Here is a 499,655-nt window from a genome sequence, read left to right as displayed (position 1 = left end):
ATTTCTTTGCTTTTGAGGAAGAATTGGCATGATTTCTTTCCTTCATAGGAAGAACCGAGTGCCTTTCTTTGCTTTTGAGGAAGAATTGGCATGATTTCTTTCCTACATAGGAAGATCCGAGTGCCTTTCTTTGCTTTTGAGGAAGAATTGGCATGATTTCTTTCCCTCATAGGAAGAACCAAGTGCCTTTCTTTGCTTTTGAGGAAGAATTGGCATGATTTCTTTCCCTCATAGGAAGAACCGAGTGCTTTCTTTGCTTTTGTGGAAAAAATGGCATGATTTCTTTCCCTCATAGGAAGAACCGAGTGCCTTTCTTTGCTTTTGAGGAAGAATTGGCATGATTTCTTTCCTTCATAGGAAGAACCGAGTGCCTTTCTTTGCTTTTGAGGAAGAACTGGCATGATTTCTTTCCCTCATAGGAAGAACCGAGTGCCTTTCTTTGCTTTTGAGGAAGAATTGGCATGATTTCTTTCCTTCATAGGAAGAACTGAGTGCCTTTCTTTGCTTTTGGGGAAGAATTGGCATGATTTCTTTCCTTCATAGGAAGAACCGAGTGCCTTTCTTTGCTTTTGAGGAAGAATTGGCATGATTTCTTTCCTTCATAGGAAAAACCGAGTGCTTTCTTTGCTTTTGTGGAAGAAATGGCATGATTTCTTTCCCTCATAGGAAGAACCGAGTGCCTTTCTTTGCTTTTGAGGAAGAATTGGCATGATTTCTTTCCTTCATAGGAAGAACCGAGTGCCTTTCTTTGCTTTTGAGGAAGAATTGGCATGATTTCTTTCCTTCATAGGAAGAATCGAGTGCCTTTCTTTGCTTTTGAGGAAGAATTGGCATGATTTCTTTCCCTCATAGGAAGAACCGAGTGCCTTTCTTTGCTTTTGAGGAAGAATTGGCATGATTTCTTTCCTTCATAGGAAGAACCGAGTGCCTTTCTTTGCTTTTGAGGAAGAATTGGCATGATTTCTTTCCTTCATAGGAAGAACCGAGTGCCTTTCTTTGCTTTTGAGGAAGAATTGGCATGATTTCTTTCCCTCATAGGAAGAACCGAGTGCCTTTCTTTGCTTTTGAGGAAGAATTGGCAAGATTTCTTTCCCTCATAGGAAGAACCGAGTGCCTTTCTTTGCTTTTGAGGAAGAATTGGCAAGATTTCTTTCCCTCATAGGAAGAACCGAGTGCCTTTCTTTGCATTTGAGGAAGAATTGGCATGATTTCTTTCCTTCATAGGAAGAATCGAGTGCCTTTCTTTGCTTTTGAGAAAGAACTGGCATGATTTTTTCATTCATAGCAAGAACCGAGTGCCTTTCTTTGCTTTTGAGGAAGAATTGGCATGATTTCTTTCCCTCATAGGAAGAACCGAGTGCCTTTCTTTGCTTTTGAGGAAGAATTGGCATGATTTCTTTCCCTCATAGGAAGATCCGAGTGCCTTTCTTTGCTTTTGAGGAAGGATTGGCATGATTTCTTTCCCTCATAGGAAGAACCGAGTGCCTTTCTTTGCTTTTGAGGAAGAATTGGCATGATTTCTTTCCCTCATAGGAAGAACTGAGTGCCTTTATTTGCTTTTGAGGAAGAATTGGCATGATTTCTTTCCTTCATAGGAAGAACCAAGTGCCTTTCTTTGCTTTTGAGGAAGAATTGGCAAGATTTCTTTCCTTCATAGGAAGAACCGAGTGCTTTTCTTTGCTTTTGAGGAAGAATTGGCATGATTTCTTTCCTTCATAGGAAGAACCGAGTGCTTTCTTTGCTTTTGAGGAAGAATTGGCATGATTTCTTTCCCTCATAGGAAGAACTGAGTGCCTTTCTTTGCTTTTGAGGAAGAATTTGCATGATTTCTTTCCTTCATAGGAAGAACCGAGTGCCTTTCTTTGCATTTGAGGAAGAATTCGCATGATTTCTTTCCCTCATAGGAAGAACCGAGTGCCTTTCTTTGCTTTTGAGGAAGAATTGGCATGATTTCTTTCCTTCATAGGAAGAACCGAGTGCCTTTCTCTGCTTTTGAGGAAGAATTGGCATGATTTCTTTCCTTCATAGGAAGAACCGAGTGCCTTTCTTTGCTTTTGAGGATGAATTGGCATGATTTCTTTCCCTCATAGGAAGAACCGAGTGCCATTCTTTGCTTTTGAGGAAGAATTGGCATGATTTCTTTCCCTCATAGGAAGAACCGAGTGCCTTTCTTTGCTTTTGAGGAAGAATTGGCATGTTTTCTTTTCTTCATAGGAAGAACCGAGTGCCTTTCTTTGCTTTTGAGGAAGAATTGGCATGATTTCTTTCCTTCATAGGAAGAACCGAGTGCCTTTCTTTGCTTTTGAGGAAGAATTGGCATGATTTCTTTCCTTCATAGGAAGAACCGAGTGCCTTTCTTTGCTTTTGAGGTAGAATTGGCATGATTTCTTTTCTTCATAGGAAGAACCGAGTGCCTTTCTTTGCTTTTGAGGAAGAATTAGCATGATTTCTTTCCTTCATAGGAAGAACCGAGTGCCTTTCTTTGCTTTTGAGGAAGAATTGGCATGATTTCTTTCCTTCATAGGAAGAACCGAGTGCCTTTCTTTGCTTTTGAGGAAGAATTGGCATGATTTCTTTCCTTCATAGGACGAACCGAGTGCCTTTCTTTGCTTTTGAGGAAGAATTGGCATGATTTCTTTCCTTTATAGGAAGAACCGAGTGCCTTTCTTTGCTTTTGAGGAAGAATTGGCATGATTTCTTTCCTTCATAGGAAGAACCGAGTGCCTTTCTTTGCTTTTGAGGAAGAATTGGCATGATTTCTTTCCTTCATAGGAAGAACCGAGTGCCTTTCTTTGCTTTTGAGGAAGAATTGGCGTGATTTCGTTCCTTCATAGGAAGAACCGAGTGCCTTTCTTTGCTTTTGAGGAAGAATTGGCATGATTTCTTTCCTTCATAGGAAGAACCGAGTGCCTTTCTTTGCTTTTGAGGAAGAATTGGCATGATTTCTTTCCTTCATAGGAAGAACCGAGTGCCTTTCTTTGATTTTGAGGAAGAATTGGCATGATTTCTTTCCTTCATAGGAAGAACCGAGTGCCTCTCTTTGCTTTTGAGGAAGAATTGGCAAGATTTCTTTCCCTCATAGGAAGAACCGAGTGCCTTTCTTTGCTTTTGAGGAAGAATTGGCATGATTTCTTTCCTTCATAGGAAGAACCGAGTGCCTTTCTTTGATTTTGAGGAAGAATTGGCATGATTTCTTTCCTTCATAGGAAGAACCGAGTGCCTCTCTTTGCTTTTGAGGAAGAATTGGCATGATTTCTTTCCCTCATAGGAAGAACCGAGTGCCATTCTTTGCTTTTGAGGAAGAATTGGCATGATTTCTTTCCCTCATAGGAAGAACCGAGTGCCTTTCTTTGCTTTTGAGGAAGAATTGGCATGTTTTCTTTTCCTCATAGGAAGAACCGAGTGCCTTTCTTTGCTTTTGAGGAAGAATTGGCATGATTTCTTTCCTTCATAGGAAGAACCGAGTGCCTTTCTTTGCTTTTGAGGAAGAATTGGCATGATTTCTTTCCTTCATAGGAAGAACCGAGTGCCTTTCTTTGTATTTGAGGAAGAATTGGCATGATTTCTTTCCCTCATAGGAAGATCCGAGTGCCTTTCTTTGCTTTTGAGGAAGAATTGGCATGATTTCTTTCCTTCATAGGAAGAACCGAGTGCCTTTCTTTGCTTTTGAGGAAGAATTGGCATGATTTCTTTCCTTCATAGGAAGAACCGAGTGCCTTTCTTTGCTTTTGAGGAAGAATTGGCATGATTTCTTTCCTTCATAGGAAGAACCGAGTGCCTTTCTTTGCTTTTGAGGAAGAATTTGCATGATTTCTTTCCTTCATAGGAAGAACCGAGTGCCTTTCTTTGCTTTTGAGGAAGAATTGGCGTGATTTCTTTCCTTCATAGGAAGAACCGAGTGCCTTTCTTTGTATTTGAGGAAGAATTGGCATGATTTCTTTCCCTCATAGGAAGAACCGAGTGCCTTTCTTTGCTTTTGAGGAAGAATTGGCATGTTTTCTTTTCCTCATAGGAAGAACCGAGTGCGTTTCTTTGCTTTTGAGGAAGAATTGGCATGATTTCTTTCCTTCATAGGAAGAACCGAGTGCCTTTCTTTGCTTTTGAGGAAGAATTGACATGATTTCTTTCCCTCATAGGAAGATCCGAGTGCCTTTCTTTGCTTTTGAGGAAGAATTGGCATGATTTCTTTCCTTCATAGGAAGAACCGAGTGCCTTTCTTTGCTTTTGAGGAAGAATTGGCATGATTTCTTTCCTTCATAGGAAGAACCGAGTGCCTTTCTTTGCTTTTGAGGAAGAATTGGCATGATTTCTTTCCTTCATAGGAAGAACCGAGTGCCTTTCTTTGCTTTTGAGGAAGAATTGGCATGATTTCTTTCCTTCATAGGAAGAACCGAGTGCCTTTCTTTGCTTTTGAGGAAGAATTGGCATGATTTCTTTCCTTCATAGGAAGAACCGAGTGCCTTTCTTTGCTTTTGAGGAAGAATTGGCGTGATTTCGTTCCTTCATAGGAAGAACCGAGTGCCTTTCTTTGCTTTTGAGGAAGAATTGGCATGATTTCTTTCCTTCATAGGAAGAACCGAGTGCCTTTCTTTGCTTTTGAGGAAGAATTGGCATGATTTCTTTCCTTCATAGGAAGAACCGAGTGCCTTTCTTTGCTTTTGAGGAAGAATTGGCATGATTTCTTTTCCTTCATAGGAAGATCCGAGTGCCTTTCTTTGCTTTTGAGGAAGAATTGGCATGATTTCTTTCCTTCATAGGAAGAACCGAGTGCCTTTCTTTGCTTTTGAGGAAGAATTGGCATGATTTCTTTCCTTCATAGGAAGAACCGAGTGCCTTTCTTTGCATTTGAGGAAGAATTGGCATGATTTCTTTCCCTCATAGGAAGAACCGAGTGCCTTTCTTTGCTTTTGAGGAAGAATTGGCATGTTTTCTTTTCCTCATAGGAAGAACCGAGTGCCTTTCTTTGCTTTTGAGGAAGAATTGGCATGATTTCTTTCCTTCATACGAAGAACCGAGTGCCTTTCTTTGCTTTTGAGGAAGAATTGACATGATTTCTTTCCTTCATAGGAAGAACCGAGTGCCTTTCTTTGTATTTGAGGAAGAATTGGCATGATTTCTTTCCCTCATAGGAAGATCCGAGTGCCTTTCTTTGCTTTTGAGGAAGAATTGGCATGATTTCTTTCCTTCATAGGAAGAACCGAGTGCCTTTCTTTGCTTTTGAGGAAGAATTGGCATGATTTCTTTCCTTCATAGGAAGAACCGAGTGCCTTTCTTTGCTTTTGAGGAAGAATTAGCATGATTTCTTTCCTTCATAGGACGAACCGAGTGCCTTTCTTTGCTTTTGAGGAAGAATTGGCATGATTTCTTTCCTTCATAGGAAGAACCGAGTGCCTTTCTTTGCTTTTGAGGAAGAATTGGCATGATTTCTTTCCCTCATAGGAAGAACCGAGTGCCTTTCTTTGCTTTTGAGGAAGAATTGGCATGATTTCTTTCCTTCATAGGAAGAACCGAGTGCCTTTCTTTGCTTTTGAGGAAGAATTGGCAAGATTTCTTTCCCTCATAGGAAGAACCGAGTGCCTTTCTTTGCTTTTGAGGAAGAATTGGCATGATTTCTTTCCTTCATAGGAAGAACCGAGTGCCTTTCTTTGATTTTGAGGAAGAATTGACATGATTTCTTTCCTTCATAGGAAGAACCGAGTGCCTCTCTTTGCTTTTGAGGAAGAATTGGCATGATTTCTTTCCCTCATAGGAAGAACCGAGTGCCTTTCTTTGCTTTTGAGGAAGAATTGGCATGATTTCTTTCCCTCATAGGAAGAACCGAGTGCCTTTCTTTGCTTTTGAGGAAGAATTGGCATGTTTTCTTTTCTTCATAGGAAGAACCGAGTGCCTTTCTTTGCTTTTGAGGAAGAATTGGCATGATTTCTTTCCTTCATAGGAAGAACCGAGTGCCTTTCTTTGCTTTTGAGGAAGAATTGGCATGATTTCTTTCCTTCATAGGAAGAACCGAGTGCCTTTCTTTGCTTTTGAGGAAGAATTGGCATGATTTCTTTCCTTCATAGGAAGAACCGAGTGCCTTTCTTTGCTTTTGAGGAAGAATTGGCATGATTTCTTTCCTTCATAGGAAGAACCGAGTGCCTTTCTTTGCTTTTGAGGAAGAATTGGCATGATCTCTTTCCTTCATAGGAAGAACCGAGTGCCTTTCTTTGCTTTTGAGGAAGAATTGGCATGATTTTTTTCCCTCATATGAAGAACCAAGTGCCTTTCTTTGCTTTTGTGGAAGAATTGGCATGATTTTTTTCCCTCATAGGAAGAACCGAGTGCCTTTCTTTGCTTTTGAGGAAGAATTGGCATGTTTTCTTTTCCTCATAGGAAGAACCGAGTGCCTTTCTTTGCTTTTGAGGAAGAATTGGCATGATTTCTTTCCTTCATACGAAGAACCGAGTGCCTTTCTTTGCTTTTGAGGAAGAATTGACATGATTTCTTTCCTTCATAGGAAGAACCGAGTGCCTTTCTTTGTATTTGAGGAAGAATTGGCATGATTTCTTTCCCTCATAGGAAGATCCGAGTGCCTTTCTTTGCTTTTGAGGAAGAATTGGCATGATTTCTTTCCTTCATAGGAAGAACCGAGTGCCTTTCTTTGCTTTTGAGGAAGAATTGGCATGATTTCTTTCCTTCATAGGAAGAACCGAGTGCCTTTCTTTGCTTTTGAGGAAGAATTAGCATGATTTCTTTCCTTCATAGGAAGAACCGAGTGCCTTTCTTTGCTTTTGAGGAAGAATTGGCATGATTTCTTTCCTTCATAGGAAGAACCGAGTGCCTTTCTTTGCTTTTGAGGAAGAATTGGCATGATTTCTTTCCCTCATAGGAAGAACCGAGTGCCTTTCTTTGCTTTTGAGGAAGAATTGGCATGATTTCTTTCCTTCATAGGAAGAACCGAGTGCCTTTCTTTGCTTTTGAGGAAGAATTGGCAAGATTTCTTTCCCTCATAGGAAGAACCGAGTGCCTTTCTTTGCTTTTGAGGAAGAATTGGCATGATTTCTTTCCTTCATAGGAAGAACCGAGTGCCTTTCTTTGATTTTGAGGAAGAATTGACATGATTTCTTTCCTTCATAGGAAGAACCGAGTGCCTCTCTTTGCTTTTGAGGAAGAATTGGCATGATTTCTTTCCCTCATAGGAAGAACCGAGTGCCTTTCTTTGCTTTTGAGGAAGAATTGGCATGATTTCTTTCCCTCATAGGAAGAACCGAGTGCCTTTCTTTGCTTTTGAGGAAGAATTGGCATGTTTTCTTTTCTTCATAGGAAGAACCGAGTGCCTTTCTTTGCTTTTGAGGAAGAATTGGCATGATTTCTTTCCTTCATAGGAAGAACCGAGTGCCTTTCTTTGCTTTTGAGGAAGAATTGGCATGATTTCTTTCCTTCATAGGAAGAACCGAGTGCCTTTCTTTGCTTTTGAGGAAGAATTGGCATGATTTCTTTCCTTCATAGGAAGAACCGAGTGCCTTTCTTTGCTTTTGAGGAAGAATTGGCATGATTTCTTTCCTTCATAGGAAGAACCGAGTGCCTTTCTTTGCTTTTGAGGAAGAATTGGCATGATCTCTTTCCTTCATAGGAAGAACCGAGTGCCTTTCTTTGCTTTTGAGGAAGAATTGGCATGATTTTTTTCCCTCATATGAAGAACCAAGTGCCTTTCTTTGCTTTTGTGGAAGAATTGGCATGATTTTTTTCCCTCATAGGAAGAACCGAGTGCCTTTCTTTAATTTTGAGGAAGAATTGGCATGATTTCTTTCCTTCATAGGAAGAACTGAGTGTCTTTCTTTGCTTTTGAGGAAGAATTGGCATGATTTCTTTCCCTCATAGGAAGAAAAGAGTGCCTTTCTTTGCTTTTGAGGAAGAATTGGCAAGATTTCTTTCCCTCATAGGAAGAACCGAGTGCCTTTCTTTGCTTTTGAGGAAGAATTGGCATGATTTCTTTCCTTCATAGGAAGAACCGAGTGCCTTTCTTTGATTTTGAGGAAGAATTGGCATGATTTCTTTCCTTCATAGGAAGAACCGAGTGCCTCTCTTTGCTTTTGAGGAAGAATTGGCATGATTTCTTTCCTTCATAGGAAGAACCGAGTGCCTTTCTTTGCTTTTCAGGAAGAATTGGCATGATTTCTTTCCCTCATAGGAAGAACCGAGTGCCTTTCTTTGCTTTTGAGGAAGAATTGGCATGATTTCTTTCCTTCATAGGAAGAACCGAGTGCCTTTCTTTGCTTTTGAGGAAGAATTGGCATGATTTCTTTCCTTCATAGGAAGAACCGAGTGCCTTTCTTTGCTTTTGAGGAAGAATTGGCATGATTTCTTTCCCTCATAGGAAGAACCGAGTGCCTTTCTTTGCTTTTGAGGAAGAATTGGCAAGATTTCTTTCCCTCATAGGAAGAACCGAGTGCCTTTCTTTGCTTTTGAGGAAGAATTGTTATGATTTCTTTCCTTCATAGGAAGAACCGAGTGCCTTTCTTTGATTTTGAGGAAGAATTGGCATGATTTCTTTCCTTCATAGGAAGAACCGAGTGCCTCTCTTTGCTTTTGAGGAAGAATTGGCATGATTTCTTTCCCTCATAGGAAGAACCGAGTGCCATTCTTTGCTTTTGAGGAAGAATTGGCATGATTTCTTTCCCGCATAGGAAGAACCGAGTGCCTTTCTTTGCTTTTGAGGAAGAATTGGCATGTTTTCTTTTCTTCATAGGAAGAACCGAGTGCCTTTCTTTGCTTTTGAGGAAGAATTGGCATGATTTCTTTCCTTCATAGGAAGAACCGAGTGCCTTTCTTTGCTTTTGAGGAAGAATTGGCATGATTTCTTTCCTTCATAGGAAGAACCGAGTGCCTTTCTTTGTATTTGAGGAAGAATTGGCATGATTTCTTTCCCTCATAGGAAGATCCGAGTGCCTTTCTTTGCTTTTGAGGAAGAATTGGCATGATTTCTTTCCTTCATAGGAAGAACCGAGTGCCTTTCTTTGCTTTTGAGGAAGAATTGGCATGATTTCTTTCCTTCATAGGAAGAACCGAGTGCCTTTCTTTGCTTTTGAGGAAGAATTGGCATGATATCTTTCCTTCATAGGACGAATTGAGTGCCTTTCTTTGCTTTTGAGGGAGAATTGGCATGATTTCTTTCCTTCATAGGAAGAACCGAGTGCCTTTCTTTGCTTTTGAGGAAGAATTGGCATGATTTCTTTCCTTCATAGGAAGAACCGAGTGCCTTTCTTTGCTTTTGAGGAAGAATTGGCATGATTTCTTTCCTTCATAGGAAGAACCGAGTGCCTTTCTTTGCTTTTGAGGAAGAATTGGCATGATTTCTTTCCTACATAGGAAGATCCGAGTGCCTTTCTTTGCTTTTGAGGAAGAATTGGCATGATTTCTTTCCCTCATAGGAAGAACCAAGTGCCTTTCTTTGCTTTTGAGGAAGAATTGGCATGATTTCTTTCCTTCATAGGAAGAACCGAGTGCCTTTCTTTGCTTTTGAGGAAGAATTGGCATGATTTCTTTCCTTCATAGGAAGAACCGAGTGCCTTTCTTTGCTTTTGAGGAAGAACTGGCATGATTTCTTTCCCTCATAGGAAGAACCGAGTGCCTTTCTTTGCTTTTGAGGAAGAATTGGCATGATTTCTTTCCTGCATAGGAAGAACCGAGTGCCTTCCTTTGCTTTTGAGGAAGAATTGGCATGATTTCTTTCCTTCATAGGAAGAACCGAGTGCCTTTCTTTGCATTTGAGGAAGAATTGGCATGATTTCTTTCCTTCATAGGAAGAATCGAGTGCCTTTCTTTGATTTTGAGGAAGAATTGGCATGATTTCTTTCCTTCATAGGAAGAACCGAGTGCCTTTCTTTGCTTTTGATGAAGAATTGGCATGATTTCTTTCCTTCATAGGAAGAACCGAGTGCCTTTCTTTGCATTTGAGGAAGAATTGGCATGATTTCTTTCCTTCATAGGAAGAATCGAGTGCCTTTCTATGCTTTTGAGGAAGAATTGGCATGATTTCTTTCCTTCATAGGAAGAACCGAGTGCCTTTCTTTGCTTTTGAGGAAGAATTGGCATGATTTCTTTCCCTCATAGGAAGAACCGAGTGCCTTTCTTTGCTTTTGAGGAAGAATTGGCAAGATTTCTTTCCCTCATAGGAAGAACCGAGTGCCTTTCTTTGCTTTTGAGGAAGAATTGGCATGTTTTCTTTCCCTCATAGGAAGAACCGAGTGCCTTTCTTTGCTTTTGAGGAAGAATTGGCAAGATTTCTTTCCTTCATAGGAAGAACCGAGTGCCTTTCTTTGCTTTTGAGAAAGAACTGGCATGATTTTTTCATTCATAGGAAGAACCGAGTGCCTTTCTTTGCTTTTGAGGAAGAATTGGCATGATTTCTTTCCCTCATAGGAAGAACCGAGTGCCTTTCTTTGCATTTGAGGAAGAATTGGCATGATTTCTTTCCTTCATAGGAAGAATCGAGTGCCTTTCTTTGCTTTTGAGAAAGAACTGGCATGATTTTTTCATTCATAGGAAGAACCGAGTGCCTTTCTTTGCTTTTGAGGAAGAACTGGCATGATTTCTTTCCCTCATAGGAAGAACCGAGTGCCTTTCTTTGCTTTTGAGGAAGAATTGGCATGATTTCTTTCCTTCATAGGAAGAACCGAGTGCCTTTCTTTGCTTTTGAGGAAGAATTGGCATGATTTCTTTCCTTCATAGGAAGAACCGAGTGCCTTTCTTTGCATTTGAGGAAGAATTGGCATGATTTCTTTCCTTCATAGGAAGAATCGAGTGCCTTTCTATGCTTTTGAGGAAGAATTGGCATGATTTCTTTCCTTCATAGGAAGAACCGAGTGCCTTTCTTTGCTTTTGAGGAAGAATTGGCATGATTTCTTTCCCTCATAGGAAGAACCGAGTGCCTTTCTTTGCTTTTGAGGAAGAATTGGCAAGATTTCTTTCCCTCATAGGAAGAACCGAGTGCCTTTCTTTGCTTTTGAGGAAGAATTGGCATGTTTTCTTTCCCTCATAGGAAGAACCGAGTGCCTTTCTTTGCTTTTGAGGAAGAATTGGCAAGATTTCTTTCCTTCATAGGAAGAACCGAGTGCCTTTCTTTGCTTTTGAGGAAGAATTGGCATGATTTCTTTCCCTCATAGGAAGAACCGAGTGCCTTTCTTTGCATTTGAGGAAGAATTGGCATGATTTCTTTCCTTCATAGGAAGAATCGAGTGCCTTTCTTTGCTTTTGAGAAAGAACTGGCATGATTTTTTCATTCATAGGAAGAACCGAGTGCCTTTCTTTGCTTTTGAGGAAGAATTGGCATGTTTTCTTTTCCTCATAGGAAGAACCGAGTGCCTTTCTTTGCTTTTGAGGAAGAATTGGCATGATTTCTTTCCTTCATAGGAAGAACCGAGTGCCTTTCTTTGCTTTTGAGGAAGAATTGACATGATTTCTTTCCTTCATAGGAAGAACCGAGTGCCTTTCTTTGTATTTGAGGAAGAATTGGCATGATTTCTTTCCCTCATAGGAAGATCCGAGTGCCTTTCTTTGCTTTTGAGGACGAATTGGCATGAATTCTTTCCCTCATAGGAAGATCCGAGTGCCTTTCTTTGCTTTTGAGGAAGAATTGGCATGATTTCTTTCCTTCATAGGAAGAACCGAGTGCCTTTCTTTGCTTTTGAGGAAGAATTGGCATGATTTCTTTCCTTCATAGGAAGAACCAAGTGCCTTTCTTTGCTTTTGAGGAAGAATTGGCATGATTTCTTTCCTTCATAGGAAGAACCGAGTGCCTTTCTTTGCTTTTGAGGAAGAATTGGCATGATTTCTTTCCTTCATAGGAAGAACCGAGTGCCTTTCTTTGCTTTTGAGGAAGAATTGGCATGATTTCTTTCCTTCATAGGAAGAACCGAGTGCCTTTCTTTGCTTTTGAGGAAGAATTGGCAAGATTTCTTTCCTTCATAGGAAGAACCGAGTGCCTTTCTTTGCTTTTGAGGAAGAATTGGCATGATTTCTTTCCTTCATAGGAAGAACCGAGTGCTTTCTTTGATTTTGAGGAAGAATTGGCATGATTTCTTTCCTTCATAGGAAGAACCGAGTGCCTCTCTTTGCTTTTGAGGAAGAATTGGCATGATTTCTTTCCCTCATAGGAAGAACCGAGTGCCATTCTTTGCTTTTGAGAAAGAATTGGCATGATTTCTTTCCCGCATAGGAAGAACCGAGTGCCTTTCTTTGCTTTTGAGGAAGAATTGGCATGTTTTCTTTTCTTCATAGGAAGAACCGAGTGCCTTTCTTTGCTTTTGAGGAAGAATTGGCATGATTTCTTTCCTTCATAGGAAGAACCGAGTGCCTTTCTTTGCTTTTGAGGAAGAATTGGCATGATTTCTTTCCTTCATAGGAAGAACCGAGTGCCTTTCTTTGTATTTGAGGAAGAATTGGCATGATTTCTTTCCCTCATAGGAAGATCCGAGTGCCTTTCTTTGCTTTTGAGGAAGAATTGGCATGATTTCTTTCCTTCATAGGAAGAACCGAGTGCCTTTCTTTGCTTTTGAGGAAGAATTGGCATGATTTCTTTCCTTCATAGGAAGAACCGAGTGCCTTTCTTTGCTTTTGAGGAAGAATTGGCATGATTTCTTTCCTTCATAGGACGAACCGAGTGCCTTTCTTTGCTTTTGAGGAAGAATTGGCATGATTTCTTTCCTTCATAGGAAGAACCGAGTGCCTTTCTTTGCTTTTGAGGAAGAATTGGCATGATTTCTTTCCTTCATAGGAAGAACCGAGTGCCTTTCTTTGCTTTTGAGGAAGAATTGGCATGATTTCTTTCCTTCATAGGAAGAACCGAGTGCCTTTCTTTGCTTTTGAGGAAGAATTGGCATGATTTCTTTCCTACATAGGAAGATCCGAGTGCCTTTCTTTGCTTTTGAGGAAGAATTGGCATGATTTCTTTCCCTCATAGGAAGAACCAAGTGCCTTTCTTTGCTTTTGAGGAAGAATTGGCATGATTTCTTTCCTTCATAGGAAGAACCGAGTGCCTTTCTTTGCTTTTGAGGAAGAATTGGCATGATTTCTTTCCTTCATAGGAAGAACCGAGTGCCTTTCTTTGCTTTTGAGGAAGAACTGGCATGATTTCTTTCCCTCATAGGAAGAACCGAGTGCCTTTCTTTGCTTTTGAGGAAGAATTGGCATGATTTCTTTCCTGCATAGGAAGAACCGAGTGCCTTCCTTTGCTTTTGAGGAAGAATTGGCATGATTTCTTTCCTTCATAGGAAGAACCGAGTGCCTTTCTTTGCATTTGAGGAAGAATTGGCATGATTTCTTTCCTTCATAGGAAGAATCGAGTGCCTTTCTTTGATTTTGAGGAAGAATTGGCATGATTTCTTTCCTTCATAGGAAGAACCGAGTGCCTTTCTTTGCTTTTGAGGAAGAATTGGCATGATTTCTTTCCTTCATAGGAAGAACCGAGTGCCTTTCTTTGCATTTGAGGAAGAATTGGCATGATTTCTTTCCTTCATAGGAAGAATCGAGTGCCTTTCTATGCTTTTGAGGAAGAATTGGCATGATTTCTTTCCTTCATAGGAAGAACCGAGTGCCTTTCTTTGCTTTTGAGGAAGAATTGGCATGATTTTTTTCCCTCATAGGAAGAACCGAGTGCCTTTCTTTGCTTTTGAGGAAGAATAGGCAAGATTTCTTTCCCTCATAGGAAGAACCGAGTGCCTTTCTTTGCTTTTGAGGAAGAATTGGCATGTTTTCTTTCCCTCATAGGAAGAACCGAGTGCCTTTCTTTGCATTTGAGGAAGAATTGGCATGATTTCTTTCCTTCATAGGAAGAATCGAGTGCCTTTCTTTGCTTATGAGAAAGAACTGGCATGATTTTTTCATTCATAGGAAGAACCGAGTGCCTTTCTTTGCTTTTGAGGAAGAACTGGCATGATTTCTTTCCCTCATAGGAAGAACCGAGTGCCTTTCTTTGCTTTTGAGGAAGAATTGGCATGATTTCTTTCCTGCATAGGAAGAACCGAGTGCCTTCCTTTGCTTTTGAGGAAGAATTGGCATGATTTCTTTCCTTCATAGGAAGAACCGAGTGCCTTTCTTTGCATTTGAGGAAGAATTGGCATGATTTCTTTCCTTCATAGGAAGAAACGAGTGCCTTTCTTTGATTTTGAGGAAGAATTGGCATGATTTCTTTCCTTCATAGGAAGAACCAAGTGCCTTTCTTTGCTTTTGAGGAAGAATTGGCATGATTTCTTTCCTTCATAGGAAGAACCGAGTGCCTTTCTTTGCTTTTGAGGAAGAATTGGCATGATTTCTTTCCTTCATAGGAAGAACCGAGTGCCTTTCTTTGCTTTTGAGGAAGAACTGGCATGATTTCTTTCTCTCATAGGAAGAACCGAGTGCCTTTCTTTGCTTTTGAGGAAGAATTGGCATGATTTCTTTCCTGCATAGGAAGAACCGAGTGCCTTCCTTTGCTTTTGAGGAAGAATTGGCATGATTTCTTTCCTTCATAGGAAGAACCGAGTGCCTTTCTTTGCATTTGAGGAAGAATTGGCATGATTTCTTTCCTTCATAGGAAGAATCGAGTGCCTTTCTTTGATTTTGAGGAAGAATTGGCATGATTTCTTTCCTTCATAGGAAGAACCGAGTGCCTTTCTTTGCTTTTGAGGAAGAATTGGCATGATTTCTTTCCTTCATAGGAAGAACCGAGTGCCTTTCTTTGCATTTGAGGAAGAATTGGCATGATTTCTTTCCTTCATAGGAAGAATCGAGTGCCTTTCTATGCTTTTGAGGAAGAATTGGCATGATTTCTTTCCTTCATAGGAAAAACCGAGTGCCTTTCTTTGCTTTTGAGGAAGAATTGGCATGATTTCTTTCCCTCATAGGAAGAACCGAGTGCCTTTCTTTGCTTTTGAGGAAGAATTGGCAAGATTTCTTTCCCTCATAGGAAGAACCGAGTGCCTTTCTTTGCTTTTGAGGAAGAATTGGCATGTTTTCTTTCCCTCATAGGAAGAACCGAGTGCCTTTCTTTGCTTTTAAGGAAGAATTGGAAAGATTTCTTTTCTTCATAGGAAGAACCGAGTGCCTTTCTTTGCTTTTGAGAAAGAACTGGCATGATTTTTTCATTCATAGGAAGAACCGAGTGCCTTTCTTTGCTTTTGAGGAAGAATTGGCATGATTTCTTTCCCTCATAGGAAGAACCGAGTGCCTTTCTTTGCATTTGAGGAAGAATTGGCATGATTTCTTTCCTTCATAGGAAGAATCGAGTGCCTTTCTTTGCTTTTGAGAAAGAACTGGCATGATTTTTTCATTCATAGGAAGAACCGAGTGCCTTTCTTTGCTTTTGAGGAAGAACTGGCATGATTTCTTTCCCTCATAGGAAGAACCGAGTGCCTTTCTTTGCTTTTGAGGAAGAATTGGCATGATTTCTTTCCTGCATAGGAAGAACCGAGTGCCTTCCTTTGCTTTTGAGGAAGAATTGGCATGATTTCTTTCCTTCATAGGAAGAACCGAGTGCCTTTCTTTGCATTTGAGGAAGAATTGGCATGATTTCTTTCCTTCATAGGAAGAAACGAGTGCCTTTCTTTGATTTTGAGGAAGAATTGGCATGTTTTCTTTCCTTCATAGGAAGAACCGAGTGCCTTTCTTTGCTTTTGAGGAAGAATTGGCATGATTTCTTTCCTTCATAGGAAGAACCGAGTGCCTTTCTTTGCATTTGAGGAAGAATTGGCATGATTTCTTTCCTTCATAGGAAGAATCGAGTGCCTTTCTTTGCTTTTGAGGAAGAATTGGCATGATTTCTTTCCTTCATAGGAGAACCGAGTGCTTTCTTTGCTTTTGTGGAAGAAATGGCATGATTTCTTTCCCTCATAGGAAGAACCGAGTGCCTTTCTTTGCTTTTGAGGAAGAATTGGCATGATTTCTTTCCTTCATAGGAAGAACCGAGTGCCTTTCTTTGCTTTTGAGGAAGAATTGGCATGATTTCTTTCCTTCATAGGAAGAACCGAGTGCCTTTCTTTGCTTTGAGGAAGAATTGGCATGATTTCTTTCCTTCATAGGAAGAACCGAGTGCCTTTCTTTGCTTTTGAGGAAGAATTGGCATGATTTCTTTCCCTCATAGGAAGATCCGAGTGCCTTTCTTTGCTTTTGAGGAAGAATTGGCATGATTTCTTTCCTTCATAGGAAGAACTGAGTGCCTTTCTTTGCTTTTGAGGAAGAACTGGCATGATTTTTTTCCCTCATTGGAAGAACCGAGTGCCTTTCTTTGCTTTTGAGGAAGAATTGGCATGATTTCTTTCCTTCATAGGAAGAACCGAGTGCCTTTCTTTGCTTTTGAGGAAGAATTGGCATGATTTGTTTCCTTCATAGGAAGAACCGAGTGCCTTTCTTTGCTTTTGAGGAAGAATTGGCATGATTTCTTTCCTTCATAGGAAGAACCGAGTGCCTTTCTTTGTATTTGAGGAAGAATTGGCATGATTTCTTTCCCTCATAGGAAGATCCGAGTGCCTTTCTTTGCTTTTGAGGAAGAATTGGCATGATTTCTTTCCTTCATAGGAAGAACCGAGTGCCTTTCTTTTCTTTTGAGGAAGAACTGGCATGATTTCTGTCCCTCATAGGAAGAACCGAGTGCCTTTCTTTGCTTTTGAGGAAGAATTGGCATGATTTCTTTCCTTCATAGGAAGAACCGAGTGCCTTTCTTTGCTTTTGAGGAAGAATTGGCATGATTTCTTTCCTTCATAGGAAGAACCGAGTGGCTTTCTTTGCTTTTGAGGAAGAATTGGCATGATTTCTTTCCTTCATAGGAAGAACCGAGTGCCTTTCTTTGCTTTTGAGGAAGAATTGGCATGATTTCTTTCCTTCATAGGAAGAACCGAGTGCCTTTCTTTGCTTTTGAGGAAGAATTGGCATGATTTCTTTCCTTCATAGGAAGAACGGAGTGCCTTTCTTTGCTTTTGAGGAAGAATTGGCATGATTTCTTTCCTTCATAGGAAGAACCGAGTGCTTTCTTTGCTTTTGTGGAAGAAATGGCATGATTTCTTTCCCTCATAGGAAGAACCGAGTGCCTTTCTTTGCTTTTGAGGAAGAATTGGCATGATTTCTTTCCTTCATAGGAAGAACCGAGTGCCTTTCTTTGCTTTTGAGGAAGAATTGACATGATTTCTTTCCTTCATAGGAAGAACCGAGTGCCTTTCTTTGCTTTGAGGAAGAATTGGCATGATTTCTTTCCTTCATAGGAAGAACCGAGTGCCTTTCTTTGCTTTTGAGGAAGAATTGGCATGATTTCTTTCCTTCATAGGAAGAACCGAGTGCCTTTCTTTGCTTTTGAGGAAGAATTGGCATGATTTCTTTCCTTCACAGGAAGAACCGAGTGCCTCTCTTTCCTTTTGAGGAAGAATTGGCATGATTTCTTTCCTTCATAGGAAGAACCGAGTGCCTTTCTTTGCTTTTGAGGAAGAACTGGCATGATTTCTTTCCCTCATAGGAAGAACCGAGTGCCTTTCTTTGCTTTTGAGGAAGAATTGGCATGATTTCTTTCCTTCATAGGAAGAACCGAGTGCCTTTCTTTGCTTTTGAGGAAGAATTGGCATGATTTCTTTCCTTCATAGGAAGAACCGAGTGCCTTTCTTTGCATTTGAGGAAGAATTGGCATGATTTCTTTCCTTCATAGGAAGAATCGAGTGCCTTTCTATGCTTTTGAGGAAGAATTGGCATGATTTCTTTCCTTCATAGGAAGAACCGAGTGCCTTTCTTTGCTTTTGAGGAAGAATTGGCATGATTTCTTTCCCTCATAGGAAGAACCGAGTGCCTTTCTTTGCTTTTGAGGAAGAATTGGCAAGATTTCTTTCCCTCATAGGAAGAACCGAGTGCCTTTCTTTGCTTTTGAGGAAGAATTGGCATGTTTTCTTTCCCTAATAGGAAGAACCGAGTGCCTTTCTTTGCTTTTGAGGAAGAATTGGCAAGATTTCTTTCCTTCATAGGAAGAACCGAGTGCCTTTCTTTGCTTTTGAGAAAGAACTGGCATGATTTTTTTCATTCATAGGAAGAACCGAGTGCCTTTCTTTGCTTTTGAGGAAGAATTGGCATGATTTCTTTCCCTCATAGGAAGAACCGAGTGCCTTTCTTTGCATTTGAGGAAGAATTGGCATGATTTCTTTCCTTCATAGGAAGAATCGAGTGCCTTTCTTTGCTTTTGAGAAAGAACTGGCATGATTTTTTCATTCATAGGAAGAACCGAGTGCCTTTCTTTGCTTTTGAGGAAGAATTGGCATGATTTCTTTCCCTCATAGGAAGAACCGAGTGCCTTTCTTTGCTTTTGAGGAAGAATTGGCATGATTTCTTTCCCTCATAGGAAGATCCGAGTGCCTTTCTTTGCTTTTGAGGAAGAATTGGCATGATTTCTTTCCCTCATAGGAAGAACCGAGTGCCTTTCTTTGCTTTTGAGGAAGAATTGGCATGATTTCTTTCCCTCATAGGAAGAACTGAGTGCCTTTCTTTGCTTTTGAGGAAGAATTTGCATGATTTCTTTCCTTCATAGGAAGAACCGAGTGCCTTTCTTTGCTTTTGAGGAAGAATTCGCATGATTTCTTTCCCTCATAGGAAGAACCGAGTGCCTTTCTTTGCTTTTGAGGAAGAATTGGCAAGATTTCTTTCCTTCATAGGAAGAACCGAGTGCCTTTCTTTGCTTTTGAGGAAGAATTGGCATGATTTCTTTCCTTCATAGGAAGAACCGAGTGCCTTTCTTTGATTTTGAGGAAGAATTGGCATGATTTCTTTCCCTCATAGGAAGAACCGAGTGCCTTTCTTTGCTTTTGAGGAAGAATTGGCATGATTTCTTTCCTTCATAGGAAGAACCGAGTGCCTTTCTTTTCTTTTGAGGAAGAACTGGCATGATTTCTGTCCCTCATAGGAAGAACCGAGTGCCTTTCTTTGCTTTTGAGGAAGAATTGGCATGATTTCTTTCCTTCATAGGAAGAACCGAGTGCCTTTCTTTGCTTTTGAGGAAGAATTGGCATGATTTCTTTCCTTCATAGGAAGAACCGAGTGCCTTTCTTTGCTTTTGAGGAAGAATTGGCATGATTTCTTTCCTTCATAGGAAGAACCGAGCGGCTTTCTTTGCTTTTGAGGAAGAATTGGCATGATTTCTTTCCTTCATAGGAAGAACCGAGTGCCTTTCTTTGCTTTTGAGGAAGAATTGGCATGATTTCTTTCCTTCATAGGAAGAACCGAGTGCCTTTCTTTGCTTTTGAGGAAGAATTGGCATGATTTCTTTCCTTCATAGGAAGAACCGAGTGCCTTTCTTTGCTTTTGAGGAAGAATTGGCATGATTTCTTTCCTTCATAGGAAGAACCGAGTGCTTTCTTTGCTTTTGTGGAAGAAATGGCATGATTTCTTTCCCTCATAGGAAGAACCGAGTGCCTTTCTTTGCTTTTGAGGTAGAATTGGCATGATTTCTTTCCTTCATAGGAAGAACCGAGTGCCTTTCTTTGCTTTTGAGGAAGAATTGGCATGATTTCTTTCCTTCATAGGAAGAACCGAGCGGCTTTCTTTGCTTTTGAGGAAGAATTGGCATGATTTCTTTCCTTCATAGGAAGAACCGAGTGCCTTTCTTTGCTTTTGAGGAAGAATTGGCATGATTTCTTTCCTTCATAGGAAGAACCGAGTGCCTTTCTTTGCTTTTGAGGAAGAATTGGCATGATTTCTTTCCTTCATAGGAAGAACCGAGTGCCTTTCTTTGCTTTTGAGGAAGAATTGGCATGATTTCTTTCCTTCATAGGAAGAACCGAGTGCTTTCTTTGCTTTTGTGGAAGAAATGGCATGATTTCTTTCCCTCATAGGAAGAACCGAGTGCCTTTCTTTGCTTTTGAGGTAGAATTGGCATGATTTCTTTCCTTCATAGGAAGAACCGAGTGCCTTTCTTTGCTTTTGAGGAAGAATTGGCATGATTTCTTTCCTTCATAGGAAGAACCGAGTGCCTTTCTTTGCTTTTGAGGAAGAATTGGCATGATTCCTTTCCTTCATAGGAAGAACCGAGTGCCTTTCTTTGCTTTTGAGGAAGAATTGGCATGATTTCTTTCCTTCATAGGAAGAACCGAGTGCCTTTCTTTGCTTTTGAGGAAGAATTGGCATGATTTCTTTCCTTCACAGGAAGAACCGAGTGCCTCTCTTTCCTTTTGAGGAAGAATTGGCATGATTTCTTTCCTTCATAGGAAGAACCGAGTGCCTTTCTTTGCTTTTGAGGAAGAACTGGCATGATTTCTTTCCCTCATAGGAAGAACCGAGTGCCTTTCTTTGCTTTTGAGGAAGAATTGGCATGATTTCTTTCCTTCATAGGAAGAACCGAGTGCCTTCCTTTGCTTTTGAGGAAGAATTGGCATGATTTCTTTCCTTCATAGGAAGAACCGAGTGCCTTTCTTTGCATTTGAGGAAGAATTGGCATGATTTCTTTCCTTCATAGGAAGAACCGAGTGCCTTTCTTTGCTTTTGAGGAAGAATTGGCATGATTTCTTTCCCTCATAGGAAAAATTGAGTGCCTTTCTTTGCTTTTGAGGAAGAATTGGCATGATTTCTTTCCCTCATAGGAAGAACCGAGTGCCTTTCTTTGCTTTTGAGGAAGAATTGGCATGATTTCTTTCCTTCATAGGAAGAACCAAGTGCCTTTCTTTGCTTTTGAGGAAGAATTGGCATGATTTCTTTCCCTCATAGGAAGAACCGAGTGCCTTTCTTTGCTTTTGAGGAAGAATTGGCAAGATTTCTTTCCCTCATAGGAAGAACCGAGTGCCTTTCTTTGCTTTTGAGGAAGAATTGGCATGTTTTCTTTCCCTCATAGGAAGAACCGAGTGCCTTTCTTTGCTTTTGAGGAAGAATTGGCATGATTTCTTTCCTTCATAGGAAGAACCGAGTGCCTTTCTTTGCTTTTGAGGAAGAATTGGCATGATTTCTTTCCTTCATAGGAAGAACCGAGTGCCTTTCTTTGCTTTTGAGGAAGAAGTGGCATGATTTCTTTCCCTCATAGGAAGAACCGAGTGCCTTTCTTTGATTTTGAGGAAGAATTGGCATGATTTCTTTCCTTCATAGGAAGAACCGAGTGCCTTTCTTTGCTTTTGAGGAAGAATTGGCATGATTTCTTTCCTTCATAGGAAGAACCGAGTGCCTTTCTTTGCATTTGAGGAAGAATTGGCATGATTTCTTTCCTTCATAGGAAGAATCGAGTGCCTTTCTATGCTTTTGAGGAAGAATTGGCATGATTTCTTTCCTTCATAGGAAGAACCGAGTGCCTTTCTTTGCTTTTGAGGAAGAATTGGCATGATTTCTTTCCCTCATAGGAAGAACCGAGTGCCTTTCTTTGCTTTTGAGGAAGAATTGGCAAGATTTCTTTCCCTCATAGGAAGAACCGAGTGCCTTTCTTTGCTTTTGAGGAAGAATTGGCATGTTTTCTTTCCCTCATAGGAAGAACCGAGTGCCTTTCTTTGCTTTTGAGGAAGAATTGGCAAGATTTCTTTCCTTCATAGGAAGAACCGAGTGCCTTTCTTTGCTTTTGAGAAAGAACTGGCATGATTTTTTCATTCATAGGAAGAACCGAGTGCCTTTCTTTGCTTTTGAGGAAGAATTGGCATGATTTCTTTCCCTCATAGGAAGAACCGAGTGCCTTTCTTTGCATTTGAGGAAGAATTGGCATGATTTCTTTCCTTCATAGGAAGAATCGAGTGCCTTTCTTTGCTTTTGAGAAAGAACTGGCATGATTTTTTCATTCATAGGAAGAACCGAGTGCCTTTCTTTGCTTTTGAGGAAGAATTGGCATGATTTCTTTCCCTCATAGGAAGAACCGAGTGCCTTTCTTTGCTTTTGAGGAAGAATTGGCATGATTTCTTTCCCTCATAGGAAGATCCGAGTGCCTTTCTTTGCTTTTGAGGAAGAATTGGCATGATTTCTTTCCCTCATAGGAAGAACCGAGTGCCTTTCTTTGCTTTTGAGGAAGAATTGGCATGATTTCTTTCCCTCATAGGAAGAACTGAGTGCCTTTCTTTGCTTTTGAGGAAGAATTTGCATGATTTCTTTCCTTCATAGGAAGAACCGAGTGCCTTTCTTTGCTTTTGAGGAAGAATTCGCATGATTTCTTTCCCTCATAGGAAGAACCGAGTGCCTTTCTTTGCTTTTGAGGAAGAATTGGCAAGATTTCTTTCCTTCATAGGAAGAACCGAGTGCCTTTCTTTGCTTTTGAAGAAGAATTGGCATGATTTCTTTCCTTCATAGGAAGAACCGAGTGCCTTTCTTTGCTTTTGAGGAAGAATTGGCATGATTTATTTCCTTCATAGGAAGAACCGAGTGCCTTTCTTTGATTTTGAGGAAGAATTGGCATGATTTCTTTCCTTCATAGGAAGAACCGAGTGCCTCTCTTTCCTTTTGAGGAAGAATTGGCATGATTTCTTTCCCTCATAGGAAGAACCGAGTGCCTTTCTTTGCTTTTGAGGAAGAATTGGCATGTTTTCTTTTCTTCATAGGAAGAACCGAGTGCCTTTCTTTGCTTTTGAGGAAGAATTAGCATGATTTCTTTCCTTCATAGGAAGAACCGAGTGGCTTTCTTTGCTTTTGAGGAAGAATTGGCATGATTTCTTTCCCTCATAGGAAGAACTGAGTGCCTTTCTTTGCTTTTGAGGAAGAATTGGCATGATTTCTTTCCTTCATAGGAAGAACCGAGTGCCTTTCTTTGCTTTTGAGGAAGAATTCGCATGATTTCTTTTCCTCATAGGAAGAACCGAGTGCCTTTCTTTGCTTTTGAGGAAGAATTGGCAAGATTTCTTTCCTTCATAGGAAGAACCGAGTGCCTTTCTTTGCTTTTGAGGAAGAATTGGCATGATTTCTTTCCTTCATAGGAAGAACCGAGTGCCTTTCTTTGCTTTTGAGGAAGAATTGGCATGATTTCTTTCCTTCATAGGAAGAACCGAGTGCCTTTCTTTGCTTTTGAGGAAGAATTGGCATGATTTCTTTCCTTCATAGGAAGAACCGAGTGCCTCTCTTTCCTTTTGAGGAAGAATTGGCATGATTTCTTTCCCTCATAGGAAGAACCGAGTGCCTTTCTTTGCTTTTGAGGAAGAATTAGCATGATTTCTTTCCTTCATAGGAAGAACCGAGTGCCTTTCTTTGCTTTTGAGGAAGAATTGGCATGTTTTCTTTCCCTCATAGGAAGAACCGAGTGCCTTTCTTTGTATTTGAGGAAGAATTGGCATGATTTCTTTCCCTCATAGGAAGATCCGAGTGCCTTTCTTTGCTTTTGAGGAAGAATTGGCATGATTTCTTTCCTTCATAGGAAGAACCGAGTGCCTTTCTTTGCTTTTGAGGAAGAATTGGCATGATTTCTTTCCTTCATAGGAAGAACCGAGTGCCTTTCTTTGCTTTTGAGGAAGAATTGGCATGATTTCTTTCCTTCATAGGAAGAACCGAGTGCCTTTCTTTGCTTTTGAGGAAGAATTGGCATGATTTCTTTCCTTCATAGGAAGAACCGAGTGCCTTTCTTTGCTTTTGAGGAAGAATTGGCATGATTTCTTTCCTTCATAGGAAGAACCGAGTGCTTTCTTTGCTTTTGTGGAAGAAATGGCATGATTTCTTTCCCTCATAGGAAGAACCGAGTGCCTTTCTTTGCTTTTGAGGAAGAATTGGCATGATTTCTTTCCTTCATAGGAAGAACCGAGTGCCTTTCTTTGCTTTTGAGGAAGAATTGGCATGATTTCTTTCCTTCATAGGAAGAACCGAGTGCCTTTCTTTGCTTTTGAGGAAGAATTGGCATGTTTTCTTTCCCTCATAGGAAGAACCGAGTGCCTTTCTTTGTATTTGAGGAAGAATTGGCATGATTTCTTTCCCTCATAGGAAGATCCGAGTGCCTTTCTTTGCTTTTGAGGAAGAATTGGCATGATTTCTTTTCTTCATAGGAAGAACCGAGTGCCTTTCTTTGCTTTTGAGGAAGAATTGGCATGATTTCTTTCCTTCATAGGAAGAACCGAGTGCCTTTCTTTGCTTTTGAGGAAGAATTGGCATGATTTCTTTCCTTCATAGGAAGAACCGAGTGCCTTTCTTTGCTTTTGAGGAAGAATTGGCATGATTTCTTTCCTTCATAGGAAGAACCGAGTGCCTTTCTTTGCTTTTGAGGAAGAATTGGCATGATTTCTTTCCTTCATAGGAAGAACCGAGTGCTTTCTTTGCTTTTGTGGAAGAAATGGCATGATTTCTTTCCCTCATAGGAAGAACCGAGTGCCTTTCTTTGCTTTTGAGGAAGAATTGGCATGATTTCTTTCCTTCATAGGAAGAACCGAGTGCCTTTCTTTGCTTTTGAGGAAGAATTGGCATGATTTCTTTCCTTCATAGGAAGAACCGAGTGCCTTTCTTTGCTTTTGAGGAAGAATTGGCATGATTTCTTTCCTTCATAGGAAGAACCGAGTGCCTTTCTTTGCTTTTGAGGAAGAATTGGCATGATTTCTTTCCTTCATAGGAAGAACCGAGTGCCTTTCTTTGCTTTTGAGGAAGAATTGGCATGATTTCTTTCCTTCATAGGAAGAACCGAGTGCCTCTCTTTCCTTTTGAGGAAGAATTGGCATGATTTCTTTCCTTCATAGGAAGAACCGAGTGCCTTTCTTTGCTTTTGAGGAAGAACTGGCATGATTTCTTTCCCTCATAGGAAGAACCGAGTGCCTTTCTTTGCTTTTGAGGAAGAATTGGCATGATTTCTTTCCTTCATAGGAAGAACCGAGTGCCTTCCTTTGCTTTTGAGGAAGAATTGGCATGATTTCTTTCCTTCATAGGAAGAACCGAGTGCCTTTCTTTGCTTTTGAGGAAGAATTGGCATGATTTCTTTCCATCATAGGAAGAATCGAGTGCCTTTCTTTGATTTTGAGGAAGAATTGGCATGATTTCTTTCCTTCATAGGAAGAACCGAGTGCCTTTCTTTGCTTTTGAGGAAGAATTGGCATGATTTCTTTCCCTCATAGGAAGAATTGAGTGCCTTTCTTTGCTTTTGAGGAAGAATTGGCATGATTTCTTTCCCTCATAGGAAGAACCGAGTGCCTTTCTTTGCTTTTGAGGAAGAATTGGCATGATTTCTTTCCTTCATAGGAAGAACCGAGTGCCTTTCTTTGCTTTTGAGGAAGAATTGGCATGATTTCTTTCCCTCATAGGAAGAACCGAGTGCCTTTCTTTGCTTTTGAGGAAGAATTGGCAAGATTTCTTTCCCTCATAGGAAGAACCGAGTGCCTTTCTTTGCTTTTGAGGAAGAATTGGCATGTTTTCTTTCCCTCATAGGAAGAACCGAGTGCCTTTCTTTGCTTTTGAGGAAGAATTGGCAAGATTTCTTTCCTTCATAGGAAGAACCGAGTGCCTTTCTTTGCTTTTGAGAAAGAACTGGCATGATTTTTTCATTCATAGGAAGAACCGAGTGCCTTTCTTTGCTTTTGAGGAAGAATTGGCATGATTTCTTTCCCTCATAGGAAGAATCGAGTGCCTATCTTTGCATTTGAGGAAGAATTGGCATGATTTCTTTCCTTCATAGGAAGAATCGAGTGCCTTTCTTTGCTTTTGAGAAAGAACTGGCATGATTTTTTCATTCATAGGAAGAACCGAGTGCCTTTCTTTGCTTTTGAGGAAGAATTGGCATGATTTCTTTCCCTCATAGGAAGAACCTAGTGCCTTTCTTTGCTTTTGAGGAAGAATTGGCATGATTTCTTTCCCTCATAGGAAGATCCGAGTGCCTTTCTTTGCTTTTGAGGAAGAATTGGCATGATTTCTTTCCCTCATAGGAAGAACCGAGTGCCTTTCTTTCCTTTTGAGGAAGAATTTGCATGATTTCTTTCCCTCATAGGAAGAACTGAGTGCCTTTCTTTGCTTTTGAGGAAGAATTTGCATGATTTCTTTCCTTCATAGGAAGAACCGAGTGCCTTTCTTTGCTTTTGAGGAAGAATTCGCATGATTTCTTTCCTTCATAGGAAGAACCGAGTGCCTTTCTTTGCTTTTGAGGAAGAATTGGCATGATTTCTTTCCTTCATAGGAAGAACCGAGTGCCTTTCTTTGCTTTTGAGAAAGAATTGGCATGATTTCTTTCCTTCATAGGAAGAACCGAGTGCCTCTCTTTGCTTTTGAGGAAGAATTGGCATGATTTCTTTCCTTCATAGGAAGAACCGAGTGCCTTCCTTTGCTTTTGAGGAAGAATTGGCATGATTTCTTTCCTTCATAGGAAGAACCGAGTGCCTTTCTTTGCATTTGAGGAAGAATTGGCATGATTTCTTTCCTTCATAGGAAGAATCGAGTGCCTTTCTTTGATTTTGAGGAAGAATTGGCATGATTTCTTTCCTTCATAGGAAGAACCGAGTGCCTTTCTTTGCTTTTGAGGAAGAATTGGCATGATTTCTTTCCCTCATAGGAAGAATTAAGTGCCTTTCTTTGCTTTTGAGGAAGAATTGGCATGATTTCTTTCCCTCATAGGAAGAACCGAGTGCCTTTCTTTGCTTTTGAGGAAGACTTGGCATGATTTCTTTCCTTCATAGGAAGAACCGAGTGCCTTTCTTTGCTTTTGAGGAAGAATTGGCATGATTTCTTTCCCTCATAGGAAGAACCGAGTGCCTTTCTTTGCTTTTGAGGAAGAATTGGCAAGATTTCTTTCCTTCATAGGAAGAACCGAGTGCCTTTCTTCCTATGAAGGAAAGAAATCATGCCAATTCTTCCTCAAATGCAAAGAAAGGCACTCGGTTCTTCCTATGAGGGAAAGAAATCATGCCAATTCTTCCTCAAAAGCAAAGAAAGGCACTCGGTTCTTCCAAAGAAGGAAAGAAATCATGCCAATTCGTCCTCAAAAGCAAAGAAAGGCACTCGGTTCTTCCTATGAAGGAAAGAAATCATGCCAATTCTTCCTCAAAAGCAAAGAAAGGCACTCGGTTCTTCCTATGAAGGAAAGAATTCATGCCAATTCTTCCTCAAAAGCAAAGAAAGGCACTCGGTTCTTCCTATGAAGGAAAGAAATCATGCCAATTCTTCCTCAAAAGCAAAGAAAGGCACTCGGTTCTTCCTATGAAGGAAAGAAATCATGCTAATTCTTCCTCAAAAGCAAAGAAAGGCACTCGGTTCTTCCTATGAAGGAAAGAAATCATGCCAATTCTTCCTCAGAAACAAAGAAAGGCACTCGGTTCTTCCTATGAAGGAAAGAAATCATGCCAATTCTTCCTCAAAAACAAAGAAAGGTACTCGGTTCTTCCTATGAGGGAAAGAAATCGTGCCAATTCTTCCTCAAAAGCAAAGAAAGGCACTCTGTTCTTCCAAAGAAGGAAAGAAATCATGCCAATTCGTCCTCAAAAGCAAAGAAAGGCACTCGGTTCTTCCTATGAAGGAAAGAAATCATGCCAATTCTTCCTCAAAAGCAAAGAAAGGCACTCGGTTCTTCCTATGGAGGAAAGAAATCATGCCAATTCTTCCTCAAAAGCAAAGAAAGGCACTCGGTTCTTCCTATGAAGGAAAGAAATCATGCCAATTCTTCCTCAAAAGCAAAGAAAGGCACTCGGTTCTTCCTATGAAGGAAAGAAATCATGCCAATTCTTCCTCAAAAGCAAAGAAAGGCACTCGGTTCTTCCTATGAGGGAAAGAAATCATGCCAATTCTTCCTCAAAAGCAAAGAAAGGCACTGGGTTCTTCCTATGAAGGAAAGAAATCATGCCAATTCTTCCTCAAAAGCAAAGAAAGGCACTCGGTTCTTCCTATGAGGGAAAGAAATCATGCCAATTCTTCCTCAAAAGCAAAGAAAGGCACTCGGTTCTTCCTATGAATGAAAGAAATCATGCCAATTCTTCCTCAAAAGCAAAGAAAGGCACTCGGTTCTTCCTATGAGGGAAAGAAATCATGCCAATTCTTCCTCAAAAGCAAAGAAAGGCACTCAGTTCTTCCAAAGAAGGAAAGAAATCATGCCAATTCGTCCTCAAAAGCAAAGAAAGGCACTCGGTTCTTCCAATGAAGGAAAGAAATCATGCCAATTCTTCCTCAAAAGCAAAGAAAGGCACTCGGTTCTTCCTATGGAGGAAAGAAATCATGCCAATTCTTCCTCAAAAGCAAAGAAAGGCACTCGGTTCTTCCTATGAAGGAAAGAAATCATGCCAATTCTTCCTCAAAAGCAAAGAAAGGCACTCGGTTCTTCCTATGAGGGAAAGAAATCATGCCAATTCTTCCTCAAAAGCAAAGAAAGGTACTCGGTTCTTCCTATGAAGGAAAGAAATCATGCCAATTCTTTCTCAAAAGCAAAGAAAGGCACTCGGTTCTTCCTATGAAGGAAAGAAATCATGCCAATTCTTCCTCAAAAGCAAAGAAAGGCACTCGGTTCTTCCTATGAGGGAAAGAAATCATGCCAATTCTTCCTCAAAAGCAAAGAAAGGCACTCGATTCTTCCTATGAAGGAAAGAAATCATGCCAATTCTTCCTCAAATGCAAAGAAAGGCACTCGGTTCTTCCTATGAAGGAAAGAAATCATGCCAATTCTTTCTCAAAAGCAAAGAAAGGCACTCGGTTCTTCCTATGCAGGAAAGAAATCATGCCAATTCTTCCTTAAAAGCAAAGAAAGGCACTCGGTTCTTCCTATGAAGGAAAGAAATCATGCCAATTCTTCCTCAAAAGCAAAGAAAGGCACTCGGTTCTTCCTATGAAGGAAAGAAATCATGGCATTCGGTTCTTGTCCTAAACATTTCAAATGCTAGATTGAAAGTTTCACAATCAGTGATTGTTTGTACATTTCATCATTGGTGTCCGTTCATAATCCAGGACAAAATTTGACACGTCCTTCCTGTGCAGATCGTTCAAATTGCATTAGCCCGTTGATGATGTCTTTTTACGTGGCGTTAAGTTGATTGGACTTAACTGCATGAGGTAACGCCAAGTAAGTGTCTTGACTTTGTCGGCAACAAGCGGTTCCTGTGAAGGACAATCAGGACCAGGTGTGTTGTCGCACCAATTTCGCTGTCACAATCACATCAACATTATCAGGATGATCAGGTCACAGATCGCCGATACTTCAGGGGAGTCGGGGGAAAAACTCCCCTGGAAAAGTGTCCGGGCCTATTGTATCCTGTCGGATTATGCTATAAATGGTTCTGTACTAGATGTCATGACCGCCAATAGCTCCAACTGAAAGTAAGTGATAGAATGCTTGGTTCCCGGACATTCTATCCCCGGTTGTAGAAACTCCCAGAAAAAAGTTGTTAATTCTACTCTAATAATTTATTGTTCAATAAAGATATTAAAAACAAGATCGTGATATTTGTCATCCTCTTCTCCTCGGTGACCCTTGACGTCGCCAATTTGATTGGCCCATCATAAAGTGATGGAACGACACTTTATTAGACGACGTTCCGTCCTCTCAATAGCATTCCGCAATGATGAGGTCACTGCAGCTGCTGCCCTCTATTTCCCCATCGCTGAACTACAGGCAATGTCGGACAAACATGCGGTTTCGTAATGGATTCAGGCTTTCTAACTAGGGCAGTTAGATTCAATCTGGCACATGTCCGAGTGTTGAAAATACTACATAATTGTTCTGAATATTTCTCTCGCTGACTCTATGGTATCATTCATGCTAAAAACAATGCAGGGTCAAAGGTAATTGACTTTAAAATAAGCTCAAATGCGTGGAAATAAGTGTCGATGTCCGACTGTCACGTGACTAAAACGTCATATCTCATGCAAATGACCTTGTGAGCTATAAATAGTAACTTCGCGGAATGCTATAGAGAGGAATCCGCTTCAGCCGTCATTGGATTGCCCCACCTGGAAAAAATTGGCATGTGGGTTTGTGGTATGTGGTATGTGGTTTTAGATACTGCCCAAGAAACGCTGCACGGTTGCAGATCAACCCTTTTCCATCGTCCATTTGACATGGTAAACCACCCCGTGTTAATTTCGAGTCAGCCGTGGATCGCGCATCTATATCTGTCTTCGGTCATTTGGATGTGTGTTCGGTGAGAAGTCTCGTGGAGTGCGTCAATCAGCAGACCTTGGGCCAACTTGACGTCTCGGGGTAGTGGCAGTTGGTGTTCAAAGAAATACTCAATTGACAATGCCCGTACCAGTACAACCCGTCCTTAGGACGGGTACCAACTAGTTTGTTAAATACAAGAAGAATGAAAACGATTTCGTTTGGAAAGATGTTTAATAACATTTCGAATCCATACACAATACATCCAAATACGTTGTATCGACTCTCTACTACTAGTACCCGAAGTTGAAGTGTTCAAGAAGAAATAAAGAGTTAAAGGCTTTTGAATCGAACTTCAAATCCATCTCGTTTTGCCTCTAGTGTGTCATAAGCAATTTATGAAAGACGGTAAAACATCACTCAAAGTAACGATATGCAAGCCTGGCGGTAATAATGTCCGTAATTCGGCATCCTATAAATCAGTCTCTGCTCTTCCTTTGGAGGGAGAGATAAGGTTGCGTCAGGAGTGTACCGTAAATCTAACTCAAATAGCCAACTTGCGCAGACAGCGTACGTTCAGTGAAATGTATTATTGGCCACTTGTCTTTACCTTCTTGAACTATCACAAGGCTTTGCTTCTGGAAAGAGCGGACCAGAACGGCATATAGCAAACGCTGACCCTTTGTGAATGGGCCAGGTCAATGACCTAATGGAGTGGACGGTTAATGATTGCGAAATAATATGAATTTGATTCTTTGGGGCACATCATGGTATTAAAATAAAGAAACGCTTCTACGGCACAGTCCCAGGCAGTGTTTCTTCTTTTGCAATTTCATCCTCCAACCAGTAAGTCCGCATTGTGCCTTTTCCCTGGAAAGACGACAGAAGAATATAATGTCAGCAGAAACGGATGAAGAAAGTGATATCATATATTACTTGGGGAACGTGCCTGTGTAGTTCAGTCTAGGTCTGATCCCCCGACATCATCATGTTCCATGCTTCTGAAAACGATACAGACATTACGTCATTAACTTTCGGCGAAATTTTCGGTAGTCACATTGATCAACCTGCTCACCCCATAGATAAAAAACAGCACATCACTTTACGTTGGTCTTTAAGTTCCTCCAGCAGATACCGGATCGCTCAAATATCTTGCATTCAGCACGAAACCAGTCCCGAGATTTCTCTTTGTCATGTTAGCCACCCTTGCCTACATTCTGTAGGCGTGCGGTATCTGAAATATAATTGCAAGACTATACTTGTCACTTACCTTAACTTCCAATTCTTGCCTGTAGGTTGTCACGAACCCACCAATGCGCTGAAGAAGATCGTTCGTGCTAGAGCTGATGTGAATCTTTAACGCTGAAATGAGAATATATACGCGATTCCTTAACAGGGCAACGATCGTCAAGTAAGCCTGAATGTCAACAATGTATTCGACTGGTGAAAACTTATCATTTTCTCATTGAGAGGGTTTGGACACGTTTTGAAGATTTAGGCACACTCGTCAATGCACTAAATAATAACCCGACGATCAAACTTGGGGACGAAAAATCGTTACAGTCACAGAGTGTTATTGATCAAAATAACTTCAAGGTGATCAACTTACGTTCTCCATTGCTTTCCATTCTCGAAGCAGTATTAACTGTGTCTCCAAACAGACAGTACCTCGGCATCGTCAGGCCAACCACACCAGCAGCGCACGGACCTAAAAAAAGAGAAACCGTCGTTTGTCGATTTGAATCCATTCGAAAATATCGTTATTCTTGCTGGTCCTGTTCATGTGATTCAATGCTACAACCTTAGAAACGCCTCAATGAAATGCTGGCGTGGTTAGTATCTACTAGACTGAGCTAGTGTGTTTCATCAGCAATGTGTGTTGGGACCCCTGCGTCGCGACCGACTCGAAGTAACGCCTTTGTAAGCGATTCGTCATTGGTCAGGAGTAAATAGGCACGTTTTGCAACCTTATGCGAACGACGAAGTATTAAACGCCTAAGAAAGTCTGTCGGGTCATCAAGTCTGGTGCTAATTAACTTGACATTCGTAAATCATATTCTAAACTTAGTTCGAGGAAATTTTCAAAGAAAGTCGTCGATAAATTACAGTTACATTACTTCGTACTTCGGCGTTTGTTACTCTTGGCAAAAAGGGTTGCGAAACCAGCCTGCTCTGTAACAACAGCTTCCTTAATTGCAGCTCCAATGTTGTTAGGAGTGGAGGTATCAGAAAATCTGAAACGGATGTTTACCAGAATGCAAGCCAATTCGAATTTGCAGAGGATAATCTGAGCAATGACGGATCTTGAACTTCTTGACAGAACTCAATAACTTCAGCGACATCTTGGAAATTTCGCTCACGTGACGGTCGCCATTCCTTTTTGGTAGACCAGAGGTTACCATGTATGCATCACCAATGGTTTCAACCTGAAAGTATAGTAGTTCAGGATCAGAGATCTTGTAGACACAACCTCGGTGACATCTGTCGTCTTACTGGGAAGTATCATCAACCATCAAAGGGGAAGACTTCTTTGAAAAAAATGCGCATGTTGTGGAAATTTTAAGATAAAGAAGGACAAGGAGACCCCAATAGCAGACGAAGGGAACACGTACGAAAAAGGAGGCGGTCTTATACCATGTAATGGTAATAAAATGATAGGAAGTACAATAGCCTACATGGTATACCCGTAGCCTGGGTTTCTAGTGGGCAAGAGGATGAAGGAATTTGAGTAACGACTCAGCAGGAAAAGCAGTGTTCCTTTTTGCCTACCTTGTAAACATCAAAATGTGAGATGATCTCGTCGAAAACTGTGTAGAGGTCGTTGAGTAGGTCAATGATCTGAAAGGAAGTAAGGTAAAAGAGAGATTTATAGCGACAGAGTTGGGATTTGTGCAGCTCTGTATCGCACTGGCATACACGTTAAACGAATCAAACCTTTAACGCTTTTCCAGCAAAGCATTCTGATGATGAGTTGAGTTTATAGACATTTTTTATTTGATGCTATTTACCTGAACTGGAGTACTCATGGATGAAAGCTTGGTGAAGCCCACTATATCACTGAAGTAGATTGTCACGCATTCGTACGTCTCAGGCTCCACGTTGCCGTTCTCTTGGATCTGAGTGACGATTGATCTGCAGGGATATTTTCTTTATTACACCATAGGGTTGAAACTAATCTGATGTCAGATTGACACCATTCAAACAAGATGTCACCTTTGACTCTTCCCATAAATGTTTAATGTTTTAGTAGTACATTCGCTTGGCCAATTGAGCAAGTTTGAAGTGACTATAAAGCGGCGACACTCTCTATAGCTTTCACCCTATCAAGTCTATCAATAGGACAAGCTGCTGGACACGTTGACTACCCAGGCTGGAAGCACGGTATCATTAGTTACCGAGTCAACCATGGCTGGGAACAGGAAATACTGGCCTACTTTTTACCCAAGCCTAAAGCAGGATACCTAGTGTCTACCCATTTAAACACAATCGTAGGAGACCAGTCTACTATTCTGCCCTTGACAGAGAACAGGATACCAGTCTATTTCGCTTCACTTGCTGGAGCAGGATTAGAGTTTACTCGTGTTTCACACGCTTGTATTTGGATACCAGTCTGCAGTGCTGCCTACGACAGAAAACAGGAGACCAGTCTATTTGCTACACTTGCCGGAGCAAATACCAGTCTATACTCACGCGGGAAGCAGACGATGCAGCAGCTCTTCAACTCTCTTCTTCTCCTCGAGGTATTTTTCAGTTCTCTCCTCCACCAGACTCTCCAGGTTGTTTGCATACTGCTCCATCCGTGAAATCAGATTGTCCATCAGGTTTACTTTACCCCTGGAAACAACGGGTTCAAGAAAACAAGCCTAGCGGCGACTAAGACCGCGATAGAATTATATGCATAAAAACACTGATATCCCGCATTAAAGAAATGATATCCTGACATCGTCAGCCAACAAAGCTTTTTCTGTCACAGTACAGTTTTACATGTTTGTGATCTACATCGAACCTCATCGCCCAAAGGCTTGTTATAACCATAATTTGTTAGATCGGTACAGGTAAGACGAACCTTCCGCCGTTCATTGCATTGAATTCTTGGATGACCTCTTTCAGCTTTGGCCTCTCGTCTGCAAACTCCGCCCAACATCTGCACACGAGGTTGCGCATCTGTTGACTACACTCATCTGCCGATAGCGTGGGACGGAAAGGCGGACAGGTGATTTCGATTACTTTCTGGATGATGTCTGTGGAAAAGAGCCATTTTTTGCATGGTGAAAGAAGATTCTAATCATAAACGATCCTACAATGCACAAATTGCATTTGGATTCAGTTCAGCGAGAAATGAAAGCAACATCATTGTTTTGAAATGCCACCATGTTGTGAGGAAGAGTTGAAAAACGGGAACCTGTATGGAGAATAGTGAAAATGTTGGCTTAAGAAAAACATTAACGCCCATGCTAACGATTTAAATACAATTTACATGGTATTTTCCAGATATGGTTGAATAAAGAGAAGTTTTACATGCATAGAGTACTAAAATCCACTAATATACCTTCTGCATTGTACTTAGAAATCCCATAAGTTTTTTGCAAGATGTCATCAGTCTCTACAAAGAATGGTCCCTTTCTCTCGACGATCTCTTGTAGTAAGATACCGAGACTATAGATGTCGCTTTGTTGGTTTTCTTTGTTCGCTTTGCGTAATACTTCTGGGGCGGTCCAAAGCAGTTCTGCATTGGAAAAATATATGATATATTTGTGTTTTTTGTCACATCCTTTTTGTTCGAAAAACTGTATGTTGCATAGGATTGCAAGTATCACACACCACACGATAAGGCATTAGACTAAAATACAGCTATTTGTCTGCTTTCGACACTATCTTTCGCTCATCTCTCATCACGCCCTGAACGCTAGAGGAGAAGGGAAACAAAACCGAGTTCAGCTCGAAAGGAGACATGAATGGCTCAATATTACCTTTTGATAAGAAATGCACTATAAAGAAAAAAACATAAAGGTATCAATGAAATTACATAATTTTCACTTTTTTCTTCTTTAGTAGGTGTAAGTTCTGAGTCGTCTAACGAGTCCAGGACAAGACAGTGTTGCCTTTATTAGGTGTAATTTTTAGACACCGACGTAAGACAACAAAAAAAATTTCTGGTGAAAAACCTTTTTCTAGGAATTTGTAGTGAGCCCTTTACGTCTAATTCCTTTATGCTAACATTAACTATTACCATTTGCGGACCTATCTTCACGTCTCTGCCAAGATACTGGAGCAAAGTCTCCAAGTTTGACACAGAAACGGTTGTCTACCAAACAGTTGGAACTCTTCAGGTTTCCGTGACACTTGAAGGGCGATTCATGAAGAAACTGCAAGCCCTGAAAAAACATGGAAATCATTTTGGCATAAATGGGCAATTGACGGCTGCCATGGCGGCCATATTATATCGATAATCGGATCACGCCGATTTTCAAAAGGAACCTTGCCCTAAAGGTTGAAGCCGTCAACTGACTGGCCGCCAACTCCAGCGTCCGGGGAGTCCGACCGGGCTTACTGGACTTTGCGCAATATTTCGCCAAAAAACTATTCTACGCAACGGTACCTAGGTGACTTTTCCTATTCATAATACACAGCCTGTCCATCCTAGATCGTGGTTACATGGGGAGTAATCGTTGTAAAATTAGGCCAAACGCAAATACAGTTTACGCGGGTCTACCACTATGTTTACGATGCGAACAAGCCGTGTAAGTCATTATCCAGCATTTTTTTCATTGAACATTTGCGGGTACAGCGTCACAGGGAGCAGCATTGAACGGTAAACAGGTTCACATCATATTCAGACAACGGCTTGTAACGGCCATACAGGAAACGATTCGTATCAAAAACCGACGATCACAACTATTCGCTTGCTGAGAGTATACATTACGCGCATACATTACATTCAGACATTTGAGCTTCCAATAATTTTGTTAATTTACGTGAGTACATTTTCAACCCCGAAAAGTGTGATGAAGTTATGCTTTTATTTAGTAAAAATCGGTAGGTATGTCCAACAAGACATGTGTCTCAGCTGCCTGGGTGGGTGTGGGTCATCACTCAAAAGTCGTTCTCTGCAATGCATGCAAGCACTGCGTGTGTGTTTGATTTGTGTACACAATGTACGTTACCCTCTCTACTTCAAATGAATGGACCTCATAAGGGTTTGATTAATTAATTGTTTGTCGTACCTTCTTCGATCGAGGTCCGAACAAATTTTCAGGCTAGAGTACCGGGGTAAAAACATAATGGTCGCTCCCCCATTTCGCTCGTTTCGTTTCGTTGCGCAAAGTCCAGTAAGCCGTCCGACCGCACGCCTCTCGCCGCCAGAGAGTTGCGCAGATCGGAGTTGACTTCTGCGACAGTGACCCGCCCGCACTCGTAGCCTTTTCTGGCGTTCAGGCGCTGGCGGCAAAATCCCAGTATAGTTCGTCATGTTCCCGGCTATACCATGGACTGTTACTGAGTTTCATTACACTAATTAAGTTATAGGGAAGAGGAGCTATCAGAGACTATTCTAGATGTTGCTGCTTGCATGTGATAAGGGCCGGTGAATCCTTCGTCGCTAGAAATGGCCTTGAAGGGATGCTTGGGCTGATGTGGTTAATATGTCTTACCTTTAATATATCGAATATAACGGATTGTTTAAACGCCCAATCCAAGTCCACGTCATCATTCTCCAAAACATCTTGGAGACTTCCCTTCGAACAGTACTCTGATATGGCGATGACAATTCCCGGCTCCACGCACGCCCCAACCAATCTTACCGTATTCGTCGAGAGCAGGTCATGCAGCTGCCAAAATGACGATGAAAACGAAATAATTGTTTTCATGATGACATTTTCAACGTGTTATTTGTAATAGTTCGCTCAACTAAGACTTAGGCATGAAAGACTCTTTGCGAGTGTGGCGAAAATGAATTCGCACAGGACTATGACACGACAGATTCTGTCACGAAGAAACGACATTTCTGCCCTAATGGTACTCCACCTGTTGCCTCCGTGACCTTCAGATATGATTGAAGGGAATGACTGCACCAGATAAGACAGGTTATTATTAACCTTAATCCTCAACATTTTCCTGTCACGCATCTTATCTCTCCAACAACACAATGGTATACGACCTACCACGCCCTTTATATATAGTTATCGGATTGACATTGGAAAGCCCCTGATTGACCATCAAAATAAAAGCCACTCGATGCCCGATAATAATGAGGTTGAGAACAGCAACTTATCTTGGATCCTTATACGTATACGGATAAACTCTGTATAATCCGTATACGTGGGATCCGTGATAGGTCGCAGATCTCAACCTCTCTGTCACCGTCACCCCTATTGCACATTGAGACACGGTATCGGTGGCGACATGACGACATCGGAAACTGACTTCAAACACCAGTACCGACTGACGAACGCAGGTGCCGTGGTTGTCTGGGCTCCAGAGTACGCTGAAAAATCGGCCAAATTGTGCGTACATACGCACTAATTGAACGGCCACTTACCTGCGTGAGTTCTTCTTTAAGAGCGTTTGTCATTTTGACTTCATCGATATGCTTGATATGCTTCAGAGCAACCGTCACACCCTGGAAAACACTTGCAGTTAGTGAAAGTGAAAAAAGTGAAAGTTATTGACAAAATCAAAAGATATCAAAACGACTCCGTGATATTTTCTTTCATTTCATGGTGATCTATTAGCCAGGAAGAACCTTTGAGTTTTGGAAACGACCAAGAAAGTACATGCAGTGATTTTGGCTGCAGACTATAGCAGGATTGGTCGAGTTTTGTTGCTTAACCTGCGATGATAATTGCTGCGATCTGCCGACAAAAAGATCGCTCGTCTGCGGGTAAAACCGGGAATCGGTGCATGCAGGGTTTGGTATTGATTGCTGGTCGCTAAGAAGGCACCTGGATGACCACCACAAACCAGAGGTTTTTGTCGCATGTGATCATGGTCACACTCGTCGCAGCGACAGAAATCACTCGTCTGCGGGGCGCTCAAGGGAGGTTCTACTTGGTACTTACATTCAAATAGCCAGTTGCTATGTATTCTTGACACCTTGACGTTGAACTTTTCAGGGTAACTCTAGATGTTCCCAACTAAAACAAGAGAAAGTTAGAATATTTAAAGGCCTCTATACACCGTATACATGTTCATTGTATTTCATTGTGCCACAGGTAAATAAAATGAACAAAGCTGTAAGACTAACTTATATAGGATAAAATGCATATCGTTTTTTAAAACACCGGTGTAAAAGTTTGAAATGTCCCAAAGGATATGATGTCCGGGGAACGAAAGATTCTATTACGCACTTCTTATCTCTGAGCTGTTGACGGTCATGGTCTCAATTAGACCCACGAACCATGACGGTCATGGTCTCAATTAGACCCACGAACCATGATCTGTCCGCAGAACGCAAAGCGCCAGACACCTTTTCAAGGGGGACATTTTCGACGGCTTTATACCATGGGCATCTTAATTTGTTCGCCGTGTTGTAATAATTGTTGCTTACAGATTTTCTTGATCTGGACGAGCCGAACTTCTTTCTATCCTCTGTGATGTCGTCAGGGTTAACATTCCAACGCATCGCGTTGACCATCCTCTGCCACTGCAGGCGCCTTAAAGGCAAGGAGACGCGATAAGTTAGCGAAAGGAAGGAAACAGACACGAGAGGGCAAATGGAAAGTACCAAGACTGATGTGTGTATATAAAGCATGAAGTCTACCATTCGCGATTTGGCAGGCGGCATGGTTGCTAATGGCGAGTCTATGTTTTGTCTCAACCAGTCAACAGGCCGGTGCTGCACTTACGATTGCTTTGGCCTTGTGCTTTGGCCGAATCTGTTTATACACTCCGGACCTAGCGGACCGGCCTTGTCCTGTCGCCCGGAAATAGACTGCCCCGGGAGTCTATTGCTATTAACTCAAATCGTTGCTGCTACATGTTTAATTTGAGCTCAACATACATGTAATTGCATTGGCGGTTTTGCGCTTCTCCTGCACCTGCCACTGTTTGCAGTCCGAACCATCATGTGGTCCATTGATTGATAGTTAAAATGATAGTTGAAATTGATACTTCAGACAGGTGGTATAAGGCAATGATAAGATTCATAAAGAATTACACAAGATCGAAAATTGGATTGTCTTCTTTCTTTGATACCATTAGACCAGAAGAACAATACCAACAACAGAAAAGCTATTGTCGTGATGACGGAAATTGTGTTAATTTTACAGCAACAAGATCCTCTGTTTCATATACCATAGGCGACAAAACAGATTTGGCTTATTCCGAGGGAAGATTATCATTTGACCTTTCATGCGGTGATCGATATAGCAGGCTGATGGTACATTGGAAGAGATGGTTAGCGGGATCAAACTGTTTCTCTGAAGATGTGTCCCTTTTAATGACGGTATATTGTCTTGTTTCGCCATTACACATTTTTTTCAACGTGGAACCGAATCTAGGCTAAACTTACCTGTAAATTAGATAAACTGATACTAAAACTGTTACCATGACAACAAGCAAAGACACAATTATCGCCGTCAACAACGTAATGAGTCGTTTTGTTTCATCTGAAACCAAAAAGACATTTACGGCTTATAATATAACAATTGAATATCCAGTTATGCTTGATTAATGGTGCTTTTGCTGTGCCATGATCATTTGCCGTCCATTTCACGGAAGAATGGCACTGCAGACAAAAAATTATAAAATGGCTGGCAAAGTAGTCAGTATTTCACTTAAAATCGCTGGTTCTTGGTCATACTTTGGCCAATTCTGGTAGAGTAGGTATTTTTAGATACTTAGGACTTTGAAGTTTGAGATGAAATGCTAAATTTTCTTCAGTGTTGATGATCAAATTAATTAGAAAAAGTCTGCTAAAAATTACATGTACCAATATCGTGAAATAGATTATTAGGTTGAGCATTTTTACCTTTATGAGACTAATCAATCTTGTTGAGCCCACGACCGCGCTCAACAATTTTAATGTTTCCTATAAATCAATCTTGTGATGGTCTGATGAGTTACCTTGGTTTTTCAGTTATAATATAGAAACAGTCGTAAATCGTATCCGCTTGCTTTAATATTAGCTTTTGTACACAAATAAAGAAGTTTGAATGAAATTACCAGGTCAAACTTTAATCATTATGGTTTTGACTGCAACATCTTTGATATACTAACTATAAATTTCATGAAACAAACGCTGACATGTAGCGGTTACTGTAGGCCAACACAGGCACAGGAAAAAATCATTCAAGATATAAGGACAGGGGCTATCTTGATTATCTTATACCTTGTTCGCAAAACTCGTTGCTATACCCACAGGGAGGATGGTCAATTGGCGGACCATCTCCAGGCCACGTGATGGACTTCAGAACCAGGGTGTCGTTGGTGCTGAAATAATGGCCAATCACCTGAAGAAAATAGAGATTCATTCGAAACCAATTCGCATTTTCAAACGGCAGAGTTTCACTAAATGAGTTGCAGAGACCAACATTGAACAAGGTAGTGGCAGAAGTAAAAGGCTCGCGGTTATTGACCCGCTCCTCATAACAATCCAGAAATTCACTGACATGGCCATTCTATATAGTTGTTTTAGACGAATGAACGAGAAAAATATGCAAATCCTGATTAATTGAGTATAATCTTTAACATTACCTTGACCGGAGATCCAATAATTCCATCAAGGTGACAGCGCACGGATCAATGCATCTGCACATTGATGATAAAACGCTCTCACGAGATGCGCTTTTCAGAACTGATGGCCAAAGAATATCCGATGTTGACAACAGAGACGCTGAACCTTTACTGATTAAATGAACATGTGATTTCTATTGGGACGTTAAACCTCTATTGATGACCTTGGCATGAAGAGGCACACATACCTCCATATCTCCAGTTTGTTTATTCTGAAGATGTTTGATAGTGTACGCTTGCTCTCTGTCACCATTATCGTTCAGCGTCAATTCTCCCGTAATACCTTAAAAACACAGAAAAGCATCATGGAGCAATATTGAATAAGTCATCCAAATTGGCAATATAGCAATATAGCAATTTCCGCGAAATATCGATAATCCAGCCATACATCCCATGATTTACGGACTAAAGCAGTTAAAATGGGCCGTAAACAATGGTTAAAGTGGAACCTCTATATTAAGGACAGCCTCGGAACTTCAAAGAGAGGTTGTCCTTAATAGAGAGGTATCCGCTCAGGGAAGTTCCATTGTAATTGACTTTCAATGGGTTAGTGGGTTTCATTCATGTGAATCTCCCGAGAGGGCGACTCTCTTCGACAGCGTATAGGTTTCATTCGAGGTGTCCTACTTTACATTACAAACCGCCCAATATTGTTCATAGAGGTATCAATGCCCTGTGACGCCCGGCTCTCAACTCAATTTTTTTTAAGTGTTGAAATAAAGTGGTGCAAAGTCTTGACGCTTTGGCGTTTCTTGACAATAGCATCGATTATTGATGATGTTGGTCATCACTGGATATTGACTGCTATCCTGGCTATAGAAATAGCTTGGCCAATTGAGCGTTTCCCGTAGAGCAGATTTGATATCGACCACTCCATATCTTTTACCATTTACTGTTTCGATGACTCGCTATCTGATTATTTGGGTGTGATTTGATTCCACAATAAAAGAGGCTGTATATAGCAGACGGGAATAATCAATATGTTCCGTTAATTCCTAAGGCTAGATAGCCCCCCCCCCCCCCTCCCCAGCAAAATCACCACAACCACTATCACCTGGACCCGCGGGCACCTAGACTCCCGGGGCAGCCCATGCGTCATCCTTGGATGCGACAGGACGAGGCCGGTCCAATGCGTCCGGAGTGTTCTATCCTCTCATCACAACCAGACAGAGAATCCAATAGACTCACTGTGAAATGATCTTCCCCAAAGTCTGTGAGAAAGTAATGTTCCGTTACTAATGTTGCCGCCTGCTGCGACTGTCTCGTTTATGGACCTGGCGTAGAGATACACGGCCTCGTAAAGGTTGGCTGCGGGGTATGGAATCTGAGGAAGAAACAACGAAACATGATATAGCAGATAGAGAGGTTTAGATTACCTCATGGGAGACAATGAAAATAAAAGGCTGGTATGTAACAACTTGTTGATGTGGCCGGAAATTATGCAATATCAATCAATGAGAAAGTGTGGCACAAAATATATCTCAGTGAATACGAGTCTCGTGCAAGCTTTACTTTGGCATAAAAAAGGGTTTGGCGGTTCTAGCGTGCCTTGCTTAGAAACGGTTCATTCCATTTGTACCCCCCCCCCCCAAAAAAAAAAAATTATAACATATTTTTACATCCAGTTACAATATATTGTTTAACATTTTACTTCTTTTGTAAATTTATGCATACCATTTCGTCCTCTTCGTATGTAAAACCAAATTTCTTCAACGAAATCTCTTTGACTTTTCTTTGGAAGGCGTCGTACTCGGCAGAGGTGTCTCTGTTAAAGTAATAGATGAAGAAGAAGGCCGTGTAGGCCGACTTGGCAATCTCATCAGACGTGTCATTCTGAAAAGATATCAAGTTTGAGATGCCCACACTGGTTAATCAAATTCAGTGATAGTTTTAGCAGAGTAGACCCGTCGGAATCCTTTGTCCAGGAAACTCCATAGGGGTGAAAGGTATTTCTTGGGCTTCTTTCACCCCTCAATTTCATCTGTTACAATCGAGCCGGGCGAGTCTATTGTCGCCCATAACCCGGCGGCATATTCAATCTGATGAACCAGCGTGCTACCAAATCCAATGGTACGGAGGCCGGAACCTGATTACGTTTGGAATAATGATTTACCAGTGCCTGGATTCTAATGTTATGGATTTTTCGCAAATCCCCGGAAACGCTAACGTTATATAGGCGTGCACGTGGACGTATTAGGAAGTTTCCGCAAAGCCTCCGCAACGTCCACGAGAACGCCTGTGTTCGGCCAGGAGGTCAAACAAAGAGACAGGCGTTCACGTTGGCGGGGGATTTGCGAAAACTCCCTACTCTTACCCTTCTCCAATGAAAATTCCCGTAAGCTCTCGGCTGCTCGTAATACCCAGCAGAAAGAAAGATGAACCTGCCGTTAATGAGGCCTTGTTTGTTCGCTGCTATGGCGATGTTCCTGAGGGATTCGCCCCTGACCGCCAACAAGATGACTGAAATAGTAAGCAGGATAAGGATCTCTAATAACGATTTCCGCTTGAGTTTTGCGGCGTTTTGAACTTTATTGCCAATTTGAGCTGGCCAACATTTATTACATTCTGTTGTTGATGAAGTGCTTATTGCAGTTTTCTTTTGATCCTGCTGGGAGAAGGCTGGTGGAAGCCATTTTTGCCTGAAAAACGAACATATCTCGTCCCTTTGAATAAGGTAGCAGCAATCACTTTCAGAATACATGTATATAAATTTCGCGAAAACTGAAGTGAATTATCCATCCAAATCAGGCAAGGAAGAGAACTTGCTTACTTCTGCTGACGCCAGCACAATGTCTGACAGCATCCTCCACCGACATCTCCGCCCCCTGACCAAGTCGCACCTTAGTGGCGATGGTGAAGTTATTCCCCTCCACCAGCAGGTCCTCCAGGGTCTTCAAGGTGTACCACCAGACCTTGTCATTGTGGCTCTCCCAAATGATACTGACGCGGTGCCAGTTAAACCGCTGAAGAACCTTATAGAAAGCGTAACCAGTTTTCTCGAAGGTTCCCATGAAACGAACCAAGGTCTGTAGAAAGTGAAAGAAAAAACATCGAATACGGGCAAGGAATTCTGTCTAAAATGATCTTTCTTTTACAGTATTTATCACAATGGACTATTAGTATTTAACAGTGCCAACTTGAAAAAATGGAAATTGAAAAATATATGGAAATTTTACGACAGCTTGTTTTTTCGAAGGTTCCCATGAAACGAACCAAGGTCTGTAGAAAGTGAGAAAAAAAACATCGAATACGGGCAAGGAATTCTGCATAAAATGTTCTTTCTTTTACAGTATATATCACAATGGACTATTCGTATTTAACAGTGCCAACTTGAAAAAATGTAAATTGAAAATATAGAATTGTAATGGAAATTTTGATATGCTTCTTAAGGGAGACAATAGGCGCCAGGATCAAGAAAAGTTAAATCAAGTTACAAGATATCGCCGACAGGGATCTTTCCTATCGCGCACATAACTTGAATGATGAGTAAATGATTGTCGCCGAATTGGACAACAAATGCGACATACACGTACTAATCATGATGACGATAACGAATTTGACCCCCCTGTTCTTACTTATATATAGTCCCCTTTAAACTGGAGGTTTGCATGACTGAAATCAAATAAGAATTCCCTTGTTGAATCAAGGTAATTTCTTATTTTGATAGCAGACTCAGCATTCCTCAGGGATCTCATTTATCTGAGGAAATTAATTTTCTCGCGGTAAAGATGGATGCATCCACTCCGCTTCTTGACCTTTTGGATTTCACCATGCACGCCGCCTCAGACCTCGCCGTGGAGTCGCTGCCGTATTGGCTCTTAGGATCTCCTGAGCGTTTTTGCGAAACTATCATATATTATGCATTGAGCTTATGCAGAGTCCCGGAGAGCAAAAAGATAAGATTCGGGCGAGTGTATTGTTGCCCGTAACATTATTCGATTTGGCATCGCGAAGGTGAAATGTTAATTGATCGGTGACACATCAGGAACAAGCTCATAGACACAACAATCACCGGGAGGTCATCAAAGGAAAGGAGAGAAGGAAGATAATGTCAGGGAAATGCGCTCACTTATGCCCATTAGTCATATCAGTCTACTCGTATCAGCTTCATTAGTGAATAAGGGGATGGGCGTGGCAATCTTGTTGCCTTAGTTAGTGGCCAGTCATTTAGCTGCGAGGTGAAGGGCTTCTTGCTGCCAGGTGAAGGGCCTCGTCTAAAGTAGAGAACCACGACTGCTCATGTTTTTTATGCACACAGTATGTACACAATGGCATAGATAGGCGAGACCGTATCGGCGGCTTAGTGTAACTCATCTGACATATGCTTGTCTCCTGGCTATCGTCTCCCTTTAGGGTTAGACTTTTTTGAATTGCCCCTTAATGAACTGATTTTACATCGGTGAAACTAGAGTATGATTCACAACTTACTGTAAATTCCTTCTTGTTCAACATTTCGCTATCCTGGCAGACGCCGGCGAAGCATGGGATGTTCACGAATGCAGCCAGACGTGCGACCATTCGACAAACGCTTGAGCACGCTGGACCAATGATGACGTCATACGTGGAGTTGGCGAAGGCAAGATGCGCATTCCCTTTAAAAAGATGGAAACATGGGATTAATCATGGTGGCAGGTCACAGGCGACGAAAATCGCTAGTTTTGCCGGGCGCTCAACTCCTACCTCTCTAAAGAGCAATCTGGGGATCCGGACAGATACCAAGGATCTCTGCAAGACGGGATTTTTTTTTCGCCAAATTTGTCACAACCCACAAAAATAAGGGTTTCCAAGATTTCGAAAAGCGGGAAAATATCACTTTAATGAGCTATATACTTATATCAGAGAAGACTCACCAAAGCCGTACACTGCGTTGCATCTTGAATTGACAAAGTCTGGTTTCAAAATGTGATTGGGCAGTAGTCCTTCCTTTTCTATATCATCTATGGCTACTAACACTGAAAACAGACGCGAAAGGACTGTTATCCCTCAACAAAATCAAGATGCCAAAATAACAAATTTCAACTTTAGTGGCCCTGCCGGCGTAACGTTTCGGAGAGCTGCCGTTTCCCGTCATTGTTTGGGAACGCTAGTACTATTATTATTATTTTTATTTTATTTTGGTGCCATTGGTTTAGTGTAGGCTCGTATTGATGGTACTTTTTCTCACGTACGTGAAAATGTGGTCAGTTATGCGGCGTCTCTCACAAAGACAACAGCATTGGAGACAAGGCGTCGACAAACTTTTCTGCAAAAAATATCCTTTAACAAACTAACAACTAAAATAACACTTGAGAGGTTTACTTAATAGAAGTAATAAATTGAAGAGAATTAAGAATTAACGTATGATAGCTAACTCTATAATCATATAGAATCAAGCTTTCTGGCGTATTGAAAAAAGCTTTTTTTCGGCCAACACACAGCGAAATGACAAATCTCTGAAGGAAGGTTTTTGAGTTTCTAAAAACCTCTACGGGCTGCAAATTTGCCTTGGTTGAAAGCGATTGTCAAAAGCTTCATTTAAGATCAAGAACTTTCTTTCTTCGAGGATGGCGTTGCGGGGACATTGCGAAAACTCCACACTGGCCCAAACCGCCGAATCATCGCGGGCATAACACGCATAAGAAGGAGGCCAGCAATAATGCGCATTTGGGTTTCTCCTTACCTGCCCCGCCGGACATCTCTGCTCCGAAAGGGTACTTGAAATTCCCAGTCGTCTGCGGTATGAAGACCATGAGTGACAACTCCTTGACTTGGGCAGCGTCCATCAGACTCACCAGAAGTAATAAGAGGTGTATCATATCCATCGGAAACAGATGATAATCAAACGAAACCGAGACAAGGAAAAAAGTGAAAACTAACAAAACAGTTGATTTTTTATGATAAACCGCAAATATGTATTGTTCTTCAATACTGAATATGTATAGGCATTCCTGAAAGAATTTGCCGCTCGTGGGGCATCCTCGAAAACTAGTCGTATCCTCCCCTCGCACACGTTCGTTAGTGCCGAGTGTTAGCCTGACGTTCAGGATGCGCGCAGGCAGACTCCTCAAAATATGATATCCTCAGACCTATAGATCCCCGATCCTTATTCCATGTCGCCTGCGACATTAGTCCTGAATGCACAACCTCACTTTATGAATAATAGTGACCCTCTTGTGGGGTTTTTTCACACCACTTATTGGTATGTGATTTAAAAAAGAAATTATTCGATAGGGCTTGCGTCCGTTCCACTAGATTCTAGTGTGGCCATGTGACGACAAATAAAAGCGCCGATCGTCTGGAGGACAGGTCAAATCGATTGAGGACAAAGAGGTTGCACTGTCATGATCTATCATCGCTATGATCGCGCTGCTTCAGCACTTACCGAGAACACCTGTCTACTGTATAATGATCCCGCGGTACGGCTAAGAATACTTTGCTTCAATCCAATAATTCATGGCCCCCGGTCATGGCCACAAATCCATCAAGACCCCCCCCCCCCCACCTCCCTGCATTCGCCCCACCAACGTTGGGTGCTAATGGGTTGTTTCTATTCAATTAGACCTCTGTAATCCGGACACTTCCCTAATAAGGACAGCAATCGTCAGTCCAAATTAAGGGTGTCCTTTATAGAGGGTTCTACTGTAGTTGGAAGACATGATGGTTCTTCATCAACTTCTCTAATTTCACTGGAAAGGGTCTTGCGAATAATGCAACTGGGGAGAACCTATGATCTTCTGAACCTCTCCATTACTGCCTCAGGTAATTTTCTTGCATCAGGTAATTTTGAGTGCACAGCGGTGCTCCTCTTAACCTCTCTGTTATTTGTATGGCATGAAGTCACATGACATGATGTCATCAGGAGTCATTGTCATTGGTTCCAGTATTGGGGAGGCACACTTTTTCAAACCTCTCTATAAGGGCAGAAAGGTGTTTCTCTGAAAATGTCTGTCACACACAACATGAGATAAAGTAAATGATTATTAACTTATTTCTTTATTAAACTATCATCACTGTGTTCTTACATAAAGCAAAAACTAAAGTTTGATCAAAACAGTTCCAATTTCTATTCATTGCACTCTGAATGTTTGTGCACGACAGTAACAGCATGAAATAGATTTACCAGCCCTTCACTCAGCAAAGTTAATGTGGGCAGTGCCTATAACAATATTCTAAAATGACCCCCCCTCCCAATCTCGGGGAATTCATCTAATTTCTCCCCCTTTCTCATTTTGAAACAACTTACTTAGCCAAAACAATTTACCTCAAAATAATCATACAATTCTATACCTAAACGTTGTTTTCTACTTTACTATGCTTCTATAACTAATCCTCTCTTTTTCATTGCAATTTCCTACAAAGTCATAGATCAGCCATAGTTACAGTTTACAAGAAGGTTTGTTGAGACCAGTATTTCATTAATCACTGTACACTTTTTCATGAATCACTGAATCACTTCGATTATTGATCAAAATAAAGTGTCAATCAGGTTATAGAAAGATAAGGTTCTGATACAATAAATATTATTTACTATCCACAAGTTGCTAGGTAAACTCTATACTCTACAAAAATAAACTATAGTCAGCATAAAACTGGATTTGTGCACCAATTAGATTTGGCATTTTCACCACAATAAATATCACATTCTACTGCATTATCTGCCAAAAATACTATACCCACTCAACATTTTTTAATACATAGCAGCGTGGATTCTCTCTATGTTGCCTGTCTTTCTTATTTCTCTAACTTCACAAAAGCTAAACAATCTAACTACAAATGCTAATTGTAGATATACCCTCACAGAATTGATTAACATTGGTTTTGGGGAAAGATTAGATGTGCAAAAGCACTGCCGTTTCTAATTCGTGGATATCAACAAGGTCATCAAAATTTCATAAAATGTAACAAAAATCAAACAGGTATTAGAATAGATTTAAACATATAAATTGGTGTAAAATGGATGGGTGTCTACACTGCGGTACTGAAAGGTTTTCTATGTAAAACATCAACTTTCTTACATATAAGTCAATAACACCAAGACAATTTGAGCAATTACAGGAAAATTTACAAAATAGACACGCACAGAAGCATACAATGCCTTCCATCTTCAGTAAAGCAGGTTGCACACCTAGCAATACAATCAGTTGCCAATGTGATCTTGCCTCAAACAGTAAATACACAAAGTGTGTGCCATGATAATAAACTCTAGATGCCTGTTTGGCTCCTGCAAAACCAGCCAGGATAACAGCTCTTCACCCCTCTCTTCCTCCTAATCCGAAAAGTTTTCTCAAACTTTTCAATATTTTAAATTGTGCATGATCCATAACAAGGCATTTCAAATGCTCCGATTCACAATTTAGTATTCTCTGATTACAACACAGTGGAACCTCCCTTAGCGGACACCTCTCTATTAAGGACAACCTCTTTATTAAGGACACTAGGTTTGGTCCCAAGTTGGTTGTTTCCATTCAATTTTACCTCTCTAACCAGGACACCTCTCTAGTAAGGACAGCACAGAGGTTCTTCTGTATTTGAATGATTTTAAACAGTGTACAATGATGTGAGATATTCAAACATCTCAGACCATGGTAGAGTTTGAGATTTTCTCAAACCTCAGTCAACCTAATCAAGTTACATAGCTGCCCTTATCGCACTCTCCAATATTGTCATCCAGTTGTATTTGGCATCCACGTTATCAGCGGAACATATCCAGCTCTTCTTCGATGTAGTCATCTTGAATGCATTCCTCACATCTGAAAAGACAACGTAATTTCTCATATGATTGCCAGACGCCAGTTCAAAATCCCATAATGGACAGAGTAAAGCTGTTGATAAAGTTAGTAACCTGATTCTTATGAGCATGGACTGAGGTAAGCTCCATAAAGTTAGTAACCTGATTCTTATGAGCATGAACTGAGTAAAGCTGAGTACAGCTCAATAAAGTTAGTGACCTGGTCTTCATCAGCCCCTGCCTGATATCTAGCCCCACCACGAATGGTCAAGATGTGACAAATGAAATTACACTCCAAACTAAAATTTATATTTTGAAATCATTTTGAAGTGATGAAAATCTGTTAATGAGCTTTTTCCAGATTTGCATCTGATGGTATTTGAGCAAAAACCCCAAAGGATCTATATTGGCCGTGGGCTTCCACTCAATTGTCTGAAGTACAATGGAACCTCAATCACGGACATCTCTCTATCAAGGACACCCTCTCTTTTAAGGACACTAGTTTTAGGCTTCCTGGTTGTTGCATAACTTACACTTCGAATCTGCGATATCTTCCACTTTGATAGTTTTCAGTGCGAGACTCATGTCCATTTTATATGTATGCTCCATGCACTGTTCATACGGGAAGTGTTTCGTTGTCCGTCGCGTGATCAGCAGGGCATCGTTGAACAGATACAGGCCCAACATCTCGATGTGTTGGTAGATCCTGTAAGAGAGACAAAACATAGGATCTTGGATTGACATCAGGTATTCTTAAAGACACAGTGCACACTTACAGAACTTTTAGTTCATTTTCTGTTGAGAGATGACTCTGGATATAATTTTGGATATCAAAAAACGGTTTGATAATTATTTGTATCATAGTGCAGATACCATCATTCATGGTAGAACAATTAGACTGAAAACATGCAAAAATCAAGCAAAAACTGCATTTGCCAGGCTTGTTACCTATCATAACGTCATTTATGCATGTGATAAGCTTTTTTTATATGAAGGGAAAAACATGCACAAAATATAAGTGACAAGAAAATTCACAATTTAAAATCACAATATTGTAGAATATGGATTCACTTGCTTACCAAATAGAAGACTAATTTAAGTAAAGGAAAACAATGGAATTAACACCACTGGTTTAGTTAAAAGACAAAAATTGAGTTGACACCACAGGCACCAGCAAAGATATCTTGCAGAGTAAGTTTTCGTGTGAACAGAAGTTTAGTAAGCTACACTTGAAGCTCAGCAGATAGTATCTCACTCGACACACAAAACATATGGGGCAGCGGTAGCCCAGTGGAAGAGAGTCGGCCTCATGATCAGGAGGTCGTGGGTTCGACTCCCGGCCGAGTCACTGCTTAGTTCCCCTACTGGTCGAGTTCAAGTGAGCACCTTCTGGTTGCTCCTTGAAACCCCCCGATTGATTTCTGTGGAGACCGGGGTTATAATATGATATCCCAAAGCGCTTTGAGCGAGAACTATAGTGTCACGGAATTGCGCTATGTAAAAGACTCATTATTATTATTTATTATTGTATTATTATATCTGTAGGCAACCGTCTGGAGCTTCTACTACAACACACTCAAGACTCAACCTGCGCAATTTCAATGCAAAAGACGGTGCTTCATGAGTGTACTCACTTGAGCTCAGGAGCGACGTCATCAGACGGAGCTCTCAAAAGCGCCATATCCTCATGACGGATCAGGTACCGGTTAGCTTCCAACAAGCAGGGGCAGCTCAAGATCGACTTCTGCAGACGGACAATTTCCTTCTCGTGTTGGACTCGCATTTTGCTCTGAAACGTAACCAACAGTTTTGCAACAAAAATCACAACAGAGAAACTTTTCCATTTTTAAAATCAAGGCATATTCAAGACCAGGAATGCTCAAGCTTGTCAAGGGATTCTTAAGGCCCTGACTGCTTTAGGCACAATCTTCTGATGTGATTATGAGATGTCAATGGGAATGCAAGTATTTGAAGCCAAAGTCAGAGTCACTAGGATCAGTCCTTCAGCATGGCAATGGCTTTAGCCAAGTCTGCCCTGTTGGCATGGTCTGGTGGGGTGTGTGTCTCTATCAGGCTGAGTACGGTAGTGTACTTACCTCAGCAATGAATTCAGCCAGGTCCTTCAGCATGGCAATGGCTTGGGCCAAGTCGGCCCTGTCAGCATGGTCTGGTGGGGTGTGAGTCTCTAACATGCTGAGTAAGGTAGTGTACTCGAGGATCCGACGTGTTGGGTACAACAGAATCTCCTGAATACTGAAATTAAAACCGACAAGTTCAACTACCTGAGAAATGGGATAGAATTTAAAGCAAATGTGTTAGGTACATGTAACTGTCAAACTTACTCTTGAAACTGTAATCCACATAATGTCAGGCTGTGATCTCAAGAATTAAAATCTACCGAAGCATTATGTGTAAATTTGAAATAAAATAATGAAAATAGTTAGCCAACAGGGTGTAAGAACAATGCAGGAATGAGGGGAATGAAAATGTGACCCCTGCTGGCATGTTGAGAAAGTGCACTCACGTTAACATTTTAGTCCTCGCCGACCTATTGTGCCTCTTCAAGAACGCCCTGAATCCTGGTGACTGTTCCATACAGCGCTCAATGGATGACAGAATGGTCGTGTAGTTGTTGCAATAATTGGTGTAGATCTTTAACCGACCACAGAACTTAAGAAACACGTCACCCAAACATTGTTGTGGGCTCCACTCACTTACACGGGCGCGCAGATCCTTCTCAAGAGAACTGAAATACAATCAGGAGATGAGTGATCTTTTTTAAAAATATATCAATGCAAAGCCTTGCTAATTGACATCATTTGGTACCCCAAAAAGACAGGATATGCACTATGATGATGATCATTGTTAAGCACACACATGCCAAAAAAAGCCACATTTAGAGATATTCTTTATAAAGGCCACTAGACTCAAATCCAAACACCATCAGATGTTTTGAAATCACATGTTCTTGGATGTAGTGCTCTGTGCAAATGGCCAGCCTAGTCAAGTTATATTAGTGAAAAACTAACTGGAGTCTGTGTTTACTAGATGTTATACATGTCATAATTATACCTAAAACTGTGAATTCTATTTTCAGCCCCCCCCCCCCAACGTACCATCAAAATGAATCTTGGCTGAAACCCTGAAAGAGTGTAACCCAACACTAAAGAAGACTACAAACATTATGAAATTGTGATAAGGACTTACATGCAAGAATCCAGGATCTGCATAGGGTTGGAGAAAATAGTTTGAACACTGGCAGCGCTGACGATCGCCCTGTTCGACGAGAGAGCAGCTCTCAGAGGCTGGATGTACACGTCACGTAAGATTTCTAACGTTCTCTTGAACTCGACTTCTGAGGCGTGGATCTCTCTGGCCGTGGCTGCTCGCTTGTCAGGCTGGATGGCAAACTCCTCAGTCGACTGAAAGTAAGACCAACGGTCAGTTTTGTGTCAGTCGATGTAATCAAGATTTCCCCTGATAACTCTCTGATAAGACAATACAACAACGGGAATTTAGGCCTAGGTGAGCAGGCTTTGTTTGAAGACAATACACTGTGTATTGGGCTAGGCCTGAATTCTTTCAACTGCGGTAAGGGGCAAAATAACGCGATACCTTATCTGAATGACTTACGAGTCTAATTGGCACTTTGGCTGTTGTCCCAGATCTTTTGGTGTAGCGCGGTGTCATAGTCATAGTTGGACCAGGATACTGTGAGGAGCCGTTGATGGTGGCTGATCCTGATGACTTGCTCATCTTCATTTCGTTTTGTTTTTCTTTGTATCTCTTAGGTTGGTCCTGGAAAAAAAATTATGAAATTATTGTGTGAACAAACCAACCAACAACTGAATAGCAAACAAACGAATGAACAAGCAAATGAAACAGTGAAAAACACAAACAGATTGACAGACGGAAGAACAAATTAAGTAATGAAACTTCTATGATGCTTTCACTACCGACACAAACAATCTGCAAGTGCTTGAGTCCTCCAAGAGAAATACAGTAGAACCTCCCTTAGCAGACAACTCTCTTAGCAGGACACCCCCTCTATAAGGGATTTGAAAACGAAAAGAAGATACTCAATCCGCCAATATAAATATTTTTTCAGAAACTCTAGTGCGTCGCAAGAATAGAAGATTGAAAAGGTTTGCATTATACAGTACCGTATTTTCCGGATTATCCCCCGCACTGCCCTATGACCCGCACCCCCTTTGACCATTACCTAAAGCCACGCAAGACCCGCACCTGATTATGACCCGCACTGCTCCAAGACCCGCATTCTCCAAAAATAGTAAGCCATTCATTGATGTTGACATCCTAGAAGGGCAGAGACCTGTATTCATCCACGACCGGAAGTGTGGCACAGTCACATAGAGCTTATCAAAATGTCAAGTTGTGGTAAATACATGGCTGGGATGGACCAAAGTGGAATTAATTCTCAATCTGTGGTTGATTCTTAATCTACAGAGTCAGGCCATCACAGAAATATGCTTTTTGATAATATATTTAAGAAAATGTGGTCTCACTGGTCAGTTTAGAACTTGTACTTTGACAGGGCCATATCAATGCGCCAGTGACGTTTTGATGGATATGGTGTACGGAAATCTTTTTTTCTCAGGCAATCGGTATTGGAATTTTTTTAAACTTTATTATGCTATTGGCAAATGGTTCTTCTTGACACGTATAAAATTTTGTGCAGATTGATTGGTCCAATGAGTACTTTTTTCACCAAAACCTATGCACAACAATGTACACGTAATGTACACATGTTTTAATAGAGGACTCTGGCCTAGTAGTCAAAATGGTTGACCAAGTATGAAAAATTTGACACTTGCACACACATTTTATCTTATTTTCTCTATTCTGCACGTCCTTTTCATCCCTTTTTCTTGTAGTTGAACCAATACTTATGGCATTATTGTACATATTAACCCTTTTCAGCCGCAATCATGGATTCAGACCTTAAAACTCAAAATAAACCAGAACAGCGAACTTGATCTGAAGTCGAGTAGTGTAAACTGTATATTATGGACTGGGTATAGTCAACAATGTTAGTATCCTCAGTTAGTATAACATCCGTATTGTCCTTTGTAGCATCCTGTCCCCTCCGGCGAAGTATCCTCAGTGGGCTGACTGTGTTCTCGACCGTCGGTGCAAAGATGATGCCATCCGATCGCTCACGCACAACATTAATTGTTGTAATCCTCATTACTGAAGTGAAACGAGACCAGCTACCATCGGTTTTCTCTGGAGGCATTGTCCTGCTGTAGGGCGAGTGGTAAGAGTGACCAACTTGAAATCCACGGCTTGGCTTTTTGCTTAGTTATAGGCATCTTGAGTTGAAGTTTACTCTGTGGAGTCCACATGTAAAGTGACCCCCAGGGCATACTTAGTTGAAGCTTGAGGATATTGGGATGGTTCATCATTGTGCTTCTCTGTACTGATGAGCTGCTTAGATAAACAAATACCTTAGCCATAACAAAAGTCATATCCTAATGAAAAACAAACATTTGGTAGGCCTACACATGTGTCCTCCGATCTTTCAAGTTGAGAATGTGAGAAAAGGAGGTTTCTCAGGGTCAAAGGGGTTCACTTTGAATTGGCCACACATGCTCTTTACTGGCCATATGAAGTTTAAACTTGATAGGTAGGCAAGTGTGAATCTGAAGTAATCTGGAATTGTGACTTTTTGAAAATTCAGACTCAGTGTTGTAGAGATTCTACAATTTCTATAATCCGTTGTCATGGTAACTGCCCAAACTTAGAAACCTGGCCCTGGGACATCCAGCAATGACCATATGAACTCAAAAACTCTTATTTCTAATAATGTATATATCCTTTATTTCAAACTAACAGTGCTTAGTAGGATTTAATAATTTTTAACAGAAATATTACATGTTGGGTATTTGCCACGCCCACATCACTTCAACATAGAATTTGAGGCCGGACATAGCAAGAAGATGAACTCGAATAAAAATTTTACAATTCAATATAATTCAAAAATTCCTTTTGCACAGTAATGTGGACATCTAGGGGAATCTGAAAACAGCAGAACATTTGACCTGGGGCCAACACTGGCTCTCTACTAGGGCAGAGACCTGTATTCATCCACGACCGGAAGTGTGGCACAGTCACATAGAGCTTATCAAAATGTCAAGTTGTGGTAAATACATGGCTGGGATGGACCAAAGTGGAATTAATTCTCAATCTGTGGTTGATTCTTAATCTACAGAGTCAGGCCATCACAGAAATATGCTTTTTGATAATATATTTAAGAAAATGTGGTCTCACTGGTCAGTTTAGAACTTGTACTTTGACAGGGCCATATCAATGCGCCAGTGACGTTTTGATGGATATGGTGTACGGAAATCTTTTTTTCTCAGGCAATCGGTATTGGAATTTTTTTAAACTTTATTATGCTATTGGCAAATGGTTCTTCTTGACACGTATAAAATTTTGTGCAGATTGATTGGTCCAATGAGTACTTTTTTCACCAAAACCTATGCACAACAATGTACACGTAATGTACACATGTTTTAATAGAGGACTCTGGCCAGAACCGCCATGTTTTTTTTAATTGTTAACCAAAGTGGATCAATTCCAGCATGGCCGTAACTATTTTCCCTAGCGGAGACATCACAAACTATGCGATCATGGCGGAAATATTGGTTGAAAACAATGCGAAAACGATGGACATAAATCCTTATCAAGTAACCAGTTTGGTCCCCTTTTTTTTCTTTGGGGTTGGGGCTTATCCCTCTCAGAATCCACGCAAGACCCGCACCTTTGTATTACCCGCACCCCCACTTTTTGGGCCTGTTTGAGGGCAAAAAGCCGCGGGTCATACGCCGGAAAATACGGTACCTTCTTTTCCTTTTCTCCTCCAATGCTTCCCCCATCAATGTCTTCTTCAATATCTTCCTCTATGTCCTCATCAATCTCCTCATCAATGGTCCCATCTAATCCATCTTCAGCTTCAAACTCCTCAGAGTATTGATCAAAGGATTTTCTTGGATTGCTGCCAATGCCCGAGACCGTCTGGAATGATCAAGACGGAGAGAAATAAGTTATAACTCATTTTAAAAGTGATCAATCTAATTATCAAAAGCTGACTCAACATTTCCATAACTCTATCACTGCCAGATCCACCTTACCTTCTGAGTCCCAGACTGAGTGCTGGACATTTTCTCCATGACGGTCATGCCCGACTTCTCCAACAGAAACTTCCCCAGGAATTCTATGGGTCGTACATTCTTCTGCTTGCCAAGGGTTACCAGACCTTCTACAAGTACAGTTGTCACTTCGTTGATTCCTTGGATGTCGGTCTGGCCCATTGCATCGAATACCATCTGACCTAGAACGAAAAAGCCATGATCATGATTATGAATTAATCAGAACTGGAGGTTTTACTGTACAAAGTTAAGGTCTTTTGCAAATCTACAAATAAACCCATCGTGAATAATCATTACAAATGTGCACTGGGGCTGCTCTTTAAGATAACTGATGTCAGGGAGATTACAGAGACCGGCAATAATAGGAAAATTTGCGAGGGCTGACAGACCATGGTCAAAGATTTGTGGGTGAGTGGGGAAGGGGGGCAAATTGCATCAATGCAAAACTAATACTGATACAAAAGAGTCAGGAAAGCAGAGTTTGAGTTGAAGTTTCTAAACATTGAGAATCAATCATACCTGTAACCTGTGACACCAGATCTCTGTGCTTCTGTTCGAAGTATCCACTCAGGTTTTTCTTGGTGACCGAGATCGCTTCCTGCACAATGTCGGCAGTGTTTGCCCAGACGTTCAGTTTACTCTGAGCAAAGTACAGGCCAGGTGGGCTGCCACCATCGGCATTGTTCAGTAACCACTCGCTGTTGACTGGAAGTATGAGAAAATTGTTATTACATCTAGATGACATAACTTCATCATGTTTATACTTTCTTCCGAGAGTTCATGTTCTTTGGAGCATGTTGTTAAGTAAGGTAAGGTGATACAATTTTAGCCCCATTACAATTATAGTCTCAGTGTGCATTGATGTATTCTACCACCTCTGTTCAACACTGTACAGAATGTAATTGCACTGGGGCTATAAGTGTATCTTATAGGTCTGCATCTTAGCTAAGCTTACACACTGACTACAAATTTCAACAATGCTGGTGTGTGTATACTGACAGAGACATACACTATAGGTCATTTCCATCATGTTGACATGTCTCATTACAGTACTCAGCAATGTTTATTTCTATTACTTGAGCCACAATAAAATACAATGACCACGAGCGGTGTACGCCTTTAAGTCCTGGAGCTAAGAGTGAAGCCTTACTGTGATTATAGTTTCCGATGATTCCAGTGGGAGCATTGAATTGCTGCCCGGTCACAAGCTGAAGCTGTGTCATGAGCTCAGTGCCGTACTCTGAAAACATTAAATGAAATAAAGGTAAAACTTTTCAGAAACAAATTGTATTCTTATAACATGTCTTCAACATTGCAGGTCCTGCTGATGATTAAAACACCCTGAAACAAGCAATTTAAATAGCTGCGGCCTGCAATTTAAATAGCAGCTAACAAAAAATTGCTTGTTTGCAGTTGTCACCTCTGATAGTTTTGAAAAATCAGAAAATAGACTTGACTACTGAAAGGAATCGTTAAGAAATTTCTTTTTCTTTTTTCCTTTTAAAACTTTATTATTAGGAAATAGTACATACCACTAGCACCGAGCGGTACAAATAAATCAATTCTTCCTCCCTGGTTGGCCGGCAGAGTGTGGTTGGCGACAAATTCGAAAAACTCCAGGACGTCTGGGTTGTCGAGATCGTCCAAGTCTGCCGTAAATCCATGGACGAGTCTCATCTCCGAAGGTTCGTCCTGGTGGCAGAATATACCAATAGTCCTGTTGGAGAAAACTCGATTCATTAGAAAATCAGGGCAGTAGGAAGAAGAAAATGACATACAGTTGGGGGTCAAGAGGAGTCCTGAAATCGGAAGTGAAATTAAACGGAAATGACAAATTTGAAATAAAATGAAGGGTCCTTTTATAGAGAGGTCTCTGCTAAAGGAGGTTCCACTTTATATCTGTAACTCCTGTTACATGGGAACTCTGTCTGTTATTATCATAGGCGCTGGCTCTGTATCATCTCGAGACTCTCCTCCTTTAAAATCAAGTTTCATATACATGAAGGTTGATCAAAATACAGCTCCAAAGAGTGGTAGACTTACGATGCATGGCGTCCCTCTAATATGTTGTCAAGCCTGCCCATCAGAGAATCTAGCGTTGTACCTTCATACTCGTAGACAATAGGGATCACACCAAATAGGACAGCATCAACTAATAGCTGGAAAATCGAGATAAAAAGCCATGAACTTCCATTAGAAATATTACCATCACAATTTGACAGAATCGTCCAGTTTATCTTCCTTGTGCGGGACTATGGTGGCAAAAGGGATAGCCGCTGGTGGCCGATTTAGGATCAATAAGACACAAGAGTGACAGGTTTCAGTAACTTACATCAGCTGCTGGGACACGAGACGAGATGAACACGATCCTTGGGTTGACGTGGTTAGGATAGTTCATCGCCATAGAGCGTTTGTCCTTGCTGCTCCATGGAATTGGGTAGTCCCCACCTCCTGTTAAATTTGTCCTGAAAGGCAAATAATAGAATCAGAATCCTTTTCTGAGGAAGCGAACTTTCGATAAATCCCTTCAGATGGCCAAGGGCAGAAGTCATGTCATCTGTTGTTAATTTCAGACGACAGTCACGCGATGTGGGACATTTTACCACAATCGTTTCACAGAGCCAGCACATGATGTCACGATGATGGTATGGATCTCGCAAGACAGGATTGGTTTTGCCACCATTGTATCACCTCATGTGTTGTTTTTCTGGTATACAGATCAATCTCCTAATGAATCCTGAAAAGAATAGACAAGAGACTGCACCCTCTAGTGGATTCGTGGGAAACAACACCACTGGGAATCAGGCTTAGAATTTAACGATTTCATATCGAGAGATATAAAAGTGAGAGTGACCTTTTAGGCATGATCCTCTTCGGAGGTGGTTCCCACGACGTCCCAACAATCTGCTGTAACCTCATCTCCTCCAGGTTCTGAAGCTCTACACTCTTGGACAGTGTCATCTTCCTCAGCTGGTCCATGGTCAGATCATGGTCTTCATCGCCCTAGAAATTAAGTTATAAATGAGATGTCAGAGTGGCGCAATGGTAAAATCAGTGCCCGTCACCTCTGAGGTCTTGTGTTCGACCCTGGTCCCTCCCAGTCTACTCAAGTCAAGACGAATAGGCGACTCTTCTTAGGTTTCCCCTTCAGTGTCTCCGGTTTCCTCCTACTTTACATTTCAAATCCCAAATCACAAGAAGAAGGAGAGCGTAATACTAATGAGAGCCTGGGTTTTAGGAACTTCTTCGATTCATCAGAAAATGTACATTCTACCATGGTTTGTAACCAATTTCAGTTCATCTCTGAAGAGCCCTCTACCAAGGAACACTTTAACTATACATTAGTGACCACTGACAATAGTACAACTCCGCTACTCCTCAACTTAACTTACTGTGAGTATCCTATGCCCTGATCTTCTCTTGGACGATTGCAGTCCGAATTCAGTATGTTCCCCTAGGGACGTCGGAAGAGACCTCGAAAGCAGATTTGGCTCGACTTGGCCAAACTTGTTATGGAATGTCAACTGCGATTTGTCTAACCTGACGTCGTTAGGGTTGCGACCATCTAGGAGTGACTTAGCTGCCATTTCAAGATCTTTTGGTTTCTTGTCTGGATCCATCCAGGGAGGACGAGAAGAAATGACCAAATCTGGAAGAGTTTTTGGGAATAACAGGTTCAGACATTCCATTGAACTGTAGGAAATATACAATCGGGCAATCAACATGATGATGCAGTGCAGTGAGAAAAAATCTGGTTTAAACTTAAGGCAATATTCATCCAACAGCAGAAGAACTAAATGATTGGACCTACGCATTTCTATAGAAATCTTTTGAGTTCTGAAAAAATCGACCTATGCTACTTAAAGTCTGAGTACATACCGCTAGCCTCCTTTGGTAACTTGTTCGATCTGAGCAAGACATTCTTCTTCTTCCCCTTCTTGATTTCCGTGCCATCCCCTAGGCGTCCATAAAGCGCAGCCTCTGTGTCTGGCCCTTGGACATCCAGTGTCATCAGGCACGCCACGTAGTGTTTCTTCCAAGCACCGTACTCATTAGATGCAGGAGAATAAGGCAAGTACCAGCCGAGCTTCATACACTTTGGTGCCCAGATTTCATCCTAGGTAAACGTAGAAAGAAAAGTACATGATATTAACAACTTTAAAAGTACAACATATTTTTCTTGGGACAGGACTAAACAGGGAGTCCTAACCAACCCTTGACTTTCAAATTCAAAAGGAATCCTGGTGGAAACCCTGACTGCCTGTTATTAAGGTGGGGCTTAGACTTCATGGGGTACGATGATGATTTACCTGCTCAGCCAAGAACTTCCATCTCCAACATACTTCTGATGCTCTGCATGCACTTCTTGGGTCAAGGAATGAGAAGATATACAGTGTGAGGAAGCGAGGGAGAACTGTGGTGAAGTCTAGATGTCTCATCGGCACGCGCTCCTGGAACCAGTTCTGAAGGAAGTAGAACTGTGAGCGTTTGCAATGCCGGAGGATCACGTCAAGGAAACGTTTCCGCTGGGCATCCGTCCAAACATCAAACTGAAACAAGAGGAAGGATAAAGTCATATATATCGTTCATAAATGAAATTTGCATCTAATTATGTAGGCACCCTGTAATCAAATCAATTCTGGCCAAAGATGGGGGTAACTTCATTATAACCACAACAGGCCTCTCAATTACATGATTCCTACACCGTATAACGGTGTAGGCCATACAGGATGTCCCCAAATTAGGTCTTTTTGGGTTTTTTTGTTTTTTTGTCTTTTTAATAATATGACCCCCTGAAGCGTTTTTTGACCCCTAACATAACCAAATCTCATCCAAATGGCCTAATTTTATAGTTTTACCCTAAAATTATGATTTTTCAGGTGTATGTGGTGATATCAGTCACTAACTTTGATTTATGACGTCGCTGTTCAGGCAAATTGGCGCGATGAAATGTCCCCAAATTAAGCTAAAAAGCAAAAAAACATGTCCCCAAAATAGGCTAAAAAAATACAGGGTGTAGAGGTCTCCACGTATTTGAAAGGCCTGCACAATACGCAACCAACTTTAATGAAGAAAAACTAAAGTGATCAACTGCATGTGTCCAACTTCGACTAGAACCTCGACATCATTGGTCATACACGCTACTCACCCAATGTGAAACAAGCTCCGACCTCTCAGTGAAAATCTGAAATCAAAAGTGTTAAGTTTAATCATTGTCTCACTATATCAGCAAGTGAGGACACTTTTTGCTCTAAAAAATCAAAGATTAGCTAGCAGCGTCTATGTAACATCTTTTGATATCTTGGTGCCTTGCTGCACATTATTGCTCATGCCTCTCACCTCTGTTGGGCAGCAAATGTTTCAACTTGCCGCAGCCAACACTGCCCAGAGGGGTATTAATTGCTCAAAACAAAGACGTCATGTGTTAGTTATTATGCACTGATTGCAGGTACCTAGGCAGACAATACATCGCCATATTTGCATTGAAAATAACACCAAAAATCCATGATAGGACATGCAATGTTAAAAAAACTGACCAACTGATTCTTGGTGCCTTGCTGCACATTATTGCTCATGCCTCTCACCTCTGTTGGGCAGCAAATGTTTCAACTTGCCGCAGCCAACACTGCCCAGAGGGGTATTAATTGCTCAAAACAAAGACGTCATGTGTTAGTTATTATGCACTGATTGCAGGTACCTAGGCAGACAATACATCGCCATATTTGCATTGAAAATAACACCAAAAATCCATGATAGGACATGCAATGTTAAAAAAACTGACCAACTGATTCGATGGCTTGTGCACCATCGGAGTCCAAGTGCTGTTGTAGGTCCGAAACATCTTCGTTGTGAACTGTGTCGTTGGTACTGCTGCTTCCTTCCTTCTTTCATAATTCCCAAGCACCTTGGCGTCATTGTCTGTGAGGCTCAGTCGCTTCTTCTTGGTGGTGGTTTTTGAGGCAGGGCCAGCAGCACTGCCAGGCCTACTTCGTGTGGCACTCATTACTTATTTTTCTCACTCAAAACAGGATTAGATCTCATAAAACTCAGGTTAATTTGCATCAGTAAACAATGCCCTTCAAGCAACACTGAGAATATGGATGCTTTGGGTTGTTTACCGGCCGCAAAAGCAACTTTCCTTGGGCAATTTCTGAAGTTTTCAGAATTTGACAGCCATATTGTTTATGTCGGTAATGCGCATGGTCAGAACAGGTGCCCGGAAGTTCCTGCTTAGCGACGAAAATTGGCGGGAATATCAAATTTGGATAACCTGCGGAGAGTCGATAACCAGCTGGCCGAGTCAAATGTCATGGCAATGTAACACCTTCTGGACAAAGTTGCATAGATAAAGCTAGTGTATGCAACTTACTTAGTACTCCTTGTGCTTCAATCATCATTTTCGTACTCCTGGGCAGACTGTTCTTTGTCACAGCCTTCAATCAAGGGAGTTTCCCGTCCTCGTAGCACTTCGAGAAAATGACATGCATAATGGGACAGCCAGGGCGCCGAGCCAGTCTGTTCTCAGGGATCAAGTATTTGTCACAGCCTACTGTCATGTCCGAATATTGGTCACATCCATCTGGGGACAGTCCTTCCTGAGACATCAGAGATAGGGACAACCTGCCCTCCCCAAAACATCATACTCGGGACAACCTTATTACTGGTGTAATTTATACCTTGTTCTTCCAGAGCAAAGGGAGTTTTTCTGCCCTCTCTGGGCCAAACTTAAGTCTTGTTTCGCTTCTTAGGGAGAGGTGCCCGGAAATCTTGCGCCATCCTTCATATTTGCCAATGGCTAAGACAAAGAGTTTCCACCACAATAACAAAAGTGAATAATTATTTTACTCAAGTTTATTAAAAACTCATAACGGATGAAATTATATAAATGCTGGCAAATGGTTACCATTATAATTGACAGCTAAACTTTGATTTGAACAAATTCACAAAAAAGAAACTCGCTGAACTGAGCACTGACATAGGAGGGCAAGGCCAACTCAATTGTAAACGTCTTTTACTGGACTCTTAACTGGACCTTTACAGCTTTAAATTTGGAATTGGATGCAAAAATTATGGTGTGTAACAAATAAAACATCTTTAATCTTAACGAGGAATATGTTGCTGACATAACGACTGGTTCAAGACGCATTCGAGAAATACCGACACTTTTGGTTTCAATCATATCAAATCAAGGCATTTTCAACATAATTCTTTCAAATCAAAATATTCTTCAAACAACTCCTGAACTATGATTGATATTTTTTCTAATGCCATTCTTCAACCATGTTATTTTTCTAAGGCATTTTTCCAGTGATGAGCCATTCAATCAAGTATCTAAGCTAATATCACCACCTTCTGAATGCCCACACTTCCATCTTTAGACATGTCATGTTAGAGATACAATGAATTCTTTATTAGCCCTTCCAGTATATAAAACATCAATAGCAATATCTTCTTGCCAAACCGGGGAATTGGAAGCACAAATAGGCGCATGTGACCAATACCTATAAAATGGGTAGTTATTTCGCATTCAGGGAATATGGAGTTATTCCTATGTTCACATACATGTAGCTTAAGCTCTACTTTGACACCTCTCCCATCTTTGTATCTTTCGTGCTGCCGCAGATATTCATAAAAATGTTCAGAGAAAACAACATGCTTTTACCAACATTGGAGAAAATCAAACTTTTTATGACAGACAATACGTCAGCCATAAAATGTTCCTTTGGGAGGACTTCCTTGTATGTATTTGAACTTCTATTTTTGACAAACAGTGACTCATATAAAAAGTCAGATGTGTCACATCATAATCTGAATGTGGATCAAAATTTACATAATTTATTGTCAGTGATTGATCAAAAACAGGTCTGGCGACTTACATACCGATTTAGTGTCACGGGTCACATACGCTTAATAAAGAATTTCTCCAAAAGGAGACTCTCAAAAAGTCTACTCTCCAAACTTGATCTCGTGTCCTCAAAGATTTATGTCATCTTTTCTTATAAAGAATGTCACCCACTTTCATTGCTCAAGGGACCTCAGAACAGGTTCTTGACAATTGGCTAACTGATCTCACAGGATCACATGATTACGGAATAAACGATAATACTCATAAACTGAACATATTGGGTAATTACAACGCATGTCATCACAAAATAATACAAGTTGACAATTTTTTTCTCTGCAAATCACAGAGACAATCACATTGCTTTTCTGAAAAGCAATAACCAAGATCACTGATGATTCAGGGCTGTAGGGTGAAGGCACTGAGGCCTCTGGAACCTCCCCACTTGGCCTAATGCTCCATGGCCACATCCAGCCCAAGAGCCTTAAACTTGATCTCGAACAAAAATTCCATTTTGAGCCCCAGTGGAGTAATCAGTGATTGGGGCCGCTTGATTCCGTCTCTCTCTCACAAAAATGGCATACAAAAATGGATGTCATGACAATATCTACAGGATGAGAATGAAAGTAAATGCGTTGGAAATGATAACAAGTGCACCTTTTCTCAGCATGCCCGAGAGAAAACAGGAAGGAATGGGTTTGTCATCACAGGCACAGAAAACCAGCACTGCTAAACCACACCAACCTTATATTAACATGTATAGTTTCAGTATGAAGGTACAACACATAAATGCAATTGGAAGTATAGGTATCACTGTTTCACTATCATATACAAATCGACATGGACAGAACAAAATCTATGAAATCAAACAAGTGTTTTCTCGGCGACTGTCTATGACTCACTTAGAATTCTTGTCCATATTGAATGATTGTTTTCAACGTAGAGATTTCTGGAAGAATAGATTGCGTCCTTATTTGAAGGAAATGGGCCGTCCTACTTCTAACTTACGAATGGGTAATCACTCAAGTGAACCAATCAGTAGAGCCTTGTATGCGCACACCACAAGCTTGGCCTGGAAAACAAAGAGTTAACAACAATAATATAAGAATGCACTGATTTTGTTGTTGAGCGGGAACATCTGAACAATTTGGAGAAAAAACCAAAAAAACTGGAAGCCATTTTGGCCCCTACATCTTACTCTGGGATTATGATTAGGCAGGATTCTGAAAAACATTCCAGGGTTATTCCCCCCCCCCCCACGAGAGATTTTCAAGGGTTAGATCCTTTCTCACACCTCATATGATAAAATTCACTCACCCTAGACCGTGGTGCAAAGATGGTCCGTATTTCCAGTTCATTATCTCCATTATGAAGAGGACTAAACGACATCACAAAACAGGTATTCTGGAATGGAAATTTGACAGTTGGCATTTAAACTGACAATGAGTGCAAACAATACCAAAGCATCCAAGTGGCTAAAAGTTGTTACATGTACATTCATGTTATCAAAATTCGCACAAATAACATGTACGACCAAGTTTGCAACATGACAAGGTACCCGCCTCTCACACTCACAGAACTAATCAAGAGTTAAGCAGATGATTAGTTGAAACACAAGCAGACGTTCACGATTCAGTTCAGGGGCAGCTGGAAGCGATTTATAACAGCCGTACATGAAGGTCACGCTCATCTCAAATTGAGAGCATTTTCCAGTTGGATTTTTCTGCACTTCGAGTCAATGAGGAACCGGCGTTAAGATAAATGCCAGTGGCGGCGCCACAATCGATCGTACCTTCTGACGCCATGACGTCATTTTCTGGTCTGTTGACGTCGCATGAGGTCAATCACGGGAAACCATTGCGTACATTTTTGTACAGGATTTCAACAACATAAAACGTGCCTAATAACTGGGATCGCGCATATTTTCCGCAAAATTATCTTAAGAAACTGATAGCTCAATAGATTTAAAACAGGAAGATGCAAACGTCGCCGAAATCGGTCGAAAATAAGCGATCATTTTCGGGCTCAGAAATAACATGATAATGCATTGGAAATGGAGAGTTTTGGTATGATCGATTGCAGCGCCACGCGGCAGATAAATCGCGCCGGTTCCTCATTCAGTCACCAACTCGTATGGATTTATCAAATATAAACAACGCTAGGGCATAATTTTATGCACTTCTTGACCCCCCTGTTCTCGAGTTAGAATTCAGGTCATGTTCCACTAGCATTTAAGGGGAATAAAAGACGAATGAACAGCAAGTAGAGTGAATCACCTCTGTAAGGGGAGCCTGTACCACCCCGTTTAGTACCACTGACTTCACAGCACACGATCCATACAGCCAACACTGAATCTCCGGAATGAACCTGGCATGTGCGATGAACAACAGTGTTCCACCACCTGAAGTGAAGAATGAAATGGCGAAAGTGACATCTGAAAGTTATGACTTCAATTTTACAGCGTTGGAAATAATACATAGGTCAACTGCCTAAATCACATCATGACAGGACGAAAAACGGCTACACTTGTACCCTCGCCGAGTACAATGGCACACTCGAAGAGTGACCAACTTGTGATCAGAAGGTTGTGGGTTCGAGGCCAGTGCCACTCTACTGGCTTGAAATGGCTAAGAGAGTTATAGCGCAGTATGTTAACTCCTCAGTGCTTGTATTCACCAGAAAGGTTTCTGCATTTGGCTGCGGAATAAATGTCAAGTATTTTGAGACTGTTGTACAGTATAAAGCACCATATAAGAATAGACATTATTCATTCATTTTCATTATAATGTTGGTAGACATATGAAAACATGAAGTAAGTCAAAGACCCTGCCTCCAAACTTACCTGGGACAGTTGGGTTGAGCTCATGTTTGAAATTGACCTTGAATCGATCTCCCTCGTACAGACAGAAGCACTGGATTGGGAAGAGAGCACTGAGAACTTTGGCATTGTTGTTAAGTATGATGTTGATAGAGGTCTCAAACACAGAGGTTAGCCTGAAAGACGATCAAACAGACAAATTTTTATTCATACCAGTACATGAATTCTACTGAAATTTTTTTAAACTTGGTGATTAACTGGGCCGCTGGCTTAACTTTTTTATGAAAATTTTGACTTTCAATTTACCAAATCATTCACAGATGCATTATAAACAAAGTTGGCCACAACAGCCATCTGTTGGCAAACCACCAAATAAATCATCATTTCCTAATTTGCTTCCTTGCAGCTCGAGCCCCGAAAACTCCAATACCAAAAATGACAACAGACAGTAAGGAAATATGCTTACTTTGAAATGTGGGCTGTAATCAGATCACGAGCCTCGGTGTTCTTGGTGATGGATGCCAACTTGAGGGCGGTCATTCCCTCATTACTCGGAGTAGCAATACTCGCACCGTGACTCAGTAGCAACCTCACCACCTGGTTGTGACAGCGTCGGACAGCCTGGATGTGAATATTTGACATGAGAAATTCTTATTGGTACTTTTAGACAGTGCTCATTTCTTTCATGTTTAATTTGAGACAGAGCAAAGTTTCAGATAATTTTGAAAAAAATCATTCCATTAGTGCCAGTGGGTTGCATGAACATTTCCTACCTTAATAATTGCTGTCTCTCCATGACTGCCTTGAACATTGATGAAGGCACCCATCTCCAGTAAAGTTCCAACAACGACCAGATGACCCTGGAATATGTAACAAAAAAAAGGGGATTCAACGATAAATTAAAAATAAATCAAAGCTTAAAACGTCTCCATATGTCTGCATTCCAATTCGATAAAACTCTACATGGAGGTCATGTCAGTTTAACCGAGATAGGATGCAGTGGAAGCTCCCTTAGCAGACATCTTTGTTGAGGACACCCCCTCTATTGAGGACACTACCATTTGTTCCAAATTGGTCATCTTCATTGAATTTTACCTCTGTAATCAGGACTCCTCTAGATTAAGGACAGCATGTCAGTTCCAAGATTGTCCTTTATAGAGAGGTTCTACTGTGGTTTTTTTTTAAACAACCTGAAGATCAAGCCGGGAACAATAGTTCCAAAAATATTTCTTATTCCAATAACAGGCAATGTGGGCATATTCTGCATAGGGGTTGCCAAGGGAGTTTAGCATGCAAACGGCTCCCCTTTGGGGGGAAAATCATTAGAAGTGCCCAGGAAATGCCAAAAGCTGAAGTAAATTGACCGTGGAAATCCTTGTACCCTTTGAGTCCTGGCTAACCCTTGATAATGCACCGCAAACTTACATTTTCACAAGCGTGTATCAGAGGCGTGTTGCCTGTTCTCTGTACTGCATTTACACTGGCTCCACTTGTCACTAACAACTCGCAAATGTCAACGTTCCCTGAAAAAATACGAGAGAAAAATGCAATGGAAAAAGCAAGATTCACAAGGCTGCAAGCACCACTTCTGTGGATATTCAGGCCAGATGTGCTAGCACTGGGGTTCTATGCAAATAGACCCTAGGCCTTGTCTGAAGACACAGACTAGGTCCAGTTTTTCAAAAGTACCAGCGACGGTTTTCCAAGAATCCTGTTTCCTGGATCAAATACAGTTGGGAACTATGCAACCAGGCGTTTCTTTATATGAAAGACATATGATGGGGCCAAGCGTAACAAAAGGATGACTCACCAAGTTGTGCAGTGATCATCAGCAAAGTCAGACCAGTTGAATCTGAACTCTCTAGATTATACTTCTTACAATTCTCTGGGTTAGACAATGCCTGTCGGAGTCGGCTGTAATCCTGAGATTTCACTGCATTCTTCACTTCAGCTGTAAAATGAAATTATATGAATCTTCAATACAGCACTGCATGAGAGAACAATTCTTGATCCTTTGATGTTAACTGGAAGTTGCCTCAAAATAACAACAAATCCTGAGTCTCCACACTAAATTTCTTTGGCTAGGTGCTGTGACAACATTTTGGCAGCAAAACCTTTCCAAATAAGTATGATTGTTGAAAGAAAACAACCAAATAGATGAAAATTGTTTTTGAAATAAAAGCATCTGAGGACAACTCATTGCAAATGACCAAACACATTAGAGAGGTTCAGAAAATAGATAGGTTGAGAAAACTTGGATAGGAGTTAATAGTTTCCCAGTAGGATGTGACTGTCTTCGGCTCACATCCGGCTGGTGCGGACTTGGTCCGCGGGGGTCGAATGGCGCGCTGAAGAAGAAGGACGGAGATCGAATTTTGTAGCAAAGAATTCCTGAATAAAGCGGAAGAACTGTTATGTTTTATATCGTCTAAGAGTCTAATAACCAAGTGGTAGCAGAGCGTAGTTATCAATATAGTATAGAGACTTTAAAGCATAGAGTTCCGAAAAAATGAGTAAAGATCGAGCCGACCTCCCGCGCCCTGGCCGCTCGCAGGACGCGCTATCAGAACAAGACATGCAAGTTGCACGTGTTGATGTACACGATGCACGTAGCGATGTACACGATGTACGTAGCGAAGGCACGCATACAGAAGACTGTGAACAGGATGAGTATAACCTCAATGGATTGCATGCTGATGATGATGATGAGCGTGAGAAATGTTCTGAGAAAGAGGTGAGAGAATGGAAAGCCCAGAAAGCTGTAGATAAAGCAGGTTTTACAAAGACGAGAAGAAAACTGGCGTCGTTGCTGGACGATGTGTTGGAAGAGTTAGGCCTAGACACCGATAGGGATACATCCTTGAGTGAAGATGCCCGTAATCAAATAGAAGCAGCTGCCAAGAAGGTTGATGATGCTCAAGAGAGGGCGATGAGAACCATGTCGAAGCTGACCTACGCGTATTTAGACAATGGAAAACTTGAAGATTTCGACAAAATCTCTGATGAGATGGAGAAGATTGCGCAAGAGTATGACGACATAAGCAAGAAACTCGAGGAGTTTTATGTATCAACGAAGAAAAAGCGTGTTGAGGAAACGCCAGTAGTAACCAGCAGTCCAAGAAGGCCGCCCCCTAGTGTTACCACTGCCAGTGGTACCAGTGACACTATCACCAGTCGTGGTACTACCACTACTAGCAGCAGTAGTACCAGCCCAAGCTCAAGACCAGTTGCTGCAGCGGTCACGACCAGCAGTTCCCGTAGAGTCTCATCCGGAAGTTCCAGTTCTCAGGCCGTTGAGTTTGATCCTACAAGGCATTTAACCCGCGTTACTATCCCCAAGTTTAGTGGTGATAAGAGAAACTACTCAGCATGGAAGGCTGCCTTCACTAGTTGCGTCGATGAAACCACTATCACTGCAGAGTACAAGCTGTTGAGACTTAGAGAATGCCTTACTGGTGAAGCTCTGAAAGTTGTTGATGGGTTGGGGTATTCAGCGTCTGCATATGAAGTTGCTAAGGATCGCCTGGAGAGAAAATACGGAGGCCAGAGGAGGCAGCTTATCCTGAGACTGGATGAGTTAGAGAAGTTCAAGCAAGTCCGTGATGGGAATGCAAAGGATTTAGAGAAATTGGCAGAACTATTAGATGTCATCACAGTTAATTTGAAGGATGCGCACCAGGAATCTGAATTGGGCAGTGGCAGTTTGTTTCTGTCAATACAGCGGAAACTGAGTGAGCTTCTCCTTGCACGCTACCACAGATGGGCCTATGATAAAGCAAAAGAGAAAACTGTGATGTCCCTTCGAGAATTTGTAAATGAAGAAACAGAGTTTCAAGTCAACGCTATGGAAGCCATCAATGGTGTGAGGGATTTTCCCAAGAAAGACCCAAGAAAAGATAGGAGCTTTGTCACGTCACAAAGTAGCACAGACCGTCAATCACAGTCACACTCCGGAGCCATGGGAAAATACACCAGATCATGCAATGTATGCGGTTCAGAGCATGGAGCATGGGAATGTGACAGCTTCAAGGCGATGTCAGTGGACCTGCGGTGGAAAACAGCCAAAGATAAGAAACTTTGCTACAGATGTCTTAGCGGTAATGGTCACAGAGCAGAAAAGTGCCCAAGGACACGTCAATGCAAGATAGATGGCTGCAAACAGACACACCACCGGTTGCTGCATGGAAAAGCGAAGAGAGCTGAGAGTCGTCGACCCATGGAAGGGAGTGGTAACTACCAAGACTCAGATGAGAGCACAATGGCAACAGTGACACTGGCTGCAAAGAACTCGAGTGAAATCGCGCTGAGAACCGTTCCAGTCATAATAAAGCATGGTGGAAAAAGAATAAAGACTAACGCCTTGCTAGATGATGCGAGTACATCGACCTACATAGATGCAAACTTAGCTGCAGAACTCGGAGTGCAAGGGAAAATTGAACAAACCACAGTTAACGTCCTAAATGGAAAGCTGAAGACATTCACCACCATGCCAGTTGAAGTGGGAATAGAAAGTTTGAATCGACGAGTAGATATGAAGATTTGGGCAAAGACAGTGGATAAAGTCACGGGTGATTTAAAAGCAACAGATTGGTCTTTGAAGCAGGATCAATATAGCCATTTGAGAGATATCCAGTTTCCAAAGATTGGTAAGAGAACCTCAGTGGATCTCCTGATAGGTGCAGATTACAGTGAGCTACATCAAAGCATTCGAGACGTCATTGGTCGACCTGGTGAACCAACAGCGAGAGAGACAAGACTGGGATGGACGTGTATCGGTCCGGTAGGGACTCCCTCGGGCCAAAAGAGGGAGGCAACCAACATGGCTTACAGCTTCTTCACCAAGGAGTCGCCATTGCTGCATGAAATCAATGATAACCTGAGAGCATTTTGGGAGATAGAGAGCATCAGCAAAGTGAATGAAGGACAAACCCCCTTGAATGAGAGTGATCGGAAAGTGCTGCAGAATGCCAGATCGTCAGTCAAGATAGTAGAGGACAGATATCAAGTGGCCGTACCATGGAAGGGAAACCACCACCCAGCAATGCCAGATAGCCGGGAGATGGCTGAGAAACGGCTGATATCAACAGAGACCAAACTGCAGAAAAATCCAGAGCTTGGAAAAAGTTACTCCCGAGTCATTCAGCAATACCAAGAAAAGGGTTACATTAAGAAGATCAAGGATGATGAGAGAAATAGTCATCAGTGGTACCTACCACACTTCCCTGTGGTCCGTCCTGACAAGAGCACAACAAAAACAAGGATAGTTTTCGATGCCTCGGCGAAAGTTGACGGAGTCAGTTTGAATGACAATATAAATACAGGACCGAAGATCCAAAACGAGCTGTTCGAGGTATTACTGCGCTTTAGGAGGTACCCAGTTGCTATTGTTTGCGACATAGCGGAGATGTACCTGCAGATATCCTTAGAAGAAGAAGATAAAAGGTATCACCGATTTCTGTGGCGGGACCTAGAAGACAGGACAAGAGATCCAGAGACGTTTGAGTTCCAGCGACTTGTTTTTGGAATCAACAGCTCACCGTTTTTGGCACAGTTGGTTTCTCAAGAGCATGCAAGAGCCCACCAGACACAGTGCCCTAGAGCAGCAGAGGCAATTTTGAAGTCAACTTACATGGACGACACTCTTGACTCGGTGAACGATGATGAACAGGGAAAAAAGCTGTACAGAGAGTTATCAGCATTGTGGAAAGGAGCTGGGATGCATGCCAGAAAATGGTTGTCCAACTCACCCGAAGTTTTAGCCATCATACCAGATGAAGATAGAGCTTCAGAGATTAATTTGGAGGAGGGATATTTGCCATCAGTAAAGGCCCTTGGAGTGCTGTGGAAGGCGGAAGAAGACGCGTTCTGTTATCGGCTGACACCCCCTGCTGCTGATCTCAAGCTTACGAAGAGGAGCCTACTGCGAAGAATAGCAACCATTTTCGATCCCCTTGGGTTGATGTCGCCATATGTTATACAAGGAAAAATCATCATGCAGGATGTATGGATGTGTGGCGTGGAATGGGATGAAGAATTGCCAGAGGAGATTGAAAAGAAAGCTTGGGATTGGATAGTTGAAATCACAGGGTTGGCCCAAGCCAGGATCCCTAGATGCCTACAACTTGCTGAGGAGATGACAAGTTTCCAACTTCACACCTTTGGTGATGCCTCAAAAGATGCATATGGGACTGTGGTGTATGCAAGAAGCACCTATGCCAGTGGAATGGTAGCCACAAGGATTGTAGCGTCCAAGACCAAGGTTGCACCGTTAACCTCAGTGAGCATCCCGAGACTAGAGATGATGGCGGCGGTCCTAGGACTTCAACTCAGTCTGAGCATTGTAGCAGCATTGGCCACCAATGTCAAGGAGGTGGTGTTTTGGAGTGATAGTCAAAACGTTCTCTGGTGGATAAAGCGACCTAGCAGAAAACTGAAACCTTTCGTTGCCAACCGAGTAGGCCTGATACAGCAACATACAGACCCTCAACAGTGGAGATATGTGCCAACCAAAGAAAACCCAGCAGACCTGCCTTCAAGAGGTGTAAGAGCAAAAGACCTAGCAGAGTCCAGCCTATGGTGGGACGGCCCAGAGTTTTTACAGAGGGATTCTTCAGAGTGGCCAGAGAGAGTTGTTGGACAGGGAGATGAAGTCCAGGATGAAATGAAAAATGAGAGCAGTTACCTCAGCTTGGAAGAAAAGAACAGTCTAAAACAAGTGATGAACCTTGCAGATACAAGACTAGACCCTTCCCGATTCTCCAGCTGGCAGAGATTGACACGTGTTCATGCATGGGTGCAGCGGTTTATCAGAAATTGTCAGGCAGCCCCCACTGAGAGGAAACAAGGAGAACTAGAAGTTGAGGAAGTAAAAGCGACTGAGTTACTCTTGATTAGACAGTGCCAAAAAGAAGCCTTTGCAGAGGAGTATAGCGCGTTATGCCATGGAAGGGAGCTGCCCAAGTCCAGTCAAATAGCTGGCCTGACGCCAAAATTAGATGCCGACTTCTTACTTCGTAGCAACAGTCGTCTAGCTTATGCTGATAATCTGTCCTATGAAGCCAAGTTCCCGATAATACTACCGAGAAAACACCACGTGACCCAGTTACTGGTGAGATTCTACCATGAAAGAGAGAATCATGTAGCTGGGACAAACAAGATCTTGTCAGAGATGTCAGCCAAGTATTGGATTATTAGAGGTCGAGAGGAGATCCGGGATTGGGAGGCTAAGTGCGCAGCCTGTGAACGTAAGAAGGCAAGAGTAACGTCACAATTGATGGCCCCCCTGCCAAGAACAAGAGTGAGTCCACCAATGAGAGCCTTCTCAGTTTCTTCAGTCGACTATGCTGGACCGTTTCTTACTAAGCAAGGACGAGGGAGAGTACAAACTAAGAGATACCTGTGCCTATTTACTTGCCATGCCTCGAGGGCGGTACACTTGGAGATGGCATATGCTTTAGATACCAACTCGTTCCTGAATGCCTTCAACAGATTTACTCACCGTAGAGGCGTCCCAGTAGAAGTTACTTCAGATAATGGCACGAACTTCGTTGGGGCTAACCGAGAATTGATGGAATTGGTCACCCAGCTGGACCAAGTGAGAGTAACTAGAGATGGAGCAGCGCGAGGAATAAAATGGAGGTTTAATCCGCCACATGGACCTCACTTTGGTGGAATTCATGAAAGTCTGGTGAAGAGTGCAAAGAAGGCGATATATGCTGTACTTCAGAAAGCAGACATCACAGATGAAGAGCTGAGCACTGCATTCACTGGAGCTGAAGCCCTGCTCAATTCCAGGCCGTTGTCTTACCAGTCAGCAGATTCCAAGGATGCTCCCCCTATAACACCTAACCACTTTCTATTTGGTCAGTGCGGCGGACAGTTTGCCCCAGAAGAGATAGATAGCTCAGATTTCAACCCAAGACGACGATGGAGGAGAGTTCAGGAGCTACTGAAGGAATTTTGGTCCCGGTGGTTAAAGGAGTGGCTCCCTCTGTTGCGTCAGCGCCACAAGTGGAGAGATGTCAAGAAGGATTTAGAAGTAGGAGACGTTGTACTGGTGGCAGATCCTGGATCAGTGAGAGGAGATTGGCCAATGGGACGAGTAACAGAAGTGTTTACCGGCAGAGATGGTCATCGTCGAGTGGTCAAAGTCCAGGTTGGCGAGAAGACTATGATAAGGCCAATCGTCAGGTTGTGCCCCCTGCAGTGCTGACATGTTTGCTTGCTGTCGTTTATTGGTGCATGGTGCCCAGGCCACGCTTGCTGTCGCTTATTGGTGCATGGTGCCCGGGCCACGCTTGCTGTCGCTTATTGGTGCATGGTGCCCAGTCCATGCTTGCTGTCGTTATTGGTGCGTGGTGCCCAAGCCATGCTGGTCGCAGATCGTTCGTGGTGCATGGTGCCCAAGCCATGCTGGTCGCAGATCGTTCGTGCATGGTGCCCAAGCCATGTTAACCATCATCGAGAAGTGCCTTGCTCGAGGACAGTGACATTTAATAGACTTATCATTATGGATATCCTTTTTGTGAAATGGACACTTGGATACGTGTAGAGACCTTTTTGAAATAGTGCTTATCAGTCACTATCCGGACAATGGTGAACTTAATGAAACAACAGAAATTCTGAATGCTAACAATCAGTTTGTTTAGACTTAATCAAAATGGGTTGATAATTAGAATTGGGAGCAAAATTGCTTGGGGTTACTTGTTTTTCATTAAACCATATCAACCAACACGTTACAGTTTTTTGTGGATGACAGTATTCAGAGTTTCAACCGTTTCATTCTTTGTGCATAATTGTGGAAGTTGAGAATTCTGTGTTCCATAACAGATGGACAGACGGACAAAAATTGGCATTTTCAAAGAGTATAGATGGAATAGTGATTCACTATTGGATATATTCTATAGACAGTTGATCTGCATTAGTCAAGCTGAACCTACTGTAAAGTCAGTCAGGATACGTTACCGGAAATTATTATGGACTGTCATTTTATGAATATTCCGGGTTCAGCTGGTATTTGTTAACAAAACGTCATTTCACTTTAAACTCGGCATAAGCCTTTTAAGCATAGTTTTTGAACAACTGTGAGTCCAGTACTCAATAGGTTAAATTTGGGGTTCTATCAGTTGGGACATTGATTATCAATAGTATACACATGTACATAAGTTTAATAGATTTGATTACCGTTAAGGTTTTAACGGGGAAGGGAGGATGGATAGGAGTTAATAGTTTCCCAGTAGGATGTGACTGTCTTCGGCTCACATCCGGCTGGTGCGGACTTGGTCCGCGGGGGTCGAATGGCGCGCTGAAGAAGAAGGACGGAGATCGAATTTTGTAGCAAAGAATTCCTGAATAAAGCGGAAGAACTGTTATGTTTTATATCGTCTAAGAGTCTAATAACCAAAACTGCTATACAGCATTAACTTACCCATTGACATTGTCAAATCGGTGGAGAAACTGCTTGATCTATTAAGTGAATTGGCAGTCTCCTGCAAAATGCATGTAAATCTACATTAAAATGAATTGGCAGTCTCCTGCAAAATGCATGTAAATCTACATTAAAATGAATTGGCAGTCTCCTGCAAAATGCATGTAAATCTACATTAAAATGAATTGGCAGTCTCCTGCAAAATGCATGTAAATCTACATTAAAATGAATTGGCAGTCTCCTGCAAAATGCATGTAAATCTACATTAAAATGAATTGGCAGTCTCCTGCAAAATGCATGTAAATCCACATTAAAATGAATTGGCAGTCTCCTGCAAAATGCATGTAAATCCACATTAAAATGAGCTTTGCAGAAATGAAATTAATACCTCTCTGAACTTTATAGTCATGCCCTAATATCCCAAATCAATACAATATCAAAGCTTTTTATAGTTTGGAAAAGAATAAGGCCAACCAAGAAATATAAAACTATGTCATCTTAAAAGAATCCGAAACCATACAATTAGCATTCATTTTGGTTTGGATGATTTGCATCAAGGCACAAGTAGGTTGAAGAATAAGGCCAACCAATAAATCTAGAATTGTGTCATCCATGTAATGAGTTTAAAGATTACAAACAAAAATATATAAGCGAGCTGCCTCGTAAGTTTTTGATATAAAACAACACAAATAGCACTCATTTTGGTTTGGATAATTTGCATCTGGACAGAAATACAATTTAGGTTGATCATTTCTGTTGCCTTACATGTTTTATTCAAAAATATTCGTTATAAAAAATTTCGTATTCATGTTGCTTCAAATGCATCGCACCTTTTTCTCCCATTCATCGATGTCCATCGCAATATCATCGAACTCCAGACCAAGGACTTCCATATCTGTTGACAGAAAATAAACAACTGCATATGGTCATTGTGACAAAGTGAAATTATATTTTGTAGATGTTTCCTTCAGTCTCTAATCATTTCGTGATGCTTCAAAGGGAGTTCAGCTTGAATCCGCGACATACAGGCAAAGAGCTTGGCCAATAACGTAAAGTGCTTTAACTACATGGGATTAAGTGCCGTAAAAGTCTCACATTTATCAAAGTACAGTCGTGACAGTAGTTTGTGGGGACCTGTGACATGGCATGGTATACCGGTATGCACGTCACCTGCAGCAAAAGGGTTAACAGCTAAACCAGCCGTTCTCCGGCATAATGAGATGCAAGACTTCCATATCCTTAATCCAAAGATCAAGTCCTGTGTCTTGAAAGGAGGTCAACTAGGCAGCAAAGACTTTTACTTATATCAGCTTATTACTCAGTGACTCTCACTTGCTATTTGCCCGAAGACGTCAGCAGTCGCAATAGCATTTGGAGACAATTTGGTTACATTTCTCATGCAGCAGGTGATTTACCTTTATCTCCCAGCATTTCAATCTCTTCAGATGACTTCCCCCAACTTTTAGCCTGAAATCAAAAATCAAGACAACTTAATCACAAAAACAATACTTTTCACACAATTGATTAAACAGAAATGTGATAATTTGTTTTATATAGTCCACTCTACTGTAATACACGTACAACAATAGAGTCGATGACCAACAAAGTGACATCTTCTTCTTTTGGGGGTTCAAAATGAGATTATGAAATAAATGAGGCAGACATTTCATTGTTTTCCCCAGATGTATCCCTTAGTCCCGTTTTCAAAAGCAGTTGTACTCACCTTTTCCTCTGCCGCATTATCAATAGAAGCTCTCCGCTCCTCCCATGTTTTCACTCTCGGCGTGGTCTCAGTGTCCACAGAGCTACGGTGAGAACGCTTGGAAGACCGCGAATCGTCTTTACTCGCTCGCCTCGACGACTTATGATCATCCTTGTGTTGTTTTCCTTTGATGACGGGAAGCTCTGGGTTGAGAATTGGCATTGCCTCTATGACTTGAATTCTTCTCGAAGAAGATGTCGTCCTGATAGCCAGTTTAGAAGCAGCTTGTGTAGTGTCTGATTTAGTCTCTTTTACACCAGAGCTGGCAGAGGATTTGGCAGTTCCTTGCACACTTTCCAGTTTGGTGTCTTTTACACCAGAGCTGGCAGAGGACTTGGCAGTTCCTTGCGCACTTTCCAGTTTGGTGTCTTTTACACCAGAGCTGGCAGAGGACTTGGCAGTTCCTTGCGCACTTTCCAGTTTGGTGTCTTTGGAACCAGACGACTTGACAGCAGCATGTTTCATTTCACTTTTACTCTCCTTTGAGCCAGTCACCTTGCTAGCAGCTTGAGATGTTTCCCTTTTAGTCACTTGTGCACTAGAGGACTTGGCAGCAGGAGCAGCCAGCGTAGTCTCCCTCTCGGATTTACTCTCTTTGGCACCCGACTTGGCTATTTTCATATTTGTTGTTTTCACCTCTTTGGCACTAGATGACCTAACAGACTGTGTGTCAGACTTTTTCTCCTTTGCACTAGAATCTTGCACCATTGATCCGGTAGTCACATCAGGTAAAACAGAATCATTTGCAGCAGAACCTTTGGAGTCTTTAATGTCAGATTTAATTCGAAATTTTGCATCACTTGTATCTTTTCCTTTCTTACTGTGAGCAACTGGCTTTTTAGTTGCACTACCAGAACTATCAGACTTCTTAATGCTGGCAGAATTGGGCTTCATATCAGGAATTCTAGATCTTTCGACTTTCTGGTTGGGCAGACTGTACTGTAAAGAACTACTGATGGGGACATAGGACAGATCAGGCAGAAAGTCATCATCATCATCACTCAAGCTTCTTCCAACAGAGTCAGTTTTCACTGGTCTCATTGTGATTTTTTGGGCCAAAGCTTTTGGTGTTTTTTCCAGCGGCTTAGTAACCTCACAGGCAGACGTGACAGAATTTTGAGATGAGGTTTGAGATGATTCCTTGGAGGCAGTGAAACCAGAATCAGACTGGGAAGTTTTCAGAGATTCTTGGGACATTGAAGCACCGTCCTCATGGGAGGCTAAACTTTCTGTCATTTCATCACCAACAGACTGCGATTGAGATCGTGCATCGTCGAAGCTGCCAAGGGACGTTGCGAACGACGAATGTGAGTAACCCAAGGAATCAGAATCTCCGCTGACAGACCCTTCATCTTCTCCTGCATCATAGCTTTCCTTGCTGCCATGGCTACCGACCGTACTGACACTGTCCTGTGATGCAGAGCTACGTTTCTTTTGACCTGCTGGCATTGTCTTCTGAGATTTCCTCTTCCCTTCAATACTCGCTCCATCTCCTGACGTCTTTGACCGTTTATGCTTCTCGACTTTCCCACCTTTGCCGTCAGCGTCTGCTGTTTTCGTTCGTCGCCTGCGCTCCTTGGAACCTTTGAATGAGGTTGGCCGAGCGGCGCGTCCACTCTTGATCTTGGAGTACATGTCATGACCATCGAGGAGATTTATCTTTCCTTTTTCAAGGTCATCCCAGAAAGGATCCTTCAGCTTTGGGCCCTCGGGGTTATCCTTAACAATCACATCATATTTCTGTAGGAAAAGATTAAAACACTACAATCCTTACGAAAAACATCATGTGGGACACGTTACCAAAATGACGTCAAAGATAGCATGGATTTTGTGATGGTTTTGCACTTGTTTCAACCACAAAAAAGCCCTGTAAAGCACCATCAAGTGAACATCCCTTGCCCCCCCCCCCCCCCCCCCCGTAGCAAATTTGTTTTGTTAGGCCACTATGCTATTGGTACAGCATTTTGCGAGAAATTTAAAGACTGTTGTAATGTTTGATTTTTCTCACAAGTTCCATTCTGAACAATGAGTACACTAGGGTTGTAATTACTGAGAGTTTAATCATTACACATGTATATAATATACCTTTTTCTTTTCTTCCTCTCTCTTCTTCCTTTGTTCTTTTTGCTGGCTGACATAGTCAGCAATCATATCCACGCAGCTGAGGAGATTATCATACGGCTCATATGTGTCGTTAGCGGGACCATATCCGACCCAACGCACTTTGTACATAGTCTGTCCCTGAAATAAGTATAATAGTTCAGTAAGAAGTAAATTCAGTAAGAGTTATCTTTAGTTTGCACTTCAAATCCCCACCAGAAATTCAAATAGGCTTTTCACAAAAGAACCCCATTGTGTCTGCACTAAACTTGGTCCGTGATGCAATCACCCGGTAATGTAATGCATCAGGATTGGTTAATAGCATGGTTACAAGCATGAAGCAGGTCACGACCACACAAACGAACATGGGTCCACAAATGCCTTAGCTTGTAATGAAATAGAAATGAGAAATTCATCTCAACCATCATTCAATCATCAATCATATAAAAATCATAAGGGCATAGTTTTGATGACCAGGTCAGTGCCCAGGGGGCTCGGCTTGATTTGAGCAAACCTTGCCATGTGCAACCCGCCCTCTCCGGTAATAAGGCCTAACTTTTCCCTTGGCTGAACAGTGAGGTATCCTTTCAACCAGCTTCCAGTCCGTTGTTTTATAGGGCAACTCGCATGGCATACATGTAAGCCACTGACACTGTGACTCTATCTTTCACTTCCGAGTCAGAAGAATGCACTGTGCACAGAGATGACAACGTGCATTTTTGCAGCGAGCTTTTGACGGGGATGAAAGAAAGGCTTCAAAGTCTAAATCTATTACTCTACAACTGAGAACGTACATCTATTTTGGAGATGCCAACTATTTTCTCCACTTCGAACACATCACCGTCGTCATCTTCTCCGCTGGAGCCCTCCATTTCTGCGTCTGAAATTTCTAGGTTTTTCGGAGCTCCGCTCTGAATGCTCTGCTGAGCCTGATGGTCCGCCATATTTTCCACTGGGTATTCATATAGGGGTGAGAATTTAGTCTTGCCACTTATAAAACTTTTTATTTTTCTTCAGAACAAACCAAAGCACAAGCGATATGCTACAATTCCAAATAAGCGAAAAGCTCTTCAGATTTTATTGAAATTTGATACATTTGATATATTTGATTATTGCACATTCGGTTATACGACCTGCTACCACCACCCCTATTTCACCAATTGAGATCACCCATCTTGAAAGGGGAATCCTCTATTTAATGACGTCCACGAAAGGTTCCCCGAAATCCTACGATTCACCACAATGAACAACGGGAATTATATCGACAACTCAAAAAATCATTCAAAATCAGTGTTTAATATGAGGAAGGCTCAGGCCTTGATAGGGAGCTCTTCGTTAATAGGGCTGGTGAGCGAGAAGACTCGGGTGGTGGTGGTGGGGGTGGTGGTGGTGGTGGTGGGGGGGGGGGGGGGGGGGTATATAGTTAGGATGATGCCATCATGACAGTTGACCGAAGAAGCAGTTGGCTAGCACACAATGTCAATGATTGATGGTGAGTAGTTGGTGGGTGGGAGAGGGGGGATATAGTTAGGATGATGCCATCATGGCAGTTGACCCAATAGACGCTGTCGCAGTATAGAAAATAAGTGGGGAGAATGTGGGAAACTAAACACAACAGGAGAAGGATAGGTATTTTTGCCCGGAGATCAGCATAATGATCCCAAGACCCAAGTGTAATTAAGATTTATATTCTAATTCAAAAACACCTTAGCCGACCCCCCCCCCCCCCCCCCGTCCTGAATAGTTTGAGGTCTCACTAGCCAGTGGTGATCAGGTGTTAATCTTGAAGTTATAAGGCATAGAGGTGAAATTTTTCAAATTTGCGTTATATATACAGGGTGTCTCATGCATTGTGCTACATCAGTCTATGCATGACTGTAAGTCTAGACGACGTTGAAACTTGGTCAGATGTATTCTTCAAGAGACAAGCTATTCAGAAATGTATAGGTTTGTGTGAGAGTAAGGTACTGTCAAGTCTACAGCCGCTGGAACAGGGGTATGCATGAAATGACGTCGCGTCATTTTTGGAGGCAAGTAGGCCTGGCCTCCGCACCGGCTAGTGAGACCTGAGGTCAGCGCGTGCGTTTGAGTTAGTGCGCATGCGCTTTCTGAAAATAGAAATGGCTTGTGTTGTGGACGAGTGGTTTCAGGTTTCAAGGTAGGATTTTGTCATGGAAACGGAGAAATAGACATTGAGACCAATGTACTTTCAAGATTATTGCATTATTAATGGAACCAGACCGTCGACATATTGTCACACCCCATGATATTGACGAAATCGTCGTCGAAACGGGCAGCCCCGGACCGATCATGTTGGTGCGCTTGAAACTACGGAAAAGTTAGCAGACGGAAAATCTTTTGCGGAATTTTGCCAGTTCAAAGCACGATTTCTTCGCGGAAAGAGAAAAATAATCTCTGGCAGCGATGCAGCTTGTTGTTTAATGCATTTCGATTCGCCCCAGGGTATCGTTACACTTTGATTCGGCCCTGTTTTGACGAAATCTTCAACCGAACAGCAACTTCTGTGCGTAAACATCGTAGCGTCCCGCTGAATTGTTTGGAAAAAGAAAATCTCTCCCCAGGTAAATTGCTGTGCATTAGCGTATACGATTCGCGTGCAAAAATGTCACCTGGGTGTGGAGGTTTTCTGGTTCCGGGTCAAGTTTTTTTCGTTGATGGTATACACACACTCTCTAACCATAAAGCTCGCTAGAGCTCCCTAATATGAGGAAGGCTCAGGCCTTGATAGGGAGCTCTTCGTTAATAGGGCTGGTGAGCGAGAAGACTCGGGGGGGGGGGGGGGATATAGTTAGGATGATGCCATCATGACAGTTGACCGAAGAAGCAGTTGGCTAGCACACAATGTCAATGATTGATGGCGAGTAGTTGGTTGGTGGGAGAGGGGGGATATAGTTAGGATGATGCCATCATGGCAGTTGACCCAATAGACGCTGTCGCAGTATAGAAAATAAGTGGGGAGAATGTGGGAAACTAAACACAACAGGAGAAGGATAGGTATTTTTGCCCGGAGATAAGCATAATGATCCCAAGACCCAAGTGTAATTAAGATTTATATTCTAATTCAAAAAGACCAACGTCGCCTGGACATACAGTCATGCATAGACTGATGTAGCACAATGCATGAGACACCCTGTATAACGCAAATTTGAAAAAAATGTCACTTCTATGCCTTATAACTTCAAGATTAACACCTGATCACTTGGTCAAACTTGGTCAGATGTATTCTACAATACAAGAGACATGCTATTCAGAAATGTATTGGTTTGTGTGAGAGTAACGTACTGCCAAGTCTACAGCCGCTGGAACAGGGGTATGCATGAAATGACGTCGCGTCATTTTTGGAGGCAGGTAGGCCTGGCCTCCGCACCGGCTTGTGAGACCTGAGGGAAGCGCGTGCGTTTGAGTTAAGTGCGCATGCGCTTTCTACGGAAAATTAAAATGGCCAGTGTTGTGGACGAGTGGTTTCAGGTTTCACGGTAGGTTTTTGACATGGAAACGGGGAAATAGACATTGAGACCAATGTACTTTCAAGATTATTGCATTATTAATGGAACCAGACCGTTGACATATTGTCACACCCCATGATATTGACGAAATCGTCGTCGGAAACGGGCAGCCCCGGACCGATCATGTTGGTGCGCTTGAAACTACGGAAAAGTTAGCAGACGGAAAATCTTTTGCGGAATTTTGCCAGTTCAAAGCACGATTTCGTCGCGGAAAGAGAAAAATGATCTCTGGCAGCGATGCAGCTTGTTGTTTAATGCATTTCGATTCGCCCCAGGGTATCGTTACACTTTGATTCGGCCCTGTTTTGACGAAATCTTCAACCGAACAGCGGCTTCTCTGCGTAAACATCGTAGCGTCCCGCTGAATTGTTTGGAAAAAGAAAATCTCTCCCCAGGTAAATTGCTGTGCATTAGCGTATACGATTCGCGTGCAAAAATGTCACCTGGTTGCAGAGGTTTTCTGGTTCCGGTCAACCGGGTCAAGTTTTTTTCGTTGACGGTATACACACACACATTCGACCCTTAACCATAAAGCTCGCTTAAGAGCTCCCTATAATCCTCTTTTGCACAAATATCCTTCAATGGCGTGTGTTCAAAATTGCTGTACCAGTATATGTTTTAGATAGTTGAAGCAGATTAAATCCAAAGTACGCGTTATACTTTTTTAAAGAATTTATTTAATACTAGCGCACACCCGTAGATAAAACACGAAATCCTGTAATGACGTCAGGACATGGTATATCCCGTGAATCAGCTCTGGGGCCCAGTCCGTGTTAGCAGGTCATGTGATCTTTGAGATTTCGCGGGAAATTGTAAACAAACGCACGTGCGCAGTATTGCGGACTTCCCGGCACAAGGGCCTAGCGAAATGGTTAGATTTTCTGTCGTAAAATCAGAAGTGTAACAGCTACTGGCATCAGCTTTCTTGTGACAGTGTCTAGGATGAGTGAAGCCGGCTGAAAAACAACTATTCAGATTTTGGACATTGTAGCAGCTATAGCCAAGCCATTGTCATCAGATTGGTTGTGACATTGTCTCTACAGGGAGACATACAAGACAATGCCTGATTGCTTATTGTGAATTTAAACAGTATTGTAAGTCGCTCGCTGATAAATGATCGAGATATAAATTAATTGCAATCTCGTCTCGATAAAAATAAATAAAAAAGTGGAAAAGATTGTCCTTCATCCGAAGATTGATTGAATTCTGGGAGAATGGGGAACAAGCAATTAGCAACCTTCCCTCCCCAGATCCTCTGCAGTGTAAAATTGATACAATAGGTAGCAGCACAGACGTTTGGCCAACAAAGGGGGTCAATGTTTTATCCAATCCGCGATAGTAGGCCACGGGATATAATCCCAAACCTCCGATCTAAGACACCAAGCACCCTACCTCCGATCAGAGACATATTTCTGTGATGGCGTATGTCCTTGTCTCAACACATCCCATAAGCATAAAGTCAAATAATTACATTTGTACGTCGCTATGCCATTTGGACACAGTCACAGAATGAGTTGCATCTGTGTCGAGTTGTACACATTGCCCCCTGTTCCCATATTTTCATACCTTGCATCAGTGTCGAAGCCATAACTACCGACACTAGACACGGGTGTCCAAGTCCCAACCGTAACTTTTAAAAAAAGGATAATATCTATGGATAATCTCATATATTCTGATGAAAATTACCTTTGAGAAGAACTGGTTTACTAATAAACCCATGGCCCTTCCCTGTCCCCTCTCTTACTCCATGATCCCTCTCTCGATACAGACCCGTCATTTCTTCTACATGTATATCTTCCTTGACTATACATGTACCCTTCTTTACTAGACACGTACCCTCCTTCTCCATACATGTCCCCTCTTTTCTTATACACACTCCTCATTTTCCGCTGTGTGGAGTGTAGCATTGGGTGAGGTGGATGATCGCATTGGGCCGTTGAGGAAAACGTTTCTTTATTTTGACTAAACAGGTTTCATACATTAGGTCATGGGGGGATAAGACCGCATACAAAGTGTGACTTTCTCTTCCGCAGTCCACAACTTATAAAAACGCACAAAAATATCATCTCTAAACTTTTTGAATTTGTATTCGTGTTTTTATTAACTACAACATGAGTATGATACAGGAGAAACTGTGTTACAGATGTATGTCGAACGTCGGCGTGTCTTGGAATTCGCCACGCCTCGGGATTCGTTACCGCGTTATGTGATCGTAACTGGATATATCAAATTTTCTGTCTTGAAGAATTTTGATGAGTATCTATGCCCTGAAACAGTATGAATATTAAAGATAAGTCGGGGAACAAAGGATTCTATTTTCTCATGACGGTCATGGCCTCTATCGAACAATATTCCATAAACCGTCAAAACACATTGTACAATAGGACCGGGACACTTTTTCCTGGGGGTATTTTCTACTTATTCACCGGCTATGGCTTGCTTCCGTTTAGTGTTCACTTCAATGAAGGTTTGACCGGCGTTGTCCCTTCCGCATTGTCATACCAGCTGAGCTGGCATACTTAATTCTGCGAACACAATTTCATCCCATTCGCTCATATTTCGGCGACGGCCCAGTTTATCTCGTCAGCCTTAGGGTGATTATACTGTAATTGGGGTCTAAGACTTGTTTCCTCACAGTCCGCTCCGCGACAGCTTTGGACAGACATTTCGACCATGCAGCCGCGTTCCTTCGATCTGCTTTGAGAATGACTTTCATTCTGACCTGATGGGCCGAACTGTAGCAAGTTTTTCGTATTGTGCTTACCCTGGTGTGACGATGCACGACACGACAGTCTGTCCGTTACCACACTCCTGAATCAAGCTGCAACCAACATTCTTGGCACGGGAAATCTGAAAGGAGAAGACAATTTAGATTTGAAGGACAATAACTAGTTTGGGACGATTGCGAATGGGGGAAATCACAATAAAAACCATGACAACAGTATGGGATATCATGATTGAAAGAGAAGAAACTACTGGTGTCGTCTGGCGTTAGAAATATGAACTAGAGTTGGACCAACAATAAATATGTGAACGAACGGCGCACACCTTTAAGGATAAATTCTTCGTTCTTGCCCGAAAGCTGTAAACAGCAAACATTGCGACCAATCTTCCGGATATATTGATATTCTCCCAAAGTATGATGTCGTCGTGAAACACCTGTACCTACCTGCTTTCGACCCTCGTCTGTCCTAAGCCATTGGCCAGTTATATTTTCCACGTCCCTGTCAGTGTTGCCAGACCTATTCGCCCACCCGAACAACAAACCAATGGATCCCTTCTTGTATTTGCGGGCGGTTTTTTGGGCTTTCTGGTAGTTCCATTGTCGCCTGCCGATCATGGCACAAGATGTTTCCGTGCCTGAGAGATTCTCGAGGAAGTATGACCTGTCCCATTTCTAAAATACACGAGTTTTGAAAACTAAATTCTATAAAGAAAACTTTCATTTTTTGTCCTCTTCGTACACACTGTAAACATTGGCAACTCTTTACGAGTTTGAGCTACACGGGACACATTTAATGACCACTTGTAACGGTGCTTTTACCAATTCGATATTAATTTACATCACATAATGCACGAAGCATTTTTTTCTCGAAATATTTTAAAAAGACGAAATTTGGAAGGTAAAATTGACGGGCCCCTTCCCCTTAGACGAAAATATTTCGTCTAGGCAACTTTTGAGATCCTTACCGTGACTCTATTTTGCTTCTGGAACATTCCCTCGGTGAGTATGTACTGTTCCCCAGTGAAGGCCACAGCTCCTGAGTTTACGCCGCCGCCATTTTGGCCGCCTTGGTCACCCTGACCTTGACTGGAAGCAATAAAATATCATAATATTTCAGAAAACGATAAAAAAAATACAGGTGAACTACCCTCCTTCTCCATACATGCTCCCCTCCTTTACCATACAATTCTTCCCTAATCTATAAAAGCATACAGGCCAATTCTTTCCTATTCAAGCCCCTCCTTTTCCATACATGTTCCCTTGTTTGTCAAAACATTCCCTTTTTCCATTCCCGTCTCGATGATTTTCTATTTGCATAGTCCTTTACATTGCTCCCCTTTCTATGCAACCACTTTAAGAGAAGACAGTGGTACGTGGTAAGTGGTTGTGGGTGTATGGATGCTGGTGTATAGTGGTGTTAATCTCAATGGGACTGAAAGTGATTTTGAACTTATCAAAATGTGGAACAGTCATAACAGAAGTACGTGACCTCTTCTAATGTATCAGAAATTTCCAGTTTCAAAAAGCCGTGTTTACGGTATATGACTTTTGCTACCTGTGAACATGTAGGCTAAATTTGTCTCTCCGCATACCACGCAGATATCCGTTGCTGCCTATACGCTCGTGAAACACTTTACATGTGGAGATTGAACTTACTATGCGGGAGTAAAGATGCATGTGACGACAGTCCTGTCTCCGCAACTGGGTAGGACACTGCACCCAAACTTGTGTGCTTCTTTGATCTAGGAAGAGATTATGAGAACTATGAAATATATTTCAATATTGATTCGTTTATCTATACTTCGGTTGAGTGTCCATGTCAGGATTATTAGTTATTAGGTAGATTTTGCAAGCCTCACGAACGACGAAGTACGAAAAACGAAGATCTGTGACGTGCGAATCGGGAAAATGTTTAAAAAGTGAATTCGTCGATAAAATACATTTACAACGTATAGTTCATCGTTCGTAGCTCTTCGTAAGAGTTGCAAAACCTGCCTGTTATTACCATACTGAACTCCCAGCGGTATTGCCTCCATGCAGGGGACGCGCGCTGTCTGTAAGCTTAGCAATGTCAGTCAATACATTGACGGTCAAGATGATTATTATCGGCACGTTTCTCCCCGAGATTGTTTCGCAAATTGGGCGAATAGGAAATAAGACAAGGATCATTGAGTGCAACGATTCTCGCATACGAATCATTGAAATCATCGAATCATTGAAAGCGTAATTAGTAAATGTGACCTTGCAAATTCTACTTATTGGGCAGTGCAAACAGGAAATGAATGGTTATTTGGACATGAATTATTGTCAAAACAATTAAGTATAGCTATGATTTAAGGGTGTCATCTAAGTGATCTGATGCTTCCGTTGGGGAGGTCACCATCATTTACGATCAGGGCATAAGTTCTAATTCGGGAAATATTGCGCGTAATTTGAGGGAGTTTTCGAGATACACAAACAGTGGTGTAGTTTGTGTCGACATTTCGTCAATTATCATTGGCCTAATGATTTTATTTATACATTGACATGACATTTTTCTCTTTAGTTTATGGGCAGAAGCGAAATGGTGCGCGAATTAATGTATCACAAACTACAGCGTTTTTGAAAGTTGTTTTTTTCTGTTTTACTGAGCAGCATTCATTTAATCAGATGTTGTTGAAACTGAATTTATTTGGTCAGAATGAAAAAAACTTACATATTTTAAAGCCTTCGAAGAGTCAACGTGATCATGATAATGAAGCAAGATGGGTCCTTATGGCGGCCATCTTGCTCTGACTTATTCAATCACGATATGACAAGGCTATAGAACTACGTTTTTAGAGTAATTTTCCGTCGGATCTTGCATTATAGTTGAGTTGAAATACAAGTTGCGTAGCTTTCTTAAATTTATTTTTTTTCACTTCTACAGAAGATCTAGAGCCAGAGTACAGGCGTCTGTTATGAAGAGGATGATTGATTAGTGACTAGTGACTATTTATATTTCTCCTCATCATTATTTCAGACTTATACAATGGCTTCTGCCACTATAGTAATACTGTAATCTATATGATTACCTGAATATATATTCCGTCTGATTGTTTGAAATTAGTGCGGGTCATGACATTTTTCACTACCAATTTACAATGTCCCCATTCCGCCAAGAAAAACAGCACGAATAGTCATTGCAGCTTTATGTCTAAACGATGGATACTGATGGTCAGATAACGACCATGGCATGATTGGGCAAGGACTTTTATATCATGTTACTAATTAACTTTAGTAAAAAAATGGTACATGTATTTTGATCTGTATAGACCTACATTCGATCTGAGGACCTAAGTTTTTGTCAGTCTTCTCTTCGTCATGTCTGTTTATACGTTATTTCACTTGGTTAGTCGTATAATCAGCTTCATGATCAGTCACATTTACTTTGTCCACAGTGTGGTTACTGATACCCGCGACCCTTCAAATCAATGAATTTCATCTTAACGTTGCCCACTATGACTTTCGAAAGCAAAATTGACCGAAAGTCTCCCAAAATAAAGTTTTTTGGTTGACTCATTACATGAAGAACGTGACAATTCTTATTGGACAATGTGACCGGACTACTCCTATATAAACCTCCAGCTTTCAACGCCAAAATACTGGATGCTTGTCATTCTTACCTGTTCAAAGAATGGAGATTTTCGAACCCACGACTTGGTGATAGTGATTATGTCTTTGCGGGCCCCAGAGAGTGTTCGGCCGGTCATTCTTGTGTCATCAGTCAGCCCCGCCACGCTCTCCATGACCCCGTGAGCCTGGAGGTACTTGTCCGTCAGCTTGGTTAGGGAGATTAGACCGCGGGTGCCCACGTAGCTGCAGTCCGCATACGGACCGGCTTCATCCACCAAGAAGTTCGTGCTGTCCCATCGCTGAAAAAATTAAAGTGTGTTTCAGGATTGGAATTGAATGTCGTCTTCCACTCGAACGCTTTATTCAGACTTCGATCATGCGCTTAGCGTATAACACAGCATAGTAGAACTTGTATAGTATATACTAGTATATCATTTCGGCGTCTCGGTCCTTTTTTAACATTTGCCAGATGCATGCAGCCAACTAAGTTCTAGCTGCTCCAAGATGTAAGTTTTGCGATCAGAAGATAGCCAGCCTGGAATACCAGGGTCAGTTACATGCTCCTCCCCTTGCACACGTGATTGAGGAAGGTATCCCTGTGGAATGATACGCCCTGAAACTCAGGATGGTGCCATATATACTCCGGCTGTCGAAATTTTACGTAGGAGTAAAAAAAACTGATCTCACAATGGGGTATATGGCAAAACCCTAAAAAAATCTGGCCAACTTCCGCTTTTAATTTTTCATAAAAGAATATCGTTTATCTTCCAATGACGCGCGTAAAATCCGCGGGTTGAGCGATTCGAAACTGCATGCGGGGGAGTTTACTTACGATAGAAGGATTCACGTCTCTGAAGATGTCCTGGACGTCCCTCTCTGTTCCCACGGGGAAGGCCATGCCGGCAAAGGTGGCAGGCAGACAGACCAGGAGGAAGAAGAAGCCCTAGAAAATAACAGCGCTATTTTACTGCACCTCCGAGTGTTAATTCCTCGATGGAAGCGGCTTCAGCAAGCACCACTCTTAGAGAGAAGGGGTTATTCTATCGGACAATTCAACTCTTTAAAAAGCGAGACCAAGATAATCCAAGAAAGACTTCAAATGATTTGGGAAAGTATCCGATCTTACCTTCATTTTTACAGTTCCCTATATTCTCTGGCGCAGCTTTGGTGGACGCTCTCTCCCTTCCAACTGATCATAAAGCCAGTCTCAGCTAATATCTCGCAAAATCACAAAATTATCCATAATCACATAATTGGGTCAAATCAACTATTTCATGCAGTAATTATATGTTGACAGAAGTTAATAACCGAATTTGTTGTATTATTCATCGCAATTTGTGCCCACACTCCAAAATTTGAAACTCGGAATGATGCCGTATGATAAAAGGATGAAAATCATAATTATCATTTTATTGGAAGCTATCTGAGTTATCCTTGACATTGCAGGTGCATCATCGGGAATTGATGAGTGATGGGTGCGTTTTGGAAATTCGCTGCGCAGCTCAATCCAGCCCGTTATAATGAGTCCGTTCGTCACCTGTACCAGTTACGCCACCAGCCACTTTTAGTCTCGCGAGATCCACACCAAGCGAAAAACGTCGTTTGCTGGCTCTGTTGTGCTGATTACATACTAACTTACCGGCGGCGAACGTCAGCAATTAATTCAATAATATGTTCATATGTAGAAATGTAATGTAAAAATCTTAAGGTAATATGATTAAAAACAAGTTTAAAAAAATATGTTGTCTTACAGCAGCTATACATTTTATCCACTACTTGATTCATAAAAGTCGGTAAAGAGACGTCATTCAGTTCCTGAGTTGTTCAAGTCCGATGGTCATACAGATTGATTGCTGAACTCACTTGTAAACGAATTCTGGACCGACTTCATGGAAAATTACTGTAGCTCTTCGCACGGGCTGCCTATTGTGTCCGCCACTGGGACTTCTCATAAGGCCCGTTTACACGGGACCAAACCAAACCCGACCAGACCAGATCACATTACATCACATCGCTCACGACGTGACGTACGTCCTAAGTCTCATATGACGTCCATGCAAGAATGTACGTCGAGCCAGACCCAGACCAGATCACATTTTCTGCGCGTTTGCACGGCAGACCCATTTAGACCAATCCGAATCGATCTAGATCGGTTTGGTCCCGTGTAAACAGCCCTAATATATAACTCATATTTGAGGCGTCTGGTCCGTCGGTATTGTCGCGTCGCACGTGTATGCTGTTGTTAACCATGCTGACTCAGTAACCTTTAGCATGGATGCATTTAGATTGTAAAGGGCATGCAGATGTGACTAATAACATGTGTTACTGAATTTTAATACAAATTTTTTTAATAGATATGAATTAAAAATTTCGACTATCAATGAGACTCTAAAAAGCTCTATTGATCCACCACGTTATGTAGATCAATCATAACGTATATACATCATCGAACCAGTATTGTAAGAGCAACATAGACTGCCCAGGGGCTTTTGAAGTAAATAGAGCATGGAATAGTCTTATTGACTTTAAATATAATTCGAACCAAAATCAAGGGCGTGGAAATATATACCAGTCAGGTCGAGGGCGCGATCGAAAATCATTTCGGATTTCTCATTGATTTCTGTCCTCGAATCTTAATTTTGCTGGGAAATTATCTCAAATTATGTCTCAGGTAAGATCCTTGTATCGATAAATATCCGTTTTATATCACTTTAACCAAGTAGGCCTATACAATGTACTTGCTTCGCAAACAGGCCTGACAGGTGCCTCAATGTCAGTGTGTGGTTGTTCTCCATATTTCAATGTAGAAAGCTAGAGAAAAAAAGAAGACTTTTCGGTAGGGAGAAACATAGAAAATCGTCTCAATCTATGTCTTTTAGTGCTCACAAACAAATAGGGGAACACTTCACTATACAAATAGTGGATGTTTGGGAGTCCGATATGGAATTTTGATGGACGAAGAAATGTCATGGCGCCATGACATTTCTGAGTCCAGCAAAATTCCATATTGGACGACCTTAAACATCCACTATTTGCTATATTATGCAACCAAATGTCTTGGCAAAGAAATCAATCCAAAGGAAAATAATGAAAAAAAATGATGATTAAAAATAATGATTAAAACCTTTTAGGATCCGTTACGACATTTTTTTGGATCCGTTATTGCTTTTTTGGATCCGATACGATGTGATGACTTGAAATCACATGATGTGAATCGAGTTACGCTATTGGCCAAGAACATTTGGTAGCATAATATAGCACTATATTGTGCTATCATAAAGGAATAAACATAAAGATCTCACTAAAAATTTCGTAATTGGGGCGTTTTCTTCAGATAATTTTAAATCAATCTATCAATTCTATCGGATCTTTGCTTTTTTGTCCTAAATTGAAGACGTTGATTTCCTCTGACGAACAGCGTGGTTTCAATCCAATCGGTCAAGTGCTTCCTGAGACATTCGCCTTTAAAGTTACAGAGAACCAGAAAAACACCGCGAACGCACTCGGGTGTTGGTGTTATCAGAGTCTTTCAAATGGTTCTATAGAGGGGGTGCTGAGGCAGTTCATAGAATTTGTAAGCGCAGAACTCCCTCCATTCGGCTGATTAACATGTTTCAGCCTCGAACCTCATTACAAGATGAATTTGTTATAAATTTTGGGAGTGGCGCTATCCTTGAGGAGTGCTCCCACAGCGTCCGAAACTTTTGAAAAATCATCTCTGAAAGAATGGGGCTGTCATATGAAATGGCTGTTAACGATCTAGATTTTGAGACTCATAAGCGTTGGCGATTTGACAACTTGTTCTATTTTCTTTTTTAATTATTAGAGATTAATGTCGAATTTCAGGATAAAGAGTTTTCAGCGGCGGCTGTCGATGGTGGACAAGGGTATCCACCACAGCAAGGGGGATACCCACAGCAGCAAGGTTACCCACAACAGCAAGGAGGGTACCCACAGCAGCAAGGAGGGTACCCACAACAGCAAGGAGGGTACCCACAACAGGCGCAGTGGCAACAGCCACAACCAGGGCCGCAAGCATACCCACAGGGTTCCACCACCGTGATTGTCCAGCAAGGAACTTTGCAGGAAAGGCCAAACACATACCTTCCCTTTTCCATTGTCACAATGATCTGTTTCAACCTGATTTTCGGCATCATCGCCCTAATTTGCTCCCTCCAGTCGCGCGACGACGCGGACCGAGGCGACATAGAGGAAGCCAAGCGGAAGTCCAAGTGCGCACTCGGTTGGAATGTCAGCGCGCTCGTAATATGGTTTGTTCTGATCATCGCAGTTATAATCGTGCGAACAACCGCGGTTGTGTATGTTTACTCGGGCTAGGCCTGCATTGCTGCAAACTTTGTGTTTAATAGAATCAGAGTCTTTCAAATGATATTTATTTGAGGTATCACACGGACTAACTTATTAAACATCTACGGCATGCATATCATGGTCACGGACATAGCACTATATACATAGCAGTGCTTTATAGATCCGTGTCATGATGGAGCTGCTGCAAAAACTGAAAGCTTAAAAATTTACATCACAAAAGTTGGAGCTTCTTTTTCTAGTATTCATAATGGATGTGGAGCATGTAAAATTTGCAGCGGTTGGAGCTTTATATTTTATGGTTGGAGCTCTACATTTGCAGTGACATTGTCTATTTTTTGAGCTTTTTATTTACACCCGCAATTGATTGGGAACCACTCCCTCACTGACAGCACACATGTGTTGTGAGGGTGTGCTGTCAATCGATTGAGGGCTACTGATCTTTTAAGCGCCGCAAAAACGATTTCAGCCACTGCGAGACCTGCGAAGGAGCCATTGCAACATGATCAGCGATTGCCAAGTGGCCACCGCATTCCACCATCGTCGAGTTGTCATGATTTGTGAATGAAAGGCGACAATCTCCATAGTGTAAATGAAGAGCGACAACACATATTGTATACGTGAGGCAACGACCTCTATTGTAAATGCAAATGGCAATGTATAAAGCAACACATTTTAATGTGTAGTAAAGTAATAACCTTTATTGTAAATGCAACCTATCTCGACCACCTCTAATGTTAATGTAAAGCACCAACTGTATTGTAAATGTAAAAAGACAACCGGACCCTCTGTTCTCTATCTTTTCAAGTAACAATCTCTATTTCACACGTAAATTGACAACTTATATTGCACACGTTAAGTGGCAACCTCTATTGTAAATGCAAAGTAGAAACCTCTATTGTATATGTCAAGTGACAACCTCTTTTGTACACGCAAAGTGGCAACCTGTACACCTAAAGTGGCAACCTCTATTTTAAATGTAAAGCAGCAACTTCTATTGTCAATGCAAAGTGACAACCTCTATTGTAAATGTAAAAGTGACAACCTCTATTGTAAATGTAAAGCGGCAACCTCTATTGTACATGTAAAGCGGCAACCTCTATTGTAAATGTAAAGCGGCAACATCTATTGTAAATATAAAACAACAACCTCTATTGTCAATGTAAAAGTGACAACCTCTATTTTAAATGTAAAGCAGCAACTTCTATTGTCAATGTAAAGTGACAACCTCTATTGTAAATGTAAAGCGGCAACCTCTATTGCTAATGTAAAGCGGCAACATCTATTGTAAATATAAAACAACAACTTCTATTGTCAATGTAAAGTGACAACCTCTATTGTTAATGTAAAGCAGCAGCCTCTATTGTAAATGTAAAGGGACAACCTCTGTTGTCAATGTAAAAGTGACAACCTCTATTTTAAATGTAAAGCAGCAACCTCTATTGTAAATGTAAATCGAAAACCTCTATTGTAAATGTAAAGTGGCAACCCCTATTGTGAAAGTAAAGTAATTAAATAATTAAGTAGGAAATAATTGATGTAACACTTTGTTTACTTTCGGCTTGGCGAATGAAACGCTTCAATTTCGAGCGCAATTCCCGTCCCTCTTTTAGAGAGAGGGAGCGTAGTTCTATCTCCTCCTATACACCTTTCCAGAAATCGGGCGCTGAGTGTCCGAAATAGTGATGTCATAAGGTGAAACTAGGCCTTATGGTGGAGGGACAAAGGAGATATTCATGGTTGACCAACACACTTGAATGCCTTTAATGACGGACAAGGGGGAAAAAGTTAGTTCCAATGCAAGCCACCAATTTCGGGAAGCATGTATAGACTACCTTTAATTGACGACTACTTCACGTTTATTTGCCTGTAGATTATTTGCCACAGATTAATGTCAACTTTATGTATACATTGTCTCGAAACCACATAAAAGATGATAAATGCTTTTTATTCGAAATATATATACATGTACGTACATTTGTGTAATAACGTCGCTACTTCCTTGTCCCACTTTGGTACCATAATGCAGTATGGCTGGCGGGAGCGGAGAAAACTCCGAATTAAGGGTCGGCATAAATCTGAATTATTGCCTGGTATAATTCTAACTCATGGTGACCCTTAAATAAGCCAATGAAAACCTCGGATATCCTGCAGTATGCCCCGCCATAAAGTCGAATCATGCCTCACCATGAAGCTGAGTTATGCACCGCCTTAGGCCAGTCAGGTGGGGATTTCCTTATTCATGGAGTGGCATAAATCGCACTTTTGTCTTGAATTGTGCCCGGGATTGTCATTTATGGAGTGCATAACTATGGTCTGAGAGTTTAACCGGTGACAACGATCACCCAATTGCACTCCGAACGCAGTGGACCGGCCTCGTACTGTCGCCCGGCAGATAAGGAGATTAATATGATGACGAAATGGATTACCCCGGGAGTCTAAATTAGACTTTCTCGGCTGCCGAAGTGTCGAAACATGTAAACGCTTTTTGAGCAACAACTATGGCATGTGCATTAGATCCACTAAACTGGAAGCGAAGGCATAGATCTCAGCTACATGTGGCAATGGTTTCAGATTCGTTAAATATCAGATCTATCAATTTTGTTGGAGTTATTTACAGTCAATCTAGGCCTATCCCTACTATCCCTTGTATTTAAATACATGTACAACGCATCCAGTAGGGATAGGCCTATGTAATGGTTGACCTGACTTGTAGAGAGCGCGTACAGAACTTATATGCGCCTGCTGGGAGAACATATCTATTCAATCGATCTCATGGAGTATCAAAAGCAAACGCCATTGATATTGTTATAAAGAGGAACGAAAAACACCTGTCACCATGTGGTGCTTTATAAAATGCTGAAGTTATATAGAGCGTGACTGAGTTACCGTGCAGACATGTGGACCGCTCCGGGACATTCCATTTGTCATCGAACCAGACTTACGCCACCACCCGATCAATAACCAAGCAGCAGTCATCAGTCACAACATTGAGTGGGAAAAGTGAGTCATGTTCTTTATATCATGATTGAAAAGGCGATATAATAGAGTTCCGACAATTAAAAAAAGTTGACGTTAACTGCATGGCTTTAATCGTGATAATATCCGATGCTAAGAATATTTTAGTTCATCGGCATTTCACTACTCGATGGCCGAACATGCTTCAGTCCTGCCACCTATAGAGGAGGCAACTAATGGGCTAAGAGTTTCCCATTAAGAGTTAACAGTTAAGAGCAGTTGAAATGATTCTTTGGTTACTTATGTTAAAATATCCGGTTTAGAAGCGACTATTTCCGAGGGAAATTTTGCTATACCTCACTTTTTACGTTGAGAGCATTTTGCTCTACCCCCAAAATGTTGTCATGAATACCAAAACTGTGCCTTCTGGCCAACTCGACCAAGGAATGTGCTTTTGCGTTGAAATGAACTCTTAAGGCCAGTTTATACACCTTTCCAGAAACGGGGCGCTGAGTGTCCGAAATAGTGATGTCATAAGGGGAAACTAGGCCTTATGGTGGAGGGACAAAGGAGATTGTCATGGTTGACCAACACACTTGAATGCCTTTAATGACGGACAAGGGGGAAAAAGTTAGTTCCAATGCACTCTCGCAGGAGACCCTTGCGTAACAAGTGAAATGTGACATGCGGACAAAGGCGGACAACTCGCATAGTATGGGCGGTTATTACCGCAAATAAAGACAAACCAAAGCAAAGACACTTGTGTAGCATATCAAGGACACGTAGATTGATACTTCTATGTGTGCCACATCAAAGACATCTGGAATGCATGTTTTGTTTTTGTTTGATACAGCATAGATAAAACTAGACCGCAACCTCTCTGGGATAGACAGTTGTTTTCATGAGCCATACACAGCACAGATAAGACATGACCGCAATACCTCTCTGGACCATACACCACGTCAAAGATAACGATGCGAAGTCAACAGGCGGCGCCACTGTAGATTGCTGGCGGCCGGATGACAAAACAACGCACTTATTATTATTGTTGTAAGCAACGTGTTTTAAATTGAAATGAACCTGATGAATTTGTTTATAAATTGTAAAAGCGAATAGGGCATAAGGCTATTTTGGAATCTGATAGTGATGATATAACTGGGCTTTAGGCCTAGTCATATAGATTTGGGATATCTCTATCCATGGTTATGATATACTAGTATGATTGATGATGTTGAAAAGAAAGGGGATCTCAAAATACGACAGATGCAATAGACAGTGACATAACAACACATCATGTCACATGTGCATTTTCCCGCTAGTCGCTTATATCAACAAAAACCTGAAGTTGTCGATGTCGTTTTTACTTTTCCCATGACGGTGGCGCCGTCTGTTGACTTCGCATCGTTATCTTTGACGTGGTGTATGGGCCAGAGAGGTGTTGCGGTCATGTCTTATCTGTGCTGTGTATGGCTCATGAAAACAACTGTCTATCCCAGAGAGGTTGCGGTCTAGTTTTATCTATGCTGTATCAAACAAAAACAAAACATACATTCCAGATGTCTTTGATGTGGCACACATAGGAGTATCAATCTACGTGTCCTTGATATGCTACACAAGTGTCTTTGCTTTGGTTTGTCTTTATTTGCGGTAATAAACGCCCATAGTAGTCGGATCCGTCACTGCCTGGACGAAAGCGCGCGCATTGCGTTTTTAGTCAGACGATTGGTGGAGTGCGCGGACTACTCGCCTACCAAAGTGAAACTGTGGGTCGGCGAGCGAGTATAAACTGGCCTTTGCTCTTACTCTCAAACGGAGCTTTTCAAGAATAGACCGACCTCTCACAAATCGTCAAGCCAGGCCATTGAATGTAAGGAAGAAGATAAAAGAAACATGTCCCAGATCGAAAACACCCCAACATTTGTTGCATGACGATGAATACTTGATTAAATGATATTTGGGTATTTAGGTAAATTATTACCCAGCGGGTGGACGAGACCCAAACATACAAATGTTCTCGCTTTCAAAAGCGATGATGATCTTGCCCACTTCTCGCTTATGGAGTTTTTATGTTTGAAGATATAAAGTATTATGCGCCTAAAAGAATATTTTCATTGGAGTTTTGTGCTTATGAGTTGGTACATGTAGTGTGAACACTCTATTGTTTCGTTTAATGGTATGCATATATTTCAATACAGAACTGGATTTCGGCAGAGCTGATATATGTTGTGTACGAAGAAAGTGTCTCTGTTGAAATCTCCAGCCGTCTGTCATCTGCCTGAAGTCTGTCGCGGTATAGCTGTCTCAAACGGAGCTCTACCATCTCCCGGCCGACACTCAGCCGCAGCCACGAACAATCTGCATCAGCAACGTGTCAGTCGCTGCATCCAACTGTCTGCCATCTCGGTCGCTCTCTCAAACACTCTGCAATCTGCGGGGATTCGCTAGAGTTATAGCCTTCAATCAGCCAGGGGTCTTGGTCGCCATCACAACAGTCTGACATCTGCCGGAATCTCTGTCGCCATCACAAACAGTCCGACATCTGCCGGAATCTCTGTCGCTGCCCCCAACTGTCTGCCGTCTGCCAGAAGTCGTTCTCTCTATACAGTCGGCCGTTTACCAGCATTCTTGGCCGCACTCCTTAGCGTTCTGCCGTCGGTCAGTCTTTGCCAGAAGTCTTTGTCGCTGTCTCATTACGGCGATATCGTTGCAACAGAACAACCATAGCGAACAAAAGCTCGCCAGATGGCCATGGATGGAGATTCGAAGAGTCGTTATCCACCCGAAGGAAATCACAGCCTGCTGACATTGGAGCTGCGGAGAACATTATTGACTACTGAAGTTTGTTTTGACAGCCTTGTAGTTCGGGAGTGTTAGCGGTATACCGGAATTTGAGTTTTTATCTTAGTGAGACTAATAAGCGTGTGGTCGGATCATCAGATCCCGTAAACAGACGTTAATCTATAGGGCTGATCGATTTGAGCAGACGATTAACTATACGCCTCTGTACAGCGGGTCAACTCCGATCTGCAGACGGATCAAGGCCCTCATGCTGAGAACATGGACTTTAATACTAGAAGGCGCTGAGGGGGTTCCAGCCACCAAAGTAACAGTGAATTCCAAGTTCGTGCATAAATGGGCTATCGTCTGATCGGAACACACTCGGTTGTGACGGCGACAATTCGAGGACTCTATCAACACAACATAGTTGGAGCGCAACAGCACTTTGATGTATTTTCAGATTGTGTTAATATGTTGTCATCTGACTAAGTTGGGAGGACGGCAAACGATCCATTAGTCTTATTCTGAAATTATTCAGTTGTGCAGAGAAGAGAGTATATGCCTAGACAACAATTAGTTGTGAATTTCAAGCAACCACGGTATTGTATATACCGCTACATATTCAGACTGGAAAGGCCCTACTGTGATCACGTCTTCCGTTCTGACGGAAAAACTTCGAGTCCTGAAGACAGTGTGGTTGGAGAGAACAAAAACGATTCAAGGATCAGTCAATGAAACCTTGAGGACTCATAGACAACTTTCTCAATTCTGATGAAGTATAACTAATACACATCAAATCACCGATCACGAGTTGACGCCGTTTGCATTCGTATAAAACAAGAATAATTTCTGAGTAACGCGAAATCGGACTACACTCAGAGAATACTTAGTATAATAGTATATTCGACAATCATAGCATGATTGCCTGCAGCAAGGATTGCTGTCGAACAAACATTAAGCAGACGACATTTCAAAATATATACCTGAACAACCCTAAGCCCCAGTCTTGGAACCAATTTTTTACCTCGTCTATCACGCTCGACTGAACAACTTGAAAAAAAGACATGGAAAGTAATGTTTACACTGTGAATTCGGTGTTCTAGTTCATACTCCATGTCGAAGTGTTTACATGGGCGTCATCTGATATATGTATGGACAATATAAATCAGCGAACCAAATACCTGGTAAACTATTGATTTTTATTTGAGACGTACAGGACATTCTGCATGCTTCGGTTACATGTCACTTTTTGTCTGTTGTGTTTGGCATTCAAGAAAGGGACATGCACGTGACAATGCCAGCCTCCGGAGGAGTTTAACTTGACCTGTGGATATATGCGGAGGCAAGGACCATATTGTGGTGATGTCCATAGGGCAAGTCATGAGACAGACAATCTGACTGGAGAAGGAAGTGCCCACTGAGCAAGAGGAAGGGGACTTGTAAGGAGAAGTTGAAAGATTAGGTTGAAGACTTGCGAAATTTGACCTTCTTGTTCCAAGAAACATATCTCGGCTCATCATGTCTTTGTTTACAATGTTCATTGACGCATCTAATCAAGACCGTGGGCCTCTGGATAACACCCAAGAGTCACATGATCGATATCTAATTCAGCATGCGGAACGGATTCGGAAATGCGACGCCCACCTCCCAATCTCAGAACGGTACGCCATTCTGAATCTGGATCAGAGCTGGCAGAAGAAGACTTTGGGGAAATATCAAAGTACTTTGACTGACGTTGCTAAGCATTGTAGGGAGCAGGAAATTAACGAGTTGTCGGGGAGATTAACTCGACAGTGCACTGTTCAAAGTTTTGAAAAAACAAAAGGAACGGAGAGTCATAACCAAGGTCACGGCGACGCGCGGCCGGACTTGAGGCGGCGGCAGACGACGTATGATCAGCCCTCAAGTCCATCCGTCTATTCGGAATGGACCATGTCAAATTTTCCCACCCGTCGAATTCAAACACGACATGGAATGGATCAACAGACACCCTCCCCGCAAATCACCTACAGAAAGGGCGTCCACCCGTACAGGATGCAAACAAAAGCCAACTTTCTCCGTACTCAAAAGATCAATGGGCCAATACAACTAGACCACTATATTAACGGGAAATCCGAGCATTTCGCGCCATTGGTCTTGCCGCAGATTCCAAAAGAGCGGAATAAAATGGACGACTTTATCTCGTCGAGTAAGGTGCAGTTGCAGACGAGAGATGGGAAGACCAATACTAACATTCCGCATGTCCTCTCCAAGCAGCGCATCTTCCCACGGACCAGCACTGGTAACAAACTATCAGGTTATGGTGGGACAGTTGCTCCTGGCAACCCCCCACACCCACAGAAATCTGGACAGAGGTTACACACGACGCCTGTTTGACAGGACTGGTGTCAATCGGGTTATCAGTGAATTTACCCGCCACAGAAGACATGGATGTCAAGGCCGTGACACCACCATCAGAAGCCATGGGGCCTGGTCCTTGTGACAGCGCACGGTCTTTGTCTATCTTGATGTCTCTGTTACAGTACATCCAACCTGACTGTGATGGTGTCTCTGTTACAGTGCAACCAACCTGACTGTGATGGTGTCTCTGTTACAGTACAACCAACCTGACTGTGATGGTGTCTCTGTTACAGTACAACCAACCTGATTGTGCTGGTGTCTCTGATCAGTACAACCAACCCGACTGTGATGGTGTCTCCGTTACTGTACAACCAACCTGACTGTGATGGTGTCTCTGTTACAGTACAACCAACCCGACTGTGATGGTGTCTCTGTTACAGTACAACCAACCCGACTGTGATGGTGTCTCTGTTACAGTACAACCAACCCGACTGTGATGGTGTCTCTGTTACAGTACATCCAACCTGACTGTGATGGTGTCTCTGTTACAGTGCAACCAACCTGACTGTGATGGTGTCTCTGTTACAGTACAACCAACCTGACTGTGATGGTGTCTCTGTTACAGTACAACCAACCTGATTGTGCTGGTGTCTCTGTTACAGTACAACCAACCCGACTGTGATGGTGTCTCTGTTACAGTACAACCAACCCGACTGTGATGGTGTCTGTTACAGTACATCCAACCTGACTGTGATGGTGTCTCTGTTACTGTACATCCAACCCGACTGTGATGGTGTCTCTGTTACAGTACAACCAACCCGACTGTGATGGTGTCTGTTACAGTACATCCAACCTGACTGTGATGGCGTCTCTGTTACTGTACATCCAACCTGACTGTGATGGTGTCTCTGTTACAGTACATCCAACCTGACTGTGATGGTGTCTCTGTTACTGTACATCCAACCTGATTGTGATGGTATCTCTGTTACAGTACAACCAGCCCGATTTCAATGTTGGCCCCATTGTTATACAGCCAATATATCATGCAAATGAACTAAAGGGCTTTTATGACACTTTTTTTATGAAACAAGACAAGAATGTGGGTTCTTTCAAATCAGTTGTGATACCTGTATGTCATACCCTAAGTTGTGATACCTGTATTTCATACCCTTTAGTGACTAACAAGAAAACAGCCAAGTTCTCATATAAAATCGTTTATTTACTTTTTGAAATAAATGCAGTATTTACATCAACAATTATTGGAATACAGCAGAACCTCTCTATTGAGGACACCCTCGGGACTGACAAGTGCTGTCCTTAATAGAGCGGTCAAATTGAATGGAAACAACCAATTTGGGACTAAAACTATTGTCCTTAATAGAGAGGTTGTCCTTAACAGAGAGGTGTCCACTAAGAGAGGTTCCACTGTATATATTTCTTCCTCAAAGATCATGTTTCTTCATCAGATTGATCCATTTTCTGTTCCACTTCTTGACCATCCACTTTGACTTTTTTCGGTGCAACATATGACCCCATCCCGGCAGCTCTGTCCGCCTCTGCTTGTGTATATGGCTCTGTTTCAAGTTTCTTTAACCTGAATATGAATAAGAAGTTTATAAGTAAAGTGGCTCTCTGAATGGCACAGATGCTGTGCATGATGAAAAACAACAGATTGAGACCAAAACAATATTAGATTAAACCAAAACATAGATTTTGCATTTTTGTACTAAGACATCAGCCCGATGACCAAAATGCACTTATTTATTCAGGGGATAAAAATGCAGCCATTCTCTTGTTTAAAAACATGAATTTGACACTTATCGCAATTAAAAAAATACAAAGTTTTATTAACTCAGTCTTTACCTTCTTTTATGTGGCTTTGACTTGAAGTGATCTTTTAATGCTGTTTCACTCACACAGTGTTTTCTGAAATGAGATAATTCTCATGTCTTGAATACTGGTACTAGTAGTATAGGAAGAGATGATGTCAAATTCCAGGATGTCCCAACTTAAAGGGACTCTATAGGCAGCTGCTAGGTAGGCAAGATAAAGTTACACAAAGTCGCCAATAGGGGTCTCTCCCATCGCACAGTACATCAAAATTATTTTACGCTTGTACAATGAATATATTTGGTGCTGAATCTTACATGACCCTGTGCCCTTACTGTGCATATTAGTCACCGAAAGATCGCCAATTGAACCCGCTGTTCCTGCCTATAGTCCCCCTTTAATTAATAGGAAACAAATTTCTCTGCACACATAATGAACAACATGTCAACAACGCCAGATTGCTGGAGTTATGATTGACTGGCATAATGACAATGGACGATGTTGATGAAGTATGTTGTGGAGACCAATCATGCGTCACAAAGGGTCACAGTGGCTTATGGCCAAGTTTGAAATCTCCTTAGATCTTCTGACATGTTCCGAGTGTGCACATTTGTTATGTTTGGGCCCTGGTTCGTCTTTGTCGAAAAGGTCCATGGCAACTTGTTCAATATGTGAAGCCAATCATTGTCTGGGCCACAGGCCACAGTCCAATAAAAAGAAGGCTTTGCCTGTGGCTGTGGCCTTTACTACCAAGACCTCACCGAGTTCTAGCAAAAGCGTGCTGCTGGCAACCAGTACTAGGAAAAGCGTATATCAGACTTACGAGCAAGTTATGCAGTAATGTTGTGCTCCACCAGGCACATCTAAATCAACTTCTTGACTGACTAACTTGGCACGCTTTGTTGGCTTCAGATCTTCGTGGATCTCATCTACATCTTTCGTTTTGTGTTTGGTTTTGAATTTTCTGAGCACTTTGTTGCCTTTATGCATTTTCTTGCGTGCATAACGTCCCATCCTTTCGACAAATTACCCTAACTTTTGATGAAAATCTTGGTAAAAAACAGAAATCGTGGAACAGCAATAAATTTTTCAATCAACTGGCTGGTACTTATGACTTTGTTTTTAGCGGACTACAAAATATTTGGCACGTGCAACACGGTTTTTAGAAAATCATTCACTAAAATGATGTTGATTGTAGAAAATTTGCCATTAAAGATTTATAAAATGATATGTGGTATTGTTTTAAAGCATATGCACATTTTGGGTTTATTTCTCAATTACGTTAATTCTGGGTTTTAATAGCAAAAATTATATTTTTTTCACAAATGGCAACTTTACAAGTACCACCAACTTTTACCAGAGCTAGATGTAGCCGTCAATAATGACACTAATATAAGGCATTATTTAAAGCATGATATATGTAAAAAAAAAATCATTGTCTAGCATTTGTTGATATTTAATTTTAGTTGATATTATTGTGTTTTAAAGGCAGAATAAATTATTTTCGAATTTTAGTCGTCACAAATTTCTTCTGGTGTCTTTCTCCGATTTGGAAAAATTGCACGAATGAAAAATGACCGATGCCGGTTTTTTCAAGGTAAAAATTGCAATCACTAGAAAAGAAGATCTCACACAAACCAGTGCAATCTATTCTTGAATAGTTCAAGATCAGAAATATCGCATCAATAGTGATACTTGGGTCTCTGGTCTGTGAAGATTCACAATCAAATAGCCGCATGCCTTTCTCTACAAAATTCAAGATGGCCGCCAAATCAATGCATGGAGTTTGTCATCAGCAGATGGTTTCATTTTGAACCTCACAAGTTTCGATGTTGACGGCTTGAGTATGGTGACGTGTTTGTATGTGAGGTCATAGAGTTGGTGGCGGCGGCTTGGCATGTTGCACTTTAACATACAGTCGGTTCTGTTAGATATTTTTAGGTAGGTCTGCAGGATCATCGTCCTGCATGGGTGACTGATGATTATGATATCCCATGCCGCATCACCCATGCCCATGGCATTGGCATGTGATTAAATGCCCTGCCATCTACTGTGTTGTTATGCTGGCATTCAAGTTGTTCATTCAAGTCGATAGTCATAAAATATTTCATACATTTTTTAGGGAACTAGTGCGGACCAAGACAACCGATTTGCAGACAAAAAGAAGAAACTGATGAAATCAATGAAATTTGCTGAAGGTTTGGAGAGGAAGGTAAATGCTCGAAATTATGCTTAACTTGTATTGTATATTGTTAACAAACCAATTAACAGATACTTCAAGCAGAGCTCCCGACTTAAGTATTTACTGTGACTGCCATTTTATTTCAGAGTTTTGTGAAATCGCAATTTTGGTGTACGATTCAGTTATCAGTTTGGCAAGGCTGCAACAATAACTTCGATTAACTTTTCTTTTTGCAGTCATATATTATGAAGACACACCAACATTTCTGAGTTTTTTCATTTTTCAGGTGGACATGTCCAAGGTGAACATCGACATAATCAAGCCATGGATTGCAAACAAAGTCACACAGATGCTTGGAATTGAAGATGATGTCATCGTCGAATATATATTCAATCAATTGGATGAAAGGGTAATTGTCATGTCCTGTTTACATTTCTTTTTCAAAACGTCATTTTAGGTGCTTTAGGAGAAGATTGTGACCAAGAACTACATGTAGGAAATATTCTTCTAAAATAGTCAAGCCAACAACCAAAGTGAAGCCAGTGTGCAAACAAAAAATCCTGTCTCATATCTGGTTCTGCTGGTCGTAAATTTGTGAGAAATTTCTACACAACTTTGTTGAGCATCTGTTGGTGATCTCCAGTTACTACATGTAGGTAGATATTTGTTGCCACAAGTTCCTGAGGTAAGTTGGCATTACTTTTGTTCATAATTTTTTGCTTTTTCACAGATTTGTATCGAGTGATTTAAAAGATCTCTCGGTGTTGTGCCCGTTTGCCACTATAAAACAGATGATAACTTTGATATTGATTATTATGCACCTTGTCTTGAGATGGCAAAACATGCAGAATGTATATAATATATCATTGATGCTGATATTGGGATAAGATTTCTTGATGGTGGGAGGATGGGTTGATTATTCTTATTTTTTGTTAACCATGCTCATCTCTTCTGAAAAGATGGAGTTCCATTAGAGTGTATGATTGTCAACTAAATGGAGAAATATTGTGGTGATGTCATATGCCACTTAATCAGGTGGGGGTACTTGGTCTTCATGTTTTTGCTCTCTCAGCACTTGCAGCCACCAGTCATCCGAAGTAGACTATTTTCTTCCGAGCCCTAACCCGTGTTAGTTGTTTAAATGATGTGTACTTATACTTTGCCTATATTTCCTTCACAATTAGAGGCATATAAAATATCCGACCCGTTGATTGAAACTAAGGTCTCACAGAGTCCAAGGGTTGCATTAAAATATAGACACAAAAATCTTCTGGGCAGCAATGGTGATAGTTCTACACACAGGAACGTTTGTGGTTTGTATCAACAGCTTTAGAGCTTAAAGTTAAGTAGATTTCTTTCTTACGTAAACTTGTATGTCATTTTGTCTCGAATAAGACAACGTTTTAGGAATTTGATGAGTGCAATTCTTGAATCTTTGGGCGCTAGTGAACCACTCGAGTAATCAATGAATTATTATGTGTGTTACATGTTAACAAATTCTATAGAAGTTTTCACTATTTTCCTACAGGTTTCACTGTGGACCATGAGTACATCCCAGTGCTATAGTGGGATGTGTTGTCACGACTTAATACGTCTCTACTCATTGCCGAGACGTACCAGTTAAAGATTCATCTTGCTTTAATCATTGCTCTAAATGACATAAGATATCTACTGGATTCAGAAGAAGTAAAACCATACCTTAATGCAGAGAATTCAAGATGTCTTGAAATAAACAAAATTGTTGAGTAAAATCAGATTTTATGATAATTGAACATAACTATGTATGCTCTTTTTGCAGGGCATATAAGTAGATGTTTGAAAATAGTTGTGAAGGGGGTCGAGTTGCGACTTTCCTCGATTAATATATTTGGAATAGCTCATTAGAATTGGGGATTCATTAACGTTTTTGTTTAAAAGTAATGTTGTACGATTTGATTGTTTCGTGACATCTCATAAAATGAAGTGTATTCACTGACCAAGTGTCCCTATCTGACCTTGAGAAGGGTGGGCGACTTCAATCAGTAAGTCTAGTTATGGAAACTGAAACGGCCACAGTCCCTCACCATATTTTTTTTTGATGTTATCTGTTCCTACACAGCAATGAATAGGTTGGCAGCGTCAACTTATCTGTTTACATTAGAACTAACCAGCATTGCTCAATCTATGCTTGGTACTTGGTACTAGGTATGTATCTTGGGACAAATGAGTTTCTATTGGGATCTGTGTTAGGTCTTGAGTTAGACAAACTGATGATAAGTGAGGATGGAGGGTAGTTTATTCCATCGATTGAGCTGACCACCACTGTGCAAGCTTAAGGTCTCAACCATTGAGCATGGCACTTGGGCACGTTGTGTCTTCTAACCCAGAGTCAGGAATGGATCCCCAGCTTTCAGAGATTGTCTGTAAATGCCATGTAAGCTTTACCTGTAACTCATATAGCAAGTCTGATGAATTTGAGTTCGTGGGCAGCACAATGTTAGTCAATAGTTCAGGGAACACTTCAGATTGAACTCGTCCTCCATTCTACAAGGGTTCAGATAGGTTCCTGTACTACGACATGATGAAGATTTGTCGCTTCATCTTCTAATATGGTCTGTATTGTTTATTCTCTCGCTCCAGTACCCCGATCCGAAGGAGATGCAGATAAACCTGACTGGATTTCTCAACGCCAAAAATGCCCGTTCTCTCCTGCACGAGCTCTGGGATCTACTATGCAGTGCTCAGGAAAATATCAGTGGTATTCCTACTGCATTTGTAGAACAGAAGAAGGAAGAGATTAAGAAAAGACAGGTTAGTGTGAAGTTGTTAATACATCATTGAAAAATGTTGTTTCAGCGGAGTGGTTTGCTAGAATTTCTATCTTACCTCTTCCAACATGTCCCCCAATAGCTGTCTTGAATCGGCCCGTTTGGCTGGCAGCTCAAGTTTTATGATGAGCAGACCGTCTCCTTGCCAACTTGTTGCGAGGTACAGCAGTAAGTTTGTTGTGGGTGCAGCAGGTTCTCTGTGCAGGATTGAAGTCCAACCTTCGACCCCCATACTGCAGGATTACCCCACTAACCTGCCATCCATCACCAGACGTAGGCATAATGAGCTGAACTACCAACTATGAGACTTAAATTCGAGTTTGAGATGCTGCGATTGAACGCATTAGAAAATGGCATAGACGGGTTTATAGATTAGGGGTGTGTTGATAATGAAAACGGATTTTTTTATCAGTGCATGTTTTATTTTTCAGGCTGAAATGGAGCGAATCCAGAGCAATCTGAAGAAGATTGAGGAAGAAGTACGAGCCAAGGAACGAAAAGACAAAGACGAGAAAAATGATAAAGATAGGTCAGTACCAGTACAGAATTGGACTTTAAGATCATTCTTTTGTTTGTAGTAACATTCAGAATGTAACACCAGTTTAACTTGTCATCTGATATTTTTCCCAACACAGTCCTAGCTGTTGCTAAGCTCTCATTCATAATCTCAAGTTGGGAGAAATAATTGAAATTGTCGAGAGCTTGGGTCTTCTGTCAGATGGCAGTGTCGTCCATTAAGCTTTTCTGAACAGCGTTCATAACAGATCATCGGTGATTTACAAATCTCTTTTCGATTATATTCAGACGCCGCTCAAGAAGTAGGAGCCGATCACAGAGAAGGCGACGAGGTCGGCGTGATAAGAGTCCTTCTAAATCGCCAAGGTTACGCCCATCTCGATCAAAGTCGAAATCTAGAACTCCTGATAAAACCAAGCGATTGGATGACGCTGAGGTGAAGAAAGATGTGGCTGAAGTTGGATTGAAGGCAGAACTGGGAGGGGAGCCAACAGGGTAGGGACAGCTGCACTCAAGACATCTCTTGTGACCCTTATCAGCCCAAAAAAAAATCACATTTGTGTGTTTTTAGTGGTCAGTTTCATAATGATACCTGATGCCAGATGAAGTCCATTTTGACGTAGGCATTTTTTTCTCTGGATATTTAAGTTGCCTGTAGAAAGGGTAATTTCGGAATTGCCCAAAAAAATTATTTGAAACAATCTATTGGAAAAGGCAAAGAGTAGATTTAGGCCAGTCTTGTGTTAAATTTCATTACAACAAAACCTGCGTATTGAGTTGTTTTGCTCTATAAAGATTCAGTAGAATTACCACTACATCCATCATGTTTCTGTTTTTCAGGAGTCCAAAACCAGGTCAGCCCAAAGAAAATGACGTTGTAGCTTCTGCAGAGAATGATAAAGACTTGGCCGCTGTCGAAGAGATAAAGAAAGAAACTACTGGTGACAAACCGGAAAAAGATGAGGCTAAGCCTAAGAAGAAGAGCAGGTCAAAGACACCTGAGAGAAAGAGGAGGAGGTCAAGGACCAGGTAGGCTAAGACATTTACAATTCATGAATTAAGCTGACTCAGGTTGAGTTCGGAGGAGCCATGTTGCTTGGCAGGTGAAGTGCTGGTCAGCCTCTACCAGGTGTGTATATTTTGGATGCAATTGAAAAAGCCTGGATTTTGTCGAATTTCAGGTCATGTTCTGTGTCCTTTGTATGATATGAGAGTGAGATTCCCTGTACCCTGGTTAGCATCACAGCTATGTCATCTAGTCCTGTGCCAAAGTCTCACGCACTGGGTTGATGTGTCCCCTACGTCATACTTTCAGGTCAAGGTCACCAAGAAGACGGCGATCCCGGTCACGGTCTCGATCTCGTTCCCCTCGTAGGAGGTCACCTCATCACAGATCCGGCCGTAGCCGACATTCACCACCACGGAGGCGGTCACCGCGGAGGTCCCCACGGCGGAGAAGCAGATCCCCGAGGCGGAGAAGCCCACCACGTCGTAGGAGTCGCTCTCCTAGGAGGCGAAGGACACCTAGTCCCCGAAGGCGACCAAGCCCAAGGAGGTAAATATCTGTTGGATACAATCATGAAAATTAGTTTCTTTGTTTTTGCGGCACATTCAAGATCATGATTGTGTGTCTTTCCATCTCATATCTTCCCTTTTAGTCTTGCGTGTTGTTCCCCACCTGAAAAGGATAACGGTCATGTTGCCACAAGGTCCCTGTTGTCGTCAACTTTTTGGAATACCAATTGACTTTGAGGTTTTACTCGAATGGCTAAGATTCCTTTTTCAGTGGTGATTCATGCTCATTTTGAATGATGTTGATATCTTGTTTCGTTGCAGGAGGCGGTCACGTTCTGGGTCAAGGTCACCAGCAAGAAGAGATGGTCGCAGGAAGCGGTCAAGGTCTAACTCAAGACATAGTGTGAGTTGATATCTGTAAATGCTGACACTTTCTCCATCATATTACCTGCCATTGGAGTGACATAGCTTGGTTAGAGTGCTGGCTCCATTATCAGGAGTTATGGGTTTGGCTTCCTACAAGATCACTTCCTTTTTGTGTTCATGTCCTCAAGGCACTCGAGCCTAAATAACTTTGTCCTTTAACTGGAATGTAAAACCGTGGCTTCTTGTATCTGGTTTCTTTGCCTGGGTAAGCAAACGTGAAAAACATGAGCAGCTTGTGATGTTCTCTTATCTCTGGCCAAAGCCCTCTGGCAGGTAACTACAGTTGCAGCTAAAAATGCTCACCCTACCTTGGAGTATTTGCCAAACAGACATTTGATATCCTTTCTTGTGGACTTCTGAAATATAACTTATCAAACTCCTTTTCCAGGGCAGCGAATCTCCCACTAAAGCATCAGTCCAGAAACGTAGACAATACCGGGCGCATAAGTCAGAGAGCTCAGATAGTTCATCAGACTCTGATGCATCACCTGTACGAGGAAGTAAGTCTAATTCATTGTCACTGCGATTATCTTAAGTGAGACAGACAGCTGACAAATATTCAACGAAGTTATCACATGGTAAAAGATTTACCTTGTGCAACGGCTGCATGACTAGTCTGAATGGGCCACTGCTACAATCGCAAATGTTTTTACAACCTTTGGTCATATTCTTTGAGAGATTTCTTTTTCTACACAACTGAATGAAATCATTTAGGGATTTTTGGTCAGTTGACAGTTGACTTTTGTCAGGTGGCAATGTCTAAAACTTTTTCTACTTTAGACTTGATTCATGTCCATCTTAATTGTAGGGAGAAATAGATCCATGTCGCCTCGAAATGTTCGGTCACCTCCAAGAAGACACTTATCTCCTCGTCGACCTTCACCGAAACGATATGGTTCACCGTTTCAACGGCGGTCACCACCCAGGCGCTGGTCACCTCCACGAAGATCACCATTCAAACGTAAATCACCATCACCAATCAGGCGTCGAAGGTCACCCTCACCAATGCGACATCGTAGGTCCCCGTCGCCAGTGAGGCAGCGTCGGCAGGTGTCTCCCATAAGAAGACGTCGTCCGTCACCGGTCGAAGTGGTACGCAGACAGCCGAGTCCACTACGACAACAACGCTCCCCGATTAAAAGAACTCGTTCTTCGTCATCTTCCTCTGACGATCAGGGTCCGCCAAAAAAAGCGCCGTCACCAGAAATGGTCAGGAGGAGAATTGACGCTCCACCTGATGCCTGGCGTCGGTCACCAAAACGCAAGCCACGCTCCATATCTCCGAGAAGGAAGCAGGCATTGGAGGATGAAAGGTCACCTGATGCTGGGCCAATGCGCATGCAGCGAGGGCCTGGCCGTGATTCCTCTCCTGATTCACCAGCGCCACAAAGAATAATCCGTAGAAAGAAGATGTCACCACGTGAATCTGACAGTAGCCAATCACCCTCACCAGAGAGGGTTATTCGGAAACGATCGCCTCCGAGGAGGCAGATGTCACCTGACAATAAGGTGTCGCAAAGGCGCAGGTCTCCTGAATGGTCACCCCCAGCACAAACAAGACGTCGTCGCTCACCATCTCCTCGTGACAGACAGCCCGCTAACAGACAACAACTGCCCCCTGGTGTTCCATCTCCCCAGAGGAGGAGGTCACCGCCACTTTATAAATCTCAATCCCCGCCACGTAGGCAGCAACAGAATTGGTCACCAGGGGGCAGGCGTGGGAGTCCCCCAAGGCGAAGACGTGGTTCACCATCTCCAGAGGTCAAGCAGCGTGGGAGACAACAGAGGGATTTTTCACCAGAGTAAGTGTTTATATGGGTTTCATTGCTGCCCAATTTGTAGTTAATTCTGTACTATTGAATTTATTATTTTGGGCATGGATTCTAGTGGTTGATTCTGATGGTTCACACATGTTTTCTGTTGAACTTTATATCTTAGTACTAAGCTATATCTTGGCTGGATTGGATAGCAAAATTCATCTCTTTAAGGATTATGCTGCTTTTAAAGTTATCTTGTTCTGGTGTGAAGAATTAAATTGACTGTCTGACTTATGTTTCAGATCCCCTCCTAGGAATGCCAAACCACAAAGGCGTAAACAGGAGTATTCCCCTTCCCCAGTGCGTCAAAACCGCAATGGTGCGAGACTGCCCAACAAGGTGCGTGCAAGGTCATCATCTGGTTCTGTATCACCACCGCCGAGGATATCACGACGTTCAGAATCGCCCATCCAGCGGAGAAGAATGGCGTCCCCTTCCCCGCCTCCTCTGAAAAGAATGGATACGAATGGTCCGCCACGTCGACAGCGGTCGACCGATGATAATCCTGAACATATGCCACCACGTGGAAGGTCACGACCTGATCAGTCGCCACCACCCCGCCAAAGTCGTTCAGATGATCATGTGCTGAGAACAGCTCCAATGCATGAAGGGACACCTCCCCTTAGGCGGAAAAAGGAACGTTCAGTCAGTGAGGAGGGTACGCCAAAGAAAAAGTTCAAGAGGAGTGAGAGTGGATCAGGGAGTGATTCAGAGGTACGTGGCTTCTCAAATTGTTCCTGTGTACAATGCCGTGTGGGGTTCTAAGGGAGATGATTTTCAAAGATCAAGCGTTGGCAGGAAGAAACATCACACACAAGTGATGTCGCCACCTTGTCAAATCCCGTTGAGACAATAGGTCCATAAGAGACTGACACAAGCTCTACAACAAATTCATGCAGTCAACAGAATCGGCTCTGACAACCACGTCAGTTTATGTGTCTAGCTTTTTCTCTCTCACTTACTCTGTTTTTAAAAGCCCAGTCTTAACTGCTGCCCAACTATTACACTTTCTTTACAAATTTACACTATTTTGCCAAGGGTTTACACACAGATGGACTTCTTGGTAGGTAGCTCCGATTGTGCTGTCATGTGCAGGTAAAAGTAGTCCCGCTTTTGGCAAAGTAATCATTTTTGCAACGTTTCTTTTTCCCCTCATAGGCTTCGGTCGATGGCAAGAAGAAGAAGGCTAAGAAGGATAAAAAAGATAAAAAGCATAAGAAGCATAAAAAACACAAGAAGCACAAACATAAGAAAGGAGAGAAGGCCGGGGAAGCTGCAGAGGAAATGGTATAAAGAGCTTTTCCTCATTTTGGTACTTATGCTTTTTGTGTCTTCTGGCAAAATCTTGGATCTGTTGGTTTTACAAATCTCATGCTTAAGCTCAATCAAGATTCAGTTGTTGATATCTGGTTACTTTGTTTCTGAATATTGTATTCACTCTTTTCTTGTGTGGTAGTAGTGTGATGTGATTGACTGGTAAAAGGGGTTTGCCAGAAGTTTAGGGTGACGGGTTGAAAGGATGTACATGTTTGTTTCATACTGCAGTCTAGGCTATCAATCATTAAGTTTTGTTTAGTAGTCGTCAGTGTTTTCCTCATCACGGTACACAATTCACTGGCGTCGTCTTTTTTTTCTGCTTGATAGAATAGATCAACAGTCCACCTTTCAAGCACCAGACTTTTCCATAAATGTTGGTGTATCTTGAGAAAAAACCAAAGTCTTCATGAGAGTATCTCCTCACGTATGCTGTGTCGACATGGTTAAACCAGTTGAGGGTGCCTGTACCTCAGGCCATTGTTAGCAGTAATGGGCCTTGGTGTAACACAACACCGTGGTACATGTATGCCTCCTGTGATAATAGTGGAATGTTATTTGTATTTCAGGAATAACAAAATATTGCTGTGGTGTATATCATTTCAAATCTTGTGTCTTGCAGAATGAGAGTAGTGAAGAGCGTGGAACGCTGAACAAGCTTCGAGAGCAGGCCCTTCTGTCGATGCAAAGGAAGTCGACGGAACTCCAGTGAAATTGTACATATAGCATGATTTTGGACTTGGCCTGTTGTAGATGTGATGAACTGACAACTATTGGCCAGGAATGTCACGGAAAGGATTGAGAGATGTGGGATTTAAGCTGTTTCTAATGAGTATGGGATGGTTGGCTTAAAAGTGATTGGACAGGCTCTTAGTTTTGTCTCGTCAGTCAACTGACAAAAGAACTGTGTCACAGATCATCTTTGTCAGGTGGTGCCATGGGTCGGGGATTTTTTCAAGTCGATGGATAAACCAATTTTATGATCAAGTTCAACAAATCAGCCTGCTATTTCTTTACATGTATATCAATATGGTCCCTCGGAAGAATCAAAGGAATTGTTTTTAATTGAAAATAAAGCATGTTGGAAGACTTTCCTACCGTGTTGGGATCATCCACCAACATCGGTTTCTTTGTGCAGAATCGATCAAGAAAATACATTTACCAATGAATAACCTGTTGACCCTTGTATGACTGATGGTAGTTGTACATGCAGATGTGCTATGCACTGAGAGACTGCAGCAAGTATGTTGGTAATTAGATCACCTATGTGGTCTCGGGCGTGAAGTACTTTGAATCTTTTATAGTGAGCAACCGGGATGATGGCACATACATGTACCGCTGACGGAGTGACCTGACCAGAATTTTTGGGTACTGTCTCCATCTGAATTAGGAGTATCAAAAAATTGTGTATATTTTATAAAGTACGATATCGGGCAAAAACATTGAGGATGGGTCATCCAAAAGACTATTGTGATTTATTAGTATATTGCATTAAACTTGGATGATTTCATCTAACATTGGAGAGAACGGGCCGACCTTGGTGAGTGCGAGGCGTACTGTACATGCACAGTGTTGTTGTAAAACCTAAAATACCATACCAAATGATTTCTGCCTGTAAGAATATTTGTTCTAGTTGCTTTATATTTTATCGTTAGTGTAAAAACCTTCACCCAAAGTATTGTCAACTCATATAAGACCAGACTAGTGATTAATGTGTTGCTTTGTTATCAAGGGAGTATCTCAACATAGGTTGAAGCTTAGAAAGACAAAGAATTTCTGGGGAGAGGTCAACGCTTTGTCTTTTTCTTATATATTGAGGCTTCATCATATTTTTGCTATCGGCCACTGTACATCAAAACTAGTATTTCAACCAGCACTGTAAACCATTGGCCTAAAATGTTCTGCGGTTTCCTGGAAACACCTCCAGCATTGGAATGGTGTTGTGGCAGCAATGAACTGCATCAAATTTGATGACCTACTGGTTGATGTTAGGTTAGACTGATTTACTTTTATTTGATATTGTAGGTAGTGTTCATTGTATGCTCTAATGCTTGATCAGCTCTTCGGTGGGTTTTGAAAGGGTGGTTTGACAGTATCCCGGTAAAATCCAGGATTTTAGTCTTTTCTTGGATTTGTAAATGAGAAGGGATCTTGAAGCTAATATTTGGTAAATATCAACATACAGTGTCACCTTGGCTGAATTGGGTTGGTCAACTTGTAACCAGCAAAACAACCTAAAGAGGAAGCTGAATAAAGTGATTTGAACTGGCCGCTGTCATTGAACTAAGTGAGTACTTGTAGGCCTACTGTATTTAGAAACAAATATACATCCTTGTTTCGTTGCATTTAGTGTCCCTAATCATGGCAGGAGATGGTGGAATATTTGTAGTTGTAACTTGTGTTACTTTACTGTATATATGGTGTAAATGGACACTGGATTTGATACCTCTGTGAAAATGAATAAAATTGTCTTGGACTACCAATATGTTGTTGATTTTCATTTGATATTTTTCCGCCATGCAAATATTCCACATAAGAATATTTTTCTTGGCTGTGAAAATTCTACGCCCTGGCCCTCCTCCATGTTCCTTTAGTATGATAGGCCGAAATGAGCCTAACCTGATCCTGTAGTTATAATCATGAAAATGGAAGTAATGCACGGAGAGTGATTCCATGATGTTTGATTCCATTCATTCCAAATTGGTCTCTGACTACAAGCCTGGAGAAGGCCTGTTGTACGGAGAGATAATCTTGAGGAAAATAACCTTGACCATCATAAACCCAAACTTTCCCATTCCCCTCTGTACCAATGCACAATATCTGGAGGACAGTGTGAAGATGTGGAGAGGATGGAGTTTATAAGAATATGAATTCGAAATGTCACAACCTATACCATCAAAGACAGAGACAGGCCTGATCACTGTGTTAGAATTCCTCCACTGTTGGCATGTCCCCTGCATTTTCTAAAGGACACCTTGTTGGTATAGGCAGACAGTATTAGAAAGGAGGCAATGGTTATGGAAAAAATGTTCACAGGACACGTTTCCAGCCAATTTACAGATTATTTGACTGGTAGGTGTGTGTCTCCTCTGCAATGGTCATGGTATATACCAACCCATCAGGATGGAGTTGACTTGGGCTGAATGTTCTTGTGGACTGGTTGTACCTACTCTCCATTTACTGCCAATAGAAACAAACCTATTCTTCTGCTACAAGTTTGCTTTCATTTAATAAATGGAGAAAATATCCTAAGGCAATATGTGTTGGCCTTAGAATGTTGTCATCAATACTATGGCATAAGACTACCGGTATGTACAGCAGACTCAGGCCTGTCTCTGTCTTTGGTGGTATAGGTTGTGACATTTCGAATTCATATTCTTATAAACTCCATCCTCTCAAGATCGTGGGATAGTGACACTGAGTGATGGTGACATGGCACAACCAGTTTCACAACTGTAAAAAACTCTGAAAAAAACTGTAAAAAACTCGGAAATTGGACCTCTGGGCCAATACAACCACCCTATCAGTCACAACCTACCCAAAAGACCGCTGCTAGTCGCAAGCAAACCAAAATATGTGTGGTAGAGGAAATGAGTTAATGTGCGATTTGCACATTGCGCGAGACTTACGCAAATGCAATTGCGAATTTTCATGCTTGAAAGTCTGCTCGATTACTTGTGCTGTAAATACCTATGGATCAGTGTTGATCAAGGATTTTAACAATAATATATCTAACTTTAATGGACTTCAGAGTATGGTATGTCATTGTATCATTAGTGATTGTTCGATTAATTGACGAGTACGTCAAGAAAAGCATTGCAGTTTGGAAATGTCGAATATAAATGTCATCTTATGTATACAATACATCAATACACATACTACACAGTACACACTCGTCACTGCATGCATTGTGACTGTGTACGATTGGCTCATGTAAATGTACATTCATTCATTCAACAGGAAAGACCGGACAGCCCATGCTAATGGCCTGGATGCCTTCCTATTCATGATACTTGATGATATCTAACTTAACATAGGCTATAATCGATTAGTAGGCCATTGTAATAAGCCCCCCCCCCCCACCCGTTGATTTGTAAAGGTCATACCGGTAACAATGCGCATATTCTATAAAGGCAGGCCTAACATTGCGTGATGTATTGCAAAGCTGTGTGAAGAGCGTTTTATATCGCCATGTTTATCAATCCACAGGAATTAACGTCATGATGTACATCTGTAAATGGTGATAACACAGCGGTCTACCTAATGCGCGTCCGGAACAATTTGTGCGTCTGGAGCGCGTCCGGAAGAGAAAGTGCGCGTCCGGAACAATTTCCTATGTAAATATGAACCTAATGTTGCATTAGATGGCTTAAATAGCATTTTAATTCCATGTAGAGAAAATAAAATTGGAAAAAATCTCCTTGGTGACTTTGTATTTTACAATTTTCAGCGGGGTGATTTGGGTGTTACACAGCCATCAAATCCCAGTTTACTGACGTTTCTCCTCAACAATTGTTGTTGCAGTTGCAGAATTTCGATAGTAGCCGTGTTGTAATGGATTGGACTGGTATCTGGTGTCTCAGCACATGGAATGAATTTTGTTGACCCCCTTCCCCCGCCCCCCTCGGTCCCCTCCCCTCCCCCCTAAAAGCGCAAATTGGCTTCACAATAATTGCTATTGCCCCTTATCCCACGGCACGCAAAGACAAACTCATACCGACTTAGACGACCACAACAGGAGAAGGCGCGTAAGGAAGTTGGGATATGAGTATGGCATTAGTAATTAACCACCTCGCTGAAAATTGTAAAATACAAGTCACCAAAAAGATTTTTTTCAATTTTATTTTCTCTACATGGAATTAAAATGCTATTTAAGCCATCTAATGCAACAATAGGTTCATATTTACATAGGAAATTGTTCCGGACGCGCACTTTCTCTTCCGGACGCGCTCCGGACGCGCAAACAGAGTTCCGGACGCACATTAGGTGGACCCTAACACAGAAGTGGCGATACAATATCGTGCAACGTTAGACCTACTAGCGGCTAGCGCTCAACAGAGATGACGGGTTACTGTTTACAATGGTTTGCTGTATGGTATAATGGTAGAAGGGCGTATAGCAGCCAAACATCATGAGTTTTCCTCATAATGTTATCTACATGTAGAGAAATATCAACAGCACTGTCAGAAGGGCAGTTTTTGGAGCTTTTCTCAACGAACACAGTGAAGCAAGTGTGATGCAATAATCCCAAAGTGCCTGAGTCTAGTTTTCACTCAATAGTCTCATCTGAGCCACGTGACTGTGAATCATTTTGATGACAGAGGTTTATTTATAAACATTGATGAAAATCTCATTTAAATTTCATCTGTGCCTCGTCTGTATGCTTTGATACTTTAAGGTGTTATACTGCCAGGTGTTCTGCTGATAAAACATGTGTGTGGTTGTGTTCACGCATATCATTCTACAAGTAAATGTCATCATGCATACAGTGTGTGACTCATCCTCACTCCCTAGCTTGTCATTTGTGTCTTGTTTTCTCATGGACTTGATTGACAATTGAGATCCTTCAATTCAAGGCCAAGGGAGCAGCGAGGGCGATTGATATTAAGTTATGAAAAAAGGGTGGGGTGTTACATGTACACCCTTGTCAATCTTAAGTTTGTCGTATTGCAAGGCTTAAGGTCAAGTTGTCAGAAGCAGTACAAAATTTGAAAATTGTTCTTATGAAACCGGCTCCTATCCCGGGTTTTGATCGGAAATACATGCAAAAATACCGAGCAGCCAGACTTTCATTTATGTGAAAATTGGTTTGCACCTTGTATAATGTGCACCATTGCACCTGGGTCATCTTGTTTATACAATTTATGGATGAATGTAAATGTAACTTCGTGGACAGCCATAATAGGTTTGCCATCTCGCTATGTCCACGAATTCTCAATTTTAGCCCCGAAATGACCTTGTTGTGTTCAAACTCTTGAATGAATAGGTTAAAGCAAATATTGATGAGGAAACCTTTGATATTTTGCTACATTTGTTGCATATAAAGACAAAGTAAGTGATTAGCACAGACAACACGATCTTAGCCGCGTTTGTGGAGTTACAACAATAATGTGAAAATCTATAATGACCAGATATTGATTTCCGACCTTGTGATGCAGTATTCTCAACGTTTAGCGATCGAAGTATTGAGGGAATTCTGGGGAGATCAGGTTAAAAATATAAACCTGCACTTTCCAGCTGCTAGTGCTATAAGCAGCTTGTTCGGGCCTCCAGGCTGAAACAGAGAGCGCCACAAAACTGCCAGGGGCTGCTCTTAGCAGAAGTGGCCGAGCTGTAATTGGGAACATGGCCAAATGAAAATGTCGTGTGGGTACCAGGAGCAAATGGCCTTGGTGCCTTGGCTTTATTTCTAGTCCTGGATTGAACAAGAAATGACCAATCCGAATAGGGTGGGTTCCTTGTTCCTGTATAAAATTATAAAATGCGTACCATTGTGGTCTTGTCTGGTCGCATGATGAAGTGGATGAATGGATTCGATATATTTTGGTGATCTTCATGAATGTGAACATCTGGTCTAGTGTTGTCCAATGCATGCCATTTGGCTGGTCTCATTTGGTTTGTTACGGCATTATCTCTCCAGAATACTTATACGCATTGTATTGTCTGCCTTGGACCGTGGTGGGTGATAATTTGAATGTGTGTTTTGATGATAGTCTGATTTGATCTTTCAGATGCTAGTATGCTTGAAGGCCTGGCAGCATGGGTGTTGAACACGTACGTTGGGGAATATTTGGAGAATCTCAACACAGATCAGCTTTCAATCGGTTTATTACAAGGTAAGGTCAACAGTTGGAATCCTACATATATCAATCATTATTAAGTTTTGGTAATATGGACACCAAATTTTAGGTTAGAGTTAGACTGAGATTGTAATGTTAAAAATGTCTCTCAATGTTTGGCGAGTGGTGGTATACAGTACACAAACATTTCAAGAAATTTTTTTTCACAATTTTCAATTTGGCGTATTGTGAAATTTCTTTCAGTTTTCCTGCACTTTTTTCTGACCTGTACTGTAGGATGGACTCCACTGTCCTGTTCAATTATGACTGGTCACATAATTGCTGATACAGACAGATGAGAATCCAAGATAATTACTTTCAGATTTCGATGAACTCTACATCGTTTAGAAATGACATTATGAAAATGAAACTTGGCATTGTTACAGTGTTTGTTATAGTATCAAGAGTTGAAATAGGCCTTCTTGGCACTGTGCCATTTCAGTTATGTTACAGTACAAGTCATTATGACAGCATTGACAGTTTTAATGTTTACTGTATGTCCCAGCTTTTGTTATCATATTGATTGAACATATTATACTTCTATGATGTTGTTTTATAGGACAGGTGTACTCAAGTGAGCCAGGCCATCTAATATACTCTAGTTTCACCGGTCTAAGACCAATTCATTAGACTGGATTAGTCACTACATCGACTTCAGGTTTAGGGCCACATGCTGAAACATGATGTCATGATCATCTGAAAACCTGGTGTTGCCCATCCATTGACTAACCAACTGAATTAATCAATCAAGTGGCATCAAGTGAATAGTGGCTGCTGCGCGAAATCAGAAAAGGGCCAGATTTTTATTCAGCAACTAATTGCAGCTCATACAGTATAATAAAGCTTAAATTGAATATTTAGAAATGGTCTTCTTAGACAGATTGGTAAAATGGATAATTCAAAATCTTTTACAATTTGCATGGACTACTTGAAGCCTTTCAACTTAGACATCCCCCTCCCCTGTTCAATCTTGCACTTTTGCTTAATACTTTCAGGAGCTGTGGAGCTAGAGAACCTCCCCCTAAAGAAGGATGCCCTCAAGTCACTGGACCTACCCTTGGAGGTGAAGTCGGGCTATGTAGGCCGCATCACCCTGAAAATACCCGTCAGGCAGTTGAGAAGCGAACCATGGGTGATATCAATTGATAATTTGTACCTCGTCGCTGGACCCATCGAAAATAGAGAGGTAAGTCATGTTGTTTTGTAATCGAAATTTCTCAGATATACTTTAAAATATCATTGTAGCAGTCAGGAGTAAAATCTATTGCCTGTCTCGGCAATAACAATTTTATTTTTTAAAAATACATCTTCCTACCTTAATGGCAGAGTAGGCCCACGAATCTGCAAGTTGGTGCAGTAATTCGTGTACTTTCCATGCTAATTGGAGATAGCGCTATATTCAGTTTATTTGGTGCTTGGTATCAGCTTTGACGGTTCTCTAATTCTTATTTTAGTATGATGAAGAAAAAGCAAAAGCTCACGATATCAGTGCCAAGAAGGCCCAGCTCGATGCCTTAGAAGCAAAATGGCAGGTAAGGCTGTATAATTTTTGTCACAATATGATTCAAGTTTGCTTTTGTATATCATTCTTTTCTGACAGAGATCTTTCAAAATACTTTTAAAAACAATTGCCAATAGACAAACACAAGTTGGCTGAAGGCTGTGTGGCTTTTTGACTAAAATTCAGTAGTTTCAAAAAAGACACTGGGGCAGTTGATAGGATGTATATGTGTACTTCCAGGGTCAAAGGTCTGACAAATCTCAACAACAAGCAGGGCAATCGTGGCTAGCGTATGGAACCTCACTGGCTACTAACATCATAGAAAATGTACAGGTAAGTTGCTGGTAACTCAAACGTTGGGGACATTTAGGGCCAAATTCAAAGGGCGTTTTGTTCAAAACAGCGTTTAACTACTGAATAGACAGGTTCAGGTCCTTCATGTAAATCTTCACAGAATATGAATCAGAATAGGCCCTGAAACTGATTAGAGAGAAGTTACACACGTCTAACCCTTAAACGCCCTTTATGAATTTGGCCAATGTTTTCAAGGGAATCATTTCGAATGTTATAATCAGTGTAAAATGTTATCAGTGACCTCTGGCTCTGGAGCTGTTACTTGTTAGCTAGGACACTTACCAGTATCTGCAAGGGTGCAACTTGCAAAATGGAAAGTCAATGTAGACTGTAAGGCATTTTCAGGATGTTGTAAATTACCAAGTGATAAAATCTTACGTTCGTTTCATTTACTTTTGTATTTTTAGCTGCAAATCAATAATGTGCACTTACGTTACGAGGATGACTGCACTGTCCCAGGGAGTACCTTCGCCTGTGGCATCATCATCAAAAGTCTTTCAGCACAGAGTACGGATGGACAGTGGGTGAGTCTAATGAGTTCTTCTATCATGATTTGAAAGGGGCGTATTTTCTCCTTAAGGAAAGGGCAAGGAGCTCTTATGGGCAAAAAGTGACTTTGGCTCTGGCCAAAAGTCCTGCCTACTTTACATCAAGGGACACTCCTCTTAGGCATTTGGTCACCAAGTACTCATTGGCAGGAAGAAGTTGGATGGAGCCCTAGTCTGTTCTCTACTTTCAGAGTAAAAGGACACATATATTTTACTGGACAGTCTAACTGCCACTATGTCATTGCTGCCTTATACCATTCTTTATATAAAGACCTAATGAAAAAATGTCTGGTATTTCAGGTGCCTAAGTTTGTTAGTCGTGATAATTCAGATGTGATGCATAAACTTGTGGATCTTCAGAACTTTTCAATATACTGGGATGATGGTGTTGAGCTCATTGGAGATCTGCCTCATTTGGATCTTGCTGTAAGTCACTTCTTTTAAAGATATTTTTCTAGGGAACATGCAGCAACATGTTGTTTAGTTTAAGACGGGGAACTAAGCCTGTATGACGCGTAGCTCACTGTGTGGATCTTGTCTCCCACTTTACATTGACGTGCAATATGTACTACTTTCCCTCTGATGTATGCAGGAATTTTGAGGTTGATTTTTTTCTGCAGATTGGGTGAGGTTGAAAATTTCTTGGCCAAGGTGCAGGACTATTGGATCTGGGCCATTTGCAAAAGTGCAAAAGGATTAATTGATCAGAAATGTTGTTTCTTTTAGGCCGCCTTACAGAAAGACATGGATGCCTACTCTTCCAGTTCAAGTGAGGAGTTCACCCAACATGATTACATGGTGCAACCAGTCAGTGCCCAGGCCCAGATGAAACGCTACACGACGCCCCTACCACTGCGATCGGTGGCGACACCTAGGATAGGACTAGATATCAAACTAGAGAAGATCCCACTGTCACTGAGCGATGTGCAGCATCTCGGGATCATTGCGTGGATTAAGGAGTTCGAGAGATATGATCGGGGGAGGAAGTACCGGAAGTGGAGACCCACGGTTAAATTCAAAGAAAAGTAAGTCAAGTTTGGACAACTATCATATTGGCTGTTGGCCTACTAAGGGCTTTACAGTACAGTGGAACCTCTGTTAGCGGACACCTCTCTATTAAGGACACTAGTTTTGGTCCCTAATTGGTTATTTCCATTCAATTTGACCTCTCTAATCAGGACACCTCTCTATTAAGGACAGCACTTGTCAGTCCCGAGGGTGTCCTTAATAGAGAGGTTCTAGTGTATTACTGCTTCTTTGTCTGTTATTCCTTGTTATTCATCGTGAAATGTTTACTTTTCTCAGCAAAATCCGCTGGTGGTGGTATGCCATAAAGGCCAATCTGACTACAATTCAAGAGAGGAGCATTCGAAGTACCAAGCACTATATGCTGAAGAGAGCGAAGGAAAATGTGATATATGTGAAGGGTTATACGCAATACCTCGTCAGCGGAACTGTGGAACAGAAATATAAGGTAAACAAGGTTGGCTATGCAATTTCAATGTGAAAATCACTTTGGGTTCAATTGTATAAAATAAAGCTCATAAAAATATTTTGGTTGCAAATGGTCATTCAAACAAGGTTGTGACATTTGAGATTTTTCTCCTATTTCTCAGGTTTTTTCTCTGCTTGAAAATGGTTTAGTTTCACACCAGAAATGGAAAGATCTATGCCTCAGTTCTCAGTAGAGCTTTGAATTTTCAAAATCTGACCAAAAATGAGCATCCATTCTTAGAGGCAATTGAGGTCATTATGTCCCTGGTTAAAACCCCACAGTTGGCTTGAGACTTCAGGTGTCACTCTGTCTAAGTTGCCACACTCCACCCAGCTGTAGGGCACCGGTCGGTGTGCTCATGCTGTAGCACTAAATAAGCTGCTCATCTAAACTCTACTGAATGATTTCATGATACACCAGGGTTGAAGTGTGAGGTCAGATTATTGATATCGGATTATAAGCCCAAAACTTTAAACTTTTTTCATAAGTCACGTAATCCTTGCCGATTCTTGTTTTTATGAAAAAATGAGAGATTCAATTGTGGTTCAGGTTGTACGAGACTACATGGAGGAGACGTTGACGTTTGAAGAATTGAAAATCCTGCGGGAAGTGGCCATGGATCGAGCATCAAAGGAACTGAAGGACATGCAGCCCAAGCCGGTATCAAAAGAGGAACCTGCCGTGAAATCTCCCTCGGATAATCGAGGTGTTCTACAGCGCTGGTGGACATGGACGGGCTACGGTGCATCGCCGGAGGCAGCGGATCAAAACCATGACAATGAGGCTGATTCTTTCTATGAAGATGCGATTGGAGGTCGCAGCGCTGATGATTTGCCACCAGCGCCAAAGGTTGCAAAGATTGATGAAGCCGAATTAGGTGAGTTTGGAAATTACTTAGATTCTGTTGTGAGGCTAGATCTTGTATTTTTGGGCTTTTTAGCAGTGCTTTTCACCAGCCTAAGCCTGTATTTGAAGGTGATTAGGGCTATCTGTATTTGGTCTCAACAGAGGGACTCAATTCTAGTACTGAGGAGATTGACCTGGATAATACACAAGCTATATAACGGTTTTACTGTGAAGGAGCATTCTACCTAGTCTACAAAGCCTGATTGGGGGTCCAAGATGGGCAGGGTTCAAGGTTATCAGGTTTGTGCAATGAGTTGAAAATCATTTTCCACTCCTCTTCATTGCAGAGGAAGCAGAGCAGGAGGTTTTCGACATGTTAGCAGAATCGGAAGAAAACAACACGCTGCTTCGGCGTGATATCGTCTTCGCTCGCATCAACTTCTGTCTCGAGGCCGGCTCCTTCAAGATCTTTAACTCTAACTGTGGCCCTGACAAGAAGAACCAGAGTATTATGGAGATCGAATGCTCGTCCATCAAGATGGGTTTTGAGTCGCGGCCGCGTACAAGTGCTTTCAAGTTCGATATCAGTGTTGGCGGTATCTTCCTCAAGGATACGTTTAGCGAAGGGTGTATCTTCCCTGTGCTTCTGTCTCCACAGAAAAAGGTTGGTTAAAGAAAAATACCTCTATTCATCATTTAGCCTGTGGTATATTGTTGGTTAGAGCACTGGGTTTATTTTCAGGAGGTCATTGACTCTCAGAAAGAACTCCTTGTTATATTATCAAGTATCCCTCTTCAGTTTCGTGCCTGTTACAGTCCCTTCTGCCAGGGCCAGGGCTGAAGACAAAACAATATAATTCATGCTTGGCATGATAGGATATACCCCTTGTCTGCAACAATGAAGGACAGGGAGGCCACTTTACTTCTGTATGTCTTCATGTAAAAGTTATTCTTGAAATGAATATTATAATGTTTGTAACAAATAATCATTTCTCACTTTTCATGTTTGAGACGCAACAAGTAAGGTCTGATCTACCAGGACCAGTTGTCCATGATGTTAAGACCAAGAGGAGCTGTGGTGGGCAATCTATGGATCCAGTTAGACTCTTTTCGGAGTCAGAGGTCTCTTGTTTTGTCGAGACCTGGAGGGCCGTGTATGAATTCGATCACTGTGATTGTGATGTCGTCTAGGCCCTTATGGCTAGCTAGGTTGAAGTGGTCACCAATGGTGTCCTCTCTCTTTGTTGCGTCTCAAACATCTTCACGTCAGTCACAACGGAAATATCCAGTAAAGGCGCTGGTAGCTCAGTTCACAGTTCCGTTTCTTCAATCATTTCTCACTTTTCAGGAGAGGACAATGACTCAATCTCGCTACATTGGTGCTTTTGGTAACAGCAGCCGACCACCCCTCGCTCATACTGCTGGATTGGGCCTGGGTACATTCGGTACATCAGATAAGGATAACCCTCTTGAGGAATCATTGTTTAGCCTCGTGTATGAACAGACCCCACCGAACTCTGGCACCGATCATAGGTTGGTTTGCTATAACTTAATTGTTGGCATTTTGGTCCTTAGGTTGTTCCTTCTGCAGAGGAAGCAGAGAGACGTTTTGTTAAGAAATTGTGTAAAAATTGTTTTGATGGATAATATCAATAACTTTTGTTCAATTTTTCATGGCAGTTCCTAGGTTTGCAGGAAATATGGTGGATGCTGGATATCGTCTTCTCAAAGTCAGCCATCCCAAGTTGTAGTTGACCTTTGTCAACAGATGTCTTTAGTTATTTTGTGTAGTCATTTCGAACACTGCCTATTGTTGCGTATCATCTTGTGAACATCACAATTTGTATCCCTTTAAATTCACAGATTAACAATCAAGACGAAGCCGTTGGATATCGTATATAATCCCACCGCAATCAAGCGAATCTCTGACTTCTTCAACTCTCATAAAAAGGGTCTGGCTTCAAGGACATCTGAATTGAAATTAACAAGTATGTTTACAATTGTTACATGATAGTAGAAGTAAAACTGGATACCGTCACTGTAGTTTACAACAATGTCCATCAGTCCCTATTGTTGGGCTTTTGTGTTGCTCCACCGACGCGCGTTTCTGCCCCTCTAGGCTTCATCAGGGTGGCTGGGGTTGACTTGCATCTGTCTTGTTCGAAGTTCACAGTTTGAATGACATCATGACTCCGGGGTGGTTTCTCAATGACGTTGTGACCTTATAGACTTTGTTGCGACTCTGTTGTTGAAACATTCTGTTGTAGTCAAGCAGGTGGGCTGTCCAAATGGCACATGTTGAGAAGTACAGGATCAACCGATGATACACACGGACCAGACAATAAAATCAGAATAGTAGAAGTAAAACTGGATACCGTCACTGTAGTTTACAACAATTGTTACATGATACATGTAAATTATAATTTCAATATTTGACAGCTTCTTTATCCTAAGGACACTAGGATTGGTTCAAAATTGGTAGTTTCCATTCAATTTGACCTATCTAATTGGTTTGCCTCTCTGTTAAACTGCCTCTCTATTAAGGGCAGAACCTGTCAGTATCAAAGGTATCCTTTATGGAGAGGTTCTATTCTATATACATGTATATCTTAATATCCTTCTCTTGATGTTTGCCAGCTGCTGCCAAAACGCGTTATGAAGAATTAAAGAATCAAACAAAAGCGGGTATAAAACACACTCTGGATCAACTCCTGGAGGGAGAGGATGCGGTAAGTTGGATTCGTCCGACCTCTAGTGAGGGGATCAGTGGCATAGTAGTTAGAGCACAGGGCTCAGTATCAGGAGGTCATGGGTTCGACTCTTGGAAAGGTCACCACTTAGGTTTATTGGTTGGTAACTCTATTGAACATCGCAAGCTACTCTTGTTTCTCACTTGTTGGGGTCTCTGGCTTGCCCTGGCAAATTTACTGGGTACAAAGAACTTTGAAAATGTCTCATTCCAAATATGGAGCCATTTATGTAAGTTTCTTGCTCGAGGACACCAGTGATTGGTGCCCACATTGGTGTGGCATGAAAAAAACATAATAATCTTGTCTTTTTCCAACAATTTTTAGATTCAGGGTAAAAGATGGGCAATGGACTTTGACATATCTGCCCCCCAGATCATCATTCCTGAGAACTTCAATGATCCTAACACGATTATGGTGGTGTTTGATTTTGGTCATCTCCAGTTCGGTAGCGTGCCACATAAAATTGCAGAAAAGGACACTGAAAAAGGTGGGTGAAAAACAAAATAATATTATTACGTCTCTCATCTTGACCGATACCATACTGTAACCATAGAAATATGCCAACCACTCATAAATTTGAGTGGTCAAGAGAAGCAGAAGAAGAAACAGATCGGCCATGCCTCGACTAAAAATCTCTTTCCCATGCCACAACTAGAATGATGTCCACCTTGTCTTTCTAGATGACAGCACCATTCCCACTGGCTCAATCAGTGGGGACCAAATCAGTGCAGGCGGTGTTGGCCAAAATCCGTCAAGTCCAGTTCTCAGTGACGTGATGGGGGATGAATTTAGTGACCAAGCGTTACTACATGAGAAAATATATGATAGGTACGTGAACTAGAACTTGACTCATTTGATTGTCATGTCCTTTGAATGAAATTTGAAACATACCGTGTTCCTGGTGCCTATGACGAGCCAAAGATACTGTCCAAGAGAGACATATAAGGACATTGTGATCTACTCCACTTCCCCGGGAAAAGACAGTGGGCACAGGCACGCCCCTTGCAACAAAATGCTCAATAAGTGAGCACAGTGGAAAACCCCCCAAAAGGTAGTTAGCATGTGTAGAAACTTTGGTGGCATAATGGTGTTTGAAGGATGACTTATTTGACTGAATTAAAAAAAATGTGTATATCTTTTTTCTAAATGTCATTTTGTCATTTCAGGTACACATTAGACTTGTCCGACCTGCAGGTCATGACAGGGAGAGCGCGTGACAACTGGCGACAATCTCATTTTAAGGGAACAGGGCACATGCACGTCGTCGATAGATTCAGTATTTCTCTACAATTCGAAAGGTAGGCTGCTCTCTTTGATTTGTAAAACTGAGCCATTGATTGTGATACTGTTCCAAATCATCTTGACTGATATTGAGAAAACCGAGCTTTTCAAGTTTTGCAATATGGTGATCTTCTATATGCACAAGCAGTGATTTAAGAGGAGTTAAAACTCTAAAGTTGACAGGGCTATTGTCTCCCTGGATATGATGCTGGTCTACTGCAGGGTAACTTCCCGGGCAAGCCTGGTACCAATCTGATGATCATACTGTTTTGTGTTCTAGGCGATTGATATACTCAGCCGACCCTAAGTGGCCAAGTGCAACATTAGCGGGAAACCTCCCATCATTGGTTGTCCATGTCAATGAGAGTAAGGTAAAGTGGCGATCCTAATCATCCATAGCTGAGACCATTCATGAAAAAAAACTTGTTTATCATCGCTGAACCTAATGATATATAACGGAGAGGGCCTTTGATATAGTTGTTACCATTTCTTTATATTGTGTTGGTCACTCGAGTTTGCATTTGGCAAAATATGGCACTTTATCCTCCTATCCCTGGCTGGAGTAAAGTACATGGACTGAATGTTTTCGGTTTTTCAGATCCAAGCGTTAAAAATGTGCATGCGTCTGCTGATGGAGCCAGAGCCAGCGCCCCCGTCGAGTAAATCCAGCCCTGTAGACGTGCAGGCTGATTCCATGGCAGACGTATCTGAGGCCACAGTCGATCAGAGCATGTACTTCAGTACCCATCCTGCTCTCAGCAAGAGCACAACCAAGTAAGTTCTTTGGGTATTTCAAGAATAAACTGAAAATTTATGATCAAACCCAGAACAAATCAATGCTCCCTCAGCTAAATGGTACCAAAAGAAAGTCCTCATTGATACCTTTCCACCGAATGGTAATGTCTTTATCAAATGACTTTATCAAATTCAAACTTTTTGTTTAAGGAATTGAACCCGAGGCGGAGGACCTTGGTTGAGTTACCAAGACACTCGAGGGTGGAGCTAAAATACAGTCCAAACCCGAGCCGACAGGCGAGGGTTTGGACGAAATTTTAGCTCCACCCGAGAGTGTCTTGGTAACTCAACCGAGGTCCGAAGCCGAGGGTTCAATTTCTATTCTAAAATACCTCAAACTTAAAAAGATAGGCCACGAAAATAACTTGAATATGTGCGAATTTGGCAAATTCCATCCATCGCCGGCCCGGCCGGAGCGCCGGTAGCGCCATTGTTTACATTATGTTACGGCAACGTTACAGAAAATGAGACATGTACATTTTGTACAGCGCGCATAGGAAGTCCGCATCGGCTCGCTCAAGTGATGCTAAAATCCGCGCAAATTGGAGCGTTTTTCTCGGCAAATATGTGTAGTGCTCATTAAAAAACTTAGGGTGGTTGATGCTTCCTTGACTGATTTGTGTTTGAAGCAGTGTTTTGAGAGCCTCAAACTTCTGAAGTGAGCTGAAATTCCATTGACGTGACGTGTGCATGGTTCCACATTTTAGTGCAACCCGAGGGAACTTGGTTGCGTGTCCAAAACACTCCGCTCTCAGAACGAGGCTTATGCATTTTCCATTTAAAAGTTGACTTTACGGTACCAAGGTATTTTAGAATACTCATTTGTTTTGTACCTGTACTTGTCCCGATGGCCTCGTGCTTAGGTGTTCGTCTCATGGATGGAATGTCAAAGGTTCAAGCCCAATTGGCATCTGTTTTCAGTGTCAGCTGCCAGCTAGTAAAATATAAGGTGCAAACTGCCTTCTCTCCAGCTGCCTGGCATTACAATTAGTAATTTGGAAGTAAAGAGTGTAATTGATAACTTTCTTTTCCAGCCTTGCAGATGGCGATCAGTCCCGGGAATATGCTGCTGACTCACGACAACTAATCATGCAGTTCTCGATCAATCAGATGTCGCTTGAAATCCAAAGTAGAGGTGCGTTTTTCTTCTCCACGCCGACATTTCTCTTATTACTATGACTAATTGATTGATTGATAAAGATCCTTGATGGCAGGGTTCAATGCCTTTCTAAAGATGCCTGAACTGAGCACTACACGACGAACGGTTGTAGCCGGGGACAGACAAACTGCTTCTTCCGGATGACAATAGACTTTCTTCTTCAGAGCAATAACTTATGACACTTCTGTAAATGATATAGATATATATTTTAAACCTCTCACACGGACATGAACTGGTCAAATGGCCCAGAACACAGGCATGGAGAACCCACATAGGCCTACACCCAATATTAGAATCACAAAGGAAATAGGCCTACTACTGAATTACCCTGTAAGGAACCAATGTCTTGACATGACCCCAAATAAATAAAGCTAGGCCCTTAACCCCCCCAAGCTCTAAATTCCTAGATCTGGTAACACCCCATACTCCAGCATCCTTAGTGAGGATCTTGTATTGTTTCTGAGATGATTTCAATCTTTGTTTACTTTTGCAGGTCGTTCTGTGGCTGAACTCCAAGTGTCTGGAGCAAGAGCAAACTTCACCAAGCGCCCGTATGATACATCAATCATGCTCACTGTACATAGCTTACTTGTGGTCGACGCTCTGCAGACATATGGACAAGACTTTGAGCTGTTGGTGGCATCTCATAGAAATCTATGGTAAGACAAAATCTCTTCTTTAAAGTGTGCTTTTGAAGGTGAAGTTTTTGTTGATTCAACGTACTACAAACAAATGAGAAGTACAGGTAATCTTGATAGAAATGTTCTTTGAGCCCCAGACAATGAAATAAAGCTGTCTCTCCTTTCCTTTTCCAGTATTGATAGTAAAAGTGGGAGCATACGTGACTCAGACCCAAACAGCCCAGTGTCACCCCAGTCACCTCAGTCTCCCCAATCTCCTAGCGATGACATGCTAGCATCAAGATCCACCTCCGGCCCATTCAACACAGTGCAATCAGTCCTCTCCTCTGCGTTCCAATCCCTAGTCAACTCTGGCTCCTCATTCCAAGGATTTCCGAATTTCACGTCTGCTGCTCAGCCGCCTCCGTTGAGCATGACGCCACCGGATTCCGCGTTTTCTACGAACTCGTCTGCCAATGATAGTGAGGCTCTCATCACGGTGGAGTTTGAACAGATCAGTCCAAATGGTCCGTCGTCAACGAGTGAAGAGACGGTGCAGTTATTGAACATCCAGTTCAACAGCTTGGACATCATAGGTTAGTTCCATAAATTTTGCACTGTTCCAATCGGAAGTGTTCATACCAGTCATTTAAATGAGACAAAAGACTGACATTCTCTCTGTCTGATTGCCTATGCCAGGGAAGGCTTGATATTCCATAGTGAGGTGGTTAATGTTGAATTTGCTGTGGGATGTACCAGTGAAAAGATTACGGCTTAGAGTGGGCCTATATAACGCTATGCTAAGGCCATTGGAATTGACAATACCACCTGCAGATGTAGAAGAAGATAATATCAGTTTGAGAATTTGATAACACATGTTGTCTCTTGCATGTTTCAGCCAATACCCAGACCATCGTAGAACTCCTAAGCTTCTTCAAGCGGGTCTTACCTGAAGAGAAGCGTCCGTCAAACCCTGATCTACTCGCAGACCTCAAAGATCCCGCCAACCAATCGGAGGAAGTCGAGCCGGTCGAAACCACCACCGAAGTGACCGCCGAGTTCCAGAGGCTGAACATCCTCTTGATGAGAGCTGTTGAGAAAGACAGCCACATGGTCGGCAAGAAGGTGGCCACTGCTACTCTTACTGGTGCCAAGATAGAGGCAACGATAGGTAGGTGATAGGCTAGTTGTTGACACTCTTTACTTCCAAGCATTTGGTCCCTGAGAGAACCCAGGATTGTATTTCTGGATGAACCGATGCATCTTTCAAGGAACTAAAAGTCCTGCTCTTCACAACCTGTACAATGTTAAAATATTCGAAAGTCTGTCGATGAGACAAAATGCCGTGGTCCCTTGTACCTGAGTGTCTATGCCAGGGCAAGTAAAAGATACCGCATAGGTGGTAGGTAGCCTATAGTGGACTCCATACCTCCAGCAAAGATCCAATATGGTTAGTTTTGAAGTTTCTTTTGAAGAAATATTAAAACTGTTAAAAGTCTTTCCATCCACAAGTTTGCGTTTGAGAAAATATTGGCATGGCGTCTGTGAAAATCGGTGGTTGAATCAGTAGGCTTGTACACGACCAGGGCCACTTCTGTGTGATAATTCCAGTCACTGTTTTTAGGTCTCATTTACCTTATTTTGACTTACAGTGTTTCAGCCAGAATTTAAAAAGGGTAAAGTATCACAATGATTTTCTTGAAATACTGTAGCAGGCAGAGTGCTTGGTCCTTCATTAAAGCCTCACTGTATGCAGTCTTCTACATGCAGATGTACACAACCATTAATGCAGTGTATACATGTAATGCATTACACTGTATTGCAGTACATTATAGTGCTGTCTGCTGTTTTTCAGCAAATGTTGCTTCACTGGTTGTTTATTTTCAAAAGTACTCGTAAGAAGTGCTTTAAAGCTGCCATTTCATTAAGTGCAGATGCAATGAAAGTTCAATACAGTGAGGCTTTAATGGAAATGCAGGGAATTCTTAGGTTTGTCATCATTGTTCATTGGCCACAGGTGTGCACGGCTATTGGGGCGACCCTGCACTGTTGGGGGCTGGGGCACCAGGCTGTTTGGTTCTTGCCAAGGTGGATCAGGCCGGCAATCATTCGTCCTGCCAAGCCCATGATGTCGTCCATCAAGATCATCTAGCAAATGATTTTCGATTTTGAACAAATTTTCGTATCATTCCAGGAAAAACTATGGAAGTGAAAGGGTCCCTTGGAGGACTTCAGATGATTGACTTGACCCCGGAGGGGACGCACCATCAGAAGGTGGTCACGGTTGGCCATGATCCAAATGTGGACAACCCCATGCCTCATCAGGCCGACATGTACAAAACCGCTCACGAATCCATGTTCAAATCAGTTTACATGCAAGACATGACGGAGATTGGATCGGAGGCATGTGCGTTATCATTTCATTTACGCCAGGTCAAAGCAAGCGACGAGTCGTATTTAGGGGAGGACGATGATGATTTACTGATTCACAGTCATCTATACGGCCAGGAGGCACCGAAAGAGGACAGCGTCAATCTTGTGCTCCGAATGGCGTCGTTGATTTATACGCACTCGCCACAGTTTCTGAACGACTTGTCAGAGTGCGCTACCGAGTTCAAAGACTACATGTCGAATGTGGCCGAGTCGTTAAAATATGCTGCCACGGAGGTCGCCATGGGTTTAGTACACAAACGATCCGAGTTGCTTGGTGCGTCTTTCTATGGGAGTACGATGAGTTTAGATTCTCCGAGCACGTATCGCAGGAGTAGAATCAGTATGTCTCTTGGGGATATTCCAGATGACCTTGAAGGAGAAGGGGACATTGAGGACGAGATTAATCTAAAAATAGACGCTGTTTTACAAACTCCGATCATCGTCCTCCCGAAGACCCAAACGAGTCCAGAAGTTTTGGTGGCACATCTTGGGAAAATCTCCATCAGGAATGTTAATCCGGAAGCGCATCACTCTACGATGATGAATCTGGATACTCCGATGCATCTGGGTAGCGTCGTGGAAAATAAGGATCGGATTTATGTCGATATTCGTGACATGAGTTTATATTCCATGAATATTGACGAATTGGCACCGAAACTGAAAGGTCTGTCGCAGACAGAGTTGTTCTCTAGGACGGACATTGGTGAACAGATACTTCACGATACCATGGTCGAGTTGACGATCGACAAAATTGACCCGGAGGTGAAAATTTTGAACTTGACGCATGATTTCAGCCTTGGGGAAGACTTCACGCCCCGTGCTGGGGAGTCTGTTCCAACGGAAGAGGAGCAATCCACAATCATGATAAAGGGACGCGTCGTGAATCCATTGCGGGTTGTTCTTGCCAAGAAAGTCTACGAACAAATATTGCGAACTGTTGATAATATCACGTACAATGAGGATTTCCCCGAGACGATGGAACAAGGGGACAAAAGGGATTGCAAGGAGGAGACGTTGGACGAGGCTGCTGAAGACAGTATGGAACCAGGCGTGTCTGCCTTGAAACTGGACGAAACACTGCAAAGTATTCTCTTGCAGACGAACAGTAAGAAAAAATTGGAAGTTACCAAAGAGGCTAAGAAAAACTCCTTTGTGACTTTGAAGGCGAATTTCGACTTGCCAATATTTGATGTCGAAATGCGAGGCGATTTTGCGGATGGGGAACAAGGTTTGGTGAATATCAAATTTCAGAATTTTAATGTTGTGATGGAGAAAAATAACCCAACGACAACGTCGATACAGGTGACACTTCAGGCATTGGATATGGAGGACTTACTTCAAGAGCCGGACTCACGCCATCGCCACCTGGTGGTGTCGTCTGGAAGTAAAGTCGAACCGTCACATAATGCCTCATCGAAGCCCTTCCTTTCAACATCATGTCCCAACAGCACCATCCTACCTCCTGCTCCTGGTATGCCGTCATCGTTGCCGTCTAATTTGCATAAAGAAAATGCGTTTGTGGCTCATCATTCCAAATCGGCGACTGTTGTTCGGGGGATGAATATCAAGGAATCAAACAAAGGGTGAGTGCCGTCCTACCCTAGCTATTTCATCTCTCTGCTTGGTTGGAAATGTTGTCCAGTCTTTCCTCCCAGAGTCTTATCCCTTTCAGAGACTGGGCATGCTTGTTAATCTTTAGGCATTAACTTGAACTTACCGGTAGTGTCATATCCTTCAGTTTAGCCCTTAAGACTTGAAGCCAAGCTAAAGTCAGTGCAAAGTTAGCAATTTGCTTTGAGTGTTTTTGAATTTCTTTCTATTCAGACCGGCTGAGTACCCATGTACCCCTCCACCATCCCCGTTCATGTCACGATCAACCTCCCAAGAGAAGCTGCCCATTGGTGATGCACTCGTACATATCAATGTTCTCCTGGTCGATAAGAAGTCCCCTGAATATACTCAGAAGTACAACAAGGTAAGTGCCAGCGACATACAGCTCCGTTAGGTAGCTCTTTTCGATGCAGCCAGTCGGGAGCCGCCAGCTAGTTAGATATAAAGTACAAGTTGCCTTCTCGCTAGGAGCCTGGTATTGGTGATAGAAGTTTGGAAGTAAAGAGTGTATCATCAGCCGAATCTGTGTGGCCGTTTCATAAGCTGTGACACTCTGTTCATCTATACACTCGGCATGACGCTAGTTCATGATTGAACATGCCAATTCATGAGTTGCTACTTTCTCACTTTCAGACCAACAGGTTCGTCGACGTTGACTTCAACTCGTTGGACACCGTCATCAACCTGCAGACGTGGGTCGTCCTGCTGGACTTCCTGGGGATGGGAGCCAAGGTTTACGATGAGGACTTGGTGCAGGAGAGAGCCAAGATGTCTCGCACCATGTCCAAAATGACTAGCATGGATGATTCACCATTCTGTAAGTAACTTCTATCGTAGAAATCAGTTTTGACTTGCAAACCTGTAGTGTAGGCATTGGGCATCTTAGTGGAGTTCCCGGAGATGGAATGTCTCTTTCTGATTGTCATGTGGTGCCTGCCACTATGGGTTAGTGACAGTAGATGGGTTTGAGAAAGATTCTATCCTCTTTCCTAGCTTTGGTAGAGAATGTCCCATAGAATACAAAAGGATTATAACTTTGATTATTCTTTTAGTTACATGTACTTCAGACGTAAGATGAAATATAACATTTTGTTTAACTGCTGCGTTTCTGAGAGAAATATTTGATCAGAATGCCATTTTCTTGCGATATCGCCGGCATGCTTCCCCTCAGGAACTAAATGACTTGCACTTCTTTCAGATGAGGAAGTAATCAACACAGAGGTCAACTTAAACATTCAGAGCCTCTCTCTCATACTCAACAAACCCGATTACGAACTTGCTAAAGCTAGCGTCTCAAAGGTCGGCGCTCATGTGTCACTTCGCGACGGAAACTTCGCCATCGTGGGAAAGCTAGGGAGCATGTCGCTGATGGATACGTCACTTCATGGAGCAATGTATCGTGAGAAGTTCATGACCTTGGGAGACCAGGCCCTTGACTTTGATGTTTTTAAGTAAGTATTACTGGATCAGGCTTTAAAATGTTTAGTACCAAGTACATGTACTAGAGATAAACTAGAGAGGTTTGATGATGATAATGATTTAAGATTTTCAGCTCAATGGGTAGTGAATGTGACCTCTTTTTAACACTGATTAGTAACAACATTGGTATTATGGTAACTGCCTGTACTGCTTTGAAAATGTAGAAGTTGGTTTCCATAGGTACACTACATATGGAATCATCAGGCTTCAGTCACAATGCTAATGTGCTTCATATAAGGCAGATCTATTTTGATTCATTCTTTTTAGATATGGCACTCCTGACCCTGGTAATGTCCGACCTCACGACATCCGTGTCAAACTGCGCATGGCATCCGTACGGTACACCCATACCCAGAGGTTCATGTCGGAGACGATAGCGTTTTGTCAGCACTTCATGCAGCTACAAGATTTACTCGGAAGGATGAGAGCTGCGTCTGCTGGAAAAAAGGTACGATTTTAAAGAAGTTCTTTATTTCCTGGAAACGTTTTTACCGTGAAATGTTGTCAAAAAAATTAGCTCAACTCCAAATCTCATCATGGAGTCATGGTGCTCAGAATGAATTTATTGCAAAAAATATTGAATTGAAATTGGATCCAGTAGAAATTATGTTCTCCATGAAAAAGTATGAAAATATGGGAACAGGCGGCACTGTGTACAGTTCCTTAAAACATAGATACTTTTAAATAGACCTCCAGACGCGTTTCGCCTCATTTGTTTTGCATCGCATAGGCTCATCAGTGGGGTTATGATGTGAATTGTCTCCATGAAAAAGTATGTCAGTCGAAGCATTCCTAAGTTTGAAGTACATCTTTGGGATATGAGATCGGGGTTTGACCAAGAATCAGCAAGAATGAAAAAAGTACAGAAAAATCAAGTTCTCTTGCCTGGGATTCAAACCACAGATTTTTGGATCGCCAGTTCCCTGTATCACTGTAAAGTTTCACATTATCTTTGAATCCATAAAGTTGGGTTCATGAGTTGGTCGACCTTTAAAAGTTGTTCATCCTGTTTCCAGATCAGTGAAACAGCTACACGAGGAGCAAGAATATCCTTAGACGTTGTTGCCGGTTCTCCCGTTATACTGATACCCCACAGCTCCCTCTCTAAAGATATCTTAGTCGTGGACTTGGGAACACTGACTGTGTCCAATACGTTCCTTGTCAATGGCTCAGAGGGGTCGATCTTGGCCACAATGAAGGATCCCTTCGTATCGGAGAAGGAGGATGAGAAGAAACCGGATGCTCCCTTGAATAGTACGATGAAGGGCGCCGAGCAGAGCATGTCGGGAAGTTTTGATATAAACGCTAGTGTGATCAGCCACGATTTCGATTTGAGTGGCAGCACTTCTAGTCTGAACTGTATGGATTACTCCATGTTTGAGAGTTCGTTAGGCACTCCCCCAGGATGCACCTTACCGGATGGGTCGCCACGCGAACAAGACAATATCAGCATCAAGAGTGATGTAAACTTGTACTCGCTGAACTCTATGACTAAAAGTGTGTACGGAAGCTTAGACCATGACTTGCGCGAGGAAGCATTTAAGCCGATTAATCCGGCTACAAATAAATTAACGTTGGCCGATTTTGAAGTATTGAATCCAAGTCCTGTTGATAAGTCCTTTGCCAACAGTATGGACAGCTCAAGTCCTGATATGAAATCCTTCGAAACTGTTGAAGGGAATGATTCAGTTTATGAGAGTATGTCAACTTCGCAGTTGCATTCTTTGAACTCAATTCCATGTGCACAGGGTCAAAATGGCCATGGATCTCAACCAAAGTCGCCAACAACGCCGAGATCTGTTGATGAAAAACGGCAGAAGTTTTCGGGCAAGGTGCCACCATCTAGTGGTACTTTTTGTCAGAGTCATGCGGGAAGTGAAATATCTTACTTCTGTCTCTTGGATGTGACGTATGTTGATTTGGTGGACATGGATCTCTTCTCGGCCGAGCGCGTGGAGAAGAAAAGTTACGCTGGAAATCTGGATGCAGATCTGGAGTTCCCATCGTTTGTGGTACAGAGACAGGTAAGCCATTTGAAAATTCTAAAAGTTGTAAAAGATTATGGACTCGAACATTCCCTACCCTGCCCTGAGCCGAACTTCAAAGTTTCAAGAATTTCACACAGTTCTGTTGAGCTCATGAGTAGATCAATTCTGTGAATGTTGATGTGTCAAGATGAGATAGTGTGCAGATGCTTTTTGACCAGTTGAAGGGCACATGTACAAATGGCCTGTATTACATGTATGTGTAATAGGCCTATGTGAAACAGACACACAAAAACCAGCAAAATAGCACCTACACCGTTTGTTCCATCAATATAAAAAAACTCAAGAGTGTGTTTTTAACAGTTTGACAATGTGAGTGAAAATTACTAAATACACTTGCACGAATCAAAGTTTTCTCTCGTAGGACTCGTGCACACCCTACTACACAAATAAGGTGTTGCAAAACCTCTCTACATTTCTTCTCTTTTGATACTCTCCAGCCGAACAAGCCGCTGAAGGAGAAGTGTGTCCTCAAGCTGCAAGTCGAGCGAAACCTTGAGGGAGACGTGAGCCATTCCTCACCAGACTTTGCCATCATGGGCATGCTGTCAGCCGTCGAATGTTCCATTGACCTCGCTCAGTATAAGCTCATCAGGGGAATCCTGGACCACAATCTCGGCGAACCGCTGGAGGAATTCTTTTCAAAGACGCTGATGTCACATTTGCAGGATCCGAAGATTCATGTAAGTTCAGGTGGCAATGTTGTTATCCAGAGACAATTTATCATGAGAAGAAATTTCTGTTACACCATTGGGCAAGTCTGATAGTTGGAAGTTTCCTTTTAGAGCTAATGATTGTAATTTCCTCTCCATCTAGACTGTGCTTAGTGGTGATGTCTGGAAATGTGTCTCCATCAACTTGGACCTTGTGAACGTGAGTGTGGAGCTTCTCCACGAGCACTTTGCACCCAGCAAGAAAGAATCGTCCCTGGCGAAGCTTGACTTCATCTCATCGCGACTGACGTATGAGAGTTATTCCGACCAGTCGAAAGATGTGGATTTGGTTTCCAAGGAGATTGTTGCCTCGGACACCAGATATCAAGGTATGGTAACATGGTTTGATGCTTGTGATAGCATTTTATTTTAACCTCAGTTGGCAAAAATGTGAAATTTACAAAAAACTTTTTTTTGTAATATATATGAAGAGACACGAAAATTTGTTTGTTTACATTATGAATCATATTTAAAAAACATACAGCCATTTAAAATCAAGGTTTCACTCAGTGTAATTACTCACTATCACATAATTGGTATGCAATCAACTTCCAGACCAGCCAGTGAACACAAGGCCAAACGTCTTTGAGAACGTCCTGCAACCCTTGAGGCAGCGAGGCAAGAACGACAACACCCTCCAGCTAGAACTTCACTACAGGTCGACCAAGCTGTACACCAGGTTCACGATCCTGCTCAACAACATGAGGCTGATGGGGGTCATAGACTGGCTATTGGCTGTCAAGGAGTACTTACTCACGAATCCCGACAACCCATTTCTAAAAGGTAAGATAGTGAAACAACTGAGTGGGTTTTCTGAGTTGGCGGATCAGTTGCGTAATTGTCTTTTCTGGGAAACCAATTAGGTCGCTGGTTGACAGTGTTACTGGGGCCAAAGACCATCTTGAATATGTTCTGTCCAGTATTCGTACCCAGTAAACCTTGCTGCCACTCCTGATCCTGGTCAGTGCTTGGAAAATGATTACACAAATGCAGGAGTGGAGTTGACATCAAAAGTTAAAGTCGCTGAAGACTTCAGTTTGAAGTTGATTGTGAAGCCCAAAAAGTCCTGTGCATGAGTTGTTCCCCACAAATTTTATGATTTCTTTATTTACTGAAATATTTTTATTTTCCATCCAGAGGAAGACTCGAGTCTGAATATGATGGGCAAGTCTGGCATGTATGAAAGTCTGCGCGCCCAGACCAAGAGTCCCATGAATGTGGGGGGTGGCATTGTCACCAAGAGAGTACCTGTCTATGAAAAGGTGAGTCATTGCAGTTTCTCAGATACCTTCAGTTAAGAATATGAGGGGAACTTTGTCACCAAAACTGAACAAGATATAATTAACTGCCATTGTCACATCCTTTCAATGAGACATACAGCTGAGATTCGGTAAAAGTTCATTCTCATAAGGGGTAAATGTTTATCAAAAGCTGCTAAAACAGTGCCGTTTTCCAGCTACTAAACACCGGATGGAAGGCTCTTGCCAGCTCATGGACCCTTGGATTTCAGACCCCCCCCCCATTACACCCTACATTATCTGCACAACTCTTTATCCTTTATCCTCTTTATGATTATAGCCAGCAGAAATTCCATTCGAGCTGAAGCTGAATGTAACTGAGACAGATATTGTGGTTGTGGAAGACACGACAGCTAGGGACACCAATGCTGTAATACTTAAGGTAGGAATTATAACGAACCATTTGATTTTAAGTCCGAGGGAAACACTTTAGCCATTTTATCTTCCAAGTAGCCAGCCATAGCCTGTTTTAGCCATTGGCTATAAAACTAGCAGCATCTCGAACTCGGTTTTCCTTTACTTACTGATATGTACTTTTCAAATGGCAGGCTTGGAAAGATGAATTGAAAGTAGATTATCATAACGAGGTTCAACCGGGTAGATATTTCGTCCTTGTTAAATTCTGAAATATCCTTTCCAGATGACTGCAGTGTTGACCCACAAACCATCCTTCTCAGAGCGCCCTCTATCATGCAGTCTACAGAGTCTCGAGGTGTTCTCGTGCTGCCTCGCATCGGAAAATGAGACGGCGTTGTCGATCATTGACCCGATGACGATTACAATTGAGATGAACGGCAATGGTGCTTGCATACCGAGGAATGTTGAGCCGAGCGGTTTGCTCGATGCGACGCTGGATGAAGATAGACCACCACTCTTAGAGGTGAGGGATCATCTCATAATTCCTTGATGCCATGAGAAGAAATGAAATAAGGGGTCATCTCAAAGTTGCTGAAAGCCTAAGTCAGATATGAAATATTTCATTTGCAAAAACGAAATATTTTGTAAAATTTCGGAATTTTTCGGAATTTATGAAAAAATGTGGAGTTTAAAAATGCTTTATGAAGTTTTCACAGATCACAAAAATTTTAGGGGTTTACTGTTATGAAAAAGGCCTGATAGAAACCTTTATTTGTGTATTGGTACTATTGTTTTATTTCAGGTTGGCTTCAGCACCATGAATATCCGACTCTCTTACAATGACATGCAGCTCTTTCTTGCCATTATGAACTCACTGCCCAAACAGGCTGACCAAGCAAAGAATCAAGCTGTGAAACCTGGTAAGGACAGATAATAGGACTAACATCATGATGAGATAGTGGCTATTTGAATCCACTAGGGGGTGCAGTCACTTGTGTACCTTTCCAGATCTCACGAGGAGGTCAGCTTTGACACCTGAAATCAACGAAGGAGGTGAAATGACCATGGCAAAACCAATCACGTCTCATGAGATCCGCTGATGAGATAAATGATGTCGCACGTTACGAACAAACAGAGCCAGCAAATTACGCCACAACGATACATTGAGACGTGATCGGTTTTGCCTTTGGGGGATTTCGAGTCTCTTATCAAAGATGGATCGCCACCTCAGGAAAGGAGTCAAAAACATGCTGGTTATTCAAATTGACCTCTTTACAGGCCACATTTGTTCCTTTCGTCCGTCACTTTCACCAACCACTAAAGATTCTGGCATGTTGATTGTAGTCCGTAATGAGTATGCTAGCTGAATCTCCGCTGTGAAAAAGTCGGCCCTTTCGTAGAGGCAATAGGTAGTGAAAAGGCAAATATGAAATTCTGAAACTTATTGACCACTTCTCACTTGATTAACTCAGATCTACTTGAGGCAAGCGAAATAACCCGGAGCATGACATCTGCTGTAGCTGCTGAGGAGAAGCCTGGGATGCAGGTGTCTGGGGTCGAGGTTCGTGCGAGTCTCATATGTTTGTGCCTGATTGACGATTGTCAGGACGCTGACGTGCCGCTCGCTGAATTCAACTTTGCAGGTGGGTAGACTTCTTATTCTTTGCATTTGTTGGTGCGTATCACTGCTGTTGTGAGTGGCCTGGAGTTATGGCCACCTTGTTTAGATCTTGCCTGTGTAGTCAGGGCTTTAAAATACCTGGAGTTTGCAATATTTATAGTCAGGCTCGCCCAAATTACAGGTTCAATGTCTTTGGTAAATCACACCCCATTAAAGCGTGGAATGAAGGAACAAACCGTTTTCAAATTCATTTTTTCAGGTCTCCATTTCCTACAGAAATTCCAGCACAAGTCTGCTGGCCAGGCCAACTTCAAGTTATCAGCTAACTACTTCAACAGAGTGCTGTCTGGCTGGGAGCCAGTCATTGAACCATGGGGGTAAGAAGACTTTTGTAAACCCACTATTTTCACGAAGCTACTATTCGTATTTACAAATGAAAATCTTCTGATATAAATTTCTGTGTGTAGTTTGTTTCCATGTATGTGGGTTCCATGTCCGGGCTTGTCGGGTGATGCTGGATGGCAGTTATCTCAGTGCATGCCCGATTCAACTCCAGGGTTAATGAAGTATCTCAGTCTCAATTGGTTCCTCATTATTTGCTCTTTTCCACATGTCCTTGTTTGTTACTCGGTTAGTTATTCTTAGATGAAAGTTCCTTTGTAGGAAGGTATTGAGGATAGCTCAGATTTAAAGTAGCATCAACTTTATTTCAGATGCCAGCTCGCCTGGAACAGGACACCATATGATCCAGAGAGAGAGAAATTGACAGTCAATGTCACTGGTAGGTACAGCATGTTTCCAGCGCGCTATCTATCAAAAACGTCATTGTAATGTTTCAAAAAGTAGTATCTGGGGCAAAGGAATAGGATTTTAACAATGGAGAATCCTCCCTACAGGAAAAAAACACTAAAAGCTTAACCGACAGATAGTGCCCTAACAATTAAAGTGTTCTAACAGTAATAGTAATGTTCTGAGCTAATCACATGCTCTGTTATCTTTCAGCATCTGATGTGCTGAACATCAACGTGAGCTCAGTCTTGATGGAACAGTATAAAAAGACCAAGAAGATCTGGATGGATGACTATTACAATATGATTGACGGCGAGGAAAAGTAAGTTACTAAAATATGTCCATAACTGCCTTGGCTACATGTCCACTGATCACAGTTGGGAGGATGACAGTGCTGCTCTGCCAGTGGGTTTTAGCCCCATTACGCCTCACCCTGACTGTTGTCTCCTTATTTTCAGCCCCAATCCAGTCAGTCGGACTGTCTCCAGTCACCGTAACTGAGTTCGCTACATGTCCACTGATCACTGTTGTGGGGATGACGTTACTGCTCTGCCAGTGTATTTTAGCCCCATTACGCCTCACCCTGACTGTTGTCTCCTTATTTTCAGCCCCAATCCAGTCAGTCGGACTGTCTCCAGTCACCGTAACTGAGTTGGCTACATGTCCACTGATCACAGTTGTGGGGATGACGGTACTGCTCTGCCAGTGGGTTTTAGCCCCATTACGCCTCACCCTGACTGTTGTCTCCTTATTTTCAGCCCCAATCCAGTCAGTCGGACTGTCTCCAGTCACAAGACGCGGACGCCGTTTGTGCCATTCATGATTCGCAACCACACAGGATGTAAGCTCTGGTTTGCTACGGTCACAACCGCCCCTACTCGGTAAGTCACCATTGCGATTAATTCTCATCCTAATAACATCATTTTCAACAAGACATCACATTGCTGATGGACGTTTCTGGTGAGAATTTGCTCTATTAGGTGGTCAATATCACAATTTTGACCACACAATCAGAACATTTTCAAAAGATAACTTATTTGTCTTTAATCTCTTAAAAAGATCTGAAAGTTGAAAATTAACTTTGGCGTGACATTTGATGTGGAGTCCTCGTTGACTGTCAGCTTCACGCATCACTGGAGCTTTGTCAGGGAGGTCTGGTGGAAGAGTGGCATAGTGTGAGAGCGTCTGACTTGTGATCAGAAAGTCATGGGTTCAAAGCTTGGCCAGTGTCATTCAGTAATTTCCGTTGGCCTGAAACGGCTAAGTGTAGCGACGTACTATGTGCCCCCCTGGGTTTCTACAGAAAGGTGATCAGTTCAAAGCGCAATATAAGTTACATTTTACATTTCATCATCTTGAGCGAACGTATTTTGCTATTTTAATTGATCTCACTGATGGGTTTCAGTTTTGTGAAGTGTGTCAGGTAAGGTTGTTTGACGTGTGTGGAGCTGGAGTTCTGTTTGTGCCGATCTGTTTCAGCGATCAGCTTAGCTTCCTGTATTGTTACCATGGTTACTGCAAATGTTTTACGAGTTCCTTGTCTATTTATATGATCTGTGACTTGTTGTGTTGATAATAAGTTGAGGGGATGGGTTACAGAGCACTGTGGTGACAAAATGCTGAAAAGTCCACGACTATCTTAAAGTGATACTATGATGTGATTTACAACTTTGCGGAAATACGTCCGTTTTTAATTGTTGATCACAAATGTAAAGCTCAAATTTTCCATTTTTGATTAGATTTATTATAAAATCGCTGAATGTAAACCACTGCAACCGCGAAAATGTTCATGTTGTGACGTCATCAACGAAACATCGTCGGCGTAGCGCAATTTCAACAGCATCGAAGCGAGCTGTCCGGGTGGGATTAAACCATCAATTTCTAGAAAATGTGCATTTCGATTCGAAAACCTTACCGATTTATGAGAAAGTGACGTAGACATTTGTCAAAAACAGCTAAAACATAATATGGTGAAATTTGACACGAGTTACCCTCTAAAGGGAAACTTTACAAAATATGTCAAAGTGTTGTTTCTCTTAATGGGTACCCAACTTCACTTTGTATTGTTATATCAACCATGTTGTAATAATCCCCCAGTGAAATTTGAAATAGTCTGCTTGAAATAGTCTGCTTACAAGTGTTGTTTCTTGGTTTTATTAGCTGTGATGTGATTAGACGGGTGTTTGAAATCACGTGCGGCAGTTTCACAGCGTTACTTCAGCCGCTTAATTTGAATCAACCTTTGTCTATTTTCTCCAATGTTGCTTTAGCCAGTAAAGGCTGGATTCGCCAAACGTTTTTCCTGCCGAACCACACATATCTCCAGTGTTTCAAATAGAAATCTGAAGAGGTACGGCAGATGTGGGAATTAAGCTTGGCGCGCTCAGGACTTTACACCTATACATTCAACTTCTGAACTGCAGTTGGTCTTCAGATATTTTCCCTGTGACTTTATTTCTTAAACTTGTAATTTTGATTCTAACATGTCTAAGCTATCTTGATTTTTCAATTTTGGGTATTTGAATTTTATTTACTATTGATTTTTGACAAAGAAGCTGTGTAAGTATTTCCAATGAAGTTGACATATATTCCAGAAATTTGGATGATAAAAAAATTATAACATTGGGTGAGTTATAGTTATATTTGTGTTTTTGATGTATCAAGTTTATATTCACATTGCAGAATCTCTCTTGCCAAGTCAAACAGCCGCATCAGTGAAGTGGAGCCCGTGTACCATGCTAGTCAATGGAAACAGGTCAAACCTGGTGAAGATATGGCCTTCACGATTGAGGGCAGAGATAAAATGAGACACAAGGTAAGATTGACCGTGACCTTGGCAAGGTAAACAAACTCTCTTCATCTTGAACTTGGAGGGCGAAGCAGTGACTAAATCATGAACCTTTGGTTTAGAATCGGAACACTTCAGACATTTGTACACCTTGGCACTCCGTCTCACTTGGCCAGATGCTGATGGCTGGCAAAGAATCTGAACCAAAAACAAGTCTATTTTTGTTTACTAACAGTCTATGAGAGAATTTAGACCTCTTTTATTTCGTTTTTGGCTAACTGAAACTTATAACTTATGTGTCTGACAAAAATATGGTCAAACTTAGGATAGCTGAAAATAATACTACGTCATTGAGACTCTTACTCTGCCCTACTGAGTATAAAGATATTTTTCAGAGTACCCACGAGTTGCGTGTCCACCAGCTGGTTGTGAAAGTGGATGGATGGAACAAGACCTCGCCCGTTTCCGTCGACAGGGTTGGTGTCTACTTTAGGACAGCCAAGCCAGAGATCAACAAGTCATCTAGTATTGTAAGTTGATATCAAAAGCAGCTGGTCAATCAGTATCTGTATTCAAATTTTTAACCCCAATTCCCAAGATTCAGAACCCCCCTATAGGCCTGGGTGTTCAAAACAAATTTTGCCACACTAAGTACCTATCAGTCCAGGTGTCCTTAGGGAGGTTCTGCTGTATTTGTAAACAACTCAATATATCGAATTTTGTTTCAGTTCACCGATCTGCCACCAGCTCGGGTTGTGTTCGCTGTGAATCTGGAGGGGAGTGCTCGGAAGGTGATCACAGTTCGCTCAGCTCTGCAGGTAGTCAATAAGCTGGATGAGAGAGTCATTCTCAGGTTGAATCCAATGGAACCTATGGCTGGAGGTAGGTGGTTGAATATTTTGAATTTCGTTGAAAACGTGGATGCAGATTTTATCAGAGAGAGTTCGGTAGCCATTTATCTAGTGGGATGGCTCTGCCTTGTGGGCAATATGGTGACATGCACAATGCTGCTTTGTCCTTGTCTGGGTGTTCAGTCTCTTGTCCAGTCCTTCATACTATCCGTCCATATCCTCTTTGGATGACGTATGGTATACATGCTTCCCGAAATTGGTGGCTTGCATTGGAACTAACTTTTTCCCCCTTGTCCGTCATTAAAGGCATTCAAGTGTATTGGTCAACCATGACTATCTCCTTTGTCCCTCCACCATAAGGCCTAGTTTCCCCTTATGACATCACTATTTCGGACACTCAGCGCCCCATTTCTGGAAAGGTGTATAGAATTCCTCATTTGAAGGATTTCAGTTATTGAGTAGAGACCCTACATGTACACCCTTCATTTTAACAAAGTTATCTCATTCTTTTTCGGAATGGCGTTAGGCATTTTTGCATCTGAGCTCATCATGTGTTTACCTTCTCTATTCCAGAAAAATCCCACTTCGTGTACCTCGAATCAAACTCGACGATGCCAATCCCATTGGCGTATGTGACACATCGGATCTGGGCACGACCTCTGGGATGCTGGTCTGTTGACTTTTGCAACAAGCCTATCCACTGGCAGCATGTCATGAGGCCAGGAGAGATTCGAGACAGTATTAGGACGTGTAATACTCAGAATGGAGAACAAGAGACTTACAGGTAATCACTTTCTTTCTTTAGTGCTCCAAGTTCGGCTTTTTCATGTCACCAGATGAGGATTTTGACCAATTAGACTTAAAGAGGAGTGTTATAACTTTTTCACTGCCGGAATTTCCTGCAGACCAGTACAAGTACACCAGTACACTGATGATGTCACAAGGATGCCATGACGTCATCATGATGTCATGACGTCGGGTCAACAATCACGGCTGTCAGACAGTCCCTGAATGATCTCTTCATTCAGTTGCGGTCATGCAGGCGCAGTGGACACCAAATTGCCACGTCAACATCATTTATACCAGTACAAGTAGTTTAGATAAAACTAAAGGCAAATAGAAGGGACAGCTAGTAGTCCATTTGTCAAGCACTGAACTTAAAGTGAGCATTCTGGTTGTGACTTTGTCCTTTGAAGACCACTTTGAGATAAATGGAAATTATAATCAAATGCCGTGGAATCTCTTTCCCTGAGCACAAAATCAGTTTCTCAATAAGCCACCTATGTCCTATGTTAGCCATTGACTAAAATGATAGCTGTAGCTCCAACTTTGATTGCCCCATTATCAATTGGTATATAACTTTTTATGCCGATCTATCAGGTTCTGTGTGGCAGTCAAGAGAGAGGGCTACCCGGCTGAGTCCCATGTCAAGAAGGGACTTCTAACGAACAGCGTCTATGTCCAGCCTGGTCACTCGATCACACTAGCGCCACCAGTGGTCATTGAGAATCTATTGCCGGTGGAGCTGCACTACTACTTAAAGATGACGGATATTAAGGGTACAGTCAAAGCTGGCAAGGAAGCGGCTCTGTATTCAGTAAGTTTTGGACTTGTATTATTCATTTGAATCTATAGTGGAACCTCCCTTAATGGACAACTCTCTATCAAGGACACCCTCTCTCTTAATGACATTAGTTATTGTCCCAGATTGGTGGTTTCCATATGATTTGACCTCTCTTATCAGGATCTCTCTCTATTAAGGACAGTACTTGTCAGTTTCAAGGACTTCATCGCAGTCGTCATCTGGTGGCGATGCATACTGATATTTCATGGTGACGATGAGGAATGGTATTGGAGCAGGCCAGGGGTCAACGTCCAAAATTGCTGCCTGAATGATGCCACTGTACCTATATTAACCTATATTGTGTTTCCAGGCTGATCTGACTCAGCAGATGGAACTTGGAATAAAGCTGGAAAACTTTGAAAAATGCCGTGAACTGGTCATCCCGCCAGGAACGACCAACTACCTTGTCAAGTTGCGTGTTTACGATAACAACGATCGTCTGCTGAATCTTCAAGTGCGCATCATGGCAAAGCATGGAGGATCATTACGGGTAAGATTTTTATTCAGTGAATAATCTCTTTGAATAAAATCTTAGGCAGTCTTAGGAGGGTTTGGGTGCGTTTGGCAGCTTTTGTTTCAAAATTGGGACGTCAAGGCTTCTCAAGGTGGCCCAATAATAAAGAAATGGTAGGTTGGTTTAGCAATTCCGTGGGCTTTTGCTAGGTATTAAAGGGGGACTTTTGACTGCAGGGGCTGGCCCGTCACATAGACATGAATTACCAACCCTTGCCTGCAAAAGCTTGGATATGGATGTACATACCTGCAGATTGCTTAAAGGCCATATATCAAGGTTTGAAAACATGCTTGATACTCATGAAATATGTTGAGGGTTAAAAAAACAAGATCCCAGACATTAAAAAAATTCTAATAATAAAGTCATTATTTAGTTATTTCAATTTTCAATTTTAAACTATTTGAATTTCCCACCACACACAACTTTAGATTAGTTCCACATGTGGCCGCTAGGGATTTTTTGATGACGTAGATCAGGTCAGTCAGAACAAAGCAAGATGGCTTCCGCATACAGTTCAGAGAGTGAGAGCAGTGAATTTGAGGATGTTTTGGTCGATACAGAAGGATATTTAAACGTTGAGCCGTACATGTTCGAGCCATTAATATCACTAGATCATAATGAGAGTGATCACTCGGACGAAAGTGATTAGAATTTGTGGTTAATCAATTTGCATGGCAGACCTGCCGATATGGCAAAGAAGACATTGATAGACGGTTGCAGATTTATAACATGTATGATTTTTGAACAGACTAATGTTGCACAATATTGTTTCGCCTCGTCAGTGTTGTATCGCCAGTTATGTCATGACGCTGAACTACTATTGAAAAGTGACGGTATTATGCACAATCATCTTGACGTGACGATATAATGCCGTGCAACGTTAGATAGGCCTAGATGTCAGATGACAATAATCTGTCATTGACAGTGGCTGTCACTGACACTGACCTGTGTCGCTGTCACCTTGCTATGGCTGGAACACAAGAAGACACTATGCGGTATCACAGGCCCCAATAGGGCCTACACATTATGTATAACAATCGACCTCAGCAGCCTCGGGCATTAAATGCAATTGACATGGTTAGAACAGCTGTTTTTAACAAGTGGCATTTAATATTCAGTTGGATGCAGATATCCGGCTTCATGTGATAATCCGTATCGATAAAGTGATCACTGCAAAGTTTGGCCGAAGGCCCAGGCTTCCAACACTCCAAACGTTTGCACTTCCGAATCCACAGCTTCCTCCTCTCTCGTTCAACTGGCTTTGGAAATTCATGAAAATGGGTCCCATCCGTCATTCGATTGTTCTTTGTGCTATCCTTGACACAATTCGGAGCCACACAATACACCATAGTGAATGAAACACATTACTTCCAGGTGTGCATAATTAATTAAGGCCCTCCTGCTTTTATGATTGCATGACATGTACAGATAACCTGATCTACATCACAACTTTTGCTGAACCCGCCGCCTGGCTCTAACAAGCCAGTTGCTAGCCTGATTAGGTAATCAAGTTGTCAAACACATAATTGGCTATATCTTCAAAATGGATGGAGCTAATTGCATTTGGTTTTCTGTATTGTATAAAGTCTTAGGTACACTTTTGAAATCGTCTTACAGCAGAAAATGGCAAAAAACCTTGATATATGGCCTTTAAGCACCCCCCCCCCCCCCATGGTTCATTATTGATTCCCAAAAAGAATAATATTTACCAAATCATTCTTTCTATGTTTGTTTTATTTCTAGCTGACTGTCTCCGCCCCGTTCTGGCTCATCAACAAATCAGGCCTTCCAATCATCTTCAAACAAGACAACGCCAAACTTGAAGCAGCGGGACAGTTTGAGGAGCACGAGCTGGCCAGGAGCGTTACACCACTCTTGTTCAGTTTTGCCGACAAGGAGGCTCCATTCTTGTGCAGTATGCGCATTGGCAAGTCCCTACATGACCCAGGCACGATATCAAAATGGTAAGTATTATTTGATTTGTTCATTTGTGGTTTCTAATGTCCATAATGTTTCAATAGAAAAGAGGAATCTGGAGACCAGATTCCACCCTTATGAAATTCAGACCTGCTCCCTTGTGAAGAATAGAAAGGGACACCACCTGACCACATCTCTGGGACACCACCCTGACCACAGAGCTCTGGGACTCTGTGGTGGAACGCTCTAGGACAGAACGCTCTAGGACAGCTGACTTCGTTACCAAAAACGGACTGACTGTCTGGCGTACATCTCAACAAATCCAAATGCAGAAGAAGAAGAGGAAGAGAGGAATCAAACTTTGAATCTTTTCAAATTTTTTCAGGTGTTCACGGTTCCAGTTAGAAAGCGGCATTGGGATGAGGAAGCTGCATGTGGCGGCCCCTTGGAAGGAGTCCAAACCTGATCTGTAAGTATCCATCGGGCCGACTGTGAAATGATCGTGTCAGACCAGTGCTGGGTATTTCTTCTCCTCCAGTGTTTGCCCTGCACTTGGAGGTGTTCTTCACCGAGGGGTATTCCTCCTCCATAGCGGGATGAGCGTTTTTACGTGCTACTTCAGTTAGGCACCAATTGGGTTCGTTGGTCTTGTGAGTCCGTGTAGGGCATAGCTAACATTTGCCTAACAAGGGGGGGTGGCGATGCCGAGGGTGTGGATATTTTTTTCGTTAATCACTGCACAGATTTAGGCTTTCATATCATTCAGACTTTGATCATTTGGTAGCTCTTGTGCTGGTGTTTGAAACGGTAGACTAAAAAGCAGTTCATGTTTGGTCACTGGGCAGAACGATTTTAAATTTCTTTGAGAAAATTATAAAAGTGAGTTGTAAGCCTATACAAGACACAATGCATTAATTTCCAGCATGTGTCAGTTTTGTACCAGATAAAATTTAAAAACCTTAGTGAACGTCAAAAATTATAATCGATTGAGAAGCAATTAACCATAAAAATTTGGGACTTTAGGTTTTGGTAATCTTCTATTTAGGTTTTCACGGATTAACCCCCTGTATAGCTGCAGGCGTTCACCTCGTTTAGCAATAAAAGGCAGCTCGTCTGGGGAACCTAAATATCGCATGAGTAGTGACTGGTATGCCAGGTTTGGTTCAAGTGAATGCACATTATCATTGGTCATGTCATGCACACATCTATTTCCACATCTTTTTCTAGAGAATATCATAATTCGGTCAAGTAAGTTTTTAGTTCAAGGAATTGACACCGAATTGGAGGTATTGGTTGTCTCACGAAACACAGCAGGTTGGAAGTAAAATCTGTAGCAAAGTCTCGGAGTTTTGACGAGGGTTTGGCAAAAATGGCAGCTCCACCTTAGCCGTGTTGTCGACACAACTAATACTAGCAGTTAGGCATCAGTTTCTTTTCCAATAGGTGCCTTTAACTCTATGTTGGGCTATTAGTAGTATCATCAAAGCGTTGTATTTCCTTCAAATAACTGCTCTAGCTAGAATGAGGCTTGTGCTTTTCACGTTGTAAACAATGATGACGTTGCAACCATGGTGTTTAAGAATATCATTTGAAGGTGGCATCGGAGTAAATAATTACGAAATCTTCTTTAAATTCAAACACCAATTCGTCTCGAGTTTTTATCTATTCATAATATCAAGAATTCATAAAGACTAGTCTTTATTTATTCTTGACAATATTATACAACTTTTAAGCTACCTCTCTGTCATTGTATTTTAGTCCAAACATGCCAAAGTTAAAAAACCTGTTTGTGAGGGGGGTGCAGCGTCTAAAACGTAAAAATCATCCGAAGGAATGGTAAGGGTGAGATCGGTGGAAGTTATTCCAACTATTCTGTGGAGAAAAACAATTCGCTGTTGGATGTGGTGTTCGGGAGCTGTGAGGCAGTTGCTATCATCTTTCGCCTAAAACTCATGTGCATGATGCCGGCAGTAAAGAAGAGTTTTTTCTCTTGCTAGTTTTTTCATCTCATGCGGATGGATATCAATGGCAGAGTGGTTAGAGCGCTGGGCTCATAATCAGGAGGTTGTGGTGTCAACTCTCAAAAGGATCACCACCGTTACACCTTTGTGTCCTTGAGCAAGGCACTTAACCGTACTTGCTTCTCTCCATCCAGGAGTTAATGAGTACAGGACTGGCGAAATATGAATGCGAGTCCTGAGCACTGTTTTGCAGCAGCTTGGACACAAAATAATCCAAGAGTCTCAAATGTACAGGCTAATGTTTTACTGTTGACCTGATTGCTTCAAAATTGGAAAGATTAACATGATCAACTTGTCATTACGTGGGGAATGTAGAGGTATGATAAATATATTTTTTTGGATTTGACACGTAAATCATTTTGCAATAAAACTTCAATTTTAAACAAGAGGAGTGGAAGGAACTGGTGTGGGAGCACTGCTGCATGTGAAGGGCTTTGAAAGTCTTTTCATTGTACAAATAACTTCTTTACCACCATTTGACCATTGTCCACAATGGTTTCTTCTGATAAAGGAAACACAGTTACCTACAAAAAAAGGGAAATACCTTTTATGAATCACTTGACATTTCGATGAAAACTCGGCTAAATTGCAGCTTGATTGCAGAATCCTTGACAAATGCTTCAAGGAGTGGTTTCAGTTAGGGTTTGTCATAGAACCCTTTGGCAGTGATGACCTTTTTTTGGAGATTTTTGTCGGAGATTCTGCAGTTGAGTTGAAAACTCTGTGCTGCAGGGTCATGATAGATTTCCATATCATAAATATCTATCTGTGCTTTGAAATTGCTCGGAGTTGGACATCTTGCTTAGGATTGTTTTCGGTTTCTGTGAGAGTGACGCTTCAAGGGTTTAATGCATCATGAGCTTGATAATCTTTTCTGCAGCGTGCTGTTTTCATTTCTTTATTGTTTTCTTTATTGGCTATAAATATTCATCTGTGTATTCCTAAAATACGCTTTTGGCTTGAAGGATTGCATTGAAGAATTAGTGCTTCTACTGCTGTAGAACCTCTCTATCAAGGACCCCCTTGTGACTGACCATTGATGTCCCTAATAGAGAGGTGTCCTGATTTCTGGGGTCAGTTTGCCCTCCTCACAGGCATATTTTCAAATGGATGTTTCGAGATCAGGCCTTTGAGGTTTTCAAAAACAGATGAAACTCATTATATGCACATAGGATTCCCCCTAATACCGTAGAGTATAGCTTTACAAGAAGAGATACCCAGTAATGCGGAAAGTTTTTCTGGTCCGTTCATATTTATGATTTTGCGTAAAAAAATTGGCACACATGAATTCAGTAGTGGTGTATGGCCTTAAGAAAAGTTAATTTTACTGAGTTGTCATGTGAAAAAACCTCATCACCAAATCCATTGATCATTTCAGGGTGTATCATATAGGTATCGAAGTGCGCCAAGGAAGAGGCCGGTACCGAGACACGACCATTGTCAACTTTGCCCCCAAGTACCAACTAGACAACCGCACGCGCCACAAACTAGCTTTCGGCCAGAGTAGCATGACAAAAGGAATGGTAAGTGCTTTGTTTGAATATGTGCTAAAGATTTCTCCCGATGAATTTCTCTACTAGCAGTCTCAAGGCATGAATTAGTTTGTTATTCCTGTGACAGGTTGTTGACATTAACTTTGCGTTATCTCCTTTAGTTAAGTTTATTAGACAACGCCAGCTTTAGTGACAAAACTGGTTTTGAGAAACTGGTATTTTACATGATCCTACTAACAATCTTTTAGGGCACGAAAAATCCTGATGGTCACACCGCGGCCGTTCCAAACTGCCACGTGCCGTTCCATTGGCCGACTGAGGAGATCGAACCGTTACTCAGCGTGAGGCTCCTGGAAGACCCTCACTGCCAATGGTCTGGCGGATTCAGTATCAACGTGCTACAGTCGTTCCATGTCACAATGAGGTGAGTTTTCGAAGATAGCGGATTGGAACTTGAATAGTAGAGATCTTATCATCTCCTAGCCCACCTGACATACTGTACAAGTGTAGCACACTTTTTGACTCCTTATTCACGCAATGAGGACTTTATTGCCAGAAGGTTGCAGTAAAAGTTACCGGTCCAATACAGTACAGAACCTTTTGTGGATGAAATTGACATGGGTGGAAATCTATTGTGTGTTGAACTGCTAACTACTGCCTATTGGCAATAAAGTTCTTCATTTCTATAGCCTTCCAGCAGACCTAGACCTGTTCAAGCTCAAATCATTGAAATAATCGTTAGAAATTCTTGTGAAAACTTCGTCGTTAACCGTACGTCACTGCTCCCTCTAATGTCATATCTATGTTCCATTCCAGAGGAGAGAAGAACCAGTGTCTATTCTTGCGAGTGGAGGTCTACCAACACGGTGTCGGTGCCACCAACTTCGTGGTGTTCACGGATGCTGACCAGATGCCTCCGCCGTTCCGGGTGGACAACTTCTCGGAGGTGCCCATCACGTTTTATCAGACAAAGATCATGGAGGACAGGCTCAAGACCGTGCTAAAACCAAAATCTTCAAGTGAGTGTATGGTTTGTTCATTTTCATGTTAAAGTACTAACTCACACAACAGGTGTTAGTCTAATGGTCCTGGTTCTCTGGGCTCTGCCGTGAATAGATGTGGGAGTTCGTTAGAGCTTGCATCATTTGTTAAGAACCTATCTCTCGTTTCAGTGCCCTATGCCCTCGACGAGCCAAACCTACCCCCGCACGTCACATGCAGTGTCCAGGGCGGCTCTTGCTCAACATACAGCATGAGCACCCTCGGTAATGGTGACCAGCTTTGCTATGAGAACTTCATATACATTAGATTCACTGGCACCTTTTCCACGTAAGTATTGAGGAATGTATTGACAGGAGTAGTACATGTATTGACAGAAGTAGTACATGTATTGACAGAAGTAGTACATGTATTGACAGAGTAGTACATGTATTGACAGAAGTAGTACATGTATTGACAGAAGTAGTACATGTATTGACAGAAGTAGTACATGTATTGACAGAAGTAGTACATGTATTGATGTATTGACAGAAGTAGTACATGTATTGACAGAAGTAGTACATGTATTGATGTATTGACAGAAGTAGTACATGTATTGACAGAAGTAGTACATGTATTGACATAGTAGTACATGTATTGACAGAGTAGTACATGTATTGACAGAAGTAGTACGTGTATTGATGTATTGACAGAGTAGTACATGTATTGACAGAAGTAGTACGTGTATTGATGTATTGACAGAAGTAGTACATGTATTGACAGAGTAGTACATGTATTGACAGAAGTAGTACATGTATTGATGTATTGACAGAAGTAGTACATGTATTGACAGAAGTAGTACATGTATTGACATAGTAGTACATGTATTGACAGAGTAGTACATGTATTGACAGAAGTAGTACGTGTATTGATGTATTGACAGAAGTAGTACATGTATTGACAGAGTAGTACATGTATGGACGGTAGTAGTACATGTATTGACAGAAGTAGTACACGTATTGACAGAGTAGTACATGTATGGACGGTAGTAGTACATGTATAGACGGTAGAGGTACATAATTTGACAGAAGTAGTACATGTATTGACCAAAAAAATATTTGTGTATTGACATGCACAGAGACAGTAAGAGACTAGAGTGAAAAGTATTGATAACTGTAAACTTTATTTTCGCGGATATTTTGCTAGTAACCTAGATTTGCATGATTGAATTTTCAGCGATGATGGCAGTCCAATCCACCAAAGTTGGCTGGGGTACGACCGCGATATCGAGACAAGAGAACTGGTGCTGGACGTTCCTAACGGCAACATGGTCACACTCAAACGGAAAGAGCAGGACAAGCGATCGCAACTCTGGCGCATGACGAGTCAGGGCATGTTGCAGCACGAAGGGTCTTCGACGCCGCGGGATCCTAGGCGGCCCTCCATGACGCAGACGAATGTGTTTGTGTTGGATATCGAAGACATTGCACTGCAGCCGGGGCGGTCGGTCAAGCTGATGCTGCGTAAGCCAGATGAGAGGAGGAAGTCGACGCAGACTTGGAGGTTCACAGAGGTAGGCTGACCTTGATTTTTGTTTACATAAGAAATTGTTAACATGATAAAAATAGAGAGGGTCAGATATTGATCTGAGAATGAGATCGAGATGGCATTGGATGCCCCCTCAGGCTTTTTGAATGACGCGAGTTAGATTTTTGAGTATATGTTTTCTTGTCCTTAGGATGGTCGCCTGCAGTGTATTCGAGATGGGATGTGTGTCCAAGCTAAGATTGGAACCAATGGATTATCAGGTCTCAAAGATGGTGAGTCACACACTACTTACATTGGTACCGTATTAAATATATGTGGCCTCATGGAGTGTTCCCCTTTGACGTAGTTGGAGTCCCCGGGCCTACACAACAAATGCTCATCATAGTAAACAGAAGAACAAGCCCACTAAAGAGGGTTTGGCAAGAACCTTATTATCAAATGTTAGATCTGTCGTGATATTTTTTCCTCAGGTTGCCCGGCTTTTCTTGGGAAGTGTTCCTCGAAGAAGTCCATTCCGATCGAGATGGCTGTCAGCCGAGAGAAGCTGCGTCCTGGATCGGGCATGTTGTCAGTCAAGGTTGTACCAGACGGGCCGACACGAGTTTTGCAGATTACTGATATCAACTTCAAGGTTAGTAGTAAGACGGTTTAAAAACAACATTCTAGAAAAGGGGTTGGAAGCCCTGTTGTCCCCTGACATGCTTTCATTTTACATATTCTTGTGGCTAGAATGTTGCTCATGGAAGACACAAAAAAACCTTACAAACATGACAAACAGCTAATGTAGAAGAAGAATCTGACTTTGACTAGAATTAGACGTACAAAATACTTGCATGGAGCAGTATGGTTATTTCCATTATGAAGGAGGAGTTGTTTTGTTTCGAAGACTGATTCAGTGTGATTTTGGTTACAGGAGGTGAGCCAGCATGTGTCCCAGTCAACTGAGTGGGTGGTGGTGAAGGAGAACCACCCCAGGGTCAGGCAGATGGATGAAATCAAGGCGGCAGCAGCCGAAGTGAAAGTGGCTCAAGACATTGAGGTGAACAGATCATTTTTCTGTTGTGATCAGAGTCGTGGTGTCCGATCAAAGTCAAAAAATACATCCTTATGTGATAGCCAGTAGGTTCACATTTGAACTGTAGAATTCCACTGGTCCAGAAGGCAACCAATCTTCTGAAGTAAACTTTGTGTTCAAACTAAGAGTTATCCAGGGCAACATTTTGAGGTTTGTTCAGTCGTCTTGGTTTATCATATAACTCAGTTGATTACTTTGCATCCGTATTGTTATTTGAATATCAACGCCTTCCACATTTCAGTTTTCTTTCCATCTGAGTGGAGGTCTCGGTGTCTCGCTCATCAACCACGTGCCCGAGGAGCTCGTCTACATCTCACTCAAACAGTTTGACGTGGATTACCTCAAGAGGCGTACAGAGCATATCTTTGAAGCGAGCATTCGCAATATACAGGTAAGTAGGCAAAGATCCTGACGACACATTCATTGAAATAGTGGTTCTTTTTTGTTCTTGAAATGATTCTCAGGTGGAAACAGAGCAAGAAATTGGAACCAGCATTTATCTGTTGGTGTGACCATTGCTCAGTAAGGTGCCCTCTGTCATAGGTTTCTTTTGACACGGCCACCTGGCTGACTTTGAACAGTGGGGTGACTTTGAACACCCCCAAGAGAGGATTGTTGTAATGAGAAACATCTGTAACCAGGTGTTCCAAGTTGCCCCACTGTTCAAAGTTACCCATGAGATGGTACTTGTACCTTTAGTTTCAGGATTGACTCTTTTTCAGTAAACTCTAAAATTCATGAAATTTTCTCAGAAATGCCTCAGTTCTTAAGTTCTGATGTGTTGAAATTAATAATCACTGTTGTCTTCTAGGTTGATAACCAGTTATTTGGTGCCCACCGTCCAGTCATGCTGTTCGTGACGCCAGCATCCCGTAAGAAACGACAGTTTGATGAAGAGGAACCAGCTCTCAGCATCAAAGCTCACAAGATACCAAACTCAACCTGGAATGCTGAGATATTCAAAGTAAGTTTGGGACATGATGCATTTGATGACGGATTGAAAGAAAATGTTTGGCCCCCTGTTATTGTGATGAGGCGATGTGCCTATGGTATAGATTGAATTCTGGGCCTAGTTACTAGACATCATAATTGAAAAAGTCCTTTGATTTCGTACATGTACGTTGCCAAATTAGTAGGGAATTACAATCGTTTATACCTAAATATAAATAAGGAATGAAAATTTTGCAAAATATATTAACTTGACCCCATTTTTTCCTGTATTTCCTGTTAATGCATTAGTAGAGTCCATTACCAGAATTGGGGGTGTAAAGGTTAATGTGATTTCGTTTATTTTTCAGCACCTGCTGATCTCCATGAAAAGGACCACACTTCAGTTGGAAGAAGAACTGCTCTGGAAGTTGCTTCAGTTTGCAGGATACAACCAGATTGACACAGAGTTTCAAAAACTCGACGAAAGTGACTATGACTCACAAAAGTAAGCATGTTTCGATTTCTAGTTGATACATTTCAAAAGATATTGTACACCACCTAAGCTATGATTTCATGTGCAAGATTGCGGTTATTACAATTTGAAATCTCATATTTTCAGGGCATTGTCTGCAGCGTCATCTGTCCAGTCAAAGCGGTACTACTTTGGCAATCTCCGCATCAACACGAGTCGTATCTCGCTGAGTGTCATCACGGCTAATAAGTTGTCTCCGGATCTTCTCGCCATCAAAAATGCGCTCAGCATCCCGTTGATCAAGTTTGAGGATGCCAAGGTGGAGATTGACCCCTTCACGCGGGAGCATCCGTTTGAGACAAGTGCGTTGTTATGGGATGCCTTCCTCATGCATTATACCAGGGTGAGTTTCCTCTTCTTCAGCATTTGCTCTGCTCTGGAGGTGATATGCTTCAGGGAGCATTCTATCTTCAAGGCAGGATGAGCATTTTTGTGTGCCGCTATGATTAGGCACTAATCAGGTTTATTGGCCTTGTGACTAGGTTTTTTCGGCCAGAGAAAGGGTCTATCGCGACCTACTACTCACTTGGTGGGGTCTTTTGCTTGCCATGGCAAAGGCACTACATAAAGAACCTAAGTTTTACATCTCATTTGACGAACGAAGCAATTGTGTTTGACGGGCTTGCTCGGGACATAGACAAAACAGCGATGATCCTTCCAAAGTCAAACCTATGAGCCTGGTACTCTAACCTCTATGCCACTGATCTCTCTATATTGTGTACAGTGGAACCCCGGTAACACGACCACTCATGGGACCCTGGTCGGAGTGGTCGTGTTACCGGGGTGGTCGTGTTAGCGAGGTTGGGAATCCCCAGACGAAATACATGATTATTTTTCCCGCCAAAATTGCCGACTGCATGGCGTGTGTACGCTGTACTACCATAGCAACGCTGCCTGATTGAGATGATGCACGCTCCAAAGTTTTGTTATCATGCCTCGTAAGAACAGTTCGTCGATAAAATTACATGTTACATTCTCAGAATGAGTTAGAAAAGGTAATTTTGTAACTCATTTTATCCACAAAGTTTCATTATCTGCCAGACGTGACGCATTTGCAGGCAATTTGGTGAATCATCCTCCATGTACCCGACTGTTTGTGACGATTGAAGTAAACTTGTCGTATGATTCCACGTGAATGATGAGTTGAGTAATGCTACAGTTTTAATCAAATCTATTTTCAGTCAAAATATTTAAAGAAATATAAAATGATACTGTAGTAAATCAACCAAGTTCTCCATAAAACATTCAAACGTCTCGCAAGCTTGTTATTGTAAGTGTGGTCTTCAAACTACCCGCCGTTTATTATAAGTTCATATGCAAATCACGCAAATCACATTATTTTGCTGCTGCTGAGTGCGCATGTCTGGTACTGAACTGGCTCAGTAATGAAAACAAACCATGAAAACGTTAGAAAAGGAAAGTTTATGTATTCATTTACACTTATACAATTGATCATACCTGCAAAATCACATTGTATTTTTTGTTTTCATATGTATTCCCATGGCCATTGTCCCCGTCTCAACAAAGCTTGGCAGCGAGGTGCTAATTACTATGCCGTGGTCGCGACCGATTACGGCAATTAGGCCTGGTGGTTGGGTTAGCGGGGTTGATTTTCAGTTTGGGACCGGCCAAGCCAGTGGTCGCGGTCGGGGTACCGGGGTGGTCGTCTTAGCGGGGGTCTCTTAATGGCAATTAGAGAGGAAACCATTCGGGACCGGAGAATCGTGGTCGCGTTAGCGGGGTGGTCGCGTTACCGGGTTGGTCGCCAACCGGGGTTCCACTGTATTATTCACATGGTACTCTCTTCTCCAGGAATTAAAGGGACAAGCTGCCAAGATCCTGGGGTCTGTCGACTTCCTTGGTAACCCATTAGGTCTCTTCAACGATGTCACAGAAGGTATCTCGGGACTCATCAAGGATGGCAATGTTGGTGGACTAGTGAAGAACGTCACTCATGGAATATCAAACTCAACTGCCAAGGTAGGAATGACTTAGCAAATAAGGAATTTGGAAAAAACTTATGAGCTTCCATTTCGATTCAGCATGGCTAAAGTGTCCCTTATCCTTATTGGAATACCAAGAAATGTTCGAAAAAGCCATAAACGGCTTATACATGTATGAAATCTACACTGTTGTGGCTAATTTTTCCCATGCCTCACTCGAGTTCTGACCTGTTAATCAGGTCATTTCGACTAAATGCCACTTTATGCTATGACTCCAATTTTCAGTTCACCGGTTCGCTCTCTGATGGCCTGGGGACCGTAGCAATGGATGACAAGCATCAGTCGATACGAGATGCCATCCGCAGCCATCACAGCGGTTCAAGCAGTGACCACCTGGTGGCGGGCTTCAAGGGATTGGGATTCGGTTTACTCGGCGGCATAACGAGTATTGTACAGCAGACGTACAAAGGGGCCAGCCAGGATGGAGTCGAGGTAAAAGATTATTTTTGATTTGATATTTTGACAGTCGACGGTAAACTCACCACCAGTTTGTGGTTTTGTGAAATTTTAAGTTATGTACCTTAAATTTGCCGCTTTGACAACCTTGTCGAAGTATTTTTGGTTAGACATCCTTTTTCATGGCTGTAGATATTTGCAACTAACCTATAATGCTAAAACAAAAAGTAATCAAATTATTTTTGGTTCTCAATAAAAGATTCTCTTTAAGCCCGATGGTGACATACATGTTGTAAAGTGCAGGACTCATAAATTGACTCAAAAATTTAGAATTATACCAAAAATTAGACTGAATCCAAGTTTACAACTTCCTCTGTCTTTCAGGGCTTTTTCACAGGATTCGGTAAAGGTGTGGTCGGCACGGTCACCAAGCCAGTGGCAGGCGTTCTGGACCTGGCATCCGGTGCTGCCAGTGCAGTCAGGGATACAAGTAAAAGCAAATCCAGACATCGGCCCAACCGCGGGAGGGAGCCTCGATGCGTCCATGGTGCGGGCGGACTTTTACCTGTCTACTCCAATCATCATGCTAATGCCCAGAAGATGCTCTTTACACTTAATGGGAACAACTTCAATGAAATGTACGTATAGTGAAATTGGTGGACAATTTTGAGAACACTTGAGCCAGATCTTGGAGATCTTACAACCTGTTGACCTGACCTTTCGTTGGAACTTGCTGTTGGTACCATTGCCCTGTAGTTTGCCGTGTACTTTCTGTATTAATCGTATGTTTTCAAATTTTCTCAAATTATCCCTTACCCTTGGTGTCGAACTCAGAAAATGTCCATCTGATTCAAGTACAGTGGAACCTCCCTTAGCGGACACCTCTCTATAAAGGACAACCTCTCTATTAAGGACACTACTTTTGATCCCAAATTGGTTGTTTCCATTCAATTTGACCTCTCTAATCAGGACACCTCTCTATTAAGGACAGTACTTGTCAGTCCCGAGGGTGTCCTTAATAGAGAGGGTCTACTGTAATTAGGAAACATCAGTCAATATCGAATGAAATGTTTCAAAAACTGATTCCTTCCAGGTTCATCGCCCTTGAGCAGATGAGGTTTGGCCATTCCGACAACCTGCGTGTGCTCATCTCGAACAAACAGGTGTATTTCCTGAAGCGCGGCGAACCGGACCCAGAGGCGATCATTCTCAATGTTCCATATGAGGAGCTCTATCACAGCAGGTGTATCGAAAATGGTAGGTGGTCTTCATCATCACTGACCTTGTAACCCTGTTGGATTTTTACTCAAGCATAGGATCTTTACTTGCTGTGGTATAGGCACTCGGGTACAAGGAACCACAGACTTTAGTCTCACCCAACAGACACAATAAAATTCATGTGTTTGTTGTGTCGTAAAGAGCCTGGAATTTAAGTTCCTTGAAAGCCACACTGGTTCTTACAGAAATACAATCCTGGGTTCTCCCTGGGATCGTACATGGATTTATTGTGTGGTAGCCAGCAGCGTTAACCACTAGGCTATAAGGCTGATCTTCCTCTTCCCAATTGTGAAATGCTAGGAGATAAAATCCATATAAAATTGAAGATTGAACTTAGATTTGAAAACTTCCATCTGTACGGAGTGCATTACTTTCACCCCTTTATAATTTGTGAGTCTCCAATTAGGCAACAAGCTTAACCTCCCAGTTGCGTTGTACACCATTAACATTACTTTTTACTGCAGACAAACGAGCCTACCTTGAACTTACCATGAAGGCTGACAATCACAAGGGCGTACCTACACCGAGTCAGAATCCAAAAAAACGGCCCATTGTCAGGTGTGACTCTGAGAATATAGCACATAAGGTGAGTTGGGATCTTACAACAGTTCAGATTCCTGATATCTGGTGTAAGACTATAAATGCAGTGAATTGATAAAATCACGACTGAGAGGAGTTGAGGGGAATGCTGGCCAAAGGACTCCACCCTGCTCTGTGGCAATACGCCCTCAGACAGCAAACCTTGTTATAAATGGACTGACTGTCCAGTTTGCTTCAAAAAAGAAGTAAAGGATGACATTTTTGATTAGTTTACTGTGCAGTGATTGACTCACTGAAGCTGCAACTCGCTTGGCATTTCAGGCTCTTCCTGGGATTCGAACTACTACTATGTAATCAGCTTGTTGGGGCACCAAAGTTGAACCAGGGATCTCTATGAAACCGCTTGGCTGCTAACCCGAACAGCTTGGTACCAAAAAGTTATTTTTGGTTTTTACTTTTCAACGAGCCGAGCAGACTTTTTTTGTTGTGTTCTTCAAACCACTATGTTTATAATTTCAGGTGGCACAGCAAATCAATTACGCCAAGACGCTCTATGACGAGATGAAGCAGACATTAATTATCGAAAATGAAGATGAAGAAGAGGTGTGAGGAAAATGTGGAATGATATAAAGAACTAGTATCTGTCACGTGGAGAAAAAGATTGACAATTTTATCGAGCTGTTATGCTGAAGAGAGGAGCGTTTTACAAGAAATGACAAGTTGATGGTGTGCTAAAGGAATTTATAGAGTTGAGGCTGAATTGTAAATCTGAATGTAGTTCCCCAATTAGCTATCAGTTCCATCAAAAACATGTGTTTTTGGTTACATGTATGATCTCACTAATGGGAGCGTCGATTTTTACCCACACTGCCTGTGTGCTAAAAAAAATGAATAATGCATTTTTCTACTGTCTATATAAAGAGTGGGAACAAAATTGGAAAAACTTTGTAGCTTTCAGAAAAATATTTACTAATGAAACAGGAGGGAAACAAGTATACTGAAATGAAAGACTGCTCACTCGTTGAAGGAATTCATGCTGGCTGTCCTTGGTTGTCAAATCGAGACCGCTTGGTAGACCAGAAATGCAGACTAAAAGTTTTGGATATGATCTGGTCAGCCATTTTACTTGGTCAACCGTTTAACCTCTTGACTTCTCGGCAGCTTGTCTATTTCATTTAATTCAAATGGAGATTCTTCGGTAATGAATTCATAATGGTAGTGATCTTCATTCTACCAACAATGGTATTATTTGTCATATTTGCGGGGTTGTTTTAGCGAATGAAATCAGAGGTGGTGTTTGGAAGTTTGCCTAAGCTTTCAGGAAATGTCCACGTCCCTTCAGAAGAAGATGACTATGGTCAAATAGCAGTTGAATAAGTCGTCAAGGTATTTTTCCCTTAGTTTTGTGAAAAAATTCTCAGGTCCTAACAAAGAGGAGACATTGACAAAAGGGGAATGGATATTTCTTGAAAACTTTGGTGAAATTTGATATACATGTAATGTGTTTGGTTTTTTTAGAATGAGAATTACTCTCTACCGTATTCATTCTTAGTGTGAACACATATCAACTGTTAATAAAGCTGTTTATGTTTGTGCAACTGTATGTTGACTATTCAAGTTTGACAATGGCCCCTTGTTTTATAATATAACTAACTTGGCTCTCCTTGTTGAAAGTTAATGCATTTCATCTTGGTGAAAAATTGTGTACCGGTAGTTCAGCCTGTAATGTAAGGCTCATAATCCTGTCTGTTGCAGAATTGCAAGATGAAGTTTGCACTGCAGGGACGGTCCATATCAAAACATTGATGTGAATCGCAATTAAGAAGAGATGTGCATGTGAGCATGTAGGTATAAGTTCATGAACATTCTTCTATTTAGGTTAGCTTGTTGTCAGTACAATGAGGAACTTTATATCAATAGGCGGCAGAAGTTACTGGTCCAATACACAGTAGATTTCTGGCCCGTGTCATTTTCATCCGCATAAGGTTCTACTGTATAATGTATTGGACCATCAAATGTCACTGCCATCTTTTGGCAATAAGGTCTTTCGTTGAGTGGGATATTTTTTCGATGTTCCCTGTACATCTTTCTCAATGTGATACTCCTACATTCTTATGTGCTTCTGATGTTTCATTCATGGTTGTGTTCATGGTTTGTTAATATGTACATGTATGATGGAAGTTGTCATGTCTTCTGTGCTATAATATGAATAAAATATGTGTAAATATGTGTGTATTCCTCAGGCAGTTGTTCCCATGGCTTAAAGAGGTCATGAACAATCATAAAATTTAGCTTTGAAATGAAATGGCTAAATATTTTTTAAATTTCAGAAAAATGTACACTCATAAACATTTCTGTTATTTTCTTGCCAGTTCAAAATGATTCCCCCTCTCGAATTTGTATACGGTAGCTCTGTGAAGTTCCACGGAAAAAAAGTTAAAAAATGAACTGTTATTTTCTTGCTAGTTCAAAATGATTCCCCCTCTCGAATTTGTATACGGTAGCTCTGTGAAGTTCCACGGAAAAAAAGTTAAAAAATGAACTGTTATTTTCTTGCTAGTTCAAAATGATTCCCCCTCTCGAATTTGTATACAGTAGCTCTGTGAAGTTCCACGGAAAAAAGTTAAAAAATGAACTGTTATTTTCTTGCTGGTTCAAAATGATTCCCCCTCTCGAATTTGTATACGGTAGCTCTGTGAAGTTCCACGGAAAAAAAGTTAAAAAATAAACTGTTATTTTTCTTGCTAGTTCAAAATAATTCCCCCTCTCGAATTCGTATACAGTAGCTCTGTGAAGTTCCACGGAAAAAAAGTTAAAAAATGAAAGGTTCTTTGAGTGGAAACCTTTTCTCTTATGGTCATACACTTTAATATTATTGATACATATTGTGACTAAGTGTTCTGGGTGCCAAACCATAGTGCCCTCTTGTTCATATTTATTTACCTAGTGGTTGTTTCCCTGACCTTAGGTCGGAAACCCAACGCTGAAAATAGAGCAGCTTCCACAATCAGATTGTCAGTATTGGAGTTGTATTCACAGAATTCTCTATTAGGCATGATATAGACTTTGTAATTCGTATAGTAACAAAAGATAGAGGACACTATTTTCTTTGACTATCAGGAAAAATATGAGTTATATTTCCGTTTTTATATAATGATTCTCCCAAAACTAACAAGAATATAACATCTACCAAACCTTATTCCCTGAATGCAACTCTGATATTTGAATAATGGATACAGCTTTGCTTTTTGTATACGGTTCCTGATCGGGTTGGGTGTGAAATAACCTGTGGGTTTTTGGTGTCAGTAAGAGTGTGATTTTAAACTGAAACTGTGATTTAAGTTGTAGTGTATAAAAGAAGGAAGCGCTGTAACATATTGTATTATATTGTACATACTCAAAATGATTTTAGTAAAGAACTCTTGTATGAAGAACTCTTTTTCTACTCATTTTAACACCTGATGAAGTCAGCAGAGCTAGTGAAATAGCTATTCAAATGGTGTGTCTCCTTCCATCCATCCATCCTTCCATCCATCCGTGGACAAATTGGGCATTTTGTAACCTTACGACCTAGACACTTCAAACGTGGCCGTCAGGTAGAACAGCTTATATTGAGCAACTGACAAGGTCAATAGTGGGGTACACCGAACAAGCCCCTGATTCGGGGAGACTGGTCTCATCAGCCTTGGCAGGCAACCAGTAGAAGAAGGAAAACACTGAGCTAACACCAAGCCGTTTGACCTGGTTCCTTGTCTGAGGAGTTCATGTAGAGAATATTGTGGGGAAGACTGCTCTCATCAGCCTTGGCAGGCAACCAGTAAAAGAAGGAAAACTCTGAGATATTACACCAAGCCGTTTGACCTGGTTCCTTTACCGTCTGAGGAGTTCATGTAGAGAATATTGTGGGAAAGACTGGTCTCATCAGCCTTGGCAGGCAACCAGTCTGGGAGAAGGAAAACACTGAGATAACACCAAGCCGTTTGGCCTGGTTCCTTGTCTGAGGAGTTCATGTAGAGAATATTGTGGGGAAGACTGCTCTCCTCAGCATTGGCAGGCAACCAGTCTGGGAGAAGGAAAACACTGAGATAACACCAAGCCGTTTGGCCTGGTTCCTTGTCTGAGGAGTTCATATAGAGAATATTGTGGGGAAGACTGCTCTCCTCAGCATTGGCAGGCAACCAGTCTGGGAGAAGGAAAACACTGAGATAACACCAAGCCGTTTGGCCTGGTTCCTTGTCTGAGGAGTTCATGTAGAGAATATTGTGGGGAAGACTGCTCTCCTCAGCATTGGCAGGCAACCAGTCTGGGAGAAGGAAAAGGCTGATACATTAGCATCTGGCCATGTTTCTTGTCCAGTGAATATTATGGGGGCGACTGGCCTCCTTAACCTTGACAGGCAAACATTCTAAGAGAAGGAAAGCTCAGTTAAAGCACCACACCATTTGGCCATATTTTCTTCTCTGAAGATGTTGTCGTAAATTGTGATTTGAGGACAATGTCACAACCTGGACTTGATGTTAACCCTGTTCAAGGGATGTACCTAGTAGTCCTCTGCATTTCCGCCCTGTCATCAAACAGTTTGTCCTGTAGGCCATCACCATTTTAAAGATTTATTGCCTGAGCACTTCGTGCAGTGAATATCATGTGAAGACTGATCTCCTTAGGCTTGGCTGGCAACCAGTCTAGGAGAAGGGAATTCTGTTATAACATAACACCATCTGGCCAGATTTGTTGTCGGAGGACTTCGCTTAGTGAATATTGGCCACCTTAGCCTTGGGAGACAACCAGTCTTGGAGAAGGAAAACTCCAATACAACAACAGCATGCCCTTTGGCCTGGTTCCTTGTCTGAGGATTTTGTGTAGCGAAAATCATGGGCAGACTCTCCTCCTTGGCCTTTGCAGGCTCCATATTCCTTGTCTGAGGAACTGGTGCTGTGTCATGGGGAAGACTGATGGCCTCCTTAGCCTTGGTGGGCAATCAGTCCAGGGGAAGGAAAACAATATGACACCAAAATTGCTATAGACGAAAATGCTGGGCGATGGAAACATGCCATTTTACCACGGCATCTCAACATCTCAACAGTCAGTGAACATCAACCCTAAGAACTCAGTATTGATATTGTTTGTCAATAGCTTTAAGCACAAAGGACACCATGTCCTGTGGCCCTAACACCAGAAATAGACCTATTTTGAGGTCAATACCATTGACCAACTTAGTTTAGATACCAACAGGCCAATATAAACAAATTGCTTGGTGAGAATAGAGCAGGCTCTTTCAGCCACCAACACTTGGCAGAGTATCAAATTACTTTGCAAAGAAAAGTTTGGGGACCAAACACACAGACAAGGAAGTTACCTGAAGGGGTGGTATCAATTAAAAGACTTTAGATAGTTTGCTGTCTGAGTCCAGCTTAAGCCCTTGTAGAGTGACGCAATCTCGTGAACGAGACAGATTGTGACATTTCTCAACATGGTTTTAACTCTGTGAGCTGGTTATCAATTCGCAAGCAGGCCTGCAGTTAGCCTTTTGGTCATTAGGGGTCAAACACCTCTTTGGGCCATTCATGCGTACAAAAACATCTTCAACTGTGCTGGGGGGGGGGGGGGGGGGGGGGCAAACAACACCTTATCAAGATATCCTGCTGGTGAATTCTTCCCCAGGGGTGTGATCTCCAGGGAGTATTCCTCTTAGAGTACTTTTTGAGGAATGGGCACTATTCAAGACACGTGCACTATTACTTTAGGCACCAGTTGGTTTTATTGGCCTGGTGACTCCGTCTTCGGTAGTCCATCACAAGCTACTCAGGTTTCCCACTCAGTGGTGTATTTAGCTTGCCCTGGCATAGAGACCAGATACAAGGAACTTGTATGAAGGACTGAACAGCCAGGTTCATTGAAAGCCAGCCTGTTGATCCAGGAATAAAATCCTTGGTTCTCCCAGGGTTGAAGCCCAGGCCCTGTTGCTTTTAACCGGCCGCGTTCCCACTATGCTATAAGGCTCCTCAAGTGTTCAAGTAATTTCTCAGGTATTCAGGTCTGCCAACTGATATCGGAGTTAAAGACACCCAATGAATTGGGCTTATAAAGTAAAGACACTTTGATGAATAATTAATATCATGATTTCATTTTATTCTCGTTATATCACAGTATTCATGCCACAATACATGAAGCATGATATCTACATTATACATTACATGTATAACAAGTAAAGACACTTTGATGAATAATTGATATCATGATTTCATTTTATTCTCGTTATATCACAGTATTCATGCCACAGTACATGAAGCATGATATCTACATTATACATTACATGTACATGTTCAATAAGGTCACTATAGTCGTACTTCCACCTATCAAATCCCCGTGTCTTTTGTGCTTACACCTATGAATTGCCGTGTCTAAATAGACTCGTGTGTCAAATCCCCGTGTCTATTAGCCCCATCGAGCTCGATGGGGCTAATCGGGGGCTAATTTAGACCAGTGTTCAACACAGGTTTTTTGATAGGTGGAATCTGAATAGCCCCGGCAATTGCAAGTTCTAACATCCGGCGACAGATGGCGCGGTGTAGTTGCCTCGGTATTGCGCCCCCTCCAACGGGAAAGAAACACAGGAGAGCTCCCTACCTACAGCGCACCTGTCGCCGGGGCTATTAACCATTATCTAACACAACTGATAGGTGTAAGTGCTCCATGGGTTTTTTGACACATGGCGAAGACACGGGTCTTGAAAAAACACGGGGTTTTATGATAGGTGGAACTACGACTAATATACAGTACGGTACATACAGAGACAGAAATGTCAACAGCACATTCACTGTGTATCACAATATTACATGTCCTAGCTCCAAACCTGGATATATCAGTGGCCATTTCAATTTGGCAGCTTCTTGAAATTGTCACTTTGATGTACCTCTAGTTTATCCTTTTGAGAATGTAGTAACAGTCATTTAAATTCGATAGTTTTTTTGTGCCATATACTAGGTGACACACAAAAGATTTTCTACTTTTAATCTTGAATAACTCCCAAAATATGAACGCAAGTTTTACCAAATTTCTGCACATGTAGCCGAGATAATTATTGCACAATGGAACAAATATGTTGTCCATTAAGGAGATCAATCTTTGAATGTCTTTTCACTGATATTTATTCCTGACGAATTGTTGGTATATCTGGTGGTTCCTCTTTGAGACAACCTGAGGTCGACCGAGCCCCATTGCAACGTATTGTCGATAGATTTCCTTGGACTGTCGTGTAACTGTGGGTGGTGTAACGTTGTAGGAACTATCCAGGTTGAAGCTACTCTTGTGGATGCTGTAATAGAGATGCCATAAAAAGTTAAACTTCGGCTTCTTATCATGCCATTCACAACAAATACTTCATTCGGCCACATGTTTTTTATTTCTTGGTTTACGGGAAGAGCTTTTAAAAATGTATGGTCGGGTGGTCGAAATAAAATTAAAAATAAAAATAACCCAAATAGCTATGTATGATCGGAAGAAATAAAATTACCCAAATACTGCTGGAATCAAAGTTCACTTTTTTTCAGAACAAGGCGCAATGTCTTAGTCGGAGCTATTTCCCTCATCTGGATGGCTGATAAGTTGTGAAAGTGCACAAAAATTGGTTATCGCACTGCTCTATACAGTGGATTTTATTTTATTTCTCATTATTTTATCTAATTATGATGGGTCGGGCGGAAAATAAAATAAAAAATCGATGATTTTCAGATTTTATTTTTTTTCCAAAATCCCAAAAAAGCAAGTCGGTGGGTCCCGTAAACCAAGAAATAAAAAACACGTGGCCTTATCATTACAATTTGAGGCTTCATGGTCTGTGTAAAGATCTTTGCCTTTATCACGATTTTAGTCCACACCAGTTCACATATTAACCCCCCGATATCTTTTGCTAGCCCTGGCATAGGCACTCGGGTACAAAAGAATCTTTGTTTTAAGTCTCATTCAAAGGACCCTCATCATTAAGGACACTACATTTGGTCCCAAAGTGGTCATTTCCATTTAAATGGACCTCTGTAATCAGGACACCTCTCAGTTAAGGACAGCATTGTCAGTCCCAAGGGTGTCTTCAATAGAGAGGCTCTAATGTACTTACAGAGTGATCCCCTTGGAGACAACACGTTTGCCATTCACAGTCTCGGGTGGTTTACACGAATTCTCTCCGATAGATGTGTACCTGGAAAAGAATATACATGTACATGTATCTCATGCTGAATGTGTCATTTTGCCCAAAGGTAATCACACATATTGAGCAGACAGAAAAAATTTCAGACTTACAGTACAGGTATTCTAAGAGCTAAAAATAACATTGAGTTGAGAGCGGAGTGTCTGCTTGGACAATATCATTTCAATAAACAATACTGGATAAAGTAAAGTAAGTAGGAGGAATCCTATGCTTCCGATTTGCCCCCTTTCTATCACACGAGTTTACTGGGATCAACCAGGAATCGAAACCTCAGAGGTGACGGGGACTGATGCATTCACTGCGCCACTCTGACTGCCCTAAGAGCTTGTGCTTGGCTTTAGGCAACTGCAAAGTATGGAGAAGAACCAGGCTGTAGAGAATAGAGCTCCAAGAGCTAAATTGGAAAAGGGTTGGGTTGGCCACACACTGAGGAAACCAGTTCCCGGCATTACCAGGCAGGGCCTCAGATGGAACCCATAAAGGTGGAAACATGCCACTTTCTTCATCTTCAGCATTGGCTCTGCACTTGGAGGTGATTTTCTACAGGGAGTATTCCTCCTCCAAGGCGGAAAGAGCTATTGATCTTCACTAACTTACTTCTTGTAGAAGAATAGACTCCTCTTGTCTGGTTCCTGAATCTCCACACCATATGTCTGCTTCATCGTCGGGAAGAGATCCTGCCAAAGAAATATTCAAAGCTGAATGCCTTCAATTCAGTGAGTAACTGGCAATATCGTTTCACAACTCAGTTCTGATCAGAACTTTTCGGTGCAATTTCTGTATGTTACATTTGGCAACAGATCACTAGTTAAAGGGAAACTATATTCAGAAGCTGATGGGAGAGGGCTGAATTGGTACGGTAGTCTGCAGGTGACTAGTAAGTACAGTTAGGGGCCTGGGTGAGCTTGATAAGAGCGTTTCGATACACTGTAAGTTGGAAATGACCCCTACTGGCAACTTTGTCTATTACTTTTCCTGGCCTACCTGGCTCATGTCTATAGTCTCCCTTTAAGTAGTTAAAACAACCTACCTGCAGAGACACGAATCCAGTTGGTGAGTCACCCGTGCCGGCATTTACTGACCGCACAATCTCTATGTCACCATCGATATCCGACTCGTTACTGCTGCTCGTGCTCACCTCCGACCCAGCAATGGAGGACGCCGAATCCTTCCCAGAGACATTGGGGTTCTTATTATCTGCCAGCGAACTTCTAAAGGGGAAGACATATTTTTAGGAGTTAGCTTCAAAAATAGGCTTCATGATGTCCGGACAGCTTTTTAAAGCATCAATTTTCATAAGATACATATAGATTTACTTTCTTTTCAAATTTGGTAAAAATTGATTTTTTAGAGATTTTTCAAGTTCTCTTACCATCGTCGGACTTTGTGTTGAACTACTATGGGAAGAATCAACTAACTTGACTTAATTATGTAACAGTGAAATAATTGTAGAAAATCTTTAAAATGCCTTAGTTCAAATGCGCGGTTTCCTTCAAACTAAAATTAAATTTGCAGTGTAACTATTGTTAGCATCTATTTGAATGTGAATTATTATTCATTTCTAGCATTGTCTAGGGGTTAAATTCTCATATCTGTTGCCATTACAAACACCACAATAGGGTCCCGACCTATCACAGGGAAGGGTTCAGGGCTCCATGCTATGCTTTTTGGCCAGGTACAGTCCCTTTTCGCACTCGGAAAGATTCATGGAGTAAGTGATGGTTTTTCTGTTAGAGCACCAAGACAGATGTTGTTTCGAACCTAGTCCAAACTGAAATTGTGTGAAAATATCGTTACAGCACCAAGCAAAAGAAATTTGGTGAGGAGAACATTTCTTTTAAACAAATGCATTGGCTAACAATTAAAGGATTGGGTCTCTAAGTCGAGTGTGTCCCATCATGCTTAAGAGAGGGAGTGGAAAGGAAAAGGTCTAGTAAAAGCTAACCCATGACCAAAAAGTGTGGCAATCAGAGAGATATGCTTAAGTTTAGTTTCTCTAGTAGGGGTGGTTACCTTTTCTGCGTATCAATGAGCTTGGTTTGCGATGAAACAGCATGTTTGTAAAGATCACATGCACATCAGAAGTTCAGCTCGAAGAATTATTTCTTAGTCTGAGCAGCACAACCGTAAACCAAGAACTTTTCGCTTGGCTTTTTCATGTTATTTGATTATCTTGCAAATTGTCCTAACCAGCTAGTTTTTAGCTTATCGTCTAAAAGCAGCTCAGCAACTTTGACAAATTCTTTCATTTCTTTCGGACTTTTCCAAAGTACAAACCTTCTTTTAGCAATTTCTGTAATTGAAGCACGTTTAGGCTGCGGTGCTTGACGAGATAGTAATTTATGAGGCACTGTCTCCCATCTAATAGATCGCGAGAGAAGCAATTCTGGGATGACACCAAAACTGTCAAAGCAAACACAACATGGTAAGCAAAGTGACTCCGGTGCAGACCCGGAACTTAATTTCCCCACGACGTCGTTTGTGCCTGCCAACACAGGGCACCATTTTGAACCCCTAAGCCATGAATCCTGGAGCACATCACAGGTGCTTGAAGATTGCTGAAGCTCCAATTTACAGATACACACAATCTTTTATGTCTTACTTGTGTTATTTATTTTTTAGGGTTTCTGTGGATTTTCTTAAGGCATTATGGCGGTGGAGTGATTGCTACTTGATTGGTTCATTTTGATATTTTCAATCACCTGTGACAACATGGTGAAATGGATATCTGTGTTGGCAGAGACACAAAATGTTCAGAGTTGCATGGAGAATGGAAAAACAAAAGAAGCAGACGTAACGTGAATGGAAGCAGACGGAGAATTGTGTGTTTGCATCTAAATATAGACTTCTGCTGCAGTCAACAGGTCAAGCATTATTTTTCATCACTTCGATTTGGTGCCAAATATGGCTAAGCCTAGAACGCAAAGTGAAGGGTTGGTTGCCGTGGATACCAGAAAAGCTACATTATAGAGCAATTTCAAAATAGTTAGCACAACACCTCATCATAAAGTTTTGTGTTTTTTTCATAATCCAAGATGCAATCACAACAGATTCTCAACCAAAACAAATAGAGCTAAAGACAAGAACATAGAGTAAAGGTTCAAACTTACTGACAGGGAGGTATACCTTCAATGGTCTGTTACATATATAAATTCTTATGAAAATAGAAATGCCTATAGCCAATCTTATTGTATTTCCTATAGCTAATATCATGACGAGGAGCACTGAAGTGTTTTGACAAAGGACACTTAGAAATAGTGGCTTGAAGATATACGTTCCTTAAAGAGTTATTAGAGACAACTTTTAACATTCCTGTGAAGGTTCCTCCCATTTCAGTGGAGATAACAGCTCCTCATTCATGACTGCATGCAGAGAATGACTGCATGCAAGTGGATACAATCTTAGGTTTGGTCACGAGAGATAAACTGCACAAAAGAGCAAGGGAAACGAAAAAGACTCATTCAAACCAAGTTTGAGAACATGATTTAGAAAAAATGATCTGTTTGACATTGAACAAAAAAACCAGGAGAATGTCGTCGTTTTTAACCATTTGCCACTTTCCTCAAGCAGGTATCTTGGACTTCTGATCAGGTAGTGGCCAATCAGAAGACTCCTCTCATGCTGGTTTGGCCTAGACAGCATGGGCCATGGAGCTTACAAAGCTTCTGATTGGCCAATACCTGGGCAGAAGTCCAGCAACTGTGCTTGTGGAAAATGGTGAATGACAACCACAGCCTCTAAGTGCACTAGCGCGTTTACAAGACAATCCATCTCATATCCTCAAACTTGGCGTGAACAAAGAAAATGCAGGTTTAACAACGATGCCAAAACAAGACTTGACCAATACAGTGTTTTTGAGTGTACTTCTTACCCCAAGATATGGATAACAGGAGCACTCCCGCGACGGAGCTCTTGATATCTACAATTATAGTTCAAGCTATCAAACCAAGAATAACTCAACAACGTGTATCAATTTAATTTCTATAAATCCATCACAACCGTTCAATTGGAGTAAATACTGTGTAGACGATATTAAGCTGGTTTTGTGTCTGTTTCCCATACGCCGATTGCACGTAATATAGGCCTTTTGTGTAGGCAGCCTTTGTCTGCCTTAATACCGTCAACACAGTTTATAAATATGATTTCAATATTGTGTTTGAAAACTCTCCACTTCAAATTCTAATCCTGGTAAGGCCATGCTTTTTGACACACTATAGTGACACGCTATTCAGGCTTGACCCACAAATATCTACGCCGGTGGATCGGGGTTAATTTTTCCTTTCTCGGCGTTCTCCCAAACCCCCTGTCAGTAGCTTATCAGTGACATGTCAGTAGCATGTCAAGTCAAATCGATTTGGGGGCTTTCTGATATCGGACAGACAAATTTTTCAAAGATGTCAGACTGGGTAACTCGATGAGTTAATCGAAAGGAAATCTTAATATTCTACCATATGAATGATCACAAAAATATAGAGGCGAGCGTTGATTATGATGACAAAACTACTGATTTATACTAAATGTGCTGAATGTGAGTAAGCTGGTGGACCAGCGACACCTTACACCACCATCTAGAAAGCGCCCTTTCCTATGGATGTCAACATTCAAGCAATAGACACTGGGTCAGATACATTTCACCACCTTCATGACCTATGATTGGTTTAAACAAAGAAAAAGTTGATCTCAACGTTTCACAACTCAAGACATTTCCCTTTTCTGCCACGTTTAAGATTCAGCTGCCAAATCATACAAAAAATATTTTGCGAAAAAATATGTAGAGATTATGAAGGTTTTGTTTAATAAATGACCCAATGTGTACCAGCATGTACTACTACATTGGCTATTATCACCATTGTGTCGAGATCTCTTACATTTAGAAGCAACGATTCAATGCCACACTCCCACAGGAGGCCTTTGTGCCATTCCCAAAATACAGTCATTCAAATCTCAAATTGGTTTAGGTGTATTTTAGAAGCGAATCAAAGGCCTGCTATTGGAGGCTGGCAGAATCACACCCAGCCCTCATAAAAAACACAAACATATCGTGATCTTTAACAGCCAGACCCCCCCCCCCCCCCCCCCACCACAAACTTAAGGTGCAAAACTAAGCACAGTAACTTAAACCAAGCCATTTCAAACTAAAACAAAAACATCAATATGACACTGTGAACGCAAATGAAATTTAAATGATTGCGGTGATATTTTACCCAGACTCCTCCTGTCGTCTTCCGACTTGCACCCTCACGGCGAACGGGCTGTGGTCTTGGGAGTTCTTCGGCATGAAATCTCTAGAAATTGCACAAAATTGTACAGGTTACAAATTGGTATAAATCAAGATCAAAACTAGAAAGCATTGGCATTATTCGTCTTTTGTACGACTATGTTAAATGCTTGCGCGCAAGCACTACAGCCCAAAAACTGAATGCAATACCTTTTTTGGCCAGCACCACTTTTAATGCTGAAAGTGAGAGACATTGTGAATGATGAAACAAAGTTGTAGACATCAGAAGACCTGTGGCCAACATAAGGCCGGCTATAAATAGGGTTCACGTTGTCACTTGTCATGATTCACTTGTCACAAGTTAACTGAATTAGACTTGAAATGTGAAATGTGAAAAGTGACATTGTGAATCGTATGTAGCCCGCTGTTTGGAAATGACTTGTTCGTTCTCATGTCACGCATGAAAAGTTAACAGTGACACGTTAGATGTGAAAATATCAACTCTATACACCTTTCCAGAAATGGGGCGCTGAGTGTCCGAAATAGTGATGTCGTAAGGGGAAACTAGGCCTTATGGTGGAGGGACAAAGGAGATATTCACGGTTGACCAACACACTTGAATGCCTTTGATGACGGACAAGGGGGAAAAAGTTAGTTCCAATGCAAGCCACCAATTTCGGGAAGCATGTATACATAGGGTTCACGTTGTCACTTGTCATAATTCACTTGTCACAAGTTAACTGAATTAGACTTGAAATGTGACGTGAGGGTGAAAAGTGACCTGCATGGTGAATCGTATGTAGCCCGCTGTTTAAAAATGACTTGTTCGTTCTCATGTCACGCATGAAAGGTTAACAGTGACACGTTAGATGTGAAAATATTAACTCTTTATAATCGCAGCCTTAGATGTGTTTTTGACCATGTTTCGGCATATTCATGGGCGGCAAAAAAATATGTTTGCACCAAGAAATCACGATACAGAAATTGATGCTGATGAGACAAAAAAGACTTGGTTGCGAACTCGTAGCAAAATCAGCTGCCGACAGCATTTGCACACGACCATCAAAGTTGATACGGAGAATATCCAGGCCTTTCAATTACGTGGAGACCTCTACACCCTGTATTTTTTTAGCCTATTCTGGGGGACATGTTTTTTTGGTTTTTAGCTTAATTTGGGGACATTTCATCACGCCAATTTGCCTGAACAGCGACGTCATAAATCAAAGTTAGTGACTGATATCACCACATACACCTGAAAAATCTTAATTTTAGGGTAAAACTATAAGTTAAACTCCATTTTACGGGTTTCACTTTTTGCAATTAGGCATCTCATTTTGCTACTTAGTGCAAACTGCACACTATAATGTGGTTGTGAGTCGTTTTCATTTATCCAAAATCACGTTGACTTCAGTTTCCCACTCACCTGATGGAATTAGGCATACACATGCTGTACAGCTCCTCCAGGTTCGTCAGCTCGTAAGGTTTGTAATAATCCCAGAATCCATCTGTACGCTCGTCCTCGGGATCGGTGCGAATGACCCATTGTTTCTGACTGACACCCTTTGTCTCCTCCTCATAGGCTGCTGGTAGATGAGACATTATTTCCGAGTCCCACCACTGGGAATAGCTGAAATAGTAACAAATGATCAGAATAATTTTCATCTATAGTACTTTTCCAAAGCATAGAACCTTACTCAAAGCGCTGGTCTCCAAAAAACTTCTTTGAGGAGCTAAAAAGTGCTCTTAGGTGCGTAATGACAAAAGACTTCTTCATGCTAGGCTGTAGGGCTCCTCTAGGAGGGGTGCTTTCCTGATGCAAAAGATACATCAAACCTACCATTTCTTCCTAAGAATTGGTTTCCCCATTGCCACATGGTTATGCAGGTACATGTCCGTCGGAAACTCCCAAATGTTTGGTTTCTTCTCACTTGGCTCAAACACACCAAGGAACAGGTTGATGGCATGCTGCTTGTCAGCATCTGGAAAATACAGGACAGGTCCAGGGTCAAGCTGTTGACTATCATGATACATTATACCAGGAGTTGACATCAGGCAGAGGCCACTGCCCACCCTTCACAAAATGGTCATGTCCATAGTTTGTTTAATAGAGTGTCACCCCTGCTGAAAGGGTCAACCAGAATTGACTAATGAGACTCTCTTTATTTTCAAACTCCTACCCTACTGCCCACACCATGTCCCTGGGGAGAAGGCAGCTTGTACCCCACATTTAACTAGCTGGTGGCTCCCAAGAGGCCGCATCGGAACAAGCGACCCGCTGGACTTGAACCTTGATGCTCCGTTCATGAGGCTGATGCCTTAACCACTAGGCCATCGGGGTCGGTATCCATAAGCTGAGACAATTCTTAACTTATTGAGGTGAATCCTGCCTCATGAACTTTGCAATTGCCATCAGTAAACTAAATAGGTCATGACTTCATGATTCCTACCAGAAAATGTATTGCTGTAGTATCTAGACAACGTCTGCATGATGTCACGACTATGCGACGTCCAGGGCGATATCTTCCTGTACGTCTGGATGCGATGAACCAGCTGAGAACCTCCATATTGCAACGCCAATGTGTCACCGTGATCTTCGTACAACTCCTCCAACATTCTGTTAGGAAAAGAGAAATATTAAGTACGAAGCCATGTCAGGCCACATCAATTATATCATCTGTATAGCAGGCCCTCCAAGAAAGATTTTGCCGATTTCGTATAAAAATGAAATAAAATTCTCAGGTTTTTTTTCTTCAAATTTCTGCAGGCAAACTAGCGCCCTGAAGGAATTTGACAAATTGATAGCTATTTTCCACACAAATATGACCAGACATTACAATAACAATGATAAACCAAAGCAAGCTGTATTTAATTCTTGTATGTTTTTTCAAGAAGATAGTTTCAAATAATTGGTGCTGCCTCACCAAGGGTCAATGAAAGAAATGGGAGTCTATAAACTTACCTTGTGCAGTCGGAATCAAATCTTAGCTCGGGTGTTTCCAGAACGTTCAGAGCATGAAGCTGAAAGATTTCAATGATTGTAAATTCAGAAATACAAAGTCCAAATACTAAGAAAAATAGTTACATTGTCGATAAAGGTGACGTAGAGCAAAGCGCGCTCATTAATAGGAAAGCAGACTTTTGATAAATCAAAGTATGTCGCTAAGTGAGACTGATCACACAAATGTTATTTACTTACCTGAAGAGCTAATGCACATTTCCCGACCACGAACTGTGCTGTGTTGGTCCTGTCCAAACAGTCCACGCAATTGGTTCGGAGTACGCCATGCTGTTTGTGTACAATGTCACTTGAAGTGCTGAAAGCAGAAATATCCAACAAGTATAGTTGTGCGGCTTAGAATCTAAAGACTGCTGGTTTACGAAAAATAATTTTGAGCGAATTTTGGTAAAGGCAACGTTTTGGGAAAATTTTGCGAAATATTTTTGCGAATCAAGGTAACTGACAATGAATATGACTCTTACCATTCTGACCGACATTCTGTGTTGTCAGGAGGTGCAGTATGGAAGAATCCAATCTTTTTCACCACCACGTCCGCAATCTCAGCCAAGCGAGCGAGAACATTTGAATTCTTGCTGCAAGGGGAAGAAAATCATGGAAGAAGCCATTTGGAAGTGGTGTATGGGGTGTCCAGTTGTTAAGATGCATTATTTTGTACCTCTGGCAAATCTATGTGGTGGGAGGAGGCGAGGTTTCAAATCATAGCACTTTTTCAGTTCGGTCTCACCAGAGGAGCAAGGCTACAAATTAGCAAAGTAAACAACATCGTGGAGAAGCATTAGCAATCTGGCTGAGTTCCAAAAATACTGAGGAACACTCAACCTCATTCAAATACCATAGTTTAGGGAAACCTCAGCACAAACCTTCAGACAGACAAAAATTTCACGAAATCTTTAAAAGCGCCACAAACCTTTTGTTAACCCTTGCCATGTCAAAGCCAGTATAATTGATGGCGAATTCGGGTGGCAGGAACTGGTTGAGGTATTGAATCGCTTCGACAAACTCCTCCGTCAGGATACTCTCGTGTTTCTTCTTTTCACGTTTCTAGAATAAATGTAAACTTCAAATCGTCAATTCAAGATCACTTTCAGGCCTACTTCGTGCGCTCAAAAGTCTTTTACCTTTCAAAATGAGGAAAGACCCTTGAAAATCCAATTTTTTGTGAAGGTCTTGCAGATGCCCCGCTGAAGTTCAACTCAATGAGTACTTGGTAATGCTAATGGACTCTATGATGGGCAAATATGAGAACAATTTTGCTAGAACTGCTCCCTCTGATGAAGAATAGAAAGGAATGCTGACCAAAGGATGCCACTTTGACCACAAAGCTTTTGGGCTGTGGCAGAACGGTCATGGACGGCCAACTTCGTTTCTGAAAACGGACTCAATAATTTTGAATGCAGAAGAAGTAGAAATGCATGTTACCTTGACTAGATTCAGCACAATAACTGGAGCACCATATCGTCGTAACATTTCATTGAAGTGAACGCCACTAGCATATGAATATGGATCACGCTGGTCGACTGAAAAATCGAACAGAAAACCAAATGAGACAACAAAAACGACCAAGACTGAAACAACACAGTACTGCCACAAGCGCTGACGCAATCGAATTCAATCTAAATCTAACCTTAGATAGAAACATTCTTCCCTCGTGTTGACTAATTCAAAGATGCATGGTCATTATTCATAATGACTTTACAGGAGGCAGAAATTGTTAACAGATATACAACACATGGGGTTTGGGGCTTTACGTGGCTGTGTCGTGTTTGTAACATCAAATCCCATCTGCTTCCCATTGCCAGCATGAACAGATTTGCATTTAGTCAATGACTATATAGTTTTTCAACCAAATAAGAGTTTTTGAGCTGAGTTTTATGTAATACCCACCACCTATTGGAGGTTTTGGAACCATCTTGGTCACGTCTTGTGACCAGAACAGCGGAACGGAACCTCGATGCTGAACAAAAGATGTAAAGTGACGCCTTTTTCTAAAGTTGAGAGTCGACACATCTTGGACGATCTGCTCTGTTTCAACTTCATTTGCCACATCGCCCTGAAGTAAGAAATAAGATGATGACCAGTTAGTGAGATTATATTTTCCCCTTCAAGACCACCAACTTGTTCTTTGTTAGCATGTTCTCTGTATTTGGAGGTGCTTACTCCAAGGAGTATTCCTCCTCCATGGAGTATTCCTCCTCCAAGGCGGGTCGAGCAGTGTCGTGTGCAACTATGGTTCGGTGCCAATTCGGTTTATTTTCCTGCTTATTCTCTGTCTGTCCAGAGGTAGAGCCCACGCAAGGTATTCATGCTTCTCACTCGGTGGGGTCTTTTGCTTTCCCAGGCAAAGACACCAGACACAAGGGACCTCGCTTTTACATCTCATTTAAAGGACTGTGAAGAGCCAGGAATTCTAGTTCCTTGACAGCTATGGCAATTCATCCAGAAATACAATCCTGGGTTCCACCCGAGATCGAACACAGGCTCTATTGCATGAAAGCCAACAGTGTTAACCGCTAGGCTATGAGGTGCCTCCTGTTGCTGAAAATGAAGTGTTTCTGATTTCACCACCTACCTCACAGTTAGCACCGCGCTTGAGGAATCTCGTCCCAGCAAATCTGTTTGAGCGTCGGGCAATCAGCGTCATGTAGATAGATTTACCAAATATATTGATATCGTGCATGGGTTAAGGTAAAACATACACTTAATATCCAGTAAACAGATCATCATTCATCATCATCATCATCATCATCATCATCATCTTCAGTTGACTCTGCAGAAGATGGCCAAGATGGCTTTCAGAATCAATTGCTTTTTCGGTGGTGTTTAGGCTCTGTGTGGCAGCTGGATGGATGATTGGCCCTAGCAAGCCATATCAGAGAGGCGGTTTAGGTTCAAGATGGCCATTTGCCCAGAGAGCTCCTCTGCCCTAGGTGGATTCTCCACCTGGGTGAGTAGCCACCTACCTGGAACAGTTGGCACAAGCTTAAAGGAGACCAAGAATTATCCCCTGGCTGGGTACTCTTTTAACTTGAATAAAGGATACTTGACTGTCCGAGGAATCCATGCGTGATGTAGAGTATCCAATCAGGATGGACCATGTTCTCAAGGTGTTTGATCAAGTGATTATTCCACACGTATTTCCGCGTCGGCTCAGTGCGCGTTCCGTACACTGGATCTGACTTCTTGCCTGAAATAAAATGTAGGCTACTATGCAAAGATATATACAAACCGAAAACGAAGTGGACTCTTGGGAATGAGTCTAAATTTCCGAATGAAGGTGCAGCAACCAATTGATCATTAATTCACTTCATAAGTTTTGATCAAACAGTTATTTATGCACAGTATTCTAACTCAAGTGCATTGCAATGCATGCCTGTTCTTATTTTGGTTCTGTTGTGTGCAAAGTCAAAACTCTTGTTCTGGTCCTGGTTCTGTTGTGTGCAAAGTTGATAAAAGCTCTTCAATGTTTACACATACCATTAGCAGTGCCACCATCTGGTGAAAGTGGCTCCTCCTCATCTGTTGCCTTGTCATCTCTTGGCTGCTGGGTGATGTTATGGAAACACGCCACACTTTTACTCGCGTCTTCGACATCTCCTTCATCAACACTAGAGCCTGAAACATGATGTTAATTCAGTCAGCAATAATCCTAAGAGTGCCATGGTATACACCACTGAGAGCCGTGGTGTTCTGGCTAAGGTATTGGACCCCCAACCTCAGGCCCATTGTTTTAACCCAGTCCGAGCAAGCAGTAAGTATGTTGGGTTTATTGGCCTAGTGACACAGTCTTCAGCCTGAGGTAGAGTTCACACAAGCTTCTCATGTTCCTTACTTGCTGCGGTACTGGTCCTGCCCTGGCGTAGACACCAGGTACAAGGAATCTCAGTTTTACATCTCATTCAAAGCTGCAGCTGTGAAGGCATTCAATCCAGGTTTACCAAATATTTGCCTTTCCTAAATAATAGGCCTCACTAGCACCGAAAACTTGATTATGAAATAAACATGGCACAGAACTCTTTCACAATCTGAACTTACATTTGCAAGGTTTTGGTAAGCGGGGTTAAATCATGATCACTCGGAATGGACTTTAAAAGCAAGGAATAGAAAGGTGCAAAAAGCTGTGATTTCAATCAATCAAGCTTGAAAATATACACCCTAGGGATTAGGAGCCAAATGATAAAGGTTGAACTTTAGACGGTGCAGTGAGTCATGTACCATAACGGCAATGCCAAAAGCTGATGACGTAAAAGACGTCGCGAGGCATCACAAGGGACGAGGTAATATAGCAAGTAAATTACGTCACAACTCAAGCACAACAATGATTTACAACGGAATGGTTCTATCTAGTGAATGGATCTGACTGGTTTTGCTGTTGTTGTTTTATCTTATTTGTTGTTTTTCTGGTGAAAAACCTACCTCTGGATGAGCCCTGAAAAGGTACGTGACTCACTGCACGTCCTGGCGGATGTGACTCGCCCCTTATGCTACTGCAATACGTGACTCATTGCACATCCTAGCGGATGTGACTCGCCCCTTATGCTACTGCAATACGTGACTCATTGCACATCCTAGCGGATGTGACTCGCCCCTTATGCTACTGCAATACGTGACTCACTGCATGTCCTGGCGTATGTGACTCGCCCTTTAAGCTACTGCAATACGTGACTCACTGCACATCCTAGCGGATTCGACTGACCACTTAACGCCACTGCCATACAAACCCCGGAGAAGCTGAGCGCCAAGCAGTGTTGAGCGGGTCATCAGGTGTGGAAAGATACAAATATCCTACCTGAATACCTCGAATATGCAAATCGATTCGATCGCCGTTTGGATATACCTGGATAAGTCCCGGGATCTTCTGTGTGTTTTTGCCAAAACTTTACACCCGAATTGCAGAACTCGGATTGTTTGACGCGAGGCTCAATGTTCTTGCTGGGGGAGAGGTTGAACTGCAGGGTGTGAGTCAGATCATAGCTGTAACTAGAATCAGCAGAAGAGAATTGTGTTACTCATCCCTAACATACGACACTACACAGGCGACTAAAGTGACAACTGTGTGGTAGGCATTGGTTGCATATGAAAATTGTTGAAATTTTTATTCAGTGCGTACAAACACAATTAGAAATTTCAAATTCGAGCTCAATTTTCAAATTTTTTGACAGACTAAGTAGGGCTTTTAGGTACATTTTGTCCTTCCATTGCCTCAGTAGTTGTTTTATACTTTTGACCAATCAGCAATGACAACCTAATGAAAGACTTGTCTGCACTTAAGATGTCAGTTGGGACAAACTTGCCTGTCTGCACAACTGATTTTTGCACATCCCTACCTGTAGTAGAAGTTACTTGACAGGTCAATATTTTGGAACATCTTTACATATCTGAAACAGAAAACACATTATTTCAATAATGTGACATCATAAATAAATACTTAATTTGTTCTGTCTGTTGTTTTTGAAGGCAACTATTTCTAAAAAATAAAACACTGAAGGGTATATCGGGACAAATCATTTTCTCAACAGAAACCTGGATCAATCAACACTTCAATGTCCATTGTCTGTTCTGAGTAACGAATGACCTTATGTCAAGAATGACATCACAAATTCGTCTCTTTGACGAAATGCCCTGTATTGCCTTCATCTTTTTGAGTTCAGAGCTAAATAAGGTATCATTTAGCTGGTCCTGGTGATACCTTCACAGTGAACTAATAGAAATTAGTATTTTATTTCAGGAAAAGTTTTTCGCCTTTTTGAAATAAAAGATGTGAGTTGTTTTAATTTCTGCATTTCCAAATTCTTGGTCTTTCTCACTTCTTAACACCACTGACTAAACAAGGGATATACCAGGTCCAGATCAACCTGTAGAAATAGCCAAGCCAACTGGCTTCTGATGTCTTGCTGAAGCCAGCATCCTCAGGAGAAGCTTACTTACTTTGATTCATCCGGATGAGGACAGCTAAAACTATCATTGGGAATATAGATCATACTAGTATCCTCGACCTTGTAGATAGTGTGCGTTCCAATGAGCGCCACCTTCCTTCGCTTAGTGATCAAGATGATGTAGTAGCCCTCAAGGAATCGAACAAAACCTGAAAAGTTATCAATAGAATATTAAATAAATAATAATACGATCATAAACAGATGTTCATGCGAAGTGATTTGTCACCGTACCTACATTTTTTAAAAGCGTTTTACATGACGCCTCAACATTTGAAAAAGGCAAAGTTTGGATGGTGGAATGGATGACCCCTCTTCTCAGGATAAAATTTTTGGTCTTTTTACGCTTTAATCCATTTTGATATGCAGCCTTACCAACTATTCCGAAAGCTGAGACTGTAATACAGAGACCAGCTGTCTTCTTGCTCTGTTGCTTTGGCCGATTCCCGTAATCGATCATCATCAACATGTCACGGATCTGCTTCTGCGTGTATTCAATCTGATCATCTACGACGTGCAGGATATGAGGCTCGGTACGATCTATCTTGAGAACGCGGAATCTCGTCTCGGTGTTGTTTGACCCGACGACATAGAATCTCTGAAACAATTGCAATGAATGAAAATGATAATGAAGATAGGGCCAATTGATAGGAACAAACCACGAGTTCATGAAACCAGGGTTTTTTATGTCAATTTTCCAGAATTACCGTATTTTGCTGCGTATAAAACGCACCGGGGTATAAAGCGCACCCATTGAGTCCGTAGACAAAATCCAGACATAAGGCGCACCTACGTATAACACGCAGTACATTTTACATACTACAGGTATATTCTGAGATGCCCCCTGCCTATCTTTCCTTCGTAAAAGCCTCGCTTTGATGTTAAATCATGGCGGCACACGATCAGCTGATTTATCGATTTGGATTTATCTCGCATCTACGCTCTGAATATTGCCGCTAAGGACCCTCAAAAACATTTATAGAAGTAACTGAAATGATAATGAGGATACTAATATGTATTGCGTACAGAACAGGCGAGTTAGCATCGGTGAACTATGCAAAGTGCATCGATATTCCCGATTTTTCTTTCGTGCAAAAATATAAAATGCGCCGACTTGGTTGCGAGCCAAAAAAGCCGTCAAAAGAAATGAGTTGATGGAAAAAATCTTGTGATCATTCGGTGGCTTCCTAGGGCTAGGCCATAGATAACACGCACCTTCGTATAACGCGCACCCCCCGATTTTAGGGCTTTCTTGGGTCAAAAAGCTGCGCCTTATACGCAGCAAAATACGGTAATGGTAAAATAAAAATATTTTCTCCAATTCTTCTTCAGCAGGTATTATTCTCCAGGGTGTTTTCCTCAAAGGCAAAACATGGATATGAATGAAAAAGTATTCAAAATCTAAAACCATACCTGTTTTGTCTCATACAAAACGATCTTCTGGATACTTCCGATAATTGGAACTTCGTTCTGCATCTTTAGGCTATTTTCTCTCCAAACAAGCAAATATAAGGTGATGGCACCTCTTGTGTTCCTCCTCACTGCATCCCAATGGAAATCAGACACAATCTATGATGTCATCAACTTTCCAAGGTTCTGTTTCAAGCCCTGAGAAGCCGAGTATCATATTTCACAGGTTGAAACTGCCATCAACCTCAGTTAACTTTTGAAGCTGCACCGATGAGTTGCTGCAAAAGAGAACGATGTCAACAGATAACCCTTTATAATAATTTAGGTTACAGGGCACCTCAGACTTTTGGGAATTTTATCATGTTTTTTCTGAGCAGACGTTGAGGCTAAACTTTAGAATCCCCGATCGGAAATGACGTAGTTTGATCACATTCAACTATAAATCCATTGAACAGTGGTGCTTAGTTAGTCAACCGATGACCTTTTTTTGGGGTGTGATCGGGGATTGTAAACTCGTTCCAACGTTGAAAGTCTTACATCACATCACCCTCTTCGTTAGGTTCCCGGATGCGGGCGACCAAAAAAACTTGCACGACATTATTTTGTTAAAAAAAGATATCCATTCATTTGACTTAGAAGAGAAGAGAGGTTGCGACAACTACTGTATAACTACAATACTACTTCCTCCTCTGGGAGAAGAAGACGTGGAAAGTGACTCCGGCAGGAGGCTCTTGCGTGCCTGTCAGAGGCAGTCTTCTTTTTGGGACACCCTGTATTTTTTAATTTGTCGACTGCTTTTGGGAGTGTGTACACTGAACTACTCATGTTTTTTAAGTTATTTGGCCACAGCTGCAATGGAATAATTATTGATCTCCATGCACGTTTAGAAAAGACGCGAAATATAACGCTCATGTTGCAAATAAAACGAAATATAACATAGGCCTAGTAAAAATTACATTTCCTAATTTCTTGGCGATTTGGACCATTCCTCAAGGTTAACTAATTTCCAAATTTCATGACGTCACAACAAGGTAGCCGGTCGTTTTCGCTCCATGACCTTTTCGCCCCAGTCGTTTCGCTCCAAATTATAGTCGTTCCGCTCCAAATTGTAGTCGTTTCGCTCCAAATCGTAGTTGTTTCGCATATTGGAGATAAGCCATTAAGCCTAGATTCTAATAATTCCCGCATCAATCATGAACATTCCAATTAAAAATTGCCACTCCCACAAACCGGAAACAGAATGTGAAGTCGTGACGTCATCATACACGACGATCAAGATGGCAGATCAGCCTTCTAAAGCCGATACTCAAACTATTTTTCGGCGTTTACGCTCAGTTCAGGCAAATAAGGTAAACCAAAAAGTGAATTTTTCTCACAATGAAATGTTTCTGTATCAATATATGTATAGTTTAGTCACGATGAGTGTAAGATAGAGATATAATCGCATCGAATATGGGCATATTTTGGCATCTGTTTTCTACATTGGAATGTACTGTAGTGTATGCATGTAGCCTATGTATTGTATGGGCCAAATGTACACAATACAGATGTGACGTGTATGCGTGAAGCTGACTATGACTAAAGGGCATAATAGAAGGAAACAAGTAAATGGACAGTTCTCTGCATATAGGAATTGAAGTAGTGTACAGTGAATCATAGACATTGATTGACATGGGCATACACTTATCAATATCATTTATTATCAGTTTGGTACTTTTCCAAATTCGAGGCGATTCCAATAGGCCTCTTGGAAGCCGTTATCGGAATCGCTTCCGAATTTGGACAAGTACCGAACTGATATCGCACAAGTTTGATTGACTTTGACTCTTTGTCTTTTGTGCACTTCGTCAAGTTGGAGATAATCGACCTTTTTTTCGTAGAAGTTTGTTATGGCGCTGACCAGTCATGCAATTCACCTGGAACAAAGGGTTACAGTGGCTTATCTGTCACAGTGGCTTGTCTGAAGTCGGCTTAGGCCTTCTGACAAGTGGCGTGTTCCGAGTGTGCACATTTGATTTGTTTTGGGTCTGATTCGTCTTTGTCGAAAAGGTTTATATATTTCTCCTTGTTTTTCTCTTTCAGCAATGCTTTGACTGTTCTCAAGCAAATCCAACATGGGCTAGTGTAACCTATGGTGTGTTCCTTTGCATGGATTGCTCAGGGGTGCATCGGTCCCTTGGTGTACATGTGTCGTTTATACGATCCACCCAGCTAGATGGATGGACCTGGCTCCAGCTTCGTGCTATGCAGGTCGGAGGCAATGTAAATGCTGTAAGTTCAAATAATTAGATACCTCAATGGTACTTCAGATGTTAATTCTATAAACAGTTTCACATTGCTCTGTTAAGGATGTTTATCAGCTTTTTGAAAAGGTGACCTTGTTATCAATCGGGATGGAGCGTGTATTAGAAAAACAAGCATAATCAAAGCAAAATTTGCCACCTCTTGTTTTTGTCTTCCACGTAATTCTGGGTGCAATTTGGTAAATATTCTTAATCATATATATAATGTATTTTCTTCTTCAGAATGAGTTTTTTAGAAAGCATGGATGTGACACCCTAGACGCGCAGAAAAAGTACAAGTCCCATACAGCAGAAGTATATAAAAACAAATTAGTTCATTTAGCACAGAATGCTCTCAAGCAATATGGGACAAAGGTGAGGAACCAGTCTTTTCTCTGACTGTTTTGGACGTAGTCCGTAAGTTCCATACATAGGACAATATATTTTTGTAGATCATTGATAAGATTTTTACAAATTGAGGAGTGTTTGTTAATTGTCAGTATGATTTTTAGCTCAGCTGACAAAGTCAGCGGAGCTAGTAGAATAGCTGTTCAAATGGTGTCCGTCCTGCAATCCATCCATCTAGGGACCCATCTGTGGACAAAATTGGACATTTCTGATTGGGAAGGTCTAGCCACTTCGTTGACGGTGCTAAATTAGGAGTTGCCCAAGGTGAACTCAAAACACGAAAAATCAGCGCGATCCGACCTGTATTAAGAGAATGAGGTCATTTCGCGTTTAGATTTATTTCCCTTTTTACCTCGGTCCACAGAGCAAATATTGTTTTCAAATGTGGCTGAATATTTTTTAATATTTTTTCATTTTTTACTTTTAATGGAATTAATATGGTTTTCACCGCCAGTTGGCGCTGCAGGCACATTGACTGAATTTTGGCGATTTCAAATTTGGCGGTGGCTCAACTTTTTGCAAGCAGTGCCGCTGATTGGCCGATCGATAGAAGAGATGCCACCATTTAAAAATGGCGGTAGTCGCTGCTTCAATGAAGATGAGTGAACTTTCTCATGTTCAATCGGTTGATACTCTTTTAATCAACATGACTATGTACCTGAAATTTGTTTAGGTACTGAAAAGAGTCTATATAATTCAGATTTATCGATAGTTTTTTATAATATTGCGGAAATTTTGTGCACAAATTAGCGAAAGTTGGTGCTCGTCTCATGTCATTTTAGAGCGAGAAATTTGTTTCCGTCGATCTCTACCACTGAAAAATCGCTTGCATAGCTTCGAATTTTTGTGAAAATAAGTATCTGAACTTGGTTTCAAATACATGTAGTCTAGAGAGTTACCTTTGTGGTGATACATATGGTATGTGATAAATATTTGTGGAACTTGTGAAATTCGGTTTTCAAACGTGCCGATGATGCAAGCGATCTCGCGTGAATTTTACAAGTCCTGATATGTCGACCGGGTGTCAAAAATCACTCGCCTAAATTCAATTCAAAGATCAAAAATAATATCTGAACTTAGTTTCAAATAGCCTACGCAATTATCATTTCGGTGATATATAATGCATGCATGTAATAATTGATTAATCTGCCTAAAACGCGCTATTAAAACGGCGAAAGATCGTGATAAACACTCTGGTGGCGGTCGCACTAAATAACGACCGGTAGGGCCCGGCGTCTGGCGGAGAAAAAAAGGTAGCGGCCGGAGGTTGAAACGGGATTTTTATGCACTTTTAACTGTACATATATGTTGTTTGGATGTATTTCTAACAGTTCTGTAACTTTGATGACCAAGCTTGCGCCCAAAGTTGGTGAAATTGATGCTTGTTTATGGACTGCGCTAGCGACCGGAGAATTCGCCGTCGGCCATTTTGGCTACGGTCCCTGAGTTGTTGTGGTTGGCAATTTTGCAACAAATTTCGCCATTTACGTTTGTTTACAATTATTTTGAAAGTCACATTATGACATCGTAGTATGAATTCCACTGCAGTTTCGTAACGCAGCAATGCTCATGTTTTTGGTTTGCAATCCTGTACTGTCTGTACACTGCGCTGTGCATGGCTGTACTGTAGCTGTAAAAAAGACAAAAACCATAGCCTAGCCCTATAGGACAGGCTTAGAGTATAACTCAACAGTCCCTCATGATTCATTTGATGGACACCTTATTTGATAGTACCTCATCATTAAGTCCACTAGATCCTGTTCTGTCACATGTCGTAGACGATAGACAATTTTCAAAATGTAGTACACCACTCGCTCATCTTTAAGCCCAGCTCTCGGATCACATCAATCATGTGGGCACGGTTGGCTGTTGAGTGTTATGGTTCAGTCTGTGAGTCTAATTTAAAGAGGTTACACTTTTATTTTGAATTGGAAAACAGCCCACAGGACTGACTTTTCACTGAGTAATAAGTGTGCCCTTCGAAGGTAAAGTCTCTTTCTGGATTTGCTTCCATAGATGCCTTGTTCAGGATATCATCTGACCGATGCCTGATCAAGCACAGACTGTATCCGGTGGTGTACATTTCCCCGTCTATGTCACCCTTTTTAGCTCAGCTGACAAGCTGAGCTATTCATATGAGTAAATGGTAGAATGAATGTCCGTCTGTCTGTCTGTCTGTCTGTCTGTCTGTCCGTTAAACAGGCACGTTTCAAAACTATGGCGGATAGGCGATAGATTTTCCCTATAAGCCATTTAGACCCTTCAGGACTCCTGAATAGACCAAGTGTGGGTCCGGCAGGATTAACAGTTTGGCCACCAGGGGGCAAAAAGCCTAAATCACAAAACAATTTGTTGGCGCTTTATTCAAGCAGATAGAAGCTTGAAATAAAGTTGAAAAGGACCGCATGCATGTAGGTCTTGAAACTACTAAGAGTAGTTTTGATTGATACTACCAGTTGGCATTACTGAGCCAAAATCTGTGTTGACCGAGTTTAAGCTTGATTTGAATTTCCCGCTCTTGTATGACTCTGAAGGTTGTGGGTTCCAATCCCACTTCGGGTCAGTTTTTTTTTTTTTTAATTTTTACTTTTTTCACTTGTAAATACATTTTCTTCACTTTTTTGAATAATTTGGTGGGCGGCCATCTTGGTTTTTTTTTTCTATTTTAAAGCCTTTGCTGTATCCAGAGTGACATGAATTTTATGGTTGGTGTACAATAAGTCTCCTTTACATGATATCACATGGGCTTTCTATTTGACCTACTTTTCAAGGTCAGCCTGGCTCAGGCACTTAGATTTGACTAATAAGTGGCATATTTGTCACCATTTAAAAGTCTTTTTACTTTGGTATGTTTGCCTGATATATTGACAAAACTGAGGTTGAAAGAGATCTATCGGGTACTTTCCATGTTCATATATTTCAGCTGAGCGCCAGGCCCTTGGGCCTCTTGTTAGAAGCTAAGCATTGTATAAGAATACCATGGGACTGTTGAATTCTGGCAACTTATGGAAGGCAACATGATGATATTGATAGTTTCTTCCTGGCATTTGCACTACAGAAACATACTGTGTGCTACATGTTTGAGACGGTCGAGCGACCCCAAAGGTCTAAAACTAGACTTATTTATAGAGACATCTCGCAGCCAACTCAAATGTTAAAACACAGTTTATAACAAGTGGACAATCCCCGATCACGGCCCAAAAATGGTCGTCAATTGATGAAAGGAGTGCTGTTATTCGAAGGATTGATAATTGAATGCAACCAAACTACGTCATTTCCGATCTTGGGTTGTAAATTTCAACCCACAGTACTTGTTTTGATGTATGTTGAGGGACACTTTCCTATGTTATTTCGACAGCTTCATCTTGACGACCAAGGTCACCACACACACGGCATGCCGACAAACCCCGAAACCAATGACGAGGACTTCTTCAAGGACCACACAAATGCTGCCCTCTGTAAGGAGACTGTGGATAACTTCTCAGGTCCTGACTCCACTAACGCTGTCTCTGCTCCAGAGCCAATCAAGAACGGCAATGGTAATCTCCGACAGAATGTTGATAGTGGTAAGATTTTTAGCAGTATTGTATTATTTTAGTATGGCTCTTTCTTCATCATCATCATCATCATCTTCTCTGAGGCCAAGCCCTTATTAGTCTTTGAACAAAAACAACTATGCTATAGTTTGTTACTTTGACTCATTGGAAAGTGCCTCTGGCTAGACATAAAAAACACGGTTTGGATTTTTTTGAAAATTATGTCAAAGGTAAGGAAGAAAATGTGTTTGGGGTAAAAGAAAAGTGAACATGTAGTTGGTGATGCATTCTCATCTCTCATATCTAAAGATTTTGATTGACTCTTTTTGAAAATGGCTATTTGATCCACTTCAGGCGATCCCTCCCAGGGACCCAATGTTGAAATTGCCCTCAGTATGTCCCCCACGGAAGCCCTGAAGACTGCTGAGCCAAGGAAAAGTACCATTGGCGGGAGAAAGAAGCCTGCTGGCAATAAGAAAGGGGTAGGTCGTATAAATTTTGTCAAACCGCTGTTTTGAAAGTATTCTACAGACTTTGTTGAAATGATCACAAATCGACAAAGTTTCCTAATTTTGTCCTTGCTGTCTGAAATATACAATAACCTTCTTGACACAGCTGTCTTGCTGAACCTAGCTGTCATACCTGCCAAAGACCTATGCTGCTAAGCAAAATAAGTGGGAGATGAAAGGCACTGGACTATCCCTTATCCCCATAATCTGGTTGTCACATGTGAAGAAAGTACACTGACCATGACATTTCTCCATTCAGAAGGGCCTAGGTGCTCAGCGAGTGAAAACAGACTTCAGTGAAATCGAGTCTCAGGCAGCGCTGCGTGATAAAGAGAAGGAGACGTTGGCGAATATGGCAGCGAAGCAAGAAGTGTTAACACAGGAAGGCGAAGAAAAGAAAATGTGAGCAAAACAAAAATTTGTTAGGTTCCCTCAATTTTGATTCAAATTAGCCTTGTTTTCCCAAATATTTTGTGACTGACACAAAATAGGTTAAGTATTTCAGTTTTCAATTGGTGTCAATATCTACCCCTCTGTAGACGTGTAGAGGATTGGAAAATAATGGTTTGGCTATTGCATGTCCTAGCATGCGCAGAACAATACATGTCCTCTGTGGCAAGCCTAGTCTAGGTCTCCCAGAAGTCAATTTCTTTTTTGGAGGGATGATTTCTGAGTGTGAAGTTTAGTGTGTATAAGCTATACACTTATCATGACGTCTAATGACTGAGTTGTTGGGATTTTCCTTTTGCATTGTTGTGGTTTGATCAACTGATATTATGACCGTGAAGAAACTTCAGGAAAGCATTTCATAAGTTTGGATTTAATTTTTCAGGGCTTCAATTCGATTGGCGTACCAGGACTTGAGTCTGGAGAGAAAGAGGCAGGATGAGAGGATGAAAAATATGGATCCAAAGCGAAAGGAACAGGCGGAGAGACTCGGGATGGGATATGGATCTAACAGGTGAGAATTTAATCAGTCGGGCCGTGATGACTTTGGTGAGAGCTCTTCCTCTTTGTTTTGTTATCAGACTTTGACTACTTCTGCAATTGCATGCCGCAGTCCCCATCATCATCATCGTCATCATCAATGGCGTCATGGTCCATACTTGCACCTTTGCCATTACATGTAGCTGCAGAAAATATCTTCAATATATTTGAAAACTTTTTTCCTGACTGGAGAGTTTGTGCTGAGTTTCTGCAAGGCGTGTTCGGTCTTTGCGTCAAAGGGTTTTTTCGATACCACAGTTTAGTTCTTTCTTCAGAGGTTCGAGTGCATCAGCTGCATTTGATAGGTAAGTGACGAATGCCTCACCCCTGACATTTCCAGAGTGATACAAAATGCTAACCCTCACTTCAGCTAGGTATATATATAGCTGTAACATTGCAATAAATAGCGCCAAACTTCTATAAATAGCTTTCGAATCTGGTTGCTTTTCTGTTTCAGAGATTCCAGTCTTTCAGTTCATGAAGTCATAATCCTTTCTAATCTGCAATAGTTTTGTGCGCACTTCTACATGTACATAGTTTTAGTACATAACTCCACGTCACCAAGTAACCTTGAAGAGTGTTTATGGGTAGTTTTGTTCATGGATGCTGGTGTCATTATGCTCATTTCTGATGGCTTTATAACCTTGTTACCAAACTTAACGAGTCCCATCAAATATCTCGCAAAATACCAGCTGAATATAATCTTCTTCAAGGTCAATTGTTTTGACAGCTGTTCTTGCTCTTGATTCCACACTGTGAGTCGCGGTGATAGAACAGGAGTTGGAGGGGGGGGGCTTAAATTTCTTTTCTCCAGACTTCTACATGTCATACTTTCAGAGTTAACCCCACCCCTTCTCTCTTGGACTTTCTCCCCCGCATAAAATTCTGATTTTGGAGTGGTTTTCCATTAGTAGCAACCCTCTTAAATCTCACTTCCACCCCTCCTAAAATTCTCACCTCTATAAAGTCAACCTTTTCCGCTCCTCTTATAAAAAAACTCCACACAGAGCGCTGTGTGACCATTTATTCGTAAAAGACACACTCTGACCTGCTGCCTCTCTTGGTTTTGTACAGCTCCTTTTCTGACGACTGTTTTTCTCTCTCCAGGGGGGTGAGCCATTCGGCCATCAGTGATATGCAGACGATAGAACAGGAGACGCCGTCTGGTGACAACAACAAGTCAAGTCATGATCGATATTCTTCTCGAGGGAATCGAGATTTCTTCGAAGATGAATTCGAAATTGTCGGCGGATTCTCATCGGGCTCCAGCTCGTCGAGGTAAGATTCCAAGTTGTCATGATTCAAAATAAACTTCAGACTTTTTTACATTTAAAGCTGGTAGCACATCTTGCAGCTTTTTGTGTGGCTTTTTGGCCTACAAAACTTTTTCTTGAGTGCTTGCTGGAGTTGGTAAAAGTCATGCCCTTGCTTGTTTAAGATTTGACTCGTGGTCATAACATATTAACACCTGATGTGTTGTTTTGCATGTGAAAAGTATGAGCAGGTGTTGAATGATTTGGCCCCCAACATTTCTGTGACTCTAGCAAGTGATCGCTAGCAGGCATTTTGTGGATATTTTATGACGTTTGGTTGAAATGTGTCAGAGTTTGAGTCAAAAGTGTTACAAACTATGAAGTGTGAAAAAAAGTAATTGTGGCAAGGATCTATAGGAATTTTCCTGCTTCAAAAATATCTATGATTTTGTGTGCCATCCTATCTGGTGCATGCGCTATATGCTTGGCCCCATTTGTTTGCAGTTTTCAAACAGCATTTATTTTGTTTGCAGTTGTGACAATATTGCTTTGCAGGGAGTAAAATGAAAATTATTGGTGTAATTTCTGTTACCCTCATGTTAGAGGTTAGATTAGGTATCCCTATAAAATACCTAAAGTTCTTTTCTCATTAATTTACAGAAAGCAAAATAAGAGGTAATGGTGGCTTGAATACAATTACAATCCTTTTTGGCCGTGGGTCAGATCCAAAAGGGAGCTTAGCTTTTGAATTTGAGACAACATTTGGGGGGGGGCAGACCGGATGAGTAATAGTGGATTTTCTCATTATTAAAGTCAGTCTACAACATGGTGTATCCGGTTACCATACTGCTGTTGTGGGAACTTGATATTTGCACCCAAATGTTGTCACAGATGACAGCTTTATTGATTTGGCCCATGGCCTACATGTACTTTCCATCCCGGGTGTGTGGTAAATGCTGTCAAAAAGACATCCGTTAACATTGATTTGCGGCTCGAATAGCTTCATTGAGTCGAAAATCATAAGTGGAAATAATTGATTGCGAGGTGCAGTAAATTGTGTTTGTCTTTTTGATTTAGCATATACTTTCAAACCCCTTCCCCAGTATAGCATGCACATTATATCAATGCTTATTGTACAGTGTAAAAAATGGTTGAGATGACTGGTTTAGGAGATAGAAATACATGTACCACCCTGAAGAATCAAAATCCTGAACTCCGAGCATTCTTTGCCAAATCCAGATTCCGAGTTATTTCGTATTGCTAAGCTCTGAGTCCCTCGATCAACCATGAACTTCCTATCGATCACTGATGGCTTAAGCAACACAAAAACTTCCAGTACTTGTTGTAATCTATAGCAGATACAGTACACTACTTCTGGAATTTGGTGTTCACATACACATATTGATGCTTTTGCAAGACATTTCGTAGACAATAGTGGTATTATTCATGCCAGTATTCACTGGTTATTGCATGTACTGTAATTCACCCCTGGTTTACAAGAAAAGAAACATTTGTAATCAGGTCCTGTCCATAATGCCGACGGAGGGAGATGTCGCTCACTTACAGCAGGTGACTCTTACTCAGAACCCGAAGACTTCAAGACTTTACTTTGAGATTAGGGCAGCTCCAGATGGTTTTAGCTCCGAGTCAGCAGCTAGCATCTTTAGAAATTGAATGTCTTACACAATGTTAAAAGCGCTGACCTCAATAGATGATTCCGAATTGATGTTATCAAGAATTGATAAAGACTAGTCTATGTTCTGTCCCCAGGCTGATTTTCTCTTGTCTGTTTCAGGTTTAACGACAATCTGTACGGGGCTAAGAACGAAGAAAAGGATCGTTATGGAAGCAATGGGTGGGGGAATAGCAAGTCTGGTTCGTGGGACTCGGGTTCCAGCAAGTCGGGAGGCAATAGCTGGGATATGGATCGATTCGAAAGCAAACAGTCTTCTGTAGTTGCGTCGATGCCTCATAAGGAGAGTGCTTCTGATGACAGGTAATAAAGGCAATGGTGTTCCGTTACTTAGTTTTTAAAAAACAGTTTATTTAGTTCAGAACTGCCCGAGTTCTTTTGAGAAGGCATACCTGACAAATCTATGATCAATCATCGTCTTCATGTGAATGAGGCTTTGGCTTCAGGTGATATAAGACTTCAAAGGTAACCGTATCACCATCTATAATGTAATTCTTTGAGCATCCTGAGTCAGTGTTAACCAGCTGGCACAACTTTTGGCCATTTGAACCACGAAACATCTTCCACACGGTAGCCAGAGATCCATCCACGCTGATGAGGCCCAAGTACCACTTGGGCCAAAAATTTTCTATGACAAGAATAATTGACAAATACTGAAAAATAAGCTGATATTAATTTCTATTTATTGAAAACTGGTCACTACTGTAGCAGTCCTGGATATACATTAACCCTCAGAATAACTGTGCTGTTTTCAGTTGCGACCAGAAAGTAGTAAATCCATTGTTTTCTTTTTCATTTTTCAGCAGATATGGCCGAAGTCGTTCATCAACAAAGCCAAAGGGCGAGGAGTCTACTTCAGAGGAGGCACAGAAAAGATTCGCCAATGCCAAATCGATTTCTTCTGATCAGTTTCATGGAAATAGTACATCAAGTGTAAGTCAAGGCTTTGCACATTGAATACTTTCTGTTACTCTGAACATGAGTAGGTCGTGTAGCTATAAGAAAAGTAAATGCAGCTGGTCAAGGACTCTGTCTGGAATTTTATTTGCAAATTAGGCAATCTTCCATTCTCTCCTTCCAGTTTGAACATAAACAGAAGTTGTCTCAGTTCGACGGCCACAGTAGCATATCCAGTGACGACTACTACGGCGACGGGCGAAGGTCGTCGAAAACTGACTATTACAACACGGGTCCTGATCTACAAGACATCAAAGATGGCGTCAGGCAAGGTGTTACAAAAGTCGCCGGAAAATTATCCAACATAGCAAATGGCGTGATGTCGTCTCTACAGGTACGTCGCTACTGTTAGCTCTCGTTGTGGTCGTTGTTGATGTTTTCCTTCGAGTGATAACCCCTGAGGATTGAGATTGCATCGAGTCTTTTCTCGGAAGCCTCAAGGCCTTCGAGGGTTGCTTCACTGTCATTATAACCTAACGATATAACAACTGTTTGGCATGGCTTAAGAATTAAATGTTACATCATTGCTGGGTTGGCATTTTGCTCCTTGTGTTCATTTCAGTATTAAAGCCCCTTTAACAACTTACATTGCTGATACATGTAGTATCCTTACCAGATTAGATTTGATTGCATTTGAATAATGGGTTAGTCTATTCAGGGATGAGAAAGTTCCAATTTTTGGCCGATTTCCATTTTTTTCTACTCATAAAAATGCTCAATTTGACAGCTGAAATGGTAAGATCTATGCCACAGTTCTCGATAAAACTTTGAATTTTCAAAATCGGACAAAAAATAACCATTTTTGAGGCATATTTTGCAAGTCGGTGCAGTTCCGAGGACAGTATTTTCACACAAAAAAGAAATTCTCTTTTTTTTACTCTGGGCTCTGCCACATCCCTGTCTATTCCAGTCCATAACAACACACTTCCTTTTTAGCACACATTAATCAATATTATTTTTTGCCATATTTTAAAGATGCTTTCTTTTGTTCAAATTTTGACAGTGGGCATAAATTTCAATCCATGTTCACTTTCCTGGGGGTTGATGATGAAAAAAAACCCAACTCTTGGTTCATAGAATAAAAGAATACCTGACAAGTTGTTATTCAGCCACAAATCAGAATTTGATTTCTTCGGTTGCTGACCTCAGAAATGAGTTAGTGGAGAGATTCTCAGAGAGTTGTACAGACAGTGTTGTTACGAATGAACACATGGGTGATGAACTTTTGCCAGCTTCGTCTGAGGTCGTTTCTAACCAACATGTTCGATTTTGTCGTCATCATCAGTCCCCAGGTTATGAGAACCGGAACAACATTCTAATGGAGTTCATTATAATCACCAGGTACCCTATAAACTAAAATTCATGAATTTTCGTGCGTCATCTGGCGAGGTTACTCCCAGTACTGCAATCGTCGTCGGCGAGTCCGGTAGTTACGATGAGAACACTGAAATGTCCGGGCCGAGTAACGACTCTGACTCTACGGATGTAGCGCCGTACGATTATAGGAACTACTCAGGTACAAGCGTAAAACACAACATACATCTTACAGACACATACAATACCAACGCTTGTTAAACTTTTGTTGCAACAACCCAGTATTCTGTCTACGTATTCCAGCAGGGGTCCAAATAAGCTAGTTGCTAGTAGCCAGTATGGCAAGTGATTCTTTGTGGAAGTCCTACCCGTGGTCAGTTTGGATGAGCTAAAGAATGAATGCTTAGCTGTTGGCCTCATGGCTATGACGAAGGAGCAGAATGCATTGCTTCTGCACTTGTGTCTGCACAGGAGCCTCTGTCATTATTTCTGCTGACTTCAACACACGACCTAGGAGGCCTGACTTCGAGCAGTCTGAAAACTACACTCTGCCTGAATCAGGCCTAAATGCTGGACTTCCATATGTCTTATCTGTAGCAGAGGCAACATAGAGTAATACTAAGTGACAAATGATGTTGATTTTAAAAGAAACAGGTCCAGAGCACTGTGCTGATTTTGACCCCTGTGATAGGTTGTAGTGGTATCGATACTTCTGCTAATGTTTGTCTTAGCTGCAGACTATCAACACTGTGTGCTCTTTATACCTCTTATCATTCTGATGGTTTCTGATTGTCTGCAGACTTTTCCACTTGCCTCAACTATGCTGAGAATGAAACAGTATGCCATTAATCTAGTGTACTGCTTTGAGCTTTGAAATTCTATCAAGCTCTCTGAAAGAAAGGAAGCGTAAAATATTGCAACTTAAAGGGAGACTATAGGCAGGAGTCAGGTAGGTCAGATTAAGTTACACAAAGCCGTCGATAGTCGCCTATCTCACATTACATCGAAACTATTCACGCTTGGACAAGGAATACATTGATCACTGATCATAACATGACCTGGCTCCCCAAGTGTGCATATAAGTGACCTGAAGACCTATAGTTTGACCCCCTAACTCTAGCCTATAGGCCTCCTTTAAACTTAGACCATTGGTCAGGGCGATCTAAACTTAAAGTACAGTGCAGTCTTATCAAAAAAGCAGCTAACCTCACATTGAAATTCCTTTAACTAAATGACTGGACATTGCAGTTTTCTCTCCGACTCTGGGTGTATTGCACTTCATTCTAAAATACCTTGGTACCGTAAAGTCAACTTTTAAATGGAAAATGCATAAGCCTCATTCTGAGAGCGGAGTGTTTTGGACACGCAACCAAGATGCTCTACCAAAGTTCCCTCGGGTTGCACTAAAATGTGGAAACCATGCACACGTCACGTCAATGGAATTTCCGCTCACTTCAGAAGTTTGAGGCTCTCAAAACACTGCTTCAGACACAAATCAGCCAAGGAAGCATCAACCACCCTAAGTTTTTCAATGAGCACTACACATATTTGCCGAGAAAAACGCTCCAAATAGCCCATTTGCGCGGATTTAAGCATCACTTGAGCGAGCCGATGCGGACTTCCTATGCGCGCTGTACAAAATGTACATGTCTCATTTTCTGTAACGTTGCCGTAACATAATGTAAGCAACAGCGCTACCGGCGCTCCGGCCGGGCCGGCGATGGATGGAATTTGCCAAATTCGCACATATATAAGTTATTTTCGTGGCCTATCTTTTTAAGTTTGAGGTATTTTAGAATAGAAATTGAACCCTCGGCTTCGGACCTTGGTTGAGTTCCCAAGACACTCTCGGGTGGAGCTAAAATTTCGTCCAAACCTGAGCCGACAGGCGAGGGTTTGGACTGTATTTTAGCTCCACCCTCGAGTGTCTTGGTAACTCAACCAAGGTCCTCCGCCTCGGGTTCAATTCCTTAAACCACAGTTTGTAGACAGAGTATTGGTTTATACCAATCCAGTGAAAATATCCCTGCATGCCAATTCTAGGTTGCCCAAGCCATTTCGCTCCAGTAACAGTGATGGAGGGGTCAACTTGATCATATGAGATGGCGCTGTTATAGATGGGGATGGCTAATCCTGTAATTCATGGTTCTGTTCTGTTCTATAGGTTTGGCGATTGACACCTTGCACTGATGCAGACAATCTGAAATATATCGGGGTATTATAGGAGGGTACCGATGTTTAAAAAAATTAGCCGGTAAATTGAACCGGGAGCGCGGTGGCACAACAGTTGAGCGTCGGCCTTTTGATTAGGAGGTCCCGGGTTTGATACCAAGCTGGTGCCACTTTGTAACTCTCAAATGGCCTGAAATGTCCTTGCGTGTTGCTAGATTGTGGCTGCCCTTGGTTCTCTAGAAAGGTCTCTGGATAGGCTGGGTAATAATATTTGCGATTGTTGTTGTAGTATGCCTTTGCGGCTTTGGGAGTTAACCTAGTAAGCATGACAAATACAAATGAGGTTCATCACAGGATACGTCTTCAATTTTGGGTGACATTTTCTCTGTCTTCAGTGCAAGGTGTCGTGTATCATCTGTCACCAACAACAGCTGATATTCCTATTAAGACTATAGGCTTGGTAGAAATGTTCTGTACATAATTTATTTCTAATCTACAGATTTAACTGGATATGAACCGGGTATTCTTTTCAAATCTCAAGGCATGCAGTAAAACCTATAGATCTCTTCTTCAGATGTTTTGTTTACAGGAGTCCTGTTATGTTAAATTTCGATTATTAGCGTTTATGTTCTAGTTGTAATTTGAGGATCTCATGCGGAGAGAAAGGTGATAAAGTCTTAAAGATGAAGACAAATCATAAAGTCAAAGTTGAAAAAGAGGAATAATTTCCGATTTCAAAAAATTCATCCCTCATGGCGTCAAGCTGTTTTGAGATGATCCTATGCTTTATCTTAAGACTATCAATACAAACCTTTACTACAAAACAAATAAAAACTGTAGTATTATATAACTAAACATAGCTCTGAAATGTTTGGTATCAAAAAGTGCACTTTCATCTCTCTGCATAAAACCCTCTCACTGTAAAAGTATCCGTTACACAAGTTACATTGGTAGTTTGATTTAAAAACTGCTGGTCAGATGTATTTTTCACCTGGGTAACTGTGGAAGCAAATTCTGAAAGTATAGGACTCACTAAAAGCTAAAAATATTTTCTGCACAATTGAATTCACTGCTTTATTACCATGAAGAATTTTGAACCCGCTGGTGATTTTGCAGAATGTTTGATTACTGCATGAAAAAAGAGATTGTTCATGATTACACTTACAGAATTTGCATTTGTAAACACAAATGGTAGTAAGTCTGTTATTGGCAGTAGGCGTTTTCATGTTCTGCACTTTTGGAAATGTCACCATCGACACGTTGATGGAAGACAAGCTAGATGATGATGTTGCTTTCCCCCGACGTCACGTCATCGGTCTTCACCTAGTTCATAGTAATTTTCATGAAGTGTTGTTGTTGCTTTGTTTTGTTTTGTGTTAACTAACTCTTATACTAATTTTACTTGGTTTGCTCTTCCTGTTGCAGAGGAAATAGTCCTATCTAGTCAGGGGTAGATACGGTAGAGAGAGTGTGAGACTGGTAAGCCAGAGGTTTCTGTACACCAGAGCGTGTTCTTGGTCATTTGTTTCATTAATAACCATGTTTGTGGGCAGGGGTTATGCTGCCGCCAAACTATCTTGAGGCTGGTCACACCAAAACTGAAAATTGCAGACACTTGGTAGAGAGGTTTCCATTTTTCAGGCCGAAGATTGCACTGTCCCATCGAGCTACATGTGGTAGTTCTGGCCCTACCATTTTCACGGGCACAAGACGATGCTCGGTTATTTGTCGATCTGTTTTGGAAACATTGCAACCTACCAGTACATGTGGGTCATCCTGAGTGGAAAAAAAGTTGGAAAATTGGTACTAAGTCGCCCAGTGTGGTGCAAAACACATTGCTACCGAAAACAGTATTGGTGTGACCAGCCCCAGTGTGGCTAATGAGGTCTTTCTCAATGGGCAGGGGAGATCCAGCTTAAAAAAACATGATTCTAACTTTTTCTCGGGGCTATGGAAAGAGACGCGTTTGATTCTGGTAGTAAATCGACAAGATCTTGTTAGATTCTGGTAGTAACTTAGCAACAGTTCCTTGGTATCTTTTCAAAACTGGTGGATGTGGCTTATTAGGTTTTGAATGAAGTGCTATTACCCTGTGTGGGCAGTCAAAGTTGTTGACCCTCAGTGTGGTGTTGGCCGTCAAACGTTGAAATGATTGTTGACTTCATGTGAATCTTTTTGTGTGATTTCCTCGTCCAGCCTTGTAACCCTTCCCTTTCTTGTCCCCAATTCCTCCTTTTCAATAGACTGTCACTATCAGTCCACTCGGTTGTAACTTTGACATCATCATTTTACCTCTTTTACTGTGTGACCGCACTTCCCGAATAGAGACAAAAGTCGCCAATTACACCCTCGGAGGGATACCTGTACTTCGGCGCTATGTGCTTTACTATTCTCTGATGCTTGAGTGTCATAGTCATGATAGTTTACATGTAGGTTTGATAGTCGGTTGTATTGTTAGTCCTTCTGGAAATGTTTCTCTTTTGTCATTATGCGCTTCACAAAGAAGTGATTTAAATCGCAGCTGCTGCAATTTTAATCACTGCTTGGTGCAACTGCAGGTATAGCTGGTAATCACTGTGTTTGATATTGACTCCCAGGTCGACCTGCCATGACCACCGCACACAAGTGATTATCGTCGCATGCGATTTAAGTCAATGGTCACGGCATGGACGAAGACACCGTTTCTCTGGCACACATCCTAATAACTAACTTGAAGCGACGGAAATCATGTATTTCCGATACCGATCACAAATTTTAATAATTGCGTTCTTGTCACGCTCCCTTTTGATTTTTCGGCACTTCTAATGACACATTCTCATCACTTGTTTAATCTGCATTCATACTTTAGGCCACATCAATTTTATTTCTTGGTTAGCTTCCCTATCACCTGGAAGTGGATTCAACGAGTAGTTTAAATGAATAAAAGTGAAGAAGTCATTTGTCCCCTGCTGTCCAAGATATTGAATTGATGTGGCCTTATTTTAAAATGATCGTTTTAATCTTTGTCAAACTATGATCGAGAGCAAAGGATTTCTTTTCTATTCCTTGGTCAAATTAAGTGTGCAAAACTTTAAGTAACGCGCATTTTTGTTAATACATTTTGAGTCCATTTATGCCAAATCTTGGCTTCGTCTCATTTTTCATCTCAATTTGTGGGTTACTAATTCTTTCATATTCTTTCATGTGCACAAAAAGTTAATGCAACTTTTAAAAGTTATACTGTAACAAGAATCAGATTCTATTGCAGGCTGAATGATAAGGTTGAAAAAATGTGATATTTATTCTGAATATTGCCCTTGAAAATCAGCTTTCCAACCTGCCAAGATTCAGGCAAGCCTCCCAACTCACCCAGCTGGCCTAAACTGGGAAACCTAGAAATATGTGTGCGTTACGTTTAAAGATAGCTAAGGGGTTCGTGACTGAGCTCATTGGTAACTTTATGAAAAGAAGTTGTACCAATCTGGTAACAAGGAGAATACGAGTCTAGTGTGACAAAATTTTATTGTAAAACACTCTCCTTTCCCCGGGTAGTCCCGGATAGGCCTGGCTAGGCCACCTCAGTTGAAAGGCCTCTCTGATTCTTGACAAGTTGAGAGAAATTGATTCTCCAGGTGATGATGTGCCTCATATTTCTAACCATGTGGTTTATTCCATTACAGGATACGTGGGACTAGAATCTAGTTGAAAAGACGATAGTCCACATGGATGCAAGACAACTCCTTCGATGGCATTTCTGCATGCTCCACTACCACTCCAACTCTGCAAGAGTATAAACGTCACCAACCGAGACTTCGAAACTGAAGCACAAACAGCGAGGAATTTATTTTCATTTATTTTTTTTCTGTTTCTTTATATTTTGCAGTAATCTATTCTTCAATAGTAAATTAACTTTCACTGACTTTGGACTGCTGTTCTCTTCGAATGGTACCTCGGCGAAGCGTGCTTGAGACTGGCCTACGACCCATTGAAGATGACTACCGGTACGCATACAACAGGGCCTCATTTCAAGTCTCAGTTATACTAAAAGCATGCTATTGATTTTGAGTCAGATCGTAGTACTTTTGAAGGGTGTAGCTGCAAAGGTGTTGGACTTGGTGATACTTGGGAATCAGGTGTTCCTGGGCACCAAAATGCAATACTACAGTACGGTTGTCATAATGATGTTTATCTTTGTCTGAAAGACGTACTGTTAAATTTGATAAGATGTGCCTCTCTAAGTGAGTTAAACTAGGCAACCAAGAGATGGGCATGAAAAAGCGTTCAGCTCTGTCTCTTCCCACCGTATTCTGGGACAAGCACTACAATCTTTGCAGCCACTTCAAGTCTCTACTGAGGTCCGAAATTCTCGTTACATGTACTTGTTCATTATGATAGTCTATCTGTTACCTCAGTTGACCAGGATGTGGTTGATGCAAGTACTCAACATCTTGAATGATCAAGGGTTCTGGTCACATTTGCCTCTTGGTCTGGACTAAACAGATCCAAGAGGTGAGGCTGGTTAAGGGAACCCTTGATTAGTCAAGATGTCAGTGGGTAATTTTTGTCTCTTGTTTTGTACGCTTACAACATTTTTGGGGCAAGCTCTTAAAAGAGGAATATTTTGAGATAGGCAAAGGCCGGCATTAATGAAGTTGGTCGAATGTGGTTCAAGAATGTATTAGAAAATGCAACGATGCAATCACAGTATGTATACTCCTGGGTCCAGCATGATGTCAAGAAAGTACTGCATACCCAGGAACATTTGTGGCCATTTTGTTTTAAGGTTTGGTGAAATGGCAACTTTTCAACACTTTTGATTTAGCAGTATCTATAAACGCAAATATGCAAAAATATAAGGCACACAAATATTTCTGGGTTTATGGTCTCTAGTCCTTGTGGCGTTTTTGACCAAAGGAGTTTTCATGTATTGGTCTACTTGTGTCTGTAAAGGTTGTCATGCAGTCATAACTATGAATGAAGCATTTCTCAGCACCCTTTGTATAAGAAAGCGTGTTTCAAATTATATTTTCCCATAAAATATTTTATAAGTGATAAAACTATAAACGCTTGTTTGTAAAACTGAAAAAAAGTGCTTGAAAATCAATAAAAAAGTGAAGTATTTATTATTTGGTGTGGTTGGAGAAAGCTATCGATGTTGGGCTATATTCACTAAAGTTGTCTTCAGTTATATTCTGGCCCTGGTTGTTCAAAATAAGTTTAAGTCACTTACATTTTGTTTTTCATTTCTTGGGCGTTACCTTAAACCCCCAACTCTCTGACCCTGGGTTCCAGTTATGAGTTGTCCAGGTAACTTCTAGTGCACAGTACCATAATGCATTACATGTGTACTATAAGAACCTTTCACATGGTGCTCGAGCAGCTAATGATAAGGTAACCTGTGCTGCTTAATATTTGTACCCGAGGTGATGGGGGGGGGGGGTCAGATAAATAAGACGTTACTTGTCTTTGAACAACCTAGTGCTTGTCCATTAGGATTCAAGAAAATAATATGTCTGAAATTGCTCCGATACCACTATTGTACAGAACTATTGTAAATATCTTGACGTTTTCTCAGCTACTCTTATCAGTCAGTAGGATTTGGAATATTGGATGAATTTATGTCGCTTTTTTGTGTGCATATTTGGCAGGTCGACTTCTCAGAACTGGGTGCACTGATGGTTATAAAACCACAGTGATGAGCCATTTGTTTAAGTGATAATATCACACCATCTCATATCTGTGGGCAGTAAGAATCCAAATGCACGGAGTGATGTATATTTTAAAATTAGTGAAGCAAGCCCATACTTCATTGATGAAAGGTAAACTGTCCTCGCGAATCAGATGTTTTCTCAGTAGAAGTCGTTGCCTTAAGCTGCGAGTCACTTTCAGGCTTACCATATGTATTGATTCCTCTGTTAGTATTGTATTTTAGTCTACTGGGGCCATGATTGGGCTGAAGGTTTAGACAAACGTGAGCACTTCTACTGTGGCCCTTGAGCTCTTGGAGAGTTGGCCACTTCATTCTCTCCAATGTTGTAAACTTCAAACTGCCAACTTTGCCAAAGATGTGTCAACTTCGATACCACACTTGAAAATGTCTGTAAATAGGGGATATTATCAAAAAGTCTCTCCATTGTGATGAACATGTGTCACAATGGAATTTGATAAGATCCCTTATCTAGATAGATATTTCCAGGGATGGCAAAATACCCCTAGCTGGCAAAGTTAGCAGGTTCTGCAGTTCCTCTGGTGTTATCACCTGATTTGAAACAGCAAACCTGTTCATAGAATGATATATTTCAGTACTCCTGTGAAAATCTGGCATCACCAAAAAACCCATGTATTCAAGTACATGTAATAGGGTTTGGCTTCACCAAACGGATTCGGCCTTTGATAGTGATGATCCCTGTGTATATACACTCTTTATTTTGATGTACATTCTTGATTTCTTCTGTTAGCTGTAGCGAAATTTGATCTCGGGTGATTGGGCGATGGTGACTTTTATTTCAATGAATTTACCATAATCTTGGTAGAGGGGTTTCTTCATTATAATGGTTTATCAAGGGTTACGGTTGCTCTTCCCATCAGTCTTAAGTTTGGGCGAACCTATATTTGGTGGCAAAAGTTAACCCTTGGTGGGTCAGAATACATCTTCTTGACCGTTGCGTCAGGTTAAGTTATTATCAGAAATCCAACCGATTTTGTTCTTCGTTTCTCTTTAGTTTGTCATATGTCTTCGTCATTTTGTTAGATTATTTGTGAGAAGAGTGTATTTAAAAGTGATGTCTTCTGGGTCTTTCAGAAAGTATAACAATTTTCAGTAAAATGCATTGCACCTTGGAGCGGCAATGAATCGTCACTAAAGTGAAATGGGGAAAACTACCCTGTAATTTTCTCTATCTTAGTGTACTTGTTAGTGAAAAAGGTAGAGCTGATAACTTAGACAATGATAATTTACTGTCGCTTTAGGGCTCATCTTGAGGGCACAGCAAAAGATGCACAAAAAAGTACCTTGTGGAAGTGCTGTCAAAACATGGGCCAAAGTGCAACATTCTGCAATCAGTTGTTAGAAAGGCAGTCTGGACATTCCAGTGTGTGAAATGCAGCAAAGGCAAAGTTTGAATTGGGAATTAGTGAGATATGCTATTTGCCTTGTGGACAGTGTTATATCAGAAGGCACTACGGCAATGGGGCAAAACTAGAAGGTATTGCAGACATTGCCTCTGGCTTCCCCTAGTGTCTTGTCCTGCCCGGGGGTATTCCACTCTGCTGATTGATTCTTGATTTTAATGTATATTATTCTCCCCAATGTCTTGGATCACAAAACTAATTGCGGTATCAATGAATCGTCAGAAGTGAAGTTTGAGTTTTTAAAGCAGTGACATACTGGCATGTCCTGTCGGCATTTTGTTCATTTACAATTCAGTGCAAAGTTATTGAGTGGCTGGTGAATCAACTACTGTAGAACCTCTCTATTAAGGACACCCACGGGACTGACAAGTACTGTCCTTAGTAGAGAGGTGTCCTGATTAGAGAGGTCAAATTGAATGGAAATAACCAATTTCGGACCAAAACTAGTGTCCTTAATAGAGAGGTGTCTGCTAACAGAGGTTCCACTGTATACAAATCGCTGCTGCAACATTCTTGTCTATCACAGCATAAGAGACAATGGGGCAGAAGTCCACAATGCGCCAGTCCTGTTAATATTTGCTTTAGAAGCAGACTGCTTGTGTGTTAGTTGAAAAGCTTGTCCGGTTGTGCATTGGTAATTGTTTTGTAAAGGAAGCTTTGAGAGTGCACTGCCAAAAGGGGTAAATTTCCAGGTCTGGTGGTTGAGCCCTGAAGTCAAGGTTCCATCAGTATGTTACATGTAAGCACGAGTATAACTTGCACTGAACCTATTCTCAGCATTGGAAGTTCTTGTTGGGTTTGCAGATGATTGATACCCCATGGGTCCTGCATATACTTGGTGGCCAACCAGATCTTTGACATGGACTTGTCGAGGCCTTTGCCCAGGCGTTTGCAATGGTACATGTTTGATACAACAACAGATAACACGCAAAAACCCCTATCAAATGGCCTTGGGCTCCATCCGAGAGTGTATGTGGGACCACTTGGTTTATATTGGTGCAACTTTGATTTGACATAGGTATTTTTTTGCTCGGGTGATGTGTGATTATCGCCAGTTGAATTGAAGCATGTGTACAAATGTCTATTTTAGAGTTGAGTATTATTTGATGTGTGTATATCATGCAGACTTGTCTGACACTCAAGTGTGCGCCATGGGATGCTGTCATTAGGTACCCACATATACCCTGTATACAGTGTATCTCATGTATATTATCGAGCCATTTGGTATATGGGAAAATAAATTGTCATCTTTATCTTATTTGAGATTTCTGTTTGTTTGTGACAGCAAACTTGTCAGTATTGAAGGGTGACTGCAGTCCGTAGCGAGGCAGGTCAAACCCTTGAGGAATACAATTATTGCTGAATCAAACACAGCACCTGATGTCTTGGAAGACATGGTCTGCAGGGCAAAGGAAGCAAACATCAACCAATGATTTCCTCGGGGTAGTTGCGGGAGGATTAAAATCAGTTGACACAGTACAGAGGGACGAAATAAAGGGGGACCTGTCCTGACACCCCATTGTACACATGGGTTTAACCCAAAAATGCTGGCAGTGTTTGGTCTATTCCGGAATTGAAAAAAGGACCATTCCCCTCAATACTATGCTTGCTCTTAGAAATGCCGAACTATCCCCTCTTCCAGATCGTGATGGTGTTGAGACCAAACTGTCTTCGATTTAGACGTTTAGCTCGAACATTGTGCCCTAGAGGGAAGCACTCGCAATCTTGCATCATTCCATTTTTTCGCCTGCCCACTTGCGTTAAACTTTTGGCCAATCAATGAAGAGATTTTTACCACACCTCCACATCCTCCAATCTCATTGGCTGATCCAAGTCATGTGCCAGAAGGTGTGTCACGAGCCCAGCTGTTGCCCTGATTTCAATTTGGCCAAATAAACTTCATAAAATCACGATTTGATCGCCAAATTCTTGAGGTAAGTGACATTTTCAAGCGGAGAACATGTTTCTAACATTTTCAAGAACCTGACTGGTAAGTTTTAAACTCGATTCGTGCCGTATATTTGCAGCTGTAGACTGATTTGTTGGTTGTTTACGAGCATGACGCAATCCACCACACATGATGTCTGATCAACAATAAGCTTTGACACGAGTCATGATCACGACCTTTCCATTTTCCTGTACATTCAGAAACCTCCTTGTTTGTAAGGTGATGTCGGTGCATGTTCCCTTTCTGTATTCACCTGAATCTTGGCTTCTCTCTTTGTGTACACTACGAATCGGGAATTTGTTCAGCTGTGTCGACTTGCTCTGCTATGCTAGTGCAAGTGCTGTAGTGTAATAATTAAACGTTGCGCGATAATCGCCTTCACTTCATAGCCATAGTGACTTGACACAAAATATGAATATGGGATAATATGGTTAAGGCAGGTCCCGGGTGTAGAGGACACCTCCCGGGCGGGCCTAGGAACCCAGACCCCAACTTGACCATTTTGCCAATAAATTGCCAATAAAAAGTGGCGATATTTCGGCAAAATTTTCCGACGACGTGGCGACACAATATCCTCTGACGTTACTCTAGTCTGTATAGTGTATGTCTCCTGGTAGTTTGCCTGAACCGGCGCACTGCATGTACTCGTGTACATGATCATGTGATGGTCATTGACAAAAATGACTGACATAATAGTAATCACACTTTCCATACCAATAATTGTGTCAGTTTTGCTATTCAATGATCCAAGACATTGGTGTTCGGGTGATGTTGGCCAAATAATTTGCCATGCCTATTGAACTGATTATAAAGATGAGCATTGCTTAAGGTTGAGAGAAAATGTCATTCAAAGAATATTGGCCAAACCCATGGTGGGGTCTGTAGTCCCTGCTGTTCTCACAGCCATTGACTGTGAGACAAATTTGTTACAGGTCTATCTTAGAGACGTTGACAATATCCTATAGCCTAATCTGATCATCGCACTGGTTGTTCATACAAAAAGAAAGGTTTAGCCTTATAGTTATATATAGGTTTGATGCTTTTCCACAGTCAATCAATACATGTATGTTTAAATTCAATGTGTGGGCCACTTGAATATGGAGGCATGCAAAGTTTCAATTATTCCAATTCATTCGTCACTGTTGTGTGGGCGACCTAATTTGCCCTTTGCCCAGTCACTGAAGTCACTCCAGCAGGTTTTGACAATATCATTGTTCATTGTGGCCTAGATTTGATAGGTTTCAAATACTGCTATAATAGATAAAACTGGCTGGCCTTTATGTACTTGTTCAATCTAGTTGTGTGGGATTATGTCATCTCAATCAAATATTGATATGAATTGAATACGTCATGCTGGGTGTCGATATTAATCACACCTTATCTGAAGTAAAGACGAAATGACGCCGTACCCTATGTACATTTAGGACTGCCCAGGTAATCTATACATGGTCGTACATGACAGGTAAGACGGTAGAGGGTGCGTGCCTCCCTGAAACTACGAAGTAGTGTCAGTTGTGGACATCAGGCTGACAGCACTCTTGAGAGGGGGGGGATCAGTATGCCTAAATGGTGTCACACTGGTCCTTTCAAAAATTAAAACATGAATGAAAACACTTGAGTCATCAAGGTCAAGTGTTTAATTTGTCTTGACTACATTGTAATATAATATATTGAAATGTCATACATGATGCATCTTGACAATATCAGGCCATTTCACTCGATACATGCGTAAGGAGAAGTCGTGTTGTTGGCCCTGTTTGCAAGTGGATGTACATGATAAAACACCTGTTGATTTCAGACATGGTTGACGTCAGACGATTGGGTCAAAATTACAATCCCAATCGAAAATGAATAATTTGATCGCATTCAACTCGAAATCAATGGCAATTATTTCTTCAATTGATAACCTTTTTGGGGGTCGTGATTGGGGATTGTAAACGCGTTTCGACGATTGTGACATTTTGTCTGAAAGACAACCGAAATCAAGTCACTTTTTGGTTGTCGGGGTGTGTCAGAAAGTTGGCTGATGTTGGGAGCTCGAGGCCTGTATGATACGAGGTTGCTCTGAAAAGCACTTGTCCGCACAACATCTAAGATGACGACGACCCTCCCTGTAGTGTATGTAAGTCTGTCTCTTCTGACTTGGATGCAAGTGAGACATACATGTAGTATAGCATCCACATTGAACTATTACAGTACAGTATTTATATTAAAATAAGCCATTCCTTTTATTTTGCAGTTGGTAAATTGAAGCAGTTTTATTGGAGGATGAACAACGCATTTAAAGTAGTCCAAGAAGATACTGCACCTGATGAAATGCACAAACAGTCTTACTCAAGGTTTATAAATGAAGAACAAAACGTGAATATACCTCAGTTCTCTGTTTAGGTGACCAGTCCTTTGGATGGAATCCAGGGGGAAAAAGGTAAGTTCATTTGAAAGTTTATAGAAATCTGTAATATTTTACCCGAGGTAAGCTGACTTGAAACCAATTGGTATCACTTGGTTTACATCGCTTGTAAAAACCATCATACCCTGGTGTCAGTCAGCACCGCCTGGAGGGCTGCAGATAGCTTATTGACGTTGACTAGTTTTTATGCGCTGACTTACACCGTAGGGCCCCTGACACTTTGGCTGGTCTCCTGAAAGTTCTGTATTAAACGGTAGAGGAATTGAGAGTTGAGCAAGTGTCGATGAGATCTTCTCGCCTGATTGAACTTGAAGCCAGCAAAATCTATAGCTCAGTGGATACTAAATGTTTGCTACAGTTTGTGTAGGGTTGCATGATGGTTAAAGTATTGTTTGCAAGAGCTATATTGGATAAATGACTGTAATTATTTGTAACGAATTATGTAACAGTATATGCAGGTATGTGATCTAGAGGCCAGGTCAGCAAAGGTAAAGCTCAAGCTATACCTGCAGTCAAGCAGGTTAAGGCACTGGTCCGGTTGTTCAGTCGGAATATAGCCCTGCCTATCGGCTAATTCAAGTTAGTTGATTTTGCAATTTTCACAATCAATGCAATTTTCACAATCAATGGTTACTAGCCATTCACGTGGCTAATGTGAAGAATTGTCAGTGTGATCGAATTGAAAGTGAGTTCACAAGCTGATGGAACTTTTGCATCTGCCTAGATATGTTATATTATTAATTCAAGTTAGCTGATTTTGCAATTTTCACAATCAATAATAAGGGCATTTGAACCAGGATGTATCGAAGGAAAATTTCTTGGTCACTTACCATTCACGTGGCTAACTTGAAGAATTGTCAGTGTGATCAAATTAAAAGTGAGCTCACGAACTTTCGCATCTGACCTAGATGTGTTATATTATGATTTAGCTATTACTTGGTATTGCGGGTCGATAGTATTTTGATTGTTAAATTTCAACTTCGCATTTTACAAGAGTTTCCCCTTTTCAAATATGAGAATTTGCGCAGTAGATGATTTTAAGAATCGGTCCTATAAAAAGATTACGACCCTGTGTTTGAATTCAGTTACAACTGAGTCGTAGAGCTAGAAGCTGTTAACTTAATTTCAGTTTTTCGCTTTGTTGGGTTAGTTTCTTTTCTTCATCCAGAAGGAGGAAAATGAACAATAAATTCTAATTGTTTTCAATGCATTCTATCAAAGGAGTAGTGTCTTGAAATAATGCCGGGCTGCGCTAATATTGTGTACAGAGTTTCTGTAAAAGGGCAGTACTTGGATGATTAAAAATGTACTCAGACATTCTACCAAAACAGAATTTGCAGCACCCGCTTCACTACAACTCAGTAACACAAAATGCGTTCGCCAAGCCGGACTTTTATTATATCATAATATCCCATTGTATTGTAATTAAATCAGACAATATTGGGAGGAAAATCAATCAATTTTATACCTTTACCTTAAATTTGTGCAATTTCAACACTTAACTTTGAGCTGTCAATTTCTCTTACAGATCTCACCCCTTCAGCATCACCAGAATCCCTCAGGTTTACCCCCAATCAAGAATTCCCTCTTCCAACAAGATCTTTGAACCTCGAACGACAAGATGGGTATCGGATTCAAACCTCTCGAACACGAACCAACGGTCCCTGTCAAGTTCATCAGCGCGGGGACTGCGGCCTGTATAGCCGATGTGTTCACCTACCCATTGGATCTAGCGAAAGTTCGATTACAGGTAGGTCGATCAACTGCCACCCTAAAGCGACACCTCGCAGAATCCAGTATAACCTTGTCTTCTTTATCAAGAACACCGAAGGAGATAGTGTTTTGTGATGCAACTTGTTGACAAGAGTCCATGTGACTCAGTTTCGTAACGTGTCGTTTTGTTATCCCCCCATATTTGCTATTGAAGATATGTGTAACATCCATTATGGGATTAATTCTGCCCATTTTCCCCCAATACTCTGTTCCGTAGGGTACCGTAGACTCCATTGTGAACTTCCAGGTGTATTTGCCGCGCTGTGGTCTTACTCCTTTTGAATTGGATCGGGTACCAATAGTCCGAAAGGAAAGCGAAGGAGGAAAAACTCTGGGTTGAGAATATAGATGCAAAACGTAGGAATGATATACTGCATTGTTCTCTTCGTAGAACAGATGTAGTATATTCAATTGAGGAACAAATGCGAAATTTGAAGTCAGCTGTCCATTGACGTTTATCCAGCTTCAACTGTCCAATATAATGAGAACTGCGTCAGTACGATCCTTGCTGCTGAATCGATAGTCTAACCTTTCAACGGTGAACTGCTGTTGCTTTGTATATATTGATTTGAATACAATTTGTTCAGCTTCAATCTGATGTGGAATGAACGTATAAATACACCATTTCGGCCTATTGATTAAGAGGGTTGGATCCATACTCGCAGAACTCCACGTCATTCTGTCCCTGCTTGAATTGTAGGTGGGATATTAAACTGAAGTCCGGAGGGCCGACTGTTTTCGAGTATTGAGTCCATGGCACTTTGCCATTTTTAAGCCAATGAAAAGTGCTTGTAGGGCCTTTGCCTGGGTCACAGGCTGGGTCCATTCTGTAAAGAATTCAGCTCGCATTGACCATTGAAATTCTATAGAGCCATTAGAACTCTTCAAAATGAAGTGAACGCCCATCTAAAACCTTGGTCGGAGGCTGTTCTTTGGAAAACCTAGATGCCTACATTTGTTCCTTACCTCCAAAAAAGACCCCTATCTCATGAACGACCATTAGTGAATGTACACTTCACCGACCTAAATCTTTTTTCAGATTCAAGGAGAGGCTGCTCCGGCTTCCAAGGATGCCATTGGCAATACCAAAGCCGCACTCAAGTCACAACTGCGTTATCGGGGCATGTTCCACACCCTCAGTACGATAGCTAAAGAAGAAGGGCCAAGAGCCCTGTACAATGGTCTCATACCTGGCTTACAGAGGCAAATGTGCTTTGCCTCAGTCAGAATCGGATTATACGACACCGTCAAACGATTCTATACAAATCTTTTAGGAGGTAAGTACTATACATTACATATCTTAAAGTTCATCTTGATTATTTGAGGTGGGGAAAAAGAGGTACCTGTCAGGATGTCCCGTTATAATAATAACTTTGTCAACAATTCAATCATTTTGAAATTGCATTTTGAGAGAGCTGGATCGATTCCTTTGATAAATGAAAGGTGGAAGTGGGAATACCGCATTGTAGAAAACTATTCATTTCAGGAGAATTTTGGATGAGCCTGTTGACCAACTGCGAAATTGTTATTGGTACAGACCGACAGGTGAATTGAGGTACCTTGTGGTAAATCATCTGTAGGTGAATTGAGGTGTTTTGTGGTAAATCATCTGTAAATTTGATTTCAATTTTGTCCTATCCAGTGGAAGGTCGTCATGCCCAGAAAAATGTCCCGATGCGAATCTTGGCGGGCATCACAACTGGTGCAGCTGCTGTTATGTGTGCCCAACCCACAGATGTCGTCAAGGTGCGGATGCAAGCACCCGGAGGAAAGCAGCGGTATAAAGGATGCATAGATGCCTACAAAACTATTGCTCGAAAGGAGGGTGTTCGAGGGCTTTGGAAAGGTGGGTGTTACAGAATCTTTATCAAAGTGTGCGGCAGCACAGAGGAAGGGCATCTGACTTGTGATCAGAAGGTTGTGTGTTCCCGACTTAGTCAGTGCCACTCAGTACATTCAGCTGGCCTGAAATGGCCAAGTGAGTTGTAGTATGAGCAATCCTTGGTATCTGCCGAAAGATTTCTGGGTTAGGCTGGGGAATGAATGTAAAGCACTTTGAGACTATGGTTCAGCATAAAGTGCTATAGAAAATAACTTTCATTTCATCAAGGATATTCTTGAGACTGACAAATAGTATGGGGAAGTTTTGTGGAAAATGTTTAAAAAGTGATTGCACTCAGAAGTAAAACTTATCAGACACTCAAATAGTGCCAAAAGAAAGAGGCTCATAGATAGCGTTCGGACAATGCCAAATGCTTGGTCAGGTCAAGTAAGTCTTCAGATTTCAACAACCGTCATTCATATTATACTCACTATGTCCCTGAGCCTTTCATTTTAAAACAATATTTAGTAGCATACTTCATTTATGCCAGGTCCATAAGCCAATATTGGATGGTCATTATGCAATTATTTGGATTTTCCAAGCATTGCATTAGTGGCATACTAAATGCTAGTAGGTATACACTTTGCCAAACAAAAGATATCCTGCACTGCTTGAACCGGTTTAGTGTTTGTGCTTTTTCTTTGGTTATATCACTTATTACATTCATTGTAAGAAAATCTTATTGAAGTCCTGCTGTTAAGACAATTGTAAGCTTGGTATGTCCTCAACTACCGCAGACATTCAGATAAAAAGTTGACCACTCTTCCTGTAACGGCAGACCAGGAAGCATTTTGTGGCAATGGAAGTGCATTTAGGTGCATGATATTATGATAATAATCAGCTCATTGACCAGTCACCTTTTGACCTGGTAGGTTATAGAACATATTTATACGTATCAGTTTGGCCTTGATATTGCAAACTCGCCCAGTGCCAAAATTTAAAAATTGTAAGGAACGAAATCAGCGAAATAGTGTCAAGATTGTTGATATTGTTGACCCTATCGAACTAATTTAAAGTGGGAGGAGGGGTAAGAACAACTCTTGGCATCATATTATTATGTTAGCGGGCGGGTCCAGGATGTGGGGATGCGCAAAGTATTAACATGTGTACTATTTGAAATTTTCAAACGAACAGAGGAAGCCTTTGAGGGAAACTGTCTTGTGTCACAACAAGTCAAGTCAATCCTGAAGTAACCTTGGTAACGAAAAACGTTCTCATTTTTCAGGTGCTCTGCCCAACATTACACGAAATGCCGTCGTAAATGCTGCCGAGTTGGTTTCCTATGACCTCATAAAGGAGGCTATCATTCGTCACAATATACTCTCAGACAATTTTCCATGCCACTTTTTATCTGCATTTGGTGCCGGTTTTATTACGACGTGTTGTGCCTCCCCAGTGGACGTTGTGAAAACCCGATACATGAACAGCCATCCTGGCCAGTACAAGGGAGCCTTCAACTGTGCTGCTTTAATGTTCAAGGAGGGAGGACCGAGGGCTTTCTATAAAGGGTAAGCATTTCTTTGGATTGTTTATCATAAATCAAAACATTGGGCCATGGTTTTGTTGTTCAGAAAGAATTTCCAACAGAACTATGGGTCTGATACGATTCTGAAGATGTCCTGACGGTTTGAACAAGCTGGGTTTTGATATTAGACACAGAGACGGTGCTCCTGACCTTGGGCAAATCACTTTATTCTGATTATGACTGTCCACACCTCATGAGCCAAGGATGGATGCGGCGAACTGTAACCCACAGTGTAATGTGAGACATCTCTCTTTACCTTACCCTCGCAATGTTCTTGTCGTTCCAGATTTATTCCGAACTACGTGCGTCTCGGGTCCTGGAACATTTTCACATTCGTGTTTTTTGAGCAGCTCAAGCGAGGATTCAGTCAACTGCGGGAAAAAATTAGCGAACAGCCGTACGTATGATCATTCGCGGAGGCGGAGACTTTTATACTCTCTGTTTCGATGTGGTCTGCTTCTTCGGTTCTGTTGCATTTTTATTCTGCGGTTTTTGCTTCTCGAGGATCGTTTTTGTCTCTGCGTGGAAAACTGCTGCATAGGAGCTTGGCTGCTGCTCTGTCTTGTCTTTGGCTGTACTCATTTCGTTGTATGTATTTGAAGGGTTCTGGCACAAAACAGACAATTACCTCTTTTTCCACTTCAAGAATTGGACAAGCATGAGAAAATATTCACATTTTGCCATTTTGCTGCGGGATAGTTGGTGACCTTGCAAATAACCTGTTGACCTTTGATTAAAATTTGAAAAATATGGATTTGTCTTGTTTTGCATTAGACATGTTAGAACTGTTTATTTAGATTTGATTACATGTGGTATGATTTCGATCTAAGATCTCAGATCTTATGTTAAAGAGATTTGATAATGGGACTGGGAAAAATTTGATGGAATTGACCTTTTCAAAACACGGAATTTACTTTTAAAAATTGAATTTGGTGTGTTCAAAATTTAAAAATCTGAATTTGATATGTCCCTTGGGTTTTGAACATTTATTCATGGAGTATAAAAGAAAAAATTAAAAAAATTTCAATAAACAATTTTTAGAGGTACTTTGATTGTCATAATCAGCTGTTTTAACTCAGCCTTGGCCTAGTGGACCTGCCCACTCACAGAATTTAGGTTTTGGCCCAGTGACATACTTGGCTTCTCGCAGGTGGGCCACATGTGATAAAATCAGCATTAATACTATGATAATTTATGCATGTAGATCTTGATAATATATTGAATCCTGCAACTTTTGTCATTAGGTTGGTTTTATGGTGGTATTGGTGGAAGATATTGTGAAGTTTTTTACTGTTGTTTAAAAATGACACTACTCAGTACAGTGCTGTAGTTGAACTTGATGAGCAATATAAATTTGATAGTATACAAATAGTGGATGTTTGGGAGTCCGATATGGAATTTTGATGGACGAAGAAATGTCATGGCGGACGAGGCTTTGCTATATTATGCAACCAAATGTCTTGGCAAAGAAATCAATCCAAAGGAAAATAATGAAACAATTTGTTTTTAATGAAATATACAAAATGTATATTTTAGGATCCGTTACGACATTTTTTTGGATCCGTTATTGCTTTTTTGGATCCGATACGATGTGATGACTTGAAATCACATGATGTGAATCGAGTTACGCTATTGGCCAAGAACATTTGGTAGCATAATATCATAGAATATGAATTTTACTGACTTGCTTGGTCTTATTATCACACTAGCACAAATTTACAACTGGCATGACGGTCACTTTTTTGGGTGGTAAGGACCACTTGAAACCACTTGAAACCCCTTGTTTTCTTTATATACGGCACTACACTAACCCACTGGGCGCCATATGTGACCCGTCACAGCAAAATCAGGCGCATGTCGCTCTGAGCTTGGCAGGTTGAGAGAGTCTGGTTGTTCATTTCTCTATTGTCTGCCTTTTGTGAAATATGAGCACATCAATTTCTTCCATTATCTCCTGGTGTCATTTAGGCTCATCTTCTCTTCTTCTGTGAAGGGTCACATATGTGCTAAACCTCAGCAAGGCAGGACTCGGGTCCCTTCATATGACATGACAACAAGTGGCCAAACACGATAGCGAAGGACTGATTGTGGCTATGGGATGTCTCTGACTACCCTAGCTGCAGGACTTCTTCATATGTTTCCAAATATTCTTGAGGGAGGATATCAGATTGATAGAAGTGTTGCCATATTTTTACCCTGCATCAATCTGAAAGTTATTTATGTTTTTGATTTTTCAATTCTATGCTTGCCAGAATGCTGAGTGTGTATTTATTTTTTGCTGAATGTTGTTATTGGTGTTAGTATTTCGTTCGTTTCTAGCTTCAGTGCTATACACATTGTCATTATTCTCACGGCAGGCAATAGATACGCTGTCCTTTGTTTTTGTTGTGTCATACATGTTATGTAGTGTTAGGGAATAAATTATCAACAGTAGTGATTTCTGCACAAGAAAATAATTTGAAAATCATGGTAAATAAGGACATCTCCATTAGAACGTTCAATCAATAATCAATTATTTGCTGCCATTTTCACAAAAAAGTTGATGTAATCATGTGACTAAGGACATGTAAAGTATATCTTTGATTTATTATACTCAATGATACAGTCAAGATTGTAAGACTTGAGTAGTAGAAGTTAGTGCTGGGCCAGCACTTATGATAGTTACATCATTCCTGTATAGATGCCCGTTCTTGGATGCATCAACAAATGAACACAAACATTCTACAAACTGTTGTCTACACTTACAGCTGTATATCCAGTTCATACACGGGAACTCATTAACTATCATAATAGAAATGGCCTAGCTAAAATGCCTGCTGCTCATCCTTCAAGATTTATATTTTGAAATGAAACCTAATAATACTCGTTTTCTGTGATCTCATGTGATTTTGTTTCAAATTATAGGCGTGAGCTGGAGTATTATGAGTAATCTGCCAGTCGAAAGGCCCAGTGCAGGTCATCTAATGTTCAAGATCAATGAAAAGGATGAAAAAGTGTTGGATTGTTAGTAACCATGGTGATATTGTATACAGGTGGTGGAATTAAGACCTTGGTAGTGGTGTTTGATGATTGATTTTAAGGACCAGCATGAACTGAAGTAGAAATGTGGGGAATATTTTTGTATGTATTTTTGTTCTGTTATGAGGGCTGGGCTGTTCATGGTACCTCTTAAAGGCCTACGCCATTTGCTGAAAATTTGAAATTTATGATTGAAATTGAAATTGAAAATTGCCAATTAGGCAAATCACACTAAATAAAATTTTAACATTGTCATTGTGTAGACGTACACATACTCTGAATAATACCAAGTTTCAGCAGTTTTGCATGCATGATATTGATAGCTGCACTACTTGAATTTGAAAAGTTCAAATGGTGTGAATAAATTGTGAAAATGAATTTTAACTATGGGCCGTGTCGAGATATTTATTAACTGTAACAGTGACTTGATAATGCACAAAACCCAAGCCTAGAGCAGTTGTTGGCATTTCTGTTTTTATGACAGATGGTTTGTATCCTTTATATGTGATTACTATTCAATGTGCAAAGCGGGCATCGGGAGCGCCTAATTCCTTGTATCACACAGGTGGTGAACAATTGACATTAGGTGCCCTAATCATTTGTTAATGTTACACAGTGTATAAATTTTTGTGTGCTATCTCTGAATGCCTCGCCTTGTAAGATAAAATATGTCATATGTATGCTATACAATGGGTTGGTGGTTGGGGAAAAAGACACAAAGGATTCCATTATATCATCATCAACGGCGACGTAACTCTGATTGGATTTTTGCCGAGGGAACGGAGTTGCCCAGGCTTAGACACTCAGGTACAGGGGACCAAGGCTCATCCGACAGACCCTCATTAATTCATCTAATTTGTTGCAAAGAGCCAGGAATTTTAGTTCAGAGATAATTCTATAAGTTTTTCCTGAAATTGAACCTGGGCCGTATTGCGTGGTAGCTGGCACTTGTTAACCACAGGGCCATGAGGCCACTCTGATTTATGTGGGAATTGTTGGCAGCACTAGTGTTCTGTCCATGACAGAATTACAGGGTATTTGGACTATTTTAGACTCGGAGAAAAATAGTTGGGCTTGTGACAGTTGGATGCCCTTTCAAACTTGTCATCTGGCATAACCCTTCACACTCAACATGTAGGCAAAACCCGTATTAATGAACAGATTCTATACGAATTTTTATTGTCGTAAAATATGCAAATACTTCCTGGTACACCTGTTTACGATGTATGACATGAATGGGTGAGGAGTTCATTTTGTTATTCATATCCTTACCACACTGTAGTTTGCATGGCTCATCATGACCATGTCCCTTTAGCCTACATAATGGCAATGGGGGCAGTGCTGTGTGTTCACACTTGGCTTTAATTTTTTGCGGCCATATCGGTTGCCACATTTGGTATATAGCTTTACTCCTGAAATATAATTATATTGAAACATATGTAGGTATGATTCCTCTGTTTTCGTGCATTACATGAAGGGTAAGGGGAATTCAGATAAGGTTGTATCTTCCAGTTATCAGTCCCATCAGAGGAAAGGGTGATCTGTGTTAATAATACTGTAAAGTTGCTCAGGAGCTGTCATGACCTCTTGATTGCACCAGAGGTTTCGTTACAGCTCTTGGCTGACTTTACAGTAAGACTCCTATATTTTGTTAAATGATATATGGCTCCTGTAGCAGTGTGCTACTAAAATGGGATATGGTATTTGGTATATCGGGGTAAGGGATATTGATATTATTGATACCAGGTAATGGTACTTTATTTACAACTGTGATAAAAACAAAACTGCTATTATAGTCTTATGTTACAAGAATGGGTGCATTTCCCAGAACTTCTCTTATATTTGTGGAATCAATCCAATTATTGATTAGTTTAACAACATTGACAATTTTTGATTGACACCACAATAACTGTAATTTCTGAAGAAAGTCTTCCGTGCATGAATTTCTCTGTTGGCACTGCAAATTTTATCAATAAGTCGGGGGCATACAATAAACTGGACTTTACACAGCAATAAAGATGGTGTCATAAAGTCTGCTGACGATCAGACCCCCTACTGTCGATTTTGTAAACATTTCAATGGGCAGTTTAAAGGGACAACTTGTGCATGAGATTAGTTGATTTTTGCATACAAAAAATGGCTTCCGGTAGGACCGTGATTTCCCCAAACTGGATGACTAAAATCATTGATTTGCAATGTATATGTACTATACACCTTTCCAGAAAAGGGGTGCTGAGTGTCCGAAATAGTGATGTCATAAGGGGAAACTTGGCCTTATGGTGGAGGGACAAAGGAGATAGTCATGGTTGACCAACACACTTGAATGCCTTTGATGACGGACAAGGGGGAAAAAGTAAGTTCCAATGCAAGCCACCAATTTCGGGAAGCATGTATAAGGAGGTGTAACCGTAGGCTGCCTGAAAGTCACAAGCTATGTTCAAAGCCGCCTCACAACACTTGCGAAAATTATTATTGAGATCAGCATTATATCAGATATGATACTACAAGTGGCAGTGCATGGTGGCAAGCAGGGGTACTATCCTCCTGGCCAGGTAAATCCCATGCCCAAGTTGTCCCTTTGCATGTACATGTATGTACATTCATTGTGCTGTTTACATATCTGTTTGTGAAGATAGAGTTTGTTGAACGAGTTTTCACTTTTGGGGAGAATCACAATCGAACGAAATGATATGTGTTAGAGAATATTACTTGTAATTTGTTACACCCGGATATGTTCACTAATAAGTTTTTTAAATTATACCATTTATATCATAAAAAAATTTAACATGGTCTGGACTAGCGTGGGTTGAATTACAGGTTTAATAAGTGTACTGGTGATTTTATTCAATTTTAATGTCATTTTCATTCAAATAAATGAATGAAATGAAGTAACACATGAGGATTTTATTTTCACAAGTTACTGGCCTACTAACCTGGATGAAGGGTCAGGGGCGGGTTTTATTTGCTTTCAACAGCATGGAACAAACTCAAAGGCAAAGATTTCATCTCGCGAAATCATCCTTTTGAGATTTTTCTTCTATTCTTTTTCACGAATCGGAGTGGGTCATTTGCCAATTACAATACCTATAAGTTTAACATTTTCGTGTCCCTAAAGTACATGTTTGTATTCCCCTCATTCAAAAATCTTAGGTTCACGGAAAAAAGGGGTTTTATTGTATTCTATGACTGTCATGAATGTCAAAGTTGTTTGATTTCATTTAATCACTGTGACAAGCTATTTTAGTCTGCACAGACATGTTACCTTTCATTGCTTATTGTGCAGCAGAATTCTTGTGTGTAGGTTGATAAAAATCAAGTGTTGAAGGCTTCAGTCACCGTCTGGGGTGTTTAATGGTGTCTTTATGGTTATAGCTACATGTATCTTGAATGATGTGATGAGTATCTCAGTTGATACAGCTCTGTTGGTGTCTAAACTACTGTATTGTAAATTATGGAGAGAAAACAGCAGTGAAGAATATAATGATGTTGAATCCTGTAAATATATGTACATAGAATATTGTAAATAAAAATATGTTAACACAATGTAATACACTGAGTGTGGGACTTTCAAATGTACTTTTTAGGCCTATAAACTGCAGATGTTTCTGGGATTGGTTGAATTTGGCGGTGTGGACTTCCTAATGTATTATTCAACTGCAAATGCTTCTCTGATAGGTTGTACAATGGAACCTCCATTAGCGAACACCTCTCTACTTAGGACACTCCATTAAGGACACTAGTTTTTGTCTCAAATTTGTTGTTGCCATTCAATTTGACCTCTCTAATCAGGACACCTCTCTTTTCAGTCCTGATGGTTTCCTTAACAGAGAGGTTATACTGGTACTGTATTTGACTTCCAAATGTATTATTCAACTGCAAATGTTTCACAGATATGTCACAGTGATAGCTATGGTCATTTTAATAACAATGATGAGTAGGCCTTCGCCTGTACCTGTATCTTTTGGTATTGCCGATTACTTAATCAGGTTTATTGAGAATTGTTTATTTGATGTAATCTGGTGTATTTGGTATTAGCGTTTATAAAATTGCAATATTCTTGAGAGTTGATCAGAATGAAGGTATTTGGCTCAATTTAGATGTGTGTTCCATGATCTCTTGAATCTGAACAAGGAATAATATTCTTAGAATTGAATGTAGGTGTACAAAGATTGAGCAGTCAGTTCAATATATGAAATAAAAATATTGAGATTATGTAAATTAATTTGTTGATTTTGTTAATTGAAATTTTCCACTTTGGAGTATTTACCTGGTGCCTGTGATGAACAGAGTTCATCCAAAAATACAACCTTGAGTTCTTTCCTGGGATTGAACCTAGGCTAGGTCCTATTGCATGGCAGCCAGCAGTGTTTTAAACAGCCTGTCCCAGTCTGTGAAATCTGGACATGATATTTTGACAAAAGCCTCTAGAAAGATGCAAGAAATCTGCAACCAAAATCATTTAAGCAGATCTAAAAAAGAAGCATGGAATCCCCTTCGAAATGACCCAATCTGTCAATTTGGGGTAGAACCTTGGTTATGTATTATGATCAAGAAACCTTTTCAAATGACAACTTTACAAATGAAATTATTTTACAGTTCATAAACAAACTTGATCCATCTTGTAGTACACTCCAGAGGCAGTGGGACAGGCTTTGTTCCTCACCTGATAAGACAGGATAAATAGGTTGCCAAAATGGACTGCCCTTGGAGTATCCACTGGTGGCATGGAAAATATCGAAAAGTTCAGAACCTTATGGACAGGTCAAGATAACAAATAGTATTGTGGTCTGATCGACAATCAAAATGAAGTGCTTTATTTTTTCTGTGAAAAACAATCATAGTACTCTATTATTAAGTGACCTTGATCTATTTGCTTTGTTAGTCTTTATTGTTCTGTCACTACTATTGTCCTTCATGTGATTGTGACATCTTTGACCCAGATCAGGTTATTGTATTATCAACAAGTTGATCAATGAACTGATCAACAAGTTGTTGATCAGTTCATTGATCAACATATCAACAAATATGTTGTTGAACAACATATTCGTTTACTCCTGAAATCGGAGTTTACCATGCTCACCATGGTGAATGTTTCACCGTCCCAATTTACCATGGTGAAGTGCTGATAGATCACCATGGTGAATTGTGGGATTTACCATGTGAAAATGAGACACATTTTTCCCATGGGATAGATACTGCAACTATACACTCCGGATGCAGTTGACCGGTGACATAAGGAGATCAAATGGGCTGCCAAGGGAGTCTACTGCAACTGTGGATGAGATGACCAAACTGTCTTACTTTAGACGTTTAGGTACATTTTTTAACATTAGGTGGCAGTATCAGTGGCACCATATAAATCGCGGTTCAAATGGAAACAGACAAATGTTCTAAAACACAAACAACGAAAATATACAACGTCGGAAAATTTCATGCAGACGATGCTTGATAAAAACGTCGAATCTGCTGCATACTTACATCTTGATTTCATTTTATTGAGGTTACAATGAAACTTGAATTGTTTGGTGTGAGTTATAACATAAATTTATAACTGTAGTACGCAAAATCTGGTGTTAAAAAAGGTATGAACCCCGCAGACTTCCACCTTCTTCAGAAGAGATGCTGGAGCCTGAGGAGGAGGATGCATGCCAGTGCGTGGGCCACGCCCATTCTGATTCTCTTTCCTTTCTTGTGCTCTGGGAAATGTGTACATTGGGACCGTACATTGGCCACTGACTGATTTGCAGAAATTTTTGAGTCAAAACGTCCAATCCAACTATGGATCATCTCTGTGCATTCACATGATGACCCCGATATGACCAGTCTGAGTGAATGAACTTTTAAAAAATGTGATAAGCTGCAGGGTCAGGGGCAGCCTGGTGCCCCCCCCCTCGTTCAATATAGCTTGTTGGCACCCCAGCTTATAGTAGTAGTAGGAAAGCCCTGCCCCCCCCCCCCCCCCCACCCATTTCATTCTCTAATTGCTTTTTTCAGAAGTCGTTTCTTCTTATCATTGAGATTGGATGTAGATAACAGATTCAACCAGTGAACCATGGCGTCCATAGCATCATATTCTGCACAACTACAAAGTAAGTTATATTTATATACATATTGTTCTCTAAGTCAGGGAATTGCTACAGGCTTATTAGAATTTTGATTTAATTTAAGAATCAAGTAACTGTCTGGTGTCTTTCAGTAGAGGATTTTGCACTTATTGTGTTCGTTTCGAGTTAATTTTCTTAGCCAATAATGCATTGTAAACTGTAAGACAGAACCAAAAACCAAACAATAGCAATGAATCAATTGAAAAACATAGAAGCTAGCAGACAAGAAGGAACCGTTAACGTCAACACCCCGAACGGGGGTTCTCCTACCCAAGAGGAGGATTTATATAACAAGTAACAAGTAAGTAGGCCCTAAGCATTATAAAGTAAACCAGGAAGGCCCATTTCTTAGGATGAGATCCACGGTTCTTAACTTTCATTCTAACTCTTTACATTTAGATTTGATTAAAGAAATCCACCAGAATGATATTGGCAAAGACAAGACAGATGAAGTCCTGGAGAGCATGTTACAACTTGTTGAGAAAGTCCAACCTGCCACGATTAATAAACCAGAAAACAAAAGTGACAGAGCTCTGGTAGGTTAGAAACAATGTCGTCAGATTTGATGATGATGGTACTGGTAGATAAGTTGTTTTTAAACACTTAAAAATTTGACAAATGGAAAATGTACAACCTGCACCCCCTCCCTGTATCCTACTTGTCAATAACATCAGGATCTCTTTTGCCTTTCTCTTCAGTTAGAATCCAGTGCTGTCTCATTATGGAACTTGGCTGTTGCGAGGAAGACCCAAGGGTTGTACTCCGCTCACACCAATGCCAGATGTAAGTCATATTCATTTGTGCGATGGGTTGATACTTGAAATATCTCTCAATTATATGAATTTGGCCCACGACTTGAATAAGTCTTATCTTGTCCTTCCCTTGGGCAGCTGTCGTCAGGATGATGAAAGTAAACAATGCGGGATGAATTTTCTATGGTGCAATGTTCTTTGACTCAGTCCTCATAGAGACACACCAAGATGTTTTTAAACATGTTTTAGGTGAACAGTGTTCTCCACTGCTCATTAGACTGGTGGGCCACTGGACCAAAATCAGTTGTCTCTTTTTACTACAAGATAAAAAACCCCAGACCACCAGACCAAAAAACAGAGCACCAAACCAAAAAAGTGAAATTAAATGCTTGAATTGTTAGTGCTCTTTTAGTGAGGTACATTGCGTGTCATCTTGTGTTCATATCCGAAACTGCTGAAGATGCTGACGAGAATGTCTACAAGAAGCAGATCCTGATGGCAGTTAAAACGGGACGAGCTTGGCTAGGTATGTGATTTTGTCGTTGTAAATATTGTTTCATCTCCATCATCACCATCATCAACAGGCAACTGCGCAGTTGGTGGCCACAAACTTCCTCCAGCTAACCCTTTCCTTGGCCAGGTCCTCAATTTAGCTAGGTGACAGCAGCCTTTCTCCATCTCCGAGCAGTGACTGGGTTCTATATGCAAATAACCAAATAAAGATGTCAGTTGCTATGGCGTGTACATGACATCAAAATTATATAAGGCCAGAATATATATTTTTTATGACATGCCAGATAAGATTTTGTCGTCTACACTTGCTTATAAATCCTATGTCTGACATCATCCTGATCTTTTTCAGATTGCGATAATCCAGGGATGGCTGAGAGCTCATTGCTGCTGGCAACTGAGGTAAGCCACATGGGCTGTCTCGACGCGTCCAAACATGTGAGAGTTTTTGAGCACTTGGTGCTTGCCAATGAAGAAGTGCTATTTGTCTCAATAACCTCAATGTCTTGTCTGAAAAGAGTGAACTCGTTGACTCCTGATCACCCTGATTTTGAACCACCCTTACTGTAAACAATCATATGAAATGAATACTTGACTTGCCAAACTCAGAAATGCAGCGCCACTCGCGGACAAAGATAGAACAACTCGACATTTTTTTCACCGGTTTTCGCTGCGCATGCGTACCAGCCATCCGGAAACTAATAATGGCGGCAATCTGAACTTGTTTTGTGTAAGTTTTTGAGAGTTCAAAAAGTTCTTTAAGGCTCATGATTTAAGATAATTTAGCAATCTGATAACTATTACGTGTTAAGAAACAGACGTACCACAGTTATAACCAGTTTACCTGTGTGAATTTGCTTTCACTGCGTGTAGAACAGTTGTTTTTCTCGTCCGTCACCGCGAAAGATGACGGCTGGTACGCATGTGCAGCGAAAACCGGTGAAAAAAATGTCGAGTTGTTCTATCTTTGTCCGCGAGTGGCGCTGCATTTCTGAGTTTGGCAAGTCAAGTATTGATGGTGACTTTATGATGAGGAGGTTCACTAAGTCACGAATTTCTGGTTGTAAACAGCAGTGTTTTCTGTCACAAATAGAGCAGCCTCACCTAGTGGTTAGCACTGCTGGCTACCATGCAGTAGGGCCAGGATTCGATCCCGGGGAGAACCCAGGATTGTATTGGCACCTAACTGTACTAGTGCCACATAAAAAATGCTCAGTCCATCTTGCAGGATGTCCTCCCTGGAGAATAACACATCCATGTGCAAGGCGAATGAAGTATCAGAAATTGTCGTAAATGTTTTCAGTGTCTTGAGAAATTACGAAAGTTGCTGGTTGACAGGATTGGAGGTGGAGGAGAAACTTCTGCCAACAAAAAGCGAAAACTAGAAGTTGAAAAAGATATGTTCAAGGTGTTGGCCTACAGAGCTGAAGCAGTGAGTACTGAAAAAAGGGACAGATGTTTGGGATTTATATTTGGATATTTACTAGAGTAAAGGTTATCAGTCGCACTTTAACCCTGGTCTGTCCTAAAAAGTTTCAGTTAAGAACTCAGATGAGCTTCTCAGTTAATGTTACAACCTGAGTACCGTATATCCGACTGGTACCTGATCCACCAGCCAGCAAGAGCTTGTTCATTTATACAGAAACTTTTCTCACCACAGTGGCTACACAGTAGTGTGTGTTATAAAGGCAAAACTCCAAGTCCTTGGTCATTCTATTTCATTCTTGATAATGTTGTTTAGAGTTGTGCTCAGGGACAGCAAGAGGAAGCCCTCAACCTGATAAAAACTGCCAAGGAGATGCTCCATGTACTTCCAAAGGAGGGTGGATTTCTTTCAATGTTGGCGTACAACTTTGGTGTGGATTGCTACAGGAGAGAACAGTATGAACACAGCATCACTTGGCTGAGAGAAAGCTTTCAGACGGGCAAAGACCAGACATCTGTAGGAGGGAAGAATCAGGCAAGGACATTGAGGTTACTGGCTAATGCTTACTTGGACTGGGATGCTGAGCAGTACTGGCAGAAAGCATTGAATGCTGTAGGACTGGCAAATGCGGTGAGTATGGACGATTTCGAAGAAGTTTGTTTGGGCACTAACCAGTCATGCGTTTCACCTGGAACAAAGGGTCAACTCAAGTCTCAGTAACTGTAGGATGTTCCGTCGCTCTAATATTTTTTAATGTTTATCTTTTAGGAACACTTGCACCCTGCTGGTCTGTATCTGAAGGTGAAAATACTCCTCCTGGGTGAGACTCAGGATGACAGATTGAAATCAGGTTGGTATGATTGAACTTTTTCAATTACTGAAATATTTTGAGATAAATCTATCAGTTTGTGTAAAATGGGATATTATTGTTGTCTGTTGGTTTATAAAGTTGGTAGGCCTAGCGTGTCACTGATTTAATAGTGTTGGTATCTGGCAGAATCTAACTAAGACAGAAGTAGTGGTCCAGTGCATGTAATGGGACTTCATGTCTCCTCTTATTTTACAGCTTTAGAAGACGTCTACCGGCATGTTGATCTCAGCATTGAATTGGGTTTGAATGCAATCAAATTATTGATCCAACATAAGAAGTAAGTTCTGATGGAAAAAAATGTGAAGTTTAAACCATGCACTGCATTTCTATAGAAACAGACCAACTATGTAGAGACATTCTTCAGGCCTGGCCTTGTCGTGGACAATTTTTAACAGAACAAAGATACAATAAAGACACTCTAAAGCTTGGTGAAAGATCTATGCCAAGCATCCCCAGATGCTCCCACAGGTGATGTAGGTAGTACAACTTTCTTCAAATGTGGCATTTCAGGCCCAGTCTTGCGGTGGATGGTTTCAAACAGTTAGAACAAAGATATAAACACACTCCAGAGCTTGGTAAGATCTACGCCCAGCATCTCGAGATGCTGCTGCTGGAGAGAGAGACAGAAGAGGCTAAGATGCTGGTTGAGGAGTGTATCCAGGACCATCACACGGGTCAGCCTCTGGATATGGGTGTCAGGAAGACGTTTCATGTGATGATTTGGGAACAGGCTGCTGTCGCATTTGAGGTGAGTGGTGAATCCACAGTCAATCCTACTCCAAATACATGGCCTCCCCCTCTCATCTTATAGGGAGAAAAGTCTTTATATCCCCATTCTTCCTTGGAGAGTTCACTGTAATGTATGTGTCATTCTTAAAATTCTTTTTGAATTTTTGAATCTTTTTGTATTTTCAGAGCAAAGATTTTCCAGCCTCGCTTGAGTGGTATAACTTCTCACTCAGTCTCTTTGGACCCAATGAGAGGAATGACAAGAATGTCTCCAAACTCCATCGGAATAGAGCCTCCTGCTACATCGGCATGCAGAATTACGAGAAAGCGAAGTCAGCAATGGACGAGGCTGAAATTTGTGAAAGCAAGTCACCGTTTACGAGTTTTCTGACATTCAAGGTGGCGCTTCTGCAAGGGAATGATGAGAAAGGTTAGGCTGCTGGTTTGACTTTAGACGTTTTATAAAGAGAGGAGGTTTTTAACTGTCCTAAGATCCCAAGATCCTATTAAGAACAGAACTAGTCCTCCCCAAGGGTTACCTCAATAGAGAGGTTCTAATGTACCATAACAATTAGAAGCGTTATCATTTGTCTTAATTCAGGGGCTTGTGACTTCGTATAGCGATATTCTTTCTTTGTTTATCCCTCCATCATTTTGTTAACTCAGTGGTGATTCTTTCCAGCTATTGAGGCACTGGTGAAGATGTCAGAAGAGATCTCTGCTATGAAAGACATGGATGCCGTCCAAGGACTGATTTGCCTTGCTGCTCAAATATCATTTGAGGTGAGAAACCTTAACCCTAATTTGTTCCCATTTAATCGCAGGCATGTGAAATTAAGAGGTCAATATCCCCGCAATTGACTGACAAATGCAGCATTACTGACCACACACATATCAACGTTATGTTTCTCAGTCAATTGCGGGGATATTGAGCGTAATTTTTCGCATGCCTTTGATTTAAACATTTATAGCCCTTCTTTTGACCGAGTTATAATCATTGCATACAAACACCTCAATTTCATTATATTACCAGACGTTATCCTTTTCAGAAAAGTAATCAAAACATCGCCGTGCGTGCCTTAGAAAGTCTTGTTGCCCATTCGTCTCACATTCAACAGGTGATGACAGCCCTCCGATGCCTCACCAGACTGCGGTTATCCTTCTTGGCAAAGGAAGACAAAAATAGGTAAAAGATCACTAAATCTGTTTCCGTATACAAGGTAACGGATTGTGACCATAGTTTCTGCCACTTGTTTTTCCACGGCGACATCATTTGGAAAGCATCATGCTGAAATTGAACAAATGAGCCTATCTGGGTGCCGCACCTGGGCATAAAGCATAGTGGAGAACCCTGAGGTAATTTAGAGTAGCATTTTGGACTGCACCCTTATATATCTTGTAGTTTACCTTAACTCTTAGAACTCCTGAAGATACTTTCTATCCCACGTTTCTACCAACCCTCTGTATTTCAGGAAAGATGTGACTGCTGTTATCTCCTATCTCAAAACAGGTAGTTGTCATGTTGGTGTTATCAGTAATTGCATCAAATAAGAATTTTTCAATCTGTTTAAATACGTAATCACTTCTCTGTGCTAAACATCTCCTGTCTCCTGCATCCTATAGATAGCTAACACTAACAGTTGATAAAATGAGTTCCAACACCTCACACGGTTTAAGAGATCAAGCGAAAATTTTTGAGCCTTCACAACGGTCACACAAGCCAATTAAGCTGGTCGCATCTCATCGCATTGCCACGTCAAAAATAACACTAACAGTTGATGCTCATCTCTCAGTTCCATATAATTTTTTATCCACCGTCTTTCGCTTCTAGCCTATTCCAAGTTAGATGACCTGAACCAGAAAATCCAGTTGGGAAATATGAAGGAAGTAGAGGGTGACACAAGGACAATGCTAAATAGTGAAGCCACGTGGTTTATGAAAATCGGTGAGCACTTTCTCTCTGAAGAGACTTTTGTGGTAGTTAACGGGCCCACGGTAGACCGTTCTTTCAAAAATTGGCAAATTTCACTTCATAATTTCATATTGTTATGGTTTCTTTTCCAGCATGGAACTTGTCCCTACAATGCAACGATTCCAGTAGTGACATGCACGATCTCTTCCTGCTGTGCTCAAAGGTAATTTATATAATCAAGCATGAAATTAATGAATGCTACAGGATGACTAAACATTTTTGCGATTTCGTGGTGGCCAAGTCTGTTCTATTTCTACTGTTGGTGCTACTTCTCTCTATGCAGTCTCAAACAATGAAGCCCCAGGCAAAGGGAATGGCACAGCCCCACCAAAAGGGCACCAAATGCATTACCCCTAACTCTGCAACTGAGAACTCTAATGCATTTATAAAGCAAAAAAATTGGTAGCAAATATGGAAATTTGTCTACTGCCAAGTAAAAAAATGTCAATTTGCAAACTTGTGGCTTTACAAACAATACAGGGCTGCATGATTTCCAGCTACCGGTTTTCCAAGACTGCCATTCATATTGTAAATTTCAGATGTATACATGTCCTTGTTGTATTTCTTTTCAGTTTGGACAGCTTTGTATAATTGACATGGCCAACTTGGTCAGGCAGAAAACATGTATGTTGATGGCTGCAGCTGCTGGTCTTCAGATGGCACGAGAGACCAAGGACCTTGCTGAGAAGGTAATAAAAGGATAAATGTGAATGATGATTTGTCTGCATCATCTCACTGCATGTCTTCGTCTCATTTTGGCCAAGTTATTGAAGTTTTGGAGAAACAAGTGTTGCTTGCAGTCTTCATACTAAATATCCAATGGCCAGTCACACATCAAAGCCCTTCTTTGAAATTACATTGGAAACTCTGATAAGGACACCCTTGGTACTGACAGATGCTGTCCTGAATACCAAGGTGACCTGATTAGAGAGGTCTAATTGGATAGAAATTACCCATTTAGAACCAAAATAACCGTCCCTTATACATGTTAAGAAGGTGTACTTGTACATGTCGGAAGAAGCTTGGTGATAAAGTTGTTCATTCCAGAAAGCCAGACTATATCGTAATTCTTCAAAATTTATTATCTTTGAGTTGCTTGTTTTTGCAGAGGGTGTCCTTGAAAATGGTTTTGGATTATATCCAGGATTGCCGTGACATTTGTGATAAGATAACTGAAAACAGAATACGAGATACAGGTATATACTTGTTGCCTTTAATGGCTTGAGTGTGAACCTTTCAACTGTAATACATCAACCATTTAATTTTGGCAGCAAAAGGGATATTTAGTCTGCCTGAGGCCACCAATTGAAAATGAGCTAATTTGCCAACTTTTATCTTTGCAAACATTTCACGATTTACACATTTGGATAACACGAACACAGTCTCGAGTCATCCTGAGAAAGATTCTATCATCATTGGTCAGAGTAAATGTACGCAAAGGTTGCCTTTGGTTGTTATTAGGTGACTTCTGTCCTAGATATGCTGTTGTCTGGTTTGAGAAAGTGTGGTTCTAATCAATTTTAGAATTAATTTTTTCAGGCACCAAAAGTAAAGATTCTACAGCTGTGCTCCTCATCCTGTACGAGTTTGAAGCCAAGGCTGGCCTCGGAGAGGAAGACTTGGACACTGTCCTGGCGAAGGCACTGGCTCTTCCTAATTCTGACTCAAAGACGTTTGAAACTATAGCAGGTCAGTTGATGTGCCTTCTTCAAGCAAAAATTATTCCCTATGACAGTACGTCTCCCTTCTCAAGTAGCTGCTGTGGACTAGTAAAACTACTGTCCACATAAAGGAGCTCCACAATTAGCAACAATCTTGAACTGGGCAGTTTTGAATTTTGTCTTATTTGAAACTTGATGGAAGTTTCCTTAAGTGATTGGCAATCATCACCCAGGATCAGCACTGAGTGTGGTTTAACACTGATTCTTGCCTCTCAGCTTTATCCATGGAGCCGCCATCAGAGAACAGAAGTATCAGCATCCGAGCCCTAAAAGTTGCCGTAAAGAAGCATATCCAATCTGATCCAATTAACTACAACAAATTAAGGTAAAAATCGAGCATTTTTGCACTATAAAGGAAGGTAAACCACAGTACATGAAACATCATACTCTGTTAGAGAGGACAATTGCACAACCTACTCCCTCCCAACTAACTCTGAAGGATTAAAACCTGCACCAGTACATGTAACATCACACTCTGTTAGAGAGGACAATTGCACAACCTAGTCTCTCCCAACTAACTCTGAAGGATTAAAACCTGCACCAGTACATGTAACATCACACTCTGTTAGAGAGGACAATTGCACAACCTACTCTCTCCCAACTAACTCTGAAGGATTTTAAAAACCTGCACTAGTACATGTAACATCCTACTCTGTTAGAGAGGACAATTGCACAACCTAGTCTCTCCCAACTAACTCTGAAGGATTAAAACCTGCACCAGTACATGAAACATCACACTCTGTTAGAGAGGACAATTGCACAACCTAGTCTCTCCCAACTAACTCTGAAGGGTTAAAACCTGCACTAGTACATGTAACATTACACTCTGTTAGAGAGGACAATTGCACAACCTACTCCCTCCCAACTAACTCTGAAGGGTTAAAACCTGCACTAGTACATGTAACATTACACTCTGTTAGAGAGGACAATTGCGCAACCTAGTCTCTCCCAACTAACTGAAGGATTTTAAAAACCTGCACTAGTACATGTAACATCACACTCTGTTAGAGAGGACAATTGCACAACCTAGTCTCTCCCAACTAACTCTGAAGGATAAAAACCTGCACTAGTACATGTAACATCATACTCTGTTAGAGAGGACAATTGCACAACCTAGTCTCTCCCAAAAAACTGAAGGATTAAAACCTGCACTAGTACATGTAACGTCATACTCTGTTAGAGAGGACAATTGCACAACCTAGTTGCTCCCAACTAACTCTGAAGGATTAAAACCTGCACTAGTACATGTAACATCACACTCTGCTAGAGAGGACAATTGCACAACCTAGTCTCTCCCAACTAACTCTGAAGGATTAAAACCTGCACTAGTACATGTAACATCACACTCTGCTAGAGAGGACAATTGCACAACCTAGTCTCTCCCAGCTAACTAGGAATGAAAACCGCAATAAATGTAACAACATATACTGATTGTTACATTCTTAATTTTCAGTAAAATCTTCCACAGTCTCATACAGTTGTCCCTCCAATGTGGCCTCTCCGTTGACCCTAATAGTATAGAGGAAGCCTACTCCTACTTTGTGGAGGTCCAGGACTTGATATCTAACAAAGCTAGGCAGGAGTACCCGGAGATGGAGGTACTGTGGTTGATGACAAAGGCTTGGAACTGTGGTATTCATCTCTACAGGTAGGCCTTCTTTGGAAGATTCAGAGAAAGCTTAGAGAGCTTAGAAACACCTAAGCCTTAGTGAATTTGATAAGATTAACAACAGAATGCATGAGTACTCTTTTGGCTTCAGTTCTGCTAGATTCAAGGACCATTGTACAAATTGTTCCTTATCTACCAGCCACTGATTATACCCCTGCTAGTCAGACAATTTAGAATCGGGAAGGATTTCATTCCTAAATCTGTTGGTTGTCTTCTGTCCCAAAATAGGTCTATATCTATTAGTCTACCTGAAATCCTGATTGTGTATCACATTTGGAAGTGAATTCCCAAAGGTCTGGAGGTCAGGAAAGGATCCCTGAACAGGGATTTGGCATCAAAACAAGCTATTTTGCATTTTGCCTGAACACCTGCCGATTTGATATTGCCATTATAGAAGGCTTGTGTCTCCTTTCCAGTGCAGGAAAATTCACTGATGCGGAAAGATGGTGCAGCCTTAGTATGGGACTATTGAAGCATCTGACGTCAATGAAGTTGGGCTATGAAACGCAGGTAAGTACAACCAATATGCTACAAAATGTAGAATGAAAAAGCTTTGTATAAAGTAATCAAATAAGTGATCTAATCAGTGAATCTTGACGCAAGGGCCCAAAGCGCCGCGTAGCGGCAAAAAAGCGAAGCTGGCGAAACATTTATAACGGGTCACCGTTACTTATTATTGGACTTATAGCGCATTTACGGGGATGCAACTATTTTGCTTTATAATGTCACCAGGAAAGAAAAGCATGCGACCTAACGCCGATCTATTTGTATAAAGTGATAATTGGAAGGTATATAGTAGGAAATATCAATAAAATAATCATTGCATGTCGTCTTTTGAGGGCATTTTTGATCGTAAAAAATATATGTGTACGTCACCGGAGTCTCTGCAATGATAATTTTATCACAGCAGTCTCGCGCAAGTAGAAGTTCTTTACCTATTAGTTCTTCACTTATTACCGGTAGTCTCAACGTCTGGTGCAAAGCCAGACGTTTTCCATTACGATTTCACTACGATGTTTGACCAGAAGGAGCAGTGCGCAAGATACGCTAATGAGCAGACCTCCCTCGCTTGAGTTTCGGAAGAATGTTCCATATCGCGCTAAGCTGACAGGCGTGCATTGGACTGGTACAGGTTGGAACTGAACATTGAATATGCTGGTGGTGACGCTTTCTGATGAGAAGTTGGTCGTGACTGATGCAGTATCCTTGGACTTGTCCACAGCATCGTTCAATCATTGCTCTCTGAGCTGCCTTGATTCTGTACTTACCCAAATACTGACACCAAATGCCTGTTGACTGTGCTTTAAGAGAGACTGGCGCCATGCCTAGTCTCTCTTAAAGCACAGTTAACAGACACCAACCCCCTCAGACTCAGAAACCACAAACGCCCAACCCTTCCTGCTACCTTAATACTTCTGGATTAAGTTTTAGTAGTGGTATGAATTCTAAGATGACCCTCACCAAAATATGTCTCAACCATCTTGTTCTTATAGCTTGTCAGGTCTTCTGCATCCTTCTATAGGTCAGTCAAAGGGAAAGAATTGTCGGAGACACAGAAAGGTGTTAGACTTCTCAGCAAAATAAATCATTGGTTCAATATTCGAAGTGGACTCGACATGTCCTTAGGCATATCTCTTCATTTTGTTTTCATTGCCAAGTCCTTTGCATGAGACAAAAAGCTTTGTTTTCAATATGTTACTTTGCTTTCAGATGACTACAGTGTATGCCGAGGTGCTTGCAAGAATAGACTCTGGGAAAGCGAAGGGCCGTTTTGAGGAGTGAACTTGTAGACTGTGAAACCATATCTGGAAGATCATGCAGATTTGACTGGCCATGGTCAGCAACACTGCATTGGGTCATTCGGGGGAAAAAAGTCGCCTAATTATGCATACAAGTCACTTGAAGGCCGCCAATCTGACTCACTAGCTCCTGTTGATAGCCTCCCTTTAAAATGTCATTTGGACCAGTCACATAATCATTGAATGGCTGATGAAGCTTAGATTTATAAGTGGATGACCGAGACTTGAATCTCATGATGTTGGATTTATTTCATCTCGTTCTGTTTTATTATATAAAATCATTATTTTTCACACTGATTTTTTACACTGATTGTTGAGTGGTTTTATTTGAATAAAGTTGCAATTTTGTAAAAAAATCCTTGTAATTTTGAGTGCCTGTTTTGGAAATATGCCTCGATTTCAACGTATGAGTGGTTGGGCTAGCCCCCCCCCCCCCCATATCATTTCCCGCATGCATGTTCATGTCCTCATTGAGCCCTTCTTGTGACCTATAAAGCAAAAACTGGAGGATGTGTGCAAAACTATTAAGATTCTGCTGTGGAAGTAGGATGTGACCTGAAGACTATTCCATGTTATTACTATTCTGCTGTGGCGATAGGATGTGACCTGTTGACTATTCCATGTATCCCTAACTATTACTATTCTGCTGTGACGATAGGATGTGATCTGAAGACTATTCCATGTGTCCCAAGCTACTAATATTCTCCTGTGTTGGTAGGATGTGACCTGAAGACTATTGCATGTGTCCCAAACTACTAATATTCTGCTTTGGTGGTAGGATGTGACCTGAAGACTATTGCATGTGTCCCAAACTACTAATATTCTGCTTTGGCGGTAGGATGTGACCTGAAGACTATTGCATGTGTCCCAAACTACTAATATATTCTGCTGTGGCGGTAGGATGTGACCTGAAGACAATTGCATATACATGTGTCCCAAACTACTAATATTCTGCTTTGGCGGTAGGATGTGACCTGAAGACTATTGCATGTGTCCCAAACTACTAATATATTCTGCTGTGGTGGTAGGATGTGACCTGAAGACAATTGCATATACATGTGTCCCAAACTACTAATATTCTGCTTTGGCGGTAGGATGTGACCTGAAGACTATTGCATGTGTCCCAAACTACTAATATTCTGCTTTGGCGGTAGGATGTGACCTGAAGACTATTGCATGTGTCCCAAACTACTAATATTCTGCTTTGGCACAGGATGTTGCCTGAAGACTATTGCATGTGTCCCAAACTACTAATGTATTCTGCTGTGGCGGTAGGATGTGACCTGAAGACTATTGCATGTGTCCCAAACTACTAATATATTCTGCTTTGGTGGTAGGATGTGACCTGAAGACTATTGCATGTGTCCAAAACTACTAATATTCTGCTTTGGCGCAGGATGTTGCCTGAAGACTATTGCATGTGTCCCAAACTACTAATATATTCTGCTGTGGAGGTAGGATGTGACCTGAAGACTATAAGGCAGGATTGTGATATATAGATTCTGTTTTGGAAGTGGGGGAGTGTCACTAAAGAACTATGGCCTATCCTCTTTTACTGAACAGATGTGACTGTGATGGAACCACCCCGTCCGCGCCGTCGTAATTCACCAACTGAGTTAGAGATACTGGAATAATATTACCAAAAGGTCGACAGATTGAATTGTCGTATGTCTCCCTTCTACGTGGCTTTTCAGGTTGGTCAACACGTCCCCTTTTTCCTAGGCCTATATATAGTGGTCAGCTATAAGCAAAGGAAGGATGACTATGTCCAGATTTCAACCGCTCTCTATTATTTGATCAAAATCCTGATTATAGTTTTGCTATTAATATCTGACCGAGGTCAATAATAATAATTTGATACAGTGATTTGGGGGTCATGTAGCTCGAGAGGATACGGTTAAGTTAGCCTTGGAGAGCACTTCACCAGACGCCCGGACCAGATGGCACGATTGATCGTTTCAATTCACGACGTTGTGCCGGACACCATCCCCTTCTTCGAAATACAAGGTTTGGCGTTTTTCCACTTTTTGCCGTTTGTCATTTTCGTAATAATGCGCCGGTAAAGAGGAGGTATCTCGGCCTTTCAGTGCAAAAGCAAAGGACGCGACGAAGGACGACATTGGGCGCACAATTACCGGGCAACTTACATGGAAACACGGACTCTGAAGTCTTAAGTTTTGTAAACGTGTGGTGATTAGAAAAGGAGACCCTTGCATGATTCGGAGACACGTTTTTCCTCGCATTTAGTGGACCTTGCATATATAAGGCTAGTTAGTAAAGCGTTCGCATTCGGTTTTAAATAAACTTTTTCATAGATTTTTTAAACGATCATTAATTGTTACTTTTGACCCCCAAGGCTTTTCTATCGCTTTCACTGGCAAATTGTGTTTGTCGTGTGCTTTTGTTCAGTGGATACATATTCCTTGGGACAGAATTTCAATCTATTGCCATCCATTGGCCCATGTAGGCCTACTTCCAGAAGGGCTGCTACATAAACTTGATTGATTGATAACGGGCACATGCCACAGTAACCACGCCCGGCTAAGGTCTATCCATCTATAATATCACTTTATTTCGGCAACTGTGACCCTACATTGCTCCCATATTATTTTTGAATAATTTGAATGAATGCAGCTAGCTGCGGACAGGAAACTCGAAATATTAGTGTCCCTTTGAACTCGTGGCAAAACAAAAATAGCCGCGCTTTTGCAATATTCTTGTGTTGCCCGCCATATCACCCCACACTCCACACAACGATTTCCAACAAATGGAATAACGATAAATATTGCGCATGCGTGATTATGACCCTGGTTGGAGTTTCACATTTTGACCTACATACGGGCATTGTAAACATGGTGGACTAAAGCAAAAAGTTGCAAATTATTTCTTTGATATTTTGTTCTTTCAAGAGCATCACTTGGGTGATTAGTAAGTATCATTCAGCAGATGTTGCAGTGATGCATCCAGTTTCTATATGGTGCAGTGAGATGGGCCATATATATTGCACAGTTTTCATAAACTGTCTTGTTTTGTCGAGCCTTACTGATAGTGATAGTGATTGCGAAACCAGGGCCCAACCATCGCCAGGGGTCAAATCCGAACACTTCTCTTCTGCATGTACTGCTGTGTGTGCATGTTCGTTGGTGACTGAAGTCACAGAAGGTCAGGGTTAAGAGTTCAGTCAAATCTTGGACCATCCATGCGACCATGGTATTGTAATACTTTTAACTCTTGCCTAGATCCTGAATCACTGAATGCCAAGCAGCTAACACTTGACTTACACTGACAGTCACGTCTCTGCAGTATGAGTTTGTTTGGCGGAAGTGTCATGTCATGGATGGACATAAGTGAACTGAATGGATGTGACAGCGTGTCGATCACTCAATAAGGGTTGTTGTTTTGACTTTATTTGACTTTCTTTCTCATCTCATTTTCTGCATGCTGCTGCTTGCTGTTGTTGATGTTTTGCGGATAGACGTCATTGACCAATGACCTTTTCAAAGAAGTTTGTTCGGGCGTGCTGACCAGTACGTTTTTCACCTGGAACAGGGTCACAGTGGCTAATATAGCTGTGAAGTTTCGTCGGGGGTACTTCTCCTTGCTCGGCATTAACTCACGCTAACATACCTTCATGTCTATAAAACTCCTTTATTCCTTCGACACAGAATCCTCACATCTCATCTTAAACCATGCCGTCTTCACCCCTCCCCACTCCTACGGTGTCTCATCATGGTCCCGTCACCCGGCAGCCTCCGAAGAGACTGGTGGCGCCATCTGGCCTAAGGCCAACACACCAAGAGCTACCAGATCACCACATAGCATTGTCCGAGTTGGCTTATTAGGCCTTCTGCAGGGTTCTGAGTGTACACATTTGATCTGTTTTGGCTCTGTCTCTGATTCGTCTTTGTTGCCTATTGTCCTTGTAGCAGTATGAGGGTTGTCATCCAAAGCCAAAACAAACCAAAATATTGGTACAGTGAACTAAAGAACATGTGTTAATGCAACCGCCGTCATTTTGTGTGCTGCTGGTTTGTTGTGGCCTTCAACGGCTTCCTCAGAATGGTGCGAAAATATCTGCTGACATGATAATCATTCATTATGGACATTTTTCATAAGGTGACATTTAATTGACTCCTTTTATGACTAGGTGTTGTCTGACTACATACATAGATTACGTTAACTGCGCAAACTCAAGTGACCCTGACAGTGACACCATTGCTTGGTCTGTGAATAGCTATGTTCTGGACCAGTTCATATGATTGATGGGAACATGCAAGGCCAAACCATTACATGTACTTGGAAAAAAAATTGGATGCCAGTTCCATAAGACATCTCCAGGAGATCATCAAACTAATTATATCAGTTTAGTTACCTTTTGAGAAAATTGTATGGAATTGGTCGCATATCATTGCATTACAATTCACATACTTATTTATTTGGTATGAAGAGATCTGTTGATTGAGAGAGTTCAGGATGAGTTCAAGAAGATGAGGGCTGATGTAACAATTGATTATGTGTGCGAGTATCATTAGTACAATGTTAAGGTCTCAGAAGTAACTGAAAGTAGTGGTATTTGTTGTTCAAGCAATCTCTTTGGGCTTTCTTGGCTGGGGGTAAAGTACTTTGAAGTGTGTGTGTGTGGGGGGGGGGGGGGCATGCTATAGGACTTCGAATCAGAGCTTCCTTATTCTTCAGCGGAGAGTCAGCTTCCAAATGTTCTGCATAAAAGTGCTGTAAACGAAAACTGCAGTCGTTGATGCTACAATGTAGTTGATCCATGGAAAAAACCAGTATGATTGATAAAGATTTTCTATATGTTTCCAGATCAAGAATGAAGAGGAAAAAACATAGTGTTTTGTCGTACCTAGTCAGGCGAGAATATGGACAACATTTACGAGGGGATGGCAGAGATATTGGTCATTTGTTTGTCGAAGATAAAGCCACTGATCCTGCGGTCAATAAGGTTGGTTGTTTTAACAACAGAAAACTGAACCATTTGAACTTTCTGCAAACATTTTTAAGTTATAAAAGTATTATATGTAGGTTCCATACTGACTATGAGGTTTGTCTGACCTGCATGGTCCCGCCAGTCCATGCTGTAAATTGAAGACTTATGTCATAGATAAGATAGATGAATACACTTGTGGATCAATTCTGTTTTATTAATATTCATGTAGAAATTTATGACCATTAGTCTTTACTCATGTACATGTACAATGTATGCAATATGACACATTTGTTCCTTTGCAGCCATGTGCCCTTTCTGGTCAAGCACGGTCCACCTTTGTAATGGTCTTTAGCCCTGATGGGTAAGTGTCATGAAATCTATGACTGAGTAGCTGTTATTTCTCTAAGTCTTAAGTTACTTTGCGCATGCGAAATTGGGGCAAAAGCCTTTGAAAGGTCATAACTTGTGTATCCTGTTAAAATGGCCCTGTCAGCAGATTTTGATCTTACAAAAAAGTACTTTAACAGTTTGTACATTTTCATGTCCTGCTCTTGGCAAAATCTGTTGCCAACACTCTTGAAGCATTTAAAAAGCTGGCCAGATTTATGTGTCTTCGTTATTGTATCCACAATTTAGTTTTCCTTTGTTCTTCCTTTCAATCCTAGTTCCCCCCTCTTTTATTTCAGCACTAAGGTGGCATCGACTCACGGCGACCACACTGTACGTGTATCAGACCTCGCCACAGGGAAATGCCTGCACATCCTACGAGGTCATCCAAGGACTCCGTGGTCCGTTGCCTTCCACCCTTCATCGAGTGATATATTGGCATCGGGGTGCCTGGGGGGTGATGTAAGGATATGGGACTTGAAGGTTTGTAGATAACAGCTTGTGTTGTTACTATAAAAATAGAAGAGTCTGTATTAGTGCTGATGTTCGGATGCACATTCAAACAACAGTAGATCATGAATATATAATAACATGATTTAAGGCTTTGCTACATGATAAACAATAATGAAATATTTGCAAAAACTAAAAAAAGAACAAATGAAGAATGCTGTCTTCAATGCCATCACTAACACTATCCCTTTTGCTTCCTTTCAGGGTGGCGGAAGTGAAGTATGGAAGGTTCCCAACAATAACAGTAACGTGATCGCCTCCCTGACATTCCACCCGTCAGATCATCTTCTCGTCATCGCCAGCGCCAACGTCGTCTATTTCTGGGATTGGAATCTCCCGGAGCCCATCGTCAGCCGATCAACCAATAACGATTATGAACAAATCAGGTATGACTTGTAAAGTTTTCAAGTGTGCTATGTGTACTGATAGCGGCCAAGCCAAACAGCTCATCAGGCCAACGCCCATACCAGATTTACCAGTAAATTTTTAGCGTTAGATGTAAATCTTTCAATACAAATTTATTTGCATTTTTCAGATGGGTGAAGTTTGACCCACTTGGTCAGCACCTGTTCACAGGGATAGCTAATGGCTCCACGGTACAGAGAGAAGACTCACTTCATCATGTATCACATTTTGGGTAAGTATCCTGATTTTTGTGTACCCTTTATAGAATGTATCCACATATACTTTTCCAATGGGGAGAAAAAGTCCCTTAAGTGTCAGGCTTTGAAATGCCGGCTGAGATTTTGATTTGGGGAATCTTCAAAGGCTTACGCCGTTCCTTCGGAATATGACTTTTGAAATTGAATTTGAGATTTTTTGTTGATGTAAATACACATTGATTAATTTAATATACATTTCAAGGTTGCTGTTGTGAACACCAATATAGATGACTGGATTGGTCAGTTTTCTACACGTTGACATGTCTCTCTGGTTACAGTACAGCGGCAATGTTTATTTTCATTTACCTGTATGCGAGCGGCGTAGATCTATAAATGATATTCTTGACCTTTTCAACCAATAAGGCTTAACCAGGAAATTGTACCCAGCATTTAAATTCTCATTGTTCATTTCAGATACTCGAATGATGATCCTTACATGGATCCCCACAGAGCAGGATTGCGACGGCAGTATTATGACCTCGTCTCCAGGTACAACCAGCACCAACGAGATAGCTTTGGTTACGATAGCATACACACCTCCGCTGGTAAGGTTTAAATCTGTAGAAATACATGGAGCAGTCTCACTGCACGGGATTGGTGTCATCCTGTGAATAAGATGTCGGACTCGTATTCCATTGCTTGTAACCTTGGATAGGTTATTCTACATCGATTCATTGCCCCTGTTGTCTATGTCAGGTCTAGCAGTAAATAACATCAAAGTGACTGTCCCTTGTGGTGGCCTGCTCCACCCTGCCCGAAGATGGAGTCATTTGGTGAATAACTTGGCACCAGCTGTAGTACACCTCAACTGAAACTGTAATCCCTTTTTTTGTGACACTCAGATTTTCGTAAGTCTTGCGTTATTAGGCCAAAACGTGAACATTAAAACAAACTTATCTATACACATTTTAATCACAATTAATCATGAAATGTCTTTCTATTACAGGACGAACAGGCACGACCCCGAGTGGCTCCACCTACACCCAGTCAGCAACACAATCGTCAACGCTCGATATCGATCTTCTTGAACCAATGTCTCCGACGCGCCTCACAGCCTTGGACGATGCGCGACAATACGCTTCAATTGTAACGAACATATCAAATCGGTCACACACTTCTCCAACTGCTGGAGGTGATAATGTGCCACGCTCTCTTGCTTCATTCTCATCTCAGTCGCTGAACAATTCTGATGCTACGGAAAACTTGCGTAATTCCAGTTCCTTATCTAGTCCGCCACGCTATCGTGGTAGGTGGCGCTACGTTAGTCGTGAACCCGGTGCTGCGTCCCGATTGAGTGGATTCTTACGCAATAGTCAAAATAGTCAAAGTGGATCACAACAACATGACAGTTCTGAAAGTAGTCCACGTGATAGGTATGAGAGGTTTAGTGAACCGTTACGTAGTAGTCCGCGTGAGCGGCCTAGTGAAGCCATGCGATCAAGTAATCTACGGGCTTCGCTGCATCGATACCTGAAGACAAAGAAAGAGGAGTCTCCAACTGTCAAAAAGTCTGGTGATGGTGGTGGGCCTTCTCATAGAGCTGCTGCGACTCCAAATGACGGAGCCATTGGGAGTGGACGTGATCTGGCTTCACGGCATTTGAAACAAGAAACAGATAAGTCTTCAGAGTCGGTCGACACCTCCCAGAATTCCATTCTTTTATCTCATCTTGCTTCCTCTGAGCCGCACCTTTCAAAAACCTCGACGACAAAAGTTTCTATGACCGGCGCACAGCGTTCTAAGCCAAGTTTTGTCCCGCGGGTTTCTGGTTCTGACGGAGCTACTGCAGATGATCAGTCGCGGGAAACAAGGCCAAGGAGTTCGTTGCTCAGATCTTGGTTGAAAAGTACCAAATACAAGTCGTCTTCTGGTGCATCCAATACGGACGGTAACTCGGAGCCTGGCCAAAATCCTGGCACATCCGGTCACAATGCGACGCGAGATCCTAACAGGAATACGGCACGGTCTGTTACCGTCATCAGACCATCAACTGTTGATTTGCCACGTATACTTGGCAGTCATGACATGAGTCGTGAGGCAAGTTCTGAAGATTTGGAAAGCCGCGCCACAGCTCGGGTAAATGGGTCTGGGGCAACAGGAACAGGGTCGATGCACTGTGAGAGGTGTCTGACCAGTAGGAATCTAGTCCTTCACGAGAGCTTGCCAAGATCTTTGACACCTCCACAGCCTTTGTACGGTGCTCCTGCGCCTTGTAACCAAGCGGATGTAAGCTGTGAAACAGACGACAACACAAATAGTAGTCAGCATCGGAGCATTGGCACTGAGACGAATAAAGCTGGATGTCGTAAGTGTAGTCCTCATTCTGACAATAAGGGTAAAGGAAAACCGTTTTCTTCCTTTTCTAAGAGACATGATTTAGGAGAGAGTGAATCCAGTAGAGAGACACCTGTGTCCACGAAATCGGATAGTGACTGTGATGAGCCACCGCGGAAGCGAATTAAGTCCGATCCATCAGTCTCGGATTCTAAAAATGTGTCCGATGGTTCCAGTCATGCGTTACATTCAAAGACTGATGCAAATGCGTCTGCAAATGCACAAAATGATCCGGAATCTGGTAGCAGTAGAGTTTCTTGTCTGCGGGATGCTGTCTGCAGTTCGTCCTCGGATCATATCAAGTCGGATTCGGATCCAGTGTTGGACCGTGAATCTGATCCCGCTGTGGATACGAGAAATCAGGAGCCTTTGCCTGGTCCGAGTTCCCGGATAGGGCTATTTAGGCCTACTCCTTCGAACTCGATGAGCAATGTGTATCAACCCTCCACATCTGGAAGTACCAGCCCTGCCTCCACTTCTCCTGGTTCTAGAGATAGGGAGGAGTCAACATGCACACTGCCAAACTGTTCAAATTTCCGTGGTATTAGTCAGAGTCATGATACGAATCCTGGGGACAATAGTTCAAGAATGCACACTAATCTCTCTCGGCGGTATCACAGACTGCATGATTTTCGGCAGAGAATCTTGGATATTCACGATCGACTTCAGCAGAGGCAACGCAGTCGAAGCGTCCAAGATCGCTTACGTTTAGCACGCCCGCCCCGCTCTGCGTCGTTCCAAGATCGAGTTGAAGCGTTAAGACAGGAGAGGTTACGTACCGTGGACAGGTACGCCCGGCATAGGCTTGACCGCGGGAACCTACCGGCAGGCCCGTATGTGATTCCCCACATTACCATCACCAGGCCTCCGGATTCACCTCCAATTCGTAAGTACTTACTGTGTCGACCTTTTTAAGCTGGTTGAATATGTTTCTGCCCGAGCTATCTAAACATCAACTTATATTTCATTCCTGGATGTGTATAGGCCATCTGCTAGGAATTGACACAATCCAAATGTATCGCAGGCAATGCTAGAGTCAATGAGCGTCGACGCCCTTTAGTCTATACTCTCAACCGCCGAAAAACAATTTTGATTGGAAAAACTAGACGACAGACTGAAATTAAAAGGTGTGAAAATTTTGCGGTTCAAAGTAGAAGTGAACATGCTAAATACAATTGTTTAGTTTGATGGTGAAATTCATAAAATCAGTTGTTGATTTTCAGCTGAGCCGGAGCCCGAGGATGAACCTGATGACCGGCAGGAGATGTTGAGGGACCTTGAAAAGTAAGTCAGATATAACGCTGGACCTCAGGCAGAAAACAGCAAAACCCACTTGGCCCCTAACCATAGTGGCACGTAAAAATGCTAATCCCATCTTGGAGGAGAAATACTCCCATCGAGAATAACACCTCACTCTTTGAGTTGACTAATAAATATCAATTGTTCCGCTTGCTCACTCTTTGACTGCTTTTTTTAGCATGCGAATGGAGGCGATGAGGACACGCCATGCTATCAGAACTCGTGAGAGAACTTGGCAGCACCAACAGGGCCAGCAAGGTCGTACCTGGCATCAGCTCCAGCGCCGGTACCTCCATCCTCATTACGCAGTCGGGATTCTGGACGAGACCATCAACCAACCAAATGACAGTATTCAGTCGGCAATCAACAGAGCTATTGCGGGTAAGATTCAAAATTTGAAATAAGTAGCGTAGGCTGTCAAGTGTTCTAGGAACATTGGAGGTTGCAGCAAACCTCTCTGAGATTTCATATGCGTAAGTGTCAACTCTGGCAGCTCTTCATAGACAATGTTGGACGGTTGGAGATGCTGTCGTGTTACACTCTAGTTGATGAAAATGCTATGTTTGATATGATAACCAAGGGGAAGTGGCAGAAGGATGTTACTGCTGAGTTTTCAGAAACCTTCCTCCTCTTTAGCTTTACCCTCTTATGATGTAACCGCCGAGTCTTCAGAAACCTGCCCCATCTTCAGTTTAACCCTCTAGGATCTAACCGCTGGCTAAGTCTTCAGAAACCTGCCTCCTCTACAGTTTAACCCTCTGTTTCTCTCACCATTTCCAGGCGTTTACTTGGGAAATGGCGAGACGGCAGTCGCGAACAATATCGTGGATAAAACATATCGTATTCAGCGGTGGTACTTTGATGTTCAAGACATTCCTTACATTGATCAAGGTAAGTTAGCCAAGGTTGACAATGTGAAATGGTTAAGAGTCAGATGGAATTGTGTATGTACTGTATGTATTCTAATGAAGCCAATCAGAAGAATTGTTTGACTGTTGCATAAGACAGTTACTTGCCACCTTCTATTCACAAAATTTAAGCCTAGTTCTCAGTCATGAAAGGCTGAGGTAGCCCCTCGTCCAACTCCAGGCGAAGGAATTTTCTGATGTTGCAGCCCAAAATTACAGCTATCACCCCTTTGTTGGTTTGTATTCAGAGTGTCCCAGGTTCAAAGTACAATATAGTCCATGCCTTTTGACAAACAAGTCAGGTCACATTTTGATTAGATTTCATGCAGCAAGGAGATTTAACCTGTGTATCAAATAGCAATGGGAAAATCAAAATATGGATCTTGACTTCTTGGTCTGCTCTTTTATATGATGGACATGTAATTGTTGACATCATGAATATTGTTTACATGAAGACATTTCTCAACCTGTTTTCTCTTTGATCCACAGCGGATGAAAACATAGTCGTCCCACACTGCAAACTGCACAACGACACCAGCGCTGAAATCTCCCAAGACGGCCACCTATTGGCCACATTTGTTCCTAGTCATCGCGGGTTCCCAGATGATACCATATTGGCAGTTTATTCCCTGGAGCCTGATACCCTCGGCCAGTGTTGGTACACAAAAGGTTTCGGTGAGTACTTGATAGCCATCTGGAAGTTCATTCTCAGCTGACAGTTTCAAGGGCAGATCGAACTGGCTCACCAAAATCTAAAGAGGACAACTCAAGAAGATAGGTACAATGTCACTCCAACTTGGTAGCCACCTGTTTGAAAAACATCCCAGTCTGGTATAGTACGACCACCCGTATCTGTAATGGCATCAGCCTTTTGCTGACGTCACAGATGCTGCTCCTCTGATGGTTTCGCAGTGACTAATTGACTTGACTCATTACTGGAAAATTTCAACTCTCATTCATTAACCATCACACTTTTGTAGCAGATTCCTTATATTTAGTTTATCACAAGTTGAAAATGAGCCAATTTGCCAACTCCTGGCTTCGCAAACATTTCGCAGTTGACAGTGTCGTGTAGATTGTAATTTGTATATGATTGAACGATTGAACAGGCTGCTGTGTATGTGTTTTAGGTCCTAATGCTATCTCGGTGAGCATCTCCCCGCTTAACCAGTATGTCCTAGTCGGTCTTGCCGCCAGGAGGTTGGCCTGGGTCTTCTCTCAGTCACAGCAGGTCGCTCAAGTCTACAGTCTCTGCAACAAGGAGGAGGGAGAATTGTCAATGAAGGTATGCAAATAGACATTGGTGGTCTGATTTTAAGATTTTGAGGCAGTTGGTAGCAGCTGTGTTGCAAAATATGAAAAAATATTTCCTTACAGAATTTCAGTGTCAGCAATATGATTTGAAAGAAGTTTTTTTACAGTTGTTGTATTGTAGGTAGTTCAAAAATCCTTACCTTAAACTTCTGGAGTTTGGCTCTTATACGGACTCGCTGGTAGTTTGAGTAGCAAACTGTGCTTTACAAAACGAGGGTTTGAAATGTAGTCAACTCTTGATAATTGCCTCAAGAGAATTTCTAATCAGTGGAATCCTCCATCACTGATATGATCTTGATAAATGAGAGTGGGCCCTGCGGTCTCTGGGGTTACCCGGCTAGAGACCACCACTTGGGTGTAGTCTGATACCACAGAAGTCCCACTCACCGGTTTTTGTGTATAAATTGCCCAATCTTGTTATATTCAGCACGTGACCGACATAATGCATCCCTGTGATTCAGAAACACGCACCCACCACATCAGTGTGAACTCGGCCAAGTGGTTGCCTGGCCCGGGTGAGGGAATTATGTATGGGACAAACAGAGGTGATCTCCACATATGTCGGCCAGGGTAAGTTCTTTTAAATAAATTTGTAATGTTTTTGTTTAAAAAAAGAATGGAGTCGAGAGTTTGTGAGCTGTAAGCTCATTATTTGCTCTTTAGGCAATATTTTGATGATTTGTACCATAGGAGGGAACTGAGTGACCCACTCGGAGGAGACCTACGCTGTCGAAGGGAGTTGCCCTTTTTTATCGCATGAGTTGACTGGGAATCAATCCCCGGACCACCGAGGTGACAGGCTTCTAAGGCTGCGTATCCATAGGCTGTTCCGTGCCCTGCACAACATTCCCTTTTTACCGCCTGGCGCGCCACACGGACAATGAACCTTCGTTGGTGTTTTTGATCGTTCCCATAGGTTATGCCGTGTCACATTGCGGGCATATATGCACTGTGGATTGGGAATATTTTTATATTATTATATAGTTTATTTATCGTACTCTTGTACATTTTACAGTATTGTGCATTGTGCGCTTACAAGAAAAGGTGCATTGAACAAGACAAGAACGTAAAAACAAAATACATGTATCAAAGTCTATTTATGAAAGAAAAATTATCATGGATCCTCTGCCGCGGGGGGGGCAAAGGTCAACTTATCATTCGCATGCTAGATGCGTAATAGCATCTGACAGCTCATCTCTATCAAAGAGGTGATAGTCACCCCTGTCTCTCATCAGTATAAGATCCCTGATCACACTGCCTATGTCATTCGTTTCGATATCACCAACTTTGTTACCCCTTCTAATAAGGTTGTCCCTATCGGTCCCTATCTACTCACATAGTACATTGATGTTTCCCCCGACGGAGGAACTACTTCCGTAAATGACTAATTTCGCAGACAGTTCAACCAGTTCATTATTACTTCTCAGAGCAGTCTTAAAAAATTTTTAAAACCTGCTGTGCATCTGAAATTCCGGATTGATATCCCGGCATATAGTAGGCAACAAATTTGAGTGTGTCCGATACGGTAATTTGAATAGTTTCCTTATACATTTCCTCCAGGTCGTAAGCAGTCTATCCATGTGCCTAGAAGAAAAATCCCACAGTACGCTGCCGTATAAACACATGACATATGTTTTGAACAGGCGATATTTTACATCAATGTCGCAATGACCAAATGCAGAGACAAGTGCATTAGTTCGGGCAATCATGTTTCCAATAGCTTGATCAATAAGTGTCTGCTCGGCGTGGGAGCCTATGATATGGCCCAGGTGATTTGCTATATCTTCTACCTCAAGTCTGTTGTTTTGCCACCTTAAAAAAGTATCGGCTGCTTCTTTTCCAAACAATAGGAAGTGTGTTTTAATGACATTGAACAATAATCTATACTCCTCGGAATATCTATCACAAATCTTAAGCATTTCCTGCATGCCATGTCTAGTGGGGCACAATAGAACTACATCATCGGCGTACGCCAATGCCCCTACAAATTGTTGGCCAATATAACATCTGTAACTCGACTGTTTCAAGTCCAGTAGCATTTCATCCGAGTAAATGCAGAATAAAATAGGGGACATTACTCCACCCTGCTTTATACCATTTTTTACATTAATTACCCTACTTAGAGTGTCCTTCCATTTTACTTGGACATATTGACACGTGTACAGCGTTGCCAGAAATTTCACAATCAGTGGACAACATTTCTTTTTTACTAACAAGTTGAACAGCCTGGTGTATTAAATCCTGTAGAATGCACGACTGGCATCTAATAACGTCACGTAAACATTACTTCCATGCGAGAGATAATAATCAATAGCTTCTTTGAGCACAAATGTACACTGGGTGGTAGAACTCTTTTTCTTAAACCCAAATTGCAGATCAGATGTGCAAAAAACCTGAGGGCATTTTTCCATAATGATGTGGTCTAACACCTTACATAAGACACTACTTAATGCGATTCCTCTATATAGGCCCATATTGGGATTGAACATGTCCATTCTTTTGTGAGTGAACAACACGGAAGCAATGTCTGAGGCGAAATTAATTCAAGAGGTTCATCAACGGGAACTACTCTGGGACCCCGAAACTGATGATTATCATAACAAGCACGAACCTGTAATTTGTTGCTTAAAAGTCACGTTTTATATACATGTACATGTCAATTTGATGTTGCAAGTGAAAATACAAGTTACTTGTATTTTCATTTTCAATATTCATAAGAAATTGTCTTCTGAAATAATGACAGCGTGCGGATAAACGCGATTGACCGCTGCGAAATGAGGACTACAATGGCCTACATGACCAAAAAGGAATATCCAATGGAGACGCAGGGCATAGTGCCAGGTCACAAGGCTGTTACGCCATAACGCCACACTACACAAGGGCATACCCTATGGATACGCGGCCTAAGACAGTCACAATGTTTGCTGCTATAAAATGCAAAAACTCAGTTAAAATTTATTCCAAAAATGTCGTACAATCCCATTCATTTGTATTCTGCTAATATTTGATCAAAGGTATTCATAATGAGAGTGTTCATAGCTACAGTTCATCTTAATCTTTATGACAGTACTGTCAGATTTGTTTCCATTCTTTTGCAGTAAAAAGGGTCCATATACCAGCCGGGGCGATGACTCCTCATCCGGCCCTCCCCCTTCACCCTCCAGCAGTATTCACAACATGCCCTCGCAGAACTTGCGGCGAAATCTGATGGAGATGCTTGGACTGCAGGTTCCCCGGACAATCAGTACTGCTACACAGACTCCTCCTGGCCCACAGCGGACGACATCGACTCAGACACTTGTATTTGGTTCGGATGATTCGACGTCAGATTCAGAATAATGCAGTCTGTGATACAAGCACAATCATAATTGAACATACTAAAGGAACGGCCCCAATTAAATTTTATCTATAACTTGTTTGTTAGCGATTTTATTGGTGTGTACTCCAAGTTATGAATAATGTGACATTGATTTGCAACTTTCTCCTTGGAATGGGAAAATAGCCTTGGATTAGCCGTTTATAAAACGTATCCTGAAATCTGTAGTGTCTATCTTCACTGAAGTGAGAGTCATTGTAAAAGTACTTGGCCTGACTGATTGAACTCAGGAGGTTTTGGAATTGTTAGCCGGTGTTACTATAATAATATTTATGTCGTGTAAGCTTATATTTATGTCTTGTGTCGAATGTCTGTTCAACTTACATGTACTGTACCTTTTCAAGGTGATTAAATCATCTCTTTTTAGTTTCTTTTAGATGCTAGGCAGTTAACAAATCATGTCTGTCCTTTCCGTAAAGCTTACCAGGTACTGTCGGGGTTAGTTGTGTTCTGTCCCTTGCTTCATTCAACACCGGCATGCCTGGTGTCTAATATATCTGTTGCAAGGAAGAAGAGACATCAATTTTGTCTATGAAGTCATTTTGATGCATATAAGGATGCTGATACACTATTTGTGTTAACATTGCTGCTCTCAAACTTTGTCATACATGTATGTTGATTATCTGGGCCCGGTCGTTAACCTCTTGAATCCCAAAACTTGAAAATCCCAGGATTCCAGGGTGGTCACGTGGTTGCAAAATTGGGTCTGACTTTTCACGATGTATAGCGCCCGCCTACAACCGCCAAAGTCCAGTACCGAGGCGCCATCTACCCAGGCATGCTCTAACTAACCCTACTGTACATCAAACACGCTAAAACAAGCAATAAACTAGCGTCCCAGCTCAAGAGAATAAAAATATCACTGAGACCGACCTGTCGATCGTTGGGGAAAAAACGTTATTTCAAAATGACCGACTGGTCGGTCACTGGGATTCAAAATGTTGACATCATGTGGGTGTGGGTTTGACATGTACATGTATTACTGAAGGCAGCACTGTGCCCACTATTGTGCTCTCAGCTCTGACTTTAGTCGAAGGTTCATTTGGGAGCATCTGCATGTACATGTACCAGTCCTGTTAAAAATGTCTTTGTGGCACAACCACATCGGTGCAAGCTCCTGTTGGAAAAATTGTGATCACAAATGGTCGTAGCCAATGGGTGATATGAATAAAGACTAGCAAATGCTTTTATCTAAATCTCCATGTACATTTACACTAGGCCTTTCTGTACAAAACCGGAGTAAAAGCATTTGCTAGTCTTTATTCATATCACCCATTGTCATGTTGATTCTTGTGAGTGCAAATCCAAAATAAAGTTGAAATATGACATTCTTAAAACTTGTGTTTGAATTTTCATCTCAGCTTCATAGAGTGTTCTTTGGAGTAAGTAGCATCCAGGAGACTGATAAAGAGGGGAGACCCTGTCCTCACTTTTCAAAATTTCATGTCAGATTTACAGCTGATTGAGTAGGCTACTAAAAGACTGAAAATGTCTGTGGCTATAACCAGCTGGAAGAGTGAAAACGGATCAAACAGATGATGAGAAAATATAGATATTGGCTGGCCCCTCCTGTAGAAACAATGTCACAATCGCCACAGGTGAGACAACTATCACAGTATGTGTGTAAAAGAGATAGGCCAGCTTCTCCTTCAGAAACGATGTCAGTCACCACAGAAGAGACAGTCCTCGCAATATGTGTAAGAGAGAATGGCCTGTCTCCCTGTAGGAACGATGTCACAAAGATGAGAAAACCATCACAGTGTGTGTCGGAGAGATACGTCAGCTTCTCCTTCGGAAACGATGTCACAGTCACCACAGAGGAGACAGTCCTCGCAATATGTGTAAGAGATGTCAGCTTCTACTATAGAAACGATGTCACAATCCCCGCACAGATGAGACAGATTGGTCAACTACTCCTGTATAAACGATGTCACAATCACTACAGTTGAGACAATCCCCAGACGGCAAGAATGGGTGATCAACTGCAGACAAACAAGGGGTGAATCGGTGGTCCAATAGTAGCACCAACCAGCGAATGTACAGCAGTTATGGTCAGTATCCTTCTGTTTGAGAGATTTGCCGGCTCCCCGTGTAGAAACGATATCACAATCACTACAGATGAGCCTCACAACCCTCACAACCCTCACAATATGTGTTAGAGAGTGGCGGCTTCTCCTGTAGAAACGATGTCACAATCTCCACAGATGAGACAACCATCCCAATATGTGCAGGAGAGATTCGCCATTACCAGCTACGCCTTTAGAAACGATGTCACAATCACCATAGAAGAGACAAACATCACAACAAATGTGGGACTAGAGATAGGTCAGCTTCCCCTGTAAAAACAATGTCACAATCACCACGGATGAGACAACCTCGCAACAAGTGTAGGAGAGATTGGCCGGCTTCCCTGTCACCACAATCGCCACAGTTGAGACAATCCTCAGACAGCAAGAATGGGTGACCCACTGGAGGCGAACAAGGGGTGAATCGTTGGAACACCAGCAGTGACCAGTGACACCCACCAGCTAATGGTGGTTACGGTCAGTACCCTCCAATTGGAGAGATTGTCCGCCGGCCTCTCCTGCTAACCATGTGTAGGAGAGATTAGCCAGTTCCTCCCGTGGAAATGATGTAACAATCATCACAGTTTAGACAATCATTACAATGTTGACTCCTCCAGTTGGTCGATTCTTAACGAATACATATATGTTTTGACAAGTCTTGGGGTCGTTTGCTTGCCGTAGATCAAGCACCGGGGATAAAAAACATTGGTTTTATGTGTCGTTTGAAGGACAAACCAAAGGGTTAGGTATCTTTCTCAAGGACGCAAAGACGAAACTGCAATGATATTTTCGAGGGAGAAACCTTCGACTCGGCGCTCTGCCCACTAGTCTCCCTCTGTCAGCTGGTTATTGGTTATCTCCACTGCATGTACTTTTAATCACCAAACCCACCCGCACTTCCGGTGGACTCTGCTCACGGTGTCGATAAGCATACATAGCTATAATGTGTTTGTACGGGAGAAACGTACAGAGCTATATTCGGGACCTGGAGCGTTCTACTTTAGATTGTTTCTCTCCAACTGGCCGAGACAAGATGAATGTTTTTATAGACGTGTTAGGTACCACTTTGGCCGATGGGGTACTTGCTAATATTATTGGAAAGAGTCCATTTGCCAATTTCTTTGTTATTTAGGGTGGTTAATATCCATCTGTCAGAAAAATGGCCACCAAAAAAGGTTATATTTCGGCTGCATTAGTATATATATAATATGCACTTGCTACCCTTCATAACAAAATTTCTTATCACAACTTCTTCCTGCTGTATACAGAAGTATACAAAAGTATACAAAAAGTAACACGCTAGCAGAGCGGATTTCTTTTGTCGACAGCAAAATATGGACGCATTCCGTAATATAACGGTGTACGCGGTTTATGCCTGTTTCGCCTATTCCTGTTTCGCCTATTCCTGTTTCGCCTACACAATTCCTGTTTCGCCTATTCCTGATTCGCCTATTCCTGTTCCGCCTATTCCTGTTCCGCCTATTCCTTTTCCGCCAGATGCCAGCTGGAGGTGTGGCAGCACTAATCTTGCCTCGCAATGGAATACTAACGGAATTTTTCGCAAAGCTTCCGGCGCACTAGAACACAACGATGTTGTAACATGTCAGAGGGCAAAGTAATTACATGTAGTTGTTTTCGATGCAATTATGTTTATATTTCAAATATGTACAATGTAAAACAACAAAACAAACAATGTTATTTGCCTCATACACTTAACTATGTAAAAACTCTGATCAATGTTTCGGAAGTGACGCATTAGTTGCTGTGGTGACTACGGACCATACCAATCATATGTCACTAGGAAAGGGCCGGCTCGATTCTCGACATTGTGGGAAAATCAAACAACCACTGAGCATTCTTGCATCATTTGGCAGTAGAATTAAGGTTTATTCTGAGACCCACCCAACACTTTGAATGTTGCTGATGCCTAATGTGCGCACTTCAATCGACGGATATTCACTGGCTCCTTCTGGGATTGGTTCCATTCCATACTCGCTTGTGACTTGAAAAATTCCAAACCTTCAGATTGGCCAATACGAAAGGAAGTCTCCCGAATTTTGGAATTTCACCAGAGGTTCTTCAAGATACGTTTGAGAAAAGTTAATGGTCATCATGTCAAATTTGAAAAGTCTCGGTCAGTCATTCCCCGCGGAAGAACTCGTTGTAAATTGGGATGATTTCGTGCTCAGCGGAACAAAATGCGAATATAAAGAGAAAACGTTTGTATTTGGGAAGTCAACTTTAGATGCGGATGACGTCATGAGTGCAATCTGGAATGATGACGTCACTTTTGTTGACCAACTTCATTGTCGATGCTATATGGAAGAGGATTCCCCATTTTTAGGGAATATTCAGTTCGAGGCGTCAGAGCTGATGAGAAACGCAGCGTTAGAGATCAAGCTGGGGGATTTCAGTTTGGTACAGAACTGCTCCTTTAAGAAACCGTTAATTTTGGCCGCAATGTTCGGCGCGAAGAAAATAGTCCGGCGCGTTTGTGAGAGGTCCATTAGTGACGTCATAAATTGCGTCGATGTCGGTGACAACAATTTCGTCCACGCCTTGGTTTGGGGAAGTCACTTCGAATTGAAAGATGAAAACTCCTTCGTAGAAATCTATAAGGACATTCTTTTATTAATTGACGACCACGCAAATCGCAGGCGCCTACTTCATTCTGAGAACTCGCTGAAGCGTCGGCCGCTAGAACTTGCGTCAAAACTGGGACAGTATGAACTTTTCCAGGCAATCTTAGAAACTGATGATGTTTACAAGACGGTTGAGGTTACCAAAGGACCTTTCACTCAAGTCAGATATGATATCTCGGAGTACATGAAATCGGTAGGAGGAAACCGATGCGACAGATCGCCCCTGTTTGATTTCACGCAAATTACATGCTCCCAGCTGAAGCGGTTTTCTGCGGTCGGGATGATGGAAAATCAGGCAGTGTCCGAGTGGGTCCGGCGGACGATCCGCCGTAACACCCCACTCATAGTCGCGTGGTTTCTCTATAGATTCCTTTTTATTGTTTTGCAAATTGTGTCATCCAGCGTCATCAGATCTTTCCTGGCCATCACAGCATATATAGCATTTTCAGGGGATTATCATCGGCGTCTGTTATACCCTGCGATTAAAGCGAATGACTCATCCACCCTCGACGGCATTTACCCGCCAAATATGACGGATGTTCGATGTGCGGTCGACCAGATGCGCACGTCTTACACGTATACGACTTACTATAAGTATCTTTCACTATTTGCAACCTTGCCGACATGTGCTTACACCATCTTCAGCGTCCTTTTCGACCTTGTCGACATAGTAATGTTGCTTACCTGCGGTCGCAAAGAAGACTTCGTCATCCACGGAGGAACGCGCATTGTGGACAACACATTCTATCGTGTGACATTTTTTCTAGGATCTATTTGTAATGTTACGTACCTGATGGCGGCAGTCGTCACAATTTTCGGGCAGTTCACCGAACAGCTTTTTCGAAAAATGACAACAACGGCCTTGTTTGCTTACCCGATGAGCAGAGTCCTCGTTATTTGGACCACGCTGTACTTTTGGCAGTTGCTTCCCGGAATAGGAGAATTCGTCATCGCTTTCCAAAGAATGATGAAAAAAATGATGCAATTCCTCATCTTATTTGTTGGCATTTTCATATCATTCGCTTACACTTTCTCAGAAATTCTCGACCAAGATTGCACCAGCGATGCTTTCGCAGACTTCGGAAAGAGCATGTATTCGACATTTCTACTAATGTTGAACATCCTTAAAATTGATGACTTCAGGTTGAGTCATTATCTCCACGTTTACATTCTACACTTCGCCTTCATTATGGTCGTCACAATTCTTCTTGTGAATTTCCTTGTGGCGATCATGGCGACGCAGCACGCGGAGACAACAACGCATGGGCAGATGATCAGGAAACTCCACCAACTTGATGTGGCGCTCACTGTTGAAAGAAGGGTGTCCAAAGTTTTTAGATGCTGCGGAAAGAAGAAACTCAAACGAAGGGAAGAAAATGATGAAGACGTTTACATCCGGGTTATAAAGATTAATAAACACTAAAACATTGTTTATATCAAGAGTTACTCTGTTGTTTTCAAGCCAAAAATCACTGACCAGTAATTAAATCATGAACACATTGCGTATTTTCTTCGATAATTTTTGTTGATAAATGGATAATCTGTTGTTTTTCACGACGGACGTATACCACTTGCGATGAATTTGGTCCTGAGATCATGTACATTCTCGCTTGAAAGATGCCAGACTTGCAATTGCTTCCTCAGTAGGAGGGGTGAAACAAGAACATTTTCGCCTCAGCAGGCCAACCACCGCTGGCAAAATCTCGCGTCCCGCTATATGGTATTCGATCCGGCGACGCGATAACATGGGAGACTGATCAATCGTCTGAAAAGGATGGGGGGGGGGAGTTTAAAACTCCTCGCTAAGTCATCGACCCGGACTTGGCATCGTCTTCTGCCGAGGAATCGACTTGTGTACCACAAGGCCTTAGGATTTGGGAGAAGGCATTTGACACGGTTTTAAGGTCATGATCGAAAGAGTCCGGCTCTACTTTACAAATCACTATCTTGAATCTCACTGAACGGGACTTTCTGCAATTAGGAGAGGGTTATTCGTCAAACTATTCGTACACCCAGCCTTGTCGTATTTGTACTCAACTCCAACATGCCACCTGGCGGTCAGAATTATAAACAATATCAAGCAAACAAATGCAAGTCCAGCTAAGATAAAAAAGAATATCTCCAATTTGCACTCGTAGCAAATTTTCGTGATGTCATCTTCGCATACCAGTCGGCAATTGGGGTTTCCATGGTCCCATTCAAAAATCCACCTGTTGTAGCCGATCAGGCTGATGATGCAGGAAAGAAAACTTGCCAGGCCCGAGAACAGCCAGAATATACCCAGGCCTAGTCCCCGCATGCCCTTTGGAATCTGCGAATACACCAGTTCGATACCTGAAACAAAGATTTTATAAATTTCTCTTTTGTAGTATAGCGTTTTTTAAATCACGTTTACAAAAGAAATTTCCTGCATGCGCAAATAAATGTGTAAATAATCTGAACTCGTAAAAGATGAGCTATATGTAGGTTGTATCATGGAATTAGAAAATTTCCAATTGCGTTAAAAGGCCATATATCAAGGTTTTTTGCCATTTTCTGCTGTAAGACGATTTCAAAAGTGTACCTAACACTTTATACAATACAGAAAACCAAATGCAATTAGCTCCATCCATTTTGAAGATATAGCCAATTATGTGTTTGACAACTTGATTACCTAATCAGGCTAGCAACTGGCTTGTTAGAGCCAGGCGGTGGGTTCAGCAAAAGTTGTGATGTAGATCAGGTTATCTGTACATGTCATGCAATCATAAAAGCAGGAGGGCCTTAATTAATTATGCACACCTGGAAGTAATGTGTTTCATTCACTATGGTGTATTGTGTGGCTCCGAATTGTGTCAAGGATAGCACAAAGAACAATCGAATGACGGATGGGACCCATTTTCATGAATTTCCAAAGCCAGTTGAACGAGAGAGGAGGAAGCTGTGGATTCGGAAGTGCAAACGTTTGGAGTGTTGGAAGCCTGGGCCTTCGGCCAAACTTTGCAGTGATCACTTTATCGATACGGATTATCACATGAAGCCGGATATCTGCATCCAACTGAATATTAAATGCCACTTGTTAAAAACAGCTGTTCCAACCATGTCAATTGCATTTAATGCCCGAGGCTGCTGAGGTCGGTTGTTATACATAATGTGTAGGCCCTATTGGGGCCTGTGATACCGCATAGTGTCTTCTTGTGTTCCAGCCATAGCAAGGTGACAGCGACACAGGTCAGTGTCAGTGACAGCCACTGTCAATGACAGATTATTGTCATCTGACATCTAGGCCTATCTAACGTTGCACGGCATTATATCGTCACGTCAAGATGATTGTGCATAATACCGTCACTTTTCAATAGTAGTTCAGCGTCATGACATAACTGGCGATACAACACTGACGAGGCGAAACAATATTGTGCAACATTAGTCTGTTCAAAAATCATACATGTTATGCATCTGCAACAGTCTATCAATGTCTTCTTTGCTATATCGGCAGGTCTGCCATGCAAGTTGATTAACCACAAATTCTGATCACTTTCGTCCGAATGATCACTCATTATGATCTAGTGATATTAATGGCTCGAACATGTACGGCTCAACGTTTAAATATCCTTCTGTATCGACCAAAACATCCTCAAATTCACTGCTCTCACTCTCTGAACTGTATGCGGAAGCCATCTTGCTTTGTTCTGACTGACCTGATCTACGTCATCAAAAATCCCTAGCGGCCACATGTGGAACTAATCTAAAGTTGTGTGTGGTGGGAAATTCAAATAGTTTAAAATTGAAAATTGAAATAACTAAATAATGACTTTATTATTAGAATTTTTTTAATGTCTGGGATCTTGTTTTTTTAACCCTCAACATATTTCATGAGTATCAAGCATGTTTTCAAACCTTGATATATGGCCTTTAATGTGTGATAGAAATAAAATTTCAGCCTTGCCATTGTGTAGACTGGTGTACAAACACTAAGAATACCAAGTTTCATATGCATAAAAACTGCATTACCGCGTTTCTGTTTTCCTGGAACACCAGTGATTACGAAAGGTATGCTATAGTTCCTTCAAAGTCATCTACGAGTCTGAACCGCGACACAAACAAGAGCATATGTTTCATTTGAGCAACGGCTCAAACTCTGCCACAAGAGCGCCACTGACTGCCACAATCAGACAGCAGCATATATATTTTGAAAATGAAACAGTGCCCTGAGGAAAAGGTTGGGCGTGTAAGCTCTACTGCCACCCTGAAAACCTTTTCTTTCGTACATATTTTTGCAAAGTGATACACAAAACAATCTTACCCGCTACACTGGCAAGCGAGTCGCTGATACCCATCAGGAAATATTGCGGAAACTGCCAAAGTATGGACATCTCAGCTGCGTAATAAGTATGGTTGTCTGCAAAAAAGTAGAATACAGCACACAATTGTTACACCCCGAACGCAGTATAGTGGACCGGCCTCATCCTCTCGCCCGGTACATAGGATGGACGATCAGGATGACGAAATTGACTGGGAGTACAACAATTGCGAAAACTTCACCTACACAACCAAACTCAAGAGGAGTCATTTTGTCTTCTACAGTCTGAAATTGAGTGACAATTTCATTAAATATTCTCCCTTGCCTTGCCCGATCCGCAATTTATAGATGCCCGCCTTACTGAAGCTTTTGTTATTGGAGATCACTTCGAAAAAAACAGTACTGCATGGGCGGACATAATCAGTAATTTCGAGGAATCCTCCTGGCAGAGGTGTCTACTAAAGGAAACTCTTCACCTTCTGTCAAAAACATACATATATATTAGCTCACCTTGTATATTTTGCTTTTACTTACCTACTGTTTGAGTAATAGCAGTTGCATTGCTTTGCCAGTATAAATTCCGCCTATAATTCTCCACCCCTCCCGCCAGGGCGACGCTAGCAATAGCGAACACAATCCCTATGATCATCCTGGCTCGCATACTCAGGGGCCGTCCGATCGACTCCAGGTGGGGCAGGATGGAGATTTGGATGACAGGAATCAAGATGGCGACCACGCCAGCATGGATGAGGTACATCCAGGCAACAGGCATCTGTGGTAAACATCAAAAAGATAAAACCAGTTAAAACAAACGAACACTTTTGAAATGAACTTCTTTTAGTATATGTATACAACGCCTACTTATATTTAAAATAATCTTCAAGGCATATGTTCATTAACCATGATTCACTAGTTATTACGACTCGTCTATTGGCAATCGTATTTACGTGTAGAGTTGAAAAAAAATTAGAAAAGAGAATGGAATAATATCTTTCGTTTTGTTTTTTATCTACTTTGGGTCTATTTCTAGCAGGGAATGAACCCAGGGAATGAACCGAGTCGCCGGCAGGCTTGTTTTCCGTCACGAATGAATTATTCAGTGAACCTACCTTGAAACCGTTTACTTCAAGGTCCATGTGTAGGGCCTGGAATGGGTATGTCGTCAGCATCTAAATGCAAGAGACTTTCATCATAAATGAGAACGAAGAGGACAGCTTTTTCGGCTGGGAGGAGGGGGGGGGGAATCAACGGAAATACCACCACATCATTGTTTATAACGGTGAGCGGACTGGCCAGATGTATAGGAGGAGGTTGAGGAAAAAGAGGAGAGAATAATAAAAACAATAAAGAAGAAGAAGAAGAAGAAGAAGAAGAAGAAGAAGAAGAAGAAGAAGAAGAAGAAGAAGAAGAAGAAGAAGAAGAAAATGGTCAGCGGCGACTTCGCTGGTTATCTACTGTCCAATCAAAACCAACCAATGCTGCATAATCGGTGTACTAATCAGCAACGGACCAATCGCATACGAATATTTACCTGGTGATAAATCAGCCAATATGGTACGAGGATGAGGCTGATGACGGCAAGTAACCAGAATCGTCTTCCGTCTTGTCTGCTGTAAACCGTCTGGGTGCCGGCAGTATTGTCATCAGCAGACCAGCTGTGGGCAATGAAAAAAACAATCTGGTTGAATAATATTTCCCAGTATTTTGACCGGCGCCAGGTCGCACGTGAAAGATGGAACACTATTGAGGCTTCAGGTCCGCCCGTCACGAGACTAATCTTGCGCGGAGGTTTTAGGACGTACAAACTGTTTTTAACAATGATAAAACATGGGCTCTGGTTGGGCTGATGTGCACATTTTCTGGTCACATGAACACAAAAACAAGATTGCTGTCATCGAATTTCTTGGAAAGAAAGTTCTTTATGTTCAGTTCTCATTTACTTGTATCTAAAGCAATTACTGAAATATCATTTGTTGGGTGTGTTTTTAGCGTTGTTTGAAAGTGTCCTATTTTCGGGGAGGATACATAGTGTATGTATAGGATCGGTGTTCATTTTTACCGACAAGTTGACTTATCCTGAGACAGCCGGGTCTCGGCCTAAGATTAGGATCCCATACAGAAGTATGTCTGTTTATGTCTTACCTAGAATCATCAATTATTTCGTAACCTTCCCTGACTGTGTAACAGCAGCATGCCGCCCTAAGAGCGGGGAGGATAGCTCCTTTTCGAATAGTCTTCGATGGCAGATACCAAAGGCGCCCTATACACAAAAAATCCATGAGTTTATAAACACGTATCCATTCTACCACGGACGTTATATAATAGTATCCCATACTGTCAATAAGTCCGTGATTCTATAAAATTCAGCTATCAAGAAAGGTTTTGATAACAGATGACATATTCCGGTAGTACTTTTAAAATGTATATATCCTCTACCTTAACCAAACACACCATCTATCTCTAGTATGTAGAAATTGACCTCCGATAGATTTGCGCATATTTCTTTAACTGGGCGAAGCATATAGGGTGACTAAAGTCAACCAGCTGGAACAACCTATCCATATATCCTACCCTTTCCAAAGGAAATTTATCTAAAAACCCTGGTTATACCTTTTATTTTACCATGGCGAAGATTGCCACTTATCATCTCTAATGATCACATAATGAAGAAAGATGTTCTCTTACCACAGACGAATATCAGGAATGCTCCACCAAGACTAGCAGTGGCAATGACAAAACTAAGATGCATGGAATCCACGTACAGTTGAATGTAAGTCAGTCCCCCAATGGCCAGTAGACTACCACTGTTTGAAAGCCAGGAGAGCAAACTGAAGAAGTTGCCGACGCTGTAGGACTCTTGCCTCATGCGCTGAAAACAGAAGAGGGATGTTGAATACTTCGGAGCAGCTACAGCTATAGGACAGCTCAAGGTCAGGAGAGCTTTAATGAAAAGACTTATTTCGTATATATGTGGGTTGAAAAATTTTGAAATCGAACACTAACCTTTTTATCGAAGTCCATTCCTCTCAAAGCAGCCTCTTTGATGGCCTGGAATTCGACCTGATGTTCCGCCCCGAACCGGGCAGTGTTGGCGCGCACCATGCCGGAGCCAATCGAAATCAGGCAGACGATGAAGGTGATTGGCCAGCTGCATTCCTCCCACTGCATCCACTTTCGCGGCAACCTAGCGACCGTCATATTATAATAATTGTGAACACTGGTGTTCCCAAAGTTTGTGCTGTACTTCTCAGTACCTTCCTCAAGATACCCGTACATCTCAGTACCTTCCTTAAGGTATTCTGCTGATGACGATTTGGCGTTATCCGCAGTATTTGTCAGATTCTCCGTAATATTTATTGAAACACTCCGTACCTGACTAGAACACATGGAAGGAATTTTCGCACCATCCAACTGGTTTAGATGCGAGACTAAAACAAGCCAGTAAACATAGCCAGCGAGATAGACCAGATACCCCAGACATATTGTCTTGAAGTTCCCAAGGAGTAGATCCGCAATCAAGCTCCCGAAGAAGGCGGAACTATAAGATATCCCAATGAAAATGAAGGCGAGGTAAAGTGCGTTTATTTCCGTCCATCGCAGTGGTTGCCCGTTCACGAAGACCACGATCCCGCCAAGGAACGCAAAGAAGGCGATCCGCTCCAAGATGTCGGAGACGAGGATACACCAAAAACCGATCAGGAATGAGTACAGCCTCTTGGAGATGAGAGACTTGGGCATGGTGGTATGAGGTACGTTAGGTAAGCCCAGTGCATGCGGATAGACCTCAATGGAAGGCACTTGAACAGCCCAGCGGAATCAATACAGATATCTAAGTTGTTTTTCAAAATGATTGTATCTAGGTCAGCTGTTAAATCATATACAGTGGAACCTCCCTCAGCGGTAACCTCTCTATCAAGAACAACCTCTCCATAAAAGGGACACTCGTTTAAGTCCCAAATTGGTTGTTTCCATTCAATTTGACCTCTCTCAGGACACCTCTCTATTGAGGACAGCACTTGTCAGCCCCGAGGGTGTCCTTGATAGAGAGGTTCTACTATATATCATCACGCGCACGAGACCTGGTGTTCCCCACTATAGGCCTACATCCACCACTTGACCTAAAGTCATTTGGGTTAAGTCTCGATAGTGTCGAACAAACATTATAGGCAGGTTCCGTAAATCTCACGAAAAGCTACCGACGACTATTTTATCGACGATTTCATAGAAAACTCTGCGATTCCTCCTACTATCAAGGATCATTCACTCGAGTCGCGAAAATGAATTAGCATAGGACTTGATTGACAAAGTTTTGTACTTCGTCGTCCGTAAAATTGAAAGGGTTGCGAAACCTTCCAATCGTTGTATACAGGAACGACGTCACTCACCAGAAATCCATATACGACAGAGGTTTTAGCAAGAAAACCCCGGTCGTCCTAGTTAAGTCGATCCTAAAAAGGGGATTGAATTTTGAATTGAATTGAAATTTACATTTACATGTATATACCGCAAATCAAAATTTTGCTCTAATGCGGTGATGCGCTGAATCATTCTACATGTATACTGACAACCTACCGTACAACGGACACGTGACTTCTCATTAGTCTTCAAATCTATAAGTGCAAATAGGAAAACAAGCCTTAAAGAGACATCGTGGGATTTGCTTGGCCAGGAGGATAATACCCGTGATTGCAACCATGCGCCGCCACTTGCATCACACTCGATTACGGCCTGCTATAGTTTTTTTATTTGCCGGGTCTATTTGGCAAGCCGCTCGCCGAACAGGCATCTTTTTTTGTCCTGTTTGGAGAGCCGCTTGCCAAACAGCACTAAAAAGCCACCCTGTTCGGCCAGCCGGGCTTGCCAAACAGGTAAAAAATCTACCCTGTTTTGCGAGCTGGAGACTTTACTTTAATATTAATGAGTTCGGCTCTCCATTCAGGACAAAAAAAGTCGCTGTTTGATAAGCCGGGCTTACCAAATAGTCACTTCCTTTTTTATTTAGGATCATTTCGGGGAAAAGAAATTCTATGATTAATTTATTCATTTATGTCGGGTCAAGTCTCATGTGATATAATTATCATGACACAATTCAACTTATACTAACAGTGTGTATACGTGTATACATGTAAAATGTATGATGATCTTACACAAAGTGACATGAACGAACGACAATTCTGTTGATCACGGGTTATTAGATTCAATTTGACAGCACAGAGATACCATCACCATGAACCGGGTGACTTACGGCTCAGTTCCTTTCATCTCCCGGAGGCTGCAGTCCTTCATAATCGGATTCTGGTGTATCTTAGCCTCTGACATCCTGGAACACGTTGCCTTCTACACCTTGCTTGGCGGGATCGTGGTCTTCCTGAACGGACAGCCCCTTCAGTGGACGGAAATAAACGCGCTATACATCGCCTTCATTTTCATCGGGATAACGTATTCTTCCGCCTTTTTCGGCAGCCTGATAGCAGACCTTTTCCTGGGAAACTTCAAGACAATATGCCTTGGTTATGTAATCTATATTGCCGGATACGGTTCTTGGCTGTATTTGGTGACAAATTTGACGCAGCTAAGAGTTGTTGCTCTCCCCGATATGTGTTCGCGATATGAAACTCCTAACAATTCTACAGGAGAACTGAGTGTGATGGAGAACCGGCACTCACAAATATACATCAACAATGCGATTACACCGGAAAACCACCTTGTTGGCATCATTGGTAACATAAGCTCTGTAAATCAGACAGCAATGACTCTTGCGACGACGCATCGCCAATGGATGCATTCGCAAAACTGCAGCTGGCCTATTATATTCATCATGTGTGTTATAGCACTTGGGTGTGGCTTGGTCCGCGCCAACACTGCCAGATTCGGAGCCGAGCATCAGATGGAGTTCCATGCGATCAAGAAGCTCGCTTTAACAGGAAAGAACGAGTCTGTTGCCAACAGGGATAGAAAAGTGAGTACATGTATTTATGACAAAACAACAGATTTCAAAGAGGAGAGGGACCGAGTAAGCAAATTGTATCTCTTACATTTATATTTTGATTCTTCGTTACAGTATTTGAAACAGGAGTCCACTAACGTCCGCGATTTCTTCAGCCTGTTGTCCTGGCTCTCTAACAGCGGCAGCCTGTTGGCCATCGGGGGTCTGACCTTCATCCAATTCCATGTGGACTACATGCATCTCAGCTTCGTCATTGCTACGTCCTGTCTTGTTGGCGCTTTTGTCATTTTTGTTTGTGGTAAGGATTGCACGATTATTGTTGTGGCGAGTAGCAGCGTCGTCTAGTGGGTAAAGGTATCGGCCTTATGATGAAATGGTCGTGGATTCGATTCCTTCCACTACTACGCTCGTTTGCAACGCGGAGAAAATGACTTATCACGACTGCTTTTTCCTAAGTGACGTAAAACTGAGATTCCTATCTGATATCTATATAAAGGCGTAAAAGCAAATACTCCACCCTGGAAATGAAAGTAGCTTGGCAGTGCTTTACTTTGTGCTTCTTCATCCCGCATGGAGCAACTTATAATCTCTCCACCTTTTTCGGTATTTCCCAGCAGCTAGCCCAAATTGGCGCGTAAACGCAGTGGCACGCAGAAACACTTATCCCGCCTTGTAGAAGACTGGGTAGATGTCTCGGGAGAATTACTCATCCCAGTACAGAGCAAACGTTCTTCGACCCAACCCCAACCCTCTCCTATAAGCCAGATGACGAACGCGGGCTGTCTCGGGAGACGTTTAACCTACGAGGATAACTGATACCTCCGAATGTCGCGAAAAAGTGACCCTGTGAGTGCGATTCAAAGGTCTTAAACTACATGTACGTGCACCTTTTTTTCTTAGGTCGTCTGTGGTACCTGCCGTCCAAAACTATTCCAAAAGAAGCAATTCTCTCCGCCTTGAAAGCTACCTGTTGCAGGACAAAACAGGGATATGAAGTAATTGAAACAAGGTAAGATTGCGGCTTAGTCCGGTTCAGATATGTTTAAATCATGGATAGAAGACAGCGTCCCTTCTAGTGCGGCATTGTGTATTCTTAAATTATGTTGTTCGGAGAAGTAACGGTCCTGCTGGAAGCCATTTTTGTATGAAAAACCGACTTACCTCATGTCCTAGTTGTCCTTTTAAGCAGCTCCATCATTATCTTGAAGCAGAATTTTCAGCTCCCTGTCGCATTGGCCAATGAGAAGCTCCCAATGGGTTATTTACGCGAATTCAATCCAACATGTTTCGCTTTGGTGATACTTGTATTTCGAACTGTATCTTGTCTTCCCCAGCGCAAGCACAGACGGCGCGGATCACCAGTACAACGAAGAAGATGGTAAAAGATTCTGGTTCCTGGCCATCATCTGTCTCATCCTCGTTCCCTACTGGCTTATTTATCACCAGGTATATAATAGGGCCATGTCAGTTAAGAAGACTCATAAATTAACTGTGGCGGGCCATGACAATTATGCTAAGGATCAGACACTTTTCTGAAAGTGGCTGCCATTACTTTTCTGGGATTCTTACAAGTAATAGATCAGATTCAGCATACAACATGGAGCACCACACTTTGGCTCTGTTGCCGAAGTCCGTGTTGTCATTTTTGTCCTTTGGTGGCTCAAGGACACACACCACACAACAAAATAAACCTTGTAACAATTTCTTGTACCTTCAGATGCTTACGACATACTTCTTCCAAGGTGTCCACATGGATCTCGTTGTCAACGGTTTCCAGCTTCCTGTCACCTGGATGTACCTCATTCAGGCGGGCGTGGTCGCCATCTTGATTCCTGTCATCCAAATCTCCATCCTGCCCCACCTGGAATCAATCGGACGGCCCCTGAGTATGCGAGCCAGGATGATCATAGGGATAGTGTTTGCTATAGCTAGTGTTGCGCTGGCCGGAGGGTTGGAGCACGTGCGGTTGAATACCTACTGGGAGGGGAATAGTACTCGAATGAAAACACAGACGATAAGTAAGTGCTCAGGAGGAGGTAACATGATGACGTCAGGTCACGTGATTGTGCCATCAGCGGTCGTCGTGTGCGATGCGAATCTCAAAATTTTAGAATAGTTACGCTGACGAGCTTTCAAGTAGATGTTGGTTTTGGCAGATGCCGCGATATGTGATTATACGCACATGTACACGTCCGCTCAAATAACCTCCCTAATACAATTTGTTTCGAGCCATGCGTTTCTGATTACAGATAACGATACTTTCGATGCAACAGAGATGTCTGTTCTTTGGCAATTTCCACAGTATTTTCTTATGGGTATCAGCGACTCATTCGCAAGCGTAGCAGGTATGTATGCTATAGAGAGGTTAAGCAACGTTCCGAATAACATGTTATCAGCGATCGACGTAAGGACCCGGATGCATGGACATAAAATCGTGCACTGCAATCGGAATATGAGACAAAGGACTACCCTATTTGGAGTGATCAGGAATGAGAGAAATAAAATTATGATATTTGCTTATAACCCTTTGCCCGCTCCTGAACATGCCCCTGAATTTGTCTCTTAATATACAATTGTCTTTTTTAGGGATAGAACTGGTATATTCGCAGATCCCCAACGGCATGCGTGGACTAGGGCTGGGTATATTCTGGCTGTTCTCGGGGCTGGCTAGCTTTCTTTCCTGCATCATTAGTCGGATCGGATACAATCATTGGTTATTTGACTGGGATGTCGGCAACCCCAATTGCCGCCTGGTATGCGAAGATGACATCACAAAGATTTGCTACGAGTGCAAAATGGAAAATTTTTTCTTCATTTTTGCCGGACTTGCATGCCTCTGCCTGATTTTATTCGTTTTTGTAACATACAGATGGAATGTAGGGTTAGAGTACAAATATGATCAGAAGGAGTGTAGTACCAACAGCGTAACAAGGGACCAAGGGTTCGTAGCAGAGAGCCTGCTGGGTTCTGTTATAACGAGCACTGGAGAATCGGCACCTGACTCCTCGAGCGTTGGCCTATAATACCCTCAGTTCGAGATAAGATCGCCAGGAAAAAACCCAATGTGCTGATTCTCTGGGGCAATGATCTCGCGCATGACACACGCACTAATCCAAAAAACAACTAACTCCTCCGCTTTTCTTCCAAGATGGCCGTCTCACCAGTTCCAAAGAACGACATTTCGTCCGAATTCAAATGCAATGATTGTAAGTCTCTTCAAATTAAACTAAAATTTTAAAGATAAAAAAATTGTTTTCTTTTGTTTTCTTCTAATATCTGCATTTTCGCCAGAAACTGAAAGTTCTTGCGCCATTGAGAAATGAATCGGACACCTAGGTTTGACATATTTGGCGCGAGAAACTATGTACTGGCCACACTCGGCTCGCGATATAAGATCATGATGATGACCATTTTCCTCTCATCGACATATAGTGAATAGAAAGTAGTAGTGCTTGAAGCAGCTCTCTGGTTTCTCTCGGAAGCAGCCAAAGTGAAAGTAACGCGCCGGTGTAAGTTTTAAACACATTCTTTCTGGCCTCCCGAGGTTAGGGAGAGTGACAAGGCCGATCCACTTCTATCCTACATCTGCAACCTACTCGCTCTGCTCGCTTATGAATTAATTTACCGCAGAGCAGTGAAATCCACACGTAAATATTTTTGCAGGTGATAATTACTGTGGATAGATGTGAAATTCTGGAAACATTTAGTGAGGTACAGGTATATCAACTCGGAGCTATCAACGACGTGAATGTATACGGACTTGTTTCGTTAAATCTTTGACGTTCAAGCTGCTGAATGACTTCGCTTATTGCAAGAGAATTTATTGAAAGAAAAAACTATTTTCGAAGCCCATAGCCAGTTGGTACAATCTACCGGAAGAGAGCAAATGCCTGACGTTTTTACGCTATATAGCCTTGGTGGAGCAGCGAAACATGCTTTAAAATGATTTAGAATCAAGTAGACTATCTGGGATGGTGTGAAAAAGGAAGAAATTCATGATTGTGGAAATGATTTAAAGGAAAAGAAGATTTTTGTGTTCGCTCGGTTAGTTAGAAAGAAATTTCTTACGGAAGGATTACAAAATTCTTACATATATTTCAAAATCATTCGTCCGGCCGGGATCATTTCGTTGGCAAATACCACCACGGTATGCTATTCACACACTGGGGCAATAGTTTTTCAATGATCTGAGCTTTTTCCTCGGCAATATGAGCTCGAATAACTCTACACCAAATAGCAGCGAGCCCAGGCCCATCCTTCGGCGGAAGCGGTCGTCGTTTTCGGACATTGTGAAAATAGTGTTGCTGGGAGGTGAAGGCGTGGGCAAGAGCGGTAGGTACATTTTGCATTATCAAGTAGAGTGGAATCTCCCTTAGCGGACGGCTCTCTATTATGGACACTAGCTTTGGTCCCAAAGTGGTAGTTTCCATTCAATTTGACCTCTCTAATCAGGACACCTCTCTATTAAGGACACAACTGTCACTGACACTGTGGGTGTCCTTACGAGAGGTTCTATTGTATGCCATCTGTTGCACGATTTTCTCTTTTGTGTTAATGCTGACGTGTTATATTCCTTGAGTTTTTTACTGACAACACATGAACACTTTATATGATTCATCCAACATGTTGCACCCCGGGCCTTTATTCAGAGATTTTGAAGTTGCAAAAATGGTATGCCCGGGACATATCACTTTAATGATATCTTATCAACTCTTCGGCGATACTATGAAAGAAAACTCTCTTCACGGCTCTTGGAGAAATCTGTTGACCATAACTTACAACGTGATTGCGGATTTGTCACAAGTAATCCTGAGGTTATACCTGTAGGAGCTTAGTCGCGACAAAATGATTTTTCCTGACTTCTCTCGTTTATAGCATTCTCTGAAGACGGACCTTAGGTTAAAGTTGCATTGGTTGTGAGGAGTTATATTTGAAGTTATATCCGAGGTACCTGCCATTAAAAATACGGAATGGTCAGCTAATGTTTACTTCTGAAAGCCCCGTGGCTCTAAAGTAATCCATACACCTGTTTAACGATAGGGTATGAAATCCTGGGAATGAAATAGATGTTCTTACTCAGCAGTATGGAATTTCTTCCCAGTAATAGACCAATCTTTCTCTGACAATAACTCTACTTCCTCGCCCCGCTTACTGATTCAGGTATGAGAGAATCTAATTGACTCTCTCGAGCAAATATCGTGTGGGGAATTTTTGATTTCCAAGTAAACAAAAGAGATTGTTTAAAAAATTCGATCCCTGGGAGATGTACACTCTCAGAGAAAAGAGTTCAAGAGGTGTGCTACGGCAGTTGATAGAACCCCAAGATGCTCAATGGAACCCTCGGAAGGGAAAATGTACTTATAAGAAATCTGGGGTGCTAACTTTGTAAAGCAAAAAACTCTGTTCAATTGATGAACATGATTTTTTATGCCACCCCTTATCCCGTTTTTTTGTAGCAGTTAGGCAGTATCTTGCATTTAATACACTCCATTTTCTCTTTCAGCAATAACCGTTCGATTCCTGACGAAAAGATTCATCGGAGAGTATGACCAGACTATAGGTAAGTACTTGTAGGTTTTGATAGCTTATGGTCTATTTGAAGAAGGTCCAAAACTTCTCCCAGCCGCGATCCCGAAGTTGCCGGGAAGTAATTGGAACCAACTGCTCATCCCCACAGCAGTGTACGCACTGACGTCCAAGAATGGACGAAGAAGAACATAGCCTGTACGTTCCGTTCACAGGTCAGGTCCTCGAGGATGAAAAGGAGTCACTTGAATCCGGGCAAAAAGCGCTAATTCGTATAGGGATTCTCATTAGATTGTCTTTAGGTCGCGTTTAGACTCCTCCATGCAGTCCATTTCGACATCCTGATCGTCCTGTATACCGGGTGAGAGGACGAGGCGGTCCACTGCGTTCGGAGTGTAGTCGCCAGCCTTATGATAGATTTTTGGTAATTTCAGAGAACAAATATCGCCACAACACGATGATCGACAATGAAACTGTCCTCATAGAAGTCATAGATACGTGCTCAAAGGTAGGCTATAGTGTCTATCGCTTTTGTACCTGAGCAACTATCTTGCATTATTTGCCACGTCCGGGAATGAGACGAGGATGGCAAACCGAGGTTCCTTGTACCTAATACCTTTGCCGGGGCAAGCAAAACAACTCATGTGTGAGAAGCAACTCATATGTGAGAAGCCTGAGGAGGGGTACCCTCGGAGGCCGAAAACGGAGGTTGCTATTCACACCATACTGCACCAATGGATTACTATTGCACCTATGGATTACTATTGGGCAAAAGGCCTACTACACGTCAAAAGCAATATTCCTCTAATTCTGGCGCCAGTGGTTTTCAATACTCGATATTTCATTAAACGAGAACCTGACTCTTAGGATGCTCTATTCACTGCTTGGTTCTTGCGTTCAACGCCGGTGTGACAGCGGATATAGTCCCCCTGGAGTCATAGTCCGGTAGCATTGTATTTGACCAATTAAGCAGCATGATCTATTGTACCGCTAACCCTAACCAAAACATTTAGCAATGCGGGCTATTGTTACACGGACTATCAGCCCTAGGACTACTATCCCTTGCACACCGGCTCGCCCATGGCCACTGCCTCTTTTGAAGATCGACTCTAAATTGCGTCATCGACGTGACTCGCAACCGGTACGTTACCCCACGCATGTTTTGCTTAATCTCTCTAGTTTGCATATCATTCCAGCCAGAATCGCTGAGCATCAAGGAAGATAACATACGATGGGGTGACGCCTTCATGATAATCTATTCCATCACCGGACGGAAAGGCTTCGACCAGGTCAACGAGTTTAGGAAAAAGATACAGGAGATCAAGAAATCCTCTCAGGGCATTCCGATTATGGCACTGGCGAACAAGGCTGATCTCGGACACGCGCGGCAGGTCACCACAGCAGAAGGTAATGACAGTATCATCGAGAATCGGCAACCACCTCCCCGAGTGTTGTCCACCTCTCCGAGTCGAGGCTCACGACCTCTTCGAGTCATGGCTAACAACGTCACCGAGGGAACCCATCCTCAGATTGACTCTAAACTGAACCCTTTTATGGACTGTATAAGCCCTATACAATGTTCAGTTTCCTCATTGGGTGAGGCCATGAATGCACGAAATCAAACGGAGGTTGATAATCTGATGTTGAAGAAGTCAAAGTTAGGCTTATTGCGCTTTTTAAAGTTATCCTATGGCGCAGAAGATTCCGTAAAGAGTGGCCAAGTTACTTGCTTAGAAAGCCTTCTGTGTGGACAACTGATGGCAAAGCCACCACTTCGTATGCATCATCAAAACTCACCTTCATATTTTTCAGGAGAGAAACTAGCTACGGAAGCAGGCTGTCTGTTCTCTGAAGTCTCAGCTTCCGAGGATCCCGAGTCAATCTACGAGGCCTTTTACGAACTTTGCCGAGAGGTCATTGCCACTCGGAGGCGGTCAAGAACTTTCTTAGATCGTGTGTTTGGCTTGAATTCTTACAAGAAGTGAGGTGAATTTTTTAAAGTTCAGCACGCGGGACGAGTTAACCCAATCTCCCTATGAGAGGATAGCTTGCATTTGCTCCGTAGCAAAAGTACGCTAAACGGGTGCTAGTATCACTAAGCAACCGTTACCAACAGCGAGGCGTGGAGATTGGAGTTCTCCATGTAAAACCAGGGAAAGGGTGGAATTCGGTTACTGGTCACGGAAAGGATGGAAGTCTGTTATCATTCAGGGAAAGGACTGGCATCTGTGACAGTGGAGGAAATGGCGGCATACATCATAGAGTTCCGACCTTACTAGTTTGAGTAAGGCATGAGACTAGTGGCGTCGCCTGGCGTTAGAAATGGGAACTAGATATAGTTGGACCAACCGTAAATATAGTGAACCATCAAAAAATTTGAACAATCCGTTGTAAAATGTTTGTGTACGAAAAGCAGTTCGTAAAACATTCCCGTACACTTAAAAAATCTGTGAACAACATTATCTCGCGAGAATCTCCTTTAAAAATCAGGGTGGGGAGATTCCGATTAAGTGTGTATTTAACGTCCGAGTTTCCTGGTAGAATTCTACTGAAATTGTTGTTCACTGAATGACACTTCCCCCTATGGGCCTATGGGTTAACCCACTTTTCAACAAATGCATCAATGGTCCGGTCGAGGGATGGAAAAGGAAGTACACTAGGTATATGATATATACAGCGTGAGTCAGAAAAAGTATATGGAAGCTACTGTGTCTTCGAATCCGACTAGGACTCACCAGAAATAGGGGACCCGTACATACTGACATAAGGTTTGACCATTGGGCGTCTACATTTTGGCCAGAATTTGAAATTCTATCCTATTCAAAATAAAGTGAATGCCAATTTCATGGGTGGGAATCTGTTCTATGGAAAACAAATGACTTTGTTTAGAAAGCGTTCTACTTCAGTATTTAAATTTCTAGCCAACAAGGTTGTCCCCATGGTCACCCCTTCCCCGATGGTCTTTTAAAGCTCACTGAAAAAGCAATGATGTTGAGTAATGTAGCCTCTCCTGGGGAGCTGTAAACACACATCCGATGAAATGCAGCTGCAGTTGATATTATTTAGTCCATGAAGCAAACACCCAAAAGTAACCTTCTGAGGTAGTCCAAGGTCAACCTAGACAGCGACCGTTCCACTGCGTCCGGAGTGTACATAGAGGTGCCTGGACAAGGAAGTCAACAAGCGACGCCAATGCCCCTGATTGGTCATTCGACGTCCATACCGTCAGCCACCTTTTCTGCGGTACGATCGTATATGATATGGTGGAGGTCCAACTAAAAGAAAAGGGTCAATGGCTGAGATTTTTGAGGCTAGCTCTAGATCTATTAGTGAATTATCTCACAATACTGAATTGATCAAATGTGAATATGCAAGAACTATAGCTGGCTTATTATAGAAGTGCTGCACAAGTTTGCGTCTGGTTTTTACGATAGGTTGTGACAATGTCTTTTTGCGACCAACCTACAACACCTCGGCGAGAGAGACGATTCGTCACTCCGAAGGCAGCCGACCGGCCTCGATCTGTCGCCCGGAAATCCAAGGAGGTTCAATTAGGATGGCGCAATGGATTGCCCAGGGAGTCTATTTCGTGGTATACGTTTGCAAACTTTAAATACCAATGTCATGTATAAATTCAACAATAATTCGCTGAACATGAAATAAATCAGTAAATAAAAGCATAATTCAGATTCGTAATCACACCCACTCGATCGGCGCGAGACAGGCTGCGCCAATCATGATTACAAAGCTATATGTCACATCCTGATGTCTTCGATCCCGTTCATAAAGTTTCGTGATTGTAAATGTTGCAATCATTCATCATCAAATTTGCCTTGATTCAGTCGCTGTCCTTCACCGTCAGACTCGGTCGGTTACCAGGTCAGGACGCATGTCCTCAATCTTCCAGGAAGAGTGCCCCGTACTGGTTACGCATTCCACTCATTTGCGTTCCTGGAACGCCAAATATTGCTAAGAGAGCTAATGATGTCCTAGGATGCTCAGCTCTCAGTTCAATATTTCATTGTTTGCCTATTGCTGATAAAAATTGTACGAGAATGCAAGGACTCAAGTAACCACGTTCATATGATTGAAAGACGCCACTGCCTGATCACAACCATTCACAATCACGCGGCCGTTACCGACGCTTTCAACTAGGTATGATGCTTGGAAACCTTGCAATCGTATTGAAGATACAACACGGGGACATATAAGGCATATTAGCAATTGAAATAGCTTATGACTTTTTCAAAGTTTGACATGACGCGAATTCCTGTGTGGTACAATCATAAAGTTCCACAATTCGTCTCACGCGTCCCTTGTGACTGTCCAGAGGTCAGCCAGACCGTGTTGTGACAGTATTTGTTCCATGACTTGCGAAAGACAGAGTTGGCCAACCCGTATTGCAGACTGTCTCACTCCCATAGTATTACCAGGAAAGTCCGAACTCGAGTTGACAAACTATACTGTCCTCCAAGATGTGACGAATACCCGGCAAGACCGGTCAGCCGTCTTAATAGGCCAAGTCAGCGACAAAGAGTAAGACAAAAGTCCCAATCCATGAATGGAAGTTCTGATTTTGCAAGACGCCCTCTTTCTTCTAACGTGGAGTCTTCCATGCCGACTAACAGTCGTCCTGGTCCGAATGACACCCATGCACGCTGTTATGTCGCATCCTGATCATGTCGTCAATCTTTTCATGTGAATTTTGCAAGTCATTCATTGCCTTGTTTTAATCATTGTCCTTCAACGTCAGGCGTGGGTCGTTTATTAGAACAGAACAAAACAGCCTGTCCCCAAACGAACCAGGCAGAAATCTTGAGAAAGAAAGCTTGTAACATGGCCGGTTTTCCGGAATATTGAGTACGCTGATCGAGCTGTTTACCGGTACATCCCTGTGGTCGTAACAGTCGTATGCTAGGAAACCAAACAAACTCGAGTTCGAGTCGCGGTCATTCGCCTAATATGAACAGAAGTCAAGGATTCAACAATTAGTCAACATGTGGGACATTTTCAAGGCGTCGACCCTTTCAAATCTTCACGTATCCGGTCCAATTCAGGACAAGACGTTTGTCCTCATTGATACAGGAATATTCAAAGTTGCACCGTTTTCCTTACAGCCCCATTTCTTTGTATTACTTGTTTCTAATTGATATTCGCCCAATATAAATATGTCTTTTAAATACAACCGTATACAAACAAACTTTGAGACATTTGTTATCATCTGTCACAATCAAGATGTCATTCACCATTTTACGATCGTGGATCAACAGTACAAGTTGTCTTTCTAGGCATCAATCCTTTTGGGCATTTTTCTCCATTCTTATCATTGGGAAATCATAAAGATCAATTTAATGAGAGGGGCCGTGGCGTGATATGAAGAGGTAATGAATATATGCAAGTAATAAAGGCCATAATTGGTCAACAGTGTTCTCCAGGCCCAGGAGTCTTTTCTAATTGTGCGAAGACAGATTAAAGAAGTGCTATAGGCAGGGACTGTCATTAGTGTCTGTGTCATGGTAGCCGCAGGAGGAAGAGACGCAATTGGCGGTCTCCAGATGCCTAATATGCGCTGTGGGGCTACCGGGTCGCTACCGGGTCTGGTTCTGCTTAGCGGTCATCGCAAAATCATATCAAATTATTTGAACAACAGGACCATTTGGGGGACGAATTCGTGAGCCCGGTTGCAACACTTCCCCTGTTTTTATTTCTGGGAAACCTTGCGAACCCGAGCTATTCATATGGACCAAGATATAATTAGAATGATTTGTCCTGGCGAGCGCGGTCAGACACTGGTCAGTTTTAATTCGTCAGGACACTGACTGGCCTAGATCATTCAGGAAGAGAGAAAAATTATCCTGCATGATTTCTAATCTTTTCGCTTCTTCCAGAAACCACTGACCCACAACAGATATCGAATGACAGGTTCACTCAGCGTGTCAATGATAGATTCCCAGGGATAGGCTGAAGCTTAGAGTAAGGCTGAAGTGATTGTATGCGCCTATCCAATGATTTCGCTTCTTTCGTCCTCACATGTCCTTGTATCTTGCTCTGAGAGTCCCATGCAATCGAAAATTGCCCGAAATGTGACACTGACCCAGTGTCTCTCGGGTCAGCTATTTGCAACATACGCTTACTGGGAAACCACCCGAAATCCATTCTAACGAACCAACGTTCGGTCAGCCCGTTCAGATACTGGCCTTTAAACATAAAGGAAGAGAGAAAAGATATCCTGATTTACATTCTTTTCGCTCCTTTCATACATCACTAATCCCCATCAGATATCGAATGATAGGTTCCCGGGATAGACTGACGTGATTGTATGTGCCTGTCAACTTATGTTGCTGCTTACGTCCTTGCTCATGTCAGTCGAGTGTTTTTGAAAGGCCCTTGAAACGTCAACATGAACGCCTATCTCATTTTTCGACTCCGTTGTCATGAGGTCGAAGAATGAGATAGGCGTTCACGCTCGCGTTTCGGGAGATTTGCGCAAAACTCCCTGATGCCCCGAGAGTCACAACCATGAAATTTCGCGAAATGTGCCACTGGCCGGTTGTCTCTCAGGTTCGCTATTGGTGACATTCGCTTTACTGGGAAAACATTCGAAATCCATTCCTTCATACGATGGGAAACCATTCGAAATCCATTCCTTCATACGATCCAACGTTGTACAATATTCACAACTGATATGGTTTTAATTTTCTTAATTTTAGATCTAGACAATGAATTGAGACCTGTCCTTTCTTAAAGTGAACTTATCCCTGTATTCTGGTTGTGACTTTGTCCTTAAAAGACGAATTAGAAAAACTGGAAACAAACACCACGAAATGTCTTGAATTGATAAGGATGGTTTTGTCTTCCAACACAGGCCATTGTTCTCAGCTCCGCCCAGCGCCCAGGGCCCAGCAGCATGCGCATGCTCGACTCGTCCTCTGGTTCGCCGGCCGTGGCAATGTGCCGGGCTCAGCTCAGCATTTGTTGACGTATCAGGAAGTACATGTAGTTTGAGAAATGTTCACAGCCAACAAAATGCACTTCTGTGGAACAGTTGAATGGAGGGAAGGGGGGAACCTTTAACCTGCAAGACGATGACCTGATGACTGTGCTGGAACTTCGAAATACTACTTAAAAATTCAATGAAATCGAAGTACCAACTGTGGAAGTGCTCCAATGAATTAGGAATTTGAATGGGCCTTTGACATTTGACACTTTGTCTTGGCATCAGGTGCTGTAGTAGGAATCAGAACTTGTGAGGAATGTAGTACTTATCTTGAGAGTAGGATGTTTTCCTCATCTCTTAAAGGGACAATATGGCTGTTAACTTGCCAGTCACAACTTTGTAACTTGCCTTCATCACTTAAAGGGACAATACACCTGTTAGTAGGCAGGGTCCTCTCATTTCTTAAAGGTCAATACCTACGAGGTAGTTGACATAAATAAACCAAAATTTTATCTAAGAACTTTATTTCTTCAATTTGATTTACATTTTTATTCCTGGATAAGATATCCTACGAACAATTTATCTGATGCACATGTACAACTTTACCACTGCACATAATCAAACCTCCACGCATATATACATGTATATATACAAAGGTTCATTTCATTCTAAAGCAGGTAAACTGACTCTTCTATGTAAGGTATAGGGTACAATTGTAGCAGTACACATTGATGCACATAGAGATTATATATGTACCAGGGCAATAATTGTATCACCTTACCTTACATTCAGTACACTCAACTGTACACTGTGCACTTTGGACCAAAAAACGTTGACCCTTTTGAGAAGAACTTCTTCCAGAAAGAGAAAAGTCCCCCTCAATGGACTTAATCATGGTGGAAATGCTAACACAACTATGCAAACCTACTGAACTGATCAAGAGCCAATTAGCTAACCCAAGAGCTAATTAGCCAACCCAATAGCTATTTAGCTAACCCTTTCCATGCCGCTGGTGAACACATTTGGGTTGCATTTTTTTGCATCACCCCGTACTGAGAGAGCTTAAATGAAATGAACCTCAGTCGGGCTATACATTAGAACGGGCCTTTAAAGCCTACACGATACTGAATCACTCATTCATTACCAAATAATGCTTCCTCGATCCAAACATTTCGAGAAATATTATAACATACCGTAATACCTGGTGAGAACACTTTATAGTTGAGGCCATACTTAAAAATATCTCTGCTTGCTGTCGCACTACTCCAGAATCATAACTTAAATCAATTTTGGTCACTAAAAAGATGTTGGTAGCATTACAGCAGACTAAAATAATTTTCAGGCAGGCCTATGCGATATATAACATAATTTACATAAAACCACTTCCTGGTTCGGTATATAAGTACGCACACATAGAAACGAAACAATACGGATAAACATCTATACTCTAATATCACAACTATAAGATCATTTTGGTAACATTTGTTCAAGGTTATGAAATATGCTCAAAACCGATTTGGGGCATTTTAAAAAAGTGGTCATCATCAAGATTAAGCCGACACCAAGTTTTAAAATGCCAATTTTGAAGAAATGCGACAAATTTTACAATGGTACATAAAGTATACATTCCTAACATCGGAGACCTCTTTATCCGAGATGGTGAATTGCAATTAAAATATCATTACATTTTTGGGAAAATCGATTGTTTTTTCGGCACAAAAATTACTTTCAGTTGTATATTACTGGGTTACAACACTCTAGTCAGTTCTATTGTATAATGTATAATGTCTTCAATAGCTATTCAAGTCACAATTTTCAAAGATTTTAATTGATCAGATCTGTTACATTTATCTATTGAATTCATTTGAAATTCATCTTCCAATGAAATTGAAAAATCAATTCGAAATCTGTACATGTGAACAGACAAGAAACACTTTTCATCAATGCCTTTAGATAGCCACTTCAAGCAGGTCTTATAGAGGTGATTTTAGAGTATTCCCAGAACCAACACAACCTATGACTAGGTTACATGTATATGCATGAACTTCACACATCTTTAGTTGTACATATGATATGAACTGAACCGGAATACAAAGGCCTTATACGATCAGTACAGGGTATACTCAAGCACAACAAGGAAGGTGTACACATTTAATATCACTAGATATTTTCCCCTCTAAGCAACAATACAATGAAACCACTGATGGTGGACACCCCAGTAGCTGGACTCCCTCCCTTCCTTAGCATTTAAATATGTGGCTAAATCCATATTTCCCAAACGTGACTTGCTCCTCACATTTGTGTAAAGAACTGGCCAGGCTTTCTAACTACTGGCACTCCTTAAAGGGACTCTATAGACAGGAGCTAGGTAGGCAAGATAAAGTTACACAAAGTTGCCAATAGAGGTCTCTCCCATCTCACAGAACACGAGAGATATATGTAGTACTGAATCTAACATGATCCAGTGCCCTTACTGCTTATAGTAGTCACTTAAACATGGCCAATTCAACACCCCTGTTGCTACCTATAGTCCCCCTTTAAATAATCTATTTGTGATAGACAATGTTCAGTGATAACCTATGTTTCAGTTGCATGCTCCTGCAGCGTACGTGGCGATGATGTGAGCCTGTATCTCATTGGGGTGATCGTGCATCACTCGCCGCACCGTTTCCTCTCCATAAATATTAGACAGATTCACATAAACTGCATAACGGCTAGGATCGGTGATTTGACAAGGCGCTGGTATTGGAGGTAACGTACTGTTCTCAGGAACAGTAGAACAGTACGGATTCTCCAGTGGAACGTTGTATCGTAAATCCTGTTGCGGATCTAATCTATAGTCGACTTCATTTTCTACTGGGGGACCAGTCACATAGGAAAGAGGCGGTATGTTCTGATCTGGAAGTTCTGGGAACATGGGGGCCTCATACCCAGTGGCCGGGACCCAGCGTTGAGATAGATTCGACACCGATTGGTGCACTGTTTGTTGCATGTACCCACCACCGTATCGCATCACAGGGGGGTACGACGGTTGGAAGTTCCGACTAGCCCGTTGGTGCATCGCCGGGTGCGGGTAAGACATGGACGAGGGCCGCATTCCTTGCAAAGGCATTTGACCACCAAGATTAGGATTATGATAATCAGGATGATAGTTCATATGAGGCTGGTAAACATAGTCACTCATAGGTGGCTGCTGTCTGTAGCCAATGTCAGCTCTAGGAGGGAGTGTCTGTAGCACTGACTGGGACGGGGCCTGGGGCAATGGAGAGTGTGCCTCCGTCGGTTCAGGCCCCGTCCGATACGTACTCCACTTGCCACTACCCTGCCTCTCCAACCTCGACTGCAGGGACATCTGGCGCGAAAACTGTCTCCTTAACAACTCCGTTTCCTGTTCGGGATTTGGAACACTGCGGCGTCTTTGATTTAATCCTGGTCTGTACGCAGTACTCTCGTCAGATAACGTTTTGGCAACAGACAGATGCGTACCGTCACTCACTCGTCCACTCAAGTGAGGTGGTGGGAAAACCACAGGCAGACTATCATTTTCCTGATTGTCTTCTGTCTGCGACTGAGCACGGGCAGCTTTTCGTTCAGATTCTTCGACTTGTCTGCGATAATGATCCAAGTTTTCGTTATGTTTTTTCTGTCGCTCTTTGTCCTCCATGGAAGGTTTGACGTCATCTTTCGTCAGCTTTGATTTTGCATCAAGGGAGTCTGGAAGAACAATTGACACATACATTACTTAATTCGTATGGCGTTGAGAATTACTGGTGGTCCAGGAAATGCATTCATACACAATGCCGTAGTGCAGTTAATATGGATACGAATTTGCAGAAACTTTTAAAAGTTATAAACAAATTGCAGGTTCTTTGAAAATTAGAAAAAACGAACTTCTTGACCTTATGACAGGGACTAGTTTTCAGACTTGAACTTGATACGGCAAGAAGGAAATAACAATTGGGTCACATCAACTTGAATTTTATTAGGTTAGGGGCCTAGATCAACATGAATATGAACAAAAATTGTCAGTGTTGTTTCCTTCAAGAACAACTCTTAATAGATGGCAAACATCAGTAAAAAAAAGAGGTATTCATAAAATGTTGATAAACTTACCATCATTCTGTTCCGACAGCTGTCTTTCCGTCACCTGGATCATTTTCAACTGAGCTTCCTCCGCCAGTTTCTCCGTAATGAGTTTCTGCGGCTTGTTGCCCCTCTCGGGGTGGTAGTACTTGCACTTGTTGCCGTAGGTGCACTTCTTGAGGTAGGGGCAGATTGGGGGCAGTGTCTCTGGCAGGGATGGCTCCTTCTGGAGGTAGTTGTCCAGGGTGGGCCCGTGGCGACCGAGGGGGTCTGCAGGCGGCATGAAACTGAAAGGAAATCAAGAAACTGAGCAATTTCTTATAGCCAAGGCAACACTTTTGCTGACCTAATTTGTTTTCCCACATAGAAAATCTATTTCGTACAGCACTGGGAAAATAGTCCCTGGCCATAGAAAGCCGATCTTGATCTTGTCATCAATATTTCTCTGATATCCTCCTTCTTTGTGGGCTGGGGTACCGCAAAGTATGAGGTAATACAAAATGTACAAACCACAATGAAAGAAGCTAATAAAGATACAGTTGAAGAACTTAGCCTCATTCTGCTACAAGATTTTCGACAAATGATGTGACACACCAAGCCAAGTTTAAGAGCAAAATTTTATGATTCCAATCTGTGAAATTTAAGTGATACTTTGTGACCAGATGGGCTAACCGCTGAGATTAACACCATAAAGCGACTGCAGAGAAGTTGCTTATATAATGGAAATGGTGCATGTTTTCATTAATGAATTTCAACCCAAATAGTGACATCAACAAGGAAGTGGCTGAATTTGCTCTTCATTCATTAAAACCTCCTACCCTGGAATGACATGGCCCAGTTTCATTATAAAGTTTCTATAGCAATCTTTATGATACATTGTAGGTCAAGGCAGGCAATGTTTGTAAACATCAAAGGGAACTCTCTCATCTCCAAGCAATATTTAAGTGCCTTTTAGGGCTTTCCAACTTTTCCTCAGGGTGGGACGTCGCTGGCTGGTCTCTGATGATCGAAAAACGGGCAACGACCCCTATTAACTCACTTTTTGGGATTGATTGTATGCACTCAGGTACAAGGGACCACGGCTTTAAGTCTCATCCGACAGACCCTCGAATATTTCATACGTTGCACGTGTTGTGAAGAGCCAAGAATTTCAGTTTCTTCAGTTCACCCAGAAATACAATCCTGGGTTCTCCCCGGGATCGAACCTGGGCCCTATTGCGTGGTTGCCAGCGGTGTTAACCACTGGGCTACGAGGCTCTGAGTTTTGCCCCGATTAAGCCACACTAGTGTGCACTGTAACTCACTTCAATTCTATTTTAAAACTTACCGGTCATTGACGAAAGAAAACATCAACAATCGCTCTTCGATGACTTTTTTGAAACCAGATTCTTCGTTTATCAAATCACGATAATTGTCATTGGATACGACGATGCCGTTTGTTTCCGCCGCCAGTTTGATAATGTATCTATCATCATAACACACCACTCGCTTTCCTCCAATGCGTCGAGAGGGAGTATAACAGAGAACTTTTTCTCCCTCCAATTGAAAAAGTACTTCCTGGTCTGCAAAATAACAGAAAATAAGAATAAAATTTGCGTAATCATATACTGTCGGAGATATAAAAACAATTTATTTGTGATACCGCGTCTATAGTTGTTAGTATAACAACTATAGCTTGAAGCTTGAACAATTACCTAGACTTTTTCGGCAATGATTCTTTTTATACACTGCCGAAACTCACATTTCAGAAATCTATGTAAAAAAGACAACAGAAAAAAGGACGGAGCAATGCTATAAACAGACCTCTATAGGGTTTTCCAAACAGCAATATATTTTGGAATAGCTGGTAGGTATCACGTTACTTCATGTAGTAGGTCTATCACACAATTATAGTATGTTGAGCCATGCGATTTGACCTCTCTATAAGGGCAGCATTTGTCAATCCCGAGGGCGTCCTTTAGAGAGATTCTACTGTACACGATGGCGATAATAGATAGCGTCAATCAAGCCAAAAGTCAAAAGACGCCCAATAACTCCAAATGCTTACTTGTGATTGGCGAGTCGGGTCGTGGTGTTTCCTTCCTCCACTGTGGTACGAACACATGGATCTCTTTGTGGCCGCGTTGACGAAAGAAATCCACCGCTAACTTTATGCCGTAACAGCTGAACGTTTCTTTATTACCATGGCTGAAATATTAAGCGCAAACATTTTGATTTACGTGCAATTTTTGTTGCTGGTTACCTGCGATTACAATCACGGAAATGCTCACATCTCGTCAGTGGGTTTTTTGACAAGTTACAGAATCTTCTTGTGATATCATTAACTCTGGATTTTCTGCCCATTTTGAGTTTGAGCCCGATTTTTAATACGAGTGAGTACCGGAAATGATACCGAACTGTTTCCATACACATTTTCTGCAGCAATCTTCAACAGATTTTTCACAAACGAGGTTTGTAAATGGGACATGACAAAATATAAAAAATCTAAATTCGTGCTTTAAAAACGTGACATGATCAAAGAAACTTTTAGGGCATGCAGAGAAAGAGTTTATAGTGGAGAGGAACATGAATTCCTACCTCATAGCAACATTGCTGCCATCGATGACTATAGGTCGGAGATTGGATTCTGCGTCTTTCAACTTCTCCATCGTTTTCGGCTGCAGAATGGCATCTTCCTCGTCAAAGACGTCCTCATCTTCGAGGTCGCTTTCTTCATCGATACTTTTTCCGATTGATCCTAATTTGATCAATTCCTGCAGAAGATCGTTATCTTTCGGCGCGGCTGTTCCCAACTCGGATAAAGCAATCTTCAACTGGCCCTCACTGAAGCCCAACTTGAAAGCAAACTTCACCCGATTTAAGTAGTCCTGGGTGGTGAAAATCTCCGAGTTGACGTTAACATTTCTCAAGTCACAGGAGTCTCGGCCTCCCGATGCGTCCAATCGAAATTGAACATCGTCCAAACCAGTTTTCGCAACGATTTCTGCTCTATTTACTTCCTCATCAGTTTCGTTTTTTTCATTTTTTTGTGAAATATTTACACTGTTCATACTGTCTAAATGCGTTAAGGCGGTTGTTGGACTCCGATAGAATGGCCAACACGTTTCACGAATTTCCTTATCCAAAAGAGATTCCTCGCTATGGCCATTCCTTATGTGGAGAATGTCAAACAGGTGAGTCTGAAAAATATTAAAAAATTGTACAAAATATACATATGATCCCATGTGGCCACGTGAACGGAAGGTCAAGGATTCAAGGCCCGCGGGTAACCTCTTTCTGATGCGGCCGGTTGGTTAGCTGCAAGCTAGTTAGATGAGGGTACAAACTGCCTTCTCACTAGAGATAGGAGTTTGGAAGTAAAAAGTGTCTCATAAGCCAAAGTCGGCTGGCCCTTTCGTTAGGGGTGACACTATGATACACAAACTTTACTTTACATTCCTGGTATCCTCACACAACTTTTCAAGAGGCAAAATAGGATTTCTTTTACAAGCCTTCCAAAATGACGATGTTTGAACTCTTCAAGAGAGACAAGACAACTTTTTATGATTGATCAAGCGCATTTTAGAACTGTTTACCTTGTGAGAATAAGTCAACCTTATAATCTTTGCTTGCTTGGAATATCTTGTTTATAAATGAGAATGACAGATGAATGACAAAAAACGAATATGTGACCCGCTCTACCAAAACTAGGCGCTTGTCGCATCTGAACTTGACAGGTTGATACGGACTTGTTGTTCATTTCCCTATTGTAGACCTTTTGTGAAATGTGACCAAATCAGTTTGTAATAGATTTCACAAAAGGTCTACAATAGGGAAATGAACAACAAGTCCGTATCAACCTGTCAAGTTCAGATGCGACAAGCGCCTAGTTTTGGTAGAGCGAGTCACATATAGATATTCGATGTGATTCTATTATACCGTGTGTAAGGCAATCTAATATAAAAACGGCCACAGGCAAATGAAAATGAAAGAAAGTTCTGAGAATGAGAAAAGGACGGCTAGGAGTTAAAGGGGTAAACTGTTTGTATATACTGTCGTCTCAGGAAAATAGACATGCAGTTATACACAATGTCATGGTGCAGTTATTCTGCATACAAATTCGCTGAAAGTTGGTACATTATATAGCATTTGTATTGTCTTCAGAATGGCATTGTTGAAATTTTAGTTCAGTACGTATTCATTCAAACAATTTGCCATTTCTCAAATTCAATCACAAATTTCAAATTTTTAACGTACAGCATTACATACAGTAGGCCTTCAAGGCCAAATTCAGGAAACGTTTTTAATGAGTCCAAAATATGAGGATATGTATGGCAACCAGATGCGCCTTAATCTAAAATGCGGCAAGGAAAATTAAAAAACGCATGTAATATTTCATATATGATGATGACTCACAATGATGATACAGCAAAAATGGAATTATCTACAACGTGCTTGTACTCAGGTATTGCATTTGCCGATTGAATGACGCATGGAAATAGAATACATGTATATACAAAGGAGTTGAGAAAAATTTGAAAAAGGGAAGGTCGAACTAAAGGAAATGTTATCGACAGATTATGAATTCAATGTTTGACCTCATTGTCACTGCTTAGAAAGTTCCAGATTATTTGAGAAAGAATATAAAAGCGATAGGCCTACCTGCATTGCATGAACTGAGAAAGACCTGTGAGTGGGTTCTACTCCTTATCAAGAATGAGCGCAAGCCCTGCAACAATGATAGATGGATTGCTGCGACCCCATTTTTTTAGAACACAAACGCAGAAATAGAAAGCTGAACCGTTTCTGTGGGGATTTTTCTTGGGAACCCCCTAAATAAAATAGTAAATATTAGCTTACCTTGAAAACAAAAGCAATAAAAATTTTCTGCTAGATGGACACACAAAAGCAATAAAATATCTAATTTTCTCCTAACGAGAAATTAAGCCAATGTTTGATATTCGAAGATAAAATTTTGAATGCGAGGTTAGATAAAATACCAGAACAACATCGTTAAGAGTACAAGCAGTTACTTGACGCATTCAAGAATGTGAATAATTAGGTCCTTATCAGCATACTCGGCAATCGGAATTTGATTATCATAAAGATATTAAGGCAAGGCACAGGGTAGGCACATGTACCAAGCTATCATTCATTCATAAAAAGTACCGATCAGGTGTTTTGATGCAAAAAAATATATTCTACCGCATTGCAATCACACAATGCATAAACAAATCAACATGAGGAATGCTTCCAAGAAATTTAAAGGTTCCTTGTTGTATTGTAATACCCATATCAAAATTCCCACGCTATATACCTTGCCTTCGCCGATTGTTAAAAATTTCTCATAAATTTATGTACTGAAAATACACATTACCGTTGTGTATACAGTTATACAAATACCATACATTCAAAGTGTAGGCAAATTTCATGGACCTTGTCATTTTCTGTGTCACACGCAAAAAAGAAACATTGCCCCGATGGCTTAAAAACGATCATGTTGCTGTTCTTAAATTCAATTTACTTTCTCTTTTTGATTTAATAGTCCTACATGGGATAATCTGCTATCCTTCAGATATGATTTTTTGGTAAAATATTGCTAGAAGACACATGACTTTCAAATTGACCTATTAGACCCCAACATTCTGAGATTTGGGATTTGTTTGTGTCCAAAGTCACTTCAGTTGTCAAATCGATCAGGGGCCCAACACGATGAGATAAATACAATAGCACCTCTCTATTAAACACACCCTTGGGACTGACAATGCTGTCCTTAATAGAGAGTTGTCCTGATTAGAGAGGTCAAATTGAATGGAAACAACCAAATTGGGTCTAGAACTAGTGTCCTTAATAGAGAGGTGTCCGCTAAGGGGAGTTCCACTGTATAAGTAAAAAATTGCCAAAAAGGTTACCTTGTCCATGCTTACAGTCCGGCGGATGACGGTCAAACAGTTTTTTGAATGAGCTCAATGGGATTATATACCATATTGAGAAATACACAGATTGCCCAATCATATTACTGACCCAGAATTCGATGTAGCACCACCCAGAAAAGACAGTCAGGGTAGAAAATTGTCAAATTGTCAAATTACTCAATTGTGCTTAGTTTCTGTATTTGTACAACCCACCTCGAAACCATTGATAACGACGGTTTGACCTTTCACTACTACAAAATGATAATATCCATGAACATTTATCATGATAGTATGGGCACCCACGTGTCCTCTGCTCTGATTTTTTTTACCTGGAATGTGTCCTCATTTTGAGAATTGAATATCAATGAAATTTTTATTCTATGTTACTAATTTTAGCAGCAGTCAAGAAATTTCCGTCCACTAATCATTTTTCCATGTGAAGTGAATGAATAAGAGACCTATTTGATTCACTAGTAACTCAAAGTGGTCATTTGGTTGTTAATGTAGTTTAATCAAAATAACAACATATTGTGTAGGCCCTTTTGTGTAAGACTGAATCACCAAAATTGACCTACATCATATTTCAGTCTATGAAATACAATAGATAATTTTGTTTGAGGTTTATTTTTGGGTAGGTTTTGTCATTAAAACATGGCAATGACGAATTTGACATCTTCTTTCAGCGCCTTAAATCAACTCTCGACTATCAGAATGTTAAAGTGAACTGCATACGAGCAATATACTTGTATGTCCTTTCCGAGCTTCAGTCGATATCAAAGCAATGAGGAACCTGCACAACAAAACCTGCCAATAGGGGGCCCTGCAGGCAAGTGGACCATGGTTGTAATGAGAAAGCCATTTCCCGGGTCAATGATTACTGAATATTTCATCCTTTAATCACTCTACATGGGGAAATAGCACCAAAAATGTTGTTTTATTGGCCCTAATTCTATTTTGATGAGTTTTAGGGAGAAAATCAACAAAACTTAATTTCAATGGAAAATACACTGGAAGTGTACCTCTTAATACTGGTGCTGCCATCTTGATTTTTAGTTCTGCAGGTTCCTCATTGATGAAACATCGAGTCATACACGAGTTTCTGAATGGAACCCTACTGTAGGCCTGGTAAATGTTCATCAGGCCGAGTCTAGCTTACTGATATGCGCCAGACTTTTAAACCGAAATGAGACGCCCAAGAAAATGTAAAAGTAGAAAAAAAAAGTTGGTGGTCGTGCGAAATCCCCTTTAACCGATGTCTCACAGTCAGATGTGCTTCACTGGCACTGAAAACTTTTTGCCCGCCAAACATGGCATGATATGATTACCTGTACATTCACATATCATATACCTTGTAATGTACACCGCACAGAACAAGTCACAACCTTTACACAGTGCATTCGCAACACAGACGAAGCACAAATGGTAACTCTACTGTACTGTAAACCACAAAATTTTCATAGGAGTTTTTTTCTCTCGCAAAAACAAGTCAGAAAATCTCCAAAAAGAGTTTTTGTTTTTGAAAACTGAAAGAAATTGTAATCTGCCAAAATAAAAATTATGAAATTTTTTTTTCAGAAAATTTCAAGAATCGCAATAAAATGATGCCAAATTTTGCTGCAACCACTTTCTTGTACTTGTACAGTAGAACCTCTCTATTAAGTACACCCATGGGATTGACAAGTGCTGTCCTAAAATAGAGAGGTGGCCTGATGATTCAATGGAAACAACCAATTTGGGACCAAAACTAGTGTCCTTAATAGAGAGGTGACAGCTAAGAGAGGTCCCACTGTACTAGTAGTTGTAATAGCATATTAATTACCTGGCTTCCAATTTATCGCAAATTGTCCCGAGACCAGGATGACTGACAACACGGCTCGCTTACATATTTTTGCTGACATGGATTGGTCACTTCAACATTTGCTATCAATTGCGCAAACACAGAAAACTTTTACTTTTATCAATGGTTATGATGCACTTTTATCAAAATAAAACTATAATCTTATAACAGTCGTTTAGAGGCCAAGAGAACCTTGCGAGAGTGACCAGAAGACAATGAGTAACAATAACACAATTTATAACCTGAATGTCAACAAAACTTTCTTTGATAAGCTTTTTAAACTGTATTGTAAACCACCATATTTTCGTGAGGATTTCATTTTTGCAAATAACGTCAACTCGCAGGCCTCAGTCTTCATGGACCCTCTACGATGGGATATTTTGCTTCAATGTATCAAAAAGTTAAAGTTAAAGTTTCGGCTTTATACTCTGATATCAACTACGATATATATATGATATAGGTTATTATCTGACTTTACACTTTAACCCCGGTCTGTCCTGAAACATTTCAGTAGATCTCAGATGAGCTGCTCAACCAGCGCTACAATCTGAGCATTTCTGACCGGTACCGCTTGATACACCTGGGTGAAGAGAGGCAAGTAAGACAAAGAGACATGCCTACAGTCTCCCGCTGACATTGGGGATCGAACCAGGGATCTTTTGACCGCCAGTCGAGAGTCCCAGCCACTACACCACAGCGACTTCCTACCATGACTTCTCCGAGACGTGATGGCAAGGTCGGGGAAGACGTCACATCGGACGCTGAGTGGGTACCCGATATGGGCCAATTCCATGACAGCATTTAGTGACAGTGAAGAACCCTCTCTAAAATTAGCCACTAGGTCAAACTACTGTGTAGACAGAAGCTTGTGATTGACTCCTCCATTGCCACAGATGAAGTCTCGAGGCAAATAACCCCAATTGGTGCCTAACCGTCGGGCACGCACGTAATTAAGGGCAAATGTATGACAAGACTTACACGCATGATTCCTTGTACAGCCAGTCTCAATGTATGTGGACAAGAACAATAGTCCCCATGTCTTTTATTGAGTAGAGTAGATGATTTCAGACACCTCGTAGCAGCCTTACGCTTAACAGCCTGGCTTTAAAAACTCATGAACGCAGACTCACCAGATATATGTAATCCTCAGACAGGTTGAAGCGTGATTCAATTTTAGATATATATCTCTCCAAGGAGGATCTTTGATCACAGGCCAAACCTGATGACACACATAACAGCCATAAGGCTCGACGAATCAAACCTTTGACAGATCACCACATGATAGCTAAATCCATTTAGGAATGACTGATTGCCAAGGCCAACACTTGAAGGCATTGTCCAATAATAAGGAATACTTTTGAAAGAACGCGCACATGTGACTCAAACCCTGCAACCTAACGGCACACCACCAATGACCATATAAGTATCTCTTGGTCTACTTCCGCAAGTTCTAGGAAATAGTTCAAGGCATTGCAAGACACGCTTCGCTTGTAGAAAACCCAATTGATGACAAGATCAATCCAGTCACCAGGCATCTCATTCGGAAATAGATGTAAAGGTCAACAGAAGACATTGCTCGATAAAGGAAGTACATTCATAAAATATTAAACCAGCCGATTGGGTGTACATGTAGGCCTAGATATTGTTAGTTTGATGTAACCACAAACATGCAGGGTAGGAAGGTACAGGGTTTTTCATTCCCATTTATGTCACTGTCCATTTGGGCTGCTTACTCAACTGGAGGGATTTTTAAATTTGGTCAACCAGAGGATTTCACATTTCACATTTCACATATCAGAAAATGGCTATGAAATTAATGTTTTTACATGAAATGATGGACATTGATGTAGCTCGCATCGCGTGGGAAGGTCGCCAGATGTATTATACGCGCCGGTCACCGATCCAAAGGTTGACCGCGCTCAACGTTGCTTAACTTCCACTCTGGGGCCAACGTGCCAACCACTGGGCCATAAAGGAATTCCCTAATGGCCGGCGGGTTAAGCCGTGCCATATACCTGGGGGTACTATACAAGTAGTCAGTAGTCATTACAGTTTAAGAAAGAAACATGCCGTAGTTACTGAGTGTTACAGTCAATTTATGCCTATTGTCCTCAAATGGCATCAATCAAATCTTGTATGACATGTAATTTGTCCATGCAGGGAGTACCTGCCATAAAATCTTTATAGAAAACAAATCGCTAGTAAGGGAGATATTGCACATCTTCTATTTTCAGTTTTGGCCCCCTGGTGGCCAAGCCAGGAATTATATTGTACAGAAATGTTAGAGGTCATCAGACCTTAGGGGTTATATGAACCAAGTTTAATCTTCAGTGGTTAAGTAATAGGCCACTGTTCTGTTAATTGTTCACAGACCAAGATGGACAAGGGACACTGGCTTGGATTCAAGACTCACCAGGTACCAGTGCCAGTGAGACAAAAAGTCAGTAAACTATATTGTCAAGTGGCAAAAGTTATCAACATGTAAAGCTATCTTTTTATTGACAATCCAGGGTGAACAAGGTTCACAATGTCTGACACAACATGATTATTATAGGCTGTAAATTGAACAGCATGTTTATGACTTCCTGGTCCGATGTAACTCCAGAATAGTCCTATTCTTTAAATTCAAATTCTGCAATGCAAAGTTTATTTTAGAGTGAATACTAACACAAACAGTGACATTACTCACACTAGCAGTATACCCTCCCTGATGGCCCTGCCATGCCACAGAGATGCCAGTCCATCAAAGAGAATCTTTCAACTTGTTCTGAGTCCTGACTGGTGTTTTCCTTGTTTAAATGCTACCAAGTCGTGAAGACTATGACCAGTGTAGAATCAGCATCAGTCTCACTGTCGTGTTTCCCCCAAACAATTATTTCCTGTAAAAACACCCCAGAAAGTTTTTGGGCTCAAGATTGAAATTGTCTTTGCAGTCTAACTAGTATAGAACTTAGAAGGGGCTGACCCGGAAGTTACAATTCATCATGCTTTGTCATGCAAAAACTGAAATGCGCAATCAAGAACAACATTTGTATTTTCCTGACCTTCGGTGATGTAAGCCTATCAAGTCAGGGCACAAGGGCCTATTGCGGTTGCATATACATTATATGGCATCAAATGAATGGTTTTGAAAAATCAAGCCAGAGCCCAAAAAAAACAAATGCGCACACACTGAGCACATCAGAAGGCCTTAACAATTTTCTTCACACAATACGACACTTACAGAGTTGGCCCAGAAGTGGTGACGGTACACTTTAGACAATGGGAGATTGCTAAAATGTGGAATCGGGAATGATTGCATCCTCACTTTGCCATTTGGCAGATTGTAGCAGTCTCCCATTGTCTAATGCGTACCGTCGCCATTTCCGGGTCAACCCTGTAAGTGTCGTATGCCGTATTAAGCTAAGTCACGGAGCAACTGCAGAATAGCCGGGACACTGTGCTGAATGATAGGAGTTGTGTACATAATGTACAGCAGGATGAGGTTTACTTTTTACTGTCCTGGCTATTCTGTAGTTAGGCCATGCCTTTTCCTGACTGGTACAAATTTATCTACTGTTTTGTGGAGAGAGAAGTTTTTGGGGCACCCTGTACTTTTTGGCCTATACTAATATTATACACAACACGCACTATATGTATACATTGTGTACACATCAGTGCAAATGCATTAGTTGCAACGAGTACGATCTTGGAAGCAAAACCAATCACCTTCGCATTCAACAAAACATTGCATAAACACCGAATATACTTACCACAGAAGCTATAACTTAGATTTTGAGGATATATGTCATGTTCTGCCGCAAAACTACACATTTGGTACACATAACATCAGACATGGCAAAGAAATCGACTCCTCATCAGCGCCACTCGTGGGGCTTGATGATACAAGGCAACGATAAACTCGCACGATTGATTCTGTCTTGACCGCCAATTGATAACCAGCTGGCCCAGTGAGGCGTTTCCACATGTAGGCTGTTCATGTATAATTTGTAGACCTATTGCCATAAACAACTTGAGTACCGCTCGTGATCAAGGAGGATGGCGTTTCCTGTTTTACGACATTGTTGGGAATAAGGGACATGTCTCTTCTAACTCTTCTATATACGACATTTTTGGTGTCCTTCAGTACCGAATCCATGAAGAAACTAGCTTAGTCAAACTCACGCCGAGACGCACAGCGCCGATAGATCGGCATGGTCGGTCAAGCTAATGTCTCTAGCATAGTAACCCTATAGTAGGACACGGCTTTGACCTCCCTAAGGACAAAATCCCCCGGTAAAACACCATCTGAATGGCATGACACGGCACACCTGTACTGATTAGTCAAATTTAAAACGGCGTCGATCTATTACCCACCCACATGGTTGTGACTTGGCCCTCATCCACGCGACTGCCATTTGGGATCATTTCATGTAACTTCACTCATATTGCGCCAGCTGGGGACTATTAATATCACCTATGAATACGTTTAGCATAGACAGGTTTCGCAACCGTACGAACGACGAAGTACGAAGGTCTGTGGTGTCATCAAATGCGCAAAATCATTTACGCAACACTCGTAAATCGACTTTCGTACTTATTAAAATTGCAAGATCAGATATGTCTTCAAAAACCGTCGTAGAGAAATGAGATTTACTCACTTCGCACTTCGTCCTTTGTCAGCTCTTTACTGCGAAACCTGCCTAAAATATAGTTATATGAATGAAATATGGAAATTGCACCCAGGAAATTGCATCAAAGTCGACAGTGCGCCAGCTTATATCCACCGTACACCGAAATATCACAACCATACACCAGGTAAGTCTTCGGCAGCCGCATTTTCGTGTCTTCGGTACTTTTTGCCACTTTGAGTGTCGACATCTATCCTATTTGTTTAATGAACGCGATTTGTTGATTGAGTCAATCATTCGGCCGATTTAGCCTATCAGCGGTGTTCGTCGGAATGCATTCGATGCACTTATCAATCGCCTTGAATTTCAAAATGAGATCAAAGTCTATTCTTTATTCTTGTAGTCTCCGGACGCATCGGACCTTTGCCGTGTCCTCATTGGTGAAATAGCATTGTTCCATCAGTCATACAGTACCGTACTCGGGACGTAACCGGATCTGGGTTTGGAAAGATTGTAACGATACAGGGATTAATCAAATGATTAACTTATTATTGTCTTGATAACTGTCTCCTCCAAACGAACATGCCACGTCAATGATATCGTATTGGAGTAGCATCATAAATCAAGCAAAATCGCCGGCGCAGGAGGGTTGTATTTAGGTTCGTGGTTTCAAGAAAATATGTGACAACCAGGGCCCGGTATATACATGTAGTTACACTCCTGATGCAGTGGACCGGCCTCGTCTCGTCCCTACAAGGAGATCCAATCTCGATGACGCAATGGACTGCTTTGGGAGTCTACTGGTAGTCTGCCCTCTAAACATGCCAGAGAGGTTTTGCAACGTGCCGATGAAATGATTGATGGTCTTGGTCAAGGGCGACTGCATGGGTCTAGTTTTATTCATATAAACCTAGTGGAACACAGTGAAAACTGTGATATAGGGGATACTCCTATTCTGGCGACTTCTTGTAATCTGATATACCTGCCTCCTGGCTATAGAACCCCCCCCCCCCCGGTTCTCGACTCGGAATATGATGTCAGTCACAAAGTGAAACATCCTGTCATCAGTTGTTTTCAAGCTCCGCCTCTCGATTTTTGTATACGACGTAGGAGTAAAAAACCCCTGATATCCGGATGGAAGTGAAGTGGCAAATTCCACAAACGTCCCATCTGGATTAAACATATTTTGATATAACGACAGTATAAGCCTTCTATGTCGATGTAACACAGTTAGTGTAGAATTTGAAAAGAAGTCATGCGTTAATCAGGATGGTGCTTAACCTCCATTGGACGTCTGCAGGAAGTCCTTGGGGCAAAAAGCGAGCGAGACGATACAAACACTACTTTCACTTTTGATAGATTTGGTGTTGCTAGGCAATTTGATAAAAGCTAACGGTCAAAAACCGCGGCATTCCCTTTTGAGTATTTATATACGGCGATCATGTCGTTTACAAGACTTCTAACTTCCACGTGGCTGGTCAGGGCCGTCTTGTTTACAGCTATTTCTTTTTGAGTTGCCTCCCTACTTTATTTCGAGGCTTAAAGAACAGAGCAATAAAGAAGCTTGTGGCGTTTGAATTTCAAATATACATTGATACTACTAAGTATATATTCTTGATACCTCAACACTCTGATAAAGTTGCAGATTTGTTGAATTTGACGTAAATTTTATATGCAGGAAGAGGGGCCATGTGTAATAAACAGGAGAGCCAAGAAGGAGCCGAGGCTTGTTATTCTCGTGACGTCATTGGTAGGTGTGTGCTGTTTTCAGCCAGTTAAAACTAGTGATTTAGGACGAGCCTCCAAGGTGACCTTCATTTGTTATAATATATGCACCCGATTGTTGATATTTGGCCAGAACCACATGCAGATTTTGGACGGGGAGGCGATCGGCTCTCCTTCAGAATACGTCTTCAAAAATCGTATTTCCCAAAGGTAAGACCGCATAATTTATCGATTTGATATCGTCTATGTTTTATTCTCCATAAACTAGTTTTTTCTAGGTCAATGAATGGATCCGAGTTTATGACACTCAGTGAGAGGGACAATGTAGGCCTATAGGTCTATACTAGTATAGTGTTAGTTAAAATCTCCGGTTTGCCTCTCTACCAAAGCTTTTCATAGTAAATAATTTCTAGGGGGGGGGGGGGGTGGTCAGAATCCCTGAAGAATGTGATCTCAATCACCGAATCACATAGGGGTAAGATATCAAGTTCCTTGTTCCTGCTTCTGCCAAAGCCATTTTACTATGTTTGCTGCCGTTTCAGTGGCATGTGGGTGGTGGGGTTGGGGAACATTAGGAACCCGGGCACCAACCCCGAGGCCAGGACCTGAAACTGACGTTTGGCAGGTGGGTTTTGGGTATAGTCATACAAACTATTTATGGTAAAGAGACTATAATTAATGCAATGTTTAAGGCGTATATTTGACTTGAGTAGCCTACATACATAAAACACTATCTGAGTTGTTGGAATTTTACCCAACAGGTTAGATCCCTGCGACAACAAACGATTAGACATTGTCATAATTCTATGGGAAAAAACTCGCCTGAAGGTTTTCACTCAAACTGTGCAGGCTGTGATTGATTATTTCTGTGGTAGATTTCCACTGCCGTATACACAATTCCTGACGTCATTCTGGAATGGCGCCAAAATGCTTTCAATCCCCGCGCAACGGGCAGTGTGGAAGGCAGCCGCCTGCAATGCATTCGATAGCTGCATGGAGATCGGTCAATAATCTCGTTCCCAGCAGCTAGCTGTTAAAATAGATGTATTTATATTTCCTTACGTTTACGTTTACGTATACGTGTTCCGTGTCAGTAAATAGGCAACAACTATCGGCCTATCGGGGAAAGGGAAATGATAGCTCACTAGTGTGTTCTTGGTTGTCAGAAATACTAGTTTATAATTGTCCTTGATTTGTTTATTGCCATCATAATATTACTGGTTGCACATCATAACCTTGAGTAATCACAAGGTTATCTTTTTTGGATCCCGACATCAACAAAATCAAAGTCCAAAATGATTGACATATTTGATTAAGCAGGGGTAAAGACCAATTACAGGGATTTACATTGCCATATTTGATAGGCCTTCTAAAGGTCAATGACATACAGGTTGGCCTGGACTTTGTCCCCGAATCTGGGTTTTAGAGTTATCATGGTACATGCCATCATTCCACAGCCTTTAAAGATTAAAGGGATGTGTATTTTCAAATGGGATACCTCAACTTGGTTGCAACCATCCTCAAATAACCAGGGTCAGTTGCATGCTCCTCCCCTTGCGCTTAGGTCCTAATGATGGGTTGCAACAGACCTCCTAGCTATTTGCAATTGCTATTGTTATTACGTAGAATACTGAGAAGACGAATGGGATGACGAAATGGAGCTGCTACTGAAAGCAATGTGAGATAATGAGAGAGGTTAAGAAAATGAACATTCCCCTCAATGATGTTGGTCACTTGTTGGCTCACCGTAGGGGAGTCTATACAATACCGCAGTGTCCGTCGTCCGTCGTCGTCCGTCGTCGTCGTCGTCGTCGTCGTCGTCGTCGTCGTCCGTCGTATCCTAGTTCAAAAACAGTGGCACGTTTCTTAACCGCTAGGTCTATGAACTTAAAACTTTGTACACATGACCCCCTAGGTCAGATGACCCGTGACACTAAATTTCTGTCCGATCTGATTCTCTACTTGGCCACCAGGGGGCCAAATGTGGATATCTAAAAAGTGTGATATCTCGCTTATTAGTGACTTGTTTTCGATGAAACTTTTGTTGTAGGTACTCATAGCAAATATACATCTTATATCATACGGGTTTTTAATTTGACCTACTTTTCAAGGTCACAGTGGTCATATGGCGTAAATTGGCCGTTAGAGTGTAAACTATGGCACGTTTCTTAACCACTAAAGCTATGAACTTGAAACTTGGTACATATAACCCCCTATATCACATAGCCTCTGGTGCTGAATTTCAGTTTGATCTGATTCTCAACTTTGCCACCAGGGGGCCAAAAGTGGAAATCTAAAAAGTGTGATATCTCGCTTATAAGTGACTTGTTTTCGATAACATTTTTATGGTAGGTACCCTTAGGAAGAATACATCACATATCTTACGGGTTTTCAATTTGACCTACTTTTCAAGGTCACAGAGGTCATATGGCGTAAATTGGCCGTTAGAGTGTAAACTATGGCACGTTTCTTAACCACTAAAGCTATGAACTTGAAACTTGGTACATATAACCCCCTATATCACATAGCCTCTGGTGCTGAATTTCAGTTTGATCTGATTCTCAACTTTGCCACCAGGGAGCCAAAAGTGGAAATCTAAAAAGTGTGATATTTCGCTTATAAGTGACTTGTTTTCGATAACATTTTTATGGTAGGTACCCTTAGGAAGAATACATCACATATCTTACGGGTTTTCAATTTGACCTACTTTTCAAGGTCACAGAGGTCATATGGCGTAAATTGGCCGTTAGAGTGTAAACTATGGCACGTTTCTTAACCAGTAAAGCTATGAACTTGAAACTTGGTGCATATAACCCCCTACATCAGATAACCTCTGATGCCAAATTTTGGCTCGATCTGATTCTTTATTCGGCCACCAGGGGGCCATAATGGAAAAAGTAAGAAGTGCAATATCTTGCTTATTTTTAGTGATTCGTTTTCAATAACCTTTTTATGGTAGGTTCTCCTAGCAAGGATACATCACATATCATATGAGTTTTTGATCTGACCTGCTTTTCAAGGTCACAGAGGTCAAATGGCGTAAATTTGTCGTTTGATTGTAACTATGGCACGTTTCTTAACCACTAAAGCTTTGAACTTGAAATTTGATACACATGACTCCCTACGTCATGTAACCTCGGACACCGAATTTCGATCTGATCTGGTACTCAACTCGGCCACCAGGAGGCCAAAACTAAAATAGGTAAAAAGTGCAATATCTCGTTTATTATTGATTTGTTTTTGATGATATTCTTATGGTACTTACTCCAAGCAACGATACATCACATGTCATACCGACTTTGGTTTGACCTATATACTATACATGTACAATGTTTCTTAATCTGGATGAATTACAAAGCACCAAATATCTATACGGTGAGCACAATGGCCCCTGGCCGTTTCATTGTGTTTCCCATCATTGGAAAGGACGTCACAATTGTCACCAAAACGGTTGCCTTTGTGGGCTAATAGGTTTCCTCCTTTTATCTTTTCAGGTCTTTGTCCAGTATTTCTGACAGGATTCCGAAGAAGTCTTTGTGGAAGTAACACAAAAGTCCATAGATATTACAGATTTTAATAAGGAACCTCCCCATCGTTGGATAATCAATCACACTTCATCATGTTCGTTGCTAGGCGCGGTGTTCATAATCTGCAGAACATGTGTCTCAAGGACGCAAGGACAGTTACCCAGCTTGCTGGTCGCTCATTTCTCCCGAACTCTCAGAGTAAAAACTTTCCAAAATATCTCAAAGAGGCCTCAGATAACTTCCCACATGTGTTCAAACTCCATCTAAAGAAAGTCTTCAAACCAGAACTCGGTAAATTCGGACGCAGTTTCCGCCCTATATTGGATAAAATGGTCGACAAGTACGGTGTCGTCGTGCTCCGCGGTTTTAACATTGACAGTGCCATACCTTTCTCAGAGTTCTTCCAAGCGCTGGGATATCCCACAATGCCATATTACAGCGGTACCGGAGTCAAGGGGGAGGTGGCGACGTCTGTGGCCGCGCCCAGGAGTGACCCGCCAATTTGCACGGTCGAACCCCACAATGAGATGACCTACGTGAAGAATTCCCCAGACCTGGTAAAAAGATTTTCAATAAAGTTCATATGCTTAAAAGTCCTTTCTAAAAGGTCAGTGATCAGGCCTATGTCGAGGCTATGATTAGAATGAAAGTCATAGGCCTATCATTGACCTCTAAGTAAGGATTTCACAGTGTCTCCCAAAAAGTAAACTCGGACATGCTCCATCGCCGTCACTTTTAGACAGCGTAACATGTCTTGAAGACAGTTCTCAAAAATGGATTGACATTTTGAAAAGTGCATCTTGGTAGATTTTCTTGCTTGGCCTCTCTAAAGGTTTTATTGAGCTTTGGAAAAATACTTTCAAGGGTTTTTGTGGCCCACACTAAGAATATGCAACCAAAGATTTTTGGGAGAGGAGTTTGTTCATTAGAGATTGCATAGTTGGGAAAAGGGTCGCCGTATAATGATATGTCTGGTCATTACCCACGAGGCAATGATGTGACATGTACACTTATTCAGCAATGACGAAAACAATCAGATTTCATAACCGCTTATGACATGCACTTTTGTCTTTCAGGTTTTTCTGTTCAACCAGATCACACCAGCGCGTTCGTGCGGTGGGGAAGTGGTCCTAGTCGACACCCGGGACATCATGCATGAACTGGAAGAGAGTGTGATCAACAAGTTCAAGCGACACGGTGTCAGATACTATCATCATTTACCCGGCGAAGACAGCGTCTTCCCGTCTTGGCAACAGGTAGGAGACAACCCAACAGACTATTTTCGTTCACGGTTCACCCAACTAGCTAGAGTGTACGGACCGTGCAAGGCTGGGTGCAAGACAAGAGTACCTCTTTAGCAATGGTAAAAGCAAAAACACAGAATGTAGATGGTTACATTGTACATTTAAGTATTTTCCTTGATGTCAAAATGATCTGCTTGCAAACTCAAAGTAAGACTGAGACACGACGAACGTGTGCTCATGAGCAATTCCAAACGTCCATCAATTTGCTGATGATATTTACCAAAAATGTCTTCTTCCTCGTCAGGCGATGCAGACGTCTGATCGAGCCGAGGTTGAGAGACACCTCAAAGCCATGGACACCCAGTACGTCCGATGGGACGAAGACGGTTCGCTGACCTACTGGACAACACAACCTGCAATGGTTCGTCACCACAAGAAAGGTAAGTGCTGAGACTGACTTGTCTGTAACGCTCTGCAAACAAGTGATTAAAATTGCAGCAGCTTGTGATTATCATCGCTGCTATGTACAACAAAAAGATCTCGTCTGTGGGTAAAATCAAAACATCCAGTAATTTGTTAGCGTCAATGTGTTTGAGATTGTAACCTGCACCTTAAGCTTATTGTCTAACAAATTTTTGACGATATCGTTATCCTATTTTCAGGAGACATGGTGTGGTTCAACGAGGCAGTCAGTCTTCATGCATCACACTGGCGCGCACATCCCAAATTCGCGCACATCGACCTTCCAGAAACGCGCTATCCACATACCACGTTGTATGGCGACGGATCTCAAATTGAGTCGGATGTCCTCCAACATATCAGAGAGGTGACCTGGAGGAATGCTGTGGGTACGAAGCTCGAGAAGGGGGACATTATGGTTTTGGACAATATGTATGTGCAGCATGGACGTTTGGGTTATTCTGGACAGCGACTAGTCTTGATAAGTTTGACGAGACGGGACAATGGTGTTGATGAGACGGATTCAGATTAAATCAAATGTGTTCATCACAAAATCCACTGTTGGGAATTGGACTGCGGCGAGGTGCTGTTATCAAGTTGCTGGTTGTTGTGCGAGGAGTCACAATGGTGCGGTCTACATGATGGCCACATAATTTGTGAGGACTGCTATGCGATGCAATCAGTGCTCAAGCTGTCGCAGGGCAGCTTCGGATAGCTTGAACATTGCGACTTGTCCAGACATCACGGCAATCCTCACTAATTACACAACCATGACATTTGTGACTTATCTGGTGACAAAAAAGTTTGCAAGAACACTTAATCTAGCAAAGAGAGTTGACTTTTTCTGCTGAATATGAACTTCTGATGGTGACCACCAGTTATATATGGGTTTTTGTGGATCAGCCTGCTGTCTCACAGACATGAGCTGCGCTTACACCACGAAATATTGGTGGACCAATTGCACTTACACCACCACATTGCCGCGACAAATTGGTTCGGCAATCCATTGCCGATACAAATTGCCGAGCGAATTTGTCCCACCAAGCTTGATGGTCCAAATTCGCCCGGCTTGTTAAAAGCTCGGCTTTGTCGTGGTGTAAGCGCAAATGGATCGGCAATTAGCTAGTTAGATGGTTCGGCTCCAGGCGGCGCTTTCGAAATGGCGCTTTCTGCCTAGGCTTTCTGCGTTCTGCTTATTGTTTGCGCGCCATCTGTAGCCGGATTTTATAACTAGCTACAGCGCTGGTGTAAGCGCTTGGTGGATTTTCGATGGTGCGGCATTGGTTCCCGAACCAAGATTGGTGGTCCATTTTCAGGTGGTGTAAGTGCGGCTATGGCTGGGGTGTATGGATGTTGCTGGGGGGGGGGGGGGTAGGTCACGAGATAGGTTATCAACCACTTATCTCGGTCAGATGAGTCATTGGAAATAATGTGGGCCGCTGTGAGACAACATGGGTCAAATATGGGCCAACATTGCTGGGCAAGAAGGCAAGCATTTCATCGCGTTTATTGAAAGTTTGGGCCATATGTCCAATATATATACCGGTAATCATTTCATGTTATTTTTCTATATATCTTTGCTACTACAATGTATTTCTATAACAAAAGGCTTATGTGATAGTCTTCTCAACTTAAGGAGATGGCAGATGTGATATTGTGCCCTCTCTCGGAAGACCTGCTTACTTCAGGTTGCACGTTTAAAGTTCTGCATGATAATTTGTAGTGTAAATAATTTAATAACTAATAACTCTCGGCACTTAGAGGAGAAAATTGGTGTTGATCTTTTGGCCTTGCTCCCTCTGTCGCCAAACACTGGACTGACCGAGGGATCGGAGTGGCACCAAGATTCACCAATCTCCTCAATGTGTCTTTCGGGAGCAAAGGTATGTGGAAAGGGAATGCTGGGCATTGGGCAGTCAGTTACAGGTAGGGGATGGTATTGGTGATGGTTTGGAGATTGTGCCACGAGAATAGCAGTAGCACAACACAATGACATTGGTGCCACCATACTGGTATCATAACCAAGGGTGAAATTTACCTGGGAAATTTATAAACTGGCCTTTATAGTTGCAAGCAATATATATTTACTATCATACATACTGTGTCGACGCTACTTAGCTGGATTGTCACGTCTCCCACACTTACATGTATACCTGTACACATACAGATAGGCCAGTTTGTACAGGAACCTCCCAGCTGGCTTAATAACATCGACACAGTACAGTAGAACCTCTCTTAGCAGACACCTCTCTAATAAGGACACCCTCTCTATTAAGGACACTAGTTTTGGTCCCACATTGGTTGTTTCCATTCAATTTGACCTCTCTAATCAGGACGCCTCTCTATTAAGGACAGCACTGGTCAGTCCCAAGGGTGTCCTTAATAGAGAGGTTCTACTGTATATACGTAGGAGCCTAATTCTTTGATTTGATGCGCGGTCCATGCATTTACATTGTTAACCTAGCAACTTCTCGATCTCAATCTTCTAAAACGGCAGGTTTTTCGATCTCAATCTTCTAAAACAGCAATTAACCATCTAAAGATCAAGGACTTCTGCATTTTAACATACATGTAGCTTATCAAAGTTCTGTGTGTTGATACATGTACCTGTTACTACTTGATGTAATCACATCAATGTCGTCAATACAAGTAGTGATGTACACATGCAATGTCTTCAGCTCTATGCTTTCAAATCCTTTGCGTTGCAACACAATATACATGTAAGCTAACATGTATGTACATTGTTTGTCAACAAAATGTAAATAAACTTGGCAATGTCATATTTCAAAACTGACTCGATTCTTCAATTGTACAATGCAGAACTTGTATCTTTGGACTTCTTTAACCCGACGATGCAGGGTACTGGCATTTTGTTCGTGTCGGAATATTTTAAACACTTCCCTCTGGACGCTCTCATTCGATGTGCACCCTACGGTGTCTGCCTCACTTTTGATTTGTGCGCTGGGGGCAATGGGTATATTCAGTAGAAGATCCTATATTCAGTAGAAGGACATTCCCGTGAGCTCCACTTCGACCTTACTCGGGGAAAGTATATTTGACCCGTCAGCTTTAAAGGAAGAACTAAGAGAAGAAGTAAGAATCACCTGGTATTCATTTACCATTATACTAGACTGACAAATTTTACAGACATGACATTCTGACCTACTAAAATGAATCCTCCCATAGCAGGCCTTTGGAATGTTTTTAAGAATTGGTACACTCGGGCTTTGATTGAGTGTAGTAAGTAAGTACCATAAGTTCGTTCAGGAAATATACAAAGGTCTCCTATTGGAGAACAATGAACTACAGTAGAACCTCCCTTTGCGGACACCTCTCTAATAAGGACACCCTCTCTATTAAGGACACTAGTTTTGGTCCCAAATTGGTTGTTGCCATTCAATTTGACCTCTCTAATCAGGACTCCTCTCTATTAAGGACAGCACTTTTCAGTCCCGAGGGTGTCCTTAATAGAGAGGTTCTACTGTACACAATTCCACACAATATTTTACAATGTAAAACCACTGTCTATCAAAAGGGGTGACTCCAGACGGGACGAACCATTTTCCAGATAGGGGAGTTCCAAGTGGTGCATGTACATGTAATACAATGCATGAGCACTGCAATTTAGTCACAGGTGACCCCTATTTGGGTCAGACCCATGGCCACGAGTGCTACCTGTTGCGCCCTCTTTAGGGAAGTTTAGTTATTATCAAGTACTGGCCCGCTTCATCTGAAGACACTCCTCATTTGAGAGCAATATTTACCACAATTAACAATATCAAATGCAAGTTCATCTTTATCTAAAACGATCACCCTAACCATGTATAATTATAATAATTCACTCAGCACGTCCTCTGAACCATTTGAACCCCAAATGCGGAAAATTTTAACTTTATGGAATCAAGTTTAGCTTAGTTCTAATGTATTTAAAAAAATAACACTCAACAATGAATTTTTTGCAAATGCACTATCAAATAGGATATTGGTGCAAAGATTTCAAAAACAAAATAAAAATCTTAGCAGACACCTCTGTTGCAGGACACCCTCTCTATTAAGGAACCAAGTATTTGTCCCAAGTTGGTCATTTGCATTCCAATTAGACCTCCCTAATCAGGACACCTCTCAATTAAGTACACCGTACTGCATTTGCCAATCCAAATGGTGTTCTTAATAGAGAGGTCCCACTGTAAATCCAAACATTAGAAATTTCAGAGGCAGAGGCAGAGGCAAAAAGCGAACAGCTACATATTGAAAATCAATTCACAACACTTCGAAGCCACATAATCTGATTTTAACATTTGATAACAAAGACCCAACAGGAAAAAAATTGCAAAATTATTTCATTCATAGAAAATAAAATCGGGCAGGTCAATTGTTGCTGGGAATCTGTTCCCAAAACTATATCTATACTTTACAACTTCCTATTTTCCAACCAGTTCATTGACACCTTCAGCGCCGAACCACATGGCCCAAATCCCCTCTTTGGGCTAGTTATCGGAGTCTCATGGATTTCATGAATGAACTACGCCATCGCCATCTTCAGGGCAAGGCAGAAACTGAAAAGACCAAACTGTATTTTCAGACCTTGCCCTGAACTACGCCATCGCCATCTTCAGAGCAAAGCAGGAACTGAAAAGCCCAAACGGTATTTCCACGGTCTTTTCAGTTCCTCCCTTGCCCTGAAGATGGCGATGGCGTAGTTCTTTCATGAAGTCCACGAGACTCCGATAAACAGCTGAAAGGACGGGGGATTTGGGTCACGTAGATCTACGTGGTTCGGCGCTGAAGGTGTTAAGAATTTGTCAGATGTTTTAGAGCTCAAAGTCCAAAAGTAAGCTACGTACTACTTAACCAACTTTCCCATCTTGTGCAGCTTTGATAAATTCAAGCAACTGATCATTACTGTGCAGCACACGTTCTAAAATGTCCGATCGGCTTTGTAATATTTGCATAAGTTGCTGTAATATTGTTGCCTCCTGTTGCGACAGTGTAATGATGATGGCGGGCGCAACGTTACTTGCGTCATGGAATGCAGCCACGAGAGGGTGATCACCGTGATTCGCGGCAAAACCGTCGGCGGCTTTGATGAAACGATCACGATAATCCTGGTCAACTTTCCCCTCCATCAAAACCTGCAAATGTATAGAAGAGAGTATGAGCATTAAAGGTAGACTATACGCAGAAGTCAACAGGGTCTGATTAAGTTACATACAGTTACCAATAGGTGTCTCCCCAACCAAATGTGTAAATACACACTGAATATAAATTTCAACAAGCCTGTTGAACAGACGATAAAAGATACCATAAAAGATATCATCAAAGTTACAGCAAATTTTAGAGCATTGGCATGAGCCCAAGGCGTTTCTACTTACCACAAGGGCCTGTGTGAGTTCTGCTATCATTTCTGTGGCCAAGATCAAGTCGTTTTCATTCTGAACACACCCAGGAGCCTGGAAATAAATACTTGTATGATAACAATTTGCAGAGAAGCAACCATATACATTTTGAAAATAAGCTTATGCCATCCCAGAAATGCCCAAGAGCACAAACTTCTGAAAGTGTACACTCACACATTTTTGTTTACAATTTACTTACTTCAGAGCAAAGTATTTCAGATAAATGTTCTTAGACAAGATATGAAAATGAACCAAGTGTGCAAAAATGTTTGATATTCAGGTTCTCTGTCTGTTACGATCCGTCTGCCGCAAAATACTGACACTGCTCATTCTCTACCACTTTCCTGGTTGAAGTCAAGTTCAGCACACAGCTTTACATCAATGAGACACTTACTAAAACATTGAGTAGAGCACCATAAGCGGTTGTGATCTTCTCGGCGGGAATCTGCAGCAAAGGTTCTTCCTGTTCATACCAATCTTCGCCTCGCTTGTTCTCCGCCGGCTGATCCGATTCTGGCGCTCCCAAAAGCTTCTCATCGTCACTGATCGGCGATAAGCTTCCATCATGGGCAGATCGGAGTGGCGATGGGTCGTGTACCACTTGGCGTGGCGGTGACATCTCATGCACGACTCGGCGCGGTGGTGAGATTTCATGCACAGATTGGTGGGGTGAAGGGTCGTGCACTAATTGACGGGGTGTCAATTCATGCACTGATCGTTGTGGAGAAGACTGCCTTGACTCATGCTGACTCGGCGGTGACTTTTTCTTGGGGCCGTCCCACTTCCACGGTTTAATCTGCGCCATAGCTTTTTCCTCAGATGGAGTAAGACTCCCCAAACGGTCTCTAGGTGGCGACAGCCATGGGCCTTGGTCCCTTCGACCTCCACGCTTGTGTGGCGACGGTGACCGACTGAGTGTATGACGCCGACCATGACGCTGATCTAACGGTGACAGACTTCTCAAATGACCCGACAAATCTCGCACTCGTGGCATACGCCCTCCACGGAGGTGATCTGATGGCGATAGACTTCCCAAACGATCCCTAGGGGGCGACAATGGTGACAAGTCTCTTCCTCTATCCCTGCGTGGCACCAGACCACCAGCCGGATGAAGACGCTCAGGCGATATACTTAGACTTCTTTCTAATTTACGATCTCTCGCGCGTGGTTGCAGACCTCCATGTGGATGCTGACGAGAAGGTGAAATACTCCCAAGCGATCTCCGAGGTGACAATGGCGAGAACTTCCTTGTCTTTCCGCCTAACCTGTCTTTGACTGGCGTTCTACTTCTTTTTGGACCTAAGCGATCCTTAACTGGTGTCAACCTCCGGTGATCTAGGTCAGATGAGATGCTGCTTAAGCGACTCTTAGGTGAGAGGCTTCGCCGAAGACCTCTGACAGGCGATAGGCTTGGGTACCTACGCCTTGACCGAGGAGATAAACTGCGACTTCTGCCCCTACGAGCGCCATGGAAACGATCAGGAGAAAACCTAGAAGAACAATATGAAAGATGGCATCAGTTCAACATGTGCAGGGGCCAAGTCAAAAATGCATTCTCTGAAAAGACTGACAAGGCAGACGATATCAAACAACAAAGTATTATCCAAACCAATATGTATGTCATAGTCTAGAAAAAATTTGAAGAAAAACTCATCACAGTAATACTTCTACTAAAAGTCTGAAAGAGATTTATCCAATTTCCTTAACATCAGGCTTCTAAAATGGAAATGCCAACGAACTCAAATGGTGATGCAGGCAAAAAGTGACAAATTTAGATATTCCTGCCAATGCCAGTCATCTGAAATTGATGAATATCAATGTTAGCGGCACTGTATATCTCTTAGAATTGCCAAATGGTGGATGCTGATTTGTGTATCAGAATAGCAGAGCATAAGTTAAGGTAGAACTAGACTTCATCAGTAGGTGTAGATTGTGCAGACGTACGCAGAGATAGAGAGTGTGGTATTTACCTGAGGGGTGACCTTGAAATATCTCGATATCCACGCCCTCTATCGACATGTCGTACAACTTCCACCCGTCTCCCAAGGCGATCACCAAACATGCTTTCATCGGACGAGATGTCCGACATATCGGAGATGTCCTCGTATGGGCTACTGTCAAAGTCGTCTGGGCGTTTCTTGAGTACTGACACACGGTCTCCCTTGGCACCCATGGAGCGTTTCCGTTCAGGTTTCGATTTCGGCTTTGATATTGACGCAGACAGAATCTTGTCCAACTCAGCTCGTTTATTCGCAAAGTCCTCATCAAAATTGCCTGAAGACCAGTCTCCTGACTTTTTCTTCTTCTTTTCGCCTTTGGGTGTTTTCTTCTGCACCTTTTCCCCCACAACCTGTATCGCCTTTCCCTTTTTCGACTGTGCAGAAGGGTCTGGCTTCTTGGCTACATTCGGGGCCTCAGTGCCAGGAGGGTCCGGTTGCGTTGGGGCCGGTTGTGATAACGGCAAGGGCACTTCCTTCTTCGTCAAAACCTGAATAGTGCTTACAGGCGCTGTATTAGTGATCATCGTGGTCCTGGTACTAATCGATGAAATACTCCCAGTGGTAGTTGGGGCTCTAGATGTCGTTGTTGTAGTGGGGTCTGCCCCAGAATTCGTTGCGGCTTCAGACTCAGAATCAGAGTTACCAAGCACGATTGGGTTCTGCTGTTGCAAGGTCGGAGCTGACTTGACAGGCATGACAGAGAACCTGACAGGAGCAGGCGCTGAAAGAAGTAGTATAACCTTGAGAGCAGCCTTCAATTGCAGGATCAAATTTAAAAGAAGAGCGATACATCAGAAAATGGCTTCGAGTCATGATAAAATTACTGGGAATCCAATACCGTTTCAGAGTGTGATAATTGACTTTCTCTTGTTGCCATCTCTTTTATTCTGACATTAAGGTGAGTATCAAAAAGGAAATTAAAAATAATCAACAAAACATAGCGGAAACTGCATATGGGATGCAACAAAAGACAAAATACCGTAATAAAAGTAGACTACTTACGAGTTCGCTTGCGACGCGGTGCAGCCTTGGCAACCTGTGGCTTCTGCTTCTTCTTTCCCGAGGGGACCAGGTTCGGCAGCAGTTTGACTGGAGTTTTTGGACGCCGTTGCTGCTGCTTTGGTGGTGGTCTATCACTTGTCGGGTTGGTGGCTGCAGTGGCCTCCTTCTCTCTTTGCTCCTGACTTTTTGCCGACTCCCTTTTCTGCGGTCTCCTGCGGTCGTCGCTTTTTGGAACGTCGGTCTTCAAGTCCATGTATTCTCTCACCACCTTGCTGACAATGCTCGAGATCAACTCTTGATCCTGCAAGATACACATAGGAGAGAATTGAAAGAAAAGTAACACTAGTGTACAGAGTACACCAAAGTGTACCGGTAGCTTGTGAAAGTACTTGGCCAATGCTAAACAACTGCTACTAAGCAAAACATGGGAGGAGAGCATGTCCATGGATATTTTTTGTGCTGCATTTATCCAGAAAGCAAGCACATTTGTATACCTTGGTTGGACCTAACTTCGCCAACTCGGCCCGAACAGCCTTGCTAACATCATCATCTTCTTGCTGCTGCTGCTGCTGCTGCTGCTGCTCCTTCTCTTTCTCCTCACTAGGGGCACCAGCCTCGCTTGACGACATCTTCCTCATCCTTTCCTCCTTCCTCGTCTGACGCATATACTTCTGGAACGTCGCAAACTTTCCTTCGCCAATCTTAACCAGTCCGCTCGACTTCACGTCAACCTCCATCGGTTTCTCAGGATACATGATTTCTGGCGTAACAAAAACTGGATCGCTGTTCGGAGCTTTTGCAATACCCGGTGGTGACCGTAAGGAACTTGGGGGTGGCAGATTAGCTAATGATGTCAGAGCTTGATTCCCGGCTGTGTCTGACATTCCAAATTGATTGCCCAATTTTCCTTGAAGCTGCGCATCCACGGCAGCCTGCACTTTGTTATCTATGGCAGCTTGGATTGAGGATGCGAGAGGGTTCATTCCACCCAGGGCCGAGCCTTGTACCATTGACAAGACGGTGTTCAAGGCGTGCTGTAACTGGTTGTCACCCGAGGCATCCTGGCCACTAGGAGACAACTGACCCATGGAACCAGATTGCTGGTCATAACCCTGAAACCAAACAAAAATGTTTTTTAGAGAAAAGACAACAATTTTTAACCAAAAATGTTCAGCCACCCTGTCTGGTGCGGGCTAGTTTATGATTTGATCACCAGGAACTGCCATTTATTTACTGGAATAGATACCCAAAGCACTACGCCGGCTTCCTCTTCCTGCAACTCACCAGTGAGTCATGTTGGCCTGACGACTGAGGGCCCGTTTTACTATGACCATAGTCAAACACCAGTGGTTGGTCCTGCTGACTTTGATTCATTGTTCTGCTGTACACAGGGGCCGGGTCACCACGACGGCCAAAGTTGGGGCCTGGGTCATCGCGACCGCCATATTTCGGGCCTGAATCATTCCGGCCATAATTGCCGTATCTTCTGAAATAGAGATCAGGAATACATTAATAACAGATTTTGTCAAGAGATGGAAGGGGCAGTCAACTAACAATCTCAAAGCAAGAATGTAATTTTCTCTCATAAATTCCACATTATTACTGATTATTCAGTTAAAGAGAAATGTCTTAGCTCTTAACCAGCTTAAACACATTAACACAGTACATAATAGTCAAAGGCTGTGGAGTGGGAGTAAAGTTGTCTAACTGAACAACCAACTGGTGAAATGGCCAAAAGATTTCCATTTCAAGATAAGAAACTTTCAAAGGGAAATATCATAAATTTAAGAATTGGGATCAAAGCTTCCAGTATTGGATTTCAGGCATCAGACTTGTTTGCAGCTGCACTTTTGAGTGTTACTCAGTGGCACTATCATTTGAACAGGTTTAACACATATTTTTACAAAGTGATCACGTCTTCTCTTGCAAACGCTTTCCACACAACAGAAAGCACCTGTAAGGACAGACAAGTCGTACTGTTTTTTCATCACAGAACAACACGACTTGATTCTTGCTTGCTGTCCGGAGTTTTACGTATAGGTCTGGTCTGCTCAAACTCGGACTGCATCTCCAGCATGGCTTGGTTCTTGGTTGCTGTTCATGTCATCAGAGGTAGGCGCCTTCCCTCAAACATCTCCACCTCACAAACTCTTGGAAGGCATGGTTTTGTCCACATTGCAGGGTCAAATTCAGCCCTTCATCACCATCACAATCTTCGAGATCGTCTTTTCACATTCACAACCGCCACACAGTAAGGTAATCACCAGCAGAGATGACCTTTTGTCTTGGCTTCTCGAAGATGGACACCTGGTACTCTTGCCCCCGTGCGTCTGCAAATCCACCACCCTGAATGATACGACATCTAGCACGCTAAGGGCAGCCACAAATCCATCTGACAATCTTTCGGACGGTCACTTGTTCATGTAAGACATTGTAGGCAGCCAGGCCACTGTCGTCAAATCCATGCATTGGTGTTGATGGACATTTAAGACATCTGACTTTAAAGGCACCAGTGCTGTATATTGAGGCCTCCTCCCACAAACTAAGGATCTTATCATCTTAACATTACAACATTCTTACATCATATGATTGTAAATGTAAGATACAAATGCATCGAAGATTTCATATGATCAAATGTTTACGTTAAAACCTCATATGAGTAAAATAATGTTTGAGTATGAGCAATACAGTTGTAACAATCTATGAACAATTCTTTCTATTGCTTACTACCCATCCAATATTACATGGCTAAAGTTGTGTTTCTCATTCATAGGTCCAATTTCTCATCAATGATACACAATGGAAATGTACTGACAGAAAAAATATTCCATTTCATGTAGCATTTCATTCACAAAATACAAATTACATGTACTACAGAATTAAATGCCGTAAATGACTCGGCTCAATCAATGACAATCTTAGAGAATAAAAGCCTTTTTGTTTCTTATGATAGATCAGTGACTCAATGTACAGCACAACGGTAGAAAAATAAAAAGTACAAATTTTATGGACTCCATATCCCATGCCGGGTTCATCCGGCAGCAGTTGCTATCTGAGTAACAGTTTATTTATTTTAAGCTGACAATCCTCGCACCCTTTATTTGTGCAATTCACAAAAATATCTATAATCAACAACTTCACTATATCAATTTATGGCAAATTACAAAATTCCATCAGTTTTTCCAATCACAAAAAAACATTTCGTGAATAGCAGTTATTTACGAAATTTGCATTGTAAGTTGAGTAAAGTTATGTCCAGATACCAGAGATAAACAGAATGATGAACAATAATATACAATACGGATCTATATGTCAATAAGAAAAATTCAGGAGAAGGTTTGTGAATCAATGAGTATCCAAAAGCTTTTGTTTGAACTATCAACAGTCTTGACTCCCATCCCTCACGCCACAGTCGTTCTGGAATATATAATCGTCCTCGTTCCATCGAATGTAATCTACAAGTCTTTCAGATCGTGATAGAATATGAAAGGTGACGTTCCAGCTTAAACATGACAAATCAAAATGATATCGCGCACTCTGATTCTCACTGACAACGTTGCTCCAAGATCTAAATTACGAGACAATCACAATCAACAAATAGATCCACTGTCAAGTTTGTTGAATCAAGCACCACTAGTCAGACCTTGACCAGCGATTGTCCAAAATGCCGGCAGTAGTACGTTTTGATTATTCATTCCTTCTCCAAGCTAAGAAGCAGATGATAGAACTCGTCGTAAACAAATAGGTGAGCAGACGGTAGAATTTGTACAGCGACAGATTAGATTCCAACACCATCTGAATGAAGAAGACGTCTGCTCACGAGGGCTCGGGCGTTCCAATAGTCAAGTCCTCACCGAGAGTGTCTCCTTTTTGTCCAGTCACACGAATGCACCATCAATGGACATCCTCGTAAAGTTATCACCATATCCACGGCAATCCTCCATTGTAATTTCCCAGTCCAGCTGAATCGTAATTTTGATTTCGACTCGTCGTAATACTGTACACACTGTTGCTTTCTAGATGTTAATAACATCCCATGTCTTACTCATATTAATTCATCCAACTCGTCATGAATTCACATGAGTCATTCGAAGATAAATCCATACTCAGGAATCCTTTTACCAAATCCCAACACCCAACACCCAAGTTCCAGAATCCATTTCAACCACGACTATCCTTGAGCCTTTAAATTAGCAGCGAGTGCTCGTCAATACCCCAGGGCCACAATCATGTCCGAAGAAGATGATTTTCGATTCCTCTCTATAGAGGTCCATTTCGGTTTGCATCTCAAGTCAGTTCAAGTGCATGAAGTAGGGAATGTGATCTGGTCTTTTTCGAAAAACTGCACAGCAAAGGCTCATCAAATCATGTCCTCGGAAAAACGATTTTTCGCTACAATACAAGTCCATTTCGGGCAGCAACTAAAGTATGTTCCAACAGTATGTTCCAACAGTAGGTAGTGCGATCTGTTCTTCTGAAAATTGCCGAGTGAAGACTGCAATGATGCAATCTCGAAGTCATAATCCCAAACCGCAATCGGTGAAGAGCGACGTTTTCCAATGGACACTCGGCAGTCTTCCTCACAGGCCAATGTAAACAATGGTTTCGAAAGATCTGAATCGACCAACCGTAATCCAATATTTGGACTTCGCAGACGATGGCCATCACAAAAACTTTGAATAAATAGTTGTATAATCCCAGCGGTGTCCGATACCGAGTGATCACAATCGAAAGGTTCAATACAAAGGATATAAGTTTTCCACGATTTTCGACGAGGCAAGCATAGTTACTGCTTGAACATAGGAAGTTGCACACAACGTGTTGACACATCCAGCGATTTGAAACAAAATGTTTCATTCGTTCTTGACATCAGAAGCATTCCAAGACATCGTTCATTGATTTTCGGGCCAAGATAAAAAATGAGTTCAAGCACTGGCTGTACGTGTAATCCAATCACTGAACTTCATGTCCACAGCAGACGGCATTTGCTAGCCTGATCCATATTTGACGGCACTGAGAATCGTGAGTGATTTTCGGGCCAAGATAAAAAACGAGTTCAAGCACTGGCTGTAGGTGTAATCCAATCACTGAACTTCATGTTCACAGCAGACGGCATTCGCTAGCCTGATCCATATTTGACGGCACTGAGAATCGTGAGGGACGTGTTCCAATCCCACATCGATGTTCTAATATCCTATGGCACATTTCAATTCCTTTCATACATGTCATGAATCTGCGAATCAACAGGCGTCAGTCTGCTGTTCACAGGCAGCACAGGGAGTCACTTCGAGTTGACAAAATCCTCATTATCAGCAATGTCCTACTTTCAGAAGAAGTTACCTACCTTCTCTATTGTGAATTGGTAGTACGGTACACGAGGTCATGTCCTAAAACTCTGCTACCGAATGATGGTTCTCCCATCGAGACAATTCAAGGCGTAACACAGACGAGTCGTCTCAATGATGGTTCTTCCATCGAGACAATGCAAGGCGTAACACAGACGAGTCGTCTCCATGATGGTTCTTCGATGTGTTCAAGATGATGGGTTTAAACTGTTGATAGTTCAAACAATTTTCAATAAATCTCATTAAACCTCAGAATCACAAACCTTGAAACATCGCAGTTACATACATGTACAAAGTAGATGACAACACGATTTTGAATGAATATTCCTACAAATTCTGTAAAATTGTTCAAACTTATAATAATACATTGTAGTACCGTAACAAAATTGCAACACATTTTCATAAAATATCATTCCAATTAAAAAATTTCAACAGACCGCAAATTTTCTCATTTGTTTTTGGACCACAGGTTGCAAGGAGCACATCTTCAAATTAAATACCTTCAAGGATATATCTTACACCATCCAATACTAATAATAATAATAATGCATGTCCAGAACAAAAAACAAATTACACTGCACATTAACATCAGAAAGAAGGATGTCTCAAATGTTTATGAGAACCGAAAATAACATTATGAGTAACAAGCATACTATACACATGGAAAACCCTGTGAGCTACATGATAGATTTCAGTCTTACAATAGTGACTTTAACAAACATTGGTAATATAAATTTGGCAGCAAAATGGATATCCAACATCTTGTAAAATGTACAAAGTCAAATATGGCAATGTTGCCTCACATCAGAGTCGAGGAACAAGCAGTTCAAAAGACTATCAGTCAAGTTTGATGCCCAACAACTGAAAAAGAACTACAAGCCTTACCCACTATCACGAGGTGGACCCGTCTGTCTGTCGTCATATCGTCCCATCTTTTTCTCACTAGGGGGATCTAGTGGATAATCTGTAGACCGTTTATTACCGGTGTTCCTTAGAATGGATGGTTTGGGTGTCACTTCGATACCCAACGCCCTGGAATCTGCCACTGCACAAGCAACAATCAGAGAGAAGATGAAGAACATTCAACGACGAACAATTTAATCGTAATATTTTACTGGAAAATATAATTTTTTAATAATATCAATAAGTTCACATTGCAGTTTATAATCTTTGACTTCACAGATAAAATAAGGCATACTTACTACTCATTATTTCACTTTGATATAACAAGAAGCTAAGTAACTTAATGTATTTCTGTTCTAGCAAAGAACACAACTTGATTCTTAAACTGGGCACCTATGTGATTTGTGTCAGCAGTCGGGTTGCAATGACTTGAGACCAGCCTATTTCTGGTAACAACAGTTGACTAGTGATTGAACTGCTGCATACATTTAATCCTCAACAGGGGGACTAAGAACACAGAGAACCTGTCAGAATTTACTAGAAATAGGATGGCAGCAAGTTCCACATTAACCCAATGGACACACTGCTACAGGCAAGAGTGATTCCTCATTTCTTCAGACGTGTCCTTCAGGCAGAGGAATCTACAACCAGGATGGCTACCCAGCATCAATAGACAGTAGAGTAGACAGTGCTAGCAGCTACGACATTGGTTCCGAGCGGTTTTTTTTGGAGCAACTGCTTCTTGGCCGGAATGTGGACGGCACACGTAAGAATCTTGTATTGTAGTCTGGCTGCGGATTGAAACTTCTATCACCACGACCAGGGTAACCAGTTTATTATCCTCAGTTGTCTTTCCTGGCTTCATGGACTGATGGAGTACCGACATTCTTCGACTGGGCTGAAGGGACCTGACATCACACAAAACTGAAAGGATGGCTTGGGCACCGAGGGAGCATTGGACAACAGTAGCAGGCAACGTTTGACCAATCTGGCACTTGGACTGAGACGACTTTGTGTAGACCTTCCTTGCATCAAACGAATGAAAACTCACATCTGGCCTCAGCAACTGTAGCCATCAATACATCACTTGCAGCAAAGGGAATAGATGGCACTGGAAACGCAGAAGAATGGCTGGTCTCCCAAGTGATCACCACAAGCTTGGACTCTAAAGCATTGAACTAGGCCTTCACAGCAGCACTGAAAGGGAAATGGGTCTTTCCATGGTTGAACTTCTATCCTGGCTCAAAAAGGTTTTTCACCAACCTTCGGCTGCGAGAGTTCTGATTGAATTTTTTCATGCGTCAAGACTCGAGTGGACCTATGGTGGACTTAAGTGCACTGGAAGCATCAATAGTTTTTACTGCACTGGCTGAAATCAACACGGACGTCAAGCTGCATTTCCATCAAAATGTTTTGCCTTGACGATGATGATGGTGCTTTACCAGCGATCAGAGTTCGTACTTTTGAGATTTCATGTCACGTCGGTTCTTCCCATTATTGCCTGGAGTAGGTTGTCTCAGTTGAATGGAGTTCACACTGGGATCAATGGAATCACTGCCGTGTGGATATCAAGGGTTGGGACTGCTTGTATCTTGGAGTTAGGTCTGGCTCGCAACAGCAGAAGTACGAATTTCTGGCATCATTGAAAATTGAGACATCTATCTAACCGGCTGGCATCACATTGAAGACTGACTGTTCTCGGGAGCGTAACGAATTTAGAGTATGCTGGGAGCTGAAAAATTGTCGAGTGGGTGGGCCGAAAGCACCTAGAGTAGGAAAGTGAGGACATCATCAGCGTTTGGCGTACGTAGGCATTGCGAGCTTCTGCCAACATAAACGCGACAGAGATTGACGTCTCCAGAAGGTCAGGCATCAATTATACAAGGTCTTTGCTAGCATCATGAAGCGAACGGACTATGCTGACACCTGAGGCAGTGAGGGAGTTGGGACAGTGTGTCATCAACAAGAGCCAAGAGTGAGTTTTTTCCCTTTGTCAAGCATAATCGTACGAGCAGTGGCAAGAGCGAGAACACTGGCAAGGGTATGACTGCCAGCAGTATCTTAATCTCGGTTGGTTGAGGCATCACGAGAAGAACTTTGCTGACATCATCGCCCATGGGCAAAGATTGCGGACCAACGGGCACCATAAAGTGTCAACTTTGCTGGCATCATAAGATATCTCATCCCCTGGCATCAGTTGAGTTCAGACAGTTGGCATCTCGAAGTTTGCTGCTGTCATATTTTTCGTATCGACAACATCAACGGTTCGGTCTGTCTTTGTATTGATGACGACACTCGAGGACGAAGAAGTGCTCAGATGGCATTCTCACTTGTACAGGCTATGCAGTGTTCATCATGCATTGGGACAGCGCTACTTCAGGCTTTCATCCAGTCAGGCATCACTTCTGTCGTACTTGCAATACCGACTGTTCAGTACTCCTGCTCTGGTTAATCTGATTGGACTTTTTAAGTATCGTTCGAAGTGGTGACTGTCTCTTTCAGTAGTATGTTTTGGATCGTAAATTCGTACTTGCAACAGTAGCACTGTTCCGCTTGCAGAAGTCCTGGTTCCGTTGAAAGACTTCCAAGTCTTGTTATACAGTTGTCAGGTATAATCTATCATTAGACAGTTCAGTTTCTCACTGAACACGATGTCAGCAATATGACAACTCGAACTAGAGCAATAATATACATCTTTTGTTGTTGTCTGGGGCAAAGGGGGCAAGACAAATAAGAAGTTGGTCTTGTCCAAAGGTCATGCTTGTAAGGTTTGATAGGAGACTAGGCCTAGGGCAAGGTTCACACCTCTCACAAGGTCACAAGTCAATACAAAATCGCTTTAAAAGGGGAAAAAAAGTCTTAAATCTGGAAACAGAAGGGTCATTACTAATGCCTTCTAAAACATTAGTACATGTACAGTAGAATGCAAGCAAATGATTTGACTGCATTTTCATCACTAACAAATATGGATTCTGAATGCAGTGAAGAACAAACTAACCTTCAAAGGAGAAAGGAACAGCAAGAACTTGAGCTTTGCATAGCAAAGGGCAAAGCTAACATACAGTGAGATCATAAAAACTATTGTATACTATAGCACTTGATACCATAACAGCAAAATGGCTGCAGGTAAAAGAACAATGGAATGCTTTCGAGTCAAGTGTTTCAAAAGGGCCAGTCCCAGGGCCTCCTAGTCCTAGCCAACTTACTTTCTTAACTTGCCTTGGCATAAATGGCCAAGTTGGCTTGTCCACACAAGTTATCAGCTATCCATTGAAGACTGAATAACAAACTATAAGAGCAACAACAAATCACATGCATTCGAAGTCTGCCCACGAATTGTTCTCCCATATTATCAACAATATTTTTTATTCATCAGTTTCCGACCTACATATATTATAACCAAACCTGAACCATCCATTCAACTGGCAACTTAAACAAACCTTACCTGGATTCATTTTACTTTTTGACGCAAGGGGTTGCTTTCTTGGAGCAGGTTTATTCTTTTCCTAGAAAGGAGAAAGTGATCATTCAAAACACTAATTTGACTATGGAGAAGCTTAGCTCGTTCATCCGTGCCAAGGATGTCCCCAGCATCAGGATACCTGACTACTATTCTGGCCCCAGACACCAATGTCAAGGAAAAACTGGGGGAACACTGCAAGACCTCAAAGCGACAAACCACTTCATTTTCAAACCCAGGACTGAAAGTAAAGATATAGGACAGGCAGGCTGAGCGCAGAGGAAGAAGACTGCACATGAGAACCAGGCCTCATTACTTTCAACCTGTGGTCCCAGGGCAATCCCTAATCTCATAGTCGAATACAACATTTCAACAGTTGTTGTGTCAATAGAGTTAGCAACCAACACCATCAAAATAGAATACACTCTGTTGGTGGCATATTTTTCGGCCCATTTCAGAGTTTTACAATGACTTAACGATGAACAAAACTGGCAACTCCTAATAAAATATGTGTACATACCAATTCCTTTTGGCGTTTATCAGCTTCGGCCCTCAGATGGCGCTGTCCTTGTACGTGGATCAAGTACGGCATCAATCCCTTTACAGTCACATCGCAGATCTTAAACAAAAGCAAACCTCAATTTATAACAGAAAAACAAGAGGCCCAAGGGCCTGGCGCTCAGCTGGATGACCTAATAACATAGGACTGAGGGTATAAAGTAGTAAATATCGGCTTTATACTACTGTTTGAAGGTCAAGAGAACACGTTATACCACTAAAATTTCCAATGCAGAGCTGCCAGGTGGATGAAATATGATTGAACTAATCAGCCATGGTATGTAAACATTACAGGAGGCAACGGAAGATATCCCTAGTTCAGCATGTTGTATCAGTAGCTTTACAGAAAAAAAGTGTCAGAGAGGATGAGACTTTTCCATGGACAACTGTGGTATGTCCAGGCTGGGTTGTACAGCACAAGGATACAAAATGCTGTCTGTAATTGAGAGGTATCATGATTTAACAGAGGTCAAAATAAATAGAAATTACCAGTTTGGGACTAGCACCACTTTCTTTTTTTTTTAATAAGGTAGAGATCACAGGAGTCAACAAAATTAATTTTATTGAGAGAAATTGACCTGTCCTGCAGGTGATTGGAATTTACAATACAAAGGGTCGTTTTTCATGACATTGTGCTCTACTGCGTATTCCTAGTCATAGTGAGTCGATCTGGAACCAATCTATCCTTGGCGCAGACAGGTTCAAATTGGCTATATCTTGAATAGATCGAATTTCGATGAAAATCTAATGCAATAAAGGAGCAATATCGAAGAGACAAATTAATCAAACCAATTGTCCACAGACTCGGACCCTGAAATGGCATGATGTATGCGTGCATATAAAAGTATATCAATTGGTCCCATAGAGATGATGAGGCAATGTCAATATGCCTTGTTCCTTAGTCAGCAATATGCCCCTTTTTATACGGAGAAGAAGGAGAACCCAGATAGGCCTTCACATGTCGGCTTCCAAATGGCTCGAACCAACTATCACTACTAGAACTTTAAAATGCGTGCTCCTCCTAGTCCTACATGAAGCAATGTCTCAGCCAAAAAGGCAAAGTTAGCAGCTCCTTGGTAAGGCCATGTCAGGTTCCGCGCGCCTCTTCAGATACATCAAGTATTGAAAGCTGTGGTGAGCTGAGCACATAAAAGACTATGGTCACCTTAATTTGAAAATCCCTTCATAATCAAGGGCTACCTCTGACTAAAACAGCACAATAGACCACCAATTTGATCCAGCTCCTAACTGCGGGAAAACCCAAGTCCAGCAACCAAAAGTACCAAAAATACATTTTTGTTTACATTTGAACTGCACACATGCGTTTGTTTACAATTTCATTTCCCGCGAAATCTCGAAAATCAGGTGACCTGCAATCGTGGATTGAAAATAACATTAACCTCGGTTCAGCAGGTCAGCAGGTATACCGGCTGTTCCAATCATCCCCCTACAGCCAGCCGTTCAAAAGGTAATGTTATTCACCCCACATGGAGTGCAAGTAATTGATTAAGCCCCTGTATAACTTAACAGCAATCGCTTGGCTTCTGTGAGTGGTAAGGAGAATTGACAGTTTTTTTATGGGAGTAACATTATTGTGTTGCTTAAAACGTCTACTTTTTACTCATGTAAGAATCGTAGTACTAATAGTAACTTCAACTTATTTTCCAGTTATGATAACACAACACGCATCTTCATGATCATGATCTTTCTCAAACTAACTGAATGACCTAATCGCCTTGGACGCACAACCTAACCACATACAATCCGCCCCGACGATCGACACATCCATTCGATTCGATAACCCTCGATAAAGTTTGATAAATAAACTAGAACTGAGATTTCACAGGAGCACCTGTGAATTCATGACTCCAGGGTTGTTTTGAGGGCGATATTGTAAGAGTTGGTCTTGAGTATGGGGACGTGAAGGTCCGTGTGAGGCACCTGGGCTGGGGAGAGAAGACTAGTTGAACGATGTGATCATGGAGGTATAAATAATTATTTATACCTCCATGATGGGATCTGACACGGACACTACTATTGATCTCATTATATGAATACCATTTAATTACAAAAAAGTGAAAACAGATCATATCATATTCCTTGGCATAAATTAAAATAGGAGTGCGGGAACAAGGTTTTTTAGCAGGAGGAAAGCGAGAACATTTTGCGCCGTCGTATTCCGATTTGGCTGGTTAGTGGTGAAATCTGCTTTTAATTTTGCAAATTAACATATTCGTTTTCTAGTTCTAACGTTGTCTGTAAAGATGCTGGCAAGAGACATTGCCAGGAAAACGTGACGTCATTTTGGCCATTCTTCTTACCGCACGCCCTCTCTCTCCGTAAAAGTTCCTGACATGGTGTGAAGTGGGAGGGCGCACAATGGGAACCACACTGCCGCGATGTTAATAGTTTCTATTTATAGAATTCAGCGGCAGAGATTTTAGGCACGGAAAAAGTGGATTAACTCGGCTAATCTCAATGGATTTTACCCAGGAATGTTTTCAAGGCGAGAGAAACATCTGATTTAAGTACTGCGCTTATTAGATTTCATGTTCAGGCCGAAGATTGGCCTAAAACGTGGACGAAAAGAGTGCATTATCGAGTGTTGGAGAGGTCACGTGATTGGACGAGAAACCTGAACAAAGTTTTCGTGCTTTTAGCTGTCAACATCAATGGCTATAATATACTCCTGCAGAATAGGAGAACTAATAGAACTAATTTCCGAAGTTTCCAATAGTTTGAACACAAATCAGAACATCACCCATCAGCTGGACTCAGATCTGCATAAATTACGATAAATAATGAGGTCGTCGCTTCAATTTCGCAAAGAAAGTTGACTCCATTCGAAGGTTGTTTTGACCAAATTCTGTTGAACTCATCGTTATGAGGGCATTTGAACACATTCTCGTTGATCTTTTCTATAAACGTGTGAAGTTTCGTACCAAAATACGTTTCCGTAAAGGCTTAAAAAAAAAAATTCGTCACTTACAAAATCATCGCTCCGGTAGAAATAAAAATGTCACCGCCATTTTTTTGACGATAGTACTCCAGGTAACCTCGGCGGGAAATTTAAAGCGGGGTCATCCGGGGTCAAACAACAGTTTTGCTCACTACCGCCAACTGGTGATATAAATCGACACTAATCTATTTTATATCAAAACTTCTGTATCATGAAGACCTTTTCAACTTTATTTTATGCTTTTATCTGCTGGAATAGAGCGTCAAAAAATTGTTTTTTCATTTACGCATTTTGCCCCCTGGGGAGCTGAATTTGAGTCGAATCGCCCAAATTTTTTTCCGTAAGCAACATTTTCTGCGGTGTTTATAAGCAAGACTAGATTTGAAGTGCCTCGGTTGTATGATTACAAAATGCCCAACTTTGTCTACAGATGGCATGATGGAAGGATGGCAGGATGGGTGGAAGGACGGACACCAATCGAATAGCTATTTGACTAGCTCCGCTGACTTTGTCAGCTGAGCTAATAACACAATAAACTCTTCTCTATGAGATTGCTTCATTCTTTGTCTCACTTTTGATTTTATAACCCGACTGATCCACAGAACACAACCAACATATAACCAGCCAGAAGAGCAAAATTTTTCTCTCAAAGCTGATGACCTTGCATACACTATCAGTATCCTAGTGTCAGGCAGCACTGGCTGTCACAAGAGTACATTGCATCTTTCAAGTGATGTAAGTGACTCGTCTCCAATGTAACTAGGCATGAATCAAATTAGGTTTATACATTTAACAAGGGCTCTGACGCAAAAATATAGTGACGTCATGACGTAACAGATGTCTTGGCAGTGTGACGTCACTCTGATCATTTAGGCAGACCTAAAGGCTTGGAAGAATTTCCACCTCACCTGACAATTGTAGGTCTCTTGTTCCTTAGCTTTTTCCTGTAAGAAGAGAAAAGAGTCAGATTACGTAAGTTTGAGGTCCATGCTGCATGTTGCCATGGAATCATCATCATTTTGGGGTAAGACTGTAACCATGACGTCTGACATCTGATATCTGTTCACTTCAAGTTGTCAGTCATAATATTATCATATCATTATTGGACAAAGTCCCTTCAACTTCTTCAAGGCAGTCTCTTTCAGTGTCCCGCTGTAACAGTGTAAGTAAATTAGTTAGTAAGAAAAAGAAAGAAGCAGAGAAGAGAAGCACACAGCAACTGAACTAACAATGGACAGCAGTTGGAAAGGAAAGTCAGCTCACAGTATTTACTCAGTAAGTCACAAGACAGCCTATTGTAGCTAGCCCTCAAGTCAACTCAAGTCAAGGCCTGGCCCCACTTGTTAGAAAGCAGGTTCTAGTGTGCAGCCTCTTTCAGTGTCCTGCTGTAACAGTGCAAGTAAATTAGTTAGTAAGAAAAAGAAAGAAGCAGAGAAGAGAAGCACATAGCAACTGAACCAACAATGGACAGCAGTTGGAAAGGAAAGTCAGCTCACAGTATTTACTCAGTAAGTCACGAGACAGCCTACTGTAGCTAGCCCTCAAGTCAACTCAAGTCAAGGCCTAGCCCACTTGTTAGAAAGCAGGTTCTAGTGTTGAGCTACATCAAAAATATATAAGCTCGCCTTATGAATTTTTGGCTATGTAAATGACAGACAAAATGACAAAAAACATAGTTTTGTGCCAAATTGTCCGTCAAATTGATCCCGTCTGTGGCACTTAAGATGTTCATTTCAAGCAAATACTGTGCACCAACTTGATCATCATGGCTGCCCCACTTACCGATCGTTTACTGCCACTATTACTACTAGCACTAGTAGTATAAGTGGACTCTTGCTTTTTCTGAGTAATAACTTTACCCCTGGGTTTCTCAACAGCCGTTTTCCCCTGCAATGACAAGCCATAGCTACACATTCAGGGCTCGAAAAATGTTTACAACAAATTCCATAGTTTTCTTCGATAAACTGACCACCAGGTTGCCACCCAGGATGTACTACCGATATGACAACATAGCACAAATAGACGGCACAAAACCAGTACAGGCTACACCTGAACTCATCATTAACAGTAACTCTATTGGCCTGGATTCATAGACATTTCTCACCGAGCCAAGCTTTTTGATTGAATCTCATTCCTTATGTTGACATTCTACAATCTGCAACCCATTATTCTATTTTTCGAGCTCTGATAAAACACCAATTAGAGACTGATAAAAGAAGCAAAACCGAACAACAGAGATACGATGTAAAAGAAAAACATCCAACATCGATAGGATAAGAGATTGTGTAATCACTTGTTCTTACCTGTGTTTTCTGTTGTTTGGCCTTTGCCTTCGGTTTTACAACCTGAAAAAAAATTAATTGATCTGATGAAAATTACACTTCCACCGACTTGAAGAGCCAAACGGTTTCACAATAACATCATGTCGATAACATTGATGTGTTTCACAGTCCTAACAATGTTAGATTCAAGCCTGACTTCTACAATAGTCTATAACCAAAATTCATCATTTGAGAAGATAAAGAGATCTACTAACCTTTTCCTCCTCATCACTGATTTCCATCAGCGCCTCTCCCTTCTCTTCCCCAGTCGGACCACTGCCGCTCCAATAAAAGTCTGCCTGCTCGCTCTTGCCATCAGTTTTACTCGTACTCTGGTTCATCTGATCGCCACCGGCGCTGCTCCAGTTGCCTTCGGCACCACCGGAACCTTGACTTCCAAAGTTAACATGGCTGGCACCACCTCCGCTCCAGATTCCACCGGACGTACCACTGTTCCAGTTTCCTCTCAGGCTTCCTCCAGCGTTACCACTTGTGGATGCAGAGTTACCACTCATGTTTCCTCCGCTGCTACCACCGTGGTTTCCTCCACTAACTCCACCACCCATATTTCCCTGGCCTTGTTTCTGATGCCATTCATGTTTACCTTGCTGTTGTCCCTTCTGTTCCCATGACTTGTTGCCGGAATTATTACTGCCCCGTTGCCAGGAGTCTTTCTTCTCCCACGACTTGTTGTCACCCTGCCAATTCTGGCCGCCAGACTTGTTCTGGTTCCCACTTTCGGACCATGTCAAACTCTTCCCAGCCTGCCAATTGTTACCACCGCCAGAGCCATCCCAGTAGCTTGGCTCCTGCTTACCAAGGTTAAGACTCAAAGACATTGCTGTATTCGTCGCTGAAGGCGTGTCATCCAAACTAGGGGCACTCTGGATTACTTTCGCAAATCGATTATTTTCAAGACCAAAACTACTAGTGTTCAGATTACTTTTATTTCCATAGCTCCCACTATAGCTTGTGCTATTTCCGCCTTGGTTGCCATAGTTTCCACTCTGACCACCATAATTATTCCCCATGGTATTTCCAGTGTTCTGTCCACCCATATTTTGGCCATAGTTTCCACTGGTATTCCCATAGCCACCTGGTCCACTATTATTGTTCCAGCCATAACCTTGGTTCTGTCCAGAACCCTGGTTTTGTCCAGAACCCATCGGGTTGGTACCAGGACCACCCATGTTACCTAGCATTCCATAACCCATCCCCCATCCTGGTGGAGGGCCTCCCATGCCATAGTTACCTCCCATCATACCCCCAGGCCCAGGTCCCATACCGGAACCCATTCCACCAGATCCATTGTTCCAGTTGCCTCCAGGTCCCATTCCTCCTCCCATTCCATACTGGTTGTATCCAGACATATTTGCGTTTTCTGTCTTTCTCAGTCGGCCACAAGTCTTCCTTTCACTTTCACTGCCGAACTACCCTGCAAAACATAAGTATGGTTTTCATTCTTAAAACTGCACAATCAGTGACGATCATTCATTGAAGCATGGATTGTTTTCATTACCTTTGTCACCATCACTCAGAAGAAGAATCAGTCAATGCACTGCAGTAAAACCGAGAAGTTAGCTTTTTCTCAAGAGGCACAACCTGGGTAGCCTTTGTAGTATGTATGGTGCTGCTCCCCAATTTCGAGTCATCCCCAATTTCGCGAAAACCCGTTTTTTCGCGCGTCACTTCGTTTCCAGAGAAGAAATTTTCTGATTTTTGATTTTCATTTCGTTCCGCAAAGAAAGCGCCCAAAATGCATCCTAAACAGGCAAGCAATTCTCTAATTACGTTCAAAACACTGGGTCAATACCTAGGCGATCATGCACTGCACAGAAACACAACAATCAGTCGCGCATGCGCAATACCCGCGAAAATGGGGGAGCCGCTTCGGATTTGTTTTGGTCTGCATCGATCTTTCAGTGAGCGATTTCAAGATTAATTCACGCTTAAAACATCCACGCAGAACCCCAGATATTTCGTTATTGATCTCAAATTTCGTAATAAATAAGCTTTTGCGTGTATGGAATCGCTGGAAGCTAGTAAATCTGCACTTAGTGATAAGACCCGCGAAAACTGGCTCCTACATGATACTTGTAGGCAACTCTAGTCTTGGGCACACTACAGACAAATCTGAGGCACATGCAGCACATATCGCATGGGTAGATAACGTTTGTTATAGAGACCCGACTGGCCCTGGGCACATGCTTTGCTATTCACAAATTGCACTTGCAGCATCCAATGCATGACATGCATGCCACAGCATGGCATGCACTGGCTCATACTGGCCACTACACTCATGACAATCATCACATTCACTGACATCAGGTGCTTTTTTACTGTATATTAGAAACAAATGGAGCCACACATATACTCACAAATACCCCGTGCGTATTCAGGATGACGTAGCATCAACAAAGATCATGTTTATCCAGTAGAAATACGGCAATTTATCGGCAGAAAATAGACACAAACCACCGAGAATTTGGATGTTGTTGTCGTTGTTTAGTATAAAACTCTTCGCCAACTTCATCTGATAGCGCCGCGGATGTTCATCACAAAATTTGTCTTCGCAGATTGGTCTTCGGTCCCACATTTGGTTGTGCTCCGTAAATCAAAGAAAAAGGCTATGCTCAAGGAGACTGGAAAGGTAAGTTTAGGCAATGTCAATTTAGTGAAAGCGCAATAGAGCAATTCTTTGTGCCCTGGTTTGTGCTCACAAAGGCACCACCACGTGACCTGTGGTAGTTAATGCGGGGGGGGGGGTAAACTTGCTCATCCAGTGACTTGATCTCTGGTATGCCTTGGAAAACTCCTTGAATGAGGGCTTATGCTTGCCATAGCCTCAGTCTACACGGTACAAGGTCCATCTCAGTAATTTGGCAAACACAACCTGCGCAAGGTCCAAAGCAATGCATGTCCTCATTTGGTGTCCGGCTGAGTAAGAACAAGGGCTCAGCTGGGACATGTTGTGACAATGTCCCAAATGATAAAAACAAGGCTTGCAGTGCTTACAAATGATCAGCTTGCTAAGACATCTGGTTGTGGACAGATGTGTGATCCAGCAACGTGACAACTGAGTACCGATTTTGAGAGAGACACTCATGCAGAGCCATTTAGACTGTGGTGTCAGAAGGCAAGCTGAACTGGACATTGGGCGATATGAATAAAGACAAGTAAATGCTTTTACTACAATTTTGTACAGAAGGCCTTGTGTAAATGTATATGGAGTTTTAGATAAAAGCATTTGCTGGTCTTTATTCATAACACCCATTATCTAGAGACAGTGGATTCTGTCAAGCAGTAAAACAGATTGTGCCACTGTTTCATACCACAGACCTGCCCTGGTTGTTGATGCATCTTTCATAGGATGAAGCTGGTTGTGAAGGCCAAAGACTAAAACAACTCTGGTATGGTTTATTCCAGTTAGTTCTTGTTCTAGTTGTTGCCTCTGGTTCTGTATATGTGACCTGTCAAAGCATAACGAGATGCATCTTGTTGACCGAAGGACTGCACAGACATGCTGAGTGTCAAAAAAACTAAGTATAAACAACTAAGTTGACGTCATCATATATTTGGAAAATACACACTATCTCAATCATCAAAATTTTCGTTTACTATCTGCAACAACAACATACACAAACCTGACTGAGTACTGTGGCTGAAAAAGAACTTCCTCATCCCAAGGACTGACTTGACAAATGTGATGCAGCTTAGCAGGGTAGAGACAACAACATTTCTTTTGTAAAAAATCAATGTACATCCCAGGCTCGCAATAAAAATAGGGTTTACAGTCCTCTTGGGTCTCAATGTAAACAGGCAATTATTGGTGAACCGTGCCTTTAACAGTCCCACTACGAGAGATCTGACAATCTGTTAGGAATCCTCTACTTTTGCCAGGGAGACAGGTGGTGATGGATAGAAGCCAGACGTCTGCTTCTTTTCGTGGTTGAAAACTTCAAACTTGTGATCGAGGGGAAAGTCTGAAAGAAGCAGCAAAGTTGACATGAACATGTGTAGGTAGTGCGAGCTTGGCTAGTCTCTGTATTTCCAAGCTAAAGAGAAGTTGGAACTCCTAAAGTATATGTTTGTGCTCTGAAGCAAAGCACTGTTATCTCCAGTTTCTCCTTTTTGTCAAATCTGTAGTTGTCTGTCTGCATGGAAGAGGTGGACATCAACTTGTCCACAAGTGAAAGGAAGAAGAGACTTGCAAACACCAACCTGTCAAATAGTCTAACTGCGGAACGCAAATGTCGGCGTATTTTCTAATCAAGAGACCCCAGAACGTGTTCATGTAGCAATCGCCTTTCCTCTCCGCCTCCGTCATGTTTATGTCATCGAAGAAGAACGAACCCCAGTGATCTGACGTGAGGTAATCTTTCTCTTGTCGGGGTGGCTCCTGAAATGGGAAAGTACCAATCAATCAATTGATCAATCAATCAATCAGTCAGTCATCTGACAATCATAGATTTAACCAATCAATCAACAGAACTCATGGTTTCCTGGCCAAAGACGATCACTGGCCTGTTCTGTTATAAATTTGGAAAATTCACTTGAGTGGTACTGAGACCCTGAAAAATCCTAACTAATAATGCTCAAAGTGTACAAAGGTCATACACATCCTAACTCAGCCCTCAATGACAATGAGTAGGCACGAACTTAAGTACCTTTATGTGATTTTTCATTTTCTTACAAATGGGTTCATCATCGTCATCGTCGGCACCGTTTTTGTTTGTCGTGTCTTCATGGTGATGTCGGATCTTCCGGGGATGTTTCTGCATCCCCTCGGCCTCTAGCTCCTCAAGGATCAGTACAGTCTCCCAGTTGGCGTGTACCTTGGAGGGAAAGACGTCTGAGCGGACACTGTCACCAAAATACACCACCTACAAACAAAAAAATTTAAAACTGGATTTTGGTTCAGAAAATTATTTTCCAAGCAACCCTGCCCATATTTGCCAACACTATCTATGTTAATTAAGAGACACGCAGACCATGGGAGGTCCTGGTTTTTTATCCCAAAATAGCATCTGGCAGAATTTTCACCCCAATGATATCTTCAGGAAAACGGCACTAAGCAAGACAAAGTCCCCAATGAGGGGAAATGTCTCAGGGGTCTGTGGCCAGGGAAGAAGAAACAAACATTCACCCCCGATTTCCTCAGCACGACAGAGAGTATGCTTGAGCCAAAATGTTTCACAAGCCCTTACCTTAGGGTTTTCTTTGCCTACTTTCTGCTTAATATAATCCATAAGCACGTTAACATTGCCTTGGGAGTACAATTTACCACATTCCAACTTCTCTACGGGAGAACTTTCATGGACATCATCTGAAAAATAGCACCTTAATAACGCAAATGCTATTCTCAAAAACCTTTGGGTTGAAACTTTCTGGTTTTGGTTTGACAAGGAAAACGTTTGATCAACTCAGACTCTGTGAAAGCCTCAAAATAACAGTACTGATCGCTTTACCAAAATATCTGACACCAGTCAGTATGGATTCTATGTTCCTCGTCAGATCATGCTCCACGTTTTAAAACCATGTTCTATGGTGCCAGGGCCTTCTCCTTGATCAATAAAGTTATCGTATTGACATTCCAATGATTTTATCAGCGAGAGAAAACCATACCGAGAACAGAGATGCTCCAAACAGAAGCATGCGATTTCCCTTATATGAAAACGTGATTTCTCTTCTTACCTACACTCAAAAATGGTCGCTTTTCCGTAAAAAATCCAGGCTTCCTGGCATAAAATAACGAAATATCAAAGTAGTCTCTCCAATCTTCCCTACAAAATAAACCAAATTTAGGGTAATTGGAGCTTTTTGAGAACTGAGCTATGAATCCACAATCCAGTTGATTAACACTGGTAGGGGACCTTGGCTTTCCCTGGCCTAGACACTCGGGGACATATTGGCTGCAGTTTCAATGGACAACGGAAAGAACCAGGATAAATATTTCATTCTTATATATAGTTCTTAAAATTCCAAGCAATTCCAATGTATCCAGGTGGTAGTGGCCATGGTGGTGGTGGCGGGGTGTTATCATTTCCTCCACACCCAGGGAAACTGTTACACCGACCAAATCGGCAATGGAATTTAGGGCAACGCCGGTTGTTCATCATGCTACAACCACTCTAGACAATTCTTCAGCCCACAAACACTTACCCTAATATATGTTTCAATATAAACACTCCAAGATCAGCTCGGGATGACGTCATGACATACACAACACGCTTGTTCTCTCGTAGTAGCTTCAACCACTGTTTCACCTCTTTGGTACACTCCGATACGTATTTGGGCAAATTTCTAAATTTATCGGGAAAATATCCACCTTTCATGTCTGAAAGTGGAGTTGAATCGATAACATTAAATTCATTTGAGGAGTGTCTTGAGATAATGTCGGGTCGGTGTAGAAGTAGAAAATGTCCCCCCAGAAAAGTGTCTCGTCCTATTTTTTGAGAGAGTTAATGGTACCGGTATTAGTTGTATTGAGGCCATTACTGTCAATACCTCAGAGATTTAAGGCACATAATATAATCCTTTGTTCCCCCCCCCGACATTCTATCCTACATCAAGGACATTTCAAACGCCAAAACTGGCACTCTCAAAATGTGACCCATCACACGAAACTGGGTAGCAAGTCACATTTGGGGCAAATGGAGTTTCTCACATGCTAGGATTGTCTCTTGCCACTTTTAGCAGTGGCAGACGGAAGGAAAGACAGATGTTTGAATGTCACCACAGCTTTAGGAGTGTATGTGTATGCTTAAATCTACCTGGAAAATGTTGAGGTGTATATGTGTAGTTGAAAGCACCAATAACATCTGGCCAAAAGGTATATTTCTCTTGCCGTCCCCCGAGCTGGAATATGAACAAAAGATCATTATAACATGCAGTTTTCTAAAGCGACACTACCATTTGCTCTTTGATTTGTTTTATTAATGAACATTGCGCTCTATGAAATACAAGTCTGCCATTTTCAATGCCACCTGGCAGCACCAAAATAGATTATTTTTTTTAAAAATTCATTTTTTAAAAAAACTATCTCAGGACATACCCCAAAGATTATCTCTTCAATTATAAATACAATTCTGTATAAATTACCGACTGCTAAAAGTGGGCTTGTAGATTACAGTGTCGGGTTCTGAGGTGATAAATGATTTTCGCCTAAGCATCAGTCAGCCAACAGTCTTAATAGTTATCACAGCCTACCCTTTTATCAATAATATCTATCACCCGGGCAGAAACAACAGCACCAGGCATGTCAAAGAAGTTCTCAAAAATTCGAAATTCTCCTGGAAGAAAAAAAATATAACAAGGATGTATCATGCTCGTGTCACCGGAACAGAAACCAGTCGTTAGGCTTCTCCCAGAGTTTTTTCTCTCATGTTAGTTGGTTGGGAGACAAAACAAAATTACAGGTATAACCTTTTCTTTTAAATTCAAATTTTTGATTTGGGTCTTTCACAATTGACAATATCAAGAGTTCAATTCTGGGTTGGGTTGCACTATTCATTCAGTAGAATTGATTCCTTGTGGACTCCACACTACAGAAATAAAAATTCTGCTCCAAAACATGATCAAAATTCATTTTCACAACTCCCGGTCAGGACAGCGGAAGTGTACTTGAAAGAACTTGATTAATGAACCACTGCCAAGTTCTTTGATTAATGAGGATTCAAGAGTCAACCTACTGAAGTTATTGACATTCCCCAATAACTCATCAGCATGACTCCATCTCCGTTCTTTGCCATAAAGTGCTTCGATTTCTTCATTGGATAGTAATGTTGTCCCATGGCTGGCTCTGAAAACAAAACATGATTTTGAAAGGTATCAGAGTACTACTAGAATGCAGTACCTATGAAACCTCCCTGAGAGGACACCTCTACATTAAGGACACTCTCTGTATTTAGATTTGGACCCCAGTTGGTTGTTTTCATTCAATTTCATGATTTGACTTCTCTGTCAGGACACCTCTCTATTATGGGCAGCATTTGGCAGTCCTAAAGGTGTTCGTAATAGAGAGGTTCTTCTGTACTGTATAACTTTTTTATTATTGTGGCTCTACATGTTCATGTATATAGATTTCATGGCCATTTGGGTGAATTTTTCAATGATAAAAACCATTAAGTCAAACATTTTCATGCCCCTAAAGTTCACGATTTATTGTGGGTAGTTTCACCTAATTCATCATGATAAGAGCACTTTTATTACCATGCCCCCAAATGACGTCATATTGAGTGACAGCTTTTTGGATTGTCTCATGGACTGCTTCCTACCTCAAAATTCTTCCATCCTGATCCAATTTCAATAACTTTCCAGCTTCACAATCTAACACCAGACCCCTTGTGCTGCAATATGAAAATAAGAGCAAAATTGTACATTTCAAAATCCAAGGAAATTAAAATTGAACTAATAGTAATAGTAACAGACATCTTTGTCAGGGTTCTCCATGGGCTTTTCAAAAGGTAGGTGGTACCCTTGACATGCTTGATATTCAAGAAGTTTTGCCAGTGCGCAACACAAGGTAGGGTGGCCAGCAATTTAAGGTAGGGTGGCCCTAGAGAAACCTTTTAAAAAGTTGAGAGCAAGGTAGGGTGGATGCTTTCAAGGTAGGGTGGCCTTGGTTAATGATAACCCTTTTAAACTTGAGTAAACACTTTCAAAGCAGCCCTTACCAGAACTTTTTGAAATTGCGAAATGGCTTCAGGAGATCCTTATCATAACCTTTGACCTCAACTAGGTAGTCTGTCAGGCTTGAATAGATCAGCTGAAAAAAAGGAAATCTCCTCAATAAAGAATCGGTCCATCAAGTGCATGCAGGTAGTCTTACCTAGGAAAGTTTTAAGTGAGATATTGTTGACAGCGAATTTAATCCTCAAGTAACATTTGATTTTTTAAACTTGATATTTCTCCAGATCTCCTTCTCCCACCAATGCATGCTTGCCTCCCATAATAAATGCACAGGATGCATGGATCGTGATTAAGTCTCTTCCGAACACAAACTGAGAAATATATATTTCATTTACAAAAGTGCAACAACTGCCAGCGCCAGTCACTGGCCATACTCAAGCCCGGCCCCAGCAGCCTGTGCGGCACGGCTCAAGTAAAAAAAAATTAATTAATTCAAGAAATAATGTTGCCCAAATGTGCTTTTCGTGACAGATTGACCATCTACCATGTTTCGAAGAATGAAGTCCCACTTCTGACCTAGGGTCGACGTTTTGCAAAACTTGACGGACGTTTTTTCTGGGACACATTGAACCACAGTGTAATGTACAGCCGACTGTGCAGTCAGAGAAGAACGAAAATTTTCAGAGCACAATTGACCGATTTACAAAGCAACTAAGCATGAAAAAAAATACTGACCTCAAATAATGGTATAAGATTATATTTGGCAAGTGTGTGATCAAGATCAAATCCAAAAGCATCATAATCAGCGAGCACAAAGTGTTCCTTTTCATCGCAAACTTTTTCTCTCTCCAAACTTTCCGCCATCTTGATATTTTTAGTTCCTGTAAGTTCCGCCAGATGCCAGCAACGACAAATTTAAAGCTGACCCGTCAAAATTATGTCAATTTAAAGCTGACCGGTCAAACGGTGATGGTTGTCGGTCAAAACCTGGGCCAGGTTATTATTTGATTACTGAATTGAAAGAATCAGTAGTGGTGGTGGTGGTGGGGGGGGGGCTTACTGCTTCTGCTGCTGCTCGATCTTTTTCTTCATCATCACTGCTACTATGCCATTTAGGCTTCATTCAGCAAAAGAATGACAAGGATAAGAACACCACGACTTTAAAATGGTGTAAATAGTGTTTATATTTCCTCAAAAGTTATTTACAGAATTTTCAATAAAATGTGTAAAAAGGCAGTTGTCCGTGTTCAGTGCGTGTCTTCACTATCCAGGAAAGGATTGTCAAATGAATGTCTGTATTGTCTTCGTGACATCACTTGTAGAAGTTTATAAAATGGAGTCTAAAGGCAGCATCCATGTAGGTCACATTAAGTTACACAGAGTCACCAATGATGTTCTCGCGCATCTTACAGTATATCTAAACTATTCACACCAGTACGAGGAATGTATTTAATGCTGAATAAAAACACGACACATCCCCTAACTATGCACGTATAATCACCTGAAGATGACCAATTTGACCCTTTTGCTATTGCCTATAGTTCCCCTTTAACCAAAACAAATGTCAAAGAACAAAGTTTATATGAAAAGATCTAACACACAGGCTTTTTATCACAGATTTGCTTGGTAACCTTTTGAGAGTCGCTTGCGAGACAATGGCACATCATTGGCTGGTTCCTAACCTCTCGATTATCATTATCAGATTGCTCCTCCAAATATCACAGCTAGAATACTTTCAAAGTGACTAAAAAACCGTGGTCACACATGAGACGAACATTACTGTACGAAGAGTGCAACAAATGAACTGTTTTCGGAGAGGAATGAGGAATGGATGGTCAAGGATACTGGTTGTCCGTGGTCTATTTTATTTCTTTTTCGAAGCGCATGACTTTTTCTTCGCAGACTTTCGTTTTCCCGGTTTCTTCTTCTTCTTCTTCCCTCCCCCGAGCGGTACCGACATCGAAACCATCCCCGAACTCTTGGGCCTTGCTTTGGGCACAGCCATGGCCAGGGCAGGGGGGTTGACCGGGGTCTGAATCCCCTTCCCAGGGACCATCACTGCGCCCATCGACGTCGGCGTGGCAGACCGCGCCGTCTCAAGTGTCTCTATAGTTTCGTCTACGTTGATAGGTGGCAGTGAAGGGTTGAGAAGATTTTTGTGGTAGCGCTTTAGTTTCTCTTCCTCCATGATAGCACGCTTCTTCTCCTCACGTTCGACCAGTTTCTGATTCATGACGCCACGGGAGAGTTTTCTGAAAAGCAGCAAAAGAAGAAAAAATACGCGGGTGATACACGCACCGACTCCCGTCATGTTCCCGCAATGCACCGAGTTATGTTCGCGTCAGTTTACTATCAGACCATCCGGAGGAAATCAGGAGTTGATGTTCGCTTCTCCGGCCCTGCACAAGCGAACTTTAACCCCTGATTTCCTCAGGATACTATCATACTACCGTCAGAGGTAATTCTGTTGCGACATTTCGAGAGAGACTATATAGTGACGCGTCTAAACGACTAACGTCACGGGACTGTATGTGGACTGGGAAGTTGAGATACTAATTACCCTGGGTCAAACCCCCAAACTCTTCCCTTGGACTAGCTCCGCCTCATTTCGAAGAAGGCTCTCGTATACACTCCGGACGGAGTGGTATCAGCCCGAGTCCCAGCGATGACGAAATCGAGCTGCATCGGGAGCCCGATAGAGGGCGGCATGCGTCTGACCCTGGGATCGGGATCAGGGATGGACATCGTCAGCAAATAACAAGGCAGTTGAAAAACGTAACATAGGTCGACAATCCCAAAACCTATTATATTTTGTCTGATAACCTAGGCTAACTTACGCATAAGTGACGCCCTTTGTACTGCCGAGGTCGTCACCCCCTGCCTTCTTCAAGGCACGCATCAAGTCATCTATATCACCATGAGTGAAGTGAAGACCAGTTTTCTGAAAAAAGGGACAACAGTTCGACTGATACGATCGACCAACCCACTTAAAACTACACTCCGGACGCATTGGATCGGCCTCGTCTTCTCGCCCTATGGAAAGACGATCAGGTTGACGAAATGGACAGCATAGGAGTCTACTTAAAACAGGTGCATTTCGTAATAAAAGTCAAGAAACAACATCTCACAGGAGCCGATTAATCTTTTAGAAGCCACCATTATCATAAATTGGCACTTAGCGCTAGACTGTTTGATCAAATGGTTACATATTATTGTCCTTTTACATATATTAGATATGATCGAATGTGTCCTCATACATTTATGAATTAGCAATGTGCTTTTGCACCATTGCAGGGATCATCAAATATGTGCTCATCAATTAAAGTTTCTCATACATGTTTGACAAGCAAATATGCGGCGTTTTATATATATTTGATCAGGAGCAAAATATGATTGTGACCTTACACATTATTTGAGATATCAGGGTCATTGTACATGTAATAAGTGATCTCAGGTTGAACCCTAGCATCATAAAGGAATAAACATAAAGGTCTCACTCGCATCTAACATACACTTCAATTCGGATGTCAGACTGACAACCTTATGATCTGTTGCTCTGAAGTAAATTATAGTGTCAATAGCTTGGCTGAAGCCAGGAACGTGACCGAGATAATCAATGTTAGGCACGAGTTTGATTGGCTAGTGATGAAAAGAGCAGGCAGGGAACCAGATTCTGACCAGGTCAACTTTCTGTCAGTGCTGAAAAACTGCCTCAGACACTGTCTCCATCTTCATGATTCACAGTCAACTGCTAATGTTTGTTTCCAAAACAGAATCAACTTACTTTCAACCTCTCTTGAAATGCTTTTTTGCCCATCTTGAAGTTAACTGACTTGTCAAAGGCCCGAAACATCTCGAGTGGACGAATCTCATTGGCTTGCATATACTCTATCACTCGCTGCATCGGGTCCTTGTATTTTTCTGAAAAAAAGTGCAAAATAGTTACTTTTTCTCTCACTTTAGATCTTCCCCTTCCAGGAGAGAGGGGTGATGTCTCTTGACTAATTTACAGTATTGCCGATAGATTTCTACATTACCCTCCCCCAAGCAGTGATCTTGCCCGAACTGATTGATACATAACTGACAATCGCATGGAGTGTGTGCTACGTTTCTTACCGTGTCTTTCGCCGAGCGTATCATGTGACATAACAACTCCGCCATGTTTGAAATCGAACGGCCGAGAGATGCGTATTGCCTCCGCCATCATCTCAAATGCGCTGATCACTGGCACGTCCTAAAATGGCAGGGGGATAAAAAGTGAAAACATTTACGGCCCCGATTGCCAAGCACAGAGCACACCATCAATTCGAAATGTGGCCGATGGACGAAGTGCCCAGAGTCATCCAGAGCCATCCTGGCAATGGGACATCGTCGTTAACTGTAATACTGGTTAACATTGATTTATGTATCATCAAGAAATTAACACTAAGCTTTACTAATTCTTGATGGTCTTTATATATATATGCACTTGATGTCATGTGTGTCTGACAAATTGTGTCTGAGCTCTCGATAGATCACCGCCTCCTTCCCGTTACTCGGCCGAGATGCCACACTTACTGTGAGGTCGAGATAATAAACTTTACTCTCCGGGTGTGAGAGGCCTTCCAGCAGGTCCATGCATCCTGTCGTGGTGAGGGGGTTCTTCCCAAGCTGAAACCAAGAAAAAAATCAAGATTTTGGCCCATTGAGCAAACAAACACTGATGACAAATAAATGATTTTGCTTATCATGCAGCTTCGAAAACTCCCTATTTTCAGAGTACCTAAAGCATCTGTCATGTATGTTCTCGATATCAAACACCTCCCACAACTGCTTCTAATTTCCTCAGATGCTCAGAAAACGCATAATCATGTTTTTTATGGGGAGGACCCCAAATCCTCCCTAGTTTCCAAAATTGGGTGGGCCTGCACCCATTTTCCAAATTGGGAATCCGCCGCTGCCGATAGTACACCAGACAACCACTGACGAATAAGTCACTCACCCTCAATATCTCCAAGGTCCTGTTCCATTTCAACCCCGACATTAGAAATAGCGCCCCCTGCCAGTTGATCCTGTTATTACTCAGGTTCAGTTCCAGTATTGTCTTATTCTTCTTTAGCAATTGTCCAATGGCGAGCGCGCCTTCGTAACCGAAACCATTCCATGAGAGGTCGACAGAAGTTAGAACACAATTCAGCTGAAAGAAGTACAATTCTAGAGAGGTTGAAGGCCGAGTCCACTCGTTTAAAAAGTTCGAATGCATTGCATTTGATTCGCTTATCTCGAAGGTATGGGTAGTCATCTCACCAAATATTGGTGTTATTCAAATGGTCATTTTGACCTCGGTGACGACCTGAAGCCTTTAATTTTGCAGCAAAATATAGTGAGAGTCACGGTCCTGTTTACCTCTAGTCCCTTACACAGAGTCACAGCACCCTTCCGTCGTATCTTGTTCCAACTCAAATCAAGATGCGTCATGCAAATATTTTGTGCTGAAATAACATGCAGCATGCACTAAGTGATTATTAAAGTGACTTCATATTGCCCTCTTGAGCTTGGTGAAAAAATACTGGTGAAAAGACGCGATAGTTAGAGCCTTTCATTAGAGGGGGTTGACAACTTAAGTTCATTAGAAACTGAATAAGGATTATGATGATGCAGCACCGTCAATCGAATTATATAAATATTCGGCTTCTTCGGCTTAAGGCTTCAGGCAATGCTCTGAGATAGCAGCGTCCCTTCTACGAGCTCTAGTCCTGCCCGTAAAGCGCCCTGCAAACGAGTGATTTTTGTCGCTGCAACATGCACTCATTGTCGCATGCAGTAAAAGCCACTCGTTTGCGATTGTCAGTCATGGCATGTACGGCGACAAGAAGCGGTGATCGCACAGACTAGCAATCACAATATCAAACCCAACGATTTCCAGTTACCCGCAGACGAGAGGTCCTTTTGTCGCACAGATTATACATGAAATCGCATGTCGTAGCGAAAAGAATCGTGCGTTTGTGTGGGAAGTTTGGACTTGCAGTGGGGTCATGTGTGATGGCAACCAAACTCTGGTTTAGTGTAAAAAACAAAATTGTTACCTACCTATGATCTTCCCTATATATTGGGCACCTTCTTCGGAGAAATTATTATGGCTTAGGTTAAGATGGGTGATACTGTCGTTACTCTGAAGTCAAGCATAACACCAAAATTATATAAAGCGAGAATATGTACTCGAAGTGAGTATCTGATTGGAAAAAATCCGACATTCGGCACATTCTTTTTGAAAAATTAACAAAGGTTTGGAGCTGCAATAGAAAATCAAAACAATTCTATGAATAGGAAAGTTCCAGAATTGAAGTCCAGACGTTGCATCCATTATACGAGTTTGATTTGCTTTACATCACATCTCTCAGATCGGGCTGAAAATGTTAACACTCACAGCTATTCCGATAGAAATGTATCTTGCATCCTCTTCACCGAAGTTACTGGCTAAAACAGAGAGAAAGCAACGGAGGTCAATGATATCGTAAATCATGAAACAGTCTGTCGAAATGACGAGTTAAAAGCCAGATATAAGATACACAACAGGGAGGGGAGTAAGTTAGAAGGAAGGAAACATTAAACTGGCCTGAAATAGCCAAGTGCAACACAGTATGTGCGCGTCTTGGCTATAACACAAATGATTTTATTGGCTGGAGAATGTAAAGCCGAGCGCTTTGAGACAGTATAGCTATATACGGTTTAAAGCGCCAAAGGCCCTGTACGAACTTACATTTCATCCCACATGTAATTTTCAAGAGGAAAAGGAGGAATGATTTACAAATAAACGGCGAAAAATGGAAATAAGGAAATAAGGAAAGGGCGGATTGAGGAAATGAGTAAGAGGAAGGGCACGTGAAAGGAAAAGGAGCCGCAGCGTCATGACGGAATACCTGCAACTCTTTTTCCATGGACCCGTACTGAGTAAAGGGAAAGGCACTAAGAAGGAAAAGGAGCAGAGTTTCACCAGTTCTACAAATATTTTCATTGCAGCGAGTCATCAACTTCACTGTTGCCGATGCCTACCTGTTAGGTTAAGATACTGTAGAGATCTATTCTCCCTCATCATTTGCCCGAGGGCGATGGCCCCGCGTGTCCCAAGTTGGTTATGAGAGAGGTCCTGAAAAGAAAAGAGCCCAGTAACTTTATGGCAAGAAAAAGGTAGAAGGAATGAAGACAAATCCTTTCAAAATCGGTTCAGGTTACACAGTACATACTATGTATCTAATTACTTAGTCCGCTAAAACTCGAAACGGGCTGACTACCGTAGAGGACAATGCGGTATGCGCAGGCCTTCACGGCAAATCTCCATACTCACTATTTCGGTGATGTAATCATTTTCGCAGAGCATATCTGCCACGTAGAGGGCGCCTTCTTCCCCGATCGAGTTATCACTTAAGTCCACCTTCTCCAATCGGGTATTCTTCTGTGAAGAGACCGAACGAAACAAAAAACATTTTATAATTGGCCGAGATGAGAAGGGAGCCAGTTTCCATCCTTTGTCTTTAAGACAGATGGCCTTTGGATGACCATGGGCCACCATCTTTCGTCTTAGGACCTAGGATGAACATGGCCGAATCCGGAAGGTATTATTGCAACTCTTCATATCAGACACCTGTGCATGTGCTCCAGAACTGCTCACTCTGGGACACCGAGAGACTGGCTACATGGCCGAGTGGTGCATTAATCAAGTCTTTATTAATTCTTTATCAATGGACACAAAGTCCTGTGGATCAAAGGAGGAACGAGAGACGACAGTTAGAACTTGAGGGACTCGATGACTGGACTTCAGCTTGCCATTGGCCCCCAATACGGGATCCACGACAGTTCGGCTGTCACTTCAATGTCTTCAAAAATGTAAAAGCTCGCCTTAAATATTTTTGATGACCAAAACTAGTTTCACTTGGCGGCATATCTTGGGCAAAGTGAAGGGGGTCTGGTCTTTTGGGCACCAGAGGACTGGAAAGTGTTCCTCATGAGCCAGCGCTAGATACATGTGTTCCCTTTTTCTAACTTTGGTCTCTCAATCGACCGAGCTAAACCAGGCCCAATGACCAAATTTTGATGAATTTATCAAATAACTTACAGTTAGCGCTGTCGTGATTGCTCTCGTCGCCATAGTTCCGAGGACTCGCGACTTCAGATCCATTTCCTTCGCCATGAGTCGTTCCTGCACCTTCCTCTGCGGCGGCGTACCCAACCGCTTACAACTTTTCTGGTAGGCATAGATGCCAATGGCAGGGTCAGCTTTGATGTTCCTCCCTGGAAAAAAATCCGCTGTTAATGCAACACTTTCGAGCCGAAGGCGGAGTCGCTGAGACAATAACCCAAACTGATGCCCAACAGTGGTTGCATACAATAAACACACACTAGAGCAAGTGCACGCTCACTCCCACCGTCTATTTTCAAATCTCACTATTTTCCACATCATGACCACCAAGAAAGTGTTCATCTCACCTATTCAACTTTTATTCCATATTCAATGGGAGTATAAACCATAAAAATATGTATTTCCAGTGCAATATCGAGGCGCGGTAAATTGAAGAAATGTGCGTTTCAAAACTGTATGGAGTTTGGAGCAAACACAGAAAAAACGAGGACAAACCCCCGAGGTAGCCCACTCCTCATCCTATAGATACTCCCTTCATTGGCAGGGACCAGGCCGATTCACTGCGTCCGGAGTGTAAAGAAGCAGGGACATTGGAGCCATGTGTGTCATCTTCCGAGTAAAATGAATTGAGCCAGCCACGCGCGCCAGGCGATCCTACGTCCATAAATTACCTATTGTCTTCTTTACTACCGAATCATCCTCCATTTTTCGAAATGAGACAGAGATCAACAGATTTCGAGACTTGACATTCCAGTATCAAATGCTAAACTTCCCCGGCAACGTATCGGGCAACGCTTACCAGTATTTTCCTTCCCAGCATTCCGCAGTTTCTACTTATTCACCTTATTGACTGATCACAATAACGTTGATTGTTTCACCAACTTCATATCGTCTGCTGTGTCACCCCTGCCTCTCTTCTCACTAAATATTTCATTAAGGGCTCTCCCGGCGCGCACCAACCAGTTGAGTTTGTTTTGTCAATAACGATAAATGTTGGTTGTCTAAAGGGAAAGTCTCATCACTAATTTGCTATGAATGTATTCCAAGTATGAGGTTCCCTCGATTAGGAGGCGATACCTCGCATTGTTAGTCTAAAGTTGAAATGGGAACAACCACATCTACTACTCAAATGAACCAATACAAGACAGCACTTTACCGTTTTTACAGATGTGGTAACTCATAGATATCACATTATCGTTTTTTTACAGATATCTGAACTCATAGGCGTTATCGTTTTAACTGATGTCGTAACTCTGGATTACTGTAACAGCCTGCTTGTTGGCGCCGATGATAATGTCCCTGACAAGCTAGAAAAGGTGCAGAATCGTGCAGCACGAGTAGTCACAGGGACACGTAGACGAGAACATATTACCCCCGTGCTGAGAATTCTCCACTGGCGACCAATCCGTGAACGCATAGAGTTCAATGAGTATAGCATACAAAGCAAGAAACGGTCTTGCCCCTGCTTACATATCTGAGCTCCTCCCGGCATCCTTCGACCCCGGGCGATCCCTGAGGTCAGAAGACAACTGTCTACTGAGGTTCCCCAGGTATCGCCTGGGGACGTACGGTGGCAAGAGCTTCCTTGTGAAGGTGGCCGGACTTTGGAACGAACTCAGTCTTTATATTCGAAAGGCCGAAACTGTTGCCAATTTTCAGGTGTGGGCTAAAAATCTATCTGATCAGACGATTTTTGAGGCACCGCATTAGAGGAAATTTTGGGATTTTGCGGTATAGACGAGTGTACATTTCATTCATTCATTCATTCATTCAACTCGTAATCATCACGTTATCGTTTTAACCGCGGATGTAGAAGCAACATCCGTGTTTTAACCGACGTCATAGGCGGTTAAATAGTTGATTTCATCAGCAGCAATTAAGGTTGGCTTCATCGGCCGTTCCCGGCCTATTCTTGAGCGTCGGCTTGCCTCATACCATTAATATATAACACCGTAAATGTTTCACTTGTCTTGTGGTCATAATTGGCGTCGTGCAAGTCGTTCTATAGGCAGGCTCAGTTGTGTCTCCAGGTGATACTATACACATCAAAAGAACTGCGTCTTCTTTTTTAAAAGAGTATGCTGCTGCTAAACATTAAACTCCTGACGCATTAGACCGGCCTCGTTCTGTCGCCAATTGGGATGACGCAATGGACTGCCCGGAAGTCTACTAAACATCAGTGTTGACACTATACCATGACAACGCACCAAATGAATTGCAACTTCTTCCGATTTTGAGAGCGCCCCGAAACTCCCCTCCAATCCATCAAACCACTTTTAATTGATTGCGCCACGAGATTAGCAATAACACCATTATGCAGATAATTTATTGGGCGACGAAGGTGGAAATTATCGCTATTGTCTTATGAAACCTTTCCAATGAAATCAGCTCGATAATAGAATCAGAAAACAATGGGGCCAAACGAGAAAAGTGGTATTTTTTTCTGGATATTGATTTGTTGGTCAATATCACATGTCAGACTGGCTGAAAGAAATGCACTTTGCCAGGTTCTTCCCATATATTTTTTATCCCCATGTTTTTTAGGGGATGTAAATCTAAACGTGCGTAAACTTGGACGCAGAAATTACCACTCTGTTCTTATAAAGCTTTTCGATATTCATATTGATATCAGAGTCGGAGTCGGAGAACAATGCGACAAGTATCCTGATCATTATTTTTCTGCACGTAATGCTTTTCGACTGCTTGAAAGGAATCAACATTTCTCGTATTTTTTTTGTGGGAATGCAGGTCTGAACATGGCTTAATAAAAGTACGTTTTTATTTACCGATTAATACTGATGAAACAGGTTAATTGGGAGTCATATTCTTGAAATCGTAACGTAATTAGGTAATGGGAGTGCACTTGGCGAATGAGAAAATACGATAGAGCTTCCATCCATGACAGCCTCAGACCTCGTAGCGCTCGTGGCCATGATGCAGCGCGAGTGGCAGTTAAGTGCGGTCATGACCAATTGAACGACCATGTCAATTCTGATTGGTTCCCTCATTATAGTGGCAGCATCTCACGTAGAAATGATGGTCATCTGTTCGGCGGTGGGGGGAGGAGAGACTAGGTCTATTTCCATGACCGGGCTCTTTAGTATGGTGAACCTATTCATGAGCCCCCGAGATTCAGATTTTTGATGCTCCTCCGTCATGTACAAAATATCAAGAGGCGGAGTATATTGAAAACCACTGGTGACAGGATGATCTATAGGGGAATAAATGCAATTCTCTCCTTAGATATTTTTCTCCTCTCCTGTTATCATAAGGCAAAATGGTACAATTATAGCCACGGTACAAGTATCATCGTCCTTATTAAGTAAAATGAAACGGCCAGGGGCCATTGTGCTCACCGTAAGTATTTTTAGTAGACAGTTACAGAAAGTGCTACAGTATGACAATGGTGAATATATATTTAACTTTGACCTCAGTGACCCTGACAGGTAGGTCAAATAACAAACCAGGGTGATATGTGATGTAGACACATCCACCTGACCATAACAATTTCATCACTCGTTACACTACAGCAATCGGCAAAAAACGATTTCCAAGATGGCCGCCTAATTAAATCTATGGCACCAAATAAATAAAAAAATGAAGAAAATGTAAGATAGAACTCAGAAAAGAAAAAAGGAAAAGATGAAAAATAAAAAATATTTTTGGCTGTTCTTGACCGGGGTTTGAACTCACGACCTTTGGATTGCCACAATACCAGGAAAAACCCACAAAACATGCAATTTCGGCCATATTTGAATTCCGATCTGGCTGAAACTTGGCATACAAATAGTGGCTTCTTAGATGCATCATTACACAAAATTAAAACTCTTTACATTGAACAACGACAAAACGTACCAAGAACGGTAAAGTTTTCAACTTTGACCTCTGTGAACTTGAAAGGTGGGTCAAATCAAAAACCCGTAAGATATGTGATGTATCCTTGCTAGGAGTACCATGAAACTTTTATCAAAAACAAATTAGTAATAAGCGAGAAATCACACGTTTTGAGTTTTGAGTTTGGGCCCCCTGGTGGCCAAGTCAATAATCAGACCGAACCAAAATTCAGTTTAAAAGGTCAACTGACCTAGGGGGTCATTTGTTCAAAGTTTCAAGTTCATTACTGTTGCGGTTGAAAAACGTGCCATAGTTACACTCAAACGGCAAATTACGCCATTTGACCTCTGTGACCTTAAAAAGTAGGTCAAATCCGAAAAATCGTGCAACATCTGAGGTAACCTTGCTAGGGGTCCCTGCCATAAAAATTTCATCAAAAACAATTTGCTAATAAGAAGGCTATTGCACTTCTTACTTTTTCTGTTTTGGCCCCCTGGTGGCAAAGTCAAGAATCAGATCAGGTTGAAATTCAGCACCAGAGGTTATCTGATATAGGGGGTTATATGTACCAAGTTTCAAGCTCATAGCTTTGGTGGTTGAGAAACGTGCCATAGTTACACTCAAACGGCCAATTCACGCCATTTGACCTCTGCGACCTTGAAAAGTAGATCAAATTAAAAACCCGTTCGATATATGATGTATCCTTGCTATGAGTACCTACCACAAAAGTTTTATCGAAAACAAGTCACTAATAAGCGAGATATCACACTTTTTAGATATCCACATTTGGCCCCCTGGTGGCCAAGTAGAGAATCAGATCGGACAGAAATTTAGTGTCACGGGTCATCTGACCTAGGGGGTCATGTGTACAAAGTTTTAAGTTCATAGGCCTAGCGGTTAAAAAACGTGCCACTGTTTTTGAACTAGGATACGACGGACGACGACGACGACGACGACGACGACGACGACGACGGACGACGACGGACGACGGACACAGCGGTATTGTAAAGACTCCCCTACGGTGAGCCAAAAAGCAGCTGACAGTACCCATTTATGCACAGAAAGGCCATTGTGCTAGGGCTTATTGTACCAACTTACTTTATGTGATGGTTTTATAACTTTAATTAATCAACATAAGCAAAGTAATCAACTGAAACTTTTTTTACTTCCACAACCAATTCACCAAACTGGCATATATATTTTATATCCTCTTTCGCGATTTACCGATCAGCCGAGGCTATCGACATAATCACCAAAGGTCTATTGGAGAGTTATGAGCGTATCGACGGTGTTTGGACGCAACAATACGATACAAAATTCATGATATCGGAAGCATTTATGTGGTATTGTTTTATTTGGCGCGCTCTTAGAAAAATAAGTCTATAATATGACCACTCAGTGCAGTTCAATCAATGAGGGCGATTGTGGCAATATTTTAATACATGTACATGATACCAGTGCATGTACCACAATTTATGAATGGTCCGTTGTAAGCATGTATGCATGGACCAAAAACACTTCGAAACCACCATATTATCATATGCATGTACCTCCATGGGTATGTTTTGTGATACTAAAGTATTTGGTCACTATAGCCATAAACCACGGATGACTGCGACAACGGCAGCGAAACCAGCATCTCGGCCAGTCAATACGCACGCATACCCGCTGAAGCGTGGCATGTATAGACTTTAAATATCAGTATACACAACATCATGGCTGAAATTGATATTCAGTACGAAGATATGGGAACAGGCGACACCGCGTACAGTTCCTCAAAACGTAGATACTTTTTAATTAGACCTTTAATTGATATTCAGTACATATTCAAAGAATGGGGAATTTCAAAATTCAAGTTCACTTTTCAAATTTCGGAACGAACGGAGCCCGCCTTACATGAGACGCTATTTGGTGATTTTCAGATGCCTATCAAAAACTTTCAAATTTACTAATTTCCAAGTTTTCTGTGTAACGTTCTATTTATGCATGTATGTAACGTTCTTACCTTCTTCTGACCTCACCTCCAGGTCTGTGTCATACTCCTCAACACTATCGAGGTTGACTCTCTTATCATAGTCAGGTATGAGAGAGTTCCATCGTGATCTCCTTAACGTCACATGACCTGTTGTCATGGTTACGGAAAAACGTCCTGAATCCAAAGATATCTCGCTGTATCTCAATAGACTCAGGCGAAATACATACACCAGCTACATCTAAAAAAATCCAGGTAGAGCTCCAATTTCATTACATCGTTGTTGATAATCAAATTAAATTTCGATTAAAATTTTCGCCGCCATCTCTGTCCCAGAGAGACAATTGGCATTCCACACCGGCCTAGTGGTGGTTGCTATGCACTCCTTTATTCTAACGAAGTATTGAAGTTGCTCACCGTCAAGAGACAAGTCCACACAAGATCGAAATGGTAATTGGATTAGTGTGAATTGAAGAAAACAATCCGGGACACAGGCTTATTTTAACACCGGCATCCCTAAAACAAGTACCAGAGTAGTGTCGTTTAATATTTTTTGCTGATTAACTTTCGGCGTCAGGCGGTGGGGACGATGACGTACTTGTTGCTGATGACTTCCAACATAGATTAAGTGTCAGGCGGTGGGGATAATGGCGTTAAAAGTATTTACTTATGCGGGACGATCACCGTTATCATATATACATGATGCATGGTGATCGTTGCGTTTTTCTACTATCTAAGAGCTGAAACAAAATTGGAAAAGCATCAAACACGATTCGAAAAATAGTTTACTGATGAACCAGAGGAAGAACCAACATACTGCAATAAAAAGCCTCCCATTCCTTTAAATGGAAATGACGTTGCGTCGCTATAGCGGGGCGACGTACTTGTAAAGACGCGGGCGAACCCGTCGTGCAAAGACATTTCGCGCCGTAAGTTGCGCGTGCTAAAAAAAATAATAACGCGTTTTCTACTATCTAAGAGCTGAAGCAAAATTAGCACTTTAAAAAAATGTTTACCTATGAAACATAAGAACAACAACATACTGATTTAAAAAGTCGATTACTCCTTTAATGAAAAACTAATTAAAAACTCAACATCTTAAGGCCAGAGCCTTGTAATAGACTCTATGTACATTACATGTACATTGCTGTTCCTTGGCTTTAAAGTACTCTAATCCTCACCAAATTTGATATCAAAATAACATTTTACAATATTCCAATACCAAATGCCTGAGAAAAAAATAACTTCTGTACATCATAGCCTATATCCGTCAAATCGTCACTCACCCTATCAAAGACGAGTTCTAAACTGACCAGTGAGACCACATTTTCTTAAATATCTTGTCAAAAAGCATATTTCTGTGATGGCCTCACTTTGGAGATTTATAATCAACCACAGATTGAGAATTAATTCCACTTTGATCCATCCCAGCCATGTATTTACCACAACTTGACATTTTAATAAGCTCTATCTTCTGGTTTGTTTTGTTTTCATTTTGTAAACCCTTTGATTTTTTTAGTGCATCCAAATCCTGCCACCGAGAACCACAGCCACGTTGCCCGGAAAGAGATCCTTTGGTGTGTAAATATAATTTCCATTTGTCCCAAACTGGCCTTTTGCGTTTTGAAATGTTTTAATGAAGTATGTAGGCCAACCCGAGTGGCATGCAGGTGTTCCCCATCATGGTCCTCATTGGTGTAAGTATTGCCATCTAGTATTGTTATGACAAACTAAAAACGCAGGGATAAGTTCCCCTTAATTGTTTACATAGCAATCAAAACCTAAGGGACCTTTAGAAAAGAGTGTATTAATATGATCAGCCTCGGTTACAAGGTATAGGCAGGATTAACAACTTTATCTTTCACAAATGACAAGCCCCTGTAATAGCTGTCGTCGAACTGAAACCCGGGGTCAGAGGATTCCACCGTCCTATTGTACTGTAACTGTTCCCAACAGTCAAGTGCAAGATACTGATAGTCCAAATGAAACTTGTTGATAAAAAGTTCTTTCCTGGGTTTTAAAAACCATAGATCTCCGATTCCATTTACACAGACCAGCCGCACTCGCTTTCCGTAACACTGACCGTAGTCAAATGGCCAGATGCCCCAGTTCTTGTAACGGGTCATGAAGGGCTTATTAACTGGATGTGTCTCCGGCTCACCTGGAACGAGAAGAAGATAACGACGACGTCAACGGTTTACTAGTGTTCACTAATGACACGTCCAGTGTACGCTCACAACAAAAAGATCTAATATGTAAAGAGCAAGCTCTAGTGAACTCACACAACTGTTTGACATGGGGGAGCCCCCTAAACCCCCGTCCTTCTGACATATTTAGCCAGTACATTGGGGGATGAGTCCCCCAAACCCCCTCCCCCGTTCTCTGAAAGTGACAGGTTTTAGTCAGTACATTGGGGGGAAGGCCCCTCCCAACCCCCCCCCCCCATTGGACTCTAAAAATAGAATTCCTTGGAGACGCTGAACAATAAGGCCCCATAAAGAAATAGTCCTCGCCCCGGTAGCTATCTCATATCTGCGGACAGAAGCAGCTCTTTGTGGTGAAATAATAATTGAATGCATGTCATGACACCCAGGAGCTTTTTCTCATTTCTGAAACAGTTGCATGGTTGGAATGAATTTCCAAATCAGTCCGTCAAATCACTATCTCTATCGGGGCGGGGACGATTTTTAAATAAATGATGTGATTGATATACTTGTAGATTGGAATGAATTATTTCTTCAATGATACACTTTATACATACGTAACCATTACACTCACTACGTTGTGTGAGTTATAACATATTGAGTACAAAAGGTCACCTGATTCATTTCAATATATGTGTTAGTTCGAGCCTTTAACTTCATATTTTGCAAAACGAATAATATTTTGTCTGATCAGAACAGATTTAAATGTCTAATCTGCAAACTTTAAGGATGCGACATCATCATCTGTTTCAGATTTGTACTCTCACATCGGGGCATTGTGTGTGCAGGTGCCAACGATTGGGGTTTTATTTTTACAAAAATGATTCCATTATAAGTGTATGAAAAAATTGATGTCCTAAAAGGCCTCAATTTACAATTTTCGGAATATTGCAAATTACCGCCCAATAAAAGAAAAATTGTATCAAAAATATGAAAATATCGCGCGCCAACCACCAGTTAATTCACTTCATTCCCGCCACTGTCCATACCTGTACGAATATTCTGTCGTCCCCTGTAGTCAAATGCAAACCAAATCAATGCGCCTATCGATGACTGACCGACCATGACTGTCAAGTGTAAGCCGAAACTGCATTGAAATGTTTGAGTCGAGTAGGCCTACCTAATTCATTCAAGCTCTAGCGGCATGCAGGTGTTCCCCATCATGGTCCTCATTGGTGTAAAATATTGCCATCTAGTGTTGTTATTACAAACTAAAATCGGGAATAAGGAGCCCACTCGGCGGTTTGACCAATACTTCGTCCCCAAAAGGGACGAAGTGCGAGGTGCCTGTTGCGAAAATAATTGGTTGACGAAACAATGGCCCGATTGGTTGGCAAGCCTTGTGACGTCAAACTATTTTTTTTCACCGTGGGCCTTTCCTGTTTTTCATCAAGGCTTAAGCTTAAATGCGTTTGGGCTGGAATTCCTGGCTTTTTTCGAAGTAGAACATTGGCTGGATGTACAGCGTAGCGGATCGATGATATATGATAGGCTAGTAAATGGTGTACAGGAGGTATTGGTTCCGAAGATAGTGCTGGGTGTGTGTGAACCCCGACCTTAACTTCAACAAAAGTTTCAGCATGAACGTTCAGTAGAAACGATATCACGACGAACAGAATAATTTTTGTGTTTGAACGGGTTGGGAACCTTTGGCATCGCCTCAATAGATCACCGCGATGTGACCTATTTTACAGACGTTTGAAATGCTGCTTTATAAAGGAAAACAAATTTAAATACTGAAAGAACTCTCTTCGAAGTCTCGTTGTAGTCGTCAGATAAACATTAAAGGTTATGATAATATCTCATCTATTGATTTCTTTGACATGTTTGACCTGGCACATCAATCCTACACCCCAAGCATGACGGGTATAAATATGCCGACATTTAATTCTCTTCATTGTAATGCCCATTTAGAAAAATAGACAAAAGAGTCGTTCTACTGGATGCCTTTAATGAACGAAATGATATTAAGGGATATGTTCATCAAAACAGGTGTCAAGTAAACGTTTGAAATATCCGAGGATGGAAAAATACCAAGGCACTGTTTTGAAATTATTTGGAAATCAAGTCATCATGACAGCCATTTTGTTTCTACCTGTCGCTACGGATGAATTAGATGACGTCTGCTTGATAGCCATTCGTCTGGGTGTGGCAAAAAGCAAGCGATTTTCGCGAATCATACTCTTGAAATTTGCGAAAATAACCTGCACACGAAATTCGTTCAAGGTCCCTCATACTGATTGGCTCAAACTTGTAGGTCTTTAGGTTGTGGTCAATTGATTGACGGTGGTTGGCATTGGGAATGAACTGATCACTTGTGACCAAACCACTATAATGTACTTTAATCATCGGGTAGACATCGTATTGATAATAAACTAAAATCCTTATTGCGCTGCCTTCCGACCCCTTTCCGACCCCTCATGAAATTGATGCAAAGGCGAATGGCAAAACCAGTAGACAAGCTGGTGTCGTCCACCCATAGTCCATCCCAATTGTACAATGTTGAATGGCATCGAACGACAATGATATCTACGTGGCTTGGGTTGCATATTCAGAAAGTGTCTTAGATCGGTGAGTCTCTAGAGTATCATACTGACCTTTATAAGAACCAGGCACACCCAGATGTGGGTTGTGGTTCATAGTTGAAAAGAAAGTCTCGTCTGGGATACCCGTATCTCTCAGCCACTCAGTAAACGCCTTGGCGATCATACTGTGCAGGATAAAGTCGATGTAACCACGTGACGCGACGATATGCAGCGATCCTTTCATCGGTGTAATATTGTAGGGAGGGGGTGATAACAGGTCCTTTGTCTTCTGGTCATTCTTGTAGACAAATGTGGTTCTCTCTTTATTTTTTCTAGAAAGTAGAAAATGATCTTTGAACCATGAGTGAAAGTCCTTTACAGTGATGAAAGATTTTTCGAGATTCATATTAAAATCTCCATCCTGAGGTTAGGTAAAACACTTTTAATTGGGTTGCTTATTTTACCATTGCTATCCAGTCTTAGAAGAGCTATGGCGCTTGAACGCTGACGATAGCGGGGCTGGTATTCATATATCCAATTGCAAACATCAGATTTGAGCAAGCATACGCAGGCCTGCCGGGAGATCAGAGATTTACAAAACCACTTTTTCTTAAGTTTTTTCTCTCAAAATATTTACTTGAAAACCTGTAAGGGGTTCATATTTGAGTTTGCCAAAACTCATTTCAATCACTTAAAATATACATGAACCACGATAACGTTTACCTTTTGAAAGTACCCTCAATGTCGTTGGCGCCATTGTAAGCCTTGAGCACCCTAACCAGCTGCCGGTTGCTGACCATAGGCATTTCTTGACCTGTAAGATTGATCAGGTACTTCCACTTCTGCTTGTGGCGGTACAAGTCTTCGATGCAGTTGAGATCCGCCTGGAGGACGCTCCACGTGCCCCAGCGCACGCTTTCCCGTTTAGACGACATAAACACATTGGGAAAGCAGTCTGCGATGCTCTTGACGGCCGCGTAGTAGTCTGATGGCGACTTGACGTCCACGTGGATACAATAAAGATGCTGAGGCTGGTAGATAGCCCTCAGAAGCCGTTCAACCTGTTCAATGTCTTTGAATATGACAATTCCAAACGCGATTGGGAAGTCGGCTTCTTCTTGTGAGAGTGGCGACGTAATGTAGCCTCGGTCGTGGATAAATTTACCGCACTCTTTCGCCATGGCGGAGTAATTAGCCGGAGTTAAATGAGTCCGAGGGTTAGCTGCCATATATTTATGCGCGGCCTCTATTGCACTTTTATCATTAGCAAACAGTTTTGGGCAGAATGGAGAAAACTTTAGTTTCCTCTCTGGAACAGCAGGATCAACGTTCTTTTTAATTGGACCAGCAGCGGTAACTTTGTTATTGTCATCAGCAGCACCACCGGGAAGGACTAGATTAGAATTTGACACACGGTCCACCAAACTTACCAGAGGTGCCAATTGTTTATTACTGTCTAACTTATCAACTGAGCGTAAGACATTGTTTTTCTCTGTGAGCACCGAACTCAGCAGTTCCATGAATATCACGATTACAGCAGCGTACACGATGACTTTAATGACCGCAGAGCGGCTGGTCAGCAGCAACGAACATTGTCGTCGGCAGTTCATGCTGATGGTATAGGCACAAGAATATACAAGTGAGCCTTATATATTTTTGATGGGCAGCATGAGGTGTGGGCAGGTGGTCAGTCTAACATAAGTTGTCTGCAGATGTGGTTTGTGAAGAACTGGAAAAAAGAGAGGTATTGATTGGAATTATCAACAAGGTACAATTGCAATAATCGACTCAAACATGTGGTGCCTTGCACCCGGGTATGTTGGCGTCCTTCTTCCCACTGCAGTCGGCGCGCCGCGAAAAACAACTGATGTCGAGCCCAGTGGCTTTTTTAGTGATCAGAAATTACCCACTGGTGTGGTTGGCGTCTTTTGATGATACTTCCACCTTATTTCGCCCACGCTATAGCGGACAATTGGAATTACCAAATACTTAAATGGACCGACTGTAGTTTTCTCGTTGTGGTGACCGAAGAGGGAAAGTACCCTTAGTCGTGTAAATAAGGCCTACTGATCATCCTACCTGTACAGTTTGTGGAAAGGATGTTTCCGGTCATTGTCATTGGGGCACGAGACGAACCAAGATTTACCTAACTCGCCAAACGTTCAAAATGAAATGGCATGTACTGGGAGGAAAATCAGCGAAAATAATTATTCACAGCATTTCGAATAATTCTGTCTCGTATTTCCATTTCGGCTCATCAAACTGAGGACATGTTTTGCCCCAAATCGAATTATCCTAAACATTAATATTTATTTAAGCCAGACAATGCAAACCAACGACAGCGACACCATATTATGAGATGGGCTGAATTTTGGAAATTGCTCCAGGGTGTGTGTCAAACAAGGCCTACATGAATAATGTGTTTAGACTGTTTGTTATGTGGCTTCAGGGCCATTTTTATCTTGCAGGAGTACCGTGAAGTGATAATGAAGAAATGAGATTAAAACCATGTCACGGTTTGAGAAATTTGACAAATAGTGATAACAGTCATGATTGGCTGATTGTGCATCCTAACGTAATCAGTGGTTTTAAATATACTCCCCCTCTCGACTGCTGTATTGCTATACTCCAACGAGGTAGGCAGCTGTTCAGAAGCCGTTCAGAAGCCGTTCAGAAGTGGATTTTAGGTCAAGGCGCAGCTAGAAAGACTGGACAAAACTCAAACTAAACTGACTTTATCATGAATCGCCATGATATATCAGATCCAAATGATCTGATAAGTCAACAGTCGTGCTAAAATAGAACCTCCTCATTGGTAATACAGAAAAGAGGAAATATGATAAGCTGGCTTAAGAGTACCTAAAAATGCACGTAAATATTTCCCAGTCGCATGGGTTTTTTTGACCTAATGTGACGGACACGCCTACTTGATAATCGAAATAGACTCACGGCTGTTCCTGTGTCACAGAATGGGACGCTCTCAGACCAGCTGATGACTGACCATTGTAGCCGGGTTTATGCGGGGTTAGTGCCAAATCGAACACGAAAACACTGGCATGACTGGCCCACGTGATCAATAGGATCATTTCACGAACATCACTGAGGTCTCTAAAACTATGTCACAGCAGCTAAATCACACAGTTAATAAACGAAGGCAAGCTAAGTATAAAATACTCACCGCGAAACTCACACACGTCAGAAAAAAAAGTAAAACTGAAACGGGGTTTGATAATTCCTGTGAATGCTAATTTTAACGTCCCTTTTTACAAACACTGCATAGCCTATAATCCCGGTAGCCATGTATTCGTTTGCATGCACACAATGATTTGTGCCTGGTTTTGTCAACGCATGAATAGCAGGCTATTATTGATCCACTATTGCATAACAAGGTCGTCACCGCTGCAGGGGCCAAACCATAATTGTCGGTACTTACAGACCAGCTGAGATTCCCATACGATGGCTGATATGAAAAGTCTAGCAAATGCTTTGACTTCAACTTTATACAGAAAGGCCTATTGTGATTGTAAATCGAATTTAAGATAAAAGCGTCTGCTAGTCTTTATTCATATCACCCAAAGAGATGGATGGTACGTGTATACATACTTCCCAAAATTGGTGGCTTGCATAGGAACTATAAACTGTCCGTCATTAAAGGCCTTCAAGTGTGTTGGTCAACCATGACAATCTCCTTTGTCCCTCCACCATAAGGCCTAGGTGTATAATAGACAACTTGGCGCGGTGTGCCCCATAAATCAACCAATCAAAACATCGGATCTCGTGAATTATGCCGCGGCAGAATTCATAATTATGCCACGGCATAAACCGGAATTGTGGTGTGGCATTCCAAGGAGGATACCGCGGCGACGTCATATCACGTCCCATATTAGTGATCGCTATGGCCAATCAGATTCAGTCTACTGACAGCACCAGCACTGAACAGATCTCCACGTCCCACTGTCAGGTGCGCTCCTGTACACAAAAACACCAATAGACATGAAATATTGCAATACCTAGTATGGATTCTTCCTGTGTAAAATAAAATTTACAGAGCAGATTAATTTCCACGAATAAAAAAGACGTTTGGCGTGGCCAAAGTATTCGCCGAAATTCGCCGTAATTCGCCCCAAAAACGCCACAAATTCGCCTTAAATTCGCCGAAAGTCTCCGGCGAATTTTGGCGAAGTTCTGACGATGTTTGGCGAAGTTTGGGCGATTTTGAAGGCGAATTTCGGCGAATTTATGGCGAATTATCGGCGAATTTTAGGCGAATTAGCGGCGATTTTATGGCGAATTTCAGGCGAATTGCAGGCGAATTTCAGGCGAACTTTCGGCGAATTCCCGACGATGTTTCGACGAGTTTTTATCATTGAACGTTGGCGAAATTTATACCAGGCAAATTTCGACGAGGAGAGGCGAAGTGAAAATCGCCGAAATCTGGCGAATTTCCGTATTTTTGGGCGCATTTTTTTACCAGAAAGCAGTCGCAGCTCACCCTGTTCTTTGTATCGTCATCCTCCTCATTGTACGTCCAATGGAGAACAGAGAGATTTCTGTAATGGTGATTCCTATCCTACGATACACGGCGCGACCAGATAAATGAACATAAGTGAGATCCCAAGGCAGCGACTTCAGCGCCACCGTGGGGACTAATGGTATTGGGCTGGGGATTCCCAGGTATCCTCGTGCCTACTGAATACCGGAGCGTTCAGTATTTCTCAGTGCTCTGTACATTGGCTGTACATTGGGCTTTATTCCTAGTGAATCGACGCAGCCACGGCGGTCGAGGTGACCTGGACTATAGTAATAATTATAATGTTTTTGCTCTGTAGACGTGCACTGAACAGTCAGTTCTACATTGACAGTGGATGTACTATTTTTGGCCAATATTTTTTATAATCCAACACAAGGTAGCTACAGATCTTCTATTTTTACGACATTGCAATGAGGAACCGGCGAGGAGGTGATTTTCGCCAGATTGTAGCGATTTGTGGCGAATTTGAGCCAGATATATTTCGATCGGCGAATTTCGGCGAAGTTCATTGAAATACCAGCGGCGATTTCTCGGCGAAATTTTGGCGAATTTGTGGCGATTTTCCGGCGAATTTGTGGCGATTTTATGGCGAATTCTCGGCGAATTTATGGCGATTTTATGGCGAATTCTAGGCGATTTCTGTCGAACTTTCCGGCGAATTTTTGACGATTTTTGAGGAGGTTTTGGCGAATTTTGGCGAACTTGTAAAAATTCGCCGTAAATTCGCCGTAAATTCGCCAGAAATTCGCCGGTGAATTTCGGCGAATAATTTGGACAAGGCAATAGCAGACGCCCGACTCCGACTCACAGTACGAGGTGATTCACTTTTTGCGCTTTACGTCATCAACAGTGCGGGGATTTCCCAAGTGGTCACTCGTACTCGCTCGTAAACTCGCTCGTCTCCGCTAAAATACACTACGAAATACACTAGGCAATGCACTACGCGATACACGGTAGAGATGCAGTTGAGTTTGTTATTGTTTTGACTAAGAAGCCCGCCCATATCATAATAAGTATATTCATGTATGAACTCATTTCTGTCCCATACAACTCTAAGAACAGTCAATTTCTCCTTTAATCATCACCGAAACCGCGATATCCGCAGGAAGATTTCGTTCTAGTGTCCGAAAATGCATGATCTTACAGGGGCGCTATGTAACAGTGTCCAGAACACTGTTTGTTATATTATTGGACCTATCCATTCTAGGCCCTAAAGCATACCCTTTTGGATCAGACATGTGGTTAGATATTTACGTGAGCCAATCTGGTGTCAGTCAATGTTGGCAAACCTGCGATTACTGCATTAAACGACAACATATTGTGTCGATCACGAGTGTATCATCCCATGCTAGCATTTTTGTGATTGGTCCTTTCCGATGATCTGATGACACGTTTGACTCCCGATGGGTAACATATGGGCCACAAACTTGGAAACGTGGCTTTTTCTCTTCGACCATCCTAGGCAATGGACGCATATCAGGGACGCGGGTAATTTCTACGGTAATCCATAGTTTCCGATTATTCCTCAGCTACATGTATGTGAGACCGAGGGCTAAATTGCCGATAGCCAGGCATGGAAATCATGTTCCCCCGTTCCTGATATGGTCTCATAGCCAAGGTAGGTCATATCCCGCCTGCGCTTCTATCCACTAATTAGGCCTATTGGGTTGTTCTATATTCTATCAAGTTAATCCCCCTCTCTGTAAAATTATCGCAACAAAATCATGAAACATATCGAGTATTTTAGTTGGTTCTTTCGGTATCTCTCTGCTGAGCGACCGCAGTCCCTCTTGCATCGAAACTGTGAGTCAAGATCTCACCTCTGGGTAGGCAAACTTACGTTAAACTGGGTATCGGCTGATGGTTTTATTCTACTGTATTTAGAACCAACATCCAATATCTAGCGATCCGTAATACTAACTCGACAAATAGAGGTGATCTATGGGGATCTATGCGAGTTTTAGGTCCTACAGGTCTCGGACTTGTAAAATCTGTAAACATGCCTCCAAATCCCATTATAATAATGAAGAGATTGCCCCATATCTGGGAGACTGTTTTGAAACCATCGCTAATTTTGGAAGATCGGTGCCCGGCTATTTGGTTTTAAAAACCCTATTTTTCCCCATATCTGGGAGACTGTTTTGAAACCATCGCTAATTTTGGAAGATCGGTGCCCGGCTATTTGGTTTTAAAAACCCTATTTTTCCCCATCAAAACAGCACTTTTCATTATTCAATGATAACTTATTGTCTGAAGACTTATTTCATAGCAGAAAAGGACTAATAACTCTGATTTGATGCGAAAAATCTAACTTTGTTTGATGACTTGATTTTCCCTTGGCCGTGGATCGAGTTTGTTTCCAATATGCAGCGCCATCTTGGAAAAGCCGTGACGTCACCGCGGTATCCTCCTTGGTGGCATTCCTAGATTCACGAAATCCGAGGTTTTGATTGGTCGATTTATGGTGCACCACAATTCCGATTTATGCCGTGGCATAATTCTGAATTCTGTCCACTTGCGCCAGCCATAGCGGTGGCCCTCACGGTGGGTAAAGGTATTGGTCTACCTTTACAACACACTCCCAATACAGTGTTGGAGAGTACAGTCGGATAAAAATAATAAATGCGGGTTTTTACGCCCCTTAAAATGAACTTATCTTTTGTATGTTTCTTTTGTGCGGTCATTTTCTCTCCAGGTAAACACGTATTTTTCCGAGGCAAACCGATACCTTTAGCTACCTTGAATCTGGGACCCGACAATGTCTGATGTTACATTTCACGTAGTGCGCATGCTTGCCTGGGATTGGAACCAAAAATTGAAAAAAATCGACGATAGCGTGAGGGTAGCGAATACCTTTAAGAAATAAGTTTGTTCTCATGGAACAGTGGATAAACAAATCGTAATACAATGTATTTCGTAAAAAACCTACCAACATTAGTGTAACCGAAGTGTTTTATCTATCTTTCAGTTAGAATTTGGACAAGCTCCATTATTTGTGAAAATGAGTTGAATTTTTAGTTACATCATAATTCTGTCAGCTCCGTAGCGTTCTCTCGGTCTCGAGAGTCTACGCGAGGAGTTGATTAAGCAAGTAAGCCTGTGTAAGGCACTGAATTTGGCTGTCGTAATGCATCTTCCTTTAAGCCTCATTGTGTAACGAAATGGCGAAACCGGTACTTACATATAGTACACCTTACAGTATAGGCCTACACCTTGATGCACTGGCATGGTCGAGAATGCCCAAAAAATCAGGTTGATGGCAATAGGAATTCCGACAACAGATTGGTGCCTGAAACCAACCATATGGGCGCAAAAGGCACAGAATGGGTTGAACACTTACCCGACAAGAGATTGGTGCCTGAAACCAACCATATGGGCGCAAAAGGCACAGAATGGGTTGAACACTTACCCGACAAGAGATGCATCCCACCACCAAGACCAGCCTTCCTTGACTGTTGTCCGCCGTCTCACAGCTCTGCATTTTTTATCTTTACTTGTATGAGCAATTTCACCAACTCAGTATCATAGCAGCATCCTCATGTTTATTCTATCAAATATAGATATTTTGGATATCTTGATACCCGTATAGTGGAACGGAGCGACATCCATCGCGTTAGCCACATGTTACCACGGCAACGCCTGGTTCTTGTTTGCTGGCGTCTATTAGCAGTTCTTGCATGGTGTTGTATTACTCTTTGACGGCATATGGCGATTCAGCGAAATCTACTCAAAAATTGGCGGAAATATCCTATATCCAAATCTATATTGAATATATACATGTATGTACATTTCGCCACGTGCTGAATATCAAGGTTAAAAACATTTGATACTTATGGAATATATTACAAATATTGCACATGGATCAATCAGAAACGCATCGGATCATAGCATTGAGTCACCAAGTCAAGTGGCCCCCAAGGTCACCTGACCTAACCCCCCCCCCGGATTTCTTCGTGTGGGGACACCTTCACAACACCACCAACTGATCTGAATGATAAGCGATGAAGTCAATGTGGTGTGACAAGACAGGGAGCTCATCACATGTGCTGTTAGGGACATGTTGAGGCGAGCACAAGTTTGCGTGGCTAGGCACGGCGGCCATGTGGAAACTTTTAAAGGAATGCTTCTTCTTTGTCCTGCGTCCTGTTCAACCACTGAGAAGTTGGCATAAATCAGATTTTTACATTAGTCAATAAAATCTGTCCTGCGTGCAGTCAACCATGGAAGGATTTTGAATCTGCTGGTGTCAAATTAATCGAGAGAGCTTGCTCTTCGAGTACATATGTATATTTTAGGGTATATCCAAAATTATAAAAGATATTGACCATTTTGGAAGTGTAACATTTTCATTGATCCACTCTGTGGTATGCCGCTAATTGATTTTTCTGTGGTGCTAATTATGAACCTGTTTAACATGGGTTTAAGTGGGTGACAATGATGTGGGTGTTCCATATACGTGAGAATTTTTTTTTGTCCTCCCCATCCTCCCCCTCCTCCTCCTCCGTCTTCTTCATTATTAAACAGTAGCTAACAGAACTGCCCTGAGGACGAGGTTGACCAATCAACAGCCCACTGCTTTGAGCTAATTTGCCGACTATTACCCTGTCTTCATTACCGAAACCCCACAACTTCGTACGGAAGGCTATCTTTATTTTTCAATCAAGCCTGTTGGAGTACCTTATATCAAATTGAAGTCCACTGTAAAAAAGGCAAAAAAGATATAGTGAGACATAAAGGCACGGAAATACTAGAAATGCAACAACTTTTTATTATCTTATGGTCCAGTGTCTAATTAATACGGTGCCATTTTCAGTTTATTAATTAGATATCAAAACTAAATGTCAGGACAGATTAATGCCGGAAGAGTTATGAACCTCAGCCCACTTTGGCCCTATATATTCTGTGATGAGCTCGATTCCGCTAAACTTCCCATCTTTAGGATACACCACGAAAATGACAATTTTATTTTCCTGGTCGTTTTCGTTTTTACTGCTTTCGTATTTGGCCGTTTTAAATGAGGTCTATGCTTTGGATACACTCAGCGCCGATGGGAGAAGCATTGGTATTCAATTTGCGAAGAAAGTTGTGAGTATAAAGTCTATAATAAGAAAGGTCAAGATGAATTTTACGACTCTGAATTCGAGTCACATTTGAAACTGTACATTCTTCTCAGTGACGTCTTCAACTTAACTAGCTAGGAGAACGCTTCCACATTGATGAATCGTCGACCCCAATGAAACCTTTGCCGTGGAGGTCGATGTTATCAATATTTTTCCCTGCTAACCCTTTGATAAGACAGTAAAACAATGGGAATTTATACTCGGTGCTAGTGGGCTTTGTTTAAAGACAATGGGTGATATGAATAAAAATTTGTAAATGCTCAAGTTTCGTACAGAAAGGCAAATAAAATGTTCATGAAGTTTTCAGTAAAAGCATTGACTGCATGGACTTAATTCGTACCACCCAATAAGACCGTGAATTGGACTGAGCCTGATTTTTTTCAATTGCGAGGTACATGTAAGAGGGCATTAAAAAATGTAATGCACCCTTTTACATTTGTAAAAAAAAATCCGAACATTTCAATTTGAAAGCAAAGAAAGCTAATTTACAATGGGTAAAAACCAAGAGTGATATGGTGAAGAAACGACAGCTGATGACCAATCAAAATCATTTTAAAATACCATGACCCAGACCAGGGGGAAAACCAGTCCTCTGGTCTTCATAAAATTACATCCTTGTTCATATTTTTTGTATTTCACATTGCCTTAGTACGACTTCATCCTTGCAGGAGACGCTGTCACCAATCAAACGATCTTATACCCCGTCCACGTGGGTCATGATGTTTGCATACATCCGGCAGATGGCGCAGATTCGCGCTCGCCAGAAGCAAACCGCTTTGGAACACCGCCCCGTGGAGGTTCAATAAAGTAAGGAATTGAAAGGTACGCTCTTAGAAATAAGTAAATGTTGCCTTTGTAGCCAGTGCGGATATGCACCCAAAGATATTTTCAGTCCTGTCTGAGATGAGGAATAGCAAGGTACCGGCGGCACCGCGGGCGGCGGCGGCGGCTATGAATCCTTTTTATGATTTATCGACATCAAAGCATTGAGCTATTGTTAACCAATTACAATATTGACAATCTTTGAACAACGTGTAGTATGTTGGCATAACTGCAAGGAAATTGAAAATAGCGAACTGAACGAGGTAATCCTGATTTTGTAAAGTTAGGCCAGAAGCATTATAGATGGGTTAATGGCGTATTACACTATATCTGTGGAGTATGACACAGATGAATGGAAATTGATGACGTTTAAACTGTTTTGATACCTTTATAATTGAAAAAAAACCCGAAATATCCGTATGAGCACCATCCATATGGGAGAGTCTCCACCCATATTGGCGTACCGGATGGGCGCGACACAGGCGCCTCTGTCCAACTTGGGATCAACGAAGCAATTACCCCCTTCCCTCTTCACGAGTGCAAATGGTAAAAAGGGTTTATCTTTTATTTCAGGCCTTGATTTGTGTTAACCCGGCGCTGGCCCGCCCCAGTAATAGCGTAGCGGATCGAAACCTATTTTGGATGACCGTGGTGACTCCGCCCGGCTTGTGCTTCCTCGAAACCAGACAAGACTGCTCGTCAGTAAGGTATTCGTTTACCTTTGTAACACAATAGAGACAAGGCCCTCCCATTACAGTGTTGGAGGGGTACACTCGGATAAATATAATAAATACCGATCTTCATTACGCCCCTTTAGAATGACCTTATCTTTTGTCTGAGGTTGCTACGGACTGAAAGAGTTATAAAATACACGAAAATGGATGTTTACATGAAAAAAACTGCAACAGGCTGTATTCGACTCTCTTCCAATTCCGGCCAACACCAGAACATGTTCTCCTCTGATTGAGTCCCGAACACAAATCCTCGTCTTCTCAAATATGTTTACATGAAGCGCTAGCATATAGCCTGATAAAAAAACGATGCTTTTTACATATTTATGAAAAGTAAACTTCTGGATTCGCAGGGATGTTCTCCGAATTGTACAATGACTTCGTTTGCAATAAAATACGATCAGATCGTTTTGTTCCGATATTTCCTATTATTATTTTTTGGAACTCGCACCTACAGATTGAGGACTCGACCTTCCCTGTCCGCCGTGTTTGTGTCCACGACAGTCTGTTTTCACAGGAAAGTGCAGGTGCTAACTATCCTTTTTTTCTAAAAATACATTCCATTTAATTGGTATAAACAAATTAATGCCCTAAAATGCCTCGATTTACAATTTTCTGAATATTGCCTATTTCCGCCCAAATATTTAAAAAAAGCGATCGTTAGCATCTGGAATGCACAGATGGCTATATTGATCAAAAAGAAATTTTCAAATAATTATATCCATACATAAAAGAGAAAACTTGTAAAAAACCCCGAAAATATCGCGCGCCGACTGCCAGTTACAGTTTTTTATTGTAATTCACTTCATTCCCGCCTCTGCCTATAGCTGTTCGGATATTCTGTGGTCACTTGTGGTCAATTGCAAACCAGGTCAATGGGCCTATCCATGAAAGCCGAAAACTGCATTGAAATAAATTTTTGAAAAGAGTATATCTGCGAGACGAAGGTACAGTAGAACCTCTCTTAGCGGACACCTTTCTAATAAGGACAACCTCTCTATTAAGGACACTAGTTTTGGTCCAAAATTTGTTATTTCCATTCAATTTGACCTCTCTAATCAGGACACCTCTCTATTAAGGACAGCACTTGTCAGTCCCGAGGGTGTCCTTAATAGAGACGTTCCACTGTAATTAATCTGCATGTATAATGGAATGAAGTAAGCATTAGTTCAGAGGATCGCCGCTTGTCAAAAGTGCTGGCTGCATGCGAACCGCACCTTAATTTCTGCGAATTTCATGAATATCGATGCTTAAAAATGAAAATGAAAATCGGTAACCTTACTGTTTCATGATTGAAAACCATGTGAAATATCGTAGTCCGCCACAAAACAAATCATGAAAGTTGTTTTCTTTTTAGAAATCTTCGCGAATCGAAAAAAAATGGGCAAACACTTTCCGATTGACAGTATGGCAAGCGCGGAACGAGAAATGAACAACACTTCCACAGTTTTCAGTACATGTATTATATTCTATGAATCAGTTACAGCGTTACATTTTTGTTGTCGTCGTCGTCGTCGTTGTTGTTGTGTCCTTAATCATCACCATCATCAATCATTGTCGTCTTACAGTCCGGATCGTCTCCTGCAGAAGAAAAAAACAGTCTCAGAAGAATCGTTTCCCTAAAGACAGGCGCAGACTCCTGCTCTGCACAGAACTAGATTTATTTATGACATCATTCCGTGACTGTCAACACAGACCGCTGTTTTTGACCCGCTACTCTATTATTCTAGGAGTAGATCACAGGTGCGTGAAGATATCAGATTCATGGCGATTGATAAGCAACCAAATACATTTAATTGCAAAGGGTCTCATCCTCGCATAGGTGCGCATTTGTAGCTTTAGAAGTTGAAAAACCAACCTTCATAATCTTTGCAACACGTCGGGCCACAGTTGTCGGCAAATACACATTGGTAACCATTACCGTAGGTATTTCGACATTGTCGGTTTGAAAAGCAGGAAATTTTATATTCGCATTCGCCAGGGAGAGTCCATCGCTTCTTGGGGGCGCCACTGGTACCTACAATGGAAATACAGTTTGTTAAGCAAAGCGACGTAAGTCCATTTACACTGTATTCACGAACGTCTATATTTGTAAGGTGGATTTACATATTGGCTTCCAGCCTTTGCTTTTTAAGCAGACCAAACGGACAACGAGGCGTTAGAAGTCAATTAGTCAATCTCCCAATGAGACGACTGCTCTTCATTTGCCTCCAAAACCGGAAGAGACCAAATGTACGCTAGTATCACTTGGCAACCGTTACCGATGACGAGGCTAGGAGATTGATTAATCCTCGTACTCATCTCGGGCAGTGGTATGTTCGCGAGACCCAATGAAGCGAGATTTCTCGTCTGAGAATAAGAGTTCTTGTCTCGAGTCCTTTTCATAACGCTGATTGATGAATATGCGGTGCAGAAGTTTGAAATGTCCTAGGATAGGGGAATAAAGGATTCGATTATGCGCTTTAATCTCTAAGCAAATGACGTTCATGGTCGCTATAGACCCATACACAATAATCCGACAGAATATATTAGGATTGGACACTTTTTTCCAGTGGGACATTTTCTACTTCCACACCTTGAAATGTCCAAGAATACATGTAGGATGTCCAGAGAACAAAAGATTCTATTATGCGCTTTAATCTCTGAGCTCACTATGGACGGTCATGGCCTCTATATCAAACCATATACCATACTTTGTCAGAATACGCAAACGATAGGGCGGGACAATTTCTCAAGGGGGACATTTTTGACTTCTACACCGGTATAAGGCATATAATACAATGTGATGAGGGTATACGTCTGTCGTAATGTATTCTTGCGGTACACTCATGGAAAAAAAGGTTGAGTGTTTTCATCAGACATGTTTGGTAGCGGGTAAGTTTACGTAGCCAACAAAATTAGACGCCTTAGATAGATATTTACAAGTGGGAAAAGAAACACTTTAAATTGTTGTGTTGTAAATATTTGTTACACAAACCATTCAGTATTTTTCAATTCCGGTCGTAAGGCGTGCTTTATTTAGGTTGTGAAGGCTAGTACTCTGTGTTTGCGAAGGTCAAAGAAAACCATCAGAATCCTGAATGGACCGAGCAGGAACGAATTGAACTCCGGAAATTAATCCAGTGCATGATAACAAAAACACGTGAGGTAACCATGGTTATCAAATATGTGTGCAAATCGGAACCCACTTTAAAGAGTTTATCAATGTGAATAAAATGCAGGCACAGCATAAGACAATAAGCTCTTATGCGAAGCAAGAACTCTGAACGGGATTCTACGGTGTGTTTCAAAAAGGATGATACACTTTGAGTATTGGCTTTTTTTATTTCGGACATCCGTTACAAATTACATTTGTACATATAGTCATGTATAGATTTCGGTAAATAGACCTTCGACTTGCAGATTGGAAGAAACCAGTCGTCTGATGCCGTAAGTGCGCAATAGCAGTTCACAAAAAGAACGAAAAGTATATATAAAAAAAATTCCGATCCTTCCCATATGGCCACTAGACTCGCGATTTGTCCATCCGAGCAATTCGCAGACGCGTTTGATGGTTGCAGCACTGCACGGTCAGTGTTATGAATGAAAATAGGATTTGCTAAACATCACACAGATATCTCCTTTTTTTGAGGGTATCACCCCCTCACCACGTAAATTCACATAATATCTCGAGCAAAGAAAACGTGCACCCAATGGCATTTAGCCCAACGTAATTGATGCATTATCAAGTCATGCTCGAGTTTCTGAATGGAACCAGCAGTGCACTGCTGATGGAACCCTATTAAGGGCCTTGCTGTCCACATGTTCATCAGGCCAAACCTAGTTGACTGATCTGCGCTGATCAACAATTTCAGTTAATCAATAAGCCAACACATCGTCCTCTCTTGCTCTTTCACAAGTGATGCACAAGGTCATTTTACTCATTGGTCAGTGTTGATTTAGGTTGTGATGATCGATCCACGAGGAAACTGGATATCAAAGGCTGACTCCGTTTATTCAAATGTTTGATACAAATTCTATAAATGCCAAGTTTTAGCGAGTTTTCGTGCATAATAGCTGCACTATGCCGATGTTTATTTCTAATTATATGAGCAGCAAGAAAATACGATGCACATGAAAGGCTCTCACTGTTTGTCTATCATACAATCTGGAGGGAAAAAGTGCTCATTAAATGCATGAAAAATACTGCTGACCATTATATACAACTGATGATTCTCTACGTTATGACGGGCCATTATCAGGAGACAATCCCAAGACTACACAGAGGTTCTCTAGGTTATGACAGTGGCGTTATCGGGAGACAATCCAGAGACAATATAAATGTTCTCAAAGCGGTGACAGTATCGTTATCAGGAGACAATTCGTTGACAACATGAACGTTCTCCTAGTTGTGGCAGTGCCATTATCGGGAGACCACCCCGAGACAACACAGAGGTTCTCCACGTTGTGGCAGTGAAGAGGGACGCTATACGTACACCCGAAAAGCCATCATTGCTTTATCAGTCTACAGGTTGTGACAATGCCGCACCAGCTTCTACATTTTTGCTTGCAGTTAATTGTGGAGGGGACGGGGTGAGTGTCTCTAATCACCCATAGACTTAAGTCCCTATAATACATTTCGATATACATTTAAAGCTTAAGCATGCCGATTTATCGGCGGTGAATACCAGTCCTTCGTGAAGGATGGATATACGCACAACGACGGTGGATCGGCATGAGCCTAACGGGATTAGTATCAGTGTCCTTAATGGAGAGATGTCAACTAAGGGAAGCTCCGATATACTTTTAAAGCCTTCAGGATTTTGAACAAAAACCTAATAAACGATTCCTACCTTTCATGAGACACAGAATAGCAAAGGTGAGTATTATCAAAGCCGCAGTTTTCATCACTGGATGCGGGGCGTCTCATACAGGATTTGTTCGAATAAGAAATGGAAAGACCACTTGAAAACACGCAAAGCTACTTTTATATTGAACACGACAGCGAGGTTCATGACGCAGTGATCAATGAAACGTTGCTGCCTGGGAAAATCTTGGATTGTTTATTTTGGTGTTTTGTCCTTTTGCGCAGAATACTCAAAAATCATCAGAACAGGCAATGCCTGAAGATTAGAACGTCTGTCGCAATGTTGTTATTGTAATTCCAGCAGTCTCTTCTAAATAGTTTTTTATCCATTCCTTCATTGTATTTCTAGCAATCGTTTCGAATTAATGTGTGTGCCTTCCGGTCAGAGAATGGTGTTTTCTTTCATGTCACTGGCAGCTTGTTCGGGTATTGTCATATTGTTCACGAATTCCCATATCAAAGATGGACTGTAGGCAGGACCAAGGGATGTTTACTGTTAGGGGATTGGCTGTGTTTGATTAGGGTTGACCATAGGTACCACCATTTTGACTCGAACTTTACCCCCAAAGCGATTAAAAGACCTTAAATGAAAATGAATTGAAAGCCCATTTAAAACCTGGGAGGCTGTTCTCTGGAAATCTAAGATTAGACTTACACTCTTGAAATTGGCATTCACTTTGTTTTGAGAGAGTTCTAATTGCTTCAGGGTTCAGGTTCCGGCCAAAATATTGGTGCCTATATTGAGCGTATTCCTCTTAAAAAGCGCGGATTGTTTCGTTGTGGAGAGACCCCTATTGGTGACTTTGTGTAAACTAACACGGCCTACCTGGCTCCTGCCTATAGGCTCCCTTTACAAGATGTTTACTTAAAGCTCCGCGTAACATGAGATTTTAGAGAGTGCAATTGCCATTGTCCATTGACCAGGAGTTTTTGCATCCGAACGATGGCCTGGCTACAGGGATCGTCTCAAAATTACTGAGCTCTTGGTGCCATAAGAAATCATACCGACTTATCGGCGGTGAATATCAGTCCTAAAGTCTCCTCCTTTCAATGGATATACGCACATCGACGGTGGATCGGCAAGTAAGAAATGAATTTTAAACACGTGGGGTGACGGCCAATTTCCCTGCAAAAATGTCATCCATTCGCATATACTTCTTGCATTTGAAAAACTGAAGGCTTGATGTTCATGATTAACAGAAGGAAAATTAAAGTGGTCAAATTTACTTATCGTATGCTATGATCGGGTTACCTGTGATATCAGGTGATGTCATCGGCATTAATGTAAATCGTCGTGAACAAATCAGATAGCTTATATTTTCGTATGTTAACAAAGGTTACTTGCACCGACGGAAGAGCGCACAATGACCCCTGGGAGGAGAGGTTGGACGTCTTCTTGCTTGCAAGGGTGGCGGAGAGAACCAACTCTGTATCGGTCCGACCGACAACTCAGTGTTTATGTCTGCTGCTGATGTGGCAGGCTGTTAATTGACGTGAAATATCGGCCCTGTTATGCAAGTTGTTAGACATAGTCTTGAGTGACCACCGATCTGTGCAAAATGATGATATGAAAAACTAGATTTTGATGAATATTACATTTTTATTCGAAGTGCTCTGTACAGAATATTTGGTGAAAGCGTAAGGTCAATTAAAAACTACCTAACTGGTAGGATGTCGGCCTACCTGTAGGCCCTTCAGCCCACACCGAAGGAGGATACCGAAAGTGCGTAGTGCCAGAGTTCATACGGCGAGTGAGAAGGCAAAGAAACATATGATATACAAATGTACATCAATACGTCTTGAACATTGTTGCCTCTAGAATGAAATGGCATCATATTGGCGACTGAGAGCCCCCATTGGCGACTTCGTGAAACAACGTCTGACCTACCTGGCTCCTGCCTAAAGACTCCAATGTTCGTGATGCATAGTTTTGATTGTCCATTAATTTTTATCAAAATAATTGAGTGATCTTGTGCAAATGAACTCACCGTGGAGTTACTACGTTTTTTATCGCTTTGAAACTTTTACACACTGCGCTGTAAGATTCTTTATCGATTTGCTTCCATTTACTCTTGTTTGGAGTATTCCCTACAGCTGTATTTGGTTGAAACAGAAAAAATCGCATCCGGCGAAGTTGCTGGTGGTGTGATCAGAAGTTAGTTACTGATAAATAGAGTGTCCATCTCATGTCTTCCTGATCAACCATTTTACACACATGCATGAAGTCCCAACGTACACACCATGAACCACGGATGTCACAGCGTTCACGCATCACACAACGTATACACCATTAACCGCAGATGTCCTAGTCAACACATAGCACTCAATGTGTACTCTATACCACGGATGTCATATACATGTAGTGCACATGCATCATATAATAGTACACTCTATGAACAACGGATGTTGTAGAGTGCACGTGCATTACTCAATGTATACGCCATAAACAACGGATGTCATATATAGTGAACGTGCATTACTCAATGTATACGTCATGATCCATGGAAGTCATTGTGTTCACGCATCACTCATCGTTTACCCCATTAACCACGGAAGTCATCACTCAACGTATACGCAAACCATGGAAGTCATAGTGTACACACATCACTCAGCGTGTACGCCAACCACGGAAGTCATTGTGTACACGCATCACTCAGCGTGTACGCCATTAACCACGGAAGCCATAGCGTATACGCATTACTCAACGGGTACGCCATACTACATTGTACGTCATTACGTACATGTTTCACTCAAGGTACACTCCATAAAACACGGACGTCGCATGCAGTACAGTGCACGTATCACTCAAAGTATACTCCATGTACCATTGCAACCGCAAAAATGCTCGGATTCTGATAGTAAACACATGCATAGTTGTCCTGTTTTTGATCCCATACGCACCGACTCGATGCCTCAATCCCCTGGTCCTTTTTCTGCCCAATCATCACATTGCACACAATCCTATAGCGAGGGAACTCCAAGTCCTTCACCCGGTTCTTTATAATCTGCGCCAAATCACAGGCCAGTGTGCTACATATCTTTTGATCGTAATCTTGGTCATCAAGATACATTTTAAAGACACTGTCAACAATCGGCTCTACTCTGTGTGGCTGGAACTTGGTGTCATCTTGGGGGTCCATACGGAAGGTGTTCTCATACAAAAACTTCGGCTGCGGTGGTTCCTCTAGTTTTGGCTTGATGCTCATGCGCCTCATCATGCTGATTGACTGATTCAGGCTCTTGACGGTTGACCGCCGCCGCCCGAGATAGTTTTTAAGTTTATTGGGGTCGTTCATGGAGTCGGATGAGACGATTGACTGTCGCCTGGGACCCTGGGCCCGCGCTCCCACAGCCTTGTCGTGCTCCTGGAGCGTGTCCTCGCTCAGACGAACCTGAAAGCAGAGTATATGAGAAGAAAATTACACTACAGTCTTACACAGGGACAAAAATGAAACCAGACGATATAAGCATTTCACCATCTTGCCCAACACGTCCGATATCCTCACCTCGAAATGTAGAACTGATATATTGTCTTGTAGTGTGGTGAGATGCCTACTTTTACAGACTTGATAGAAAAATGTGTCTTGACCTGAAATACGGTTTCACCCGGACACCACGAGATTTGGTTTCTCAGATCGAATCTTATCTTCTAGCTCAGCTGGCATAACCAGTGGTTTTCAATATACTCCGCCTGTCGTTTTGTATATGACGAAGCCTGATCTCAGGATGCTTGCTCAGCCGCCATTATTTTTCGAACATCCTGTCACATAAGATAAAAAAACCCAGCCTTGGCCAAGCATGTCCCTGAAAGCGCTCGCAAACGATGATTGATAAGACGATCGCTCGCCTGCGTGTAAAACCGGCAACCGCTGGTTTTGTTATTGATAGCAGGTCGCAACGATCGTCGATTCTTGTCGCATGTACCTGCGACGAACATCGCAAAAAGGAGTGATTTTCGAGTGAACCAACATGCATAACATATGTTCTCCGAATCCTAGAACATTATTCGCTCGTGTTTCCGATTTTTGAGTGATTTTTGTTGCACGCGATCGTGAGCGCATCGACGAAAATCACTCGTTTGCGTGGACCTACCTTCCGTGACCGCGAGGTGTTTCTTCTCTTGGACATGTCACAACCCCTGATGAACCTTCTCGAGTCAGGATCAAATTGTGCGTGAAGGAAGCCGACTGTCTAATTTTATTTGTTTGGATTTATGTCCAGAAGTTTAGACAATCCTCTTTTGCTAAGCATTCGACTTGCTATGTCAAACATGCCATACTTAACCGGTCAATCGTGATTCGGTCAGCATGGGGCGATGGGATTTAGCATGATTATTATTGGTCAAGGGTGAAAACAGGGCCTACAGTCTCTATTTATCTATCGGGTGTCCCAATAAAAACGTCGTGACACTTTTTGACTTGTAAATATTTCAATTATTTGAATGCCAAGTTTTTGGTTGGAATCCCCAGGGATCAGTTTTACGAGAACCTGCTCGATGTAAATGTGGAGCCGATTGATTGATTGACCCTCATCACTAAACTCCGGTCGTGCTCTGTGGTGGAACTCTCTAGGACAGTCCACTTCGTTACTGAAACGGACTGACTGTCTAACATGCATCTAAATAATCCGAACGCAGAAGAAGACGAAGGATACGCGAACCGACATGCAGGACATGTGCCCTCCGAATCCTAGAACATTATTCGCTCGTGTTTCCGCTTGGGAAAATTTTCCAACACGTCACTTGGCCTTGACCCTGAGAGAGCTACCATATTCTCAAAGAGAGCGTGACCAGTATTAGACTGACGCACATGTGTTTGTATTTGTTTGTGAATTTTTAATAATCGCTTTGTTTTGACAAATCTCACCCACAGGGAAATCTGACATATCAACTCGACCGATTAAATCCATTTTAGGCCTAAAAGGATTGCAACGCGAGATATATAATTACCCTTTCCGCATGAACTGAGATTACCTGTACGTGTGATGTCATTAAAAAAATTCGCAATCCGCCAAAAACAATTTTTTTTAGAAACTTTCGCACGAATCGCAAAAATGGTTTGAATTTTAGGGTTCGGCCCTACCGTGCGATCGCCACTAAACGTCTATTTGGTCTGCCGTGTAAACGCGCACGAATGTGATTAGGTCTGGTCTTGTCTGATTCAATGTACATACAATGCATGTACTTACGTGCTCATGTCATTCATGACGTCACGAGCGATGCGATCTAGTCTGGTCTGGTTTGATTTGTAACCGTGTAAATGGCCCTGTCTTACATGTACATGTAGTTTGTTTGGTGCTGTTTGGACTTCTTTATTTCGTCTGATAAATGTATTTGTCTGGTAAATGTATTCGTCTGGTAAATGTATTTCTAACTTCCCATACTCTAAGCTCTTACCTGTCTTCCGCTCGATTCCATATTAAGGCTGAAAAGAGAGAAAAGAGTACGTTTTTAAAAAAAGGTCAAAGAGAAACTAAACCTTCGTATACAAAACGGAATCCGATCAATACACAGTCAGGCAAGAATTCCCGTTTTGCGAGTTATTGGCAATTCCTATATGGTGTCGGGGGGGGGGGGGGGTGTCAGTCTATTTTGGGGCTATTGAGCTCTTATTTCCACGTGCCTGTGCTCGTATGGCTTTGTTAGATGTTTAGAGTAACGATAGGCCTAAGCTTCCTGGGGCATTATGACTGTCCATAGGTTTGGACTATGCATACCGGATAAATGTCCTTATTAGAGAGGTCAGATTGAATGATAATTACCAGTTTGGGACCAACATCAGTGTCCCGGAGGATGTTCTGATTACAGAGGTGCTGAGAGAGGTTCCACTGTAGTTTCCCTGTGTTTAAACATCTTAGACGTCATTCTAAGCTATAATTGTCCATCGTCTTTTTGACGGGCACTAACTTGACCCTGGTAACCAAATTGTCAACAAGTTATATATTTGATCCGATCAACACAATCCTTAAACAATTGCCCGATTAAAAAGCCGATTCCAAAAAACAAGGATATATACTGAAATAGGATAAACCTAACGAGGTGATACGTCCACAACAAACGTAGCAAGATTAGGTCGGGTACACATGGTACTATCACTAATGAGAAAAACTAAATTACATGTATCTGGAATTTGTTCCAGGGTTGTTCCAGAGTTAGCTTCGAAAGATCGATTTTCACCTGAGGACAAAGTGTTTTTAAGCCAGACGACGTGGCCGCGGTCACAATAATTTTGACGCCCACCCCAACCCACTGTGAAATAGTGGGAAGTTCTTCGGAATCTCAGAAGCCATTGGTCGTTTAACGGGGTGCATAATTGTGTGGGGCGAAACCATAAAAGGGTTTTCAAAGTTTCAAAAACCGGTACCATTACTAGTGTACTAACATCAGATTTTCGTGAAATATTGTGATAAATATATATAGACCGATAATTATATAAAAAAAGACTGTCAGCACTATACTCAACGTACCTGAACGATGAAGGGAGTACACAACGTAAAGTTTTCGTGAAATATTTGCTGATATATCCAAACTAAATCCACCAATTCAAGGGTCTGTAGTCACGTGCTGTAGTATATAACCATCGTACACCCAATGAAATGTTTCGTTATTTCTATAATTGACTTTCCTTGAAAAGAGCACTAACAGCACTGTGTTTCTAAACATGACAATTAGGCTTTCTCGAATAAAGCTGAAGTTTTTCACAGTTTGTCTGCAATTTTAGGTGTGACCATATTTCCAAAGGGAATTTCTAAATCAAACACCTTCAACCAAATGTGGGACGAGCCGTTTTATGTGTACGGAAAAGTGTTTCATTATATAAAAAAACCAAAACTATTAAACTATTCGATCGCACTTGCGATATCAGAAGTTATGCGGTCATACATGATCGGTATGACCGCATAACGGCGATATCGCAAGTGCGATCGAATAGTTTAATAGTTTTGGTTTTTTATATATTTTTTTGTAAATGAGTTGTTGCAAAAGATTACAATTATTGCCCTAATGATATAGAATTACTAAGTGAGAATTTTTCAGAAGGAGTTAGTCCAATACCTTGTTAAAGGGAGTCTATAGGCAGCAGCTAAGATAAAGTGCCGCAAAGTCACCAATAGGGTCACTTCTATTTCACACATCGTCAAAATTAATCACGCTCGTACCAGGAATATATATTTCGTGTTGCCCTTACTGTGCACATAGTATGTTACCCGAAGATGGCCAATTTAACCCTCTGCTCCTGCCCATAGTCACCCTTTAACACTGCTATTTTAAGTTGGAAACAGTTCAAACATGTCAAGTTGTCGTGGTCTAATCAATTGCCTGACAATTAACGTATAACTTTAATATTATGACGATTAGTTTCATTTCAGGGTAAGACATTGCTTCGCAAGTGTAATGATTTCGCAAACTTTGTTTCATCAAGAAGAAATTTGACTCTAAGACTTATTTAAGTGGGTAGCACGTTTTATGTTCTTCTTCATACAGTCACTCCGTCAGGAGCTGACTCGATCTTTAAAGACATTTGAATTTAGATAAATGTAAAAGCTTGAAAAAATGGACTTTATAATCTTTATGAACAATACCTGATTCAAGCAGCGTGAATATGGAAATTATTCACAAATCGATATCCAAAATCAATGTTTTATCAGCATGACGTGATGAAGTCGGAGCAAGCGACACCCTTGATATACGTTTCAAAAGAATGCACTGTGTGAAGGGATCCAGCAGTAGACTGAACCAACAGCAAGGCTTACGAGTAAATTCCTCGGGATTTCATACAAAATGAGCTTTTCTGCTGAATATAATAAGTTCTGAATACCGTTACAATAACTGATTTAGTCGTGTATTCTTTGACGGACAATAGAATTAGTATGATGCCTTCGGGTCGCCGAAGACAGGGAACACCAAACATAATCCTTACCAATCCTTTTAGTGTGGAGTCCACTGCATGATCGGTAGTTGTTATTTAAACACACGATTTAGGCTACTTCTTTATCACCAACTGCAAAAACTGGTATCAATTTATTAATTCTTGCTGGTAGCCATTTTGAGACGCACCGCAGAATTCCTACATTAGTTTTATATCTTCAATAAAGTCGGTAGTTGAATAATGCAGCAGTCAAGTAACAGGCAAGTATCTGTTGCCTGACATGCCGTACTCCAAGGCCACAGATTGACCGGGATAAGCTGAGATTAGTGTCAAAGTCGGTGATCACCGTTACAGTTCTGGGCAGAGACATGTATTCATCCACAGGCGGAAGTGACACATAGTCCGTACTGAACTGTGAAGCTGTGGTAAATACATGACTGTGATGGGTGAAAGTGGATTTATTCTTCCATCTTTGGTGGATTCCTAATCTACAGAGCCAGGCCATAACAAGGATATAATTTTTGATAATTGATTTAAGGAAATATTGTGTCAGTGGCCAGTTTAGAACTTGTATTCTAATATTGTGTCAGTGGCCAGTTTAGAACTTGTATTCTAATAGGCCCATATCAGTCCGCGAGTGACGATTTGATGGCAATGCTGTACACAAATCAATTTTTCTCAAGCAATCGGTATTGGAATGTTTTGAATTTTTACTATTATCTCGATAAAAGCCTCTTCATAACACATATAAAATTTGGTGGGAATTAAAGCACCCTTGGTGTACTTTTTTCACCAACCTATATTCATTAAAATGTACACAGAATGTACACGCTGGCTAATAGAGGTCTCTGGCCTTATTTTTAAAAACATTAGTTTTTTTCTTTGCACAAGAACAAATATATTCCAGTTGTGCCGTGACGTATAAAGTTTGCCTACATTGTTCTGATCGCAACGGGGTAACTACACATTCAAAATATCCCTGTCACGTTGTTGGCTTGAATATATCAAACACACTTTAACGTCAACTTACTTGAGGTAAACAATTGTCAAACGTTGGATTTTATTCATTTGAGTTTTTATTTTAGGACATATTTATGGGTGGAGAAGTGTGTTCAGTTATGGTTAATCCTGTTCGAGTGTTTTCGTTCTTTTGATCACGTCATGAGAAACATAGCATAAGGCAACGACCCATAAAGTATGTTGAGGCGCTTCTGAAAATATCAAGAATTGATTAAATCTTTACTTGCCAATGTAGAAAACCTTATTACATGTACACGTTTGTTACATATTTATCAAATAGAACCCTTTGTCGAGAGCAACATGCATTTTTCTGGCTGGAGGTCGGAGGCCGAGGATGAATCACGTTTCGAGCGACAGAAAAACTCATGGGCGGTTGTTGTTGCCCGCGGACGTGACGTCATCGGGCCTCATTAGTTTTTATGGACCGGTCGTTTGTCCAATCTGCAAAGTGCGGGGATTAGTGATGGTCATGTAATGATATCAAATGTTTATAACGTGGTGAACTGAGAAACAGATGGTGAATAAAAAGAGGGCACTATTCGGACCACGCTCTGAAGCATCCAGGAAGTTCAACGCAGAAGAGACGTTTTTTTGTCATTAAATCAAACAAACGCTTACCTATTTTTCTTTGAAGACGGTGGACCGTATTCCTTAACGTGCAAACTCTGCATGATTGAGATTCGGAATTTTGATGATGGCAAAACAGGATGTCCTTGTTTATTCCAGATATTTCTGCAAGAAGGCCTGTTCAATCCAGTTAGGGCAAACGGTGCCTCCTAACTGTCAATGTAGGCCTGTAGAGTTGCGACTAAATTTGTTATGGTTAGACGAGCCTATAGAAATGATTCTCGTTGCTTAGTGTTAAATTAAGCCTCGTTAAGAACAATTAGCTGGCACAGCAGGCGCAAGCGAAAAAGCTGTTAGGGGAAAAATACACTGGCAAAGTTAAAAAAGGGACATAAATGCCGTAAAAAGATGATCGTAATGATAATGATCATGTCGACGATGATGACAAAATTAGCACACGGTCTTTCGATGCCATTGGACATGTTCAGATGTTCGAAGTTAGACTTTCACAGTGGTTTGCCAGTGGAGAACAGATAATCGGTGGCCCATTGGGTCGCCGAGCAACATAACATCTTGTGAACTTTCCCTATCATGCGATTACGTATGAACGAGGTGCTCGCCTCCGACGGGAGATCGAGGCCGGGGTGATGAAAATGATAGCACTCCCACTATAGGAGACGTCCAAAACGCGCCACTCTGCTGTGATATTTCCTATATATTTGCGGTGACCGAGAACGACAGCAATAGCCACAGTTTTAACAAACGGATTGTGATTATATTCGGTGTTGTCGTCTTACCTCCATGAGAAATTCATCCTTTGCACCTTAAATTCGACACTCAAACCACTGATAGCGAGAGCTAAACAAGGAAAGGCCGAACGAAATTTGAAGAAGATTTCGGAATTGAAAGTTTTAGAAAAATAATATGTTTGAAGTCCCTTGCGATGGGTAAAAGTTTTATTTTGTGAATGCCTAATCCTAAATTCGTGTATTTAATTTGGATAAGTCTTGTAAATTTGGTATTTTTCGTGCTGCGTTAGCGAGGGATCCGAAAATAATTGGGTGGTGCGTGCTGATCATTTCGACTCAAGCCTAAAAACCCTTTTTAATGAGAAGATATAATAATCCTGAACACGAGCTTTAATTTTCCAGGGGATCTCCCAGGATTCTTTGGTTATCGGTGATCGGTGGTCGCCAAAGTTTCTTTGACGTTTTATTTTCGCGGATTTCGCGAATAATCTCGATTCGCGAAAATAAAAATCGCATTTTTTTCTTGGAAAATGGAAAGGAAGTACGTTATCCGCAAAAATAGAAATCGTCGCGAACCGCAAAAAATAACTTGGCGCGAAAATTTTGCAATTTCCAGTATAGGCCTATTACATGTACAAATATACTGAGTTCCAAATACAATGCATAAGAGGCTTATGTGTTTTCCTTCATAACATTATTTTGTGTTGCACGTAAGAAACCTATGAATTTTTATTTTAGCCGAATTAAATTTTTCACATTCTTCCTTTTGTTCGGAATTTCGCCATGCAGTAACTTATGAGAACCGTCGAATGATGCGGGATTAGATGAAGGAGGGTGAGGCGCTGAGCTAAGTTGGTTTGGAGTTTCAGGGGTATGGTGCGCTCCAAAACTAGAACTGTGGAGTTAAATTATTTTATTTGGTAAACAAGTTAAAAACTAATACATGATCAGAAGTAGTCCTGTCCATCTCTTACCGACAACTTCATGTTTTGCATTGCCATGCATGGTTGCGGGTAGGGGGTGGCGAACAGATCTCATGCAGAAAACGCCATGGGTTTATACCGAATTTCAGAGTATAGAAAATGTCGGTCGTAATATTCGAACTCTGATTGTAGGCATATACAGACATTTATTTGAGAACACCTGTAACATCGATTGACTCGCAACCAGCGCGCCGTGTTTGACCCGCGGAGAGACAGGATACTCTAAGTTCTGACCAGTATAGTGTGGGGAGGGGATAAAAGTACATGTAGGTCTATGTACATTTTGACATTTTTCAATTACCTCTTTTTCTTGAGTGCACTCTTTTCAATTGCATTTGGCATCGTGGCTGCTGTGCTTGAGCTGCTGTTTTGGAATGTCGGCCTTGTCAGATTTCTGCTGGCTTACGCCAAATAGCGAATGCTTTAATGAAGCGTTATTGGGAAAGATTTTACGGACGACAGCATTGATGGTCCCCCGGTTTCAGCCTCGATCTTACCAATGCTAGTAAAAGTCAACCCAATCAAACCACCGAAATGAGATCTAAATCACTATAGTTAGGGCTGTACCCACGTTCTCCTCGAGTAGTCCCAGCAACAGTCAAGTGACAGTAAATGCCAGTCCGATTAAGCAGCACAAAAACAAGAGAGTTGTTGTTCAGTAGTCCATTCCAGTTAAGTCTTAGCCAAACTGCTGTGTGCTCATAAGCTCTATTGAACTAACAGAGACGAATGGCCGGTCGAGAACCTGTTTTCAAATTTTGATTTTTTTATGTTGTCCTGTATCCTGGTCTGAATCCTATAATTACAGCAGCTTTGAACAGTATCCAACATTCCTTTCAGCAGTTAGTCGCAAAAGTACATTGTAAAGACGTAAAAAACTTATCTCATTTACAAACCCGTTTATGACTATGAGCCGGGCTCACAGCTGAGCAGAGGATTCTAAGCTGAAGACAGAAAGTCACATCCCCTCTCGAAATCTGCAGCGAAAATCCTTGTCTTTACCCCGATCCTGATCACTTTGACGAACTCATAATCCAGGAGTTCAACTTTCCAATCAATCGTTGTCCATAAAAATTGATAATACACATGGAAACAACAGAGGGTATATGAATGATCGGGTTGAAAATTCTTCCCGCTGCTCCTGGATATAATATCAGTTACCAATAATTATATGCGCAGATTACGGATACGGATATACCCGATTATAGTCTCAAGCACCTTTCAAAATGTCGTGGTCTATAACCCAACATGCAGAGCCAGGCACGGGATCAGCTTAAACACCATGGAAGTCAACATTATGGATAGTTTGTTTTAAACTATAGGGAATTACTTCGTTGTGAAAGGTTACTTAAGGTTCCTTGTTTTGTTGACTTGGATTAATGCTTATAATAATCAAGCTTACTCACTCATTTTTAAACCCGATACAAACATTAGTCGTTTCGGCTAAAGCGAATGAACTTCATGGCCTAGGTCCTTTTCTTTTTGGGATTAGCGATACCAGTGCATGTATACTGTAAAAATTGCATTTCGTGGCTCCGCTCGAAATTAGAAAATGCCTAGTTTTTTTATTCCCGATCAGGCAGAAATCCAATAAAAAGCCGTTGGATGAATACTATAGGTAAACTCATCATTCAATGAAACATATCAGTTTCAAAATCACCTTGAACTTTGGCCTTGAAATGGATTAATCTATCAAATGCCCCAACTGAACAAAATGTTCTATCCCTTATACACAAGTCGCGATCAAACTTGATAAATAGATATTCACCTTGATCATCTCATCTGAAAGTGAAATTGACATCACGACTCCAGCTCATACAGGAGCCATCAGTGGCAGGGTTTTCATTGACCGCTCCATCCATCTGACCAATGAGGAACCTGCACAACAAAACCTGCCAATAGGGAGCCCTGCAGGCAAGTGGATTATGGTTTTAATGAGAAAGCCATTTCCCGGGTCAATGATTATTGAATATTTCATCCCTTAATTACTCTACATGGGGAAATAACACCAAAAATGTAGATTTAGTGGTCCTTAATTCTATTTTGATGAGTTTTAGGGAGAAAATCAACAAAACTTAATTTTAATGGAAAATGCACTGGAAGTGTACATTTTAGTACTGGTGCTGCCATCTGGCTTTTTAGTTCCGTAGGTTTCTCATTGGGCGCAACGCCATCTGCAGGTAAGGTCTCACCTTTTGCTGTTCCTTTCCTCCATGCCGACAAATCCCAACGCATCAAGTCTTACTCCACCAAAAATACAAGATCCAAAATGTGTTTGACAAAAGCAAGATTCCTCCTGACACAAGGCAGCTAGGCCTTGTATATACACTTACTATGTCATGCTAGTCTTTCTCCGCTGCACTGGTTGCTAAGCAACGCATGAGGTTTTAATTTTTTTATCCCCGAGGTGATGAAACGTTGAAGATACAAATGCACAACAGAACTACATTTAATAACGAACAATGAAATATATATAACTTTTTGAATAATTTAAAACAAAATTTTAATACAATCATACGACAAAAGACAATTTTAAAGGGCCAGTTTGGATTTATGTGGTCAGAAAGATAATAACTCTCCATACCGCCATGCGCCGCCACTAGCAGCAAATTAAAGCCGATATCTAAAAAAAGGATTAGCAGTTACATTCTGTCCAAGTGCACTGTTTATAGTGGTTACCGGTAGACTAGTTTTAGTCAATGATCCTATTTTGAGAACAAGTAACTGCAGGACACCATTTCGGTATAAAAAAGAACATATCTCAATGCCCAACTTGCCCCTTTAATAAACATAGGATAAAATAAATATTGTCCACAATTGTTGAGAGAGGTAGTCGCCATCTTGCCGAGAGAATGGGCGAAAGCGGGGCAGTGGTGGCCGACTGACTGTTACAAAATGAGAATGAAACACAACGCAACCGAACGATTCAGTTTTTATTCAAGTTGCTGTATTATGCACACCTTGGAGTGGAGATCCAATCAATTGTCCGGCCAGCTAGCAAAGAATCAGTCAGGCAATGATGCAGGCCTCCCCGATTCTTTTGACGTGTCCTCCTAGGAAGTGATAATAAAGTGGCAATAAATAGGTACATGTACATGTAAATCCTTGATGAATAACGCCATTATCCGGCTTCGGCAGGAATAGCAATGACAGGTATTCTCATGCTAGTAGATGGTGCGCTGATCGCCCCGTTGATTCAACGCACCGTGACTGCCGAGAGAAGGACATGTCAGTTTATCGAATTATCACGGTGTGTATCAGGAAAAGGACAGCCAACTTGTTTGGATCACCAAATTATACTTTTGTTTTATGCCTTGCACAATATTTTAACCACTCTCTGACATCGTCCACTCTGTAATCCTCCGGCCCAATGCCGCCTTTAAAGAGGCAATATTCGTTCTGTATGATGTAGAGACGCTCAGACGCGGCCGCGTAAGCGTACGTGCCGTTGTTGTCCATAAGATCGACGACCACTGGGCAGGGAAGACGGAATGCCTCCAGGTGTTTTGCGGCCTTCACCCTCTCCTGGATGCATTGGTGAGAGGCAACCTTGTAATTGTTTGAATTGATCTTCCAACCGTCTGTGGGATGTGCTTCCTTGATATAAACAGTCACAAACGTCGCGACGTCTGTGAAATCTTTCACAAGTTGTCTGAAGTCTCCTAGTTTTGCAACCCAAGCGGGTGAGGTGCAACTTCCAAAGTTCACAACCAGGGGACGGTTTTTTTTCATGTAGTCAAAGAGCCTCGTTTCCGTTTTTCCGTCCAAGAGTAGCAGACGAGAGTTATGTGCTTTCTGTCCCGGATGTACGCAGCAGAAGGTGAGGAACCGGATGGAGAAGAGGATGTGTTTGATCATCGCCCAGGAGACACCTAGCGACGGATCATCAATCTGGATGGGCGAACCTTGGAAGATCTTTTCCGTCCAGGCCGCCATGTCTCGTCTGAAGGTGGGCGATGCCACGAAGATGATCTTTAAGATGGGCATGGCGGCTGCCAGGAGGATGATCGACAGGATGGTCTTCAAGGTCCCCTTGACCCGGAACCAAACATCATTCATGTCCATGACGAATTTGCCTGGAAGAAACAAAACAACTAGTTGACTACCGTGACTAAAGAGTAGGAAGACCGCTTATCCCCCGGTGGCCCGCTGACATGTGCTGTCTCTGCGCTCTTATAAATGCATCCATACATTACCGTACCACCCGTTTCACCTTCAACAGGCATAACAGGATAACGGTTATGAATTATTTGAACCTTCCTCAGAGCTTTCCGAACTTTCAGAGGAAGCCAATCGCCTGCGTAGTCAGAGCCTTATTGATGTCAAATCTTGAAAGTCAATATGCTTTTAGTAAAATACAAAATTCAATTTTTTGTTGTTGTCCGTCTTTGAAGCAAGGGAGCGCTAACGAGCCACTCAGGACTTAGAAAGGCGAAGAAGCTGGATTCGGCACCTAATGCCTGGAGTTCAGGCCGCGTGAAATCCATTGAATTAAGCAAGATTGGCCAACTGCATATTTTTTAATGTGGACAAGTACGCGCGGTGGACGAAAATGATAACGCAGGCCGATCGACCAGCGATTCGCGATCGGGCGAACGATAGATTGATCGCTCCACGTTAGTCCATCGGAAATCCATGCCGGACTCCTACTGCGCGAAGATTGAACCCCCTCCTCGCTTGTAAAATGGTGTTTGATGGCTTACCTTTTTCTAAAGTAAACTTTGCAGACCACTTCGTTAAGGACAGGGACACGGGGTGTCACCTCCGAACCAGCAAACTTGGACGTGATTTGGTCGCGTAGCTACAGTCCCATCGAGTCCATGCATATTTTGTATGCAGACCCTAAATATGAAAATATCCAGATATATGTCTAAGCATGAATAATGATGGTTATTTATTTATGGTCTTAAGTCTATTCAAACCGACGACTGAACTAGAAAGATTGGTGTCATGTCTTTGACAAAACCATTGACATTATCGTATGTTCATCGTTTCAATCATTCAATGCTTTCGTTCTGCCCCAGTTATTCTGCTCATGCGTGTCCAGATCGCGTCAAATTTTGTGATATCTCATATTCCATAAAATGCCATGAAAGTTTTGTCCAGGGTGACCCAAAAAATTCAATCCATGAAAATGTTTCAATATTCATAATCACCGAGGGCCTACATGTGGGTATCATTATTTCCAGCTTTTTTGTACATTGTCTCTAATCAGTGCATGACCTTCAAACAGAGTTTCTGTTAAGCCAGTCTTGCGGTAATATATGCGATTTCCAAAAAATATTGTCAAATTTCCAAAACCAAACAAGGTGTGAAACTAGGAACGATCTGAAAGTTGAGAACATCGGGAGATTTTTCGAAATCCGTCGTTCATAATACTATGGCCAGCCTCCGGGTCCTTATAATGGAAATGTTTTCAATTTATGACTAGAATTGATGAATTTTCCAAGCATCTGAAGGCCAAGCCGAAACTATGTGATATAGGAGCGCCGAAGGTGAGGTATACCAATCTTATAGTGTGTGAGGGAAGAGATACAACATCGGGATGCAGTAAAAAGTCATCGGAGATTCAAAATCATCGGCACTCACTAGATTATGGTGTGTAGGGGTTGTTACAACCGATTACATGTAGGTGACTATCGCCCGAATAAGTGACCTTACCGAATAAGTGACACAAAAAAACAACCGATATAGTGACCTTACCGAAAAAGTAATTCAAATCGACCCACTAGGTGACCCAACGAAAATGACACAAAATCAACCGATAGGGGTACACACGCTTCTTCCGTCGTCTCTTAGTAAGGTACAGCGGAGCGCCTTAATTCGTAACCGCTGGCGCTAGATTCGAGTGTACTTCGTTTCCCCTCATTACCGAGGGAATAGAACAAGCGATGTAGGCCAGATTAATTAATATGAAATCGCCGATGGTGTCACTCCGATCTCACAGAACTCAGAAACTATTCACGCTTGTTCGAGGACAAATGGACACTTATTCGGTGGGGTCACTTAATCGGGCGATGTCACCTAATCGGTTGTGACAGGTTGGGGTTATTTAAAGTGTCATTACCATATAAACGATAGTCTACACAAACTCATCCCGAGGAAATCGACATAAACCTTTGTTTTCTTGCTTCGTAACAGGCACAAAAGTGCAAATCAGAAGAATTTAAACAAATTCATGACCTCAAAAGATAGTACCTTGATAGCGGTAATTTCTTGTAATTTGCACTTTTTGCCACAAATCCCTGAGGTAACAGGTCTCAGTTCGCCGATACTGGAACTTGGTTTTCTGCAATTGGTCAGTGACGTCTGGCGTTTTCTCAAACCTTCCTACATGTATACGGCATGGTTTGCCTCCCTTTATAAAGAGAAACATAATATAATCAGTCTTGGCAACTGGCAAGGTAGATGAAGAAATGAATATTGAAAAAAAAACCAACGTGGTTACTTTATACTCAAATCATTTATAGTGATTCGGTATAGTTAACGAATTAAATTTATTACAAAAACACAAAAGGATGCCCTTTTTTGGCAACTCAATCAATTAATGATATATACATTTGTATGAGGCACTCAAGATTGCACTCAAAGCCCTTCAAGCTCAAAACCATACAGTTGTATTTGCAGACCAGTATTATTATTAGAACATTTACTGGTAACAGTTTCCTTGGATAATTCGTTTTCAAATTGACAAATTCACTGGCAGTCAAATATATACAGCAATAATATATGATTAAAAATTCAAAACTAGATTCCAATTTTGATATAATCCAAATTAATCAAACCCAAACTGTAGATAGAAAATTGTCACGCCATGTAACTTTTGTTTTCAATTATTAACAGTAACTCAGTGGCACATCTTAATCCAATAGTTTTATTCATCTTTTAAAGGTAAAAGTTATTTAATATTGTACTAAATAGTATTTACAGACCAAAATTATTCCAAACTCTTCAAAACCAAGATTAAAACAAATTTGAGACCATTTTAAATCTTTGTTTAAGTAAATTTTTCAGTTTGATTCATAGTGACTTTCAATGTCTGCATTTTATGTTTAGAAGGGCATAAAAAAAGAACAAATTCACAAAGTTATATCTAGAACCTCTCTTAGCGGACACCTCTCTATTAAGGACACCCTCTCTATTAAGGACACTAGTTTTGGTCCCAAATTGATCGTTTCCATTCAATTTGACCTCTCTAATCAGGACACCTCTCTATTACGGACAGCACTTGTCAGTCCCAAGGGTGTCCTTAATAGAGGGGTTCTACTGTATATTGTTCGACACACAGTTTATCAATCTGTCCTACTCTGGCTATAGATGTCTCTTATGGAGTCATAAAAGTGTTCGAGAAACTCATTGATACTGTACATGCATTGTAGGATATATCTAAAAATTCTACATGTCAGATAATTTGCAAATTATGCAAGTAGGTCATGCTCATGAATGTATTCTGTGGGGAAATTCTCTTGCTTCTCAACTAAAACTTCATGTAAATATTGCCACATTTACAGAGAGGCAATTGTTCTGATAATCCTGTATATAAGAACATGAATATTCATATGCTGGCTTAGATCAGGGCTGAAAAGACAAATTCAACATGCACCCAACACCCTTAATTGTGTTCAAAACCCTACCCTACCCAACCCCTTACCCAACCCCATTCCCGACTCAGCCAAAAACAACACCCTTCCCAAAATACAAGCCCTCTACCCTGTGTGCGATCTCTTAAATTCAAACAAGTCCTTTTCAAACCCAAGGCCTTTTTTCATTCCTCCAAATATTACAGTCCGTAATCAGCATAAATTACACATAAATCTAATAAAACCTCAAAGCACTTGATAGATTCTTTAACCCCTACACGTACATATACCCCAGTTTTGCGGCAGAAAATACACATTGGAAAACATAGCTAACACTAGATAGAGGCCATACCACACATGTACAGTAAAGAAAGTACATTTATTCCAAGGTTCAGGACCTCCTCTCCTGTACGCAAAAATTTTTAAAATGTACATGAAATTGTACAAATTGTAGAAATAATATACAATTGTACATGAAATTGTACATGAAATTGTACAAATTTTGAAATTGTACATGAAATGGTACAACTTGTACAAATAATGTACAATTGTACATGAAATTGTACAATGTACGCAAATCCTTGAACTCTCCCCCTCAAATGTGAGGTACTTAAAGTATGGCCCTGTAGCAGATAAATTTACAGTATCAAAGAACACAACACAATCCCAACATGAACTGAGCTGAATATGCAATACAACAATATAATGACAAACAGATAATTATGAAAAATAAGTGTTACAGCAACCATTTAATCTTACTACCTGATAATAAATATACATGTACAGAATTTTAAATTGTAAACTTATCGAGGAATAAGACAGTGATACTGATGTGAACCAGTTATAACAATTTAACCAGTTAATGTGTTAAATTAGCAGGTACAGAAACAATGTCAAACAAATAATCTTACTGATAAATGATCAATGAAGTATTGCTATTTGTTATAAAATAGGTACATTGCTTGTAATTACTGGTGGTTGGCCTGGAAAACAGAAATGGAATTGCATATACATGTATATACATAATGATGTAGAGGATTCATTACACATTCAAATGAGCTGAAATTTGGTATCATGATATTTTTATAATTGTCTACATAGCGGCAATGTTGATATCTATGTTCGATACATATGCACACAATTTGAAATATTCAAATTCAATTACAAAGCTTAAATATTTGACAAACAGCACATGCCTTTAAAGGGACACTATAGGCAGCAGCTAGGTAGGCAAGATAAAGTTACGCAATTTCGCCAATAGGGGTCTCTACCATCTCACAGTACGTAACTATTTAGATGTGTATGATGAATATATTTAGTGTTGACTCTAAGATGAGCCAGTGCCCTTACTGAGCATATAAGCCACCCGAAGATGGCCAATTTAACCCCACTGCTCCTGCCTATAGTCCCCCTCTAAGAATGGTAAACTTGTTTAACAGACAAACCATTGTGTATGACTCAAAATCAATGCCCTCATCTTGAAGGAGTGAATAAATTTACAGCTCGATTTCACTAACTTTTCAACTTTCTATTACACTCAACTTTTAACCAGTTATTGTCACTGCCTCATAAACAAGGCATTTGTTAACATAAATACTTCCTGGTTCGCAGCATATAAATGTATTACCTACAAACACTATAAAAAACGACATAAAAAGAAACAAAGCTGACATCAGATTCATAGGCCTATAACTGACTGTCCTGCTTTGATTTTCTCAATAGCTTTAAAAAGCAAAAAACACAAAAGTATTGCACTGCAAACGCCTGCTTGGCTCATTCTTTGATACCCTGGCCATTTTCAACATACAGAAACACATCACAGAAATAAGCAAGTCTTGTTTAATAATCAGCGATGCCACTCCAACAACAGACTCTTTTACCCGGTTACAAATACTCATGCACTACTGCATAGACTGGTAGCAGCTGTTACAATAACCATGACAGGACGCATTCCCATAATTCTGGCAACGTGAATTTTTACAGCGCCCGGTCGCTTTTTTACTCGCCCTCTCAATGATCTCTTTCTGAGCGGTTTCATAGACCGTATGAACTTCAGAACAGGTTGTTGTGGGCCCAGCTGTAGGATTTCTTGTTGGATTTTGGCGCTCTGGGTTCCGTTTAAGTTCTAACCCTGTCCTTCTTGTCTGTGTCTGTAGATCCAGGCATTGCTTACACATACCTCTGTATGCGGGGTCCCCGTACCGATCACAAGTAGGAACAGGACATTTCTCTGCCCTTGGTTGTTGTAAATTTGTTGGGCTTTGTGGAGGGTTTGGTCTGGTTGATTCAGAGACTGATGATAAAACTGAAAAAAACCCAGCAAAGAAACATTAAGAATAAAAAAGAATTATATTGAAAATGTCATGACATTATCTCGTCCCATAATAAAAGAAGCAGCTCCTCTATTTGTAGACTTCTATGCCATTCATTAGATATTTGAAATTGACTTTGATTGTGAAAACAGTTTTCGCCAACAATATCAATTCACCTTTTTTTTGGCAAAACAAAACACCCACAAAAATCTGTTGGTTTAGAATACAGAATTTGGTTGCATCGGAAATCCAACTCATCCAATGTTCATCAACTTTGAATATGTCCTTACCTGAACCAGGTTGCTCATCAAAGAGTCTGTGGAAACACAGTTCACAATATCCTTCCATATCTGGCTTAGCATAGATCATACAGTTTGGAGTTCGGCACGGAAGGCGGGGAGTGGGTGGGAATCCTGGTGAAAAAATAATGAGAATTGAAATAAGAAAATTGATGCAAATACATGTTCTCAATCAGGGCTGCACCTAAAGAAATACATATCAATGCTGAACCAACCCGAGAATTCCTGAGGAAATCAGGGAAAAACTTCTAGAGCCCTGCAGGCCAACTCTTAATTCAAAGCTTATTCAAATATACCCCATTAAAAGATTGGGTTATTCATAAACCTTAACTACCCATAGTTCTGGAAAAGTCATGATCACCAAAGTCTAGAATACTTGCCCATATCTGACTGTTTTGGGTTACGAGCCATTCCTGCTGTCGCTAACGATATAGCGTTGAAGCATGTTTGACAGAAACCCTCCGATCGCTCATACCCCAGGTTGGTGCAGCCAGGTGTCCTACACGTTTCTGGCAACCTCATCGATGTGGGCTCGAGAATATTACCGGGAACTCGACCACGACTTTGCCCGATTCTTACAGGGGACATTGGCGGATAGGTAGCAGCAGAAGCTGGCGTATTTGTATTTTCGAGACTTCTGGTTCCAGGTTCAGGTGCTCCACTGCGTCCAGTTCTAGGACTCTCACTGCCTGTCCTTCTTGTCTCACTGGCACTGGCTGTCACTCTGTTTGCCCTTACACCTCTCTCACCCTCCCTCTCAGTTCTAGGTATCATCTGGTCATAGTGCGACCTACTCCTTGGCCGGTTTTCTCCGGTGCGTAACATGTGCAGATCTCGAGACCCAATGTCTCTATAATGTTCATGGCACTTTCCCTCACAAATGCCCTTACCACGTTTTGGGCAGTCAGGATACAAACAGCCAACCCTATTGGCAGTATACGGAATACTATGTGGTTGCTCATCACGCCGATGCTGCAAATCATGTTCCAACTCCTCTTCATAACTCAAACTGCGTTGCCTTTCAAGTATACTTGGCATCCGAAACTGCGGGTCACCAAATACCTCATCGTTAGGACCGGTAGATGACAAACGGGAGGCAGACAGTGAGTGCCCACTCTCCTCGTCTTCTCTAACTCCAGGTAGGTGCTGGCTACTCCTCATCTTCTTCAACTTTGCCTTGCACTCGTGGCAGTACGGATACGTCTCCATTGAGGAGTAGAAAGAACAAGACGGAGTTATGCACTCCTCGCCGGATATAGACACATCCCGATATTCAGGTGACCGCCGTGGAGGAGGGTAAGACGCAGATGCATTCACTTGCGTCACAGGTGTCTGAGTTTGACGGGGCGGGTATGAAGCCGCACTCCTCTGTGAAGGGAAGAAGATATTTTCTGTGGAAGCGTTCATCTGTCCAGGAGCCTGTGATGTTGCCATGGATGGAGGCACTACAGGAGGATCAGGTCGGGGCACAGTATGTATAGACATTTCACTCATATTCGAGAGCAAAGACTCTGTGGGAGCAGTGGGTTCAAGTGGTTGACCAGGTTCATCTAGATTGTTCAAGGTGGGGAAGAGGTTAGTCTTCTCTGCACCCTGCTGAACCTGAAAGGTGTAATCTAACATTTCCATGTGACCGTCTATCATGTTGAACTCGGGATCAATGTCTTGAAAACGAAACTTTGCGTATAAAACTGGTACATGAGTGCCCCGGACGATCATGTCAGTCTCAAACACATCGAGGTATAAAGTCAACAGGTTGCCACTCTCACGTTCTTCGCCCTCTTTTAGATAATGTAACGGCAACTGCTGCAAGTCGCTACTGACTAATGGTACGCCATGTTTACCAGTCTCCGTCGACATATCAACGTCTGGCGGATCCATCATACTCAACATGGGCACAAAGTGACTGGAATGATAAGCCAGCACAATAGGCGTCCGCACACAATCCGTTGGTTTCCATAGCAATGGGAGATATATCCCACCCAAATGGTTGTATCCGATGGCCTGACCTTGAAAGTCATGCTGGACAGTCTCGCTCAACACAATGATAGGTCGGCGTAAAATGTTAGCTAAGACGAATATATGAATTCCTTCCAGGCTTTCCAATGCCGTGGCGTTTACATTCGTCGTCTGAACTCGGTCTTCTGCTTGCTTCAGGATGTCCTCCCATTGCGTTTGCCATTGCTGGAAATAACAACAGATATTTTGATATTTGACAAAAGAAGAAATGTTTCATTTGTGGCATTATGAAAAGCCATGATATAAGTATCAACCTCACCCCGTCTTGGAGGAGGAATACTCCCTGGAGAAAAATCACCTCTAAGTGCAGAGAACATGCTGAAGAAGAAGAAAATGAAGAAGTATAAACCGAGGTGAGGTGATTACAGATTAAGTACAGTAGAACCTCTCTATTGAGGACACCCTCTGGACTGAAAAATGCTGTAATAATAGAGAGGTCGATTTCAATGGAAACAACCAATTTGGGACCGAAGCTACTGTCCTTAATAGAGAGGTTGTCCTTAATAGAGAGACGTCCGCTAAGGGAGGTTCCACTGGACTTTAAAGGCCTTGTGAGAGTCAATAAAATCTAAAACAAAACAAAGATGCCGGAGACTTAACAGCATTGATCAAAATCCACCTGAAGTATCAGAGAATTATCAAATATTGTGACACTTGGCACAAACTACAATCCACAGCGGTATGCGCAAGAAACTAATCTTACCATGCTGGTCAACACAATCTCTAGACGACTCTCACACTCATCCTGGTACTTTTGTTCCCGCAGCCACCGCTTTCGAAACTCGTCAGGCGCATCTACGGAAACCACGATGTACGTCAGTCGCCGCAGGAAGTGGCTGTTGTCATTGCAGCCCCACATCGCTAGGGATACAGCATGAAGGAGGCAGTTGCCATCACCTGGAAGTGGAAATCGTTAATGATGTAAGCACAAGATTAAAACCAAAGGCTTCTTTTCCATCCAAGCAAGTATTCATCAAGTAATTTTTGTTGGCCGTGAAATTCCTGTATCAATTTAATCATCGTTGAGCTTAGTTGAACTGGTATTCTGCAGTATTATAATTTCTTTTCGTCCACGATGGTTTAAAACTAGCGACAAAGCAACAACAAGATAAGTTTAAAAGGTCACTGGTATCAAATGAAACATGAAAACATTCATTTACGGCAATTCACATTTATCAAATGAAACATGAAAACATTCATTTACGGCAATTCACATTCATCAAATGAAACATGAAAACATTCATTTACGGCAATTCACATTCATCAAATGAAACATGAAAACATTCATTGTCGGCAATTCACATTCATCAAATGAAACATGAAAACATTCATTTACGGCAATTCACATTCATCAAATGAAACATGAAAACATTCATTGTCGGCAATTCACATTCATCAAATGAAACATGAAAACATTCATTTACGGCAATTCACATTCATCAAATGAAACATGAAAACATTCATTTACGGCAATTCACATTCATCAAATGAAACATGAAAACATTCATTTACGGCAATTCACATTCATCAAATGAAACATGAAAACATTCATTTACGGCAATTCACATTCATCAAATGAAACATGAAAACATTCATTTACGGCAATTCACATTCATCAAATGAAACATGAAAACATTCATTTATGGCAATTCACATTCATCAAATGAAACATGAAAACATTCATTGACGGCAATTCACATTCATCAAATGAAACATGAAAACATTCATTTACGGCAATTCACATTTATCAAATGAAACATGAAAACATTCATTTACGGCAATTCACATTTATCAAATGAAACATGAAAACATTCATTGACGGCAATTCACATTCATCAAATGAAACATGAAAACATCCATTGACGGCAATTCACATTTATCAAATGAAACATGAAAACATCCATTTACGGCAATTCACATTTATCAAATGAAACATGAAAACATTCATTTACGGCAATTCACATTCATCAAATGAAACATGAAAACATTCATTGACGGCAATTCACATTTCAATTTCTAGAATTTGTCCCAAATGGTTCACAACTTCCCAAATAACATACTCAAACTGTAAACTGATCGCAAAAATATTTGAAGCATGTAAAAAATTAAAACATGCCAAATATCAAGGCTGTATTCGAGGACAATATCAAGGAGCTACTCTTACCCGTTGTAGTAAATGGGAATAACTTCTTCAGAAACGGTGTCCACCAGTTAATAATCTTAGCATCACAGAGTTCAAAGTCAACGTTATTATCCAAGACTTGATTCATGAAATAACGCATATATTCACATGACCGTCTCCTCACTGAAGGCAGTCGGGAAGTGAAGACAGCAAACGTTTCAAGGTAATGGACTAGTGCATCATATTCGTTGGGTTTTTTCAGATCTTTGTCGAGTGCTTCTTGGAGGCGTTCTCTTACGACAAGGGCGGATCGAGATACGCTCCGTGGCAGGGTAGGTTTCATTTGGTAGGGCATGTTTCTGTTCAGTTCTGATCCTGAAAAGTAAAGTCATTAGAAGTTAAAATCTTTGTCAACTCCAGGAATAGCCTCTGCTGTAGTATTGGGACTTAAATGCTGACTAAATACCACATGCTAAAAATGGCTTTAAACTGACCTTATGCACGATTCATACCAAAACTGCAGATCTAAGTACAATTACCCAGATATTGTGGCGGTGTTTTTTTTATTCGAGAGCAGAAGTGCAGCAAAAAATTGCACAATTGTGATCGCAGAACTGAAATTTGTTGAAAAAGTTTACAAAAGCCATGGCATTGCTGAAAACCACACATCTTGGCGTGTTTCAAATCTTGACAAATGCTTGAGGTCAACAACTTGTCATACAACACAAAAAAGAAAACATTCTAGCGCCGGTCTGATTACAATTAACCTCAGCAAATAACATCCCTTAGCGAACACCTCTCTTTTAAGGACAACCTCTCTATTAAGGACACTGGTTTTGGTCCCAAATAGGTTGTTTCCATTCAATTTGACCTCTCTAATCAGGACACCTCTCTATTAAGGACAGCACTTGTCAGTCCCAAGGGTGTCCTTAATAGAGAAGTTACACTGTAGTAGGCCTACTGTGTACCCAAACTACATGATGACAAAACTTCAACAGCTAAAATGTCCAACACTTTCCATTTCTATTCCGAAAGTTTTGATACTCCATTTCACTTAGTTCGATCTTCTTTGATTAAGATATGTTGTGAAGATTTCATTCATAAATATATCCCTTCCCTGGTAACAGGAACATGACTCACTATATATAGCCCGGGATTTCCACAAATTTCACATCAATTTGAGTTGGAATTTGAAATCCCCCCTCTTCTACTTCCAGGTAAGATTTAAGAGGCGTTCACGCTCATCAGAATTGTACTGGAAGTACAATCCTATATGAATTAAAACCAGCTGTGAAATTTGCGTTAATAAAATACACAGTCAATGGTTTTAACCAGACTTAAACCTGTTGACACAGTATGTAGAAACCCCTTAGCAAGAAAGTGAAACATGACTCAACACAACCTGACCTAATTTCCACTGGGATTCCCCTCATATCTATTTTTAAATCACGAAAGGAGGGCATTTCAAAAATTTGAAATTCGGACAATTAATCTTATCTAAAGTGGCAGCTGTACAACAGATATTGATAAAAATGTTAGCCACCTTTCAAATATTTAAAGGAGGAGTGTATCGAGGTGAAATCGCACCAGACATCGATTTTGTCCCAAATTGGTGACCTCTGTAATTAGGACACCTCCCCATTAGGACAGCCTTTGTAACTCCCAACTTGGCTATCCTTAATAGATAGGGTCTACTGTATACTGCAGAGTGCCCAACATAGGAACCTCTGTAAAGTGCTAGCCTAGCCTAGCACTATCTCAAGACACGACTCCTTCGACTTTGTGGCCAGGAAACAAAACCAGGCAGAGTTCCAGCCGGCAAAGAACGAAAGTGAGACGTCTTCCTCACCTGGAACAGAGACAAAGGCATCGACTTGCTCCGTTAAGGATATCCTTGGCTTGGGACTTACCAATACTGTCCATAATAGAGATCAGAGGTATCCTTATTACAGAGGTCAAATCAGACATAAATGGCCAATTCCGCAAATAAGTGACCACAACAAAGAAGACACAGAAGGTGTCCTGCCACCCGATGTGTCCGCTAAGGGAGGTTCAACTGGAACTCATACTTTTTTCTTTAGTACTAGTAGTTGAATTTTTTTAAATAATGTTGTTTCATAAGGCCAAGTGGTACAATTATAGCTGGTAGTACACAGTAATGCGCACAGAGCCTATAATTGTACCAATACCTTTGAGTGGCTACTTTCTGAGAGAAATATTATTCGCCAGTTCAGACCTTACCTCTTTTTGTTGAAGAACGTAATGCCTTGGAAAGACAGAGTCTTAAATTCTAAACCGCAAAGGTCAATTTAGTCATGCTGTGGGTTCTGAAAATGTGACATATGAATCAGTTTTAAGTTGGGACTTTCGGGTGGGTGTGTGGCAAATATTTAAAGGGCATTATTCATTTATGTAATCTTTGAAAACGATGAGTTAATGTCGGATTGGGTCATGATCAATTATCATGCTACACCATTATCTTGTCGCACTATAATGCCAATGACCTAAAAATAGAATGAGGCCTGTACTTGATACATGTTCTCAACCCGTGCCAACTTTGGATCAGCTGAACTGTGGTCATGAATTTGATAAGCAATTTAACAACTTCCCTAAAAATGATTTTGTTGTGGGTGTCAGATGTTCAGTTTAGTATAAAATGTTGTTGGAGGAAAAACCCAAGGGTAAGGTCCTGGCAGGCTTAAAAGAAGGTAGTTTGAATGATAACATGATGCAGACTGGTCCGACCATGGGCCCTGCCTATACATGTATATGTATATGATTCCAAGGGAGTAACGGAGGAAGTGTACGTCTGTAAAATGACCCATCAGTGTGGAGGTTTGGATTTGGGGATCGGGGGGGGGGGGGGGGTGGTGCTAGCCTCCCACGCCACAGCACAACTTCCTATGGTCAGCTCATGAGCTCAGAATAACCATAGATTAGATAGGAAGGAACTTGTATCGTGGATCAGCTAAAGCCCCCAGAATGGCCCGGAATAACTAGACTAGGTTGTCTAGGGTAGTATAGAGATGACATGAGATGACAGAGCGAATGACTCCAATCATTGAATGACTCATTCCACGAGTTTTGAATCTGATCACACAAAAAACCCACCTTTCCTAAGAAGACCAAGAACCAGACTTTCCAAACGAAACTCGAGTAACCCTTCAATTCGGATAAACGTCCAAAACTTGATCTCATGGAAACGCAGCAAATTATAACCAGGGCGGAATTGAAAAGAAAACTTGATCCAGTTCTACTCCTAGTACTGAAACAGAACACGGTAGTTGGGATTCCCCTCTTGGATTCCCCTAGCATTCTTTTGCCTGCAACTAATCTTGACACTAGAGGCGCTGATTCGTTCCTTAGGTCTCGTTAGGGAGTTTTTCCCAAATGTACGCGATGATGACGTGCCCCATTAACAGGACGTAACATCTATTTTAAAATGCATTTCCAAAGTGAATGCATGAGGACAACCCATTTGTGTCGTATATCACTGGAAACGCCCGATTCCCCTGATTCTGCAGGATGTTAAATCGGGCATTTTATTTCTTTAAATAAATCATAAGCGTCGCATTTGCTCCCAGCTCTGTTCACCATCCCAAATGGCAATATTGCCAATTGGGCCGGACAATCAGGAAAAACCCCAAATATTATACATTTCATCCTGAATAATTCTTACAGTGACCATTCTCCCATGAAAGACAGTTGGTTACGCTACACAAAAATTTAAAAAAAACGAGGGTCAACCGTTGAACTTTTGAGATATGTTGAATTTTGCACAAATCAGCGAAAAACGCACCAACTGGCACTGGACGGCATTTCAACACGGGGCCGACGCACATACCAAGTTCAGTGTACACATACGTCAGCAACAACAGTAAATGCGTAGTTTCTTGTTAACTGCCTATTGAGTAGCGCTCTAGGTTTCAGAAACTCAATAAAAAACATATCTTTGCCAAAACAACTGCTGAATCAACACTGACATACTGTGAGGACCGAGAAATCAATGATTTTAGGAACTACGGTTAGGGATTGGCCGCACATGAATACAAAAAACCCACTCCCTAATGAGACCTTACAACGCCTCTACTTGCCACCATCTTGAAAAGGAGTACCGCGGGTGTAGATCAGGAAAGACTCTATCTTATCATGGAGGTATTATTAATAACTAGCATTGTACCCGTGGCGCAGGCAGGTTCAAATGGGCTATACCTTGAATAGATTGAATTGCAATGAAAATATAATGCAATATCAAAGGAGCAATATCGAAGAGACAAATTAAACCAACCATTTGTCCACAGACTCGGACCCTGTGGCGTGCTGTATGCGTGCATATAAAAGTAAATCAATTGGTCCGAATGAGATGATGAGGCAATGTGAATATACCTCGTTCCTTAGTCAGCAATATGCCCCTTTTTATACGGAGATGAAGGAGAACCCAGATAGGCCTTCACATGTTGGCCTCCAAATGGCTCGGACCAATTGCACTATCACTACTAAAACTTTAAAATGCGTGCTCCTCCTACATGTAGCATGATCTCGGGCAAGGCACTTAGTCGACAGGCAAGCTAGAAGTTCAGCACCGTGAGCAGCTCCTTGATAAGGCCATGCCAAGTTCAGAGTGCCTCGATCAGATACATCAAGTTTTGAAAGCTGTGGTGAGCACATAAACATACCATTGTAACCTTAATTTGAAAATCCCTTCATAATCAAGGGCTAGCTCTGGCTAATACAGTACCAATATACGATAGACCATCAATTTGACCCCAGCTCCTTACTGCGGGAAAACCCAAGTCCAGCAACCAAAAGTATCAAAATACATTTTTGTTTACATTTGAACTGCACACATGCGTTTGTTTACAATTTCTTTCCCGCGAAATCTCGAAGATCAGGTGACCTACAATCGTGGATTGAAAATAACATTAACCTTGGTTCAGCAGGTCAACACGTGTACAGGCTGTTCCAATCATCCCCCTACAGCCAGCCGTTCAACAGGTAGTGTTAGTCACCCCACAGGGAGTGCAGGTGATTCATTAATCCCCTGCATAACTGAACAGCAATGGCTTGGCTTCCGTGAGTGATAAGGAGAATTGACCGTGTTTGATTAAAAATCCCTCATTACTGCTCCGCTGAAGTAAATTTCCGAAAATAAACATGACGTTGCATCAGGATAACATATCACCTGCAAACGTGCAAAATTTCGAGACGAAACACGACCCCCAAATGGCACTTTAGCGAGCCGCCTTATAGTATTATGATATAGATACCTCCATGATCTTATTGCTGTGAGGCTATCGCGTCACCACAAAGCCCGCAATGCCCTACGCTGCATTTGTAGTTCTCCGTGCAATCATCTTAAAAGCCACTAGTAAATGTCAAATGTTATCTATAAAGATCCTATTTTGTTATTTATTAATAAAATAAAACGTTTTATGAGAAAAAGTGGCATGCACTAATTCGGCCTGAATAAGATTTACGGTCTGAACTGGCGACACAGTTTATGACGTAGGATTGTCAAAACCATGCTGACATATCCATGATGGCGGCAATTGATCAATTCCAGTGTCTGAAATTTTTTAATTTCGGCACTGGGGAGAGTTTGTCTCTTCAGCGCCACTAGGCGGAATCGAATTGAATTAGGCTTCTCCACTTCAGCGCCATAGCGACCGTTATTTACAGGGTGACTCATTATCATGCGGAGATTCCATTATTTCAGTGGTGGCAGTACCATAAAGCAATAAACAGTTTAAACAGGTATATAGGCCCTACATGCACGTAGAAAGTGTTTGACCTTTCATCCGTGTATATCACGCCATTTGAATGAGAAATACAGCGAAGATCCAATAGCATTCTGCGAAGATGACGTCACTGCAGCTGCTGCCCTCTATTTCCCCATCGCTGAATTACAGGCAATGTCGGATAAACATGCGGTTTCGTAATGGATTCAGGCTTTCTAACTAGGGCAGTTGGATTCAATCTTGCACATGTTCGAGTGTTGGAAATACTGAATAATTGTTCTGAATATTTCTCTCTCTGACTCTATGGTATCATTCATGCTAAAAACAATGCAGGGTCAAAGATAATAGACTTTGAAATAAGCTCAAATGCGTAGAAATAAGTGTCGATGTCCGACTGTCACGTGACTAAAACGTCATCAATATCTCATGCAAATGACCTTGTGAGCTATAAATAGTAACTTCGCGGGATGCTATTGAAGCTGGTGCATATGGTCGTGTATCCCATGAAAGCAAAAGAAACCCGTAAAACAAGAGCATCTGCGGACCGACTCACCAGAGCTGTTTGTGCAAAAACACAGGCCCGGCACGTAAAAACGCGCAGCAAAACACCATGGTGGGGAATGATCGTTAGGGAATATGATTTAAGAAAGAATGATTTGAGCTTCTTCTCTCCCAAATCTTCTTGTAAGCTTCCAGTTAAAAACGAGTGTGACCGCTCTAAAATAAGTTTTGAACCAAACTCTCCATAGAAATGGGATGAAGCTTCTGAGACACTCACTCAAGAGCGATATGTCTTGTTTCATCTTCAGGGTCCTGGACCAACTCCCTTCCCGTCGGCGACTGACCCCGGCATCCTCCCATCGATGTCCCGTATTAAGCCGCATGTCCTCCTCCTACCCACTTGGCAAGACCATCATGATGGAGACTAAAAATAACTCTGGACCAATAAAGAGTTGATAAATCACGATGAATAGGTGTTACAGTTTTAAATGCCCTCAGAAGAGAGTGTTCCAGGGATGAATGATTGCTTTAATGCGTTTTTAATCTCTGATTTATCAAAGGCCATGGGTCTTAGAAGAACAATATCTTATAACCTAACACCAACTTTGCTTTACTGAATGAGGGTACTTTTTCAGGGGAACATTTCAAATTGCTACATTGGTGAGCGCCACCTGTTCCCACATGTTGTTGCTATAGGATGTCCATTCCTTTTACACCGGGGTCAGGAAATTCGACCGGGGTTCTGAACGAGCCCTTATGATGAAAGGTTTAAACGACAACTCAGATTGTGAAACTTTCCATTCGTTATTTCACATGTTCAGTACAAATTCAGATGTGCAACTCACTAACAACACTGTGTTTGATGTGTCGATGTTTATAAAACACTAATAGGGGCTCTGTAATGACACCACATCTTCACTCCGCGAGAATATGAGTTTCCGCCAGCTCGAAGTTCTGTGTTATCGAAAACTAATTTTGTTGTAAATAAATCGAACCACTAAGATATTTAAGAGTGAAAGTATTATGATTTAATAAAAAGTGTTTAATGGGATTCCCGTCACCATGGGATTCCCGCCACCATGTGTGGGATTCCTGCCTTCATGGGATTCCTGCCAGGGATTCCCGTCACCATGGGATCTGGCCATAGGAAAATAGGAGGCAGTTTATCAACCGCTCTCTTATCTGCTACTCACATGAAATAGTCCACTGTACCTATCTCATTCCAGCTTGTTATGGATTCTCCTCCAACTTTTGCAATTGGCCGAATCGAATTCTGGGTCATGGTGTTCGCCACAGGAATAAAATAGGGAGGCATCTTACAAACCGCTCTTGAATTGGCTCCTCGTATGAAAACTCCCGGGAAATAGTCTAGGGCCTATACTGTGCATTTCTCATACCACCTTATCCAAAAGCGCGATGAAAAAGACAAATAAACACATGAATGTCTTGAGTCATGCAGAAATGAGAACTCAATGGAGAGGTTTATTTGAATGTTACAATTTTATGTTACACTTAAAAGTTACGACTGTCCTTTTGGGTCACTGTGAGAAAACTGCTTGGTCGATATCTCCAAAGTTTGGTTTTTAGTTTAAAATTTCTAATTAAGTCCCCAATAGATCACAATAGTTACGAAAAGTATTTTGTATGCATTTGTGTACATTGAGGCAGCGCATTGACACGTTCTCCTCTGTACTGCTTTTGCACAGTCCAAAAAGACAGACATTAAAAAACAACTACGTGTACCTATAATCATTGCAGTGACGTAGATCATCGGCGGGCGGACAGGGCAGTGCCGACTTTACAGAAATCAATGTAATCTATTGGAAATTACCAAGTTACCAAGTTTATTCTCCTCTCCAGGTTAACTTGATTGACACTCTCCAGATTTGCAAGGAGTTATTAGTAACTTCTTGGTGCTTTTCTGGCTAGGCCCTACTAAGTATTCACAACGAAGTCCACAAGCAGCGAAATCTTCCCGGTCAAGTATGAGAGTCAAAATTGAGTTGTCCGGTAGTTATCCCCAGAATTCCCTGTCAATTTGTACGGTACACATACACCCTGTCTTAGACAAGATCCATTGGTAGTCCCAGCGTTCCAGGCTCTTCTCCCGAGCAAGTACCTGCACCCAGCCGCGTCGCTGCACGCATCGGGAACGCCGGATGCCTGAAAAGGTCGAAACGAAAAGATGAATGAACAATATGACTGTATAAGTAAGAGAGTAATGCCCATGAAGGATTCTTTGGTAGGATTCGAACTAACGATCTCTGGATTGAACACCGCTTTCTCACACGCGCTCCTACTCCCAAGACTTCTGACGTCATGGCCATTATAGATTCTGATTGGTCAAAAGTTTGTGTACAATGTATGCTTGCTGGAAGGTTCAGGGAAAAAACTCGTGTCCGGGTAGGGAACCGGGCTGTAAAGGACTATACTTTCACGTCCTTCCCGTTGCCGCGGCAGTGACCAAAGCAGAAAACCTTAGATCAAACCAACTGATTGACTTTTCTTCAAGAATCTGCAGTGCTAATAGCTGGAAAGAAAAAAAAATCGTCACAAACCTGAGCACTGGACATCGGCGTTCCTACACGTGGTCTCCCATATCTTTGTATCGGGCAGCAGCATCACCGTCACACCATTTACGTTCGTTGCCGTCTCAACAGATACAAAGTTCTCCTCACTCTTGCACACCTGCTTGTAAAGGTGGCCGCTGCCGCTGTTTGTCTCAGTGCTCTCGGTGACTTCACGCTCGACTTTAGACAACAATGGCCTTCTTGAGGCGACTGGGTTGTAGGACGCCACCTGTGGGCGACTTGGTTTGGGCTTCTCCTTCGGTGTCTGACTAAAGGAAGACAGCGAGACCTTTTCGCGGTCCTAAATAAAAATAAAGAAAAAAAATCAATAACAAAACAGCGAAAAAAGTTATTCAAATCTCTTCGGCTGCTCGCTGATTGGCTGTTGCCTTTTGACTCATGTCACCTGCCGTGAATTGTGTTGGCTTTCGCAAAAAAAGTGGAATTAGACAAAAATTTGTGGGATTTTTTAAAGGAATCCTCATTTCTAGACATCTGAAAATTTTCCAATGATAAGCATGGCATGGCGAGGGTGCAAACACCAGTTTGGCTAGGCGTCACGGAAGACTTCGACACCAAAACTGCGGCGGACCGCCCAAGAGCCCAAGCTGAGCCCAGATGCGCCGTAGGTAAGCGGGAAGAGCTGAAGTAAAGACTTACGCCGAATCCTTGGTCCAAGTAAGACATGAGATCGTTAAGTCGCAAAAACATACTCTTTCTTTTCTCTGGCGACGCTTCATCACTGATAACAGCTCTCCTGTCGCTGATGACGAGGTGTCCGTCGATGTCGCCGGGTTCGGCTGCTCTTACGACGCTCCCAGTCGCTGAAACGAACAAAGCAGGTTATTCTAGAAATATCTCATTTATGATCGAAAAGTATCAATTACTAGTATTACTCTGGTCAACTTACAGATGCGATGATGATAGCTGAAGAGACAATGCATGCAATTGACTGTTGCTCCGGCGGTACAGATGACGCGGCGGATTAATGCAGAGAGCAGTCGTTGCTGTGACGACTGGCAAGCCAATGGTCAGCGTTTAAAACTCACAGGAAGAGACGTTCCATTTTCAAACCGACATTAGGGGCCTTCTTGCATGACTAACCTGTTTTGAGTGTTTGGAAAGTGACTACATGAATGATCAAGATGAGGAAGACGGCCCTAGTTGACATCTTGCGAATGAGGGACAACAAACTGCCTTGTCGCGTCATTAAGTCATATCATTGGGAAATTCTGAAAAGATATTTTGATATTTTTCCATTGGCTCAAAAGCACTAGAGCAAGTTGCTCTACATCTAAAAAATGACCTGTATCTCGAGATATTGTGATAGCATTGAAAACGTTTGCTTCGCCCGGGATGCCGATGGTATTTTCATTCTAATACATGTACCCACGATTGACTGATATCGATGATTCTTGGATACCAACGTTTATAGAGAGTCAGGGATGCAAGATGTTAATCAAGTATATTGATTTAGAACATGTCTTTGAAAAGGGAAAATACAGTACTCATATAACAAAATTAATATGACAGAGCATATCTGGTTATATTCAGATACCACAAGGCCCGTCTTGGAAGACAAATGAGTTGATGTTCCCAAAAAAGATCATTTGAAATTGCAGCCCATTTTATTTAACTGTTGCCAACAAACTCTTTTTGGAGAAGCATGCGTACAAGTAGGGAACTGGTACGAAAAATGACCTGAGAATAAGGTGAAAAGTAAAGGAAAAAACCTACACACCTTGTTGGTTTTTAAAATCACAGAAATCCAGATATAGAACACAGCCCTCGTCGTAAATAGTTGTCAAATGTGAACTCTTGTCATCCTTTGTCCAAACTGCATGTGACAAGCATGATTAGAGACATTATTGCCGGACACTTTATTGTTCGCCAATCCTTGTCGTCACAAGTAAAACACATAGCAACATTGTCATGACAAATGTGGTTAATTTCATGTTCCTATTTCTGCCAACCATGCTGTTACTATTAACACGTTAATTAGAACCTATCATCGCCACACGATGCAACTGATGAACGCGTCAGTGACGTAACATACTAATAGATACATGTAATTAGATAACTAGACTTCGAATGACGTCATAGGGAGATATTTTATACATCTGTTTTCAGAAATAAGCACATCAACATGTACATATATAATCATTCTATTTATAGATAATTATTCCAGCATCCGAGAAAAATGGGTTTTCGCTCTTTTTTACATGGTCTAATCAATTGCCTTCATTAACGTGCATTGATTAACGTGACTGTAATACTATGACCATTGGTTTCAGTTCGGAAGTGCACAGAATCGACTCGACTTGTTGGCAAATGCAGAATTTCACACAATTCGTATCTGTCTGCAATCTTAAGACTCTTTATGTCAGCGTAATTCGTTGTCATTGTGGTGCTGAAGATGAGACAAAATAACTACCAACTGATATCGAACGCAGAAAGATACGGAAAAGGAAGAAAGAAACACAGTTCATTTCAAAAGCGCTCATGATCACGAGTTCTCAAGGGCCCTACCGTTCGGTCCATGATTTTCAAAGCTCTGCCAAATAACGGGGCTTCGTGCCCAAGAAAGCATGAATGAACGGTTTTGAACACGAACTTCTATTAGAGAATTCAGTCATTAATAATGATCTTTTTGATAGAGTAGCATTTCATATACCGACCAAAGAATGTATTATTAATGATCTGTCGAAGTGGTTGTCCACGTGCGCTAATGGTCCAATGCAATACCTATCATTTCAGGGCATAATTTATATTCTGGTACCGGTTGTTTTCAATATATGATATACTCCGCCTCTCCATATTTCATATAGGCCTATTTTGTGTACGAGGTAGGATTTCAATATGATTTTCAATATTTCAGCTGAGGACGAATGAAAAACCCCAAAAAGGTTTTGGATTTGCTCAAAAACCTCTATTCCCACGAGTGTAGCTTTTTAAGATGTAGATTTCCATCACCCTAAGAACATCAAGCATGGGCCCGAAGAACATTCGTCATTGCCACTGCCGTGTTCCGGTCTACTTTTCCCTATCGATGGTTCTCAATTGGTCATTTATTAGCCTTTCGAGAAACCCATCATTAGTAAATTCTCCATATGAATCAAAATATATTGAAAACCTGCGTTCATAGCGGACTCTCACCGAGAGCTATTTATCAATGTCCATACAGCACCGACTGAGATGTGACAGAGAAATTCTCGTTCAGCTCTTGAAGTGACCTACAGGCACTGGCAATACTTACACATGAATAAGGTAAGTTGCTTGGTACATGGTACCCTCAAATAGTCTAAAACCGAATTTAAAGGAGGCGTCTTATAAAGTTTAAAAATAACAATGACATCTATGATGAGCTTCTTTTTAAATTGTTTACTCTAGTTTAACCAATTTAAGAGCGTTACGCGTTTTGGAATATTCACCGCAGACCCCATAGTATACATGGTCGTTTGATGTCATTCAACATGTTCAATTTGGATATAGACAATGGTAGATGATACGAATTTGTCCGACGGTCATGGTAATATTTTTCGTAGTGTAAAACCCTGTTCTCACATTTATAATATTGATTGGCGAACACTGATTCGCACTTTGCACGCAGGGATCGATTTCAATGGCGCACGTCATTGCTTTGTTTGGGTGTATGATTATGAGGTTCGTGAAAATCATCGGACGTCGAAAGAGGAGACAGCATATAATCATATAACTGGAGTTGGTTGCTGCCAACGTTGCACAATTTAAGTAGGTTTCGTAACCGTTCCGAGAGCTAAGAACGCCGTAGTCCGAAGAATGTAGATGTATTTCATCGCTCTTTTTTTAATTCCTCGATTCCTAGCCGAGTAAAGAAGATGATGAAGAGTGTCAAAAAATAAATTTGATTGGAGTTGATGTCGCGACAGACCGTCGTACTTCGTCGTAGGGGTTGCGAAACCTGCATATTGCCCCCTGGAGTACGTGTCCTTCTGAGTCTAAGCGTATTGGTCAATGAATGAATGTGCATGGTTATAGAAACCAGCTATCACATGATATCAGAAATCTATTACGACAAATAGATAGTCTTTCAAATAAATTTTAGACTCTGGTTATATCAAGACCATGCGATGCTTTGTTCATCGGAAAATCCCCCTATTCATCGACGCGGCTGTAGGCGTTATAATCTTTAATGATCATATTAACAAATTGGCATGATTTCAATCCGAATGATGCATGTGACTCGGAATTTTATAGCTAATAAACTACTATGTAAAAAAGACTCTGAATGAGGCCTGTGTATAGGGCCTTTCACCATGATAATGATTCCCGATGAGGCTACTATACATGAAGCTCTATCAATAACCGTTATCACAGAATACGAGAAAGAAGTATTTTTACAAGATATGTAATAATTCATTCACCGATATCATTCAGTGAGGTTCAAACAAGAAATAAAACATACCTCTCTAACACCCATTTTTAGTGAGAGATATGTTTCCCAAAGAAATATCACGCTGGGTTACAAGAAGTCTTATTTGGCTGTAACAGCTCCGACCACAAAGTCACCGCAGGGTTCAATACAATGAGATAGCGGGCGTCTTCGCACGAACTGTTGGAATTCGGTGACGGACTTTTGTCATGTTTGTGCCAAGTACATGTAATTTACTTCGAAATATGTCTTGCTATCTTGCTGTACCGGCATATAATAGTAGAAACGTTTAGCACCAATTGAATTATTGCATATAATCAGCAATATGAATATGTCGCAGTCACATTTAAAGCCGCCCTACGATCCCGTCCCCGTATGATCTCACTCGGACATTTTCTGTGCTAACAAAACCCTGATGCAAATTGGTCTCAGCTTTAGTGGGCCAGAATTTTTGGAGTTCTGCAGAAAAACGAAATTAACGAGAAGTCATGTTGACAACGCAAAAACCTGATTTCAAAACATGATAACCCGGCTGTCACTATTGGATCAGAGTCGCGAATGCAAAACCCTTTTTGTATCATTCTGAAAACGTGGTTGGGAAGGAGAACCATTCTCGGTGGACTGGTTCTCGGACGGGATAGCGAAAACTCGTGCACCTGCATGGCATCGGAAAACCGTCCGTCCATAAAAGTGGTCCGTCCAACAAAAAAATCTCATAAGCATCCTTCAAAAAGCAAATTACTACCAGACTTGAGAACGCCTTGCTTGTATTCAAGCAATTAAAGGTCCTTTGTAGATATTCCAACTCAAAAGTTTAACATCGTTTTTGTATCACATATTATATCATCTCTATCACTATATCCTGCAGATTATATCATCTCTATCACGATAAACTAGCAGCTTACTGCGTCAATCGTGTTTTTTTCTTAACAATAGTTTGATATAGCATGCAGCTTATAGTAAAATACCCCGTTTTTATATCTTGATAAAGTATTCATATATAAATACCCTTTAACATATCCAAAAACTACCTCATTAAATCCGACACTGAAAAACTTCGAATTAGGTGAGATCCAATTGAGAAAGGTAAACGTAGCATAATGTTGTGATCAGTCAGTTGGAATGGAGTGCGCGGGTCATATCATTTTGCCATTGTGACAATCTCTTGACATTTATTTCATGCGGGTAAAACTATACAAGGTACCCGTTCAAATATTCTTATAAGAAATAATGGCATATCTCGATATGTGTCTTCTGTTGATTTTGAGAGAAAGAAGCTTTTCATGAGTGTGTATAGTGAAGATGGTCGATTGGCCCGTTGTATTCACTGATTCGTGTGTACGGCATAATTTGACTTGGGCGTGATTTCCAATATTTTCATCATGCGAGTCAGTCCTGTTTTATTCTTGTATGTACCTGACTATAAATTCATGTTTACGAGAAGGAGAGTCACACTGAAAAGACTGGTGTATACGAGGATGCGATAGTGAAAATACTTATCACTCTGTTTTGTTGGATTTTGGAAATGATGTAGACTGGTAAGTATCGACAGAGTCTTTCAAATAAAGAGTCGGGCAACTAGGGGACATATGGTTTCAACATCAAAGCCACCACCTGTTCCAAAAGGCGCGCGCTAGGACAAAGCTCTCTCGGGTCAGGCGTTGACCGAAGCCAATTCCGCACAACTGGAACTTGAAAGATTCTTCGATCGGCTGAACATAGCCATTACAAATGCTCCGTTTTAAAGCAAACGCCAGCTTCAAAGTTTTTTTACAGCCTGCCAAAATTGACTTTTATAAATGCCTGATGGGCCAAGTACACTTTAAATCAAAGTCCATGCAAGATGTCCAATTTATTGGTCCAACGGCAACACTTTCCATGATTATGGTTCTACAGGTTATCGGGTTTACGACCTGGCTATAATAGTTAGGGGAGTTGACATACGTGACGAGAAAATTGTTGTTATTTTGCGCCAGCATAGAACAATTTGCCGAAACATTTGAGAAAATTTGTGTTTATTGAACATGTTAGGTACGAAACCATTGAACGCAGAAACGGTCTGTCTCTGGGGGCCAGTGAGTGAGTACTAAAGGCCACATGGCAAGGCCCTGTTTCTATAAGGGCAGATTTCGACAGACATTTACGGACAAACGGCATGATTGTGATGACGGACAAGGGTATAGAAGGGATATCATTTACGCATAGTCTACAGTGCATTAGTTCAGAAAGGTATCGCTTGTTTTGTTTTTTATGTTGTGTATTTGTTGATCACATCCCCTCTCCTTTGATATTTGTTAGCATATTCAGAAAATGGAAATACCTAACAAAACGACGTCCATGCCAACCGCACACCGAGCGAGGCACTGTACGCACACCGAGCGAGGCACAGTACGCACACACCGAACGAAGCACTGTACGCACACCGAGCGAGGCACTGTACGCACACCAAGCGAGGCACTGCACGCAATCTGAGGAAGGCATTGCATGAATACACTAATGACACCATGTCTTGGTCGTTAAAGGAACTGATGCCGAACTGGATGTGTTCGGTGTCTCACCAAACACCACCGGCGAAGAGGCGGCAGCAGCCGAGGTTTTGAGCGATCATGACAGCTCCACCCGAGCGATGCTGGTATAAATCTTGTTACATGTCACGAAATTATTATCTTTTTTGACGTCTTTCAGATGCAAGGATGCCACAAGAAGACCAAAAAATTCGCTTGTGTGTCAACCTCAGTGAAAACATGACGCAGCTGGTGCTTACATGAACCACTTATGAGAATTTCGAAGACAAGGATCACCAGAAAGTTCTTTAGTGAAGCAACCACGATGTTTTCGACACCGCCGCGGAGAGCAAAGTCTGCCCTCGCTGGGAGCATGATTGCCGAGAAACACATTGAAAATGATCGAATGTCGGAAGATCTTCAAGCAAAGATCAACGCCCTCCAAATGAAGCAGTTGCGGCTACGCGCTGACAGAGATTTTCAAATCAAACAGGCGAAGGAGGATGCGCAAGTTGTTTTCAATCAGGCGAAATTCGTCCAGGCGAAAAACGCATCTGATGGAGATTCCGTCAGGCCGAAGGGTTGGCGAGTTATCGAGCCACCGAAGAATCGGAATACCAAGAATAGTAAGATAATCAAGGAGCGACCAGTTGCAGCTGTTTTTGACCCGGACGATCCACGTTCTTACAGCAGCTTAGTGAACGAAGATGGGACTCCTATCCCGGTCATACCAATGCGGAAGTCAAGCCGGCCGAAGACCCCGAGGCCGCGACACCCGAGGCCAAAGACTGCTCTTGCGACTTGTATTGTCCTGCCGACCGAAACGGCAGTGGAACCAACACAAGAAACGGACCATGAACATGAAAATGAACATAACCCGAAGATAGACTGTTTGATCGAAGATGCGATCGTCGCAACGGTCGAGGCCAATATTCCGGAATCCCATACTTCAGTTGCAGCTACGGAACTTGTAGAGGAACCGCTGCATTACTCAAACTTTCTTGGCTTCATTCGACCAAAAACTGCTGAATCCAATACTCGGCCGAGAGGTGGGTTTGGAGATCCTAACGCGGACTATAAACCTGAGAAACGAAAGAACACCCCTCACCCTCACGCGGTGCACCCGCCTCCTCAGAATCCCAGTAGGCCGCAGACTGCAGCTTATCCAAGGCGACCGCGAACGGCGTGCCCTGCTCCTCGATCGCAGAGCCGCGCCGACGAAGGACAGGGCCTGCAGTCCTATAAAGACTTGAAGTCGCAAAATCATATTGATTTCGCGAGCGTAGCCATAACGAAAAGGAAGAGGAGTGATTCAATCAAGAAACGAAAGGATATGGAGGCGAGCGAGTCTGCCGTTCTTCAGGAGAGAATGAAGGCCTTTTATGTCAGTATCGAGGACTTCAAGGTGAAGGCAGCCAGGATGAAAAAGCACCAGATCTTTTGAGACACCCTTGAATATGTCTCCTGCACCGCATTTTATTCACCGTGCCATAGCTCGACATGCATCTATATCATTCATCGCTTGATTTCACTACGTGGGGTTCCCGTCGCTGTTTTGCCGCTTTCACATGCTCTCTGTGGTCAGTATTACGTGCATATTACCACGGACATAATACATGTACAGCACTAGAAGGATCTTGGTCCATGGTCATGCCGCCGAGCCCACCAAAATCACTGACATCACTTCCTGTGAAAGCCGCGCGCGCGGTTTCCCGCTTTCGCCGCTGCCTGGTACTGGGCGAAAAAAACAAGATTATATGCTTTTGATTTTGAATATGCCAATTAAAAGATCACCCCATTTTGGCCACATGAAGCTGAATTCAAAACTTCTTTTGTTTCAGTTCGATTCATCTCAATGCCTGCACTAGTCTTTGCGCAAGAGGCATTTACATTTTTCGAAAAGGACGTCAACACCCGGGTAGGTTTCATACTTGAGTGTCGTTGATCGTTGATGAAACTCTCAGATCACCTGACAGTAATATGCCACTCATGACTCGTGTTGTCAAGACGAAAGTGCACCATCATGGCACTCTTGGTTGAAGGGAACGAACTAAGAATAATAAGACAATCATTTGATGGAATAATCATGCTGTTATCGGAGAGTAGAGTCCGATAAACGACCAACGGCACCAAAAGAATAATGAACCTGAAGAATGCCTATTGCGCAAGAACTAACTGAGGTAATGAGTTCAAATTAAATAGAAACAAAAGGTATTGATCTCAGCTTCTTGTTGCCAACGTTTGGTAGTTTTATGACGGGGGATATATTGAGAGTAATTCAAAGTCAAAAGTATGTAATCTGTTTTTTGTCACCCAGTTGTCAAAATCTGGTGCGTTTGTACGAATCTCTCTCACTATCTTCATGTGTGAACTGCAAGCATGCTGAACATGTAATTACCTAAGTGCAGGGTACATAACAGCATGTAAGCTTACAAAGTCCCTCACGTTTCACTTCGAAGGTTCTTTGGTTGACGCGCCGTGTAAACCGTGACAAGCATGATACGTGATAGCGAAAAGTTTATACGTGAACTCATCGGCCTGAGACGAGTGTAAACATTAATGTGCTTTTAAGAATGCTCTCAAGTTTTGTAAGTGATAGATTATTGACCTCCTTGAAAGGGGTTCGCCGAGTCTTCGTACACAAAGTGAACGTCATACTGAGGTGGCGCAATACCGTAGAATGGGCATTAGATAAGAACACGGAATTTTGTAATAAACAAATTTTTGTTATCAGAAGTTTTGTTTGTCTCACTGGCCAGGATGACTACCCTTGGTTGTGACATTGACCAGGGTAGGTTAGGACACTGTCCTTGATTGAGAAATTGACCAGGGTAGGTTAGGACACTGTCCTTGATGAGTACCCTTGGTTGCGACATTGACCAGAGTAGGTTAGGACACTGTCCTTGATGACTACCCTTGGTTGCAACATTGACCAGGGTAGGTTAGGACACTGTCCTTGATTGAGACATTGACCAGGGTAGGTTAGGACACTGTCCTTGATGAGTACCCTTGGTTGCGACATTGACCAGGGTATGTTAGGACACTGTCCTTGATGACTACCCTTGGTTGCGACATTGACCAGGGTAGGTTAGGACACTGTCCTTGATGCCTACCTTGGTTGTGACATTGACAAGGGTAGGTTAGGACACGGTCCTTGATGACTACCCTTGGTTGTGACATTGACCAGGGTAGGTTAGGACACAGTCCTTGATGACTACCCCTGTTGCGACATTGACCAGGGTAGGTTAGGACACTGTCCTTGATGACTACCCTTGGTCGCGACATTGACCAGGGTAGGTTAGGACACAGTCCTTGATGACTACCCCTGTTGCGACATTGACCAGGGTAGGTTAGGACACTGTCCTTGATGACTACCCCTGTTGCGACATTGACCAGGGTAGGTTAGGACACTGTCCTTGATGACTACCCTTGGTCGCGACACTATAAGCTAGCCCTGATTGGTGTTGGCACTGGTCATGATGACATCCCTCAGTCGCGACACTTGTACTGATGAGCCTGTTTGGCCGCGACACTAGCCTTGTTTGGTTGTGACACTGTCCATGATCGGAGACTCTCGATCCTTGGTCATGGCACTGACCCTGCTGTTTGGTTGTGACACTCAGGCTGTCCACGATGACTCCCTTTGTTGTGAAACTGTCCATGATGACTCCTCTTGGTTGTGACATTGGGCATAATGAAACTGCCTGGTTGTGACACCAGCATTGATGAATACAGTAGTTTTGACACTTTGATGACCTTGCCTGGTCGTGACTCTGCGCATTCTGATCGTCACTTGAAGGAATTGGTAACTTCTTGCTGATTAATCATTTGAACAAACGCACTGAACAACATTTGAATGTATTTGATTCTATTGTTTAATCGCTCTTGAAGAATTCATTAATCTACGTCCACAAAGTACACAGATGCTGTAGTAGTGATAGTGATTAGAAATGGCAAGATAGAAGTTAGTAGCGGAATATGGCACACTGTTTCTTAACTGCCCACACACACACACACCCAAGGCTCATACCCAGAACTCGCACAGAAATATGGTAAAAAGTGCCCGAAAATTAAAATTTCATGAAAGGCTCCTGGCCATTAGGTCTCTTTATTTAGGGATGTTGATTATAATACTCATAAATCAGACAAATCACTTCTTATAACTGGCACTGTGCCGTCACATATCAAACATAAAGGCTTTTCCAGAGAATTTTCCAATATCTCCATAAAGGGTCTTTGTTTTCTGTGACATCTGGAAACAACACTTTTGGACATGAGCCACTACACACACGAACCAAAAACTGATGTGCAATCTCACACACTACATCAAACATGCAAGTGAATTTGTAAAACAACACCTGGAATTTCATGACACACCAGTAAATCGCAAAGCATGAAAACGTCGAAAACAGAATCTCAGACAGAAAAAGGGTTTATATCAGACTTCCTAATGACTACTAGGGCTTTGCCATGCCTTTTTGAGAGTTCTAGAGTATTGATTTTGGAAAACTGGAAAAAGGATCAACTTGCATCATCACTGCATGGAGGCTGAGGAATGTATAAAAGATCAGTGTTGGTACAAATGAATCTCATCTTTACACTGGGCCAAGAGATTGTTGTTGCAAAAAAGTTTTACTCCTTTGCAGGATATATCTAAGGACACTGACATGTTTGAAAAATGCATCGATTTTATAGTTAAATGAAGCTGAATGGACAGCTTTGTTATTCTTGGACACACACCGACAGATTACTGGCTGAAGATACTGAAGACCCCCCCCCAAGCTCACTGCTCCCATGTGCAGGTCTTTTGCAAGATATACAGCATATGTGACATCAAAACAATGGTGCGCCATCACAGTAATGATGTGACATCACAACAATGGTGTGACATCTCAAAAATGGTGTGACATCACAGCAATGGTGTGACATCACAAGAATGGTGTGACATCAAAACAATGGTGTGACATCACAAGAATGGTGTGACATCACAACAATGGCGTGACATCACAACAATGGCGTGACATCACAACAATGGCGTGACGTCACAACAATGGCGTGACATCACAACAATGGCGTGACATCACAACAATGGCGTGACATCACAACAATGGCGTGACATCACAACAATGGTGTGACATCACAACAATGGTGTGACATCATAACATCGTGTTTCACTCATAAATGGTGACATATCCCAACAAATGGTTTAACATCGCAGCAATAACAACTCATCAAACGATCATTTGCAAAGTTTACAACAATCCACCTCAACACATTCTTGAGAAAAAAATATTCAACAAATTTTACACAGAGACAGCCAGACAGGTATCTATGTACAGAGAACAGATATTTGTCACTATATCGAAACAAGGTTCGTACTAAAACCACATTAAATAAACAAATTTCATGACTGTATACTCATATTAAATTAGAGTTTATCACATTTTCGTTAGAGATATAATCATTGGAAGCATAAGTGAGATACTGAGAATGTTAAGAAAAGGATTCAGTGCAAAGCCATGAAACACTTGACTAGAGCTAGAAGTTTTGTACATTCGAGGATAATTTGACATTACTGGCACTGTACAGTGGATAGAAATGATCACGCGACCACGTGATTATTCGTTTAAGGACTTGATACTAAACTGGAGGTCTGGGTTGTCTCGTCAAACACCACGAGGGTGAAGCCAAAATGTAGGCAAAAATTGAGGTGCCGCGCCGATGTTTTGGGCAAAGTGACAGCTCCTCCAAGTGGTGGTTTGTGAAACAACCAATACCGACAGTGAATTGTCAAATTCTGTTCAAAAACACCTCAAACTTAAAGCATTGAAATGAGGTACTGTTTCCACATTTTCACCAACCCAAATGGTTATGGTTATCTGAACCGCTGCCACCAAAACAAGACACAGTGCATTATATGCCGTAAACAGTGCTACATAATAGCCAAGGTGTTTAAGAATTCTTAGCTAATCAAAGTCTGTTCTTATGCAAATCCACATAACTCTCTTTAGGTGAACCAAATTTTGAGGCTGGTTAACCACTCAAGTGCCGTGGGGTTCAAGGGGTTAAACAGTGTACACCTACATCTTTAAATGTGCAATAGATAGGAAATAACGTATTCTCGATTCACGACACTAGGGAATGGTGGGCAAAACCGGAAAATTGCCCATTAAAGACATCAACAGACTATGTGATCCAAAGCTAGATTTGCCCCACCATTGCATAAACTCCTCAACACTTCCTCCAGCCCTTAACAAAAGAAGAATTATATCTAAGACTAGTATAAGTAGTCTGTATAATGAGTTATACAGCCATCAATAAACGATGTGATCCGAGGCTTGTCCCGTTGCATAAACTCCTCAACACTACCTCTGGCCTTTAACAAAAGTTGTGGAATCATATCTACATGTAACACTAGTAAAGGTAGTCTGCATAAAGAGTTCAATAAAAGAATGCATCATTTACGAGGGCAAAAAATACCACATTAGAAATAATTCCTATAAAATCAACTTCCATCAAAAATTCTTTTGTCTTTCAGACAACTGTTTTCCCATTGCCCGCTTATTTGCCAAATGAAATTTCATTTTTCTCACTTGGCCCATAGCCCAACTTAACTGGCCATAACCCTATAACAAAAGCGGGTTGAGAAATACGAACGCCAAAAAAACTACCTGACCAATTCTTAGAGATGGCATGTGAAAGAAATTGTAAGCAAAAGTATAGAGATCTCAAGATATATATTTTTGAGGTCTTTTTTGCCCTACCCAGTATCAACTGTCAAGGCACGAATATACACCTGTGATCACAGAGAAATGCATAAGTTTCATTAAATTTTTGTATTTTTTTAATTTCATCAATTACCACCAACATCTTATATACATAATACAATAACATACTCTATCCTTGATTGTGGTACCAGTATCAATTTACAGGTACATGCTACCAAAAATATTGTCTGTACGCTATTTAGTGGATTGTAGGGCACCAATACAAAAGGCCTATATCATGCGTAATAAGCTGATGTAATACAGATGCACCAAAACAGGCTAATAGGCTCTACATAGCATATAAGACTCGCCAAGTTGAATGATTGGATAAGCAAATTATAGATAGGACTTTTGTATTGTGATCAATCTCAATCAATAGTCGTAGTTCCACCTATCATAAATCCCCGTGTTTTTTCAAGACCCGTGTTTTTGCCGTGTGTCAAAAAACCCGGGGTGCACTTACACCTATCAGTGGTGTTAGATAATGGTTAATAGCCCCGGCGACAGGTGCGCTGTATGTAGGGAGCTCTCCTGTGTTTCTTTCCGGTCGGAGGGGGGATTTCGCATGCGCACCGAGGAAACTACACCGTGCCATCTGTCGCCGGATCTTAGAACTTGCAATTGCCGTATCTATTCAGATTCCACCTATCAAAAAACCCGTGTTGAACACAGGTCTAAATTAGCCCCCGATTAGCCCCATCGAGCTCGATGGGGCTAATAGACACGGGGATTTGACACACGGGTCTATTTAGACACGGCAATTCATAGGTGTAAGCACAAAAGACACGGGGATTTGATAGGTGGAAGTACGACTAATATTATCTGCTCATGCATAACTTAAGCACAATTTCAAAAGCACGCAATCAAAATATATTTGTCCAGTTTTATACTTTGTAATGTACACCTTTTTAGATCATAAGAAGTTGCAGTTTTCAAATGGGCAGTGTTGCGTGTTTAGAAGACAGTGTCCAAAATATGGGGTAGTTAGTGGCACCCCCCATCTGTCTTGAGAGTCTCCATTTTTTAGTTAGGATATGGATGTGAATGGGGAGTTTGAGATCAGACTCCAGCTCATGTGCTTCCGATCTGCTCCCTTATGAACAATAGAGAGGAATATGACCAAAGGTCACCACCCTGGCCACAAGCTCTGCAGTGGAACTCTCTAAGGACAGTCGACTTTGTCACTGAAAATGGAACGACTGTCTAGCATGCATCTCAAAAACTCCGAACGCAGAAGAAGGATATCGGCTCCTTGTTGTAAGCTATCAACAGTGTACATGACAAAGTTTAGACCGAGACTATTGTATACTCAAATGGACAGGTGAGAATTAATCAACTACAAATAAACATAATAACTGTCACACCGAGTGATCCTAAACAAACACCTCTAACCTAAGTGGTCAAATCAAAAAGCACACCTTCGATAGTAACTACCATAACTATAGGCCTAGGCTTTTTCAGAAGTAAATGTTCACGTCCTTATAGGCTGCTGTGGAGGAACTACTTGGCCGATTTCTTCAAGGTTTCGTTTTTCTTATCTCTAATAACGGAACGAAGAGGATGTTCACATTTCAGAACCCAGATTACAAAATCTTTTTGTATATATTCGGGCATATTGACGTTGTTCTTCAATCAAAACGTTATTTTTTGCTCTGCACCACTATTTCTGGATGAATTTCGATAAAGGTTTTTAAGGTTGAAAATACCTTTTCATGAAAAAGGTCAATCGCCCCAGTCCAGACCTACATACCAAATACTATCAAAGGGTTCCAATGAAGACATTTTTTTTCAATTGATTGCAAATCTCTTACCTAGAAATTGTGCTGGGTCCCAAAATTAGATTCATGGAAACCAAGCTCTGAAGAAATCAGCCCAGTAGTTTTCGCACTGCAACCAATAAAGACATGGACATTTAGGACTGAAAAGTGGCAACACTCGTAGCATCACACCACAGGGATTTGAGGCAAAAAATGCTAATTACAAGAAATCAAAAATTCCACAACTCCTGTATATAGGAGTTGTGGAATTTCTTGTAATTAGCACTTTTTACCTCCAATCCCTGTGCATCACACTGTCCTGATGGAAGCCATTCTTAATGAAAAACCAACATATCTCATGCCCAACTTGTTGCCACTCTAAAAGGTGGCAACAAATTAAAAATTCCACTTCCACTTTCTCTCCGAAAAAATGAGCAATAGTGTTTATTAAAGCTGATCCCCTACAGGTTCTACACAGTAAGACCACGTCACTCTCCTCCATATTATCCTGTCCTTCCGTAACTCTTTCAGCTGCCATGAGTTGAGGAAATCTGCGCAAACAGTGCCGTCGTCATCTCAAAAGCATTTGTGATCCTCCCCAGACCTGCTCATGCCCATTTCCTTTTTGTTGCTACGGCCTCCAAAATGTTCATCATTCCTTTCGATTGTAAAATGGCTAATTTCAGGATTCCTAAATTGCATTGCAGCGCCACCACCTCCAAGATTCCTAACTGCATTACAGGGGCACCACTTCTGCAAATCAGTCGCTTGACGTCAAAATCCTTTCAAATTTCAAACGAGCTGCCACTGACGTTCCATAATATTTCAAGACTCCTCACTGAACTGCATTGGCACTGGCAAGATTTACCTCTCTCTCCAGACACCAGATGGCAGGTCAAACTGTTGAGATCTTGTCAAAAATAAGCTCCACTTCCATGTAGTTCATGCGCTCATTCTCCATTAACTGAAAAACAGAATAAAAATGCACAAAATGAGGTTAGATGACTTGACAGAGAGAGCCAGCTGGTTATCTGTAGCCAATTTCCTTCATGCTCGGGGGTGGATCAGAAATTTTATGCTGCAATATGCACATAATCAGTAATGTCAGTATTAGGGAGTGCTTTGAGTGAGGAGTAAGTTACCACAGAATTGCGCTAAACAAAAACCTCATTATTATTATCAAGTTTGGATTAATGTATACATGGACTAATCCATACTTGTTATCATCATTATTATTGTTATTATTCAAACTCAATCTATCAAATCAACAGCAGCAGGCACTTCAGATTGCAAGAAGCTTTCTAAAGCGTGCAATGTTTACTCGAAATGCCCTCGTGCGAGGTTTTGGGAGGGTCACACCTGGCAAAACCTTAGCCCAGTCAATGTGAAACCATCACCAAAGATGCGACAGCAGTGCACTACCAGCAAATTGAGCTATTTTTGACGGTTTTGTGTCTGTTTTCATAGCACAGGTGGATTAATCCAAACTTACTGTCAGCTAATACCATGCTGAATGCCTGATGAAGAGGATGATGTCTAGAGTGATGTACAAATGAGCAATTTAAGAACCTGCAACCTCTGGCAGAGCCACAACAATATGAATACTGTGATTGGAATGTGGCCGCCGATTGTTAAATTATAATGACTTGTCATGTTGTTGTGCCTCTGTCGCAGCGACTAAAATTGCTTGTCTACCCAGCGCTCAAACAAGTGAAATCCATGCCTGACTGTATCTTAAATCATAGTTACCTTCCTATTCTACACAGGTTACTCTAGGAATGAGTTAACTCATAGTTCTGTTAGGGAATAAATAAAACAAAATGTTAAGCAAAAAACAAAACATAACGTAACAAAATTTTAAAAAGTTGATGGAAATTTTCTACAAGACATCTGTTGACACTTTTACAAGAGTTTTGTTGACACATTACGATCAAGTATAGCTGTAGGTTTACACTGAAATGAACAAAATAGAATGAACAAAAGTGCAATTTATTATCAAAATGCTGAAGTAAAATAAAATAGAACTCTGCAGTCCCAGTCAACACTGACACACCCTCTGCTTTGCATAAGCACGCTGCCCATAATATGCACTCTAGTACTGTGCGCTGTTTGCACACTGGTTTACCATTTTACCGTGATAATTTTGTTCATATGCAGGGTGCACGCCAGTTGCGCCCAGCTAATGCAAAGGTTATGTAGATTGTAGTCAGAGCATTCATTCAATCTACAGGCAAGTTGTGCATCGGTGGCCTGTACATGAGACAAAGGCCTTATTCTGGCCCATGATGCCCAGGTGATGATGATGATGACATTGCGCATGACACACGCAAAGGCACATATGTAGGTATGTCAATTGTGACTGGGACCGTAAGCTTGCCAACACAGACTTAACAACAAATATATATATTGTAATAGTCAAAATCGATAAGAGAGATGAGGTTATGATGAAAAGTGATAAAATTTCCTGAAATGTTATCATAGATATTTATCAAGATATCCAACTTGAAGGTCCAGCGAGTCTGTTTAGAGTTTGTAAATTTCAATAGACTCTGTTAGTCTGTTAGAGGGTAGCTCTTGACAATGATACGTCACCCATGATATAAAATCACAGAGCTCATTGCTAAGCGGCGGCGGCCATGGGAGTGGAACAATTTATGTCGTCATGGATGATGCACTGTTCTCCACAACAACACATGGTCATATCAGGTCAAATAAATATGTAAAATTGCAAAAATTCATCTTCTACACAGAGCAGCACGTGAGGGTGTTGCCCTCGTAGAAATATCCTGTAATTCCTGTATAACAATCATATGTATTTCCATTGGGCCAGTTGTTAAAACAGATTACAGATGCACAGGACTTTTACCGGTATTTGAAGAATTTCATCGTAAAATGAGATATGTCTGTTTTTGCCATTCAACTCGTTTTGGGATGAAACCTCTTCAGATTCCTAATTAATCGGAGTCAAAATATACATACATGTAGTATGAAACAATAGATATTAAATGTATGTGCGACAAATTTTAAACATGTAGGAGAGTGGGGGTTGATACTAAAGACAAGAAAAGGACAGTAAGATGCCTTATTTGTGTTATTAAAACAGGAGAACAGTTTATTCAAAGTGATTTCATTTGTCTACCTAAGTCTTTGTAAAGGTGGTTTCCGGGTCTGATTCACCTTCTCTACCAATGAAAAGCCATTCCTTAACACCAAGCCGCGTGAGCTGAAGAAGAAGTCAAATATTGGGTGATGACGCGATTTATGGGATGTCAATTGTGATTTGCACTGTACATTGTAGTCCCCTTGAAGTCCTGAAGCTACTTTATTGAAGAATTTATTCTTGTGAATTGCAAAAAACTTTTTTTGAGGTTCACCGCGAGTATGGACGAACATCTTGCAGATGGCAAAAAACCGTCTGCATGAAGCAACACACCATGCACACTTCCATTCTGAAAGAGGAGTCTGGAAACTGAAATGCAGCATGCAACTGGACCGAACAGCTGAGAGTATCTCCTATTACACGGAAATTCAGGATACATAAGAGCTGTCATTGTACGGAAATGAAGCATAAAACTGGAAGGAAGAGCTGTCATTGCACGGAAATGAAGCATATAACTGGAAGTGGAAGGAAGAGCTTCATTGCACTGAAATGAAGCATATAACTGGAAAGAAGAGCTTCATTGCACTGAAATGAAGCATATAACTGGAAGGAAGAGCTGTCATTGCACGGAAATGAAGCATATAACTGGAAGGAAGAGCTGTCATTGCACGGAAATGAAGCATATAACTGGAAGTGGAAGGAAGAGCTTCATTGCACGGAAATGAAGCATATAACTGGAAGGAAGAGCTGTCATTGCACGGAAATGAAGCATATAACTGGAAGGAAGAGCTGTCATTGCACGGAAATGAAGCATATAACTGGAAGGAAGAGCTGTCATTGCACGGAAATGAAGCATATAACTGGAAGGAAGAGCTTCATTGCACGGAAATGAAGCATAAAACTGGAAGTGGAAGGAAGAGCTTCATTGCACTGAAATGCAGGAACAAATGAACAGGGACAAAGGGCACGAGCCAAACCCTGAAGCAAATTCAAAATTCAAAAGTAAATTCATGCACGGGAAGAAATTTACAAAGGACTGACCACGGTCCATGCCGTCAGCAGGTGTTTTCATGAAAATTGCTTATAATTTTCATGATGGGCTTGACTCATTTCTGGATAAAACACACAACAGGGAAGTGACTTTTATTGCAGTGTTGTGCAACATTCATCGCATAGAACATAAATTGTCTGTCTACGGGGGTTGTCACAGAAGCCTGTGTTAAGAAATGTTTATAACCAATCAATCAAAAATAACCAAAATCAGTCACTGTCTGATATTATCCAGATCAAGTAGATAAGCAATTTTCCACCATATCACTCATCACAGCAATAATCAACGCATGAAGCTTTGACGAAAAACACTTGTCTGCGGTATGCTTCGGGTAAGGATGGCAATGAAGCCTTTTATACAGCCACACTCAACCCACCTGTGACAGCAGTGATTTCATTGTCCACTGGTTTGGGTACAGAAGCTGGAGACGCCGCAATTATCAACTTCAATAAGACACGAAAACGCATTCAGAAGAAAGTGGTGAACTGCACTAGAGGGGCTACCACGTTACAAAACGTCACAAGAGGGATTCAGGTTTGAATTGAGGACAAGAACAAGGCTTGAGGAGGGATATCGCATTGCCTGTTGTCAGAAATGCAATGATGAAACAGTGCGTCTTTAATGTCTGGAGGGCCTAGGAAACTAATGCCGTACCCGTTACCTCAGGGAGCCTTTACCTTGCTATACGATGGAAAATAAGCCAGAGGGAGAGACAGATACATGTATTTGCGTGTTTCACATCTTCAAGTGTTTATGTGAAGATAGGCCTTGGTCTGCGGCCAGAGTGTGAATTCATAAAGGGCTGACAATAGGTTTCACCATTTTGGCAAGAACTTTAAATCCTAAAGCATTTAGAGCACCTGGGCTTCAAAATGATGTGAATGCACAACCAAAATCTGGGAGGATGTTCTCTATGAAACAAGAACTGTCTCCCACCCCTGAAATTGGCATTCACTTTCTTTTGAAGGAGTTCTAATTGCTTCATGATTCAAGTTCCAGCCAAAATGGTGGTGGCTATGGTCGACCCCTGATAAGGTGGCAGATTAGTATCAGAGACGTGGATAACAAACCTGATCTTGTTTGGGCTCGGGAAGCGAAGCCTCGATTATGACATGGGAACATCCCTTGAAACAGAATTGAAAATGCTTCACTTTACAGATTATGCATGTACATGTAGTTTAAAAATTGATTTCACCCCACTTCACGATGCTTCCAGAACAAGTTGTGTTCACAATGATCATCAGACAACAATAAACCCCCATAAAGCATAACCAGGAAGGAAGCCTGGGCACAACTGGTCCGAACTGTTACCTAATTTACCCCAACCATGTTGCTTTTTTGTTTCAGTCCGAACATTTAAAGTGAACATCAAAAATATACAACTGAGTTGACAACATCCAACAATTGTCTGAAAACAACTGCAATCTGATTGGCTAGTACCAGACTACAGGGTGGCCCAGAATTAGTTTCCATTGCACAATAGAATTATTTTGTGTATCCATTGTGTGAGAGAAAATAATTCTGGGCCACCCTGTAGTACAAACTTCAGCCTTAAAACAGTTTTGTGGCCAAACAACGTCTAACGTTTGATGGTGTTTGACCTACGGTCTAAACGGGTATTTTCAAACAAATCAAAAAAAATGTCTGCTGATGTTTTTTGACCTGTTTGATAGAGTAAGCACGCTCTGAAGTATAGAAATAAAGCAAGCATGTCACATCTAGCATATTAAGAAAATCATTTTTGAGAGGCAGGAATAGATAATTTTCATGAATCATTGTATATCTAACGGACAAAAAATCAAAATCAATACTTGAAGAACATCGACATACATGTAGAGCAGCCGTCAGCGTTAACCCTCTATCCCGTGGTAAGGCAATCGACACTGCTTGGACAACACTTTACTTTTTTTTGCTAGGGCCAGGATTTGACACACAAAGGACTTGAAATGAATTCTCAAGGAGCACACCACATTTTCTACAAATTTTTGATTAATGAAATGGCCAGGGCCATTGTGCTCACAGACAGGTTTTTTTGTTGTTCTAGCCACCTAGTGGCAAAATCAGGAATCGAATCTGACCAAAATTTGGTCTCTCTGATGACATTACATAGTTAATAGTTCCAGTGGTTACAAAAACTGCCTTGCAAACAGAAGACTATGATAACAGACCACCGACACTGGGCCATAAGATAAAGTTCACCTCGCAGTGAGGTGAGCTAAAAATGATGAAGAAGTCACATGACATATGTCACATGACATATTTTTCAGGTCGACAGAAAGTAGCCGGGCAGAAAAAACTGTTCGCCCAAAACTCGACACGAGTGGTGACGAACTGACTAGGGGGGTTACAGGGTTGACACTGACTGCTGCATAACACATGGACTATAGAGTATAAAACTGAAAATGACTGTTTTTATCTTCATTCCGGGGAAGGTCGGTGTGATGACCCCCACGTGTTTGATACATACCTCTTGTCCTGCTTTCTGCCGCCTCAAGTCAGACTTTATCAACGCTGGAAAGAAAGTAGACAGTTAAGTTGTCATGAAGAGCGTTATTTCTATCTATTCTGAAAATGCACAGATTTAGGCCACCGCCAAAATGTGATTCCATACTCTACTGGCACCACTTGATTCGGTTACACATCAACTTGAAATTGATCAGTTCGAGTGAATCTGAACTTGATTTTATTGTTGTACAAAAGCCATCAATTGAGTCGATTGTTTGGACACCTGCGGCAGATTTATGATGATGACTATATGCAGTCTAATTGTTGATAAACGGGGCATCTGTATAATCTTGTTATGTTTAATCTGCAACATATGATTGCGTGGAGAACAAGTGATGCACAGATTTAAAGGAGTGAAATGGAACTGATTTGTTCACCAGCAGTAACACTGCGAGAGATTGAAATTAACAGTCTCTGATCGGAAATGACGAGGATGCTCTGGTTTTGGAGAAACTACTGCAAAAGACCTTAATCATATAATGTAGCTATCTACAGTAGAATTTTTCTCTGGGGTCTTAAGTGGAGGTGTTAGGAAAGTGTTGGTCAAGCCGTTAAAATGTAATATGACAACTGCACATTGATTTTTTTAAAAGCTTTAATAGCGGCAGGTCCAAGTAATCATGCCCGCATACTTACATACGTTTGCCAAGTGTACACAATACCTAGATGTTGAAATCGAATATGGTTTGGACAAAATCTCCAGTATACAAATCAAAATCAATGAAATTCCATTGACATGTATGGATTTCTTAAAACAAGTGTTCCCAAGGAGCTTACTTTGGCAATCAATGAGGACCCGACCATTAACAACAACTGCAGCAATGAACAGATGCGACGGCTGGTTTAAATCTTCAGAGGTCCATTAAAAATTTCAGATTAGACCTGCACTGCTCTATTTAACACAAATGTACTGTAACAAACAGTGAGTATTTATAACGACCAAGAAATGCCTGAGAAGACATCAAACCATGATGTGGTACTGATATGACTGAATTATTTTCACGAACGTGGCCAAACTTGTAATATCTCTCCGCCTTCTCCAATGTCTTAGCCTCCCAGGGGAGGAAGATCATGGGAAGTTATCCCTTACTTACCGGTAAGAATTGTGCCAATCAACAAGGCCCCCGTGATGGAGAGGTTCGCCGACAGGACACTCACGTTTAGCACCAGTGACGACATCCCCAGGGTGAAAATAATACCAAAACACTGAAAAAGATCAATGATACAATATTTTTAAATAGAGTTGCGAGCTAATGGTCAACTAGGATATTATAAGTTCTATAAATAAGAATGACATCTGTAACTCATTATTGCAGGAGATTTAGAGGCTGAAATAGACTTTCTTCCACTCATTTGCCACATTTTTGGTGTTTAAAATGTGACTAAGAAGTTACAAGAAAAGATTTTCACTAACTGCTTGGCCCAGCACACTGGCGATCCCTTTGGCAGGTAGGCAATTTTCTTGAGTCCCCTGATTCAGCTCAGCACCCAAACAAGCTGATTATAGTAGTCAGAAAGCCCTGGTGACATACATTTCAAAATATACAGCATACCTGAGCTGATGCATTAAGTAACCCAGATGATGTGCCCTCCGATTCTGGATACGTGATCTCGGCAGCAAACTCAAAGCCTACAGGGAGGTAGCCTGTCATGAAAAACCTGAAAGAGATGGGGGTGGTATAGTTAAAGAGATCCAGTCACGGCACAATCTTCACTCCTAGAGCTCAAACTTAGTAAGAAGAACTAAATTGAGAATGAATTCTCAATGACTGGAGTCCATCATTCTTATGTTACCCAGAAGCCAGCTCACATGATGAACTGCCTGAGCGGTACTGGACACTGCCAAGATTTTATCACTGGGAGCTTGTTGTCACCTTAAGTTTTTACAGGGCCTTTCAAAACTCCCTATTTTTATAAGGCTAGACTTATCACCCAACACAATTTTCCTCTTTCTTGATCAGCACCTCTAGAGCCAGAGCTCTGTTGTGTAGCAAAAAATGGCTGACATACAGTGTCAGCCTTTGATGATTTTGACATCACAACAAACGCGATGCCGAAATCAACACAGCCTGACTCCATTGATGTATATCAACGAAGTTCGGCCACTCCACCACAAATGGCGCTCATCTGGAAAGAGGAGAATTCCTCCTACCTACCCTAAAGCTCCGACCACCACAAATACCACTACGATCTGTCCTAAATGTAGTGTCCCTGAGAAAACAGCCATCCCTACCATGGACAGCGCATAGATAAGAATTGTCGTGAGCCTGAAACAAAAGTATGGTAACAATCAACATGTATTTGGTACACAAATTAGAAACACTTGCTAAACCAGGATTCTCTTCCACATCTTGGAGATTGTTGAAACAGTTTGAATACCCCAAAGACCGCTGCACAAAAAGGAGGTAATTAATCTGTTTTTATTAAGGCAGTTTTCTTTCTGCTCTCCATAATCATCATAGCCGCCAACCCTCCAAATCACCAACTATAATTTCTGATTTTTTCAATCAATTAAAGAGGGAATATATCAGTCTTGAGATGGAGACAACCCTGGCTACTTACCTAAATGTCTTTGTTTTATCCAGCCATATACCAGCCACGACTGACCCCAGAACCCCGGCTAAGACTAGGGTCAATCCTATATAGCCCACTAGAAGTTGTTGGCCCTGAAAAAGACACACAAACATATTTGTTGATGTATTTGATGGTGAAATAAGATACAGATTCTATTTGAGAACTGAACATATCTATTTAATTGGACCTCTCTAATCAAGCCACCTCTCTCAGCATTTGTCTGTCTGAAGGGTGCCCTTAATCGAGGTTCTACTATTCATGTTTGTGCACCCATAATTGCCACATTGAGAAAACTGGTTTCTTTCATTTAACCCACTACAACAGGTGTAGGCCCTTAGAACTGGCTACTATTGTGAAGTAGACAGGTCTTCATGGCATTGGCGAGCACCAGCTGTTAATGAACCAAGTGCTGCATGTGCATTCAATTCAATTTGTTCAGTAACTGATATTCTGTTGTGGATTCTCACGAGAACTGGAGAATTGCTCTCGAGCAATGTTTGTTTTTGCGTCACCTGCTCTGGCAAAAGTAGGCACCATACATCAAGTTTAAAGGAAGCCTATCACGAAACGCTTGAAAAATGGGAAGTTTTGAACAGCCCGGTTAAAATAAGCTTCAATTGATAAATCTTAGCAGTTTCGAGTTCCCCTCAGGTAGTTGATTATGTGAGCTGGGGCATCTGGGTAACATTGCATAACATTACTGGCGCCTACATAAGATTGTAGCGTTTCTATCATTTTTGCCATAGTATTTCTGACAGCCTGATTCTAAGCTTGGACTCGGCCACTTTTCGAGCGGTTTTTGCTATACAAACCTCATAGTACTTCAATATTATTGGGTTGAGTAGAGTTCCGATTGCATAGTATGACCCAGTGTTCACACCTGTCAAAGAGAAAAGTTGAAAATCATTTTATAATCAAACAATGATAACAGTGAGGTGCTCGACAAGCTGGGGCCTTCAGCCGGCAATCCCACCCACGACAAAGCCATGAAAATTGCAATTTGACGGGAGATTTAATTTGACAGCATATTAAAGTGGCGACTGCTTTCCAATCTACTGAAAACCCCTTTCATTTTCATGGCCCTACATGATCGTGAAAACAACCTTTTCAGACTTTGCTTCCATTTATTGTCGCAAATGGGTGCATTTTCCAATGATAAAACCACTAAGTGAAACATTTTCGAATCCATAATTTGTGCAACTGTACGTCATAGCTAGCAAAAATTGTGAAAATGCTAGGCTCGAGAAAAAAAAGGAGATTCACGTTAGTAAGAGCCAGTATACACTATGTTATATGTCGTCACTGCTTAGCAATATTATTTCATCATATCAACAACACGTGACAGCCAATATCAAAATGTCATCTAAGGTTAAACAGGGCCAATTTAAGGCATTGACTTACGATTATTATCAGATAGAGCAATTGACTTTACATATTAGTTATCAGATAAAGCACTTTCATTTATGCATCCAAAGAAGAAGCCCAGGTACTTCACAAAGTAACAGAAGTTAAACTCTGTTGTTATCAAATTAATGTGTGTATCCCAGAGAATCAAATCCTGAACTCTGGGCAAGTCCAGGTTCCGAGTCATCTGATATTCCTGAGTTCCGAGTCCCACGATTGATCGTCTTGGAAAAACAGCAGTCAGCACTCCCTTCCTTCAAAGACACGATAAAGTTCTTCTCCCCAAGAGCAATGATAAGGTGACCTGTTTACCTCAACCTTTTATACCCCAGGTGGGGGTTTAAACAATTTAGCATCTACACCGAGTAAGGCATATACATGATGGAGACATAGACCAGCCTAGCGTCTTTGGCGGCCTGTGAGGTTCAAACCCTGGACCTCTTGAACACTAGCACAGGCAGTCTCAGCCACAAGCCATTTTAGCTGATATTACAGATTGTGTGATCGAACTTGTGGTATTGTCGTAAAAACTTTGATTTGATTTAGTTGTTACGCTTGCTTTGTTTGTTCCCAGTATGACTATTTAGTAATTTACAAATCAGTGCAAATTGCAGGTCCAGTTTTTAACTTTTTACAAATTACAAATTATTCAGTGCCAGTGGTGATTCATAGTATGTTTTGGAGCAAATAATCAATGTAATCTATTCTTTTATTCGAATCTGAAGGCACCATCATAAATAATATGTTTTGATTACAGAATTGTTACAAAATACATAGAAAATTAGGCTGACCCAATTAACCCCACTTTGACCTGGAGATTAGGTGACATAGATGATTATGTAAAACTGACTTTGGTCTGCTGATATGGGAATACAACCGTACACCCTATTGTGTGGTAATCAGAACTAATTTGACTTGTAGCTTTGTTTACGAGAATATTATCAATATCAGTTCCAGATGAGATGGTATACAACCTGACAATCAGGATTTAGACACTGCCAAAAGGGTCGTGTTCAATCCGTGTATCAATAAAATCAAGCCTGTTCCATCAGATTTCTGATATCAAAATAATTCCATTCCAACACGCTTACCAGAGATAAAAGATAATTCAGGTACAATCCTAGTCACAGGTGACATACCCTCTGCTTTGCATAAGCTGAGCAGAACCTCTGGTGCCGCGTTAACTGCATGCAACTTACACATGACTCGTTGCGTGCATAGTGAAGATTGAGAGCACGCGCAGTTCATGCAAAGCTTATGTAGATTGTGGCCCAATCATTCAGGTGGACTGGAGTCTTGGTTTCTATGTACATTTTGCATGACGTACGCAGATTGAGGGATGTCATTTGTGATTGGGACAATGCCTGTAAATGTACGTTTTATCTACAGAACATGGAATCTATTTCAAAATTTTCATCAGGATGGGATGATTTTTTTAACCAATTTAAAGGCCTTACTGGAAATTACATTCATATTCATAACACCAGTTTAAAAAGTAGGCAATGAATCCATTATTTAGCTGCATTTTTATATTGTAATTTGCATTTTTATATTGTAATTTGACAAAATGCCACATTGCTGCCCTGTCCTTAGCAAACACTTTGCAATAGAGTCGACAACATACAAGAAAAAAACAAGATATCATAATCACAATAATCAATAAAAACATCGATAACAAAAGACCATTACACCACTCTCACAGAAGCCTTATCATAAGGTGTCAGCCTTATCATAAGGTGTCAAAGTCAATGTTGACATCAGCGAAGATCTCATGTAATCAAACATAAGGTTTTTTTCCAAATAATTTAGCTGTCTGGATGATTTTATGACATACAGTTGTACAGTTGTGTATTTGAAAAAAAATTATGATCGCCAAATACTAAACAGGGTTTCCCCTAGAGTAAGTGAAAATCAGTTGGACTTGGCGATAAAGTCTAAGGTAATAAATTTACCTTTATCTATGAACAATTTAGACAATACAATAAAACTTACCGTAAGTTAGTGTTAGAAGTAGGAAGCCCCTGTTTTTCAAGAGCCGCTTAAGGGAGGCACCATAGTCTTCGTTGGCGGCCGCCTGGACCGCTGCCACCTGAGCAAGACTTGGCGGTACAGGAGGTGATTTCTTGAAGACTGAAACGGAAGAAATATAACTTTATAATCAACATGATCGTCGGCTGAGTGTCCTTCTGTGTGAACCTCTCAGCAATTTAGACATGACATGTACTTTTTTACGAGTCAAATGGGGGACTCAAATCACCCCCTGACCAAATCGGTGTAAGGTCAAAACCACTTTTATTACTTCAAATCCAGCCCAGAGAGGTTATTTGCAGTCCTTTTTTCAAAATTTAATCAGCCCTGTATAGTCAGATATTCAAATAATTTGAATCAAGTAAGGTTTTAAAAATAATTTGACTCTTGAGCAAGTTCTTTTGAGACTACGAAAAAACTTCAATCTGGACTTTGTTTATTAAAACCCTGAAGAGACGTATACATGTATTAAACATGTTAAACACTAAATAATGCAAAGTTCTACATAAAACACAGCAGGGTTGATCCACTTTATTTTAACTTCAAACTTATTCATTGATGAAAAATCTAATAGGAAGTCGGACTACCCCAGAAGTGAAACATACAGTAGAACCTCTCTATTAAAAGGACACCCATGAAACCGACAAGTGCTGTCCTTAATAGAGAGGTGTCCTGAATAGAGAGGTCAAATTGAATAGAATTCCTCAATAGAGAGGTGTCCATGTGTGTGTGGGGGGAGGAGGGGTAAAACCAAAGTTGCAGGCTGCAATATCATGCCATGCTCTTTCAGTATGTTCAAGGAAATCCATCATTATAAACAGTTTAAAAAGATAAGGAAAGACAGGATCTTGGCTCTTGGCTCTTTGCATAACTACTTTGCACCAGGATCTATTGTTATTGTATTTGTAACACTATATAAATCACCTTTTTAAAAATATGGTAGATAGGCTTCTGTACCTACATGACAGATATTTGGAATGAATTGCCTGGCTGTATACAAAAGAAATCTTTCCTCCTGTTATGTACAGTAAAGAGATAAGCTGCGCTTACACCACGAAATATTGGTGGACCAATTGCACGTACACCATCACATTGCCGCGACAAATTGGTTCGGCAATCCATTGCCGATACAAATTGCCGAGCGAATTTGTCCCACCAAGCTTGATGGTCCCAATTCGCCCGGCTTGTTGAAAGCTCGGCTTTGTCGTGGTGTAAGCGCAAATGGATCGGCAATTAGCTAGTTAGATGGTTCGGCTCCAGGTGGCGTTTTCGAAATGGCGCTTTCTGCTTATTGTTTGCGCGCCATCTGTAGCCGGATTTTATAACTAGCTGCAGCGCTGGTGTAAGCGCTTGGTGGATTTTCGATGGTGCGGCATTGGTTCCCGAACCAAGATTGGTGGTCCATTTTCAGGTGGTGTAAGTGCGGCTATATATAGCTGCACGAGTCTCAGGAGACAAGATTAAGAGAAGATAAGTAGATTACGCTGCAGGGGCTGTAAACTAAGCACTTCATGAGAATGCTAAGGGTTTTTTAGAACATGTTTTGCAGGTAATTAATACACTTACAGCTAAAGGTCAAGCACTCAGGCTTGCTGCAATAAGTCACAACCTTGAATGGCAAGTTGGTCTTTCTCTTTTTGCTTAATGCAAAGGTTGGAAGAGGTCACCAGATTGTACATGCAGCTTTAGAAACGAACCAGGCCTACTGGAGACAAAAAGGTATAATGGGAGGGCCATCAGGGACATTGCCTCAATCAAAGAAGGTCATCAGGGCCAATTGTCTCAACCAAATTTGGCCAACAGGGAAAATTTCACAACTACGGACTACGGTGGGCAATAAGGGACGTCTCAACCAAGGAGGCCATCGGAGACAATGTCTAAACCAAGAAGTGCTAAGGGACAAAGTCTCAACCAAATCGGGGCATCAGAGACAATGTCACAACCAATGAAGGCCACCAGGGACAACGTCCCAACCAAGGAGCGCCATCTGGGACAACGTCAATGAATGGCTTTCACGCCGTCTCAAATCTACAAATTTTCTAATACCCAGGGTGATACCATGATAACTTTTAAGAATTTAGAGGCTTGGCACTCACAATGTTAGAAGAAGGGACATGTAGTGATCTGCTCTTTTCAGTAAAGTCATCAAAGGAGTCCATAATGTGAACTTACCACATAGAACGAGTATAAACAAGGCAGTGGTGACGCCGGCAGTTGCGTAAAACATAATGCTCATGTTGTGGCCAACCTCATCGTAGTCTCGCGAGAATGGAATCATATTGGGAGGAATCAGGAAGCCAAGAGCAACCCCAACCTGAAAGGAGTAAATAAAAACTTTATAAAAAAGTTTTGCAACCCTTTTTAAGACCAATGATGACAACTCTGCTGACATGAAAGTAAAATATATGCCGGACATTTCAAATAGAGCGGCATCTGATATGTCTGGTGTTTTTGCAGTGATGTAACTCAGGCCCATGGGCTTTCTAATGGGAGCAGCTATGGCGGGATTGATGTTATAATTCAGATGTAAAAGAATTTAGGGCGGACCAGGGGAAAAACATGGATCACTCTCGCAAAAATATTTTGCGAGACTTTTAAAAGCTCTGACTTCAAACGCTCACTACGACTGTCTTCTGACTGATCCTGGTGCTCTGTACCCAATACCGATGAATGATGCCCATGGACTAAGGTGTTTTGGCATCCATGGAAATCATTTAACAGTACTACAGTTGCTCACCTGGTTGCCAAATACTCCAATGGCAGTTGCCGTGGACACCTCGTTGGGTCCGAACCACACAGCAGCAAGACGGGCAGGAATCCCCAAAATGAATATCTGTGCTATAGCACATATCGTTTGAGCAAATAGCAGCACGCCAAATCTGTCCGGTGAAACTGCGGCACACTTCAACCACGCTCCAAGGCAGTTAAGAAAAGTTCCTAATATTCCGACAACTCTTAACCCCTTCTTGTCCAGCAACCAAGTCGCTGGGAATATCAATGGAATATATGCTAACATATAAACCATAGACAACCAGTCAATTGCGACTTGTTTTTGAAATTCTGTTTCTCCAGGAATGCTTTCGTTGTAATAAAACATCATGACATCTGCAATAATGTTAAGGTGTATCCATTGTATGGCATTACTCATCGAATAGAATACAAATACAAATAACATAGCCCAACGACGTTTATAGATTTTTGGTGTCACTTGAACTGGTACGTCAACACTTTCTGGTGACGAAAAACCGTCTTGGATGTCATCATCGCCATCAATGCTCAGATGGCCGTTTTTCATGTGGTTTCCATTTGATTTCTGAACAAATGTTGCATCCCCATCTGGACCGGACACAGAGTCATCAGACATGAGACGATGTCGCTTTACGTCAGACATATTCGGATAGATGTTGTCTAGATTTCCACAGCTGCAGATTCGGCCACCACTTCAGTTCCAGCACGAAGGTCTCTTTTAGTGATGAACTATGAGCTGTACATTTTCAAAGCAGCACTACGACTAGGCTTAGACCCGAAGAAACCAGAAAGCGGCAGTATGAACGCCGTTCCAATGACAATGGGTGCCGAGCGTTATGTTATGGCGTCACTTCCAATTGTCTACTGTCTCAGTCTGCAGCTGCTGCCTTCGATGTCTGACAGCTGGAAAGGAAATAATCCATTAGACACAAATCATGAATAGAAGAACAGAAGAAAGTTACCAAATGACCACTCAATCACTAGCCCGGCACGATTCAGACTGCAGTGGACAGTCGGTTTTGACACATCTGTTAGTGTTATACATACATCATACTCATCATAGGCCTATTAGTATTACACTTACCGCAAGGTGTAGGCACCACTCAACCGAATCGGAATGAACAGTCTTTTTCAAGTGCATAGGCTGTGACTGATAAGCCTGGACCAACTAGGCTAGGGTCGGGAAAACAAACCATACACTGACACTGCTTACAGGAGCTTTTCATGGTCAAAGGGCCTCTCGAGCCATTGGCGGGTACTGTCTTTCAATCGGAAATCAGTTGACTGAGAGTTGTAACATTACGCGATATTGTATCTCTTTACTATATCTCAACAGTAGGCCCTACACACATGACTTTTGCCTTACCGGTATGTTCTGAACATCATGTGTCTAAACATTTGCTTTGTTGCGATTATGTCACTGACTCACTGTATGCATTGATGCAAAGCCAAAATGCACGCGACTCGGCTGTACCCTTGTCCCTATCCTCCCGATCCCTAACCTGGACCTTGTTAATTCACACTTACTGGACAGGTGAACCTGCTGACGCGGTAGTAATTCCCCGATCCTCAACCACAAGCGGCACTCCGCCAACTAGAGATCCATGTCTTTATCAAAGCAGTTATGTGAATTCTGGAGATGTGTACACTGTGTACATTGCATGTGTGTTGTGTTGTATATTTTTGCCAACGCGTCTTTTGTTTTTCAGATCGCTGCGCCACCTGTACGAAGAAAGTAACACCACTGATGGACTACTACAGGACGTGTCAATAAAAATGCAAGGGAAATAATGGTAGCTTGGGTATAGCTTCGAGTAACCAGCCTTTAGGTAACCAGCCTTTAGCCTTTAGGTTGGTTACTCTAAAGGGTATAGTTTTCCGGGGGACTTTATTTGAACAACTCTGGTAAAGCACTGAGGAAAATGACTGCATGCAACCATGAAGGCTAACATAAGGTCCATATTTGAGGACAAAGTCACAACCACTGAGAATATCGGGATAGTTTTGACTTGTTTCATGAAATGGACTATAGAGAAGCTGAAACTCGAGGTCTGTATTCCATTCATCCCAATCACGAATTGGTCTGTTGAGAAAAAAGTCACAACCAGAGAGCTGGCAGTATTGAAAAGCAGCTTTACGCGACAAGAAGACACCGATAACAAACGTAATCTTTTTCCAGCCTCTCCGGGTTGTCATCCTGAGGAAATCAGGGGTTAATGTCCGCTTTGCCGGGTTGTAGACTCTGGACGCAGTGGGCTTTGTTCCTTATCACCATAAGGAGATACAATAAGGATGACGCAATGGAATATCCCGGGAGTCCAGCGGGTTGTGACTTTGTACTAATCTGATTAGGATCAACGGAAATGACATTTTCTCGACTCGCAACAGAATTAATTACTCTTTGTGCAACAATGTTATAACTTAAAGGTTGAGGCGGCTCTTGACTGAGTTTAGGCCTACTGCACAGTAGCAGTTACTGTCATCAGATTGGTTGTGACATGGTCTCTACAAGGAGACATACAAGACATGCCTTCCCAAATCAAATAATTGCTTGATGTGAATTTAAACAGTTTTTGTAAATCGCTCGCTGATAAATGATTGCAAGCTCGTGTCGATAACATCAGAAATAAAAATGTGGAAAAGATTATCCTTCATTAGTAGATTGATTGCATGCACTACAGGTAGCAGCACAGACGTTTGGCCAACACTTGCGGACAACATCAGCTTTATAATCTTACCTCGATGTTGATGGTAGGCCTATAGTTCAGAGTGTAGGAATGAGAAGTATCCTATATTGACAGAGACACATACAAAACGCCAGACTAACACGGCAGAGGAATGTCGCAATCAACTGGGCTTTCAGCTGCTGGGACAAGTATATACTTAGGGTACAGCCTTTATTCATTTCCTCATACTTTTTTGGGCTCTGTGATACTTAATTACTGTCACTGATTATACCAATTACTGTCACTGATTATACCAACAACTAATAAAGACTTTATCTTACTGTATCACTGCAGCTTTGAGTAAGGTTGGCCTCATCCAACAATCCTTTGTTCCCATGGTTACTAAGGTTCAATGAACTGTCATTACTAAAATAATTATACCCACGAAAGGCCTTGGCGATACTTAGCGCGTCCCGACAATGTGACCTGACTGAGACCAATTCTGGGCTATACGATGTATAATTGTCAATTATCACCGTTTTAAAGCAAGTTTGGGCTGTACATACATGTACCTAGACTCCCGCGGCAGTCCTTTGCGTCATCCTAATTGGATCTCCTTGTACCGGGCGACAGGACGAGGCTGGTCCATGACTGCGTCTGGAGGCTGAGCGGCATTTTCTGCCGAGTTTTCTCTTCATGATTACCAAAGAAATTATATCATTGCGTACCGGGTGTAAGGTAACATGATAGAGAAAACTTCCCCTAGCTCCTGACTTCAATTGAGTCCCAGGGGCAGTCCATTTCCACATCCTGATTGGGAGCGTGAGGCTATTAATGTTTATTGTTGAGATAACTTGATCCTGCTGTGCTTTAAAATGAGAAATTAGTTTTCCATGCAGTTGATTACCATATGATTTAGATTAACTTTACATTTTGTACTAATTCAGTCACAGGCACATGAAGATAAACTCTTCAGCCCAACTGATTGAGGAGTTATAATCAGTTGGGCTGGAGTGATAATCTTTGCGTGCCCGTGATCGTCACCAAAGGGTGACCACGTCCACCGCATGGTTTGCCTCACTTATTTGCAATCAAATCTTATCGGATCAATTTCCTTCTCTCAACACCAATTATACAAGCAGGCAAATTGCTCCAGCAAGAATTTGTTGACCTAGTCGTTCTCAAAATGAAATACAAGCGACTTCGTCTCGATGTGAGGTGTGGAAATGATACTTTAGAATGTACACCATAAGACGGGGCGGGCTAGTGACATGGCCCAGAGTGGGGTGAATTTGATCCATACATATTTTCCACCCTACACCTTGAACAATCTTCTGTTTCAAATGAATCACTGGAGGCTGCAGCAGAGACCTTGTTCCTGATGGCCCTCCTTAGTTGAGACAATGTCCCTGATGGCTCATCTTGGTTGAGACTGAGCCCTCTTTAGGCCTTGATTGTGACATTGTCCCTACTTGTTTGAGTCATTGTTGCTGATGGCCCTCCTTGGTTGAGACAATTCGATCCCTGTTGAGACCGATTGCATTCCTTATGTCTTGATTGTGACATTGTCCCTACTTGGTTGAGACAATGTTGCTAATGGCCCTCCTTGGTTGAGACAATTCGATCCCCGTTGAGACCGATTGCCGTCCTTATGTCTTGATTGTGACATTGTCCCTACTTGGTTGAGACAATGTTGCTAATGGCCCTCCTTGGTTGAGACAATTCGATCCCTGTTGAGACCGATTGCCGTCCTTAGGTCTTGATTGTGACATTGTCCCTACTTGGTTGAGACATTGTCACTGATAACCCTCCTTGGTTGAGACAATGTTCATGATGGCCCTCCTTGGCTGTTTTTTAAAGATGCAAGTGCAAAGGTTCCTTAGGTTGTATTTGGAGTTGAGGACACCTGTGGAATCTGTTTTACCTGCACAATGGGCATGTGCATTTAGACATCATACATAATACGCCTACAGGTGACTTGTGCCCCATTTTAGCACATTATTGATTCAACAACTATGGTGTGGATACATTGTATTTGCACAAGATGTGGCAAGGTTGTATCGTGATAACATCTCATAATATCATGCAAGAGGGAGCCGGACTTGTGAATAATTAACGCACACGACAGGTCCCTATTTGTACATGTTAAATACATGTTAGTAGCCTGAACCTATCTATGTAGGATACTTCACATAGGTGCACCTTGACCCATGCACGATTCATGTAAAATAGAAGAAATTGTTTGTTTTTAAATTTGGCATGCACAGGCCTATACCTCACATTAGTATTCAGAGACAAGATACATTTCAAAAATAAATACAAAACAGTTGAACCTCTTTTAGTTGACACACTGTAGTCCCTTTTCAAGGACCAAATGGGGCATTTCTATACAATTACCTCAACAATCAGGACACAATCAGAAGAGCATACATTTATTTTTTCCCAAGTGTGTCCTTAGTATGTATGGGGTGAAAATTGCCTAAGGAATGTCACAACTATTTCCAAATCCTAACGTCTCATATTCTGCGTCACACTTTCAACTCGACTTCACAATAATTCAATGACTGGCACAAAACAACCAAATATAGAAGGCCTAGTTTCAATATTACTTTATGAGATCAAAGGCCATGTGCCAAAACCTCTGAGTTACATCAATTTATTCATTCAGGTTTGAAAGGATCATTCACATTTTGAAATATGTCTTGGTCATTAGCTGTCTTGCTATACAATAGATTCAAATATATAATGCATATCTAACATATTTTTCCAGAAATTTGCCCGTTTTCTCACGTGAAATTTTACGTTAGTTTCGAGTTAAGAGTTACTTGAGGGTGTTCAGGATAAAAACAAAAAGACTGGTAATGAGAACTACTACAGAACCTCTCTGACTCCCTCTCTATCAAGGCCACTGGTTTGGGTACAAACCCAGTTATTTCCATTCAAATTAACCTTTGAAATCACGACTTTTCTCTCAATAGGGACATAAACAGTTAGTCCCAAGGAATGTATTTTCGACTCGTCTGTGTCTGACCAAATGCAGTGTTGGTGACTACTCCTCCTGTTTCACGATTTGATATTGGCACGTCAAACGGCAAATCGGGCAATGTTAAAACGTCCTAACTAAAAATCCCAGTATTAATACTCAAAAACAAACAACCAGACCGTCAATGACGTAACTAACCATAAACTTTCTCTAGTCGATCCCCAGGCAGACAACATACCATTGGCAAACATGAGAAAGGAAAATACACCTCAAAGAACAATGATAAGAGGGTATGGGGCCTAACTGAAGTGTCTGGAAGATCTTGAGGACATGTATTCACTCACAGAACATTGATAGGCCCTACTCAGTGTGGTAGGAGAGACCATAATCCTCAATCTTGTAATGTGTTGTCGCGTCTTAGGTTGTTCTGTTGGTATTGTTTAAAGTGATCTAATCCCAACATTCTGGTTGTGACTTTGTCGTCGTCTGACATAAGACCATACTGAGGAAATCGAGGGTTCACATTTGTTTCTCCGACCCTCCACAGAAACCCAGATTTCCCCTCATTGGCTGAAGTAAAACACAAAATGAAATGTGTCCAATCAGAGCCCCATCCTGGGCTACGACTTACCCTTGGTGTGGTACAAGCAATCCTAGAGGTGGTAGGGTGTTCGTACGTGAAAATTGCAAACTGGATATCTCCTGCTGTGTGTCGGTAAATATGGCCAGTTGCTGGTTCATCATTTGGCCTCCAAAAGTCCAAAGTATGTGCCCCTCAAACTTTATTTGGCAGAGGAGTACACAATGACAACATCTCAGGAAAGTGCATTTCACAATGAGACAACTGAATATAAAGAAGACAGACATTAGTTTTGATACGTTTTACATGTATTGTAATATGAAATGCTCTCTATGTACATACAAGCATGACAAGACAGGGAATTGTACCCCTTGAATCACTACAGTATTTCTAGAAAAGTTCCCCATCATGAACCCGAAAAGAAGCTTGGGACATAGGCAGTCCAGATCATGATGTGTGCAGCATCCTGTCACACCAAAAAATGTGTGAAGGGGTGTTTTTTGGTCAGCATAACAGGACTTGTATCAGACAATGAAGTACTAAACTATGCAATTTTGAAAAGTATAAAAATGTCAGTGTATACAAGGCAATATTTCCATTACATTGAGAAATGCTTTTAACACACGCATGATTTCTAAGAAGTAATATCTTTACATTTACTTCTTTGATACCTCACCGGTCTTAGAACTAGTCTACCAATGCTACACATGCTATAATACTCGACTGGTAATGGTACATGTAATGCATTATCAAGAATCAACATTGAATTCTGACTTAACAAATTCCACATTCGTCAAAATCTCACTAACCATTCTTCAACAAAAATACTGTTTAAAACTATAATACACAGGAATGTGTAACTATTAGAGAAAATTCTTCATGAATTTTTCTCTTGTCAAAATCTCATGAACCCTTTCTTCTACAAAATACTGGTAACCACTATTACAACACAGGAATGTGAAACTTTAACAGAAAATTGATCATCATTTTCCTCTGAAAATTATCCATGATTATAAACATTAGCAGCACATCATCAGGCAACTAAAACTGGCAGTGGAAGTGCCAGCAACGTATGCTAAAATAAACAGTCTGTTCAACGTCATACATTACATAATCTCAAAGGTTTCAAACTGAACAAGCCCATTTGAAGTATATTCATTTCTCAGCCAAAACAAACCTCATAGAAACATCATGTACTTCTATCAACAAAGTTGTGAATATATTAACAACACTGTTGTCTTACCTACACTAAAACAGGCAATTGTCAAAAAACAAAAAGCTGTGGAGATCAAACTCCTGTTCTTTTTTGTCCATTTTGAACAACTAATCCTATTAGTATTAGCGCCCATTGGACATGTCTCTAGTCCATGCACTACAGCTGAACCGGCTGGACTAGCATCGGCCCAAGTCGTGAACTAAACCTCTCTATCCCATAGGACACTTCCGTCTTCAAACTGATAAAGATAAACCAACAACTGTTTTAGAACCATTTCATTTCTACCCATATGTTTCTTTCAAAGTTTAAAACATTTCCTGGGTAGATCTATATCCAGTTCCGAAACAACATACTTGGGCAAGTTGGTTGAATCCTGACTTCAAGTTTCAAATAGCGAATGTTTCAACGCGACTTTTTTCACACAGAACAAGTACGACATTGTACGCGACCGATGTTTTTTTAATCCAAAATGCTCCGATTTTTCCCAAAGTTCATACCGGCTTGATTTGCACCCTTATTCGTTCCATATTGTAAACTGATGATGCTCTGACCCTCGCGTAACTGTTCTTCTGAGAATTCTCGTTTGTTTACTGCAGATTCCTTTGGTCCAAACCCAGTAAGGCCCAGTGACGAAGCCTGAAAATAGAAAATTGATGGTCAAATTTCAAAACGAGTAAACAAATGCAACAATGGAGATGTGACTGATCACTAATATTTTGTAGCACAGTGGAATAGCGGCACCCTCAAAATCATGAGGTTACATTTATGACAGTGAAACTTGAATAAATTGTTGCCAACCTCTTTTTATAAAACAGAAATGTCCAAAAATTATACATCAAGCCTTTACAATTTGGTAACAAGGCGGCACCTAGAGGGCACAAAGGGATATATCTACAAATAAGAGTCCAGAAAGAAATGATTTCCTAATATATTAGGTTAAATGGCATAGTGAGCGATAAGTTTTGAAAAGGAATAAAAAAGAGATTGAACTTTTAACAGTCAATTATCCTTTGAACATGTTTGTGATTAGGTAAACTGTCATATTGCATTTATTCAAACTTTGGGCATACCAGTCAAGGATAAACCCAATTAGAAAACCTGGACAAACCTGAATGGAATACACAGCCCCAGGTCATCGCCTGTCAGCAAAAAAATTCACACTTTGTGATGGTGAAATTAGCTGTGACAAATATGTACCACCAACAACTCATTACTGTAGTTGACTTCGGCATGAACCATGTCCAGGTTCATTGTGCAGGGGGCTGGTTAGGCCTACATTTGTAGGCCTATAATTTGTCATTCACTAATTCACAAAGTTGTAATTTCCAAATATGCCACCAAAACCCTCACCGATCCCTCTTTACACTTAATCTCTCCCAAGGGCCTTTCAATTACACATACACTACACCCTGTAATTTTTAGCTTATTATTAGGTTTTTTGCCATTTAGCCAATAGTTCTAGGACAAAAAGACCCCTCTGGATATCAGAGTTGGTGGCCAATATGCGGCAAGCTTTAGTGATATGGGTCTTTAAGGATGGACCAATCTACATGTGAGGTACCACCATTTTGGCTAGAACTTGGAATTCTGAAGCAATTAGAACTCCTTCAAAATGAAGTGAATGCTAATTTAAAAACCTGGGAGACTGTGCCTGGAGAACAAAGAACAGACTCTAACCCTTGAAATTGGCACTCATTTTCAAAGAGTCCTCATTGCTTGGGGATTTCAAGTTCTAAAGGCAAAATCGTGCTGCCTCTGGTCAATCATTGTCAATGGATCCAGTGGGAAGCATGACATCATCTGCAAACTATGTAGCCCAACACATGACGACTGACAAGGTGAAGTCTAAAGGGTCATGATTAGGCCATGGTGACATATCCTTCATGAAGCCACGCAATTGTCGTCTAAACCGCTTATTTCACCCATAAAAGGACATAAAATATTCTCGAAAAGGGCCTGTGAGGGTCATTCATTATTTGTATGACCAACAAGGCTTCATAAGCCTCTGTAGACCCTTTGTGATGACTGCAAACTGATCATCCAGTTGATCATACTTTATTTTTTAAATGCCGGCATTTTGCATTGGACATACATGTATCATTGAACCATGCAGCCCGCCTTGTACATGTTGGATCGGTAAATGTATAAGACATAACTTTATATGTCCACATAATGCACAGGTCTTACAGCTTGAAGCTAAGTCTTGCAGTGTCTTTATGCATGTATCAATTCGTTTCTTGTACCCCCCCTCCTCAAGGGTAGTTAAGCTATCACCACTAATCTTTGCCGATGCTTGAGTAGTATTTATTTTTCCTTTAGTGAAAATTTGGCAAAGCTGGAAAGAATAAGGATGCTAATGTGTCGATGTCTTGTCGAACATACAGCCTTACCCAGTAAAATTAGTTCGGTTACTTTATATGACGGTGATAACTGATATATTGTTGATGGTGATGTCTTGACGAAAGAAAAAGTAGCATTGGTGAAAAAAGGGTGATGCTTGAGCCTTAAGATGTCGTTATAGGGTGATAAGGTGTCGTACCCTTGAGGAGGGGGGATACAAGACACGAATTGATACTTGCATAAACAATCTGAGAGGACAACTGCCAAACAAAGTATGATCGGTCATCAAGTCTGCCACATGGACAAAGTTTTTCCCTGCTTACCCAGAGCCAGACAAGGGTATTACTGTTTTAGGCACCTATTCCATAGAGCTATACCCTATACTATACTATACGCGAACAATAGTTTCATGGTCATGCACCCTTTGTGAAGCCATTGTTCGCGTATAGTGTAGTATAGGGTATAGCTCTATGGAGAAGGTGCCTTATGGGCAGGAAGGGTTACCTTCCTAAGAAAACACCTGAGAAAGCTCGACAAAGGGATCAAAAGCCCTCAATGGGCTTAAATTGAATCAACGTAATTCATAGGTGTAAGACTGGTATGTCGAAATATATGCCAAAATAAGCAATCATGTGGCATAAGTATAATGATAATGTTGACACAAGGGCCTATTGCAAGTAGAATAGAAGGGACTACTGAGATATAAAAAAGTTCTCAAGTTTATCCTATAATGTTTCATTGAAGTCCAAGATTTAAAAAAATATTCTACCAAGTATTATCATATAAATTGAGCCAAGTGTAGTAAGATGGAATTTTCATTATGCATTTGACTTCCATTGCACTATTACATTGCATTAAATTTCAACCCCACATTTCCTTTACAATACTATAAGTAATCACATAGCCTTTGTACAAGTTGGACTGAATTCCATAATGTTTGTAGCATATAATTCCATAACATTCTAGGATGGAATTTAATAAAGGTTTGTTCGATGGATATTCCATAACAATTGTGGAATGGAATTCAATAACATTTGTAGATGAAAATGAAATGAAACAAGTAAACCAAACAAGTGTGTTTTTTGAGTGGAAATATCAGATGAGTAAGTGATTGTCTTGGCCCAAAAAAGCCAGACCGCAGACCGCAGGCCAAGTGGATTCCTGGGGGGCAAGACAACCACAAACATTCAGGATGAAATTCCATGCCGTTTCTAGATCCAGTTAGTCAGATGGAATTCAATAACACAATTGGAGTTAGCCTCACCTTTCGTCCAAGTGCCTGTATCGTCAATATCACTTGATGCAAGTTCTGTTTCTCGTAAAGGTCAACCGTTTGAAACACTTCCATTTCTTTCACTCCAACTGACTTGACTGCCTCCAGGAATAATGCAATTAGCTCCATTTGTTTAAAGACTAACGTCTGTCCCTTGAGTTTATTGAATGGTACTATTTTCTCATTGAGGACATGTCCTAATCTGAAATGAAAAATAATCAACACAGTCAGAGCATGTTGTTTTGAAAACCCTACATTCATAATACCTATTGCTATTACTACAGCTATTTTGGGGCAGATTTATATACCAACACAAAACCATTATAATATCTGCATCTGAGCATCAAAATCTGGACGCCCAAAGACAGCTAGGCTTAATTACCAGATTTTCCTCACGCATCTGTCACCAGAGTATATGAATCTGCCCTTATCCTCCTCTTTATAAAAGTGCTATAAAACGCCACATTAGCGCACATACCTCGCTAAAATATAGCCGTCTTTTAATTCTTTGTGAACGTTTTGTTGCGAACCGTCTAAGTTCATATCTATGGCAGGCAGTTCTCCGTTGACCATGCTTTCATTGATCGTTTCTTGGATCCACGTGAGAGACTGCTGGGCAATCTCTTCATCGTACTTGGCGTCAATCTGAAAGATGAAGATTATGTCATCATCATCATCATTATTACTGGTGTCATAACCCTATGGTATGGAGTGACTACAGGCTCCTGCCCGCCTATGTGAGATATTTTACTTGCCCTCCCGCAGACACTCAGGAATGGGTCATCTAACAGACCCTCAAATAATCACACGTGTTTTGCATGAAGAGCAGCTAATTCTAGTTCCTTGAAAGCCACTGCATCATCAAGACATAGGCCTACAATCCTGGGTCCACCCGGCATTGAACCTGTGTTCTCCTGGGATTGTACCTGGGTTCTCCCAGGATTGTACCTGGGTTCTCCCGGGATTGTACCTGGGTTCTTCCGGGATTGTACCTGGGTTCTCCAAGGGATTGAACCTGGGTTCTCCCGGGATTGTACCTGGGTTCTCCCGGGATTGTACCTGGGTTCTCCCGGGATTGTACCTGGGTTCTTCCGGGATTGTACCTGGGTTTTCCAAGGAATTGAACCTGGGCCCCCATGATGGTTAGCATGTGGCTGTCAATTGATCATACTGCAATCACACGTCATGTTGTCATGGTTCCGTTGTAGGTTGCAGCAACTAAAATCACTAGTTAGCGCGGCACTAAAGGATATAAAATGATGTGTGGCTTTCTGAACTAAAGGCAACCCTCGTGTGACTCATTTCCAACTTTCTTAGCCTCCTGTGGATGGCTTTCCAACCCCTGAGGATGGATCAAATCCTCTTATTGATGGATGATTAATATTGCTCATATAAACACGTAGCCCTCCTGTCGAAGGCTTTCCATCTTTTAAATGGATTTCCACCCACATATCGATCATTTATGAACAGGTTACCCTCTAACAGTTGGTTTTCCAAACCTTTTATGGATGGAGTTCCAACCCTAATATCAATCATATTGGTACCTATAGATGGCTTTCCAAACCTCTTATGGATGGAATCCCAACCCGAATAGAATATTGATCATTTGAACGAAGGAATGAATGGGTTACCAAGGATATGTTTGCAGCTCTGAGTTGCTCAACAGAGACAGCCAATAGGCTATAGACAAGCATGACTCAAGCTATCCACATTCATGACAGCCGATCTTTATCTCTCTTGACATTAGACTAAGAACAGTTTATACAGCGAGTCAGAGTCTGAGATGCTCAATTGGATAAGGAGATGCGTCAATGCAGTTCCCAGTTGCAGCAAGACTGTGTAACAAGTCTAATGCTGGTAACAACAGTAGTCCCATTGGAGCCCAAGTAAAATCGACCAGAAGCCATGATGACTTCTTCAGTGGTAGGGCTTTACTTACACCAAAGACTTTTCTGACAAAATATGATGCACCCCTCCCCCCCTCAGGCACATGGGCGATGCATCCGCCTCTTGGACCTGCCCCTTAAAGGGACAACTTGGGCGTGTAGGGGCGGATCCAGGATATTTCAAAAGGAGGGGCGCGAAGCCCAGAAAATTTTTAAAGATAAGACTCCATATATGCGATTTCCTGGCATCTGATCTTCAAATATTAAGCACCACTTTAATTTGGGCTACAATTTTTTTACACCCTGCCGGAATTAGGGGGGGGGGGGCGTGGATCCGTGCCTGGCGTGGTACATGTATTTACCTGGCCAGGAGGATGATACCCCTGCTTGCCATCATATCTCATGCCCAAGTTGTCCCTTTAAAGGGGAACACCGTGCATAATTACTTGTGGTCCAGTTTTAAAATAACTTGGAGGGTCAGGTTGCTAAGATTTTGTTATCTCGATCAGCAAAGTCCCATGCTCAGTTCTTTTGTTTCAAAAATGTTTACATTTGATTTATTTAAAATGTCAAGGAGACAGTAGTGAAAGGCCTATCTCCCTAAGCAATCTGTATTTGATTAAGACCATTGGCAAAAACAAACTAGGCCTCAGTGAGTAATGAGCAAAAATTATGCTGTGACAGGCCCTCTGTTTTTATGTGGCAATTGTTTCCATGATCTCCGTTGGAAATTGCGGTGAGATGTGGAGATAATTTTTCTCTTCTTATCGCCTGTAGGCTACTACATATGATCTAAGCCCAGTTGATAAATTACAAATCGAAACAAAATCGAGGCTCGACATCATGACCATGAGAACTTGCTGCCTCTAATTCATGGTCTATCCAAATTGAACATTTTGAAATGGCATTGAACGACCACATTCATAACTTGTCTTAGATCGGTGAACCTAGAGTATAAGAAGTTTGTCAGTTGGGAAAATAAACACAGAAAGACAGAGACAACTTTTTTCCCCACTTTTTAGAAGAAATATTTATGATCAATGCACAACACAGTCGGAACAGATGTCTGTACATGTTCGTGTGTAGATTGTTACCACGGTTACTGAAATATGTTTGGTTGCCAAGCACAGATGAATAGAAACCAGACTTCAAAGAAATCCGGCCAGTAAATCACACTCCATAGCCTCAAGTGTATCTCAACCATTATTGTGCTGACATTGCTCAGCTTGCAGACAACACACGTCCTGCTGGGCGGAGGCTGCATGGAGGCTACCTCCGGGAGGTTTAGTATGCCTCAAACGATGCGGACATTACATTTTTATATCCTTTCGAATTACCAATAATTATTCAGAACTATAGCAACATTGACTGTTTGTTATCACTCCAACTGTGAAAAAATTAAAATAACAGAAATCTCATCTACATTAGCAATCACATTGTCGCCATGGAAACACTTTGAGAAACAAATATGAATGATTGATCTCTATGAAATGTTTACCGAATATCACTATGAAGTCCTCTTATGGGCACAGAGCTCATGTAAAATGTCGGTTGCGACTTGGTGCAGTTTAATATTTGATTATTTGATAGACAGTTGTCGACCACTGAGGCCTGAGTTCAGTTTACCCAAACTACATTGCAATTCATGATGCTAAAAGTACAGTGGAACCTCCCTTAGCGGACACCTCTCTATTAAGGACACACTCTCTACTAAGGACAAAAGTTTTGGCAACAAATTGGTTGTTCCCATGAGCAATTTTAGCTCTCGAATCAGGGCTCCTCTCTTACAAGGACAGCACTTCTGTCCCGAGGTTGTCCTTCAGAGAGGTTCTATTGTACCATGGTAACACAAATAAAAAGTTCTAACCACTTTCCGAGTGCAGGGGGTTCAGTCACTCAGTCAAGACCCTCAGATTAGTGTGACCGCCATCCTGATAATCAGTGATTATCAACATACAGTTTCTGGAGGCAGGAAAAGAACACTCCAAAGTAAGTTCCCCAGTTGATAAAATCAACCAAATGAATACAAATTACTATTTAATTTTTATCAATAAAAACATTACTCAAGTCAACATGGACAACTTTTGTTTTTCATGGGAGGCCCGGGAGTTGCCATGGGATTGTTATCTCGAGGTTGACCTCAAAGAATGTAAAACATGCAGTCACTTTGAACTATCAAATTACATAAACATCACGTCTGGATTTGGAGCAAATTCTTGGGACAATTCACAGTGTGTGTTCTCAATGTTGCCAAATATTGGGTCATCACGCTATGTTTCAAAAGTCAAGAGATTCTATCAGATTTGAACAGTTCATTTTCCACTTTTTCTGGTCGTTTCCAAGACCATTGAGACTCTCCAGATTCAGATTCAGCTGTAGCCCCCCCCCTCCCCAGTCTGAAATTCCTGGATCCCATTGGCACTGAAGGATGTGACTGGACATCCATGGATCTCGTGAGATTAGATCCACTGGATGTGACTGTTAATTGCCTGGATGTGGCTGTAAATTCATTATGTGTGACTGTATCGACTAAGTGTGACATACAGTAGAACCTCCCTAAGCAGACACCTCTATAAGGACAACCTCTCAATTAAGAACACTAGGTTTGGTCCCAAATTGGTTGCTTCTATTCAATATGACCTCTCTAATCAGGACACCTCTCTATTAAGGACAGCACTTTTCAGTCCCGAGGGTGTCCTTAATAGAGAGGTTCCACTGTACATGTAAAGCCCAATAAATAGGACTGTAAATCGGCTAAATTTGAAAGTATATCCACTGGATGGGGTTGCTTATTCTGTGGATGTGACTAAATATCACTTGGTGTGACTTGGATCCACTGGAGTGCAACTGTAAATCGCCCCACTGGATGTCTGGAACGCCACTGGATACGACTGCAAGTCCACAGGAAGTGACAGTATTGTAAATGTTATTTTGCCAAATCTATTGGATGTGACGGTTAATACATAGGAAGTAACTGTAAAGTCATAGGAGTGACTGTAAAATCCACTGGATAGAATGATAAATCCACTGGATGAGACTAGACTTAGTGTTAATCCACTGGGGGTGACTAGACTAAGTGTAAATCCACTGGAGGCGACTGTAAATCCCCAAGAGCCGGGTGACTGCAAATCCACTGGATGTGACTGCAAATCCACTGGATGTGACGGTAAATCTACTGGATTTGACTGTAAATCCACTGGAGGCAACTGTAAATCCACTGGATGGGACTGCAAATCCACTGGATGTGACAGTGTCATAGTTAATTTCACTGGATACAACTATTATCAATCTAAAGGGCTGCAACTGTAAATCCACTCTCCAGTCCAGATGTAACTATAAAATAACCCAGCTGCAATTATGCTATACACAGGATGCAACAGACTAAATCCACTGGACTGCGGATTCATTGGATCATGGATGCGACCTGAATGTTAATGCACTCTCTGGATGTGACAGTCCTCAAAATATATGCTCGCCTATTCATAAATAACAAAAATCGTTTATTTGGGTCATTTATGTGACACCGATGTTGGCTTCTGTGCGTAAAATGTACAGGTGAAGGGAAAGGGTAGAACAATGAGAATATACAAAGAATGATAGCTTACATACCTTATTTTTAATCTCCCGGCTATAGCCCGACTTTGATGCTCGAATCATGATGAAGGTGTTAGGCCTATAAATGTCCTTACACAGTATTTATATCCAAAACACGAAAAAACGCGAAAATGCACCAAACCCGTAAAAACACGAATAATCCTTTATTGCTTACTGACTACATTGAACGCTAACCGCACATGGACTGAGGCTAAACGTGTATCGATTTTGCATATATGGGCTTAGAGCCTCGTCTCCAAGATTTCCTTTACTGTACAAAAAGTGCACGACGGGTGGTGGACTATAATTGCTACTAAGACGGGGTTGAGAAAAGAATGTCAGCTTCACGGTTGGCGGGAAATGAATAGCGAGGTGTGGGTGCGTTTCTGGATAAGTCGGAAAATCCTTACAATTATTGAATACGACCGGACACGCATCTGTGAGGTTAGTTCATCCCTTTGTTGTAGTTATCTGTTTGTTGTAAAAATTTGTTATTATAGCCTATTTTGCGGTGGCGTTCGGTTGACATTTGATCGCTGCGTCATTCTGTCGTCTGCTTAAATATTTCATTCCGAAACTATTTATTAGGTCAAGCCCTCCGGCATTGCGAGAAATATTCATGGAATGTTAAATATGTGACATATCTAGTGTACACCCAGTAGCCTAATCTATAGTTCCTCCACGGTATGACTGTATCAGTAAGAAGAACGCGTCGATGTGACAAAGCACAGAGCGCGCAGCACGCGACTACGGGCAGACGATATTTAGATGTGCCGTATCAGTCCCGGTATCATAGAACCCGTAGCAGCCTTCCAAAAAAACTACACTCCAGACGCAGTGGACCGGCCTCGTTCCTCACGAGACCAAATGGGCTGCCCAGGAACCAGAATGAAGGGAGAAGATCACTTTAATAAGAAGCGATGATGGTCTCTCCATAGCCTTGATTAGGGTAAATGACACAAATTATGCAAATGTTTCCAAAACATTCTAATTCATGGTGCTATAATTTAACGCACTATCAAACATACATGTAGTTCGAATGAAAGTTAGCTTAGTGATGGCTTCATGGTTCAAAGAAGGCGTAATTGGAAGATCACTATCGAATAAAAGGCCTATGGCCTGGCAAAGGTAAGATGTGCTAAACTTCACATATGTGAAGAGAGAGCATGTGGCAATTATTGCTACAACGAGCAATAAAAAGATTGCTCATCTGCAGATAAAACTGGTAATCACTGGATTTGATAATCACAGATCACAGGATCACAGATTCCTATCTGGGGCTCTTTCAATTAACACCGCAAGTAAGAGATTGTTGTCACATTCGATCATGATTGCAAGTTGCAGCAACAAAAGACCCTTGTTCGCTTTTCTTAAAGACTACAACCACTGCATAAGCTTGTGTATCAAAAATCTTGCATACCAAGACTCTTTAGCAGTTATGTGTGATTAGAAAGTAAGAAATGACACAGAGAAGAACACTTATAGGAGAGGAACACTGAAAAAGAAGAACACTGAAAGATTGCATGTATTCGAAATCCTTTTATTCAAAAATAAATATCATAATCACAAAAGTTTCTTTACAAGGCACAAGACTATCAAGTCATATTCACATGTAGCTATATACAGCAAATGTACAATGTTGAGAATTCATTTCATTTAGTATCAAAACTAACTATTGATATTCACAAGGACGGATGGTCTAAGTCTTATTTTATGGATGGAATTATATAAGATAGATCACAGTTTTCAAAGATATCACGGAATGTGTCAATAACAGCAATTAAGTCTGATACACTTCACTCATAGCGGGCACAGGTGATATACTACCACTAACAGTGTCTTATAAGATCCAAGACACTATCCAACTTCATGATAGAAATAGACAGCATCTTTTCTTCCTATCGGAAATGACTCCCGGACAAACTAGAGACAGGTGTATTATGGGACGGTCTTGTGGGTATATCCTGGTTCCGAGATGGAGAGCCGCTTATCGTCAGCATGAACGGGTCCTCGTACTGCCCACTGTAAACATGGGCTCGGCCATCTGAAGAAATGGAAAGAGAGGTGATTAAGGCGGACGATTGTGACATGACCAGATTCATGAACTACTGCAACCTGAAAACTTTTGCGCGTGTTTTATTTTTGCAGTCCGAGTTGACCTGTTTGCAAAATCAACAAGTGCTAAATGTAACTTCATCCATGCAGTTTCACAATATTAACAACATTATGCAGGTAAATGGAAGACAGCGAAACTAAAAGGTAGGCAACTGCAAAAGAAATATTGCCCAAGGGAGGGCCACTGCCGACACTTTCGCAAGAGGAAAATTATACAAAAGTATGTATGAGAATGGAAATTATACAAAGCCAATGATACAGATGCGATCAAGTGTCTTGCAAAAATAACATAAATGTTTGACTGACAACATACATGTTGAAAACTCATATACATGTTACGAGTAGGTTATCATGTACATGTATGTTTAAGTGTTATGAAGACTCATCTATTCGGGGCAATCAATTGACTTCATGAATTCAACTTTAAACTCTGCATGATAAAAAACCTCATGAGAATGCTTTCACTATCCCGACTGGGATCATCTTCAGTTTATTGTTGGAACGAGACCCAGGGGCCCAGACAAGCTAGAGAACTTCAAAGACCCGGCGGCCGCCATTCCGACAGTGCCAACAATGGCTAAAACTGAAGAGGACACCAGGGATTGAAAGCTTTTTCATGAGTTTCTTTATCAGAAGCTTAATTCTTGAACTTATATATTCAGTTTTCTGATCATGAACTTAATATATTAACTTTATATCAAATTTCCCTGAATAGATAAGTGTTCATGACGCTAAAATACAAGTAAATGGTACTGGCTATGGGGCTAGCTACCGCTATTTTTACAGGAGCTATAGCAGGGTGTGTAGTAGCAGAGAAAATGTTGATGAATATGAAGGATCTTTCGAGACAACGTCCAGCAACGGAAACAAAAGCACAGGAGTGGCGCTACCTGTAAGGGAAATGAAGCTGAGGGGATGATGATGGAATGGTTACCCGGATCTCCTGGTTGATACATTGGTCTATAATCAGGCTGATAATAAGATTGGTCACTTGAGGCGGTGTAGAGTCTTCCTTGGTACTTACGATCAGCTAGAAGTCATAAAATGAGTTATGAAACCGGTTACATGTATTTTCGATGTGAATAGAAGGGCATATCTATGGAACGGGTGACTCAGCCCGAGGATATTACCAGGCCATCAAAACTCTTAGTTTTTATTTGGAAAAAACACTATGCCTGATCAGGGCCATGCTTGGCTCGGCTTGGGGGGGGCATATCTAACAGAAAAAGGTGTTTTTCTTCTTGTGGATTCGGGATGAAAAATGGCAGGTTTTGCTGAGTGTCAATGCACTCGACTGACATATCTCTATTGACCTAGAGTGCTCAATTATTTGTCCTTGCCCTCTGCAATAAAAAAGTCAATTATTTTATGCAAATGATTACTCTAAATTCAACAGATTAAGTAGATAATTATTTCACGATGAAAGGAATGCATTAATGAGTTAATGAAGTATCCATTAAATAAATACACCGTACCATCAATTGATATTTTTGCCGCGAAGGAAATTGTTGGTGATACATGTATGTTCCCAGTATCGGGAATAAATAAGTCACCGTAATTTATCAGTTCATGACATTATGGCAATATTCAGACTACATGTTTACTGCTCAATACTGCCAAGAAATCAGGGAGGAATTTCCCCACAATATCTAGGTTGTTGTTAAATATGACATTTTAGTAGCAACATTCAGACTTCATTGATACTGCCAAGAAATCAGGAAGGAGCTTCCCCACAATATATTTGGGTTGTCGTTTATGACATATTGACAGCAATTTTCAGACTGCTCGATACTGCCAAGAAATCAGGAAGGAATTTCCCCCACATTTTTTAGGTTGTCAAAACAGCTACAAAGTAAGGAAACATATGAACAGGAACAACATAGGAAAGTGGGTGGATGAGTAAGTAAAATTTGAAGATATCCTCCAAGTGTTGTAATGTTATGCAACTACAGTAGAACCTCCCTAATAAAGACACCCTTAGGACTGTCCTCAATAGAGAATTGTCCTGATTAGAGAGAGTGGAATCTCCCTAGGCGTATGCCCCTCTAGTTAAGGAAAACCCTCTCTACTAAGGACACTAGTTTTGGTCCAAAGTTGGCTGTTTCCATTCAACTTGACCTCTCTAATCAGGACAACTATCTCTAAAGGACTGGTGAGTCCAAAAGGGTGTCCCTGATAGAGAGGTTCTACTGTTATTTATCACATAACAGATCGAGTGAATTTGCCAATTTAGAGTAGTCGGAGTGATATGGAAAGCCTCTCCAAATAGTGTGGAGAGTCAGTGCATGAAAACTCGAGTTCATTAATGCCAGACGGCTCACATTATCTTAACAACCAATTTACACCACCAGTACGAAATAATCAAGCTTTTTACTACAATCTAGAAAATAACATGATTTGACAGCGAGTCTGGGCATGGTCAATTACTGATATAATAATGAAAACCTCCCTTAACCGACACCTAACTCTTTCAATCCCAAACTCATACATATTGCCCTGTTCTACTATGTTTCGATAGACATTGAGTCATGAGTTTTTCACTGCTTGGTTGCTACCCATCGTATACATATCGATCCGTATCCATCGAATAAGACCAGCAGTTGGAAGTTTCTGAGCAATACATCCCTATTCGGTTCCAAACAATACCAAAAAAATGTGATGCTCGATGCTTGCGAGTGGTATTAAAAGCCATGCTGGGTACATGCAGTTTTCAGTGGTGGCGGGGGGGGGTCTGATAATAATGGTTGCGATTCTGATAATCTGATTCAAAAAGTGCAGGACTCAAACCATGCAGGATGTTGTAAGCTGTCTAACCTTCCTGTGATTCTCCTAGAAAATTAAGACATTTATTATTTGTTATTAGACATAGGATGATAAAGGTTCGCTGTGAAATGTTGAATGCCATTAGTTTCTCTTTGAGTGGACTCATTGAGGTTCGACAGCACTGTATGTGGAAAAAACCCACAACCAAGGAATAAGGATTATACCTTGCTCACCAAAATGTCTCATCCACGAGACAAACGTCAACTCTGCCATCTATTGTGAAGTACAATAAGTATTAAGTGACCACGCATGTATGGAAAGCCTCGGGGCATGGCGTAAAAACATGAACAAAATTGACGTCTCTTATCAGTGCCAATGCCCCATATTGACAGTCGGTACCATGTAGCGGTGGCCGTAGTTTAGCTGGTACCGTAGTGGTATCTCAATTTGCACATCTAAATGCTTATGGTGGTCTCTTGCCGAGATAAGTGAGAGACCAATCATGCACCTCTTACTGGGACTAGGGAGGCAGTGGATTTTAATTTCTTCCAAAAACACTTAAAGTGGTACGCTGTTCGTAATAACTGGTGGTCCAGGATACACAACACTGGAATCTGGGGACAACAGACCTTTTTTCCAACCAAACACCCAAAGTAACAGTTGTCTTCTTACCTGTGATTTTCTCTGACTTGGAACTCGTTGCTATCTCCTTCCATCCATCCAGGTAGCTGAAAGAATAAAATCCCTCAACTTCAATTTGATGAACAACAAGGGTCATTTCCATCACAATTTCTTTCCTGATCGTTGAGGGGGGGGGGACATCCACTTGGTACACACATGCCCGCTACACATATTTTGTCTGACTAGCAATGTCAGGCAACACCTCCATATCAAAGAAACCACTGAGCACAAACAAACTACAGTAGAACCTCAACACTAGTGTCCTTAATAAAGAGGTGTCCGCTAAGGGAGGTTCCACTGTAAATGTAAATGAACTTACTCATCATAATTGAGACTTGTTGTCCATTCCAACAACTCATCAACCTCCCATTCCTGAACAGCCTCTGGTCCTTCCATTTCGATAGTTGCAACCATCCCTGCGGCAGCACCCTCTATTAACTGGATCGTCTCCGTATCCTCAACTTTGGCTTTCATCATCCCTTCTTTGTACCTAAAAAAGACAAAAAGAATGTTCTCCTTGTTTAGTTTTAGTGAAGCAGTGGCTATAACAAAGTAAACTGCTTTGTTCGGGGTCCGGTCCCAACACACCATTTGCACGATCACATATTTTATTGTCTTCCCTAGTGTTAGAATTATACTTAAAGTTCAATCTATTCGGAGGGCTTGCTGAACAGGTGGCCCGAAGTTTAATCTATTTGGAGGGCTTGCTGAACAGGTGGCCCAAAGTTCAATCTATTTGGAGGACTTGCTAAACAGGTGGCCCAAAGTTCAATCTATTTGGAGGGCTTGCTGAACAGGTGGCCCGAAGTTTAATCTATTTGGTGAAGTTTGTTGAACAGGAGGCCCGAAGTTTAATCTATTTGGAGAAGTTTGTTGAACAGGAGGCCCGAAGTTCGATCTATTTGGAGAGGCTTGTTGAACAGGTTGCCCCAAGTTCAATCTATTTGGAGGGCTTGCTGAACAGGTGGCTCAAAGTTTAATCTATTTGGAGAAGTTGGTTGAATAGGAGGCCCGAATGGTGATCTATTTGGAGAGGCTTGTTGAACAGGTGGCCAGAAGTTCGACCTATTTGGAGAGGCTTGTTGAACAGGTGGCCCCAAGTGTAATCTATTTTAGGAGCATTGCTGAACAGGTGTTGAACGACTTACATTTTTTGCATCCAGTTGATCTTTTTCTGTTTTCGCTGTTTTTCCACGTCTTGTTTACGTTGTAACTGCAACAGTAAGGTGAATATTAATCGACGGAACCCCAAACCTTTAAATTGCTCACCACTTGTAACGCCAACTAGTGTCGGAAAAAGAGGTTACTTTGGTTGGTCTTGGGAAAGATGAGGCAATAAGGAGACTTCTACAAACTCGAATGACCTTGAAATAACAGCAAGTGGAAAAATGCAAGAAATGCAAAATTGGACTCTCACCTTATTATGATGGAATTCGATTTTTTTCTGCGACGTTTCCCACGTGACGGGATCTGCCAGGATGTGGGTGAGCAGACGATCAGACACCAGACGCCAACCATTGTTCTCCCATCGTTGGTACCATCCCACTTTAGCTAGAATAGAATAAATGGTATTTTAGGCATCTTCTTCTTCTTCTACCTGATCCACCTGTTGCTAAGACATGGTCTCCAGGTCGTGTGACGCAATATCGTCAAAAGCATCACGTCACTCAAGTCAGTTCTTCTGGGTGGAGCGCAAGCTGCTTTTAAACGAGATGACTTCCACTTCCACTCTGAGCTAAATTCAGGGTAGCTCGGAGCGGTGAGCAACCTCTTGAGTCTCAAAAAATGTTTGAGTGATCATTGGTGCAAGTCCATACAAACAGGTTCCAAAACGATTTATTTTACTGTTTTTCCTTACCTTTGATATGAGATGCCCTGTCTCCCTTATTATGTACATCTCTTCCCATCTTTCTTTTCGAGTCAGCCTTTGTATAGTCCTTGGGACTGTTAGCGCACATGTCAACCACGTTTCGATGAGTGTAGATCTTATAATAGATGTTGGGCGGGAATTTATCCTGAAAGATGATAGAAATGAATTAATCACAACCTAAAGCTACAAAACTAAGGTGAAAGCAGCATCAAAACACACCTTGTCTATTTCAGCACTTTTGTTAACCTATACAGACAACAAGCTGTCGATGATATAAGTACACCGTAGGTGAGGTATGTACCCAAAATGACGTTATCAGCAGAATGCGCAACTGTATTGAAATCAAACATCAAATTAATCAATAAATTGTATCGAAATAATGCAGGCCCATTATTAGCCTTACTCAATCTGTTCATGACATTGACGTTGAGTGCCTTGTACCACTCTCAAGGGTTTTAATGGAAATGGAAAAGATTCACGTGTTCTTCAATGAATGGATTGGTACTCACTCCAGCTAATCTAAACTTGACGTGGATGCCTGACGCAGCATCTAACAGCCGCGCCTCATTCGGGTTGATACACCGCAGCATGAGGGCAGGGTCGCCTCTCTGCTTGAAATTGATGAGATCTCGGTAATACTTATACACTTGGATGTCCTGAAATATAGGGAGGCAGATGTGATGTTGAGTGCATCGCTGCCATTTCATGTTTTCAGGTGTAATAAACCAAAGGCTCATAGGGACTGTGGTTGAATGGTAGAGCTTGGGGAAAATTTAGCACAACGAAGTCAGATGACTGCGGACCAGTAGTACGCAGTGAACGGTTTGGTATATACCACGTGTCGTTGCGAAAGAGTTAACAGTGCTTACAATATGTCTTCTCCAGGATCGTTGGATCATCGACGCCGCCTCATCTGCTGTGTATTTTCCAATTTTACCCGGTTTCATGATCCGACTGGACGTGGCTGGCGTCTTTTTATCGCTTTTTACCGTCTCTCGACTTGATTGGGTCACGCCTTTCTCCTCTCTGGCCGTCTGCATGAGATTTTGATCCCGACAGAACTCTTCAAAGCTACAGAAAAGGAGGAAGAAATGTTATTCTTGAAAGTGGAATGGACCAAGACCTCAACAATTTTTGTAAGTGTTCTATTTTTGTGCATTTCACGAATAACCTGCATTCGTGAAAATCAAAATCCAAAAAAATATATTTTGCTTGGAAAAACTAAAGGAACTTTCGTAATCCACCAAAATGAAAATTATTAAAAAATTTGGAATTGAATCGCCGAAATTTAGCTGTTCACAATACTCTTATAATATTACAATGTGAACGGCAGATTGATATTTAGTTACCTGGGTATATCAGTGACTCCAGCTAGTCGTAATCTCCTGACATATTCGGCATACAAGGCTTCGAGTGTATCATCTTCAGACACTTCCTTTAATATTTCATCATTGATCTGAAAAAGTAGCGTCCAAATATGCGATAACAGAAACAGGAAGATAACAGTTTAAAGTTTAAAGTTTAGGGTTTATAGTCTGATATCAACTACGATATAGGTTGTCATCCGACTTTACACTTTAACCCCAGTCTGTCCTGAAACCTTTCAGTAGACCTCAGATGAGCTGCTCAACCAGCGCTACAATCTGAGCATTTCTGACCGGTACCCATTTATACACCTGGGTGCAGAGAGGCAAGTAAGACAGAGAGACCAGCCTACAGTCTCACGCCGACAGTGGGGATCGAACCCGGGACCTCTTGACCGCTGGTCGAGAGTCCAAGCCACTACACCACAGCGGCTCCAGACGAGAATAATTATAATTTTGATAAATATGTCAGTTACTGCTCTTTCCCTTCGAAAGTATAGAGAGCATTTTCACTGATCTTTGGTTCAACAACTCACCTTAGTACTGCTTTCAACTTGAACTGGTGATGGTGACCTAACGTCAGATAGACGATTTGCCACATGGTTACTACCACTATAGACGGCAGTTTTGCTGATCTTTGGCTCAACTACACCGAGAACTTTACACCTGTAAAAATAATAGCATGTTTAAAGACCAGTAAAAGTTTCATTTAACAAGCCTTTTTAGTCTGAACTTGGATGAATCGGACACAGGTTTATGCATCCTAGTCAGCCCTGATTAATGAAAATTTGATTCTGATTGTAGCACCTTCGAATACATGGCAACAGAAATAGCTCTCTTTTGCACTTGTTGTTGTCGGCAGCCGCTGATACAGTTGACGAAAACTCGTCATTAACCACAGGGGAGGGATGAGGCCCATCCACTGCGCTTGGAGTGAAATTCATACTTGCCTTGTATTATAACCTCTATATTGTCGCTGGATTTCAATAGCAGCTGAACTTCTAGACTCCTCACTATCTTTATTTCCTCGAATCAGAGACTGCAACAGAACATTAAAGGGGAACTGACACTTAAGACCTTTTCTATGTTTTTATATAATGATAAGAACAATCGTTATGATAAAAAGTTAATAACGTATTTTGAAATTTATGTAAGCAACCTGGAGTGAAGTTGCATCTCTGAATGATGATTATTATGATATATATTATTATTATAATTTTTAACCAAAATTTATAAATACCTGTCTGAGAGTCTTCGGAGCAGACGCTAGTTTGAGATCCCTTGCAACCGGTCCGTCTGAAATCATCATTAATGTGATACAGATAGAGGTGGTGACCAATGATGAATAGGAATCCTTCTCGGCTTATATTAAATGAGTACAGTAGAACCTCCCTTGGCGGACACTTCTCTATGTCTGATAAGGACATCTACATTAAAGCGAACTGGAACCGCCAAGCCAGTTCGTATGACCTCGTTTTCATTTCCCGCGTATCGGGTGATCAGAACGAGGCATGAATGAAACATGGCGCCTAGCTGTCAATCATTCAGTGACGTCACTACTATGGAATTTACTACGAAAATTCATGAATGAAAGATCGCATGACTCACGTGATTCTCACATGATTCTCAATAATAACAAATTGAACTGCGCATGCTCGGGCACTGGGGGTGGAGCTACAAATCTGAACTCGAATAGGAAGTTGGAAGTTTGACTTTCTCGGGCGGTGAAAGTCGAAAAGTTGAATAAATCGCTCGGCGGTTCCAGTTCGCTTTAAGGACACTAGTTTTCAAGATTGACACTCCGACACCGACTTGAGAAGGTAGAACATACAGCAGTATACGACTGAACGTGCCAAATCTGATGCCAGGTCTTGCCCGGGGGGGGGGGGGGGGGGGGCAGGGTAGAGATCTACCGGTAAAGGTACTCACCAGGCAAGTCAGCATTTACAACAATGTTCTTTGCTTCTTTCTTGGAAATGGTTGAACTGGCACGACTGGACGTTGACATGATCGGTTTTAATAATTTAGGCCTAGGCTACTAGTACTATTCAAAACTTTTGTCAGTTTTGACCCAAACTCGACTTTATTTTTGGGGAAAGGCTTAGCCTTAGCTGTAAAAGGCCTAGCGATTTACACTCCAAAGGTACATGTACAGGCGCTACAAAATCACTGATGCATTGATGTATGATTCACCCACAACCGCTGTACATTGATTGCCAGTGCTTCAGAAGAGAAACTTTTCGAGAAATTTTGTTTACATCGTCTCCAAGGCCGGTTCACCCAGAACAGCGCTAACTTTGGCCTACAGCAGATGTTTACAGTTTTTGTATGTAATGATCAGTTATCCTAACCCACTTTCAAGTTTGTTATGGCATTTTTGTGTGAGATACCGTGTAAAATAGAAGAACATTTCGCACAAAATTGCTAAAAATTTCCACTTCCGGTTTTGGCTGTTGTTTGCGTTTCGGTCTAATTCCAATACGACCGCCGTCGCGAATTTCGGCTGTCGTCGACCGGACGATGAAGTCGTCAGGTGTCCTCCAATGAGGCCTATATATTTTCAAAATAAACAAAACCCCGAAAGCAGTGGCGACATGGCGGGGGTCCGTCAAATGTCCTTAGGAAATGTCTTTAGTGTCCTGCAGCATTCATGTTGTGACTTTGTCCTCAAAAGACTGGGCTCGATCTTGATGCAGCCCTTTCGTCAGACTAGTTACCTCTTCGGCCTGAGTATACACTCGTCCAATTTGGAATGAATGGAAAAAATATTCCAACACTAAGGGTTTTCTTACTGTGCAACAAAGCTTTACACTCCTGACGCAGTGGACCGGCATCGTTCCTCATTCCATAGCGGAAGGTTCGGCGATCAGGATGTCAAAATAAATGTCGACATTGAGTGCATAGGAGTCTACACAGCTTAAATGATTAATTTTCACTTCAAAATGGTCATTCGTAAGGCTTGAAGAGACGGAATGAAATGAAATTAAGTTAGATTATACGAAATTCATTGAATGATGAAAGGCAGAGGAAAGTCACATCTGAGTTGTTTCACTAAAACTGTCAATACATCAAAATATGATAAAGATAATATCAAATAAAATGGTTCATGAAGAAGAATAAAAACATTTTCGGTATATATTGGGTCGCCATGCAATACAATGTCTCCAGGAGTTTTCATTTCAAAATCTCTCTTTTATTCTGCACAACTGGGGAGTTTTCGCGAACGCCTATACCCTTGTTCGAGCTCCTTATTACGATGTCGAACAATGTGACAGGCGTTCACGTTGGCGTCTCGGGGGATTTGTAAAAAAGTCCCGACGTCTTCCCTGCCGCAACCGACGAGCGCACGCCCAGTGGCGGTCATCATGTCTTCCTGGCTGTGAGTGTCCGCGGTAGGTCCTTATTCTCACTGAACAGCCCATGGTTTCCAAGAACGATCAGAAGATGTCGCTGGGTCTGTTTCGGTAACGAACGTCGCCGATTTTTTTTAGAACTCGCGACAATTTTTTTCGTTTAGTCATTACTTGTGTGTTCATCATTGCTGGCTAATCCTATTGCAGAATGGCCACCAAGAAGAGATCATGTTTCTATGTACATGTTCATGCATTGGCTATTGTATTAAAACTTTGCAGAAAAAGATAACGTAAGGATAGAATTACGTAAGGATAGCAAACTATTGTCATCGTCCTTTAATGATAAAACAATACCACTATCATGAAACAACAAGTCTTAGAGGCTAACCCCGTCCTCGTATATCCGCTTGTCCCTGTACAATACCCGCACAATCAAGGACGCCCCAACCAACATTCATCAACCCATATTCCCAGGGGTAAATGCCCTCCCCACAACTGAATTGCTAATCAGCAGTCCCCGGATGAAAAGGTTGACAGTTGACCAAAGTTTACTGACTCATTCTGCTTTGCGACGCGAGCAGACGATAGTGTGATAATCACGTGGGGTCACGAGACAGTGGTGTACATGTCTGCGCCGATCAGACAGTTGACAAGTCAATGACCCACATGAGAACAATGTTAATGTACAGATATGACCACTTATATTGATATTATCATTCGAGATATTGTCTACTCCAGAGCATTCAACCACAGCTTTGACTTAGGTGATCGAGTTCATACTCTGACTTAGGTGAGTTCATAATTCAAATGTGTGTTGTAAGAGCCAGATAGAAATTAAATATAAGCCACAATTTGTGCGACTTTTGACAATGCTTTGCCTCAACCCCACCGTGCTAGCGGTCGTACGATCACCAAATTCTCTATGAGTGGATTTGGGGAAATGCTTATTGGAATCCACCTATCCCAAGATGGGAACCCCGTTTCAGTCCTCTCTTTCCAGCGTCCAGGGACACTAGAGTCCAATCAGATTTACGTGATTCCACTTCACCGCATCTTGAATCCCCAAGGGTCAAAAGTCACACATTATTTATTCGTGGATGTTAACTCTTGAAAGGTCAAGATGCTTCAACGAAGAAATGTATTCTTTGTTGTTGACTGAGAAGCGAAGAGAATCTCTTCTCCAGACCAACTGAACTAATCATTAAAGCTGCACTGCACTCTTTATCTTCCAAACAGGTCTACGTCCAACCAGATACCATGTTGATACAGCTGGTTAAAGACATTCGTGCAAACTATTCAAAGAGGACACCATACCTCAAGTTTCTCAGAGAACTCCTTTATTACCTTCTTTACATTACGTGTAGAAATGTGTTCCGAACCATACAGAGGGGATGGTGGAAGATTAACGGAACAGCTCGGACACTTTCGAAAATCCGTGAGGGGAATATGTATAACAAGGCGGCGCATGTGCAAAAAATCGTTTGGAGAGGAAAGGCAGACATCCTGTGTATCACAAGGTTTAAAGATTTCATCAGCGTTCATGAAAGATTCGATGATCCGAGATGCATTTTGGCGGACAACGTCACACTTTACTCGGTCGGCCATCATGAAACAACATTCGTAGAGACTCCTCCTAAAATGGACATTCATCATTCTAAGAACGCCACCTTCCTCTTCATGGCGCAATTTCTCTTCGCAGTGAAAACAATCACTATTCCAAACTGGGCATTCAAGAAGTTAGCAGACGAGGTTGGTGACCCAGCGGCGGAAGTGACGTTTCTTGCCAACACCGGACGTTGTGGTTCCACCATTTTGTCGCAGATGTTCGAGGCATGCCCCGGTGTACTCTCACTGAGCGAGCCCGACGCTTTCACAAACTTCGATGTCCTGAAACTCGAACTTCCAGAGGACGAGTACAAAAGTCTTCTACGCAGTTCAGTTCGTCTGCTTTGCAAGCCGCAGGCGAAAACAAACATAAAATACGTCCTAATTAAAACGCGGAGTGAAAGCGTCCGCCATGTTCCTGCGATAAGCGAGCTCTTCCCATCTATCAACCTCCTGTTTATGTACCGAGACAGGATGGAAACAGTCCGCTCCATGGACCACGCTTTCTCCGCCATCTTGGTCTACTGGCTCCTGTACATCTTCCAAGCCTCCTCCGTCCTTAGGAAGCTATTTCCTAAACAAGTCGCGAGGTGTCGATATTTCTGTTTCGGGGATGAAGAAAGCACCTCGTGGATGCGAAACTCGGACAAACTGTCCAGCTCAATGACAATATTTTATTACTTATGCATGCACCACTGCTGGGTGATTCGAAAGTACTACGACTTCCAGGAGGAGGGGATTGATATCCCGGCAGTCAAATATGAGGATATGATTAGCAGCCCTGCGCGGGCATGCAAAGCTGTGTTCAACTACTGCGGCCTCCCCGATAGCTCAATTCCAAAGGCGGTCAAAGCAATGGAGAATGATTCCCAGCGCGCATCACCACTCGCCATTGATGTCAAGCAGAAACGAAAACGCCATGACGTCACACCTGAAGTTCTGGAGATATGCGATAAATTCTGCCAGAGGTCGGGCATTCCTACTTTCAGTGAGAATGCGACCCTGCCAAGGACCATCTCAATGATGGAAAAAGTTATAAAAAAATCAGACTGATCAGCTAACCTGCTTCTGTTTAGGTTGGCTATCATATTATGTTTGTAAGCTATGTAAATGAAAGATTATGTGTTTGTGAATGACATTTGTATACTTTTATTCAAATAAAACATAAATTGAAAAACAGATTTCATTTTCACATAGGTCTTTGTCGCAGTATAAAAGTCGGTTGAATTTAGTAAGACTTATTATACGTGTAAATTTCTAATGATGATGTGAAATAAACATGATCTTAAACTTTTGACTGCGCCTCCACTCCCCGGCCACCAGCGTATATGAACGCTTTCGCAGAATGGATCCCTCTCATATGGCCCTAAAGCACATTCACTGCGTGTGGAATGTATCTCCACTGGGGCCAGTATCAAGCAAGAAGACATGGATCGACTGGGAAAGGGTCATGCCTTGGAGTCGAACATGGAGTGTACATTAAAACCAGTGACACATCGTCAACTAAAAATTTAATACATTAAAACCAGTGACACATCGTCAATAGATTCAAATAGAGTGTCATCTATATGTGAGAGACACAACTATTAAACAATTATCATTATCATGCTGGTCAATCACGTGGCTTTATTGATCGTTCAAACCAAATCTCAGTTGAATGATTGTGCTCAGACTGTGCACACACAGGTTGATTGTTGAGCTCTATGCCGGTATAAAGTTGTATACATACATACTGGAATAGAAGAGCGAATCTGCCTGCTTAAACTGTAAGTATAAAAATATGTTTGACATTTATGCTTAATGGTAATTCTCTAAAGGCCCTTGTTATGCAACCTCAACAATATCCCTAAGTATTGTCATTGTTAAGCCTGACGGTTAAGGCGGGTTCGAATTAGTAGGTGTATGTATTAGCGAAAAGCAGTATATCGGTTTTATGGTAGAAGCATGCTATGAAGCTGGCCCAACTACGAAAAAATATCAGTAGGCCGATATGAACAGGTGCCTGGCCTACATCGGAGATTCTGTTCAGCAGCCAAAATCCTGCAGTAATAGCTAATTTGAAAGTGTAACCAGCCTAACTAACGGTTAGAGAATAGAGATGCCAGCAGTTCTGTCGGAATACACCAGTCATCTATACAGGTAGAGTATTTTAAAGTTCACCCAGCATTTCTGCCAAGCATCCACACTTGCATCTAATCAATCGTTGCCTGGACTCGCTGCTGAAGCATTCAGTTTTTGAACTATGCCAGAGAACATTATATTCAGATGGGAGAAAAATCGTGTGAATAGGCTACATACAGCACCCATTGTATTGTAGTCACAGGCTACACTACCATGAACTTCAGTGCAACACTCGTCACTAAGACCGAGCTTGGTCAGGCTCTCCCCTTCAAATTGGCATTCACCTCGTTTCGAAATATAATTCCGATATGTATAATTGCTTTTTAGGATTTCAAGTTCGAGCCATAATGATGGTCTTAGAGTAACCAGCTATTCTGAGCCATGGTCAATCCTTAACTTAAAGTTCATGTCCACTTTTAAAGTAGGCCTATTCTTGCCGGGGTAGCTCATACCTTAGTACTGTTGGTTGACCGACCTGCACACAATGGACTCGTTCAACGTTTATTTAAATAGGTCTATTATGTCAGTCTGTGTACGCACATGTTATCTGGGGCCATATCATATATATACTTCCTGCCTCTGTAGCCTCTGTATGCTGAGCAATGTCAATACATTTCCAGGAAGCCAGTTGTGGGGATTTTATTCTTCTATACAAATGTCATGGTGTTACATTTTCACTCCATTCCATTCAGTCACGGTATTGAAGACATTGATGGTGAGAGCAGCAATCTATTCAAAATCGTTTATTTGAACTCTTTCAATGCGGCAACTGTGCATCTTGACCATTTGGCTGCGCCGCCGACCCGCACCCGCGGACGGACCTGCTCTGAAAGTTTTATCAATTCTAGTCTCAGATCATACAAGGGCACCCAAAACAAAATAAACTTGGTCGTCGGGAAAATATTTTTTCATTTCTCTCTATTTTATGGTCGGGAAGGAAAAAAAGTGTGTCAAAAACGCTCGTCGGGACTTTTCCCGCTTTTCGGAAAATGAACCCCGGCGGATTCGTTATGATAAAAAAAGTGGCCGATGTATCACGAAGGCTGTCAACGGGATATAAAACATCAATTTAACCGACTTGATATCTAAAGATATCGCAGGTTACAGGAATGACCTCTTGTCTGATCCCGAGGACAACAAAGCCATTATTCCACTGAATACCTCAAATGGACGAAATGATAAATGTTTAAGAACGATCTAAAAGGATGTGTTTATCAAAACAGGAGTAAACGTTTGAAATATCCGAGGATGGAAAAATACCAAGGCCGTGTTTTGAAATCAAGTCATCATGACAGCCATTTTGTTTCTAATTCTACCTGTTGCTACAGATGATTTGCCTCCTTCGAATTCCCAAATAGCTAGCACAAGTGACCTGGCCTAACCCTGGCCAAAGGCTGGAATGGCATCGTATCCAGGACTGGTTGGCCAAGGCACAACCAGTGATTGCCTGCCCTCTGCCAATGCTTGCCACATGCCAAACATCAAAGAGATGACCCAAAACTAAACCTTCAACAAAATACTTTTATGAGAGGGCGCATTTGAACAGAACTCATTTAGCTTGGTTGGAATGTTGCGCCATAACCACGAGATTCATCTTTTTTTATTCCAGTGTAACCATGGCTGAAAACAGACTAAATGGTTTCATCACCACAGTGCCAGATCTTCTACTTCACGAGGTATTTGAGAAAGTAGCTGCCCAGTCGTCCGAAAAACCAGCCATCTATGATGGCGACAGGATAATCACATTCGGCGAGTTAAACAGTCGCGCTAACCAGTTTAGTAGAATGGTCAAAGATGAGTTATCTTCGTACGGAATATCACCTGCGAAATCCCAGGAACCAGTGATCTGTTTGATGATGTCGCCATCAGTTGAGAGAATTGTGGCTATCTTGGCTATGTTCAAACTAGGAGCTGGCTACCTCCCTTTGGAAGCGTCACTGCCTATCAATAGGATCATCCATATAGTGCGCGAGTCAAAGCCAGTCTGCCTCATCTCGTCGAGCGATAACGCAACCATTATAAATAACGTGGAAATCATCAGTGAAGGTCTGAAAATCTTGGAGTTTGAATTCCTTCATCAGAAATCCGACTCGGATATCCAAGCATGCAACCTTTCTGAAAATGAGAAAATCGGTTACAAAGAGAACCCACTGGCATGCATACTTTACACTTCTGGTAGCACGGGTGTTCCAAAAGGGGTCCGCCTTCGCCACAGGAACGCAATGAACAGGTTGTCTTGGCAATGGCGCGTGTTGCCGTTTGGTCAAAATGATGTAGGATGCGCAAAGACATCATTGATGTTTGTCGATTCGTTGACAGAGATCTGGGGCTGTTTGCTGGAGGACACACCAATTGTCATCGTGCAGAAGGCCCAAATCGTCAATACAGAACTGTTCATTAAAATACTGAAGAAGTTCAACGTCTCGCGGTTAATTCTTGTACCTTCCTTGTTGAAGAAGTTGATCCTGATGATAACCTCTGGAATCACACCAGTTGAAATGGTTTCAAAACTTCAGCTGATTGTCTCAAGTGGGGAGGTTCTACCGCCACAGCTAGCCATTGATTTCTTCCACGTGTTTCCCAACCACTGCCACCTTGCAAACTTCTATGGCACGACCGAGGTCACTGGTGATGTCACCTTCGACGTCTTCACATCGGAAGATGATGTTCGACAGCGTACAAAGAATGGATGTCTGTCTATTGGAGCAGTGGTGGATAACTGTTCTGTACACCTGCTGGATGAACATTTGGATCCTGTGGAGAATCGGGACAGTGATGGAGAGATTGTGATTAGCGGGTTGAATGTCGCAGATGGCTACATGCTAGGCAACCAGTCCAGTTTTGTGGAAAATATCTTGGAGCAAAAACCAGGACATGAGCTTCTTTACAAAACAGGAGACTATGGCACAATTGTTGATGGACGAGTCTACTACGAGGGAAGGAAAGATTCTGTTGTGAAGATCAGAGGTCAAAGGGTCAGTCTCATGGAGGTAGAACGCGTCATTTTGATGGTAGAGGATGTCGAAAAGACAGTGGTATTGCTGAGGAAAGCAAATGAACAGAATCAGATGATCGTAGGGTTCGCCTTGCCAAAGAAGGGTGCGAAGTTATACCGTGCTATATTAACACGACACTGTCGTAAGGAGCTTCCAGGGTACATGGTACCAGAAATCATGGTTCTAGAGGAGTTTCCACTTCAGCCTCAGACAGGTAAAATAGACCGTCAGAAACTTTTGGAACTGTTCGAGGCAAGCCTCGGCTCAGGTGCAGTCAGTAAGGAGTCAACTGGCGACCCTATTTTGGACCGTTCTCTTGGTATTGTCGCCTCTGTTTTGGGCAGGCCGAGGCATTCCATCAAGGCAACCGACAACTTCTTCAGCATCGGTGGCAACTCCATAAATGCCATTAGTGTCATTGTGAAATTGAAAGAAGCGGGGATCCATGTGGACACTGGAGACTTCTTTGCAGCAGAGACCATAAAAGATGCCATAGCAAAACGAACAGAATCTGGGATGGAGCATCTCACCATGCCAGCGCTGAACGAGAAGTATTCCATTGAACCGTTGCAAGCAGGGGACCGAGATGGTGCAATTTCCGTGATCGCCAATGCGTTTATCAGGAAAGACGCCATGACGATCGCCCTTGGTGTTCCATTTCAAATCTTCCACCAACACTTAGAGAAACTGTTTCCAGCCGCACTTGATTGTGGAATGTCTGTTGTAATCCGGGAGAAGGAATCGGGGAGAATCGTTGCCGCAAACTTCTTTGCAGACATGGAAAAGTGTCCTCCAGAAGACGGTGCGTTCAGGTTCTCTGACTTCATGAGGCCCATCGGAGAACTCTTGGGGTCGGTTGATGCACCCGTACAGGAACATTTAAAGGGGAGGTGGCTGACTGGGCTTCTTGGTGGGACCAACCTGGACCTCAGCTCGCAGGAGAACGTGGAGATGTTTTATCACATGGAGATGGAGGTCATCAGGAGGGCAACAGACGCAGGGTTCGACGGCATTGAGGAAACAAACACACACCCAGTTACTGTGGTAAGTCTGCCCTGTCACGAACACATAAGGTTGTATCTGCAAGCAAAGATGTTCACATTTTAGCCAATATTTTAATATGCAGCGGTTATTGTGAACCCCCTCCCCCTCCCCCCACCCCCACCCCCACACACTCCCACACATGTGCACCTCTAATTTTTATGTCGAATTGGGGTGAATTCTGAGCAAACAGTTTTTTACCAGTTAAATTTCTAGTATTAAAGGAAAAATAATTCGTGTAAAAAAGTGAACACAGCAATTTATGGGTGTAGTGTCATATAGATATCATTCGTATTGTTTTGTTTACCCAGTTAAAACATGGTATAGTTCATGTGTTTTTGAGGGGTGTAATCTGCCGATTCTTTATATTCCGGTTCTGTGTGTGGCAGGGGACAGGCATATCAATCATGTAGGAAGGACTGTTTCAAAACTGTGCCCATTTCTGCCTTATGAACATGAACATCAGACTACTGCCATTGTTACCATAAACACCAATTGGTAGAATTCTTACATCTTTTCAGAATCTTGCAACATATTACCTGGGCTACAAGACATTCTTAACCTACCAGATCAACAAATTCCTGTTACCAGATGGACGGCGTCCATTTGCGAAGATCCCAGATGACAGCATCATCGCAGTGCAGCTGAAGTTTTTAAGCCAACCAGCAAGTCAAATCGAACTTGTGTAGGGCAGCAGGTCACTATGAGGATAGGTGCTGTTGGCTTCTGAGACGGTACGGGAATTGCCTCGGTCGTGGCAGCAGGCAATTCCCATCAACTGCATGCTATTTTGCAACGTTTTAGTTTTACAGTATATTTGATAGTAAATGAATGAAATTACTACAGAAAAATCGAGTTGCCTTGACGGGGATCTTAGGATTGCCGGTCCACTGCTCTACCAATTGAGTTGTCGAGGTTCCGCGACATTTTGTACTTCGTCAAGGGAACTTGATTTTTTGTCTGTACTTATTTCATTCTTTTTCTCCATGAGCCAATATTAGCAACCTATATTTATCCTTTACAGTATTTCAGTATAACAACTTTACCTTACGAGTATTTTGATATTTTAGATTTACTTGCAGCATTATACTGCACCATACCACCGATGAGGGGTATACGAGACATGCATTGCCGTATTATAGCCATAATAACTGAAAGTGGCTATTGTTGGCTACGGTAGTTGTTAGTGTTAGCCAACTTGAGTCAAGGCAACTTGCTTTTTATGTACTTCCTTAATCTGCATTGTTTCATAATCTTCATAAGGTATGTACAGATATGAGGTCAGGTGGGTATGTAAGGCCACATATATAAAGTACAGGAGGTCAACTGCACTTTATATGCAATGAAAGAAGACTGAGGGATTTTATTTCGCAAGCATACATAATTATATTTTATTATAATATAAGCTATATATAAGTATGTTCAATAACAAATTTAAATATATGTAACATTTATCATTTCATGACCGACCAAAAACTATGATGAAGAGCTGGAAAGAGCCAGCATTTATAAGACCCTTGAAAAGCCTGTTAATCTCCACCACCCACCACCACCTCCAATAGGTGCCCCATGCACCTGAATAGTTCGACAGGGTTGAGGTCAAATAATGTCAAATCAATGATCAAATTATTTCAACCTGTAAAATGATAAAGGATGTGCTGCTGATTAAAATTCCTACTAGTTTAGATTAAATTAAAGTTTAGGTCAAGTTGTGCAAATCTGAGATGGGATTTCTTCAAATCTAGAGCTTATTGGCATGATAAGGTAGAGCATGGGGTAGAGTAGTCTCGGGAATTTACACAACTAGCAAGTACTTTTATGATGCTATGGACTTAGATTTAGGTCAGACACTCGGCAAAATGATTTTTAGCACTCAATTTGTGATGAAGATTTCATGGGGTTCAGTCCTGTAGGGAGGGTGGAGGCAATCTCAGTTACAGTAGAGCATCCTTGTACCTTGAGATTTTACTAGACTCTCCAGCATGGGGATAACAACCTTGAATGCCGACTCCCATTTTTTGGGATATTTTTCATACCCAGCTCCTTTTGCTGGTACACATCTCAGTCTAGTGAACACAACCACTTATACTGGTATTTATGTACCTCCCGCAACTTTGGGGAAATATGACCTGAGTTCGTTATCTGAGTAATGGAGAGTTGAAAATAAGAGGCCTCCGGCGGTGGGCGGGTATCTTGAAGCAATACTCTGGGTTGATTGTAGGGCTTGAATGAAAGATGGGGTTCTATTTGCCTAGAGGGGGTCGTGCTCTGCTCACCAAAAAAACCCACGACCCCTGCACACATATCTTGGTACAAGGATGCTCCACACAGGTCATCAGGAGTGACCTCCTCCCCAGGTCAGTAACCAGAGTTGTAATTTTAACCGCTCAATTGAGCACTCAAGGAATTTGAAAGGCCAGCAGTTATGATACATTACACTATACTACCTGCTCTCTTGAATGTTCGGAGAGCTCCTGGCAGCCTTCAGAAAACTATACATGTATGTGCATGGATAAGAATACAAGTACAATGAGGAAACTGCACAACAAAACCTGCCAATAGGGGGCCCTGCAGGCAAGTGGACTATGGTTGTGATGAGAGGGCAAATTCCCGGGTCAATGATTATTGAATATATCATCCCTTAATTACTCTACATGGGGAAATAGCACCAAATTTTTATTTTATTGGTCCTTAATTCTATTTTGATGAGTTTTAGGGAGAAAATCAACTAAACTTAATTTCAATGGAAAATGCACTATAAGTGTACCTTTTAGTACCGGTGCTGCCATCTGGATTTTTTAGTTCTGCAGGTTCCTCATTGTAAAGATGACAGTTCATTTACCAATCTAAGAAACCGAATTCAAGGCCTACACACAGGCCATTTAGTTTTACCTTTATAGTACATGCCATTTAGTTTTACCTTTATAGTACATCCCACTAGGTACATGAAGCAGGAATAAATCTTAAATATAGATTAGCTGGCACACTGTCTGAGCAAGCTAAAAGCCTTGGATAATTTAGACAAAGAGTGTGTCCTGCTGCAATGGGCTTTTTTAAAGAGTACTTTTTACCTGTTCATTAGTCTGCAATTGAGGATTTTTTGGTCAATAAAGCAGAAATGTGCTGCTGTTGACTTCGGGAACGATTGGATTAAAATTTTAAAAAACTGAATGGATGTTACATGGTTTGATTCAGTCAAGGATAAACATAATTAAAGAGTTAGGGTTAGCCAACCAATGATATTTTACTACGTAGTTTAGTAATAAAAAAGTGATATGTAATTTCTTTTTGTAAGTTCTTGCTTTCATACTTTAGAACCTTCATTCCCCAGTTCTATCCAGAAAACTTTCTGCGAGACCCAGGACTGCACATACCTCACTACACTTGGTCGTTTCGGGCAAAGAGGTACTAGTCAAGCCTTGAACCCATGACCTTCCGACCACGAGTCGGGACGGTCTTCCACTGGGCCACAGTGTTCCCCATGGATTCTAACTCATTCCTAATGGATTTCCACACGTTTCAACAACAGTACCCTTCTAATCAGTTTTAAGGACATTTGTGACCCATCACACTCACAGCAAAACCAGGCACATGTCGCACAGAAGATGAGCCTAAATGACACCAGGAGATAATGGAAGAAATCGATGTGCTCATATTTCACAAAAGGCACACAACAGAGAAATGAACAAACAGCCCGTCTCGACCTGCCAATCTTAGAGCAACATGCACCTGCTTTTACTGTGGCGGTTCACATTTTTGCTGAGCTGTACCAGTACTATGACTGAGCCTGGCACTGTCAACTGAAATCAGCAAAACAAGGTTGTTTTCAAGCAGACTGCACGTTTGGTTGTATCGGTTGATCAGGCAATGTTGGATCTAGTTGTTCCGCACAGATTGCTGCATCAACGAGCATCAGCTCAACGAACTCATCAGCAGGTAGTTGATCCCGACTGTAAGCACGGTCTCCAATGGAAGAAAATTTAAAAAAATTTACAGTACACAATTTGGCTCATGCATAACTTGTAAATCATTTTGATTACCTTTAAAGTTGTTTTGGCAGACAGCAGGGGCTACAGCGTAGTATGAAATTGTCTGCTATCTATTCCAATTGCCGGATTAATGAATGTGACATGCGAAATCTGTTATGAATGGGCAATATTGTGTCGAAATGAAATAATTTTGTCTTCGATTGAAGACCATGGCAAGGGCATATAAATCTAAGTTAAGCACCTTTTCTAATTAAAATACTAAAATAGCTTATTCAATCTCCAAAAAAAAGAAAGTAATACCTATTCTAAAAGAAAGCATCCAGTATAAACCCCATTACCATCTTATGAATTCTGGGGAGATTTCTGATGTCAGAGTACTGTCCTCTAAACAAGGTGTGGGTACTAATGATAGCATATACTAGTAGAAAATCACAGTTTGTCCGATAATGATCTTGCCGGTTCATTATACATGTAGAACAAGGATCCAAAAACTCTGACCTGGCGTAATAAACTGAACACAGTTACTTCTTCTTTCTCTCCTCAACTTGAATCCAAATTTCATCAGCCGGAGTCGTGACGAGTTGATATAACGGCACAACAACTTGGTCGTCCACCAGCTTGATTTTGAAGCGACGGAAGAGGATCGCCAATGCGGTTGTTGCCTCGGCGTACGCAAATCGGTATCCTGGACACTTTCTCTTCCCAGCGAAACCAAACGGACAGAACGAAAGGCTATGGCGACTTTTGACATTTTCAGAGCTGAATCGATCGGGGTCGAATCTAAAATCAATCAATGAATTATAAATACTTTTAAATGAAAATGAAGTGAGCTGCAAAGGAGTAATTTAGATTACAGTGACCCGCAATTTAAATTGCAGGCGACAATACTCGCTTGTTTGCGATGGTTCTCGCAGGTCGAGAAACGGGATTACAGCCGATTTTTTTTGCTGGGAATAATAGACAACAGATTCAGAGAATATGAATGCTTTTAGACCACCGCATCTGAACTGGAGCTATAAAGCAGTCCATTCTATAGTCTACACCATGTTAGTCTATAGACTATAGGCATTCTGTAGACTAACATGGTGTAATCTAAACTGTTTTTACGTACTTGTTTGGATTAGGCCAGACTTCTTCATCTTGGAAGGTAACACCAAAAGCTTGGATTACGGGCGTCTTGAATAAAGAATTCAGTTTTTTAATTTGAATGCCATACCCCTGGACTCGACTGACTGATTCACCCAGCTGACAAGACGTAAAAGGTCAACTGCGACAGAGCCATGAATACATGTCAAAGAGTTGCTATTTAACCAATCAGCGGCGGCATTCCATCCACAATGAAGCCTTTTGTTATCATGGTTTGCCCAAGCGCTTTTGGAGTCGTACTTTAAGTATGTAAGATGCGCATCTGAGGGGGAGAGTCAAGAATCCTGGAGGTCATTCGCCTTACAGTTTTACAATTTGTTTGCGTATTATGGGGGTCCTGAGATCAGAAATGTGTGTACATACTTAAAGCATCGCCCCTTAGTGAAAATCATCTGAATTCTCAGTCACTGTTGACAAAATATTCGAAATCATGAAAATGTAAGATCTGAATTTTGATGTGAAGAATACTTACACCAGGTGGAATGACATGACCACCAAGTTCGCTTTCAGAATCAGGGACATATCTTGCTGCCCAAGATACCAGCACAACACACCTCATTGTTTCATCCATCACTTGGCGAAGATAACTATAACAGAGAAGTGAAGTTATATCTCCGGCCCCAGATTGTACGTGCATTTTCTATATCAATTTTTTTTCTGCAATAGTGGCGTTAATTAGGACTCAACGTCAACCTTACAGCCAACTGGCCCAACATCCTTTTCTGTAGCATCCTTTTGGATGTTACAGTAGAACCTCCCATAGCGGACACCTCTTTATGAAGGACACCTTCTCTATTAAGGACACTAGTTTTGGTCCCAAATTGGGTGTTTCCATTCAATTTGACCTCTCTAATCAGGACACCTCTCTATTAAGTACAGTGCGTGTCTGCCCAGAGGGTGTCCTTAATAGAGAGGTTCTACTGTACTTACATGAGTGCAGAAGCGTTTTCACTGTCAACATCATCGTCTCCCAAGACTGCCTTGATTTCTTCATAGAGCTTCTCTTGGGCGTCAGGGTGCGAGGCAAGGAAGTAAATAGCCCACGACAAAACTATAGAAGAAATGGACGGTGTGGAACAAGTCAGAACAAAGTCGATATCAACAGCCCTACATCACCCTATGGTGGACATTTAAAAAATGGTTTTCATGGCGAATTAATTTTGAGTTTCTGGCCCATAATAGTGATGAGTAAGCGGCTCATCCCAGATGTCCATAGGTTTTTTTTGGGCCGGAAATACTGATATATTACAAGTAATAGGAAAAAGAAAGACATTAAACTTACGATTTCCCGTCGTGTGGAATCCTCCGATCAGGTATGTTGTGGCGTCGGATCGGAGCTGTTCGTCCGACATATCTGCCTCGAGAAAGGTGTCGATAAGAAGATACTCATCACCAAGTGGGGGGTTCTTTCTGCGGTGCTTGAGGAGCTCATCACATATATCCAGCAGGATTTTTTTGTCTGCAATGTGGGTAAATAACAAGCGTTAGGAAATGGAAGAGGGGTACGGTAAATGACGGAAATACTCAAACTACTAGATAACGCAAAAAGGATTAGATACTTTTGATCTTGAATAAATCTCATGATAGCATTAAAATTTTGCAAATTTTAAGCATGTAAGGCTGAATGGGGTAATTGTAGCCCCGGTTTATTTGTACAATTAAACCGGGGCTTCAATTACCCCATTCTACCTTATGTTTGATCTCATTCTTTGTCATTACTGTAAATCTAGAAACATTTTCCAGAATTCAAAATTATCGATTGATGACGGGCAAAAATCGAGCATAACATCTGCTAAATTTGCCAGAATTCAAAACTGTCGAATGCAGCGGAACAAAAAATGAAACATAACACCTACTTTCTTCGAAGCGCTTTTGCGTTTCAGCATCTTGACTCGTGCTTGTCAGCCGTCGCTCCATTTCTGTCCACACCTGGGAAATGTAATCACGACAACATATAAGCTTTGACGATAACAGCGCCAAATGATTGAAGAACCCACATACGCCATCCATCCAGACCTGCACTACGACGGCGGCGGCGGGGGGGGGGTTTGAGATACGAAAGGCTGAGACAAATGCGCCACCAACATGATCAAACATTCAATCTCAAAGTGGTGAACTGATAGACGAAGTCATTAGATCTTCCTTGTCGCCTCCTTCAGCATTCGCCTTGATTTTTTAAGATCAAAAGCGTATAATATTTTTTGTGACACCCAGTACTTACAACATCTTTTGCCATCTTCAACTTCTGCACTTTCTTTTCATCCTTGAAGTAGTCACCAAAGGAGGCCAGGGTGATTGACTTGATTGCAAACGACAACATGTAGTTTGTGACCGGAATGTGTTCCTCACCGACGAGGTTCCCCCACTTATCTGCCAGCTCATTCGCAAACTAAAATGGAGAAAATGCATCGACATACATCACGGACGCGGGCCTACTACAATGAAAAGGTCAGGGGCCATTGCGTTCATCTTATAGACATTTGGTGGCTTAAAATTCATGCTGTTTAAGAAACATGCTGCATTTGTTTAGTTGAAAGCAAAATGAAAATTTTATGCCATGTAACCTCTGTGACCCTGAAAAATAGGTCAAATTAAAAACCCATGTGACATATAATACTGCATATGACGGTAAGATATACCCATAAAATCAGATTGGTGGCAGTCGGGCAAGAAGTAAAGAATTAAACGCATACCTAAGGTTTTCAGATTTGGCTCCCTGCCGGCCAAGCAGTGAAAGTACTAATTAGGCTTCTAAAGGCGGACACAGACTACCATCTATCTAAACTGTTTTAATTGATACCATCCCTTCAGGTAACTTCCATGGCAGTGTGTCTGGTCCACAAACTTTTCTTTGCAAACTAATTTGATACTGGGGAGGTACTTTGCCAAGTGTTGGCCACTGAGGGAGACTGCTCTATTCTCACCAAGCAATTTGTTTATCTTGGCCTGTTGTGGACAGGTGTGTTGGTATCTAAACTGAGTTGGTCAATGGTAATGACATCAAAAAAAATCTATTTCTGGTGTTTTGAGTGATACCAGGTTGCATTCCTGTGTCTGAAGATGCTGGAGATCTGTGTAGTGGGCATTTGGTCAGTAGTATCATGTGTACTGAATAGAAGAAGAGCTCTGGCAGATACTTGTAACATATCTACGGCGGAAACCTTCAAATTCATAGAGCTGGTACAGGATGGACCAGGGACATGGGATGTCACGTCAAAAGAATACAAGAACAAGCATATCAAATCCCTAAAAAAAACGAAATTGCCCTTCTCTTCCTCTGGACAAGCAATGTCAGCATATCAACAGTAGCCATCTTTGTATTTTCCCTCCAGAATCATCAAGGTCAAGGGGATTTTATTCTTGGGTAGCCCACCGCAGATGCATGGATTCAATTAAAATAGAGAGTTAGATGTTAGTCTGTCCGTGCACTGTTTAGGTACTTGACCAACTTGGCCACATCTGCCTTCAATACTTGGTGACCTAGAACTTTAAACAGTGTGTAGTCTGCGTCCGCATTTAAGGCCTACTTTAGTTTACCAACCTCATTGAAGATCGGGTACAAGCATTTTATAGCGCTGTGACTGTAACACTTATCATACGTGTTACGTCGCATCCTCCCGTCTGCCTTATTTGCAAACTGTATCGACATTGGTCCGATGAGTGGCTCGAATAGTTTGAAAAGAGATGCTGAAAGAGAAAAAAAGGAATGTACAACGTCGTTTCTAAAGAAATTATTAACCACGAGGAGTGACATATTAGCATATTAGCGACATAAAGACCACCATATTGACCCAGTGGCTCCTGGTTCCCTATTGTAAATTTGAGATGATGAAAAACAAGTTCATCCCTCTCCCCCTCTTTTAAAGAGGTACATGTACGACGTTCGTAGTTACTGGTGGTCCAGGAAAAACAGAAATGCATTTGTACACAATGCTGTAGTGCAGTATAGTGTTTGTATATCTGCCAACAGAATGGCACTGTTCTTTCACCATCAAGTCAGTACATATTTACACATTCTGAAATTTTCCAAATTCAATGAATGGCGTACACCTTTAAAGTTCATATTCTGAAATGTTACCATGGTTTTTTTGGTAAATGATCACTAAAGGCTTATTAGTTTTTTGTGAAGGTGAATTCAATCGCTCATTTCATCCACTTCATGCACTTACGAGGCCTATCGAAGAGTCCCATCTGCTGTTGGAAGAGATCAACTCTGGCGATGCTGATGACGAGCTGGCTGCCCATCCAGAAGGAGGCAATCGAGCCATACTTGTCGTGAAGAACTATCAGGAATTCATGGAGGCTGCCGGCCTGGGCGATGTCCGCCAAGTTTCCCTCGCTGAAAATGAAGGAGTCAAGACAATAAGTTTTGATCATGCAATCCAAAACAAATGATACTCTCTTCATAAAGTTTTAACTTCATGATGTTTAAAGAGCATTAGCAAGGCCCAGCACCCTGCCTTTTCTGAATTTTGTTTTTCGCTCTGTGTATTTTCTGGCATGGTCTGCCTGCTTTCCAACCACTATAAGCAGGTTTTTGGGTGACAGGCTGAACCAGGGGACACCAAAAACTGACAGGCTGCCCCAGGGGTCGACAGGCTGGACCAGGGGACACCAAAAACTGACAGGCTGCCCCAGGGGCCGACAGGCTGAACCAGGGGACACCTAAAACTGACAGGCTGCCCCAGGGGCCGACAGGCTGAACCAGGGGACACCTAAAACTGACAGGCTGCCCCAGGGGCCGACAGGTTGAACCAGGGGATACCTAAAACTGACAGGCTGCCCCAGGGGCCGACAGGCTGAACCAGGGGACACCTAAAACTGACAGGCTGCCCCAGGGGCCGACAGGTTGAACCAGGGGATACCTAAAACTGACAGGCTGCCCCAGGGGCCGACAGGTTGAACCAGGGGATACCTAAAACTGACAGGCTGCCCCAGGGGCTGACAGGCTGAACCAGGGGATACCTAAAACTGACAGGCTGCCCCAGGGGCCGACAGGTTGAACCAGGGGACACCTAAAACTGACAGGCTGCCCCAGGGGCCGACAGGTTGAACCAGGGGACACCAAAAACTGACAGGCTGCCCCAGGGGCCGACAGGATGCTGGGGTCAACAGCCTGTTGCAAAACAGGGGACTCCCAAATCACATTTTAACCACCAAACACATGGCAAATGAGTATAAAAAAGTCTATTTCAGCCTTAAATTCTTCCTTATTAGGGCTAAATGATGCATACAATCAATCACAAAAAATGAAAGGGGTTGTCGCACGTTTTTTGTGGCATCAGAGACCATCCGCGACAACCCACTCTGAGGGAAAGTTGGAAAGCCCTGGCAGACTGAAATTCTAGTGGAAGTGTTACCTGGGATCAGTTGGTTCAAGGCCTGGCACAGTAGTTGGCTTACTTCGCCCCTGAAATATGAATAAACGGACTGTTACAAGACATATACGACAAAGATATTGAACCGTTATGTGCATGTGCAGGACTTCCAACTTGGGTAGCAATGAGTGATCTTACAGCCATGAACCTAGCCGACATCTTATTGTTGTTGCTTGTTGCCTTGGGGAAAATATGGTCTGGGTTCTGAGGGCTGATTTCAACACATTTTGATGTGTTCATAGCATCTACAGTCAGTACATTTATACTGTGCCCATACGCTAGGGAAACCCTTGTAGAATTGCTATGGTCTTGAAGATCGAGATAGACTATTGACTAGGTCCCTAGTCTTCATCATCAAGACGCTAGCAATTCTGGTATTGCTGTGGTCTTGAAGATCAATTCAACAGAGTCTTTAAAGACGTTTAAAGGTCTTGAAGATCATGACTAGGTAAAAATCTTTAACAATGTGTTGCTCTGATTCCGGTTCATAAGAAAGCAGGAACGGACCGAAACGAACCAAAACGGGCCGGATCGGAGTTAAAATTTGCCGAAACGGAGCTTCTAGTGGTTTTAAATGGCATCTATAGGCAAGATAGGGCCCCTGAATTATAAATTATGTTCATATAATGAAGATCAGACTTCTTTTCCATCGTGATATTGATGATATTGCCTGATTTGGTCGAGGCCGATTCCAGTAGCAGACAGCGCTTATACTGCACAAGAACTGATGACGTCACTTCAGCTCTGTGTGAAAGTAAATTTAGTCCTCATTAAATATTTAGGGGCTATCATGGAAAAGAAGTCTAATCTTCATTATATGAACATAATTTATAATTCAGGGGCCCTATCTTGCCTATAGATGCCATTTAAAACCACTAGAAGCTCCGTTTCGGCAAATTTTAACTCCGTTCCGGCCCGTTTTGGTCCGCTCCTGCTTTCTTACGCACCCCTCTGATTCAGCACCTTTGGGTTAAGCGTGACACTCCAACTCCACTAGTTAAGAAATAGAGGAGGTGAAAATTGCGCCCAAATGATTATTAGGCGCAAGTGGTTTAATACAAAGCAGGGCATCCTACATGTAAGCATAGAACTGTCTTGTTGATGACAATTAGGCCTAAATGGATAATAAACATGATGAATGGTTTGATATATTATCATCCCATCTGGAATATGGCCTCATTCTTCAACATAAAAAAATCTAGTTCAACGCTCTTTGGGCATGATTACGGGGATTCATCCTTGATTGGTTGATGAGTGGTCAACTACGAGTGGGGACTAGTTGGGAGAGGCATGTCAAAAAAGTGACATGTAGGCCTACTGCCTGGACAAACTCAAACTGGTCGTCTTGTCATGCGGTCATGTGGCCTTTGTTTGCTGGTTTGTTGGGTCTGGGAGGCCTTCAAAGTCCCCTCTGGCTCTGACAGTGACAGGTCATGAGGTGAGAGGATATCTAACCTACTGCCCTAAGCATGCTGAGTAGGCCCACGTCATTCCTGGGGCTGGTCTTTTTCAAAAAATTACCTCCCACTTTCATACAGTAAGAGTACTTTACACGTTTAACAAATGCAAAAAAGGGTGAATTAAAACCATAAACTTACTGGATACAAGTAGACAACCAGACCAATAAGTGCAACCACAAATGTCACCGCAAATATGGCAAAATCCAGCATATTTTTGCAGAGTTCTGTACGCAAATCTATTGCAACATTTCACATGGTACTTGCGAGTAGCAGTCATGAAAAATAATTTTATTTTTCATTTCCTTATACAAAAAGTTCCATCTCACCCGCGAGCACCTGCAAATCCCAAAACGGTCTTCTGCTGAGTAGATGATTTGGGATGGTTAGGAGGTTGGGAAGTAGAGCTCACTGAGGAGGTGGATTAGAATTATTTAGGAATGTGTGGTTAGAATAGGGGAAAGGGCAACAATTAAGAAACGGGTTAATATGTAAAGAGCAAGCTCTAGTGAACTCACACAACTGTTTGACATGGGGGAGCCCCCCCCCCCCAAACCCCGTCCTTCTGACATATTTAGCCAGTACATTGGGGGATGAGTCCCCCAAACCCCCTCCCCCGTTCTCTGAAAGTGATAGGTTTTAGTCAGTACATTGGGGGGAAGGCCCCCCCCCTAGTGAACTCACACAACTGTTTGACATGGGGGAGCCCCCCCCAAACCCCGTCCTTCTGACATATTTAGCCAGTACATTGGGGGATGAGTCTCCCAAACCCCCTCCCCCGTTCTCTGAAAGTGATAGGTTTCAGTCAGTACATTGGGGGGAAGGCCCCCCAACCCCCCCCCCATTGGACTCTAAAAATAGAATTCCTTGGAGACGCTGAACAATAAGGCCCCATAAAAAAATAGTTGGGGTGAATTCAGAGCGAAATTATTTTTACCCTTCAAATTTCTATTATTAAAGGAAAAATAATTTGTGTCAAAAAAGTGAACACAGCAATTTTTGGGATGTAGTGTCATACAGATATCATTTGTATTGTTTTGTTTACCCAGTTAAAACATGGTATAGTTCATGTGTTTTTGAGGGGTGTAATCTGCCGATTCTTTATATTCCGGTTCTGTGTGTGGCAGGGTACAGTCATATCAATCATGTAGGAATGACTGTTTCAAAACTGTGCCCATTTCTGCCTTATGAACATGAACATCAGACTACTGCCATTGTTACCATCAACACCAATTGGTAGAATTCTTACATCTTTTCAGAATCTTGCAACATATTACCTGGGCTACAAGACATTCTTGACCTACCAGATCAACAAGTTCCTGTTACCAGATGGACGGCGTCCATTTGCGAAGATCCCAGATGACAGCATCGTCGCAGTGCAGCTGAAGTTTTTAATAAGTCAAATCGAACTTGTGTAGGGCAGCAGGTCACTATGAGGATAGGTCACCAGCAATCCCAACCTTTTAGCTGCGCATGCGCCAAACTCCCTTCCAGAGCCAAGCATACGTTTTCTATAGCAGATCGAGGTGAGAGACATCTCACGGCTTTCTGTGTAACTAAAGCCTAGTTGCCGATAGCGTATGTGATTCTATGACTATCAAGGCATTTTCAGGCCAAAATTTTGAGTTGATTGGTGAAAATTTTTCCATGTCCACATATGGGTTGAAAATACCACGTGTATTGCAATTTTTCCTAATGTTAATTCTAAGAAAACATGAAAATTGGCCGACTTCTGTGGCCATTTTGAATCACATAGAGTTTGCATATTTAGTTTGCCGATAGCTCCTGCAGATGGCAGCATCATACTGGGTATACTGAAACACATGCCATTGGGAAAATTGAAAAATTTTCCATGTCCACAGGGGGGTCCAAATTGGCGTCCCAAGTGGATTTGAGGAGAGAATATGTCCAAACATCAACATACATGAAAAGCTCGACCTCAAGTGATCTTTGAAGATACGAGAATGACTGCCCTTTGATAACTTCTTGCTTTATTTGTCCACTTTATGGCCCAAGATCCCTAGTTTTGGATGGTTCAATTAGGGACACTAGGGCTGGGGGGGGGGGGGGGTGGGCGGGTGACCAAGCCCGAAATATTATATTGCATCGTTCCCTTCAGCATATTTGCCAAAGCTTTTGCTGTTGCATGGATTCCTCAGATGTTTGGGCACTCTCAGCTCTGTCATTTGGTAACCTCTGTCTGGGTGTTGGCTAGGTAGATAGGATGGGGGGGGGGTTCCTGACAGTGTTGATGTAGCCCTTACTCAGGGTCCAAATACACGTACTGGGAATTGTCGCTGCAAGAAAGGAAGGGAGAAACTTATAATTTTGTGACAGAGGTTCCCGAAACTCGGGTTTATTTCCCCAACAAAATGGCTACTGCCTACATCTAGATTAGGCAAGAATAACGTAATTAAACAAACACATTTTTCCACAACAAGGCATCAGTGGAGTCGGAGCCGCCCAGAGACATGGAACAGACCATGGAAATCTAAGGCACAACCAGCAGAAGCCAAACCCCGGAGACTACAAAGTCTGGATTCCCAACCGCCCCTTCTTGTGACATCAATACCCTTGACCCCCAAGTCCAATCCATAGAGGTGACTCCACCTTACACAAGTTGTAGACAAAGACATGTTAATATACAAACATGAAAATAATGGGTTAATCCCACCAACCAGGCCGAAGGAAATTATTCCTAAACTGGCAACACCTTTAAGGAGAAATGGAATGAACAGCATTTTGGTCACAGCCCAACCTAACTCACAGGGTGAAACCATAAAATAAAGGGCGCACCTTAATCGCCCAGCAACTTGGAAACAGAGTATAATCTCACACTAGACTATCTGTAGCACAGAAAGGGTTAATCATTACTGGACTCACAAACAGTGACCTCACAAGCTGTTTTTGTAATCAAGTAAGTCCAAAACCTTCACTACAAGTTATCACACAACCTTGAAACAACCTATAGAAATTTAGGCGATCTTGTCCTATACCTATACACAATGTACATTTGCACATGAACCAAAAGTTCCAAAGTTTACTCAACAGTTTACTCCAATTCAGTCTCTTTGTCTTGAAATCATACTCATTACATTTATCTACACAGCCAGGTCTAAACCATGAAAATAACTAGCAATAATATATCTTATAGTCTGGACTCACAAGTCTTTAACTCTGGCTTAGTTACTTAGAAGGAATAACAAAAAGATATTGCAGCCAAATGTAGCAAACACAATCAGCATCTCAAAATATTGTCACATCTCTGACCGTCAGCTGCTGCCACCGGGCGATTATCCGTTAAACTAAACAGCGCTCTGGCTGACCCATCTCTGTGCCCTTTCTGACCCTTATTCATGGCTAAAATCACATGAATCTGACATACGAGTACGACACACAGCTCTGGGTGGCCAAATCAACTACCACAACCACTCCAGAGTGGGCGTTACTTAGATTAACCTGACTTTAATCGGCCGAAACTAAAGCGCGGGAATAAAACCCACGAAAAGTCTGGCCGGCAACCAACCGCGATTGTCACCGCCACTTCAACTGCTAAATATCGTTCAAAAACACGAAAATTGCCCAAAAACCTGGGCATCAGTTTGTACTATATACATTTATCTGTCACTTTGGCCCAGATGTTAGCTTACCTGCAAGAAAGGAAGGGAGAAACTTATAATTTTGTGACAGAGGTTCCCGAAACTCGGGTTTATTTCCCCAACAAAATGGCTACTGCACCGCGTCTTTCCCAGAACCCACAAGGCCACGCCCAGGTGCCTGTTGCTAAGAGACCGCGTGCGGCACAACTCAAATTTTAGGGTACCCCCTTTTAACCTCTCCGTCACACCGTCACACTCTCCCCCCGTTAAGAAAATGTCGTCCCAGACATTGACACCCAGGACAAGAGAAGACAAACCACACAACTTCCTGAAGACGGACTAAAGTAGGAGTCTAAGTATTATACCAGTAGTCAAAGAGTTGTCCAACCTCAAAGACAAACCGTAGAACCTCGTGATCAAGTGGCCATCCTGAACACATATTCGTCAACTAAAGACACGGCCTGACTCCAACATAGCACCCAAATGGGAACAACAGGAAGACAGAGATTGATAACTCAGGACCTGAATATCATCTATTTTCATCCTTGCACAAACCTAGACCAGGATGATCAGATAGAACACTAAAATGTCAAATACAAGAAAAAGCAATATCCTTGGAAAGTTGTGAATATAGCTCAACATCATAACGAACCAACGCACTACATGTACACTCTAAGTCAGATTGTTAACAAGTCTGTCCTAACAATTCTGTCCAATTGGTCCTTGGGGCATTGTGGGAGGACATGCAGGATATACTGGATACCATTGTCCACACATCGTTTCAGCTGGCCAGGACCAGAACATCTGAGGTGGGTACTGCTGGATTGGCACATTCTGACCATGGAAGTTTGGAGATGTGGAAATTCCTGGAACCTGCTGAACTTGCCAGGCCTGCGCTGGATGATAGGAGGGGTTTCCCAATTGGTCATATGTCAGAATTGTCTTAGGCCGCAGTGTCCTTATTGGCCTGCCTCTTGCAGTGTCCACCGACGAGTCATCTGAACTTGGGGAGCTCCTGTCCGACTCGCGAGGCGGGCTGTCAGTTGATTCCTCTGGATCGGCAGTGGGAACAAAAGGCTCTGGTTGTGACTCTCCCATGCTAGTGTCAGACGGCCCAGGGTGTGACCCTCCTATGGCGGTGTCAGATGGCTCTGGCAGGGCAGCCCAACCTAAAACCTCTGTTGCATCACTGGAGTCGCTGTCTCCCATTGGATCAATGTTGCGGCCTCTATCCAGCTCTCTCCTTGTCCTTCGCCTCTTGTTCTTGGTCTCTTTTACAGCATCAGCCACTCCTTCGACAGGCAGTTCATCACACTGGAAAAGGAGGTTCCTGTGGAGAATCCTATGCCGCCCCCTACCACTCTCGGGTTGGACTTCATATACAGGCGAGTCATCAGTCATTCTTTTCACGACAACATGGATCCCATCTTCCCAGTAGGATCGGAGCTTTCCCGGGCCACCTCTCTCTGTTAAGTTACGGACCAGTACTCTGTCACCAGGCTTTAATCCGGAGCTCCTCAGACCCTTGTCATACTGCTTCTTGGCTTTGTCAGCCGCTTTGGATGCCTTTTGCTGTGCTGTCCGATATGCCTCCTGCATGCCCTCCAACCACCTGCCAGCTGTATCTTTCCCTTCAGAATACAAACCAAAAATCAAGTCAATTGGTAACCTAGGGGAACGATTGAACAATAGTTTAAAAGGAGAAAAGCCAGTGCTCTCATGTCGGATACAATTGTAAGCATGAACCAGTCGATTGACTTGAGCTTTCCAGTCCTGTTTTTGCTTTTTGTCTAATGTCCGAAGCATGTCGAGCAAAGTCCTATTCATTCTCTCACACTTACCATTGCCCTGCGGATGATAGGGGGTTGTCCTTGAATGTGTCACACCACACTTCTCCTGGAGTCTCTTGAACAGAGAGTTCTCGAATTCGCCGCCCTGGTCATGGTGGAGGCGGTCGACAAAACCAAAACGTGGCATGAACTCATTAAACACTTTGTCAGCGGCTGTCTTACCCGATTTGTTTCTGGTTGGATAAGCCTGAGCAAATCGCGTGAAATGGTCGATTATCACAAGCAAATACTCATATCCTCCCTTGGAGCGTTCTAAGTGCATAAAATCAATGGACACTATCTCAAAAGGATACGTGGCTTGTATTGGTTTCATCTCAGCTCGGCGGGGCCTGGCAGGCCTCTTGTCTTTCAAACATCGGCAGACTTTGGTGACATAGTGAGTGATGTCTTTTGCCATTCCTGGCCAGTGAAACCGGTCCTTCGCCAGGGAGATCACCCTCTCGGGACCTGGGTGTCCCATCTCTTCGTGCAGCTCTTTGAAAACCAACTCCTGGTGTTGTCTAGGCAGGCAAAGTTGCAGAACATTCGAACCATCGCTGAGACGACATGATCTCCTCAAGATGCCATTTTCATCAATTTTCAACCGCTCAAAGTCTCTCATCCATGTCCTCACTCGTGGAGTTTCCTTCTGCAGCTGTCTTTTGGTAGGCCTACTTACCTCGCGGCACATGTCTTTTACTCTCTTGAGCTCTGGGTCTTCATCCTGGGCTTCATTGATCTCAGCAGGGCTCCTCCTGCCAATTGAAGTATCATTCTGGCCGACGTCCTGAGCTGCTTCAAAAAATTGACAGTTGATCCCCATGAGGTTTGCTGTTTCTTGGCCTCCCATCATGGCCCTCACTTGTTCTTGATCAGCTTTTCGGGTACACCGTTGAATATATTCCTCGAAATCCAATGGAAGGCGTGACAGGGCATCGGCGTCTGTGTTCTGTGCCCCTGGCTTGTAGTAGAGGTTGAGGTTGAAATCGGACAGTTCCCCGACCCATCTCTGCCGTGTCGCGTCTAACTTAGCCGAGGTCAGAACGTAGGTTAGGGGGTTATTGTCTGTATAGACGTCAGTGTAAGGGGCATAATACAAAAAATCCCGAAATCTATCACAAACAGCCCATTTCAGAGCCAGAAACTCAAGCTTACCAGAATGATAATTTTTCTCAGCCGGTGACAGGGTACGTGAACCGTAGGCAATCACAACCAGCTTGCCTCCACGGTGCTGATATAGAATGGCTGCCAAACCTTCACCTGAGGCATCTGTATGTAAAATAAAAGGGCTGGAAAAGTCGGGATAGGCCATGACCTCTGGGCTGATTAAAACGTCGATCAACTCTTCGAGCCTAGTTTGGTGGAGGTCCGTCCAGTTCACCGACTGTCGAGAAGGAGCCTGTCCCTTGGTGGTCTTTGTCTTCGGTTTTCCCTTCTTGGGTTTCTGGCCGTCGTCGCTCGGAGTCAGAAGGTCGTAAATCGGTTTGGCCCGTCGACTGAAATCAGGGATGTATTTTCTGAAGTAGCCCAGCAATCCCATCACATGACGTACTTCGCCCACCGTCTTGGGACACTTCGTCTTTAGGGTCACTACCGCTTCCAGATCAGCAGGGTCCATCCGTGTGCCCTCCTCACCAACCAGTGTCCCCAAAAATCTCACTTCTTTCCGGAACAATAGACATTTTCTTGGCTTCAATTTGATGCCTTTGGCCTTCAGACGTCTAAGGACCGCTCTCACATCCTGCAGATGGGCGTCAAAGTCTGGGGAGTACACAAGGACGTCGTCTAAGTAAGGCACGCAACACTTGTCCCGCAGATCCCACAGCACCTCCTCCATAAATGTCTGGAATGCACCACAGCACTGTGAAAGGCCAAAGGGGATCCTTACCCATTCATAGAGAGACCACGGTGTGATGGAAGCTGTAAGGGGCCTGCATTCCGGCTTTACGAACCCCTGGTGGTATGCTTTTCCTTGGTCAAGTGTGGAGAACCATCTGTTACCCATCAGGCGGTCAATTGTCTCCTGGATCCGGGGAATGGGTCGCTGGCTGGGAAGTGTCTTGCTGTTTAAGGCCCGATAATCAATGCATAAACGTAGCGAATTATCTCGTTTGCGGACTGCGACCATCGGTGATGAGTAGTTTGAGTCAGACTTCCTAATCCAACCTTTATTGAGAAGATCAAGAATGTAGTCCTTCACCTCCGTATACAGTGGTGGTGGCAGTCTCCGGTATGGTTGTTGAACTGGTGTGTCATCTAAAAGCTTCAACTCCAACTGAAGGTCAGGGGTGCAACCAATATCGTCATCATCGCGGGCAAAGGCTTGGCACTCTTCTCGGAGCATCTCTCGGACTTGGTGAACTTGGTCAGGACTCAGCAGTGTCTCATCCAGCGGTATGTCCGGGTCCCAGTGGTCATCGTGGCTGGCCTGTCCTCCTAGTACAGCATCCACATTCATACACTTAGCTCCCGTCCCTTGTGATGTCTCACTGTCTGAGGTCTGTCTGTCCGTCTCGTATGTCTCAGGTGGTCTTAGAGTCACAACCGACTTCACTGAAACGATAGTACCCAAATGAGAGCCTTTCCTAATAACAATCGGAGAACTAGAATTATTCCTTACCGGGACATTGAAAGTGGTGACTGAACCCCTTTCAAGCTGAATGAGAGACTCTGGAACCTGAATGCCATCTCTATCAACCAAGTCGCTGGGAGAAAAAATAGCCACCTCACCTCCAACAGCACCCTCAGACCTAACAAAACACTTGAAAATCTCACAGGCCCCTGGTTTTACAATCACATTCCGCCGCCCAGCCCGCACCACACCCCACTCCCCCTCTTGCTCCCTTCTAAACATCTGGACCAAAGCATCACTGTCGGCCGCTTTCAAACCCTGAAAAATAGAGCAAGGAGAACATTCATGGTTACTACACAGGTACGGAATGACATTAAAACCAACAACCGGCCTCTGTATCGGCGATGAGGTTACAACAAAAGGCACGGATATTACCTCAGAGTCTGGACCCGTGCTCACATCGAATGCTACCCAACCTTTGATATCAATCAAGCCCCCACTTGCTGAAGAAATAACCAAATCCTGTTCCAAAAGACCCTGATCAAATAACTCTAGCACCCCCCGGACTCGCTTCTCTGGGAATTTCTCTTGTAACCAAGTGTCCTGAACTAAGCTCACTTGAGCCCCAGTATCCCAGAGTGCGCCCCCCTGTTTACCATCAAAATAGAGAGATGTCACACATTTCTCCCCAACAAGGCGGACTAATTGTTTCCTACACTTTGGCGATAAATTGGGAACAGATCCCCGCAGTTCATTATCACTTAATTTCAATTGTTCCTTTTCACGTTTACCCAGAGTCTGGATTGCCTGACACAAGACTTTGTGGGTTTTCCAGTGTCCCTGCTGGCATTGTTTTGAACAGTACAGACTTTTATGACAACCAGAACACCTCCGAAATGTCTCCTTTCCACAAGGTTTGTCGCATCCCGAACATAACCATTCCAGCACCTGTGGTTCCTTCAGGGGAAAATCCTCACGCTGGGCCGCCGGTCCCCCTACTGCCGCGGCCCCGGGGCGTTTCCCTGCTTGTCCTCGCTGTTGGGGGGGTTCCTGCGGTCCGGACAGTTCCACTTGAGATGTGAGCCCCCACAGATGAAGCAGTGGGTGCATCGACTGTTGATATCACCAGACTCACGGCAAGCTTTACACCTTCCACGGATCCTCTTGACTGCACGATTGGACTCAATCTCGGAAGAACTGGCTGAGTTGGCAACACCCCGACCCTGGTTCTGCTGAATCGCCTTCACTGCTACCGATAACGCCCGCAGCTCCTGTAGAATAGAGGCCTGGTCCACCCCGGCAACTGCATCAACTGTCTTAACCGCCATAGCTGTCTTGCCAGCTTGTACCTGCTGGGACTTCCTCTCGACTTCAGCCTGCCGCCTCGTAATCTCATTCATGCCATCAATCAGTCCCTCCTCAGTCTCGCAGTGACTGAGCAGCTCCCGGAGCTCCAGCCTGATGATATTATCCCGCAGCCCGGTACACACAGAATCATTGAACTGATTTCTTATTAGATTGGAATCGTACGACAAATCGGGGCGTTCTCGAGAGGCGAATACGATTTTTTGTTTCAGCGTCAGCGCTCGGTACAAAAACTCTTGCGGAGATTCCCGCGGCCCTTGCCGTAGCGAACACAGTTCTTGGTAGAGTTCGGTCGATGACCGTTCACGGTAAAAGGATCGGATGATTGCCTGTGCTTTATTCAATGTCAGTTCATCTATACCCTCCAGGTATTCCCGGACACCGCATGCTGGGTCAACCGCTCGGATAACACCATCCAGAATATCGGCCTCCGAGAATCCCCTTTTCCTGGCGGCCTCAATTTGACGTAGGAAACTAACATAGCTTAGGCAGCTTGACTTGTCACCAATGTTATTGGAAAGTTTGAAATTCTTTGTATGTACGAGCACTTTCCCCTTAGAGTCGGCAGGTGTAGTCGGTACTGTGGATGATGTCACTGGAGCACTAGTGGTAACAGTAACACCAGTCATCAATGGCGTCAAAGCCGCGCACATCGCCGTCAAC

At 41.8% G+C, this 499,655-nt stretch overlaps 33 protein-coding genes and 1 long non-coding RNA gene across 84 annotated transcripts; 13 read left to right on the top strand and 21 right to left on the bottom strand.

Annotated features, from left to right (window-relative positions):
* Nucleotides 1–30,114: 30,114 nt before the first annotated feature.
* LOC135487770 (atrial natriuretic peptide receptor 1-like) lies at nt 30,115–40,661 on the bottom strand. Of its 2 annotated transcripts, XM_064771844.1 has the most exons (17): nt 40,592–40,661; nt 40,227–40,347; nt 39,408–39,504; nt 38,445–38,550; nt 37,957–38,031; nt 37,437–37,517; nt 36,550–36,726; nt 35,130–35,274; nt 34,449–34,625; nt 33,966–34,140; nt 33,590–33,733; nt 32,908–33,031; nt 32,669–32,737; nt 32,151–32,325; nt 31,509–31,607; nt 31,170–31,261; nt 30,115–30,769 (listed from the first exon to the last, which is right to left on the bottom strand). In XM_064771844.1, the coding sequence occupies exons 3-17, from the start codon at nt 39,443–39,445 to the stop codon at nt 30,692–30,694; spliced, it is 1,755 nt and encodes a 584-aa protein (XP_064627914.1). In that variant the 5' UTR covers nt 39,446–39,504; nt 40,227–40,347; nt 40,592–40,661; the 3' UTR covers nt 30,115–30,691. The 2 variants fall into 2 exon arrangements, with proteins under 2 accessions (XP_064627914.1, XP_064627915.1); XM_064771845.1 differs by lacking the exons at nt 39,408–39,504; nt 40,227–40,347; nt 40,592–40,661 and adding an exon at nt 38,898–38,928.
* On the bottom strand, nt 39,592–46,646 carry LOC135488597 (atrial natriuretic peptide receptor 3-like). The gene is made up of 10 exons (XM_064773240.1): nt 46,290–46,646; nt 45,481–45,582; nt 45,059–45,222; nt 43,401–43,656; nt 42,945–43,090; nt 42,305–42,463; nt 41,819–41,954; nt 40,819–40,913; nt 40,227–40,347; nt 39,592–39,623 (listed from the first exon to the last, which is right to left on the bottom strand). The coding sequence occupies exons 1-10, from the start codon at nt 46,429–46,431 to the stop codon at nt 39,592–39,594; spliced, it is 1,353 nt and encodes a 450-aa protein (XP_064629310.1). The 5' UTR covers nt 46,432–46,646.
* Nucleotides 46,647–47,599: 953 nt separating this feature from the next.
* LOC135487654 (epithelial cell-transforming sequence 2 oncogene-like) lies at nt 47,600–62,689 on the bottom strand. Its single transcript, XM_064771684.1, has 20 exons — nt 62,292–62,689; nt 61,659–61,694; nt 60,820–61,059; nt 60,389–60,626; nt 59,902–60,158; nt 59,364–59,512; nt 58,842–58,974; nt 58,553–58,668; nt 58,042–58,226; nt 57,660–57,749; nt 57,029–57,214; nt 56,492–56,691; nt 56,202–56,375; nt 52,971–53,135; nt 52,545–52,759; nt 51,862–52,083; nt 51,434–51,590; nt 50,972–51,126; nt 49,871–50,043; nt 47,600–49,359 (listed from the first exon to the last, which is right to left on the bottom strand). Exons 1-20 carry the CDS (start codon nt 62,511–62,513, stop codon nt 49,238–49,240), a joined length of 3,435 nt encoding a protein of 1,144 aa, XP_064627754.1. The 5' UTR covers nt 62,514–62,689; the 3' UTR covers nt 47,600–49,237.
* Nucleotides 62,690–63,360: 671 nt separating this feature from the next.
* Nucleotides 63,361–81,396, bottom strand: LOC135487582 (M-phase phosphoprotein 8-like). The gene is made up of 14 exons (XM_064771472.1): nt 81,254–81,396; nt 80,445–80,600; nt 78,321–80,099; nt 78,013–78,064; nt 77,428–77,492; nt 76,598–76,658; nt 68,981–69,121; nt 68,596–68,693; nt 67,944–68,030; nt 67,637–67,791; nt 67,195–67,346; nt 66,629–66,753; nt 65,670–65,756; nt 63,361–65,424 (listed from the first exon to the last, which is right to left on the bottom strand). The coding sequence occupies exons 1-14, from the start codon at nt 81,329–81,331 to the stop codon at nt 65,371–65,373; spliced, it is 3,090 nt and encodes a 1,029-aa protein (XP_064627542.1). The 5' UTR covers nt 81,332–81,396; the 3' UTR covers nt 63,361–65,370.
* Nucleotides 81,397–86,055: 4,659 nt separating this feature from the next.
* LOC135488123 (uncharacterized) lies at nt 86,056–91,546 on the bottom strand. The gene is made up of 8 exons (XM_064772590.1): nt 91,432–91,546; nt 91,138–91,248; nt 90,356–90,604; nt 88,368–88,453; nt 87,677–87,797; nt 87,156–87,383; nt 86,751–86,836; nt 86,056–86,253 (listed from the first exon to the last, which is right to left on the bottom strand). Exons 1-8 carry the CDS (start codon nt 91,435–91,437, stop codon nt 86,247–86,249), a joined length of 894 nt encoding a protein of 297 aa, XP_064628660.1. The 5' UTR covers nt 91,438–91,546; the 3' UTR covers nt 86,056–86,246.
* A 10,045-nt stretch (nt 91,547–101,591) lies between these two features.
* Nucleotides 101,592–103,621, top strand: LOC135488109 (uncharacterized). The gene has a single exon (XM_064772550.1). The coding sequence runs from the start codon at nt 101,886–101,888 to the stop codon at nt 102,741–102,743; it is 858 nt and encodes a 285-aa protein (XP_064628620.1). The 5' UTR covers nt 101,592–101,885; the 3' UTR covers nt 102,744–103,621.
* Nucleotides 103,622–103,915: 294 nt separating this feature from the next.
* Nucleotides 103,916–105,820, bottom strand: LOC135488110 (zinc finger protein 593-like). Its single transcript, XM_064772551.1, has 3 exons — nt 105,361–105,820; nt 104,571–104,633; nt 103,916–104,301 (listed from the first exon to the last, which is right to left on the bottom strand). The coding sequence occupies exons 1-3, from the start codon at nt 105,549–105,551 to the stop codon at nt 104,157–104,159; spliced, it is 399 nt and encodes a 132-aa protein (XP_064628621.1). The 5' UTR covers nt 105,552–105,820; the 3' UTR covers nt 103,916–104,156.
* A 255-nt stretch (nt 105,821–106,075) lies between these two features.
* On the top strand, nt 106,076–117,597 carry LOC135487428 (serine/arginine repetitive matrix protein 1-like). Of its 3 annotated transcripts, none has more exons than XM_064771068.1 (14): nt 106,076–106,134; nt 106,660–106,749; nt 107,006–107,128; nt 109,339–109,509; nt 109,958–110,055; nt 110,331–110,537; nt 110,883–111,071; nt 111,358–111,597; nt 111,879–111,960; nt 112,372–112,483; nt 112,792–113,785; nt 114,043–114,514; nt 114,959–115,087; nt 115,737–117,597. In XM_064771068.1, exons 1-14 carry the CDS (start codon nt 106,111–106,113, stop codon nt 115,824–115,826), a joined length of 3,021 nt encoding a protein of 1,006 aa, XP_064627138.1. In that variant the 5' UTR covers nt 106,076–106,110; the 3' UTR covers nt 115,827–117,597. The 3 variants fall into 3 exon arrangements, with proteins under 3 accessions (XP_064627138.1, XP_064627139.1, XP_064627140.1); XM_064771069.1 differs by having other exon boundaries at nt 114,959–115,112; XM_064771070.1 differs by lacking the exons at nt 106,076–106,134; nt 106,660–106,749 and having other exon boundaries at nt 107,904–109,509.
* Nucleotides 117,598–118,755: 1,158 nt separating this feature from the next.
* On the top strand, nt 118,756–169,570 carry LOC135488729 (intermembrane lipid transfer protein VPS13D-like). Of its 5 annotated transcripts, XM_064773486.1 has the most exons (71): nt 118,756–118,871; nt 121,846–121,950; nt 122,949–123,139; nt 123,408–123,485; nt 123,695–123,787; nt 124,216–124,332; nt 124,657–124,782; nt 125,083–125,381; nt 125,662–125,830; nt 126,401–126,728; nt 127,045–127,361; nt 128,046–128,230; nt 128,561–128,685; nt 129,335–129,426; nt 129,772–129,934; nt 130,128–130,275; nt 130,614–130,745; nt 131,009–131,099; nt 131,327–131,502; nt 132,558–132,658; nt 133,176–133,341; nt 133,498–133,898; nt 134,201–134,473; nt 134,955–134,978; nt 135,497–137,318; nt 137,560–137,710; nt 137,980–138,163; nt 138,545–138,797; nt 139,093–139,273; nt 139,842–140,849; nt 141,311–141,553; nt 141,687–141,912; nt 142,139–142,366; nt 142,721–142,845; nt 143,162–143,263; nt 143,522–143,761; nt 144,041–144,158; nt 144,711–144,881; nt 145,119–145,236; nt 145,573–145,640; nt 145,862–145,970; nt 146,407–146,529; nt 147,054–147,071; nt 148,331–148,463; nt 148,832–148,966; nt 149,165–149,318; nt 149,861–150,071; nt 150,668–150,884; nt 151,222–151,401; nt 153,169–153,389; nt 153,728–153,811; nt 154,570–154,590; nt 155,101–155,178; nt 156,742–156,886; nt 157,105–157,280; nt 157,673–157,875; nt 158,029–158,185; nt 159,071–159,407; nt 159,573–159,654; nt 159,853–160,013; nt 160,296–160,421; nt 160,699–160,848; nt 161,269–161,421; nt 161,756–161,892; nt 162,007–162,262; nt 163,732–163,899; nt 164,148–164,354; nt 164,703–164,956; nt 165,412–165,575; nt 166,061–166,182; nt 166,656–169,570. In XM_064773486.1, exons 2-71 carry the CDS (start codon nt 121,854–121,856, stop codon nt 166,743–166,745), a joined length of 13,902 nt encoding a protein of 4,633 aa, XP_064629556.1. In that variant the 5' UTR covers nt 118,756–118,871; nt 121,846–121,853; the 3' UTR covers nt 166,746–169,570. The 5 variants fall into 5 exon arrangements, with proteins under 5 accessions (XP_064629556.1, XP_064629558.1, XP_064629557.1 ...); XM_064773488.1 differs by lacking the exon at nt 134,955–134,978; XM_064773487.1 differs by lacking the exon at nt 147,054–147,071.
* Nucleotides 169,571–172,248: 2,678 nt separating this feature from the next.
* LOC135487587 (polyphosphoinositide phosphatase-like) lies at nt 172,249–190,916 on the bottom strand. 9 transcript variants are annotated; one of them, XM_064771487.1, is made up of 25 exons: nt 190,873–190,916; nt 189,920–190,194; nt 188,882–189,104; nt 188,502–188,658; nt 187,901–187,951; nt 187,363–187,553; nt 186,051–186,188; nt 185,617–185,760; nt 185,146–185,246; nt 184,461–184,626; nt 183,996–184,093; nt 183,484–183,617; nt 183,038–183,148; nt 182,754–182,871; nt 182,517–182,575; nt 182,005–182,171; nt 181,395–181,536; nt 180,981–181,184; nt 179,768–179,794; nt 179,544–179,624; nt 178,211–178,258; nt 175,370–175,550; nt 174,937–175,016; nt 174,250–174,330; nt 172,249–173,451 (listed from the first exon to the last, which is right to left on the bottom strand). In XM_064771487.1, the coding sequence occupies exons 2-25, from the start codon at nt 189,980–189,982 to the stop codon at nt 173,274–173,276; spliced, it is 2,943 nt and encodes a 980-aa protein (XP_064627557.1). In that variant the 5' UTR covers nt 189,983–190,194; nt 190,873–190,916; the 3' UTR covers nt 172,249–173,273. The 9 variants fall into 9 exon arrangements, with proteins under 9 accessions (XP_064627557.1, XP_064627554.1, XP_064627556.1 ...); XM_064771484.1 differs by lacking the exon at nt 178,211–178,258 and adding an exon at nt 176,617–176,742; XM_064771486.1 differs by lacking the exon at nt 178,211–178,258 and adding an exon at nt 176,617–176,742 and having other exon boundaries at nt 187,411–187,553.
* Nucleotides 190,917–191,184: 268 nt separating this feature from the next.
* LOC135488757 (ADP-ribosylation factor GTPase-activating protein 2-like) lies at nt 191,185–213,395 on the top strand. 10 transcript variants are annotated; one of them, XM_064773538.1, is made up of 16 exons: nt 191,185–191,265; nt 191,999–192,187; nt 192,442–192,573; nt 195,965–196,172; nt 196,497–196,624; nt 196,911–197,053; nt 197,484–197,612; nt 197,914–197,943; nt 198,746–198,916; nt 199,552–199,566; nt 200,687–200,887; nt 201,391–201,517; nt 201,666–201,875; nt 202,883–203,057; nt 206,453–206,506; nt 208,687–213,395. In XM_064773538.1, the coding sequence occupies exons 1-15, from the start codon at nt 191,194–191,196 to the stop codon at nt 206,479–206,481; spliced, it is 1,959 nt and encodes a 652-aa protein (XP_064629608.1). In that variant the 5' UTR covers nt 191,185–191,193; the 3' UTR covers nt 206,482–206,506; nt 208,687–213,395. The 10 variants fall into 10 exon arrangements, with proteins under 10 accessions (XP_064629608.1, XP_064629605.1, XP_064629610.1 ...); XM_064773535.1 differs by having other exon boundaries at nt 201,388–201,517; XM_064773540.1 differs by lacking the exon at nt 197,914–197,943 and having other exon boundaries at nt 201,388–201,517.
* Nucleotides 213,396–213,963: 568 nt separating this feature from the next.
* LOC135488837 (dicarboxylate carrier SLC25A8-like) lies at nt 213,964–228,911 on the top strand. Of its 2 annotated transcripts, none has more exons than XM_064773746.1 (8): nt 213,964–214,071; nt 216,325–216,510; nt 218,024–218,245; nt 219,308–219,545; nt 219,911–220,114; nt 221,376–221,658; nt 221,962–222,072; nt 224,580–228,911. In XM_064773746.1, exons 3-8 carry the CDS (start codon nt 218,117–218,119, stop codon nt 224,602–224,604), a joined length of 990 nt encoding a protein of 329 aa, XP_064629816.1. In that variant the 5' UTR covers nt 213,964–214,071; nt 216,325–216,510; nt 218,024–218,116; the 3' UTR covers nt 224,605–228,911. The 2 variants fall into 2 exon arrangements, with proteins under 2 accessions (XP_064629816.1, XP_064629817.1); XM_064773747.1 differs by having other exon boundaries at nt 214,026–214,127.
* Nucleotides 228,912–230,124: 1,213 nt separating this feature from the next.
* LOC135488497 (testis-expressed protein 11-like) lies at nt 230,125–242,602 on the top strand. 4 transcript variants are annotated; one of them, XM_064773129.1, is made up of 24 exons: nt 230,125–230,220; nt 230,688–230,782; nt 231,197–231,333; nt 231,496–231,580; nt 231,962–232,075; nt 232,412–232,461; nt 233,363–233,491; nt 233,801–234,115; nt 234,254–234,335; nt 234,552–234,633; nt 234,867–235,104; nt 235,272–235,515; nt 235,768–235,868; nt 236,135–236,271; nt 236,558–236,595; nt 236,917–237,030; nt 237,150–237,220; nt 237,630–237,746; nt 238,166–238,253; nt 238,597–238,746; nt 238,995–239,103; nt 240,232–240,426; nt 240,864–240,957; nt 242,158–242,602. In XM_064773129.1, the coding sequence occupies exons 2-24, from the start codon at nt 230,746–230,748 to the stop codon at nt 242,227–242,229; spliced, it is 2,799 nt and encodes a 932-aa protein (XP_064629199.1). In that variant the 5' UTR covers nt 230,125–230,220; nt 230,688–230,745; the 3' UTR covers nt 242,230–242,602. The 4 variants fall into 4 exon arrangements, with proteins under 4 accessions (XP_064629199.1, XP_064629197.1, XP_064629198.1 ...); XM_064773127.1 differs by having other exon boundaries at nt 230,125–230,275; XM_064773128.1 differs by having other exon boundaries at nt 230,125–230,344.
* A 2,490-nt stretch (nt 242,603–245,092) lies between these two features.
* Nucleotides 245,093–259,321, top strand: LOC135488180 (activating molecule in BECN1-regulated autophagy protein 1-like). Its single transcript, XM_064772666.1, has 15 exons — nt 245,093–245,174; nt 247,071–247,209; nt 247,497–247,555; nt 247,881–248,064; nt 248,296–248,477; nt 248,627–248,728; nt 249,168–249,298; nt 249,700–251,973; nt 252,311–252,371; nt 252,565–252,767; nt 253,167–253,277; nt 253,784–253,969; nt 254,425–254,579; nt 255,036–255,178; nt 257,707–259,321. Exons 2-15 carry the CDS (start codon nt 247,078–247,080, stop codon nt 257,945–257,947), a joined length of 4,164 nt encoding a protein of 1,387 aa, XP_064628736.1. The 5' UTR covers nt 245,093–245,174; nt 247,071–247,077; the 3' UTR covers nt 257,948–259,321.
* A 4,742-nt stretch (nt 259,322–264,063) lies between these two features.
* On the bottom strand, nt 264,064–272,282 carry LOC135488222 (solute carrier family 15 member 4-like). Of its 3 annotated transcripts, XM_064772725.1 has the most exons (10): nt 272,217–272,282; nt 271,544–271,581; nt 269,975–270,155; nt 269,657–269,840; nt 269,114–269,231; nt 268,503–268,626; nt 268,081–268,140; nt 267,506–267,743; nt 266,975–267,070; nt 264,064–265,026 (listed from the first exon to the last, which is right to left on the bottom strand). In XM_064772725.1, the coding sequence occupies exons 2-10, from the start codon at nt 271,567–271,569 to the stop codon at nt 264,647–264,649; spliced, it is 1,407 nt and encodes a 468-aa protein (XP_064628795.1). In that variant the 5' UTR covers nt 271,570–271,581; nt 272,217–272,282; the 3' UTR covers nt 264,064–264,646. The 3 variants fall into 3 exon arrangements, with proteins under 3 accessions (XP_064628795.1, XP_064628796.1, XP_064628794.1); XM_064772726.1 differs by lacking the exons at nt 271,544–271,581; nt 272,217–272,282 and adding an exon at nt 271,357–271,382; XM_064772724.1 differs by lacking the exons at nt 271,544–271,581; nt 272,217–272,282 and having other exon boundaries at nt 269,975–270,864.
* LOC135488221 (solute carrier family 15 member 4-like) lies at nt 272,106–276,149 on the top strand. The gene is made up of 7 exons (XM_064772723.1): nt 272,106–272,930; nt 273,033–273,216; nt 273,819–273,927; nt 274,253–274,364; nt 274,636–274,936; nt 275,168–275,263; nt 275,505–276,149. Exons 1-7 carry the CDS (start codon nt 272,199–272,201, stop codon nt 275,939–275,941), a joined length of 1,971 nt encoding a protein of 656 aa, XP_064628793.1. The 5' UTR covers nt 272,106–272,198; the 3' UTR covers nt 275,942–276,149.
* Nucleotides 276,150–276,965: 816 nt separating this feature from the next.
* LOC135488311 (ras-related and estrogen-regulated growth inhibitor-like) lies at nt 276,966–281,480 on the top strand. Its single transcript, XM_064772869.1, has 5 exons — nt 276,966–277,250; nt 278,422–278,478; nt 278,879–278,952; nt 279,641–279,851; nt 280,257–281,480. The coding sequence occupies exons 1-5, from the start codon at nt 277,127–277,129 to the stop codon at nt 280,427–280,429; spliced, it is 639 nt and encodes a 212-aa protein (XP_064628939.1). The 5' UTR covers nt 276,966–277,126; the 3' UTR covers nt 280,430–281,480.
* Nucleotides 281,481–285,888: 4,408 nt separating this feature from the next.
* LOC135488322 (probable ribonuclease ZC3H12C) lies at nt 285,889–298,399 on the bottom strand. Its single transcript, XM_064772883.1, has 6 exons — nt 298,326–298,399; nt 292,042–292,643; nt 291,512–291,651; nt 290,792–291,026; nt 289,495–289,751; nt 285,889–289,095 (listed from the first exon to the last, which is right to left on the bottom strand). The coding sequence occupies exons 2-6, from the start codon at nt 292,512–292,514 to the stop codon at nt 287,966–287,968; spliced, it is 2,235 nt and encodes a 744-aa protein (XP_064628953.1). The 5' UTR covers nt 292,515–292,643; nt 298,326–298,399; the 3' UTR covers nt 285,889–287,965.
* A 5,186-nt stretch (nt 298,400–303,585) lies between these two features.
* LOC135488243 (dapdiamide synthesis protein DdaC-like) lies at nt 303,586–311,550 on the top strand. The gene is made up of 5 exons (XM_064772768.1): nt 303,586–303,740; nt 307,025–307,614; nt 308,134–308,313; nt 308,606–308,741; nt 308,964–311,550. The coding sequence occupies exons 2-5, from the start codon at nt 307,150–307,152 to the stop codon at nt 309,290–309,292; spliced, it is 1,110 nt and encodes a 369-aa protein (XP_064628838.1). The 5' UTR covers nt 303,586–303,740; nt 307,025–307,149; the 3' UTR covers nt 309,293–311,550.
* A 304-nt stretch (nt 311,551–311,854) lies between these two features.
* On the bottom strand, nt 311,855–335,202 carry LOC135487443 (uncharacterized). 4 transcript variants are annotated; one of them, XM_064771089.1, is made up of 15 exons: nt 335,083–335,202; nt 332,920–334,139; nt 332,687–332,728; nt 332,166–332,270; nt 331,292–331,327; nt 327,387–327,485; nt 326,852–326,912; nt 323,389–323,548; nt 318,443–318,644; nt 317,653–318,270; nt 317,159–317,459; nt 316,127–316,877; nt 314,551–315,646; nt 314,133–314,210; nt 311,855–313,892 (listed from the first exon to the last, which is right to left on the bottom strand). In XM_064771089.1, exons 2-15 carry the CDS (start codon nt 334,072–334,074, stop codon nt 313,608–313,610), a joined length of 4,989 nt encoding a protein of 1,662 aa, XP_064627159.1. In that variant the 5' UTR covers nt 334,075–334,139; nt 335,083–335,202; the 3' UTR covers nt 311,855–313,607. The 4 variants fall into 4 exon arrangements, with proteins under 4 accessions (XP_064627159.1, XP_064627161.1, XP_064627162.1 ...); XM_064771091.1 differs by having other exon boundaries at nt 332,920–334,134; nt 335,083–335,194; XM_064771092.1 differs by having other exon boundaries at nt 335,089–335,194.
* A 1,060-nt stretch (nt 335,203–336,262) lies between these two features.
* LOC135488120 (5'-nucleotidase domain-containing protein 1-like) lies at nt 336,263–342,199 on the bottom strand. Its single transcript, XM_064772585.1, has 12 exons — nt 342,071–342,199; nt 341,380–341,471; nt 340,981–341,052; nt 340,396–340,505; nt 339,914–339,996; nt 339,478–339,562; nt 338,867–339,041; nt 338,399–338,487; nt 337,912–338,030; nt 337,372–337,587; nt 336,926–337,103; nt 336,263–336,687 (listed from the first exon to the last, which is right to left on the bottom strand). The coding sequence occupies exons 1-12, from the start codon at nt 342,197–342,199 to the stop codon at nt 336,581–336,583; spliced, it is 1,455 nt and encodes a 484-aa protein (XP_064628655.1). The 3' UTR covers nt 336,263–336,580.
* A 1,000-nt stretch (nt 342,200–343,199) lies between these two features.
* LOC135488595 (leucine-rich repeat-containing protein 74B-like) lies at nt 343,200–355,417 on the bottom strand. Its single transcript, XM_064773239.1, has 13 exons — nt 355,291–355,417; nt 349,428–349,603; nt 348,660–348,767; nt 348,368–348,461; nt 347,742–347,791; nt 347,405–347,486; nt 346,721–346,806; nt 346,317–346,511; nt 345,893–345,985; nt 345,452–345,569; nt 345,120–345,256; nt 344,173–344,276; nt 343,200–343,587 (listed from the first exon to the last, which is right to left on the bottom strand). Exons 1-13 carry the CDS (start codon nt 355,415–355,417, stop codon nt 343,200–343,202), a joined length of 1,758 nt encoding a protein of 585 aa, XP_064629309.1.
* Nucleotides 355,418–356,303: 886 nt separating this feature from the next.
* LOC135488407 (beta-1,3-galactosyl-O-glycosyl-glycoprotein beta-1,6-N-acetylglucosaminyltransferase-like) lies at nt 356,304–368,009 on the bottom strand. Of its 6 annotated transcripts, none has more exons than XM_064773012.1 (4): nt 367,927–368,009; nt 360,710–361,715; nt 360,059–360,318; nt 356,304–357,418 (listed from the first exon to the last, which is right to left on the bottom strand). In XM_064773012.1, the coding sequence occupies exons 2-4, from the start codon at nt 361,594–361,596 to the stop codon at nt 357,084–357,086; spliced, it is 1,482 nt and encodes a 493-aa protein (XP_064629082.1). In that variant the 5' UTR covers nt 361,597–361,715; nt 367,927–368,009; the 3' UTR covers nt 356,304–357,083. The 6 variants fall into 6 exon arrangements, with proteins under 6 accessions (XP_064629082.1, XP_064629078.1, XP_064629081.1 ...); XM_064773008.1 differs by lacking the exon at nt 367,927–368,009 and adding an exon at nt 364,479–364,589; XM_064773011.1 differs by lacking the exon at nt 367,927–368,009 and adding an exon at nt 363,590–364,189.
* Nucleotides 368,010–372,635: 4,626 nt separating this feature from the next.
* LOC135488850 (uncharacterized) lies at nt 372,636–376,154 on the bottom strand. The gene is made up of 3 exons (XR_010447057.1): nt 376,023–376,154; nt 373,049–373,207; nt 372,636–372,771 (listed from the first exon to the last, which is right to left on the bottom strand). It is a non-coding gene; the product is annotated as an uncharacterized LOC135488850 (long non-coding RNA).
* Nucleotides 376,155–377,654: 1,500 nt separating this feature from the next.
* LOC135488274 (dynein light chain Tctex-type 5-like) lies at nt 377,655–385,662 on the bottom strand. Of its 3 annotated transcripts, none has more exons than XM_064772816.1 (3): nt 385,540–385,662; nt 381,432–381,459; nt 377,655–379,428 (listed from the first exon to the last, which is right to left on the bottom strand). In XM_064772816.1, exons 1-3 carry the CDS (start codon nt 385,590–385,592, stop codon nt 378,838–378,840), a joined length of 672 nt encoding a protein of 223 aa, XP_064628886.1. In that variant the 5' UTR covers nt 385,593–385,662; the 3' UTR covers nt 377,655–378,837. The 3 variants fall into 3 exon arrangements, with proteins under 3 accessions (XP_064628886.1, XP_064628887.1, XP_064628888.1); XM_064772817.1 differs by lacking the exon at nt 385,540–385,662 and adding an exon at nt 383,615–383,675; XM_064772818.1 differs by lacking the exon at nt 385,540–385,662 and adding an exon at nt 382,502–382,573.
* A 3,989-nt stretch (nt 385,663–389,651) lies between these two features.
* LOC135487451 (thyroxine 5-deiodinase-like) lies at nt 389,652–393,566 on the bottom strand. The gene is made up of 3 exons (XM_064771104.1): nt 393,419–393,566; nt 391,924–392,062; nt 389,652–391,296 (listed from the first exon to the last, which is right to left on the bottom strand). Exon 3 carries the CDS (start codon nt 391,283–391,285, stop codon nt 390,515–390,517), a length of 771 nt encoding a protein of 256 aa, XP_064627174.1. The 5' UTR covers nt 391,286–391,296; nt 391,924–392,062; nt 393,419–393,566; the 3' UTR covers nt 389,652–390,514.
* Nucleotides 393,567–393,698: 132 nt separating this feature from the next.
* Nucleotides 393,699–404,788, bottom strand: LOC135487450 (tumor necrosis factor alpha-induced protein 3-like). Of its 2 annotated transcripts, XM_064771102.1 has the most exons (7): nt 404,664–404,788; nt 403,794–403,879; nt 401,595–401,927; nt 400,134–400,327; nt 397,792–399,595; nt 397,403–397,525; nt 393,699–397,105 (listed from the first exon to the last, which is right to left on the bottom strand). In XM_064771102.1, exons 3-7 carry the CDS (start codon nt 401,905–401,907, stop codon nt 396,702–396,704), a joined length of 2,838 nt encoding a protein of 945 aa, XP_064627172.1. In that variant the 5' UTR covers nt 401,908–401,927; nt 403,794–403,879; nt 404,664–404,788; the 3' UTR covers nt 393,699–396,701. The 2 variants fall into 2 exon arrangements, with proteins under 2 accessions (XP_064627172.1, XP_064627173.1); XM_064771103.1 differs by lacking the exon at nt 403,794–403,879.
* An 8,753-nt stretch (nt 404,789–413,541) lies between these two features.
* LOC135488242 (uncharacterized) lies at nt 413,542–419,363 on the top strand. Of its 2 annotated transcripts, none has more exons than XM_064772766.1 (2): nt 413,542–413,628; nt 417,458–419,363. In XM_064772766.1, exon 2 carries the CDS (start codon nt 417,548–417,550, stop codon nt 418,718–418,720), a length of 1,173 nt encoding a protein of 390 aa, XP_064628836.1. In that variant the 5' UTR covers nt 413,542–413,628; nt 417,458–417,547; the 3' UTR covers nt 418,721–419,363. The 2 variants fall into 2 exon arrangements, with proteins under 2 accessions (XP_064628836.1, XP_064628837.1); XM_064772767.1 differs by lacking the exon at nt 413,542–413,628 and adding an exon at nt 416,018–416,310.
* Nucleotides 419,364–421,133: 1,770 nt separating this feature from the next.
* On the bottom strand, nt 421,134–442,878 carry LOC135487516 (heme transporter FLVCR2-like). Of its 4 annotated transcripts, XM_064771269.1 has the most exons (14): nt 442,738–442,878; nt 441,200–442,113; nt 440,635–440,776; nt 438,427–438,564; nt 435,843–435,910; nt 435,019–435,122; nt 434,613–434,723; nt 434,010–434,115; nt 433,551–433,662; nt 432,419–432,462; nt 431,022–431,075; nt 430,328–430,394; nt 427,550–427,596; nt 426,678–426,764 (listed from the first exon to the last, which is right to left on the bottom strand). In XM_064771269.1, the coding sequence occupies exons 2-13, from the start codon at nt 441,851–441,853 to the stop codon at nt 427,589–427,591; spliced, it is 1,608 nt and encodes a 535-aa protein (XP_064627339.1). In that variant the 5' UTR covers nt 441,854–442,113; nt 442,738–442,878; the 3' UTR covers nt 426,678–426,764; nt 427,550–427,588. The 4 variants fall into 4 exon arrangements, with proteins under 4 accessions (XP_064627340.1, XP_064627343.1, XP_064627341.1 ...); XM_064771270.1 differs by lacking the exon at nt 430,328–430,394 and having other exon boundaries at nt 421,134–426,764; XM_064771273.1 differs by lacking the exons at nt 430,328–430,394; nt 431,022–431,075 and having other exon boundaries at nt 421,134–426,764.
* A 4,857-nt stretch (nt 442,879–447,735) lies between these two features.
* On the bottom strand, nt 447,736–457,957 carry LOC135488507 (myophilin-like). The gene is made up of 4 exons (XM_064773146.1): nt 457,764–457,957; nt 452,747–452,913; nt 452,260–452,470; nt 447,736–449,291 (listed from the first exon to the last, which is right to left on the bottom strand). The coding sequence occupies exons 1-4, from the start codon at nt 457,809–457,811 to the stop codon at nt 449,115–449,117; spliced, it is 603 nt and encodes a 200-aa protein (XP_064629216.1). The 5' UTR covers nt 457,812–457,957; the 3' UTR covers nt 447,736–449,114.
* A 1,317-nt stretch (nt 457,958–459,274) lies between these two features.
* Nucleotides 459,275–468,979, bottom strand: LOC135488254 (protein MFI-like). 3 transcript variants are annotated; one of them, XM_064772786.1, is made up of 14 exons: nt 468,471–468,979; nt 467,782–467,837; nt 467,492–467,580; nt 467,078–467,207; nt 466,527–466,633; nt 466,047–466,248; nt 465,687–465,833; nt 465,166–465,322; nt 464,725–464,858; nt 464,456–464,520; nt 463,627–463,797; nt 463,299–463,354; nt 462,678–462,692; nt 459,275–459,792 (listed from the first exon to the last, which is right to left on the bottom strand). In XM_064772786.1, the coding sequence occupies exons 1-14, from the start codon at nt 468,547–468,549 to the stop codon at nt 459,647–459,649; spliced, it is 1,554 nt and encodes a 517-aa protein (XP_064628856.1). In that variant the 5' UTR covers nt 468,550–468,979; the 3' UTR covers nt 459,275–459,646. The 3 variants fall into 3 exon arrangements, with proteins under 3 accessions (XP_064628856.1, XP_064628855.1, XP_064628857.1); XM_064772785.1 differs by lacking the exon at nt 462,678–462,692 and adding an exon at nt 460,798–460,893; XM_064772787.1 differs by lacking the exon at nt 462,678–462,692.
* A 1,588-nt stretch (nt 468,980–470,567) lies between these two features.
* On the top strand, nt 470,568–472,719 carry LOC135488245 (uncharacterized). Of its 2 annotated transcripts, none has more exons than XM_064772771.1 (2): nt 470,568–470,684; nt 471,131–472,719. In XM_064772771.1, the coding sequence occupies exon 2, from the start codon at nt 471,152–471,154 to the stop codon at nt 472,550–472,552; it is 1,401 nt and encodes a 466-aa protein (XP_064628841.1). In that variant the 5' UTR covers nt 470,568–470,684; nt 471,131–471,151; the 3' UTR covers nt 472,553–472,719. The 2 variants fall into 2 exon arrangements, with proteins under 2 accessions (XP_064628841.1, XP_064628842.1); XM_064772772.1 differs by having other exon boundaries at nt 470,648–470,658.
* A 455-nt stretch (nt 472,720–473,174) lies between these two features.
* On the top strand, nt 473,175–479,924 carry LOC135487513 (beta-alanyl-bioamine nonribosomal peptide synthetase ebony-like). Of its 3 annotated transcripts, none has more exons than XM_064771263.1 (3): nt 473,175–473,265; nt 475,230–477,660; nt 478,179–479,924. In XM_064771263.1, exons 2-3 carry the CDS (start codon nt 475,237–475,239, stop codon nt 478,344–478,346), a joined length of 2,592 nt encoding a protein of 863 aa, XP_064627333.1. In that variant the 5' UTR covers nt 473,175–473,265; nt 475,230–475,236; the 3' UTR covers nt 478,347–479,924. The 3 variants fall into 3 exon arrangements, with proteins under 3 accessions (XP_064627333.1, XP_064627331.1, XP_064627334.1); XM_064771261.1 differs by lacking the exon at nt 473,175–473,265 and adding an exon at nt 473,578–473,638; XM_064771264.1 differs by lacking the exon at nt 473,175–473,265 and adding an exon at nt 474,253–474,335.
* Nucleotides 479,053–489,889, bottom strand: LOC135487514 (cytochrome P450 20A1-like). The gene is made up of 11 exons (XM_064771265.1): nt 489,769–489,889; nt 488,153–488,202; nt 486,962–487,131; nt 486,334–486,479; nt 485,014–485,181; nt 484,649–484,721; nt 484,075–484,251; nt 483,723–483,843; nt 483,265–483,379; nt 482,758–482,822; nt 479,053–482,426 (listed from the first exon to the last, which is right to left on the bottom strand). Exons 1-11 carry the CDS (start codon nt 489,838–489,840, stop codon nt 482,168–482,170), a joined length of 1,416 nt encoding a protein of 471 aa, XP_064627335.1. The 5' UTR covers nt 489,841–489,889; the 3' UTR covers nt 479,053–482,167.
* Between the last annotated feature and the right edge of the window lie 9,766 nt (nt 489,890–499,655).

This window comes from Lineus longissimus, chromosome 5 (genome assembly GCF_910592395.1).
Source record: "Lineus longissimus chromosome 5, tnLinLong1.2, whole genome shotgun sequence".
Taxonomy (NCBI): Eukaryota; Metazoa; Nemertea; class Pilidiophora; order Heteronemertea; family Lineidae; genus Lineus; species Lineus longissimus.
Note: the sequence above shows the minus strand (reverse complement) of the source record. Positions and strands in the feature narration are given on the sequence as shown.

Bases quoted from the DNA above. Each gene is read 5' to 3' on its own strand.
- LOC135488407 (XM_064773012.1), bottom strand. From the start codon at position 361,596: ATGAACTGCCGACGACAATGTTCGTTGCTGCTGACCAGCCGCTCTGCG. The intron at 360,319-360,709 runs GTAAACGTTATC...TCTACTTTCTAG, and splicing joins ATTGAGGGTACTTTCAAAAG to AAAAAATAAAGAGAGAACCA. The intron at 357,419-360,058 runs GTCAGTATGATA...TTCTCGTTCCAG, and splicing joins TGTGCCTGGTTCTTATAAAG to GTGAGCCGGAGACACATCCA.
- LOC135488311 (XM_064772869.1), top strand. From the start codon at position 277,127: ATGAGCTCGAATAACTCTACACCAAATAGCAGCGAGCCCAGGCCCATC. The intron at 278,953-279,640 runs GTAGGCTATAGT...ATATCATTCCAG, and splicing joins TCATAGATACGTGCTCAAAG to CCAGAATCGCTGAGCATCAA. The intron at 279,852-280,256 runs GTAATGACAGTA...CATATTTTTCAG, and splicing joins GCAGGTCACCACAGCAGAAG to GAGAGAAACTAGCTACGGAA.
- LOC135488110 (XM_064772551.1), bottom strand. From the start codon at position 105,551: ATGGGACGTTATGCACGCAAGAAAATGCATAAAGGCAACAAAGTGCTC. The intron at 104,634-105,360 runs GTAAGTCTGATA...ATCTCATTTCAG, and splicing joins CATTACTGCATAACTTGCTC to AAAACACTGTGTGAGTGAAA. The intron at 104,302-104,570 runs GTAAAGACTGAG...ATTCATATTCAG, and splicing joins TCAAAGCCACATAAAAGAAG to GTTAAAGAAACTTGAAACAG.
- LOC135488837 (XM_064773746.1), top strand. From the start codon at position 218,117: ATGGGTATCGGATTCAAACCTCTCGAACACGAACCAACGGTCCCTGTC. The intron at 218,246-219,307 runs GTAGGTCGATCA...ATCTTTTTTCAG, and splicing joins TAGCGAAAGTTCGATTACAG to ATTCAAGGAGAGGCTGCTCC. The intron at 220,115-221,375 runs GTGGGTGTTACA...CTCATTTTTCAG, and splicing joins TGTTCGAGGGCTTTGGAAAG to GTGCTCTGCCCAACATTACA.
- LOC135488322 (XM_064772883.1), bottom strand. From the start codon at position 292,514: ATGAACAGTGTAAATATTTCACAAAAAAATGAAAAAAACGAAACTGAT. The intron at 291,027-291,511 runs GTAAGCATTTGG...GTTATTTTGCAG, and splicing joins ACCCGACTCGCCAATCACAA to ACCAGGAAGTACTTTTTCAA. The intron at 289,096-289,494 runs GTAAGTTTATCA...TTGTTCTTCCAG, and splicing joins GCTGTCGGAACAGAATGATG to ACTCCCTTGATGCAAAATCA.
- LOC135488242 (XM_064772766.1), top strand. From the start codon at position 417,548: ATGAGAATTTCGAAGACAAGGATCACCAGAAAGTTCTTTAGTGAAGCA.
- LOC135487582 (XM_064771472.1), bottom strand. From the start codon at position 81,331: ATGGAGGGCTCCAGCGGAGAAGATGACGACGGTGATGTGTTCGAAGTG. The intron at 80,100-80,444 runs GTATATTATATA...CTTTTCCTACAG, and splicing joins GAGAGGAAGAAAAGAAAAAG to AAATATGATGTGATTGTTAA. The intron at 67,792-67,943 runs GTAGGAAATGTT...ATTCACATCCAG, and splicing joins GAGAGACAGCAATTATTAAG to GCTGTCCGACGCTGTCACAA.
- LOC135488274 (XM_064772816.1), bottom strand. From the start codon at position 385,592: ATGCAGAGTTTGCACGTTAAGGAATACGGTCCACCGTCTTCAAAGAAA. The intron at 381,460-385,539 runs GTAAGCGTTTGT...CTCTCTTTTCAG, and splicing joins CCGTCTTCAAAGAAAAATAG to CCTTAATATGGAATCGAGCG. The intron at 379,429-381,431 runs GTAAGAGCTTAG...CTCTGCTTTCAG, and splicing joins TGGAATCGAGCGGAAGACAG to GTTCGTCTGAGCGAGGACAC.
- LOC135487770 (XM_064771844.1), bottom strand. From the start codon at position 39,445: ATGGTAACAGTTTTAGTATCAGTTTATCTAATTTACAG. The intron at 37,518-37,956 runs GTAAGTACCAAG...AGTGTTTTCCAG, and splicing joins TAGCAACTGGCTATTTGAAT to GGTGTGACGGTTGCTCTGAA. The intron at 32,738-32,907 runs GTAAATAGCATC...ACTTCCTTTCAG, and splicing joins CCATGAGTACTCCAGTTCAG to ATCATTGACCTACTCAACGA.
- LOC135487451 (XM_064771104.1), bottom strand. From the start codon at position 391,285: ATGGACATGAATGATGTTTGGTTCCGGGTCAAGGGGACCTTGAAGACC.
- LOC135488120 (XM_064772585.1), bottom strand. From the start codon at position 342,199: ATGGCGGAAAGTTTGGAGAGAGAAAAAGTTTGCGATGAAAAGGAACAC. The intron at 341,472-342,070 runs GTCAGTATTTTT...CCTTTTTTTCAG, and splicing joins ATCTTATACCATTATTTGAG to CTGATCTATTCAAGCCTGAC. The intron at 341,053-341,379 runs GTAAGGGCTGCT...TTCATATTGCAG, and splicing joins CGCAATTTCAAAAAGTTCTG to CACAAGGGGTCTGGTGTTAG.
- LOC135488221 (XM_064772723.1), top strand. From the start codon at position 272,199: ATGAACCGGGTGACTTACGGCTCAGTTCCTTTCATCTCCCGGAGGCTG. The intron at 272,931-273,032 runs GTGAGTACATGT...TCTTCGTTACAG, and splicing joins TTGCCAACAGGGATAGAAAA to TATTTGAAACAGGAGTCCAC. The intron at 274,937-275,167 runs GTAAGTGCTCAG...TTCTGATTACAG, and splicing joins AATGAAAACACAGACGATAA to ATAACGATACTTTCGATGCA.
- LOC135487443 (XM_064771089.1), bottom strand. From the start codon at position 334,074: ATGTCTGGATACAACCAGTATGGAATGGGAGGAGGAATGGGACCTGGA. The intron at 327,486-331,291 runs GTGAGGTGGAAA...CTTTTGTTTAAG, and splicing joins AAGAGACCTACAATTGTCAG to ATCTGCGATGTGACTGTAAA. The intron at 326,913-327,386 runs GTATGTACACAT...TCTCCTTTCTAG, and splicing joins ATAAACGCCAAAAGGAATTG to GAAAAGAATAAACCTGCTCC.
- LOC135488729 (XM_064773486.1), top strand. From the start codon at position 121,854: ATGCTTGAAGGCCTGGCAGCATGGGTGTTGAACACGTACGTTGGGGAA. The intron at 130,746-131,008 runs GTAGGCTGCTCT...TTTGTGTTCTAG, and splicing joins ATTTCTCTACAATTCGAAAG to GCGATTGATATACTCAGCCG. The intron at 148,967-149,164 runs GTAAGTTGATAT...ATTTTGTTTCAG, and splicing joins TCAACAAGTCATCTAGTATT to TTCACCGATCTGCCACCAGC.
- LOC135487513 (XM_064771261.1), top strand. From the start codon at position 473,598: ATGCCAGCAGTTCTGTCGGAATACACCAGTCATCTATACAG. The intron at 473,639-475,229 runs GTAGAGTATTTT...TTTTTATTCCAG, and splicing joins TACACCAGTCATCTATACAG to TGTAACCATGGCTGAAAACA. The intron at 477,661-478,178 runs GTAAGTCTGCCC...ACATCTTTTCAG, and splicing joins ACACACACCCAGTTACTGTG to AATCTTGCAACATATTACCT.
- LOC135487516 (XM_064771269.1), bottom strand. From the start codon at position 441,853: ATGTCTGACGTAAAGCGACATCGTCTCATGTCTGATGACTCTGTGTCC. The intron at 435,123-435,842 runs GTTTGTATAGCA...TGTCTTTTTCAG, and splicing joins TAATATTGAAGTACTATGAG to GGCCAACAACTTCTAGTGGG. The intron at 430,395-431,021 runs GTTTGTTATCCA...GTCTTATTGAAG, and splicing joins CCGAGCCCAAACAAGATCAG to TTGATAATTGCGGCGTCTCC.
- LOC135488245 (XM_064772771.1), top strand. From the start codon at position 471,152: ATGTTGATACAGCTGGTTAAAGACATTCGTGCAAACTATTCAAAGAGG.
- LOC135487450 (XM_064771102.1), bottom strand. From the start codon at position 401,907: ATGCCCTACCAAATGAAACCTACCCTGCCACGGAGCGTATCTCGATCC. The intron at 399,596-400,133 runs GTAAGATTAGTT...TGTTATTTCCAG, and splicing joins AGATTGTGTTGACCAGCATG to CAATGGCAAACGCAATGGGA. The intron at 397,106-397,402 runs GTAAGGACATAT...GGTTTTTTTCAG, and splicing joins TGATGAGCAACCTGGTTCAG to TTTTATCATCAGTCTCTGAA.
- LOC135487514 (XM_064771265.1), bottom strand. From the start codon at position 489,840: ATGCTGGATTTTGCCATATTTGCGGTGACATTTGTGGTTGCACTTATT. The intron at 487,132-488,152 runs GTAACACTTCCA...CTTCATTTTCAG, and splicing joins CTTGAACCAACTGATCCCAG to CGAGGGAAACTTGGCGGACA. The intron at 482,427-482,757 runs GTACGTAAAAAC...GATTGATTTTAG, and splicing joins GTCTGGCCTAATCCAAACAA to ATTCGACCCCGATCGATTCA.
- LOC135487654 (XM_064771684.1), bottom strand. From the start codon at position 62,513: ATGAGTGCCACACGAAGTAGGCCTGGCAGTGCTGCTGGCCCTGCCTCA. The intron at 58,227-58,552 runs GTAAGTCTACCA...TTTCTCCAACAG, and splicing joins TTAGAGGGACGCCATGCATC to GACTATTGGTATATTCTGCC. The intron at 56,376-56,491 runs GTAAGGTGGATC...TGATCATTCCAG, and splicing joins CTCAGTCTGGGACTCAGAAG to ACGGTCTCGGGCATTGGCAG.
- LOC135488123 (XM_064772590.1), bottom strand. The intron at 90,605-91,137 runs GTAAGTAAACTC...TAATTTTTTCAG, and splicing joins GAGACGTGAATCCTTCTATC to CGATGGGACAGCACGAACTT. The intron at 86,837-87,155 runs GTAGGTACAGGT...TTCTCCTTTCAG, and splicing joins CAGACGAGGGTCGAAAGCAG to ATTTCCCGTGCCAAGAATGT.
- LOC135488180 (XM_064772666.1), top strand. From the start codon at position 247,078: ATGAAGAGGAAAAAACATAGTGTTTTGTCGTACCTAGTCAGGCGAGAA. The intron at 247,210-247,496 runs GTTGGTTGTTTT...GTTCCTTTGCAG, and splicing joins CTGATCCTGCGGTCAATAAG to CCATGTGCCCTTTCTGGTCA. The intron at 248,478-248,626 runs GTATGACTTGTA...TGCATTTTTCAG, and splicing joins AACGATTATGAACAAATCAG to ATGGGTGAAGTTTGACCCAC.
- LOC135488597 (XM_064773240.1), bottom strand. From the start codon at position 46,431: ATGGATATGATACACCTCTTATTACTTCTGGTGAGTCTGATGGACGCT. The intron at 45,583-46,289 runs GTAAGGAGAAAC...GTCTGTTTTCAG, and splicing joins AGAGATGTCCGGCGGGGCAG to TGTTAGTAGCCATAGATGAT. The intron at 43,091-43,400 runs GTAAGCAAGTTC...TTACTATTTCAG, and splicing joins TTGTGCTGGCGTCAGCAGAA to TCATCTTGTTGGCGGTCAGG.
- LOC135488109 (XM_064772550.1), top strand. From the start codon at position 101,886: ATGTCTTTGTTTACAATGTTCATTGACGCATCTAATCAAGACCGTGGG.
- LOC135487587 (XM_064771484.1), bottom strand. From the start codon at position 189,982: ATGCAGAACGAAGTTCCAATTATCGGAAGTATCCAGAAGATCGTTTTG. The intron at 185,247-185,616 runs GTATCCTTTATT...AACCCATGCACG, and splicing joins TGGATTCCTCGGACAGTCAA to ATATCAATATATTTGGTAAA. The intron at 184,627-185,145 runs GTAGGTGGTGAA...TTCTTACTTCAG, and splicing joins AGCGCGGTGCTAACTGTGAG to GGCGATGTGGCAAATGAAGT.
- LOC135488222 (XM_064772724.1), bottom strand. From the start codon at position 270,709: ATGCCCAAGTCTCTCATCTCCAAGAGGCTGTACTCATTCCTGATCGGT. The intron at 268,141-268,502 runs GTAAATATTCGT...TCTTGCATTTAG, and splicing joins ATTGGCTGATTTATCACCAG to ATGCTGACGACATACCCATT. The intron at 267,071-267,505 runs GTAAGTAAAAGC...ACTTTTTTGCAG, and splicing joins TGCTATTACTCAAACAGTAG to ACAACCATACTTATTACGCA.
- LOC135488254 (XM_064772785.1), bottom strand. From the start codon at position 468,549: ATGTCAACGTCCAGTCGTGCCAGTTCAACCATTTCCAAGAAAGAAGCA. The intron at 465,834-466,046 runs GTAAGCACTGTT...CCTATATTTCAG, and splicing joins GATCCTGGAGAAGACATATT to GACATCCAAGTGTATAAGTA. The intron at 459,793-460,797 runs GTAACCATTCCA...CCATTTCTTCAG, and splicing joins GTATCAACCAGGAGATCCGG to ATGGCCGAGCCCATGTTTAC.
- LOC135488497 (XM_064773129.1), top strand. From the start codon at position 230,746: ATGGCGTCCATAGCATCATATTCTGCACAACTACAAA. The intron at 230,783-231,196 runs GTAAGTTATATT...CTTTACATTTAG, and splicing joins ATATTCTGCACAACTACAAA to ATTTGATTAAAGAAATCCAC. The intron at 234,336-234,551 runs GTTGGTATGATT...CTTATTTTACAG, and splicing joins GGATGACAGATTGAAATCAG to CTTTAGAAGACGTCTACCGG.
- LOC135488507 (XM_064773146.1), bottom strand. From the start codon at position 457,811: ATGATTCGAGCATCAAAGTCGGGCTATAGCCGGGAGATTAAAAATAAG. The intron at 452,914-457,763 runs GTATGTAAGCTA...TTCATCTTTCAG, and splicing joins GCCGGGAGATTAAAAATAAG to ATTGACGCCAAGTACGATGA. The intron at 449,292-452,259 runs GTGAGGCTAACT...TTCTATTTTCAG, and splicing joins TACAGGCACTTGGACGAAAG to GCTTCGTCACTGGGCCTTAC.
- LOC135488243 (XM_064772768.1), top strand. From the start codon at position 307,150: ATGTTCGTTGCTAGGCGCGGTGTTCATAATCTGCAGAACATGTGTCTC. The intron at 307,615-308,133 runs GTAAAAAGATTT...TTTGTCTTTCAG, and splicing joins TGAAGAATTCCCCAGACCTG to GTTTTTCTGTTCAACCAGAT. The intron at 308,742-308,963 runs GTAAGTGCTGAG...TCCTATTTTCAG, and splicing joins GGTTCGTCACCACAAGAAAG to GAGACATGGTGTGGTTCAAC.
- LOC135488757 (XM_064773535.1), top strand. From the start codon at position 191,194: ATGGCAGATCAGCCTTCTAAAGCCGATACTCAAACTATTTTTCGGCGT. The intron at 192,574-195,964 runs GTGAGGAACCAG...TTATTTCGACAG, and splicing joins TCAAGCAATATGGGACAAAG to CTTCATCTTGACGACCAAGG. The intron at 196,625-196,910 runs GTAGGTCGTATA...TTCTCCATTCAG, and splicing joins CTGCTGGCAATAAGAAAGGG to AAGGGCCTAGGTGCTCAGCG.
- LOC135488595 (XM_064773239.1), bottom strand. From the start codon at position 355,417: ATGACAACAGGTCATGTGACGTTAAGGAGATCACGATGGAACTCTCTC. The intron at 346,807-347,404 runs GTAGGTAACAAT...ATGTTATTTCAG, and splicing joins ATATATAGGGAAGATCATAG to CACAAAATATTTGCATGACG. The intron at 344,277-345,119 runs GTAAGTTGATTC...CCCTTTTTTCAG, and splicing joins CATTTCAAGAGAGGTTGAAA to AAAACTGGTCTTCACTTCAC.
- LOC135487428 (XM_064771068.1), top strand. From the start codon at position 106,111: ATGACCGATGCCGGTTTTTTCAAG. The intron at 106,135-106,659 runs GTAAAAATTGCA...TACATTTTTTAG, and splicing joins CCGATGCCGGTTTTTTCAAG to GGAACTAGTGCGGACCAAGA. The intron at 109,510-109,957 runs GTTAGTGTGAAG...TTTATTTTTCAG, and splicing joins AAGAGATTAAGAAAAGACAG to GCTGAAATGGAGCGAATCCA.